We start from the raw sequence: 575,610 nt of genomic DNA on the forward strand, positions 1-575,610 counted from the left end.
AGACTTCCCTCATGCTTGTACCCCAAGTGCCCCCACGGACCTGAGCCGTCCAACCATCCCGAGCACAATCCCATTTGCCCTTGTGCCAGCCTCCATCTCCGCTCCCAGTTTTCTCCCTTTCCCAGGTTTGTGGTCCCCCAACCTAGCACCCCACCCACATCAAGTAGGGGGTGTGGCCTCCAAAGAAGTGGACATGGCCTCTTTTCCCCTTTCCTAACATTCTGGACCCACATCTTCATTTCCATCACCTAATTCTGTGAATATCCTGGCCATCTCAAACACATTAGCCCAATAGTCCAGTAGGTATTACAATTGTATCATAATACTGGCATCACAAGAAGCTCTAAAATCCAACATAAAAGAACACATCCTCCAGAGCTTTACTAGAGACCTCACATAAGCCACTAAGGAGCACCTGAGAGGAAGGTAAAACTCTATAAGGGGGAACGGTGACCACCATGACCACCATTGATTGAGTTCATCCAGAATCCTTTCTCTCAACAAGAAGGGAGTACTGATAGTGAACTGGAAGGTTCCACCACCGTACTACTACAAAAACATGAAGAAATAGTGAAAATCCCCACCACAAGGAGAAGGTGATGAAAAGGGTCCAGATGCCTCAACAAGCATTACCAATAAATACTATCTCTCCAATAAAGAATTCAGAGATGAAATGTTGAAGATGTTCAATGAACTCAAAGAATGTTTCAACAGACATCCAGTAAATTAAAGGAGGACATGAAAGAAGAAATGGCATGGAGAGACGAGAAAATACAGGAGGAAGTGAGAGCAGAAATAAAAAAGCTACAAAAAGAAGTGTCACAAATAAAGAATTCTGTAGATGAAATTAAAAACTCAGTGGGTGCCCTCAATAGTAGAATAGCTACAGCCGAAGACCGAATCAGTGAGCATGAAGATGACTGCTGGAAGGTTACAGGCAACAAGAAGCAGTGGGAAAAGAACTCAAAATAGCTCTTAAGCAAATAAGAGACCTAGGGGATGATTTCAAGAGGAAACAATACTAGAATCACCGAAGTACCAGAAGGACAGGGAGACAACCCCAGTGAAAAAGCCACAGTTAAAAATATCATTGCTGAAAAGTTCCCAGAACTGGAGAATGAAGGCATCCAGATCCAAGGAGCCCGAAGAGTGCCAGCTAAAGGAGACCTTAGCAAAAAGACTCCAAGACATAGTCAGAATGGTGAATGACACCAAGAGAGACACAATACTGCAAGCAGCAAGATCAAAGAAGGAAATCATATACAAAGGAACACTCCTTAGATTCACAGCAGATTTATCAAAGGAAACCTTCCAAGCCCAAAGACAATGGTGGGATATAGTGAAAAAAATCCATGAAATGAATGCCTCACCAAGAATACTTTATCCGGCTAAACTCTCACTCAAACTCGAAGGAAAGATACACTAATGGATAAACAACAGCTCAGGAACTTCATAGACTCAAAACCAAACTTAAAAGAAGGACTAAAGGGGCTACTGTAAGACAAGGAAAAACCCTACAAGCACAACAAACCCTACAGAAAGATGGCACAAAACCCCATGATAATAATCTCTCTCAATGTCAATGGTCTAAATTAACCAATTAAGAGGCACGGAGTGGCAAAATAGATTCAGAAACTAAACCCAACATTCTGCCGCCTACAAGAAACACATCTGAACAATCAAAACAAACACATACTCAAAGTCAAAGGATGGAAAACAATCCTGCAAGCAAACAACTCCCTCAAAAAGGCCAGGGTGTCCATACTAGTATCCGACTACATAGATTTCAGGTTGAAAAAGATTAGAAGGGCAGCAAGGGCCATTTTTAACTAACACTGGCTTTGAAGGAAGAGATAGAAGAGAGAGGGCTAATAGATCTATACACGGCTCTGCATCCCAAAAAGAAAGAATACACATTTTTTTCCCAGTGCACACAGAACATTTTCCAAAATACACCACATACTGGGTCAAAAAACATACCTCAATAGAATCAGGAGGACTGAAATTGTATCAACTATCTTTTCAGACCACAATGCCCTGAAGATAGAAGTTAATCATGCTCAGATACGGAGAACCAAATTAAACACCTGGAAATTAAACAACTCAATGTTGAGCAACAAGTGAGTCAGGAAGGAAATCAAGGAAGAAATCAAAAGATACCTGGAAACAAATGAGAATGAAGACACGAGTTACCAGAACCTATGGGACACAGCTAAAGCCGTGTTAAGGGGAAAATTTATAACTCTGAAAGCATTCCTTAGGAAGGAATGCTTACATAGATAACTTAACTTCACAGCTCAAGGTCTTAGAAAAGGACCAAGAAAACAAGCTAAAACTAGGCAGAAGGAAAGAAATAACAAAACTTAGAGCAGAAATTAAAGACATGGAAACCCAAAAAACAATCTGAAAGATCAATGAAACCAAGAGCTTGTTCTTTGATAAAATAAACAAGATTGAAAATCCACTAGCAAGGCTCACAAAGAGAGAGAGAGAAAGACAGAAAACCCTAATAAAATGAATCAAAAACAAAAGTGGGAGGGAATCACAAAAGAAACCAAAGAAATTAAAAAGATCATCAGAGACTACTTTGAAAGTCTGTATGTCACAAAATAAGAGAACCAAGAAGAAATGGATAAATTCCTGGATTCCTATAACCTCCCAAAGTTGAACCAAGAAGATCTGGAATACCTGAATAGACCTATTAATATCAAAGAAATTGAAATTTTATTTTATTTTTTATTTTTTTAATTTTAATTTTTTATTGAGTCACCATGTGGAAAGTTACAAAGTTTTCAGGTTTAAATCTCAGTTATACAATGCTCGAATACCCATCCCTTCACCAGTGCACATATTCCACCACCAAGAGTCCCAGTATAGCTCCACTCCACACCCCCACACCCCTAACCCCCCCACACCCCTAGCCCCCCCACACCCCTAGCCCCCCCACCCTTAGCCCCCCCGCCTGTGTAACTAAAGAAATTGAAATTTTAATCAAAAGTCTTCCAAAAAACAAGAGCCCAGGTCCAGATAGATTCAATAGAGAATTCTTCCAAACATTTAAGGAGGACCTATTGCCAGTTCTTCTCAAGCTTTTCCAGGAAATTGAAAAAACATAAACTCTCCCAAACAGTTTCTATGAGGCACATATCTTCCTAATACCAAAAGCAAACAAAGACACCACAAAAAAAGAAAACTACAGGCCGATATCCCTGATGAACATGGATGAAAAGATTCTCAACAAAGTATTAGCGAATAGAATCCAACAACTCATCAAAAAGATCATACACCACAACCAAGTGGGATTCATCCTGGGGATGCAACAATGGTTTAACATTCAAAAATCAATCAACATAATCCATCATATCAACAAAAGAAAAGATAAAAACCATATAATCATATCAATAGATGCAGAGAAAGCTTTTGACAAGACCCAGCACTTGTTTATGATGAAAACTCTCGCCAAAATGGGTATAGAAGAAACTTTCTTCAATATAGTCGAATCCATCTACCATAAGTGTATGGCAAGTATCATCCTCAATGGGGAAAAACAAAGAGCCTTCCCTCTAAGATCAGGGACGAGACAAGGATGCCCACTCTCACCACTTCTGTTCAATATAGTACTGGAAGTACTTGCAATAGTGGTTAACCAAGAAAAAGATATTAAGTGCATTTAGTAGGAAAGGAATAAATCAAGCTCTCACTATTTGCAGATGATCACTGTCACTGTATCACTATCATCTCGTTGTTTATCGATTTGGTCAAGTGGGCACCAGTAATGTCTCCATTCGTCCCTGTGGTATGCTAATGTAGCCTGATGGTGTATTGGGGGCTCTTTCAGTGTCAGGGAATGAGGACCATCATTGTTACTGTTTTTGGCATGTTGAGTATGCTACAGGTAGCTTGCCAGTCTCTGCCAACAAGACTCTGTAATAATTAGGGAAATAAAAATCAAAACAACAATGAGCTATCATCTTACACCACAAAGACTGGGACACATGCAAAAGAATAAGAAAAAACAGTGTTGGCATGGATGTGGGTAGAAAGGGACTCTCCTTCATTGTTGGTGGGAATGCTGACTGGTTTAGCCTTTTTTTGAAAAATTATGGACATTCCTCAAAAAATTAGCAATTGAGCTTCCCTATGATCCAGCATTACCACTTCTGGGAATATACCCTGGAGATCAAAAAACACACAACAGAAACACCAACTGCACTCAAATCTATGTTCATTGCAGCACTATTCGCAAGAGCCAGAAACTGGAAACAACCTGAGTGCCCAAAATAGACATATGGATAAAGAAAGTATGGTACACTGCTGGGAATATATCCCAGAGAGGCAAAAAAGTACAATCGAAACAACATCTGCACATGTATGTTCATCGCAGCACTGTTTACAATAGCCAGAATCTGGAAAAAACCCGAATGCCCCAGAACGGATGACTGGTTGAGGAAACTTTGGTACATCTATACAATGGAATACTATGCAGCTGTTAGAAAAAAGGAGGTCAAGAATTTTGTAGTCAAGTGGATGGGCATGAAAAGTTTCATGCTGAGTGAAATGAGTCAGAAAGAGAGAGACAGACATAGAAAGATTGCACTCATCTATGGTATATAGAATAACAGAGTGGGAGACTAACACCCAAGAACTGTAGAAATAAGTACCAGGAGGTTGACTCCATGGCTTCGAGGCTGGCCTCACGTTCCGGGGAAAGGGCAACTCAGAGAAGCGATCACCAACTACATTGTAGTCGAAGGCCATGTGGGGAAAGGGAGTTGCGGGCTGAATGAGGGCTAGAGACTGAGCACAGCGGCCACTCAACACCTTTATTGCAAACCACAACAGCTAATTAGAGAGAGAAAACAGAAGGGAATGCCTTGCCACAGTGGCAGGGTGGGGTGGGGGGAGATGGGATTGGGGAGGGTGGGAGGGACACTGGGTTTACGGGTGGTGGAGAATGGGCACTGGTGAAGGGATGGGTTCCCAAACTTTGTATGAGGGAAGTATAAGCACAAAAGTGTATAAATCTGTAACTGTACCCTCACGGTGATTCTCTAATTAAAAATAAATAAATTAAAAAAAAAATAAAAAAAAGAAAGTATGGTACATCTATGCAATGGAAAATTGCACAGCTGTTAGGGAAAATTAGCTTATTGAATTTGCCTATAAATGAATAGACCTAGAGAATATCATACTGAGGGAAATGAGTCAGAAGGAGAAGGAGAGGTATAGAGTGACTGCATTCATTTGTGGGATTTAAAGGAAAAAATATAGTATCAGACTAGTATGCAAGGCCATGGAAAACCAGCCAGAAGGATTGGTCAATGGTTGATCAGTGGTGTGGGAGATGGGGGTTACATAAGATAGAGGAGGGTCCATTATGACAATATTAGTTGGAAATGATAGCTTTGGACAAGAAATGAGTGTTGAAAGTAGGTAAAGGGATATACATGATAACCTTTCAGCATCTGTATTGCAAACATAATGCCTAAAATGAGAGAGAGAGAGAAAGAGAGAGAGAGAGAGAGAAAAGAAAAAGGGAGAAGAGCGGTGCCTGCCACAGAGCAGGCTGGGGTGAGGTGGCTTGAAAGGAAGGGAAGGAAAATGGGGACACTGGTGCTGGGAAATTCACAGATGATATGATACTATATTTAGAGAACCCTAAAACCTTTACCAAGAAACTCCTAGAAACAATAGGCTTTTATAGTAAAGTTGCAGGCTATAAAATCAATACCCAAAAGTCCATGGTTTTCCTATCCGCAAATAATGAGACAGAAGAAAGTGACATGAAAAAAGCATTCCCCTTCACAATTATGCCTCAGAAAATCAAGTACCTCTGAATCAGCTTAACTATAAAGGTTAAGGACCCGTACAAAGAAAACTACAAAATGCTACTTCAAGAAATAAAAGAAGACACAAGGAAATGGAAAGATATTCTCTGCTCATGGATTGGGAGAAATAACATCATCAAAATGGCAATACTCCCCAAAGCATTGTACAAATTCAATGCGATTTTTATAAGGATGCCCATGATATTCTTCAAAGAAATGGAGCAAACACTCCTGAAATGCATATGGAACAATAAGCCCCCACAAATAGCTAAAGCAATTCTTGGAAAAAGAAGATGGGATGCATCACCCTCCCCAACCTCAAACTCTGCTACAAAGTCGTAATAATTAAAACAGCATGGTACTGGAACAAAGGCAGAACCGCAGACCAATGGAACAGGGTTGAATATTCTGACACACACCTCAAATATATGATCATCCAGTCTTTGATAAGGGAGCAAGAAATGTGAAGTGGGGCAAGGAAAGTCTCTTTAACAAATTGTGCTGGCAAAACTGGACAGCTACATGAAAAAAATGAGCTCAGATCTCTACCTAACACCAAGAACAACAGTCAGGTCAAAATGGATTAAAAACCTCAACATCAGACCAGAATCCATCAGGTACACTGAAGACAAGGTTGGCAAAATCCTTCACGACATCAAAGCTAAAGGTATTTTTAAAGGCAACATACCACTAACCAAGCAAGCAGAAACAGAGATAAACAAATGGCACTACCTTAAACTGAGAAGCTTCTGCACCTCAAAAGATACAGTGACCAGAATACAAAGACAGTCTACCAAATGGGAAAGGATATTTACCCAATACCCATCTGATAAGGGGTTGATATCAAGAATTTACAAGGCACTGGTTGAACTCCACAAAAAGAAAACATCCAACCCCATCAGAAAATGGGGCGATGAAATGAACAGAAACTTTTTCAAAGAAGAAATCTGAATGACTAAAAGGCACAAGAGAAAATGCTCTATATCACTAATCATCAGGGAGATGCAGATTAAAACAACAATGAGATATCATCTCACACCAGAGCCTGGTCCACATCCAAAAGAACAAAAGCAACTTGCGTTGGTGCGGATGTAGGGAGAAAGGGACTCTCCATCACTGCTGGTGGTAATGCCGAGTGGTTCAGCCCTTTTGGAAAACAGTATGACCGCTCCTTAAAAAATTAGAAACTGAACTCACATTTGATCCAGCAATACCACTTCTAGGAATATATCCCAGAGAGGCAAAAAATATATAATAGAAATGACATCTGCACTTATATGTTCATTGCAGCACTGTTTACAATAGCCAGGATGTGGAAAAAAACTTGAGTGCCCGAGAACAGATGACTGGTTAAAGAAACTTTGGTACATATATATAATGGAATACTATGCAGCTGTTAGAAAAGATGAAGTCATGGAATTTGCATATAGGTGGAGCAACATAGAAAGTATCATGTTAAATGAAATGAGTCAGAAAGAGAGGCATATACATAGAAAGAATTGGGTTTTGTTGGGGCCAGAGAGATAATACAATATTCAGCCAACCCAGATTTATCCTGGTACCCCATTTGGTTCCATGAGGCCCTCTAGGAGTGATCACTGAGCACAGAAGCAGGAGTTAGTCCTAAGCACCATTTGGTGTGGCCCAAAAACCAAACAAAAAAACATGGACTTGGCAATTACTAAACTATATCAATTTAGTAGTATGAATTTTGGTTTCATGTGAGACAATATTTCCTCCACAATTTACAACTATCAGTCTGAAAATTTACTAAGGATATAAGAGAGTACAGCAAGAGGGGTTCAAGAGTAGCAAAAGATAAGATCTGATTTAATTGGTCAGTTAATATCTGTGTTGTTGTTCTTTGTGTTTGGTGAATGCCTGTTCCAGGGTAATTCTTTCTTGGCATATTTTCATACTTCCTTGAAGATTTGTTTATCAAAAACTGCTAGAGTTGGAGCCAGAGTGATATAGCACAGTGGGTAGTTTAGGATCCTTGCCCCACTCATGGCCGACCTCAGAATCTATCTCAGAACCCCATATGGTTCCCTGAGCACTGCAGGAGTGATCCCTGAGCTCAGAGCTAGAAGTAAGCCCTGAGCATAACCGGGCGTGTCTCCCAAGCCCTCTTCCCCTAAAATACCTGGAGTTCTTTCTTCTAGTCAATTGCTTTTAATTATCCCCCTCCGTTTTTGCAACTTATAGTACATCTCATTCTATTTGTCCTGACCATCTGTCTTTTGGTGTGCATACTCTTGTTAGAAATGCCTCTAAGTATGGGGCTGGAGCGATAGCACAGTAGGTAGGGCATTTGCCATGCATGCGGCAGACCCAGGTTCGATTCCCAGCATCCCATATGGTCCCCGAGCACCACCAGGAGTAATTCCTGAGTGCAGAGCCAGGAGTAACCCCTGTGCATCGCCGGGTGTGACCCAAAAAGCAAAATAAAATAAAATAAAAATTTGAAAGAAATACCTCTAAGCATGATTCTCAAAAGGCCCTCTCCCTGTTTGCACACAAGCTCCTGTAAAAACTTATACCCTGCTGTCACTGAAAACAGACTTTGTTTCCAGTTCAGCTTCCTCTTAGTTTTGCCACCAGACAGGCTGCTTTAGCCACAACCATTTACTTGTAGTCACTTTATATGGTCTAAATCCTGGTTTCTTTGTCCTCTCATATTTCAGAATAAATATCAAATTCTACTGGTCTTCTCAAAGTCCTCATAGATTATCTAAACAAACTATCCCTTGATTACCCTTCATCCTCAATAATTTATATTCTTAACCTGGTTTCTAGATTCCTTTACTGCAAGTATCTGTCTTTGAAATATGGTCATTTCCTCCACCAGTAGTATTTTGTTCCTACTTTAACATGCTGTTACACCAGAAAATATCTACTTACCCTATAGTGTAATTAGTAAAATGTGTTCTGGGAGCACATAAGAGAAGCTCTTGACCAAGACTTGGGATTTCAGAAAAGACTTTTGGAGGAAGCCATGTTTAAAATGAGACTTGTGGGATGAGTAATAGTTATACAAAACTATTGGAAAAACACACTTAGGAAGGCGCAGTAGCAAAACAGGATGTATTCAAGGAACTTTAAAAAAGTCCAGCATAATTTTATCGCAGTGCAAGGAAGAAATCAGTAAAGATGTGACTAGAGAAAGAATAAGACCAGCAAAATCAGTAGGAATTGAATCAGTAAGTCCTTGTCCATCAAAATTTAAAAATTGTAGCTATTTCTAAGAGCTATGGAGAGTAGTTAAAAATTTTTTCTCTGGGAAAATTTTTTCTTTGAACATTCTGGTTTGTAATTTAGATTATACTTTGGCTACAGTGTAGAGAGACGGGCACCTGCAAGACAATATGGACAGTTAGTCTGCAGACTGAGACCAATTTACTTGATCTTCACCATACATAAGTTGAAAAGAACCATGCAGTGTCAGAAGCTTGGGAGAGAAGTGACAATCCCACAGTTATTTAGGCAATGGAATGCAATGGCTCTGGAGAATGAGGAAGAGAAAAGATTTAGAGTTTATATGCAGATTTCTGACTTCTACTGCTGAGTGGTGCCACTCACATAAATGAGAAACCTTTGAAGAAGAGCAGGTGAGTGAGCTTTCTACCATACTGTAAGTTCACCTGCGATGCTTTCCATGAAATCCTGTTTTCTGTATTGGTTCTTACTTGACTTTCAAGTCTTTATGAGGATGATATCTCCTCCTGGCCTTTCCCAAATGACTAGAGTTTTAAAATATCCCTTTTTCTCTTTTCTCTCAATCACCATTATCTTACCACTTTCCTTATTATTATATTTGTGTCTTCCCAGTAGATTATAAGAGATTCCCACATGGATAGGGAATCTCTATTATTCATTATTGCATTATCATCACCTAGTAAATGGCACAGTACTTCACACATAGTAAGCATTTAATCAATCTTTTTGTCTAAAGTGGAGCCTTCTGAGTCCTAGCAGCAATTTAGATGAAAAATATGCGTAATATGGTTATGAGTAAATAAATATTATAAATAATGTGTGGCATCATCAATACTACCAACATCATGTAAACAAAACTGTCAGCATTTGAGAAATTGAAAAGTAAAAAGCTAAAAATGAAAGATATCATCATCTTTGTTCAAAATAACATGTATTAAACACATACTTGAACATCAGGTATTTTTCCTATGAATTTTATGTTCTGGGGCCAGAGCATAGTACAGCAGGTAAAGCACTTGCTTTCCTTGCATGTGGCCAACCCAGGTTTAATCCCCAGCATCCCACATGGTCCCCTGAGCACTGCCAAGAATAATTCATTAGGGGATAGCCAGGCATAACTCCTGAACATTGCCAGATATGGTCCAAAACTTTCAAAAAACCTACCTAAACCAAATTTTATGTTCTTTTGTTATTCAAAGCCCTCTCATAACTGTCCTAATGCAAAATAGAGGATAAAAATAAGTGATAGCTTATCATGAATCTGCCCATGCTTTATTACAAAGAAAGAGCTTTAGAAATCTAAAGGCATAGTGGAGCATTGTGTGAATGAAACTCAATCATGGATAACTTTGCAGTTTTGCATAGAGAGAAAAAGAAGAAAGAAAGAAAGAAAGAAAGAAAGAAAGAAAGAAAGAAAGAAAGAAAGAAAGAAAGAAAGAAAGAAAGAAAGAAAGAAAGAAAGAAAGAAAGAAAGAAAGAAAGAAAGAAAGGAAGGAGGGAGGGAGGGAGGGAGGGAGGGAGGGAGGAGGGAGGGAGGGAGGAAGGAAGGAAGGAAGGAAGGAAGGAAGGAAGGAAGGAAAGAAGGAAGGGAGAAAGAGAAAGAAAGAAAGAAGAAGAAAGAAAGAAAGAAAGAAAGAAAGAAAGAAAGAAAGAAAGAAAGAAAGAAAGAAAGAAAGAAAGGAAATCTAAAATGAATCTTTAAAATAAATATTGAGTAAATATAGATTTTATGATATTTATTGTATAGTTAGTCTTTTCCTATGTTTATTTGAACAATAAAGGAGCCATATTTACCTTATGGATTGTTTTTATTTCAATATGGGTTAAAATATATTAAATCTTTAGATGAATTACATTATCTTTAGATTTTTATCTAATCCATTTTTAATCTCTAGCTTTATTTAGTTAGACTCATTTAGAAATACCACTAATCTTTAGATCAGTCATGGTCCTAGACATAAGAATTAATACTGTATTAATGAAATCTTCCCTGTAGTCAAAACAGTTAGAAAAGTTTAGATAATGAGGACCCAGAGAGATAGCACAGTGGGTGTAGCACTTGCTTTGCATGTGATCTCTTGGACTTGACTCCCAGCATGTTACGGTCTCCAATCCATGCCAAGAGTGATCCCTAAGCACAAAGACAGAAGTAAGCCCTGAGTACTGCCAGAAAAAAAAACAGGAAGAAAGAAAGGAGGGAAGGAAGGAAGGTGGGCGTGGGGAAGGAAGGGGGGGAAGGGAGGAAGGAAGGAAGGAAGGAAGGAAGGAAGGAAGGAAGGAAGGAAGGAAGGAAGGAAGGAAGGAAGGAAGGAAGGAAGGAAGGAAGGAAGGAAGGAAGGAAGGAAGGAAGGGAGGGAGGGAGGGAGGAAGGGAGGGAGGGAGGGAGGAAGCAGAAGGGTGGAAAGGAGAGAGAGACAGAAATGTTTAGAAAAAGCAGTTTGAGGAGTGGGAAGAATTATGAAGCAATGAAGGAACAACAGAGTAGGGTTGCTTCAGAGTCCTATAACAGAGTGACTGCAGGGTTGCACAACTGCTGTCCTTAGGGATACAACAATCTGTCTCTGTACTAAGGTGTTGACAGTGATTAGACCTTGAAAAAGAAGTTAGTGAATCAGTATGCCCAGCTTCATCAAGTAGAGGTATTCTAATAAAAATTTTCTATTATGATTGGTTATCACTTGTAATATGTGGGTAGAGTAAATGGTAGAGTTAATGCCTTGTCTGGGAAATTAATTCATTTTTTTGATAGTTCATGTATAAAAAAGAAAATGACAGAAAAATGTGAGACCACTATTAGTAATGGGATTAAAAATTTAGTTGTATCAGTATGTCTAAACTTAACTTTTTTTTTTTTTGCAGGGAGGTGGAGGGAGTTGTCACACCTGGTGATGCTCAGGGCTTACTTTTGGCTCTGTGCTCAGGGTTCAATTATGGCAAGACTTAGGGAACCATACAAAGTGCCAGGGATCAAACCTGGGTCAGCTGTGTGCAAGGCAATCACCCTACTTTCTGAACTATCACTCTGATTCTGCAAAACTTAACTCTTAAAATTTTTTCTCATTATAATTTAATTATCTTACTAAATTATAATAGTGTTAAAATGTAATGCTAATATATAAACTTCACTACCCACACCACTACACCAAAAGTGTCCACAAACCGACAACACTGTCTTTTTGTCACTTCTAGCCTTTTTTATTTTCCCCACATTCTTCTGGCCTCTGTTTGGTAATTGGCTTTGTATTCCAATGTCAAAGACCAAACTTAACTTTTAAATTATTATTAGCATAGCAGAAAGACAGCTATGTAACCTTATTTTATTTTTGACATTTACATTTGACATTTACTATTTCTATCCACAATTGTAATGGAAATTTTATGACTCATCTCTTCAAGTATTCATAAGAATATGCACATATTCCTTAATATTTGCAAAGAAAAATTAAAATATCTAAGAGCCTTGTACTGAATTATACCAACCATTGTTGAGTCGTGGGAACTCACTGATAAAAGCCACTGACTGTCTGAAAGAGCAAATATCTATTGTTGGAATTTTATGTCCATCATAGGTACATGCCTGGTGCTGATGTTGTAGACTTGCTATGAGATAGGTGGACAATCTGGGTGATCTTTAGGTTGTTTTCAATCCTGATATATAAATTAGAAATCTTTTTAAAAACTGGGTTTCATTGAAGTCACATTGTATTACAATATTATGTAAGTTTCCTGTGTGCCGCATTAAAAAATCAGCATCTGTACAAGATTCATTAATTTTATCACTAAAGTACAGTGCTGTTCTTTTCCATTCAATAGGCTCCTTTTCTTTTTCCTTTTGGGTCACACCCAGCGATGCTCAGGGGTTACTCCTGGCTCTGCAATCAGGAATTACTCCTGGAGGTGCCTGAGGGAGTATATGGGGTGCCAGGGATCAAACCCAGGTCGGCCACATGCAAGGCAAATGCCTACCCAATAGCATTGCTCCGACCCTCAATAGGCTCCTTTTGCCCAATTAACCTACCATCTTTCTTCTGTCCCATACAGATAACTTAAAATTAGTCAACTTATTTGACCCTTACAGATATCATAAGCTGTGGTTTGTATAATGTCTTGAAATGAAAACTATTCCATATTTTTGTCATACTGCTTGCTCCAGAGAGCACTCTTTCATAAAGACAGTGCTCTATGTTAGTGTTATCCAATACAGTCGCTACAGTCGCATGTGGAGTCAGGGAGCACTTGAAATATGATAAGTACAAGACACTGGGACTATTAATAAATCTGAGGTGTTCACTTTTCTTTATTTCTGATGTATATTTGCACATTAATACACTTATTTTAAAGAACTACTTTACTGAAATTGAGGTTCAGTACAGATGAAGCCCAAATGAAGACATAATCCATAGATAAATCCAGCATGCATGAAAAGTAACATAAGAATTGGAATAATGACGTCTCCCTGTGAAGTAAAGAACTATGGAGAAAATTCAGTTGAACTCTGAACCCAGAGCCTGCCTAGCACTCTGCTTGCTTGGCACAGGGAACCTGTCCACAAATATTATACAGGTTTTTTTGAATTCCTTGACTGTCTTAATTCAAAATCAAAACACTTACTTCACCCAGTACCATAGACTTTTAAAGATAGTACCAGTTTCTTATTTCATTCTCTCTGTGCCACAAGTCCAAGAATAATAAAAGTTCAAGAACTTCATGAACCAGCTCAGCACATGAACTCCAAGATTAGTCAACAGCTTAAATAAACAAGGCTGGCCAGCTGGTCCCTGCTTTAGTTCACCACAGTCTGGGGCATGGACAAAGATATTTAGGAAAGGACTTGCAACTGCTTCTCTCCTCATCACCCAACTCCTCTGCCAAACACATATGTTTTATTTTAAGGCATTTGGCTGATTATAAATGAGTTGGTAGCTGGTCCCAAGGACCCCTCTAGTCACCTCACAATGGTGTTCAGGAAGTCTCTATTTTGGAGCTGAGTACAGCCAATCAAGCAAGCCCCAACCCAGGGATGCAGCTGGTCTTCCTCCTCCCCTGTGCCAGAGACCTGAGGCTACAGGTTACTTAACTACTGCTGCCTGGGCTCTCTCACTTTTAGCTATTTAATGAGGGGTAGGGGATGACGGGGAGGTGCACAGTAGTTTAAACAAACACAATGAGGACACATTATAATTAATGGGCTCCACCACACAGCCCAGCTGCCCTGCTTCATGGTTTCAGACTGTTTTGGATTCACCATAGGACATTGCTTTTTCTGTAATGGCTCAGTTCAGGAGAAGCAAGTCCCACCTGGACTGGAACTGATTAGAACACTTGTTCTGTCCTGCTGAAAGAGTGAAGTTTTTTTGTTGGGGGCCACATCATGAGGTTCTCAGGGCTTACTTCTGGCTCAGTACTCAAGGATCACTCCTTAAGATGCTCAGGAGACCATGCTGGGATCCCAGGATCGACTCCTGTTCAGTGGGGTGTAAGACAAGCACTGTACACTCTTAGAGTGAAGTTTGTTTGTTTATGTCACATCTGACAATGCTCAGAGGTTACTCCTGGCTCTGCACTCAGGAATTAGTTCTATAAGTGCTTGGGGGAGCATATGGGATACCCGAGATCAAACCTGAGTCAGGCACATGCAAGACAAACGCCTTACTTGCTGTACCATTGCTTCAGCCCAATAAGAGTAAGATTTCACATGCAATGTTTCCTGTGTAAAGTGTTGAGGACATGAAACTATAGGTATTAAATACGGGGGAACACCCCTATGTCTACTTATCATGACTATAAATAAATGAACTTCATTATAGGTTGAATTGCATACCCCCTAAAGTTAATATCTTAAACTTCTTCAGAATGTGACTATGTTTCGAGATAGGGTCTTTGTAAAGGTAAATTAGTTTAAAACAGTGTCATCTGGCTTGTCCTAATCTGATCTCATAGGGTCCTTAAAAGAAGATAACAATTAAACATTATACATAGGCACATACAAAGGGAATATTCTGTAGAGATTTGGAAAGAAAACCACAATCTACAAACCAAAGAAATAGATCCTTCTGTCATGATCTAGTTTCCCCCGAAATAATCAACCCTGTAGACAATTTGACCTTAAACTTCTATGTTATAGACCTGTGAGAAAAGAAATTTCTGATGTTTCAGTCACCTATTCTAGAATACTTTGTTATAAGCACTTTACCAATTGGCTTCCTCCATTCCCTCTCCATAGGATCACAAACTTCTTAGTATAGATGTGACCCCTTTGCCTGGTACTTGCTTTTACTTTCTTGAACACAGAGCCAGCAGAAATAGCAGTTCGCCCCACTATTCAGGTTGGTCTTATCTTTCCTCCCTTGGACATCTTTATCCAAAATGTACCAAATGAGTGGCCAAAATAAATTTATTTCTCTTTCCTCTTACTCCTTCCCCCCCATTATCCAGAATAAGAGCCCTTAGAGACTGAGGAAACATCTCCAAGCTCCTGCTGAAGAATCCAAGAAAATCCAAGAAAAATTTGAATGGTTCCCAAAGCCCAGGCCAGCTCTTGTAAAATTGACCTTAGAAAAACCCAGGTGCCACAAAAAAAGCAACTTGACCAGATGCTTCTGCTTCAAGTAGTATTTTGTCAGGAATCATGTGAACAACATATCTATTCCACAAAGTACTTCTTCATATACTCCCCTTCAATATAATGATGGTATTGTCTCTAATTTTGCCCAGCAAGTATAAGACCTTCATTGTATTGATCATTACAAGTACATATTACTGCTCATATTCAACATCGAATATGACCATGTCATTTACATCACTCTATTAGAGACATATCATATTCTGAGAACCTTAAAGGATTCTAAGAATTCTTCTATGCTTTTCTGCTGTCCATCTTAATCCAACCCAAACCCAAAAAGAGTCAAACTTCAGAGATTAAAATTAGAAGTGTGTAAGGTAAAAATAACTCCATATAGACTGTTTCCCACTATTTTATCTGTCTGTCATAGAATAACTGAATACAAAACTCTACACCATGGATAGGGAGCCTTAGGAAGAGACCAACTCAAGCTGCAGGATTTCACCATCTGTAGCTGAGCTTACATTAGAGAGGACTTGAACAGAAAAACTCTCGTTGAAGAATAGAAAACCTATTTAAGAGAATGGGTCCTTGGGACATGTTTTCAAGTCCCCTCACTGCTGAACTACTGTAGCACTGTCGTTGCACTGTCATCCTGTTGTTCATTGATTTGCTCAAGCGGGCACCAGTAATGTCTCCATTGTGAGACTTGTTTTTGGCTTACCAAATATGCCATGGGTAGCTTGCCAGGCTGTGCGGTGCAGGCAGGATACTCTCAGTAGCTTACTGGGCTCTCCGAGAGGGACAGAGAAATCGAAGCCAGGTCGGCCACATGCAAGGCAGATGCCCAACCCGCCTTGCTATCTCTCCAGTCTCCACTGCTGAAGCACTTTCCAGAAAACATATGACCAAGTAAAAAGCTATGACCATGAAAAAAAGTTTTTGATTTAGGCACCATGATTTATAATACTATTATTAATAGTGTTTTGGGCATGCAGTGTTCCAACTTTAAATTCACCACCAGTGTCAATTAGTATCACTCCACCAATATCCCAAGGATCCCTCCACTCCCATGCCAAGTCTTCAGAAAATTCAGTTTTTAATTGTGGTTGGGTCACATGCCTACAGAATTATTTACTTTTATGGTGTTGATGTACAGTTACCTCACCTCTATACCATCAAAGTGTCTAAGACCCTTGAACAATGTCTTTGTGTTACTGCTAGTCTGTCACACCATTCCCTCAACCACATCCCCATTACTTGGCATTCTCAGTTCTATATCCCAGGGTCTGCCATTATCTGGTACCTTTCATTCCTGGGTCTTCTTATTCTGTATAAGTTGTAGGGCTTGGCCCTTTTCTTTGCTGTAGCATTCAATCGTGGTCCTTGCTCTGTTTCCATAACATTACAGATGTTTATAACACAAGTAGTATTTAGCAGCCCACATTTCCCACCCTTCAGATTCACTGAATCTTTGGGAATAAAAGTGGTAACCCTTTCCAAAAAAATTCAGGGATGATACTAGACATACATTTTACATGAACAACTTTTATCATGTATTTAAAACCATTTGCTATCATTAAATTCTTACTTCTAGTTTACAGAACCTTCACAAATTATAATTCTAATAAGTTTTATAGCATTTATATTTTATTTGATATATGTTCCTATTTTTAAAAGTACATATAGAAAAATACTGATTAGTAATAACTTATTATGTATAAAATCATTTTGTATAGGAGTATCTACATATATATGACTTATATTATTAAGACCATATGAACAATTTTGTCTTACCTGTTTTTACTTGGCATTGAGTATTCTTCTCATCAGTAGATAATCCTTGTAAATATCACCCTTATAAGTAAGGATTTAAGATTATATTTAGTAAGCTCTTTATTTTAAGTTACAAAGCACGGGTACATCATAGTACTAATACAAAATCTAAATTACTGACATTCCTAGGAATGGAGTCAAAGATCAGAAGAAATAGAATTCCTGAGATGGGAAATGTATCAAATATATCACTTTTTTAACTTATAATTTAGTGCTTTATTTTTTAGGGACAGAAAATATCCATGCTATTGAAACAGTTCCAAGTGCCCTACCTTTCCACATTAATAGCTATACCCCATAATTTAGTAGCCATTGCCCAAAACTGGACACGGAAATTCTTCCAATTTATGCCTTCATATGTATTAGTAGAGTGAATTTTGCAGAGTATGGATATTTCACTGATTTCCACATTGTATCAGTTAAGGTGTATTCTTAAAATAATTATGATATGAAGAGGTTAGATTATTAAGGACCTTCATTTATATCTTAGGCTATAATGTACACTCTTAGACTCAGATTGTTTTCAATGAGCATAACTTTTCATAGCTCTAAAACATGCTATTTAACTTCCCTCTGACCAGATACAGAAATGTAGTTTTCTTAAGAGTAGCTCATACCAAAGGAATGATAAGATTCTAGACTCTCTGGGCTTCCTACTCTATCTTGGATAGAGACACATGCGTAGTACAAGACTCTGTAAAATGAGAGAAGAGCTTGGTGTTCATTCTCTCTGGAAATCCCTCATAACCTTCACAGCTACACTCAGGTCTTCTTTCTTCAGACCTTGGAATTTTACTTCCAAGTGACAAAAAAGCAAAACAAACGTAATGGCAATACTGACTCAAGAATTTTTGACCCAGACAAAAACACTATAATAATTATGCACAATTGTACACATGAAGACTAAGTATCTGAAATCCAAACCACAGCCATTGACATGCATTTATGTGTATTGTTAGATATTTATTATTCAACAAAGATGCATTCGGAGTCTGTATGTATCAGGCACTGTGGTAGATGATGGATGGGCTTATGATGGCAAAACAGCATAGACACAGCCTCCACCCACGTGGAACTTAGTTTATGCGGGTGAGTTGAGTATGTGTAAGCAGTACCATGATGAAGTCAGAGGGGGGAAGCCTTGCTGCCAAGCCGGGGAAGCCTGTGGACTACACAACGCAACCTGACCTTTCTCTTCCAGCCCAACCAACCCCATTCCCAAACTCATCCAGGAACTCAGAAGTCTGCGAGTTTATCTTAGTCTGATAGATTTTATATGCTACTGAGGATTTGCAAAGAAGTAAGTCTCTGAATGACATTGAGAAGACAAGTCTGGAAAGGAAGCAGACCCTCCCCGATTCCTCTCAGCTTCTGTATTCAGTACATCCCTAAAGATAGATGGTCAATGTGAAAATGCATTGCCACCCTGGCTGGATTTCCTATGCAAATCTAGTTCCTCACTGTGTGTCTAGGGCAGGTTTTATTCGCAGAGCAACTGACCAATTCCGGCGCTCTGGTGAGAGCCCAGACCTTCATGAACCCTGGGCTGTCCCGGGCATGCTTGCTCTGAATACCCTTCCATCCAGGGGTGTTTTTTGCCTCTTTTTCGGCCTGCCTTTTTGTCTTTTCTTCAGATCTTTAGCAATTCAACAATAAACACTAGAAACCTAACTCCACTCAAAACATTCACAAACACTCTGCAACCAAGCTTAATGGCATCGAAGAGAAGGAAGTGGGGCTGGGGGAAACAGGGTGTTGGTGGGTGTTCCCAGTTCCTATGGTCACAGTCGTAGCCACAGCCTTAAAACACATGGTATCGAGTTCTCAGCTAGTCCCCTCGGCGGGAAAAGCTGGGAGTTTCTGACCTCCTTTGGGGTTAAGGCTGCTGGTCTGAGTCTGTGCGTAAGCGAGTGGTCACAGTCCTTAATTGCAAAGGGGAAGTGGTCAGAAAACACACTCTGTCCTGGCGAGATTGATAACTTGTAAGATATCTTGGAAGAATGCCAGGAAATAACAATGAGGGTGTATGAGAAATTAAATACATATATACATCGCTTCCATGTTCGCTTGTAATTTTCAACATTTTCCGAAAAGACAAAATAGCAGAGGGGAAGGAGAGTTTGAGATGAATATATAAGAGAAGCCAATAATATTCTCTGCCGTCTTCTTTCTTGGGTGAAAGGAGCACTTTGCTAAACAGCAGTATCACTCCACCCCCGTGCCAAGGTCAATGTATTTTCTATGGATTGATGAGCATGATTTATGGTAATACTTCCTTAAAACAGTTTTTTTTTTTGGTCACACCTAGAGATGCACAGGGGTTACTCCTGGCTCTGCACTCAGGAATTACTCCTGGCGGTGCTCAGGGGACCATATGGGATGCTGGGAATCGAACCTGGGTCGGCCCGCTGTGCTATTGTTCCAGCCCCAGTAATACTTCTTTAAAACAGTTCTGACCCCCATTTAAAGACAATAGTTTCAAGGTCTAAAAATGTGTCACATGCAAGGTCCCTAGACCCAGTGAGGAGTAACAGCCAGAATCTGTACCCAACATCTGTTGCATGCAGATTCCAGCTGTGATTTACAGGTGAATAATTGCCATTTAGAAGTAGCCTTATTCAAAATGATCTCATTCCATGGAAAAGGGACTTAGGTTTTAGATCATGTAACATATGGCCATCATGAATCTTTGATTTTTTTTAAGGAGTTGGGAGTCACCTGGTGATATCCAAAGACTACACTCTATTTGGTAATTAGAGACTACTAATATTGCTCAGGCAGAGGGTATGGCATGGTGTGCAGGGGATAGAACCCAAGCCTCTCCTAATAAAAATATGATTTTTAAAGATCTATATCTCCCCAGAACAGGAGTGGTTTTAAATTAGATAACCACTCTTAGGGACACCGAGAAGTAAGGAAACATTTATTTCTTTTAAGTTAACTTTTCTAGGGCTGTAGTGATAGCACAGCGGGTAGGGCATTTTGCCTTGCACAGGGCCGACCCGGGTTCGATTCCTCCATCCCTCTCGGAGAGCCTGGCAAGCTATCAAGAGTATCCCGCCCACAAGGCAGAGCCTGGCAAGCTACCCGTGTAGTATTTGATATGTCAAAAACAGTAACAACAAGTCTCACAGTGGAGACATTACTGGTGCCCACTCAAGCAAATAGATGAACAATGGGACGACAGTGCTACAGTGCTAACTTTTCTTGCAATGCTGGGGGTTGAACTCAGGGTCTTATACACACACAGGCAAGGAAAGTGCTCTACCACAGAGCTATAGCCGTAGCACAGAAATAGATTTCTCTTGCTCTTAAGAAAGCAATAAAGAGAAACGAAATACTCTTTGATCATATGCAGCTTCCAATTTGACACTGAACATTATTTCTCTCCGGGGGCACTGTGAAATCTGGGCTGTCATTTTGCTGCCTGACCTAAGGTGAAAGAATTGCTGCAGGACTATTATCTGCTATAACATCAACTCCTGGGGTCCAAAGTAGTTAAGTTTAGAAGCAGAACCTTATAAATTGGTAGATAATGAAATTGAGACCTCAGATCACACTTGGTAATCACAGATCTTCCAAGAACAACATAAAAGACTAGTTTCTCTACTACTCATATAAGAATATGCTTCTGATGGCTTTATATATAATGAAATCCAAAGACCAGGTTCCTGGTATTTGTGTTTTGTTCTTAAGAGTGATAAATTTCCCAAATTATAAGTAGGATTAAGCCCATCCTTATGGTTCTTTTTTAAACTTGATCACCTCTTTAAAGATCCTTTCTTCCAATAATGTTCCAGTCTGAGCTGCTAGAAGTTGGACTTCTGTATGTGAATTTGGGCATGAGGGAAACAACTCAATACCAACACTCCATTTTCTTATTTTGTGGTATGTCACAAGTAATATTACCTACCCATTAGATAATTGTAAAAAATAATGGCAGGGCAGGAGAGATCGCAAAAGGGCTAAAGCATTTGCTCTGCACATGGCCAACCCTGGTTCAATCCTGGACACCACATATGATCTACTGAACAACACCAGGAGTGCTCTTGAGCACAGAGTTAAGAGTAAGCCCTGTGAAAAGTTGGATGTGGTCTAAAAATTAACAGGGATGATGAGAGAGATAGCAAGAGAGCTTGTGGCTTAAGCATATGAATAACTTTTGAATAATACCTGAGGCCTCAGCCAAAAATAGCTAGCGTTGTATGAATTAGCAAAGAGATCAAGAATGTTCTTTCTCTGCCCCCTATCCTGGTGGCTTACACCTTGGTCCCAAAGGAATCCTGGAATGATTGATCTGTAAACAAACCATTCAAAAATTCTATATAATTCATTATTAAATAGTCACAGTGACTCTTAAGTCACTTTTATAGTTTTAAACATAGATGTTCTTGACTGAGCAAAGTCGTCTATGATAACATTTTTTTTAAAAAAAAAAGGAAGTAGGCAATTCTCTTCTATTTTTCTCCCAAAGACTGTAAACATCACTGCACTTTTAAGTGTAGACTGACAGTCGTCTGATTGATGAGCTTGTACAACCAAGGTCAATTGGAATGGCACCATTCTGGCCAGGCCCACACTGACTTAGCATCCCTCCTGCAGGATGGCAGAACCAAAACAGCCCTGGGAAACAGACAGTCTTCAGCTGCCAGTGCCGAGTCAGCAGCAAGTGTACAAGGATGGTTATTTGTGGGAGGCACGAAAAAGGGGCTGTTATTTTAAAAGAAATTCTCATAGAAAGAATGTTGGATTTAAATAAATAAATGGTCTCACGGAAGCCGAAGCAACTGAAAGTCAAATGCTGAGCATTCGACTGCCTGCCTACTCTTCATGAAAGCAGCAGCCACAGTCCTGGGCTTTCAGTTCTTTCAGGATTTACATGATAATCACTGAAGTAAAATAGAATGCTTCTAAAATAATACTTCATATATTCAACAAGGCCTACTTTGTAATCATTTAAATATAGCTTGGATTGGGGTCTGTGCATCACTATCTCTAATGATCGGTAAGATCTGTATTAGATATTGATTTCTTTCTCACATTTTAATATTTCTAATGATATTTATCTTTAAATTGATGTGATAAGATTATTTCATAAATTGGAAGGCAGCATTTTTCTTCTTTCTTGGTACTACAAAAATACTACTGTGACCATGGATAAATAGTGACAGGCATTTAAAAAATATGATAGTGATTGCAACCTCATTTGAATTCCCTTTCAAGGTAGAAACATGACTTGCTTCATTATCCTTACAGTCGTCTCTATTATTCTTTCCAGACTTGTATTATGTATAAGTTAAACACCCTCATGATGCAAATCTTCAAAAACTTGACAGATTAGTCATCTACAATAGCATACTGCAAATTAACAGTGAGTTGATTCCATAGTAGTGAAGCAAATACAGGTATGAAACTGTACTCTCCAACATATACAGTACTGAAAATTAAAGGTGAATCAATACAATTTTAAATTAAAAGTGTGGTAACCTTATAAAATTAGGCAGATTAAAAGACAAAATTTTAGAAGAACCAGGAAATGGTTACATGTGAGTTGTGTGAACATGAATTTGTATCTTTACAGTCATGACATAGCATGGGAATTAAAATGAAGCAATAGAGTCAGAAAGTGCCAGTACAAACAGCCTGAGCAATATAAAGAGCTATTGAGGCTAGAGACCAGCCCTTGCCTTGGTAGTGTGCAGACATCATCTCCAGCTACTGTGCTTCAGCTCCACAAAGAGGATCATGCATTTTCAGTTCTTTACATCCTGAAGAGCTAAGTAAGCGCTTAATCAGTGCTTAATAAACTTCTCATTTCTTAAGAAAAACTTTCAAAATAATTTCTATCATTATATCAAAAATAGAAGAAAAGAAGCGTGAAAGAACGAGAAGGAAAGAAGTTATTTTTATCCTCAAGTCCTTGGAAAATTCTTTCAGAGGATCTCAGGCCTCCAGTACCAAAAAGATCAAAAGAAAATTTCTAAGTTGTTCATGCAAATTAATAATTTATCATTTCTGTAAGAGGAACTGCTTTCTTTAAGCAAATGTCTCTTGAATCCTTTCAAATCTGTTTACTAAAGTTACTCCATGTTACAGTACACTAAGCAAAAATGTTTTTGAAATGCCATTTTCTCCCTAAGAGCATTGTCTAACAATGTTGTACAGATATAAATCTCAAGATTAAGACAGAAACAAATATATTTTAAGCAGATAAAAATTGAGTAGATTCACTATATGACCCCAGGGAAACCATCCTTTGTGTTCCTTCTACGTGAAAAAAAAATAACAATCACAGAAGGCATCTTAAAGATAACTTAGTAAAGACAATGTGATAGATGAAATATTTTTTAGTAAAATGATGTCAGTTCATTCCCTGAGATGTTTTATTATTCTTCACAATATCTTCTTCCAATTTGTCAGCTACATAGAAGAGTTCCCACCCATGCCTATTATATTACATGCTACATACACAAATTAAAAGAAATTACTGAGAGCATTACATGCCAGGCACTCAAAGTAGCTGTGGATATTAATGCTAAAGCAACCAGATAGTCTCTACAATTATGGAGCTTAAGTAAGGCAGAGTCCCAATATCCTATCTAGTCTCATGCAAATATTTAATAAGCATTTCTCTTTGTAAAGCAAACAAAAAATATGGTCTTGGGTGCTTACAATAGAAATCCAAGTTAATCAGAATTTCCTACGGTGAAGAACATGTCTCCCATCTCCACCTGGTTCTTAAATTTCTCCGTGTTGTGATACCCTCATGGGTATGAAAGTGCCTTATAACCTATGGGAATTTGTAGCCATTTATATTGCTACACCTGCATTTTGATTATGAGCTCAGCTCTGTCTCATCAAAACTGCTAGAGTTCATGACTTTGTTACTTTAGCAGAGGGCACTTTGTGAAGTTTTCATCTAGAAATAAATTTCAATGGTCTAAATGAACTCAGATGGAAGAGAGGGGAAATGGAAGCAAAAGTCTAAGGTGGAATTGTATGGAGGAAATAGATTTAAGTTAAACATAAGGTGTGAAGTCTTGAATCAGCAGCAATTGAGGGATACACAGTTTTACTGATAGATTTTCATCCTATAAATTCCATAGAATGCCTTGAGAAGTGTGATTTGTGTTGAGGAAAAAGTACTAGGATAAGATTCTGTTATTTTATAGGTTATTACAGGCTTTGGGTAGAAGTACAAACCAGAAATAGCAGAGCCAGACAAATTCACAACCCATCAGCAACACCGCTACCAATCACACTCATTAGTTTCACTTTCTTTTGCCCACTTCAAGAAGGGATACTAGAATTTGTTCAAAAAATCAAGTAATAAATTAGATTTTCTTTTTTGCCCATTGTATGATTCTTTTGCCATTCATTATGCAGGTATAATGAGCAGCAATATGGCGGGATGTGATTTGAAACCTCAAAATCCCTTTGAAGAATAAACACTGCAATGGCTGAGGTTTTTGCTCACCTTGAAGGGGATACCCAAGGATGATATTGGTTGGTATCTTTTCAACTACTTGATATTCCATCAAAAGGTTTCCTAGCTCACAGAGACCTCAGGAGGATTAAAAGCATATTGCTTCAAATCAGTGCTTCAGAGTACAGCATTGATTTTTGAAGAATAGAAGGAGACCAAGTGACCGGTTAGTACAGGAGGTACAGTAGCTGCCCACATCAGAGAATACCATACCTTAAATTAAGTATTGGATGGACAGGAGAAGATAAATTTTTGTGAATGAGAGAGAGGGGGTGGGGATGTATGCTGGTTCAGCTGGAGAGATCAATCTGGTATGGTCTCAACACAGGAGAAATGTTACTTTCCAGGGGGAAATGGAAGCATTTTGGATTGTCACAGTTGAAATTCTGGTGATATAGGCAGAGAGTGCTATGTTCAAAACAAACCCAAGACAATGGATTATCAAAACCAAAAAAATCAATAACTCAAGGTTTAGAGACCCTAGTCTATATCTACCTGCTGCTTACCAGCACCAGTGAAGGTAAATAAACATTCTCCCATCTCCCCTGATGTGTGAGTCATGAAATGGATGTTATCCACAGAAAAACAGCAAAAAGCACCATTCAGTGATCACTCAGCATTGATTGAACTACAGATTCTAGCAACAGAAGTCCCTTGTAACCCATGGCAGTATTCTGAATTAGGCTCATATCTTCCTGACTCCATGTCTCAAAGTGTATAGTGTATGAGAGCTGGGAAGTTTTGTTTTGTCCTCTGCTTTCATATACTTGTCTAGTCCAGCATGTGGGGGTTTTTTTGGTTTTGGTTGCTTGTTGTTGTCATAGATAGCAGTTAATGGGAAGATATCTTTAGGTTATGAGAAAGGACATGTGACATGTTCAGGTAGGGGGAAAACTTGAATTGGTAATTTTCTCAAGGTAACTCTTACCTCTGGACTCAAAATGACTCTGACTGATGCTCCAGGGACCAATCTGGGTATTGAACCAGGGTGGGTTGCATACAAGGCAAACACTCTGCCCAGTATTTAATCTCTCCAGCCCTTCTCTCATATTATTTCTGTCACTGTCACTGTCACTGTCATCCCATTGCTCATCGATTCGCTCGAGCAGGCACCAGTAGCAACTCCATTGTGAGACTTGGTGTTACTGTTTTTGGCATATTGACTATGCCACAGGTAGCTTGTCAGGCTCGGCCACATGGGTGAGATACTCTCAGTAGCTTGCCAGGCTCTCTGAGAGGGATGGAGGAATCGAACACAGGTCGGCCGTGTGCAAGGCAAATGCCCTACCCACTGTGCTATCACTCCAGCCATATTATTTCTAGTAAAATTATTCATCTTTGTTTGCTAACTCCGTAGAACATGGTAATAACTTAAAATAACCTTTGAATTCAGGTGACCAGATCCCATATACCTACACCTTTTGCTCCTTCTTCAGTGAATACTCATCTTAGTCTGAGTGACTTAGTCTGGTGACTCCCATAAAAATTAACTTTCAACCAACTCTGAAAATGGCTTGGTAAATCTTCTCCCCAAAGGTAAGTCATTATCCTAAAGAGAAACTTAATATTTCCATTATTCATCTATTGTAGTTCTTTTCCTCTTTCTCATAAAGAGGATTGACAGTCTCACCTCCTTTTTTTGAAGCTCCATCTTGCAGTTTATGCCTATAATCTCAAAAGCAGATCAAAAATTGGAGAAGAGAGTGGGCAAACACACAAGAATAAATGAAACTAAGTGGTTGTCAAACCACCACCAATAAAAGAGAAATATGGTAACTAGGATCTGTTGGTGAATACAAATTTCCTACTTTTTCATGTAGGAAAACACCATCTCCATAATAATAGTTCACATCGTGGAAACCAAAGCCCCTTGGTATTTTATCATATCCCAGCTGGAATTCATTTCTTTCCTAAAGCCCATCTTGCTCCCTCCATTATCATTGTCCTACCATTTCTGAAAGGATGTGAAATTGCCTTTGTAAGAACAATGATGACTCTCGAGGATTTATTGATGACAGTGTTCCACATGAAAAGCTGAAAAATAAAAAGACTTTGGTTTTGGATGGATTGATTTTTCTACTCTACTGTAATGGGTAAAAGATTGGCTTTTCTCCAGGAAGTTTCAGAAGAACATTTGATTTTGTTTCCTTTCAGAATAATAAGAAAACAATGATTCATGTTTACCTTGCTGATATGATGATTATGATGAATAGGGGAATTACATGTATATTCTACTTTCACAGCAGATGCACAGAGCAATAGAAAAGCTGTTTTTATTTATAGATGATATCCAAAACATTAACCTAAACTAAAAGAAATGTGTGTGGTATGCACTAAGAGCTAACGTCATTTTCTACTTGTTCCATGAACTGCTTCAGGGGAGGGGCTGTACTCACCTATAACCCTTCTCACAAGTAGGGGGCTACTGGTGTGAACTGGTTTTCAAGTCATTAGAAAGTGCTTCTCTACATTTCCTGGCTCTCTGATGGCACATGCCCATGACTGAAAGTTCCAAATGTGAATGGGGAAGCACACCATTGTCCTTGATACTAATGTTACAGTTCTTGGACTTCGCAAAAACATAATCAATATATGTATGTATACACAGCACCTTGTCAGTAGGTGCAGTGAATCTAAGAAATGCATTATAGTTATAAAATTATGTGAATATAATAAAGCATAATTACACAAACCTAAATTGTAAATCCAACAATACACAAGCCAAGGAGGCATATAGCCCCATAGGGACCAGTCATATATGCATTCCAAGTTGACCAAAACTTTCAGTGATGCATTCATAAACATATAGACAGATTTCTTTTAAGGGATTGGCACACATAACTGTGGTGGCTGGCAAATGTAAAATTTGCAAGACAGACTAGAAATTCTGGCAGAAATCAACATTTCACTCTGGAGTCCAAGGACAATTTGGAGGCAAAATTCTTTTCTCCATGGGAAAAGCTCATTTACTTTTGTTTCTTAAGGCTTTTGTCTTATCAGACAAGGCCCACCCACATGACTGAAAAATAATCTACTTTACCTGAAGCTTACAAATTTAAATGTTTAAACAACTACATAAAATTTACCTCCACCTCCACAGAAACATCTAGTGTTTGATGAAAGAAGTGGACATCATATCCTAGCCAAATTAACACAGAAGATTAAGTATTATAAACACTTTGTCTTGAAAAAATACATTTTTATTTTCAGGATCCTGATGGGTCAGTAATTGGGAAAGGCTAGTTTTGAAAGGGCACAAAAAGTTAAAAAAATAGTCGAACAACAATTTCTGACAACAGGAAATGTAATTCAAACATTGCAATAAGAAATTCAAGACCAGGAAGTATAGTGAGTGCTGGGAAATGAACTGTAGGAGAGGGAAAGACAGACCCTGAATAAGAGGTTTCCCCAAAACGAGGCAGATGGACAATATGCACTTAATATAAGACATAAGCCTAGATCCCTAAATTCATCTATAGAGGCTCTTGGACCACTATTGAACTAGTAGTTTATTGAAATTTATTCTCTAATTAGGTTTCATAGAAAAAGTTTTATTGATTGGCAATTATCATGTGGCCAACACTGTTCTAATTTCTGTACACAATTATCACTTCTTCCTGATAGTGAGTTAAAAGTGGTTTTACTATTATTACAAATAAGAAAACATAGAAACACTTGTCCTGAGCCACATATGTAGAAATGTACAGAGACGGAATTTGAATCTGTGCCATATGCCTTTATCACTTATACTTCTGAACTCTTTTCTACTTTTTCTAAAACTGCTGTTGAGGATATATTCCAGTAAATTGTTCAGTGTTCCTTGTTTCAGGACATATACATATACAATGTGTTCCTTTTAGTACCAGGAAAAAGATTGTATCTCCCAAGGAATTGGTTTACTTAGATGTATTAGATAATAAAGCCCATTTGGTTTCCACCTTCTGCATTATGTACAATTTTCTATTTTGATTTCAGTAGCCTCAGTTAATGAAAGCATATTTTAAAAATTACCCCAAATACTATTTGAAATGAAAGATATAAGACTTTTGAAACATGCCAAGAAGCATTAAAGGAACTTCTTTAAAACACATGACAAATGTTTCAGCATTTTTCATTTAGTACGGCATTCACTTATGGGATTTATGGTAGAACCCTGATAGATTAAGAAAGGTCTGTTTATGGAGCCAAAATGATAGTGCATATGGCTGACTTAGTTCGATCTCAGGTATCTCATATATTCCTGAACCCATCAGGAGTGCAGGAGTGATCACTGAGTACAAAGCCAGGAATAAGCTGAGTACATTTAGGTGTGGCCCCCCCTAAAATAAAAGAGAAAGAAAGAAAGAGAGAAAGAAAGAAAGAGAGAAAGAAAGAAAGAGAGAAAGAGAGAAAGAGAGAAAGAGAGAAAGAAAGAAAGAAAGAAAGAAAGAAAGAAAGAAAGAAAGAAAGAAAGAAAGAAAGAAAGAAAGAAAGAAAGAAAGAAAGGAAGGAAGGAAGGAAGGAAGGAAGGAAGGAAGGAAGGAAGGAAGGAAGGAAGGAAGGAAGGAAGGAAGGAAGGAAGGAAGGAAGGAAGGAAGGAAGGAAGGAAGGAAGGAAGGAAGGAAGGAAGGAAGGAAGGAAGAAGGAAGGAAGGAAGGAAGGAAGGAAGGAAGGAAGGAAGGAAGGAAGGAAGGAAGGAAGGAAGGAAGGAAGGAAGGAAGGAAGATGAAAAAAGAGGAGGTAGGGAGGGGGAAGGAAGGAAGGAAAAGAATGTAGGTCATATACATACTCTTAGCTTGATAAGAGATTTGGTATTTGTCCAATAATTAATAAGCATTTCATTTTTGTTGAATGTTCTAAGTATATTCAGGTAATTTTTTACCTTTATACAGATTTTATTATGATCTTTTACTTTTTAATGCATGTAATTTGTCAATACCGATAATATAATACTTTCTAACATAAAGCAAATATTCCCTTTTAAAGATAAAACACACTTTTATTTCTTTATAGGCCTATTTTTAAAATTTATTTATTTTTTAATTAGTGAGTCACAGTGAGGGTACAGTTACAGATTCACACATTTTCGTGCTTCTTTTTCCCTCATGCAATGTTAAAGAGCCCATCCCTCCACCAGTGTCCATTCTCCACCACCCATGAACCCAGTATCCCCCCCACCCCCCAGTCCCATCCCTCCACCCCACCCCGCCTCTGTAGCGGGGCATTCCAATTTGATATCTATTTTTCCTTTTGGGTGTTGTGGTTCCAAATAAGGGTATTGAGTGGTCATCCTGTTCAGTCTCTAGTCTACTTTCAGCACGCATCTCCCTTCCCGCGCAGGATCTCCAATCACATATTACTTGGTGTTCCCCTCTCTATCTGGGATGACTTTCCAACAGAGTGTGAGGCCAGTTTCCAAGCTATGGAGCCAACCTCCTGGTATTATATTCTACTATTCTTGGGTATTAGTTTCCTACTCTGTTGTTCTATATTCCACAGATGAGTGCAATCTTTCTATGTCTGTCCCTCTCTTTCTGGCTCATTTCACTTAGCATGATACTTTCCATGTTGATCCACTTATATGCAAAGTTCATGACTTCATCCTTTCTAACTGCTGCATAGTATTCCATTGTATAGATGTACCAAAGTTTCTTTAACTAGTCATCTGTTCTTGGGCACTTGGGTTTTTTCCAGATTCTGGCTATTGTAAACAGTGCTGCGATGAACATAAAAGTGCAGATGTCATTTCGACTATACTTTTTTGTTTCTCCAGGATATAGGATATATTCCCAGAAGCGGTATTGCTGGATCAAATTAAAGCTCAATTTCTAATTTTTTGAGAAGCGTCCATATTGTTTTCCAAAAGGGCTGAACTAGTCGGCATTCCCACCAGCAGTGTAGAAGGGTCCCCTTCTCTCCACATCCTCTCCAACAGCGGTTGCTTTTGTTCTTTTGGATGTGTGCCATTCTCTGTGGTGTGAGGTGGTATCTCATGGTTGTTTTGATTTGCATCTCTCTGATGATTAGTGATGCAGAGCATTTTTTCATATGCCTTTTGGCCATTCGTATCTCTTCCTTGGAAAAGTTTCTGTTCATTTCTTCGGCCCATTTTCTGATGTGGTTGGATGTTTTCTTCTTGTAGAGTTCAACCAGTGTTTTATATACCCTTGATATCAACCCTTTATTGGATGGGTATTGGGTGAATATCCTTTCCCATTCTGTAGATGCCTTTGAATTCTGGTCATTGTGTCTTTTGCTGTGCAGAAGCTTTCAGCTTAATATAGTCCCATTTGTTTATCTCTGTTTCTACTTGATTGCTTAGTTCCGTGTCATCTTTGAAGATACCTTTAGCTTCAATATCGTGAGGGGTTTTGCCGACCTTGTCTTTGAGGTACCTTATGGATTGTGGTCTGATGTTGAGGTCTTTAATCCATTTTGATCTGATTTTTGTGCATGGTGTCAGGTCAAAGTCTAAGTCCATTCTTTTGCATGTGGTTGTCCAGTTATGCCAGCACCATTTGTTGAAGAGACTTTCCTTGCTCCACTTCACATTTCTTGCCCCCTTATCAAAGATTAGATGATCATACATTTGGGGTTGTGTGTAGGGATATTCCGCTCTGTTCCATTGGTCTGCGGCTCTGCCTTTGTTCCAGTACCATGCTGTTTTAATTGTTACCGCTTTGTAGTAAAGTTTAAGGTTGGGGAGGGTGATGCCTCCCATCATCTTTTTCCCAAGAATTGTTTTAGCTATCCGTGGGAGTTTATTGTTCCATATGAATTTCAGGATTGCTTGATCCATTTCTTTGAAGAATGTCATGGGTATTGTTATAGGGATTGCATTAAATCTGTATAATGCTTTGGGGAGTATTGCCATTTTGACAATGTTGATTCTCCCTATCCATGAGCAGGGGATATATATACATTAATATTTTCTTTTAAAATTCTTTAAATTCTACTTTTCACTCTTAATAAATTATGCATTTGTTATTTATCTGTCTCAAGTAGATTTTAAGCTATATCAGCATAGAAATGTTCATCTTATTAATTTTTAATTGATATACTTGTAAAAAGTATAGCTTTAAAAGTTTCTGTCAACTTCTCAGTGGTTAAAAATTTTGTGGAATTTAAGTTTAGTTTTATTCACCTACTTGTATATGTGCATTCATTTATTTCATATTTTTAAGAAGTTCTACTATAGTGAAATTATAATACAACTTTCAAAATGACAGGAGTGCCAGAGGCTCAAATAAACACCAAGATTTCAAAATCTCACAGTCCAAGATTAAGTGGATGCAGATAGGTATAATCCATTTGAGGTTTTTGGCTTTGGAAGCTGCATCGTATTCTTAGCAGAAGTTAATTTCAACCTATCTAGAATCACAAGCACAAATAGAGAGAAACAGATCTTTTCATGCTGAATGAGAAAAGAGCAAAAGTCATAAGTCAAGCTCCCAGATAATCAAGGCTGACTTAGAATCAAACCTTAATTTGTCACATTTGTTGCTGGTTCTTAGTCAAACTTTATCCTGCCTCACTCTCTTGTTTTTTCTTGAGTCTTCCATAGCTTCAGTGACCCTGTCTGTAGTTTTGGTCTGTTTAGCCTCTTCCCATCTCAATTCTACTGAAACCTCACTGAAACTATGCTAAGTCAAGCTGAGGTCAACCCACTGGTTAAAGTCTTAGTTTCAGCTCTCCTGATCTAGTGATATTGTAAGAATCCAGTTTGTCAAACTTAATTACAAATCTTCTGTGTGCTACCTAAATAGATAGCTGACTTTGGATAAATAAAGAACTTCTTTAGGGATATATCCAGAAACAAAGAAAACCAAGTAGTGATAGTTATAAAGAAATATAATTCTTTTTAACAAGACTTCATCCCAGCAGTAGTAGGCCTATAGACTTTTGGACTTTCAAGGAATTTTAGAGGATATCCTTGCCTGTCATTGAAGAGAATAGGTGTGTTCACATATAATCAGTACTCGCTGCAAAGAAGGAAATGAATTCATACTGACTTAAATAAAAAATATCTACTTTTTAATATGTGGAAATCGAGGTGCTCAGATGAGGTTCTGAAGAATGTCTAACTCTAAGCTCTGCTTTCATCTTTGGTGTAATGTTTCTTAACACATACTGACACAGGAGGAAACGAATACAACAATCAGCCTCGAGATCCACACCGTATGATCTTAGCACTTCTGAAAAAAAAATAAAAAAGGCTTCATCTTTATCCTGCCAGCTCCAGCATAAGAATCAAAGGTTTCACTGACCAAGTCTGGGTCACATGTTTGTAAGTTAACCCATTGCCATGATCAAGAACAAGAAATACTGTGATTGGCCTCATCTAGAACATTTTAACATAAGCAAGAGCATGGTGCTCCAAAACCAGATGGTCTGACTCAAATCTCACTTCTTTTATGTTATATGCTCTGTAAATCACTTTCTTTACACATATAAAGGAGGTAACTGTTTAACCTGATATGAGTATTGCAAAAATCTAGAATTAATAATGTAAAATAGTTAGAACAAATCTGGTACATAAGATACTCCAATAATGAGATCCTTTCATCATTATGTTTCCACTGCTTATGATGATGAGAAGGAACACTTCTCTGAGTGTTCTCTAAGTGTTTCTGAGAGGTAAGGAACTGTTATTTCCCTTCAAAACGGGTTGTATTACATAAGGTGGATAAAAACATGTTCATAAAGCAAAAGCAAGATAACAGCAAATGTTTGCATAGCATATGCATAAAAAATGCTATTCACAGGTGAGATATGTGTGTGTGTTTGTTGGGGGGAAACTCTATGGGAAGAAGTCTTGGGAAAAATCTTCTTTGCAATTATTCTTTCCAGATTAATCCTCCTATGTAATCCCTTATCTCATCTAAGAAAGAGATGGGGGCAGTGCTAGTTTCTTGTGCTGGGAAACTAGTTTTGCTCTAGAAGGTTCTTTCTTTTCCTGTGTTCAATTCCAGTGTTACTACTTGGAGGACATGATAGGTTGTCACCTATCATGTGATATTAAAATCAATATCTGGGGATAAAGCTGAGTCTTTAGAATGATGGGCTGACTTATGCAAGAAAAGTTCAATGATTTCAGAAGCAGTTTTGGCTTGTGTGTAACAAGGACACTTTCATTCCTCTTTAGAATTCAAAACCTTACTCTAAAATTTTTACTAAGTTGGGGCTGGAGTAGGTAGGGCGTTTGCCTTGCACGCAGCCGACCCAGTTTTGATTCCCAGAATCCCATATGGTCCCCTGAGCACTGCCAGGGGTAATTCCTGAGTGCAGAGCCAGGAGTGACCCCTGAACATCACTAGGTGTGACCCAAAAAGCAAAAAAAATAAATAAATAAAAATAAATAAAATTTTTACTAAGTTAATGCTGTGTACCCAGAACACATCTGGGGCCTAGAGATGATGGAGATTAACTGAAGGGTAACAACAATTAAGAATGGTGATGATAGTCAAGGCCAGAGACATAGTAAGAGAAAAGAAAAGTTGGAATCTAATTTTTAAAGCAAAAGGGATATCCTTTTGGAATTATTTCCTATATTTATTTTCTAAAAGTAGAGTCCCATATTAGACCATAAATCCAGAGAAATAATATATTCTCAGACTTGCCTGAGGTGAGGTTTGAATGGCTGTATGTTTTTCTTGGTTTATTTGCATGAGAGAAAAAAAGAATAGAAAAAGGCTTACCAAGCACAGCTGTAATGTTTTGGTTTCAACAGGCTATTAAAATTATTTCTCAGCTCAAAAGGTAGATTTTAATTTTATATGTGCATATCTTACATAAAAAGTAGCCCCATAATTTTCTTCTAAATTTAAATTGTGAAGAATTTCAGTCTTCCATTTAGTCAGTCATCCAAATACATCCTTATAAACATTAGAAAAGGAGAAAGAAATTATAGAAGATTTTTACTCATTCAAAAAAAATTGTTGAATTTATTGCAAAGACATGATTCTTTAGACTGTCTGCAATAAAGCAAGCTTGCAAATAACCATTTTCCCAATGTTTTTTTTACTTGTTTATATTCCTCATTCAGTAAATGATTTAAATCATTTTCCACTTCCTCATTTACACTCATTTATTCTATGCTCTGAATGAGAAAGTTGGTTGCTACAGGATGTAATAAAACATCTTAATCAGCCGATAAAATAGTAAAATTAAACACTGTTGAATGAGACACCATACTTGGAAAGGATTGGCATGCCCTGTCACTTATCCAAACTGGGGGGCAATGAGAGTCCCTTGGAGTGAAGAAGTGGTCATGCAGGAGGAAGTGAAAACTGATGTTTCATTTGAAGATGCGCTTACTGATAGTTTGCTTGCCAAGCACAGAACATTGGCTAGAATACAAACCCAGTTGCAACATAGAACATTTAAAGGAAATTTAAAAGTGGAACAAATTTCCCTTTATTGTAATAATAATAATAATAATTTATAGAACAATGGTATTGTGAAGAATCATTTGAGAAATAGATTCTTGATTGATTTTAATTTTGATTGCCTTATTTTTAATTTGGGTATTAAAATAACTCACCACATCCTGTCAAGTTTCATAGACACAGGAAAAGTTGTATGCCATTCTAATGATATTCAGATGCTCTGACCAAATGAAGGAAGTCATAGACATTACAGGAAAAAAGACCTTTGCCTAACTGGATTCTTGGACTGAAATCAAGATCATTCCCTTTTGACTATATGAATTGACCAGGAAAAAAAAAAAAGGACAGGCCATGTAGTCTAAGCAAAGCATTAGCTACAAATTTTGATGGGTTTATTTGATGTCCAAATACCTGCTAAGTTTGATCTTTTATTTTTGTGTGTGTGGAGGGAATAGCTCAGGGCTTATTCCTGACTCTGTATTCAGGTATCACTTCTGATTGTGCTTGGAGGACTAGACGTGGTTTTGGGGATTGAACTCAGAAATGTACAAGGCAAGCACCTTTACCCACTGCACTTTCTGGCCTCTAAGGTATATATTTAAAGATTTAATTGATAATCTTGTATTAGAGATGAATAAAATTGTGCTTTAGGGGGCTTTTCAAGGTATTGCTGGCAATAATAGATTTTACATGTGACTACATTGCTAATAAACTGTAGTTTGACCTAGTTTAATGGGTTTTATTCATTCTCAATTATAAAAAGAAAAACCATTTTAATTCTATTTATAATAATTTCTCAAGTTAATATATTGTTTTCCCTCCAGAAAACATGGTGTAAGAAGTGCAATTATTTTGGTGGAAATGGAAGTGGATGAGTTCACTTCAGAGCTGTGAGAACTATACTGTTATTAACCAGCTATCTACCAATACTTTATGGGTTTTTTTTGTTTTTGCTTTTTGGGTGACACCCGGCAATGTACAGGGGTTACTCCTGGCTCTACACTCAGGAATCACCCCTGGCGGTGCTCAGGGGACCATCTGGGATGCTGGGAATCAAACTCAGGTCGGCCACGTGCAAGGCAAATGCCCTACCTGCTGTGCTATTGCTCCAGCCCCACTTTATGGTTTTTTTTTATGCGATGTTCAAAAATTTCTTGACCTTAGGCCACTGGAGGTTAATATGGTAAATGTAAAGGATCTAATAATTCTTGCCATATAATAGTAATTTCTGATAAATGTTGTTTCTCTTCCCAGTCATTTTTTTAAGTCCAAGAAGCCTAATACTCATAAGTTAGATATATTTAGATGGTTTTATTACAAATGCACATCTGGTCCCAAGTGGCAGGCTGTCTTCCAAGTTCAGAGGGAAGCCTTCGTTAACACATTCGATCTTTTTTAAAAATTTTATTGTTAGTGAATCACCGTGAGGTACAGTTACAGACTTACAAACTTTCATTCTTGCATTCCAGTCATACAATGATTGAGTACCCATCTCTCCACCAGTGCCCATTCTTCACCACCAATGATCCCAGTATCCCTCCCATCAACCCATCCCATCCCCCCAACCCGCCTCTGTGGTATGGCATTCCCTTTTGTTCTCTGTCTCCTTTGGGGTGTTGTGGTTTGCAATAGATGTATTGAGTGGCTATCCTGTTCGGTCTATATTCTATTTTTGGCACATATCTCCCATCCCATGGTAAGAAGATGCTCAATCTTCTTACCATTACTATTTTCTATGTCCCACAAGCACATTCTATGTACCTATTGCCTAAGGGTAATACACGTAGGTATCTAGAACCAGCACTCAGAAGACCAACTAGTTGAGAAGAAAATGGGGAAAGTAAACCAACAACTGCACCTCTGTTCACATTTTATTGTGAATTAAACTTGTACAACTTGTTTGGTAAGGAGAATATAAATTTTCTTTTAACAGTGGAAGGAAAATTAATTTCAAGAATGCTTTCAGCTTTGTCTACACCTACCAGAAGTGTTAGCCTAGTAGTATAGCTCCAGATGAAAGAAGAAATTCTTTCCTTTTTAGCAGTATGAAATCTATTCATGTCTATAATTTATGACTAACAATTATGTCTATAGTTTGATTGACTTTAATTCATCATAAATAAAGATGGGGGAACAAATTGAGTATCTTCTGTGGGTAAGGGTTAATTCTAAAAGAAGATAAAGACTAAATTAATACCTCTAGAGTCTTAAGGAAGCTTTGAATCTAGCTAAGCATTGTAGGTAGTGCAAATACTTATATAAAGAAAGAAATTAACAGTCTGAGCTATTCAGGATTTATTTCACCTATTTTATATAGTGGTTCCCCAGAACTGAAAGTTTTAAGTGCATTAAATTATGAGATTTCCAAGTTTAGCCTCTCAAAGTTGGAAGAGATGCAAAATAATTCTTGCTCAAATAAAATGTTCTCCTTACGATTTGAAATGATAGAAAAATTGAAAAAATGAGTTAAAGTTTTGCAATAAGGGAAAAAGTAGTTGATCAAGTATCTTTGGAAAACAGTTGTTTTGACTGGCTACTGCAAGGTTAAATTTTAGTATGTTGGGGGAAAGAAACTATCATCCACTATTGATGGGAATGTCTCTGGTTCAGCCTCTGTGAAAAACACTATGGAGACTTCTCAAAAACTTAGGAATTGAGTTTTCATATGAGTCAGTGATCCAACTCTTTGGCATTTATCCCAAAAGTCCAAACACAGTATTTCAAAAATATATTTGCACTTGTATATTCATTACAGAGCTATTCACAATATTCAAGATCTGGAACCTACCCAGGTGGCCAAGAACAGATAAGCTGTTAAATAAATTGTTGTATAGACACAAAAAATATTCAGCTAGAAGAAAAATTAAATGTTGCAGTTTGTTACTGCATGAACAAACTACTGTGCAGGGTGAAGTCAGTCAGAGAGAACAAATCCAGAATGATTTCTCTTTTATGAGGGTGAGGGAATGAGAGAGTGCTTGGGAAGAGTAACATGGCTTGTGAATGTGGCACCAGAACACTACCTGAAATACTACTGTTTAAAGTGCTATTTATATCATTGTGCCTAGATTAAAAAACTAAAAAGAAAAGAAAGACTTCGCACACAAACATCATAATTAATTTGTTCCTAACCGTAATATGAGTTCACAATTATGAATAGTTTGTATGCATAGTAGGATTGCATTATTTATTTGCACCAACAATTATGGATATGCATACTAGGACTGCAGTAAATGAATGTATTATATAACACAACTCTAGAAAAATATTACTATCGGCAACTCAATAGTCTTTAAACCATCTATATCAATAACTTAAAATTTAATGTGTATAGAATAACATTCACTTACAAGATTAATATGCAATAATATTAGAAAAATTTCCTCTTGAGAAATGTAGTTTGATAAAAATTTAATTTGAATAATGAATTCATCCCTTAAGCACATTTTTTCATGACCAAGAAGAGCTACTACAAACTTTATTTGAAAGGTGTACATTTCTTGGTCTGTTTCAGAAAGATCAATATTGTTGACATTGGGATAAATGAACTGTGGAGGAACTCACAGTAGTGTCCAACGTGAAGATGGAAGAACTGTGTCTGAGAAGAAGTTCTTCAGCATCCATAGCCTCAATGGGAGACAGAGGACTAGATGGTAAGCACAACTGGCAGTGTGGGAGGCCAGAGTGGAGTGGAGCGAACAGAGCTGTTAAACCCTAGGTCCATTCCTGTGGAAAGGGCCTTCAGGGCTTGGTTCTTGATCTTCATGAAGATTTGGCAACATTTCTTGTGATGTGATGAGTCTTTCTGCTTCCTCTAAGGACACAATCATATTTTGTATCTCCTCTGTCTCCTCTTGTTCTGAGCATTGGGTGCACTGGATTCTCAGTTCTTGTGTCAGGGAAGATAATTTCATCCTCAGCATCATATTGGCCCTCTTTACAACTCTAAGTGTGTCCATAAGACCGGCCATCTCCAAAGACTCTTGCTCTATCCTGGACCTTTCTAAATTTGATTCAACACCTAAATATTCCTCTACAGTAGCTCTAAGCTTGTTAATGAGTTGGCATCTCTCCTTAATCTCTGTGAGCAGATGTTTTGAGAACTTCTTTTCATGTCTCACATAAAGCCAGTTTCTAAAAAATAGCTTAAGTCTTAATAGAAATACAAAGCCCACGGACAAGATGACAAGTGGGCATACCACTATCTCCCACTGGAGACGGTGGGAAGTGAGTTGTGGAATCGAGTCATTCATTGAGCAGCAGTTCCACCACTACCTTGCCCAGGTTCTCAAGGACTAGCCCTAAATAAAGTCCTTCATAGGATCAGCTCCCTGTTCCCAGCTCACACCTCACTGATCTACCTCAAGACTCTATCTGGTAACCATAGACCAACAAGCCACAAGAGTAACAGGGGAATTTATTAACATTCTAGAACCTAGAACTTTAAACACATCAACATTACCTAAAAACTAGTCAGCAACTGATAACCTAAACTGCTCAATGGCATGGTCAGTGGAAGTTGAGGGGGCTGAGGGGGTTGGATATTTGAAAAAAATATATACACTCATCTTCAAAAATAAGAAAACAGGTAATAAGAACTCAGCTTATCACAGTTTGGCAAAAAAGGTTTAAGAAAGAAAAGGGAGGTTAGAATGAACACTGTGGCACTGGATTGGAGTCAAAGAAGTCATTAAGAACTGGTCTTTAAAATGCAGATAGACACTAAAATAAATTCATATACAAATGTGCATACATAGGAGTTAGCATCCTTACATTTATTTCTAATTTTGTTTGCTATAGGAGCTTATAATCAGTGACACTCAATAGTTGTGAGCACTTCCTGGAGAAATGATTGAGTTGAGTAAAAAAATGCAATAAGCGAGCTTTAAGGAAAAGGAAAAATTATGAAGCACAGAATATGGGTACCAAAGCTTTTTCAAAAGAGTTCCCATCATCTACTCTCTAATGATTTGAGCAACAAAATGAATAATGGCATTGGATCACAATCTAAATGATAAAATAAACATTTTGCATCCATACTTACAAATTACTGAATTAGTATAAAGGGCGAAGAGGAGGCAACACTTAATTTACAGAATAACTATGAACAAAAATAAAAGGAATAATAGAGATAGAAAGGCCCCATAACAACACCCCAAGTAGAAATCACTGCAGATGAGACTCATCATTGAATGATAAAATATTCATCATTGGTGAGTGTTCAAAGAGAAATAGAATGATGCTTCACAATGGAAGAACCTACAGCAAAGTAACCAAAGGTTATACCACCAGTAGTGACAGATTACCATCTATGCGTCTGACTTGGTGCCCTGAAAAAAGTACATCTCTGTGGTTTTGTTCTCTGCCATGTGTAGCTTCAATCTATTCAAATCACAAGAAAGCACCAAACAAATAGACATGGAGGCATGCTAATAGGTCATAAAATACCAGAAAAGTCTATGAAACTGTGACAGAATGAAGGATATTATGGAGACATGGCAACTCAATGTGAGATGTGATCCTAGAAAACAAAAACTACTTTGGTGGAAAATTGGCAAAATCTGAATAAAAGTTATAGTTTTGTTGACAAATGTACCTGTAAATGCCTTAATACTGATTATCTTGCTACTATGATTTGTAATTCTGATATTATTTTCAAAGTTAATAAAGTATATCTTCTCTTTAACTCTTCTGTAAGGCTAAATTTATCTTAAAAAGCTTAAAAACAAAATATTGTTTTGTGTCTTTCTACGAATGGATTTGGGATTCTTTGGTGATTGTATCAGTTTCTTATAGCTCCTGTAACAAATTTCCAGAAACTTAGTGGCTGGATTAATCATTGTAACTATATCACTATATCACTGTCATCCCATTGTTCATCTATTTGCTCTAGCAGGAGCCATTAATGTCTCCATTCATCTTAGCCCCGAGATTTTAGCAGCCTCTCTTTACTCATCCTTCCCAATGGTGCCGCATTGGAGGCTCTTTCAGGGTCAGGGGAATGAGATGCATCATTGTACTGTTTGTTTTCTAGTTCTTGGATCTTGGCAGTTGATGGGACTATACGACACTGGGGACAGTTTGTGGGTGTGACTGTCTAGCTACTGGAATAAGGGGGATTTGGGTGGAGGCGACCCAGTTCCGATCCGAGCAGGCTTGGAGATCTCAGCCCCGGGTCCCGCACACCTTGGTTCTTCTGCTGGTTCCTTCATGCGTGAGGCTCGTCCAAACATGTGGAGAGGGGCCTTGAGCATGACTGTGGCTGGGTTCACCGATGCCTGGCTGTCTTCACTGAGGCTCCTTGGAGGGGGGCCAGTTGAGTTTCCCTCCCTGTCCCGAGCTGAGCCGAGGCAGCCGAAGACCTCCAGAACCCAGCCACAGCCATGCTCAAGGCCCCTCTCCACATGCTTGGATGAGCCTCACGCATGAAGGAACCAACAGAGAAACCCAGATGTGCAGGACCCGGGAATGAGATCTCCAAGTCAGCTCAGCTTGGGACTGAGCCTCCTCCACCCAGATTCCCCTTTTTCCAGTAGCTAGGCAGTCACACCCACAAACTGCTCCCAGAGCTGTGTAATCCCATCAACGGCCAAGATCCAGAGACTATAAAACAAAACTTCCCAAAGAGAGCGATGTAGTCTCCTGTCTCCATGCCTGACTGCCTTCACTGGGGCCCCTCGGAGGGGCATGGGTTGAGTTTTCCTCCCCACCCCAAGTAAAGCCCCGGCTGGATAAACAGTATAAATATATTTCTAATATTACAGTGTTTTTTCTTTCCTATTTTTACCTTTTCGGTGTTTTTTTTTTTCTTTTCCACACCTAGCCATGCTCAGGACTTGCTCCTGGTTCTGTTATCAGAGATCACTCCCATTGGTGCTTGGTGGACCATTATGTGGTACCAGGATCAAAGCTGGATTGGCAGCAGTCAAGGCAGGTACCTCACCCACTGTACTACCCCTCAAGTCCATACCTATGGTTCTGCAGATAAGACCCCAACAAGTCTTACTGGACTATCAAAGGTATCAACAGGGCTGCACTGCCATAGAGGCAGACTGCAGGGGCAAGCAGGAGGAAACTGGGGACATTGGTGACAGAAATTGTGCTCCAATGAAGAGATAGGTGTCAGAGCATTGTATAATTGTATGACTGAAATTCAATCATGAACAACTTTGTAAATGTATATCTCCTGTTGATCCAATTATAAAAAAGAAAAGTGAATTTTCTAGGATGCATGGGAAAAAAAAAACAAAAAGTCCACCTTGACTTAATCACCTCTCTAAAGTTTCTGTTGTTATGTAACTCAAAGTACTCTCAGAACAAGGAGTTGAGACATTTCTTCTATCTTTTTTTAATTTTTTAAAAATTTAATTACACAGTTACGAAGTTGTTCATGATTGGGCTTCAATGTTCCAATACCTGTCCCTTCACCCGTGTGCATTTCCCATCACTAATGTCCTCAGTTTCCACTCCTCTATGGCAAGCAAGTCTCTCTCTCTCTTCCTCTCTCTCTCTCTCTCTCACATTGAGATATTTCTAAGGATCATTTTCTACCTACCAGAGTCTTTTCAAGGGAAAAGAAGGTTTACTCTCTTCATGTAGCACCAGGGAAGCCCCAAGAAGGAGATGAAACAAATCTGCTTTACTTACTCTATGAAACCTATCCAAGAATCCTTCATAGTCTTGGCACAAAGAAAGTTCTTAAATAGTTATTGACTGCTGATTTGTACCAAGAGTGAAATTACCACACACAACCACAAGCCCTCAAATCAACATCTGCCTTCTCATAGCTAATCTTTATCCAAGTGGTGTTTCCATTTCCACTATGAGAATTCTGCCTTTGACAGAGATATATACCTCCAGGCCCCCTCCACTTTTTGTGCTGGGTTAGATTTGAGTGTCCAGAAATTACCATTCCTCCTCAATTTTATGCCTCATCTGCTCCTGTGACGTGAACTATTTCAGGCATGGTGAGTAGGCATTTAATGAAGAGTTGCTGAAATGAATGCTTAACTGATACTTGTTTTTGCTTTTCATGCACTGAATCTGTCTATCATTCTTCTGCTTTAGCCTATTAAAAAATGGGAACCCACTCGACCTACTTCTGAAAGACGAAAGTAAAAAAGGAGTGGGAAGTGTTTTTCCCCCATAATTTGGTGTGGCAGAGCAGATAATGTTTTTATTATAGCTTTTGATGCAAACAGAAAGAATCAGTTTGAAAATACAAATTTCATGGATTATTTACATTTTAATCTTAGCACTTTGAGGAACTTTATATCATGCCAGTAAGCGCCAACTATTCTCAGGTATGGGTGTGGATAAATGTATATCTAATTTATAGGCCTGCGTTTGCTCTGCAGCTAATTTTAGATCTATTTACTAAAACACCTGAGCATTTTCATCACCCATTACCATCACCTGAGGAAATTTTTAAAACATTGATTCATCATTGGGAGGAAGTTTTAGAAACATGGATATATGTGTTTTGCCTTTAAAGTTAATTAGATATTCTGACAGGTACCCTGGCATCAGTGTATTTAAACTCCCCAAGTGATTACAATATGAATCTAGGAAGCAGAACCAGTATTTAAGAAAATAAAGTGTATTTCTTAATAGTAAAGTTCAAATTTTGCCTTTAAGAGTGCGGGGTAGCCAAACCACATTGACATAAGTCTCCATTTCTTTCTGCAAATGGCACCTATATTTTAATAAGACAATTTCTATTGCAATCAAACAATAGCATGGTCCTTTTCATTCTGTGTCCAAATTTTTCATTTTAGAAGGGTCACTCCTCTCAGTTGTTGTTCCTGCCCTCACCCTGCATCACTCTCTTTGATGTGTCACTGAACCAGAACTAATATTTATGTAATGCACATTCTGTGCTCCAAAGTCACTTTCATGCTTGCATCCCCATTTGTCACTTTCTTGACTCTACTGCTCTCAGCCTTCTGTCATACATTCTCATTCTTTTCAATGCTTCACTCTTTCCAAAAACAACAAAAACAACTGAATAGGAAAGGAATCCAAATGACATACTGTGGCAACCATTAAAACATACCCCAAGATGTCATTGACTCATGGCCCTAGGTCCTGTGCTTGGAAATCTGCTATAGCCTTACCACCAAGTCATCCTATTTTTGGCAGCTCCCAGACAATAGGTAAGCATGTCTGTCCTGTCTGGACCAGGAAGCTTTGAGCTCCTTCGACTGATGACTTTGGCCAAGCTCTCCTCATTGGACTTGCCAGACTTAGCTAGAACTGTTCTTCAGACTGAGAGTTTTCACCGCCATCATTTATTCTTTCTCTCTCCCTCCTAAAGCCATACCCCCGTCAGCCAATAATGGCTTTATCTGAGACCCTCCTAGCTTGTTCTCCATTTCCTTTGCCAGGCATCTTCCCACATTCACATAAATTTCTTGCACATCTAATTCCATCTTGGCACCTTCTTCGTAAAGGACCCAACTAACATATATGTAGCAGAGGAGAAAACAGAATAAATGAATTTTATCCTAAAAATAAAAAAGACTATTCCTAACTCACTTCTTTAATAATCGCAGGTTTGTATATATACAAGCTTATCTATTCAATTTTAAAAATCAGAAATGCAACAGAAGATATGCAATGAATATAAAAATTGCACAATTAGAGAGAAAAGTGAAGTGCTTATAATGCCTGCTATTATACCCAATCACAGTGGTTTTCCAACCTGTTAGCATATAAAGAATCATCAAACCTATATTAATTATATATACATGTATAGAAAGAGTTTAGTTTAGTTCTACTATACAGTATGGTATAAGAGCCCAGCTCTATACATATGCATAGAGAAATAGGTCACACTTTACAGTACCTACAATATGTTGATTACCCAGATGTTCAGGAGAAATGTGGTTAATCATCATTCTGAGGGAAGAGAAAAATTCTTCAGTAGATCTTTATAAGGGAAATGCTGTATGACATCATCAACCACATCCTTAACAACATTCCTACAGTAAACACACAAAAAATAAGTGTTATAGAATTCTTCCTATGAATTCCCTCTATGTTGCCAGGTTCTTTCCATGTGCTACCACTTAGTGCAAGCAGGTTCTGCTCAAATACAATTTGGAGTGGAATTTTCCCCTTTGGTTAGTGCATCTTTTCCACAAGAAGGTCTCATGCTGTGCCCTGGGATGAAGTTCTATGGTTAGACTTCAGGGACATCAGAAAAATACATCTTTTTAATATATTTTCTACATTGGTGTTCCACATGAATTTGAGTTTGACCGGAAGATTCTGCTATACTATTAGCAAGTGTTTGAAAATCAGTCTGCAATATACAGCAAAAGTAATCATTATTCAACTATTCTAAGGTAATACCAGTTGAACCAGCACAAAATCTTGGCCTTAGCATGCAATAGTACTGAATATTATTATGAGAGTAATAATTACAATCATTACTGATAATAATTATGCATATCAATAAAAAATCACTTCATATCTTGATGTTATCCAAATAGACAGTGCACATTGGCTAGCAATGGTAGCCAATATTGAGGTAACCCTCTCTACCTAACTCCAAGCCAAAGAAACAATTTCCTCCAACAAGACCAGAAATGTTAATGCTTTTCATATTTAAATGGACAGAGTCCCCATCTCACAATTAATTCTTTTTATTTCCTCTTAGGAAGATTTATAAACTAGTACTTGGGCAAGAATGTGGATGAGTGGTAGAGCATTTGCTTATATATGTGAGAGGCAGATGTTCAATTTATAGTAATGCATGGTCCACCAAGCACCAAACTGGAAGTATCTCCCACCAACTGCTGGGTGTGCCCCCCAAATAAAAAACAAACTAAAATTTTTACTATGAGGAACTGAATTTGTGGAAGTCCAGTTTTCTTTGGAACTTGATACTAAATTCTATCAGAAAGGTCAGCCCATTGTGATTCTCACTTCTATATTTTACTCTGGACCTCCTCTCTATCCTCCTCTCTCTTCATAAAGCAGACTCCTCATGAGCTTTCCAGAGATCAGAATGCACCTGCAAAAATAGTACAGGTGTCTGATACATGCCGATGCTGCATACTGAATAGATTTCTCCCTCCTTCTTGAGCATTCTCTCCAGTCTCCTTGCCACCAACCTACAATGTCATAGTTTAAGATACTTAATAACTAAGTTATCCCCAGCTGTTTTGATTTACTACCCTCCTTGCTCATTGAGCTGTCATTCACTGCAACTCCAGTGAAATTGATTACTGATGAAAAAAATTAATACACAATTTATATTATTTATATAGCATTTATATTATTAATGTAGTTTCTAACATTACAGCTTAATATACAGTTCTATTACCTAAAAATTAATGGATGTTTCAAGCACATTGCTTTTAGCTGATGATAGAATGTACATGGTGTTAGCATATAAATGACTCTAGAAGTGACTTTGAATAACTTAAAGTTGAATTGAAAATCAAAGAAATAAACTGCGATGGTTGAATATAATTTATAGTTAGTTTTTATAATGCTCCAAATAAGTAAACAACACAGTCCAAAGAGTTAGAGTTCAAGTATGTCCAAAACAGAACAAAAAATAATAATTATATCTATCAGTTTGAATTTTTGTAATGTTCCTCAACTTCTTGACTTTAGCTTAATGAACTACACAAAAAACAAGTAAAGAAAAGCTTTATTTTTTCAGAAATATGATTTATCATTTACATGAATATTAATATCCTCTATCCTCATTTTGTTTTCACGAACAAACTACTATTCTTCACAGATAGTACCTGAAGGAAAGGTCGTTGCTTTTCTACTCACCAGGAAAAAGAGAGAGCTCTAAAACTGGCAGGATTTCATGGGCAAGACAACTTGCCATCATTACCCTTGTACCCTACCAACTTATCAACCTCTAAATTTCACTAAAGTGTAGGCATAACAAATCTGTCAGATTTATCTGGAGCAAAGATGGAAAGATGGTGATGGTGCAGAGACTTTTCTTTTAAGGTAGGAAATGTAAGAAAAATAAAATCAGCAAGTAGAGTAAAGGTAGGGAATGGCTAGAATTTCAATACTCTATGTAGGTTAGGATTTAACATTTTATCAACACCACTACAGTATTGGTTTTAGCTATATGTGCCCTATTCATAAAATTGATTACAGTAAAACTTGAGAATTTTACTGTAGAATATGAATAGAATTTTACTGTAGAATATAGAATATGAATAGGTCAAAGGAATTATCAATCTGCCCTAAGACTGAGGATTTTTGGTTGGTTGGTTGGTTGGTTGGTTGGTTGGTTGGTTGGTTGGTTGGTTGGTTTGGGTGGCTGGGTGGAGGGAAGGATGTCATATTTTTCAATTCCTTTCCATTCCAACTCTCCCCCTTGCTATGATTCTAGGTCCCTAAGCTACTGTTGTAGCCTCGCCACATCAGGGTGGCTTGAAAACAAGGTTTTCTCTATGGAGTTTGGTCAAGGCTTAGGGTAGGTTTACAAAGTACCCAAAATGCAATATGCTTCATTACTTCTAATTTAAAGGCTGTTTAATATAATAGGAGAGTCATCACATGGGTGAAATTTAGTATTTACAAGTTTAAACAACCTAATTAGCCTGTAGGATAGCATTGGGTTTGTCCTTTCAGCCTTTAGTTTACCTTAAAGCAATGTCCTTTCTGTATGGACACAGGAAGACAGTTAATATTATTATTTGTAACTTGGGAGTTGATTGACTCCAATAATATTTACTCCTGGGCATTTGCTTTCTCAACTCATTTGCCCTTAGTTCCTAGTACCCCAAAAGCAGGGTCCTGACGGGGGACGGAATGGACCCACGGCAAGCTGTGAACTACCCTGGCATCAAAATGGGGCAGACCAAAGAGCCACAGTACTGAACTATAAGTTGAGAGCATGGTCTTAGACAAATGCTGTCATGATCCAAAAGTAACGATGAGACCAGGACCCTGCTGGGGTTAGGAAGACTGACCTGACCTGAGGATTGTGGTCTAGAAAATATAGTGAGATGTCTTCAGAAAGAACCAAACTTTAAGTTTGATATATCTCTTACTGTGCTCATACAGAATGACATTGCTAGAAATATTTGAAGTAGATCTACTACAACTATTTAAGTGGATTTCTAGCTGAGGAAGGAAGAAAGGGGCACACCCTGACACACCCTTGTTTGGAACCCACCCTTGAGCGGATCTCCTAGTAATCTAATGTAATCTTTTTAGATGAGATTTTTTTGTTAATCTCCTGGAGGAGTGGTCTTACCCCTCTTTGTTGATTTGTTAATGTCAACCCACCTTTGTGTCACCACCCTATGTGATTACTATATAAACTAAGACTGTGGGGGAAGAGAAGGAAGGAGACAGCAGAGACAGAAGAAGAAGCAGCAGGACACAGACAGAGGCACCAGGACACAGACAGAAGAAGACACAGCAAGGAGAAGACACAGAAGTGAAGAGAGAAGACACGGAAGCAAAGGAGAAGACACAAAAGCAGAGACAGAGAGAGGTCAGAAGAGAGGTCAATAGATTGTGACCAGAGATATCTGAGCAAAAACACCTCATCTGAAAAGGTGAGACTACAGAGACAGAAATAGAGAGACAGACAGAAAAGAGCACAGTGGCACACACAGAAGCAGAGCAAAAGGAGGAGCCATCCCTATTGAGTCCATACACTGAGGCTCGAGAGCACTCAACGTGAGCAGGGTGGGGGGCAGAGAGAAAGAGTGAGAGAGAGAGAGCACCGCCCTGGAGAGCCCACAAAAACAGAACAAGAACACAACACACACATCATCACCCTCCCACACGTGTGCACCTTTTTTATTTTTTACATTAGCCCATATACCTAAAGAATTGGTTAAGCTATTCATGGTTAGGTCAGTTCTTTTGGGCCAACATCTTCCTGCTGTAAGCAAGAGAAATGAAGTTCAGTTTTGCCAAACTCTTCACTTCTCTTCAAAACTTCAAAACTTTAATAAAGGTTGGTTCTAGGGCACTTTTTCCCCATCTTTAATGAAAGATGAGGCCAGGAAGTTTAAAACTAAGGGCGCCTATTGTGTGGGTTAAAAGGAAATGAACGTGATGCCAGACTATGGGAAAAGTCTCAGGAAATCAGCTCTGGAAATTGTCCTACTCCCTTCTTTGCCTAGGGGCAAAAAATAAGTGAAGCAAGGAAGAAGGTTTTATCAAGTTGGACTGCACTTCATTATTCATAATATATGAATTCTCCCACTTTCCAAATTAACCTCACCCCATGCTTTTCAGATGAGGTGTTTTTGCTTGGACATCTCTGGTCATAATCTATTGGCAACTGTATGAAGGTGAAGAGCGGGAGATTCTGTTGATAATGCTTTTGAGCTGAGATGCGGTGTTCTTAAATTCACTGCACCTTTTCTACTATATATCTGCATATACCTGTGTGACCAATGGCATTTAAAAAAAGAATCTTTTCACAATCGCTAAAGCATTTTTGTTAGCTTATAATTTCTTTTAAGTACCACAGAAAATGTACCTTGAGGAAACATTCAAAAAGGTGCGTGGAAATTTATTGGCAAGGAGGTTTTTCATTGCATTACTTTTTGGTCCCCAAACTGTAATCTCCCTAAATACGTAAAGTAGCATTTAGAAAAAATAATTATGCTGTGTAGTCATTGGATACCATTTAAGTTTGTAGGACAGTGATTAAATTTTATTATGAAGAAAAAGGGAGGTTATAAACTACATGCACATTATGATTCCATTTGTTTTAAGTATTTATTCATTAATTTAGTTGCCAAAAAGGGAGACAATATTCCAAAAGGTTTTTAAAATGTGATATAATTTCTGTGCTTTTTTATCTTCCAAATATTTTTTCCATGCATTAAAAAATTTGTTCAGTCACTGAGGATTATGTGTAGAAATAGGGGAAGTGATTACTATTACCAGTTTAAACAACCCACCCACTCCAATACCTTGAGAACTATTTATGTTGTTTATGGTTAAGTCAGTTCTTATGGGTCAGGGTCTTCCTGCTATAAGTAAAAGAAATGAAGGATCTCTGTTTCTCTGAAGTTAGTAAACTACCCAACTTCCTTGTCTTTTTTTTATTTTATTGAATCACTGTGAGATATTTACAAGCTTTCATGTTGGGTTACAATCTCACAATGATCAAACACCCATCCCTCCACCAGTGCATATTCCCCACTATCAATATCCCCAGTATACCCCCCCTTTCCCACCCTCCCCTTGCCTCTATGGCAGACATTATTCCCCATACTCTCTCTCTACTTTGGGGCATTCTGGCTTGCAACACAGACACTGAGAGGTCATCATGTTTGGTCTGTTATTTACTTTTGGCATGTATCTCCCATCCCGACTGATTCCTCCAGCCATCATTTTCTTAGTGATCCCTTCTCTATTCCATCTGCCTTCTCCCCTCTGCTCATGAAGCAGACTTCCAGCTATGGGCCAATCCCCCTGGCCCTTTTGTCTACTGTCCTTGGCTGTCAACCTCATGTGATGTTATTTTATACTCCACAAATGAACCAGTGCTGGTGTGGATGTGGGGAGAAAGGGATGCTCTTTCATTGTTGGTGGGAATGCTGACTGCTCCAGCCTTTCTGGAAAACAATATGGACAGTCCTTCAGAAACTAGAAACTGAGCTTCCATATGACCCCACAATACCATGTCCTTTAAGCTATTAAGCTCATCATACATCTCTGGTTGGGGGACAATTTTTCCCTTTCAAAGCATTTCTTGTCAATCTTCTTCCTGTGCCAAGCGGAGAAACCATAAACACAGTCGTCTGCTTGCATCTATTTGTTCTCTCCATGTATTTACAATCCACCTCTGAGGTTCACTTTAAGGGAAAGGGCAGCATTATTCAACCACCACCACCAAAAAGGAGCACAGACTAATATGCTCCAGATGAGAGACCTCTACTCTAGACATGAGGTGGTCAGAAAAGGAACTCAAACTAATATATTCCAGATGACGGACCTCTACTCTAAACAGGAGATGGCCAGGGCGCTAAAGAGCACCTAGTTCTACTCCAAAATTGCACACCTCGTTTTTTATTTGCCTTAAGGGATCCAAGGCATAATTGAATGAGAAGATTGCATAGAAGCCCGTATATGGTCATGAATCCTCCTCTCCCGGCTGTGCTCCTTCCCATGTAGTTAGCCACTAAGTTAGTGTTCAGAAATGGAATTTTAATGCATGTATATATTTTCATCCTCATCCACAAGCTTTCATTGAATACCTTCTCTGCACCTGGCAAAGTTGTAGGTATAAATAATTGACTGTGATTTTCTTGATTTGAGAAATTAGAAAAAAGTTACATAATAACTAGGATGTCTGCATTTACTGTAGGTGCAAGAAGATATACAGACTTCCTGCTTTTTATTTTAAGCCACACTGTGCTACAAACAGCCAGAGTAATCTTAATCATTTCTATTATATTAAAACTAAAATGAAAATATGTAAACTTTGGGGAACCAGAAGAACCATGGCTAGGTACATGTGTAGTGTGTACCTGAGACAGTTAAAGTTTCAGCACCACATGTCCGCAAAGCATTGCCTCAAACCTTGTCCTCCCTGCCCAAGGAGTAGTAAGTATGGCCTTGGTATTCCAGGCACTGCAATATTCACATACTTTGGCCCTTACATTGAATTCATCACCTGATTAGCTGATAATCATTGGTGGGATCCCTGGGTCTACTGAACACTGCTTGGGAGGCTAAAAGACCTAAACATAATGAAAGCTTTTACTTTTATTGTTCCCAAATTTTACTACATATTAAAAGAGTGGGGTTTACCATAGAGGCAGGGGTAAGGCTAGAAACGGAGGGGGGTTTACCGGAGACATTGATGGTGGAAAATGTGTACTGGTGGAGGGATGGGTGTTCGATCATTGTATGACAGAAACTCAAACATGAAAGCTTTACAATTGTATCTCACGGTGGTTCAGTAAAAAGAATAAAATAATAAAAGAAAACAAATAAATAAATATGTGGGGCTAAAAAAAGTAATTATTTAGAAATATAAATTAGTTACCCTTTTCCAGAAAGATAATAAGTTTAATGGTATTTTTTTCACTAGCTTCTAACTCTAGGGAGCATAAGATTGATCACTTCCCCCAACACATTTTATGTAGTAATTTTTTATACAAGTGGAAAACTTAATGCTAACAGAAACAAACTTGACCATACTTTTAAAATTATGGGATAATTTCTAATTCTGTGGACATTCACTCCCTTGCCATCAACTTCAACATAGGAAACTATGAGAAATATAACCACTGGTAAAATTAAACCTGCAATTATAGCACCAGATCCTAGGGTATGTTGATTTTTCTCCATTTTGTAACATGTACATAGATACATAAAACTTTCTCATTGGCTTCTCACATGTTGACCTTGTAAAATCAGAATTTGTCATATAATGGCTCTTTTAATAAATTTCAGATTGTTTTACCCTGTCTGTACCTTTCTTGTTTTGTTGTTGCTGTGGTTTGGATGTTGCACTCTTGATTGTGGTGCCCACACACACTTGGTCACAGTGTGGGTGTTAGTGATTCCAGGAGCTATGGAGCATAAGAACATTGTGATCACACGTGGCAATGTGGAGCTTCACAGGAGATCAAACCTTCGGTCTCACGCCTACAAAGCAGGTATTACCACTGGGATATAGTACTGGGCCACTAAGAGAGTTTTGATCCTGCTATTTTGTTTATTTATGCTGATAATTGATTTAAAAAAGTATCATCTAATGTGGTGGTGAAAACATGCTCAATGGATTAGTACAACTTAGTATAAAGAGCTCTTATTTTAAAAAGGAGATTATTTGGGGGCCAGAAAGATAGTATGACGAGTACAGTGCTTGTCATGCTTGTGACTGACCAGGGTTTGATTCCCGGCATCCCAAATGGTCCCCCGAGTGCACCAGGAGTAATTCCTGAGTCTAGAGTCAGGAGTAACCCTGAGAACTGCTGGCTGTGCACCAAAACAAAAATTTAATTTAAAAAAATTTTTAAAGGGAATTATTTAAAAAAAAAATAACAGAAACAAACATGAAGCAAACCTGTGTTTTATTTTCAATTTATTCACAATTTGGAGCGTTCTCCATACTTTCTATGAATTTGCATCACAATCACTGTCACTGTCATCCCATTGTTCATCGATTTGCTCTAGCGGGCACAGTAACGTCTCTCAATGTGAGACTTATTGTTACTGTTTTTGGCATATCCAATACACCATTGGTAGCTTGCCAGGTTCTACCGTGAGGGCGAGATACTCTCGGTAGCTTTCCAAGCTCTCCGAGAGGGGCGGAGGAATAGAACAGGGGTGGGCTGCATGAAAGGCGAATGCCTCACCGCTGTGCTATTGCTCCAGCCCCTGCATCACAATATTTTCTAATATATACTATCAATCTCCATAACTTTTTCTAGGTAATCTTTATGTCTCTCGTTTACTACTCTGAGTGCTTCTAAACTCTTGAAGCAGCTTTGAGATTTTCTTCATAGGTTAAAGTCTCACCTTTAATCAGAATTATCCTATCAGAATTAACAGTATTTGCATAACTTCACTTTGATCTTTTTCTTTTTAACTAGCTACAGAAAATTTCATCTAGATCTCCCAATCTGTTACATATCTTTGCAGATCAGTACTGTCAATTTTAAATAATTCTTTCAGTAGGCAGGCTAATTCAAATGGCACAAATGGGATCAGAAAGTTATTACAAGATGTCAGCCAAGTGCCTTGCACACAACCAGACCTGGTCTGAATCCTAGCACTGGGTATTGTCCCCCAAGAATGATAGTGCTCTGTGCTATTATTTGTGAGCACAGAGTCAAAAATAGCTCTTGAGCAACCACTGGGTATGGCCCCCAAACCAGAAAAAAAATTTAAAACATTATTTACTTTATTGTCAGGAAAACAAAAGAAGGCTTGAGGTACTTGTTTTACATGCAGCTAACCCTGTTTCTATTTCTGACGCCATTTGTGATCCTCCAAACACCGCCAGGACTGACTCCTGAGCACAGATTGTAAAGTAAACTCTGAGCATTACTAGTGTGGCCCAAACACCAAACCAAAACAAAACACACACCAACCAAAAAATTAGACTACTGCATAGCTGATATGATATATCCAACCACCTGCTTCCCCATATTGGAAATGTAGAGAAGGGTAATCAATGTAATAATAAATATTAAGCACTTTACACTTTTCATGTAGTGTCTGGATTTATTTTAAATCAAGATAAACTTATTGCCTTCATTCTAGAGGCTGGATGTCTGAAGTAATGTCAGCACAGTTGGTTCCTTTTTTAAAAAAATTATTTTAAATTATAGTTGAGGTAACATTATTACAACAGTGTTAAATTTAATGGTGTTTTTTTGTTTTTGTTTTGGGGATCCAATGATGCTCAGGGATTACTCCTGGCTCTGCACACAAGAATTACTACTGGCAGTGCTCAGGGAACCATACGAGAGACCAGGTACCAAACCCAGGTGAGACACATGCAAAATAAATGCCCTACCTGCTGTAATATGGCTTTAGCCCCATAATGGTTCTGATAAACCAAGTTACTTCAGCTTCACTACCACCAGAGTGCCCAGACTCTGTCTTTATGTCACCTCTAGTCCACCTCTTTTTCCTTACTCCCTTACCTCCACCAGTACTTGGTAATCTAAGTTTTACAAATTGTGTTTGTTCTCATTCATCAGTGACTATGCCTGTCTTTTTTCTCTGTATACCACGATGAGCACTGTTTGAGTTCCTCCTTTGGAGCAACTCCTGAGCCACCTGGACTGAGTAACCTGTGAGAATGCTCCAGAGCACTTAGAGGCAACAGCTTCATATACTAAGTCTAGAAAATGGCAAAGGACTGAAGCAAGAGGATCTAATGTTTCCTGGAGAACAGTATAGATTAATAATAGATTAATCAGTCACCATTGTCCGGACTTGGGGATGCAGGACCTAGCAGGTGCAAATTAAAAAAAATTATTTTTAATTTTAAAAATAAAATTAAAATTATATTTTAATATAATTCCTCTTGTATACTTAGTATACAAGAGGAATTATATTAAAATAGTGCCTAGAGCAAAAAAGTACAATCGAAACAACATCTGCACATTTATGTTCATCGCAGCACTGTTTACAATAGCCAGAATCTGGAAAAAACCCGAATGCCCCAAAACGGATGACTGGTTGAGGAAACTTTGGTACATCTATACAATGGAATACTATGCAGCTGTTAGAAAAAAGGAAGTCAAGGATTTTGTAGTTAAGTGGATGGGCATGAAAAGTTTCATGCTGAGTGAAATGAGTCAGAAAGAGAGAGACAGACATAGAAAGACTGCACTCATCTATGGTATATAGAATATCAGAGTGGGAGACTAATACCCAAGAACTGTAGAAATAAGTACCAGGAGGTTGACCCCATGGCTTCGCGGCTGGCCTCACGTTCCGGGGAAAGGGCAACTCAGAGAAGCGATCACCAACTACATTGTAGTTGAAGGCCATGTGGGGGAAGGGAGTTGTGGGCTGAATGAGGGCTAGAGACTGAGCACAGCGGCCACTCAACACCTTTATTGCAAACCACAAGAGCTAATTAGAGAGAGAGAACAGAAGGGAATGCCCTGCCACAGTGGCAGGGTGGGGTGGGGGGGAGATGGGATTGGGGAGGGTGGGAGGGACGCCGGGTTTACGGGTGGTGGAGAATGGGCACTGGTGAAGGGATGGGTTCCCGAACTTTGTATGAGGGAAGTATAAGCACAAAAGTGTATAAATCTGTAACTGTACCCTCACGGTGATTCTCTAATTAAAAATAAATAAATTATAAAAAAAATAAATAAATAAAATAGTGCCTAGAAACTACCCATCTTGGCACACAGTTCTTGGCACACAGTACCAATTAATAAAGTTGACAATACTGACGTTAGTAGTGGTAATCTGATGGTAAAAATGGCAGTGGAGAGGGTTGTACTGATAATGATAATAGTAACGATGATGGGGTGGTGGTGGTGGTGGTATTTGTGGTAATAGAGGCAGTAGGTAGGTGAAGTCGTGGAAGGTAGTGGAGCCGGCAATGCTAACAGCGGCGAGGGAGGTGGTGAGAATGGTGGTGGAGGTGGTAGTGATGACCATGTCTATGATGAGGGGCAGTTTTTTTTTTAATTACTACCTGATTTTTTCATACATATTAGACATCTCTCTGAATTTTTTTTTTTTTTGCTTTTTTGGGTCACACCCGGCAATGCACAGGGGTCATTCCTGGCTCATGCACTCAGGAATTACCCCTGGCGGTGCTCAGGGGACCATATGGGATGCTGGGGATCGAGCCCGGGTCGGCCGCATGCAAGGCAAATGCCCTACCCTCTGTGCTATCACTCCAGCCCCTCTCTCTGAATTTTTGTTGTCAGTCTTAAACTATAAGCTCCATGGTGATTGACTCTAACTTCCGTTAACCCTCAGTAAAACTAATAGAGATTTATTCTTTTTTTTTTTTTTTGCAGATTCCAGCTCACTGTTTAGGAAGGTCACATATTCAAAATGCATTTCCTTACAGGCAGGCAGGAAAAGGGAAAAAGGAGGAGAACTAGAAATCTACATTATAGATACTTAACTAAGAATTCTGTCACTTCTAATTTCTTAGTTCAGTATTCTTATTAATTGACCTTTACAAATGGAAGAATCATCTACTGTGTTCATTATTGCAGAGGTGATTGGTTTCTCCAGAGAAAAATCCAATGAGAGTAATTAGATGAAAGAGATGTTTACCTAGTATTAGTACAAGTTTCTCAGTAATAGTAGATCAAAGAAAACTGTTTTTCTCAGAGTAAAAAGTATTTCTTCCAAGCCATTTTCCTTTCTTAATGATGCTAGTTCTTGGCAGCATGAGCTTTCCAGTAGACTTGCAGATATTATGGAAATAATAGTGTATATAATTTCCTTATTCACCTTCACATTTACCAGCCATCTCAAATAAGTAAACATTTATCTTAAATACTTCTGAAATGCTATGGTAAAATGCGTGGTAAAATATAATTTGCATGGGGGATTAAACCTTTATCTATGGCATTTACCTCTTTCTGCAGCTGCTATACATATAACAAAGTTCAAAGGATGGGAAAATTCAGAATTTATAAACATTGAATTCCCACACTTAAAATATTTCCATAAAAGTCAAATGAAAGCATATAGAAAGTTATGGTTTCTCACCCTTGTTTTCTTTTAAACATATTGACTATCTTCTTCTTCTTTTTTTTTTTTTTTTGCTTTTTGGGTCACACCTGGCAATGCACAGGGGTTACTCCTGACTCTGCACTCAGGAACCACTCCTGGCGGTACTCAGGGGACCATATGGGATGCTGGGAATTGAACCCGGGTTGGCCGCGTGCAAGGCAAACGCCCTACCTGCTGTGCTATAGCTCCAGCCCCAGATTGACTATATTCTATTAGGTTTTACATGTTTTTTTTATTTGATATTTGTGTCCAGTAGTTTGTTATCTGAAAGAGGAGAATATGGGAACAGCAGTCATGAGTTAAAGAAAATGTAATACTCCTACACTTGTATGGGAAAAAAATTGATTCTTTAAAGCACAGAGTTTAGAGATGCACTCATCCACCTGAATGCATCCTGAAGTTATTCATCTGTATGCATAGGTAAATTTCTTCTCATGGGAAACAGAAACAACTGCTTTCTTTAGCTTGTCCATGGTGTCCGTAGTCACAGAAAAAACTATTATACTACACTGTAATTTAGCAGTGCTTCCTTTGCTATTCTTTCACAGCAAACTTCTGAACACCTAGAAAGATCCTTTAGAAGGTCAGAATCCCTGTTGTTTATATGTTAAATATTGATATAGTAATGTAAGTAGAAAATAATTTGGAAACTAACCACGATAATAGCACTGTAGCACTGTAGTCCCATGCTCGAGCAGGCACCAGTAATGTCTCCATTGTGAGACTTGTTACTGTCATTGGCATATCAAGTATGCCATGGGTAGCTTGCCAGGCTCTGCCGTGCGGGCAGGATACTCTCGGTAGCTTGCTGGGCTCTCCGAGAGGAATGGAGGAATTGAACCTGGGTTGGCCGAGTGCAAGGCCAACACCCTACCCTTTGTGCTATCATTCCAGTCAATAGCCATTATAATAAAGTAGTTATTTGTTCAATAGACAAATAGGTATAAATGACTGTACATTTTTTCAGTTGCTATTTTTTTAATGTCAAAATGTGCCTAAATAAGTAGATTATTATGTAATATCCTTCTGACAAAATTCTCTTCAGTTGGCATACAGGACAGGAATTTGAGTGATGTAGAAAAATCACCACATATGCTGATACAATCTTTTTTTGTTAGTGTCATGGTCTGTGAATGTTTGGAATCATAGTCTCTTTTCCCGCACTTGGTCCTTCTATGCCTTGCTCATTTTTTTCCACATAATTCTCATCATTTAATGTCTATAATTTTAAATTTTCTTCAAGGCGGGATAATATAGATCAATAACTGAGTTGCTGTTCATGTATAACCAGTAACCTATACTGGAAAACTAAACTAACCAAGATACACAACAAAATTAAATTTTTGGAGGCAGGGCTGGTGTTGTTTGTTATATGAATTGGCACTATTTACTCACCTATATGAATACAATGAATTATCTTCATCTTCTTCTCAACAAAAGTAAAATATTTCACCAGACTTAAATGAATTACTTGTTCTGTGGTTTTGAGAAGTCTTTTGAGACATATCATAATTATATGCATATATATATAACAATCACGATAGCCCATTAAACACCGATTTCTCGGGCGGGCCCAGTAACATCTCATTTTATCCTTTCCCTGAGATCTTAGAAGTCCATCTGGACTTGGCCCTCCCAATGATGTTGCACTGGGGGCTCTTCAGGGTCACGGGAGGGAATGAGATCCAGCTTGTTACTGGATTTTGCATATAAATACACCATGGGAAGCTTGCAAGGCTGTCCCATGTGGGCAGGAAACTCTCAGAAGACTGCCAGTTTCTCCCAGAGGGAGAAATAGGCTAAAGATACCTTCTGAGAGCTTGCTTTTAAGTCTCTCTCTGGATGTTGGCCGTTGATGGGATTACACACATCTGGGTTCCTCTGCCGGTACCTTCATACATGAGGCCTGTCCGAATGAGGCTGTTAAGAGAAACTAGTATTGTAAAAGGGATCTTGGGGGAACATTGCCTATAAAAATCATAAAATCATACTTTGCGTTCATATTATATGTGTATTTCCTCTCCGAGAGAGAGAAGATAAAGCTTTCTTTAGATGTACAATGTAGATCATAACCTCCAAATTTTGCTAAAAATTTACAGGATAAGAGTTTCCCAGAACCTTATTTTTTTTCCCCAGAAGTCTCTAAGTTGCTCTGCATCTCTAAAGCCCTGATTTATAACATAAGGGGGTAAATAAACCCTTGGGGTACTGGAAAAGCTTTATCCTTAGTGTCAAATTGAAGTCACTTAAATGACAGCCTTCTTCTTCTATTTTCTTTTACTTTTTTAAAATATATTTTTAATGAGTCACCATGAGATACAGTTACAGACTTATATATTTTTGTGATTATGTTTCATTCATACAATGATCATTTATAATCATTCTCCTTTTCCACCACCAATGTTCCCAGTATCCCTCCTGCCACCCCATCCCCTGCACCCCCTCCTTGGGTATTACTCTCCCATTATGTTACTTTATATTCCACAAATGAGTGCAGTCATTCTATGTCTGTTCTTCTCTTACGCATTTCACTTAGCATGATACTCTCCATGTCCATCCACTTATATATAAATTTCATGATTTTATCTTTTCTAACAGCTGCATGGTATTCCATTCTGTAGATTATCAAAGTTTCTTTAACCAGTCATCTGTTCTAGGGCATTCAGGTTTTTTTTCCAGGTTCTGGTTATTGTAAATCGTGCTGCAATAAGCATACAAGTGCAGATGTTGTTTATACTGTATTTTTTTTTTGCCTCTCCAGGTTATATTCCCAAAAGCAGTATTGCTGAGTTAAGTAAGATCTCAATTTCTAGTCTTTTGAGAAAGTTACATATTGTTTTCCAAAAAGACTGAACCAGTCGGCATTCCCACCAGCAGTGGGAGAGCAGTGAAGGAGAGTCCCCTTCTCCCCATATCCATGTCAAAACCTGTTGCTTTTGTTCTTTTGGATGTGTGCCAGTTTTTGTAGTGTGAGATGATATCTCATTGTTGTTTTGATCTGCATCTCTCTGAAGATTAGTGAAGATCATTTTTTCATGTGCCTTTTGGCCATTTGTATTTCTTTTTTGAGAAAGTTTCTGTTTATTTCATTGCCCCATTTCCTGATGGGATTGGATGTTTTCTTCTTGTAGACTTCAACCAGTGCCTTGTATATCCTTAATTTTAACCCCTATCAGAAGGGTATTGGGTAAATATCCTTTCCCATTCTGTAGACTGTCTTTGTATTCTTGTCACTGTTTCTTTTGAAGTGCAGGAGCTTCTTAATTTAAGATCGTCCATTTGTTTATCTGTTTCCACTTGCTTGGTCAGTGACATTTCGTCTTTGAAGATACCTTTAGCTTTCATGTCATGAAGGGTTTTGCCGACCTTTTCTTCAATGTAGCTTATTGATTCTGGTCTGATGTTGAGATCGTTAATCTATTTTGGTCTGACTTTTGTGCATAGTATTAGGTAGAGGTCTGAGACCATTTTTTGCATGTAGCTGTCCAGTTTTGCAAGCATCATTTGTTAAAGAGGCTTTCCTTGTTCCACTTCACATTTCTTGCTCCATTATCAAAGATTATATGCTCATATATTTGTGGGTGTGTGTAAGGATATTCAACCCAATTCCATGGTCTGCAGATCTGTCTTTGTTCCAATACCATGCTGTTTTAATTATTACTGCTTTATAGTACAGTTTGAGGTTGGAGAAAGTGATGCCTCCCATGTTTTTTTCCTCAAGAATTGCTTTACCTCTTCGTAGGAGTTTATTTTTCCAGATGAATTTCAGGAATGTTTGATCAATTTCTTTGAATAATGTCATGGGTACCCTTATAGGAATCACATTGAATCTGTATAATGCATTGGGGAGTATTGTCATTTTTACAGTGTTATTTCTCCTGATCCATGAGCAGGAGGTGTGTTTACATTTCTTTGTGTCCTCTTCTATTTCTTCTCTCTCTCTTTTTTTTTTGCTTTTTTGGGTCACATCTGGCAGTGCACAGGAGTTATTCTTTGCTCTGAACTCAGGAATTACTCCTGGCAGTGCTCAGGGTACCATATGATATGCTGGGAATCAAACCCAGGTCAATCACATGCAAGGCAAATGCCCTACCCGCTGTGCTATTGCTCCAGCTCCCTCTTTTATTTCTTGAAGTAGCATTTTGTAGTTTTCTTTGTACAGGTCCTTTACCTAGTTAGTTAAGCTGATTCCGAGGTACTTGATTTTCTGAGGCATGCTTGTGAACGGGATTGCTTTCTTCATATCAATTTCTTGTCTCTCATTATTTGCATATAGGAAAGCCATGAACTTTTGAGTATTGATTTTATAGCCTGCAACTTTACTATACAAGTATATTCTTTCTAGGAGCTTCTTGGTAGAGGCTTTAGGGTTCTCTAAATATAGTATCATGTCATCTGCAAATAGTGAGAGCTTGATTTCTTCCTTTTCTATCTGGATGCCCTTAATATCTTTTTCTTGCCTAACTGCTATGGAAGTAGCTCCATTACTATATTGAATAGAAGTGGTGAGAGTGGGCATCCTTAGTCTTGTCCCTGATCTTAGAGGTGAAGCTTTTAGTTTTTCCCAATTGGGTATAATGCTTGCTGTGTGCTTGTGGTAAATGACTTTGACTATATTGAAGAAAGTTCTTTCAATTTCCATTTTGGTGAGAGTTTTCATCATAAATGGGTGCTAGATCCTGTTAAATGCTTTTTCTGCATCTATTGATAGAATCATTTGGTTTTTATCTTTTCTTCTATTTATTTGATGGATTATGTTGATTGACTTGCAAATGTTAAACCATCCTTGCATCCCTGGAATGAATCCCACTTGGTCATGGCATATGATCTTTTTGATGAATTGTTGGATTCTATTTGCTAATATTTTGTTGAGGATCTTGCATCTGTGTTAATCATGGATCTGGCCTATGATTTTCTTTTATTGTGATTTCTGTTTGCTTTTCCTGTTAGGGCGATATGTGCCTCATAGAAACAGTTTAGGAGTGTTTCTGTTTCTTCAGTTTCCTATAAAAGCTTGAAAAAGAACTGGCAATAAGGCCCTCTTTAAATGTTTGGAAGAATTCATCTGGATGTGGGCTTTACTTTTGGGGAAGACTTTTGATTACTGTTTCAATTTCCTTGGTAGTAATAGATCTATTTGGGTTATTCCAAACCTTGGTTCAGTCTTGGGAGGTTATAGGAATCCAGGGAATTTATTCATTTCTTCTAGGTTCTGTTGTTTTGTGACAAACAGACTTTCAAAGTAGTCTCTGATGATCTTTTAAATTTCTTTGGTTTCTGTTGTGATGTCCCCCTTTCCATTTCTTTTTTAAAAATTTTTTGGGGGGGTCACATCCAGCAATACTCAGGGGTTACTCCTGGCTCTGCACTCAAGAATTACTCTGGGCTGTGTCCAGGGGACCATATGGGGTGCCAGGGATTGAACTCGGGTTGGTCTCATGCAAAGCAAACACCCTACCCACTATACTATTGCTCCACCCCACCCTTTCCATTTCTGATTTTGTTTATTAGGGTTCTCCCACTCTCTTTCTTCGTGAGTCTTGCTAGTGGTTTATCAATCTTGTTTATTTTCTCAATGAACCAGCTCTTGGTTTCATTGATCTTTCAGATTGTTTTTTGAGTTTCCATGTCATTAATTTCTACTCTAAGTTTTATGATTTCTTACCTCCTGCCTGGTTTGGGCTCCTTTTGTTGGTCCTTTTATAAGATTTTGAGCTGCGTAGTCAAGTTATTTATGTGGGCCCTTTCTTCTTTCCTGAGAAATGCTTGCAGAGCTATAAAATTTCCCCTTAACACTGTTTTAGCTGTGTCCCACAAGTTCTGGTAGCTCTTGTCTTCATTCTCATTTGTTTCCAGGTATATTTTGATTTCTTCCTTGATTTCCTCCCTGACCTACTCACTGTTCAACATCGAGTTGTTTAATTTCCAGGTGTTTGATTTGATTCTCTATGTCTGTGTATGATTAACTTCTATCTTCAGTGCATCATGGTCTGAAAAGATAGTTAATACAATTTCTGCCTTCCTGATTCTATTGAGATATGTTTTGTGGCCCAGCACATGGTCTATCTTGGAAAATGTTCATTTCATTGAGTATTTTCACCATATCCCACAATTGTCTTCAGGCTCGGGCAGTTTCCTCTGATGAGTCTGATGTAAATCTAAGGGGTGCTCCTTTGTGTGTGATCTCCTTCTTTGACCTTGCTGCTTGTAGTATTGTGCCTCTATCCGTGGTATATGTCATTCTGATTATGATATGTCTTGGAGTATTTTTATTATGATGATGATGTGTCTTGGAGTCTTTATTATTCAGACCATACACCTGAAACTCTTTTAGCTGGTACTCTTCGGGCTCTTTGGATCTGGATACCTGCATTCTCCAGCTCTGGGCACTTCTCAGCAATGATATCTTTAATTGTTGCTACTTAGTTGGGGTTGCCTCCCTGACCTTCTGGTACTCCAATGATTCTTATGTTGTTCATCCTGAGTTCATCCCCTAGGTCTCGATTCACCCAAGAGCTATTTTGAGGTCTTCTCCCATTGTTTGTTGTTCCCACTATGCTTTCTGCAGCTCATGTTCAAGCTCACTGATTCTGTCTTTGGCTGTTGTCATTCTACTGTTGAGGGCACCCGCTGAATTTTTTTTATTCCATCTACCAAATCCTTTATTAGTGGCACTTCTGTTTGTAGTTTTCTTATTTCTGCTCTCATTTTTTTTCTGTATTTTATTGGCTGTCCATTCCACTGTTTCTTTCATGTCCTCCTTTAATTTACTGGATGACTGTTCCACCATTTCTTTGAGTTTATTGAACATCACCAACATTTCATCTCTGAATTCTTTTTTGGAGAGACTCTACTTTGGAGAAACTGTGGGTATTCCCTGTTGAGGTTTCTGGGCTCCTCATCTACTCCTTGTGGTGGGATTTGAGCTGTTTCCTCATGTTGCTGTGGTAGTATGGAATTTTGGATCCCCCAGTTCACTATGGGTGTCCCCCTCTTGCTGTGAGAAAGGATTCTGGATGAACTCAGTCAATGGTGGTCACCCTTTTTTTCCCTGGAAAAGTTAATCATCAAATACTAACTTCCTCTTTGGTGCTCCTCTGTGACTTATGTGAGGGCTCTAGTGCAGCTTCAGAGAATGTATTATTTTATATTAGGCTTGTTCAGTTTCTTGTGTTCACTGTTATTTTGGTGAGATTGAAATATGCTAGTGGACTATCAGTATAATAGTCTGGGATAGCCAAACCTTCCTCCTCAAGATTAGGTAATGGAGATTCAGATGTGAGTCCAAAGTGCAGGGAAGGGAGAAAATAACTGCAGCTGCCCCAGAGGCCACGCCCCCACCCCAACCGGCACCGCTGTACCTGTGGGGGAGTTGGCTGGTGGTGTCAGTGCCTGAGCAGGATTCAAGTCCCACTTCTGATGCAGTCCTAGAACTTGCCAGGACTCCCCTCTGGACCGGGTGCTTGGGGGCACCTTGTTCCTCTTGAACTCACTCCCTAACCTGCTTAATAAACCCACAGTTCAGATTAACTACCAGCCCTAAATTCTTTGCAGTTTTCCAACCTCCCCTCTCCCATTTTTTCTACCCTTCACAAGGCCTATGTTGATAAGTAGGTCACCTTCCCCTTTCCCCCAATGCACAGAATAGCAAATTGAAAGTCACAGACCTTAAGTGACTTGCTCAAGTAGCTTGCTAGCCGAAAAATCTGTGTGCCTCCAACTCCTAGGTCAGCGTTTGTTCTGCTGCAGCATGGTTTGTGCTGCTGTCCCAGTTTCTATTATATGCAAGACTTTAGAGTCTTATGGGGCTACAAAGACATTTAAAATCTAAACGCATTTTTTTTCTCCTAAAAAAGTAGGAAAAGCTAATTTTTTTGTCCCCTCAATCCAAATTTGCACATATCCCTAAAACATGCTATGTCTTTTCTTGGCAGTAGATTGAATCAAATTATTTAAAGGGAGACAGGGTTCTTGCCAGACAACAAAGAAAGTAGCCAGTGTTTATCATGCTGCCACAAGACTTCAGAAAGATCATAAAAACAAACAATCATATTTGCAAACATAATTTCCTTGAATAATAAGAACCACAAACTTGTTTATAGGAAAAATTATCTTCCTTCCATAAGCATACATTACTCAAATATTTTGGTAAATATATTTATTGGCTAAGATTGGTGTTAGGAAGAGTCATCAGTTCTTTTTATTAACTTTTTATTTCTCCAAGTATCCACACTATTTTCAACATAAGTGTGTAACATATACCCAAGGTGAGTAAGAGACACCTCTATGGTCCTTGGCTTTGAATTTGGATACAATGACCTGCTATTGCCAATAGGATATGGACAAACTCATACTGTGTCCATTATGAGATGCATGACCATACACCTGAAATTCAGTCACTCCACTTCTGAGTAACGTTCAGGCTTGTAAGTACAAAATTTTTATTAATTACATCAATAGGATGAAGAAATCATTATCAGCTCAGTTCCCCTAACTGTTTCCTCTTTTTTTCAGATGGTAGAATTTCACTTCCCTGACCTCCAAAAGTTAGATATGTAATTTACAAAAGTGATGAATGTCATTTCCAAGCAAAGACTTGAAAATCTAGTTTAAACATCAGTATATTGTTCTCTTTTCATGACTTAGCATAGACTCACATGGCAAAACAGAACCTGAGTCTGAAAATAAATGCAACAAGGAAAATCTCCTACCATTCCACATTAAACATTTATCCTGGTACCAAAAAACTAAGGCTGGCTGGCTTGAGCGATAGCACAGTGGGTAGGGCGTTTGCCTTTCTTGTGGCCAACCCAGGTTTGATTCCTCTGCCCCTCTCTAGAGAGCCCAGCAAGCTACAAAAAAAGAGTATCTTGCCTGCACAGCCGAGCCTGGCAAGCTACCCATGGCGTATTCAATATGTCAAAAACAGTAACAGTAAGTCTCATAATGGTGCCCGCTCAAGAAAATCAATGAGCAACGGGATGACAGTGACAGTGACAGTGACAAAAAAACTGTAGTGGCATTCAGGCACTAAAAATTCTTGAGTAGTTTATTATTGCAGTATAACTTTACCTATTCTGACTGAAACAGATATTTCTTCCAGAAATTTTTGCAAAATTTTACTTTTGTTTCTATATCAGAAGTGATTTATCTTTATATGTCTTAGTGATAACACTTTCTTAACTTCCTAAAACCTGAACACTTTATGTTTTTCTAGATCATCTGATTATGTATTCTACCCTCAATAGCATAAGGAACACTATTTCTTTCTAGACCTATACCAAAATCAAGACACTAGGGATAGACCACGCTAGGCAAATGAAATAAGGGGGTAAACTGTGGATAGAAAATATACAAACAATAATAAAATCAACTTAAAATCATGATGTTTTTAATCATTACCATGTGACTGCAACACGAGACAATTTATCTGTTCATTATACAATAAACTAAAGAACCTAACTAATAATAGGTATCCAAACCGCTGGGACCACAATTCATGAACTCATTTTTCTCAGACCTCCAGTGTGCAGGACATGGCGCAATGCATTGCAGATAAATTAGTGAACATTACGGACACAGGCGCTGCCCTCACTGAGTTTGCATTTGAGGTGCAAGGAGAAGAATCCAGTGAGAGTGCCCCATTGTTACCAACATGATCTCTCTTTCTTGAGAGGGTGACATTTAAGTTAAACCTGAGTGATAAGGAGGAGACAGCATTCTAAGGCAAGTAAGTGAATATCCATGAAAAGTCTTAGAATAGCAAGTCTACTGTGCATTGTAGATTAAGTCTTGCAAATCAAGTGGCAGTGTAAAGAGATAAGATGACAGAGAGGTAAGGAGTGGCCACTATGCTGGATCTTGCAGGCTATGGTAAAGAGTCTGAATCTAATTGTGATTGCGAAGTGATATCTTTAAACAAGAACTGCGACATGATTTTAGGAAGATAACTTCATTGATTTCTAAGTGGAGTACAGAGAGGCAAGAACAGGAGCAGGAAATCAATTAGGGTGGCTGATGTGTTGATCCAAATAAAAAATGCTTATGCTTTGGATAAAAGTCTTAATATCAAATATAACCCAAAAAAGTTCAAATTCAAGAACTTTGAACAGTTAAAAGAGTAAAACTTATTATCAAATTGATTTTCAGCTGTAAATAAAAGTGAGGGTACATAGAAGACTACTGGTTAAAATTCTGGATTAAACAAGTGAGAAACTGTAAGTTAGAATGTTTTTCTTGCTTTTAGAAATTTTTTTCATAGCTTTTATGCTACAAGAATGAAAAGCAAAATTAATTTCCAATCACCAACCTATTCCTACACTAGCAATAAAAGTTACTAACAAACCACATTGAAAGAAATAATTTTTTTCAGTTAAATAGCATTATCATTATTCAGGCTAGCAGACCAATCATCTGGGAATTATCATTCCAGAACATCCAGGACTTAACTCAGACAAGCCACTAGATTTTCCCATAGTGATCTCATGATTCTATTTCCGTGTATAAATTGGGGTCTGATTGTCAGTGCCCAGAGGCTGAGGTCTAGTTTCCCACTGGGCCCTACAGGGTACCATGCTGTACACAGATCTCTCTATGCGCTGATAAAAAAGCTCACATGGCTGAGCCTTGGGTCAGAGGATTGTGTAATGCAGTCCATAATGGCAGTGGATGTAAGATTAGAAACCAGAAAATATATGTCAGTGTGGTCTGACCCCTTTTTGGGTGCACATCAAAACTCCATTCACTTTCCAGAAAGTAGTGGTACAAACCGTTGTTCCTGTTTCTAAGCTCTCCAGGACAGTTCTTCTAGGACACAGTTCTCTCTTGTACTAAAAATAATTTTTCCAAGTAAACAACACAAAATACCTCTCTTTAAAGACATTCTGTGGCTCTAACAGCCTTCTCAGAACATTTTATGGTTGCACAGAAAGAAGCACATTACACAGAGGCTTATTCGTAGAGCTACAAAGAAAGAAGTTGAGGACTATAGGGGTCTGGGCTCACCTAGGAGGCAGAATTAAAAAGGGGCGCTCCTCCAAAGCAACGAAGATTTCAAGACAAATCGACTTTTGCCTATCACTTACTTATGAGAACTCTCATGTCTGGTACTATGTAACGATTTGAAGCTTTGAAATTGTTCTTCTCATGCCATCAGCCGACAATCTACACTTAGACAAATTGCACTGTCAATTTTCTTTTTTTTTTTTTTGCATGATTCAAGCACTGTCCTGGAAATGAATTGTGATAGGATTATAAACTGATTGCTTTGATTTTGGTCTACTTCCCCTGAGTGTGTTCAAGGAAGATACTGTATTTCTGCTACTAATTCTAATTCTAATGCAGGATGTCTCTGGTCAACTCACTATAGTAGAATAATGGAAAAAATTTCATATTGCAGTATCACACCAATTCAGTGAAAGATAAACGTATAAGATAATAACCATGTAATTATATGTTGCCACATGTGAACATATCACTTCATACATATCACCTACATATCACAGATCATTTACTAACAATCAATCTAATACTTTAGTTGAAGGCCTGGGCTCTGTAGATACACTGCCCAGTGTTAAGTGTTCCTTCTCTCCTTAACTATTTATATGAAACCTTGACAAGTCTATTATATGGAATTCAACACAGACTATTGCTTAGGGTTGCTAAAATTACTGAAAGAAGAAATTCACATATATAATAGAACAGTACGTGGTAAATAATAGTTACTATACCAACGTATTATTATGGCTAAACTGTATACTCTTTGCCTGGATCCATGCTTAGAGGCTGTTGCTTTCATGATTTTGCATATCATCAGAAATCATCTTAAAAGAGTATACGCAAAACTAGCATTCATGAAAGTTTTACTGTATACCATATAATTATACAGATAGTAGGTAGTTAATCTCTAGGTTCAAATTACTTCTTCCATGTAAAAATAATGGGCTATAGCCCATGACCAAATAGGGAGAAAGGTACTATAATCCAGGTACTTAGCAATAATCTCATCTTCCATTAAAACTTAACTCTATAACTGTGTGACCTTGAGCCAGTTCCTTTTCCACCCTGAGCCTTGACTTTTCATCTGTCAGACAACACCTAATGTTTAATTTTCATAGCATATGTGTGGATCTTGTGAGTATGTATATATATTTATATATACATATATATGATTTTCTCATTTCTTAAGAGTAATTTGGAGTGTAATTTCTTTAAAGTTATTTTGCTAATATAATTAATTACTCATTAGTTATTACTTTCTAAGTAACTATTAGCTTTCTTTGAAAGAACATAATTTCTTTAGAATTTAAATAAGGGTTATTATCACTCTTCCCTGAAGAAAACATAACATTTTAAACCATAGCATGCAGAGTGGGGGAAATTATTCAAGGAAATTATTCAAAGGGCTAGAAGAGTGCTAATCCCCCAATAAGCATGTACTATCTATATTTAGCTTTAACTCACTATTCAGTCTGACATACTTGACAAATTTTCTTTAATTCTCTGTTTTAATAAGGGCAAAACCCAGAAGTACTAGACTAGGGATCACATCAGTACAGGAAGTAGTTGATACTACATGGACATTGGAGGCTAAGTAGCAAAAGTCACAAGAATCTAGTAGTGGCCCTGGACAAGAACAGTCAAATTTTTTCTTGAATGCTTCCTCTAGTCTGCTTTTTCCTTTGTTGGTTTATTCCTCCAAAAACCTTGTTTGGCAGCATGGTACTGGAACAAAGGCAGAACGGCAGACCAATGGAACAGGATTGAATACTCTGACACACATTCCCAAATGTATGATCATCTAATCTTTGATAAGGGAACAAGAAATGTGAAGTGAAGCTAGGAAAGCATGTTTAATAAATTATGTGTAGGGAGCCAGAGCACATGGAGCAAAGATGGCGCCGACATCCGGCTGCCCTAGGTGATAAACGACCTCCAGAGCGCGGGCCCCGGCATCGCCCCACATGGGGTGATTGGAGGACAGCCAACTGGTGAGCAACACGTCAGAAGTGAGGGGTCTTCTCTATAAAAAGGATATCGCTCTGAGGGTCGGGGCCTTCCTCCCCCCACTGGTGTACTTGTGGAGATCTCCAATAAACTTGCTGCAGAAGGACCCTCAACCGGTGTCATCTCTCTTTGCTGGCGAAGGGAAACTGCGACAACGCGATTTACAATTGTGCTGGCAAAACTGGACAGCTACATGCAAAAAAAATGGGCTTAGACCTCCACCTATTACCATGTACAAAAGTAAGATCAAAATGGATTAAAGACCTCAACATCAGACCAGAATCCCTAAGGTACATTGAAGAAAAGGTTGGCAAAACCCTCCACAACATTGAAGCCAACGGTATCTTCAAAGCTGACATGCCACTGGCCAAGCAATTGAAAACAGAGATAAATAAATGGGACTATCTCAAACTAAGAAGTTTCTGCACCTCAAAAGAAACAGTGACCAAAATACAAAGACAATCTACAGAATGGGAAAGTATATTTACGCAGTACCCATCTGATAAAGGGTTGATATGAAGGATATACAATGCACTGGTTGAACTCCATAAGAAAAAAAAACGCCAACCCGATCAAAAAATGGGGTGATGAAATGAACAGAAACTTTCCCAAAGAAGAAATCCAAATGGCTGAGAGGCACATGAGAAAATGTTCAACATCTCTAATCATCAGGGAGATGCAGATCAAAACAACAGTGAGATATCATCTCACACCACAGAGACTGGCCCACATCCCAAAAAACAAAAGCAACCGGTGTTGGCGTGGATGTGGGGAGAAAGAGACTCTCCTTAATTGCTGGTGGGAATGCCGACTGGTCCAGCCCTTTTGGAAAACAATATGGATGATTCTCAAAAAATTAGAAATTGAGCTTCCATTTGACCCAGCAATACCACTCCTGGGAATATATTCCGGAGAGGCAAAAGGTATAGTAGAAATGACATCTGCATTTCTATGTTCATTGCAGCACTGTTTACAATAGCTGCAATCTGGAAAAAATCAGAGTGCCCCAAAACAGATGACTAGTTAAAGAAACTCTGGTACATCTACACGATGGAATGCTATGTAGCTGTCAGAAAATATGAAGTCATGAAATTTGCATATAAGTGGATCAACATGGAAAGTAACATGCTGAGTGAAATGAGTCAGAAAGAAAGAGACAGACATAGAAAGATCGCACTCATATGTGGAATATAAAGTAGCTGAGAGGTACAAGCTTGCAATGATGCAATTTCTGGCAGATATTTCTCTGGACTCAGTTACTAAAATACAGAAACCCAAAACCATGTGGCCGCACTAGTGGCCTCATATCTCTTCATTCTCAGCAATGGAAAACAAATTATCAAATGCTTCCTTTTCAGCAGGTCCGACTTTAGGGGGGAGAAACTCCAAATTATAATAGTGAGTTTTTTGTTGAAATATTGAATGTAATCAAAGTAAAGTGAAAGCAAAGCAAAATTTATCAGTTACACAGGTGGGGTGTGGGGCTGAGGAGGTGGGGGGGAGGGGGGAGATATACTGTGATTCTTGATGGTGGAATATGTGCACTGGTGAAGGGATGGGTGTTCAAGCATTGTATGACTGAGACTTAAACCTGAAAGCTTTGTAACTTTCCACATGGAGATTCAATAAAAGAATAAATTAATTAAAAAAAAACCCTTGTTTTGGGGCTGGAGCAAAAGTACAGGAAGCAGGACATTCACCTTTTACTCAGCCAACTTGGTTTGATTCACATCTTGCAGAAAGACATCTCATGGAGAAACCCCTGAGCACTGCTATGCATATCTCCATAACAATAAACAGCAACAAAAGCTAAAACTTCCACGTGCAAGTGCTCATGGTTCCCCAGAGCACTTCCAGAAATGCTCCCTAAGAAATAACTCTCTGGACACCTCTGGATGTGGCCTCAAAGAGAAAACACAAGACAAAAACGTAATGTTGGAATAATCGATTGTGATTTTTAAAAATTGAACTCAAGGGATAGGAGTGATAGAATGGTGAGTAGAGCATTTGCCTTGCGCGTGGCTGATCCAGGTTTGATACCTGGCATCCCATATGGTCCCCCAAGCACTGCCAGAAGAAATTCCTCAGAGCAGAATTGGGAATTACTCCTGAGCATTGCCAGATGTGACCCAAATCACTGTATCTCATCGACTTGCTCCAGCAGGCACCAGTAACGTCTCCACTGTGAGATTTGTTGTTACTGTTTTTGGCATATCCTATGGAATAGCCAGGGAAGCTTGACAGGCTCTGCCATGTTGGCGGGATACTCTTGGTAGCTTGCTGTGCTCTCCGAGAGAAGCAGAGAAATTGAACCTGGATGGGCCACGTGCAAGGCAAATGCCCAACCCACTGTGCTATGGCTCCAGCCCAGTGTGAAGACTACAAAATTAAAAATTCAACTAAATGCTGAGCGCTTGTTTGTTCTGTTTTCTGAAAAAAGGCAGCATACACGTAAAATAGGATTATACGCTTTAATATGATTGACATGGAGAGTGAGGAAGACAAGAGAGAAACTCAGCTCTGCTCTGGGCATAACCGGACGCTTCTTTTCCCAAAGTACTTGAGTTTTCCTGATCACATTTCATCAGAATCTGTCAGGAAACCAAACTATGTGTGATCCCGGAAACACACCATGTGCAGGACTGAAAGAGCATCCCGGGCAGTGGATGATCAGGACGAGGAGAAGCACCTGGGCCCGCGCAGGTCTCGGGTGGCTGATCCACAGGGAGCGTGTGGCGCTCTCGCCTGGCCGCTCCGGGTGGGAGCATGTTGAGCGAGGGCTGGTCCGGGGCTTACCATCTGTAAAAACACGTTTACCGTGGGAAAACGGAAATGCTGGCTGGGCCTGAAGCTGCTCATTTAGACGCCCAGCTTATTGGCCTAGGTGAGGACCACTTTGAGGACGGGCGTGAAGGCGGAGGTCTCGCTGAAGTTGCTGGTGCTGACGATGTGCGTGTGGATGCTCAGGCCCTCCGGGCAGTTGCGTGTCTGGATGTTCTGGGCGATGCTGCGTAAACCGTTGATGATTGTGGGTGACAGTGTCTATTCAGCAAAAAAAGAAGGAAAAAAAGATCAAATTGCAAGAAGTTGATTAAAGACGGCAAAGACAGTTAAGCAATTTTTGCAATGCAGGAATGCAAAAGGAAGAAACCTCTCAACTAGCGAAAGGGAAGCTATTTGTAAACCTACCTTAGTCACGTGGAATTTGTGATTTGGGATGATGTGTGACGCTCAGGTATGGTTTCTATGATGACTCTGGGTTTGAAGAAAGCAATGTAGATTATATTTCCATTGGGTTAGTTTTATCATGTTTGGATTATGTCTCTGGATGGACCCAAGGAAACCTCATGTTCAAGGAAGCCCTCTGAATAAGGCTGCTGGGGCAGTATCCTGCTTAACAGAGATAAAGACACTTTCTTTTTCATTTGTCATTTGAGAGCAAACAAAATTATTAGTTCCTAAATGCATATTAATGTGGATTATATTAGATACATAAAGTCGACAAAAGCCTTTTCTCCTGAACTCATTCCATCCATTTTTTTCTTTAGATAATGTGTTTTCTGAACTGACCTCATTTGCTGTATTATTTTCTTTAAAAAATAATTTTTCATTAATGTTACCTCATCATTTTTATTCTCTATAAATTTATTTGTTTCCCAGTTGACTTGACTTTACCATTGAGAGTTGATCCCATCTTGTTAGTGAAATGTACCCACCAGGCTGGCTCACCTGCATAGCCAGAGTCTAAAGACACCTCATCCAGGAGAGGCCTCATAATGGGAATGACTAAAACTTACTTGTTCTCACAAACATTCAGGGAATTTTTCTGTAAATTGAGATACTATTTTCCCTGGTGATAAATTATGCAAATACATTCATATAAACTCTTATATTTCTTCTCCTCTGCATCTAATAGTTGTTACAGAGATGCTCTGACAGTCATTTTGTTTGACTGAATATTCTAAGTCCCCTCCAACACAGAGGGCAGGTTTTAAGCTCGCAAAAGGACAGCCATCCAGAAGACCCATAAAGCACTGAGTACACATTTGCTAAAGGCATATCTGTCTTTAGTCTATCTAACAACGCTCGGTTCCAAAGAGGACAGTAAAGCTGAGTACCAGAAGTTTCCTTCAAGACTGAAAAATCACTCACCTCTCAGAGACCTAAATGTTGCTGTAGAAAAATATATCACCAAAATACCACTTAGGAGGTTACTTTATATGAGAAGTATGCATACTTGGTGGTGTTCAGGTGCTGTTTTCCCATTCTGTGCTTGGGGGGTCACTCCTAGCAATGTTAGGAGTACCATGTGACACTGGGCATTGAAACCAGACCTCCCTCATGCAAATCATATGCTCAGCCCTTGAACTTTCTCCTACCCTTAGGAGGTTTCTCTAAGCTTGTACTAGACATAGAGGATTAATTGCTTCTGCAGGATTTCTGAGGTTCCTGAACTTTTTAATTCCTATATGGTCCTTCCTAAAGAAGTAGGAAAAGATAAATAAATCTCAAAATAGATCAACAAGCTGCAGAGATGTCTCCAGACCCTGTACAAGCTGAGCTTCATCCTGGGCACATAAGAGAGGGACAGGTGAGCCCACCACCTGCCCAAACAGAGCCCCAGCAGCTGAAAACCTCCAGAACCCAATCACCGCCATGCTTACAGCCAGTCTCCACAGTCTCGGGGCGAGCTTCATCCAAGAATGAATCTGTTGAAAAATTCAGGTATGTGGGTTTTGTGATGAAAATCTCCAGGCTTTCACAAAGTTGAAGATGGGCAACATTCCCCCATTCCAATGTTCTTCTGGGATCCTGGCAGTCTGCCCATAAGCTGCCTCTGGTGCCATATAAGCTCATTAACCGACCATGATCCAGAGACTCACAAAGAAATCTTGAAAGAGGTCAACAAGCTGCAGAGATGCTTCCAGACCCCAAAGTCGCCTTTCAGTAAAAAATTTTACTCCAGTTGAATCACTCCATTCAAAATTTTGGAATTCTCATACTCTACACCACTGATATACCCGGAGTAGCAAACCACATTATATGGGATATAAAGTAGAAGGCAATCAATCTCAATTAAGAAAATATTAACACACGCAAGGCTTAACCTATAACAACATGTTACCAATCTCTTATACAAGACCTTAATTGCTCCAGGATGAGAACAATCTTCATCCACATTCTTTTAAGAACATATTGCTTGATCATTTTTAGCTAATTATTCATAAAAAACAATACAAAATGAATGATTTAGGGCCTGCTATTGGGGCAGGTTTGAGTGGTGGTTGGCGAAATTGGAAATAATGGTAGTGGGAAAATGTAATGGTGGTGGGATTGATGTTCGAATATTGAATGTAATAAATCATCAGGAACACTTTATAAAAATAAAATAAAATTACAAAAAGAAAACAGGAAGATAAGAAATGTTTTCTTGTGTTACCAGAGAGTAACAATTCAGTTTCTTAGAAAGTTAAATTTATGGATACTGTTGAATTGAAACTACTGACTTGAAATAGTGTTGCTATATACCAATTTCTTAGACAAAAAAATTCATTAAAATATGAGTCAATTTAGACTTTTTGTTCTTAAAAGAGGAATTGTTTCCCAAATAGTCCCACTTTCGAATGTCCTTCAATAAATTTTTAGTCAAATTTATGTTTTTTATTTTAATTTTACTTAATTTTATTTAATTTTAATTTTATTTTAATCAGTTATGTTTCAACTCCTGAAATGACCCATGTGTCATTTCACACAAATGTTACCTGAAGAATATGAAATTTATGCGGCCTTTTCACCACTTTCTTTTTTGAGTTCACAAGCTAAATGTATTTGCTCATAGTTGATGAATGTAACATGAATACATACTTGTAAGTTTGCCTCATAGTCAACCCCACCCTAGGTGGTTTTGTCTATATTGTAAACCCAAAACACCATATTATAATTTAACAGCATTAAACTTTCCAAAATTGCATTTGCTATTCTTCCTTAATGTACAGTGTTAAATGATGACTTCCTAAAAAAAAATTAAAATGTCAGATTTGGTTGGCCTGTGCCAGACAAATTATATATTCTATATTTTTATCTTATTATTGTTTTCATTCAGTCTCTACCTCCTGCAACACATTCAAGCTAAACTGTTTGTTTAGTACATTCTCCTGTTACTCATGAAAGAATCAGAGGCTCTAGTGATTATCTTGCGGAGGCTCACTCAGTGCTTTTGGAAACAGGCCACAGATGAAGTAACAATTACCACACTGACAAAAAAAAAAAAAGAAAAGCTAAACCAGAAATATAGTATTATGACAAGAGATCACATCTTGATTTGAAAAAGCAGAGGTCAGATTCTAGCTTCTTTTACTTTATATACACATATTCATTTCCCTGAACCCATTATTACCAATAAATCTTCATCCAAGAAAGGTTTTCTAAATTTTTCCCTAAGGATCTTGAGGAATGACTGAGTAGAGCTGACAATACATGAGAAAACTTACTTAAAAATTAAATATTAACAGTTTGCTTCTCAAGGGAATATGTGAAGTCTAGATATGTTATAGAATTTTTTCACAGCATAACATTCTCCAATGTTTAACACAATTAAATAAACGTATTAGTATTCTTTTTTTTCCTTCTTGGGTCACACCTGGCAATGCATAGGGGTTACTCCTGGCTCTGCACTCAGGAATTACTCCTGGCGGCGCTCAGGGGACCATATGGGATGCTGGGAATCGAACCCAGGTCAGCTGCATGCAAGGCAAACCCGCTACCCGCTGTGCTATCACTCCAGCCCCACATATTAGTATTCTTGACAAAACACTCTTGATGAGTTTTTAGTGTAACTGAAAAATGAATAGCAATCCAAATGTCCAACACCAGGGAACTAATTGGATTAAACATAATATACACATATCATTGCTATATGCAACCATCTAAATAATGGTGTAAAAGTTACTTGTTAACATGAAAAAATATTCATTTACTTTATACTGAAGAAAATATATAAAATGGTGATTAGTAAAACATGTATAAGAGAAATAACATTGTTTACAATGTATGACATTGCATAGTATAAAACATAAAACATTACATTTTATTAAGAATGAAATATATATACATATTTATATAACTTTTTTGTTGGTTTGGGGTTGACATCCAAAATTCCTTGAGTTGTTTCTTGTTTAGTGCTTGGGGGTTGCTCCCAATGGTGTTCCGGGGATGATGTGGTGCTGGAGATTGAACCTGAAGCTCCCACATGCAAATCATGTTTTCCAGATCTTGAGTCATCTCTCCAGTCCCTGTACAATAACTCTTTAAGAATGTTTTCCTTGGCCAGAAATACGGCAGAGGGGTTAAAGTGCATGCCTTGCATATGGCCCACCCTGATTCCATATCTGGTACCACATGGTCCTTCCGACATCAGCAAGTGCAATATTAGAGGTCCCAGAATACCACAGGGATAACCTCGGGAATTACTAGCATCACAAGATCCAATTAGCATTGCATCATTTGGCCCTTACATTGAGCCACCAGCTATGGGGGGAACTCCAGTCTCTTGAGCACAGCTTTGCATCTCTGCCCAAGGTGCTAATCCTAATCACAGAACACATTATGCCTTCTGATTAAACATCCTCTTGATAGTTAACTTCATAGTTTTTATCATAATTGTAAATATTAATTGAATTATTGTTTCAGAGTTCTCTTTCCACCCTACAGGGAAGAGAGATTTTCATCTTACACACGGCTCTATTTAATTGCACCTATTTTGTGGGGTTCAGTCACAGTCACAGTCACAGTCATCCCGCTGCTCATCGATTTGCTAGAGTGGCCAACAGTAAAATCTCCATTGTGAGACTTATTTTTTTTGGCATATCGAATACGCCACGGGTAGCTTGCCAGGCTCTGCTGTGTGGGCGCAATACTCTCGGTAGCTTGCTGGGCTCTCTGAGAGGGGTGGAGGAATCAAACACGGGTCGGCTAGATGCAAGGTGAAAGCCCTACCACTATGCTATCGCTCCAGCCCATTTTGTGGTGTTAACTATTCAAAATCTATTTTTCAATGAGGCAATAAATTAATGATTTATATATGCTATAAAGTGGCAGAAAATATACTTATTAAAGTGTGAATGAGTTTTCTATAGGTAGTGGCTTTAAAGTGGTTTAAGTGATTTAAACTTTTTTTGTCTAATTTTTAAAATAATGTGATATATTTGGGATAAAAATGACTTAATAGTTTGTTTAACTGGAAATTGTTTTAGTCAACTTTTTCTATTGCAATGCTATAATCAACCTCAAGCTCTCGAAGTTGTATAGCCAGTCATCACTTCCTTCCTACGATCTGTGGACTGTCATAGACACTCAGTCCCTGACTGCAGGTCAAAACCAGTTCTGCTCCACTGGGCTCCTTCAGGAAACCCAACTGAGGAACATGCTCTTCTCATGAAAGGAATCTGAAGCACAGGAGAGTCTTGCAGAAACATGCAATACCTTGCCAAACCTCTGCTCAGGGTTAATAGTTGTCTTATTACTCAGGGACACCTTCTGTTGGCCATGACATGCCACATGACTAAGACGATGGAGAAAGTGTATTATTCTACAGAGAAGGCAAAGGTCTGGATACAATAATTAGACCTGCCACCATACCTAAATCAGTTATTTACTGCTTTCTAATAAAGTTAGTTCCACACTAACTTGTTTAAGTATGAAAGTCAAAATCAGAAACTCACACAAGCTCTAAAAATGAAGGCTAAATTGCAGAAACAAAATACTTTCAAAACACACACACCAGCAGAGTAATCAGAAGAGCCATAAAATGGAAAGTTAACAATACTGCAAAGAAAAAATAGGTTGAAGAACAGCATCCATTGTTGTATGTGGTAGATTATAGCAATGGTAAATGAAATGATTTACACTAGAATCAAGATATACTTCAATCTCTGTAAATAGGAAAATCTTATCAGAAGGGTTTTGTCACCTAGAGATCACAAGCAATGTTTAAGACTCTTTGGTTGTTGTAGCCTGGATCGGCATGGAGAAAGCTGTTACTGACAACTGGTAGGCAGTTGCTACAGAGCATTCTGTGAGAACCCAAGTATATACTATAGCATAGAATTAACCAGATAAAATATTAATATTAGCATTGACATCCCCTTTTGTAAAATACAACCTTGGTCAATATCCTCCAGTATTTGCTTTGAATTTAGCCATATAATTGACTTTAGTGAAAAGATATTACCAACTACGACTAAAGGAGAAGTAAAAAAGTATAAACTCACTAGAACTTGGACTTCTTGCTGTATTTGGAGTCCCTGTTGCCATGTGAAAAAACCTTTGCTTCCTGCTTAAATGTTGGAGACTCTGGAACAGTTGGTCCCATTTCCACTGGCAAATGCCACTCCTATGAACAAGACCATGTATGAATAGTATTTCTCAACCATTTTCTGCCTATAGATACTTCTAACCTTATTTCCTTCTTGTAATCACTTCAACCCCCAACACTACTTGTATCCTACTGGTTGGCCCATTGAGTATCATGACTTGGCTCTCATTTATATGATTTTTCCCCCATGGCCTCCCTGGAATACCCTATGGGCCCAGCCCCCCATTTAGAAACACTGATATAGAGTAAATTGTTTCCTTCAGCAGTTTCCCAACTACTGCAGTCACATATGTAAATCCAGGGAAGAATAGTTAAAGGGCTTTTGGTTGCTCATAGTTCAAATCAAAGTATCACGACCTAATAAATTCTGCTTCAAGATACCATGCTTAGGGGAAATTTATTCTTAAGGAAACATACATTGAATTTGTCAGGAGGTAAGATGCTATTATGCTTAGATGTGATCATAGCTAAAATGCATAGCTATAATGCAAAGACTCCACAAACACTTGTTTCAACAAGAAGTTTTCATATAGATGTCCAGGACTACTCAGAATGTTTTCAATCTCTGATTTCAAGGTGGCTCTTCAGGCTCCTGGAAACACATCAACATCCAAGCTTACAGCAAAGAAGAAACTAATGGAAATTTACACTTAGTCCTTTTCTGTCTAGATTCCACATACCATTTCTGCTCACATCCCATTGCCACAACTAGCTTCAGAGGTGGCTAAAACATATCAACTTTAGCTGGAACAAAATAATTTGTGCCCAAGAGTCTAGTAAAGTAAAATTTAAAAAAGAATGGATACTGGAAAAGCTGATCCCATAGTTATTTGAAATAAAATTGTCAACTCTGTTATATCCCTTAATCAGAGGCAGTAATTAGTTGGTAGCCAAAAAAGTCTAGAAAACAGCCTGAAGCTCCATCTCACTGCCTGATGATTCTTTCCTCGTACACTTCACTTCTGACCCTGTTTCAACCCTCAGTGGCGGGGGGGAGTGGAGGTGGAACAGTATATGAGATGTGTAGAACACCTCCAGGAGTAATCCTTGAGCACAGAGTCAGTGTAATCCCTGAGTGCTGCCAGGTCCTCCAAATACCAAGCTCCCCCAAAATCACTTGGTCTTGGAAACATAGCAAACTTATTTTTAAAAACAGGTGGACCATCCAAGTAGTGCTTGGATATTGCTCTTCATGGTGCTTGGGGAGCAATGCAGTGCTGAGGATTGAACCTAGGCACCTGCATGCAAAGCATACATCCAATCAACTGACCTCCCTCTCCAGCCCCTTTAACACAATTTTTATCGTGGGAGGAAGTTTGATTTCTATTAGAATAGAAAGCAAACACAAGTTTTCATAATGCAAATTTTTCTGAAATCAAAATACTTTCCCAGGACACACTCGCAATACATGAAAGATAATATCAGTGCCACCCAGACCTTTGAAATGCTTCTACATCCATTTCCATGTTTATGCATTCCCTCTTGTTTAAATATCCATCTTACCATTTTTGCTCATATTAAATTTGCATGTGCCTGAATACCAGACAGTAAGACTTTAGAGACCTTGAAAAGGTTTAACTTTAACAGAGTACCATGTTCAGCATATAATAAAAGTAGACAAAGTATACAAATTAAAGTACATCAAGGGGGAAATAAATGACATATAAATCTAGGAACATGCATATCCTTTCATAAAAGAAATAAAATTAAAACTTCACTAAACTACCAATTTTCATTTAGAGAATTCCATATCTACTCACTCTTGGGAGAACAGATTCACTCTTATACAGTTAGTGGGAGTGAAATTATTTTACTGGTGGGATGAAAAACTTTGCACAGCACAAATTTTTTTAATTATTTATAAACTTTGACTTAAATTTCATAAAGCTTTTGATTCTATTTTAGAAATTTATCCAACAAAAATACTTCTACACAAAAATTGCTGCATGTTTTCTTTCCTGAAACATTACTTGCCAGTGGGAAAAAAGAAAACAACCCAACCATCCATTCACCTGGGATTCATTAAATGTAGTACATCTACACAGAAGGATATTACATATGCATAATTAAAAATTGTTTTCAATACTTCTTGTGTTAGTGAAGCAAGTTATAAGAGCTAGAGAGATAGCACACGGGTCGAGGCATTTATTTGTCTTACATGTAGTTGTCCCTGGTTCAAGCAGCACCAGGAGAGATCCTGAAGCAAAGAACTAAGAGTAAATCTTGAGCAATGCCAGGTGTGTCCCCACCTCACTGCCTCCCCCAAAAAAATTTAAAAAGAAAGCAAGTTATAGAAATATGAAATTTGCTTTCATATTAAATAATATTAAAGAAATATTACCCTTCTATTTCTTTAAAGAAGGGAATGTTTGCAAACAACATAGAAACCCTCAGAAGAATAAAGAAGAACTAACTCCTGTGACTACCTTTTTGATGACATGGAAACTAAGTAGATTCAAGACAGAGTGTAGGGAAAATTTTCAAATAAATGTCCATCTACACTTCTTCGACATTTGAACCAGGTGAAATTATCTTCTCTTCAAAGAAAACTAAATAGGATTGATTGGTTGGTTTTAATAAAAATATAGCAGAACAATACCTCTTTTGTTGGAGACTTCATATTTATGAGGGTTTTCTTTCTTCTAATCACTGTATCATATGAAGACCTTAGTAAAATGATTTATTTTTCAGATGTATTTTTTACATCAAATCTTTTCTTGTACTTAGTTAATTTCCCATTCATATATAAATCTATTAAAGCACTGTAGCACTGTCGTTCCATTGTTCATCGATTTGCTCCAGCAGGCACCAGCAACGTCTCCAATTGTGAGACTTGTTACTGTTTTTGGCAAATTCTTAAAAATTTAATAAAGTATGATAATGGATAAATTAATAGTTTACTAACTTAGAAACCATTTGTGTGCCTTATAATTTTAAACAAATTCTAAAATTGAACTTAATAAAATTAGACAATAAAGTCCAGAAATATATGAATTTTTCTGTTTTGAACAATTATTCAGTAATCACTGCAGTATTAAATTAAATGCAGGACCCAAAGCTTAATGCTATTTGTGATGTAAGGGTGAATCATACGTACATATATATGACTTATATGTCTACATGTGTATGCAAATATATAATATATGTAATACAAATATATTACAGCACATAATTGTACACTTTGTTATGTTAAATACAATTATAATACTAAACACAATGTTTAATTATATATTATTTATATGGCAAACCATTTTCAGTAAAATCTCCAGTTTTCTTTTTGTTGTTTTTCTCGCAGGGAGAGCACCCAAGAATGCTCATGGATCCAAGAGTATCACTGTATCACTATCATCCTGTTGTTCGTCAATTTACTCGAGCGGACACCAGTAACGTCTCTATTCCTTCTAGCCCTGAGATTTTAGCAGTCTCTCCTTACTCATCTTTCCCAACAATTGGAGGCTCTTTCAGGGTCAGGGGAATGAGACCTATCGTTACTGTTTTTGCATATAAAATATGCCATGGGTAGCTTGCCAGGCTCTGCCCATGCTGGCAGGATACTCTCAGTAGCTTGCCGGGCTCTCCAAGACATATATGTGTGTGTGTGTGTGTATATATATATATATACACATATATATAGTATACATATATACATATATATTGTACTTTCTATGATTTGTTGCCTACTGTCTGAACTCCATCAAATATGGTGTGGTAATTATGGAAAATGGGTAGGAAGTGCTTATAATGTGTTGTGTGGCTGCAAAGCAGTCAAGCTGTCCGGAAAGTGGCCTGGAGCGTGGCAGTGGTTGCATAGTGGAGATCGGCTGCCAGGGCTGTGTCCCTTGGGATGGGGAGGGTTCTCACCCGGCCCCTTCTGGGGTGCCCTGAGTGAAAACAGACTGGCACGGAGTTCAAGAGTACTCTTAAATTATTCTGTGGCAAGGAATTATTCCTGACAGTGCTGAGGGTATTAAACATGGTGCCAGGGATCAAATCCAGGTTGATTATGCAAGATAAGAGCCTTACCCATTATACTATCTCTCTGGTCCTAATAAGTGTTTTAAAGAGCATTATGTTCATTGCAGGAAAGTTTTCAAAATTAAATATTCAAATTACTAATAAGAAAATCAATGTTATAATCAAAGACACCAATAGTCAATGAGCAAGATTTTCATAGTATACTATGAGCACTTTTTTTCTTCACTAAACATATTTTCCCATTTACTCTGTTTTAGTTTTTTTCAGACCACACCCAGCGGTGCTAGGACTTACTCCTGTCTCTGCACTTAGGGCTCACTCACTCCTGTCTGGACTTGACTGACCATATATGGTGGCATGATTGAACATCAGTTGACCTCATGGAAGGCAAGCACCCTACCCACTACAGCTCTAATACCTCTTCCTTCTTTCTTGGGACCTTCAGCAACTCAGGTTGAGGTCCACAATTAGTAGGTCAGTCTAGAAAGTGAAAAGAGGCTGGACATGGGTCTGGAACATGTAGGATAGTGATACACATGTACCTCGTGGGAGGCACCTTCCCTCCTCTGCCTAGTCAACACATTTTGCTTTGTTTTATTTTTCTTTTTGGGTCACACCCGGCACTGAACAGGGGTTACTCCTGGCTCTGCACTCAGGAATTACTCCTGGCAGTGCTCGGGGGACCACATGGGATGCTGGAAATCGAACCCGGGTCGGCCTTGTGCAAGGCAAACGCCCTACCCACTGTGCTATCACTCCAGCCCCATAGTCAACACATTTTGGGATGCCTTTCACTCAAGTATCCCCTTTCATTTTTCAGGTCTCAATTTAAACCACACAGAGAAGTAAACATAAACATATAAGAAGTAAGCATTCAATGTACTTTTTAAAAACATAGTTTAGGTAGTTACAGTAGTGTTAAAGCTTATGGTATTGACATACAAAATTACTACAGTCTCCACCAATGAAATTCCCAGGACCCTCCACCACTGTCCCTGCATCTCTTGTAGTCTGGTCTTCTTCTCCCCACCTTTACCCTACCCCTACTGTTCAGTCGTTGGCTGTGCATTCCAGTGCCAAGGGTTTGCTGTTGTTTAGTATGTATTATTTAAATCAAAATGGTAAAGTCTCTCTGGAGAGAGATTACGGAGAATGTTCTTTTTAACACTGATTGTTTTCTAAATCTGCAACAATAAGTCCCTTTCTCTTGTCTTTGATGTAATGTTATGGTTGATGGTCTTAACAAGTATGGAATGAGCCAACATGGATATAATGACTCATGGTAGATGGATTTGGTGCTCCTTGCACTCCTCCAGGAGCAATGCCTCCCTGATTTCAGATGCCCTTTCATTGACCTATAATTTCCCAAAACTCATCCCAACACACATCTTTTGTTCAGAATGCATTGTCCCTGCTCTTGCTCCAAGGCTCATCATTGTGTAACACAACAGCAGCTCAACTTTCAAGACCATGCTTAAAACACCTTCTCTAGATAAAACTTGACCTTTATATGAACTAACTTTCTTTATTCTCTGTATTCCAAAAGGTCTTTACTCCTGTGTCTTCAAGGGCACTCAGGCCTTAACAGAACAATGATGCTGCAAAATGGAACTGGATCTCTGCTAGAGTGAAACTTAGTTTCCTTCCCCATTGCACCTCAGAGTCCAGAAAAAATGCCCAGAAGAAAAATACTCAATTGATGTTTATTGATTATATCACATACCTGTTATGCAGATAAGGCAATCAAGACTGCAGACCTGGTAACTCATATTTCTTTTTTAATTAAAAAATGCTTCCATGTAAATTAAATCTGTCAAAATCAGAATAAGAAATGATTGAAAACATATAAAAGACTCGTTTCATAATTGGTGAGCTGGGACCTGCAGCCAGGCTTTCAAACTATAAGCTCAGTACTTTTCCACTGTGCCAATTTCTGGCAAAAGTGGGTTCTATGTAATCTGTGTTGACAGACAGAGGTTTATTTCTTATTTATTGTTTAGGTAATTCAATCATAACGGTTAGCCAGAATATACTCAAACCAGCATGTTTTCCCACTAATATTTTGCTTAAGACAGACATAAAACATGTGACTTCTATCCAACAAACCCCTGTAGTCACCACAATTACACAAGGCGAAAAATGCAATGTGCAATAAAATGCTAAAAAACACATCACACAGATAGAGAACTTGCAGTTCCATAAAGAAGGGAGATGCTTAAGGGAGTTTGTCTCCCTGACAGCTTTCGGAGGAAGCACACCAGGGCATTTACGGGATGGCCACTTGGGTCCCAAAATGCAGCCTCCAAAATGACTTGGCAGTACTCCCTGGGGTTGTACTCATTCCTGGTGGCACAAGGCAGGGTGCCAGGTATCACCCTCTGTGTGCAAGAAAACAGGGCAAGGTGCCCAAGGGTTAGAGACGAAAACATCTGTCGGAGTCACAGAGTTGTTGGTTGCCTGAGTTCACCCACAGAGAGTACCGGGAGCTGAATGCCAGGACATTTCCAGGATATGTTCTGCCCCTGTAAAAGACACTTTAAGCCCAGAACCCAGGCCCAAAGGTCAGCCAACATGGAAAGAAACGCCAAGCATCCTCCCGGCCCTGGCCCACTGAGAGCAGGACTAAACAGTAGAATCCATGCCCATCCTGACTCAGGCTAAAGTGCTAACTCCAGGTTTGAGTCATTTCCAAATGCCATCAGGCAACTGGTAGAAAGCAAAGTCCGTCATAATTTTTTTTTAGCCTTTTCAAGATCCAAGTAATAGTTTGATTTCCCCCCCTAAAAAATATTGTTTCTGATAGCAGGATTTCCTGGGATTTTCTTTTTCTTCTTTTGTTTTTATGTACTTCAAAGTTTTTAGAAACACAAGAAACATTGATGTTCCTCTCCAGGTCCACAGAGCAGCCTGGAATTTTCTGCAAAGATCACTACTCTTGTATATGACAGTCATAGTGATATGCAGGTGTTGGGCCAAGGGAATCAGTTTCTTGACTGGAAGGAACATAAGATCAGACTCACGATTGGGCTGGAGCCAATGCACAGCAGGTAGGGCATTTGCCTTGCACGCGGCTGACCCAGGTTCGAATCCCAGCATTCCATATAGTCCCCCGAGCACCGCCAGGGATAATTCCTGGATGCAGAGCCAGGAGTAACCCTGTGCATTTCTAGGTGTGACCCAAAAAACAAAAACAAAAACAAAAAAAGAGATCAGACTCACGAACCTCTTTAATGAGCCACTCAAAGGCATTTGCAATCATTTTGCTATTCAATGCAGTCTTTTTTCTTTATATCAAAATTCATGAAGCTCATGCCCAGATTTTGATCTGTAGAAAACAATGTGACAATTTTGAGTGTAAAATAAATGGAACCAGTTTATTTTCAAAAATATCATCGTTACCACTCTGGAGAGACAGTACAGCGGTTGAGGTGCTTGCCTTGCACCAGTAAGATCCCCAGCACTATATATGGTTCCCTGAGCACCATCCAGAGTGATCCCTGAGCACAAAACCAGGAATAAACCCTGGACATTGTTAAGTATGGTTGAAAAATAAATACAAAATAAATAACCTATTTGCTAATCAAGCAATGGATAAATACATACTGGGTTTTCCTAAATGGTTTACTTCACATAAATAAATCTAAATTCATTCTTTGTTTAATCAAATTACTAATACACTCATAATATTTGGGGAATTGTCTTAGTCTGTTTGGACTGCTACAACAGAATCCCACAAGCTGGGTGGTTTATAAACCACAGAAATGCATTTCTCACAGTTCTGGAGGCTGGGAAGTTAAGGCACTGGCAAATTCATTGTTTGGTGAGAACCCACTTCCTGATTTATAAATCGCCATCTTCTGGTTGAGTGTCTATGCTTGTGTTTTCACATAGAAGAAGGAGGGGGAAATAGGGCTTTTTAAAGGGCGCTAATGCCATCATGAGGGCTCCATCCTCATGGTCTAAATATCTCCCAAATACCATGTTGGCAAGCAGTGGATGTTGGTAAGGGTTTAAACATAAGGTTTTGAGGGCCCATAAACAACTAATCCATAGCACTATAAAAGGCACTAGCACTATATCACTGAATAAAAATCAAATAAGAACCTTAGAAAACTTAAGAGTTTGGTGGTGGATTCTACATCCATCAAAAGCTTACACTTCTGGTTTTTTGCTTGCTTGTTTGTTTTTTTTTAAAATAAAACTCTATTTTATTCATTTTATTTAAAGCCCTATAGTTTACAATACTGTTAATGACAGGACTTTATGCATACACTGCCCCCAAACCACAGCCACCAGTTGAGTGCCCACTTTCTTCCACCAATGCCCCAAGGACCCTTCCTATCAGCTCCCCAACCCAAGCAAGCCCAGATCTGTAGATCAATTCTGCGCTCCTGTTGCCTTTGGTCACCTGTTTCTCCCTAATCTCTGTGCTTTATATCCCACATATAAGGTCTTTAAATGTGAGAAAGGTTTAGAAACTCCAGTAAAATGTAGAGTGCATGGGTCCTCCATGACCAGGACCTAAAACTGATCAGGAACCAAACTCACTTTAGATAGAGAAGTCAGTTAAAACACTAAATAGCTCACAGCTTTAGCTGTTTTAATTTTTTTTCACAGTTCAGAAGAGATTTTATTGAAAAGGCTAGAAAGAAGGGACAAGTGACACGAAGGCTCCCATAGATTGAGGCCACCTGGGCAGTATTCCCTGTTTTATTTTTTAATCATTCACTTTAAGTCAGACTATAACTTCTTGAACATTGATAGTGTTAGCCAACACAATGCAATAATAGGGTTTTATTTGTTGGCTAATTAAAAATTGTAAAACCCCTCTAAAGGAAGAATATCCTATGCAAATACCACCCCTGACATAAGAAGCCAGATATGGACCTGACGCAAGTGGTAGCTTGTGAAGTTGGTGACTGCAAATGCAGCCCTAGAACTACACTGTGTAACTGTGATGGAAACCTGGGAGGGGATTTAACCTGATTGATGTAACTTTTACCCCAATTGTTCCCCAACTCAGAATTCCCTCTGTGACCAATTTTGTCACTCAGCAAATCATTTTTCCTTCTCCCTTAATCTTCATAATTCTCAACCTTTACTTTTACAAGGCACTTGGCTACAGGATTCTCAAAATTATATCTAAAATGGTGAAAGTGTTATAAAAGCATACCTTTTGTCTACACAAGTATTCCAACCAATTGTGCTGTGTTTCACAGTGAGCTAGTTGTTAGGTTAAGAAAACATATAGGCTAAATGTACAGTGACATCAGCTTTCTTCCCTGACGCCAACTGGGTGTTTGATGTGGTGATATTCTGAAGCCATTTGATGCCAGTTTCAGCTGCATGATTCACATTGCTAACCTTTAGAAATGCTGAACATAAGTGAGTGATCCTAAATTTCATCCATGTGTACAAGAAACACTATTTGTAAATAATTTCTTCCTTGTGTATTATTTTGACTTGAAAGAAAAGTCACTCAGCAAATTCAGCCATGAGTTCAATAGGGAATAAAGTCCCTGGTCACAACTTGCAAGTGATTTTAGCTTATCTCTTCTGCCTCTAATGAACAATAGTCAGCACTTATTGGAAAGGGCCATCATTTTCACAAACCTCTTTAAGTGACTGAGAAGCAAATAGATTCAAAGTTTGTTGGATCAAGCCCCTTCCTACTACTACTTCATCACTAAGTAGGAAGAAATCTTTAGTATCCATGGCTTAACACTTTAATTCTTATGTACTGTTTCATGATGAAACTATAGAAAACACTTGAAATTAAAGATCTGTACCATCCTGAAATCAGTTTTGGTTCACATCCTGTGATGCTCAGGAGTTACTCCTGGTTCTGCACTCAGGAATTACTCCTGGTATTGCTTAGGGACTATATGGAATGCCAGGGCTAGAACACGGGTCAGCTGCATGCAAGGCTAATGCCTTATCCACTGTACTATATCTCCTGTCCCTCATTTGTTGTTCTTTCAGAATGAAATATAAGGAACGCTACTAATATTTCAATGCCAATTAGAATTTCAGAACCTGTTGTTCTGAAAAGTCACCAGAGAGAACACTTATTTTGAAAATTATCCTCTGATATAGATTCACTAAGGAAAAAGAATTTTAATATTTAGAAATTTGACTTCAGTACAATATAATAAATCAGTGGACAAACACTGTACACTTGCAAGGGTTTTCAAAGGGTCATTTCAATAGAAATGGTGGTGAAATTCAAGATATCTTAATAAGGATGTAACAGTACAACACAAAGTCACAGCCATCAATCAACAAATTGAAGGATGAGAAGAAAGATTGAACCAGGTGTGGCATAGTGGGTGAAGGGTTATAGAGACCAGTGACATTGGTGTGCAACTATTTTATGCATCAATATCCTAACACCATTGTAACCCTATTATCTAAACCAAAATAAAATAATTAATAAATTACTTTAATCCCCCAAACAGATTTTATAATATTATTTCTGAGGGTCATCTATGGCTTAAATTTTTATTAACATTTCTCATCATAATTACAGAACAAGCAGTGATAATTTGCCCTTTATACTATTATTGAATTTTACAAATGCTGTTTGTAAACAATAATAGATTTGTAAAGCTGTTCTTATAAAAAGTCTTATACTTGATTGCTTTTCACTTTTAAGATATAAATTCACATGTTATATAACTGCTAATTTTAAGTAAATAGTGAATTTCAGATGTTTTCACAGAAGCATATACAGAGAGTCACCACCTATTTTTGATTTTTGTTAATACCAGCCATTATGTTGAGAGACACCAGGTGTTTCAACCTCACACCAGCTCCCTTTATATATTACTGTGCCATGGTATAGTATCACACTATTGTTACTCTTTCCTCTCAAATGATAGAATTGAGTCAGACATTTTAATAAGCTCTTGACCATCCAACCACACACCTGGATTGAGACAGTTTTAAATGGCTGAGAGATGTCCAAACATTCAAATCCTATCGTGTCTAACATCGTGATAACACTTTAATCATCCTCAGAGTTCCTCCAGTACAAAGAATGCCATATAACACTTTACTTTGTTTCATATTGGCCCAGATAGTGGGTTGTGATAGAAAAGAAGCCTATGGCTCATTTGACAAATGACACTTTTAGACTGAGAAAGTGAAGTTGATGGTGTTGCCATGGCAACTGACCAGGAGAATTTCCTGATAGTTAAGAAACTGCTCGGGCGAGAAAAACAGATCCCTACTGGTTAGCAGGTTTGCTTCAAATAAAGTAATGTTTTTTAACAAAATCACCAATTGTAGCCACATCCTAATCAAAGGACTATTTTCAATGTATTCTGTAAATTAGTGCATTCTGAATGTGATAACATCACCTAGAAAATAAAATGCATAGGTACATAAAATTCAGTTACCACTCTAGTGTAACTCAAATTGTAACACTATTTTTGCTTTTTGGTTGATAAATAAGATAGAAGACCCATAAGATAAATTAAATATCACTGAGAAGTAGAGAAAGGATGTTGAAATCATCACTTGGGTCAAAAGGAAGTTAATTTATTTCAGGGAATAAGATGTGAGATAAATGTTTTCTAATAGCGGGAACAAAAATACAACATGAACTGCCTTAAGCCAAACAGAGACTTTACTGTTTTATGTAACTGGATAGTCTAAGAGATAATCTGGCTCATCAGGAATCCGGATGTTGATGCATTATCCTCAGGAATACGTTTCATCACTTTCCAGGTCTTCGATTCTTTGTGTTGGTTCTCTTTACAGACAGAGTGTTTCTCTGTAAAGTACTAAGAATTACAGACTTAACAGCCATAATAAAGACACAATTCATCTTTCCTAAGTGCTCCTGTAAAATCTCAGAAAAATCTCCAATTGCCTTACTTACAATCACATGACTACACCACATACACCAATCACTGTGGGAGGGAAGAGAGCTGTCTGACCTGGAGGCTGTCAGACATTTCTGGAACTGGGGACAGGAATGGGGTGGTGGGGGTGGGGGCAAGGATGATTGGGCTGTTTTATCTCAAGAAAGAAGAAACCAATTTTTGAAAACAAATAAATTCCAGTATCAGAAGTATTCTGAGACACTAATTTAGTTCATTACAGATTTTATTCCCTTGAGAAGTCACAAGTTACACATCTCTAATGAGTCTTTGTAAGTGGGTCTTAGGGTAGAATAATCACTGCAGAAAGTGATACAAAAATGGAGGAAATTGTCTCTCTTCTATTATCTCAAACATATTCACCAGATTCCTGGAATTCCATTACTAAAGTTTAATTCCTTTGGGTCTTAAAACGATTTAGAATTTTAGGAGTTCTCTCTGAACATGCAAGTGCTCTAATGAAAAAGATGTATCTTAAAACATTGCCCTTAGTCTGAACCTCTGAAATAGTCTGACAGGGGAAGGGGGGCTGGAAGAGTAGAAAAGAGAGGCTGAAACATGCTGACCAAAAATTTCACCAATTGGGGTCAAAGGATAGTACAGCGGGTAGGGTGTTTGTCTCGTACGTGGCTGACCCAAATTCAGTATGGTCCCCTGAGCATTGCCAACAGTAATTTCTTAGTACAGAGTCAGGAGTAAGTAACCCCTGAGCATCGCTGGGTGTGACTCAAAAATCTGAAAAAAAAATAGAAAAAGAAAAAGAAACAAAAATTGCACCAATTACAAATTCACCTCATGCTGACTTGGGCAACTCAGCTTAAACCTGATGGCTAGTAATGAGCAATACCTAAACTAATGTTTTTATTATATCAAGTTTTATTATTTACTTGCTTAATATAGCATTATAGTTGCTATCATGAAAAAGTAATGCATGTTTCACTGTATCACTGTCATACCATTATTCATTGCTTTACTCGAGCAGCGGGCACTAGTAACATCTCCATTCATCCCAGCCCTGAGATTTTTAGCAGCCTTTTACTCTTCTTTCCCAACAATTGGAGGCTCTTTCAGGGTCAGGGGATTGAGACCTGTTATTGTTACTGTTTTTGGCATATCGAATATGGCATGGAGAGCTTGCCAGGCTCTGCAGTGCGGGCATGATTCTCTCGGTAGCTTGCCGGGCTCCCTGAAATATATATATATTTATATATAATATATAAATATATATATTTATATATAATATATATATTTCCCTCTATTATTTTGTGTAAAATGGGTAGAAAGTATCTTATGATGTGTCCAGGCCGTTCGGTCCAGGAATATGTTTACTCATGCGTGAGGCTTGGCCCGAGCGTGTGGAAAGTGGCCTGGATCATGGCAGCGGTTGGGTAGTGAGGTCTGCTGCCAGGGCTGGGTCCCTTGGGGCATGGAGGGCTTTCACCTTCCCCCCTCTGGGGTACCCCAAGAGGAAACAGCCTCTGGTGTGGAGTCTGGTGGCACAGGATTATGGGAGCCTCAATTTATACTCCCTTCCAGGAGAAGCAGCCATGAGTTCTGTAAATGCATGTCTATTTCAATAAATTTGAAGGATACTTTTTAAATTTTATTTATTTGGGGGGCTTGGGGGTCATATTCAGCAGCGCTCAGGTGCTACCTCTAGCACATTGTTTGGGATAGCTTGGAGCTGCAGTACCAGGAATTGGACCCAGACTTTCCATGTGGGAAGGACCCTAGTCCTTTGAGCCACTTCCCCATACTCTCTATTTTAATTTTTATTGCTAATATATTGGTGGCTTAAAATTTTTAACTTATTCTTTTGAAATCAGAAAGCTAGTAAAGGAGTTAAGGTGCTTGTTTTGCAACATGTGCTGGTTCACGCTCAATTCCTGGCACTGCACGGTCCTCTGAGCTCTTCTAGGAGTGAAGCCCCCAGCCTAGACCCAAGAGTAACCCTTGAGCACTGACAGGTATGGCTCAATACACTCATTCCCCCAACCAAAAAAATCAATTAACCTTACCACCAAAGTAGCCATGCTAAAATATCAATATCTATACTTATAAATGTTTATCTATGCATACATTTTCTTTGGTTAAAAAAGGTATCTGGAGGTTGCAATTTATGCTTCAAAAGTTATAAATGTTGTCAATGTGAAGAAATGTTTTTCTATACTCATATATTTTCAGTGACTTAATATGCATAAGCCTGAATTTATTTAACCAATGGCAAACAGACATTTAGTTGTTTCCCATTTTACATTATTAATTAGAATTCTGTTTAACTTTTGATTACCTTTTGCAGTTGTTCTACAACTAAAGTCGCATCACACATAGTGTTTTATATAATGCAGGTCTTGTGTATAATGAAAAATTCTCTTCAAGTCAATGATTATGGTCTAAAACATTGGGATAAAAGCTGAGCCTTCTCAACATTAATAGCCAACAATATTCCAAGATATTTTTAGCTGGAACTTGTTAAAACCATGAATGAACAACATAATAACATATTTAATGACGTAGAGTTAATTATCTGATGAATTCAAGTAGCAATTTTACATAAACATCCGAAATTCATTTAATATTAATTCATTTAATATTCATTTCATCTGAACAGTAGAAATTCCTTTTTTTGTTTGTTTTTGTTTTTGTTTTTGCTTTTTGGGTCACACCTGGCAATGCACAAGGGTTACTCCTGGCTCTGCACTCGGGAGTCACCCCCTGGTAGTGCTCAGGGAACCATATGGGATGCTGGGAATCGAACCCGGGTCGGCCGCGTGCAAGGCAAATGCCCTACTCACTGTGCTATTGCTCCAGCCCAATAGTAGAAATTCCTTAATAGTGGAAGGTGACCAAGACTGACCAACTCTGTCCTGCTCGGGTTCTTTGATGACATATTTTAGAGTCATTGACTGGATATTGACCTGACCTTCATCTGGGCCTGTAGACCATATTAGATGAATTTACCTACAATTTTAAAAACAATTTCCTAGCCTTTCTGTTACTATAAGGTTGATTTCTTAAAGTACAAAATTTTTATTTCCTTGGCCTAACTACATTTATTTTTATTTTTTTACTTCCTTGGTTCTAACCACACTGTTTCCTTGGTTCTACCCACATCTGTTTTTATTTGCTGTTTTACACATTACAGTTATATAATGAGATAAACTATATAGAACACCTAGCATGGCACACAGCAATTACTCCATAAGCATTATTGTCCTTTTATTTCTAACATGGTGTAAGCATAGGTCTCCTGCAAATCTGCAGAGTGACTGCTCTAAACTGTCTCATTATGGTAGAACAAAGCTTCCCCTACTTCAAGCAGGAAAGGATCGATTCCTGTTCTGTAAAGTCTCTAAAATATTTTCAACTTCTCTATAGTTTAGGTGTCAGCTACTCTACATGTATTTTTCATGCATCACAATACCTTCCAAGAAGCTGTAATTATAGTTTAAAAAGCAACCTTTTGCTGCCTCTGTTAGTTCCCTTCTGTGTAACATTCATCATAATGATATGCATGTGGTATCTGCACATTAGAACAGCAAACTGAATTTCAGACCCACAGACATACAAGAAATCTATATGCCTATTACACGAGTCATAATCCAGCTGAGCCTTCATTATCCCATTCATGACCTGAGTATTGCAAATTATTTGCAATATCCTTATTTACACAGCAACTTTGAAAATATTGAGATAACAGTAATTAAGCTCTGGTGAATCAAATGTCTCCAGAAAGAAATGCTATAATAATGTGGAACTAACTCATTAACATAGCTTTGGTTTTGCTACTGCACTATTTAGACACCACAGTGTAAATACAAAAAGGGCTCTGTTTCATAACTTTCTATTCCCCAAGACTTCTGTTTCTTAGAAAAAATCATTTATATTTTCTCCCCTTATATACTGGCCATTAGCCTATCTGCAGACATCCTAGTTCTCTATTCATTTGGAAGTTACTGTTTAAGTCAAAGCAGTCTTGCAGTATTTCTAAAATTACTTGAGATAAGCAACTCCCTGGGCTACTAGCCCTTATGAGGCAACAAGCCCTGTGAGAAGCACCACTGTAGCACTGTTGTCCTGTTGTTCATCGATTTGCTCAAGCGGGTACTAGTAACGTCTCCATTGTGAGACTTATTGTTACTGTTTTTGGCATGTCAAATGAGCCACAGGTAGCTTGCCAGGCTCTGCTGTGCGGGCGGGATACTCTCGGTACCTTGCCGGGCTCTCTGAGAGGGGCGGAGGAATCAAACCCGGGTCTGCCACGAGCAAGGCAAACGCCCTACCCACTGTGCTATCGCTCCAGTCCAGTTTCTGGACTAGAAACAAAATCAGGGATTGAGGTGGGGAGGAGGGTGTTAATGCTAGGTAAAAAGGGGAAATAACTGGGAGGTATTCTACTTCCTTCTGTCTTACTGATAGGGCCTGAGAAGAAAGAAAGGAAATTAATATTGATTAAAATTCAGCTATGAATTTCTAGCACTGGACCAGTCACAGTGCTAGAAACTTCTTATGCACCATCTCGGTGCTCATAGGAAAAGCTACCATTTGTCAAGTATCTGCTTTGTGCTGGGACTTGCACTAAGATATCTAATTCTTTTGAATCTTCCTAATAATCCTACAAATAAATAACACTATCTCCCATTTGCCAGTTTAGAAACCTTTACTAGACAGTCAATTTACCCAGTGGCTCATAATTCATCAGTCAATGATGGAGCAGAAATTCAACTTTGCCCTAACTCTAGAACCAGCACTTTAACACAGTCCCATTTTTCAGATGAACAGAAAGAGTCAGAGTAGTCTACTCTATGTCTCCAATTCAGGTAGTAATGAGCCAACTTCTCAAACCTGCCTTTGCTCCTGCACCTACCTGCTGAAACTTAAAAGAAAATAAACATGTTCTCCATTTTAAACCTGTTTAAAAATATCATTGCCCCTATAATCAGCTCAAGATTTTGCTGTTCTCCTGTATGAACTAGAATTAGTCCTGCAGTTCTTTGTCTGATCAATGCTCATGTGTGAAATAAAAGAGAGGATAACCCAATGAGGATAAGTCTAAGATAAATAGATGGAAATAGGCACAGACCACAAATGACTAGTTCTCAACATGAAAACTGGCTTTGATGCCTGGTCTTAATCTCTGAATAATAGAATGATGATCTCCAAATGTCCTTCTCTCAATTTCATTATTACCGTAATTCACTATAGAGTGGAAAGACTTGGTTGTCAAAGGAAGGCTCCAAATATATTTACTTGCTACAGGCAATTGCTCAAATTGCTCATTTGGACAATGGAAGGACAAATAGAATGGAAGTAGAAATGAGGATAGAGAAAATGTTGAAATGAAGTGAGAGATATTAATACATAGTCTGGAGAAAGATACTGGTTTATAGGAGAGAGGGAGGCAGACAACTGAGGGAAGAATGAAAGTTGAGAGGGGATTGGAGCACAAAACACAAAGACATGAGCCCTCTAAAGCAGGATAACAATGTCAGAAAGGGTTTCCCTTTTCTCTTTTTTAAAAAATGGTGTTTTCATGAAGTTTTTCACAGTAATGTATTACATTCAATATTTCAGCATCAATCCTACTACCATTACACCTTCCTACTGCTATTATTTTGAATTTTCCCAACCAAGCCTGCCCTAAAGGCAAATGCTAAATAATTTATTTTGTATTGCTTGTTATGAATATTTTGATCAAGATCAGTTGCCTTCTACCTTACACCCCAGCAAGTGTGGTGTGCTACTTTTAGTATATCAGTGGCATAAAGTATGAGATGTTGCTCTAGAAATTCTAAACTTTTAATTAGGGTCCTAGAGCTGAAATTTAATTTTTAACTGGATGTTGATTTTTCTGTCCAGTGGCATCTCTGCAGGGTGTTGCTCTCTTCCAAAATTTATTTGTGAGTCTCTGGATCATGGCCATTAATGCACTTATATGGTGCCCAGAAGCAGTTTGTAGACATGACTGCCAGGGAACCAGAATCACAGGGAGATGGAAGGAGGAGGACCATTCCTGACACCACCTCCCTGCCCCCATGCAAGCCTGGAGATTTCAGTCACAAGTCCCACATACCTGGGTTTTTCAGCAGACTCATTCTCATGAGTGAGGAGCTCAGAACGAGCCTGTGAAGGTCAGCTGTGAGCGTGGTAGCGATTGGGTTCTGGAGGTTTACAGCTGCTGGGGTTCTTTTGGGGCAGGCAGTGGGACACACCTGCTCCCCCCAGGCTCCCCAATGAAGTCAGCCTGGCATGTGGTGAGGGGACATCCCTGCAGCATGTCACTTTCTTCCGAGATTTATTTGTGAGTCTTTTAAGGATTTCCCCTTTCTCTAGATCCCTCCCTGGACTCTTGCTGGGTTTTGGTGTACCCCTGATAGCTGCTAAGTAGACTGGATCTGCATTCCCACTGGCACTGATTTGGGTATCTCCTTTCCCAGACAGCCCCCCCTCCCCACACACACATTACCACCAGTACTGTAATGCAACTGAGAGACCCTAGAGGCTGGCACACCCTCAACAAAGTCAAACAGACTTTATGGGAATTCAATAAAGAATGTTTGAAACAAAGTGCAATGATGGAGAACGAGTAGACTAATTTGGAAGACCAGTAAAGTTAGTTTCAATCTCAGCTCTGACATGGAAAATTTATCCTAAATTTATCCTAAAATTTATACTAAAGCTTTTCCTAATACCAACATAAACATATTGTAACTCTTCAGAACACTCATACTATGCACGAGGTTAACTCACAGTACCTTGTATAAGGTCTTTTTTTTTTCCAGTGGGGAAAGGTTGCCTCGCAAAGCAGGGAGTCAGAAGCCTGACAGTGTAGATCACTGATGTCTTGTACTTGGACCGAGAAAGCTTAGTTCTTGTGTTACACCCAGCACCCGATCTAGCCGGGTACGTCAGGGAAGTGGCACCTCTTTGCACCCTATTTCTCAAGTCCCACTGGGCCTTTTCATGTAAGAAGGTATAAATTGTATCTCAGTCATAGAGTATTTGCATTACACACTTGAACTGGAAAAAAGGAGGGACAGGATAAATTCTATCACCATCCGTTTAAATTATGTGTGATTACTAAACTCCTTAACCTCATTACATAGGTTCTGGATGGAAACTATGATTCTCTTTAATATTCATATCAACTTGTCAAAAAAATTCGGTTGTCATATCCAGTGCTCAGGAATTACTCCTGGAGGGCTTTAGGGGACCATATACAATGCCAGGATTAGAACCCAGGTTGATTGCATGCAAGGCTGACTCCCTACTAGCCAAACTATCAAAATTGTCAAATTAGTTTTTCCTTCGACTTTTTTTGGGGGTCACACCCAGTGATGCACAGGGATTCTTCTTGGCTTTGCACTCAGGAATTTCTCCTGATGGTGCTCTGGGGTAATATGGGATGCTGGGAATCTTTAACATCTTCACTATACCACATCTTCAAATTTTAACTCTGATTTGATGAAACATCAAAAATTCATTTATCACAAATTCTGGTAGAAAAATTAATAGCTTTTTAGCTTAAAAAGAGTAGAAATAAAGGTGTGGCAGGGAAAGGGAAAGAAAGGTAGAGGAAGAAAGATAGCAAAGTGCCCTTAGTTTCTGACTTCTTGGTATAACTCAAACTGATGAAGTATTTGTTTTGTTCAGAAAGTTCCAAGAAGGCATTTCTTAAAAAAAATTAACCAAAGTGGCAGCAATTTAGAATAAGAACCTTCTTTGAGGGCAGCAATATGGCAATGTTTATTTGGATCTAAATATCCTTTTATATTTTTATGAAAGGGGATAAAGGAAATGGTTCAGTGGGGTTGAGCATGTACCCGGCAGTTTGATCCCTAGTACCATACAGTTCATACAGTTCCCTGAGCACAATGGGGATGGTCCTAGTGGCCCCCAGAGCATCACTAGGCCCTAATTCCACACAACTGGGTGGAGTATTGCTTAAAGTCCCCTCTAAGACCCCAGCCCCAGCACTGTTTAGGTATGGTCCCTATAAAATAAAGGGGGATGCAGTCACACTTAGTAAACCTCAGGACATAGGACTAAGGGACTAGTATGATTGTCTAACACTGCCACCCCTTGACTATCCCTCTCTTGTGGTCTTCTGGGGTTGCGAATCATCTGAATGCATCGTGCTGTACCTCTGTATCTATACACATCCCTGGAGGTAAAAGTGACCAGGTCATATTTACCCTTATAGGTTTTTCATAATATACCCTGAGAAAAAGCACAAATACCTGAATGAAAAAGAGTTAAGAGAAGCAGAGTTTCACATTATCATGTATGATAACTGGCTTCATGGCTCCTCTCTGAACCTTCGTTTTCTCACCTATTCATTTCTGAAACATCAAGATCAAGTTTAGAAACATTCTGTGGTTCCTGTCTCTTTCCTGGGAAAAGCAACATGACTCCTACATCCTACAGACACAGAAGTTTATTAATCAGAAGTAATAGGCTGGAGATTAAAGGTTTGTCATCTGCACTGACTGGGCTCCCCCAGGGTTCTGAGAGAGGGTGGAACATTCATGTGGGTTAGTTGCAGGTGACTTAGGTAAAGTGGAATGAAGTGAAGTTGCAGAGTTTTACTTTTTGTTTTTTTATAAAATTGTTCACAATAATTTATTACATTCAATATTCCAACACCAATCCCACCTCCATTATATCTACCCACCACCATTATTTTGAATTTTCCCACCAGCACCCAAGCCTGCCCCAAAGGCAGATCCTACATAATTTATTTTGTATGGCTTATTATGAATAATCTGCTAAAAATGATCCCAAAAAGTTTCCTTAGAGGAAAGTGTGTGAAGATTATTGTATCTCACCCTGGAGATATTAAGTTTTGTGTACGATATCACAAACATGTTGTTATAGATTGAGTCTTATGAGCTAATATTTTTTTATTTAGTTCAGTTGCCTTCTAATTTACATCTCATCAAATGTGGTGTGCTACTCCTGGTTCATCAGTGGCTTTGAGAATGAGATGTCACGTGGCTGTGTGCTCCAGGAATTCTAAAATTTTTACTAAGCAATAAAGCTGGAGTTACATTTTTAACTGGATGGTGACTTTGGGGTCTGGAGGCATCTCTGTAACTTTTAACTCTCTTCCAAGATTTATCTATGAATCTCTGGGTCATGGCCTTTAATGAGCTTATATGGCACCAGAAGCAGTTCATGGCCATGACTTCCAGGCTCCCGGAAGAACAGGGAAGTGGGGGAAGGTTACCCATTCCTAACTCCTTGAGAGTCTGGAGATTTCAGCCAAAAATTCTGCATACCTGGGGTTTTCTGCATATTCATTCTCATGCATGAGGCTCCTCTCGAGCAGGTGGAGATTGGCCATGAGCATGGCAGTGATTGGGTTCTGGAGGCTTTCAGCTGCTAGGGCTCTGTTTGGACAATAGTGGGTGTACCCACCCCGCTCTTGAGCACCCTGGATGAGACTCAGCCTAGCACAGGATCCAGAGGCATTTCTGCAGGGAGGTAGCAGTTTTGAGGGAAGGTCTAGTTCTTTCCTTTAAACCTTTCTTGGTCAACTAGAAGAGACTTGGGACTGATAAGTCTACTGTGAGCACCTGCACAGTCCAGACCTTGCATCTCATCAGCTCCACGTGGCAGTCAGTTGACAATTAGTACCTGAAATCCACATGATCTTCGATGGGGACCGGTGTGGGAGGGGGGATGGGCAAGAGGCAGGGGGGTGGGGATTGACTAACCCCTGCCATTCGATTTCTTGGGTTGCCATGGAACTTATGCTGGAGCAAGGAATCTCTGTTTCCAAGAAAAGTCCAGCCTCTGCCCACTCTATCATCTACCTCTGCAGAAAAAAGATCTCAGGGAGTGGAAGGTAAAGTAAGATTAGTTGATTTGGGAAATATGAGGAGAGAGAAGAGAGTTTTGCACTTAAGAGAGAACACAATCCTCTCCAGCGTGGAAAGAATCATATATCACCCCAAGGAGAACTGCAGGCAAATCACCTAGATGTAGAATGTGTGCCAGAAAGTAAAAGGAATAGAATACATGTTCCCAGCAGAGATGTACATGACCTCCCAGAATGGGAAAGGGTGTGCCTACGTCCCTTTACTAACTGTAACATTAGTTTTTTATATAGTTTTCCCAAACTGCCCACCAAAGTCTGTCACTAGGGGACTACTGTCAAGGAGTGAGAGTTTGGAACTGTTGATAGCTTTCTTTGATAGTCTTAGCATGGCTTTTATTCCTACAGAAGCCTCTCCTCCCACAGGGTCCAAAGGATGTTCTGAACTCAGCATCTCACAGGTTTTCTAGGTCCCTCTGAGGGAACCTTCATGCCTCTGTGCTGTTTGGGGTTCAGATGTTATCTTTCCTAATCCACATTAACCAAGCCCCCAGTCCCTACCTGCAATAGATTATGCATTAGGCTAATTTCCATAAAAATTGCTAGAGCAGGCCCTTATGCTCCTCTTATTACCTTTGAAAGGGCTCTCTCCACATTAGTTATGCTTTAAGTCTGATTTCAGCTCCAGAATAACACATTAATAAAATTCAGAGTTCAGGGCTGAACATAAAGTGGAAGGGTTAAAGCACTTTCTTTGCACTTATGCATGTGGTCAACCCTGACATTTCATATGGTCCCTGACCTCCATAAGGAGTGATTCCTGAGCACAGAACCAGGAATAAGCCATGAATATCAAATGTTTAAAATAACCCAAAAATTAGAGTTCATGGAAAATAGACAAAATCATCAAGGAATCAAACAAAGAAAGTCCAGAAGTTTATTTTTAAAATTGCCTCTTTAAACTCCTTCAACTTTTATCCCCTCACCCTCACCCCCACTTATTATACTTTTGTAAGAGCAAGTGACACTCTGAGAGTACAATGGCTATACCAGGTTTACAGTAGGAAACCAAATCCTCGGATGCACAGTCTCCACCTGACAGCCGGGACTACCAAAACACAGGCCATCTGCTTCACTAACAAGAGCTCATGAACCACACGGAAACTCTGCAAGAACAGGATACAGCCCAAATCTCTAGAAGGGCCCATTTTTGCATGCACCTCGGAGTTTTCTCCTTTATTTAAATAGAGAAGCTGGTGGCTGTTTTTCAGCTCAGCCGAGACTATTTTTATTCTCAATTACAGTGACCAAAATAGCAACAACTGCTCTGGGAATAGAGAAGGGGCTAGAATTTATTGAATTGACATTCAAGACAGAGTCAGCCTTCATAAAAATTAGGTGCATGCGTGTTTGTGTGTGTGTGTGTGTGTGTGTATTAAAGCATCCTCCAAGAGGCTTTAGACTCCCTACAACTCACCTTCACATATGACAGCTTCACACTCAGGCCTCTGACCTGCCTACAAAGTGCAAGTGCAACCTGTCATCTCAAGTCTCTGAGAGTTTGCAACAGAGTGCCTGACTGTGGTCAGGGACCACACACTCAGGCTGCACCACATCTGTTTCCTGGCTCTCCTCCTCATGGAAAGCAGTAAGCCCTGAGGCACGCCATCCAGCAGGATCCCGGCACCACTAGGCTATGGGGGCGACAGAAGTATCCTTGGGGGGTAAACTACACACAAATGTATTTATTCAACTTGTTGGGAATATGAACAACTCAGTGATATTTCACAAGCCACTTGTGCAATGGTCGGACAACTTCCCGAAACTTCTACTGCTGGTGGTGCGGGCAGGAGAGATCTATCAAGGAAAGTTTCTAAACCAACAGCAATTGTCCAAGTATTAACCTCTACATTCCTTTGTCCTTGCAAATGGTCTCAACCCACCATTTGGTTCCCTAGCAGGTCTTTGGGATCCTTACTTGGAGTCACATTCATTCTGGAGATATTGTCAAACATATTTAGCACTTATTAAAAAAAAACAGATGTTTTAACAATACTGTGTTTTTCTCTGGGGGAGAAAAGATGAAGAGGAAATGGTTTCTACCCTCCTTAGTCTCAGTGGCAGTCGTGGTGATGCAAACGAGGGCAAAGAATGTGTGATGTGAAGTGCTGTGGTGAGCAGGGAGGTTGGCTGGTGAGATGCCTGCACCTAAATCTGGGTCTGTCAGGAGTTGCTGAGATGTTTCTTACTAGAACCCTGACCCAGATTTGAGCACCAGAGCTCTACAGTGACTCAAGAATTTAGTTGAAAGAAAATGTTCTACTGTTTTCAAAAACTACATTGATACCTGGTTTTCTAGTGCTGTCATAATAATTCACCACAGATCTAGTAGCTTGAAAGTGACTTATTTTCACAGTTCAGCAAAGCAGACATCCACCAGGCTACCCCATGGCTCTGCTTAAGGTCTCATGGGGAAATCAGGGTGCCAGCTGACCTGCACTCATTTCGGGACCTTTAGTGGGGAATCTGCTTACAGCTTCCTGCAGGCTGTTGGCATTACAGGAAATTTATGTCCTTGAGCCAGTAATGGTAGGCTGACTCCTCGCACTTTGAATATCTCTGTCGTCCCCACTGTTTTCAAGGGTTCTTGTGATTATAATGGGTTCACCTGGGTCACTGTCACTGTCACTGTCATCCTGTTGGGTAATCCAGGATAAATTTACTTTAAAAGTTAGTTTACTAAAATTTAATTACAATGCATAGCATCTCTTATCTCATAATAATGTAGCCATGGCAGTGATCATGAGGGCCTAAAATTCTGCCTACCTCAGCCCACCCTGTGGTCCCCAGAACTCATATCATCTTACAAGCATAATACATTAACCCCATCCCAAGGTCACAGAATTTTGCCCAACTATTGTAGCACCAAAATTTGATGATATCCGAATCACCTATATATCATCAGTCCAAAGGTTAAACCTATATATCATCAGTCCAAAGGTTATAACCCTCCTCACCTCACTCATCTGAATGAGGTGCAGGTGACTGAGGTTCAATTCACATACCATCAAGTAAATTCTTGGTTCATAATTCTTTATCTGTGAACCCCTGAAATGAAAAAAACTATTTATCTTCTCCCAACATCCAAAGATAAAACAGACATGGGAAATAAGGCATATATATTCCCATTCGAAAAAAATGAAAAGAGGTTAGAGGTACACAGCAAGTTTTAAAATACAGCCAAACCCACTTAAGCTTCAACATCTGGAAATAATTGTCTATGGCACTGCTTTTGCCTTCTGAGTCATCAGGTAAATTAAAATAGCACCAATAGCATTCAAGGCACTGCAACTTGGACTTCATAAATGGTGTCTCATTTAACTATCCTACTACCCTGTGAATTAACTACATTAATATTAATTAAGTTGCCAGGTGAAGTCTCTGAGACAGAATGAGTACAGGTCAAATTGTGGACAGTGGAAGATCTGAACTCAAATCCAACAGTCTGGCTTCAGAGCCATTGTACTATACTCCACTATCTTTCAAACTTAGTAAAAATTTAACCCACAAAATTCTGCTCAAATATAAAGGCGTTTGAAAATTATTACAGATTTTCTCCAATTATATAATGCTATTTCCTCTAAGACAGCTATACATATATTTCGACATTAGGGTACCACACCCATAGCTGAAGTACAAGGAAGTAAGAAAACACTTGGCATCTCCATAGTGATCTTATTAGCACTTATTAAAAAAGAGAATCATAAGATATCTCAAATCTTGGACTACATTTATAGAAAACTCTTCTCTAAAAGCAACATATCACATAAATAATTTATTTATTCATTTTAATAATGTAGGAGTACTGCTATTTGTTCAGCCATTGATTAAGCTGATAGCATTGGGCATGAACTCCACATTACTTATTTTTTACTTGTATCACCATGAGATAGAGTTACAAAGCTTTCATGTTTTAGATTCAGCCATACAATAATGGAACACCCATCCCTCCACCAGTGCACATCTTCAACCACCCACATCCCAGTCCTCACCCTGCTGATATGGCAGACAATTTCCCCAATACTCTCTCTCTAATTTGGGGCATTATGTTTTGCTCGAAATTTCCCACCACCATTCAAGCCTACCTGCCAGGGGCAGATGCTAGATAAGTTATTTTCCATTGCTCATTTTGAATATCATGATAGCTCTCATGGCTGCAATTATAAATGTAAATTTCTAGATTGTAAGTGGTTGAGTTCCCGAGACATCTCTGTATGGCACTAATCCATTTTGGGATTAGTTGGGAGTCTCTGGGCCAGGGCTGTTGGTGTGCTAAAACGGCACCCGTAGGTAAATTGTGGGGACCCAGGGAGGGGCAGCCTGGTCCTCTGCCACCATGCAGCCTGGAGATTCAGTCCTGGAACCCGAATATGGGTGGGGATGGGGCTTGCTTGTGGAAGCTCTTGGTCACTGGGATTCCACCTGGAGTAGGTGGGAAGACTGCACCTGCTCCATCCGGGGTGCACCAGTGAAATTGGCTCTGTATGGGACCCGGAGAGATCTCCGGCGCTCTGGTGTCTTCTTGGACTCACTGTTGTGTCTCTGGGCCAGGGCTGCTCGTGCGCTAAGACGGCACCTGAAAGCAAATTGTGGGCATGACAGCCAGTCTGCTGGGTAGGCGGGGATCTAGGGAGGGACAACCTGGGTCCTCTGCCACCGTGTGACCTGGAGATTTAGGCCTGGAACCCGCATACCTGGGCCTTGCTTGTGGAAGCTCTTGGTCACTGGAATTCCAACTGAAATAGGTGGGGAGACTGCACCTGCTCCATCTAGGGTGCCCCGGTGAAGTTGGCCCAGTATGGGGCCCAGAGAGATCTCCAACACTGCATATCACATAAATTTAGACTTACACTTCAAAACAATCTGTTCTTTCTATTTAAGAAAACAAAATCAAGGATCAGAGAGATCAAGCAGGGGTTAAGGCACTTGCCTTACATGTGCAGAAGTCCTATTTTATCCCTAGTACCACATACGGTCCCTGAGCACTGTCATGAGTGACCCATGAGCACTGGGCGAGGAGTGAGCCCTAAGTACCACTGGGTGTGACCAGAAAACCAGAAAAGGAAAATGAAATAAAAGAAAATTATCTAACTATTTCAAGTAAGTAACTTATTTAAAATAGGAAAATACAAAAAAATTGATTCAAAATAATAAATTTCCATTGCAACATTGCTCAGAAGATACAAAAACAACCCACTGTTTATCAACAGATGACTGGATAAAAATGTGTAGATATGTAATGAAATTCTACTGTTACAAGAAAAAATAGTAAGATCTTTCTTTTTTCACATATAATGGACGTTATTGGGATTATACCAAGTGACAAATCAAAAGTCAAAAGACAAACACTATACAGATATATGATTTCACTCATATGTGTGTTATAAAGAAAAAAGATCAATAAATGAAACAAAAACAAACTGCTAGATACAAAGAACAGATTGGAGGTTATCAGAAGGGAAAGGGCTTAAGTGAGAAAGGGAGGTCAAGTAGATCACTTGTTTGGTGATAATAGGAACTAGAATTTTGGTGGTGATAATGCTGCAAAATATACAAATGTTGAATCATAGCACTGCATACATAAACACAATGTTATAAATGAATGCTACATCAATAATTTTGTTTAAATTATGGCTCTTTGTGTATATGAAGATAAATATTTTTACATACCCTTTATTCTTTGCCCTTGACGAAAGTATATACATGTTTAAAATTCTTCAGAGAGAAGTGGAGTCATTCTGTGGTTAGAAGTGGGGACCAAGAGATTAGTCTATTTGGGTCTGAATATTGCTTATTTCATTTCTTAGAACTCTTATGCTGGACTCTGCACTCAGGGATCATTCCTGGCAGTGCTCAGGGAAGCACATGGGGTGCCAGAGATTGAACCTCAGTCAACCATGTACAAGGGGAGCAGTTTAACCACTGTACTATCTCTTTGGTCCCCTCTTTAGAACTCTTCACTCCTGATTTACTTGCTTAACTTTTCTGAAACTAATTTATAAAACAGGACAAAGTACCTATCAAATTATGATAACCAAATGCATAAAAATTCATATGCTTCGCTGGACAAGATCTGAGGGTTAAAGATAAAGGATATTCTTGACAACCTTTCAGTATCAGTATTGCAAGCCACAATGCCCAAAAGGAGAGAGAGAGAGAAAGAGAGAGAGAGAGAGAGAGAGAGAGAGAGAGAGAGAGAGAGAGAGAGAAGAAAAGTGCCTGCCATAGAATAGAGGCAGACAGGGAGTCAAGGGGTGGGGGCTGACGGGAGGGAACCTGGGGAAACTGGTGCTGGGAAATGTACACTGGTGGAGGGATGGGTGTTGGAACACTGTAAGACTGAAACCCAATCATGAACAGCTTTGTAAGGGTCTATTTTACAGAGATTCAATAAAAAAAGTTTTTTGAAAAATTTATGTTCTGGGGATCCAGTTAGAGTCCCAGTAGATCTTAATTATCATCATTTTCATTTTTAAATTATTTTCTTCGTGTTTATTTTGCACTAATGTACATGCAATTGTATATTTTATATGGCTCAAATAAGTCGTCTTTTTATTTTTTTTTGTTTAAAATAGGTATGGTTGAGACATTTTAATTATAAAAATATTTTCTAGGGCCAGAGTGATAGCTCAATGGTCTGGAGATCATTCTTTGTATGCAGAAGGCCTGATTTTCTTTTAATTTAATTAAATTAATTAATTTATTATTTTTAATGAATCACTGTCAGGTACAGTTACAGACTTAGAAACTTTTGTGCTTACATTTCAGTCATACAATAATCCAGTACCCATCCCTCCACCAGTGCCCATTTGCCACCACCAATGTTCCCAGTATTCCTCCACCCTCCACCCCCCTTCCTCTGTGGTAGGCACATTCCCTTTCACTCTCTCTCTGCCTTTGGGTTGTGGTTTGTAAGACAGGTATTAAGTGGCCATCATGTTCGGTCTATAGTCTACCTTCAGCACACATTTCCCATCCCGAGTAGGCCCTCCGAGCATCCTTTACTTGGTGCTATCTTCTCTATCTTAGCTGCCTTTTCCCCCAGCATGTGAGACTGCAGAAAGCCTGATTTGATCTCTGACACTGAATGCTTCCTCAAGCACTGCTAGGGGCAACCCTGAGCCCTGAGCCAGGCATAGACCATGAGCACCATAGGTGATATATATATATACATATATATATATATATATATATATATATCTGAGAGCCCAGTGAGCTACCAAGAATATACAGCCCACATGGGCAGAGCCTGGCAAGCTACCCATGGTGCATTCGATATTCGAAAAACAGTAAAATGATAGGTCTCATTCCCCTGACCCTGAAAGAGCCACCAATCATTGGGAAAGACAACTAAGGTGAGACTTCTAAAATCTCAGGTCTGGGAGGAATAGAGACATTACTGGTGCCTCTTGAGTAAATCGATGAACAACAGGATGACAGTGATACAGTGACAGTGAAAATTACTATAAGATGCAGCAATCCCATTTGTGGGTAAATACTCAAAATAATCTAAAAACGATAGCTGCACACATACTTTCATATCAGCATAATTTCTAATATTGAATATGTGGAAGTAACACAATTGCCATCAATAGGTAACTGAAAAAATACATATGATGAAATATCATTTACCCAAGAAAAAGCATGGAATTCTGTCACAAATGACAAATTAGATAAACCTGAGGATACATGTATAAAATAATACAATTACATAAAAAACAAATGCTATGTGATTTCACTTATTCAAGTTACCTATTACAGTAGTCAAATTTGTCGGAAAGAAGATAGAATGAAAGTTACAAAGGGGTAGGGGAAAAGAGAGAAAAGAAGTATTGTTTAATGGGTAGAGCATTTCTGTTTTGTAATAGGATATGTGAAAGTTCTGGAGACTATCTTAACAACAATGTGTATATACTTAATGCTTAAGTACACTTATAGTCTGTGCACTTAAAGTGATTAAGAGGGTAAAGCTTGTGTTATGTGTTTTTTTACCAAATACACATAAAAATATATTGATTATAAAATACCAAGAATTAATCCTATATAAAATATAGACTTTAGATAATGATATTTAATGTATGATCAACAACCAAAATGTTTCAGTTATAGTGAATATTAATGTTAATATAATTATATTTAATATAATATTAACAGATGGAGGTGATCAGAGGTAGCAGTGAATATATATGAACTCTTTGTACTTATTATTTTTTCCTATGCAACTAAAATTGCTCTAAAAATATGAGCTTTTTTTTACAATCTGAATTCTCGGCTATGTAAGTAATGTAAGCAAACAAATGATGACTTTAGAAAAATTTCGCTTACTGTGTCACACATCAGGATGTCAGTGGATGGCCTCAAAAGCATCATACGTATGTTGTAAAACAAACTATAATCTATGGTTAATTCATGCCCTTTGGAAGTCAGTCCATAAAATAAGAATCATTCCTTGTTTCTTCATCTGCATTTAAAACCACTAAGGCCAATTTGACTATTATATGATTTTATGAGGCTATGAGTATCAGCATGATTTTTATTGAGTTACAAGTTGTAAAATAAATTACTTAACTTGGGATTTATTTGTGATTCATAGTTAAATAAGTCTTCCCAGATTTACCATTTAAAAACAAAAAAATGACCATTTTTATAAATTACCACTCAGCTCTTCCTTGAATTTTCATTTAAAATACTTAAAACAAGGGCCAGAGAGATAATACAAGGGTTATTTACAGCAGCATCAAAAAGAATAAATATAAAAAATTATTAATAGTTGCTGAAAATCTGTATATTTAAAAATTCATAGGATTGCTTTAAAAAATCAAAGAATACACAGAGAATACATGTTTTAAAATATCAATAGTTTTTATTCATATCATGGTATACTTTTTACTTCTTCAAAATGTTTATATGTCCAGTAATACATAATCTGTACACTAGAATTCATAAACTCATAAAGATCTTCTGTATTTTTAGCAATAATATTTGGAATCTCTTATATATTAATTTGTACTTTAAATAGAATTTTTAATAATGCTCCTAGATTTATTATAAATGCTCTCAAACACATTAGTTATGGGGTTGAAAAGGTAGTACAGCGGGTAAGGCGCTTGACTTGCACACAGCTGACTAGGTTTGATCCCAGCATCTCTTATGGTCCCCTTTGAACTGCCAGGAGTAATTCTTGCAGTTTAGAGTAACCCCTGAACATCGCCAGGTGTGACCCAAAAATAAAAAACAGAAAAAAAACAATATTAATGAAAAATATTTCTAAAATCTCAGGGCTTGGGCGAATGGAGATGTTACTGAGACCGCTCGAGAAATTTGACGATCAACGGGATAATGATGATGATGATGATGATAAATTAAAAATATAAAAATATACACAAAATATATATTTTAAAATATTTCCCCCCAGAATTGACAGTTGCCAATATTTTTCCACATTTGCATTACCCAGCATGGCAAATACCAGAGACTTTGTATCTATTTACAGATATCTATTTTCTAACAGCTTTGGAGGCTAGAAGTCCAGGATTAGGTGTGTACATTAGGAGTCCAGATTCTGGTCATCATGCTCTTCTAACTTTCTACACTGCCTTTATATGAGGGCATATGATAGCAGGTAGGGGAGAGAAGAGAAAGGGGGAGAGAGAAGAGCGAGAAATATTCTTTTTATGATACCTCAATTCTATTGGATTAGGAGCTCACCCTTCTGGTGACCTGATTTAATTCTTTTTCAAAATATGTCTTGATTCTTTTTTAAAAATATCATATATCAATGCCTAATTTAATTTTATTAACTTAAATCCTAAATTCTCTACTTCCAAAATGATCGTATATGAAGGGCTTCAACATATGAATTGAAGTGGGTGAGGACATAACTTAGTCTACAATAATTTCTATCCCCAGAAAATTTCAAGTTTCGTTGCTCTCAGTCTACCGGTACCTATAGCCCCACTATCATTAACAATCACTATTGTTATTTCTGTTTTATTTTTATATTACCCTCCATTTCCCTTTCCTTTGTTTTTGTTCTGGTGAACAACATGACACTATTGTTGCCTTGTCTGGTGCTTGCTGAGGGTTTGCACACCTGGTTGCAGTGTGCCAGAAGTGGCACTAGTTGTGATGTCAGGGATTGCAGTGGCTGTGCAGGTAGTCATACTTGTCGATGTGGGAGTGCCAGAAGATGGAATTGGCAGCTCATTCATGTAAGACAGGCATTCTACCACTGAGTCACATCCCTCAGGTCTTTATTTCTGTTTGAAATGAAATAATAGCCCTTTTGTGTCTTTCTTGTTTTACTCAGTATGACAGTTACAGATTCGTTCATGTTTTAGCATGTTCAGTAATTAGTCCCTTTCAGCTGTTGGTTTGCATTCTAAATTTCCCGTAATTTGCTTAGCCACTATAATTGTTATGGGATACTTGGATACTTTCAAGTTTGGCTTGTTTTAGGTAAAGAATGAAATATTCTTATAAAAAGACTTTGGAGAATACATATTCATTTCTCATGTGCTAGTATTGAGAGATTATAGACAAGCCCATGCTTAATCTTATTAAAACGTTAATAAGAAAGTTTCACATTTAAAAAATCAGTTCTATTCTTTTATTTTTCTGCAGTAATACATAATAATTAGAGCTCTATATCTGTGTTTAACTTTGGTGTTATCAGTCTTTCTTAATTATAACTATCCTACTTAAAGTGGTATTTCTTTGCAATTGTAGTTCTCTAATGTTTAATAATGTTGGACAATTTTATGTGGCCTTGTTGATATTTAATAATGCACTTATGTAGAATTTTTAATAATTATTTAGTCATGAATTCTTTATTTGTTCGATGTGTAATTCCTTTGTTGGATAGTCATACTGAAAATATTTTCTTCTAACCTGTTACTGATTTGCTTTTTTATAGATACTTTACTGAGGAGATATTAAATTTTTTGCCTCTTCATTGATGTATATGTGACACATAATAAATTGCATATATTTAAAGGGTAATGTACCCTTTAAATATATGCAATTTATATAGATGTACACTATTGAGACTCTTATGTAATAGACTTTTTAAATTAGAGGGTGAATTCTTTTTTATTTTAATTACATTTTTATTGTATCACAGTGATACACAGTTACAAAGTTGTTCATGTCTCCACACGCTCCTCACCCATGAGTGAATCCACAGAAAACCCAGGTATGTGGGACTTTGTGGCTGAAAACTCTGGGTTCAATGGAACTGGGAATGGGGATCCTCTGCCCATAACCCCCTGCTTCTGATGACCCAGCAGTCATGCCCATAAGCCACCTCTGGCTAGCACTAGACAATCTCTTAGCCAGCACCAGATAATCTCATCATCGACCACCATTCAGAGTCGAGTGTTCTCTGCTGGAAGCATAACATGACACTCGCCACATTCATGCTGCCGAACCCTGCGTCAGGCTGTTTCACCCCTCCCCATTGCAAGGGACCCAGCCCCAGCAGCCAAAAACCTCCAGAACTCAACCACCGCCTTATTCACGGCTGCTCTCCACATGCTCAAGTGAAGCTTCACCCATGATTAACCTATTTCTGAACTACATGTGGAGAATCCCTGCAACAACTCATACCTTACACCGCCCATACTCCAAGAGTACCACACCACATTTGATGGGGTTTAAAGTATCACTGTCATCCTGTTGCTCATCAATTTGCTTGAGCGGGCACCAGCAACATCTCCATTGTGAGACTTGTTCTTACTTTTTTTGGCATATTGAACACGCGACGGGTAGCTTGCCAGGCTCTACCGTGCAGGCGAGATACTCTTGGTAGCTTGCTGGGCTCTCTGAGAGGGGTGGAGGAATCGAACCTGGGTCGGCCATGTGCAAGGCAAACACCATACCTGAAATGGAGACGTTACTGGTGCCCACTCAAGCAAATCGATGAACAATGGGGTTTAAAGTAAGGGGGAAATTTTTTTTACAGATACACACACACACATATATATAAATAAGCACACATTGTTCAACCTTTAACAACATGGTTAGTGATATATCTATATCTATATATATATATAGATATTTATAAGCACACATTGCTCAACTTTTAACATGTTAGTGATCTCTTATATAAGGGCTTAGTGGTTCCTGGGTGAAATACAACAATCTTCACACTCTTTCCTCTAAGAAAATTTTTTGTAGCATTTTCAGCAGTTTTTCATAACAAACAATGCAAAATAACTTATTTCAGTTTTGCTTTGGGGCAGGGATTGGGGTTCAGAATAGAAACATCCTAGATATGGTGATGGGAAGGTGTAATGGTGGTGGGATTGGTATTTGAATATTAAATGTGATCAAATATTGTGAACTACTTTACAAAATAAAAAGGGAAAATGTTGTTCATGATTGGGTTTCAGTCATATAATGTTCAAAAACCTATCCCTTCACCAGTGCACATTTCCCACCACCAGTGGTCCCACCCACCACACCTCCTGCTGCCTCTATGGTAGACACGTTTCCTCTTCTTCAAGAAGGTAAATTCTTAATTAATTTTTTTGGTTGTTTCTAGGCCATACCCAACAGTGGACAGGGCTTACTCTGGGCTTTTTGTTCAGGGATCACTTTTGGCAGGGCTTCAGGAATCATATGGGGTTCCAGATATCAAACCTGTATCTATCACGCATGGCAAGTGCCTTAGACTCTGTACTAGGTCTCCAGCCCTATAATTAACATTTAATCAATGCTTATTTAAGATAATAAACACCACCAAGTCTCCTTGTGTCCATTACAACCCATTCCGCTCTCCAGTTCTCTTCCTCAAACAACCCTAATCTGTTTCCCACTAATATAGATTAGTGTATTCTCTAGAATTTTCTATGAAGTGGAACCTTACATCATGTATATGTTGTAAGGCTTCTTTTTTGTATGGCTTCTTTCACTCACCAAAATAATTCTGAGATCTGTTCTTAGTGTTTCACGGGTTCATTCATTATTGTCTTCTATAGTTCTGTTGTATGGATGCGCCACAATTTATTTATTCATTTGCTTATTGATGAATATAAGTGTTGCTTTCAGTTTCAGAAAATATTACAGAAAGATTCTATAAGATTTAATATACAAATCTCAGAAATGATATATGTTTCATTTCACTTGAATAAATACCTAGAAGAAAAAATATGAGTTTATATGATATATATTTATGTAACTAAAGAAATTTTTAAGGAAAGTAGTTGTGCTGTATTATGGTACAGAATATTGTTGGAGATATGATCCCTCTGAAGGCTATAGGAAATAATGCTTCCTTGCCTCTCACTAACAGCTCACAGTTGTTAGAAACCTTTGGTATTTCTTGACTTGCACTAACTGTATCACTTCAATCTCTGCCTCTATCTACACACAAACATGTCAGTGTTTTCTCAGTATCTCTGTATTAAAGCTCCCTCCCTTTCCTCATACACAGGCATCAATCATTGGATTAAAGCCCATTCTGATCCAATGTCACCTAATATTAACTTAAATATTATCTGCAAAAACCCTAGTCTCAAAAATAAAATCATAGCTAGCAGGATCTATAACTTAGTCCTTGTTGTGCTTTGTTTTGTGTTTTAATGGAGGATATTTGTGAGCAACATCCAGTGCTGCACAATCAAAATTTAAGTTTCATTTAAAATTGTGGAAAGGAATCTAGTGAAAAGAATTACAGCACATGGAGCAAGTAGGTGATATCTGAAGGAGGAGTTGTGGAGGGCTCATCCATCCCCATAGCCCCTAAATTCTGTATTCTGAGTCCTGTTTAGAGATATTCGGGATGGATGTGACAGTGAGCATTAGCAAGCATGCAGGGTCTGTTTCCAGGTGGTGGTAAAGATATATGGAGCCTCAAGACAGAACACTGTTATTTGTAAAAGAAAATAAGCCAACAAAATCAGTGAATGTAGTAGAGAATTGACAGCCAAATGCCATAGAGGTATGAACTTGAAGTGTAAATGTGGCATGGGGGCATAGGGGTGAGTTTCCTATGGATTTCCCCTTCACTTTTGAAAACCTGATGACTCAGGTACTACTGCAAAGGAAAAGGCCTCTGCAAAGTAAACTTGAAAAGGGATTCTGAAGTTCTAGTCCCATAAAGAGGTCAGGAGGGTGGGGGGAGAAGCAGGAAGGAATGTAAATGAAAATAACTGTTGCTTTGTGGATGTTTCATAAGCATAAAGGGGATTTCCATAGAAAATCCACATGGGTCCTAAGGCAAGTGATGAACATTCAGTTAATGCTTCCATCATGCTTTTTTCAATAATACTCTGTTTCAGAGAAATCTATCCAAAGTGATCCCCTTTTCATTATAATTTCCTCATAATAGAATGACAAGCATCAAGACAGGGAGGGAGGGAGACATACTAGGAGCTTTAACATACAGAAAATATTGATCATCCAGTAAACTTAAGCTTTTGCATAAATAAGAGCTAGAACATTTGCATAAAAATTTACTAATTAGGGAAATTTCTAGGCTTGGTGCTTTTCCTCCATTAAATATGATTTGCACAATGAGCAAGGTACTACTGATGTCATCCCAAATACAGGAAACTAAAACTTAGAAGAGTTCAGCATCTTACTCCATACGATATAGCAATAAAAGCCAAAAATAGAATTTGAACCTAGGTCAGCTTGCCTCCAAACTCAGTTCACAACCAAGAACTGTCCACATGATTCTGAAGCTCGTGAGACACATAAAATCATTCTTAACCTGATGTTAGCTCCATTTTGAGGAAAGAAGTGTGGAGAAACCTTAGGCAGTTGAGAGTTGAGAGGAGGTTATTTATTTTCTGCCTCAAGAATAATCCTCCTCTCATTCTTAATTCAGAAAATAACCTCTTTGTCCTTTCTCTTAGCAGCGCAAGGAGTTGCCAAGGAAAACTGGACTCATTATGTTGATCAAACCCCTACTGCCTTACAACTTAAGAATATGGTTAGCAATGAGATATTTCATAATGACTTTATCTAAGAAGTCACTTCCTATTATTGGGCCCTTTGAAAAAAAAGACACATGTGCAGAAGAAATGTTCCTTAAAGTAAGGCTCTGATAAAAAGACGGCAAGTAGTGGGCTCCTACAAAACTAGTCTCAACAATTTGTCTATTGCCATGGACTCCAAAATATTTTGGAATGATACCTATACATGCTTAATAGATTTCACTGAAGCTTAAATTAAACTTACAGGACAATTCCAGATCAAATCTACTTTGACAAAACAAGTCAGGTCTTTTTGATACTGATGCAGGTTGCTGGGAGTCAATGGAAAACGTGAAGGACAACCACACCTGAGGTTGCTTTGCTCCTCTAAAGATGGGTGCGTATCAGGAGTCTGCTTTCCTTGCTTTTTTGATATTCACTTGCCAAGGGACAAGTGAGTATTCTGTTATTTTTCTTTGTCTTTCTCTATTTTTTTCAAAACAGGTCACTGTCACTGTCATTGTCATCCCGTTGTTCATCAATTTGCTTGAGCGGGCACCAGTAACATCTCCATTGTGAGACTTGTTGTTACTGTTTTTGGCATATCAAATATGCCACAGAATGGGACCGGAGCAATAGCACAGCGGGTAGGGAGTTTGCCTTGCATGTGGTCGACCCAGGTTCAATCCCCGGCATCCCATATGGTTCCCCAAGCACCGCCAAGAGTAATTCCTGAGTGCAGAGCCAGGACTAACCACTGAGCATCGCTGGGTGTGACCAAAAAAGCAAAAACAAAAAAAAAAACTGGGTAGCTTACCAGGCTCTGCACTGCGGACGAGATACTCTCAGTAGCTTGCCAAGCTCTCCGAGATGGGTGGAGGAATCGAACCCGGGTCCTCCGTTTGCAAGGCAAATGCCCTACCCACTGTGCTATCACTCCAGCCCAAGAAAGAAAGAAAGAAAGAAAGAAAGAAAGAAAGAAAGAAAGAAAGAAAGAAAGAAAGAAAGAAAGAAAGAAAGAAAGAAAGAAAGAAAGAAAGAAAGAAAGAAAGAAAGAAAGAAAGAAAGAAAGAAAGAAAGAAAGAAAGAAAGAAAGAAAGAAAGAAAGAAAGAAGGGAAAGAAAGAAGGGAAGGAAGGAAGGAAGGAAGGAAGGAAGGAAGGAAGGAAGGAAGGAAGGAAGGAAGGAAGGAAGGAAGGAAGGAAGGAAGGAAGGAAGGAAGGAAGGAAGGAAGGAAAGAACTATGACATTGTAGCTATGTGCATGTACCTTCCTATATGTTTTACAAAATTGCACTTATATTTCTTAAGGATTTAGACCATTGTCATTGAGAGAGATTATTATTATGGAATTTTGCGCCATCTTTCTGTAAGGGTTTGCTGTGCTTGTAGGGGTTTTTCTTGGCTTGCAATAGCTCCTTTAGTCCTTCATTTAGGTTTGGTTTTGCATCTATGAAGTCCCTGAGCTGCTGTTTATCCACAAAATAGTGTATCATTCCTTTGAATTTGAATGAGAGTTTAGCCAGATAAAGTATTCTTGGTGAAGCATTCATTTCATTGAGTTTTTTCACTATATCCCACCACTGCCTTCGGGCTTGGAGGGTTTCCTCTGATAGGTCTGCTGTGAAAATAAGGGGTGCTCCTTTGTATGTGATTTCCTTCTTTGACCTTGCTGCTTGCAGTATTTCTTAAGGAACACAATCCTCTGAACTGCCATTAAAAACATCTCTACTCCTGGGCCTTTTGTAGGTAGTCATTGTTGTTGCAGTGTCTGGGGCTTGCATATTGATGTAATGTGCCAGAGTCACACACTTCATTGCAGTATGGTGGGGTCATCCTGGTTTTGGCTGTAGAGACATTACTTGCAGTGCCCAGGATCACACTTGAAGATATGGTGGCAATGCTTGGGTTGGAAATTGCTACCTTGGAATGTAAGGCTGACACTCTGTCTCTAAGTCACAGCCCTGACACATTCAAATTTCTTACTTTTGCAATGTGATGCAATATACAGATGCATGCATGCATTTTCTATTGAGGCTATCTCATAATACCACAAATTTAGTGACTTTAAAACCCCAAATTTATTATTTTTACAGTTCTGGAGTTCATAAATCCAAAAATGGATAGCCATAACTGCAATCCTTCCAGGCGCTCAGAAAAATATCTGTTCCCTTGCCTCTTCTAGTTCCCACAGGCTACCTGCATTCCTTGGTTCTGGTCCCTTGGCAACTTACCTTCACCCTTCTGTCTCTCTCATCAGGATTCTTACGATTACATCGTCCTCTTTGGAGAAGTGCCATTATTCATTATTCAAAACTCCATTCTGTTGAGTGTTTTTTTCCTTCAATTTTCATTCAGATGCCATAATTTACAATTTCATTGATAATATAATTTTAGGCAAACAATGGTTGAAACTAGAGTTTCCCCTCCACCTTGCTCCCCATCCCCTGAGCAAACTTGGGGAAGTTTGTTAGCCCATGCTCAGACTCTGTTGCCACTGGCCATATTTTGTTTCTTTATAATCCACATATAAGAGAGATCATTCTGTATTTGTCCCTCTTCCTCTAACTGACTTCACTTATCAGAATTTCCTCTCATTCCTTTCACACAGCAACAGATTGTATGGTTGTACCTGCTCTTATAGATGAGTAATATTCCATTCATGTATGTATGTATATATATAAATATATGTAGTGTATACGCAACATATACAACATTCCATTGAGTACATAGCACAGTTTCTTTATCCATTCAACTGTTCTTGGGCACACTTGTATTGTTTCTGAATTTTGTCTAATGTGAATAGTGTTCCTGTGAACATAAGACTACATTACTTTTATTTGTTTATTTGGGGGCTACATTCATCAGTGCTCAGGGTTTGCTCCTGGCTCTGCTCTCAGGAATCACACCTGGTGGGCTCGGGGAACCATATGAGGTGCTAGGGATTGAATCCAGGTCAGCCATATGTAAGGCAAGTGCCCTGCCCACTGAACTATTGCTCCAGCAATATTTTCTGTAGCAAATCTTAATTTTGTGAGATGTCTCCATATGGTTTTTCATAGAGGTTGAACTAGTTAACATTCCACCAACAGTGTGTGAGGGTTCCACTTGCCCCCACATCCACACCATTTGCTGTGAAACCCTGGTCTTAAATAATTCCTGATCTTCTAGTGTTCCCAGCAAGAGCCTTGGACATTGTGGAACATATAAGTCATACCCTGTACTCTATCTGATGTCTTGATATATAAAGTTTATAAACTGATAAAAGCATTCTATCTATTAAATATTTAAACCTAGGGGTAATAAATGGGACAAACTCTGATGACTTAAATAGTTCAAGAAATTAACAACAGCCTTGACAAAATGCAGTCTAAATTATATTAGATGTCCAACTTATATCCAATGTCTAAGGGCCCTTGTCTAGAAAAATCATCATATATCAAAAACCATAATCCAGTTTTTCTGCCTCACAGCACACCTGAAAATCACCTTACTTTGTTCCCACTTCCCAAATCTTATACCTTCTATTATTTATGATCCTGAACTATAAATATGTAGAAACAGGGAAGACTTTGTTAGTGTTGTACAATTTAAATTGTATTTTAGTATAGTATATATTTGCAATATCTTAGAAATATTTTTAAATTATCATAATAATGGCTCCACTAACTTAAAATAAATTCTGAATTTCGTGTAGGGACAATTGCCAAATTGATAATGTAGAAATCTGGAAAACCCCATGAAACTGTGACCTGTCTGTCCCAAAAGAATATCTTTGTAATTACTGGAAGCATAGATTTCAGCTGTTTTAGAAGTTTATCTTAACAGATAAACATCCTGAAATTTACCTCTTTGAAAAACTATAAGTAAGCAAAATATTTTCTGCTAAAGAATTTGTTCATCAGACTTAATCTTAAAAGTCAAATAGTTTCCGAGATCTCAGGGAATGGGTAAAGGGGAGGAAAGTTCACAGAATCATGAAGCCCTCATCATGATCAGGAGAACAAAATTCCAGACATAATAGAAAAGGTAGACATGAGAGTCCTCAGGAAAGAACCTGGAATGGCATTTAAGAACTTTGCATTTAATGCCAAAGGTCCAGGCTTCTTCAAGTGCAATCCTTGGACCAACAACACCAAGATTGGTGTGGATGTTGGTGTGGAGAGGGGCCAAAAACACTAAGACTCCTAGTAGCATATGAGAAATGCAAATTCTCCAGTCCAGGCCTTGATCTGCTGAATCGAATTGCAATGATGATAATAGGGATCAATGTTTATTTTCTTTATTTTGCAGACAATTTGGGGTCACATTCAGCTGTTTGGGCAGACTTACTCCTGGTTCTGTGCTCAGGAATCACTTCTGGCAGTGCTCAAGGGACCACATGCAGTACAGGGGCTCAAACCTAAGTCCTCTGCATATAGGACAAGTGTCTTGCTTCTGGGCTCTCTCTCTGACTGACCCAAGGGCTTTATGTTCGAACAGTGTTTCAGTAACTCTGATACAACCTAAGGTTTGAGAACCAGTGTCATAAGGGTTGTTTCTGAATACTGGAAAGATCTGGTCTGGAAAACAGACCAGACAAGAAGAAACTGGATGCAGAGAATCCCAAAAAGAGTGTACTCTATGTTTATTATAGCATTACTAACAATTAGCTAATTACTAACAATTAGCTAAGTACTAACAAGTAGCTAATAATTTAAAACTACCTATGTATGAATGAACAGTCTGAGACTCTTCATGTTCCTGGAGCGAGCAGATACCACTGGGCACACTAGCATGCAACAGGGACCAATGGAGACGTTCCTGGACCCACTCGAGCAAATCGAAGATCAACGGGATGACAAGTGATATAAATGAATATATATAATATACATATATTATATATATACATACCTCTCGGAGAGCCCGAGAGTATGCTACTGAGCATGCTACCGAGAGTATCCCGCCCATATGGGCAGAGCCTGGCAAGCTACCTGTGGCATATTCGATATGCCAAAAACAGTAACAATAACAGGTCTCATTCCCCAGGCCCTGAAAATGCCTCCAATTGTTGGGAAAGATGAGTAAGGAGAAGTTGCTAAAATCTCAGGGCTTGGAGGAATAGAGACATTACTGGTGCCTGCTCGAGTCAATTGACGAACAATGGGATGACAGTGATACAGTGATACCTATGAATACCTATTGGTATATAGACACACATTCTGTAATACGATTTAGCTATGGTTTGGAAAATGTTTAAAATGTGGGGTATGTTTTCCCCTTAAATCAGATGAAATCCCAAAGAGAGATAAGGCAGGACTCAAGGATGACCGACAGGAATAATGGGAAAGAGGAAGGTTGAGACTAAGAGTACTGCATAATTTGTTCTAAAGGTTCCACGTAGGTGCTGGAGAGATAATACAGAGCAGGCAGGATGCTTTCTTTTTTAAAAAAAAATAAAAATTTTATTTTATTAAATCACCATGTGGAAGATTACAATGCTTTCAGGCTTAGGTCTCAGTTATACAATGCTGAAACAACCATCCCTTCACCAGCACCCATATACCACCACCAAAAAGAAAAACAAACCACACAGTCACCTCCCATCCCGCCCCCCCACTCCCCGCCTTGTAACTGATAAGTTTCATTTTACTTTCTGTTTACTTTGGTTAAATTCAATATTTCAACACAAACCTCACTATTGTTGTTAGGAGTACCCCACTAGATTCAGACCTACTATGAAGACAAATGAGGTCGCTCGGCCGCTAGTGCAGCCGAGCAGTTTTGAATTTCCATACTTTAACAACTAAGTCCAGGGAGATTTCTTCCAGATATTGGATCATTGCAGGCTTGAAAATCCAATCTGTGGTCGTCATAATATGGCAGACACCGCGCCCTTCATCCCCGGAGAGAAAGAGGCGAGAGAGAGAAATACCTTTCCCCTCTGGGCGGGCACGGGGCCGAGGCTTAGTTCTCAGGCTGGAGACATTCTGCGAGGAGTTGCCCATGCCGAAAGAGGTTTTACTGGGTCTGGATTCACACTCATGCAGCTGCGGAGAGGCCGCACATGCGTGCGGCCCCCGGGATCACATCTCGGCGGTGAGGATGCTTTCTTTGTACACACCAACCTGATTCCCAGCATCACATACGGTTCCCTGAGCCCTGTGAAGAGTGGTTCTTTGAGTACAGAACCAGGAGTAAGTCCTGAGCACTGTCAGATATGACCCCAAAACCAAATGTTAATAATAATGATAATAATAATACTAATAAATTTGAAAGTTAAAGACTCTGTAGAGATGAGCAAAGTAGATTACTCCAAATTTTTTGAATGAATAGGTGCCATGCCCTTAACCGAGAGCATAAACCTTATGAGCGTGAATGTTTAAAGCAGAAGGGGGAAAGTACACAATAGTAAAACAAGTTGAGTTTCAGATTTTTTTCAGTTTGCTGTCCCTAAAAGACATTCAGGTAGAGATTGGCCAGGATATTTAAGTTACCATAAATACTCAATATCTGAAGATAATGCAGGGGCTGTGGGTAAAGATAATTTTTAATCAAGAGCATTTAAATGGTAAGTAGAATAAGTAGAGATGACAAGGAGCATTCAGAGAGGGAAAAAAACTGTTTGATGCTTTTGCACCTTGTGAGCTCTTCAGAAACAAAATCTATCTTGTTTGTAGTCTAATTCCTAAAGGTAATGCTTAGCCCAGTATGTGTTGAACTAACATGGAAATGATTACCTCAAAGAAAAAAAAAGTGGACATTTAAAGCATGTAATAGTCAATAATAGTAATGGAGTAGTTGGCAAATAGTATTAGGTGTTTTAGAGAATTACAAGATTTAGCACATTTAGTTTATTTTAACTTAACCATCACCTTTCATTTTATGAGAGAGGAGTGAAAGAACAACCCAGACCAGGAAGTGGCTGAGGTTGAAAGAGAGAGACAGGTCTTTCGGCCTCTGGTCTCTTGCCCTGGAATAGTTTCTTACACATTGAGTTTTTCCTCTCTGATAAGGACCATAGCCATTGCTGATAAACCTCTGTATCCACGGATAGCCTGCCACTGAGCAAATTCATTCAAACAGCCATGTCACTCCACTAAGAAACAGAGAACTTTAGAGAACAGTGCAAGGGGTCTGGTGTCAGACAGGACTGCCAAGAAGCCACACATAAAAGACAGGATTTCAATGACTTAAATCTCTAGGTCACAGCTTCAGCCAGAAGTTTCACTATCTAGGTAGATACAACAAAACAGAAAGAACCACTGCAAGCAGAAGGGAAAAAAATAGAGCAAGCTGTTCTGCTATGATCTGGGGCCATTAAACAGAAGTTGAACAAAGATTTCTGATTTTGTAAATAAAAGACCAGATTCCATTCATGGAAATTCACATCAATGAATAAATTTTGAATTCAGTGAGGTTAGAGCAAAGACGGCGATCTTATTCCCTTTGATGAAAATTAAATTGTTTTGCTCCTTCCTGCACCCAGAGAAAATGTGTGATTTATTCAGAGTTGCATTGCTCTAAACATCAGAGTACTCAAGAATTACCTGGGAAGGTCCCTACTTCAGAGATTCTGGAATAGAATGAGTGGGCTCAACCTTTAAACTCAAAAGTTCTCTGGAAATTTATTCTAAGAGAATAATTGATGATAGCATTTCCCACATTTCAAAGCTCAAAGTCTTCTAAGATCAGACAACACGATTCATTCTTTTTGTAGTGATCGTTACAGATCAGGCATGAGGCATGCATGGTTACAAGCCCTATGGCTTCCATGGTTTCATCAAGAGACATGACAGCAGCACAGAGATTTCCAGAAGCCTCCTTCTGACAGAGATGACTAATGGGGCTTTCCTACTAACATCCTAGCCAAGGTGGCAGAAATCTTCATTTCAGATCACAGCCCTAATAGGGCAGTTCCTCCTGGCACATTATCCTGTCAGGTTACCTGCCTTCCTTTTACAGCATACATGCCACCCACCTATTGTTACCTTTCTCTCCAAAGTCATGGGCACAGATATACTTATCTTATCTATATCTCTGAGATGACTCCTTCATGACAAATGTTGACCTTCCGGTAAATGGTAAACTAGCAAGAAGGCATTCTTTCTTTCATTATACATGACAATTTTCACCCACCTTTATTACTATGACTAAGAGGAAAAAGGAAAAAAAGTAGATAAGATCTAGCTAGAACAATAATCAAAGAGGCTCCAAGTAGGTGTACAGGAAAATGCAAATTCATGCAGATATTACTGAAATTTATCAGACATTTTTTATAGAATGAAGAAATTGACTGATGTGTAATTTATTCATTGATGGTCAGACTCTACCCAGTCACAGCTTGTGAAAACATGTTGAGCTAAGAAATAAAGAATTTATTCAAAATACAATCTCATGAAGATAGAAAAGGTATTAAAGTAGAGATAAAGACCAGAGAAATAGTAAATAGGTTAAGGCAATTGTCTGGCACACCATTAACCCTTATGTAATCCCTGGCATAATATATGGTCCCCCAGGCACAACCAGTAGTGATTCTTGAGCACAGAGCCATAAGTAAGCCCTGAGCACTGCTGGGTGTGGCCCAAAAGGGGAGAAATTCCAATAACTCATATTACCATTTACATGGACTGCAGCGATAGCACAGCCGGTAGGGTGTTTGCCTTGCATGCGTCCGACCCAGGTTCGATTCCTTCACCCCTCTCGGAGAGACAGGCAAGCTACCGAGAGTAACCCCCCTGCATGGCAGAGCCTGACAAGCTACCTGTGGCATATTCGATATGCCAAACACAGTAACAACAAGTCTCACAATGGAGACGTGACTGATGCCCACTCAAGCAAATCGATGAACAATGGGATGACAGTGCTACAGTGCTACCATTCACATAACATCAGTTCATTAATAATTGCTATTTTGTTTCAGCTTATGAAGAAATAAACCAACAACCATAATTAAAAAGTAGGTACAGGGACTTCATCATTAACAAAGGGATCTTAAGAAAATCATAAAATCTTTCTAGGCTTCTTTTTAGCTGTGAATAAAATTAGGAAATTGATATACAGATTTCTAAGACCTGTTTCATCTTTGAAGTTCTGTGTCTATAATAAGGCATCCTCTGCTGATGCATATAATGAAGACATTCAAGGTATGCCTTAGAATATTAAAATAATGTTTCAACAAAGACAGGAATGCATTGTAATACTATGTAGGTTTAAACTGTACCATTAAATATAAACAGTAAGTATATTATATTAAGTTCACCACTGAAAGTTTACTTCAATTATTCAAAATACAATTGACTCTTTTGCTCAATTTCTTTCTCTTATTCTCCCTTTACTTCTGATAAGCACTCACTGGTTTTCTAATCTAAAAGTTTCCTTTTTGTTTTATTTCATTTATCTCTGCTTGGTTTCTCTCTATACCACATCTGACTTAAATGCTATGGCATTTCTCTTTGTGTGACAAAGCATGATACCCTTTGGGTGCACCCATGTCATGGTATATAGAATCTTATCTTGTTTTTAATAGCTGAGTGGTATACCAGTGAGTAAGTATGCCTTGTTAATGTTCTGTCAATAAGTACGTAGGTTATTTTCAATTACTGGCTCAACAATACAATTTTTAGTTGATACTTTCCAAAAAAAATTTCTAGCATGGGACTGAAGCAATAGCACAGCGGGTAGGGTGTTTGTCTTGCATGCAGCTGACTCGGGTTCGATTCCCAGCATCCTATATGGTCCCCAAGCACTGCCAGGAGTAATTCCTGAATGCATGATCCAGGAGTAACCCCTGTGCATTGCCGGGTGTGACCCCCCCAAAAAATGTCTAGGGTCAATATAGAAAGTATTGAATTAACACAGTCGCAATTTTTTAAAGAAATAAGCAAGAAAAAATATTTTTCAGTATGTGCTTATATACCTTGAGAATTATAAAGACAAGAAATTATAGTAATAATGTAATAACATATCCCTACATTACTTCACAAACGTTACTTCTTTTCTGTCCGACAAGAAAGTCTATTCTGACTCTAGTATAATCATAAGCTGTTCAATAAGAAATCAACATTGGTATAAACACAAGAAGCTACAAATTTCATTCACCCAGTTATTTCTCTTCTCTTGAAATATAATCAGTTTGGGAATTCCAAGTGGCATTTATTCAGACTGCAATTGCATAGACAACTGCTCGATTTTTTTGCATCTAATTCAGACTTGGATTCTTGAGTGGTGGCATGTCAGTGCATCAGATATGAGCACATTTGACTTTAACCTACATAATTGTATATAATCAAAGTTTTTCCTAGCGAAATACTATTTCTTGAACTATCATTTGGCCTTGGAAGAAATTAAGTCGGATCTGAAGTTGCACAATAATCCACAGTTCCAGAGAAGATATTGCAGGGCCTGAAGCAGCATGTAATACGGTGAGTCTTTTTTTTTCTTTTTTTTCTTTTTGGGTCACACCTGGTGGTGCACAGGGGTTACTCCTGGCTCTCTGCTCAGGAATAGTGAGTCTTTTTACTGAAGGGGCTCCCTAACCCCACTAAGGTTCTCACAATGAATGAATGATTGTGGTCAATCAAATATAAAGCAGTCATTCTTTTATCTATAATACATACCTTTACAATAAGTAGCAATAATTTCAGACATAATTTAACACTAAAAATTTTTCCATGTTTAGTTTTTCTGAGTTTTGTTTTATTTTCTTTTGATTGATTGTAAGACCACACCTGGTGTGCTCAAAGGTTACTTCTTCCTCTTTACTCAGCGATCACTCCTAGCAGTGCTCAGGGGGTCATCAGCTAGGGCTGGCTGCATGCAAGGCAAATAACTAAATCCCTGTGCTATTTCTACAACCCCAGTTTTGTTTTTTATCACTGTATTTTGTGTGTATCACTGTATTTTAAAAGTGTCAGCAGTGGTTATTCTAAAGGTCCTAAGAAACCCAAAGATAGGAAAAATAGAAGAGTAGAAAGTAAAGAAGGGAGAAGAACAGGCAGGACAGGACAGAGGAAGCAATAAAAGTCTCTATGGTTCATCAGAAAGAAACTTTGAAGTTTTCTGGCGTACAAAGAGTCTGGGAAATTTCAGAGGATGATCTATGTAACCATATTAAATTCTTCTTGAAGAATACAGAAAGGGCTGTGGGAAGGAATTGGATGATCAAGGTTGAGATAGAGTAGGAAGAGGGGAATAAAACAGCTATGGTGACAAACCCATTCATCCAAGGGAAAATGGTCAGGCAGACTATGAGATGCAGGGGAGCTTTAGTATATCATTACCAGGTTATTCCAGTTGAAACACTCGTTAATATCAAGTTTCTGGCTTCTTTTCTCAAAGGTCTGGTAATCTGTGTTGTCAACAAGCATCCTCAGGAGGATGGTTGGGAGGTTTGTGAAGTCCTGTTCATAGAAAAGTCACACACTGAATGCAGGCTAGGAGGTCCAACTTGGGACCTTATCTGTTCTCTGAGCTAAATGAAGTTGGGAAGCTACTAGATTTTCTAAGCTTTGGTTTTCTAAATCAACTATCAAAATAAATCCTCCAAGTTCACTTTTCAGATTAGGAACCCAAGTCATGGAACAATTAAATACTTTTCCCAAAGTCATAGCTGTTTGTAAGTACAGAGTTGGTATCAAACCAGAATCCACCTCGCTCAGATGCCATCTTCTGAGCTCTACTGATGTCCTGCATCTCCTCCACAGGAGCACTCTACTGAGGGAGGCAGAGGCGAATCTTGCTAAGCCAAGACATTAATCTTAATTCTTATTCCCATCATATGATGACTTGATGTTCTTTTATATGAGTTGCTTTATAAACTAACAAAGTTCACTCAAATTAATTTTTGAATCAAGATTTTCTTCCCCATGATTAATAATTTATAGAAATCAAGTCAAGATTCCACCTGGGAGGTGGTTCAAGCACATTAATATTTCAACAGACTTCACAGCTAATAACAACATCACAAGTGGTAGGGATGAATATTAAATAAGATTGTGATTCAATAATGTATTAAATGTTTTCCCGATACTCATGGTTTATATCAAAGGTCTAGACTTGGATATAAACTTATAAAATTCATCATTGTGAGATCATCTTCCCCAAGTGGGATCAATTCTGCTATATTTTACATGGGTTTATAGTCTGTGCTGTATGTTCCTTGCCTGGAAATTTGTATTATCTTTGAATTTAGGTCATACACACATACTAATTCATGTCTGGATAGTGCAGTATATATCAAATCACTTGCTGTTATGAAAGAGAATATTTATTTTCCAAGCATAGGTAAAATAATTGTTTCATTTGTAATTATGCTCTGTACTCCAGGTGGAAAGGAAGATACATCCTTAAAGATAAGTCATGACAACCAGAAATCAGTCCTGAATTTTCTGTTTAAAAATTACATAAAATGGCCAGAGCAATAGTACACTGGGTAGGCCATTTGCCTTGCAGGCAGCTAACTGGAATTCAATCCCTAGCATCCCATATGATCCCCCAAGCACCACCAGGACTAATTTCTCTGCACAGATTCAGGAGTAATCCCTGAGCATCTCCAGATGTGGCCCCAAAACAAAAACAAAAACAAAATTTAAGTACATAGATAGGTGTCGTACAAGACAGTCTATCAGGCCATTTTTTAAAGTGTTAGACAAAATTATTAGAATAAACAACTATAGAAAGAAGATAACATCCAAATTTTCTGGGCAAAAAAATAGAAATTTAAGTAATGCAAATTGGGGATGAGCACAGATGTTGAAGCTTCTGAGTTGCCACCAAGATGAGAATAGTTTCAGAGTGAAATTAGCAGGAAGGGTTGGGACATGTGCAGTAACATTTAAAGAGCCTTTGCCTTAATGAAGGGCTAAAACCCTAAAACTAAATAGTATTCCTTTCTTAACAAGGTATTTGCTTATAGAAAGTTAGAAATTACTCTAAACTTTGTCTTTTCTTTGATATTTCTTAGAGGATCTGTCTCTATGTGTCCTAAATTGTCACTGATTGCTGCAGGGTCAGTGACACGATCCAAAAGGAGCCAATTCAATGGCTGCATTGAGCCAAATTGATTTTCTTTCTAACTTTAGGACTGAGAAGCATGGAGAAGATGATTTTCAGTAAAGGGTTCAGTGATAAATTCCAGTGGATAAATGACTAGAGGTGAGGGCATACTAGGCAAAATCTATCGAGGAAAGGTTTAGATTGACGGGTTCTTGGGAGTCAAATTGGAGAAAGTAGAAATAGAGTCAAGTAGAAGGGGTATAAAACAGGTAGCCTATTATTCTGGTTTCAGAATTTCCAGGTTTGCTTCAGCGACCTGTCTATACATTTTTCCTTGTCCTTTCGTTTATTGAGGTGGACCATTATGTTCTTACCTTACTCTTTTTCCACCTGAGCTTGTCATGATATTTTATATTCCTTGTCAACAAAGGACTTTGAATAAATATAAATAAATTCAACAGAACATGGCACTCAAACGAACCTTACATTTGGCACCAAAACCAATGTAACCTCTAATCTCAACACAGCTCATAAGTATTATCTGGTCATATTGAATCAATCTTTTCATTCTTCTCCCACTGGCACATACTCTGCCCTTTGAGCGTTTATGTTATTTCTCTTGAAATATTTCAGAGAAACTACCTTGTTAAGGAATTCTGAGCTGTGAGTTTTCTGTCATAAATTTTCTGTTAGTTGATAATCTGGCAGTGATAAGCAGAATATAAATTTAGACATGTGTTTAAACTAGATTGCCTTTAACTTCTTATACTTTAGATTAGAGGATTACCCTGGCTTCTTTGATTTGATTTTAAAATGCCAAAATCTGTTACATTTTCTTCTATTTTCTTGCCCTCATCAGAATGTGCTTTTATTTGCCAATATCCCTCTTAAAGGATAATCCTCAGACCTGAACAAATGTGACCAGGTCAATGCAAAATGCCCTGGGAGGGATACCTATTTAATCTACTTTTTGCTAGTATATTATGCAGCCTGAATGGACTTCCTCACACTAAAACTATGCTTCACCACTCAATCAAATTTATCATCACCTCAACTCCTCAAAATAGTAGAAACATAGGTTTTGATAAGAGGTCATGTGTGCAATGGGTGACCAGCTTGGAGAGACAGTAGTAGACTAAGGAAGACCAGTCAATAGATGCAAAGGGAGATGAGAAATTTCAAAGGCAAATTCCAGTTTTGCAATTTGGCCTCTGGTTGGCTCTGGGAAATCAGGACCACGGAGATAGTTGATCCAAAATTCCTAGAATAAAGTTTGTATCTGCCTTCAGCATGAATTATACCAAGAAATATTCTCCACATTCTTCCATTTTAATTCCTAAAGGTTTCTTTCTTCTCATTTTTAAACACAATAGATAAATGTTCTACTGTGGAAACATTTAATGGTTAAAAATACAGAATCAGAGAAAAGTATCCCAGATTATAGGATAGGTGGAATGATTGATGGATGATTCCTTCTAGTCAGCTGTGGACAGCTTCACTGCCAAGCAATGACAGATACAGTGTAGTGCCCACCAATATCCCTGAACACATACAAGATTTACTCCAACATCTTATTCATACTTTATCTTTGAGAATTAGGGCAGAGTAGGAGCTTTTTTCAGAATCAGAAATTCAGAAATTTAACACAATTTCTGTGTTAAATTCAACACTATTACAAAGAAATTTTCTTGAAAATATTCTCAACAATTCTATAGGGATTTCTTCTTCAACTTCACCTCAGTTCTCTTTGTGTCCTGCATGCATATAAGGAAAAAATCTTATATATGTATTCAAAATATTCCAAAGATTGCAAAAACTCATATTGTTTCATTTGTTCAAAGGTACTCTGTACCTAAGGTTTTCCATCCAGGAACTCACAATATCTTGTGACCCTAACTACAGAAAACTATACTGAATTGATCAACACAATACTTTGTCATTGAATTGTAAAAGCAAATCAGACTGGAGGAATTTTAAGAGGAGAGTGATAAGAGTTGACCAACTACATCCTCCTGAAAACCAGGGAATCTGAGCTCAACACAGAAACCGGGTCATAATAATAAGGAGGCTGTCAGCTATTACTCTCACTGCCAGCCTGGAAGGTTGCATGAACGATGTTCATTACAAATCTAAAAGAATTATGTCCTGCGAATTCCTGGCAATTCAATGACACCATGCAAATTTTCTGCGGAGTTGACTTCTCGGCTTCAGGATCACGCACATGCGACTTTGGGCTTTTAACACGAAGGAAACATTGTTGGGAAAAAATCCTGGGGACCAACCACTGGAAAGTGCACTCAATAGCACTTTGGTTGAGATAATTGCTGCGTTTTTTTTTTTTAAATTGCAGGCTTTAGAGGTGACCACAAGCAAAATTTGTGACAGACAGTTGATACTGAGAAACTGCCCTGTAGGGGTGAAATGTTTTGTGCCCTGCCCCCCCACACACACCCTTGAAGGCTGATTTATTGACTAACAAAGGAAAATTATCTAAAACCACAGGAGTATGTTAGCTAAAACTTCTCTTCTGTAGGCATCAAGATCTACTGTTACAACATGTGGATTCCTATCCCGGAAAGTCTTTGGCCAATGCATCACAGCACAGCAGTCCAGATATGCAGCTGTTACAGTATTGTGCTGAGAGTTGCAAGTTTGCAACAGGATCCCTCTCCCACCCTAGGCTTAAGGAACTTCACACCTGGCTTAGTTTCTGCAGAGCTGTCTCCCTAGCCTCTGTGCTAGATATTCTCCTTTGTCCTTTCTCATCATGATTAGCTCAGTCTGGAAGAAGCTTGTGGCATGACAATTCAAAGGACTCGTGTCTTTTTTCCATCAAATGGAAAAATCACAAGCCTGGGAAAATGAGAGAAGGCAATTTCGAGGCACCCTGCCTGCCCCTGACCACCAGGATCCTGTGATTCCAGTTAACATAATGAGTATATGATCACAAGAACTAAACAGAGCTCAGACAGAGGGAGAGACTTGAATGTCACATCTGCGACCTTAGCTGGTGCCAAGGTTCCAGGCCAGCTGCTGGAAAACTGCCAGAATGAAGATTGCCCCATCATTCCCTGTAGAAATCTCCAACAGGTTCTAGGACCCTGTAAACTGACTTTCTAAACAGACTTTCCTCCCAGAACAAGGAAGCATCTCTGCATTTTGACACTTTTTGTTATTCCACTTCTCATTATAAAATATAGCAAGGTAGAAAAAGTATTAGACTGAAAATCAGACTGGCTTTGGATCTCTCATTCCCTGGTTTGTGATAACTCAGGGAAGCACCATATGGCTTAGCTATAGCAACTAAAAGAATTATAATAATATCTACTTTCTAAAGACCTTGAGAAGATTCAATAAAAGTGTAGGTGAAAGTGCCTCTACCTCTCCCACATTTTTCCTAAAGGAGAGTTAATGAATGCTTAAGGTAGATTAACAAAACTATTGGAAAGCATTTCTGAGGTTCTGATTGTAAGGTATACACCATGATTAATAGGGATGGGAGGGGGAAACGTGCAATGCCCTTTTCCCATCAAGAGAAATTATACTCTTGTTGAGATGATATAACATAGGCCCAGATAAATTAAAGAGCAGTAAGCAAGCATCTAGAATGGAAGTACACAAAAATTTCAGAGAAGGAGAAATGAAGGCAAGTAAAGGAGTTGAAATTGAGGGGATTAGAATTTGAAAATCTGTTGAAGTGAGAAGACATCACAAATGGAAAAGGATGTTCAAGAAAACATTAGTCTCTACATTTACATAATAAAAGCTGGTCTTCTAAGATTGAATTTCCTGTGAATAACTATTAAAACTATTTCATAACCATTAAAACCCAAGATTAAACACAGTGCATAAAGAAAGAAGAATATCTACTTGCTGACTCCTCCATGAGTCTTCAATCACTGTCACTGTCACTGTCATCCTGTTGCTCATCAATTTGCCCAAACAGGCACCAGTAACGATTGTGAGACTGGTTGGTACTGTTTTTGGCAAATTGAATATGCCACAGGTAGCTTGCCAGGCTCTGTTTTGGGGGTGAGATACCCTTGGTAGCTTGCCGGGCTCTTCGAGAGGGGCACAGGAATCAAACCCTGGTCATCTGCATGCAAGGCAAATAAATGCACTACCCGCTGTGCTATAGCTCCAGCCATACTGGAGAAGATTATATTAATCTGCAGCTTCAAAATCCCTGAAAGAGCAGAAAGCAAGAGAAAGACAAGAGACGGAAGCATGCAAAAAGTCAGCCATCTGTGTCTGTTGCTTTAGTTTTCCCTTCGAATATGTAATTAAGATCCTAAGCACTGAGCTAGTGATTTGGAGAGAAGATGGTCCAGGTTAAACAAATAACCCACCTAGGAGGAAGTTCACCTCAGACAGTAGAATGTATGTGCATATGCATTTTCTCTTAAAAGATATTTGTGTTTGTCAACTGAAAAGATATTTCCTCAAAACATTTCAATATGGTTGGAAATACCAAATTCACAATTCTTCTTTAGTAGCGTCTAAAGTGCCAACCACCTCACCTCTAGAATAAAACACAAGACCGTATTATTTTCATTTTGTATGAAACATTTAAAGTTCAGGGCTGGAAAATTGTGTGTGGGCTGCTGCCTGATAGTGCAGCCAGTTATTATGTAGTGACTCACGATAAATTTCCAGAGCTACCACACCTTAAAGTTAAACTCACTCAAGCCAGACAGTAAGCTATTAACGGAGATATTTTTGTAACCATAATTTCTAGTCTTTTCACTAATTTTTTTTAAACCGGCAGTATGGCCAGTTTTATAAAAGTCATAGAGCTCCCTTGTCTGGCACCAGGGACTTTTGGAATATTTGTCCTTTCAAAAACAATACAAAATAAAAACATGCCCTTGGGGTATTTTAAGGAATTTTTCAGCTGACCAACTTGGTCAACCAGAATAATCCTGGAGCACTGGCTCTGTCATGTCAGCCAGCCCCTGTTCCTCACCACGAGGAAGATCAGCACAGGACTCCTGTGGTTGTGGTCAAGTCTGCCCCAGGTACCCAAGAGGAAGAGACTTTACAACAAGGCCAAGCAGGAGATGGTACCACAGGGAAAAAGACAGTGACAGGATGCGAGAGCACCAAGAGAGCTACAGTGCTCAGAAGGTGCTGCCGGGCTTTTTGTCTGATAGAAAAAGAGTCAGTAAAAATGCAGGTACCTTGGGGCCGGAGCGATAGCACAGCGGGTAGGGCATTTGCCTTGCACATGGCCGACCTGGGTTCGACTCCCGGCATCCCATATGGTCCCCCAAGCACTGCCAGGAGTAATTCCTGAGTGCAAAGCCAGGAGTAACTCCTGAGCATCTCTGGGTGTGACCCAAAAAGCAAAAAAAAAAAAATGCATATACCTCAACTAAAGGTACACATACACAAACACACCCACAAACACACCCACAAACACACACACAAACACACCCGCCCCTCTGCCTCCCCCCACACACACACATATACACACTCCACATGAAGTTGCATCTGCTTATGGCCAGAACCCAGAGCGGAATGCCAACTCCGTTGCTTGTCCACATAGATTACAAAGACCTCTGAAGAGTTTCATGACAGAAGCCCAATCTCAAGGGCTCCTTTGAACCACAGAATCGCCTGCATTTTCTTCACCTTTGTTTATTTCTTTTCCTGATTTATCATCATGTCAGGGATGATGGAGAGAAACCATGGGCTACTTTGGTGTGTCTTCTGTGTTTCTGAGTTACAAGTTTCACAGCTGCTTTCCCACTCTTCAAACGTATTCGAGGCCATAGAAATCACATAAAACAATGTGCTCATTGTCTATTATTTTTCCATTTCAGACACCATCACAAAGATCTCCTATGTGTCACAAAACTCTTTCCTAGAAGAGAATCTCCCACTCTTTTTAATACATTAAATCAGTGGAGTGAGTGATTGGCTTTGGACTTCCCCAAACTCTCCCCCATTGGAGCGCTGGGCCAGAGGCATGGAGGAGGGACCTTGCCTTGTAGACACTAGGCAAGGCAAGAGCCAAGGCTTCCTGCCCACAGTCGGCCAGAGGAACCGCACAGGGCAGGGCCGAGGCTGGAAACAGGAGACAGGGGGAGGACACTGACGCACCGCAGACAGATCTTGGAGTTTTTTCTTGGTTAGGAATATAAATTATGCACACACCTCAGTCACCAGCCCTCGAAAGGGGGAGTTTGATGGGCATATTTAAAGGGCACAAAGGAGCGAGCAAGGTGAGGGCAGAAGTCACGTCAGTCCCCACAGGGCATGGAGGCGGCAGGCAGCATGTGGGTGCTAAGTGAGGGAGGCTCGGTTGAGGTTTGTGGGTTCAAGGTCAGAAACGGTTGGTGGGATGGAATCTCTGCCATCCGGAGATACACGAAAGGCTCAAGACTCCCAGAGAAAAGGTATCCAGACCCGTTCCCACATTCTCTACGGGCACTTTCTGGTTAAAGTGTCAGTCGTGGCTGGGAGTGGTCAACATGGCAAGACCTCTGTGTGGGTAGGAAATCCCACATTTGGCCAGTGGAGTTGAAGCGTTTTGTATGTTGTATATGCCAGTCCCCTCGCTCTGCTTCTCTACCTGGGTCAGGATCTTAGGGCTGGGCACTCCCTGGACGCCCAGCATCCACTGCTTTCCTTACAACACCACGGATGCACCTTTGGCTAGGAGACAGACTTCATCTTTCATCCTCCTCCAAAGCCCTTCCCCTCCTATCCCAGCCTCCTGACTTACATGCTTTGCCCCTTAATGACTCAGTTCTCATCCATATGAAGGTCTCAGAGTCTCTGTGTAACGTGATACACAGAAGGAAAGAAGGAGATTCTAGTGATGAATCAGTCCTCCTCCTCCTCCTCCTCCTCACCCTCCTTCTCCTCCTCCTCACATCTGCTTTGCCTTATACACACACAAAAGTGTCTCCTCCCTGGCCATTTCTTCCACCCTGCACCACCTCACTACAGATGCATGGCTTGAGTCAGAAATGTCATAACCTTTGGCAGGAGGTAGGAAGCTTAGAGGGTCCCTGCCCTCTTTTTCTTCTCTAAACTCACCTGTTCTGCAGAGACTCCTAGCTACATAGACTACATTCACTATGTAATTTATCTATGAAACATTTCCCCTTACTATTTGTAAAATACTATGCCCACTAGCACTTTCTAGCTGAAGTTTGTTCTTTACCCCCCCTAAGCAAGAAGGAAGTATGTTCTAATGAATGGACTTTCTTAAAAGTTGAGAGACCAGTGTCCTGACTTAAATAGCCTGACGAAATCACCTTTATTCTCTGAGTAAGTTGGTATTTCAGCACTCTGGTGAATAAACAGAAAGGAACTCAGGTGTCTAGAGAGGAGCATCCTTGGTCGTTGGCACTCCCTGCAGTAGCAAATTATATGCAAATCATACTTTAGTTCCCAGACAGCTCCTAAAACAAACAGTAGCCTTACTTCACCCAACTTTAGGATCCTATATCTGCTTGCTCCTTTACCTAGTTTTGACAATTTGGTTCCTGCAGTATTAGGTGATCTGAAAAAGTCACACCTGAGATACCCCAAAAGTCAGCATTTGTCTGAAAGGCTTGAGGTATACAGCTGCTGTAGGTATGCCTATGAGCCATCATAAGTCACTTTATTATGGGACAGTTAGATTGCAGTTCTCTAGGGTCTTGGAGAGTTGGAGCTGTACATAGAGTTCACGATCAGAAATTTGATAAGCAACATAACCCTCCCAGCTCCTATGCATAGGGATTAAAATAGTCTCAATCTCAAGTGTTGGGAATCCAACAAAAAAATAGTACTATGAAAGAAGTTCATAGGTTTCATAGCAAAAACTCTGTCTATCAGGTCTCAAACAGAGTCATCAAAGCTATTCTCAAAAAGTATAGCAGGTAGGGCACTTGCCTTGCACACAGCTGACCCAGATTTGATCCCTGGCATACATACGATCCCTTAGCCCTGACAGAGCCAAGAGTAAGCCCTGAGCACCACTGGGTGTGGCCCCCAAACAACAACAACACTTTTTTTAATTTTAAAAAGCTAGTAGCATTGTTGAGAATATGGGGGGTGGGGGGAAAGAGGGCATCTGTGCACTGCTGATGGGACAAAAAGTGATACAGACAGTATGGAAGATGTTTTGGAAATTCCTCAAAAAATAACTAGAAATACCACTTGATCCAGTAATCCATCTTTTAAGAATATATCTTAAGGAAATAAAATCAGTACCTCTAAGAGATACCTGCACTCCCATATTCACTGAAGCATTATTCACAATAACCAAGCTATGAGAAGAAGCAAAGGACTCACTAATGGATAAAGGCACTCTGATGTACATGCACGCATGCACACACAACTGAATATAATCCAGTCTGAAATAAGAACATTCCTTTTAGTTAACAGATGTTGCTATATTTATCATGATCATTATTTTATAATATATGAAAATTCTGAATCCTTATGTTATATATCTGAATTTAATATAGTGTTAAATATTTATGTTTTCAATAAAAAATATTTTAAAGGGGAACCTTCCATTTATGACAACATGGAATGGTCTGTATAATATTATGCTATATCAATTACCTCTGACGTAGAAAGAAAAGTACTTAATTATCTTACTTCTGAAGGGAATCTTTATAAAATTAGTTAGAATTGTAGAAAAAGGAATAGAATAGTGGCTACCAGTGATGGGGAACTTGGGAAGATGAGCATTTTGGTCAAGGTTTACCAAGCTGCAATTATGTTGGATAATTATACATGGGAATCTAGCATACATCATGATAACAGTAGTGAAAAACACTACATTTAATTCCCAAATTTAAGAAAATAGATTTCAGGTTCGTTTGAACACACACATAAAAGTACCTATGTGAGGAGAAAGACGTGCTAATTTGCTTGGCTATAGTAACCAGATCACTATACTACCAAATAATAATGCTGTACTCATTAAATGCTTATAATTATTACTACAACTAAATTAAAACATACATTTCAAAATGCCTTCAGGGCTGCCTCTGTCTCCACCTGGTGGACAGGTGCTTTCCCAAATAGTTGGAAGACAATTGTCAGCTCAAGCTCAATGGAGTCAAAGGACTTTCCGAGAGTGCTAGCAGGAGTGTTCTAGGAGGACTCTGCTTGGGTCATGTGCCCATTCCTACACCACCCCTAGGTCATGTGGCCTCCTCTGTGGCAGGGTGGACCTGGATCTGATTTGTGGAATATGTTCTACACAAGACAGAGTATTCCATTACTAGAAGGATGGACATGGATGCTGTACAAGCAAACATAAACAATGTCTCTCAAATCCCCCTGAGCCAGGAGAAGTGAGAAATGCAGAAATTCATTGCAAACTTGGATAGTTATACTTGCAAGGCTCAGTTCTTAATGAAAGTCAAAGAAAGAACTGATGCCACTTGCTATAAAGAGTACAATACCATGCGCTCTGTTTTTTTCTGTAGCTGGATAAGGTTCCTCCAACATTGTGAAGTTAAATACAAATAGCTATGGACTTTGCTGCAATCATCAAAATATTTCAATGACTCATGAGATAAATAAGAAAAATACACAGAAGAGTCAAAGTTACACTGAAGTTAGATTGTAATCACACCCTTGAGTTCTAAAAACCCACTGACAAAGTTTCCTGCTGAGAACACATTACGGACTTATTTTTCTCCACCGAGGGTATTTGATTAGCCCAAAGCAGATTATCTTCTCTGTGGATTATCTGGGATAAGCTTTTCTCACAGGTTGGTATCCCATTAGCAATCAGCGCAGTTTCCCCTCTCTACCACAGAGCTGGCAGGTTGAAGATAAACACTGAACACTGGCCCAATAACTCAAATTCCATTATACAGAATTATTTGATAAGGCACAAATCAACTTAAAGGACATCCCTCTTTCACAAAACACTGACGCTGAAGGCTTTTAAGTAACAGACGATGCTTTCCTACACAAGAGGGTCAGTATTGCCCCAAGTAGTAGGGACACTAATACCATGATAATTGGCCAGAGAGTTTTGAGAGAGACTTTAGAGTTGGAGATGAAGGGCCTCAGGTGCCCAGTGAAGCATGTAAAGCCCAATTGAATGCAAGAACTTTCATTGACTTTATGATAAGAGTTTTGCATCCTCAACTCTCTACATCTGGTATAGGCCCAATTCAAAGTGATGCTACGCAACAAGCATAGGGGGGCAATAATAAATTGGGAAGAGTCGCCTCTATACAAGATAACATTGTGAGCTCATGTCCGGATTTTTTCAACCTTATCCAAAAAGCAAAACAATAATGTGTAAACTATTTTTTATTCAAGTTTGAAATAAAATCACACCGAGAGATCAAATAAATACTTTCATGGGAGAGAAACACACAGTACGCAACAGGATCAAAGTTGAAGTCATGAGCCTGAGGTGGGGAGATGTACAGTGGTCAAGTGAGTTTAAGTCCTTGCACCAAACAGTCCCACCCAAACAGCACTAAGTATAACCCTGGCAGCCTCTGATCACTGTGGGGGTCTCCAGCAGCATGGGGCCTGAGTCCCTTTCATTCTCAGACTCTAACGATGAACCAACCAGCTGGTTCCCTAAGGATCACTAGAGTGGTCTCTGGGTCCCATGATCACTGCTTGAAAATAACTTTCAAATCCACCCCTCGCCCACAAATGTTATGAGCTTCTTGTCAAAATGACAGAGATGACAAACGTTTAATTCCTCTGGGTTAAAAATAAAAAGAAAAAATTTTCAGGAGTATCACAGAACCTACACAAGTATCATCACCCAAATCCCTGGGTGGTGCTGATGGAAGGGGGGAAAAAAGATGCTGGTAAAATATGTATGCAAGATATAAACGCATGGATGACCTACAAAAATGTAATGCATGGTTTCCAGGGCAATGGAGAAGAGGGGAGCTGGGGATAGATAAACAAACAAATAAATAAATGAATATAGCAATCATAGCAAGAAATAGAAATATGAGAATAATCACAACAAATATTAATATATTAAAAATGTATTTTAAAATAATCTATTAGGCTGGGGGCTGAAGAAATAGTTCAGAGGGTAGGACATTTGCCTTGCATGCAGCAGACCCAGCACACTATATGGGGTTCTTCAAGCCCCACCAGGAATGGTCCCTGAGCACAGTTTACCAGTAGTAAACCCTGAGCACTGCCCGGTGTGGCCCAGAAAGAAAAACTCCAAAGAACAACAACAACAAAAAAAAAACCACAATAGCAGCAACCTAAACCAAAGAAATAATCTATTAGATTTATTTTAAGCTCGTGTGTATAGAAAAATCTTCTTTCTTAGAGAGAGACAGACATAGAAAGATTGCACTCATCTATGGTATTTAGAATAACAGAGTGGGAGACTAACACCCAAGAACTGTAGAAATAAGTACCAGGAGGTTGACTCCATGGCTTCGAGGCTGCCCTCACGTTCCGGGGAAAGGTCAACACAGAGAATCGATCACCAACTACATTGTAGTCGAAGGCCATGTGGGGGAAGGGAGTTGCGGGCTGAATGAGGGCTAGAGACTGAGCACAGCGGCCACTCAACACCTTTATTGCAAACCACAACAGCTAATTAGAGAGAGAAAACAGAAGGGAATGCCTTGCCACAGTGGCAGGGTGGGGTGGGGGGGAGATGGGATTGGGGAGGGTGGGAGGGACACTGGGTTTACAGGTGGTGGAGAATGGGCACTGGTGAAGGGAGGGGTTCCCAAACTTTGTATGAGGGAAGTATAAGCACAAAAGTGTATAAATCTGTAACTGTACCCTCACGGTGATTCTCTAATTAAAAATAAATAAAAAAAAAAATCAAAAAAAAAAAAAAAAAAAAAAAAAGAAAAATCTTCTTTCTTTCTTCCTTCCTTCCTCTTTCTTTCTTTTTTCTTTTTTTCTCTTTCTCTCTTTCATTCTTTCTTTCTCTCTCTTTTTCTTTCTCTCTTTTTTCTCTTTCTCTCTTTTTCTCTTTCTCTCTCTCTCTTTCTCTTTCTTTCTTTCTTTTTTTCTTTCTTTCTTTCTTTCTTTCTTTCTTTCTTTCTTTCTTTCTTTCTTTCTTTCTTTCTTTCTTTCTTTCTTTCTTTCTTTCTTCCTTTCTTGCATTCTGCTTTTTTGTTTTGGGGCCACATCCAGCAGTACTCAGAATTTATGGCTGACCCTGTGCTCAGGATCACTCCTGGCAGGCTCGGGAACCCTATGAGGTACCAGGGATTGAACCTGGGTCCGCAGCATGTAAGGCAGACACCCTACCCACTATTTTATCTCTCTAGCACTGAATATGTTCTTTCTTGGGAAAAAAATAGAGAAAACAATGTCAGGGAATGAGGTAAAGAGATATCTAATCCAGGAAATAGAGGATGAAGCCACTCCTAAGGCAGCCCTGGGATGAGACCAGAAAGAGGAGGGGCTGCAAGGACAGAAGGAGAACTCATCAGCATGCTAGCTGAATTGGAGCAGCTGGTTTAAAACAACCTGTTGAGAAAGAACAACGGAGTTTTATGCTGGGCACTATGTAACATTAGCGATGATAGCTAAGAGCACCAAGACTGATTGAATTGCCTCAAAGGATGAGAGAATAAGCAGTCAATCTTTGGCAACACAGACAAAGACAAAAGGACCAAACAAAACATTCCAAGCTAGTAATTAATTGTGTCACATAGTAATGTGAGTGTGTTGAGGTGGGGAGGGGAATGTAGGGATTCAGGGAAAGACTCTGGCTAGGGTTGGTCACCAACTTCAGAAGCGCACAATGCAAAAATAAGTTGAATTTAAGGAACTTGAGATTTGCTGTATTAATCTAAACTTTGATGATTGTATTTTCAGATTGAGTACACACAATAAATTCTGATGGTCTTCCCATAGAGTTGCACAGGTGACCTGGGTGTTGATAAAAACGGTTCAACTCCCATTATAAAATGTCACTTTCCAATAGCTGAAGTTTTCCATGACTTCTCTTGAGGCATTTTCATAATTCAGGAGTTTTTCAATATCCATCTTTGATCAACCTCAAAGCAGCTGGCTTATAGAACAGACATTAAAGTTCTCTACACTGCCTTTTATCCGGGATTTTATTGCTTTTTCTTTTTCCAAGAAAAAGAGTCTTCTTTAATTCTGGAAGGTGGATGGTACTAGTGATATACAAGTTTCTATATTCTGCATGGTCATTATTTACAAAGCAACTTTTATGTCCTGGGAACTGACATATGGGCTCTAACTTATTTAATTTACTTCTTACAAGTTTTTGGTGGAGGTAGGCATGGTCATTTCATTTTTCAAAAGAAATTTCCTAATTAATGTTTATCATTTTCATCCTTCAAATTCAAAGAAGTTCTACTGTAGAAATGTTGGACGTAAATCATATCTTGTTGGCCCAATACCACAAATCAAATATTGGAATCATGAATAATCTTTCAAACATTTGAGTAGATTATGGTGTATGAAACTATTCAAGAAAATAATCTCAGAAAGGGAAGTAACTTTATCCTACCCAGACTATTATAATTTCATAAACCCCTGTCTATGCTTAAACATCAAGCATTCATTTCTCACAATGTTAGGGGCTAAAAACTCAAGATTAGGTGCCAGCATGGTGAGTTTCTACTGAGAGCTGTTCATGGCTGTACTCCTTCTTACTGTTTATTTCTATGACCAAGAGAATGCAATGTTTACTCACATGACCAAGACGAATGCTTCATTCCTTCATTGGAGCTACTTGGTGGTTCCACTCTCATGATTTCATCTAAATTCAATTGCCTCTCCCAAATCCATACTTCTCAATACTATCACACTGTGAATCGGGGTCTCAACAAATGAATTTTGGAAGAACAGAAATACTCAGTCCATCTTAGTAATAAAAGAGGAAGAGGAAGAGGAAGAGGGGAAGACAGGGAAAGAAAGCACTCAGAGAGAGTGGGAGAATACAGATTTCCCTGCATTAGGGACTTGGACTTGCAACACACAACCACCACAAGAAATCCTCCTCAGGATCCAAACTGCCTCCCTGCCAGGAAGAGCAGACAGCTCAGACCTGGCTTCAATCAAGAGCCCCTCCTGCAAACCCTGACTTGGTCTTGCATTGGTCATGAAATGTTGGGTTTTTCAAAACCCAGAAGGCAAGTTGCCTGGCACTGTGCACTTAAGCTGCAATCTCTGTATTTTTTGGAAGCAATGCATGTAAGTTTTTATTTTGTTTGGGGTCCACACCCAGCAGTGCTCAGGGGTTACTACTGGCTCTGCATTTAGGAATAACTACTGACCAAGCTCAGGGCACCATATGAAATACCAGGGATTGAACCCATGTTGATGGCGTGCAAGGCAAGCACCCACCCCACTGTGCTATCACCCTGGTACCTGGAAGTACCAGGAAGTGAGAATGAAGGTGATTAAAGAGATGTTTATATTCCATTCAAGTCCATCTGTGAAGAAAAAAGGCCAATCCCGGAATGTCCTTTTCCAAAGAACAAACTGAGGCAAAGAAGCCCATTGATCATGTATTCTCCCTTTGTACCCAAATACGTTCATTTTTAAGGAGACTTTCAGGTTATATAGACTTATCTCCCTCCTCTCCCCACCTTGAAGTTTACTGACACAGACTTTGAGGACAAGGCCTTCAGGGCATCTCAGCATGCTCCATCCCTACCCTCTTATCAATACTATGAATATTCTTCATTCATTGCCTGGACTCAGGGCAAAATTCATTTTCAGTCTTGTCATTTATGGTTTTCTTAACTTTGTGATTAAGTTATCATCAATACCATTTAAATATTCTTTATTGTCTATTTTACTTTTATGGATTTGAGAAAAAGCCATTTTCATACTGGCCACTTATGGTTTGCCTAACTTTGTGATTAAGCCAGAAAACTTCTGTTTGAGACAGGATCTAATTTAAGGCTTCCAGATCCAACCATGTATTTCCACTTGTCTGTGGTCCCAAATGATTTCAGTATTTCTACTTGTCTTAGACCATCTCCAAATCAGCAGTGTGACCTCCAGCTGCCCCACTTAGCAACAGTACAAGAAAAGATGGTAAAGACCTTTTCTAGTTAGGATCATGATTTATGAAACCACTTCCTCTCTTTATTCTTCTTGATCCATTAACAACTCTCCCTCTTTCTCTTCTCTCTCTCTCACACACACACACATTTGCTCGTTCTCATGTTGTCCTCTGTCACTCTCTCACTCTCTCTTTCTGGATTTGGGTATCCATAGAACCAGATATAAATAGCAATCTAACACTTTCTAACTGTAAAACATTGGAAAGTTGCTATAAAATCCTGAGACTCTATTCCATTTGGAATAGAATAGAATCCCCCAAATTTCATAATGGAGGAAAGATTATCTCTCCTTCTGAAGCTCTGTGAAGGTTAAATTAGCTACCTGCAAAGTGCTTAGAAAGGTTCACAGTCTCCATGAGATTACAACAGATTCATCCTCCCCCACTTCATATTTGTTTCACTATTGCAGACTCCTAAATATTGGTCTTGCCTGAGTTGCTTCAGCATTTATCCTCCTGCTCAAGTCTCTCTACCCTACACCTCCCTCCTAGACATCACTAGGGGCCAGAAAACAAGTAAAAACCTGAACCTCTTGGAGAAATGATTCGTAAAGAAATGGTTTCACCTCTAGGTCTCCAATTTCATGTCTGTTAAAGAGATACTGAATGAGTAAATGATAAAGCAAGGTTCCCTATTCCAGCTTTCTAAATATGAGAAGTGATTTCCCCACCTCTGTCCCAGACCTACCTCTGCCCCTGGCTCCCCCAAGTCCTTTTCCACCTAAGTCTGTCTCTTGGTTCACATAACCTTGCACAGGTGTGGCCTCAGAATGCCAAGTAACTTGAACACTTCTGGTAAAGATTGGTTTTTGAGAACATTTCTTAAGAAATTTAGTTTATCTTAATAAGCAGCATAAAACATCCATAAAAAGATTGAGGTGTTTCCTCCCCTCATTAAACTGAGCTACATGTGTTAATAAATCATTTCCATGACAGAGTAGCTTTATACAGCCATTCTGGAAAGCAATTTAGCACTACTTAAGCAAATTGACGATTAGTTACACTCTACTATCCAGCAATTCCAGTGCAAGGACAAGGGTCTAAAGAGAAGATGTATGAGAGCGCTCACCACTCACTGTGGCAGAGATTTGGAGGTAGTCTCTGTGCCCACTAACTGTGAAAGCAGAGAGATAAAAGGTGACACACACCCTGCAATGCTTACTCATTAAGCAAAAGCCAAGAACTGTATCACATCACCACACAAACCAAGCTTAAAAACTGTATTGCTTTTCTGAAAAAAGGAATAAACAGAATGCAACACTTACTCCAATATTCTTCACATAAAAAATGTTACGGGCAGGAAGATAAGGGGTCCTAGTAAAGTATGTTGGAAGGACAATGTCTAATCCAGTCCTAAGGCATGGAGAACCTTTCTCGGGAGCCCAGAAAACCATTGAGATGCAGAACTTCAAGACTCGTACAAGAAGGGCCCGGAGAGGAGAGATGTCTGGACCTCCTGGGTGGTGTGGCTCCACCACTGAAACAAAGGTCATGCAAAGAATATCAAAAGAAGATCATCAACAGCTTTATGAGTATGTGTGTGTGTGCGTGCGTGTGTGTGTGTGTGCGTGTGTGTGTGTGTGTGTGTGTGTGTTGTGGAGGGGGGTTATTGTAGTTTGGGAAAACTGTATATAAATTAAACTGGCAGAGGAATAAGTACACACACACACACACACACACACACTGCCTGCATCTTCCCTCTTGAGATGTGTCATATCTTAATACCCATTTCCCCGTTCTAAGGAAATTGTCTGCACATCTGTGTTGAGAAGGTGTACTGGCTCTATTCTGGCGAAGCCTATGGTTTCTCTTGAACACATATCTAAATATACCTCTCTCTTTCTCTCCCTTTATTTCCCCAATAAATGTGCTTTACTTCACTGTTCATCTCCTGAAATTCTTTGTTATGAGAAAAAGGCGGTGGCCTGGAAAGCCTGGGTAAGATTTAGGACTGACTTTCCTTTTCTACACAGAGCAATTCTTCGCTCCAGCCTGAGCCCATGGCTCCCCAGGAGATGAGGTGACAAGAATCATCTACCACACTGTCACAATAAGTGGACTCCAGGCGCAGCTTGATGGGACTGGTGGGACCTGAGTGTCCATGCAGGGCTCATGGCAAACTCTCCTCAGTCCTAAATTTCACAGGCATTTCCCAGGGATGGAGTGGAGCGGTAAATTTCCTTTCTGAGTGTACTATCTCTTTCTTCCCCACTCCACATAAACCACCCAGGGAATCCTACATCTCCACTGATCAAGTTTCAAGACTAGCTCTGCCACATTCACATTAACTCATTGCTTTTTCAAATTAATTGGTGAAAAGAAAGAATTAAGCATAAACACTTATTTTCACTCTCCTCTAAGAATTATATCATGGGTAAGCAAATATTTCAAGGTATTTTTTTTAATAGAAGTATCCCGGCTAACAAAGTCCTAGAGTTAGAACACCAACCCTTGTTAACAACTTAACTGTAGCAGGTAAATTCCGAGGCCAACAATTATCCCTGGTATTCACACCCTCTGCCTTTAATTATGGGTGGGATCTGTGACTTGCTTCTAACTACTGAGTACCAATAAAGGTGATGAAATACCCCTTCTATAGGTTTATAATGTAGTCTTGTAGTTTCCATCTTGCCATCATATTATACCAAAAGTCTCCTTTGTTGGCTTTGATGAAGTAAACTATTATATGGAGAAGCTGTGTGGAGAAGCTCAGGTGGCGAGATACAAGGGTGAACTTAGTTGCCTGCCCACAGTAAGGTAAGCCCAAAGGCAGAAACTTCCCCATTCAAGTCTCACATGATGACCAATATTGGAGGACACAATTTCTATAGACATTTGAGAGACCCTGATAGTGAGGCCATGACTAATTAGTGCATGGATTTCTAACCCAAGACACTGAAGTACGCATATATCTATTCATAAGAGATTGCATTCAGTAAACTCATAAGTTGAAAACAATGTGCTAAATGCATTTAATGTACCAAAACAGTGTAACGTATTGTAGCCATCCTAAAGGAGTTCAGAATGTTTGCATTTTCTTATAGTTGAGCAAAATCATCTAATACAGATACTATTTTATAATAAAATATTGACTATCTCACATAATTTGTTGCATAATGTACTGAAAAATTAAAAAAACACACTAGTGAATTTTAAGGAACAAATAATTTGAATTCTTCAACAAGTAAACTTTAAAGTGAACATAAAATCAGACTTAGTGGGAAATATGTTGATTTGAAGTCAAATAGAGGAGCAGAAGTGGTAGTATAATACAATGGGTTGGGCAACTGCCTTGCACACAGCTGACCTTGGTTCAACCCCTGACATGCTTTATGGTCTTCTCAGCAATGTCAGGAGTAATTCCTGAATGCAGAGACAGGTGTAGCCACTAAGAATTTCTGAGTGTGGCGCCCAAACAAATAAACAAAAACAACAAATAGTAATGAGGATAATAACAGTACCTCATACCATCTCATAGGTTTTTGTTTTGTTTGGAGCCATACCAAGTCATGACCAGGACTTACTCTTGCTCAAGGATCACTTCTGGTGGTACCAGAGATTTGAACCAGGGATTGTGGGATGTAAGGCAAGCACTTTAACCCCTGGAGTATATTTCAGGACCCTACTTCATAGGGTTGTTAGAAGATTAAATGGCACCTGGGTGAAATACTTAGAACAGAGCTTGATACAGTAAGCAGTGGATGCAACTTAAGGTTTTGTTATTGTCATTTTGTCATTTTCCTCTCCAGGCACATATTGCCAGAAGGAACCTCATCCAAAGGAAGCATCCTAACAAGGTATGTGAATCTGCATTTCCTTGAGGATCCAAGACTATCAAGTGGGATCTGAAATTTATAAACTCCATTGCCCTTCTCTTCTCCAAGCCCCCTGTCCTCCAGACTCTGCTCCCAGTCACTTGTGAAGTTTTCCCAAACAGCCTCCCTCACTGTGCACGTCCTCTCCAAATGCTCACTGTATTTTGGAAAGCGACCCTCTATGGCTCATGCATCTACATCTGTAGACGTCTCCCTCAACCTACTTTTCTCTGAAAGACTTAGAGATGCTCGCACTGAAGACACCTGTGTCCTTGCCTTCTCACAAACCAGGTCACTCTGTGATGGCTCAATTTTTCTCTCTAAATCCCCAAAACCACCACCACCACCACCACCACCGCCACCACCACCACTGCACACCGTTCTCTAAATGTACTCCAATAAAGAATGACTTCTAGCAACAAAGTATAGTCGAAACGACATCTGCACTTATATGTTCATCGCAGCACTGTTTACAATAGCCAGAATCTGGAAAAAACCCGAATGCCCTAGAACGGATGACTGGTTGAGGACACTTTGGTACATCTATACAATGGAATACTATGCAGCTGTTAGAAAAAAGGAAATCATGAATTTTGCATATAAGTGGATCGGCATGGAAAGTTTCATGCTGAGTGAAATGAGTCAGAAAGAGAGAGACAGACATAGAAAGATTGCACTCATCTGTGCTATAAAGAATAACAGAGTGGGAGACTAACACCCAAGAATTGTAGAAATAAATACCAGGAGGTTGACTCCATGGTTTGGAGGCTGGCCTCACATTCTGAAGAAAGGGCAACTCAGAGAAGGGATCACCAACTATAATGTAGTCGAAGGCCATGCGGGGGAAGGGTGTTGTGGGCTGAATGAGAGCTAGAGACTGAGCACAGTGGCCACTCAACACCTTTATTGCAAACCACAACAGCTAATTAGAGAGAGAGAACAGAGGGGAATGCCCTGCCACAGTGGCAGGGTGGGGTGTTGGGGGGGGAGATGGGATTGGGGAGGGTGGGAGGGATGCTGGGTTTACTGGTGGTGGAGAATGGGCACTGGTGAAGGGATGGGTTCCCGACTTTGTATGAGGGAAGCATGAGCACAAAAGTGTATAAATCTGTAACTGTACCCTCACGGTGATTCACTAATTAAAAATAAATAAATTTTAAAAAATAAAAAAATAAAGAAAAAAGAATGACCTCTATTTATTTATTCCAAAAATATTTACCAAAAATCAACCATGTGCCAGAATGGAAGACATAGCAGTTAGCAAGAAAGATATAGCCCTTGGTCTCACATTGCCAGAAGTCTGTCCTTTGCACAACTTCATACTATTCCCCCTTTTTATACTACTCTGCCCTTCCTCTCCATTGTGCTCCTCAGCCACACAAATTTCTATTGGTCTACTAAGATCCAGCTCACAATCTTATTTTGCTTTCTACATCTCCCAATTCCCTGTTAATCCTGATTTTCAAAATACTAGCAACCAGTTTTGTAGCCGTATTATGACTACCTGAAAACTACAGTCTATCATAAGTCAAGGCTGAATTTCTGCCTTATCACAGTCCTATTTAGGGTTAGTCACCAAGTCCATGGGGCTTCTCAGCCTCTTGGCCATGCAAGTATTAAATTACTACCTTATATCTCTTCCTGAGAGGGGTCACCTGCCTTTAATCTCCTACTACCTTCACTACACTGACACTAACACAGAGACACTCCCACTGGGGTGTGAGCTTCTGAAAAGTAAGAATCTTTTCTTTGTTTATCCAGCACACAGCATCACCCAAGTACATAACAGGAGCTCAATAAATCTATATTGAATGGATGAGCCTGAGGAGGAAGTAATCTGGCCTTCATCCCAGAAAGATTTCCTAAAATAGCATCCCTATTCAGATCAACACTCTTTCCTGCTTTGAGATTTGAAAAAATGTTTAATGTATATTAGGCCTGTTTTCCTTAGTTTTAGTTAGCATTACAATGTTATTCTTGCCTTTTGGCCGTGCTGTGGATCGAGCATGATGGAAGAACCCAAAAGCATGCCCTTGGACTCCAAGCAGCCCACTGAACTAATTCCGGCACGGGATCGGAGACCCCACGGCGGGCTGCGAGAGTGGAAACCGGGAATTCCCCAATTCTTTTAACCTCTCTCTCTCAATCCCTTCCTCCCGAGCACAGCGCAGGGTCCACGGCTTTCCGAGTGCAAAATAGAGACGCCGAGCCTCTCTCTAGGTTTCTCCATCTTATGAGCACCATAAAAGGGTAAAAGTTTGTAGTGATGTTATTTCTGGTTATACCTTCCCTGGACTTTATACAGAAACCCAAAACCGCGCGGCTGCCACGGCCACGCGACCTAATGTCATCTTAGTATCAGCAATATGTAATGGTTCCTTCTTAATGGGTCGGACTTTTGTGGGAGATCCTAACAAGAATAGTACGTCTTTTGCTGAAATATTGAAGGCAATCAAAGTGGTAGCCATCTCTCTAGACTGAACTAAGCTATATCCCCATGCCGGCTGAGAAGAAATATCCTTTTTTCTCGGGAAGAAGCGTGGCGTGGTGTCAAATATAGTGTGATGTCCATTAAGCAAACAGACCTGGTGGCGTGGGAATGGGATATAAGGGGAAAAATTATGTACATGGAACAGTGGGACGCTGGTGGAATCTCGAGCCGGAGCCGATACCAGCGCAAGACCTTTGGTTCCAGAAACTGCTTGCAGACACTACTAGACTATCAACTAAGCCAGAGCCCCACGCCAGCTGATGACGGGAAATAACCATCCTCTTCGTTTTTTTTCCCTTTGTCAGACAGCGTGGCAATTACTAAACAGGCGTGAACTCGGTGGCACGGGGCAAGGGGGAGAACGAAAAGTTATGTAACAAACAGTAGGACTTAATATCTCTATATTCTTAGCAATGGAGAACTATCAAATGCTTCCTTGGCAATAGGACTGTCTTTTTCTTTTTGGGGGGAAACCCCAGCAACGGTAGTGAGTTGTGTGTTGAAACATGGAATGTAATCGAGATAAAGCGTAAATGAAGTGAAACTTATCACGTACAAGCGTGGGGACTGGGGAGGTGGGAGGGGGCGGCAGATATACTGGGGGGGGGTTGGTGATAGAAGATGGGCACTGGTGAAGGGAAGGGTGTTTGAATATTGTATAACTGACATAATCCTGAGAACTATGTAACCCTCTACTTGGTGATTCAATAAAAAAATTTAAAATAAAATAAAATGTTATTCTTTATATAACAGCCTTTATATAACAATTTGAAATGCCTCCTATGCCCCTTCATATGTATATGTTTATATAGATATATAGACATCTCTGTTTATCAAACTCTAACATGAGTGCTATTGCAGGCTGAAATGTTCCCTCCAAACTCATATGTTAAGTTCCTAACCTCCATTAGTTCATAATTTGATTGCATCTTAAGATAGTCTTAAAAGAGGTCAGTATATGAAAATGAAGTCATTGGGTAGGTGCTAACATAACAAGACTTTTGCTTTTATAAAAAGAATAGATAAATAGATAGAAATATGGATGTTTATAGGTATTTGAACACACGGAAACAAAAGGAAACGAGGCCTTTGCAAACCAAAGAGAGAGGTCTCAGAAAATATCAATGCTTTGACACCTTGATCTAGGAGTTTTAGCCTCCAGAAATATGCATAGGTAACTGTTTTTTTTAAACCAGTCTGTGTTAGTATGTTATAGCATCCCATAATATAAGTATCTGTCTCCTTTGCAAGTGAGCTATTGCTATAATAAATAACACAACTTCTCATTGTATTTATACTATTTCCAAGTAAATTGAAAACTTCTTGAAACTAGTATATATGACTTTTATTTTTTTATGAGTGTCCTCATAAAATATAGCACCATTTATATACATAATAGATGCTCAGTAAAAATTTAGAACCCATCTCTGAAACTGCAAAATATATAAGACTTATTTGTCTTCATCTGTTCCAAGGCTTTTCAATCTCAGCACTATTGAGATTTGGAGTGGGATCATTCATTGCTGTGGAGGGCTGTCTTATGTATTCGAGGTCATTTAGCTCACCCTTAGACTTTATCCATCAGAAGCCAGTGCTTCCCCCATGTTGTGACAACCGAAAATGTCTCCAGACATCACCAAGCATGCCAGGAATTCCAATAACTCCTGATTGAGAATTACTGATCTATTGTGAAGCTTGTCTTTTTTTCTCTTGTATTTTTTTGAGTCATATGCAAACCTAGGAATTTCTTAGAAAAGTGTGCTACTAGACCCCAAAGTAGTAAGAAATGGGCTAAATTTACTGGAGGAAGAGGGATAGGCATCTGTGTGCCTCATAATATGGTCTGATCTATTTGGTCAAACGCATCTTCTTGTAGGAAGAACAGTCTTTAGAATGGGAGAGGACCAAAGAAGAAGCTAAAAATGTCAAAGTGATTTCTGCTGAGTCAGAATCTCAGGCCTCTATTCCCAAGATTTCACTTCCTGGTCACTGGTCACTGCAAGGATCAACACAGACAAGGAGTTATTTCCATCTCCAGTAGGATCGACTATTTTAAATGAATTTGCGGTTCCAGGCCATTTCTTAGTGGACAAATCCCCACATCACAAAAACCACCGGGGAAATGGCCAGTAATTAGTATGCCCGTTAACGACCTTAGGCAAAAGGCAGAGACTAGAAGGGCTGGCGCCCCAGAGCTGTGGTCTCCCCCTTGAAGCTGGCCTGCATGCTGAGGCTGAGACTGGCTGGGAAGGACCAGACAGCCGTGGCCTCTTCCTTCCTAAATCACATCCTTCTTGAAGAACCGTCTCATGGTCTCGGGATCACCCTCTGCACTTGTCAAGCAGAGAAAAAGACTCGAGAGTGTAAAGGTAAAATTATGGCAGGAAAGGTCATGAGATCAGCCTTATTTAGACTGAATCTAAAAAATATGGCGGGGCTAAAACTGTAATCCAATATATGAAGAAATTTGAATCACCCCTGGGCTGATTAAGCTCCTCTTGTCAAAGTCATTTTTTAAAATCTTTCTGTGAGGATTGTGGATGGTATTTAAGACACTGGTGACTTAGAACATGGAAAACCCTCCAATGCCACCACTAGAATTCCCAGCAGTGCTGTGGTGTGAATCACTAAAACATGAGAGCCTGTCAAGTTACCTAGAAAAGAGCTGGGGACATAGAACTCTCCAAACCTCTCTAAAAACACTTTTTTGATGCAAATCCCAGTAGCAGCTATAGCAGTATTTGAAGGTTTTCACTTTCTGGTTGATCCACTGTGCTATTTACCCTGAAGAGGCAGCAAGAGACAAAAGCATATCCTCATTTGAACTTAAAAGGCAAGTATGTGTTGGATTCTTCCCGTGGCCTGTCACACCTCGTCCCTCAATCTTCGACATCCCTCTCATTTGACTAAAGGGAACCCACATATCTGGAAAGTGAGTGAATATCCAAGGGCCACAGAGTTAATATGTCTAAGGGAGTTTCCCAAGGACCCCCACAGCACCCCTATTTCCTTTCAGCTAAGCAGCATGAGGCACCCATTGCTCCCTATGGGATCAGCTCTAGGACTTGATTAGTGCAACTGACTGCAGAACTTTAGAGATGAGAATGTTAGCTACCAACAGCCCTCGTGCTCCATACAACCTCCCCTAGTCAGGCATCTGCTCTGTTACTTTCTATACCGTCCTTCATGGCAAAAATCATTTTTCCCATATAGATATTTCTTCTTTTCCTCATCTAGAGATCTCCAAAATGACCACTTTCCCAAGCTTGCAATAGCTTTACTGCTTCTATGCTAAGTTATCCCAGCTATCATATGGTCATTTTCATTTCACTTGAAATGAGGTGAAATAAATGAGAATCAAGACAGGTGCATAGGACACAAGGTGAGCTACAAGTGCCTAGAATGTGACGTTGCTAGTTTTTCATGTTTCCCAACAACCCAAATCAATGAAAAGCATGACATTTTCTGTCAAACACAAAAGACAAAATTAAACAAGAATAATTTTAAGAGAAAAGACTAGAGACCATTGGCACCTAGCATCTTTGTTATTTTTCTTTAGAGGCATTCAAAATTGACTTTGAGCCAGGCACTTACAAACTTAAAAAGTCTGTGGATCAAGAATCTTTTTAGTCCAAAGCAATGCTGTGATGCTTACCAAGTGTTTATAGCTCCAAATAATCTGACAAGAAAACTATCCTGTGCTGGTTTTTGAATCCTATTTTCATATGCTACAGGCTATGACTGAATTGATCTTAATTTTCCATGACAATTTTGAAAATGCAAGAAGGATGAAGTTCAAGTAGAATGTCAATATTGCTTGAGGTAGTCATTCCCTTTGATGAAAGCATGACTAATTATTGGCAGAGAAAACTTCTGATTAAGAGAAGGAAAATAAAAGATGCAATCAGTGTGTTAATGAAGAGAATTTTATGGTATGCCTACAAAACAAATACATAATGGTACAAATTCTAAATTATCAAAACAGCAGTTGATAAGTGTCTTAACTGTTTTGAAAATGTCAACATCTAAGAGCAGAAACTGCTGCAATTGTTCAAATGATGTTTTGGACTGAGTGGAAGACTTAGCAGAACTAGACACCCAAATTAGCTCTTACTGATTTATTTTCTGATCATTCTATTTGCCATTTCTTAAAGTTTTGTTGGAATAAGCAACATAAAATAAATTTGTTATGTGCCTAATGGGGTAAATTGGGATTAGGAGGGAAACTGGGTATATTGTCGAAGTGGTGGTGTTGGGTCACTCTGGTGGTGTTGGAACACTAAATGCTTGAAATAAGTGTATAATGAACCACTTATCTTTACTTATGATATTGTAAATCATGGTGTTTTTAATAAAAATTAATTTAAAAAATAAAGAAGTTGATACACTTCTGGACTCAATAATGATGAAAATGGTGACAATAAGAGTATCTACATTAATAACAACTATTATTTATTTAGCCTCTATGTTCACTCTGCTAATTACTATTTAAACATTTATTATAATTTTTACAATAGATTTGTAAAGTAAGTTTAATTGACATTATTTTCGTTTTAACTTGAAGAATACTTGACTAGATTCATCCAGAGGATATTATATATACCTCATATATAAATACATATATATGAAGATATATCTATTATTTCCTTTGTGAAGCTGGATCCAAATCTGTGGCATCTTTGCAAGAGTCATACAACAAAACCTCTGTTAACACAACCAGAAAGCTGACTTGCCACAAACCACATGCTTCAATTTGCTATATTCTGTCACTCAAGAGCCTTAGCAATGTAGGTTCTGAGTCTTCTAACAATTCTAGGATCTAGCAGTGATTTCGATTCTGAAATAAATCTCAGCCAGAAAGCACTTAAATTTTTCTGCAATGTACATGTGGCCAAGCTATGAGTGTAGAAATTCTGGGATAGAATTTCTAACTCTCAACAACTGTGCTTTAATCAAAATCTCCCACAAGTTTTCAAGGCAGAAAATATTATGGTGATCAGAATGATATGCTCTACATCCTCAGATACCTGAATTTAAAAAACATTCTATTTTTATACACACACAATGGCATACTGTATTCATACAAAGACACATACACAATATCTTCTCTATCCAATCATCCTTCATTAGACACGTGGCTTATTTCCTTATCTTCATTTATTGAAAATTGTGTTTCAGTGAACAATGGTATACATACGATTTTTTCAAGTTAGTGCTTTTCTATTCATTAGCATTACTTAGTAATGTAATCTCTTAGTAATGTAATGTACTATGTGAAAATAGTACATCTATTTTTCACACCTTGAAGATACTTTGAAAATCACATGTTTACTTTCCTTAGGGTGATAGCACAGCTGGTAGGGCGTTTGCCTGGCACGCAGCCGACTCATGTTCAATTCCTACATCCCTATTGGAGAGCCTGGCAAGCTACCCATGGCATATTCGATATGCCAAAAACAGTAACAAGTCTCACAATGGAGACGTCACTGGTGCCTGCTCAAGCAAATCGATGAGCAACAAGACGACAGTAATACAGTGACACAGTGATATTTCTGTGACTCTTATGTAAATAATAGCATTTCTACTTTTTTTCCTTTTGTGTTTCTGGATTCATATTTGTTTTCTATCTCCGCCATTCATGCCTTTCGTCTCAGCTACATTCTTCTAGGTGCACATTTTTTGTCCGTTTCTGTCAGTTTTGACTTTTTTTGTCTGTCAATTTCAACTATTTACTTTCCTTGCATACTTGCTTTCTATCAGACCTAGTTATTGAACCAAGAGCCTCACAAATGCAGAGCAAGTACTCCGCCATTGAGCTCCATGCCCAGCCCCATTTTTTATCTATTTCTCCATCTGATAATCTAATAAAAATGTACTATCAGTACATTTCATGGTACTGAGAGTCCCTGCATCCCTCTAGATGTATTTAATCCTGTATGCTCTGTCAGTGACAGTCAGGATGTTTAATGCCATCTGACTTGATGTCTCAAAGGAAGTTATTATGAAGATGACTAAGAGCTCCTTTACTCTGGGATATTAGGTTCTTTTTTGGGGAGTGAGTTTTAAGTCAAAACTAAACTTAATTGCTGTGGATGTTTTTAGGCGAGAAGTGAATGGAGAGAAGAAAGGAGAGAGGCAAATCCCAAGGGAAAAGTTCCATATGCCATGAAAGCTTTATTGGTTACTGCCTTACTAGCTGATAATTTTCTTGTAAAGTATTAAGAATGCACAAAGTATATTACTTTGGAAGGAATCAAGTGATTTATCTGATCTACTTCTTTAACTCCTTAGTCCACCAGGACTTTGGCATTGGCCTGTGATCACCCCAAAACACTAATACTGGACACAGTAGTATGTATTACTTCCTAACATGGTGCTATAGTCCTAGTCTAGTGTGCAGTGTTCATATAACAAATGACCACACATTTCATTGCTTAAAATGACAAATATTCTTTCTCGTGGAGCTGGAGGTCAGAATTGAAAAGTCAGTTTCACTGACTAAAGTCAAGTGGGGCAGAATTGGGTCCTTTCTGAAAGTGACAGGAGAGAACACCTTTCTTTGCCTTCTTCACTTCTGGGGAATACTTACATTTCTTAGTTTGTGATCCCTTCCTCTAACTTCAAAGCATATCATTCTAATAGTCACACCTGTTGTAACATCACAGTTGTTATCATGAATCTCTGTTGTGATTATGGCAGTCTCCAGATTACCCAGGACACCTCTTCCTCTCAGGTTCCTTAATGCATCATTTCTTCAAAATACAGCCCCTTGTAATCTCATCAATGGCGAATATCCAGAGATTATAAAACCAAGCTCCCGGAAGACATCTTATAGCCTAGCTCTTTTTCCCTCTTGGAGAACCTGGCAAGCTACCGAGAGTTCCTGCCCACATGGGAGAGCCTCACAAACTCCCCTTGGAGTATTCATATGCCAAACCCAGTAACAATGATGGGTCTCATTCCCCTGACCCTGAAATTGCCTCCAATGAAGCACCTTTGGGAAGGACAAGGCTTCTAAAATCTCAGGGGTAGGATGAATGGAGACATTACTGAGACCTCTCGAGAAAAGCGATGATCAATGGGATGATGATGATGATGATGATGATGATGATGATGATGATGATGATGATGGTGACAGCCCCTTTATCAAGTAAAAGTAACATTCACAGATTCCAGGATTAAGACGTGGGCACATCTGAGCCATTTCAAAATTATTATTTCAAGATCCATTATTCTACCTATCACAACTTCTCAGACTCATGTAGGCTGAGAAGCTTTAGATTACACAGATACTTCTGAAACATCTACAATAAACATTATTATGCTCAGAGCAAAAAGGGATACTAGGAAGCACAGTCTATAAATATAGATGAGAGTGTCCCTTTTCCTTGTAAAGAAGTGCCTACTACAGATGTTGTATACAGAAGATAGAGCAAGATTGGCATGATGTGCACTGTATATAAAATAAGCTAGCGTCAAGGTACAGAACTGTCATATTTCAACTCTGTCCTATTGGCATAGCTGTATCAGAAGGGCCTGTAGATTCTGAAATATCAGTACACTTCTCTGGATATAACATAGGTCAGGGCTATGTTCTTTTTATACTATCAGTCTATTTTCCTGGTCAGGTTCTATGTTAGACACTGTCACTGTCCCTGTCATCTCGTTGCTCATCGATTTGCTGGAGCGGGCACCAGTAACGTCTCTATCGTGAGACTTGTTGTTACTGTTTGTGGCATATTGAATACACCACGGGAAGCTTGCCAGGCTCTGCTGTGGTGGTGGGATACTCTTGGTAGCTTGCCGGGCTCTCCGAGAGGGATGGAGGAACTGAACCCGGGTTGGCCGCGTGCAAAGCAAATGCCCTACAGCTGTGGAATTCAATGCTGGGGGAGGGCGTGATATTAAACACATATAGAGCCTAACTCTTATTCTTTTATTTTTTCTGGTTTTGGTTTTGATACCAGTGTGTGCAGGTGGTGGGAGTTTCCTGATCTGGTGTTTTCGATGGCTTCCTGCGGTTCGGGAACAAGCCTGAGCTTCCGAATGTTAAGCAAGCAGTCCAGCCCTCGAGCCCAGGTTCTACTCTTGTTCTTAATGAGAATTTCACTGGATCAAAGAGATAGTACAACGGTAAAGAATTTGCCTTGCATCCTGATAATGCTGGTTTGACTCCCTAGCATCTCAAGTGGTTCCTCTAAGTACCACCAGAGGTCATTGCAGAGAGTCAAGAAGAGTACCTGAGCACTGCTTACTGTGGCCTCAACCCCCACAAAACCCTGGGAAAAAAGTAAGAGTCCCTCGAGTGGGGGGACAAACCACAGGAGATGGTGGGAAATAGCATGGTAAGCTAGAAAGCTAGATGAGAGTGCTCACCAAAGACTGACCACCAGCCCCAATGCCAGTGCAAACTCACTGTTTCCTAAGTGACAAAGAGATAGGGAAACACAGCTGAGAACCACAAAAGCACAGAGCTGAGGGAAGCCCCACACAGTCCTAAAATGGCAAATAGCAAAGCACCCTGAGCATTTTAGTGCCTTTCTTTTCCTTCATGCTCTAAGGAGGAGACCAGTATCAGTGGTCTGTGCCTCCCAGTCCCCTCCAGCCTCTCTTTCCCCCTCCTCTTTTCTTTTCCATTTTTCTAGCAAAGTAATGAGGCTGGGACACTATAGGTTTTATCAGTACCTTCTTCTCACCACGCCTTCCACTCAAACCCTTGCATTAGAGCAAACTCAGTGCCAAGATATGGGCGAGCGAGAAAGAGAAAAATCAATTGCATTGATGTCACCAGTCATCAAAGGGCCTCATTTTATCTCAGGAAGTATTTTCTCTCACTTTCTTGAGCACCTGCTTTCAAAAGGCTTCAAAGCCTCACACATACCATCACACACTTGAGTGGAGACAGGGCTCAGCTGTCTGCCTTCCCAATTGAGGAGGAAGTACCCCAGCCTTCCTTTGCAGTTCTTTCAGGGAACTCCGGAGTACTCCAGCCCATAAACCCCCTGACTCATACCACCAGATGCTGATGGATGCGAGAGGATGAGAGCTACAGCTCTGCTGTTGCAAGTCATGGTCTGAACATCATTAAGACTTCTCCAGGCTGATGCTGGCCGAGGTCTATTTTTGCACCCCACCCTCCTGTCACTGGAAGGGAAAGAACACTGAAAAAAAGCATTCCCTCCATTCAACTTCCTCCCTGGTATTTATTTCCACAGTGTCACCAAAGAGCACACATGATAATTACCAGAGCCTGGAAAATGAAAAGTGCTAGTGTAAAAGACAGATTGGACCAGATACCTCTGAGCCCATTCAGAGCAGGCATCCTGCAAAAACCACTGCTCCAGGAAATCCACAAAGACCCAACAGACGTCATCGTTCCTTTCTGGCTAATAGTGACTCCTTCACTGAATGGACGTGAACACCACCCAACTCCTGGTGCTCACTCTCTCCTTGGGAGGACCCTAGGAGTCTGACTGTAAGGAGCGACTTAGAGATTGTTTAGTGACTGCGTGGAAGGGGACCACATATCTAGTGGACCCCTGCCTGACCTGAGAGACAGTGTTCTCTGAGGGGGCTTGCTGATGTCCTGGTCTGTGCCTGCATTGGCTCCCTGCATTGACCCCCAGGAGTCCGAGATCTGCTGGATTGCCACAAACAGTACAGTCAGGTCAGGAGGTGACAGCGTGGTGGCGCTGAGTCAAGCCCAATTCAGAAGCACAACTACAAGGAAGGGGACCTTGGCAGAGCTCCCACTGTAGACTGGTGGCTGGCATTCACAAAACCACCATTGCCAAGTTGTTATGGTCATTTTAGTCACAATTTCTGTGGTTTGTCTGAACGGGTGCTATTTTCTCCAAGAGTAACTCAGAATGCACTGCCATGTTTCCACTGTAGATGGGAGATGAACTTCTTTTGAAATATATTTTGAAAACTATAAGAGAATAGATTAGTTGACTTTCAGTCACTGGGATTACAATGTATTAGCAAAGGGGAAAATGGGGTAAACCCTAACCTGTGCCCTCTGAGGTAGGAAATTACTCTTAATTTCCTTAATCTCTTGACTTTCTAATATACTTTAACACAAAGGTGAAAGTTAATAATTGCTTCTACTCATTCAAATATATATATATATTGCTTTTTGGATCACACCTGGAGATGCACAGGGGTTACTCCTGGCTCTGCACTCAGGAATTACCCCTGGCGGTGCTCAGGGGACCATATGTGATGCTGGGATTCAAACCCGGGTTGGCCGAGTGCAAGGCAAACGCCCTACCTGCTGTGCTATTGCTCCAGCCCTCAAAAATATTTTTGAGCTCTTATAAGTCAGGCATTGTTTTAGATACTGAAGATACAATAGGGAACAAGACAAATGCAAACTTCTCATCTTGCAGGCCTTGAATTTTAACACTTTCAAGTTGTCACCAAGACAAAGTCAAAGGAACCACAGAACCTGTGTCTTCTTTAGGATCACAACTCTCCCAAGAAAATGGGGTGAGGGAGAGGGCATAGAGTAGGATGGGTGGATAGCCAGGAGGCAATTGATTATTGGAGCATAAATTTATTGTAGCCACTCACAAGATTGTTGTAAAATAGACTATAGACTATTGTTTTTATTGTCTAATCTTTAAAGAATCTGAATAATTTCTTTCTCTATATACAGGGCAAATATAATTTTGTACATATTCTTTACAAAATTATATGAATAATAACTTTACTAATTGTACGTATAAAATGCAATTTATGGAGGGAAAGAGCAATAAATAAAAAATACTTTGGAAAAAAGAGAAACTTAGTTTTTCACGTTGTTGTTTCCTCTAAGGAAATATTATTGTTTCCTCCAGTTGGGTCCCAGAACTTTGCAAACTGCCTTCAGAATACCAACTCTTTTTCCCAGTCTCTCAGCTTTGCCTTCCTCCCTGCTGGCTTCATATTTGGCAAGCTCATGCCACACGGTGGTAGGACTTTCTGGTCATTAATTGTTGGGACCTCAAGAATGAAACTGACCTTGGAAATACCATGAACTCCTCATTCAGGTGAGATTTCTCTGTCCCTCTCCCACACAACTCAGCTCTGCCCTCTGCTTCTCTCTAAAGGTCAGTCTTATTCTTCCTGCAGGCAATTCGTTTTCCCAAAAGAAAGAGCACCAGGTCACAGATAGTTCCAGTCTTTATAATCCCAACTCAGTAACTCTCTGGCAAGAGAAAACTTGCCATCCACATGTTCATAAGGGATCTCTCGAGATTGTCTTACTCAGAAGTTAAACAATCACACTACAACTTTAGTATATGACGTTGCTCAGGTCTGGGTCATAAATATATACCTGTGACTGGGGTCGAGGAATAGTAACTGCAGTTTGTAGTCTGATCAAATTCAATAGTACTCCTCTTACCCATCCCCAGTAGATTTGCATTGATTTTATTCTTTAAAAAAAAAACCCGAATCTCTCACAGTCCCATCTAAGTTATAGGACCAAATTATAACTTAAAAGTTTAGCCATCTGCATCTGTGGCTATCATATTGATTAGCAGCCATCTGCACCTGTGACCAGATACTGGATGGCATAACTGGATGCCTAACAGGGTCTTTTTTCTATCATTTTAGGGATGCTCAAAATATTTGCTGAGCTGCTTGCTTCCACAATCCAAAACTGTTTCAGGACGAACCTCACCAAGATATAACTGGTGAAAATTTGGGTGTGGGGGTTTTGTGAGTGAAATCTCCAGGCTCTTTTGGAGTTGGGATGGGCTAACTCTCCCCACTTTCCAATATTCTTGGAAGAACTGGCAGTCACCTCCATGAACCAACTCCAGCACCACCCTGTAAGCTCTATTACCAGTCTTGCTTCAGATACCCATTAAATAAATCTTAAGAAATCCAAAGCCACTGTTAATCTCTGACCTGTGTAAGGCTGAACAGACTGGGATATATTGAAGGAGGGGCAGGTCAGCCTGCTGCCTGCCCAAGCAGAGCCCCTGGCAGCCACCTGCTTCCACAATCCAAAATCACCAGCAAACCCTCAGCCTGACTCCACCATCTCAGGACAGACCTCAATGAGACATAATCTGCTGAAAATTCTGGTATAGGGGTTTTGTGACTGAAATCTCCAGGCTTTCCCAGGGTCAGGATGGGCTGTCCCACCTACCTCCCTGTACTTCTGGAAGCCTCAACAGAAACTTCCACACCCCAAAGCTGTCACCCAGTTAAAAAGCTACTCCAGCCTTACTGTCCCGATAAAAATACAGAATGCCCTGAACAAAGATGATGACCTCTTATTACCTGTATTGCAAACCATAATACACAAAAGAAAAAGGAGAGAGAGACCAAGAAGGAAAGTGCCTCCCAAAGAGGGAGGCTGGGGTTGGGGTGTTGGAGTGTTGGGGGATGATGGGAGGGAAACAGGGGACATTGGTGGTAGTAAAAGTACACTGGTGGAGGGATAGGTGCTGGATCATTGTATGACTGAAACCCAATTATGAACAGCTTTGTGATGACCTAACTCACGGATATTCAATTAAAAAACTTTTTAAATAGTAATGAGTTCATGCCCACTTCAATCAGCTTCATCAATGGTTGAATAAATAACAGTACTCCTACATTTAAAAAAATATTTGCTGAAACAAGAAGGTACTGTATTAATTAACTATTGCTACTCTAACAAATTAATCTGAACTAAAATTACAGAAACATTACCTCTTAGTTCTGGAGACTTGCAGTCCCAATAGGTTAAACCAGACAGAAGAGCTCTCAGGAGATAAAAGTAGAATCTGTCCCTTTACCCTTTCCAACTTCTGCAGGGTAAGTGTGACATGAATTGAACCAAGGCCTCACACATGCAAGATAAGTGTTTTCCTGCTAAGCCACTTCTCTGATCCCTGCATTTTCCAGGTTCTCATGCTGCATTCCTTGTCTATGTCACCTTTCTTCAAAGGCAGACCACAGCATCTTCAAATCTGTTTTCAGCATCAAGTATCTTCTGTGTCAAATCTCCCTTTGATTTCACTTAGAATTCCTTTAAATAATTCAGGAAAATCTCCCTGATTTCAGGTTCTCTAACCACACTGGCTGTGTAATCACTACAACACAGCTCTCTCTTATCGCCTGCGCCTGGTGGTCTCAAGACACTACCCCACCCGGGATGGCTGAAACCATGACGGACGAAGGAGGAAATGAGGACCAAGCTGGTTGGTGATCAGTTGCCATTTATTCCATTCTCCCCATGCACCTGCTCCAATCTCAGTAAGCTCTCATTTCTAGTCTCACACTGCCCTCATTCTCATCTCCTCCTGTCCCCCATACTAGTCTCTCCGTGCTCTATCTCGCAGCCTCGTCTCTCTCAACACTCTCCCCAACTCCCTGCATTGAGGATAGCCACCACAACTATCCAGTAGCAAGATCAACCTATGAAAGCCCTTCTTCCACTCAAGGGCAAAATACCATTTAGGGGTGTTTCTCCTCTCCTTAGTCCAATAACTCAATTAACAACTTAGTTATCATCTTAATTCTACTTCTTAATATTAGTTATTTTGTATGGACACAGTAAGAGATACATTAAGCTTGTAGGGTGGCTCTCCTAGGGACATCTCACTATAGATCTCAGACTACAGTGCTCAGGCCAGATTAATCTTTCCTAACCCTAGCAAGGTTATCCAGCTGCTACTTTTTGGATTATGACAGAATTTGTCCATGACCATGCTCTTAACTTATAGTTAAGCATTATGGCACTTTGGCCTGGCCCATTTCCATGCCAGGGTAGCTCACAGCTTGCCCTGAGTCCATCCAGGCTCTTGTTGAGACCTTGCTTTTGGGGTGCTAGGAAGTAAGGGCAACTGAGGTTTAAGTCGAGAGAAGAGATGCCCAGGAGTGAATATCATTCGGAGTCAATTAACTCTCAAGTTACAAAAGCATAGCACTACCTGTCTTCCTGTGTCTATACAAAAAGGACATTGCCCTGAATTAACTATGGAAAGGATTTAAGGAGAAGAGAAAAGCAATATTCACAAGTTAACAGAGTCTGATTAGGAGATAAAGGTGATTGACCGGTTGGGGAAGCAGAGCACAAAGAAAGGGGTTACAAGTAAACACAGATGAATGGGAGCACTGTGATGGGAGTAATCCAACCAACCTAAGCTCCCTGTGGTAAGGCTGAAAGGACAAACCAATGTTATCCACATCTCCACCTTTTCTTTTATAAAAACACAAAACCCCTGATACCATAGAAAGTAACACCCAAGTCTCAGACATTTGAACCTGGCTTTCTTTGGGTACTATTATTCAGCCTACCACAGAAGACGACAAAAACTCTAAGTAGGGACCTAGAGTTGCAAGGCCAGTGAAACAGAAGTGGAGAGATAAGGGAAGGATGGACGAGAGGAGGTCAGAAAGTAGGCAGAAGTCAGACCATCAGATCCTGTGCCATGAGAAAGGTTAGGGTTATTTTCTTACAAGTTACACCAAAACCTTTTAGGGGTGAGGAAGGGAAGTGAATTTGTATCATTCCAAAGATTACTTGTCTGTGATATGTGTAAGGGACTGTGAGAGTGGGCCAAAGAGGAAGCAGTAAACCAAATTAGGGTACTAATGTTTTGCCTCATGGGAGGTGGTGAGACTTATATCACGGCAGGCAGAGGAGCAAAGAGAAGCAGCTGAAAACTAATAAGTGAAAAAAGTAATAGAAATTGGTAATGAGCTGCATCTGGAAGAGTAGGGAAGCGGGCAGGCCAAAGAGGACTTCTGGGCTTCCAGCTTACATAAATGCTAGTATCTAAAAAGAAAAAAAAAATGGAAGGAAACCAGCAGAGTATTTCAAGAAGGCAGACAGCAAGTATTTAGTGTTGGACCTAAATCTGTGGTACCCTGGAGATGTGTAACAGGCACACTGGCCTGGAGCTGAGATGGGAATCTAGAAATCATCAGCGTAGAAGTAGCCACTGGAGCCCCTGTTTTGTGATGCTTGGCAAGATGGAATGAAAAGAGAAGAGGGCCTAGGGCCAAACCTTAAGAAATACTTAATGGCTGGGTAGAAAAGGGAGGAGGGGTGGAAACTAAATAAAACTGAGCAAGAACCCAGGGATGCAGTTCTGTGTTGGGACACCCACCTTGCCTGCTTGGAGCCACAGGTTGATTTCCATTACTCCACTCACATTTGCGTTCAGTCCCCAATGCCACAGCAAAAGTGACATCTAGCACCAGAGCCCATTCTGTGGGCACTGCAATTAATTATGTGAGCACCACAACTGAGTAAGTGACCCCAGATATCTCAACAAGTATGAAACCCAACACTGCAACAGCCATAAAAATTAATAAATGAATAAACAACAAAACAATAAAATAACTGACTAATTTTTTTAAATCTGAAAGGAAAGGGCTGGAGAGATAATAGAGCAGGTAAGGTGCTTGTCTTGCACTTAACCAACCAGGATTGGATCTCCTATGGCCCTTCAGAGCACCTCCAGGAGTGATCTCTGTGCAGACTCAGGAATCAGCCTTGAACATTTGTAGGTATGGCCCAAATACCCCCAAAAACAGATGGAAAGAAAGAAAAATAAAAGGAGTTGCCATGAAGAGCATAAGGCTGCAAAACCAAAGGAAGGGTGCATTTTAAAAAGGAGGTGATCAATGGGATCAAGAGATAGTGAGAGAGTAAATTAACTGAGTTCTACAAACTACACAATGGAATGTGACTAGTTTTTGCTATGTGAATGTGCTACAAATGAATGCAGAGGTACTCAGCGGTCCTGGGCCACTCCCAACAATGATTAAGATCAGGACTAAATTCAAATATGCTCACCATGTCCTCTACCACTTGAACTATGCCCTTTGTCCCCAAAACTCTATTTTTACAACCTTCTCATTACCCACAATAACATACATGCACACAGCATCTTGCACACAATGTGGTTACTAAATACTAATGTATCAATTTAACAAAATGCACTGAATAGTAAGAAGTAGTGTTTTGTGGTAGAAAGAGAAGGAGCTTAGACTCCCAGACCACACACATTAGAACAAGTCATGTCCAAATTATGAATTCTTCACCAGTAAAAAGAAGATAGTAATGATGGGCTTGGCTTACTCTCAAGAACTGGTGACTGTTAATATTAATAGTTCCTTATTCTCCAAAGTGTTTTGCTTATCTTACTTGATCCTTATCTTATTTGATCCTTAAAACAACCCGGTAATTTATTAACTACAAGCATCCAAGGGCCCCCAGCCAGTCTGTTGTCAAAGCAGGGTTTCTAAACTTCCAAATCTTTGATAAGGAAAGGAGACTCAGGAACAAAGAAATTTGTTGCCTTTTGCTCCTACTAATGAGTGGTTATTCTTATTTACCTGGGTGACAGATTCTAAGACTGAAGCCGGAGGTACACAGATGAAAGACAAGATTTTAGCCTTTCAGTGTTTCAGTGTTCACGTTGTCATAGAGGAGAAGGGTTTAATAACACATGATGAATTATCCAATGAGGTGATTGAGGTGATTTCAAGGGTAAAGCGCTGTGGGAAGCAGTGGAAAGAATAGAGAGCTTTGGAACATGGTGGTGGGAAAAGAAAGCTCGAAAGTTTCCATGAGAATAAAGTTTAAATATACACCACTAAGTAAATGATGGTTGGAAGGCTTGCTCGGGATGGTAGCTGCATGCTGAAAGTAGACTATGGACCAAACATGATGGCCACTTAGTAACCTGTATTGCAAACCATAACACCGAGAAGGAGAGAGAGAGTAAGAGGGAATGTGCCTGCCACAGAGGTGGCTGGGAGGGGTAGGGGGAAAAGGTGGGGGTTGCAGGAGGGATTGGTGGTGGAGAATGGCACGGTGGAGGGATGGGTACTCGAACATTGTGTGACCGAAATATAATCATGCAAGTTTGTAAGTCTGTAACTCTATCTCACAGTGACTCATTACAAAAATTGTTTTAAGTTTAAATGTACACCTGTGGGCCAGAGAGGTAGTACAGGAGGTAAAACACTTGCCTTGCATGTGACAGGCAGGATCCAGGACTCCACATATGGTTTCTTGAGTCAGAGGTCATTTCTGTGCCTAGAAATACCCTGTAAGCACCACTGGGGATAGTGAAAAAAAAAAGAAAATCGTGGGGGCTGGAGTGATAGCACAGCGGGTAGGGCGTTTGCCTTACACTCAGCCAACCCGGATTCAATTCCCAGCATCCCATATGGTCCCCTGAGCACCACCAGGGGTAATTCCTGAGTGCAGAGTCAGGAGTAACCCCTGTGCATCATCGGGTGTGACCCAAAAAGTAAAAAAAAAAAATCTCTACTTAAGCTATGCTATCCTGTCTTCCTTTTCTGAAAATTAGAATCAAAGAAATTCAAAAACAGAAAAGATTGTTCAAATGATCCACCCTTAGTAACACATTTAGAGACCAAAGAGGATAAGCAGCTTGTAAAGAACATGAGCTAATGCACTACAGGGGCTGGAGAGATAGTACCATGGGTAGGGCACTTGCCTTGCATGCAAACAACCCACGTTTGGTCCCTGGCATTCCTTGTGGTTTCCCAATTCCTAAGCACAGAGCCAAGAGCTAACCCTGAGCACCACCAGGTGGCCCAAAGGAGTCCTTACATCCAGCCCAAATACCTAGAAGCTTGCTTTTCTATAGGTGAGGGAGGAGTCATTTAGCACTGAGGACTTACTGGGTGTTTCAATGAGCTAGCGTGATAGCTCAGATGAAACATCGTGTGAATAGGACCTTCATAGCCTTGACACAGGAAAGAGGCCCAGGGTCGAGGGTGCTGCTGAGCCTTCCTCGGAAGGCAGTAAATATAGAATAACATCACATGAGACTGACACCCAAGGACAATAGATACAAGGGCCAGGAGGATTGCCCCATAGCTGGAAGCCTGCTTCATGAGCAGAGGGCAGAAGACAGATAGAATAGAGAAGGGATTACTAAGAAAATGATGGCTGGAGGAATCAGTCGGGATGGGAGATGCGTGCCGAAAATAGATAATGGACCAAACATGATGGCCTCTCAATGTCTGTGTTGCAAGCTATAATGCCCAAAAGTAGAGAGAGAGTATGGGGAATATTGTCTGCCATGGAGGCAGGAGGAGGGTGGGAAAGGGGGAGTATACCAGTAAGATTGGTGGTGGGGAATGTGCACTGGTAGAGGGATGGGTGTTTGATCATTGTGAGATTGTAACCCAAACATGAAAGCTTGCAACTATCTCACAGTGATTCAATACAATTTTTTAAAAATAATAATAAATAAATAAATCATATATCTGGGAGACATAAATGATGACTTATTTTCTTTTTTTTTTTGATGACTTATTTTCTTGAGCAGATTTTATGTATGATTCTCACTCTGCGTTGATCTCAGTAGGAATCACTGAGTCAAAATCTCCACATTAAAAAGAGATTGAGGTTGGGTCTTCAAGCCCACGTTCTCGCTTGAACACATACTTATTTGCTCGTGTCTATGTTTCTTTGCTTGTCTATTTCCACTCTGGAAAACCCTGTGTTCTCTCTTAAACACATACTTCTCCCTATCTTTTCCCTCACATCCTTTTTAATAAGTTTCAATAAAAACAATTTTGCTTCATCCAAAAAAATTAAGGAAAAAAAATAAATGTAAAGAAATAGAATTTCAAGTCTTAAAATTTCAAGAATATTCAGCACAATCTATATACAAAATGGGTATTCAAATATTGTCAACAACCCAAACCCATTTAAAGAATGACAGAGGAAGTTTGGAGGAGAGGGGGAATCGGTCTCAAAAAATAAAAAATAAAAATAAATCATTCTAAGGAGACTAACAAATTGTTAACTAAAAAGATTAGAGAAGCAACATCAAATACCACACACTATTTGTTTGTGAATAGACAGACACCTGTGATAAAACTTGACAATACTCTTACAGCTTGTTTCCAGAAATTTAAGCATAAGTCATTTGCTTTACTGTCTGTAAACTACGTTCTTACTTTCTGTTAGCCCCTTTCTGAACTGCAAATTCCAAGTGGAAATCAAATGAATTAATTTGGAAAGTCCCTTGAATTTTTGGAAAGGAATTAGATCTGTGGGTCATTTTACAGAGTCTTCCCGTGGTCACTATCAATATTTTATAGTGACACTTTCTTAAACAACTTGAACAAGGAGGGAATAGTATAATCAAATAGAGTTAACTGAGGAATAAGCAAACATACTGCCTGATGATAGCATCTTTTAAAAGTAATAATTACTTTAAGAAGACTAAATACAGTAGAGCCACATTTATCCTACATTGTTGAGCAATGACACTGTCCATACAAGAGTATTTCCCAGATTGGCAGCTAATATCCCCTTTAAATTACAGCACTTGTAAAATTATCTTGATGAAGATTATTTTAAGATGGACTATACACTCCTTTGATAACTTATCAGAGCCCATCTATTATAGTTTTACTAAGCTAATATTTCAGTGAGACAAGCTTCCCAGATATTAATATTTATTATTATAGCAGAAGTATAAGTTTCCCACAGGGATTGACTGGAATTTCTAGAGTTTCTACTATAGCCCAACTTCATGGTTTCTTATTTTTGAGTCCCTCCTCATTGATTTTTCTTTCTATAATCTGTTGCCTACCTTTAGCACTATTTCACATTTTAATGCTTAGTTGAATAAGCATGCCTTATTGAACTAAGCACTATTATTACCCTGTTTTCAATTATAAGATAAAAGCATCATGCTATAAAACTTTTGAGATATGGAAAAATTTTAATTAATTGAAAATGTCGAAATATCGACCTATTTATGCACATATATCCCATGTCCTTTTAAAATTTATTTTGTTTTGTTTTGGGTCCACACCCAGTGGGGCTCAGGACTTACTCCTGGTTGTGCACTCAGGGATCATTCCTGGCAGGCCCAGGGGACTCTGGGGTGCCAGGGCTAGAACCTGGGTCAGTTAGATGCAAGGCAAGCACCCTACCCACTGTACTATCACTCTGGCCCCAGCGCTTTAAAAATATTTTGAGGTATTGTGCTCTATAATATTGTTAATGAGAGTTACATGCATGCATTGTTCTAACCCCACATCCACCACTAGAGTACTCCTTTCTCCTTACCATTGTCCCAAGGACCCTCCCTCCTATCCCTCTCCACACTTTTTAAAAACAGATGCAGAAATAACAATTAAAATTGTGTATTCTCTCTGTGATTAATATACTGTAGCACTGTAGCATTGTCATCCCGTTGTTCATCGATTTGTTCGAGCGGGCACCAGTAACATCTCCATTGTGAGACTTGTTACTGTTTTTAGCATATCGAGTACGCTGCCAGGGTCTCCAGGAGGGACAGAGGAATTGAATCTGGCTGGGCTGTGTGCAAGACAAGCGCTCTACCTGCTGTGCTATTGCTCCAGTCTTGTGATTAACATCACTGTATCACTGTATCACAGTCATCCTGTTGCACATTGATTTGCTCGAGCAGGCACCAGTAACATCTCCATTGTGAGACCTGTTGTTACTGTGTTTGGCATATCGAATACGCCACAGGTAGCTTGCCAGGCTCTCTGGGAGGGACAGAGGAATCAAATCAGGCTCAGCTTTGTGCAAGGCAGGCGCTCTACCCACTGTGCTATTGCTCCAGTCCTGTGATTAACAGAACCAAAAAAACTCCAAAGTAATAATATTCTTCCAGGTGATTTTCTCCACTAAAAAAAAAAAATCCTTCTTATAACTCACATGTGCATAATCACTATGAAGCAGAATGCAACTCCTCACCTCACGTCTCCCAAAAGTAAATCCACTTCACAAATATTGAATGAAAACATAGGATGTAGTGAATGTTTTATGAAAAGATGGAGAATATATCACTTTAGCATTTATAACTTGATAATGCACATCAAAAGGAAAATGTACAGTGATCACAGAATATAGAACATAGAAACAGAGACTTGAAGCAATACTAATAACTCCTTTATAAGACATATAAAAATCTATTTTTTAATTTAATGGAATTACACAGGCTCATATTTTATATATGGAATAATTTATAAGACAGGTTATAATGTAAAAATGTCAGCTGCCAGGACTGGTGAGAAAGTAGAGCCGGTAAGGCCTTGTATGTGTCAAACTCAGGTTCAATCCCTAGCACTATATATGATCTTTCAAGTACCAACATAGTGATTTCTGAGTGCAAAGCCAGGAATAAACACTGAGTACAGCTAGGTGTGGTTCCAAAACAGATAGGTAGATAGATAGATAGATAGATAGATAGATAGATAGATAGATAGGTGATAGATAAATAGATGGATGGATAGATAGATAGATAGATAGATAGGTGATAGATAGATAGATGGATGGATAGATAGATAGATAGACAGACAGATAGATAGATTATGGATAGATATACATACATACATATACATACATATATGATGCCAAACTATACATATATATTGACAAAGCTGTGTATATGTATATGTGCAGAATGACATACACACATGAAGCATACACATAGTATATTCTAGGAAGTCAACCTGATTTTGGATGCCCAAGAACCCAAACAATGACTGTCTAGGTCTGGTGGAGGGGGAGGCCTTGGGACACAGAGAGTGGGATCATCATCTTCTGTTCCCTGCTTTGAAACTAACAGAGGGTAATGGCTGTAGTTGTTGCTTCACTCAGTATATGTATTACTCTCTCGGTTCTTTCAACATCAATATGAATAATTCATTTAGTGTTTTAAAGCTCAATAACAATTACAAATAGGTATTGTTTTTTTTCCTGAGCCAGGCAATAAAAGTTCATACATACATAATTTCATTTAATCCTCACAATAATCCTGAGAGTAGAAACTATTCTTATCACCACTTTGTAGATAAAGAAACTAAGAAACAAGGGAGTTAAGTAATGTTTCCCATATTATGTCTCTGGGAAGCAAAAGAGCTGAGATTTAAACCCACACATTGGCCCCCAGGCCCACACTAAAACAAAAAGCCATAAGACTACAAGCACACAACAAAAACAAAGAACCAAAAGTAATTTATAAAGTCAAAAAAGACTTTAGCAAATAAAATCAATTACTTATTATAGTCCGCATGGCAGAGCCTGGCAAGCTACCCGTGGCATATTTGATATGCCAGAAACAGTAACAAGTCTCCTAATGGAGACGTTACTGGTGCCCGCTAGAGCAAATCGATGAACAACGGGATGATAGTGCTACAGTGCTACTTATTTTCTCAAGTGAAGGTCCAAGGATACTGATACATGCTTTTCTTGTGTCAAAACTGAAAGGGACAGTAGAGAATTATGCTGAGTATGTTTTATATACATAGAAAGTTCTTTTTGAACAAAAGCAACCACTGTTGGAGAGGATGTGGGGAGAAAGGGACCCTTCTACACTGCTGGTGGGAATGCCGACTGGTTCAGCCCTTTTGGAAAACAATATGGACATTCTCAAAAAATGAGAAATTGAGCTCCCATTTGACCCAGCAATACCACTGCTGGGAATATATCCCAGAGAAGCAAAAAAAGTATAGTCGAAATGACATCTGCACTTATATGTTCATCGCAGCACTGTTTACAATAACCAGAATCTGGAAAAAACCCGAATGCCTTAGAACAGATGACTGGTTGAAAAAACTTTGGTACATCTATACAATGGAATACTATGCAGCTGTTAGAAAAAATGAGGTCATGAACTTTGCATACAAGTGGATCAGCATGGAGAGTATCATGCTAAGTGAAATGAGTCAGAAAGAGAGAGACAGACATAGAAAGATTGCACTCTTTTGTGGAATATAAAATAACAGAGTAGGAGACTAACACCCAAGAATAGTAGAAATAAGTACCAGGAGGTTGACTCCATGGGTTGGAAGCTGGCCTCACATTCTGGGGAGAAGGCAACTCAGATACAGAAGGGAACACCAAGTAAAATGTGGTTCGAAGCCATGCGGGAGAAGGGTGATGCGTGCTGAATGTAGACTAGAGACTGAACACAATGGCCACTCAACATCTTTATTGAAAACCACAACACCTGATTAGAGAGAGAGAACAAAAGGGAATACCTTGCCACAGTGACAGGGTGGAGTTGGGGGGAGATGGGACTGAGGAGGGTTGGAGGGATGCTGGGTTTATTTGTGGGGGAGAATGGGCACTGGTGAAGGGATGGGTTCTCGAACTTTGTATGAGGGAAACATGAGCACAAAAATATATAAATCTATAACTGTAAAAAAAAAGAAAGTTCTTTTTGTGTTAGAATTAGAAAAAAACATTTCTCTGTTATGTAAGTCCCCAGCCACTTCCCCAGTTTAATGCCCCAGTCTAATGCCCCTTCTCAATATTTTTTCTCGCACCATGCCCCAAGTGCCACCCTAGTTGCACAAGGAGTCACACACACGAGCATAATGGATCCCCTGCTATGTTCTTCAATGTCCAAACCACTCTTTCCTCTGTATATTTCTGCACATCCCCTCAATCATGCTAGAATGACACTAACCACAAGAAGACTCCTGAACATCTATGTCAAACTTCACTTCTCCCTCATCTGGAGCACCCTTAACATGTCCATTCCATAGAATGGCAAGTGCAAATCAACAATGCACAGGAAATGTGGATTATGAGACTGTCTGTCCACCAGCTACCTCTTCCCTGCAACATGGGTCTCCCGAGAGCAAGAGCAATACCTTCCCATTATTTGCACCATTACCCTCAATTGTCTGGAACAATATTTGAACATGTAGCCAATAAAGGTTTGTAAGGATTGGAATACAGGGAGGGGATGTGAGTCACCAAGAAAACCTGGGGCAGATGGACACATGGAAAGCCCGAGCACTTCCCAAGGAGCTCTGGAATATCCCATCAATGCTATGCTCCCTGGTGGAAGATGGGACACTCACATGAGAAGCAAGCACTGGCTGCCATAGGAAGTATGTTGTGAATGAGAGATGATGAGAACATGTTTCCTGTTTCAGTGGGACATAGACATTGCTGGCTCTAAAAGTAGGTAATCCTAGGACTCTTCAATACTATTAGAGGATTGTTACTGGCCTTTGTTGAGCTTCTGTTCACTCATGTTCTACCAATCCTGCCCTGGTGTGTGTGCTGTGCCAGCTTAGGGTGGCACAATCTTGACATTATACCTTATATATACATTTCTTGTGCATTGTTGATTTGTGCTTGCCATTGTATAGAAATGACATGTTAAGGAAGCTCCAGAAGAGGGCGAGGTGAAGTTTGACATAGATGTTCAGGAGTCTTATATATAAGCTTGGATTTAGCAAGAGGATTTGTTGGTTTGATTTTTATTTCATGGATCTCGGCTCGGAAGACACTGAACATCTGGAATTAGAGGAGTGGTCCATGCCTCACTAAGAAGAGACACTCTCCATTCTGCAAGGCAGACAGAACCCCGAAGGAGAGAGGTCACAAAAAATGCAGATGAAAGGCACACACAAAAAAGGGGGATTTCTGTGAGCTTGTGTGAGATCAGCTGGTTCTTCTCCAAAAAAAACTTTCTTTAGAGGCGCCCCCCAAGAAGTCTCTGTAACAGTCTCTCTGGGCATGCTTTTTTTTTTTTTTTGCTTTTTGGGTCACACCCAGCGATGCTCAGGGGTCACTCCTGGCTCTGCACTCAGGAATTACCCCTGGCTGTGCTCAGGGGACCATATGAGATGCTGGGAATCGAACCCAGGTTGGTCGCATGCAAGGCAAATGCCCTGCCCACTGTGCTATCACTCCAGCCCCTCTCTCTGGGCATGCTTGATGGGCCATGGGAGGAGGAGATAGTTATGGCAGTGAACGGCGATGTTCCTAAACTTTAGCAACCATTCCAGAGTATGCAGTACAACAATGCTTACAAAGCCAGGCTTTCCATAATACAAAAACTGCCTTTATATTTAGGCAGTCGTCCAGCTGCTCTCTGACAGTCCGAGAATCAGAAATGGGTGAGGGGTGAACATGAGATCCCAGTGCAACCTCCTGGAGCAAGGGGATGAAGGAGGTGACTCCAAGGTCAGTGTCGGGAGGGCTGGAAGCCAGAGGAGGCGCCTTGGGGAAGAGACAGGAAAGTACCTCCTCAGTGGGGGACAGGCCTGGGGAGGAACAGGCAGGGCAAAGCCCAGAGTGTCTGGGGCCAGGACAGAGGCCCAGAAGCAGCAGGTAAGGAGCTCCATCCTAGGCAGGACTCTGTGTCCCAGTCTTAGATACAAGATCATAACTCAGTTTCCTGTTTCATTCAAGTCCACAGAGATCCAATGAGATCTTCCTTCCTAGCTGTGCTGCCGCCCTGTCAGTGCCAGTCCTCGGGTTCTTCTGCGCCTTGCTTTGTTTAGCTCCCAGTCACATGATCAAGGTTCCCTTAAGGTGCTGTAAGGGGTTCTGAAGAAGGAGACAATACCTTCAGCATCCTTTTTCTCACGTCAAATTTGGGGGGAGTGGGGGGGGTAAAGGAATCTGCTTTTACTACTTCTCTTTGGTCCCCAGAGATATACAGTGGTTGGAGTGCAAGGCTAACATCACCCAATCTGGCTTTGATTCCCAACACCTCATGAGCATTGTCAGGTGTATCCCTGGAGGCCCCCTGGAGCTTTAGCCCAGGTAACTCCCTGTATGCAGGGCCCAAGTACAGTATCACATCCTCAGGTACTTGCATTGAACCATTGGCTAGGTTAGCTGAGAATTATTGAAAAGGACTATAGGTCTCTGAGCAGCACTTGGGAGAAAACCTGTCCCCAGTCTGCCAAATACTACTTCACTGTACAAAAGATGTACATCAGCACCTGTCTTGGCTAATTGAGAGACATTCCAAAGTCTCTTTTTATTAAAAAGAAAAAGGAGAGGAGCAAATATGGGTCAATAGGTGCTGATTCCTTTGTTCCCTGCAGCCCTAAGAAAAGCAGGCCCAATCCAAGTAGTGAGGGGTCCTCTGTGCTCTTTCCCTGAGAACTGTTTAGCACAGGCTGAGTTTCTGTTAACCATGTCATTCCTGCCTCAAGTTCAATGTCAGTGTTGTCTTAGGGTTCGTGGGTGACTTGGTGTTATTTGGTAGTTTATTGTGGGGAGTTGGCAAATTTTTCCATGTGAGAACTTTTCAGAATTTTTCCATGTAAGTGAATGGTATTTGCTTGTTGCTTTCATAGCATTTGGGATCACGAAAGGTTTCACAAGAATGTTTGACTTTCAGATAGCAGGGGGCTCTGTAGTCATTCCTATCTCAAAAGTTGTGAAAACTGAGTGAGATAGATGGATTTTCAGTAGCCAGATAGCATTCCCTCCCAAAAAAAGTCACTTTACTGTTCCTGTAGCATTACTTTTATCATTACCATTTCAGCTGTTGAGTGGAACCCAAAGGAATTTTCCCACTGGTGTAGACAAAAATGACCCCACAAATAGTTGGCATTGCTGCCCCAGAGGTATTTTGGGTGGACAGCATACTCTTGCATTTGAGTTTTCTGACGTGGCTCTTTTTCTTCTTTTCTTCAGGAGTGAAATGACAAATTTATCCCAGGTGGCAGCAAGAAAATTAAAAGTACAGCCCATCTGTGCTCCAGCCCAAAGTGGGAGAAGAGAGAGTAATCTTGTTCCAAATGGATATCTGCTATAAATGTAAGCCCAGCAACAGATGGGAAGAAGCCTTGCGAAACTAAACACAACAACCCCCACTCCCCCCCAAAAAAGTCATCAATAGGAGCTAAAGCACTAAAAAACACAAGTGCTCCCAGCACACTAGGGACTGTGCCAAGAATCCTACCTGGAAGACAGCTGCTGCTGACAATGCTGCTTGCCAGGGGAGAGACCCGGAGGAAGTGCTCATATGTTCTCTGTGGAAAGGAGGTAAACTGTGTGAGCTGTGGGAATGGAGGATGAGGACAGGAAAATGGGATGGGTAAATTAGAACAAAACATCAAAATGGATAAAAGGAGAGTATACATGATAATAAATTATAGGTGGTTTCTGGCCATGAGACTAAAAATTTCAGCAGTTTAATCCAACCCCATCAGAAAATGGGGCATGAAATGAATGGAAACTTTCTCAAAGAAGAAATACGAATGTCTAAAAGGCACATGAGAAAATGCTGTACATCACTAATCATCAGGGAGAGGCAGATCAAAACAACAATGAGATATCATCTCACACCACAGAGACTGGCCCATATCCAAAAGAACAAAAGCTACTGATGCTGGAGTGGATATGGGGAGAAAGGGACTCTCCTTCACTGCTGGTGGGAATGCTGACTGGTTCAGCCCTTTTGGAAAACAGTATGGACGCTTCTCAAAAAATTAGAAATTGAGCTCCCATTTGGCCCAGAAATACCACTGCTGGGAATATACCCCGGAGATGCAAAAATGTATAATAGAAATGACATCTGCACTCATATGTTCATTGGAGCACTGTTTACAACAGCCAGAATCTGGAAAAAAACCCGAGTGCTCAAGAATAGATGACTGGCTAAAGAAATGTGGTATATCTACAAAATGGAATACTATGCAGCTGTTAGAAAACATGAAGTCATGAAACTTGCGTATAAGTGGATTAACATGAACAGTACCATGTTGAGTGAGATGAGTCAGAAAAAGAGGGACAGACATAGGAAGACTGTACTCATTTGTGGAACATAAAGTAACAAAATGGGAGACTAATACCCAAGGATAGTAGAAATAAGGACCAGAGGGATTGCTCCATGGCTTGGAAGCCAGCCTCACATGCTGGGGAAAAAGGCAGCTCAGATAGAGAAGGGACCACCAAGGATGCTTGAAGAACCCGCCCAGGATGGGAGATGCGTGCCGAAAGTAGACTATAGACCGATCATGATGACCACTTAATAACCACCTTGTATTGCAGACCACAACACAAAAAGAGAGAGAGAGTAAAAGGGAATCTGCCTGCCACAGATGCTGGGGGGAGGGGTAGCCAGGAGATGGGAGGGATGGTGGAAGGGATACTGGGAACATTAGTGGTGGAGAATGGGCACTGGTGGAGGGATGAGTTTTCGATCATTGTATGACTGAAATGTAAGCACGAGAGTTTCTAAGTCTGTAACTGTATCTCACAATGATTCATTAAAAAATAAAAAATTTAAAAATAAGTAAGTTTAAAAAATAAAAAAAAATTAAAGGCAGATTTTTTAAAAAAATTAGCAGTTTAAAATGACAATATATGTAGTTTGTTGTGTTATCACTAACCAGAAGCATTACCTAAAGCATGCTACAAAGGTAAGCAGATGTTATCATGGTTTGGTGTGGTATGGTTGTACTTTCATCAACAACATAGAAAGTTCAGCCTAAATCTAAAATGAGAGGAGGGATGGAGAAATAGTACAGTGGATAGGGTGCTTGTCCTTGCACATGACTGACTCTTGCACACAACTGACTCCAGTTCAATTCCTGGCACCCCATATGGTCCCCCAAGCTCCACTAGGCATGATCTCTGAGCAGAGAGCCAGGAATAACCCCTTGGCATAGCCAGGTGTGGGCCTAAACCAAAATAAACCACCACCAACAACAACAAAAACAAATCTGAAATGAGTGCTAGGTGCACCTCTACTGATTTGAGATGGAAAGAGGGCTTTTGGGGGCAGGGTACACAACAAACTCAACAATGCTCAAGGGTCCATGCAGGGCTAGATAATGAAACCAAGTCTCCTGTATGCAAAGCATGCGCTCTGGCCATGCATCTGGATTTAATGTGCTGACCCAGCACGCATATTCTGCAGCAAGAGACTCTCAGTTTAATCCAAGTCTCAAGGGAAGATGGCAGTTATTAAGGGAGATGGAAGATACACTTGCCCAGTGACTCATACAGATAAACTCACTACCTTAAGTGTGCACAGACTCTCTTCCTTCCAGAGTCTCACCCCACAGCCCTTTGTCATCGTTGTTGTCTGCATGTCTTTTCGAACCAGAAAGATCTACGGAAGCAGTGACTGGGCAGGAGATCTTCTTGGGTGCTCACTGGGTTCACCCCAAGCAGCAGCTGTCCTTAGCTGGCTGTGTGTCTGTGGGGAAAGCTTCCTGGATAATTCTCTTCAGATAAATCCTAATCTCTGGGTAGATTTGAGTGACTGCCTCTCTATACATGAACTGCTTGGAGGTATTTTTGGAAGAAACAGATTTTTAAAAACATAGCATTTCTTCTCTGAGGCTATGTGTTGGTTTTTTACTACTTGACAAACATCTACCCAAAATCAGCCTATTTGGAGATTTCTTGTTTTGATAGTTGAACATAAAAAACCTTGAATTATAAAATGTGTTGGGGTCTTTTTAAAATGAGCATTCCTGGGGGACATAAAGATAATACACTTGCCTTATACATGGTTGATCTGGGTTCAATTCCCCAGCACCCCGGTCTCCCAGTACCACCAGGAGTGACTCCTGAACACAGAGCCAGAAGAAAGCCCTGAATATAGTTGGGTGTAGCCTAAAAGTTCTTAAAATTAATTGATTAATTCAACTTAATGAGAATTCATGGGACATTTTATGGTGATAATCACAAAAATGTACCCCCTCCCTCCTACAAAAGAACGCTTTCCTCATCTTCGAGGAGATGCACTTAACTCCCCTTCTTAAGTGTGGATTCCCCACAATGAGCTCTTTCCAAAGAGCACAGGGTGAAGAGGTGGGGTGAAGAATGACTTCACGGTGGAGAAAGCTCTAACCATCTTGTCAGGTGATGGAGTCTAACACCAACAATAGCAATGGTTAGACAATATATCCCTAGCATGTGTAACAAGAGCGCACTTTACCTCTGAGAATGATTTTTTAAAAAGCCTTAACCCAGATCTAACTAAGATAAAAGGATCCCACCAATCCCAATGGAGAGAGATTCTACAAAATACTTTCTAGAAGCCATCATGAGTCATCAAAAATAAGAGGTCTAAGAAACTCACATCTCTAAGGTGACAAAAAGGTCATGAGATTTTACTGTTATGTGTTGCTTTTCTTTGTCATAGAGAAGAAACATCTTGTGGCTAAGGGCTGACTTAGGTATCAATGGATCAATATTGGCTCCTCAGCTCTAAGAAATGTACTAAATGACTCTACAATACGAGGGGAGGGGCTGGAGCAATAGCACAGCGGGTAGGGTGTTTGCCTTGCAAGCGGCCGACCCAGGTTCGATTCCCAGCATCCCATATGGTCCACTGAGCACCGCCAGGAGTAATCCTGTGTGAGAGCCAGGAGTATCCCCTGTGCATCGCCGGGTGTGACTCAAAAAACAAACAAAAAAAATTTTTTTTAAAAAAGAGGGGAACTAGGGTTGGCATAAAGAGGGACTTGTACTGTCTGTGTAATTTTTCTGTCAATCTAAAACTTATTCTGAGATAATTTAAAGGAATTTGGATTCCTGGGTGCCCCACCCCCAGAAGCTCCAATTCTGCAGGTGTGTGAGACTCACCAACTGCCTGCAGAACATGCTGACCAATACATTTCCCTTTGCAGGCGTCAACACAGTCTTCTCACCTGCATTTATTTGTTGGAGTAGAAAAACAAATGGTAAGCAGAAAGTTTTTCTCTGTGTGTGCTTGAGAGCCAGCAGCTCCAAAGATAGAAATGATGGCCTCAATCTGCCAGACCCCTGAGGAGCATGCCCCGTGTGGGGCCACTCGAGAAATGTCCTCATGTTATTTCATGGCCATTTGCCACAGACCACATTTCTTCAGGTGCAAGCCCTAAATCCAATCACATTCAAAAGATAAACTTCCAACAGTGACGATGATAATGGGACCATCCTGTCACTTCTTCAAGCTAGCTAGGTAAACAAAATAAAGGGGGAATCAAAGACATTGCTGCCAGCAGCTATTGAACAGAACAGAACATGACCTGGACAAAAGACAGGAAGGGAAACACGGAAGAGAAGCCCCGCTTGCAGCTTCAAAGCTCTAAGCAATTGTATTAAGTTGTCTGTGGTCTAAGGGTATTCTCCAAAACTCAACAAGAGTGACTCTATACTTGGTTACTGTTTAGAATGACAACATAATTTTAGAGACTGACTGATCTTCAAGTTTAAAAAGGGGTTTTGAGACATTAAAATAATTTAATTGGGGCTGGAGAGATAGCACTGCGGGTAGGGCGTTTGCCTTGCACGCGGCCAACCCGGGTTCAAATCCCAGCATCTCATATGGTCCCCTGAGCACGGCCAGGGGTAATTCCTGAGTGCAGAGCCAGGAGTAACCCCTGTGCATCGCCAGGTGTGACCCAAAAAGCAAAATAATAATAATAATAATAATAATTTAATTGAAGCGCTGGGGGTTGGAGCGATAGTACAGCAAGTAAGGTGTTTGCCTTTCATGCGACCATCGGAGGTTCAATCCCTGGTCTCCCATGTGGTTCCCCAAGCACTGCCAGGAGTGATCCCTGAGCACAGGTCCAGGTGGAAGCCCTGAGCACCACCAGGTGTGCTCCCCCAAACAACAACAATAACAATAAATGATAATTTAGGACTGGAGCGATAGCACAGCAGATAGGGCATTTGCCTTGCACGCGGCTGACCCAGGTTCAATTCCTCAGTCCCTCTCGGAGAGCCCGGCAAGCTACCAAGAGTATCCTACCTGCATGGCAGAGCCTGACAAGCTACCCGTGGCATATTCGATATGCCAAAAACAGTAACAAGAAGACTCACAATGGAGATGTTACTGGTGCCTGCTCGAGCAAATCAATGAACAATGGGACGACAGTGCTACAGTGTTACAGTTGATAGAAATAAAGCCTGTAACATAATTTTTTTAAATGATAATTTAGTTCAAACACATAAGACTGTTAGAAATCTTACCCATCCTACTCGAACAGGTTGCTATAGATTATTATGGAACGGTTGGGTTTTCTTTCTATTATTTTCTCAGTAGGTAGGTAACACTTTAATTTCTTTAATATAGCCTGCTTTTTGTGGCGCATATTATTCATTTTCTGTGAATCTGATTTTTTCTAGCAACAGGATGGCTGATTGGCAGGTGATGGAGGCTAGCACCAGCAACAGTGATGGCTAGAGAATATACCCCTGGCACGTATACCCCCAGCCCCTATTCATGTCATTTGTCTTAACTAAGTGACTTTCTTGACGCATCAAGAAAAATGTAACATGCGTGTGTGTGTGTGTGTGTGTGTTTAACCAACCCAGTCTTACAGTCTGCTGTAGACAGCATTATGAGCAGGGGCTACGAATATGAACACATGCTGTCTTCAATTACCAGGCCATCAGCACTTTCTCCCTGGTCTCCCCTACCCTACCCCAGCACGGGGCTCAGACTAATGAGCTCAGCCTGTGTACTAGGCAACAGTCTCCACTGACAACATTTCTATGACTAATTTGCTTTCTTGCTCTTGAGAATACATTATCACGCTCTGTTTTTAACTCGAGTGCAATGAATTCTGATTCTCACCAATACCGAGGAGGACTGTAACATCTGACAGGCTAGGAGTCTTTCAGCAAGCCCATGAGTAGGTTTGTTTTTGGAAAATAGCCTAGAGTTAGAGAATTTTGGTCTGAAGTAAAGAACCATGGAAAAAAAATTCATTGAAGAAATTTAGCTCCAATCCACGTTGCCAACCTCAAATGATTAGTTTCCATATAGAAAACAAAAATAAAGACAAGGACAAGATAAAGTTTATTCCCCAGACTGCTCGACTACATGAATCACCCCAACCAAGTAACCAGGATATTTCCGTCCACAATACCTCAAAGCAGACTCAAATGGCATTGAAATCAATTGTATTTCTCCATTTTTAATGGCACAAAGTTCATCTGAGTTAAGCAAATGACATCATAAAGGGGAAAAAATCAGCAATGCTTAGCTGCATGTAACCATGGTGGACACATTCAAATACAATATTTTGGATCTGTAATAGCTATTGAACCACAGAAGATTCCGCAAATGTCAGAGTCACAGATGTAATGAAGCAACCAACTGATCCAAATTACAATTCCTGTGAAAGTGTAATTTGCTCTGAAGGAAAATTATTCATAGTGTTTTGTTTAAAAAATATTTCTAATTAAAGTCACTAATTAATCTTCACCATGCTCAGCACTGATAAATATAAACTCTTGCCCCCTCATGCAGGCAAGATGAAGGGAAGCTAAACCATTCATGAAGCACTTCAAAAGAGAACTAACCTTTGAAATGAAAAGTTTGTCTCAGCCCAAGTTGTTTTTCTCTGCAATACTTGAAACAGAAACTCTACAAAATAGGCCATACAGAAATCACTACATTTCTGTTTGGTATCCGGACTCAAGCATATAAGGCTGCCTTTTGTTTTTTTTCTTTTTTTGACCTCTTTCCTTCCTGCAAATGCTTAAAACCTATTCGTCCAACAGGGGTAATGTAGGGCCATAAGTCCTAAAAGAGGAAAGAGTCAGTTGTTGCATCCTGTTTTCTGTTAGATCACAGTTTCTAAGTTCTTCAGGACAACTGAAGTCAGAACTATCATCTCATAATACGTTGACCTCTCCTAGAGTCAACAATACCAAATGCATGCTCTGCAAACAAACCCCAAGCCTGTGCCAACAGCTATAAAGATAGCACTGCACTGTAGCACTGTTGTCCCATTGTTCATCGATTTGCTCGAGCGGGCACCAGTAATGTCTCCATTGTGAGACTTGTTGTTACTGTTTTTGGCATACTGAATGCGCCACAGGTAGCTTGCCAGGCTCTGCTGTGCGGGTGGGATACTCTCGGTAGCTTGCCAGACTCTCCAAGAGGGACAGAGGAACTGAACCTGGGTCGACCACATGCAAGGTAAATGCCCTACCCTCTGTACTATCGCTCCAGTCCAGCTATAAAGATAGAGCATCTTATCTCATGATCCGGTACAAGAAGATATTTTTTAAAAAACAATCTAGCCTTCCCTCTTAGAAACCTATCCCTGAATGTTCTCATCACAGATCACCTTTGCAGAGAAGGGTCTGCCATTGAAATTTTCTTCTTGCATCCTTCAATGCTGAGCACTAGAAATATGTCACCCACCCTAAAAAATACCAAACCATGCATGTAGTTTAATTTTCTGATAAGCCACACTTTTAAAGGAATTTTTGAAGTTCAAGAAATTTTAATATATTTTACTTAAACCAATGTATGCCCAAATAGTGTTATTTCAACATGCCATCAATATAAATTAATAACAATATTTTAATTAAATATTATAAATAATATTTTTATTAAATCTTATATTTTACCCAGCCACGTTCATGCTCATGCCACTCTCCACATGTTCGGACAAGCCTCAAGCATGGGGAAGCCAGCAGAGGAACCCAGGTGTGCAGGACCCGGGGCCGAGATCCCCAAGGCTGCTCGGCCTCTTCCACCCAGATCCCCCATTTTCCAGTAGCTAGGTAGTCACACCCAGAGACTGCCCCCGGCGCTGTGTAATCCCATCAACAGCTAAAATCCAGAGACTATAAAATCAAGCTCCCAGAAGTGCACGGCAGCCATGCAGTCCAGCAACATCTAATAGCCTAGTTCTCCCTCTTAGAGAACATGACAAGCTACTGAGAGTCTATTGTCCACTTTAGAGAGCCTGGCAAGCTCCTGTGGTGTATTCATATCCAAAATACAATAACAGATATATACATACCTCTCAGGGATGTATATATCTGTATGTATATAACAGATATATACATAACTCTTGGCAAGCTACCAAGAGTATCTTGCCTGCATGGCAGAGCCTGGCAAGCTACCAGGCATATTCGATATGCCAAAAACAGTAACAACAGGTCTCATTTCCCTGACCCTGTAAGAGCCTTCAATCATTGGGAAAGACAAGAAGAGGCTGCTAAAATCTCAGGGCTGAGTGTGATAGAGATGTTACTGGTGCCTGCTTGAGTAAACCGACTAACAACAGGATGACAGTGATACAGTGATACAGTGATATTTTACAAAAGCTTTTATGAAATTTCCTTATGTCTAAGTATTTTCTATCTGTAGAATAGCCCTCTATATGGACAAACCAACTTTCAAATGTTCAGCATTAAATGTGACTTGTAGCTTTCATATTGGACACCACAGTTCTAACTGCTGACTTGGACTCTCGGTTTCACTCTGAAAGTTCAAAACATTTGTTTAAAGATGTAGGTCATGTGCTTACTTCTCTTGACTGCTGTAACAAGCTAGGCAGACTTGGTGGGTTAACAGCACACATTTTATCTACCACTTCTATAGGTCAGCGATCTAGATGCATCTCCCTGAGTAAAAATCAAAGTGTCATCAAGGCTGTCTTCCCTCTAGAGACTCTAGAGGAAAACCCACTATTCTATCCTCTGCAGCATCTAGGTGCTGCCTTCTCTCAACACCTCTCACCATCTTCAAAGTCAGCAATACTACTTTCTAACTCTTCTTCTCTAATTGATCTTCCTATTACTATATATAGAAAAAGTTCTCCCCATTGAATGAGCATAATTTGAGCTCACCTGGAAAATCCAAACTAGTCTTTCATCTCAAGCTACATCTACCCAAGCTCTTGAGCATGCAAGGATCCTAACTTATTTGGGGTTCCATTATTCTGCCTACCACAGATATCCTATGGAACTTTTCCCATGATAAAGAGAGGACATGGGGCTGGAGTGAGTACAGCAGGTAGGGAGCTTGCCTTGCACGCAGCCGGTCCAGGTTCAATCCCCAGCATCCCTTTTGCTTCCCCTCCTCCACCCTGCCAGGAGTGATCCCTGAGCACAGAGCCAAGAGCCCCCGATGTGGCTGAGCAATAGAACATAGTCTTTGCATGTATGAAGTCCTGGGTTTGACGCCCAGCAGGGTAGAAAATATATAAAATTGGGGATTTGGAGAATCCATTCATTTATATCAGAAAGGAATTGCCTTTACCTTCTCATGCTCATTTAGAAGGAGCAGAGATTCCCTTCTGTGGATCAGAATGACAGAGTCACATTCATGAAGTTCTTCTTATGCTTCCAGGATAGATTCCTCACCCTGACCTACTTCCAAGTGCCCTGGTAGTTCATTCACTGTATCACTGTATCACTGTATCACCGTCATCCCATTGTTCATCGATTTACTCGAGCGGGCACCAGTAACGTCTCTATCACACTCAGCCCTGAGATTTCTCTTCTTACTCGTCTTTCCCAATGATTGGAGGCTCTTACAGGGTCAGGGGAATGAGACCTATTGTTACTGTTTTTGGCATATTGAATATGCCACAAGTAGCTTGCCAGGCTCTGCCACGCAGGCAGGATACTCTCAGTAGCTTGCCAGGCTCTCCGAGAGGTGTATATTACATATATATATGTATATATGTATATATATATCTGTTACTGTATTTGAGGTATGAATACACCACGGGAGCTTGCCAGACTCTCCCAAGAGGGCAATAGACTCTTGGTAGCTTGTCAAGTTCTCTAATAAGGAGAACGAGGCTATTAGATGTCTCGAGGCCACATTGCAGTCATGCGCTTCCAGGAGCTTGGTTTTACAGTCTCTGGATGTTGGCCCTTGGTGGGATTACATGGCGCGGGGTGTGAATGCTGCGCTACTGGAAAAATGGGGGATCTGGGTGGAAGAGGCCCAGTCCTGATCAGAGCAGCCTTGGAGATCTTGGCCCCAGGTTCTGCACACCTGGGTTCCTCTGCTCCCCCATGAGGCTCATCCAAACATGTGAGAGTGGCCCTGAGCATGGCTATGGCTGGGTTCCAGAGGTCCTCAAATGATAATTTATATAAAAAAAAAACTTTAAAGCTTTTTAAGTACAAGATGTATACAAAATCTATAAAACAATTACAATCACATGGAAAGAGGAAGCCTTGGCATAAGGGCATTATTATTTTTTCAAAGCTAAAGGTTTTTAAAATTTTTTTTTAGTTGTTATTTTACTTTTAAACAAGCTTGTCCTGTTGAAAGCCCCATATAAGCATGCTATCTTTCTCAAATTATTGTCATTAATTTTGAAAGTGGGGAAACTAGGTTTATTAGGGGCTGGCTGAGGGATGTAGGTGTAGAGGCGACACACGGGAATGGCTGAAAGTGCAGTGGCTTAATCTCATGAGAAAAGCTGTGGACAACAATCTACTGCCTGCTTACGTGAGCAGTGTGCTACTGTCCCAGGGTCCTGGAACTGGTTGGTCCAGGTGGTCTCTAGGACAGGTTCTATGACAAACAGCTCTGATCATGACCATGGCATGACAAAGAACTCTGCCCTGATATTGATAAGAAAACCTGGGCAGAAGAGACTGAAGAATGGAAAAATGATCTAGATGCTGACCCAGGTTGTTAATAAGAGCAGCAGCAAGAGATCCTAAAATCAAACCAGTTTAGAAGCCGGTGAAAGAAGCAAGAGGGTCCCACAGAAAACAGAAATGTGCAAGCAGTGAGGCTAGAGGTACCCAAGGAGGCGTTTTTTTTTTTTTTCTTTTCAAAGCTGGGTCGGCCATGAGCCATAGGCTGTGCTGCTGTACCACCTTGAGGTGCAAAGGAATACTGCAGCTTCAAGAGAGCAGAATGGATCACTTCCTTCCTGGACTGGGGTCCCAGCGCAGGTCTCACCGTCATCAAATGCTACAGAGTCTGTGTGGGTCGTGAGCATTGTGCTGGAGGCAATGAGTGGACAAGCTGCAGGAGGATCTGCCCCAAGACAGTGCATCCCAGTGGCGGAAGCTGACTCTACAGCTCTCTGAGCAGTGCAGCCTGGTTGGGGGGTCCTGGCTACTGCTGTCAGGGGCAAGCTGCGAGAATGATCGCCCTTGCCTACTTCAGGTCAGGCACTTCCACCTTCATGCTGACCCAAGGCAGCTTCCAAGGAGAGCAGCATGTCCCAACTCTTGACAGACCCACAGCGGCTCCATGGCAGCTTTGTTCTTCCATGTCCCTTGGCCAAATGGCATCTTTCTGCCAAAGGCTCTGGTGTCAAATCTCCTCCCTCCTCTTTCAGTTCTTCCTTTGACCTCTGCCTCCAATCCAGTCCCTTTTCTAAGCTGTTGCTTCTGGGGCACACATGAAGAACTGAATGGATAACAGCACAGAATTTAAATAATCATAAGCTTTCAGGACCCCATAAATAGAACTGGCATCTTTTCTGGCCCCACCTCCATAGGTCCTAATTAATTCACTATCCTGAATTTCATATTACTACACTTTTATAGTCACAGCTATAAGGGAACGAGTGTATCTATACATATGATAGCATAATATTGTCATTTGTCACTTGTCACTTGTCATCACAGATCTTTGATTTGCTCAAGCGGGCGTCAGTAACATCTCCATTTGTTCCTGTCACATGCTAGCCCAATGGCATCTGCTCGTTCCAGAAACAAAGAGCCTCAAACCATTTGTTCAGGGTTTTGACGAAGAAGTCTGAATATTAAGACTTAGAAGCATAATATTAAGGTGCCTATTTTGCACTTCATCTAAATGGGCCCATTTTGTGTGTGTGGTCTGATATTTTTTTGCTGTTATAAGGTAGTGAGTGCACACTTGTTGATGCAGGTAGTCTTTTCACCGTTCTATGAATCTTCCAGCTGGAGCGATAGAACAGCAGTTAGGGCAGGTGTTCACCTTGCACACGGCCGACCCAGGTTCGATTCCTCCGCCCCTCTCAGAGAGCCCGACAAGCTACCCAGAGTATCTCACCCGCACGGCTGAGCCTAGCAAGCTACCCCTGGCGTATTCAATATGCCAAAAACAGTAACAACAAGTCTCACAATGGAGATGTTACTAGTGCCCGCTCGAGCAAATCAATGAGCAATGGGATGACAGTGATACAGTGATATCGTGATTCTTTGTCTATCATTGCTACATACTGTACATAATTCCTATTGAATACAGCTATCCTTACTTTTCACAAGTTCATGTTATGGCACTTTTTGTTGTTCTGGGGCTATGGGAACCACAGTCAGCAGTGGTCCCAGGGCCCATCCTGGCTAGTCCCGGCTCTGTGCCTAGGAGTGATGCCTGGCAGTGCTCAGGGACCGCATGTCGTCCTGAGGAATTGAACTGAGGAACTGAACATGCAAAGCAAGCAGCTTCCCTCCCCTTTCACCTTGCTTTTAAAACAGACCTAAATTGGTTTCTGTACTCACCACTTAAAAGAATTCCCAAGAGGCTTTCCACTTTGAGTGACAAAAAGTGAAAAGCAAATCCCACTTTTCACATCTGCTCTGCAGAACAGGCTTCAAGCACCCCAAGTAGCCAGAGTGCCACCACCAACCTCCTCCAGAACTTCTTTCTACCAGCTATTTATGACAGCACCCTTACTTTAATGTCAGCGTTTCTCTAGGACTTATGTGTCACTTAGTATGAAATAATAGGTTATTTGGGGGGGGATCTAGGAACACAAAAAGGTTTCCATATAAGTGAATGGCAGTTACCTCTTTGCTTTACCATTTTGACTAATGAAAGGTTTCGTCTGGAAGCTCTACTTTTGATAGCCTGGGAACTTGTGTAACAAGATTTCCCCCCCTACAGTTTAAATCTAATAGTAAAATTATCGCTATAGGGCACAGACAAATCCAATTTAATTGGGCAATAATAATCTCCCAAAGTGACTGTACTAATTTTGGAGATCATATTACCCTAGAAATAGACACTGATACTCTTGTATAAAGATTTTATTAGGAAGGGCCTTGGCAACAACTGCGAGGTTGATAAAGGAAGCAGAATTTGTTTACCTTTAGACTCTCCAATTTTTTTTTCTTTTTCAGAAGCTGGGGAGCACACCCAGTGGTGCTCAGGGCTTACTTCTGGCTCAACACTCAGGAATTACTCCTGGCTGTGCTTAGGAGACCATATGGGATGCTGGGGATCGGGCCCAGGTCGGCTATGTGCAAGTCAAGTCCTTTATCTGATGCTCTATCATTCTGGCCCACCAATTTTTTTCCCTTACTGAAGATAAACACACCACATGCACACACAAACACACACACAAACACACACATATATATACACATATAATGTGTATTTTCTTTCCAGAAAATGCAGTAGGGTATTACTTTTTAAAACCCAATGCATTTTACAATTTTATTTTATAAAATTAATAATTATGAATGGTTCATTACTTCTGGAAATGTCCTAATGATTATCTTTTCAAATGTTAATTTTGTTTTTTTTTTTTTTAATTTTTTATTGTGGAAAGTTACAAAGTTACAAAGTTTTCAGGTTTAAATCTCAGTTATACAATGCTCGAATACCCATCCCTTCACCAGTGCTCATATTCCACCACCAAGAATCCCAGTATAGCTCCACCCCGCCCCCTCACACCCCAAACACCCCCACGCCCCTAGCCCCCCCACCCTAAGCCCCCCCCCGCCTGTGTAACTAATAAATTTCACTTTACTTTCACTTTGATTGCATACAATATTTCAACAAAACTCACTATTATTGTTTGGAGAGTCTCTCCCCTAAAGTCAGACCTGCTGAAAAGGAAGCATTAGGTAATTTGTTTTCCATTGCTGAGGATGAAGAAGTGTGAGGTCGAGTGACCACACTTAGCGGCCTCTCAGTTTTGGGTTTCTGTAATTTAGTATTTTAGTAACTAAGTCCAGAGAGATATCTGCCAGAAGTTGCATCGTTGCCAACTTGTACTTCTCAGTTACATTATATTCCACATATGAGTGCAATCTTTCTATGTCTGTCTCTTTCTTTCTGACTCATTTCACTCAACATGATACTTTCCATGTTGATCCACTTGTATGCAAATTTCATGACTTCATGTTTCCTGACAGCTACATAGTATTCCATTGTGTAAATATACCAGAGTTTCTTTAGCCAATCATCTGTTTTCGGGCACTCTGGTTTTTTCCATATTGTGGCTATTGTGAACAGAGCGGCAATGAACATGGAAATGCAGATGTCATCTCTACTATACCTTTTTGCCTCTCCGGGATATATTCCCAGGAGTGGTATTGCTGGGTCAAATGGGAGCTCAATTTCTAACTTTTTGAGAATCGTCCATATTGTTTTCCAAAAGGGCTGAACCAGTCGGCATTCCCACCAGCAGTGAAGGAGAGTCCCTTTCTCCCCACATCCACGCCAACACCGGTTGCTTTTGTTTTTGGGGATGTGGGCCAGTCTCTGTGGTGTGAGATGATATCTCATTGTTGTTTTGATCTGCATTTCCCTGATGATTAGTGATGTTGAACATTTTCTCATGTGCCTCTTAGCCATTCGGATTTCTTCTTTGGAAAAGTTTCTGTTCATTTCATCAGCCCATTTTTTGATCGGGTTGGCAGTTTTCTTCTTGTGGAGTTCAACCAGTGCATTGTATATCCTTGTTATCAACCCTTTATCGGATGGGTACTGCATAAATATCCTTTCCCATTCTGTAGACTGTCTTTGTATTTTGGTCACTGTTTCTTTTGAGTTGCAGAAGCTCCTTAGTTTGAGATAGTCCCATTTATTTATCTTTGTTTTCACTAGCTTAGCCAGTGGCGTGTCAGCTTTGAAGATACCTTTGGCTTCAATGTCGTGGAGGGTTTTGCCGACCTTATCTTCAATGTACCTTAGGGATTCTGGTCTGATGTTGAGGTCTTTAATCCAGTTTGATCTGATTTTTGTACATGGTGATAGATGGAGGTCTAAGCCCATTTTTTTGCATGTAGCCGTCCAGTTTTGCCAGCACAATTTGTTAAACATGCTTTCCTTGCTCCACTTCACATTTCTTGCTCCCTTATCAAAGATTAGATGATCATATATTTGGGGGTGTATGTCAGAGTATTCAACCCTGTTCCATTGGTCTGCCGCTCTGCCTTTGTTCCAGTACCATGCTGTTTTAATGACTACCGCTTTGTAGTAGAGTTGGAAGTTGGGGAGGTTGATTCCTCCCATTTTCTTTTTCCCAAGGATTGCTTTAGCTATTCGTGGGGGCTTATTGTTCCATATGAATTTCAGGAGCGCTTGCTCCATTTCTTTGAAGAATGTCAAGGGTATCCCTATAGGGATCGCATTGAATTTGTACAATGCTTTGGGGAGAATTGCCATTTTGACAATATTAATTCTTCCAATCCATGAGCAGGGGATGTCTTTCCATTTCCTCGTGTCCTCTTTTATTTCCTGAATGTTAATTTTGCCTTCCACCTCTTCCTCTTCTTTTATTACATGTTAGTTCTCCTTTCTTTCACTGTCAACTGATATTTCTCTCATAAATCCTACCTGAATTTCTACAGTGTGTTCTGGACAACTTTTTCCCATTTTACTAATTTTTTCCTCAGCTATGCCTAATAACTTACTCTGTCATTAATCTGTTTTTTCATTCCAATTATAGTTTTCATTTTAAGAATTTATAGTTTTCTAAAATATTTTATTCTCTGCGCATACTTTTATATTTATTGATATTATTTTTTAGAACCCACAAGTCATTATTTTAAAATGTACCACTTAAGAGTATTTTTCGGGAGTGGTATATTCTGAGTTGCACAATATTCCTTCTACCTACTTTTCTTCATTACATCATTATATCATCCCCCTAAAAAAAAAACAAGCACAAACTAAGTACTCCCTACCATTAAGACTCACTTTCCATTTCCCATTTTTCCCAATTCCTTGCCACTGCTAACCTGACATGATGAACTTGACTTTTGTCATATGTATTATAAATGGAATAATTTGTGACCCTTTTTTCCCCACCTTCTTCCACTTAGCATGTTTCCCTGCTCACCCACATTACATCATATGTAACTACTTTATTCCCTAAATATGCAAAACACTATTCCATTGCATGATCAAATCACATTTTGTTCATCAGTTGACTGGCATTTGGGTTGTTTCCACTTTAGCGTTACTATGAATAATGTGACAAACATATGCATACAAACTATGTGTTTTACTTTTGAGGTGCTGTTTTCAAAGTGGCTTTATCATTTAAAATTCCCAACAGCAACATTTGAAGGTTCCAGTTTACTCACATCCTTGTCAGCCTTGTGATTATCCATATTATAGTCATCCTAGTGGATTTAGAGGGTCTCTGCTATAACTGATCTTTCACTTAAAATTATCTCCCATTGCTACTTTATTTTCTGCATCTGATTATATAAAACATAGGGCATTTTTGAGCTGGTTTCCACTCTGCCATATTTCTGGTTTCTGCACTAAGTTTTATAGTTTTAAAATCTAAGCTTCTCAATTTTCTTCAAGCTTTCTTTTTGAAAATAATTGAAATTTAAGGTGAAGGTGAAGTCTTCTAGATTTGTTTGACCCTGACAGTACTGACATTAAAAAAAGTGTATTTAGGGCATTTGGAGAGACATAAATTGGAACAAAAGGAATGCAGTTTAATTTTCCATGATGAACATATGATAAAATGCTGGTTTTTTTATTTAAAAAAAAAAAGACAGAACCATATAGTATAGGGATATTACAGCTTGCATGTATCTGATCCTGTTTTATCTCAGCACCACATATGGATGGTTTCCCCGCCCGCGCCCCCCCCACACACACACTGTAATCCCCAAGCTCTGAGCACCATGCAGGTGTGGCCCCAAAACAAAGCATAAGGAAAAACAGAAAAATGTTCACTAAATCCTCAACATGAGACTTTTTAAAACCACCCAGCTGGTTTAGATTGAATTCACATGAGTGCTTATCAAGTCTCAGAAGATTTTTCTTACTTGCATTCCTATCACTGTATCACTGTCATCCCGTTGATCATCAATTTGCTCGAGCGGGCCCAGTAATGTCTCCATTCATCCTACCCCTGAGATTTTAGCAGCCTCTCTTTACTCGTCCTTCCCAATGGTGCTGCATTTGAGGCTCTTCAGGGTCAGGGGAATGAGACCCATCATTGCTACTGTATTTGGCGTATGAATACACCACAGGGAGCTTGCCAGGCTCTCCCCTGTGCGGGCAGTAAACTCTTGTAGCTTGCCAGGTTCTCCAAGAGGGAGAACTACTATCAGATGTCTATAGCGTATAGCTGTCATATGCTACACGTTATGCTTCCGGGAGCTTGGTTTTATAGTCTCTGGATGTTGGCTATTGATGGGATTATTAATGTATTCACATCATTTTTGAAAAAATGATTCTAATATTGGTTTACAACAATCAGGTAAAATCCCTGCCCCCTCTTGATTAAATGCCATAGTTTTAAACAGAAAAGTTTTTCCCTTCCCCATTATGGGAGCATTTTTTCCTCCTTTCAACTTCACTTACATGTTGTACATTGTGTGCATTTGATCTCTTGACCAGATCCAAACGCTCATTATGAGGGTTAAGTTTGTGAGGCCACTTGGCTCAGTCACACTGATATTGGGATAGTGGGTCAAGTATGTCTAAATATTGCTGTTAAATTTTTTTTTCATATTAGACTGTAGATTTTGAATAAATCAGATTACCTGATATAATATGGCTGGGCCTCACTTAACAGGTTGAAAGCGCTATAGAAAAGAGTCTGAGGTCTCTCCAATCCATTAGAAAGACTTCTAGGGCTGCAGTGATAGCACAGTGGGTAGGGTGTTTGCCTTGCACGTGGCCAACCCAGGTTCGATTTCCAGCATCACATGTGGTCCTCCAAGCACAACCAGGAGTAATTCCTGAGTGCATGAGCCAGGAGTAACCCCTGTGTATTGCTGGGTGTGATGTTAAAAAAAAAAAGATTTCTAGAAAAATGCCTTCAAATTCAGGTTCCACCATAAGCTTTTCTTTGGTTCTCTGCCTGCCACCTGGTCCTATAGATTTTTCGTTTAGACTTGCCAGTCAATTATGAGGCAATTCCTTAAAACAAACATCCCATCTCTTCTCAATGTATTCTTATGGGCTCAGCAAATGCCTCTTCCAAAGTTAAAGTTGGCTTTAGTGCTTACTTACAGCTCTATCTTTAGACTTCAGGTCTAGCTAAATCTTGACTTCATTTTTTTCTTTAACCCAGAATGTTTGTTTTGAATGATTGGCCATCTGCTATACTAGGGGAAAAAAAAGAAAAAACCCTGAAATTTGTAAGAAGTCAATTTATGGTTTTCATTTAATTTGCCATATAAACTATTTAATCCTGAAAAGTTGTTCATCTTGTAGACACTCATCTAATTTTACTGAGCCATTTTCCTTTTCGCTAGACTCAGAATACCCTATCGAGTAACTAATTACAGTAAAAATAATAGCTTCAAAAATCACTTAAGACCAAGATTGATGGTGGCTGAATATTGCTGATGCTAATTTACACTACACCACATTATTTTACTGAACATCTTTTAAACATTTCACTTTATCCATTGCCCTGGAGAGATATTTTTTGACTGACACCTGTCACCTATCCATAAATCCCTCACCCTTCTCCTTCTTGGAAAGGGAAGTCAGCTTAAAGAGGTAATAAAGACAACCAAGAGTTGCTCAAAGATGGTCAACCTTAGTGACTAGAACAGTGCATGGTAGCATACTTGCTGGGGGACAGATTTATTGGGGTAAAATGAGCTTTAATTCTAATCTAATGGATTAGAAATACAAAAGGACAAAGAGAAAGACAAAATGGAGTTTGTACCTAGGAGAGATTGTTACTTCCATAACTCTTCATTCTCACTGTGTTCTGAGGGACTTTCCATTGGAGTTGCCTCTATCAGCTTTGACAGGCTGATTGCAAATAGAGAGAAAAATCAAATAGTTAATCTGAGATAATAGTGCTTTTGCCTGGTTCCTGGAAGCCAACCAGAAATTTTAACTTATTCTCCTTTTCAGAAAACCTACTTAAAATACAGTGGAAAGACTTTCAGCTGCACCACATTTAGCTCACAGCAAAAGGAGGCAAGCCAAAAGTGAATCTATCAATTAGACCAGGAGCTCTGGCCAAGGTTTTTCTAGTCAAATGGCAAGTTTCACTAAGCCCATCGTAAATGTGGCATTTTATGTAAATATTTTTGACTGGTATTTTAAAACAGAAATAACAGCTATATAAAAGGTATGAATGTTCAGGGTGTGAGGAAACATGAAGCAAACATTAACATGCAAATAGCTGTTGTCTTTTTATAGGTCATAGTCACCTTTTGATGTTTAAGTGTTTAAAGATGATGACAGTATAGGATAATAAGCAGAAGTTGGGACTCTGGAGGTCTGAAGAGCCCCCAGCATTACCACTAGACCCATTGGGTAAGAAACAAATCTCTCGGCATTTGAGTTTCTCACATGAATAGGAAGAGGACTAACAAGGTTGATGGCTAACTTCAGTGGTATGAAATTCCTGATAGTAAACAGAAATTACTATATGAATATCCATCTTTCATTTTCTACATTATTTTTAATATTCCTTTAGAATTATTTCTTTATAGTAAAATTACTCTATTCTTCAGTAGTTTCTCAGCACTGTTAAGTGAAAACATTTTGTCTAATAGAAATTACCTTAATTTGGGGCTGGAGCAATAGCACAGCGGGTAGGGCATTTGCCTTGCACGCGCCTGACCCGGGTTCTATTCCCAGCATCCCATATAGGTCCTCTAAGCACCACCAGGAGTGATTCCTGAGTACAGAGCCAGGAGTAACCTCTGAGCATCGCTGGGCTGGGTAACCCCACACCCCCCCAAAAAAAGAAATTACCTTTTCTTCACTCCTGAAAAAGTGTAACATATGGAATTCTAGATCCAGTACTTTGTACCAGAAAATAAAACTACTCTATTATCATTGGTTTTTTGTCATAATTGTTAAATGGAATTGTTGTCCACACAACTGTGGTTTTGCAGCATCTCTCTCCTTGATCAGTTTCAAGTGTATGTGCATGTGCACATATGCACACATGTGCACATGCACACACACATGTATATATGAACATATACATAACACTACTATTAATGTAATCGTCTTTCAAGTTATGGTACAGAATATTGTTGGTGCCACATTATGGGTATTACTCTGCCCTAGAATACTAACCTGCCTTTTATAGTAACTATATCCTGTTTTTCATTTTCGAAATAACAGCCAACTACAGTCATGTCTGAGCTTTGAAGCATCCTATACAGCATAAAACTATGCAGCAGAAAATAGTAACCATGGCAGTTAACAGTTCAAAAATGGGATGGGAAGGAACTTGTCACTGTACATTCTTACACTTTTGGGAACAGAACCCTTTCCAAAGATAAATAATAACCACAGATTTTCTTTTAAAGGAAAGCCAATGGAAAAATCCCCCCAAAAAGTTTAAGCCTATATATGAGAAAAATAGCTATTGACAACTATCAATCTTTGTTAATAAAATGCCTAATTTTAAAATTGTGATATTTACACAGAAAAATATAAGTCACTTATACAAATATTCAATCTTTGAAATTGTGGTTTAGTAAAGATTCAAAACAAGTACAGTTGATCATATTAATGAGAATCCAAATATTGAACAAACACAAAAAGTTTCTTTTTCTTTTTTTATTATTGTTACTTTATTCAACTACAAGGAAAGAGCAGGATTAACAAACATTCCGCAATCCCAGATCGGTTCTTCTTACACCCAGGGGAAGTGATCAATTTAAACAGGCGGACACGCAGGTTCCCGGTGACCTCCCACCCAGTCCATGTCTCCAGGGCCTGCCACCACTTCAGCTCTCCCTCTCCCTCTCCCGGCTTCCAATGCTCGTCTCTGTGGAGCCAGTGGGGGACCTACCCCGCCACGTCCAGGCCACGTGTCAAGGGCCAGCAACCCAGGAGCCTTCTGCTGCCTTGGTGACAGGCAGCACCATGAAACCATGTCAGAGAAGGTTCCAGCAGGCACAGCTCTGGACTCGGCTCACAAAGGCAGAAGCACCTTTTCTCCTTTTGAGCTTTCTCTAAGGGTTCGTGGATGCTCTGCTCCGTCACTTATGCCTTTGAACCTGAATTATTCCATTATATTCTGGATTGCTGCCACTACCTTAATTCATTCTTGGATGACCCAATCATAGCTCCAGTACATCCCCCCGATCGGAATTTAAACTGATCACAACAGAAACTGAGTAGGTGCCCCTCTCAGGTTATAACGGCCAGGAGGAAAGGGAAGCCGCCCTGAACCACCGTCTGAGAGCTCAGGTCGCGCCTGTGAACGGGGAATGGGGGAGAGACGGGGACATGCGGCCTGTGCGGGGCCTCTGGTGCTGCTCCGGGCACCTCGCTGAGCCCTACTTCCCGGCCAGCTGCTCATAGTTTGGGCACGTAGTCGTCCCACTTGGCCTGGTAACAGGTGCAGGCCACTGGGGTGCCCAACTCGTACTTCTTGTGGAAAGCCGCCACCTTGAACTGGCCCCGGTGTCCCCGGACCGGTTGCTGAGGACGGGTTCATCACACTTGAGCGGCCCATCCTGCTTGTACACCAGCCAGACGTAGCGGAAAAAGTTTCACACTTCTTGGCACGTTCTAGGAATGTCCATATACTTAGTGATGACTGCTGTATCCAAATGTGAAGTTGAAAAAAAAAAAAGACCTCTCCACCCCATCCCACTGGGGCAGGACCCCTGCATTCACTGGTCTTTTATGGAACTCAGGTAAAATGAGGTAGGGGAACACAGCCTGGCAGTTAGATGGCCCAGATGAGAGCAAACAGCTCCTTTAAGATCAGGGTCCACTCTGTTGCAAACCAAAATACCCAAAAGGAGAGCAAGAACAAAAGGGAATGCCCTGCCACAGAGGTGGGGTGGGGTGGGGGGGGGATTGGGTGGGAGGGTGCGAGGGATACTGGGAACACTGGTGGAGGGGACTGGGCACTGGTGGAGGGATATAACCAAAATGCAAACATGAAAGTTCATAAGTTTGTAACTGTAACTCATGGTGATTCACTAATAATAATAATAATAATAATAATAAAAGATCAGGGTCCACATATGAGGAAGAGACTGCCAGAGAGCTGAGCACTTTTAGTAGTATCTTTACCATCTCCAGTTTTATTTGACTATATTATTCTCCCTTTCTTCAGTTCTTCCACCAGAGAATCAATTTTCTCCATCAAAATTGATTTGGTCCTCATCACCTTTCTTTAAGTGTCTGGAAACTGGCTCTACTTAATGACCCTCGTCTGGTATTCTCTAAGGCTGTCTTGATCCCGGGCATACACCTTTATCGATGAGTTGGCAGTTTTCCTCAGTCAGTGCAACCAGTGTTTTTGCAACCTGCTTTTTCATGTCTTACATAAAGCTGATTGCAAATTGAAGTAACAGACCACCAATAAGCTAAGGACAGGACACACCACTCACGCCAGATGCTGTGAAAAGTGTATTGAGGATTCAGATCACTAGGAGCAACTCAACCAGCTGTCCAGAGCCATAAGACACAGAGGAAGGCAACCTAGTCCACATTTACTGCATGCTGGTATATGATGGATCCTCCAGCCACAACAAACCCCAAGGAGCACCCCAACAGTTTGCCTGGAATTTAACCAGTAATTAGCATCCTGGGTCAGTTACATAACTGTGGCAGGAAGAAATCTGCACATAAAATGTGACTCTAAAAATAATTATGGTCATTTTTCTTCCTTATCTGAAATATAAAATTTAGTGACTGTTTCAATGTTAGTATAACTTGACTGATCTTTAACATTTCTAGCCCAACAGGGTAGTCAAAAACTAATCATGTTAGAATATATCTACTAATGGAAGCTATTTCTCTGCAACAACTGAAGTCCATGATATTATATATGATTACATATGTATTATATATATCTTCATTACATATATTTTCATTTCTATTATAACCCTCAGCTTGGCAGTGGCTAATCATGAAAACTACATCCTTTTGTTTTATGGGATACACCAGAAGTGCTTGGAGGCTCCTCTTGGATTGTTTCATATGGTGCTTTGGGGGCCATGGGAATTAAACTTGGGTTGGCCACATATCTTACTGTACACTTTGATTTCTATCTTGTGCCAAGTAATGCTTTGGAGACTCCAATTTTCATGTGACTCAGTTCATACGCATCCTTTAGGGTTGAATACTTTGTCCTTGTTAAAACTTTATCATGGGCTGCTCGGCTGGGGCTGTCCCACACCTGAGGCAGGAAAGATGGTGGCCGAGAAGACAAAAAAGTCGCGGGAGTCCATCAACTCCCGACCCCAGCTGGTGATGAAGAGCGGCAAGTACGTGCTGGGCTACAAGCAGACACTCAAGATGATCCGCCAGGCCAAGTCCAAGCTGGTCATCCTGGGCAACAACTGCCCGGCGCTCAGGAAATCTGCAATCGAGTACTATGCCATGTTGGCCAAGACCGGGGACCATCACCACAGCGGCAATAACATTGAGTTAGGCACAGCCTGTGGGAAATATTACAGAGTGTGCACACTGGCCATCATCGATCCAGGCAATTCTGATAGCATCAGAAGCAAGCCAGAACAGACTGGTGAAAAGTAAATCGTGCAAAAGTTTTCTGTAATAAAATTAGTTATTTTAAAAACTAAAACAAAAAAAAAACCTTTATCACAAAAATATATTCCTCTTTTCTTAATAATGAACACTTGGGCTAGTTCAAGTGGAGTATTACGAATGTTGGATTTACTCACATGCCTTTTGAAAATGATTTTTTAAAAATATTCTACATGTAACTTAAAATATCAAGTGGTTATGTGGGGAAGGAAGTTGGATAAAGTACTGGAACATCTGGAAATCGTCAAGCAGGTAAGATACTGAAGAATAAGAATCAGTAAGTCAAAATCTATCCAAGAACTCCAAGAGGTAAATCCATCATTCAACACTTTTTTGTGTAAAGAACACTTGCCAAGTCTAAAAGAATAAAACTGCAATAATAGTACTTCAGCACTTTCATAGGCTTGAAAAGCCAACAACACTTCTCTGTCTACCCTTGCCAGCAAAGGGATCAGCATAAATGATTCCTCTCTTTCTGCTGACACCCCAAAGGGCTACATGCTTCTATACAGTTCTTGGCTGGACCTCAAGTACAAGGTTTCTGTCATTCAGAAAACCTAAGGCATGAATTCAAGAAATTCCAGATGGGGGGGCAGGAGCAGGAACAGCAGGTAGGGCGCTTGCCTTGCATATGGCTAACCCGGGTTCAATCCCTGCATCCTATATGGTCCTCCAAGCACTGCAACGAGTGATTCCTGAGTGGAGAACCAGGAGTTAGCCCTGAGCTTTGGTGGGTGTGCCACCCTCCTCCCAAAAAAGAAATACCAGATGGGATAGCTCAAAGGGATAGAATATATTCATGAGACTGAGTCTGTCCCTGGTACTACCCACTCCTCCCTCACCCAGCATGATTGGAGGTGCCTAGCACCCCTGACAAGCAGCACTACACCAGCAGGCCCAGCACCAAATGAACCATCAGGCCTCGGGGTTTTATCACTGCAAGTGGCCCAAGTGTACCCTGTGTGCAGCTTAACAAAATGTGTGCAACGTATGCATATTTTGCATGTGGAAGGTCTGGGTTTGATCACTCAAACCACATGTTCTTCTGAGACCCTAAGCACCATGAGTATATATCCACCCACCCATTAAAAAGTTAAACTTGAGACTACTTGTGCTTCCAGTACCTGTTAACAGATAATACACAGAGGAAATACTATCACCTTAATCTTTGCTCAAAAACATCAGATAGGCTGCAAGTGTCAGAGCTGTGATTTTAAAGCAAGTCCCATCCCCACCACACCTCCCCCGACCCCGGTTTGTTTGAGGCAACAGGGGTTTATATCACTGTATGTTTTAGGATTGCTTTTTTACCTCTTCAACCTCTTCACAACACAACCAATACCTTTTCACCACAGTGAAAGGTGTGCTCCATCGAGACTGGAACAAGTTTCTTAACAAGTTCATCCTTATGGCAACTATCATAATAACTGTACTTTGCACTAAAACCCAACATGGATTAGATAAACCACCTTTTAAGTCACTTATAGCAGCACTCAGAGGTTGCTATCTAAATTGTTAGAATTTGGTGCCCAATTAAAAATATTCCTAATTTTGGGGCTGGAGCAACAGTATTAGCAAGTACAGTGTTCACCTTGCATGCAGCTGACTCAGGTTCAATTCCTGGCACCCCATATGGTCTCCTGTGATGCCACGAGTGATCCTTGATCCCAAAGCCAGGAGAAAGCACTGGGCATTCCTGGGTGTGGCCCCCAAGCAAACAAAAAAATTCCTAACTCCTTGTGTTCTCTAAAATAATTAAAAAACAAAACACAACACTGAGAACCTCTGATGTGTCATCTATTTTAACAGTTGCACATAAATGCATTTGTTTAGTTCAGTTCAGTGTAGTTAAAGGATTTTAGAATGAAAACCAAGGCCAGGCATCTCTTAAGTTTATTGGAGAATTCTTAGTTGGGAGAGGAAGATTACAGACTTGAAGAACTGAAAAAAAGATAAAAGAGCAACTAACCGCAAATTATTACAAAAGTAAATTCTGAAATGCTTATTTTGAGTCACTTGCTAAAACAAAATTTTAATGCAAAGATTTTATTAAATGAACATATTAAATTAGTGAGGAGAAAAAAATAGTTATACAAGATCTTAATGTAATAATTCAGTACAGTCAAATCAACAGAATTATTCAAAGCTGCTTTTGCTATGTACTGATCTATTAAACAAGAATGTGGAATTACTTTTAACACTGCACAAGTAACCAAAGGTAGCAAACCCAGCAATATTAAAACCAGATATTAAATAGTATTCAAACATTACAACAAAAACAAAACAATGAACTTCTAAAACTACAACTCTACCCATGTAAAAGGAATGTACATAGATGGTACAAAAAATAAATAAATAAAGTGACCAGAGTTACACCCACTGTATCTGCATCTTCGAACTGGAATACAGTGAGTGAGTAAATAGATCTGTGCAAGGTCTTTGACTGAAAATGAGGGGGAAAATTCATCGCTCTAGAGTTCAATCTTTAATTCCCAGGGAAGCTCTAATCCACTTGTGTTGGTCACAGGTGGGCAGAGTTTTAAACGGAAAGTGTTTTCCCTTCACTTTGAGCATGGGTGAATTCATTTTTAAAAATTCTGTGTAAGGTTTACTTTGAAAAACATAAAATTAAAAATAGCATACCCATGAGAAAGTGGGTAATATTGGCTATGCAAGAATAATGTTAGCTAGTTAATTAACTAAGCAGTCATTTGAGGCTGGACTCTAGAGAAGAGTCAAAGTTAAACTTGGCATTTGGAGAATGTGCCCTGATGTCAAAGGCACACGGGTCCGTTATCGTTCACCTTATTTGTGGTGCACATGAAAAGTCATTAAATTCTCCTCTCAGCAACAAAAAGCAACATAAAGTCTCAGGCAAAATAAAAGTATTATAGATTGAACTAACCATATTAAATATTTAAAAGGGTAAGTGGCATACAGATATTTTCACATATATTCACAGAGTGAATACTCTCAAAGGCTTTATTACTCCATTTAATTGTATTAAACCATGTAATAGACATTTTCTTTTGTAACATATATATGGATATACATGTGTATATATATGAGTCATTCTTTTACAAATGAAGAAACTAGTGTTAAAAATCAACATCATAAAGCCTAAAATATAAAATGTTACTTAAATTTGACTTGGGACAAGTATGAAAGAATTACCACATTTTTGGGGGGCTGGAGAGATAGTACAGCGGCTAGGGTGCTTGCCTTGCATGCGGCTTACCGAGGTTAAATCTCAGGTATCCCATGTGGTTCCCTGAGCACAGCCAGGGGGGATTCCTGAACACAGAGACAGGAGTAACCCCTGAGCATTGCTGGGTATAGCTCAAAAAGAAACAAAAAAATACTGCTTTTCAGCCTCAAATAATGTTCAAGACAGCCCTCCTGGCACCCCATACCACAGGAGACCTTGTGCACTCGCCATTCATAGATCATTTGATGGTTCCAAAACTGATGAAATTCAGCTTAATAGCAACACGTGTTGAACAGCTCCCAGGAGGACATCCTTAATATGCAACACGTGTTGAACAGCTCCCAAGGTGTATGATGGCAATATGACAGTATTAGCAATATGTCAAAAAGTTTTGTAATAAAACAAGACAGTGAGGATTGTCCTTAACAGCTGAAGACTGAGCAACCAAGCAGGTCTTGAACATCTTTGGAAAATTACAAAGTGCCTTTAAATTAAGTAGATTTTAAACTATACTTGATTAGATGATACTGTTCAAAAAGCAAAACATTTATTTCTCTATATAAAGAAACTTAACTCAAGCTCCTTTTCATATCTGCCAATATCTATTATTCTTCTCTATGCCCCTGTACTGAACTGATACAAGTGTTGAGTTCCACACTGATTTTTACTATGCATGCTAATACCTAATGACTTATCTGTCACTAAGTAGTGGCTAAATAAGGGAACTCAAAGCCCAGCACAGCTCCAGAAAAAATGCAAAGGAAACAAAAGATAATGAGCACAGCTCAAAATGATTATTACTATAAGAGAAATAAAGAGAAACATTGTCAAGCACAGAAAGTTTTACAAAAGTAAATTGTCACTTGAGTTTAAAAGAAATTCAGAACTTGGTTTTGCTGTTAATCAAACCCATACGTACATCCAAATTGTTAAATACAACTTGATGGTTATATACTTTAAAATATTTAATCTAAACTTAATCATCAGTTGACCCACATTATAATTAACAATCTAGGCCTAACATTAAAAAACCCACTCCAGTGCTGCTACAACTCAAATTCTAAAAGGTGAAAGAAACAATTCTGATTATCTATTTCCTACTTTCAAAATAGCTCAAAAAAACTCTAGGTAAATTTATTTCAAGACTCACTCTATTTCTTTATCTTAAAATTGAAGGAAAAAAACTGCTTAAAATGTCTGCTCAAAATAGTCATGTTTTCCTTAAAAAGCAAATGTGACTATTTTGTTATAAAATACCTTTCTTTATAATAATAATCGGTTAAAATGAATGTAAGTGCTATTATTCCTTGAGTCTGGGTGGGTGCTATGACTTCCAACATTTTGTAGAGCTCTTAGAACCGTCAGTATGCATGGAAAGAGACAATGTAATGGAGTAAAACCAAAGGTATCCATAAATTCATTAATTCTAGATTAAAAAAAATCTCATGGAAGAATGAAAAAAAATCCACATATATACCCTCACATCCAAAACCAAGACATAGTCTCAGTTTCTTATTCAAATTAATTTGGAATTTCTAAAGACAAAAACAGAGCCCAGAGAAATCATTGTCAGAAGACTTTACAAAATAGAGAAAAATATTGTGCATGAATGTGTGAGTGTGGGGGGTAGGGGAAAATTCCCATTTTTTTGTAAAAAAGTTTGTCCTTGGCTAAAGCAGAATTGTTTTCCAAAAATATCCAACAATGAAAATTGCTACTGGGCTCCTCTAAGTGCATTTATATTTGATACTAATTTAATTTTAACATGTTCTGTGCCCTTATTTCCATTTATAGACTAAATTGTGAGACCCAAAAAAAAAAGTCAAAAAGAAAAAAATGCTTACTGCAGAATCTTTATAGACATTTTATTTTAAAGCACCTTTTAATGTTAACAGTGAATGGCTAACAAAAAGGGGAAGGGAGGGCACAAACTATCAGTAAGGTTAATAAGGTTAATGAACTTCATCTCACACACACGCCCACATGCACACACACGCATGCACACACAAATTTTCTTGCCAGAGTGACTGGCAACATTGGCAAATAATGTCATTTGATGAAAGGATGAAGAACCTAACATTTATAGTAGTTATAGAAACCCATAACCCTGTTTCTAAGGTTGGGAGAGTCAATGAAAAAGGACCTTTAAAACCAAGACCAAAAATATCTGTAGGAAAAATTAAAGTAGCCTCTAAACTATTTTTGGAATCCGAGTATTTATTAATAGAACACCATTTGTTTGCAAAGGAGCAAAATTATAACTCTTTGTCCCTGGAACCTATCCTCAGCCATCTTGGTGCAGGTTCTAGCAGCACTATTAAGATGCAAAAAAGAATGCCATCAACATCCCTGAAAACTTCATGGTTAAACCTTCCTTCAAATACATGTTCTTAGGGTCTCAAGGTACTATACATATGTATAGAAGAATAAACGAAGACAATATTTTGACAAAGATTACAAAAGTATGAACTATATACACCATGGTGACACAATGTGCTTAAAAAGCTGTATTTACTTTCCTTCCACTTTGCTTTAAAAATTACTACTCAATGCTCAAAGCTTTCCCTATGTACCTTTGTTTCTTCCTCTCACAAAACAAATCATAAGATACACTGGGTTTGGGAATTCTATGCATTTTCCAAGAGCCAATCAAACAGTGACTTGCATTTCTCCTCACTGGAAATCTTTTCCATTACTTCATAGTATTTCAGCACAGCTTGGAGAAGGTCTCCCACTTTCCAGCCTTTCATTTGCAATTGCTTCGAAAGCTAGTAAGAAAGACAGGTCAAATATTAACCAAGAATAATTTTATAACAAAGTTTGTTTTCATTTTATATGTAACAACCAAAAAAAAAATCACAAAGTAATTGAGCATCCTGTTGTATGAAATTAAATATTGTTTCCCAGTTTCTTCACCCCTAAGTGATCACTGTTGTATACAAATTTAATATCCTTCTTCCTGCCCTTTATGAACATATCTCTTCCACAGATTGATACTTCAAAATTGCTGGAGAAACAACTACAGAAATTTGCCCAATACACAGTTGAATAAAAGTACAGAGGCTAAAATTTCAACAGGAAATTTGTAAATTAACTAAATACAACTACCATAATTAGAAGCATAAGATAATAAAGTGATTGTCAAGTTTAATAAAACTATGCAGTACTTCATTTCACAACATATGGTATAGCATGGATACAAACTCTTTCAACAGAAATACAGCTTTTGATATATTAAGAAATGCAAATTATGAAAGAAAATTTTAAAAGCACCCCCAAATTAAATATAGGTTAATTAAATTCCATAGTCCTTAATCAGAACATATCATCACTCATTATTTTCCTATTAAGTTTGCAAAATCTACTTTAACATTTTGTGATATAATCACAATAAAAACTTTAAAATTCACATTCCATATACAAATTACCCATTTAATGCATACCTGTCAATGGACTTGCATTGAACTGAATGCAACCATGACCATAATCAATACTAGAACATCCCTATCAAAGTAAAATCTACCCATTAATACTCACTCCTAATTTTACCCCAATCCCCTCAATTCTCGTCAGTCATAAATCTACTTTCGGTCTCCATAAATTTGTCAATTTTATCCATTTCATACAAATGTAACCATAAAATACATGGTCTTTTTAGGTCAACCTCTCTCACAAACATGTATTACTTCTATACCATGATTTCTATTTCATTCCTCTTACTGAAAATTATCCAATTGCACCACATTTTGTTCATTGATCAACTGACAGAAATTCGGGACGTTTTCACTTTTAGTACTTCATGCATAATGTTGCCACAGACATAGATGCTTTCCTCTCTCTTGGGAATATACATAGGAGTGGAAGGTATGCAGTAATACTGTTTGGCTTTTTGAAGAACTGTTATAATATTTTCCAAGATTATGGAGGGACTGGGGGAAGAGGAAGTATACTAATGTCTCAAATGCCATTATGCTAAACTCTAGCTAAGGCCTCCATTAGCCCTAAATTTATCCAAGATTAAATGGCTTAAGAATTTGTGTCTTCTCAGGACTATCAGGGTCTGAGCTCAATCCACAGCGCCACTAGCCCCGCTAAATACAGCAGGGCTAATACGCTGGGCCCAAGCAGCAATGCACTGATGCACTTAACTACCTGCCAGTGGTCAGGCACTGCCAGGAGCCCCCCACCCCCACCCCCAGGCCCATGAGCACTGTTTAGAAGGTCCCCCAAACTCTCCATGAAAATGAAAATAAACATAACTCTGGGTGCCCCTGAACAGCTCTACACTTTTCTGTTCATGAGTTTCCTTTTGACAATTCATTTCTGGAATATTTTTTTCCTGTCTTATTTTCACCTACCCACAAAAGGAAATTAAAATTTCAAAAAATACAAAAGGTCTACGTAAAAACAAACATTTTTATGTAATGTCTTTTTCCCACTACATCAACCAACAGTATCTTCATAAATTCTTAACTAAGAATCAAGAGTAACTGAAGATTTAAGTTTTGTTGCCCTTGATCAACTGACACAGTTCTCCACTGAACTACTTCATAACCTGTAATAAGACAAAGTTACGCTGGGGAAAATTTTAGAAAAAGACCAGAAACAAAACTCTTTTTTTGTTTGTGTGGTAGTAGGGTACTGGGGTGGGGAGGGGGAGTTTTGGGATCACACCTCTGTATGCAAGGGGTTATTCCTAGCTCTGTGCTCAGGGGATCATATATGGTGCTGGGAATCAAACCAAAATTGGTCTCACTTCAAAACAAGTACCTTACTTCCTGTAATATTTCTCTGGACCTTCGAAATAGAAAATTTTAACAGGATAAATTTTCAATAAAAGTAATCAATACTGCATCAAATCTAAGTGTTTTAAGAAACCTATCACTGTTTCTTATTAGATGTCTGAACTTTGACTTTTTTTTTAATTGTGCTAGCTTTTCATTATAAAACTTGAGTAACAGAGAGACATACTAATTACTAGTACAATTATCAATTAAATTCAAAGAAAAATCATCATCCTTTTATATAAATACATTAAATTTTTACTAAATGTTTACTAAAGGTGCCTAACTCTGGGAAGTCAGTATGTGCCAGGCACTGACTATACATTTTTTTACAGTATTGTGTGTAGTCTTAATAAGCCGCTGTACATTCTATACTCATTCCCACAGTGCAGATAAGGGCACTGAAACTACAGGCTTGTCCAAGGTCACAATGCTAGTGAGTGGTACAGTTCTCCAACACAGTGATTAACCTCCTTGCAAAGAACATCTGACACTCAGCTGTTAACAGACATCTTATTAGGTCACTCATATACTACAGAACATCTACCAGCAAGTGTATTCTCACAACTATCCCATAAGACAGGTACTTACTAGTATAAATTCCTTCTTTGCAGAGTCGTGAAAATAAAGTTCTGAAACCTCGGCCTCAGAGGCAATAAGCCACTGAAGGATGATTCTTAGCTGGGGATCTACGGTGCATGGCTCCATGTCAATATTTGTAATAAGCAAAGTCTTTCCAACTTGCTCCAGACCTAATATTCAAATTTAAAGAACATGAAGTGAAACTCATTATTTCAACTCAGTAATTCTAGCTTTCAAAATTTTCTAAGTATTTTCCATTTCTTAAGATTCCAATAAATGCCTGAAAAAAAATATTTTTCTTTACTATAAGACAAGATCAACTAAGACATATTTCTGAAGGGGAAAAATAATGCTGAGACATAATAGTAACTTTGATCATCTAAGAATACAAATTAAAGAAACATTATTTTGAAGTACTAAAATGCTATGCTTTGTGCCAAAATATGATACATAGATAAAAGAGAAAATATAACTACAAAGCTAAGATTACAATCAAAATATAAATGAAACAAATATAATCCTCAAATAAATACAGTGAACTTTGAAAAAAACTTAACTTAAACTTAATACTTGGAAAAAAAGTATTAAGCAAACTCTTGAAACAGTAGGTTACATATTGCTCTAAGCTCTTTATACACATATTGCAAAGTCCTTAATTCCCCCAACCACTGTATGATGTGAAAAAAAAATTACTATCTCCATTTTTAAGAATGCAGGATATAGATGAGTCTGGCAGAGATTTAAAGCCTCGAAGCTGCAATAGAGAAGCCAGAATATAAACAAAGGCCATTTTCTCAATCACTTCATTCTTTATGAAATGTCACATGTAATCACTGACACTCCAAAAACCAGGCTGGGGAATTTTATGCTACAGTCTAAGGTAAATAAGATGCTGCACTCAATTTTTTTTCTTTTTAAAGAACATTATGTTTTAGGTGCTAGAGTACAGCAGGTAGTGCACTAGCCTTGCACACGGTCAACTTAGGTTCCATCCCTGGCACCTCATAAGGTCCCCTGAGCCTACCAGGAATGATCCCTGAGCACAAAGCCAGGAGTAACCCCTGAGCACACCAGGTGTGGCTTAAAACAAAACATAACAAAAAGAACATTATGTTTTAACACAAAGTCGTATGAATCCTTGAAGTGATCTGTGCATCAATGCTGTGTTGTTAGCTCACCTGCTTAATGATGGCCGAGCAACAGGGCTGCTGACAGAAGGTCCCTCCCACACACAAGAAGTGAGCAGTGGGGTCTGTGGCAGACCTTCCCCATCTCTAAGTTGGAGAAATTAGCTGCTGGATGACCCTGATTCTTGTTTACAGTTTACAAGGTTTCTAGACCACTACTCTTTGTGGAGCTGCCTAATTTATTTAAAAAACTGGTCTACATGTTCCCTTAAAAAATACTTTGTCTTTTCTTTCCTTTGCCCCTCCCTAAAAGACTGCACTATGGTACCTAAAGGTGCATTATGGTACCAGTAAGGTCTCAGGTCCATTTTATTGATCCTGTAGCAGTCAGAGGGATGCTAAGTCACCACAGGCTTGTACAACTGGTGCTCTCAGTGCTCAGTTCAGGGCTTCTGGGAGCTTGCTCTGAGAGGGCTCTTCTAGACGAAATTACCTTTTGAACTCAACAAAAATAAGGTAAATAGCAGCTAGTCTGTCCACAGCTATAAAGACACTTGCCCAAAGTTTATGTAACAACTTACTCTAGAAGTTCAGTGATGAAGATTATCTACTAAACAGAGCATTGGGACTAAAAATTAAGTAATCTGACATCTGAGGTCTTTGGCTTGAAAATTGGTACAACTTCTCTAAAGTACAATTGGTGATAAACTTGATAGGAAACAGTGGTACAAAAGCACACTGCAACAGAATGCTTTTGAAATTTTTTGTTTGCCCACTGTTAAAGAATAGATAACAAAATTACTATTTCAAAAAAATAAATTTCAGGGGCTGAAATGATACAATGGGGAGGGCATCTGCCTTGCACATGGCCAACACAGGTTCGATCCTTGGCTCAGCACCCCATATGGTTCCCCGAGCACTGCCAGGAGTAATTCCTGAGTGCAAAGTCAGGAGTAACTCCCGAGAATGGCAGTGTGTGACCCCCCCCAAAAAATTCAAACACCATGAACTTTTTTATATTCCATTCTATTAAAAGCAATATTGATCTTTTAGATAATTAACAAACTTAATACTTTTTGGAAAATATTGACAATATGTAATACTGACATTGAACACTAATTCTTGAAAATTCTTAAAGTTATTTGTAGAGAAACAAACTCACATGCCATAATTACAAATTATCTTATGAGTAAGAATTTTATATTTGAAAAGATAATATAGACTATGAAATATGGAACAGCTGAATAATTCCTTTATGGAAGCTCAATGTTTATAATCAAACAATACAAACTATTCAACAAACAAAATGACCCTGGAGAAATTAATTCCAGAACACTCTGACTTGCAATGTAAACATAGAAATAATAATTTGCAATAACCTAGCATCTAATGAAAATGAAAAAGCAGAAACACTTTAAAAAATAGTCAGTTACCTTCTTCATCATCCTCATCCTCTTCGTCATCTGGCTCGTCACTTTCAAACAAAATGGCACAAAAGCAGTTAAAAAATAGCATTAGTTAATAACAGTAATAAAACAGATCAAAATAACAGTATGAAATTCTGAAAATGTGGCACAGAATAAATGTTACAATATGACAAATGACATTTTAAAAGGGGAGAAATGACAATAAAAAAAGGAAGCTTTGCTTCTCACACCATTTCATGTTAAAATCTGAATTGTAAATAATTCCCAGTATAGTTACCAATACCAACAAGCTCTATCCAACCATAATATATTTAGTGTTCCAGGTAATCTCAAAATAAAATTTAAAATGATTCAAAGCCAAATATTCAATTAATTTAGTTTTGAAAAAAAAAGCATTTGGATATCATAGAATGCCACAATTATGTTATTTATATATTTTAAAACACAGTAAAAACTTTTTCCTATAATTTTCTGACATATGAAAAATAAAACTATATACAGAAAAAAAAAGCAAAAATATATATGTATATAAAACCAGAAATCCTGTAGGAAGCAAGCTCTTTTTAATGAAATAGTAATTGGTAGAATGAACAACAGCAAGCAGAGCAACACATGCATAAAGTAACATATCTTGCATCTAGGTGTCAGTCTGAGCATGATTGTTTTTATTAGACATAAACTGATCAAGCAGAATTATGTCAAATTACAAGAGAGAAGCAGGTTGATACGTATTGGTGCTGTAATCCACATTCTTTAAAGAATATGATATCATGCATTAGTGGTGAGAGACTCATCAAGTGTTTAAAGTTCTGGACTGGACCAACCTGTCTGATGTTGGAAAGGATAAATTGTCCTCACACAAATCTCCTTCTAAACCAAGACTGCTCCAGCTACTGCTGTTACCATTACTGCCAGAGGAAGAAAAGAACAGAGCTGAACTAGAAAACGAATAGTAATGAAGACCTTGGTTTCCTTGGAATGGCTTCTGTCAGTAACGCAGGGGGCATTTCTGAAATTACTGTTCATACAGAAAAAATATTGACCACAGTAGGCGAGAGAAACCATTCCTGCTATTCAGGCAGGTACCTGACAGCTTCAGAGTGGGTGTGGGGACTTTGGTTTGTGTCTTTAATTGTCCTCAACCGATCATAAAAATTATTCCGAATATTTATACTTATTTTAGAGATAAGGGACAGCAGAAGAATGCATGAAATAAGAAGTCTCACAATTAAGTTAATGTCTCTGACAAATCTTGAAAAATAATGTGCATAAAGCCAGCATTCTTCAGTTTGGATAAAGTTTAAAAAGAAAAAGCCCAGGTTAACATCCGCTCGTGTCATTGGAGGTACGACGATGGGCTTTCAAGAGAAATGGGGGAATAGGGTGGAAGGCAGCAAAATACAAGTTAAACAGACCTTTTCTAACAATCTGGGTAAGAGACATTTTCTGACTTTAAAATATTGTTATTATGTGGATTATCTTCATTTCATATGCTATGTTCAATTTAGTAGGAGACAAATGACAGTCATTTTCTTCAGAGTACAATAGCCTAGGCTTATTCAAGTATTACCCTATGATCTGGTCAGCCATACCATACAGATATATTACAGGAATCAAAAGAAGAAAGCAACAATATTCTAGAACTGCAGCAAAGCAATAAAAAAAAAGCAACTACATTCAGAAACAAACTATATACAATTGCTGAGACTACCACCTACACATGCAGTTTTTTTAAAAATCTAGTCATTAATTAGTAAGCACATTAGTTTGCAGTATAAGCAGGTATATTTTCCAATATTAGACTAGGAATTATAAAAATTACTGTTCATACAAAAAATTGTTGATTCTAAAATGAGTTAACATAAGATTGTTTCATATGTGTCAGTAAATGCTGATCAGGCTATATAAAGTTTTAAATAATTTTCTAAGCATCTGTAGTTTCTATAATCAGGTTTACTCTAACAATATTTCCCTACACAGACTCCTATATAATGAGAAAAACCTATTAGTCTTCTCAACATATCTTTTAAAAAAAAGTGATCAGAAACTGCTGAAACTACACAGCATTTTATTCATGTAATTTGTTGCCAAAACCAAAGAGAAAACCATTGCAATATACAATAGACAGATGCAATGAGTCAAAGAGAAAGAGAAAATTAAATGTTCCTGACTTCCTGCATTTATATGTATTAGACAAGGATTATGTAAACTAAGGAATGAACTACAAAATTAAAATTCTTACCCATATCCTAGAAATTATAAAATGAAAAGAAACCACAAGTGAGAAATATAGAGACTACAGGGCTTGAGAGCTCTGTCAAGAGGCTGGCACAAGTGTCCCGCATGCAGGAAGCCGGGACTCCGGACCTCCCAACCCAGGAGCCCTCAGCACCACCTGAACAGAGTCTGGAAATCCCCCTGAACATAGCTGGATGCGGCCCGTAAAACAAAGAAATAGAAAGACTCAAAATCCAGGCTTTCTCCATTTAACCTTATTTTCCCTGCCTTTAATTCCCCCCAAATGTATCGGATTTGAAGTCAGCTTTATGTGAAATCCTACTTCTAAGGTGACCATACAATTTTCTCATCTGACCAGGAAAGCATGGAATATGCAAAAGTTATTATTAACAACTACACCAGAAAAGAAGTATGTCAAGACCACCCTGGGCCACAGAGAGGTATGAGCATCCCAGAACTTAATTTCTTCACTTAATAGTCATCATGTTTCATTCTTGAACACTTCTTAACCTAACATTGTTTTCATTTCAGTTTTGCTAATATTTTAAAAAATATTTCATTTGTATTCTTTAAAATTATATAGTTAGATGTTTATATTATGTTCTTTGTCGAGGATAAATATACTTCAACAGAGTAGTAAGTTAAGAACCATAATTCTTGGATTGGAGCAATAGTACAGTGCGTCGGGCATTTGCCTTACACACAGCCGACCTGAGTTCAATTCCCAGCTTCCCATATGGTCCCCAAAGCACTGCCAGGAGTAATTCCTCAGTGCAGAGCCAGGAGTTATCCCTGAGCATCACTGAGTATGACCCAAAGAGAGAGAAAAAAAAAGAGAGAACCATAATTTTCGTTGTGGCTTTCAATCATATGAAGACTACTATTAATTCTGACATCTCATAAAAATTATTTTAAATATTTTACAAGGTCAATCCTATCTTTTGTCTTATCTACTATAAAACTTACAGGAACTTCAAAACCTGCCTGAAATAGTTAATGCATAGAGATTACTTTCCTTACTTATCAAATAACACTTGTTGAAATTTAAAATCAGTTTCATTTTGTTAACCTTTGCCCTCTATTAAATTCCTACGTAGAGAAGCTGGAGCGATAGCACAGCAGGTAGGGTATTTGCCTTGCACATGGCTGACCCGAGTTTGATTCCCAGCATCCCATATGGTCCCCTGAGCACTGCCAGGAGTAATTCTGAGTGCAGAGCCAGGAGTAACCCCTGTACATTGCCGGGTGTGACCCCCCAAAAAAAGCAAAAAAAAAAAAATCAAATCCTACTTAGAGTGCAAATGCAACACCCAAATGATAGATCCTTTCCTCTGAACCATCAGCACTAGAAAACAGTGAACTCCTACAGCAGATGTCTTTACCAGACAAAAGGATGTCAAACCATGCTTATAAAACCTGGCTAAACCACCTGTCATCATCTGATGCGCTTACATACATCGTATGACATGCTGTGAGCCCCTCCGAGGCCAAGAATAAATCTTAGTCTCTGTGAGGTGGAATCCTGGAAATTCTCTACTGAATTAGCACCACTAGCCTTGAATAAATAAGCTCCATAATTTTTTCTCTGTCCCTGAATTGTAATTTCACACTGCTACATTACTTCTTACTAAGGCTGTGGTCAATTAAATCCACAATATTTTTCTGACAAAACACTATCCAGCCAGGTTTTCCCCATTCTGAATTCTAACACTAACTTTTCTGAAGCAAAATGTATTTGCCCATGCTAAACATAAAGGTTACTGTCTCAGCCTGAGTCACCTTTGAACCTTGCCTAGACTTCACCTGTGTAGTGAGGTGTCGGTAAGAGATTTAGACATAGTAGACATACAAAATGTGCAGAACCTCACAACCATTCTTATTTCAGTCTCTAACCACTGAAGCACTACCTCAGATTGTCACTTGCTCTGGATCTTATATAACACTCAGTCTGACTTTTTGAGGGCCATGATGATGTCAAGCTTTTACATTCCAGGAGCTTCATGTGTCGAGCCCTCAAACCAGAATCAGGAAAATGCAAAATCCACCCTGTCCCAATTCTTCTAAGTCATGACATCCTTTCCAACACTGCCTGCACTTCCTTACAGGCCCACTGCTTCAGATAGTTGCAGGTTTTGTTTATAGTTTGCAAAATTTATAGTTGCTTCCTAAAGGGCTGAGATAGGATGAGGTTTACTACACCAAAGCAGCAGCACTCAGGTACAACAGGAGTCCTTTCTAGGAAGAATATGATCCCCGTCTACTTCCCACCTTGTAATCACACCTTGCTCCCCACCTCGTAATCACACCTTGCTCCGTCTCAACTTGTTCTCCCCTGCATATGTCTGCCGTCACTGTTGTTGTTAGGGCAGTGTGAGGGATGAAACCCAGGGCCTTACATGTGCAAGGCAAGTGCTCTTCCACTGAGTACATCCCCAGCCCATTTTGTGTTTATTCAAAGGCCACTAACCACACTAACATCCCATAAATATACCATATTCGCTCTCCTTTACAATCTTTAAGCTTTTTTTTTTTTTATTCAGCCTGGTATTTTTGATCCTAACCCTTTAATTACAAAAGTTGTTTTCACAACTGGCATTTTAAATATTAAAAATGGGACCAGAGAGATAGTAGAAGGATTATGAGGCACTTGCCTTGCTCGGGGAAAATCCTGGCACTAAACATCAGTCCTGAGTAGCACAGGAGTGACCTCTGAGCACAGAGCCAGGAGTAAACCCTGAGCATTGCTGGGGGTGATCCAAAAACAAAATAAGTTAATATAAAAAATATGCCTTTGTAGGAGCTGGAGCGGTAGCACAGCAGGTAGGGCGTTTGCCTTGCATGCAGCTGACCCGGGTTCGATTCCCAGCATCCCATACAGTCCCCTGAGCACCGGCAGCAGTAAATTCCTGAGTGCAAAGCCAGGAGTTACCCCGGTGCATTGCTGGGTGTGATCCAAAAAGAAAAAAAACTGCCTTTGTAAAAAAATTTAAAACAAAACAAAATCAGAGATTATCTGTTTTTCTGTTTTGAGTCTATCACAATTAAGGAATATCCTATATCATTAATAAAGTCCTAAACAGGACAGAGCTTGAAGTAGCCTCTCTCATCCACTTTAATCAAATTAGATGGCATTCTGTATAAATCTGTCCAACTAGCTACTAACTTCTATTCTCCCATTTTAAACCAGGATTTACTAAGCATTAATGTTAACCCTCACTAAAATCCTGGATGCCTGTGTTTCTCAAAATCGAGAGAAATATTCAAATGTGAATGTTCTATAATAGATAAAACTATGGAAATGCTATATTATGATTTGAAACATTACCCCAATCTCTTGCAACCAGTATGAAAGAATAACTCTTGGGGATCCAGGTTTTAAGAAATATTGGTGGTTTAGTTGAATGTTTCTCAACCAGGGGCCATACGGCCCCCTTCTACCCGCAGGATATTTCAAGAGGTCGAGAGCAGAATATCACTTTAGTGGAAGGACATGGTCTCAGTTGAGGGAGCCAAGTGCGGGGGGGGGGGGGGGGGAACAGGGTGAACAAAGAAGGTAAAAAGTGAGAAGGGAGCCACGATCAGAGGAAAGCTGAGAAACACTAGTCTAGACAGCATTTAAAGAAACTAACAACATATTTCATTAAGATATTAACACATATCTTAATTAAGAATTAAGATATTAACATATTTCATTAAGATATTAATCAATGTGCTAATTAATATTAACATATTAATATTAAGATATTATCTTCCCCAGTTCAATCTTAATGCGATTGAACTGGGGAAGAGCCACTTTCCTTTCCTTATGTTTCCTCATCTGTGCCTGCTATGGGCTTCTCATCACCCCCGGTGCTAAGTCAATTCCAAGTGCTCTGTTCAACTGAACCTCACAGTGTCCTTCCAAATACACCTGGTGCTGAAAGTATGCATGCTCCAAGCCCTGTTATCTCTTTAGACAAACCTACAGCTGGCATTTATTGTTTCCAACTATCATTTAATGTGAAAGATTTTATGGCATTTTATCGGTTAGTTAGGAATGCCAACACAAAGAGTTAGGAACATAAAGTGGTTGGAGAGAGAGGACAGGGTAAGGTGCTTACTTGCCCTATATACGGCCATTTTCTATTCCTGGCACCAGATGTCCCCCCAAGCACCAACCAGCAGTATACCTTGAGCACAGAGCTGGAAGTAGACCACAAGCAATGCCAGGTGTAACCCCCCACTCAGAAGACTGTATTGTTAATTAATAAAATGTTTCAGAGACACTTACCATGAACAAGTAAGTACCTTCTGTTGCACAAAACACTATTGTCATATTGAGTTTATATATATCTTCAGACATTCAAGTATAAATGTTCCAGACCATTTGTTTTGGACAAAAAAGAGGAATCCTTCTCCCTAAAAGAATACTTTAACTAATATTAAGAAAATTAGAACTATTTTAATGTCTTTTACAGAGTGCTATCTTTTTCTCTATTCTCTGAAGAAAAAGTACTCTTGATAGTGAGAAAAAAATTAGTTTTTCTAAAAAATTCATGAGAAATCTAGGAAATCTAAAGCGTATAAAATAACACATATGCAGTATTTTTCAAATCAACTTTGGCAAAACATTAGAAATTTAGCTTATCTAATCACTGTACATACTAAAACACATTTTAAATAATAAAATACACTTTGAGAATAATAGATTTTCAAATTCAGGGTTTAAATAATAATACACAATACACAAAAAGTACACTTCTGATGCCTGAGTACACACTGTACGACCACATGCCGAATGTCAGTTACCTTTCACTTAGATGATGGAAACTGCTGCTCTCATCCTGGGGTTCATCTTCAAAACTTAAGTTGGACCAGCTACCAGTGCTGTCCTCACCAATACTGACGTTCATCTGCTGGCTACCAAAAGACTCGGTTGGGTGAATGTCTTCTATTTCTTTTGGACTAAAAAACAAGGAGGGAGCAAATCCACTTCAATCTAAAAATATCAAATTCTGAGTTATGACTATCAAAGAATAAAGATGATAAAAAGAGTAGGACCAATTCAATTTACTAATCCCTTCTCAGACTGGAGCGGCAGCACAGCGGGTAGGGCATTTGCCTTGCAAGCAGCTGACCCAGGTTCGATTCCTCCGTCCCTCTCGAAGAGCCTGGCAAGCTACCGAGACTATCCCACCCGCATGGCGGAGCCTGGCAAGCTACCCGTGGCGTATTCAATATGCCAAAAACAGTAACAAGTCTCACAATGGAGACGTTACTGGTGCCCGCTCGAGCACATCGATGAACAATGGGATGAGAGTGCTACAGTGCTACAATCCTTTGTAATAGAGACTATACAGGAAAGCATATTAACTTGAAAGCTAAGTGAGGTACCCACTAACACCCCAAATTAATTTTGTTGATCTGTTATGAATCTATCCCAGCATTTACCATAATACCTGCATTTCAATTAAAGCAATTCATGTTTTCAATGGGAACCACTGTGAAGAATTTCAAATTCATAAGTTTACTATCTGTTTTGTAAGTCAGCATTTTTATTTATACTTAAAAAAACCCTCCTTGTGGATTTAGGAAGACCAATAAAAAAAAAGAATTATAATAAAGAGTCAATCAAGCAATATTTTTAGCAGTGTTTTATGTCTAGGAGTAGATGAAAACTGGAAGAATAATACCTTATGTGAGGAAGTGAAAAATCTATGTGCACATAATTGTTTCAGGCAGGACAGGATAGCAAGAAAATCTTATATTTATTCTCAACATTTTATGATTTATTTATTCTCAAAAATGAAATCCTGGGGCTGGAGCAATAGCACAGTGGGTAGGGCATTTGTCTCGAACACAGCCAAACCAGGATCGATTCCCAGCATCCTATGTCCCCTGAGCACGGCCAGGGGTAATTCCTGAGTGCAGAGCCAGGAGTAACCCCTGTGCATCACCAGGTGTGACCCAAAAAGCACACACACACACAAAAAAACCCTTAGATTTCACACCAGAAAAAATATTTTACCATATCAAATGCTTTGGTTTCCATACATTATAGATTAATTTCAGTATGTTTTGGAAATTTAGACAAAATCACTTTTTAAGAATGATATCTTCTCCCCTGCACTAACACAGCATGATATGTAGCTTTAGAACATAAATGACAGATGTAATACATTTTGCAAATATTTTATCTATAAAGTATAATTATTTGGATATATATTATATATATGGGCTGGAGCGATAGCACAGCAGGTAGGGCATTTGCACTGCACGTGGCTAACCTGGGTTCAGTTCTTCCACCCCTCTCACAGAGCCCAGCAAGCTACCAAGAATATCTGCCCTCATGGCAGAGCCTGGCAAGCTACCCACGGTGTATTTGATATGCCAAAACAGTAACAAGTCTCACAATGGAGATGTTACTGGTGCTCGTTCAAGCAAACCGATGAGCAATGGGATGACAGTGATTAGGTGACACAGTGATCTTGAGAATGGATCATATAACCTGTCCTTTCATTCAACACAGAGCCATTATTTTTATTCCATCTTCGTAAGAAAACCAACTCATTTTTCAATGACTTTAACTGCCCCCCTACATGTTATTCTCAAGGGAAAAGTTGCATTTTTTTTTTTTTAATTTTAGGTCACACTCGGCAGTGCTCAAGACTTAATCCTGGCTCCGCATTCAGAGATCATTCCTAGCAGGGCTTGGGGAATCATATGGGATGCCAGGGGATTAACCCCAGGTTAATGGTTGCTAAGGCAAGTTACCCTACACACTGTACTATTGCTCCAGCCCACCAAATGATAATTTTTAAACAAGACTTGAGATCAAACCTCTCTTAAAAATTCAAGTGCTAATACTATATACCACCTGTCCCACTCCTACTGTTCTCCCTGGCGCACTCCTGTTCAGCAACGGGAACTCTGCCCGCATCCCACTCCCCCGGCGCCTCGCCCCTGGGTCCCCTGACTCATTCTCCTCACTGGTGGCTCTAAGCCAAACGTCCTGCTACCTCTCGAAACTGCAACCATCCCCAATTGCCACTTATCACCGCCATTCTTCTCTAACTCCCTTTCTCTAGGTTTCCCGTGAAGTGTGACAGGTTATGCTGTTTTCTATGTCTAATTATTTAATTCCGCTCTAACATAAACTGGGAGAATACATATAATCTTTGCCCCAAAATAAAAGTTTTGTCTTACTTCCATATTCCCAGTGCCCTTCTCTTTAGGGCTTTTAATGTACAAGAACCAGAACTAAATCAGGCATTCTAAAAAAAGGTTCACCATATTTCTGTACCAAATACAGCTTACTTGTTTCACTTTTGAACCTGTTATGCACTACAATCTAACATAGTTTGGGGGCTGAAATGACCACTAGGTGGGGTGCGTGGGACAGCTGTTAATGACTGCTTCATTATTTTGGCTGACAATGTACTTTAGGACTCCTTCAAAAATGCAATTATCATGAAATTCTTTAACACTCATGTGCCATCCCTCTGCACTTACAACTCTGTGAAATATTTGCAATTACTTTTATGATTCCAACATTTAAAAGGGAACATAAGTAAATAATCCAAGTAATACCCTTAAAAATAACCAGTTTAGGGCCAGGGAAACTGATCAAAGGGTTGGGGCACTTGTTTTGCATTCTGGAGCCCTGGGTTCAATCCCCGGTACCACATGGTATCCTGGCCACTAAGAAAAGAGACTGCCCTCCATGAGCTGAGCCAGGAATAACTGGTGAGCCTGAACTCCAATCCCTGTCCCAATCAATTGAAATGAATCCCTGCTAAAGTTTAAAAGACAATTCAATTTTAAGTTTAGAAAGAAAGGGCAGAACAATACACTGTCAACTCTCAACAGTCAGCACTTGCAGAATTCTAGCACAATTACAAAGGAAAAAGAAAAGTAATTAAAAAAAAGTAACATCATACAAACTCGGATTAAAAGTGGGAATTAGGACTAGAAAGACAGCATAGTGGGATAGTAGGATCCTTGTCTTAAAAGCAGCCGACCAGGGTTTGAACCCCAGCTCCATATATGGTCCCATGGGCACTGCCAGGAGTGACCCTGGCAGTGGTGTACCCCGACATCTAAAAAGAAAACCAAACCAAAAAACCCACACAGTTGATATGAGATACCATAGGCTTACAGGAAGAATTCCAGTGTACTATCTTCTTCCCAGTTCAAGAAGGAAAAGTAAAATTACTGAGGTTATCTATAGTAAAGGCACTTGTGAGGCCATGTGAAGAGTGTCTCAGAGCCTCTATAGGATTACTGAGAATGTGTTGTCTTTTCAATACAAGATTGGGATTGGGGGGATGAGTAAATTTAGCCTGATTTACTGAGTCACTTCTGTGGAGAGAGTTGCATCCAGTGTAGAAAGGCCTACCTTATTACCAGTATTCAGTTATATATTAGCCACTTATTGTATGTTCAGCCTCATGTAAGAAAAATGTAGGGCTAGGAAATTATTTGCAATTTTTTCCCCCTGTAAATGCCAAAGTAAACATTTAGGTACTGCTGACCATGAAGTCTGTCAAAACTACCCAAATCTACTACCTCAAAAAAGACAATATGTAAGTGAGTAAGCTGAGCTTTGTTTCTATACAATTTTACTTACAAAACTGAACTTCTAATCTTATAAAATTTTTATGTGTCATAAAACGATATTCTATTCTTTTTGGTTATTGTTTTTTTTTTGAACCACATCCGGTTGTACTTAGGACTTACTCCTGGCTCTGTGCCCAGAGATCACTCCAGGCTACATTCTGGAGACTATATTATGACGACAGGGGCAGGCTGCATTCAAGGCTAGTAGCTTAACCCCTGTTCTATGTCAAATTCCTCTTCTGATTTGTCAGCCACTTAAAAATATATGAAAACATTCTTAGCTCACAGACCAGGCAGATATGCAGTGGGTCGGATAGGCCTGTAATCTGCTCCAGGAAAAAGGAAGCCGCCTGATTATAGCAGAGGCCTCTCCTTGTTCACCAGACAGACTATCTCTTAAGAAGATGCTATAAAGACTCACGGGTCAGGCCAAATTGTACTTCTCTATTTTAACATTCTCAAGAGGCTGGCCCCTGTCATGGTTTTGACAAAAACCACTAGAAAGCCTGAGGTATTATGTGACTCAAGTCAAAGTCATTTCTCTGTCCAGTGGAACTAACAAATATAAAGAAACAAAACAAATTGGTCCTGATATTTTCCCCAAAGGCAAAAAAAAAAAAGGGGGGGGGGAATTGAAAATTTTTAACTAAGGCATGAGCATCACAGTATATAAGAAGGAGCTATTAAAGAACAAACACAGCACCAGGATAATCAGGAAGAACTGTCCCCCTCATAGGGTGAAGTGAGAGCAGCAATAGAGATATTCAGAGAATTTTTGCTTTCTCCTCCAAAGCAATTTTCTTAGATGCTGCTCTCAATCAAAAAACAAGTCTATAGACAGAAAATCACTGCAGAAAATTTTAACAGTAAAGGGGCCAGAGAGAGAGTACAACAGGCAGGGACTTGCCTTGTATAAGCTGTCCTGGGTTCAATCCCTAGCACTCCATATGTCTTCCCACACACAAGCAGGAGTGATTCCTGAGTGCAGAACCAGGAGGAAGCCCTGAGCACCACTGTGTGTGGCCCCAAAAACAAAATATAAAAACAAATAAATAGCAGAGGAGTAAATGAACATGTTAATACTATTTGCTGCATGAGATCTTCCAGCTGTGTCTTCAATTCAACTTACCTACTTTCATGCTTTATGAACTTGGGCAAGTTCATTTCCCTAAGCCTCATCTTCCAGTTCAGTAAGTGATTAATTCCCTCCCTGAAAGGACTGTGGTGGGATAATCAAACAATTTATATGAAAGCAATATGTATGATACCAAACCAGAAACAAAGGGAAAAGGGAAAATTCTTTTTGCTAACTTAGGGTTAAAAACTACAGTATCTTTCAAACAGGACCTAAGACATGTATGAATGTATGATCAAGCTTAACTCTTGAGAAATTTTATTGTAAGCCTCAAAAGAAATCTGACACTTACCTGCTAAAATGTCCGTGACTTGTCATCGCTGACGTCATTATTTCCGTGCTTAGGCTTTCGGCAAAGCTGATGCCATCCTGTCCAATTCCACTATCAGCTGCCAGACTGGTACTGCTCAGCTCTCTCTCTGCTTTTTCAATCGCTTCAGCAACTATCTTCTCAGCGAGCACTACCTTCTTATCAAGATCAACATGAATTTGAGGGACATCAAGATGAAAAATTCTAGATTTCTGAAAGAAGTTGCTGTGTCTTGGATTATTAATTGACTTACAACCAGCAAATGCATCTTGTCTGAAAAGGAGCTGAGATGAGTTTCCAGTGCAATCATGCAGTTCTTTCCGGTCACAGTGCCTGCAACTGTGACTTAGAAGAGGTGACAACTTTTCTGCATAAGTGATCCTCTCTGCCATTTTTGCCTTCTTAGACCTATGAAACACTGTGGGTCTTAAACTCAGCTCTAAGGTGTCATCAACTACTTTCTGAGCATACTTTTCTATTGCATGGACAATGTTCTTCCCATGATTATAGCCATTTAAGCTGCCTGTACTTTGGTAAAATCTCTGAGTATCTGAGGACGGCTGGGGACGCTGGGAAAATTCTGACTCAGTGTAAGACTCAGTATCTTCATCACACCCAGCTTTTTCATAAAGGCAAGAATCGGTTAAGGATTTGGGCAAGCCAGCTACAGTAGTTGTCAGCTCTTTTTTAACATCTTTTGTTATGTTGTGAGCAAGAGAACTGGAAAAACTGTACAGCTCCGAGTGCTCATTTCTACGTATATCCTGAGTCCATTCACAAGTCTGAAGTTTATGAAAGCAGCCTCCATTTCTTTTACTTTGTCTTTTTTTAGCTACTTCCTGATGGCATTCTTTATCATTGCTGGCTTTCACCTGTGAGCTCTGCACAGGCAACATGTCTGAATCGCTCTTCCTTTTGGTTGTCTTAGCTGCTTCTTGCAATCCCGATTTAACAGATCGATAAGCAAGTCTATTGGCATACTGATCCATTATTAACTCACTATTACCACCTTCCTGTTTGAGTATTTGGATAATGTGACCTGCGTACTCATCGGTTACACTTTCACAGCTGGGATACTTATAGGTCAGTCCTAACATGCAAGAACTTGGTGGAAGAGAAAGAAAAAATGGATCCATTTCCCTTGAAGGTGCTACAGACTCAATATCTAGCTTCTCTGACCGATGATCCCTGTCACTGTCACTGTAACAGCTGTTCTTTGGCCTGGAAAGAGTGCAACTTCTCACTTTTGCTATTTTCTCTACCTCTGTAATGACTTCTGCTGCTATATCACCTGCAAAATTGTGCACTGTTTGTAAATTTTCATCAGAGTGATTTAAAAAAGCAGGAGATATACCTCTTTGATTTTGTACATTTAAGCAGGGGCTTCTACCCTTTGTCTCTTGAGTTATTTTATGATCTAAATGGGAAGCAGCCACTTCAGTCGCAAAAGAAATGATGTTGGTGGCCAGTGCTTCTGCAAACTGTACGTTCTCCCCTGAGCAGTCTGGCTTCGTATCCCCTTCCGGCCGCTCTTCTCCTTCACTACTTTCAACTTCCTCTGAAAGAGATCGCATGAGTTTCAACATGAACTCCTCTTTTTCAATAGCATGCTGTTCATTTTCAGACAAACTACCAACAGATGAGTTGTGAGGAGTAGACGGTGGTGTAGCGGGAGCAAATTCGTTAGCCAATTCCCCCTTAAGCTTTTTGGTTAACTTCTTGATATCCCATTCAGAACTAGCCTGGGATGGTACTAGAGGAGTAGATGGTGGAGTATCCGGGATTACATTTCCATCTCTGACCTTCTGTTTATCTTCTACCTGCAAACCATCTACACATGTAAGCACTGTGGATGAGAAAGTATGTGAATGGGGGAAAGAGCTTTCCTGCCCCAAACACAAGGACTCGAGTGCTGTGCTGTTCAAACTATGCTTTCTCACTGATCTGTCCTTAGCAAGTTCCTTCAAATCAAGATTCTGATTTGCCATCGTTGGACAAAGTGGCAGTGTCTCTGAAGAAAATTCATGAGCCACAGAGCCTTTACATTCCGGGACACAATCCTTTTCTACTGAAAGTGATGAGGGAGTTAAATGATCTTGACCATCTGGACATTTAGGGAACTTTTCCAAGGTCAATTGTGACTCTTCTCCAGGAACAGATAAGTCTTCCTTGTGTATCAAATTTTTATCTAGATTTAGAACTACTGATTTACTTGTATCCATGGAATGTCTAATAATAGATTCAGATAATCTATCAGCAAACATGTCCTCATTGCTAGCATCACTCCACTGCTGGTCTGCTTGATCAGAGTAAAAAGGAGAGGTGCTTCCATTCACTATTTTAGTTAAACAATCCATGTGCTCATCAACTGGCTTTGTAACTTTAGATGATGTCACTGATTCTAAAGATTCATTTAGTACTGTATGCACCACTGCTGCAGAAAAGTTGCCAATAATCACAGGATCACTAGTTAATTTTGAGTTTTTCATTGCAGTATCATCATTTCTTGTTATAAAATCATCTGGATTACTCTGTTCTGAAGGTAAACAAATATTTCTCAAACAAGCTACTTCTTCTTTGCTTTTCGTTGTAGCATGTGCTTGCTGAGAATCATCATTTGAATTACTGTCATCAGAAAAGAGAGCAGACCCTACCTGACATACATCAGATGAAATATGGTATGGAAGAAGGGTACTTCCTGCCAAGGGCACTGGTACAGAAGTAGCAATTCCGGAAGTACAAAACAAGGCTTGCTGAACTGTGTACTCTTTTTTATAGTCCTGCACTGGTTTTATCAATGTAACTGTTGGACCACTAGAAGTGGAGGGAAATGAGGTGGTCTGTGTCACTGGCATGTTTTCTGCACTCACACAGTTTATGTTATTTGTAGAAACACTAACAGCTGCCTTCGGTGTGAAGGCCACATCAATTTGTGACAGCTCAATAAATGCTTCCTGTATTACAGATTCTGACAAATCTTTTGCATATGACTTCACAACTTTGTCCTCATAGTCAAATGAGCAACACTGTGGAGATGCAGGGGTTGGAGGGTATGAAAACTGGCACACTTCCATGATGCCTTCAAATACAAGCTCTTCAGCAAGATCTGCGGCAAACCTTGCAACTGTATTGGTAAATATCTGCTTCTTAACATACTGTAAATCTTGTAAAGCATTTGATAAAGCCTCACTCACCAAAAAATTAGCCAGACCACTAATGGCATGCTCTCTCAGTGAAAATGCACGTTGCCTTTTCAGTTCATTAAATGCCATCTGAAAAACAGAGGATGTCAATTTGATGGCTAAGTGGCACAACGCATTGGTACATGAAGAGACTCCTTTCTGTAAGTCTTTGAAAGCGCTACCAATACTTTTTTCCACAAGATCTGCTGCAAATTTCTGTATACTATCTTTAATCATTAAAGGTTTATTTTTAGATTTACTTTTTGAATCAAGGCTTCCACACGTAAGAGCTAGAGGCTTTTCTTCCTTCTCAATATTTTCAGTGTCTGGTATTACATTTGTAGATGGACTATGAAGAACTGAATCCAGTACTTCACATGAAAGGATATCTGCATAATCTTCATACATACAATGAACAGTGTCGAAATTTTCATGAATATCATCTCCACCAGTTTCTATTTGGCAAAAACACCCAGGAGGGCAGCCTCCCAGAGGACTAAAAGCTGAGGATCGAATAGGGCTAAACAAGCCACTGTCTTCCCCTGAGGCCTTCACTGGGCGAGGTGAATCTGGAGCATCACACAGGCTACTATAAGGGGACTCTGGCTTACGAGGAGTTGGCTTTTTAACATTAGCTGGGAGAACCGGACGATCGAACTTGAATTTCTGAGGATTCATAGTAGTGGTTACAGAACAGGATTTTTCATGTTTGTTTCCCTTCTTGTGTGATGGCTTCCCCGTGTCTGGCTCTTTTGGACACGGACAAGCAGTCTCTGAAGTTTGCTCAAGTTCATCAAACTGGTCAAAACTATCAAAAAATTCACTGACCTCTGAGTCTGAATCTTCTATGTCATCTTTCATCACAGGAATTTTAGGGAGATCAAGTTTGGCTTTTAAACTTTTTTGATATCCCTCTTCATCCAAGAAAATGATAGGACTTGGACTTGAACATTCCGATTCAGATGAATAGGCGGGAGAAGAAGAAAACAATGTTTTCTGGGCGTCACCATCTTTACCCAAAGCTGCTGTGGATGACCTATAAAAACTCCTCTGGATCCAAGGCTCAGACACTGATGTTGTGACGGAAGCTTTCACTGAAGTCAGTTCTTTATGTCCCAGAGTACTCGTTAGGGACACTGAGGCTTTGGGAGATGACTTCTGCTGCCCATATCTATCCAGAATCTTCACATCCTGGGTTTCTACATGGTGACCAGAAATTGTCTGTGAAGCAGCATCACACTGGCTCCTTGCTGCAGCAATGTTTATTCCTACAGATGAACAAAATGGTTCAATTATTTTTGAAGGGCATTTTTTAAAGAAATTATTTAAATTAGGGCCAGGAAGGAATGTGGCTTGATGGTAGAAAGAATGCATTCATGCATGAGGCCCTGTTCAATCACCAGCAACACAAACAAATTAATTTAAATGAACAGGAAAAGTTAACCCTGCAAACACCTATTGCATAGGATCTCTCTGAACTATATAAGAGATTCATCCCCAGTTACACTGGAGAACATGTGTACCTTTTTACTGAAACAGTTTTATTTTACCCCTATCTGAGAATGATACATAGGATGCTTGAATATGCTTTTGTGTATGTCTGAAACACTAATATGGTGAGACTGTCAGCTGTGCTAAATTCGAACCTACGTATGTTCCAGACACTTAAGATAATGAGAAAAACAGTAATAGTAAGAGTATAATAACATTATACTAACTATATAAGAACAGTAAAGGGCCCTGGTACCCCATATAACCCCCGAGCCTGCCAGGAAGCCAGGAGCACTGCCAGGTGTGGCCCCCCCAAACCAAAACAATTACAACAATATTAGTAACAATAAAAAATTGGACCAAATTTCCAAAGAAAACTCAACCAAACAAATCTGTCTAGAACTCTAAAAACTGAATTTCAAATTTAATTTGCTATTTCAAGAAAAGTTTTGTAAAAAGACTAACCCTCATTATATGGTTTTGAAGTTTCCTCTTCTTCTAATTGTTCAAAAGCAGTAACAAAGTCATCCTCAATGGAAGACACAGACTGGTTGGTATCATCATCATCTTCATTAGTGGTCTCAAGTTGGCGTTTCTGATGCAAGTATGAGTCTAGTGTGTACCTTATACCAGTAGCATATTTACTTAGAAGACTAAAGATGAAATCAATTCTGAGTCTTGGCAACGTAGGTGACACTCTCATGACACAAAGCATTCCAGAATGGTTACTCTTGGGAAAGTAAAAAGATGATAAATACAAGTTTAGTTTCAAAACTACATTATACATCAACGCATTCTGGAAAGAAAAACCTGGACAATAGAAAAGTCTCAGGAAAAAGGAAAATCAGAGAATGCACGTATCCTCAAAGACGTTTTGATTTTATTTAGTTTTGATTATACTTAGTTTTCCTTATTCTTTTTCTAGAACATTTCTCACTTCCCAATCTCTTTATTTCCTGATCTATTTCATATCCAGGTATTCAATTTCCACCTACTCGATCCCCTCAAATGTCACTGAACTTCAGTCTGTTACCGTGGCAATTATGTGTTCCTGCATAACTGTGCAGCCGTGTGGCTTTCCTTATTTAATCAGTCATCTAGCTTCCCAATACTTTTCACTGCTTGAGGCCAGGCACTGGGTTCTACTCTATTTCTATATCCTATTTTCCCAGAACTTCCAACATGATAACCCTTTGTCTTCTAGTCACAAAGAAAATTCTGATCCCTTCTCTTAACATCAATTCTCCTAGTATAATTTACAATGTTTACAGCTTTAAGAATACTGGGGTGATATTGAAGCTAATCATGAATCTAACCCCAGTTCAGTCCCCAGCACTATCTGGTCCCTCCCACCTCCTCCAGGCATCACTGTGTGTAGACAGAGAGGCTCCAAGGACACTCCCAAGATGTGGCACTACAGGGTGCAAGCAGCATCATGTCCTTGGACCCTAACTAAACCATTATTAGCCAGATTGACTGAATACCACCTGGCAAAGTCCCCAGGCTCAATACATAATACTTGGGAGACCACTCACAAAAATAAACAAATAAATAAAAACAAAACAAGCTGCCAAGTTTTTCATGAATATCTCCAAAAATATATATACTGACAAAGGACCTAATATTCAAAAGCTAGAAACTAAATATAATAGAAAATCACTTCTTACTCTTGTAAATCAGAGTAAATTTAAAGAATACAACAAGAAAATGAAGCAAGCAGTTCTCCTTTACTCTTACACAGCATTTCTATGTTTTGAGGGTGGTTATAATAGAAAAGATTCCTATAACTAACACAAAGGAAGTTCAAGAAACACAGAAATAAAATTTTTCAAGGGAAATGAATGTGTATTTGCAAACATTTACTTCACATGGTAAAAAAATCTGACTTAAAGCTATTATCAAATTGTTCCGTTCTCCATTGATTTTAGAGCTTTCATGAGTTAGATTTCTTATGACTCATTCATGGTATAGAACTATCATACAAGCATAAACATGTACATACGTGGTAGATGGAGAGATATACATATACAAAATACAGAGCCAACAATACGCAAGCATGAGACCTAAGCTGCATTAACCAAAGTTGAAAATCTGCCAGTCACTGAGCCTGATTGGGGGTGGAAGTAACTGGTGGAGGAAAGTCAACACTGGCAGTGGAATTGGTGTTGGAACATTGTACTCCTAAAACACAACTATGAAGAACTATTAAATCATTATGTAAATCTCAGTGCCTTAATACTTAATTTAAAAAAAAATTTTAAAGGAACATTATCTGAACATTTAATTGTCTAATACTCTTGATCAAATGTCATTGTAAAATTTGCCCCCAAACATTCATTAGGTAGAATGCATAAAATTAAGGGCTAGAATGATGGTACAGTGGGTACGACATTTGCCTTGCACATGGCCAACCTGGGTTCGATCCCCAGCATCCCACATGGTCTTCAAGCCCGCCAGGAGTAATTTCTAGGGGAAGACCCACAAGTAACTCCTGAGCTTACTGCCAGATTTGGAACCAAAACAAAACAAAACACAATAATACATAAAAAATAATACATAATATTTACCCGGTTTAGAGGGCCACTGTTCATATCTGATGATTTATTTATATCCTTCATACAGATAATTTCATTTTCATTTAGGCTGCAGAAGTGCAGTGAATTCAGAAGAGCTGGAAGTTCTAAAGAAACAGCAGCCAAATCCTAAGTTAAAACAATAACACAATTAAGAATACCATAGAGGGGACGGAGTGATAGCACAGTGGGTAGGGTGTGTGTCTTGCACGCGGCCGACTCGGGTTTGATTCCCAGCATCCCATATGGGCCCCTGAACACTGCCAAGAGTAATTCCTGAGTGCAGAACCAGGAATAACCCCTGTGCATCGCCAGGTGTGACCCAAAAAGAAAAAAAAAAATACCATAGAAGTTTAAGGTTCCTATATATGATGTGGGTCTACCCTAAAAAACCTAAAACTGGTTAAACAAGCTGGTTAACAGGAATTAACACACACAGGTTATCATCCACAAATTTTTTAACTCAAAAATAAAAGTACTTTTTAAATATTTCAGTACTTGCTCTGTTTTTTTTTAAACAGATTAATATCAAACTATGAAAATTATTTTAAGATGTGAACAATTAGGCATTTAAAACTTCTAATTGCAAATATCAGCCTGCAGTGTTCAGGTCTAATATGAAACTTTTCATGCAGGCTTCGTAGGTACAGAGCAGAATTTTTTCAAAGCTGAGGATGTATACTTGCTGACCCCTTCTAAACACATTTATGCCAATAACTTAAAGGGAAAGTAGAGTTTGAGATAAATACTTGGAAACACTTTTCTCAGTTTTAAAAGTATACATACTCTGAGGAAAATGCTCTTTCTGGTGCCTTCTGGCTAAACTACTTACTTTAAGCAAGGGCCCAATGAATACACAGAGCACAGCTTTCATTTTAATAGGCATTATTCATAAAGAACTGAAGAGTGTTATTTCTTCCCTCTGAGAAGACACCTGACTAACACAGAAAGAAACATGGCTTTTTTCCACTTAGAAGCAGAACAAGTTGGCTGACCACACACTTGAACTATTCCGTTAGTGACTGTGAAGCTTTTCTTTGTCAATCTTAATCTTTTTTATCAGTCCCTCTGTTATATCTGCCTAGATCAAACAGGCTCAAATTTTCATATTGGCTAACTGTTGCTTTATATAGATTTTACCTTTAAATTAACTCTATCTTGTTCTAAAAATAATAATCTGTTGAATAAATCAGATAAACAAAACTATCAAAATTTTAAAAAGCAGTCTTAGCTTCTACATTATGCACTGAATGGAAAAACAGTCTGCCTGTGATGGTAACCACCTCTGATAAATGACTTTTGTGGTCATCTAACTTCAAACTGCTTTCTGTAACAACACTCAAGTGAAAATGCTAAAGTGAAACTATTCAAGGCACAATGAAGAACTGCTTTCAAGTGTCATCTTTTAACTTTATAGAGAAGTGACACCAGATGAGCTCAGTTAAAATTTTGGTCTCACGAGATCATGTTTTTCATGTATAAATTTAAAAATTTCATAATATAAATTTTTAGTTCTTTCCAGTTCAACAAATCAATCTTACCTGAATGTGAGCAGCATCTGTCTCTTCATTAAAACCTAAAAATGTAACCTGAATGAAAAAGGAATAAAGCTCCATTAATTTGATTTGTCAACATGTTTCTTCAATATTGTTGACAGAGCTGACAATGAAAAATAAAATTATGTAACACCTTGAAATACTATTCTGACAGGTTGATTTTTTCAGATGATCACCAGCATTTTTCAACAGATTTAGCTCCACATTAGAGTTCTTCAGCCCCCCTAATCTTTTTCTCTTGCAAGCTCAATCAATTGTACTCTCAACGCATATCTCATATATATAAAACCACTCCTTCCAATGTCCCAATCACCCCTTCTCATATGCACATACAAAAATCCTCTCATACCTCATTCCAGTAATATTTCACTCCCCCTCCAAAAATTTCCATTTTTTCCATCTTTTCAAATCTTTCCATCTTTCCATTTTTAGCAAAATCTAAAGTGAGGGCCCCCAAGTTTTGAGATAGCTGATGCCTTCGGGTGTAGGGTATGTCTGGGATGTTTGTGACTATGGGCTTCATAGCACGGCCTAGCAGAGATCCTTAACATGGATCTCCAATATTGGAACATTCATATCCCTAGATATAAATGAATTTCAGTATATAAGTTCCAAATGAATGTCTTCAGCAAGGCCTTCCCTGGCAGTCTCAACTCCTCATTAATTCTCTGTGGTGCCATCACTTCCTTCTTTCATTGCCCTTATGTAGAGATTATTTTGCAGAAGTTCATATAATTAAATTTTCAAAGAATAACCAATGGTGTTAAAACTCATCACACTCCTTATGTAAGAGAAGTTACAGAAAAACAGTATGGTGTATGCACATGATTTTAAAAATCAAAAGTGTGAAAATAATACTGAGTAAAAACTAAACCAATCTACAACTTTGGATGATGGCATTGTAAGTGATATTATTTTTCCTCCCCTTTTCCTGTAATTCACAGGATTAATAATAGTTCTCTTTGTAATGCTGTCAATGATTATTTTTCTACAAGGTCTATAACATAAAAATAAGACTTTTTATAATTTATTATATCACACACAATCACAATATCCCATTAATCACCGATTTCTCGAGCGGGCTCAGTAACACCTCATTTCGTTCTTTCCCTGAGATCTTAGAAGTCTATTTCGACTTGGCCCTCCTAATGATGTTGCACTGGAGGCTCTTCAGGGTCAGGGGAATGAGATCCAGCTTGTTACTGGATTTTGCATATGAATACACCATGGGGAGCTTGCAAGGCTGTCCCATGGGGGCAGGAAACTCTCAGAAGATTGCCAGTTTCTCCAGAGGGAGAAGTAGGCTAAAGATATTATTTTAATTTATAATAAAATTATTGTAATTTTTATAATACAAATTTTATCATTCATCTCTTTTACATCACAGGAAAAAATTTCCACTTGAAGATAGTCTAAACAATTAACTCAGTAGTAGGACAAAAAAAAGTATAAAATACATAAATGATAGTACTGTGAATAATCAACTCTTAATAATGAAGGAAAACAGAGTGATAGTACAGTGAAAAGGATGTTTGCCTTGCACGCGGTTGACCTGGGTTCGATCCCCGGCATTCCATACAGTCCCCCCAAGCACCATCAGGAGTGATTCCTGAATGTACAGCCAGGCGTAACCTCGGAACATCATTGGGTATGGCCCAAAAAGAAGAAAAAAATTAAGGAAAACAGCACAGGTAAAACATAAGCATAGCAACAATCAATATAATCCTAATGATTTGGAATCTTAAATTCCCCAGGATCTGTCTTTTTGTTGTTGCTGTTGTTAGTTTGTTTTGGGGCCACACTCGACAGTGCTCAGGCCTTACTCCTGACTTTGTGCTCAGGGATCATTTCTGGTGGGCTTGGGGGACCATAAGTGGTGCAAGGGATCAGAGTCAGCCACATGCAAGGCAAGCTCTACTTGCTATACTATGGCTCCAGCCTTTTCCTTCTGATATGGTTATTACAGCACTAATCCCTAGGTGCGTATGTAAGCTATTAATCACCAGGAGTCTGTCCCCTCATTGAGTAAACTCAAAGCAAGGCAACCCTTTGTTCACCGATACAAGGGTTTTGGGTTTTTTGGTGAAGCAAAATAGTTTTCACTGAAACAAAATTGAGAGATATGTCAAAGGAAAGAGAGGGAGGGAGAGAGGAAAGAGGAGAGGGATAGGGAGAGGGGAGGGATAAGGAAAGAGAGGGGGAGGGGGAGGGGAGAAAGAGAGAGAGAGTAAATACAGGCTTGAAAAAGCAAGCATACCATTACAAGATTGAAGAACCCTGAGTTATGGAATGCAAATGAGAATGCTTGAGACATCATAAGCTCTCAATAACAGAGACAAATTTCCTTCCTTTCCTTAAAAAATACTTGTGATACGTATAGTCTAAAGAGAGAGAAATTCCTTCTATTCTTTCACATTTCCTTTAACTGATACTTGAAAGAAAACAAGCTGACATGAGATTTTGAAGATGCCAGCAGTTTTATATTTTCCCTTGAGCAAAGAAAGCTTCCCCACAGAATGTGGGCTCAGAAAAGCACTACTAAGTAAGAAACTGGAGAAATATGGGCTGGAAAACTGAGTGCAGGGCAAAGGAGACTAGCTATACTTGGAAACATCTGAGATCAGGAGTATCTTAGTTTTGCTGAAAATGCAAAAAGGAGTAACAAAGAAGAAACCTGAGTAACAGAAATTGAGTTGACTATAGGAAAGAGGACCAAATCTCAAAATACTACAGGCCCAAAAGGTATGCTCATGCTATGGCACTATCTCAAATGCAGTCTTTTAAGAAAAATGAAGGAAAAGTCTCTCCTAAAATAATAGTGATTAAAAATAATAATTAGAGCTCTCATTTCAAACAAAAATATTAATGTGGTATCAATTTTAAGTTTCAACAACTAATACTTTCTCATATTTCATACACAAAAGTGTTAATGGACTGCAGTTTTATTGTAGAAAAAAGGCTCTACGGCTTCCTTATAGAATAAATTCAAACAAAGATTGGAAACACTGACAGAGGGAAAAAATAAACAAGTGAGGAGGGAAACCATCATTAACAGTATTATGAATATGAGAACCAATACAAAAATGTTTTAAAAAGTAACGGCTGTGGGCTCACTTACATGTCATTATAATACACTAATACAATGATGTGGAGCCATAGCACAGCAGGTAGGGCGTTTGCCTTGCACGCGGCCAACTCGGATTCGATTCCTCCATCCCTCTCAGAGAGCCCGGAAAGCTACCGAGAGTATCCCGCCCGCACAAGCAGAACCTGGCAAGGTACCTGTGGCGTATTCGACATTCCAAAAACAGTAACAAGTCTCACAATGGAGACACTACTGGTGCCCGCTCGAGCAAATCGATGAAAAATGGGAAGACAGTGCTACAATGATGTCAACTGGTATTTAAAATAAGTATTTCCTATACATATATTAAGATGCAAAAATCTGAACAATTTTATTTATTTTTAGTTTTGAGCCACACCCAGAAAAGTGGGTGTAAGAAAAGTAAGGGAAGATAACTGAAAGAGCTCAAAGAGCTGGAGCACATGTTTGGCATGCACTAGACTCAAGTTTGGTTTCATGGACCTCACAGCCTCCTCTCTCCACTGAGTATGGCTCTGGCTTCCCTCCACCAATGCACTGACAGGACAGCACCACTATAGCCCTGAGCAGGAGCACTAAGCAGTTGGGTCCCCAGAGCCAAACAATCTTCAGGAGTGGCCAGTGGGGCTCTGGCACTGCTTCAAAAACAAGGAAACACTTTGGTTCAGCAGGAAAGGGCTTAGGTAGGAACAAACCAAACCTCAGATAACTTGGCATGCTCATCCTGCTTTAAACAGTCCTCTGTTGATATGCTGCACAGTTCCTTCTCACTCTGTAGTAATGATTTCACAGACTGAAATACATCTTCACTGAAGCTCTGAAAGTTAAAAAAAAAAAATTAATGTTATTCTAAGACAAGGTAAAAGATGCTATAAATATTCTAGATTTATTTTTATTTATTGAATTTTGGGGGCTTGGTTTTGAGGACACACACAGGAGTACTCAGGCTTACTCCTGGCTCTGCACTTGTGGATCACATGTGGTGCTGGAGATCAAACCCAGGTCGACCATGTGTGCAAGGAGTATTGCTATTTACCCACTGGACTGTTGCGCTGGCCCTGGCTTTCTTTAAAGAATAACTAATTACTATTCATTGTGCATCTTTAGATATATGCGCAGCTCTATTCCGCTGAGAAGAAGAAAGAAGGAACAGCTAGAGTTTTACGATGCTTGGGACATATACACCAGAGTCCAGGCATTCAACTTCCAGGAGAACACAAGACCCTCAGGTTCACTTATTTTCAGCTTACACTAAAATCCAACAGATGGTATTACTCGTGCCCAAGTCATCTGCAAAGCAGAATGAACAATTCATATTAGGAGTAAGATGATGCAGAAGCTACAGTTAGGCAGGCTAGCAACTGTGATCAGTGATTAATCCTATAACAAAGTGAGGACATAAACCGAATTAAGTCTTCACAGCTAACTCCTAGGTTATATGAAATGTAAATAAGAAAATAAATAGCTCCAAAACAATCAGACATAAGAAACAGTCCAGAATGTGGAATACTAAGCAGAAACAAGAAACGGCCTATTGCACATTGCCTCAGAGGCATGGGGGATGGTGGGTGGGAGGGTACTTTCCATGTGTTCACTTAAAAAAAAGGTAGATTTCTAGGGGCTGCATGAATAACTTTTGTTTTTCTTTTCAAAAAAGGGTTGGATCCTAGCTCAAACTCTGGCCTTGTCTATTCAAGAAGTCAGTCATGAATTTAAGAAAAAAATAAAGGAATGAGAGACTCTTTTCTTTTAGTATGAAAGAAATATAAACTAGTCATAGCCATGACTAATAAGCTGGGCTGAACCTTAAATGGAGATGGGGCATGAGGGTTATGAAAGACACTGCAGTGGTAAAAAATAAAATCTTGATATGGCTGAGTATGAGAAAGAAGGGAATGACATTAATAGGTAATAATAGTAGATAGAATAGTAATAATAATAATAGATGTGTTAATAATGAATTAATAATAATAGATGGGATAGGGGGCTCTTTCTTTCTTGCATATTACTCTATGATTTATTTACAATGAGGAGAAATTAACAATGAATAGAACAATTCCAGAAGTTGAAAAGGTAATACTACTGTATACTGAATACATGGTCTTTTATTTTTCTTCCAATTTACTTTAATATATAAAGATGGATGAAAAGTCAGTTTTAGAACCTAAAAATATTTACTTATTAAAGCTATATTAATATTCTCAAACTACACAAAAAATGAGACCAACATGTGCATTTACGGAATTGCTTATCAGTCATGCCGGATGCTCATTCATTTGTGAGGACACAGAACAGTCCTTGCTGAGATTCACACATTCATCTATTTGTCTACACGGTCAACCCTTCACTTCCCAATGGTTTCCTTTTACTAGGAATGCACCTTTCCAATTATGTGTCTTTTTTTTTTTTTATGTAGGAGTATTGCTATTTATTCAGCCGTTGTTAAGCTGATTGAAGTGGACATGAATTCCCCATTACTTTTAAAAAAAAAAAATTTTAATTGAATATCCATGAGATAGACCATTACAAAGCTGTTCATAACTGGGATTCAGTCTACAATGATCCCAGCACCCATCCCTCCACCAGTGTACATTTCCCACCACCAATGTCCCGTGTTTCCCTCCCACCATCCCCCAACACCTTACCCCCCACCCCCAGCCTACCTTGTTTGCTTCTTAGAGCAGACATTTACCTTCCTCATCCACCAGCCATTGGAGGAAGACTAGGACAATGTAGATGATTGATTTACCTGAGTATTTATTCAGGTGAAATCAGATAAAATCTTGTCTATAATGTGTTGAACTGTATGGTAATAGTATGCAATTTCAGTTGTGGCCCATTTCCACAGACTCAAGAATATACTGGTAAATTCAAATTAAACACAATTTTGATGTTGTGCTTGAAGAAAATGGATCATTAGCTCATTATTATATTTTACTTTCCTTTTCCAAGTTTGGAGACATCTGTACCTTAGATTTGTGACAGCTGACAGTAGTTCTGTACATTTCCTAGCTTTCTGAAAAAAGGAGCAACTATATGAAAATGTAGGCCTGCCTACAAGCTCATGAGAAAACCAACAAACAGAATTTGGAAAAGAGCCAGAAGATAAGAGTTATAAAAATGATCAAATTAAAGTCAAAGGGCACTTTTTAACATTTAAGCACAGGTCTACAGCAGTATCACATGGGCGCCGAACAGATAGCACAGGGGGTGCTCGCAGTGGACTCAAGTTGTATCCATGCCAACAGGAGCACCCCCGAGCACAAAGCCAGGATTACCCAAAAATAAAAATAACCTCACCAGGAGTGCACCCCTCCAAAAATAAATAAATAAATGTCATACAACACAGAAGAGGAAGCTAAGAAAAGGTTTAACAAAGACAGCTAACCTTCTTGCAGTCCTATTCTCTCCTACTTCTGTTACGTCATGACCACGGTTTAAGACAAAAGTGTCATTGACAGTATCACGGGAAAAGGAAAATGAGGGGTTTTCTTTCCTAAGATTACAAAGAAGAGTAACAGTGGGTAAGACGCTTCTGTGAATGTGGCTGACCTGGTTCAATCTCCAGGATCCCCTACCCCCACCCAACTCCACCCCAGCACTGCCACAATAGTAATTCCCAGTGCAGAGCCAGGAATAACCTCTGAGTATTGCCGTGTATGGCCCCCAAACAAAAACAAATACAAGGAAGAATCAGGAATGATACTGACTTTCCCCACTATTACATATCCCAAATCTAGGACCTGGCTATAATCAATGCTCAAATATGCATTTACCAAATGAGGTAATATTTTGAAGTAACTAACAATTTTAAAAAGAAAAAAAAAAGGAAACTATCAGCTGAGAAGAAATGGGGAGGCATCGCGATAAATAGGAAAAAAGGCTCATTACCTACATTATTTCATATAACTTATTTTTATTTGTGCCAATTTTTATGGTTTTTCAATGTCAATCCCAATGGGATTTATTTGAAAACACAAAAACTCCAAAGTTGCTTAACTTCAAAAAGAAAAATCATTATTTTTATTATAATAAGTCAAAAAAGGGACCTGCTATAATGAATAAACTTACTTTTCTGACAGATGCCCTGATCTTCATACGTCTGTTTCTGAAGGCCTGGAAAGATGCCATAACTAGACTGCTGTTGTATATGTAACCAAAGAAAAGTTAATCCATGAAACACCTTTAAAAAAGAAAAATAATATTAATTTATTGATTCAAGTATTTTATTCCCAAGTAATCTCTTTATTGTCCATAATTTTTAAAATAAACATTTGGTGCCATAAATGTTTCTTAGCAACCCCAAATAAAGATTTTAAAAGTATGTGAATACTGGCACTTTCATGAGGTATAAAATTATTACAAAAGTCTTAATTTTATATTGAAAAGTAGTTTACTTTTACTTATCCCACATCCCTTTCTAATACAAATAAACTATTTGAAAGTGTCAAGAAACATTTGGAAAAGCTCTTATAATATAAAGTAAAGGGCTGGAGAGATAAGCCAGAAGCAAAGGCACATGACTTGCAAACAGCCAACCTAGATTCAATCCCTGACACCAAAAACACAAAGTAAAAAAATAGGGGCTTGAGCAATAGTACAGCAGGTAAGGTCTTTGCACACGGCCAATCCAGGCTTAATCCCCACCCAGTATCCCATATGGTCCCCTGAGCACCGCCAGGAATAATTCCTGAGTGCAGAGCCAGAAGTAACCCCTGTGCATCACTCGGTGTGACCCAAAAAGCAAATAAACAAAAACAAAAAAGTTGTAAAAAAAAAACAGAAAAGAGAGTATGTTGTATAAAAAGAATCCAAGTTTCTTTTTTCCCAAAAGTCCATTGAGGGAACAGTGACTGTTACAAATATTATTTCCTGCGCAGAAGAATCTGATAATGTAAAAAATGAACATGTAATATATACATACATATGTCTCAATGATACAGATCAGATGAACGAATTCCTTATATGGACAGCTTAACGACATACCAAAAGTTCAAAATTACATCCAAATTAAAAAATTAATCATTTAATTTGTATTTAAAGCACTCACACATTCTTATCTTGGGAGAAGTGCTAATGAACTGCCTTAAAGTTTTAGCAATGTTTCAATAAAGTAACTCGAGCTGGAATCAACTTGAGTATTATCTAATAAATATGATCACTTGATCCCGATAACTTGCCCATTCACTCTAAATCTATTTGCAGCAAATGCTGTGGATACAGGGATTCAGGGCCTGTCAAAGGAAATGTTTCATTATAGACAAAGAGTAGAAAATGAGTGCTAAATAACTAAAAAATCCGAGTCAGTACAGATTTAAGAAATGGTCAATTAGTTTCAAACTGGCCTTAGCAGAAAATACTTAGTTGAAGCTTTAAAAATATTTGACTGATATAAATGCATCCTATTAGACTGACACACAAAACCAAACGGTACTCATCAGAACTGGGGGAAAAAAAAAACACCTGAATTCCGGTGTTTTAATCTTATACTCTTTTACTATAGAGATAAAACTGGAGTGTGTGTTGCATACACACACGCATACACACCAATATGCTTTAGAGATTTCCAGAATTCTAATTTTTTGACAAAGAGCTAAATATAATTTTCTTTCTGAAGGAAGGTTAAATTCAGGACTAAGGTGTCTCCTTAATAATAAAACTTGAGGGGCTGGAGCGATAGCACAGAGGGTAAGGCATTTGCCTTGCACGCGGCTGACCCGGGTTCGATTCCCAGCATCCCATATGGTCCCCTGAGCACTACCAGGAGTAGTTCCTGAGTCTAGAGCCAGGAGTAACCCCTGTGCGTCGCCGGATGTGACCCAAAAAGCAAAAAAATAATAATAAAATAAAATAATAAAACTTGACCAATGACTGTAATTGAACTAGGACTGGAAGACAGGTAAGGTTGTTCCCAAGAGTTTAAGATTAAAAGAGTACTGCAGGACTCAGAATGTCCCAATCTCAAAAGAAAAATACTCTATAGGAGGGCCTCTGGAAACTCTGAAACATAGGTAAGAGCTGGAGAGATAGCTCAAAAGGGTAAATGACATGCCTTACATGTGTGAGGTCCTGAGTTCGATCCCTGGCACTTCACGACTTCCTTCCAGTGCTTTTGGGTATAGCCCTGGTGGCACCCCAAGCATTGCCAAGGTGACCCTGGTGATGCCAATACCACCAGTCCCTACAGGCACTGTATCACCTTCATGGCCTGTGTGCCAATACACAGAATAGTGTATTGGCAGAAGTGGCTCTCATGCCCCAAAACAGTTCTGGTGAACCCCTTCCAGCAAACGTAAATAAATAAGGGGCCAAAAAACCCCTATGGAGTCACTGTCACTGTCACCCCGTTACTTATCGATTTGCTCGAGCAAGCATCAGTAATGTCTCCATTTTGAGACTTGTTACTGTTTTTGGCATATCAAATACACCACGGGAAAAATTATCAAAAGGACCGGACTTCTTAAAAAAAGGTGTAAGTATAAACTTTCTTTTTTTTAGGCACTGTGATTTACAATTTGACAATGCAGGGTTTCATGCAAAAGAAAAACAAATTCCTACATCACACATTTCACCAGTGTTAGTTTCTCTTCACCATGTCCCAGTGTCATCCCCCCTCCTCCCCAGGCCCCCGAAGGTCATATGTTTTTTTTAATAATAAAGACCAATTCTCAATTTCTGTTGTCTTTGAGTTTTTGTTGTTTCTTGACTATGTTACTTTACATAGCACATATGAAGGAGATCATTAAGTATAAAGATTTATTTATAAGCTTAAAATAAGAAATCATCCTTTCATTTCTCCCAGGCTTGTTCTCTTTTTTTCCCCACAGTTCTTTTTGATCGCCAGAAACCCTCAAAGGCAAATCACATTGCCTCTAAATTCACATAAAATGTATACGACATTGAGATCCATATGGTTCCTGCAAAGGTTCCCGAAAAACAAAACTCTCAACTCTGCTCCTGAGTAAAGCAGCAGCAACTTTCCGGAGAGCAATTTGATGATGCATGTCAATAGCACGAAAATATTCCTACCCTATGACACAGCAATTCTACTTCTGGGAATTCAACAAAGGAAATGAATGATCCGGTAGCCTCTAGGGTTCTTTCTAACCAGACTGTTTTTAATGCAATGAATAGTCTGCTGAAAAAGTTAATCCTTAGGCAATACTCCAATTTTACAATGAGAAAGACTGACGCAAAGGGAGTTAAGCGTGGCCTACAAGGTAAACAGTAAGTTGTGATTCAAATTAAAAATCTCAGACTTCAGGTCCCAGGCTCTGAACAACTCCTTAGAACAGGATAAAAGTTTGGAAAGCAGTTAATCACACTTTATGACTGAGAGTTCTAAATACGCAGCATTCCAGATGCCAGAAACAGGTTGGCCAAGAGCAACCTGGAACGTGCCCATACACAATGATGGGGGCAGACATTAGAAACAATGGAAAGACAAAAACACAGAAAGCAAAGCAGTTTTTACTTCTTCTGGCTGCTAACCTTCCTTCAAAGGCCGGAAAAAGAGATGGGAATCGGAAAGTACCTCCAAGATGTTGACTATAGTCAATAAGAGCAAAGATTAAATAGCAATTCACAGGAGGCCCCAGTGGGAAAGAAACTGACCAACTACCTGGATGAACTCTTCAATCAAAGTTTTAAAGTCATATCCCTTAGGCAGAAGAAATACTTGTAAGGAAACTGCAGGGGGAAGCTGGGCAATGCCTAGAATTTGACATCTCTCACTTCTCCAATTCACTTTACCTGCAATACTTCTGAATGGCACACTTAGAATAATCTCATGCAAAGCTATAAGAGCAAAAAGAATGTAAGAATGTAAGATTTAGAAACTATCTTTTAAAAATACACTAAAGAGGGGCTGGAGCGATAGCACAGCGGGTAGGGTGTTTGCCTTGCACACAGCCGACCCAGGTTGATTCCCAGCATCCCATATGGTACCCTGAGCAAGCACTGCCAGGGGTAATTCCTGAGTGCATGAGCCACGAGTGACCCCTGTGCATCGCTGGGTGTGACCCAAAAAGAAAAAAAAAACACTCAAGAAAGAGGAAACATTATCATACGACCAAAAACTAGTTATTTATCTATTTTCAGAGTATGTCAACAAGAAACTACATGTAAGTCTACATTTATACCTCACTTTCACAGAAAAAAAAGCACATTATGCAGTATCACTATCACTTTATGATTAAGGAAGTACAGATGGACAAGGCAAATAACTGATAAGTGAGCATGCTTCTAGAGCTGAATAATGAAAGAGAATACAAAAACAATGTCATTAGGAAATAAAATCCTCTTAAAGGTAAGGGGAAAAGCAGAATAAACCATGCAAATAGCACTGAAACACAAAGGAACACAAAGGAAGCTCTAAGAACCTAATACACAAAAAGGACAGTAAAGGAACTGAAGAAACAGAGAACAGAGATATGAAACATTCTGACCAATTATACCTATCCTTTGGTCCTGCAATTTTCACTTCTTAAAATTTATCTGATATATGTATTTGCACAAAATAAAATCATATGCATAGAATATTCACTAAAACCAGTGTCACTGTCACTGTCATCTCGATGCTCATCAATTTGCTCAAGCGGGCACCAGTAACGTCTCCATTGTGAGATTTGTTGTTACTGTTTTTGGCATATCAAATATGCCATGGGTAGCTTGCCAGGCTCTGCCGTGCGGGTGGAATACTCTCGGTAGCTTGCTGGGCTCTCCAAGAGGGGCAGAGGAATCAAACCCGGTTCAGTCGAGTGCAAGGCAAATGCCCTACCCGCTGTGCTATCGATCCAGACCTCACTAAAGCCAAAAGAGATAAAAACTGAAATAATCTAAAAGTTCACCAACTCAAATAAATGATATGGTATGATTATTAGGCAGCTGCTGGAAAGAGATTAATACATAATGATTGTGTGGCCACAAAAACATTCAGGGTAAATAAACAAGTTAAAGAACAGCATGCTCCCTTATTGGCTATTTTAAAATACCACCATATACACAGCAACACATTATAAACAAAACTTTCATTACATACACATCTGACACAGTTGTCATTTGTACATATCCTCCAAGAATTCCCTCAAATCTACCCTTCATCTCCAAAGCAGAATTGCTAAATCCTTATGGATCAGTTTAAGGACCTCCTTCCTTAAAGAAGGCATGGCCATCTCCTACCCCTTTCTGTCCAAATAGGAGTCACCTCCTTTTACTCCCAATGACGTTTGTCTTTTATTCCTGTTTTTTGGTTTTGGTTTTTGAGCCACACCTAGTGATGCTGATCAGAGCTTACTCCTGACTCTGCGCTCAGGGATCGCCCCTGGTGGACTCAGGGGGCAATATGGGTGCCAGGGATTGAATGCAGTCAGTCACAAGCAGGGTAAAAGCACTACCCTCAGTACTATCACTTTGCCCCGTGTCTTTTATTCCTTTGGTGCTACTGTTAACATGCTTCACTCATGCCCTGATTTTCTTGAGGACAAAAGTGTATTATTGTTTTTGTTTTAAAACTGTATGCACTCAAACATCTGCTAAATTAAAAAAATAAATAGTAAGGGGCTGGATTGTATTTGGCCAGCCTGGATTCCACCCCAGATGGTCTCTGGAGCCGCAGCCGCACAGGGAGTGATCCCTGAGCACAGAGGCACAGAGCCAGGAGTAAGTCCTGAGCACAGCCAGTATGACTCAAAAAACCAAAACAATAAACAAGCAAAGAAAAACAAAAATGAAAAGTAATTTTATTAAGAACAAATATACCTTTAAATGTTTAAATGGAGACATCTAGGTTTCATATTTGTAAAAAATACAACTGAAAATTTCCAGTAATTTATAATTTTGTTATACTTGGAAGCGTATGTATTAAAAAATACTCCAAATATGTTTTATGCAAATTTCATACGGCCAAGTATTTCATATTATGTTGAATACAACACGAGGACAAATGACAGCCAGAGGACAAATAGTGAAACAATGGTCTTCAAACATACAACACAAAACTTAACTTGGGCCTGTGATCCCCTAATGCTTAGTATAAGCTATGACACCCATACCTTTTTTAAAATGTGTGTAATTTCTTTATGACTATCAGTGTTTTTATTTGTATTCCTATTTTATACACCTGTATCCTGGGGATGCATAAAAATTTCTTGGATGAAAGGGGATGCAGATCTTGGGTAGAAAACATCTCAGCCCTGCTGTAAAGAAAGGAAATACTGGCTGCCAGCTACTTCCAAGTTACAACACAGGGACAGGAAAGCCGTTTGGCAGTCTCACCTAGTGGCAGAGATGGAGATCAGACTTTGGGAAGGACAGTGTGGTTAGAGTTTGCAGCACAATACTGGAAACAGAGCAAAGAAAGAGAGCTCTAGAGATCTGCAGGTGGGTATTCCCCTATGCTCCTTAACTTAATCGTGCCAAGTAACTGAGGTTGGGGGAAATAACAAAGAGTGGTAGGTCAAACAATATACATGGCTATTCAAGGCTTGGAACAGTTTGCACTCCCACCAACCAGAACAGGAAAATCTTGTAATGTTCAGACAGCGATAGATTCTTCAGGCAGAAATTTTTCCATCTGAGAAACTAAGTCATTTCTATACTAAATGGACTAAACTATACTATACTAAACCTCTATACTGAAATGGACTCACCTTGGCAAAACTTAGAGGTAAGTCTAACAGTTCAACAAAATTCCAAAAGACCTAAACGTGTATCCCTACTTAATCCAATTCCTGTATCTCAAGAAAAATAAAAATTGAACAAGCAAAAACATAAAATCCAGCGGCTGCGGGGCTGGAGCGATAGCACAGCAGGTAGGGCGTTTGCCTCGCACAGGGCTGACCCGGGTTGGATTCCCAGTATCCCATATGGTCCTCTGAGCACTGCCAGGAGTAATTCCTGAGTGCAAAGCCAGGAGTAACCCCTGTGCATTGCCAGGTGTGGCCCCCACTTCCCCCCCCAAAAAAAAATTCCAGTGGCTGGCACACATAACAAAAAAAAGATCAGGTATGCAATGGAGAAAATATGACCTATACAAAAGGGGAGGGAGATTACTAAGTGCAGAGCTAGAAATGGCAAAGGTGATAAATGTTTAGATGGCAGCTATGCTTCATACACTCAAGGAAATAAAAGCATGATCATGAAAATTAGAGAAATGTAAGATAGTAAGCAAGCCAAACAGCACTTCTGGAGATGAAAATAAAATATATTCAAAAAAAGAAACAGGGGCCGGAGCGATAGCACAGTGGGTAGGGCGTTTGCCTTGCACGCGGCCGACCAGGGTTCAATCCCCGGCATCCCATATGGTCCCCCAAGCACGGCCAGGAGTGATTTCTGAGTGCAGAGCCAGGAGTAACCCCTGAGCATTTTTTGGGTGTGACCCCCCCCAAAAAAAAAAGAAACAATGCTGAATGCAATTAAAAGCAGATGAGACACTACAAAATAAAAATTCAGAGATCTTGAAAACGGGCAGTAGTACAACTAGGCAGAAAAAAGCACAGAGAAGAAACTTAAGCTGTAAAAAAAAAAAAAAAAAAAAACCCACCCCAAACCAGCATCAGTAACTGAACAGAAAAGATGAATTAAAGTCTCCCACATTATTGGCATTTTGATTCAGTTAAGTCCTTGTTGCAGGAGCTGTTGCATGTACCATCAGATAGTTTAGCAGCACCCTTTGCCTCTACCAATTAAATGCCAGTAACACCCAACTCTCTGTGAGAGCAAAAACGTAAAAAAAAAATCTTTTATTAAAAAAAAAAAAAAAAACTTGGGGTAGGTGTGGTTTGAAAACTAACACCCAGCTCAGATACCCACAGTGCAAAGTTGCTGCTTTCACTTACAGAACTACATTCTGAGGCCATGTTATATTCTTCCTTGCATTCTCAAATTTATCCTTAACTGCTTACCCATAGTCTTTATTTAATGAAACAAGTGTAAAGTAAGACTTCACCGGGGACAGAAATTTCAGAGGGGTATTTGGTGGGAAAAGAAATAGCTTCAAAAAAAAAAAAAGTTAAGGGGGCTGGAGAGACAGGCAGCAGGTAGGGCATTTGCCTTGCAAGTGGCCAACCGGGGCTCCACCCCCATCATCTCACATGCACCCCCAAGCTGGAATGATTCCTGAGTTCAGAGCCAAGAGTAACCCTTGAGCATTGCAAGGTGCAGCCCTAAACCTGATAACTTATACCTAACCCAGGATTATTTGATTTGCTATCAATGTGCTCTCGAACAAAAAATGTTAGCAGTCTTCTACTGCATTCCAGAATGGACTCAACCTGCTGATGCAAATCCAACACTAGTAACTGACATTTAAAATAGTAATAATAAAGTACAAAGTACGGGATATAACAGCTACTGATTCCAGAAATCTCTGTATACCAACAATATAAAGCACTTAAAAAAAAAACCAGAAAACTCTTAAGGTGTGATTTTTATGTCAATATATGCCTGGAAGTCTGTTATTGAAGTCTGTTACAATCCCCACCTACAAAATTATTTTTAACAGAAAATGTTCACAATTTTAACCCAGAAGCACATTACTCTTCATCAATGACATCTGTGAGTCCATAATTTTCTGAGCATGGTGCTGAAAAGGCATTTCAGCAGCTCTTGAAAAGAGAACTGAGGCTCAACCCTATGCTGTCAGTAGCAGGGATGTGTGAATGGATCTGATCAGCAGATGGCCCAGAGCTAGGCAAACTCATCCCATAGCTTTTGCAGAGTCTACTATCTGACAGTACATAGGGGGGGGGGGGGAAGACTGAAAAATAATTTTAAGGCTCTAAGTGTGGGGACCTGAAGGGTGGAGTTTTGCCCATCAAGAGTGGCCAAAAGTCAGTTTTATGTGAATATAATACCCAGCTGGAGCCACAAACATACACACTAGTTGTGGTGTTCAAAGCTATCACCTCCAAAGAACCTGAAAGCTGACCTGGAAAGACTGAAGAACCAAGACAGACTCAGAAATCAAAGGTTCCCAAACTTATTTCTGCACCCCCACTGCAAAAAACAAACAAAAAAGCTCAGTGCCCATCTCCCTGGAAATCCACCTTTTCCTAAGTAAAAAACAGAATGACACCCCCACCCCCACCCCTCCAATGGCACTGAGACTTCTACTGCCCTCCTGGATGGGTAAAATGCTTCCCCACAGGGGGAGGAGGTTATCACTCATTCTGGAAAACATTGATAAGGAGGTTAGCCAGGATAAAAGGTTCCCAGGCAGGTAAACAACAACCCCCAAATAAAGGGCAGTCTGAAAAGCTGTGCAGTAGGAGAGTCAGAAGAATTTAGCATCATGAAATCAAGAAATCATCTTTCATATGGAGTACCCAGCACTAGTCTTCTAAATTCCTGAGGACATAAATGATACGTTTAGTTAATCTCTTTCCTGCCCTTATCACAGCATATACTCAGCAATAATGACACATCCTGACAAGGTGCCAGACAGGCACTGTTTAATTGCTGTTAAACGAAACTCGTAACAGAAAATACTGCTATTATACCCATTTTTGCATACAAGGAAACTAAAGCACAAAACATTTTCAGAATTTGCCCTTATAAACTCATGAGTATCTGCCCTGAAAGGAACGCACTGCTCAGAGCAAGTTTAATGTGGTGCTAAGGGAAAAACTCAAACTGCAGAATTTAGTACACCACAGTTACCCCTTATTTCCTTCCTGTGCTCAGCCCTTAGAGAAAACCTGAAGCTCAGTCAAAGAAACTATAAGCTGTGAGCACATCTAAGAGTCCGCCTTATCCAACTTCTCCATTTCTACATCCCTTTCCTCACCCTCAGATAACTGGACTAGAACGAGACAAGTGATCAGTAATTTGTTGAGAACCCGACTGCAAAATGAAAGTGAGTCTGGTGCTGAGACCATAGAAAAGGAAGGCTTTATACAAACTGAAGTTTTGAGGAAGCAAAATTCAAGGCTTTTAAAGAAAACCAACCTGTATGATGTGAATGGACATAAAAATACAAAGTAGCAAAGCACCAAGTAGCAGAAACACAAGAATGTGAGTTCCCAGAGAAAACTAGAAGAGTAACTGTAACTGCCGGACCATTTTCTGGTTCCCAAGACTCAGAAGTGGAATTCATACAAGCAGCTTCAGCTAGCCTTCCAACTACACAATAAATGTCTTTTTTCAGTAAATTAATTGAAGTGGGTTTTTGTTCCTGGCAGACAAATATTCCTTAAGGCATTAAAAGAGGTCAAAGAAAAAGTACTCAGCAAGCAGCTATTTGGTGTTTCATTTCTTTCAGTAAAGTTTTTCAATTATATTCTGACCCCAAACCCAAACTCTACATTATACCTTATTTTACTCAAGGAACAAACCGCATTTCTTTTCTGGGCAATTACACCATTTATCTTACTCTTTTCTTAAGATTCATCAAAAAATATTAACTTTTCTCTTTTTCTTTGCCAGGCCCTAGTCAATACATGTTTGTTTCTTTGTTTTGGAGCCATATTCTGCAATGTTTCAGAGCACTCCTGGCCCTGCACTCAGGAATTACTCCTGGTGGTGCATGGGGACGATAAGGGATGCCAGGGATTGAAACACTGAGCAGGCCGAATACAAGGCAAGGGCCCTATCAGCTGTACTATTTCTCCATACCCATAATCGACACATCTCAAATGTCCTCATAGGCAAAATAAAAGGCATCTGCAATTGTTCAGCCTGTTTTTAAACCAATAAAGTATTTTTCATTACCAGTTTATAGATATTAATCTCAAGCTAAAAGATCTCCTGACATCTCCCTACACCTTGTTTTAAGTAGTTGATTGTATTACTAAAATGCAGGTCACTAACAGAAAAAAATAACAAATTAAGCAGAGTTAATAACCCTACCCAAAATGTATTAGATTACTTTCCAAAAGCAAGACAAAATGACAAATATCCACTACAATCCTAAAAGTTTAACACCCTTGCCAATGATGAAAACCAACAAAAATTTCTATTTTTCAATCCCCCAAAATTAATTTGGCAAGATGGAACGGGGCAGAACTACTCTAGATTAATGCCTTTTGCCCTTTACCAAAAGAGATACTTCTTAAGTTTTCACATTGTGTTCAAGTATGGGCAGAATCGTCCTGCCTGTTTATAATTGGAAACTTCTCTTTAAAGGGCCTTCAATGTATCATCTGACGTGGGTTGATTTCCTTTGACACACAATGAACTTAGATGCTTAATGTGTGAAGGAATACTTTATCCTTGAAGTTCAGAAGCCAGATCACTAGCTCACTTTGGTTCAGGGTTTCTGGCATCTTCCATATCCTCAACAATACTTAGGAGTGCATATAATGCTAGGTGCTTGACAACAGTGCAGCTCATGGAACATCCAAGTCAATAGTTACCAGTGCAGCTTTGGAACCCATTTCTTATCTGGCTCACTGACAGTTCTTTCACTACTTATCAATTGCTGTTATTTACATTTACAGTGAAACTAATTTATCAGTCTTCGGGTTAGTTCTGCCAGGAGGAATATGAAAATATGAATGTGGGTTCTACCTGAAAAATCTGTTTTAAAAATCCATCAAATTGCACTATTTTAACTGACACTAACCATGCTAGGAACTGTCATTTACTGTCATTTACTCTAAAATCATAAACAAGACACTAAACCCATCTTTGTATCAGTATCTTGTCTTTTCTATGTTCAGATATCTAAATCATCAGGCAATACGAAGAACCCTAGTGAGGTGCAAACAACTAATGAAAACTTACATATTATGCAAGTGACTAATTACAAATCCGAAACGAGAACCACAATTTTTAACACTGGTTTGCAACACGGCCCTTAGATACGTATCTTAGCAGTAGAAGAAGGAAAGCAGAAAAAAACAGGACTGCCACCAATAGCTGCACTGTGGAGGTTTCGAGTCTACCTTTGAGCCAGCCTCTCTTTTAACATTCTTGGCCACAGTAAGGTGCTCCATTTGAAACACTGGATGGTCAGCATTTCAGTCATTAAAATCCGCGGAGGGTTTGACAGCCAATCCAAGAGGATACTAAAGGTCTTGCGTTTCAGTCACAAGATTTGCACTGCGCCTGGAGTCCAGGGTTCAGTGGTTCTGACAGTTAAGGATGCTATTCGGGGCCCAAGTGCAACATCCGCCTCCTGCTTAGGCTCCAGCCACCGAAAACTGCACCCACACCAACACCACACACCTAGGGGACCGCCCTGAAGACGCTGGGACTGGAAACCCAGCATGTCATCGCTGGGCTGCAGCTCCACCGCCACACTGGGACGCCAGGAAAACAGCTGGAGCCCGGGACCTCCTTTCCCAGGTCCTAGATACCCTGGCCTTCCTCTCTCGGCCCCGCTCCTCCCACCGCCCAGCCGACAGATAAGCTCTGGGGCGATCCCCCGCCCAAGTCCGAGCGGGGACTGCAGGAAGGGGAAGGGGCTGGAGCGCCGGGGCCGACCTACTCCATCCATCCCGTCCCGTCCCCCCACATCCCGCCGCCGCCTCCATCAACGCTCCGCTAACGCCGAGCACCGAGTCGCACCCGGCTCACCTAGGGGCCGCAAGCTCCGCAGCTCTCGGGCATGTCAGCAGCCCGCAACGACCAGTCGCGCGAGCCGCCGAGCAGCCGGGCGCCCCCTCCCGCACCAGCCCCCAGCCCTCCCCCCTCCCAGCCCGCGGCCCGCCCCCTCCCTGCCCACCCCCGGCTTCCGCCGCCGCAGCTCCAGCCTGCAGCACCACCTAGTTCCCCCCCACGCCTCCCACTCACTCTCGCGAGATGAGGGCTTCTCGCGAGAACTCCGTGACGAAGCCCGCGCGAAAGCCGGTGGGCTAGAGGTTTGGGGGCGGGAGGGAGGGGAGTTAAAAAGAAAAAAGGGGGGGGAAACAGAAGGAACAGGAAAAACCTTCCCACGTGCTCCGGGGTCGCGAGCGGAGCGGCGGCGGGCATCACGTGACGTGGAGACGGTCTCCTCATTGGCCAGCGTCGGCGGAGCCGTGGGAGCTTTAAACTGCTGCTGACCTACGAACCCGCGGCGGACGTCTTGCGCGCTTCCTGGCCCGTTGCCTTGGAAACCGTTTAACCCTTTCCTCGGGCCAAAAAAAAAAAAAATACCTGCGCTTGGGTGTCGCTGGGCCGTTTTGGGGTTTCAAGAGCCGGGCTTCTTTTCTTCGACCTCCGTGGCTTTCCCGCTTCCGATCAGAAGAACGTTGGGTTTTCTTTTTCTTTTTTCTTTTTTACCCCCGACAGCCTAGCCTGACTTTCTCATCCCCCCACCTCCCCTCCCGCGGGCCCTTGACGAAAGCAGCAGCCCCACCGGGTCTGACGGCCCCAGCCGGCCCACCGGTTCGCGGGTGGTGGCTCCGCCCCGTCAGGAGCATCCCCGGGGAGCGCCACTCACGGCGCGCCCGGCCCGCGCGTCCTCACCCCTGCCTCAGCGCTGCGCCCCGGGGGGCCTCCGGGCCCTAGTGCTCACCCGACGTCTCTCTCGGGAAGGAGAAGCCTCGACGACGACCGCGCCGGGCCGCCCCGCCCCGCCGCCGCTTGCCGCTTTGCAAATCCGGACTGGGAACGGCCGCTCGGAGACGCGTGTCCTCGAGGACAGCTATTTCAAGAGTGCAAGCACGTGACGCGAGAAAGGCGTTTCTAGGTGTTCGCACCTGATGAGTTTGGGGCGGCGAGAGGGTCTTTAAAAAAACAGCCAAAACAACAGCAGCAGCAACAACAACAACAACAAAACGGGCCCTTCAGTAATGTGCATTTCTTTCATCCAACCAATTTTCTTTGAGCTCCTACACTGATGAATCCTGTCTCTGGACTATCAGGAGGGCAGTGATAGGACAACTCTAGGGTCTTAGGGAGCTTGTACTTGGGGAGTAGGGGTCGGAGAAAAGGTGTCGCTGGGTGTTAAGTACGTGCAGACACAGGACGTGTAGCACTGTCCTCCCGATGTTCATCGATTTGCTCGAGGGGGCACCAGTAACGTGAGACTTGTTAGTGTTTTTTTGAATGCCCCACGGGTAGTTTGCCAGGCTCTGCCGTGGGGGCGGGACACGTGGGGGCGGGACACTGGGTAGCTTGCCGGGCTCTCCGAGAGGAACGGAGGAATCGAACCCAGGTCTGCTGCGTGGAAGGCAACCGCCCTACCCGCTGTGCTATCGCTCTAGTCCATACAGGACATGAAGTGAGGATAATTGCTTCTTCTTCGGGTGGCTACTGGGGGAAGGCGGACACTTACACCCCCTTTTGCCCAACAGTCATGCCATGGAGCGAAGGCCTGTCCAGGCAACGGGCAGGGCTGATTCAGAGGTTCTAAGTGGGATTTGAGAGGGCAGCAGAGTTAAGGAGTGTAGGGGAAGGAAGCGAACATTGCCCGTTGGAAACCGAGACAGTAACTGTTTCAAGTGCAGCAGACTGTGGATCTTTTTACTGGTGACCAATTCAAGGTCCCATGTGGCCCGCGACTCTTGGCTCCCTCCTTCAGGGAAGGAACAAGGCAGTAAAACTAACCCACTCGCCCAGCTGCTATGCTTGAATCGCCTTTTAACAGACGGAGGTGGGAAGGAAAATGAAATTAATTTTTATAAAAGCCAATAGAGCCAGAAGCACCTGCCAAATGAAGGTACACAATGGAGGGGAGATACCTATGATTTACTTTTATTTATTTATTTTTAAACTACCCTACAAACAATAGCCAATGATCTTGATACTCCTCTTTCAAAATCTGTTGGGTCGAAACCTTGGAGCTGTGTGTCTGTTTTATTTCTTTTATATTGCCGTAGTTATTGCTTTTTAGTTACAATAAGAAATATGTAGGAGGGTTTTGTTATGGCTGTTACTGGGAAAAACACATGCCACGGAAAAAAAGTTGTTTACAATAAAAAGTGTCGTCGTAAGAAAAGAAGAAATATAAAGTGCTGTTGGGTGCAGATACTTATTCTTAAAGTAAAAGTTGTGGAAAGATCAGGGTTAAGGGCTGGAAAATGAAGAGGATCTTTTCACGGAAAACAAATCAGAAAATTTGAGTTACAGCTAGAAGACTTTTGATTAACAGGCGATACAACCAAATCTAGGTACTTATCACCTTAAGGCTCAGCTTCTTCATACATAAAACAAAGCAATTTGACTACGTACAAAGTGGTTATGCCTAAACCATACCTGGGTATACATATAGCAGTGAACTTGAAGCTGGAATGAGAAAGGGGGCAAATTTTTGTTAAAACCCAACAAATTTGGCACAGGTCAAATGAAATTGGACACACACTCGGAGCTAAGAAGAACCAATGACAATAATACAAATACCAAGAAACCTCCCTAAGAAATCTTGGCATTCCCAGAATAAAAACAGAAGCATTGCCACCTACTCAATTTCAAATTCTCATGCTCCTTTGCTCTGTAGCTATTTTGAATCTACATAGTGTTAAATAATGAGTCACATGTTCCTAATGAAATTTTTAAGAAATAGACCTTTAAAGGTCTATGGCACTAAGACCCTTCTTGTAAATGTTGAAAGATTTGAGTAGTGCGTTGGAGTGCCATTTGCAGTCCTCAGTGATGAACTGAACAGCTGCTTGGTACGGCTAATTTTGAGGAACGGGCTCAAATCCACCACTATAGAATCATAAATTCTTTACCCAAACAAGTGGTCCTTGCTGGTTACATTACATTGAGTTCTTTATAGAACTGAGGATTGAGATCTATTTCTACAAATAGTCCTAGTTCATGGCTTCTTTGAAATTATTTTCATTTTAATACCTTTTAAAATTAACCCAGTGTTCACCCATTTAAAGCATATAATGCCATGGGTGTTTTTTAAATACCATAACCATAATATAATTTTAAAACAATTTTATTTGCCCCAACAGAAAGCCCAATTTATTAGCAGTTAATTCTCTCTCTCACATCCTGTCCCAAGAGTTCCAATCTACTTTATGCTTTCACAAATTTGATTGTTCTGGTCATTTAATATAAAGGGAATTATGTAATATGCAGTTTTTTGTATCTTCATTTAGCTTAGTGTTTTCAAGGGTCACCTGTATTGTAGTCCATATCAGTATTTCCTTTATTTTACTGACAATTACTGATTCCAGCAGAGTTTACTTATTAATAGGTATCTGTATTGTTTCCACTTTATGACCATTATGAGTAATGATTTGACTTTGTGTACAAGTTTTGTTATATAAGTAGATGTTGTTTACTTTTTAATTTTTTTTAACAACTTACTGTTTCTCTAAAGTTTGCTTTTCCTAGCCCCGTTACTTTGTTCCTAGCTGTATTTTTGCCTGCCTTTGAAGTATGTGAACTTCATCCCCGAAGATTGGCTTTTTCACTATGACAGTTCATAGATAACCATTTCACCTGCTGAAGAGCCTTCTGTGGCTTGGTAAGGAGTAACCCACAATCTAATTTTTTCTCTGCTGTGATATCATTTTCATACATTCCTGTCAGTTCCTCAAAATGAAGCCTTTTTGCCTCAGAGAACTTCACTCTGTTCATTCAATATGGAATGTTTTTTTTTCTGCCCAATCCCCTTAAGTCTTTGCTTGTCCTTGACATTCCTTTCTACTCCCGTTTCCTCAAGAACTCTTATTCTAACTCTCCAGACTACATAACTCTACTTCTTTTTCCTAAAGCATACATCAACTCAAAATGTTTACTTCCACTAGACTGCACATAGTAGGTGCTTGATAACTTTTAAAAGGAGGGTGGAAAAAGGGGAAGGAAAGGAAGGGAGGAGGGAAGGAAAGGGAAAGGAAGGAAAGGAAAAAGGAAGGAATGGGAAGAGGAAGAGAAATTGAATACTTATTCTTGCTTCTCCTTTTTTCCTTTACTGGAAAAATATCTACTAATGTTATTAGTCCTGGGCTGGAGCATAATGCACTGGGTAGGGCGTTCGCTGGATTCAATTCCTCTGCCCCTCTCTGAGAGCCTGGCAAGCTACCGAGAGTACCCCGCCCGCAAGGCAGAGCCTGGCACTCTCCCCGTGGTATATTTGATATGCCAAAAACAGTAACAACAAGTCTCACAATGCAGATGTTACTGGTGCCCTCTCGAGCAAATCAATGAGTAATGGGATGACAGTGACAGTGACAGTTATTAGTATATGTTGTGATAAGAGGAATTAATGGAAGAGTTCATGCTCATTGTGGACTAAGTGTCCCCTGTTTAGGCCTCCCATAGAAGAGTGCTATAGAGAGAAGACCAGTGGTATACTAAGGAAGTGAGGCAGCAGTGTGACAGTTCAGAAAACACAAACTGTATCCAAGTCTTACCTAAACCTCACAGGTCCCCAAGGCACATTTAGTGGACTAATTTCTACCAATCCTGTTGATGGTATCACCACCAATGTAGTTTTTGCTATATGATGAAGCTATTACTTTAATTGTATTAATTTCATCTGTCTAATGAAGCCAAGATACACGGGCTATCTGCACATGGAAAAATTATAAGCCAACAAGGTTGAATTATTTGTTCTAGATTACCCCTGGCACTAAATGTCATTGTTTAGACTAAAACTAACTAGCTCCATCTGATTCTGAGGTTCAGTGATACTAAGCTTACTAACAAAATTTGTCTCTCATCTTAATCCTCCAAATGACCTTTTGACTACAAAGACAGGCATCATCTTTCCCCAGGAGCTTTGGAGCTTTGCACTAACAACCTCAGAGAGCCAGAACAGATTCCATGTCGCTTCCTGTTTGAAAACTTGAGTCTCCCTTTGGCCCACTTACTGAACTCCTATTTTCTGCCTGAATGATGGCCCCAACTGGCAGTTAACTTGTAAAAGAGAAATGTCAACTCCTTTTCCACAGTGCTGTTTTTGTATTTTTTAATTACAAATTTATACATATTTGTTATTCCAAACATTGTAAAATACTAGAAAAGATAATGGAGCAGACTTCCTTTCTTGGTGTTTACTACATATATATGTATATATGTGTATATAAATTTAATAATACCCCAATTAAAAACATTATGAAAGAGACAAGTTAAGGAAATTAATTTTTCATCAGTCATTTAAACATGTAAAAGTGCTTTTATGAACTTAAGGAACTAAGTACCTCACTCATGACTTTATTTTAAAAGCATGTAACAGCACATCTGTTATATAGTTTATAACTTAAGCTCTCACCTACTTCTTTTCTATTGAGTCTCATGAAAGACAGGAACACATTTTAAACATTCTTATGATATCTAGTAATAATTTATAGTAGGTTCTCATTAAATTTCCAATCCTAAAATCTTGACTCTGCTTAGTAATAGTGTATACAATAATTCAGATATGTCCCTTCATAGACCTCAAACTAGCAAAATTGTTTTATGTATATATAATATTTAAATATAATTATTTGTCTGAGTTCAAGAAAACAGCCAAATTCACTGACTTAATTTCCAATACAGAAAATAGACATACCATTAAAAAAAAAATATTAGCACATAATTATCTAAACTTAAAAACCTTCCAACTATAATTACTGTAAGAGAATAATATTTTAAATGTATTATTGCCCTGCTGAATATAAATAAGTTAAATATAATACAGAAACAGAGTTGCATAAATATATATATTAGACTTTACTAATTCAAAGAAACAAACCTTTCTGCTTCCTTAACTTAGTAAGATAATTTTTAAATGTTTTAGTATTGTAAGCATAAAAATACTTTATAAAAATAAAATTTATGGGAGCACGTGTTGTCCCCCATACTAGGCACCTGGTGCTTCTCTTAGCAGGTCTCACATGCACCCAAATTGCCTATTGTTGGGGGAGCTGAAAGAAAAGTGCAAGCCTTTAAGCAAGTCAGAGATTAGCACTCTTACTAGCAGACCTCCAATAAACAGACGGGAACCTAAGGCAAGAGGTTGGAAGATGAACCCACTTAAAAAAGTTCTTTACCGAAGGGGACTTCCTTTTATCCCCTGTGGCCATTGTATCAGCTTATGTAATGTTGTATGAAGAGGCATATGTGATGTGTAAGACCTGAGAAAATAGAAGAAGAAAGAAGCTCAAACTACACGGATACTCTGTGTATAACATCACAGAAAACAAGAGGATACAAGACACCCCACCCAGCTATGCTGAAATCCTTGTCTGTAGAGACAGCATTACCTGTAACCTGGCTACACTTTCTACATGGGTAATATATGCACCAATTTCGTAAACAGGTACTGTTCCTGACTCTTTGCTCAAAAGTGACTCCTTACAGTGCTCAAGGGTTCATATTGCAGTGCTGAGAATCTAACTTGGATTGGAAGAAGCAACCACATGCAAGGCATGGATCTCTGGAGTTTGCACTCCAATATCTCCAAACTTGAAAGCATGAGAAAACGGTGGTGAGAAAAATGCTGAGTGAAGAAGTCTTGGAAAGACTTGGCCCAGCAGAAATTCCAATGTACAAATGTGAAATGCCTGATGCTGCCCAACCTAAAGCTGACTGAAGAAGCCAGGAAAAGACCCTACCAAGCAAATACTGTATTCTGCAAAAGTGAAGAGAACTGGGAAAGGCCTACAGCAGGAAAGCAGCACTTCTCACCCACGTGGCCTGAGAACAAGAAAAAACAGAAGAAAAAAACTGAGTCTCTGGACTAAAGGCCTAGAGGCAGGCCTTGGAGCCTCAGCAAGAGACCAGCCTGGACTTTGAGCGATAAAACCAGTGAGATGCCAGCATGGACCAAGGATTCCATATAATAGAATCAGAGGACCCAGCCTGAGATCTGAACACAGCCCTTTGTGGGATCCAAAACTACTTTTTTATTCTTTTTTACTTTTTTGGTTACACTCAGTGATGCTCAGGGGTTACTCCTGGCTGTGCACTTAGGAATTACTCCTGGCGGTGCTGGAGGCACCGTATGGGATGCCAGTGATTTGAACCCAGGTTGGCCACATGCAAGGCAAAGAAACGCCCTTCCCACTATGCTATTGCTCCAGTCCCCCAAACTACTCTCTTAAAGCTATTAAATAAATAGAACAAGTCATTCCAGAGCCTATCATTCCTTATTGCTTGACCACTCTGTTCTTCAAATGGAACATTAATTTAATGTGCAGATATGAGCATTCTGATTCATTAGTTAACAGATGAAATTCAACAGAAACAGCCTCATGTGATTCGATCTTTAAACGTAGGTAATACTCATGAATACATCTCATGAATACTGCATTCCTGCTTCTGCCTCAGGAAGCAAACGTTGTGATAAAAATCTAAGTGAAAGGAGCAAAAGTGTTAAGATACTTTGAAAGTTTCCTAGGCTTTAGTAAGTAGTAAATTCCTGATCTTTTGGGAATTTAAGTCATTAAACTGTGCTAACTATACATAAAGATCCAATACTCTTTTGGTCCCTATTTCTTTTGAATTCCCTGAGATCATCTTGGAAGAAATAATGGAGCAGATTACCTTTCTTGGTGAAAATTTTTCTTGATTTGCTCCCTTTCCCCACAGTGGAGCACAGGTGAAACAGCTATTCTGACTGAAAACTAAGACTCCTCATAGGCAATACTGAAAAACTCCAAAGTAGCCCACCTTCTCTGGTTTGACAGTTTATTGGCCCAAATCACTTCAGGATTAAATTAGCACAATATCTTTCCTAAATAATGTTACCAAAATATAGCAAATGTAAGGTTGGGTTGTATAAATGCTTAAATCATACTCAGAGCAAAAGAGGTGATACTTGCTGCTTTAAACTCAAGCTAGTCAGTCCATAACTACATTAATTGAGAGAGGTGAGTGGGAGAAAAGGGGACTAGAGAATGTATTGTGTAAAATTAAAACTTGGTATTTTTTCTCTTTCTTTTAAAAATTAGAACAAAATCATAACTTCCTACCTATTTGTGTTTGTGTATAGTATAGGTGAGAAATTCGTGCTCAAAGATTACTCCTGGCTCTGTACTCAAGAGTGACCCCTGGTGGTGCTCAGATCACAGGCCAGGCCGGGATAGAAAAGGGATCAGTCACATTAAGTAAGGCAAGCCCCCTACCCTCTAAACTATCTTTCAGGTCTCAGTTAATATTTCACTTGGAAAAGAGAACTCATATGAATATAATAAACTATGTAGAAATAATATTAGGCTTAAATGCTTTCAGGAGGACGGAAGTAGATCTGAATTCAAATATAAAGGAAAAAATAATTAGAACTGTGTTAAAAATGGAATGGGCTATCATAAAAAACTGGATGTTTAATTTCTTGATGCCTAGGTGATTTATGTTCTAGATACCTTCTAAAATCCCCAAATGGCAAGGTCTTTATCTCTTACTTTGTCATATTTAGCTCATATGTAGAAATTGATTTTAAAAATTCTCTTTAAAGTGTGCCCGTATCCCACATTTGATGATACAGTACAGGTTGCTATCCTTATCAGTTACTGTAATTAGATTCTTATAAAGATCTTGTTATCTTGAAACATCAACACTGGCAGAATATAAAGTCTGGAACAAAATTCTCATTGAGCTTCTTTTTTAGTTTAATAGCCGGTGATTTTGACTCTCTTTTCCAGCTATTCGAAAATTGCTGAACTCCTAATGAAAATCATGTGTTCAGTAAAACCAAGTCAGATAAACTGCCACACTAAGTTTTGGGTACAGACTGAGGAAACGACATTCTTCTGTGCAAGAAAAGTCAGTATTTTCCAAGGTGCTACTTGTGCTTTCCTGTAAGATGCTGTGTCCTTCAAATCAGTACTAGTCTGCAATTTTTTATGACTAAAAATGTACTATGGGCTGGAGCGACAGCACATCGGGTAGGGCGTTTGCCTTGCACGCGGCCGACCCAGGTTCAAATCCAAGCATCCCATATGGCCCCCTGAGCACCGCCAGGGGTGATTCCTGAGTGCATGCGCCAGGAGTGACCCCTGTGCATTGCTGGGTGTGACCCAAAAAAAAGCAAAAATAAATATAAAAATAAAAATGTACTATGAACATGTTTTGTTCACTTAATTTTTATGTAATTTTAAGAATTCTCAAAATCCTCAACTGGAGTCAGCCAGATGATACATTGTTGTTTTCAACAATCTGAATCACTGCCTCTATACTTTTTGACATAATTTTCCATCCTCTGAATCTTCCTGTATTAGAACCTCTTATCCCTCATCCCAGACTGGCAATTATATAGGAAGACTGCGCAAATGCTCTGCTGGCTCTCCTTACACCTGCACAGTCATGGAACACTGCCTTCTGTCACTGTGTTTACATTGGCCACTAAGATTTGACTTTTCTTGACTCATGACTTCTGATAACAGCAGATGAAAAAGCAAAAGGAATAGGATGATATACTAGACAAATGCACGATCAGACACCTGCTGGGAAAAGCCTGAGGCTTTACTGTCAAGTGTTCAGCTGCCCTTTGGCCACCGTCAATTTCCTCACTAAGCTCTCTTGTCTTTCATAATACTAGTATCATGGCTGTAGCTCAAGTATCTCAATCCCCCGTATGCCAGGAACCACAAGGAAATTCATACTGGGCATCTTTTTATGGGCATCAACAAGATTGCTCAAGTCTGAAGCATCCTAGTTATTATTTTCAGGTTGATTTTACATCCTGTTGTTGTCTGGTCACGGCAAAGCCTGGCAAGCTCCCTGTGGTGTATTAGATATGCCAAAAACAGTAACAACAAGTCTCACAATGCAGACGTTACTGGTGCCTGCTCGAGCAAATTGATGAGCAGTGGGAGGACAGTGCTACAGTGCTACAGATGTTGTCTGATACAATCATCTACAATTCTGGTTTTTGCCTATTGTTAATACAACTTCTATTTCTCAAATATTAGTTTTGAAAAAAAGTATGATAGCATCTTTATTTACCCGACCTTAGACTGAACCTCTTCTTTACCTGTCAGGTCACAAGGCCTTATTCAGGGATACCACCCTCAGACTCCAGCAGGATGAAAACAATATACCAACTTACAAAGCTCGATCTTCAGGGCTAATCTCTATGATTCAGATAGCTAAATGATCATTTCTCAATGTCATCAACCAAATGTGCACCGAACTTTATTTTCTAATTAAAAATCTTTTTGTCAACATTGGTACATACAAAACATGTTGAGGACAACTGACAGACTCTCAGACAGTGGCTTTCATCTAATATATCATCAGTGGTAGCAGGGATGTCACTGGTCTCAGTAACACCTTGGTAACTTGTCTTCCTGTCAAATTTCACAAAACTTCCTGGTGCTCTTCTGATCTTCTCACATATGGCCATCATATTGGTACCTTCCAAATCCACTCCGAAATGTTTTCTATTTGGGCAGCTCTTGGATTTATCTGTCTGTCCTCCATCTTGCAAATTCACTTCCTTTTTGTCACATGAATGAAGAATAAATAGGGCTATGTGGTTGTCATGCCAGTTTCTTGCATCCAACTTGGGGTGGGGACAGAATTTCAGTGGTTCAATAAATGGAATACAAGTAGAAGATCCATGCTGAGGGCTTTGGAAGCCATCTATTTGCCAATTGCAGTCCTTGCTACTACCTCTTCAGAGATGATGCAGAGACACATTAAGCTGGGATTTTTAGCGGTCAGGAAGATTGCTCAGGGGCAGGAGTGCATGCCTTCCATGTGAAATGAGCTGAGTTAGACACCCAGCACCAAGTTTAATCCCTGTCATTGGATGGTCACCAACCAGTGGGTGTGGGGTGCCCACCACCCAATACAAGTACCACTGGGCACATCAGCACCAATCACAGGGTCCTAGTGTTGTCCCATGGAGTCCCAGGTTGGCTGAGTATCATCAGGAGTGATCCTGGAGCCACTCCTAAGCATAAACTGGGAGCCCCATTACCATCCCCACCCCCCACACACACACACAAAAGAAGAGCTGGGATTTCTACTGCCATCAATTATTCAGAAAACTCTTTAGTCCACTTTACGTCAACGATATCACCTTCCAACCACAATTTGACTCTATTAGTTCCTGTATAAAATTAGAAACTTTCATAGGATAAATTTTCTTTTGATTCTATTTTGCTACTGCTTTTATTCTTATTTTTTTCTTGCTTCTATAAAAATCATTTGATAGTTGTGACTTGAAAGTAGACAGAGATGGTATCTGATTTTTCCAAGGGTCTTATCACAGAATTGGACACTAGGCATCCATTGGGCAGCAAAAACACCTCCACCCACTTCTTATCTGAACTGCCTTGGGAAATGTTTGCTTGAGAGCTAGCCTGAGAAATGAAAACAAAACAAGCAGCGGAGATCTGGATCAGTAGCCGTGAAGCTAATGAACTTCAGGGTGGGAGGGGTCCAGTTACTAAGGAGTTAAATCAGACGAGTTTTAGTCTTGAAAGGCCAATAAACAGAGGGTCGTAGAGAATCCAATCTAGTCTGGAACCAGAGAGATTCTCAATAAGCAGAAGAGCTAAGCTGTTCAAATATCATCTCTAAGAGAGAGGGTTATATTTCCAAGAAGTACCACTTCATCTCTAGGTCTGAGGAGTGATGGAAGGTAAAGAAAGACAGCTGTGTCCTAATAAATAGGCTTCTATTTTGAGAGCCTGGATTTCAAGAGTATTTAATTTGGCCAGACTGAACAGGTTAGGAAGGAAGTCAGCAAGCTTAGCAAGTGTTGAGAGCTGTTAATTTTCATCAGCTTTAGTCGGGGCTATCTATTACACCCATCCACCAGATTGGGAGAGGTTTTAGGCAGCAGAGCTGGTAGAAATCCAGTATGGAGCTCCGAGTTCCATATCCCAAAGATAGTTAATGAATGCAGCAGGTGTCAAAGGATCCAACACTAAGTATGAGAGGTGATCCACACAGCAGACAAAATATAACAGCAGGAAGCCAAGGTTCAGAAGCTACTCAGAAATCCAGACTGACAGCTGGCAGGCACTGGGAAAATAAATCAACAAAGGAAAAAGGTTTCTGTCCACAGAGATGTGATAGATGTGTGATGGATGGGGGAGAGGGACAAGCCAAAGATAGGGAAATTTCTTAATCTCAATCAACACCTCCATTTCCAAAGACCTTGTACTCAGTGAAGAGCAGAATTAAGAATCAAGTAGTTAGAATTACAAAGCTGAGTTTTACTATATTTGTGAGATACGATTATAGTTAAAGGTAGAATTTGATTGTTTTTAGAACATACCTGACAATGCTTGGGGGCTACTCTCAACTTGGGAGTTGCTCCCAGCAGTACTCAAGGGACCAGGCATGGCTGGGAGATTGAGCCTGGGCTTTCCACAAGCATAGGGTTGAGGACAGAAGCTATCGCTATTACAAAAGAATGTTTCGTGTACCCTAAAGATATTTTGTGTACATGCCTGGCGGTGCTCCAGGCTTACTGCTGAATCTGAGTTAAGGGATCAATCTTGGCAGGTTCGTGGACGATATGGGCTGCTGGGGATCGAACCTAGGTCAGCAGCATGCAAAGTAATCACTCTACCAGCTGTACTATCATTCCAGTCCCAAGAAGTTTTAAAATATGACAACTCCTAGGGCCTACTTCAGGGTTGTTCTTCAAGATAGACACAGAAAGTGGGGGCTAGGCAGTTTAAAATTATTACGTATTTAAAATATACAATAAGGGGCTGGAGTGATAGCACAGTGGGTAGGGTGTTTGCCTTGCATGCGGCCGACCCGGGTTCGAATCCCAGCATCCCATATGATCCCCTGAGCACCGCCAGGGGTGATTCCTGAGTGAAGAGCCAGGAGTAACCCCTGTGCATCGCCGGGTGTGACCCCCCCAAAAAACAAAAAAAAATAAAAAATAAATAAATAAATAAAATATACAATAAACTGAGCACTAGGCAAGACAGTCAAAACAGTAGAGCATATGTCTTTGCATGCATGAGAACCTGAGTTAAGAGTTCCAGCACCATAAAGTTCTGCATGTACCACTGGGTATAGCCATGGTGGCTCTAATCATTGCTGGTGTGAGCCTCGTGGTTACCAAGCACCACTAGGCCCAAACAGCACCATATGGCCATGCAGGAGCCCCAGACTGTCAGAACAACAATTTCTGAGACTGCACCTAATAAAAAATATAGATACACTCATAATCTAAGTCAATACAATACAGTTGATCAGGGAATAGCTCAAGCTTCACTTTCACTATCCATTTCTTCATTAGCTCCAAATGAAACTACTGCTGAGATTGATGCATATCATTGCTACAAAGTTTTTATGTTAATTTAGCTTGTGTACACATTAACAGTATGCACCATTATTTGTTTTAAAATTTTTCCTTAATAGTATCATGTGGATATACATATTTGCAAACTGTTTATTTTTATTCAATACTTAAAAAGCCATGTTGATTTAATTTGTTCAATTATATTGATTGGACTACTAGTAAATATATATTTAATTGAGATATTATAATATACTTCTATATCCATATACCTTGTGTCTACATAATTAGCATTGGGGTATATCACACACCACATATATCTTTAACTTATTAGATAGTAACAAGTAGATCTCTAAGTGATTATCAGTCTATTTAAAATTCTTACCTGTGGTGTGTATGAATTCCCATTTCCTTTCATATTTGTCAAAACTGTTGTAACAGTTTTGCCACTCCAAGGGATCAACAATGGCATCACACTATGTATTTCTCTGACTATAGTACTATTCCACATTTTACATGTTCATTGACCATTTTGAAGTCATTTTATGGAAACTGTTTATTTACTCAACTTGTTCATCTTTCTAATTGGTTGATTTTTAAATCTGACTTGCACTAATTTATCAGATGGCAAAGAAATAAATAAAAATAAGCTTAAAATCACTAGTTGAATGAAACACAAAGCAAAACCACAGTGAAATAACCCGATATACTATAACATTTATTAGAACTGCCCTAAAAGTGGAAAATACTAATTCTGACAAGAATAGGAGAAAAACAGATACTTACACATCTGTGGTGATAATGAAAATGACACAATCTCCTTCTGTAAAGAATTTAGTATTTTCTTATAAGGTTAAATATGTATTGAACATAAGACCCCAAAATCCTATGGTGTTTTACCTGAGAGGAAAATACATGTGTATGCAAAATTCAACACACTTTTTAAAAAAGAAGTATCATATTCATAAGCATTTTGACATGGAAACATCCCAACTGGCAATTCAATAAACAAATTGATATAGTCATTTAGTGGAATACTAGTGAGCAAAAAAAATTACATAAATGAGGAATTACAAAGATGATCTCATTTTTAAAAAAATTCTAGGTGAGGGGCTGGAGAAATAGCACAGTGAGTAGGGCTTCTGCCTTGCATGCGGCCGACCCCAGTTCAATTCCCAGCATCCCATATGGTCCCCTGAGCACCACTAGGAGTAATTCCTAACTGCAGATCCAGGAATAAACCCTGTGCATTGCCGGGTGTGACCAAAAAAAAAAAAATTCTAGGTGAAAGAAGTCAGATTTAAAAGACCCTACATACATATGAATCTATTTGAATGACATTCCCAAGGAAACTGGAACTTAGTTACAATAATAGTGTTAAAGTTTATTATGTTGATGTAACAAGTTACTGTATTCCACGACTACCAAAAGGCCCATGACCCCCACCACTGTCTGTATTTCAACAGTGGTCCAATTTTCATTCCTCCTCCCACTTCCTCCAATACTTCATGATTGATAGTAATGTTTTGGTGTGCACAGTTACCATACTTACAACCATCATCTTGGGTGTTTCCAACGTACAGCATATGTGGCTACATACATTTTTGTGACAGTCTGGAAGACAGTTGTGCCCATCATTCATGGTGGCCTCTGGCTGCTCTAACATGACTGGCAGAGATAAGTAGTATTGCGGGCCACATGCATCCCCAAATTCAGATTTATTACCTAGCTCTTTCTCTTTATTTTTTTTCTGCAAACATTTATTAATATTTTCTCTATGGAAATGTCTTCAATTATTCTTGCTATTTTTTATTACCCATCACTCAATACATTTGATACAAAATTCTTAATTACAAAATTCTTCTTAATGGAGCCCTCAATTTAAAGTTGTCATCATATAAAATATTGTTCCCTTAACTCCTAAAGTTCTAACTGGATGAATTCATTCCCATCTCTTTATTTTTTTTTTCTTTACTGGTTTTTATTATCTAGCTCTTTAGAGAAAATATTTGCTGATTCTTTCATTATCAAATCTCATCAATTTCATATGCTGCAATTAGTAATTTGAAACACAATAGAGGATTAATATTTGTTAACATTTAAATTTGTGTTTTATACATAGATACATATATTGGCTGAAATGTAATTTTTATCGTGGGAAGTGATAAATGCTTCACAAAAGTTAAATGTGATTTAAAATCCCTTCTTATTGATAGCCTTTCTCTCTGTATGTGAATCTACAATCACCTAAAAATAAAAATTTAATTAAAAAATTATTTTCCACCACAAAGAACAGAGACTTCCCACATCCTGCAAATGCATTAATTTTTATTTGAGAACAATCTCAAGGCAGTGCCCCTTTGGGAAAGGCATCTCTCGTCATCATATACAGTGAGATCACCCGTTAATCCCAGCAAAATACAAAAATACACGCATCAGTGACTTCCGTACAATAAATACATAATCATGCATCCCACAATAAAAGGCACAAAAAACTGGTCACTTAGTAGTCATAAAAATTACTAGCTACATTAACAAAGCCACCCGAATTATCTGTATAAGGAGCTGTAACAATATATTCCAAAGGTGAAAACACATAAAACATCTTTAAAATAGTATGCAATAAATATCTCAATTGTTATATATATATTTAAAAATTATGCTATTGTAAACAGCATGTAAACAAACAAAACTCACGTTTTCTTAACATTATTAAAAGTAATTAGAGCCAAAGTTATAACCTCTGCTCTGTCAGGTATATTTCACTGGCAAGTGTGCTAAGCAGTTAAAAAGTTTCACTCTTTTCTGCAGCAAACAGAGCCCACTGTGTAATAAATAGACAGACATGATCTGCATCTTCAGAAACAAGTACGAGTTTCAAAAAAGACGACCAAAATGTAGTAAATTCATCTTTTCAATGTAGGGGACAAAAGGAATACACTGTTGTTTTTAATGTGATAATAAACGGGAGGCCAATAATTGCTTATTATTTTTATTGAAAGGTAAAGTGTGCTAAAGGTAAGGGACTGAGTTAGGGTTTCTGAGCTTCCTTCTCTTACAATGTGAACAAAATAATTAAATTCTGTCAAATTAAGAATTCCTTTCTTCTACAGAACAGAAAAAGTTGATATTTTATACTAATGGGAAACAGTAAATTCAAAATAAGTTTATTAAAGTGTAAATATACACAAGGAAAATTTCTGTCCATACCTAGTAACAATAAAGGCAGTCTTTTTCTTCTCATAATGGAACCCTATTGCCTATTCATAAATATTCAGAGAAATAGATTATTTTATAATTCAAATACTTGTTTCTTCTTAAAGCAGTGCATTATAGGACTCAAATACTACGGGTATATTTCTATAAATGCTTTAAGTAAGTATGCAACCTGCTGACTCTTATTACTCCCTAATATCCACTTAAAATAATTGAGGCGGACACATTAACCCATAGCTTCAGATGGAGCCTTTAAAGTTCACATACCAGAAAGCACTGGTTTATAAGTTTTCCCCTTCTACTATGTATTTCTCATATATTTGGGTGTGTGAATCTTCAGTAGGGATAGATACTTTCCTGTAATGGACTTTTGTAACAGTCTCTTGCATCACACATTAGCACCTACGATTGTGGAAACAGGAGTTCTACAGGACTGATCAAAGGTCAATCTTAACAAATGGTCAAAAATTATTGGTAGCTGATCTGAAAATACAAAAACCATGCACATAAAATTTATTTCTTTATGACAGAATTTTTTTTTGAGTGGAAGGAGCAACTACTCGAAAATAACCTAAGAAAAACTTGGTTTAAAAGAGGTTACTTCCCAAATTCCTAAACAGACTGTAGAAAAATAGGTAAGAATCTTGAACTCTACCATACATGAGTTAGGTCTTACTTTATTTGAATCCCCAAAATCTGATAGATTATCAAGTAGAAAGCAGGTAGAAAAATGTTTATTTGAAGAGAACATTTAACTAAATTACATATATCTGGACTATTGTTTAGAAATTAATAACTTTAAAAAGTTTTGAGGGTAACACTTATCATGATCTGGAGATATGGTAGGAAGATTTTATAGAATTAGAAGAGAAAAATAGACCCTTAAATCACACTTTTTAGTCATTATGCTTTATAACGGTGATACATAATTGTAGCAAACAACCATTCTTCCATTGTGTCATAAAAAGTGAAATAATCACTATAAGTGACTTGAAGTGAGGTCACTGTGGGAAGCAAATTCTAAGAAAAATTGTCCCTGTAACTGTATTAAGTCATTCTAGAATCATTACTCAGATCAATCATCACTGAAACCAAATTCTGTCATAAAGACTAATGAAAATGGCATGCTGTTGAGTTAATATTGTTTTTTTGGTTTGGGGTTCAAATCTGGAAGTGCTCTGGGCTAACTCCTGGCTCTGTGCTCAGGGATAATTCCTGGAGGTGCTTGGGGGACCATATGCAGTGCTGGGCATCAAACTAGAGTTAGCTGCTTGGAAAACAAGCACTTTACCCACAGTACTATCTCTCCAGCCTCTTCAGCATTTTTCTAATGTGGTATATAAATTCTTACAATTAAAATATTTTTAGAAAGGGAGATGCAATAGGAGCTCATTACCATATTATACTGCAATAAATACTAGATGTAACAATGGATCAGAGGGATTATATACTGAGTGAATTCAAATATTGGTTTCAAAAGAAAGTCAATCTTCATATATATAACTAATTCTTTGCTATGTTATTTTAGCTATGTTTTAGCTCTTCTCATATCTCTGTTAGAGTAATAATGGAGATAGTTGCTAGCTTCTTTAGAGGAAATTTTTAAGGTACTTGCATAAGAGGAATGAGGAAGTACCATTCCACAGGCAAAGAATGTAGTCAGCCATCCATGCTGGGAATCAAATGTAAGGAAACCATTCTGAACTTACCTAGTACAGTGACTAAGTGGGCTCAAAGGGTAAGTAAGGAAGTTCTATATTCTGTTTTATTAGCCATTGGAAAAAAAAAACAGTTTCCTTTTTAGGGGAGTTAACCTAAGAATCCTTCAAGACACAACTTAATTGTGATTTAAATATTTATTTACCATTCACTGATATAAATGTTTGAGATGAGTATAAAATTTAATCTTAGTTTTTGAAAACTTTAGAAATGAACTTTTAGCATATCCTGAAATGGGTAATGTGAGCCTGTAGTACACAAATGAAAAACTATGTTTACCATAAGCTATCTGGTATCCATAAGTACTAATGTACTTCACTCTCCTTTTAAAACTGAACATTGAGGGATATTACTTTTGACTTCTAATTCATCCTACAGTCTGGGAAGTCTTTTTAAATCAATAGTGATAAATGAAAATAGGAAACAAACAGTAAATTTAAGTATGATCCTTACTCACAGAGACCCTTTTGTAAAAAATGTTACCTATATCCACAATACTGTGTGCCTGCTCTTACTGGGGTAGCCAAGCACCAAGTCACAAAGATGCTAGGACAAATGCAGTGAAGCCAGAGCACAAGTTAGTTATGAGAGCCAGTAGGCTCTAACCTGGGTCCCATACACCAAATCTCAGAATTCAGCTATGTGTATTGTATATTTTAATAATTTGTTTTAAGTGGAAATCAATCATTGCTAACACATTATAAGACTCAGTAAATTCAGGAATATTTCTGTCCTGATCCACAGTTATCAGGGTCTTTCAATGAAAACTGGCTAATTCCAGGGATCAGTTCTCTGTGGAATTAATTGCAGAGAAAGCAAACATTTTCCTCATATAGTAAACACAAATGATTAGGTCACCCAAGTTATTTGCTTAGTTTAATTTCAAAAATGTGATAGTTTCCTAAATTAACTGCTATGTTCATGGGGCACAGATAAAGTGTCAAACTTCATCAGGGAAATACTTTTGCTCTTATGGCTTATGGCTACGCACATATATCACTTATATTTTGAGTTTCTACTCCATAAGGTAAGAGAGATCTATGCTCAAACTATTTGCTTCCAAATTATTTCCCAAATTATCAACTCAGGATACTTTATTCATGTTTTTAATATGTTATTTTCCTATTAATAACTCCTCATGCAAAAGTAAAATGAGTGTCTTTAAAATTACAATAAGTTATTTTAATGTAATTTCCTACTATAGTCCTTAATAGTGCACTATCTACTGCTTACAATGTAAATAAAACAATTTAATGTAGGGCTTGTCAGAGTGATTTCTTTGGCATACCTTATAAAGGATTCACCTTAAATACTTTTTTTCCTTCCTTAAAAACATGATTTGTTTGTTTGTTTTGACAGTGCATTTAAAATTTCCAGCTTTCCACACACTAAATAGGAAATATTGTTTTAAAAACAATGAAAATCCAAACCTCAAGATCCTATTGACTCAATTGACAGAAGCAATAAAAAGCAAGTCATTACCCATAAAATTTCTATTTGTAAAGTAACCCCGCGTCAAAGGCAAGCAAACATGTTAAGATTATACTCCCTAGAGCCAAGATCCAGCTGCTAGAGGTATGTGATATTTGGCGGGGAGGGGGGGGCTGGTGATGAGGGGGATTAGAAATTCTTCATGTTCCTCTGAAATTCACGTTACCAATATAATTATCACAGACCAGTTTTACAAGAATTGAAACTTTACCAGAGAAGGTGTTCTGACTTAAAAGTGAAATAGATAATGGAAAACTTCAGCACAATTAGTTCATATTGGTGATTTCCTTGTAGCTTTATATTCTCCCCCCACCCCCATAGTTAAACACCCGTATTAATCCACCCCCATTTTAAAAAACAAGTTCTTTTTTCTGTTATCTATGGTGGTAAAGAATATGAATCTTTTTTGACCAGGAAAAAGTTGGGATCTGTTTGACAGAAATGAGTACTTCAAGTATGTAAGTAACAGTTAACAGAGTTATTACACCCTAAGCAACAGCAGTAACAAATAAAAGGGCTAGAATATGCATTATCCATACATATTAAATTTTACAACATAATAAATAAGTGCACTGATTTATACAACGTGGGAAACCTTCTACTGGTGATTCTGAGTAATACTGATGATCACTAGCTCTGCTTTTATCAGCAAAGCCTCAGAGACTCAAAGGCAAAATTCTTGTCCCCAAAACCACAAAATATACAAATATGGTCTGTTACTAAATATTTTGTCTGCCAAAAGTTCCTGCAAATTCAAATACATCTTGGCAGCTTGAATAGCCAGCACAATAACTAAGTTGGTATAAAAAGATAAGAAAAATTTAATATGAAAATTAATAAACCCAGTAAAAGGTGAAACCTGTTGTATAAATAGACATTTTAACATAAAAGGGAGACTTTTAAGCTCACTGAAGAGAAAGAAAAAATTCAATACAACTTATTTGAAGTTAAAAATAATTACCATATTTCCCAGCTCTACATAAATATATATTACTCCAATTTATTAGTCATTTTCAATATACAACATATAACTCACAAAATTGGGAATGTTACAATACCCAAACCTTTCACAGCACTAATTATCAGTTGCCAGAACTGTAAGAAATCTTCAGCTACATATTAGCTTAATACTTAGAATTTAGCAATAGATAAGGTTAAGCTGTGGTAAACAGTGCAATAAAATGGTAGACCAAAAAATATATCCTTTTTTCTTCTTTAGCTTACATATCTAACTGCATTATCTTACTTCAATGCCATTATCAACTGTAGTATGAATCTTTTACTCTAGTACATTTAAAAATAACTCTAAATTCTTTACATTTGGTTAATCTGCTCTTGGAATGCAGTTTCTATGAAATACCCAGAATGTAAATTCCTATACAATGAATAATTTATAGCTAAACTAAACTATTTTATGTGGAGGTTTTTTTTTTTTTTTACCATTTTTAAGTTGGCGCTTGGTTTCTATTTTTCCAACTAAAACTTGGAAGTACATTAAAAGTAAGAGATGATATTAATATATGTAAAGAGAATAGTTACATCAAAGTCATCTGTTCACCTACATTAGTTATATGTGGCTTATCTTACACATTGTTACTGAATTTAATAGTCTCAGTTATCCATTCCTTTTGCTGAAAATAAAAGTATACAAATAGGTACAGTCCAGCTGTCTTTTATCTCTCTGGTGTCTGAAATGATAAGCCTTATTATTTTTCTTTCTGCTAGCAGAAATGTTTCTAGAAGAAATGTTTCTTGAAAAAAACTAGTAAGAGAAAACAATAATATAGATAAAACTAACTAATGCTTTGCACATTACAAAAACCAATAATCATCGCCCTTTAAAGAATTTGGTCATTTCTCTAAAAAGGCATCCTATTGCAAAGGCCTCATGTGACCCATTTGACATGAGTTACTATGCAAAAGTCGCTACAGAGATGCCCTAAAAGAGACAAAGTCCTAGGCCCTTGGCATGGGACAGTGAGAGAGAAGAGGGAGAAGTATGCAGGCTGGCACGGTGGGCACTCTCTCACCCATGGAGGCTATTCCACTGTCCAACAGTTTCTCTCCTCACTCTGCTTTTGTGCTGATTTAAAGGTCGGTGTTATGAATCTGCCATGTGTGTTATTCAACTGTAAGCTTAACTGTTTTACTCAAATTGCTTTTGAAAAAAAATGTAGGTTGAGTTCATTTTGAGGAGAGGTATAGGACAGATACTAGATGCTGAGGTTGAGAGATACAATGTTTTTATAGCTTTCTGAAAAGCAGTGTCTTAAAAGAATTAACATCTATATATGTGAAGTCTGCTATCCTGTCATCCAGTTGGAGATAATCATTTAGCTCAGTGGTGTCACATCAAAGTTTCTGCTAAAATTCTCCTGTTATGTCTACATTAATATTTCCATTCTCATACCTTTGCTAAATTAGCTCCTATGAGCACCAAGGTTGTGCATTCTTTATCTATTAAAATAACCTCAAGGTAGCAATGGTTTGGTAAATTATACATTCTTCACTGTTAAGTGAAGAATACTGGATAAGTTGTTATGGGGAAATATTATAGGATAAAATAATTTATACTTTGGAGAGCAGGCACTATTTTAAGTAACTACTATCCGAAAAAAGATAAATTAGCATGTTAAAAACATCTAGGTTGAGCAAACATGCATCCTTTAAGAGCTTTAATTACATTCACTTCACCTGTAATCATTTTGCTGCCTTTTAAAAATTGCTTAATGATTCATTTAATATATGTGTGCTGCTATAAATCTTCAAGCATGAACTATGTCAACAGGATAATCTATTGGTAAGAGAATGTGAAAATGTACAAGCTGCTGGATACTGACCCAATCTTTATTAATCTTGGTACATATTCTTCTGAAATGTTCCCTGTGACTTAAGTTGTGAACAAATGAGAACGTCATATGGAAGCAAATTAAGCAAACTAAGATTGTTAAGTGACCTAGATGACAGGTGAAAGGCTAGTGAGAGGCCAGTTGTGTTGGTTCCCACATCTTCTTCATTCATTCCCCTTCACTATCAAAATAAAGCCACTAGAAAGGTGGGGAGCAGCTCGAACCAGATGAGGAAATTGAGAAAAAACACAGTTGAAGTAATGAATGAGTTTCAGGTGATATTGGGAGCAGCTGGTAAATGGATCCGAAACAGTGGGTTAAGGAGTGAACTCTTCTAATCCTCTTAAGACCCCTAATTAAAATTTATTAGGAGGAATTAAAATTTATCTGGTCAACCAATCAAGTGGTGTATCTACTAAAAGGAGGATTTTGATTCAGTTGTATTGGAGTAGACACAAGATTCTGCATTTCTATAAGCTTGAAGGCAATATGGTTGTTGCTGGCTTAAGGACCGCACTTGGGGTAGTAAAGACCTAAAGCAGAGCTCACCAGGACTTCTGCAATGACTGACTTTTGTAACGTTTGTACCATCTATTTGATTATCGATCATCTCAAATGTGCCAGAACAGTTGAGAAATGAATTTCCTAATTGCATGAAGTTTGATACACGTGATGATGACAGTACCAGACAGCACAGATGTACTCAGTCATGGACATCTCTTCTCAATCTGAGCAGATATATCATTATTCCCTAAGGGTGTCATCTATCCATTCCTATAGATGAGCAAGTAGCCTACTATAAGATACAAACTGTGAAATTAGTTTCTTTAAATTGTTCATTTCCTTTCACCAACCATGGGCAGATGAATTTTAAAAGCCAAGCCCAGAGGTTCACAACAAGTGATCTGAATTTAGATCACATCCCTGCCATGCCCTTTAAAACTGCTAAGTCCTTGGTCATGACAGGAACCAAGCAAGCACTGCCATCTGATCATGATTCCAAGACTCAAACAAATGCCTTCCTGGTCAAAAATAAATAAGTAAACTGTTCTCGTCCTAACACTCGACAGCCTACCGTGAATGTGTAAGGTGGGGAGAAATGAAAGGAGTCATTTTGCAAGACAACTGACAGGGAAATGGGAGCACTTGTGGCAATGTGACTCTAAGGAACCACCAGTGAACAGCATACACAGGGCAATGGAGACAGGAGGAGGAAAGGAAGTCCGAAAGCAAGGTGGAAAGGCAACCAAAGGAAAATGGAAACTCTCAAGTGTTACTTAGGCTTGACCCTTCCTTTCTCCTTGAAAAATCAACTCCTTCTCAGAAAACAGTTTGATGGGAAGTAGAGACTGGCTTGGACTCCCCTCTTCTGCTCTCAAATTCCCCACATGGGAAGACTTTAGTTGGAGAGGGAAGGTAACAGGGACCTGCGGGGCACTGGGGGCAGGATGAGCTGCTCAGCACCACTCAGGTGGAGTAGGTCTCACAGGTCACACCTGCATTCCCCAGAGCTGTGAACAGATTCTATAGAGAAGCTTTTTCATGCTTTTTCCCCTCCCTGGCTTTTTTGGTCACACCCGGCAAAGCTCAGGAGTCACTCTTGGCTCTGCATTCAGGAATCATTCCTGGCAGTGCTCAGGGGACCATATGGGATGCCTGGGACAGAACCCAGGTCGGCCACATGCAGGGCAAATGCCCTACTATTGCTCCAGTCCCTTTCATACTGTCTTGCAAATTGCCATGCTGACAGGGATCTAAGGAGTTTGTTGAGGGCAGCTGGCCAAGAGGTTATGACTGAAGTTACTTGGGTCCTACACATCTTCAAGAATGCCGCCAACTAATAAAAAATCAAAATAGTCATTTAAAAAAATTTTCTTCATCCCATGTGCAAATTCTACCTAAAAATCTCATTCACTTTTCAGATGCTGCCTAAGAGGGTAGTAATAAATACCCTATAAAAACTTCAATTGTTTATGCCTTTCTGAAAAATTCTGAGCATGGAATGGCTTAAGCATCCTTTGTCTAGACAAATGGCATTTTGGGAGAGTGAAAAAACAGAATTATTTTTTTATAAAACCGTTCTACAGTTCCTCACCCCAAATACCCCATCTTTCCTTTTTCTGAGAGAGCTAGACAGGGGCCTGGCAGAAAATTGAGAATACAGTGCCTCCTATTTTGATTTTGCAGAAAATCAGGAAACAGAAGGTTACCAAAGAGATAGGAAAAAACCTCAGATTTCACAGCTGCAGATAATACGTTTAAAATTATTAACTGAATAGATATTTTACACTTTTAGGATACTTGATATAATTTCTTTTGGGAAAATTTGCATTTATTCACAACTTAAGACAGACCTGGCCAGGATCAGTTCACTTATTGTTTGGGTTTTTTGTTTGTTTGTTTTTGGTTTTTGGGTCATATCCAGCAATGCTCAGGGTTACTCCTGGCTTTGCACTTAGGAATTACTCCTGGAGGTGCTCAGGGACCATATGGGATGCCAGGGATTGAATCCCAGGTCAGCTGCATGGAAGGCAGATGCCCTCCCCATTGTACTATTGCTCCAATCCCAGGTTCACTTATTTTTAAGATACCTACGGCTTGTTATTTTTTTTACTTCTAGTCAAATTTTCAAGTGAAGTGATAAGAATAAAGTATGAAATATTAAAACTTTTCGGATTACTTGCTGACAACAGTTCATTTTAAAAGTTCTTCCATTAATGTTTTTCAATACACCTTAAATAATTGTCTAGAAAATACAGATGAGAAATATCTCAAGTATATGTATGTAAGTGTAATTATACATACAAATGTCTATGTGTATATACACGTATGTGTACATAAGTATATGGGTGTATATGTATTCTATTGAGCTAAATAAACCTAGATGACTACTTTATAAAAATTGTCACCACTGGGTCAATACCCTGCTTACTTCTCTAATAGAGAACATTTAAAAACGTTATAGTTAAGTTTTTGGTATATAATATCTTAAAAGAGCTTAATGTTTAAGGACATTTTTGGCTACTTTTTGACATGTATACCTTTGGCTTTCAAAGATTTGACCACTGTGATGTTGATTCTTAATGAGTCACACTGAAATTATTAGTGGTTTAGGAAAAGGAAAATAATATCTATTTAATAGGATAAAGAATTAAATAAGATAATACTATAAGGCCCTTAAGAAATAAAGTTGGTTTTTTTTTTTGAAAGTTCCTGTTAGGGCTCAACTGGAGTGAGCCCTAATTGGGGTGAATCTGGGTGATTAGTCAGTATACAAATTGTAGTTGAGACTTCAAGGAAAATTCCTATATGTAAACAGTCTACTAAATTATAAATGCTAAATAGGAATTCAATAATTACTACACTGAGAATAGACATTAGAACAAAATGTCAGACTTCTGGAGAACTGGAAAAGATTCGTTAGACAACAGAGTATGCAATTTTATGAGAATATCCAATAATTTTCTTAATGTTCATACCTACTATTTATGATAGGTTGAAATAAAACAGAATTGCATTTGATGTAGATCATTTTTGATTATGGCACAGACACACATTCACAGATTCTTAGATACAGAATATCCAATATTCTACATCAAAGAACAGAAAAGTGCCTTTAGTCAACAAAAAGGTACTCAGGTAATAATAAATTAAATTCCATTAAAATTGACATTAAAACTGTTACAATAGTAGATTTGACATGCAGGAGAAAGACAATTCAGGCAAGAACATCGTGCATTAAGATTTGCATTCATTCATTTGAGGGGCATTTAACCAGTATTTGAGAAATATTAACCATATTTGGTCATTGAGCAGTAGGAATCTGAAGAGATACCCATCTAACAAAACACAACTTCTATTTTAGTCTTGTAGCCAGTAATTTTAAGGAAGAAGCAAATGTCTTCAACAATGAAGCATAAGAAATTTTAGTCACACATTGTTTTATGCTTGCACAGTAAGAACATTCCACTTGTCCAGGTTTGAGGAACATAAATATTTTGCATTTCTATTTTTCAGATGGGGTAATTGTCACAGATTCCTCCTACCATTTTAATAATGTATATCAGGTTTTCACAACAAGAAAAAATAGCTTTGTGGAATGTAATTTTTGGCACAAAACTGTTTTCCTAATAGCTCAAATAAAAAATTTACCCACAGCAAAACATCAAGCCATAGAGGTGCGTTAAGTGGTGCTTACAGATCTAGGCAGAATCCTACAAGAATACTCATTGCTTCCAAGAACTTTGGATTAAGGAGCAATTTCTTCTCTTCCAAGGAATAGCACCAATGTGGTTACACCTCGGACTGGGGAGTACTTCTTCCAAGCTCTTTAATTCCCTGGAGAATTCGCTTCATATGACCGACTTTCGGTATCCCCAGATCCTTAAAGAGAAAAAAAAAAGAAAAGGGAAGGAAATAATAGAACAGGAAAGGAAAAAAAAAAAAACAGGAGAGATACAATTTTATTGATAAAACAGGATTAAATATTAAAACTTCAAGTACTACAATCAGCACTCAGTACACTTATTTTCATTTATATTTAATGATTCATAAAGCAAAAGCTAAAAAATAGTGTGTAAAATGACCTCTCTGAAAAATTGCCATACGGTTAAAAGGAAAAAATCACATTGTATACAAACTGTTAACTGTAATATTTCATAAGCTGTATAGAATAGCAGTTCTTCAAGAGTCAAAAGATATTGTAGTTTCTTCTTTTCTTTCTCTGTTTGTAAGGAAAGTCTTTTGGAGATCACTGAGAAAAATGACACATGGGCATTCACAGCTATAAAGCAACTCTACATTTCCTTGCTAAAACTCAAGAATGAGGTAAGTATACAGGAACTAAATTTGAAAAGTAAACACACTTGCAGATTTTGATTTGAGTAGAATACTTAAATATCCTTTATACCTTGTAATGTATATGTGCAAAAAGTTACTTTGACTTTGATATCTGCAGGTTGTTGTTTTCCTCAAAAGATTTTTTGCTCCATTCCCTCAATACTTTTATATTTCAAATAACTGTATTCTTATGAAAACCCCAAAATTCAGCATTTAACTCTCAGAAATTAATGGTGACTGCAGTAAGGCAGAATAGAGCTGGCACTTAACAAATGCAAATATTTATTGCAGTCTGACTGAACTCCACCCAGGATAGCCATACTAGTCACTATCTGAAAAACTAAATGGCAAAGCAGCCATATTGTATATAATAAACACAATCAGTTTGCTTATATGTGAATCAGATCATGTTTTATTTTCATACAACCAAGGCTGAAATATTTGAAAATTTGTAAAAAGAGTTTTTTAAAACCTAGAAAACAGGATTACAAAGTACCAAAGAATTGTAATTCTAAATATTCGTTCTATTTTGTAAACTAGGAATATCAATTACTATTTTAAATTTTCCCTTCTTTCTCTGTTTCACACAGCCCCTCACCCTCTCACGGATACTTGATGAGTTCCTTAAATTCTACAATAGCAATGCTGCTGCTGATTTTGAATTCTTATGAAAAATACTCTTCCTATATGCTGTACCCTTTTTAATTTTGAGATTATTTTTTACAATATTTACTGATTTTTGAAATATTTCCTCATGTAGCAGTGTCATACAAGACCAGAATATCTATAATCAGTCCTAAGATGACCTTATCCAAGTGTTCGCTAAAACAGAAAACCTAAAACAAGCCAAATCCAACAGGAAGATCACCAGGGTCTGCTATCTCAATTTAGAATGTCAAGTTACAGCTGCATCTAGCTGGATGGATATTTGAGTATTTAAATATTTTTGGTATTTTGTAATAACATACTCTTTGATACCTTTAACATTACATACTCTTCTAGGTCATAGGACACAAGAATCAAAACAATTTTGTGGAGAGGTGAGTCTGTTTACTCAGAACTTCTACTCTAGTATAATGAGATATATGCTTCTCATACCGTTATAGTATCTGAACTATATTTTCTTTAGTTTGAGTTCAATATTTGGACATCTTCAAGGAGTTAGTCTGTGATAAATGGCATGACATTCATCATATATTTCTTAATTTTTAGCGCAGCGTGTAGGGTGTTCGCCTTGCACATGGCTGACCTGGGTTCGATTTCTCCACCCCTCTCGGAGAGTCCGGCAAGCTATCGAAAGTATCTCGCCCCCACAGCAGAGCCTGGCAAGCTACCCGAGGTGTATTCAATATGCCAAAAACAGTAACAACAAGTCTCACAATGGAGACGTTACTGGTGCCTGATTGAGCAAATCGATGAGCAATGGGATGACAGTGACAGTGACTTTTTATCTTGGGTTTTACTATTGTCTATTTTCGTGATGAATCAGACCTAGTTTTGCAGAAGCATACTTTGGAGTTTAGTTATTCTTCTAACCTTCCAAATAGGAAACAAAACAAAAACACAACAACCAAACACACAACTACTGTCTTTATTATTTTCTTACGTTTTTCTCGCTCTGTCTTCCAGATGGGAGAATCAATTGGTTTACTTGTCTACCAAAGCAGGTTAAAACAGGTTACCATTCCCACATTCTGACTATCACACAGTTATCTTGCTCTTTGGGTGGTAAACAAGTAACTCTAGAGCCAAGATCTGAACAGAATTTAGTCAAGGTGACTGGTAGGAAGAGATGCACATCCTAAGAGTAAACACCTCTAAGGTTTTATTCCAGTAGAAATAGAAGCCAGTGTTAGTTTTTAAGCAGTACAGTGAGTCACCCATTGTAAACTATCCTTGTTGCAATGTGGATTATGCGTTGTAGAGAACTGTGAAAGAACCAGTAGAAGGCTACTGACCTTGCAGTGATTAGTGGTGACAGTGTCATGGAGAGGATTATAGGAAGGAGATAAAGCAAAATGGATGGACATCAGCACCATCTGACATAGTGAGGGACTTAATGATTAGGGTGTGAAAGAATAGGGGAGTGGAAGGTATTAAGCATGACCGTGGGTTTTCCTGGCTTGAACACCTGTAAGGAGAGGGGTGATCTTTGCAGAAAGAGGTGCAGAATACAAGTGGGTGAGAAACTGAAAAATTAGTTTTGGACATGTTACCATTGATAAACCTTGGCAACAACCAAGTATCGAGTACAGTTGGTGATATAATCCTATAGTGGACAAATGAGATCAGAGCTGAAGATGTAAACTTGTGAATGGGACTGGCCTACCTGTAAACAGTGTTGGGAATGGATAACTTATGTAGGGAGCAGGTACATATTTCTATTAGTGACCTGATTCTGCTCCTTCTGGAGCCACAACCAAGAAACAGACAAGCTCGCTCTCTAGTTCCACAGGTTTGTTCTTTACAAGACTCTTTTTGTATATTTATGTCCCTTTCTCATTCCCCCACACCCTGTTTTAGAGTCAAGAGTTTAAAAGGTCTATGTCAATACAAATGTCTAAAAGAAATCTTTAAAGAAGAAAATGTCATTTGTATTAATTTTTTTCTTTTTGGGTCACACCCGGCAATGCACAGGGGTGACTCCTGGCTCATGCACTTAAGAATTACTCCTGACGGTGCTCAGGGGACCATATGGGATGCTGCGAATCGAACCTGGTTGGCCACATGTAAGGCAAATGCCCAACCCGCTGTGCTATCGCTCCAGCCCCAAATATATTTTTTAAGTTAGAAGTTCCACGAAAATCTAAATAGAAAACTGACTCGAAAAATTTTACCTACCTTCATTTTGCCTCTTACTCCCTTTATCCCTCTGTTTTATGTGTTTGGAGGCCTCACACATAAAAGGCATATGTTCTACTCTGAGTCAAAATCTAATCTCAGCCAGGTCTTAGAGATCTATGTTTCAGCACATGTATGCACTTTGTTTTTTCATTCTGCAAATATTTCCTTCACTCAGTGTGTGTGTGTGTGTGTGTGCGCGTGTGTGTGTGCGTGTGTGTGCTCGCTCATGTCAAGTTTGAATCCAACCTTTACTATATGAACTCTAACACTTAATATCTGGCTATTACCTAGATTTAGGATTCTGAACTAAGATTTTAGTTACTCAATAGATTAAGCTATTATTGTGGCAAAAAGTGTCTGGTTCTAAAAGGATATCTAGTTTTTGATGTGATAAAATCATCTGACACTGCTTAATAAAGATATAAGAACAATGCCAACCCAGGTTCACACCCCAGTACTATATATGGTCCCTCGAGCCTTATCAGGAATGATCCCTGAGAGCAGATACAGAAGTAAGCCCTGAACACTTCCATGTGTGACCCTAAAAGAAAACAGAACACACACACACACACACACACCCCAAAAAAGGCCAAAGAGATAATACAGTGCACAGGTTGCTTGCCTTGCACACAACAACCCAGGTTTAATCCCTAGCACCCCATATATCCCTTCAAACCCTGCCAGGAATAAGCCCTGAGCACCACCAAGTGTGGTCCAAAACCCAAAAAATAAGACAAAACAAAAGATCTATATTATGTGCTAACCAGTATCTTTTCAAAACACTCTGCAAATAAATTTGTTTTTTTCCCTTTTAATGTAGGAGTACTGCTATTTATCCAGCCATTGATTAATGCAAATAAATTTATAGATAAAAATCACAAAAGCTTATGAACAGGGCTGGAGTGATAATAGCAAATAGGCACTTGCCTTGCACACAGGCAACTGGGGTTCAATTCCTGACACCAATGTGGCCCCCTGAGCTACCCCAGAAATGATCCTTAGCCCAGAGTCAGGAGTAAGGCATGAGCACTACAGGGTGTGGTTCCCCTGCCAGAAAAACAGAAAAATCTCATGAATATAGAATTATATGTCTACTTTTATTTACCTATATTTACAAAGGGGCTGGAGTGATAGCACAGTGGGTAGGGCGCTTGCCTTGCACGCGACCAACTAGGGTTCGATTCCTCCGTCCCTCTCAGAGAGCCCAGCAAGCTACCCAAGCTACCGAGAGCATCCCGCCTGCATGGCAGAGCCTGGCAAGCTACCCATGGCATATTCAATATGCCAAAAACAGTAACAACAAGTCTTACAATGGTGACGTTACTAGTGCCCGCTTGAGCAAATCAATGAACAATGGGACAACAGTACTATATTTATAAATAAATGTTTCTAAGTATTTTAGAACATAGTCCACAAGAAAGGAATTACCTCAACAAATACTGAAGACTTTGTTATTTGCATATTATTTAATATTAGAATCTTTTTTTTGGTCCACATCTAGTAGTGCTCAGACCTTACTCCTGTCTCTGTACTCAGGGATTGCTCCTGGTGATGCTTGGATGTCTATATGTGGTGCCAGGAACTAAACCCAACTTGGCTGTGTGCAAAGCAAGTGCCCTATCTACTGTATTATCTCTCTGGCCCTCCAATATCAGAATTTTATGATTACAGCACATATCAAGAAAATGTAACTAGATCTCTTCCTAACACTGGGACACTGGGACAGAAAAGGGTACACTGGTCATTCCTATGTTGAGTAACCACTCTATAAATGGAATTGCTGCAGTTAATGAATTAATTATTCTTTTCCTTTATAAATGACCAAGTCTCTAAGCTGCATTGAAGCAAATCCAAGGTGTTATTTACACTCCATTACTAAAGAAAAGAGATTTCTTTTCAAGAATAATATGATCTGAATAATAGGACCTGATCAGGACATTTAAATTTATTAGTCTATTATGTGGACAAAGAAAGATCAATTTATAAATGCAACAGATTGGCAGGACTCTAAATAGCCACTGCCTAAGTTTCTCATCTACTTCCAAGTATTAGAAGAGCTTTGTTATTGGTATTTAAATTAGTTTTTAGTGGTTAACCTTAGATTAGATTTTTTTAGTCATTTTCAGAAACAATTAACACCTTTCATGCTGATCCAATACAAAGGGCTGATGGGAACATGATCCATTTGGAAATATATTAGCACAGGAACAGCCATACCAATGAAAGCAGAGAGAAAATGACAAAATCCATGCTGAGGCATAAGCTCTAACAGTCATAGAGTGATCTGAAAGGAAAATATTGCTAATGTTTCTTGATTAAAAAGCATTTAAGAAACTCAGACAACAGGTAATGCATATGAGATGACTGCATGGTTGCATAACATAAGCCAAGCCATAAGCACACAAAAAGGAGACACTTAGCAGAAAGGATTCCGTTTAGCAAGGAAAAATTCAAGAGCAGAGGAGTTGCAACAAAAAGAAATACCTTAAGGTCTCGCCTTTCCAGATGCAAAAGTTCAGCCCCTCTGATGTCATGACGGATGAAGATTTCTTTGTACTCTCCCAAATTGAGCAGATCCAGCCAAGCAGCAACTTCCTCTGTGCCCCATTTCTGAACTACCAAAGTTAAGAGCAAAACCCCCTTAATTTCTACATGCTCAATGCAGTACAAAGCAAAGGTTGGCCAAAAAAGATGCAAAACAGAGTATAGCAGCAGCAGAGCTAGCAAAAGGAAAAGGCAAAGGCGCTTCAACTGAATTACAGTTTCCTTTTTCCATGCAGGTTACTGACTACTGTTCAACACAAGGGTTTGATTATACAAGACATTTATTGCTGTAACCTGTGCCTTTAGATTTAGTTTCGTTTCTTCCTTGAAACTACCAACTCACACAGTATGTATAAAACAAGTATTTCTTATGATCAGGATCAATGATGCAAGGTCTAATTAAGTACAGATTATTTTCTTAAGGCCATGCATAAAGTTTACTAAGAAATAAGCTACACATGCGAATTTAAATTCTGACGAGGGCTACTCAATTTGACACAAACTTTTTTGCTTAAGGTCACTTTTTTGATACTAAAAGTGTTACCATTACTAATTGTACTAGTCCTGATAGAGTAGCAAGCATGCTCTTAAATAAATTTAATGTCTACCAACATTGCTTTCTAAGTTTAGCTGGATTTTTACTTTTCCATAAGTATTGTCATTGTCATACATTTTATTTAATATTTAGTAGGTTATAAAAGTTTGTTATTTGTCATATTTTATTTTTAAATGGCCTTTAGTAGCTGCTTGATTGTTATCATAAGGTTATATATCACCTTTAAGGATGAAATAGCTTACTTAGAATTATAAGATGATTAGGTTATTAAAAAAGGCACCTGCTATCAAAGACATATAACTTGAAGATGCTTTAGCACTGGAACAACACAAAATTTATCATTAGGGGAAGATGGAAAGGGAACTAGGAAGAGAACACTGAAGAAAGGGTTTATTTTTTGCCCAAGAATGCAAGTGTCACAGTACACTGTCATTATTGAGAGGTTGAAAAGATAAAGCAAGTCCTACAAATAGAGAAAAAGAATGTGAACTTTAAGTGGAAAATATATTTAGCAAAGTAAAGGAGTAAATACAAATTTCTCCGGTTTATTTCAACACAATTATCTAGATTTTGTACTCTAGGAGGAAAAACAAGTTACATGCTGATGCCTTGAGTTGCTGTTGAGTAATATAAAGGATTACATAAACAAATGCATGCACATCCACCAATACAATAGAAATAAATCAGCAATAACTTTGTTTTATCACCTTATTCTCCCAGGTTTTTCTTTCTTGGTAACAAGGGTGGCAGGGGCTTGGGGCAATACCCATCACTGCTCAGGGGTGCTTATGGAATGTGGACTATCTGAAATGCTGGGGGTCAAACTGGGGTCAGTCACGTGCAAGGCAAATGCCTTAACCCTTTCCTATCTCTCCAGCCCTCTTTCTGAACTTCTTAACAAAAGATAACTGTGGATATTTAGAAATATTTTAGGTATAATGATTCTTAGTTATCTTTGATGTAATTATTTTTAAATTATAGTAAAATAGATCAGAATGTGCCCCTTTAATGATTCTACAGTTTGTAATTCAGTGACATCTAGTACATTCCAAACGTTTTCAGTGATTACTGTTCTTTAATTTCAGAGTATTTCATCATCTCATGTTATCATTTGAGTGAGTATTTCTTCTAAAATGTTACACTCTCTAGTGGGGCAGAGCAGATATTACAGCAGGTAAGGTGCTTGCCTTGCACTCATCAGACCCGGATTCAATCCCTGGTATCCTATACAGTCCCCTGAGCACAGCCAGGAGTGATCCTTAAGCTCGGAGCCAGGAGTAAACCCTGAGCACACTCAGGTGTGTCCCCCAAACAAACAAACAAATAAAACCCTCCCTTCCAATGTGGACCACATACCAGGCTGTGAACTGGTCTTCTGCTTCTGAACCTTTTCCTTTTTAAATTTTGGCACAATGCGGAATACAGTGCTCCTGTTGTTTCTCTTGCTGCAATCCATAGGAGGCTCCTGTTCAAGTTGAGCAAGACAATAATTCTTAAAGAATATTGAAATAAAAAAGCGACTCTTCTCTGATATTAGAGATAACACAGGAGTTAACCCTGAGCTTTACCAAAATTACTGAGTGGTGATAGTGCCTTCAAAATATGTCCACAATACTCAAAATGTACCCATTCTGATTAAATTATCTTTGTTCACATAAAAACGGCCTTTTCTTTCTTATTCAACAGCAATAGTACAGTAGGTAAGGCATTTGCCATGAATGTAGCCAATCTGAGATTGATCCCTGGCACCACATATGGTCCCTCAAGCACCCCTAGGAATTATTCCTGAGTGCAGACCAGGAGTAAGTCCTGGCTTACAGCTGGGTGTTCCTCCCTCAGCTCCCCCAAAAGAACAATACATCTGAGAGAGTACTTAGAAGTTAATTTGCCCTGGACAGTTCTCTTTCAAAAGAAGACTTCAAATTTTATAAAGGATCACAAAATCTATATTCAGCAAGAAACAGGATGAACTTTACATACCTCATCTTCATTTGGGTGTAAGATATAATAAAGCCAGGGGATCTCTGTTAATTTCCGTAACTCCACTTCCACAGAATGTAAGGCATTGGATACCCGCTCTTCGTGGGGAGATTCCAAATGCTATTTACCGGAGATTCAACAACCCAAACAAAGTGAAACTCAGTAACCAACTTCAAGTTAGAAGAAATACACTTAACAGTGAATATCATCATTACCTATTAGGCTAGGTTGATATTTTTAGTAGACAGTATTACAGAAAACAAATTCTTTTACATGGAGCTCAAACTTATAAAATCTAGATAGATTTAGCCTTACTTCCCAAAGATAATATACATAGCTGATAAGCCTTTAACAACTGCATAGAAAAAAATATTGCTTCTGTTTTTTATTCTGCTTTTATTCTGTTTCTGTTTTTTAGACCCTCCTCTCCCTCTTAGCCTTCATTCCTTTTTATCCATTATCTATCCACCTACCCATTTTGTATACTTGGAACAGTGAGTGAATTATACAGTATTCTTCTTATCTGTGGCAAAATCCTTCTGATATGTACAGTCTACTCTGAGCAAATTACAATGCTTTACAATTGGTAAAAAAAAATATATCTCTAATAAGAACTGCCTAGCAAAAAATCATCTCTTGGAGAAATATTTTTTAATTAAAAATTTTTTATTCAGCCAGGAAAAATAGGTGCCAGTAGGACTGATCCACGGTTGGAAGCTTACCACAAGTTTGTGGGGGACAAGAGACAGTTAGGATAGAGAAAGGACAGTGTGAAAATAATAGTTAAAAATGATCACTCTGGACAAGAACTGAATGTTGAAAGTAGGTAAGGGGACATCCATGATAACTTGTATTGCAAACCACAATGCCCAAAAAGGAGAGAGAGAGAAGAAAAGTGTCTGCCATAGAGACAGGTGGACAGGGGATGGCAAGAGGAAAATTGGGGACATTGGTGTTGGGAAACGTACACCGGTGAAAGAGGAATTTCTTTTTTCATTTTTAATTTTTTTAATTGAATCATTGCGAGATAGAGCATTACAAAGTCGTTCATTATTGCATTTCAGTCATACAATGTTCCAACACCCGTTCCTCCACCAGTATCATTTCCCAGCACCAGTGTCCTGTTTTTCCCTATTTCCTTCCTACCTCTTCGAGCCACCCCCGTCCTAAGCCTGCCTCTATGGCAGGCACCTCGAAGAGGAATTTCAACCACAGCCACTGACTGGTGAGCTAAGCTATATGAGACACCTCCTGTGTCTCATATGCAAACATCTGAAATACATCTATAAAAGCAACAGCCATATAACATTTATGAATATGCCTATAAAACTTATCAAGGAGTAACACTGGCTCTCTGGACTCTTGATAAGGCTTTAGAAGAATAATAAAAGTATTCTGATAAATAACATAACTACCAGGAATAACCAAAAAAAATCCCCACTTGTTTCATCGATAGAAGCGCCGGGTAGTGCCGGATACAGAGTTTGTACTATCACTTTTACCTAGGTGCAATTTTTTTTGAACAAAAGAAAAAACCAAAGTTAAAAACAAAGTTTTAAGAACATTATCCGTCAAGGAGAAATAAAGAATGTAAAACAAAACAAAACAAAACAAAAAACCCAACAGTGCATTGGGCCCTTCTAGACAGTTCCAACAGCACTTGTGACTGAAGAAGCCACAATTGAACACTAGGTGGCAATAAGGTCCAATGTGCCAGAACGGTTAATGAAAGAGCAGCTAAGGCATATCGAGCAGGACTCAGGCTTGTAGCACTGATGCTGGAGTACTGTGTATGGAGTACTGCGGCCATATTCTGACCTGGTCTAACTGTGATTGCCAATGCCACTCTGAGTTCATCCAGGATACTGTTATCAAAATTTTTGTTCACCAAACACTCATTCCAGAGAGCCTCCTCTTTCATGTAGATCTGGAGAGCGGTAGCAATCATATTTTCAAATGTTAATTCGGGGAACAAAACCTACAGTTTCCTCTATTTTTCTGCAACGAGTTGGTGAATGAGTATCTGGGGAGCATCTATGATGCCATAAGCTCAAGTCTCTCAAAGGGGAGAGTACTACATAAAACCTATGAGGGGAGCAAGCAGGAGGGGAAACTTGAGTTCTTCTGTGAACCTGATTCAAAATTCAAGGGTTAGCTGTATATTCTCCTGAAGGCAAAAATAAGCAAAAAAGAAAAAGATGTTCTCCCGACCTCAGTGTTTAGAGAGGAGAAGGACAGAGAAGAAAAGAAATCAATGTGGGGAAGAAGAGAACAAGAACTAATAGATGAACAGGCATCAGGGCTTTGTATCAGGGATATGAGTGAGGTGTACTGCCATCTATCCAAAACACAGACTCAACAACATTGAAAACATGAGACTTAAGATGCAACCACTGAAACTTCATAATGTGCCTATTAAGGTGACAGGTGGTGGGGGGGGAACAGGGGTACAGAAGGAATACAAAAATACTAGTGGAGGGAAGTTGACACCGGTGGTGAGATTGGTGTTGAAACAAAACATACTTAAAAGTCAATTATCAATAAGTTTGTAAATCATAGTACTTTAATAAAAACATTAAAAATTGAAAAAAAAATACCACCCAACCCTCCCCTAAAAAACTCTCAAGTTTTGGGGATGGAGATTAACAGGCTGCTTTGGCAGTGGGTTCTGATGAGTATGTTATCACTAATGGAGGTAAGCAAATCCCAACAGTCACGTCATCACTCTTGGTCTATCAATCATTTCTTTCCCTTACCAAAGGAACCCTGCCAACTAGTAAGGACTCCGTTTCATTGTAGAGTGCTTTCACATTGATTGCTATTTCGGTGGCAGTGTCTCTCGTAAGACTCTAGAAAGAAAGAACATCAAAGACAAGTAGTTCTGTATTTAGTTGACTCAGTCATGGAAGTCAATGAAATACAAATCCATAGAATTCAAAATACATTTTATTCTCAATTTAAATTCACAACACAGATAATCCTTTTAAAAGTGACCCAAACATTATTTCAACTGCTAAATTTCATATTCATACTGTTAGCTGATGATGCTCCCAAGTTCTTACAGAACTGAAAGAATGCACTGACTACAGTGACCACACTCAAAACACATTTCCTCCAACAAAGATGTTTATGTTGCCAACAATGTACATATTCCCATAAAGCACTGAGTCAGAGAAAACTATTTCTAAAAAAGCACTTCTAATAATAATTTTTACCCAGTGACTTTCATTTACTGTTCAACCAGATTGCTTTATAGAGTTTAATCCAGAAGAGTAGCACTTATTGGTGTGTTAATTTAGGTAATTTCAATCAAAAAATTGAAAGAATAAGTAAAAGAATGTCATGAGCTTTCTCTAAACATATTCCTTGTAATTCATTTCAAAGTATTTATATTCTATCCATTCTACTATTAACATCAATGTTAACTGTTTTTGCAGAATTAATCTGAGGATAATTTTAGTGCACAACTTCAAAAGTGAGTGAGCATTTCTAACACAATGCATGATACGGAAGTCTGTCAAATATTTGGGAGTAGGAAGAAGGTTGAAAGGAGGAATCAAGAGGAAGGATAGGGCTGAAGAGACAATGCAGAGCTTGAGGCACTTGCCTTGCCTGAGGGCAACTCTGCTTTGATCTCTGGCACCATATACGGTCCCCTGCACTCTGCCAGGAAAGATACCTGAGCACTGTCAAGTGCAGTGCAAACCTTTCCCCTGCCCAAGCAAAGAGGAAGGCCAGTAGTTGAAAGCACAAGGGATAAAAGAAAAAGGCAAAGTGCCTAGTAATTAAAAGACAAATACCCCAAAGTGAAGAAAATGTAAGAGTAAGAATAGAAAACAAACAGCTGAAAGAGGAAAACAAATTTGACATAAGCTTCTGGAAGAGAATAATTACAAATGATATATTTTATAAATGGGAATGTCATGTTCTCAATATCAAAATATAAATATAACACCAACATAAAATCTGTGGAATGAGAATTTACCATGAGCTCCTCACCTCTGGGAACCGGGGATTGGCTTTATTTAGTGCGTGGGAACATGCATTCACCGCATGGGCCAATTCTTGTTCCAAAAGACAGTGAATTGTAGCTGCGTCACAAATTCTGGAAGCAAAAAAAAAAAAAAAAAAAAAAAGTAAGAACAAATTTTTCTCAACATTGCCGATTTACTGAAGTGTAGAAGTGGTAGAATAAAACCAATGTGAGGCTGAGAGAGAGCCTCACATGCGCCATGACAGGCTGCACTTCAGCAAAACAAGCCATAGGACTAAGCTTCTTCACCCTCGGCCCCTCCTCCCAACCACACACTCCCAGGAATTCTCTGAGACTGTCCGTGGCCAACGTTGGAAATCCCCTAGACACCTCTAGCCAGTCCTACCATAAGTAGGATATCTCTGGGCACAGCAGGTGGGCATGACCAGTTAGTTCACAGACTTGTGACTGCTTCATCGCAATTCTTGGGAAAACTGTCATGAGACTTGGACCCTAGCTCGAGCTAGCAATAAAGAGTGCCTTGCATTTGCAACCTCGAGTCTGGTCTGGTCAACGTGCGAGTGAAACTCCCATCCCAGGACATAACACCAGGAATAAAAAAAAAGTCATCAAGGGAAATTTCATTTTGGGGCCATACCTGGTAATGCCGGGAGGTTACTTCTGGCTCTACACTCAGCAATCACTTTTTTTTTCAATTTTTAAAAAAATTTATTGAACCACCGTGAGATAGTTACAAGCTTTCATGTTTGGGTTACAATTACACAATCATCAAACACCCATCCCTCCACCACTGCACATTCCCCACCACCAATATCCCCGGTATACACCCCCTTTCCCACCCTCCCCCTGCTTCCATGACAGACAATATTCCCCATACTCTCTACTTTGGGGCATTATGACTTGCAACACAGACACTGAGAGGTCATCATGTTTGGTCCGTTATCTACTTTTGGCACACATCTTCCATCCCGACTAATTCCTCCAGCCATCATTTTCTTAGTGATCCCTTCTCTATTCCATCTGCATTCTTCCCTCTGTTCATGAAGCAGGCTTCCAGCTATGGGGCAATCCTCCTGGCCCTTGTATCTACTGTCCATGGGTGTCAGATTCATGGGACTACATTAAACTAAGAAGCTTCTGCACCTCAAAAGAAACAGTGACCAAAATACAAAAGGAGCCCACAGAATGGGAAAGAATATTTACCCAGTACCCATCTGATAAGGGATTAATACCCAGAATAAACCACACTAGTAGAATTGTACAAGAAAAAACCTCCAATCCCATCAAAAAATAAGGAGAAGAAATGAACAGAAGTTTCCTCAAAAAAGAAATACAAAATGCCAAAAGGCACATGAAAAAAATGCTCCACATCGCTAGTCATCAGGGAGATGCAAATCAAAACAACAATGAGATAAAATCTCACACCACAGAGACTGGCACACATTCAAAAGAACAAAAGCAACCAGTGCTGGCATGGATGTGGGGAAAAAGGGACCCTCTTTCACTGTTGGTGGGAATGCCGACTGGTCCAGCCTTTCTGGAAAACAATATGGACAGTCCTTCAAAAACTAGAAATTGAACTTCCATATGACTCCGCAATACCACTTCTGGGAATATATCCCGAGGATGCAAAAAAGCATAGTAGAAATGACATCTGTACCTATATGTTCATTGCAGCACTGTTCACAATAGCCAAAATCTGGAAACAACCCAAGTGCCCTGGAACAGATGACTGGTTAAAGAAACTTTGGTAGACCTACACAATGGAATACCATGCAGCTGTTAGGAGAGATGAAGTCATGAAATTTGCTTATAAATGGACAGATATTGAGAGTATCATGAGCTAAGTGAAATGAGTCAGAAAGAGAGGGACAGACATAGAGGGACTGCACTCACTAGTGCAGTATAGAATAGCAATCATTTTTGTTGGTGTTGAGGCGACCATATACCATGCTGGGAATTGAATCCACATTGGCCACGTGCAAGGCAAAAATTCTATCCACTGTACTATCACTCTGCCCCAAGACAGAAATTATTTTTAAATCTTGTTATGATGGGTACAGAGGAGACTTACAAAATCCAAACCTTCCTACCACAAAGAACAGTGAAATAAGAATTTTTGTTAAGGAGCTGCAGTGATAGCATAGCGGACAGGGTTCTTGCCTTACATGCAGCCAACCTGGGTTCGATTCCCAACACCCCATATGGTCCCCTGAGCACTGCCAGGAGTAATTCCTAAGTGCAAAGACAGGAATAATACCTGTGCATCACCGGGTGTGACCCAAAAAGCCAAAAAAAAATTTTTTTTGTTTTAAAGTTGAATTGAGAGAGATAAATATATTGAAGTGCTATTTTGTTAAGTAGCACTTCATTTTACAGAGTCCCTATTTTTTGTTCACTAAACTTTTGCCATGAACAAAACTTAAAAATTAGGGAAAAAACACCACGACATTTATCCTTTGTATCCTGCATGCTTTCTAAACAATATCTAATTTTAACTATTATTCATAATCTCAAAATGTACTGAGAACTAATTTCCTCCAGTTTCTAGGTGAAAACAATGAAAACTCAGAGGTTTCGTTTTTATACAAATCTAGCAAGTGATAGAATGAACCAGGACTGGAATATATGCTATCAATTACAACAGCTGCTGTGTCACAATCCTCTAGCATCTAAATCTTCAAGAACAATCCTAGAAAGAGAAAATCCTAGAGAGAGTGCATCAGAGCCAGATGGGGGAAAATTTCTATTGAAGCTACAAAAATTATGTAAGGTTGCAAATGAGCAAGAGGGTAAGAGTAGGGCTGGGGGCATAGCTCAAAGTATTAGAGCACATGTTTAACATGTGAGACTCTGAGTTCAATCTCTCTCCCCACATGATCTCATAGTGCTGCCAGATGCAGCCTGGGTGACTATGAGCCACACAAACCTGCAGTGTTGACAGTAGCCTTTGGGGCAGAGAGGAGGGGGGTGGTGTTTTTGTTTGTTTTTTAAAGACATTTTTTGTTGTTTTTATTTTTTGCTTCTGATGATACTCAATTTGGACAGAACAGAACAAGTGTTAGAGCTGGATCAAAAGTAAAAGAAAGATTTCAATTGTTAAGGATTCTGACTGATGTTCCAGGCACTAAGGAACTTGGAATTGTCACCTAAACACTCATTCCAATCAGCCTGAGAAGGAATGGGTTATTTATCAGGAAAAAAAAAAAGATGGGTAAATTTGAATAATTTTCAGGTAAGTGGGATGAAGTCAATCAACTTCAGAACAATATTTCTAGCTACCTATGAAATCTCCCCTTGATATTTCCACAGTAGTTAAATTTCCAATAGTTAAAATTCTTTCAGTCTAGTAAAGGACCCATCAGTTTCCCTCTCTTAAAATCTGCTCTCCCTCCTGAACCCGAGGTTCCATTCAGACATCACCAGAAGCTGAAGGTCACCCTGTCTTCATCCCGACCTTCCAGTTTTAGACTCTAACCTACCTCTCTTAAATCTCTTGCCTCTTTTTCATTTCTATTGCTTTCATCCATCGCTCTCTATCATAACTATTTTGAGGATGTTCACCCTGTTCCAGTTCTGGAGACAATTTGCCACTTTAACACTCAAAATTTGTTTTTAAATTCGTCTCCTTCTGCCAACTAAAATAGATCTGTATGGTCCTGTAATATGTGACATGTTTGTTGGTAACAGATTTTTTTCATCCACCCACCTCCCAAACTCCCTGGGAGAGCAAGGTTAAAGCTTATATTTCCTTGTCTAGTCTATAAATAATAATTATGAGGTGACACCTGAATGTAAGTTCACATACAACTGTCTCTAAACTTGGGAAATGAACAGTTATAGAAGGTACCATATGACAGAGACAGAGTAAGATAGGAAAGTTTTCCATTGTGCTTTCAGGAAGTTCCAAACTGGTTCTGAAGAGAACACAGGAGTGTGTGTGTGTGTGTGTGTGTGTGTGTGTGTGTGTGTGTAACTGGCTCTGAAGAGAACACAGGTGTGTGTGGGGGTGGGGGTGTGTGTGTATATGTGTAACTGGTTCTGAACACAGGTGTGTGTCTATGTAACTGGTTCTGAAGAGAACACAGGGGTGTGTTTGTGTGTGTGTGCGTGTGCGCGTGTGCGTGTGCGTGTATGTGTTTTGATGAAGAACAACAGTTTTAAAGCATAAATGAAGGAACAAATGGGTAACAAGTAAAGGCAACTCTTCAGATGCCCAAAACAAAGAAAACTATATACTATAGCCGAAAAAAAGAAATAATTCAAATTAGCCAAGACCCAAGTTCACATAGTTAAAAGGCAGCAAAGCACAGTACCTGGTAATGAGTTCCTCTGCAGCCTGGGAACACAGCTGCATCTGTGACACCTCTTCCGTTGCCAAGTCAACAGCATGCTGGATATATAAATGTGTTCGAAGGACTGGTTTACCAGAATCACACTTCTGTTTATCTTCCCAAGATTTTAGAGTGCTTTCAAAAGCCTATTTATATAAGGATTGCAATGATTATTGGTTTAGAGTGCAGAGGCTCAAATAAAAGCATATTTAATTACACTATCGCCTCCGAAGCTACTAGAGCTTTTTTCCTAATCCAGCACTTTGTTATATAAATACAGAAGCATATTTTAAAATTTTCCAGTTGATTGAAACATATAAAAGTAATGAAAGGCTGGAGAAATAGCTCAGTAGGCTGGAGTGTATACTTTACAGGCAGAAGACCTGGGTTTGATTTCTGGCAACACCAAACCCCCAAGCATAGACAAGAGTGACCCCCAGCAGTAAGCCAGCTAGGAGAAGCCCCGCAGCATCATGAGTGTGGCCCCAAATAAAAAGCAACAAAATATCACTTATTAAACGGATGTATAATTAACAAAAGTCAATTCCCATCTTTGCATGCACAATAGATAACATAGATTCTTAGTACTCTAATTTGTTATGGTTGTGACACTAATTGAAATGGAAATTCTAGAAAAAAAGAAAACTATGGAGATAGCAAAAAGACCAATACCTGTCAGGGACTGGACTGAGAGAGGGAGTGAATGATGGACAGAGAGAATACAAAGAATTTTTAGGCACCAAAACTACTCTGGATGACACTGAATTGGTGGGTACGAGTGCACACACTTGTTAAATTCAAAAATATATGACATGAAGAATACTGTTAATTAAGGAATTTTTAAAAATATTAATGCATCCATTTTAGTTCACAAACTTAGTAAATGTGCCACACTTAATTTCTACAAAACATTAAAAAATAAAGGAACTTAAGTGTTTGTTTGGGAAGTTAGAATGTATGTGGAAATAGAGTTCTCCACATTTTCCTCTTCCTTGTTTCTGCAATGTTAGAAAAAAATCAAGTTTTAAAATAAAAAGAAAACCCAAATAAATATTTGTTCATATTTAAAACCACAATCATTTGAAAACTAGAGCAATAGTACAAGAGGTAAGCATTTGCCTTGCATGTAGCTGACCTGGGTTCGATCCCTGGCATCACATATGGTCGCTGAAGTACCAGGAGTAATCCCTGAACACAGAGCCAGGAATAATCCCAAACCCACTGGGTGTGGCCCCAAAATCAAAATCGAAATAAAAAACAGAATCATTTCAACATCAGATCTGAAGAGACAAATGAAGTACCTCTCCTTGATTTCTCTGTCGATAAAAATTTAAGATATTTGTATAGGCTTGATAGAAATCTCGAGTAATGTTTTGTTACATACCCTGTCCCTTGTTAGCATCTGAGCTCTGTTTTTATGTACAATTTTGATGATTCCTGGAGGTTGAACCCATGCTTCACCATCCACCTGCACGGGGACTCCCTCATCACCAAATATAGTGATTTTTACTGTTCGGCACTGAAAGAGAACAAGTTCTTTTAGAGTACAGATCATTGTGGGAAACTAACACTAACTGCATTCAAGCTGACTTCTCTTTAGGTTTTCTCTATGGAATGGAATGCCATGCCTTCTACTTAGGAGTAGACAGAGTAACACAATGACACAGAAAGGAAATATTTTGAGATTAATATAGAATATAAAAATAATTTGGAATAGCTTCACTCTTTCCCTTTATTTTAAGTAGTGAAGACAGGTTTTGTAGAGAAACAAACCTGGGCTATTCGATGATGCTGCAGCTTAATGACCCTTGAAACTGCCATTTGTACGCTATCAAACACTGCAACGACTTCTAGAATCTTGTCATCAAATGATGGTGCAGCAAATATCTGAAAGAAAAATGACATTATACTTCCATTGCTAAAGCTAAGATTTAAGGGAAGCAGTTCATCGAGCAATGCAAACTGAAGAGTAAATATCTTTTGGACACAGAAAATAGTAAGAAAGTAAAGGATGGTAATAATAATCCAAGAACAAAAAAAATAACTGAATATAGCTCAAAACAAACACAATGAAAATTTTAAGACCTATATAGGCAAAAGGCCTATTCAATTTCACACACACACAAAGGTAAAAAAATTAATCCACACAAATAAAATACTCATGGACCCTCATAAAGCATTCACTGGATCAAACGCATTCCATTCTTTCTAGTAACTCACGGTACTACAAAATATTTTTAAAAACTGTTCATTGGGGCCGGAGTGATAGCACAGCAGGCTGGGTGTTTGCCTTGCACACGACCAACCCAGGTTCAATCCCCAGCATTCCATATGGTTCCCTGAGCACTGCCAGTAGTAATTCCTGAGTGCAAAGCCAAGAGGAACCCCTGAGCATCGCCACGTGTGACCCAAGAAGCAAAAAAAAAAAAAAAAAAACACAACAAATGTTCATATATAACTTGGGTGTCTTGATAAAATGGCACTCATAACATTAGGAAACCTATAAAACCCAAACAGCGATATAGATTTTATGTAATGAACATGAAGAAAGCAGAGACAGCAACAATGCCTGCACACAGGAGGCCTGAGTTTGATACCTGGGACCATATGACCTCCTGAGCACAGTGCTGGGAGTAGCCCCTGAGCACCAACACTTATGGCCCCCAAAATTAAAAAAAAATTAATTATGAAGCTAATAATGAGGAAAACTGTGATCCAGTTCATTTTGTGTGTGTGTGTGTGTGTGTGTGTGTGTGTGTGAGGGTTGGAGCAGTATCACTCTACAATGCTCAGGGGGTTTCTCATAGTTGCATGCTCAGATGCTGCTTCTACTAGTGCTTGAAGAACCATGCAGTGCCAGGTATTAGACATGGGCCTCCTGTGTGGAAAGCATGTGCTCAGACTGTTGAGCTATCTTTTAGGCTCTCACCTCAGACATTCTAGGGAAATCTCAAGGTGTTAAAAACCAAGAGAATAATGTGTTTTATATATATATATATATACATATATATATATATGTATGTATATTTAATTACTATCATTACAGTTTGTGTAACACAGTCATAATAGTACAATAGTGTTAATATTTACATTTTGATGTACAAAGTTACTGCATGCCACCATCATCGAAGTGCCCATGACACGCCACCAATGTCCCTCTGTCACCTCTGGCCCACCGCTTCATTGCCCCCTCTACTTTCCTACTCCTTGGCAGGAGATGTAAATGTTGTAATCTAAGTAAATCTAAATTTTATAATCCAAAATTTTAGTTACCTGCATTTGTAATCAAGAGCTGATCACTCCCATCCAATACACTCCACTATCTTGTTTTGTCTCTCTATATACCACAGATGAGTGATATATCTGGTATGTCTTCCATCTGATTTATTTCACTTAATGTGATATCCTCCATCTGATTTATTTCGCTTAATGTGATACCCTTCAATTCTAAGCACATTGCTGTCAACTGCAGGATTTCATCTCTTCTTACAGGTGCATTGTATTCCATTACGTTTGTGAGTGTGTGTGTAAGTGTATGTATATATACACATACACATTATATTATACATGTAAGATATATATCAAATTCTTTATCCATGTAACTGGACATTTATGTTATTTCCATATATACTGATGATTATATTTAGCACAAGTGTGCCTATATCTTTTCAAATTAATATTTTTGTGGTTCCAGGGACAGAAACCAAGAAGTGGGATGACTGGATCATATGAAGCTCTATTACTCTCCAGAGAAATCTCCATACTGTTTTTCAAAGAGACTAAACCATATGACATTCCTATGACAGTGATGAGGTCCCTTTTGTACTACAGTCCTCCTGTTTGTGTCTAGTTTCAGATATATGTCATTCTCAGTCGTGTGAGATTATATCAGGTATTTTGATTTGCATTTCCCTGAAAATAAGTGATGATGAACACTTTCCAAATGCCTGCTTCCCACTGGCCATCAGGAAAGTGTTTGTTCATCTCTACTCCTTATTTTTTATGGGGTTATTGATTTTTTTCTGCTAATGAGTTTTGTGAATGCTTTGTATCTTGGATATTAGCCCTATATCTGATATAAGGAATGCACATGTTTCACTCATTCAGTAGTTTGTCTTTTTATTTTAGCTCAAATTTCTTATGCCAGTAAAAACTTTTGAATTGATATAGACCTATTTGTTCATTGTTGGTTTTGTTATTTTTGTCAATGGAGTCAAATCAGTATATCCTGCAGAGTTTGGCCTATGTTTTCTCAAAATGTTTTATAGGTTCTGGTCTACTCTTGAGGTCTTTAATCCACTCTGAGTTCACTTTTGTATATGGTGTGAGATACAGATTCAGTCTTATTTTTTTGGCATTGACTGTCCTATTTTACTAACATCATCTACTTACAATGCTTTCCCACTTCATGCACTCAGCTCATTTGTCATATATTAACTTTCTGTATATCTGAGGGTTTTCTAAGGGCTCTCAGGTCTATTCCATTGGTCTGACAGTCTATCTATATTTCACTATCACACGGTTTTTCTTACTATAGCTTTACAGTACATTTTAAAATCAGGCAATTCAGTACACCCCATCACCTTTTTTCTCAGAAAAGCTTTCCAAAGTTCTCTACATTTTTTCATATCAAAATAATATTATTTCTGGGGCAAGGTGCTGCCAGCAGGTCAATTTATACTTGTGGGGTAAATGCATCAGCAGCCTGATGGTGCCTTCAGGCTTCTAGATACCCCAAAACTTCCGATGTGACTTTGGCTGAACCCCAATGACTTGGGACCAAATTTCCTGAGAAATTAAACAGCCAAAAGTTAGGTATGTGGGAGTCACGCCCACAAACCACCTCTGGCTCACTATACAAGCTCATTTTTTGGCCTTGTTTAAGAAACTCATAAGTAAATGTCGAAAAAGATCAAAAGCAACAGTTAATCTCAGACTGGGCAAGGCTGAGCAGACCAGAGTAAATCGCAGCGAGTCAGCCTGGTGCCTGCCCAACCAGAGCCCCGGGCAGCCGCTTGCTCCCACAATCCAAAATTGCCACCATGCCCCTGAATAAACTCCGTTGTCTCTAGACAGACCTCACCAAGATATTAACTTGTTGAAAATTTGGATATGTGGGTTTTGTGACTGAAATCTCCAGCCTTTCTTGGAGTCTGGATGGGCTACCTCCCCCCACTTCCCTACACACCTGGAAGCACTAGCAGTCACCCCCATGTACCCATGCCAGCACCACCATGTAAGGTCCACTATTGGCCTTGCTTCAGAGCCCCACAAATAAATCTCGAATGAGATCAAAAGCCACAGTTAATCTCGGACCAGAGCAAGGCTGAGCAGATGACAGCTGGAGGGGGTGGGTCAGCCTGGTGCCCACCTAAATAGAGCCCTCCCCCAGTCACTTGCTTCCACAACAGAAAATCGCTGCCATGCCCCTGGCCTGACTCCACCATCTCAGGATGAACCTTGCTGAGTATAATCTGCTGGAAATTTGGGTATGCAAGGTTTTTTTTTTTTGCTTTTTTATTGGGGAGGGGGTCACACATGGCATTGAACAGGGATTATTCCTGGCTCATGAACTCAGGAATTATTCCTGGCAGTACTCAGGGGACCATATGGGATGCTGGAAATAGAACCCAGAGTGGCCATGTGCAAGACAAATGCCCTCCTTGCTGTGCTATCGCTCCAGCCCTGATATGCAAGTTTCGTGACTGAAATCTCCAGGCTTTCTCAGGGTCGGAATAGGCTACCTCCCTGAACTTTCTGAAGCCTAGGCAGTCATTTCTACACCCCAAAGCTGCCATCCAGTTAAAAAGCTACTCCAGCCTTACCATCCGGATAAAAATGCCCTGAACAAACACAGTGACCTCTTAATGCCTATATTGCAAACCATAGCACTGTAGCACTGTTGTCTAATTGTTCATTGATTCACTCGAGTGGGCACCAGTAACATATCCATAGTGAGACTTGCTGTTACTGTTTTTGGCATATCGAATACACCATGAATAGCTTGCCAGGCTCTGCCGTGCAGGTGGGATACTCTCAGTAGCTTTCCAGGCTCTCCGAGAGGGACGGACGAATTCAACCCAGGTCGGCCACATGCAAGGCAAATGTCCTACCAGCTGTGCTATTGCTCCTGTCTATTGCAAACCATAATACACAAAAATGGTGGGAGGCTAGCGTTGGGGTTGTGGGGTGTTGGGAGATGGTGGGAGAGAAATGGAGGACACTGGTGGTGGGAAACATACACTGGTGGAGGGATGGGTGTTGGATCATTGTATGACTGAAACCCAGTCATGAGAAGCTTTGTAACTGGTCTACTTCATCGGTATTTAATAAGAACATTTTTTAAAATGATATAATTTCATATAATTTTAGTATAGTTTTTTCAAAATTCTTGAGAAATAGAACTGAAACTATATAATTCTTTTGGCAGGGTGGTGATTTTTATAATGCTAATTCTGCCAAGCCATAATCATGAAATATCTATTTCCTGGTATCCTCTTCTGTGTCTCTTGGTAGTTACTTAGTTTTCAATACACAAGTCTTTCATCTCTTTTGTTATATTGATTATTATGTATTTGATGTTTTGGGACATTATCTTAAATAGATTTAAAAAATTTCGCTCCTTTGCCACTTAAAAATAGAAATAAAACTTATTTTTGAAAATTAATTTTGTAACCTGCGACTTTCATGCGTTTTTTTATTGTTTCTAACAGTTTTCTAGTAGAGTTATTAGGGTCTTTTATGTATATTATCAAATTATCTGCAAATTGTGATAGTTTAACTTCTTTTCCAATTTGGATCCCTTTTATTTCTTCTTCCTGCCTAATTCCTGTGGTTAGGACTTCTAAGACTATATTAAACAACAATGGCAAAAATACACATCTTTAAAAAAACGAACATATCTGCCTTGAGCCTGACCTCACTGGAACTATTCAGGGTTTTGCTGTTGATTACAGTATTGGCTGTGGTTTGTTATAAATAGCTAAACTCCCAAAGTGCGTTCCTTCTATCCCTGTTCTATTGAGATGTTTTTTCATCATGAATGGATGTTGAATCTGATCAAAAGCTTTCTTTGCATCTATTGACATGGACGCATGATCTTTAAAAAAATCATTCCTTTCCTTATATTATTTCCATAACATAAAAATATGGTATATTTCACTGATTGCTTTGCATATGTTGTACCAAACTTGCATCACCCAACTGAATGAATAAATGAATGAATGAATGAATGAATAGAACGGATCCCAACTGATCATGGTATATGATCCTTTTAAAATGTGGGTTTGATCCAAAAGATTTTGATCAGGATATCCACATCAATGCTCATCAGTGATACCACTATGCAAGTTTCCTTTGTAGTAATATATCTGCCTGCTTTTGCTATTAGGATAATTTCAGCTACTTGGATACGATTAGGAAGAACACCCATCATCTGACATTTCTGAAGCGCTTCATGACCATAAGGATTAAGTTTGAAGATTTGGAAAAATTCATTAGTGAACACATTTGGACCAGGGCTTTTTCTCTTGCAAAGACTTTAAATTACTATTTTATTTTCCTTACTCATGATTGATCTATTTGGGTTTTGCACATCCTCCTGATTAGGTCTTTGGAGGTTGTATGATTCTGAGGATGCATCCATTTCTGGGGCCAAATAAACAGTACAGCAGGGAAGATATTTGCCTTGCATGCAGCTGACCCAGGTTCCATTCCCAGTACCCCATATGGTCTCCTGAAGTGACCAGAAGTGATCCTTGAAGGTAGAGCTAGTAGTAAGTCCTGAGCATCACCAGATGCAACCCACAAACAAACAAAATTTCTGGATGTTCCAGTTTAGTGGCATAGAGTCTTTCGAAGAAAGCTTTATGATCTTTTGTATTCCTGAGGTGTCTGTTGTAATTTCTCTCCTTTAATCTCAGATCCCAGGTTGTGTTTTTTTCTCCTAAACTGGCTTGCTAACCAAAAATTTTCCTGTCTTAATTCTTAGAACCTGCAAACTTGCTCCCTCACATGACAAAAAGAAACCCTGGCAGATATTATTACGTTAAGAGCCTTGATATGGGAAGATTACCCTGGATGCTATGGATGGTCCCATGGTAAACATAAATGCTTTAAATGGAAGAGGTAGGCAAAGGCCAGACCAGAGTGCCACAGAATGTAAACTCAATCCCTGTCGTATGTGAAGATGGGCAGTCTCTAGAAGATGGAAAGAACAAAGTAATACTTACATCATCCTCTTTAGTTCCACCCCAAAAGTTAGTGCCTCCAGCATAGCTAGGGATGTTCAAAACTGCTATTCCTTGTAGACTGGGAAGAGGTATATACTGACCATCACACTGAAAGGTAAAAAACTTAGAGGTTAGATGGAACAAAGTAACAAACTTAAAAAAAAAAAGACAAAGATAAGGGAGGAAAATGATAGCAAATGATCTCCTGCAAATATAATCCCATAAATTACGTTGATAGTATTTAAGTTGTTCTAAAAACTTATGTGTCAATAACTATAGTTATTTGGTATTTGCTGATATCTCCCCCAAAAAAGTTTTACCTCTTCTTTCCTTCCACAGTAAGCAGTACTTTTCCAGTCTTTTTTAGGTCACTTATATATTGTCATTTGCATTTTGGTCATTTCTGTATTTATTCTAAGGATCCTTTTGAAAGCAATCTCTGTAGAGGAGAATTCTGTGTATCCCAGCCACCTCATCTAGCACCTCCCACAACTCCTGGCACTTTGTGGCTGCTCTGTTACTAATGACGACTGCCTGAGCTTAAGAAACCAAATTTTTCAAGAGACAAAGGCAAAGCCAAGAAACAAATATGTATGGCTGGAAGCATCTTTACACTCTTTGCCATCTAATTAATGACACAAGCAAAAATTAAATTGCAACTTCAACAGGAAGAAATAGGTATGGCTAGTGAAGTAATTATATAATACACATTAATGAATTTTTATTGAATAGAAGACTTAAGCCTTATTTTTAAGAGAACTGAGAGCTTATAGATATTATATTTAAAATGCTGCTATATCTTCATGAAATAATTAAACAATTACAAAATTTGCATTAAAATATACAACTGACATCATCTTCTAGTCTTTTCTTTGTTTTCGAGGCCTCCTAAACAATGCACAGGGGCCCCAGTGCCTCTCCTGGCAATACCCAAATGGGCCAGAGATTCAGTGTAGGGACCTGAGGATGTGGTACTCTGTAGGTCCTGCAGTGCCAGGCATTCCCCAGGCCACGAAGGTGTTGCTCGAGGGCCTCCAGAGCTACACCCAGAGATGCTCCTGGGACTATGTGGTGCCAGACTGAACCAGCTGAGTCGCTGGCGAAGCATAGGCCTTAACCCAGAACTATCTCTCTTCTCCTATCTTTCAAGCAAACAAGAATTCAGTTTGAATCATTTTTCAACTATTTTACATAACAGAATACTTAATATTTGTTTTATCTTTAACAGTATACATATTTTTAAACAATTTATCTCCACTCTTTTTTGCTGGAAGACACATTCACAGGAACACCATGTTCCAGCACCTGGTACCATTCCTGACAGTAGAAAGCAGTGCCACTGACACAGGAATCAATAGCGAGACTTTAGTATGAGAAGAATGTTTTCTGAACTCAATGAATTGATGATGTATCTGTGAATGCTTTGAAAAAGTTACTTAAATCATATGATGGGCTTAAAGGATACAAAAGAAATACAATTCCTTTAAATGTGCAATTCCTTTAAATGTACAAGTACTTTTGGCAATTTAGAGCTGTCCTAAAGATGTGAGAAATGGACATACTTCATTTGTAAATATAGCACAGAAAATCATGACCATTTTCAGAGGCCCCTTATACATCATTATTTTTAGCATATGCATATTATAAGCAAACACCTAAGGTTACTTTCTTAATAGAGAGGTTAAAATTCATGTCATAGAAACACTGGTGGTGAGATTGGTGTTGGAATACTGTGTGTCTGAAACAACTCTACTATGAAGAACTTTGTAAGTCATGGTGTCTTAAGAAAACTGAAAGAAAATAAAAGTTATTGAGGGCTAGAGAGATGGTACAGCAGGTAAGGCACTTGCCTTAAAGTAAATATGTGGACTAAGATAGTACATCAAGTAGGGCATTTGCCTTGCAAGCGGCTTAGCTGGGTTTGATCCCTGGCACCCAGAAGCTCTCCCCAAGCCCACCAGGAGTGATCTCTGAGCACAGAGCCAGGAGTAAGCCCTGAGCACAGACAGGTGTGACCCCAAACCCCGAAATAAATGAATAAATATTGTGAATTGGACAATTATTTTTTGTGCATTCATTGTATAGATAGAAATTATCATTTAGAAATTTCCTTCACATATATTAGTACATAATGGGCTCAAAAAATAATATGATTATTTCATTAAAAAATAGAATAGTTTATGTAATACCTGTAAACCAGGTCTATTATGAACCAAAAAGGCATTCTTCCCAGGAAAAGAGTTTGAAATTATAATGAAAATTCCAATCACAAATTTAAGGTGTTTCTAAACTATTTAAATTTGATGTCATAATATTACATATTTCTCATATTCCCATGATTGTCAACAGGATTATAAATCTCACTGACTAGTTCTGAAACTTGGGTGTATATCACATTCACAGCTGATTAACTTCAGAAACTGTGTTTGTGTTGTGTTTCATTATACTTTAATTTCTTGTGCATGAAAGAAGTATGCCATCCTCTTTGCAAAATTTTTCTCTGAGGACCAGAGAGAGAGAATACAGGGGTCAAGGTGCATGCCATGCAAGATCTCAACTCCAGTTAGATTTCCAGCACTAAGTAGTCCAATGCATCTCTCGATGCGGCCCTGGAAACTCCCAACTACTGCTATGGTGATCATGGTGATCCCGAACAACAGGGTCTTAAACATCCTTGGGTCCGCACATTCAGCCATGGTGAACTGAATGTAGATTGCCAGGAAGGGTCTCAGGGTCTCCTAAGCACTGTTTGGAAGGGACATCCCCCTCAAAATAGATTTTGTTTTGCACAAATGCAAAGTCAAGACATGAATTCAGATTGTTCTTCCCTGCCACAATAAAATAGGGAAAGGAAAAGTCATTCTGAGCAAAAGAGATAGGTATTTTTCCCCCATCATTTTTTATTGAGGAACCATAGTGTACAACAAACAGTACTATTATTACTGCTTTATGCTTGCTTCTCCTACACCAAGCCCACCACCAGTATCAAAACTCCTCCAACTTTCCACAAGGTCTCTCCCCCTGCCTCTAGCATCCTTGTTTCACAGTTCTTTGTTTCTTTATACTCAGTATATTACGGGGCTTCTGGTATTTGTCTTTATCTTTCTAACTTGCTTGACTTCAGAATCATGTTTGTTTTTTTTAAGTTTTAAAATTTTATTGAATCATCATGAGATCATGTTTGGGTTACAATCTCACAATGATCAAACACCCATCCCTCCACCAGTGCACATTCCCCACCACCAATATCCCGGGTATACACCCCCCTCCCCACCCTCCCCCTGCCTCCATGGCAGACAATATTCCCCATACTCTCTCTCTACTTTTGGGCATTATAGCTTGCAACACAGACACTGAGAGGTCATCATGTTTGGCCCATTATCTACTTTTGGCATGCATCTCCCATCCCAACTGGTTCCTCCAGCCATCATTTTCTTAGTGATCCCTTCTCTATTCCATCTGCCTTCTCCCCTCCACTCATGAAGCAGTCTTCCCGCTATGGGGCAATCCCTCTGGCCCTTGTATCTACCGTCCTTGGGTGTCAGCCTCATGTGTCAGCATCATGTTGAGGTAGGTTTTCTCCAAGGTCTAGCACTTGTGAAAGTCTAGGGACATCTAAGAAGAAGATGCCACAGTGTGGCTTCTATAAAAATTAATTTTTAAGAAATGGCGCTTCCTTACACCTTACAAGTAGCAGATATTTACTTGTTTATTTTTAATTATGAGGGTAAGGCCTTCCTTGCAGATGGCTGGCCCTGTTTAAATCTAGGTTCCATTCCTGGTGCCACATATGGACTACGAAGGACCACCAGGAGTGATCTTTGAGAACAGAACCAGGAGTAATCCCTGAAGACTGCAGGGTGTGGCCCAAAACAAAAAGATAAAGAAACATTTTTAGATGTACAAATTTATAAATAAGCCTATCAATATAAGCAATAAGTCCTGGACTAAAGGGAAAATAATAAAATGTACAAAAATGAGCAGATTTTTTTTTTAGAGGCATGTCCTTAACCATTTTTCTTGATGGGGACTAACTTTTTCAAAATATCTTTTTGCTTTACTAACTTGTGCTTATAAAAAGAAGGGACAAAAATACATTGAAATCAAATGATTGTAAATAACAAATTTTATTTTTAGGAATTTTTCAAGCTTTAGGCATGGTAAAATTTGGAAACTTTGATGATAAAATCTGATACAATCCTGTCCTATAAATGTGGACAACAAAGGAATGAATGAAAAAAAAAACCAACCTTTTCACTGGGTACCATAAGCTACAGAAATGTTTCTCAACTGGGGGCCATGTGATGCCCCTCTGGGAAACCAGGTTATTTCAAAAGGGTCAAAGATACACATCTTATAAATGGGGGCTAGGACAGTAGACTAGAAGTCCCACAGAAAGGAAATAATGTGACAAGAAGGCCACACTTAAGAAAAAAAAAGAAAGAAACAATGATCCAAATTAGTATGACAATTTCAAGAACCAATACTACTGACTATTATAACATATCCAGTGTCTATGACTCCCTTAGTATAAAGCTGATAGCCATTCTTGATTTCCCTCCTTCAGTATTATCAAGTGGAACTGAGACAAAGTCATTTAACAAATGAAATGATTTTTCTGGGCTAAAGAAAGAGAGTACAGTTGGTTAGGTACTTGCCTTGCACATGGTCAGCCTTGGTCTGGTCCCCAACACCCTACACGGTCCCCTGAGCATCAGCAGCAGCATAAAACCAAGAGTAAGCCCTGAGTATAGAGCCAGGAGTAAGCCCTGAGCACAGCCAGGTGTGGCCCCCAAACAAAAACAAAGCAACAAAAAGTACAAATAAAATGATTTTTTAAAGTAACTTCAATGCCTTTATATCAAGGCTTACCTCAAGCTGAACCCTCTGTTCTAAGTTCTTGTATGATCTCTGTAATAACTCCCGGGTTCCCAAGACTCCATACCACATCAAATTTTTAGTTCGGCTCCTGAAAATCAAGGTTGGCAAGCAATTTAAGAATGCTAGCACTCTTTTTTAAAGACAGTATAAGCAAAATAGACAAGTAAATTAAAGCGAAGTCACCTTCACATAATAAGACTTTTACTATGACCAAAATTACCTGCATTTTTCAGGGTGCTCCTCTCTCTTATTATTAAATTCTAATGAAATTTTTGCATCTAATCCAATCCCAAAGTAATTGTTCATGACACATTTTTCTGAATAGCCATCTCTATGACAATAAGGAAAAGTTCATAAGTCAAAGCAATAATTACAACTTACACACAAAATAGCAATTAAAGCACTTAAGCTTCTATTCCTGATAGAATAGAGTCAATCTTGGCAGGAATTATTTCTGACATAATTCATATGACATGTGTGCCACCTAAGGACTGTAATGTTTGGTACAGGTGATATAGAGATGGTGGCAATGCAATGTGGACCCAGAGTCACAGTATGCTCCCCTCCCCACCAATTCTAACAAAATATTAGTTCTCTTGTCACCTATATAAGCCCCTCACTACAGAGACAAAAGGGGGAACTTGCAGTACAAAGAAGTTAAAAAATACAGAACCATCACTTGGACTGGCATAAGAGGAATGAGACTTAACAAAAGCCAAAATAAACATGCAATATAAAGAAGTACACAGTGAACAGCCAAAAATATTGTAGGTGCTTTTAAGATGTCTTTAAAGACTGTTATATGCAAAAGGAGGCAGGTTGGGATTGGGAGGGAAACTGGGAATATTGGAGGAGGGAAGGTCACACTGGTGGTGCTGGAACACTGAATGCTTGAAACAACTGTATAGTGAACAACATTGTAAATCACAGTGTTTCGAATTAAAATCATTAAAAAAAAAACGAACTCCTTTAAAGAGCCTTTGCAGTGTTCAGGGGCTACTCCTGGCTCTGTGCTCAGGTGACCTCTGGCAGTGCTCAGGGGACCATATGTGATGCCAGGAATTCAAACCAGGGCTGTGGCCATGGCAGCCGCATGCAAGGCAAGTGCTTTACCTCTTGCACTGTCTCTCTGGCTCTCCTTTAAAGAATCTTAAAAGGAATAGATCAATATGGACCCAAAACTACCTAAAATAAGTGATCCCAGAGGTAGATGTATAAAGATGACAAAATTGGAAAAACAAAAAAATGTAACTTTTTGGAAAAGTATAAATATGGATATAGAGCCAACTATCTTCAGGGAAAAGTAAGACACAGGACTGGTATCAGAGTTTCAGAGCCAAAGAAAATGTGTACCTCAAGAATACTGTATTTCAAATGGGCCCATGAACCCAGCAGCTTCAATGTTTAACTGATCTGACTGTTCTCTTTTAATTGGAAAACTATCTTTTATTGCAATACACTTAAAACAGAAATAAGAAAAGTCAACAGAAGATATCTGCAAAAGCATTTTCTTACATTGAATCTGGATCTGGGTCAATAAAGGGTGTTGCACCAAAGGGATCAATATTTGCTAGTAACATTTTGTTGATAATAGAACTCCCGGCAATTGAGGCAGCTAGTCCTGCTCGTAAACCTGACCAGAAAAAAAAATACACAGGATCACATGTTAAGAAAAAAACAGGAAGCACGAGTGTTTTGTCTTCAGGAGGCCTAATCTCAAACATTTTACTCCCAAAGTGCTTGCTCTTCTCATTTAGTCGCAATCAAGAACTGTGAACTGGTAGATTCAAAGGTTTTTGATACTTCTTTGATTCCACATAGTATCATAAAACATGAAGCACATGAGCAAGTACTAAGGAGAGGAAGGTTTCTCATTTACCATCTCAATGATTCTATAGCTAGCTAATAAGTTATCATTTCCTATATTAAATTAAGTATTAAGACTATGAGGAACTTGGGGCTGGAGAGATTGTATACTCAAAGCATAGATAATAATACTAAATAAAATTAACAGCTATAATCAGGTAAGAAAAGTCATTGGTATCAAGAATAGAAAGTTATTAAAAATGGAGTTGACGCATTTTAGAAGAACACAGCATTGAATACTAACAATGAGCATTTATCTTACTCTAAATATGCAAAATTTCCAATTTGCTTTAACACCCATTGCACTGTTTACAGTATTAAGATAATGAATTTGGGGAGCGTGTGCTGGGAATTAAACCTAGGTCTTCAATGTTTATGCTCTACCACCATATCTCTGGTCTCTCAAAGCAAACAAATGTATATCTATCCAACCCAATATTAAGACTATTGCCTTAGAAGCCGAAGACAAAATAATAGGAAACTAAGAAAACAAATAAAGTGGAAAGAACAATTAAAAAAAAATTTTAAATAGTGGGAAAATCCTTTCTTATTATTTTGCTCAAAAACATATTTTTATTTATTCCTTTTGCAATTGAAGTTTTTCTGATTATCCTATAAGATGAATTTCTGCAATTAAACTTCACAGATTTAAACAAGCTGTGCTGTACTCTGTTATTCTAATTTCTCTTAAGTAAAATAATCTCATGTAGGTCAAATGTTCTAACCCTGAGCAATACTTCCAGACCTAAAACAACTACTCTGGTGAGAGGAAGGAATCATTTGGAGAAAGGCAGAACCCTGTTCCAGCTGCCCCACATTTTCCGAAATGTTGGAAGGTTAGCATTAGTTAGCATTAGTTAGCAGCCCAGAAAGATCATCCTAAGGCTCCAGAATGGAATAAATACATTATCTCTAGACAGAAGAATCTTTCCCGAACCACGCACGCTCTGGATTTATCTTTTCTATTTCAATATTTTTTGGAGATACAATTCATAAACCACAAAATTCATCATTATAAGAATTTTCTAACTCAAGGCTGGAGCAATAATGTAGTGGGTAGGGTGTTTGCCTTGCATGTGGCCAACCTGGGTTCAACCTCTGGTATCTCATATGATCCCCCTAGCCTTCCAGGAGTGACTCCTGAGCACAGAGCCTGAGCACCGCCAGATGTGGCCCCGAAATGAAGTTTCTTACTCAGTTGTTTGTAATATGTACAGAAAGCTGTGATATGATCACTACCATCTAATTCTAGGAGTTTTTTAAATTAGCTCCCCAAGGAAATGCTATTCCTATTAAAAGATGCTTTTAACCCTCTCATCTCTAGACCTCAAAAGCCATCAAATTACTTTCTGTCCCTATGGATTTTACTACTGAGGATGGTTCATATAAATGGCTTCATAAAACATGTTTTTGTGTTGTGCTTCTTTCGATGGCATAATGTTCTTAATGAAAATCATGTTAGAATTTATCTGTGCTTCATTTCTTTTAATGTCTAAATAATAGGCCATTTTAAAGATACATGATATTTTCTTTCTCCACTCATCAACTGGTAGATATCTGTTCTGTTTCCATTTGGGGACTGACTGTTATAAATAATATTTCTAGAAAATTTGCATATAATATTTTGTGTAAAGCTGTATTTTCAGTTGTCAAAGGTAATATGCCTAATAGTGTTAATATCTAACATTAAAATTCTTATTTATTTGTTGGGTTTCTTTTTATTTTTTTGGCTTTTTGGGTCACACCCAGCGATGCTCAGGGGTTACTCCTGGTTTTGCACTCAGGAATTACTCCTGGCAGTGCTCGGGGGACCATATGGGATGCCGGGGATCGAACCCGGGTCGGCCGCGTGCAAGGCAAACACCCTACCCGCTGTGCTATCACTCCGGCCCTCATTTTTTAATAACTGCAAGATTTTTCAAAATGACTGTACTATTTTACACTTCTACCAGCAATGTAAAAGTGTTCTAGTTTTTCAATTACTTTTCAATATTTGTTATTACCTGTGTTATTTGGTGAGAGCCATCCTAATCAGGTAAAATGGTATCTCATGATAATTTTGATTTATATTTCTCTGATGATAAATAATAGCAAGAAACTTCATGACAGTATTAGTCATTTGTGTACTCATATCTTTTGCTTAATTTAAAATTAGAATATTTGTCTTTTTATTGTTGAATTTTAAAAGTTCTTTATGTATTTTGAATACTAGTCATTTACCAGATAAATTTTTTGCAAATATTTTTTCCCTTCCCATGTATTGTCACTTTACATTCTTGATGGTGTGCTTTGAATCACAATACTTTTTTAATTCTGATAAAAACCTATTTACCCTTTTTTGTTATTGCTGCAGTCCTTATGCTTATGGTTTCATATATAAGAAACTACTATCTAATCCAGGTTATAATTTTCGCCTATACTTTTACAGTTTCATAGTTTTACTGTTAACATATAAGTTTCTTATCCATGATGAACTAATTTTAATATATACATGAAGCAAGAGTTCCAACTAACTATTTGCATGTCAATTAAGCAACACATATTTGAATAAATATTCTTTACCCACTGAATGAATGTGTTAACACAGCTGGTGAAAATCAATTGACCATATTTATAGGAGTAATTTCTGGATTCTAATTCTAGCCTATCTATCTATAGGTTCAGTCTTAGTATCATGCAATCCTGAATTGTGCAGATTTGTTTTACATTTTTGTGTGAGGAAGAACATGTCTTCAACTCTGATTTCTGTCATATTTTTTCTGTTCTATTTAAAAAATTTTTTTTATTATTCTAGATCCTTTGAGAGGGCTGGAGCGATAGCACAGTAGGTAAGGTGTTTGCCTTGAGGTTCGATTCCTCCGTCCCTCTCGGAGATCCCGGCAAGCTACTGAGAGTATCTTGCCCTCATGGCAGAGCCTGGCAAGCTCCCCATGCAGTAATGACAAGTCTCACAATGGAGATATTAGTGGTGCCTGCTCGAGCAAATCAATGAGCACTGGGATCACAGTGACAGTGACAGCGACAAATCTTTTGAAAATCCTTTTGAATTTAAAATCAACTTTTCAATTTCTGCATAAAAAGTCAATGCCATTTTGACAAGGATTTATTAGAATCTGCAAGAGAATTTGAGAAGAGTGGCCATCTTAATAGCACTGTCTTCCAACCCACAAATAAAGATGTCTTTCTATTTAATTAGGTCTTCAATTTCTTTCTTTTTCTTTTTTAATGGTGTGTTTGGTCATACCTGATGGTGCCCAGAGTTTACTCCTGGCTTTATGTTCAGGGATGGGTCTTCAGTTTCTTTCAGCAATGTTTTGTAGTTTCAGTTTTTAAATCTTTCATCTTATTGGTTAAACTTTTCCCCTGTTTTGTTATCATTTATGTTACTATAAATTAAATATTCTTAGTTTAATGTTCAGGTTGTTACTAGGTTATAGAAAACAATTTTTTTTGTATATGTCTTTTATCCTATACGTTGTTGTTCTCATTTACTATTTTGAATTGTAGGTGTGTATATTCCTTAACATTTTTATATACAATTGCATTTATGAAGGTAAGTATTTTTACTTTCTCCTTTCCAATTTAAAGGCATTTAATTCTTTATACTTTTCCCAATTGCCTAAGCTATATTCTCCAATACAATGTTAAATAAGAAATGTGCAGAGTTGACACCCCTTAGAGAACTTTCAGTTTCCATCATAAGATATGGTACTAATTATTAAGGTTTTTGTTTTTGTTTTTTGGGTCACATCCCACAATGCACAGGGGTTACTCCTGGCTCTGAACTCAGGAATTCCTCCTGGCAGTGCTCAGGGAACCACATGGGATGCTGGGAATCAAATCTGGGTCCACCACATGCAAGAAAAATGCCTTACCTGCTGTGCTATCACTCCAGCCCCAGTTATTAAGGTTTTTAAAGATGTATTTTTACCAAGTTGATGTTCCTTTCTATTCCAAATTTATTGAGTGGTTTTACTACCAGAGAAAACATTATTATTTTATATAATTTTTTGTGAGTCCACTTAATGATTGCTTAGTTTTCATCTACCAATCCACTAATATGATTTATATTATATTGATTTTTATATGTTAAATCAAGCATGCATTTACACTCACTGAACACCGAGTGTAATTCTTTTTTATGCTATTGTTTTATCCTTTCATTTTGTTTTGGATTTCTGTGCTGAATTCATAAAGGAAATACTGGTTTGCAGTTTCCTTGTGATGTTTTTGTATTATTACACCGAGTAATACTTGTTTCAATAAATGAGTTGGAAACCTTTCCTTCCTCTTTAAGTTTTTTGGAAGAGTTTGTGTATAAAGAAATGGTGTCAATTTTTTTTTTTTTTTTTTTTGCTTTTTGGGTCACACCCAGCTGTGCACAGGGGTTACTCCTGGCTCTGCACTCAGGAATCAACCCTGGCAGTGTTCAGGAGACTATATGGGATGCTGGGAATCAAACCCGGGTCAGCCGCATGCAAGGCAAATGCCCTACCCACTGTGCTATTGCTCCAGTCCCATGGCGTCAATTATTTTTTAAATATCTGGTACAACTCTTCAGTGAAGCTCTTTGGAAACGGCTTTTTTGGGTGGTTTTATGAAGGACCGGGGCCCCCAAGCAGTACTTAGAGGTCTGAAGGTCCCTTCTAGCAGTTCTTGGCCAAGAAGGCTGGAGGTTCAATGCAAGGACCCTAGGATATTGTGCTGCTCAGATCCTGAGGAGGCAGGGAGTCCTTGGACCCTCTGGGAGGTGCTCAGGGCCTTTCAGGGCCATGCCTGGCAGTGCTTGGGGGTCTCCAGGGCTGCACTCAGCAATACTCAGGGGACCATGTTGTACCGGGGATCATATGCCTTAATCCATGTACTATGCCTCTGGTCCCAGAACGTTTTTTGATTAGTAATTTACTTAGTTTTATATAGGCTTTGCTGAAATTTTTCTTCTTTGAAACAAAAATATTTTTTCTTCATTAATTTAAAATATTGGTAATTTGTATGTTTCTAGCAGATTATCCATTTCATTTGGATTATAAAATCTCATGGCATACATTCTGGTATTACAGTTTTCCCTTACAACCCTTTCTATTTTTATATAGTTCATACCATTGGAACATAACAATCTGGTTCTCTTTTATTTCTGACTTCAGCAGTTGCATACACTCTTGTTTTCCTTAGTTATTCTAGCTGAAAGTTTCTCTATATTGCTAAACTGTTCGCAGGGCAAACTTTGGTTTCATTGATTTTCTATACTGCTTTCTATATTTCATTTATTTCCAATCTTTCATTTACTTCTATCTTTATTACATCCTTCCTACTCCATGTTTTGGATTTAATTTGCTTTACTTTTTGTAATTTATTAAGATGGGGAGTTATGTTTTTGAGACATCTATCTTGTTATTTTTTGGCACACTATCATGACTATTTCAAAACTAGCAAACAATACTGTAGAAACACTGACATGAAATTTCTAAAATGCTGATCTCAAATTTAGCTGGCAAAGATCATGCTTAGCTACAAGCATGAATTTAGTCTTTCATGTAGAAACTAGACACTAAACTGTAAAAACCAAACCAAAAAATCAATAGGTCCTTACTGTCTGAAAATAGTGTTAAATAGAAAAAAATATAAAAATGCAAAGATCGTTAATTAAAAAATTAAGCTCCACAAGAGTAACTCCCCTTCAAAAGGAGACTTCTACTTTTTAAGGTAGAAGTATTTATAGCTAAAATGTTGGGTGCCAAGCCAAAAGTGCTCAGGGCTTCCTCCTGGTTCTAGTTCTACACAGGTTTCTCTCGTAATATTCAGGGGAACATATGTGTACTGGATTAAATGCAGGTTGATTATAAGCATGGAGTTACTATCTATCAGAGGTATCAAAGTTTTGAGGGTTTTTTATTATTACTATTTTTTTTGGTTCTTGAGTCACACCAGGCTGTGCTCAGAGACTCCTGACAATGCTTGGGAGGATCATATGCACCATGGATCAAACCCAGCTTAGTCCAAAGCAAGCCAACCACATCATCTCCTATACTATCTCTCTGGCCCTTACAGCTGTAACTGTTACTTAAGCACTCTTCCAACACTTTGGTATGTTGCTTTCACCAAAGTCTTTTTATATTTTTATTGTGACTTTTTTCATCGGCTCTTTTTTCCCACATACTAGTGAATTTTCCAAATTTCTTTCTGTTACTAACTTTACTTAACCGTGGTCAGAGAACATACTCTGAATGATGATGTCAGCCCTCTTAAATTTACTGAGAACTGTTTTATAGAGTATTAAGTTATCCATCACAGAGAAAAGTTCCATACACAATTCAGAGTATGTATTCTGCTGGTTGCAGGAATATTCTACAGACATCACAGTTCTTCTTGTTTTTTTTAAAGTCATCATTTTACTGTTAATCTGCATAGCTGTTCCACACACCATTTAAAAATGGAATACTAAAAAATAAAAATAAAAAGCAAATACTAAAATCTCCAACTATTGTTATTGAATTATGGTATATTTTCAAAAATAACGTGTGGGGCCAGAGGGAGGTTTTTACAGGATATAAATTAGATTCTCATCTACTGTGAACTAAATCTAGACTTTCACTAAGACATTAATTAGCTGGTGCTTACAAAGATCCCTGAGACAACAATACATTCCTCCCTCCCCTGCACCCCAAAACGTTTGGTTTTCACTCTTTCTAACCTAGCCTAAAATAAATTCATTTCACTGGGGCTGGAAAATATGCCTCAGATGTTTCAAAATAAACAATATGATCAGTATGAAAACACCAGAAACTTCTAGTTTAAACCTAAACTTAAAGCTTTGTGGATACTTCAGTTAGCAGAATCGGACCAGAGATACCTTGGATATGTGATAAATGCCAAGTTGGGCTACACTGTAGAACCATGCAGTCAAAATTTCTCAGGAATGTATGCTTTCTCAGGAAAGCATTTTAATACTTTCAAACAATTCTTACATTTACATAAATTTAAGATTCTGGATTCTGGTTGATAAGAGTATCATGTATATTCCCGTAATGGAAAATTTACATTCCTATAGTTCATGAAATGAACACATACATATTTATACAGAAATGCTTAAATATATGACAGTGTTTCCGACTCTGTACTACCTGGGCAGATTATTCTGGTATTAAGTACAGGGAGGTTTTCTTTGCCAGCTGCCACAACTGGACCAGGGCTCGAGTCAGTTTGGGCACGACTGGTCCTGCCATCTGGAGACCGAGGTGCAGTTTTAACTGTTGACAGAAAGTCCATATTTTTTAAAAGTTCACGGAAAACCTATAAACATAAGCAAGCCTCTATACATCCAAGCCTTAAAATCAATTACTGGAACTAAAATTATTATATTGTGCTTGTGATTTAACTATCCTGCTTTTACAAAGCTACTTTCTGAGAGATATCTGCAACAGGTCCCAATCTTGATCTCTCACCTCAAATAAAGGTCAACAAGAAACAGATACATACTATAATTAAGGGTCAGTGATACTCTGAATATGAATGTGACTAGCCCATATTTCAGGATAAAATTCATTTTAAAGACTTGTGATTTTTCAAACTAAAGTGTCATACTCCCAATGCAACCATGTTGGTTTATGACAATAAATGCAATTCCTAGAGTTAACATGTGCAATACAACTTAGTATTATCTTCTATAATTGAAAATAAAAATACTTTCCAAATAAAACCAGTATCATTTTTCTGCAATCCTCAATTATTCATTCAAAGGTGATTTCTATCATACTCTTTTGTTTCATTTTTGGGTGCAGTGCTCAGGACTTACTTCCAGCCCAATGCTCAGGGATAACTCCTGGTGGTGCTCAAGGGACCATATGTGGCAATGGGGATTGAACCCAGGTGGTCACATGCAAGGCAAGTGCTCTGCCCAATGTGCTATCTCTCTAGCCCCTCTATCATACTCTTATCATACTTAATATTTCTAACAAACTTATTCCAACATAGAACTACTCTCAAAGTAAACAAAAAAATATTTAAATTCTATTTAAAAAAGTGGGACATTTAATAGAAAGAAAATATCATTAATTGAGGAGCTATTGGCAGATGTTTTAAAAATAGTAGTCCTTGGGCCTATCTTTCTAGATAGTACAGTAGATAAGGTGCTTGCCTTGATGGGGCTGATCTGGGTTTGGTTCCTGATACCTCACTGGTCCTCTGAGTCCCTCGAGGAGTGAACCATAAGCACAGAACCAGGAGTGAGCTTTAAGACTGCTGTATGTGCCCCACCACCACCCCCCAAAAAGCAAGATAAAATTTTTAAGTAGTCCTCAAACTCAATTTATAAAATATTCGAAAATACAAGTATATTTACTCCCATTAAAACTAATTACAAAATAATTTCATAAAAAAAATTTTTTTTGCTTTTGGGCCACACCCAGTGACCATGCTAAAGGGTTACTCCTGCCTCTGCACTCAGTAATCACTTGTGGCAGTGCTTGGGGTACCATATGGGATGCCAGGGATCTAACCCAGGTCGACCATGTGCAAGGCAAATGTCCTATCCGCTGTACTACCTCTCCGGCCCCTTTATCAATCTTACATTCTCCTTCCTTTGTTCAAAAACAGTCCAAATGCATTAAAGAAAAGTAGCAGTGCAGTCACACTTTTTTTTGAGAAATGGAAGACCTACAAATATTTTTGTCTAAAAACAACTTTTTGATGTTCACCTTTTGATTAAAAAAAAAACAACAGCATACATCTTCACAGCTAAGACTGTTGTTCCATTGCAGGGAACTAAATTATCTATTCTTGACTCTTCTAAGTATAACATTTCATTGAACCTAATAACGTGCTGCATGTTGCACAACCCAGGCATAATTATCTCATGAACTAATGATCATACAGTCAGTGTGCTTTAAAATGATAATTATCAAATACTGCAACACTTCTATTATTTATGATCTTTCACTAAATTGGATTACTATCCAAAAATTAAATGAAATTCTGTACCATTAAAAATCTGTATGATCTATATTATTTTAATATCAATTGTATAGCACAACACCTGGACTTCTCAGTTGTTTTTGCAGACAACAATGGATGTCTCAAGTTTAAGAGAACATACAGAGTTAGGTGAGATGTTAGCTTGTTGGGAAACCATTTACAATATGTGCTTAAAAACCAACTGTTCAAAAAGAGTTATTATCTTAGCAAGAGTTATCATGTGACAAGCTGTGTAAGAATGCCACAGCTAATCCAGCTTGGATCAACATTTGGACAGAGAAGAACATGCAAGTCTTGCTTATAAAATTCCCGATGAAATAAAATTAAGATAGCTGGGAAGACAGTAGAGTGGGTAAGGCACTTATCTAGTACATAGCTGAGCCCTGTTCAATCTTTGTGCCACATATGGTCCCCTAAGTACCATCGGCTTTTATCTTGAAAATTATTTTTTCTTATACAATGTGAAGTATTAGGTGTATAAATTCATTCCTAGCACAAATGAAAAGGTAGAGAAATTCTTTAAGAACTTTACATATAAACTTCTTGGCAAAAATTATTTCGGTAAAGAAATGGCTGAAGCCCTATGTCTTTAAAGCTTTGATTCAACATAAGAATTACCAGTCATCTGAGATGGTCAATTTCATTCACGGGTCTGTAGAATCATTTAAATGTCAAATTTTAAGCACAATGGGGCTTTCAGCTGTCATATTATTCTCAAAAGACTCTGTGGACTAATAAAATATTTCTATTCTATATCAAAAAATATTAAGGTTTTAAATCTTGTTTTGTATCATAATCCCTAGTTTACTGTTGTAATCTCTATTACATAAGAGGGTAATAAGAGTTCTAACAATAATCTAAATAGTGCTACCTTTTTACTTTAGTATCTTACAAGACTCAGAAAAGCTTGTTAAAAAATACAACCAATTTAGGGGCCAGAGCAATAGTACAGGGGGAAGGGCACTTGTCTTGCATGTGGCTGAACTAGGTTGGATCCCTAGCACCCGATATAGTTCCCTCAGCACTGTCAGAAGTAATTCCTAAGTGCAGAGCCAGGAGTAAGCTCTGAGTACTACCAGGTATGGCCTAAACCCCACCTCCTCTACCAGCGAAAAACAAAACAGAACAAAAAAGAACCAGAGAGATAGTACAGCACAGCCTTTCAAAGCAACTGATAAGTGTTCAATCCCTAGTATCCCATTTGGTCCCTGGTGCCTGCCAGGAGTGATCCTTGAGTGCACCTGAGTGCAGAGCCAGGAGTTACCCCTGAGCACAGCCTGGTTTGGGGCCCTCTCAAAACAAAATCAAAAGTTGCATATCAAAAAACTAAATAAAATAAAAAGTGAAATCAATTTATTTCAAACTAATACACTTTTTCAAAACTTCAAAGCAAAATCACACTTTCTTTCCCTCCCCCAATTTTTTTCCTTAAATTTTCTTACCAGCTAATGCTTCTTTTGCATCATCATCTTTAGAGTCGTCCTTAGATTCATCTGTTTCTGCACTATCATATTCAAATGATGAAATAACTGGTTCACTGGTGTGGACTGTCTGGTCATCTACCACTTTTATAAAAAAATTTATAACAAATGTTATTGGACAAGTAAAAATAAAACACATAACTTTTTTTCTGTTTTGTTTGCTTTTTGGGTCAAACTCGGCGATGCTCAGGGGTTACTCCTGGCTCTGCACTCAGGAATTCCTCCTGGCAGTGCTCGGGGGACCATATGGAATACTGGGAATAGAACCTGGGTCAGCCTCGTGCAAGGCAAATGCCCTACCCACTGTGCTATCGCTCCAGCCCTAACATTTTAACATATGCTTAATTGAGGAAAATTAAAAAGAAACCGAGAAAGTTTCATGCTCACAAATGAACAGTAATGATCAATAAAAATGGAGGTAAGTTTTGCAAGTCTAAAGATTACAATCCTAAATAAACCAAGGATGTGGCCCAGCAGTAAAACAAATTCCTCAAATGTGTAAAGCCCCAGGTGCAATCCCCAATACAGCCAAAATCTCTAAATGAAATTGTCAAAAGTATACTGTCTTTTAAAAATAAGCGCATGTAAGAACTTTAAAGAATATAAGTCTAATTAAGGGTTACAATCTGCAAAGGGGTTTTGAATATTATATAAAGAATTATCCTTTAGTGTACTATCAAAAATCTGAGAATAGAATTTTCACATTGTGGTAATATAAAAATTGAAATACAATTAGAATTGCTATAAATTTCTGATGTTGAAGGCTTGGACTATAACGAGCAGTGCTATTGATTATAGCAGTGTGATAGCCAGCTGGCTCTGCATGCACAAAGAAATGAGCTCCAAGAATGCTCAGAGGACCATCTGTAATGCCAGGGATTTGAACATGGATTGACTTTATGCAACGCAAGGAACTTACCTCCTGTACCATCTCTCTGGGCCCCTGTTATAAACCCTCAGAAGAGAAATGGAAACATTTAGGAACTACACATTAAATGGGAATGCATGAGAACGCAAGGTATCAGAGGTGGAGATACCCAGGATAGCCCTGATCCTGGGCTGGAGCGACAGCGCAGCAGGTAGGGCGTTTGCCTTGCTTGTGGCTGACCCAGGTTCAATTCCTCCATCCCCTCTCGGAGAGCCCAGCAAGCTACTGAGAGTATCCCGCCCGCACAGCAATGCCTGGCAAGCTACCCATGGCATATTCAATATGCCAGAGACAGTAACAACAAGTCTTACAATGAAGATGTTACTGGTGCGCACTTGAGCAAATGGATGAACAATGGGAAGACAGTGCTACATACAGTGTTACAGCCCTGATCCTAGATTACAGAAATGAGAAGGATAGGGAAAGAAAGAAACCAAGGAGAAATTAAGATGAGATGGATGGGAGACCAACAGAGGTAGGGGTCAGGGACCTTGGGCACATCAGTGGTACAGAAATATATAATATGGATATATCTAAGCTACAGAGCCAGTAATATTCTAAGCATGAGATTCAAACTACAGCAAACAAACTTAAAAATGTGTCTGTCAAGGGGGCAGACTGGGAGTGGGAAGGAACCTGGGGACCTTGGTGGAGGTAAGTGGATACTGGTGATGGCACTCATTTTTTTAATACTGTGTGCCTGAACTATGAATAATTTTGTAAATCATAGTGCCTTAATGTTTTGAAACATTAATGCAAAAAAGTTAAAAATAATTGATAAGGAGTTTCCACTATAATTCACGAGTTGTTACAGTTTCAGTTTCTTCTTGGTTTTTGTTTTGTTTGGAACACTAGGTATGTTCCAAACAAAATGCTCAGGGGTTATTCCTGGCTCTACACTTAAGAATCACTCCTGAGGGTACTGGAGGGACCAAATGGGATGCAGGGGAGCAGCGATGTGAAATGCAAGTACCCTACCTACTGCCCTATCTTTCCAGCCTCAGATTGATTTCAAGATATTTTGTTTGTATTTTATGTCTCACCCAGCAATGCTCAAGGGTTATTCCTGGCTCTGTACACAGAAATTACTCCTAGCGGTGCTCAGGGGAACCATACGAGATGCCCGGGATCAAACCCGGACTGGCTGTGCACAAGGCAAATGCCCTCCCTGCTGTACTATCATCACTCCAGCCCCAATTGTGTTTCAGAATTTCAAAGTGATTGGAGGATGGCTCAGGGAGCATGAGGTGTGCACGAGTTGCATGTGCAAAGTTCTGTCCCCAGCACTGCATGGTCCCCAAGTACCTCCAGGTCTGAGCAGCAGTTCTTCACTGCTGGTGCATCACTGGGTTCTAGAGTTGACAAGTCCAGCCCAGTTGGACAAAAGTCCCAGGAGAAAAGGGCAAGGGGGGGAAAGGAGCAGAGGAGGAAGGGAAGAAGAGTTTTAAAATATTGAAATTAAGCAACACCACTTAAAATTTCAGAAATACTATTTTAAACTAATTTTCAACTTTAGCTCAACATTTCTAATGTGCTTTCTTTCTGAGATTTAGTATTGCATCACTACTATGGTGGTCCAGAAGACCAGAGTAGGTCAAGAACGAGTACTGGTTAGGACTGAGTCCTAAAACGAGGTAAAGTTATACGCATGGTGTCCTTTCAGTAATAATATTGCAAACCACAGTTTCTAAAATGAAAATGAGAGAGAGGGAGAGAGAAAGAGGAAGAGAGAGAAAGACAGAGAAACGGGGAGAGAGAGGAGGGAGAGAGCGGGAAAGAGGGGGAGAGAGAGAGAGAGAGAGAGAGAAGTATCTGCCACAGTCAGGCTGGGAGGAGGATGGCGTGTGGAAGGGAAAGTGAGGACACTGGGACACTGGAGGTGGAAAATGCTCACTGGTGAAAGAACAGGTATTGGAACATTATATGAACACAGGTCAATCATGAACAACTTTGTAGCTGTGTATCTCAAGATGACTCAATTAAATTAGAAAAATAAAATTAAATTAAAAAAAAACAATAGTCAATAGGGCATAGCGCACATACTGCTAAATGACTTTATCGTCTATTTTGTCTTCAAAACATTTCACACGTGTCCAGTCTGACCAATAGGACTGTCTCATATTAACACTGCTAACTTCTTCAAAAGCTAATCGTGCTGATGTGTACCTTTTCCGACTTCTTCAATGACTTGCCTCACTGCTTTCTTTAAACTGTTCGCGCGCAGCATTATTTCCTTTGGTTTGGCCAGTTTCTGGGAAGAGGGTTTTGCAGCATCATCTACGAGCTGTTCCTTGCTTTCACACAAGGAATCTTCGCTTGAAGATTCCACTGGCTCTTCTTCTACGATGACAGTGTTGGTGCCAGGAACTGGGGCAGCCTGGAGATCTGCGTGTAAAGACTGGAGCAGTTGTTCAAGCTTCTCATTTAGGATGGAACACTAAGAAAACAAAAATGCAGTGATGAATCTCCATTTAGCGGAGGTAATAATTTATTAAGTTTTTATCTCCAAATAAATGAATATACGGTATTCTTTCCGAGTGTCCCCTGAACATTTTTTTTTCAGGGAGTGGGGAAAGGTGATGGTTTACTCCTGGCAGTACTCAGAACTTACTCCTGGCTCTGCGCTCAGGGATCATGTCTGGTGGAGATCAAGGGACCATAAGGGGTGGTTGGAAATGAACCTGGGTCAGCTGCAAGCAAAGTAAGCACTCTAACCCTGGTACTGTCTCTCCAGCCCTACACTGAACATTCTGAAGTATAGAAAATATGTTGGGATTCAATAAATATGTGAAGATTGAACACATCAAGTTATTTTTTCTAGTCACAATAATATGAGACTAGAACATCAGAAAGAAAATGGAACAAACCCTAAAATAGGCAGAAACCAAACAACATGCTTCTGAAAAATCTTTGTGTCAATAAAAAAATTCAAGAGGGAAAAAATTATCTGGCAAACAATAGAAAACAAGAGATGAACTATCAGAATCCATAGGATGCAACAAAAGCAATATAGAGAGGGAAGTTCACCGCAATATAGGCCAACATCGATAAAGAAAAAATATCAAATAAACAATCTTCCCTTATACCTGGGACACAAGAAAAGGTGTGTGTGGGGGAAGAACTGAAACTCAGTAGGAGAAACATAATAAAAATAAGAGTAGAAACAAATTAAACAGATCCAAAAGATATAAAGATCAATGAAACTAAAATCTGGTATTCTGAAAGGATCAATAAAATTGACATCACTGTACTAGACTTACCAAGAAAAAAGGAGGGAAAAACCAAGTTAGAAAACAAATTAAAGAGACAAACTTACAACTGCTAATGCATAAATACGAAAGATAATGTGACTACCCAAACATCTATATGCAGACAAACTAGAAAAAAAATGAACAAATTTTCAGAATGACACAACCTGCCAAGATTAAATACAACCCTCTAAGACTAAAACAGAAAGTCAGCTTGAACAGATGCATCACAAGTACAGAAATGGAAACAGCAATCAAAAGTCTCTCTGAGAACAAAATCCGAGGATGAGGAGACTTCATTAGTAAATTCTATAAACTTTTGAAGAAGAACTAATATAGATCCTGCTCAAGATCTTTCAGAATATAAATAAAAGAGGGGCAATTCCAAATAGTCTCTGAAAACAGCATCATGTTGACCCTCCCACACCGAAAAAGAATGGCATATACAAAAATATTAAATCAGTATCCTGATGAACACAGATGCAGACTTCCTGCCAAAAATAAAGATTTTTTTACTTCAAATTTTATTTCAAATCAAGTTCAAAATTCTACCAAAGAATTTATTGATCGTGACCAAGTAAGATTCATCCCAAGACTGGAAAAAAAGGCATAACATATACAAATCAATTTAGCATACCACATGAACAAAGGAAAAGATGATGCAAAAAGAAACATAATCATAATCATACCAATAAATGCTGAAAGAAGCATTTGGGAAGGGTCAACAAAATTAACTTAAGATAAAAACACTCCATATGTTGGGAACAGAATAAACATACTTCATAAGGTCAATGGTAGAAAATATTAAAGCTTTTCCCTAAAAACTTGGGAGTGAGACCCAGATTCAAAAGCATCTTCACCACTACTTTCAACATTAATTTTGGAAGTGCTGTTGAGTAGAGCAATTAGATGTACATGCGCTCTCTCTCTCTCTCTCTCTCTCTCTCTCTCTCTCTCTTCCCCCCCGTCTCTCTGTCTCTGTCTCTCTCTGTTTCCCTCCCTCCCTCCCCCACCTCTCTTTGTGTGTCTCCCTCCCTCCCTTCCCTCCTCCCTCTCTCACTCTTCCCCCACCTATCTCTTTCTGTCTCCCTTCCTTCTCTCTCCCTCCCCCCACCTCTCTGTCTCTGTCTCTGTCTCTCTCATAAAAAGAATCCAGGGGACTCAGTGTGGGCAGCACTGGCCTTGCTCCAGGCACCGATGTGGTGGATCGGTGGCCGCTCTACAGGCTCTGAACACTTGGCCAATGGGGTCATAAAATTTCTCCCAGAATGAATGCAAATATCTCTCAAAAAAGAGCTCCTCTAAGCAAAACCAACCTGGCGCAAACCACACGGATGCCAGCCCAGAGTGGGACTGGTGATGACAGTGGCAGTGTGGCCACTGGCCCCAAACTGACCACTACGATGAGGCTGCTGACGCAGCAGACTTTTGTGAATGAATAGAGCTTAGTACAGGTCACTCGCAGAGTTGAGGGGGAGTCCTGAGTTCCCACCATGGGAGGTCAGCTCAGGTGACCTCGGTGACTCGGGCAGGTCCAGTGCCTGTTGGCAGGGTGCCCTGACCACCACTGTCCTGGACTGGTGGTGACAGCCCGCCCAGAGCACCCAAGCTGCATACAGTAGCCACCCAGACCCTCGCCCTGGCCCCAGCTTGGTCACTGCTGCCCATTGCCACTGGAGCCTGGGGGCGCACAGCACCACCAGCGGGTCAACCTGGACCTGTGGGGCGAGATTGCCAGCGGCCTGACACTGTCCTCTAGCCTCCTGATGCCCCAAAGTTGCCGCTGTGCCTCTGAGGTCCCTTGAGACCAAGTTTTCCAAGAAATTAAACAGCCAGAATTTAGGTACGCAGGAGCCGTGCCCACAAACTGCCTCTGGCTCTGCCACACAAAGCTCATTTATCAGCCTTGCTCCAGGGACTCAGAAATAAATCTCAATAAAGATTTAAAAAAACACGCAGTAAATCTCAGACCCATACATGGCTGAATAATCTGAGGTATATTCCGGAGTAGGGTGGGTTAGCCCAGTGCCCGCCCACACACAGCCCCCAAAGCCACTTGCTCCCACAATCCAAAATTGCTGCCATGCCTGGATTTTGTCCTGAGACAGACCTCACCAAGAAATCAACCCGCTGAAAATTCGGGTATGCAGGTTTTGTGACTGAAATCTCTAGGCTTCTAGGAGTTGGGATGGGCTACCTCCCTGTACTTCCGGAAACCTCCACAGTCACATCCGCACCCCAAAACTGCCACCCAGTTACAAAGGCTACTCCAGCTGTACCTTCCCCATTAAAATAGTAAACTCCCTGAAAATACACGATGACCACTTAGTACTTGGATATCTCTCTGGACTTAGTTACTAAAATACTAAATTACAGAAACCCAAAACTGAGAGGCTAAGTGTGGTCACTCGACCTCATACCTCTTCATCCTCAGCAATGGAAAACAAATTATCTAATGCTTCCTTTTCAGCAGGTCTGACTTTAGGGGAGAGACTCCAAACAATAATAGTGAGTTTTGTTGAAATATTGTATGCAATCAAAGTGAAAGTAAAGTGAAATTTATTAGTTACATAGGCGGGGGGGGGGCTAAGGGTGGGGGGGCTAGGGGCGTGGGGGGGGTTAGGGGTGTGGGGGGGCGGGGTGGAGCTATACTGGGATTCTTGGTGGTGGAATATGAGCACTGGTGAAGGGATGGGTATTCGAGCATTGTATAACTGAGATTTAAACCTGAAAACTTTGTAACTTTCCACATGGTGACTCAATAAAAAATTAAAAAAAAAAAAAGGACAGAGAGAGGCAAAGAAGGAAAGTGATGGGGGCAGGGATTAGGAGAGGGAAAGTGGGGATGCTGGTGGTCGGAAATGCACACTGATGGGGGAATGGGTGTTAGAACACTGTATGGATAAAACCCAACCACGGACAGCTTTGTAATATCGCTATCTCACAGTGATTCAATAAAAAATAAACATAAAAATCAAATTGGAAAAGAAGTGAAACTATTCCTATTTGTGGGTGATAATATTAATGGAAAACCCCTGAAAACTCCACACCAAAAAAATCCTAGAGGGGCTGGAGTGATAACACAGCAGGTAGGGCATTTGCCTTGCACGAGGCTGACCCTGGTTCAATTCCTAGCACCCCATATGGTCCCCTGAGCACCGCCAGCAGTAATTCCTGACTACAGAGCCAGGAGTAACCCCTGTGCATAGCCAGGTGTGACCCAAAAAGCAAAAAAAAAAAAAATCCTAGAAAAAATCAATGGGTTTATTAAAGTGACAGGATATGAAATTAGCACAAATAACTCTGCTGTCTTTATAGACAAATAATGAATTGGAAGAAAGTTTCTTTTAAAAAATATGTTTGAAAAATAATTTTATTTACAGTTGTATCAAAAAAAGATGAAATAACCTGGAATTAAATTTAAGAAAGGATGCAAGTGCTGCCACTAGCACAGCAGAGAAGGCCCTGGTGTTCTGGCACTGCTAAGCCCTGGCAGCACTGTACCATCAGGTCCTGGCACTGAGAAGATTGGTCAAGAGTAGCCACTGGACTCCGGAGCACTGTTGGGAGACCTCCATCTCAGAATGTATTAATGCAACTGTTCAAGGAAACAGAACAGATTTAAAAAAAAAAAAGTTGTTAAACTACCAAAGACTAAACTAGGAAAAACTCTTCTGGAAATAAGAAAAGAAAAATGGAGTAACTGCACTCCCTGACTTTAAATTATATTACAAAGCAACAGGAGTTTAAATAGTTTGGAATCAGAAGAAAAAGGACAAATCATGGACAAATCATGTGGATTTTAATCCACATGTATAGAGACACCTAATCTCTAATAAAAGAGACAAATGCATATATGGGAAAAAGTCAGTTTCTTCAATAGATGTTAGGAAAATTGAACTTCCACATGCAAAAGAGAAAGAAAGAAAGAAAGAAAGAAAGAAAGAAAGAAAGAAAGAAAGAAAGAAAGAAAGAAAGAAAGAAAGAAAGAAAGAAGAGAGAGAGAGAGAGAGAGAGAGAGAAGGAAGGAAGGAAGGAAGGAAGGAAGGAAGGAAGGAAGGAAGGAAGGAAGGAAGGAAGGAAGGAAGGAAGGAAGGAAGGAAGGGAGGGAGGGAGGGAGGGAGGGAGGGAGGGAGGGAGGGAGGGAGGGAGGAAGGAGGAAGGAACTTGATCACTAACACCATTCTTAAAAGTTATCTCATAATGAATTAAAGACTGAGACATTAGGGTGAAAACCACAAAAACATAGGTAAAACTATAGGTAATATACTCCAGGGCCTCATCATCAAAAATGTATTTGGAAACTCAATTCAAATGGATGTGAAAGCAAAGGTAGGAGTTAAATAGAATTACATCAAATTTAAAAGCTTAGCAAAAGAAATTTCAAGAATCAAAAATCAATTTAGCAATTGAGAGAAAAATCTTTACACCAGACATCTGAAAGGGGGTTAATAGTCAAAATAAAGAGCTCAGACAAGCCAACAATTAAAAGAAGAAAAAAAAACAAGCAACCCACTCACAAAATAGACAAAAATCTCAAATAGTTCTCCCAATAAGACACACAGATGGTTCACAGATACATGGGAAAAATGCTCAATATACTGAGTTTGTAAAGGAAATGCAAAGCAAACTACTGTGAGATATCACCTCACACAACTGAGAATGGACTGTAGTCAAGAAATGGACAGTATTCAACAATGATGATGTTGATGAGGGTATGGAAAAAAGAAAACTCTAGTACACTATTGGCTCTGCAGCATGGAGATTCCTTTCAATTTTTTTTAAAGAAATTTCTTATGATCCAGCATTACCACAGGTAGGTTTTTATCCAAGTGTTATGAAAACCAAGCTTTTATCAGCTTTTATCCAACTGATATGAAAACCAGCTCAACAGGATAGCTTCATCCCTCTCTTCACTGCAGCATTATTCACAATTGTGAAACAATGGAAATAACTAAAATGTCCATCCAGAGATAACTGCACAAAGAATACGCTATATATACCCAGTGGAGCACTACTCTGGCCTTTCAAAGACAAAATGGTGCTCTTTGGGGGAAAAGTGGATCAAAGTTGAAATAATTATGGTAAGCAAAGTAATAACTAAGAATGATCAGGTTATTTCACCAATAATAAAGTATGAATTACTAGCACACCCAAACTGATAAAAAGCAAAACTTATGGTAGTTACCAGAGGGAAAGGGTGGGAGGAAAGGTCAGAGAGATCTTTTTCTGATGGATGTCATTGGAACTTTGATGGTAGATGCCGTGAGAATTGCACACATAGAGAGGCATAAAGCCAAATCCTTGAAATTCCATAATAATGTAAACTAATGATAAGTCAATAATAAAATATATAGATATGGCAAAATAAATGTAAATTGCCTATATCTTATTCACCGTGAGCTGGCTATTAATTATAAATTATGCCTCTGAAATATAATAGAGTGAAAATTTTGCAATTTAAATGGTATGTTATTTTCATGTAAATGTATTGATTTATACTTCCAGAATCATTCCAGCCTCATTTTATGAGTAAAAGTCCTTATAATCTTTGTCAACCTATTTTCTTCTCAAGAGAAAATATCTGTATGTCACAAAAATTTATACATTATACAAAATATGCTACATATAACACAAAATGCTGTACAACCTTTGAAAATTTTGATTATTTATTTATTTTTTGGTCTGGGGCTCCATCTGGCAGTGCTCAGGACTTACTCCTGGCTCTGTGATCGAAATCACTCCTGCTGGTGCTCGGGGACCACAGGTTGTGCTGGGGTCTGAAGCCAAGGCTGCTGTCTGCAAGACAAGTGCCTAACTTGCTGTATTCTCTCTCCAGCTCCACATAAAATTCTTTAAAAATAAACAATTAGCTTATGATACTCTTCTGAGCACCATAAACTCAGGATGAAGCTACTGCCTTGCTTTGTAAAGCAGAGCTTTGGTTTACAAGGCACGAACAGTGCCCAGAGGACTATTCACTCGGGCTGAAAATAGACTACAGACTGAACATGACAGCCACTTAATACCTCTACTGCAAACCACAACACCCAAAAGGAGACAGAGAGCAAAAGGGAATGCCCTGCCACAGAGGCAGGGTAGAGTGGGGGGAGGACGGGATGGAGGTGGTGGGAGGGACGCTGGGACAATTGGTGGTGGAAAATGGGCACAGGTGGAGGGACGGACACTCGACCATTGCATGACTGAAATGCAAGCATGAAAGTTTTTTAAGTCTGTAACTGCACCTCACGGTGATTCACTAATAAAAACTTTTTTGAAAAAAAAGTAAATTAAAAAAAAAGCAAAACGCACTAGGGTGAAGAAGAAAAGGACAGAGGCAGAAAGAAAAACAGGCACCAAATTTTCCTAAATGACTGGGGCTACGGAACCATTAAAACTGGAGTTGCTGTTCCAACTGCCTAATCAGCCTTTGATCTACACACAATTTCCAGTCATTTCTCCCTCCACGTATCTGTCTTTGATGACATGCCAAGACAAAGCTACAGCAGAAACAGTTACAAGAAAATAGTATAAGCTAGAGAGACTTTCTATTTTTTGCAGCTCTCCCCAAAATAGAAAAACAATAGAAAGAGGCTAAAAACACACAGGTTCCTTTGGTTTTTCCTTCCTTTCATTCAACCTTGCAGATAGCAGGGTTCAGGGGGTAGGGGGGTGGGGAAGGTGGGGGGGGAGGTGATTTCCCTTTGCAGATTCCAGAGTTCTAGCCAAGCCTTTTGTACAAATGTCCTGCCACGAGCATATGAAGGCAAAGACAGAAGCTTCTAAGATCCTGTTAACTGTTATTTTAGAAAGTTCGTGAAGGGAAAAAGTGTTTAAATGAAAAAGGCAAGGAAAGAAAGAGAAACCTGACTGGGGACAAGGGTCCTAGTTGAGTTCATCCTTCTAGTCAACCCAACCATGAAGGCCAGAAGGGAATGAAACCCTGAGGTGTGCCTAGAAATGGAAAGCAGCTTCTCTGCCATGGTCCCAAGACATGAACTGCCCTTCTCCAATAGGTCAGTCCACAAACAAAGGGATCTGAGTTACAAAGATCATTTCATGACTGTCTTTTAGGATAATGCAGTCTTCCTACTATATTATAGAAATGAAGGACAACTACATGATTAAAACATTAAGCTATATTATGTGTTTTATATATATGTATGTTAACCACATTAAATGATAACTGTAAAGTAATTTTTTGAATCCTCATACCACACCTGATTCAAAAGCAATTTTTCATCTATGATCACACCACCATTAACGTGCCCAATGTCATCAAAAGGAATCTTCCCTTTGATTGAAGATGTGTTGGCAGAAAAACCATTACTTAATTCGCAAAATACAGCTCAGTCTTATATTGGTCAGTGGGGGATTAAAAACCAAAATTTGATGCCCCAGACCTATCCCTCTTACTTTACTGGCCACGGCTTCTGCGACAACAGCGTTTTCCAATGTTTTCTCATGTGACTTCTCTACTTTGGCCACGAAGTCCTTTACGGTGTCACACAGAATCCTTTGAAGAAGAAAATTGTGCAATTCAGTAAACTTAATTGATTTGCATTAATTTATAAATATGTTTTAAAATAAGCACAATTATGGGGCCAGAGAGATAGTACAGCTGATAGGGTGCTGGCCTTGCATGAGGCAGACCCAGGTTCGACCCCCGGCATCCCTACAGTCCCCTGAGCACTGCCAGGAGTAATTCCTCAGTGCCGAGCCAGGAGTAATCTCTGAACATCACAGTGTGGCCCAAAAACCAAAAAGAAAAAGCACAATTACCAAGCTGTCATAATACCAGGATCACTTACATCTTTTTTTTTTTTTTTTTTTTTTTTTTGCTTTTTGGGTCACACCTGGCGATGCACAGGGGTTACTCCTGGTTCTACATTCAAGAATTACTCCTGGCAGTGCTCAGGGGACCATATGGGATGCTGGGATTCAAACCCAGGTTGGCCGCGTGCAAGGCAAACGCCCTACCCGCTGGGCTATCGCTCCAGCCCCAGGATCACTTACATCTAAATCTATGTCTCTACCTGCTGTGTAACTTAGATTCAAGTCCTAATACATTCAAGACACGCCAAGTGATCCATGTGCACATGAAGAAGCTTGCTCTATGTCAGTGCCTCCAACTTCTCACCTGCAGACCTTCACTTAGCCTGCATCAGATCTCGCAACTGAGGTTGGGGTGGGGGAAGATACCAGTGGCTGTCAACCATTCTAAGCTGTGGATCCATGGCTGAAGAATACTACTCTATATAATTCAAATAAAATTGACTTTAAAGCGAAGACACACATTTCTTTTTTTTCTTTATTTTTTACTAGTTAAAAAATAATTTATTGAATCATTGTGAATGCAAAGTTATAAAATCATTATAACTAAGTTTCAGGGGTACAATGTTGGAGTATCCATCCCTTCACCAGTGCCCACTTCCCTAGATCAATATTCACAGTTTCCCCACCGCCCCCAGCCTGCCTGAAGGGGACTTTATTTTCCTTTATTGCATTTAGATAGTTCGGTTCACAATACTGTTACTGACAGGGCATTATGCATAGCATATCATTTTATCTCCTTTTAGGATCTAGTCCTTGTCCAGAATGAGCACTTCCTTCAATCATTGTTGTACTGGTCCTTGACCTTACTCCTGTATCCCTGCAATGTCAACTTCCTACTATGGACCCATTTTCCTGCCCTTCATTTCTATTATCGTTGAGTATTCATTACTCCTCTACTTTCTTTATATCCTGCAAATGAGTGAAGTCATTCTGTGTCTGTCCCTCTCCCTTTGACTCATGTCACTCCGCAAGACACTCTTCAGATCCATCTATATAATAGCAAATTTTATAACTTCATCTTTTTGATGTGTGCAAGTCTCTGGGGCATGAGAGGACGAAAGACACACATTTCTTGAATTGTATCTTTAGAAGGATTTGTGTAGCTGCCATTGGAAAAACAAATTGCCATCACCTGCACCTCATCTATGTTCGCAACAACAGACCCTGAAAGGACCAATTCGTCATGTGTGCTGTCCCTACAGTATACCCGATAGAGTCAGTCATCATGCTACTGTTCGCCACCTGCATACGCTTACCCTGCTCATAGAGAAAAGAAGTGTTATATTATGCTCTGAACCATCCAGTGACGTGAACAGGATTGTTCCTTGTAAATGCATCGTTTGTTTTTCTTAAGATCCCCAATGCAGTGAGACATGAGACTAATTTAATTTAGGCTTTCTTGGTGTTCACAATATATGGCTCTTAGAGGATGAGGAAGAAAGAAAAAAATCTGAAACTAAAAAAGCAAACTGTTTTTTAAAAAATCTTTGGGGCTGTTGAATGATTATAAACAATGGGCAAGGGCAGGGGGGTGATCGGCAGTGAAGGGCAAGTGCCTTGCAAACAGAGGGACCAAGTTTGAGACCTGACATTGATCAGAGGCTTCCAAGCCCAGCAATACTGGTGAGGGTGAGCACTGAAGTCGAACCCTGTGGTTCCAGCTGCTGGAACGGTCACTGAGCACGCCCTCCCCGCCAAAACAACCTCAAAACAATAACCCATAGCAAGACTGTTGTAGCAAGGCAGAGAGTGATCAAAATACAGAATCTGCTTATTCCAAAAGAATAATGCTCAGTCTTAAGTACTGATATTGACTGAGGAATTTGGGGAAAAAGAACCAGGTTCCAGCAGCTAGTTATTTTCTATTACATTCACAATTTCATTTATTATGTGAGGGACATAACAGTAAAATTTCCAGATAGCTAAGTATTATGAAATCAAGTCCTTCAACCGATCCAGGATACAAGACACAACACACATGCACTCCCCAGCACACAGTCACAAATATGCACATACATACATGTACCTCTCCAATCTTCATATTTATCATCTAAAACAGTAAGTTACTGGGGCCAAAACGATAGTACAGTGGGTAGGATGATTGCTTTGCACATGATCAACCCGGGTTTGATCCCTAGCACTCCACAGGTCCCCAAGAACTGCCGGGATTAATTCCTGAATATAGAACCAGGAGTATGGGACTGGCACGATAGTACTGTGGGTAGGGCGTTTGCCTTGCACGCGGCCATCCTGGGTCCAATTCCCAGCATCCCATATGTTCCCCCGAGCACCACCAGGAGTAATTCCTGAGTGCAGAGCCAGAAGTAACCGCTGTGCATTGCTGGGTGTGACCCAAAAAAAGAAAAAGAAAAAAAAAAAAAGAACCAGGAGTATAAGCGCTGAGCACTGCTGGGTGTGCCCCCCTCCCCCGATAACAGAAATTCTTTTTTTGTTTTTGGGTCACCCAGTGATGCTCAGGGATTATTCCTGGCTCTGCACTCAGGAATTAACCCTGGCAGTGCTCGGGGGACACCGGGGATAGAAACCAGGTCAGCCACATGCAAGGTAGACCCCCACCCGCTGTACTATCACTCTGGTCCCCAAAATACCAGAAATTTTTTGCTTCTAATAATATTTTTTTTTGCTTTTCACATTGTAATCATTTCTAGATTTCACCTGGAAAAGGTGCTCTTTCTTTTTTTTTTTTCTTTCTGGGTCACACCCGGCGATGCACAGGGGTTACTCCTGGCTCTGCACTCAGGAATTACCCCTGGCGGTGCTCAGGGGACCATATGGGATGCTGGGAATCGAACCCGGGTCAGCCGCGTGCAAGGCAAACGCCCTACCCACTGTGCTATCGCTCCAGGCCCGAAAAGGTACTCTTTCTTAACCTTCAAGTATTTTTAGGTAGTTTTTCTTTCTTTCCTTAAACTGAAATCACATTGGTTTATAAAAATCATGTAGGTTTCAAAGGTACAGCCCAATAAATCAGCATTTATATATACTATACCATGTTCATGACCAGATGTCTTGGTCATTGGCTTTATCTATTTACACAGAAAATCCAGATTAGGAATACAGTCATGCTTCACATGAAGTTTTGTCCTTGTTCATGTAATATTTTACTATTTTAATGGCTTTCTTAAAATGTCAGAAATTTCTCCTCACTTATTGAGAATTTCTTTAATACATCTGACTTCTAGGGGAGATACTGACAGTCCTTCCTCTTTATATAAGCATAAAATAGAGGGTGTCTTGCCATTAAAAATCTTTAAAAAACATTAGGAAAGGCCACACCCAAGATATCCCAGCCTCAGTGCTCAAGGGTCACTCCTGGTGGTATTTAGGTCATATGTAGTATCAGGTATCAAACAGGTTCCCCTTGTATTCAAAGCATGAACTCAATCCATTTGAAAATAAATTATTAAATCATTAAAAAAATCTTCTTTAATTTTCATTTGAATTTGTAGACCCGCATACGTCACCCGTTTCCATAGCTACTTCTGCTGCTGTATTGCTGACTCCTGGGGAAGCCAGCATGCTGTTCATCCATGTGAGAATGAGAGGGGAGGTAGCAGAGGTACCAGTCCTCAGGTGTGCCATGTTGCTGAGGCAAAAGGAGGCTGATGGATAATACAGCTTAAGAGAGGACTGCCACATGCAATGTGCAAAGCATTTGTAAAGTTCCATATATTCCAGAAGATATAGGATATTTACATTCTTGGAAGGATGAATTAGCTTTTTAATTACCTTCCAAATTGAAGATAGTTTTAAAAATAGAAATAAATAGACATTTAAATGTAGCATGTGTTCAGAGTCACAGCAACTGACAACTTGGAAATTGGAGACAAACCATTTTAAAATGTATTTAGTACAGTACGTGGAAGACAAGGCTCCAACAGAATGTTTCCTACTTTAATAAAGGTTTCCAGGAAACATGCAAAAATAAAGTAACTGAAGATGGAGCAAGGATTTTCCCCCATAATGCTAAAAGTAATTCAAAGTCCTAATTACATGCTACTATAATTAGTGTCAACATAATCTTGTTATGATATTTGCAGCATTTTGTTTAATTTTGTTCTTGTCCTTTGAAGCTGAATACTCAGTGGACTGTATGCATCAAATATTCAGGTGAAGCTAACAAATTTAACATGGTTGATGATTTTCCTTCAAGAACCTAAAAAATACATTTTTCATTTGTTCTAAGAAATTCCAACTAGACAATAAAGGGGATTTCTAAGGATCAATGTATAATCTATAAAATCCCCTACCTATCTATGAGTTTATTCATTGAGGGCGATTCACCTAAATTATCACTAAAGTTAGAAACCACATCTAAAATCTGGAGTCAGACAGAACACCTAGAGAGAGAACACCCAGGGCACTTGCCTCACACATGGCTAACCCAGGCTCAGTCCTTGGCACCATTTATGTTCCCCTCCCCACTGCTCTGCCAAGAGGGATTCCTAAGCACAGAACTAGGAGTAAGCCCTTAGCAACACTGGGTATGGTCCAAAACTAAAACTTTAATTAATTAAACTGATTAATTCTTGGGTTTTATAACAATGGTCCAATCTTACTGATCTTTCCTACCAACGACCCATTTTTCTGGTGTTTTGTCTACAGAAAAATTGCGTTTATAAATAATACTGGTTTTCATTTCTATTGATAAATGACATATAAATTTGTTAACCAGTACTACTTTCAGTTCTCAGAAGACAACTCATGTTAGCACAGCAAATATTCAAAACCCCAAAGTCAGAGAAATGTTGACATTACTCAGTTAACCTATGTTAACTGCATTAGTTAACTTGTTTATAATCCTTTCAGCACTTCAAAATGTTCAAAAAAATTAAGGTAACTGGGAATTACTATTTTATGAAGCAAATATAAATATGAACAAAAGGGTTAAAATATTCTGCCTTAGTATCATGCCATTTAATAAGTAAATGGCATTGACAAAAGGAATTATTTTATAGGTCGAAGTTACATGGATGTGTATGAGACTGTGCATGTGTGTCTACTACCTAATCACCAAGTTGTAACCGTAAAAAGCTGGTATTTTATTGTGCATTTTTTATGACTTAATAGTACACTTTAAGCACAGAGAACTAGTACCAATTTTAAAGAGACAGATCATTCAAATTTAATATGTGTACCATCTTAAGATTTTTATTTGAACCATGTGAATTTTTTTTAAATAACACCATAATAATTGGCAGAGGTGGAATATAGATTGAGTAATAAAGATGTTGAAACACTGGTATTAGTATGCTTCTAACAAAATATACACACAGAAAGCAGAGTGTAATTGCTCAGGTTTGCTTAGAGATCCTGTAATTTTTTTTAATGCAATAGAGTAAGCTGGTGAGAGAATACAGGGGTTAAGACGCTTGCCTTGTATGCAGTCAACCCCAAGTGGACACCCAGCACCACATTTGGCTCCCCAGGCCCCACCAAAAGTGATCCAGATCACACAGTCAGAAGTAAGTTCTGAGTGCCACAGCTGTAAGACACCCACACTAAACCAAAACAAACAAATAAAAAGAGAAAAAAAGAAAATAAGCAGCAAATGATGAAATGCTGACAAATAGACTGAAGATGGTTGGTTATCAGGTCACTCCTGGCAGAATGTGGGGGGACAATACATGGCACCAGAGATTGAACTAGGGTTGTTTGCATGCCAAGCAAGTCCCTTAAACCCAATCCTATCTCCCTGACCCCATAATAGTTATACATATATTTGTTGCTGTTGTTACTATTGTTGGTAGTGGTGGTGGTTTGGGGGTCCACGTCCGGTGTTACTTAGGATTCACTCTTCGAAGGACTCGGGGGACCATATGGGGAGCCACAGATCAAACCCAGGACAGTAGCTTGCTAGGCAAGCACCCAACCCACTGTACTATCTCTCCAGGCCTTGCCCATAATAGTTATATTACTCTGTAAGCTAGACTCCTAAATAACTAATCTGTTTATCTGTTGGAATTTTCATATAGCTGAGTTTTAGGCATATAATACTTCAACAGCAGTCCCACCGTCACTGTAAACTTCTCTCCACCAGTGTTCCCAGATTCCCTCCCCAGCCAAACCCCCAACCCCCATCCCCACTTGTCAACTTGACAGGCACATTACAAAGTTCCAGTGGCTGCAGCCTAGAGCTCATGGTTTCAGTTTTGTTGAGTCAGTGTTTTGGGTATATGGCTGTACCACTCATCCATAACACTGGTATAACTTAAGCCCTGATTACTGTTCATCAGTAGTTGAAATTTTCAGTTAGTCTCACCCTTCTTTCTCTAGTCGACTTGCCAGTTCTCCTGACTTCATATAAAATAGATGCTTCAAAACTCAACTCTAAGTTCCAGTTAGACACCATCCGTGATAGTAAGGTCAAGTAATTTTGGCTCCATCTGAGGACTGTACTAAAATCTGATTAACTCTGAATTACAGTAAATTATAAAAATTAAGCATGCTGAGAAATGGTATTTTAAAAAATCATCATTATTTCCCTTTTTCCTGATATAAACAATTCCTAAACAATATTGAAAATAATTATAACCAAATGTCTTCTAAACTGTAATCATAAATACTTCACTAAATTAAAACTTTTATTAAACTCCCTTACTGTACCTTTTTAACAAAAATATTTCAAGTGAATCATCAAAAATATATTCTCTTAATAATATATTCCTCTTCAAATAAGTTGCTATAGTGAATTTTAGAAAAACTCAAATTTCGTATGTCAAATTTTATAAGCCACTTCATAAACTTTTTAAAAATCACAATGAAACCCATACACAGTAAGAAACAGGTTTCCTTTGAATATCACCATAGAACTATTAGAACTATTTCATGATTTCAACTCCATAACTCACTTGGCTGATGATAAGACCACTGCATGTTCATCAGAATTGATGATTTTCGTAAGATGAGCTGCAACAGAGTCTTCATAAATCGTTGTCTGAAACAAAAGAGCAAACCTGAACTTACGATACTTACTATCACTGACATTTCAACAATTCAGCTACCACAGCTTCAAAAAGGATCATATATGTGAAATAAGATAAAGGTTGTAATGCAGTATATTAAAAAGTCATATACATAACAGATTAATAGTCAATTAAACTATTTTAGTTCCTGATGAAAATACTTTTGTTTCACCTGCATACATTTTAAAATTAAAAATAGATTATAGAATCATTAAAATAAATATAAAATTGGTATATTCTTTAAAATTAAAAACAGATTATAAAATTCACTCACTATTTTTTAAAATGTCACAATAGTTGAATATATAAAGAACTCCTAAACATCAGTATAAAGAAAACCATATGACCTAATAAAAATTTTTAAAAGACTAGAAATTTTAAAAGAAATATGTACAAAAGGTACATAAACAGATCAGGTAAATACCCAGCAAAGTTAGCAATTGACACACCTCTCAGCTACCCTAGGATAGTTCCAGTGAAATAAAAACAAGTGGAAAATGCTAAGTCTTATAATGTCCCAAGGTGTGGGGCAACAGGACTCACCAACACTGATCTGCTCGTCAAAAAAAAAAGTACAAACACTCTAGAAAATGAATGGGCAGTACTTACTGAAAGTGAAACCACAAATAATACCACAGGATAACCATCAATTCAACATTTTTTAATATTTCTTTGATAATATATATTTTTAATTTTATTTTTATAATGTTCACAATAATTACATTCAATATTCCAACACCAATCCCACCATCATTACACCTTCTCATGACCATTATTTCGAATTTTCCCATCACCACCCAAGTCTGCTCCAAACGCAGATCTTGTTTTGTTTTGTTTTTTTGTTTGTTTTTTCCTTTTTGGGTCAAACCCAGTGATGCACAGGGGTTACTCCTGGCTCTACGCTCAGGAATTACTCCTGGTGGTGCTCAGGGGACCATATGGGATGCTGGGAATCGAACCCGGGTAGGCCATGTGCAAGGCAAACATCCTACCCTCTGTGCTATTGCTCCAGCCCCATCCAAAGGCAGATCTTGAATAACTTATTTTGCATTGCTATCAACAATTCAACTGTGACATATATATCAAACAAAGTGCATATGGGCATTCACAAAAGGGCTAGGATATTCCCAGTGACATATGCTCAGCAGGAGACTGGAGGATTAACTGCAGAGCCTTAGTGCAAGAGACTGCTACAGAGTAATGGGAATGCACGGCTTACAACTATGTCACTGTCTAGACAAATCTCAGAAATAGGTGGAGTGAGAAACTTAAAAACAAAAAGGGGTGATTTTACTGTATAAAGCATAAAAAGAGGTATCATTTATCTAAGCTGTTAAAAAATCAGAAGGGTCATGAGAGTGGTTGTAGGGGTGGCAGATGGGGAGGACAATGAATGACAGAAATCTTGAGGGAGGCGCCCGGGATGCTGATAATGCTGCCTTGTGATCTGATTTCATGCATATGCTCATGCTGATGAGGCATTGCCTACTGAGTGTTTCTGAAAGTTATACTTTGCTGTATGTACGTCATAAGATTTCCTAAAATGTTGACTGTACTAGCACAGCGGGTAGGTGTTTGCCTTGCACGCGGCCAACATGGGTTCGATTCCTTCATCCCTCTCGGAGAACCCGGCAAGCTACTGAGAGTATCCCACCTACACAGCAGAGCCTGGCAAGCTCCCCATGGCGTATTCAATATGCCAAAAACAGTAACAAGAAGTCTCACAATGGAGACGTTATTGGTGCCTGCTTGAGCAAATCAATGAACGATGGGACGACAGTGCTACATGGTCATACACATAAATATTTCCTAGCAATGAAACTGCTGAGCCCTACACACCCCTTCTATTTGACTCAAAAATTAACCTTCTTTCAAAAGAACCCCACTTCTTGATCATGTAAAGTGTACAAAATCTTAAATAACATCATATTAGGCATCTTTCACCAAATATTATCTTCAAATACATTTATAGGTCATATAGGTCATGAGTACCCATTACTGGACCAGGGAGCTGGCACAAAGGGCTGGAGCACATGCTTTGCACGCAGCCTGAGTTCAAACCCTGGTACTGCATGATCCACCAAGTACCACCAGGAGCAACCCCAAGCACTGAGTGGGTAGCAGGCCCTGAGCACAACTATGCAATGCGCCCCCCACCCCTCCACACACAAAAAAAACCTCCATTATTAACTATTTGCTCTGTTCAAGGTAGTCTGCTACACTCTTCTGCCTGATTCAGAGATCCTGTCTTTGCTTTCAGCAATTGGCACCATTCACTAAGACTTAAATGACATTTCATAGTCTTCCCCCTCCTAATAAAGTCTTAGTGGCAAGCATCTTTCCAAAAGGATTTTACCTAATTTGCCATTGTACAATATACTTTCTTAATTTTACTTTCTTAAATTTCTTTCTGACTTCACAGGTAGGTCACAGTTCCCCGCCACTCCCCACAAAAGCATGAAACTGATTTATGCCGTACCCCTGCTTGACATGTCTGAGTGAATCCCTCCTACATCAGATAGCACTAAAACTCTTCAGGTGACAAAATAGTCCTTCCACAACTCCCAAGGTTCTCCAGGATCTGAGCTCTCCTTGTCCATAATGGTTATAATTCTACAGTCCCTTGGTCAAACTCTTTTGAAGCCACAAAATGGCTAATTTCTATTTCTCTCCTGCGCTATTAAGAAAAAACAAAACAGTTTAGGTGGAAGACACTCAGTCTAAGATCCCTCTCTGCAACCTGTAATTACCTTTAACACTGTTGATCACTCCTTGTCTAACCTTCCACAACCCCACCAGAGATTTTCAAACTTTCTCGGTTACAGCATCCTTAATCGCTTAATTATTTTGGCATCATTCCTAAAATACATACCTTACAGTCGTTAAATCCAAACCATTTCACAAGTATTTAGGTCCTAACAACTTAATAACCCTTTGAAAAAAATAACATATGAATTAAAAATAAAACCACTACCTTGCTTCTTTCTTAAGTAACTGGTTGCGTGCCCAAGGGCACTGCGTAACATCTCACACCTTGATATCAGATCCAAGAGTAATACCCTCATTTCTATTCCACTGACCTCAGTGTGCTGTTTGCTTTTAATCACAGCAACCTCTGCAAATCCATCTTCACAGAGATATTATATCATCAAAAGGAATACAGTATAACCTAATGATCAAATTGTGAACAGCCTCAAGCTAGTCGTTTGTGCAGTGCCCAAAGGATGGTAAGAATTATATTTCCTTTGAAACTTAAAAATATCTCCTGGTAGCCTTCTGAGCAGCAGCCTGTGATGCCCCGAGGTTCCCTGGCACACAGCCTGAGAATCATTCTTCAAAGCTGATCGAAACAAGGGGTAATTTTAACTTCCAACCCCAGGTACTGGTAGGAACTGACTGTGAAAGGATAAAGTCACTTTTGGCTGGCATATGATTCTCAAGAAGTTAGAAAGCAGAATTAAAGGGGAATAAGTTTTTTATTATTATTATGGAAGAATAAACTTTAAAATAAATGAAGAAGAATGAGTTTGCTTCGGAGATTTCAAGTCATTCACTAATGTGGTTTCAGAAAGTTGTCCATCACCTTGACTACCTCAGTATTGATAAGTATCTGTTGACTGGCGTCTGATACAGAAGATTCTCAGAGTAGATCTCCTCCCTCTGAATGGCAACCAATCCAACTGGAAATCAGTAGATATCCGGCTAGAGAGCTCTGATGCCAAGATTCTCAGGGTTTGAAAGAATGTGGTTTTTCAGATTAATAAAATCTCTTATTACCTATCCATTTTGTGCCAATCACGACAGATGCCTGGCAACAATGTAATGGTGAGTGAATGATACATGTTACATGATCTTTAAACACTGATAATGGAAGGCAAAATTCCCATTATGAAACACAGTTCTAGGACTTAGGGATAAGGGGCAATGGCTGAACAGTGATCCTAAGCTGAGATCTGAGTTGGGAAGAAGTCTGATGCCATGGAGATTGTTACTTGTTTGAAAAAGTTTAAAAGACAGGAGAACATAATGGCATGGAAATTTTTTCCATGAAATGTAAACAAAAAATGTTTTATAATGAATATTAAATAATAGAATCATTGCTGCTAAAGGAAATAAGGGCATCACAACTTTTACAACGTTTATAAATTACAATTGTAAACTTAAATATTTAATAATGGCCATCGCAAATTAATAAAATTGTCACAACTTCTTAAGCTCTAAAATTTACAATGCTGGCAAAATGTTAGTAAGTTATTAAGACAGCTAGAAACTGTACAACATTTGCCTCAATAATAAAATATAGCCTATAAAAGGAAAAACTGAGAGAACATAGTAATTTCACAATTATGTATAAAGGAATTAAAAAAAATATTCAATTTGAGGCGAAAGGGGGCCCATACATGACGATGCTCAAGGCTTAATCCTGGCTCTGCACTCAGAAATTATTCCTGGTGGTGTTCAGGAGGCCATATGCGATGCCAAAGATCTAACTGGATCCATTACATGCAAGGAAAGTGCCCTACTCTGTATTTTCTCTCCAGTACCTCAAAATGAACACACACACACATACATTTGGGTCACCCACCACCTAGCAATGTTCTCCGGGATTATTCCAGCTTTGCACTCAGAAATTATTCCAGCAGGTGCTCAGGGAGCCATACAAATTTCCAGGAATTGCAACTGGGTCACCACATGCAATGCAAGCGTCCTACCCACTGTACTATTGCTCTGGCCCTCAAAGTAAATATTTACTTAAAGAACCAGTTGAAAAATTATCTTAGTTTGGTTTTTTGTTTGTTTGTTTTCTTTTTGGGTCACACCTGGCAATGCTCAGTGGTTAGTCCTGGCTCTGCACTCAGGAATTACTCCTGGCGGTGCTCAGAGGACCATATGGGATGTTGGGATTTGAACCCGGGTTGGCTGCATGCAAGGCAAATGCCCTACCCGCTGTGCTATCGCTCCAGCCCCAGTTTTACTACTTTTTTTTAAACTTAGTTTTACTGTAGTCTTTAAGGCAAAACTATATAACACAGTAACTCATAAGAAAAGCTAAATACTACGTTAGTCTCTAATCTTAAGTTATCCCTTTTATATAAAACATTTTAATTAAAAACAAAAACTGGAGGTTTGCTCAAAAAAAAAGGTGAGCAATGCTCCAGAAAAAAAGTTTGCCTCATCATTACAGTTGAACTTCATGCTTAAGTGATTCTGCCTGTACTTTAATAAAAATATTCTTTATATACTGAGACACAAGTATCTATAAAGTAGATATAGCAAAAAAAAAAGTTGCCTCTTTGCCTTTTTTGGAAAAAAAACAGCATTTACAAAAATCACTGTCATTGTCATTCCGTTGCTCATTGATTTGCTTGAGCGAAACCAGTAATGTCTCCATTGTGAGACTTGTTACTGTTTTTGACAAATCGAATAGACCACGGATAGCTTGCCAAGCTTTGCTGTGCGGGCGGGATACTTTTGGTAGCTTGCTGGGCTCTCTGAGAGGGATGGAGGAATCAAACCCTACCCGCTGACAATAAACAAAAATGCAAAAGTATTTTGTAGGCACAGTGACATTAGAGGCCGTCTGCCAGGCTGGCAAGGCACAGACAGGGGACAGGAGGGGCCACACTGCTCTCACCGACATCCCGCAGGTGCTGATAGGTCTCCAGCATCAAGACCCTGTAGAGCTTCTGCTTAGAGGCGTCTAGTCATATCCACTCCTCTAGGGTGAAGCTCACGTCCATGTTGGGGAAGGTCACCGTGTTCCGAGCCGGCACACACAGGGTGCACGGGAGTCAGGGTATGTCCCCACCCTGTTCCCTGGGCTGTGAGGACAGGACCCCAGGTCCCTAGAGGGGCTCAGGGTCTGTCCCCTCAGGAGTAACCTGCCTCCATGTGCACTCCTGGCTGACAAGTCCCACTATCTCTCTAAGAGAGCTTCATCTACTAAAATATGAGGATGCTCTACTGGAAGGTTCCTGAAGGTGGCAGTCTTGCTCCTGACCCCAGGGAATTCCAGTCACTGCTCCTATGAGCACTGCAGAGTAAAAACGGAGCACAGAACCAGTGGGACCCAAAGGAGTGACCCTGTTTTCAGCCCCAAACATTAAACATACACCCCCTGCACCCCACAGCCCATGTTCTAGGGAGAAGGGGACACTCAATGTCCAGCCATCAACTGAAAGCTGTGCATGTACGTATGTGCCTGTAGACTCTGAGCATGGTTCAAACATCTCTCAAAGCAGGCAAAAGTGTCTTGAGCCCAACAACTCTCTCGGCCCCAGAGATCCTTTGGTCCAGCTCCCTGAATCCGCCACATGCCCAGAACTGCAAACAGAGCAGCAAGTGAATGTGGGACTGTGGGACAGAGCAGGCAAGGCTCTCTAGGGAAGGACAAAATAGGGGAAATGCATGTCCTGGAACCCAAGCCACTGTAGCTGCCAGAAGGCAAATGGGGCCAGCACACCTCAGGGGGCCCATGATGTAGGTCAGATGGGAATCCAGAGAACAGAGTCAAGAGGAAGCCCTGAGCACCTCCCCTGTGGCACAAAAATAAATACAAAAAGAAACAAAGAGGCAGGATTGTGCAAAAGGACAGTGGGTTGGGGACAGAAGGCAGGGCTGGTGATGCCCGCCATCCCATAGGGTCCCCTAAGCACTGCCAGGTGCTATGGCAGAGTGCAGTCAAGAGGATAATCCCAAGAACAATGGTGTGTGGCTCCCAAAACAAAACAAATTACCTAGATGCCAGCCTTCGACCCCCATCACCCCAAATAGTCCCTGAGGCCTGTCGGGAGTATCCTTGAGCACTGAGGTATGAGTACTCTATGAGCAGAGTGTCAGCCAAAAACCAAATACATCAAAACTGACACAAATGTGGCCTCAAACAGCAGAGAGCCTGGCGCTCCGACCAGAAGGCACATCGCAGGATCCTTCCTGAAACAGCTCAGAGACATTTGGCCCAGGAAGCCTCCTGTCACTGCCTTGCCTCATCTTGTCACTCTCCTCCTACATTTACAAAAATAGTGTTTATAAAGATTGTGTCTTCTCATTTGTGGAATATAAAGTAACAGAATGGGAGACTAACACCCAAGAAGAGTAGAGATAAGTACCAAGAGGAGTACTCCACTGACCTCACAGGCTAGGTGAAGAAGCAGCTCTGATAGAGAAGGGATCACCAAGCAAAGGGTGCTAGGAGGGCCCACTAGGGATGGGAGATACAGGCTGAAAATAGACTATAGACTGAACATGATGCCTACTTAATACCTCTGTAGCAAACCACAACACCCAAAAAGAGAGAGCGAGCAAATGGGAATGCCCTGCCACAGAGGCAGAGTGGGGTGACGGGGACAAAGTGGGGGTGGTGGGAGGGATGCTGGGACCATTGGTGGTGGAAAATGGGCACTGGTGGAGGGATGGGCACTCGATCTTTGTATGAATGAAACGTAAGCATGAAAACCTGTAAGTTTCCCAGCACCACACATGAGACAAAACTTTGTCTCGCGGTGATTCACTAATAAAATAAAAAAAGGCAATAATAATAATAATAATAAACTGTATATCTTATATATCATTATATAATAAAATACATTCAGATTAAAAGTGAACTAGAGAAATTAAAAATAAGTAAATAAAAAATAAAAAGATTGTGTCCTCGGAAAACAAGTATTAAGTCTATAGCACTGTAGCACTGTCATCCCGTTGTTCATCGATTTGCTCGAGCGGGCACCAGTAAGGTCTCCATTGTGAGACTTGTTGTTACTATTTTTGGTATATCGAATATGCCATGGGGGAGCTTGCCAGGCTCTGCCGCGAGGGCAGGATATTCTCCATAGCTTGCTGGGCTCTCTGAGAGAAATGGAGGGATGGAACCTAGGTCAGCCACGTGCAAGGCAAACGCCCTATCCACTGTGCTATCGCTCCAGCCCATAAAGTCTATAGTTGAAGAAAATAATGTTATAAATAAAAGCATAGCTGGAAATATGGTAAAAAAAATATTCACCTTCGATACTGACTGTCCTTGGTGACAGAGTTATAATTTTTTCTTTTTTGGTATTTTGTGGTTCCAATTTTTAAGTAGTTTCTATTACTTTTATGCCTGAACAGTCATTTAAAACACAACCAGCAACTTTAAAGATCACGCCATGTTTCTATTTCTATAGTTACCATTCCTTCCCTTATTTCTGACAAGATCATGATTCTCTTAATGACAAAACAAAGATTTCAACTGTAAAATAAACAGATGAATTTTCCTAGAGGGGAAACTAAGCTATCATAGATCAAATGCTCTTAATGAGTCAAAGAATAATCCTTTGAAAACTATGTTCTGTTTTAAATCTCCGCTGCTTTGAGGTTTAATCACAGTGCTGGATCTTTAAAGATGTCTAAAATCTGCAGTTATTAACGGGCTGGGGCAGGGGTGGAATAAAGTGAGCTGTCTTTCCTCTTTGTTTGATCTTGATCAACAGTCTTGACTTGGAGACCTGCTCTGCTCTCCACTCAGCAGAACAGACCAACAGTAAAGGAGAAATAATTTAATATTCAGGCCCGTGTACTGGTGTATTTGGAGACCATTTAAGGGCGCCAGGGCAAACAGGTGCTTGCAACCCAAACTGAAGAGGAACAGAAGCTAAGAGGAAACTTATCATTTGTTCCTTTGTGGAGCTCTGTTGGTAAGCGGGAACAGGTAGGTGGAATGTTCAGCGGTACAAGATGGAAAACTTGTATGCCTGATCCTATACATACAGTAGTTATCTCATTTAATCCTTATAACCTGCTAGGCTCACTTCAGGCCCACAAATGTTACTGATAAAGCAGAGTTCACCCTCCAGTGTGGGTGATTACGGAAGGACTCCAGCCCTAGAAATAAAGATTATTGGGGTTGGAGAGTCAGTACAAGGGTTAATGTGCTGACCCTGCATGTGGCCAACCCCAGTTTCCCAGCACCACATATATCCACTGAGAAGTATGAAGGGTGACCTTGCACACAGCAACAGGAGTTGTCCCTGGAAAACCACTGCACTGGAGCACTGTTGTAGCACTGTCATCCCATTGTTCATCGATTTGCTTGAGCAGGCACCAGTAATGTCTCCATTGTGAGACTTCTTGCTACTGTTTTCGGCATATTGAATACGCCATGGGTAGCTTGCCAGGCTCTGCTGTGCAGGCCGGATACTCTCAGTAGCTTGCCGGGCTCTCCGAGAGGGATGGAGGAATCAAACCTGGGTTGGCTGTGTGCAAGGCAAATGCCTTACCCGCTGTGCTTTGGTTGCACTCCAGGAAAACCATTAATGGGGAAAAACCACTAGGGGCCCCAAATTCCCCAGCTCCCAAACAACAAACAAACAAAAGGATTCTTTCCTTTGGAGATTAGAACTTACAGAACTAAGACCATATCCAAAGTAATGAGTAAAACTAAATAAACATGCTATCATATTTTATAAATAAACTTTTCCATGTTTTCAATCTACTCACCCCTAAAATGAAATGATCATAGGTAAAGAGTTAAAGTCTTACGTAAAATTCTTCAGATGCTTCTGGAGGATCTGGAAGTAGAGAAGACTTTGGTGGTAATTTGAGTTCATAGGTCATTATACTCCACCTGAAGAGAGACAGAAAATCTTTGTTCTCACCTCATATTTATCAGATACGCACGTGAATTCATGAACTATGGCTTACTGTGTCTACAATAACCAGAACATGGGGAAAGAGATGAAATTTTGGTCATCTCAAAAAATACTGAGTTCCTAATATATGATTTTTACCCCTTACCGTTTCTCTTATTAGTGACTTTCAAACTTTTTTATACCATGGCTGACCATAAGAAATGAAAACATATGAACAATTCCTTCCCTTCTATACTAGGTGCAATGCATTTTGACTTTTTTGTTTCGTTTTGTTTTATGCTTTTGATTTGAGGACTACAATTGGCGGTGCTCAGGGCTTACTCCTGACTATTTACTCAGGGCCATTTCTGTGTTCACAGGTGCTGAGGATTATATTTGGGTCAGCTGCATGCAAGGCAAGCATCCTACCCACTGTATTATCTAACGGCCCAGGTATTCTGACTTTTATATTCTTTTCTGTTCTACTTTAAAACAATGTTCACTGTGTTTATGACTAGAATTAATGTTATTAATGTCATAACCAGAATTTTAAAACATTGTCCTATGTTAATCATATGCCACCTATGAAATTCCAATCATTTCCCAGGTAAAATTCAGATCACACATATGCAAAATGTAAATCAGGTAGATATCCCTTCTGAAACTAGGAAAGCATAAATTGAGAAAAAAACTAAAAACTACTTCATCAAAGTAAGTTTACTTCAACTTACTGTTAATATTCATTTCATAACAAACAATGAACCATTTGCTTGAGGTTAAAAAATAGTTATCAATTCCAGATAAACCCGGACTTTTATCTAAAATAATGATTGTAAAATCTGGAAAGATATTTAAGTGAGAATATTGTTGTTGTCAATAACAGGATATGAAATGAAGATTTTAAAAAATACAAAGCTTGGTGCATAGATACAGTACAGAGTTTAAGACACTTGACTTGTATGTGGTCAATGCTGGGTTGAATTCTCGGCATTTACGGCTCCCTGAGCACAATCAGGTGCAGCCCCCAAACAAAAACAAAAACACAAAACATACTAGAAGCAGTGCATTAAAGCATGAGTTTTAAGAAAAATGAATCAAAGTGGAAGCCAGAACTTCAAGAAAAAAATTCCGAAGTAAACATCAAAATTAAAACAAGTCTAAAGTAGCAGACCAATTGTCGTTGCATAAAAATCCCAATGCCAGATAAATCTAGTGTTTTGTTCTAACAGATTAAGGCACATGCCTGGCATGTGACAACTCTAGTTTGATGCCAGCACCACATATTCCCTTGAGTCTCACCAGGCGTAGCCATGGAGGTCCCTGAGCAATGCCTGGGTGTTCCAGGTGACATGTGACAATGATACAAGGCAAGTCTCCTAAGCCTTTTTGTTCTGCATACTTTTTAGGTCACACCAGGCAGAGCTCAGGGATTACTTGGGATGGTGCTCAGGGGAGCATGTGAGGCCAGGGATGGAACCTGGACCTCCTGCACGCAAAGCATGCTCTCAGTCCATTTTGTTATCTCTGCAGCCCCAGTCTTAGTCCTTAACCTGTATGATAGAGATGATACTATTAGTTATCTAATTGTGGAGTGACGCTAAGTGAGATGATACTTTATCTAGTAAAGGAAGTAAAAGTGCCAGGCAGACAAAAAATAAATGTCATTTTTATCCCCCACTGTTTCAATAAGTCCCAATTTTCTTTTCTTTTTTGGGGGTCACACCCGACGATGCTCAGAGGTTACTCCTGGCTCTGCACTCTGGAATTACTCCTGGTGGTGCTCGGGGGACCATATGGGATGCCAGGGATCGAACCCAGGTCAGCTTCGTGCAAGACAAATGCCCTACCCACTGTACTATCACTCTGGCTCCAAGTCCCAATTTTCTTGTTTGTAAAATAGCCAAAATATTTTTCTTAGGCATTTCACAGTACTGATTTGAGGATAAAATATATCTATATCTACACATATATATGTGTGTGTATATATATATGTTACTGTTCTTTACAGACAGTAATCTTAATGAATAAAGGAAATACCAGAGAGATAGTACAATGGATAGGGCACTTGTCTTGCATGTTGAGTGACCCGGTTTGGTCTCTGGCATCCCACATGGTCCCCCGAGTACTTTCAGCTCTAATTCCTAAGTACAGAGCCAGAAGTAAGCCCTGAGCATCAGTGAGTATCATTCCCTCACCTCCCCCAACCCCAAAATGAAAAAAAAGAACAGCAATAAAGCATTCCCATTTTTCTAAAAATTGTCCTGTTTTAAATTCCCCTTGGTTTCTTGCCTCTCTTGTGTGTTTTGTAGGTCTGATCAAGGAATTTCACCATGGTGGAACTGTTTCACTACTAACCACCTGGAGAAGTTAAATTTTTCTAACATACAAGGGAAAAGCACACACCCAGACCAGAGGAAATGCCTAGCAGCATTTCCTAGGAGAGACAAAAATGTTATCTAAATTTAAAACAAAAAGCCATTTTGGGTAAGCACAGAACTAGGCCGGTGTCTCCGAAATCACTGGCTGGCTCTTATAAAGACAGGAGATTAAATGCATTTTATGTACCCAAATTACTGAGGGTATCCTTCCCATCAATATTTTTGGAGAACTAGAAAAACGCTCTACAGTCCAGCTCTTTATAAGATATTCTGTCAGCAAAAGAATCAATCATTGCATTATTTTATGACAGGCAAGGTTACAATTAATTAGGTTATAGCTCATCTTAGAGTAATTACATTTCAGATGGGTGGCTCCCTGATGAGATTTTCTTATTTTCGGGAAGAGTTCCACAGATGGCTAATTCTATCAAAGTTGTTTTGATTCATGCTAGCTTAAATTAATAATGTTATTCTGACATTTCTACTGAGGGAGGAGGGATTGTTTCTGTTTAAGTCCTATTGTTCCCTATCCTCCAGTTCTAAACACCTCTTCTGTGATACTCAGGTACACTGTGACTTATTAATAAAGGGTGTGGTACTGAGAGAAGTCTGTTAAGGATACCGTTAACACAGTTTTAGAGTCTTCATATAAAGCTATCTGCCAAGTACTCGCTCTCCCTGAAAAACGTTTATCATTTTTGGTATTTCTTCTTTATTGGCTAACTTATTTGGTTTTTGTTTATGTTTGGGGGGCACAACGGCTGGCTGTCAGGCTTACCTCTTTATCAAGGCCCCAGCTCAGGGTTACTCCTAGCCATGCTTGGGGAAATATGTGGTGCTGGGGACTGAAGCACGGCTGTCCATGTGCAAGACAAGTACCTTGCTCAATTGATTCTTTCCCTTCTTTCTTTTTTATTTTCTTAGTGAAGCAAGATAGCTTTTCGTGAATGAAACAGACATAGAAACAGAAGGAAAGGAGTATGTGTTCGGTGTTGAAGATAGAGCACGAGGTTGAAAGAGCTAGCAAGCAAAAAGACCTACAAAGATACTTGTTCAAGGGAGAAGACAGGTTTGAAGAGCAAGCCTTTTCTTAATACGTATAATACGTATAATACGTATAAAGAGGATATAGTCTAACAAGGCTGAAGTTTCAAGGTCTTCGATTTTTAACGAAACCACAAAATGACAGGGGCATCAAACCTCATGTACTCATGAAAAGTACCTTCTACAAAGTTTAACTCTTGAAGCTTTCTGACTTCAACAGCTATTAATAGGAACTAGTACCAACACAGTCACCTACTGTTAAAGAAAGGATTCATAAATGTTCTCAGGGAGTTTTTATAATTCATTGATTCATTCAAAAACATTTTGATTGTTGATTCCTGAAGTTTCCATTCAAGATTGGGGCTGGGGTGGAGGAGGAGCAGCAGACAAGTAGAGGAAGTCTAGGGTCTAATGATCTTACAGTCAGCAAAATTTAAATAATCCCAAATTTACTCAGCATGCCATTTTCTAAGAAGTTTTTGAAGACAATTTCCTTTTACCTGTCCAACATTTTGGTACTAGCTCGTTCCAGCTTCTCTAATATCTGCGGAAGTTGAGTGTCATCATCGTGTGACCCACCCCAGCCAAGAACACGTGCAAGGTCATTTCCTGTGCCCAAAGGCAATACGCCCACCTGACACTGAAAGAGATCACAACAGGCGAGAGGGAAAATAGAAATTATTGTAGTTCAGTACTTCTCTGTTCATCAAGCCAGAATCTTCACTCATCTTAACTAGCAATGTATGAAATGAGCACTCACCTGTTTATTCAAATTGAGCTTATCAATTTCTGACAAAACCCATCCTACGCTTCCATCTCCTCCGCAAACGAGAATCCGGAAGTTGTCAAACTTCTGGAATAATCTTAAACTGCAAGTAAGAAGCATTTTACTTTAGTATAAATGAATCAAAATCACTTTTCCTCCATGCTCTGTGATTCTGAATGTTTTAGTATCTAGGTTCAAATTAAATGCAAGAACGCTCAGTTACGTATTAGTTGTATTATAAAAATCCATTTGAATCCAACTTTTAACTCAAGAAAATGTCTTAAGCATCAGATATAAAGGGATTTACTACAAGTAGAAATGGAGATAAAATTTGGAAAAAGGGCAGAGTGAGATATAAGGAGGGGAAAAGCAGAACCCAGGAAAGAGAATAAAAGGTGATAGGAAACGACAAAGCAGTGATTTGTCTCTTTCTATTCCAAGGAAGCATTATTTCCCTGTGAAAGTTCATGATAAACCAGGACTGGGGTACAGTGCTAATGCTTGTACCACTGAGTGGGTGGTAGCCAGTTCCTAAAGAGATCCACCAAACTTTGACGGCACATCCTAATAGCTTTTTCTCTCTCTTCTATTCACTAATCAATCCCTTTATATTTCTATCATCCTTCACCTCAACTTCTAGAATGGACCCTGCAATGCCCCGAAGTTTGGAAAAATGTAAACAATTTGTAAGCAGACAATCTCAAAACGTTTACCATGGGTAGCTCCTTTGACTCTGCTTAGACGACGCAGGGAGAATAATGAGCATCAAGAACAGAATACTGGAGGCTATGAAGTAGAATTCTAAAACAGAAGTGAAATAAGGAAGACAACGCTAAACAGCAATGGAAGAAACACGGTTAGAAATTCCTAGGAGTGAAATAGTGGAAAGGAAGGAATGAACAGGTGATAAGGAAGGAGTTGGGTACAAATGAAAAAGATTAACACCCATGTGGCCCGAAGCCGGTGAAGCCTAAGCAAGAAAAAGACAATGAAAACACAAAGAAGACCCAGAAGGGACAAGACAGGCTGAGAAAACAAAAGACTACAGGGAAAAGTAGACTTATAAAAACACAAAGGCCTTTTCTGGGACTGGTATTCTGTGTTCATGCTCACAGTGACAGTAGAACCTTCAAGAAAGGCTGGGTTGGCAGAAGTAAATCCCACGGAGCTGAAAGGATCAGAGTATCACCTCTTTAAAAAAAAAAAAAAACCCTACACGAATAGTAAATATGGATGAAAGTGCCTCGAGGCCTAACTAACCCCTTTAGTCAAAATACCATCCGATTAATCCTTCTCCAGACTTTATATCTTCCACAAAGTGGAGAAAGATATATTCCACAAAGTTAAAACAACTCACGTAATTATTTGTCTCTATTTATGTGAACTGAGACTGAGACCCGTAAGAAAGTGAACTTGAGTCCAGCGATAGTACTTGTGCTTTGTTTAAAATAACCGATTACCCGATTTTACGTAAATCATTACTATCTTTCAGGCAAGACATTTTCTAAAGTTATTTTGTGCTTCTGTATCACTTTGAACTTTCTTAGAACTAAGCATGCTTGCAAGTATTGTTTGGGTATGTGATATATTCATGAACCTATTTCTGAATAAATCTGGTGCCTTTGAGCATGTAAGGCAGTGACACAAATACCAAAAAGGCCATGTGTTAAAATTTATAACTAGAAACTTAAAAAAGGGTGCGGTGGAAGATTAGCGATTTTTCTAGATGAATGTATTATTTTCATGAACGGAAAAAACAGTTATTTTCATGCTCAGACCTACATATTAAAACAAGACTAATCAATAATTAATTACCCTAAGTGAGGACCTCCATTCATTAAATCAAACACCTGAGCCGGATTGAGTAACTGCTTAAATCGCCGAAGAAACTTGACTCCCTGATTGTCGCCACTCTTGGAATTGACAAAAACCAGCAGAGGACTAACACAGAATGAAAATGTTGCTCTACAGAAACCTGTAAAGAAACACAGGATAAGATCAATACAAACTGTTTCCTCTCAAACTATTAACAAAAACTTGGAGGAAAAAAAATCAATAAATTCATAAAAACAACCTGGTTTATTATTTTAAGAATAAGCTTAACCCCCCCATGGAACTGTTTATTATTTACATTAAAGGAGTATAAAATTTATCTCTATAAACATGTTCTATAATGAAAATTCATACCAAAGACAGTAAAAGTATTCATTATTTGAGGTACAGAAGAACCACAGACAATAAGCTCTCATTTATTAAGGAATATTTATTTGTATTTAGTATTGAAAATACCTGAAGAGGCTCAAGAAAGTATCTCCAAATTTACAAGAAACCTTAATATTGCAGGGCTGGAGGGGAAAACAGTAATATCACAGTTTTAAAAAAGTAAAAACTACTCCTGGGGCTGGACAGAGCGGACAGCTAGTAGGGTGCTAGCCCTGTACATGGCTGACCTGGGTTCCAACTCCAACACCACAGAGAGTTCCCTGAGTCCTGCCAGGAGTGACCCCAGTGGACAGAGCCAGGAGTAAGCTCTGAGCACCTACAGGTACACCACCCCCCCAAAAAGAAAACAAAATCACTCCTTATGAAGTCCATGTCCTTCTATCTATAATATCATTGCAATTTATCTAAAACGCTTGAAAAGCATGATGTACTTTATCATGGCTAAATTTACTTTATCACTAAACCTATGAATAATAGTTATATTAATGAGCCATTTGTATTATGGTTTTCAGAAACACAAGTTATTAGTGTTCTATCCCAAAGGAAATGCTGTAAACAGATGTAAACTAAAATGAAATTGTTAGATTCTGGGAAAAGTGAAAAAATCCATAGAAATATAAATTCGTGAGGAAAAAATAAACCATAGAATAAAGTCGAATAAGAACTCTGGAGTAGTGCCTGAGGACTGCTGGGTGTGGCATAATCACAGACTCTTCTCAAATCATTAATCTGTACTGACTTCTTTTATTTTACTTAGGAGGGGATTGGTTCACACCTGACAGTGCTCAGGGCTTACTCCTGGTTGTGCTCAGGCACCACCTCTGGTAGTCTTTGAGGTTAAATATATGGCGCCAGGGATTCAAAATGGGGTTAGACACCTGGAAGCACTTACCTCCTGTTCTACCTCTCCAGCCCTCCCTCCATTTTTTAATCTTATTTTTAATCTTATTTTATTTACTGAAATATAAAATCTAAAAAGTCTTACACATAGTGAATTCCCTTTATGTTGTTAATAATTAGGTTAAACTTTAACATGAAAATGTTCTTCTCAAAACATTCATCAATTTACATAAAGTGACATAAAAACTGAGCAGAAAATTTAATTATAGCTCTAATTATTATAAGAAAATAGGACTATATGTCAATATTAAATATGCCAGAAATCTACATACTTACACTACTGCTACATACCATCAGAATCAGTGCTGTTTAGGGCAATTGGAGGTATAATAGACACTTTACATTGGCCAAGTGGACATACAGGGTGATATAAGTCTTTGCAGGCAGTGTGTACCTAAAAAAATGCAAACAAGACTTCAAGAACTGTAAAAATAAATCAACAGTGTGTTGCAACACAAATTACATCTAAGAAAATAATCACTGAAGATCAACTGCATCACAAGATGTCTAGGAATTTACAAATGACAATATTTATGCTTCTAAGAAATGGGATAATCATTGTAACATTAGGTATTTGATTTGGCCTGTGCAGCCTATTTTATGATTTTCTCAAGCAAATAGTATTGAGTCACTAATCACCTAGTGAAGGCAAAAAAAGAGGAGGTGAAAAGAAAGAAATGCAAAAAAAAAGGGGGGGGGAGCTAGAGTGATAGCAGAGCGATAGGGCATTTGCCTTGCAAACAGCCGACCCGGGTTCAATTCCTAGCATCCTATATGGTCCCCTGAGCACTGCCAGGAGTTAATTCCTGATTGTATGAGACAGGAGTAAGCCCTGTGCATTGCTGGGTGTGACAAAAAAAGCCAAAAAAAGAAAAAAAAAGAAAAGAAAGAAATGCAAAGAAAGAATGAAAAGAAAGAGGCCGGAGCACCATACAATGGATAGGGTATTTGCCTTGCACACGGCCAACCTGAGTTCAATCCCTGGCATCCCATATGGTCTCCCAAGCACTGTCAGGAATAATTCCTGAATGCAGAGAAAGGAGTAATGCCTGGGCATTGCCAGATGTGGCTCAAAACATGAGAGAAAGAAAGAAAGAAAGAAAGAAAGAAAGAAAGAAAGAAAGAAAGAAAGAAAGAAAGAAAGAAAGAAAGAAAGAAAGAAAGAAAGAAAGAAAGAAAGAAAGAAAGAGAGAGAGAAAGAGAAGGGGAAAAGGATGAAGGAGAGAGAAAAGAAAAAGGGACAATGAACTGGTACAGGTTAATACTATTGTCTTAGAAATAAAGTGATGGCACTAATCCTAGAAATTCTTATAGAATTTGATGAAAATAAAATATGTAATGTGTCTGCTCCTTCTACAGCGATACTCAGACTTTCTACTGATACCATTTTCAGAACATTTTCATTTTATCATGGTCACAGGACATATACAGATGATTTTCATGTAATTATTTTCATGAGCACATGTGAATTGCTTTTATTCTATTGTGGGTGAGGAGTGGGATGATTTGGGACATACCCAACGGTGCTCAGGTCCTACTCCTGGCCATGTGCTCAGGGACCATTTCTGGCAGGACTTGGAGGACAAAAGACATTTAATAGTGATTTTTGTTCTACTGATGAACTAATTTTGGACAATTTCCCAGTAGGATTTATAATAAATATTTCTAATATATAAATATTTATATATTTATATTAATATATAATATATAAATATTTATAATATATTATAATATTTATAATAAATATTTATAAACCCAAGAGGTTTTAGAATAATAATCATGCGCGGATAGTTTTAAAGGGATTTTTAAAAAATATGGGAATCAAGACCAAACAGAAGAAATATGTAAAAGACTATTAAATTTTTTAAAAAGCAAAAGATAAAATTGTACCCTCATTATTTTTGCAAAAATGTAAAGAACTATGTCCAGAGATGAGATGATAGCTGAAAAAATTAGATGTTGACTCACTGGGTTGTGAAACTAGGGTTTAAATTGGTTTTAACTTGATGACTATGTTCAGACACCTGATATTCTGCTTTTAGAATCTCATTTTCAAAGCAAAGTAATATGAAGCAAAAAGATGATAGTGTAAAGGTAGCATAAGACAAAGATGGAACAAAGGTCAAGGAGATACAGAAATAGTGTGTCTCCTTCATCCATGGTGAGGTAGGATGAACAACAGGATGACAGTGACAGTGACAGTGACACGCTATTGATTACATTAAATGGGTATGAGAAATAAAATGACTAATAGAAGAGGTATCTGATAGGTAGCCCACACAAAAGGACAGAACAAAGTTTGATTGGGGGAATAAAGAAAAAAAAAGATAAAAGATTATTTAGAAGACCTGAAAAATGCTGAGATCTCCCTTTCTCTGCGGTCTATGGCTTCATCTCATTGACATGAAACCAGCACACCATGTATCACTTCCATTTGCTGATCAACACCATATTTATTCAAAGCAATTCCTCCTCTGTGTTTGGGGAGCTGATGGGAGTGTGGCAGAGAGGGCTGGTGTGGCTCACTTCCAAGAGTCAAAAGCAAAACCAAATAAATCCACCTGACTGGAGGCTTTCAGTGTCAGGTCCAGAGATGCTCAGGGCCACTCTCACAGCTGGAGCCTCCTGGCACCTTTCACTCCGTGCTCTGCGCGCCTGAACCCCACTGCTAGGTGCCCGCGCTGACCGCCCTCCTGCAGATCAGCACTCAGCCCATTCCCGGCTCTACGCAGAGCAGGGCACACATCTCACTGCTTCCTTGAACATGCAAGGATGGTTTAAAATATTTATAGTATACACACTTCTATCATTTCAACTGTATTAGTGCAAGGTTGGCTGGACTCAGAGTAGGACTGCCTGTCAGAGAAAACACACAGGGTTGTAAAAACTATATTCTACATTTCTGCATGTCAGCCATAACCAAGTGGCAAGCCAGAGAAGAGGCTTTCTGGATTTCAGGGAGCAACAGGAAGAAGGCAGACCTGAACAAAGTCAACACTAACTTTGAATAAAGCCTAATGAACAGCAATAGAACTCTGGATGAGGTCCTTACTCAAAGGAAACATAAACCAAAAATATTATCATCAGGTAATTGCCAAAAATGACCACTTTGGACAAAGATGTATGGTGATGTATGATAGACTTGTTATGCTATTAGTTTCTTTTTCTTCCTTCTCTTATCTTTTTTTTTTTCTTGGTATGTGTGTGTGCCTCTAAATTACACAAAGAAGAAGTTATGAAAGGAAGATCACATAACCCCCTGATACAGAACCAAGCACACTACTGTTGCACCACAAGTCATCGATGGTTGGAGGGATCGCTCAGAATAGGAGATGTGTGCTGAAAGTAGACTAAGGACCAAATGTAATGGCCTCTCAGTACTTGTATTGCAAACCCGAATGTCCCAAAGCAAAGAGAGAGTAAAAAAGTAGGGTGAGGTGGGGTGGGGTGGGAGTGGTGGAAGGGATACTGGGGACATTGGTGGTGGAAAAAGTGCACTGGTGGAGGGGTGGGTGTTCAATCATTGTATGGCTGAAACTCAATCATGAAAGCTTTGTAAGTGTATCTCACGATGATTCAATTAAAAAAAAAAAAGGAAGATCATCGAAAAGGAAATGACTGCGGCGAGGTACTTACCATCGTTTTACACCAAAGGCATTTCCAGTCTTGCAGACGGAGAACACTGCCGCAGGTTTTGTCGCAGACGGCACATTTGGCACTGACAGGCAGGTTGCCCTCCAGCCACTGGTGAGGCATGGCGACCTGTCCACGGCGAGAAGGGCAGTGAGGTTAGAGAAGGGGAGGACAGCAGGCTTATCATGGGGAGACACACCTTCCTCTAACTCTACACACTCAGGACCACGCGGCTGTCTGGGCCCCCTTTAATTCACCACACTCATGGGCACTGGTTCTTTTTTACTATTCTTAAAGAACTGAGACTTATGGAATAACTAGTCATTGAGTTTTAGACATATAATATTTCGACACCAATCCCACCACCAGTCTCCGCTTCCCTCCACCAGTGTTCCCATATTCCCTGCCCACCCCAATCCCCACCCCAATTTGACAGGCATATCACAAAATTGCAGCGGCTGTCGCTTAGATCTCATGTTTTCAGTTTTGTTAAGTCTGTGTTTTAGGCACATGGCTGTACTTCACGCTCATATCACGGTGTCACTGAAGCTCAAGGGCACTGGTTCAGTACTGAGCTCTGAGCTAACAAGACAGGAGTCCAGCTGGAGAGCAAGGCTTGGCAAAGGGTTATAAAAAAAAAAGCAGTCACTAAGTGTTCTGTCACTAAGAATGAAGAAAGGGTCTTGAAGGTAGAGGGGTCACTGTAGAAAGAAAACCCCAAGTGCTGAGTGAGCATCTGGGTAAAGTGCTAAGCCATATCAAGTCCTCAGTTGAATCAAAAGGATCCCACCACCAGCCCGGAACCAGGACCACTCCAAAACCCCAGACATCGCATTTCCCTCAAAATTGATGAGCTAAAGAAAGTGATGAAGGATTACATTAGGGGGAGAGCCTTCACAATGAACTGAAATTTTCCGTAGAATTCTCATCATGAACACTGTCATTGTTTTTCCACAGGAGCAGAAAATAAAAGAGAAGAGATATTGGGGCAATATAGCCACAGAACAGCACATACCCCATCCTCGTCCTCTATGATGTCCTTCCCCACGGAGGCCAGAGTTGTCCATTTGCAGTTGTTTGTTGCCCGTACTGCACACCTTTTGTGAGCCTTGAATTTACACACTACCAAAAAAAAATAAATAAATAAAGTCATCATTCTAAATGAAAAAAAAAATACCCAATGATTAAAGGAAAGCAAAGAATGAACTTTCAAAGGGAAGGGGGTGAGAACAAAATACTCTTTTAAAAATGCTAAATTACTTTCCAACCACAGTAATGTAACTCTAAAAGCATATCTGACCATGTATTCAGGGGGCACGTTGTTATAAATGGTTACTTATAGAGATTCCACTTACTTATGAAAGAAAAACAGCAAGTAACAGAAAGGCAATAAACACAAAAAAATTGGTCTTTAGGAGAAAAAAGAAATACACACAACAGAACAAAAACAAAATTCAGTAATACAGAGGGGCTAGTAACATCCTATGCTTAATAAATCTACAATCAATTAATTGTTTCCCTTCTGAAAATACTATAGGCTGTAATATTCTGATATTCGTGTTTTTCTTTTTTTTTTTTTGGCTTTTTGGGTCACACTGGCGATGCACAGGGGTCACTCCTGGCTCTGCATTCAGGAATTACCCCTGGCCGTGCTCAGGGGACCATATGGGATGCTGGGATTTGAACCCAGGTTGGCCGCGTGCGAGGCAAATGCCCTACCCGCTGTGCTATCTCTCCAGCCCCCGTGTTTTTCTATATGTAAGAACATAATGAAGAGATTAGAAAAGAACACTAAGAAAAAGACGCAGAGGAGTTTTAAAGTTTAAGTGTGTTAAGAAAATATACAGGCATCATAGGGAATAGGTAGATGAGCATTCAAAGATGACAGTGTCTTATGAAATTTATGTTAAGGTAAGTTCATAAGAAAGGAGGAGAGAGAAATGAAGTGATGGTCTCATTCCACGTTACCAATTCTCTCCTGCCATATTCATAAGGAACAGGAAGAACCACCCAGAAAAGCAAAAGCAAAAAGAAGAAATAATCTCAGAATATTTGAAAAAAATGAACCCTTGCTTACCAAAATCAGAACCTGACTCTGGCTAAACATGTCTATCCTTCTTAAAATCATCTAAGATAGTGGATTTCAAATTTATATAGTGTCTGACTTTTGAGACCATTTTACTAGCAACACAGTAAGATAACTGTTTACTAAATTCTTAATATTAGGTGGTTCAGTTTCACATGATTCCAATTTCTACAGTAGTCCATGAGCAAATTTTGAAACACAGGTTACACACATTTCTCTTTAAACTGCCTTTATTTGATTGAACCTGGAAACAAAAAGATCAGGTCAAATAATTGAGGTCTTCAGACAAATGAAAAGTGTTCTGAATTGCTTCAAGTATCACTAACTGTCAACAATATATAAGTAACCACTTAACCAAGCTGGATTTTCCTTGAAAAATATTAGTTTATAAACATTGGAAATGTTTCATTTTTCTGCTCTTTGGTGCACATGGAAAAATTCTTTCCGAGAAATGGTACCAATTTTGTTTTAAAATGACTGAGTCAAACAAGGACTTCATATAGGAAAACAGTAGCTTTCCATTTAATTCTGTTGGTTGTAAACCAAAAAAAGCACTAAAGGGTCAGAGCGAGCAACAGTACAGTAGATGAGGCATTTGCCTTGCAAGCAGCTGGCACAGGATTGATCCCCAGCGCCACATATGGTCCCCCGAGCACTATCAGGAGTGATCCATGAGCGTAAAGCCAGGAGTAAGCTGTAAGCACCAGAAGGAAGGAAGAAGAGAGGGAAGGAAAGAAAAAAGTAAGGAAGAATTTTAGGAAGTAAGAGTTAAAGGAAAAGGGGAAAAGTAAGGAAAAAGGTTTAACATATCCTTCTCCTTCTAGCCCCCAATACATGGGCTGAAGCAATAGCACAGCAGGTAGGATATTTGCCTTGCACGCAGCCGACCCGGGTTTGATTCCTTCGTCTCCCTCGGAGAGCCTGGCAAGCTACCCGGGGCATATTCGATATGCCAAAAACAGTAACAACAAGTCTCACACTAGAGACGTTACTGGTGCCCGCTCAAGTAAATCAATGAACAATGGGACGACAGTGCTACATTGCTACATGAGACTTTAAAACAGAGCGGCAATAGCTGGGAAGAAATTCAGAGAATTCAGAAATTCAAAGCAAGTGCTAGACCCATTTTTGAGACCTGGCACCACACATCCCCGGAAGTCCCCAGTCTGGCAGCCCTAGTGGTCTCTAGCCATGAAGGACCCTTGGACCTCGCATCCTCAGCCCTTGCATTGTCCCTAGTCGGCTAAGGATCACCTAGAGTGGCCTTTTAGCGCCTGTGCACTGCTTGAGAGGATCTTGTCACCCCCCAAATCACTTGAGGTTGGTTAGTATCTCCAGGTCTTTCCATCTGTTTCTCAAAAGCATTGTCACACTTTTAGTCTAGACTACGATCCCTGCCTACCTTGAAAGTTCAACGAAATGGTTGAAAGTAAGTTTACTGCTTTCTAAAAGGCCACAAAGGAAAAAAAAGAGACCAATAGGGTAAAATTTCAAGGGTTTTAAAAAATGTATTAAATACCCACAGGCTCATCAACAATAAAAATCGTAGTTTTGTAATAATAAAGAGCTTCTCGCACTGAACTTTGGGAATGCAAAGTTACTTAATATAGCATAAAATGATAATAATAAAACAAGTCATACTATAATTATGATCATTTAGGTATGAAAATTATTAATCAGCACCAAGGTTTTTAGTTGACAAATTTCTCCAAATAAGTTTTTCCGAGATAAGCATTTTATGTGTGAAGTCATTATTTTAAAACTACAGAACTTCAATTAGTTGCAAAGATTTTGTGAACACTGTTCCCAGCTAGGAACTCTGGGGAGAACTCGGCGAGGGGGTGTGATCCAGCTCCTGCCCTACAGACATTCAGGCAGCCATGCCTACAACCCAAAGCCGCAGCTATTTCTCCAGTCAGATTCAATCACCTCAGGACTAACCTAATCCGCTGAACATTTTAGGTACACAAGATTTGGGGGCTGCAAACTCCAGGGATTCTTGGAATTGGGATGGGAAAACCTCCCCCCGACAATCCCCTACTTCAGGAGGGCCTGGTAACCACACCCAGGTAAAATCTGCCCAGTTAAATATTCTGGATTTCTGGGAGCATACAGCCACATTTGCAGTCACATGACATCTGCAAATTCTACAATCCTGACAGCCATCCCAGTAGCAGCATACCAGACTGGATTGGATGCAACATAGAAACCCCACACAACAGTGGCCACTCAACACCTTTATTGCAAACCACAACAGCTAATTAGAGAGAGAGAACAGAAGGGAATGCCCTGCCACAGTGGCAGGGCGGGGTGGGGGGAGATGGGATCGGGGAGGGTGGGAGGGATGCTGGGTTTACTGGTGGTGGAGAATGGGCACTGGTGAAGGGATGGGTTCCCGAACTTTGTATGAGGGAAGCATAAGCACAAAAGTGTATAAATCTGTAAATGTGCCCTCACGGTGATTCACTAATTAAAAATAAATAAATTAAAAAAAATAGAAACCCCACACAATCTCAACCAACAAAAACATTAACACAGAAGGCTTCTGCTGCAACAACAGCTTAGTAAACCCTCAGACAAGGACTTAATGTTCCCATGGTGATATGCAGCAGTTTTCACAATTTTTCTTCTACGGAAATATTTCTTGATCATTCCAATAGTCAGTGGTAACAAGCAATATAAAATAAATTATTGTGGGCCTGCTATGGGAGCAGGCATGAGGGGTGATTGGGAAAATGGAGACGGTGGAGGGTGGTGGTGGGGTTGGAATATTAAATGTCTGTAACAAATCATCATGAACAACTTTGTAAACCACGATGTTCAAACACGTAGGGAAGAAAAAAAGATCTTTTAAACAAAAACATGGAACTTAAAAAATATATTAACATGTAAGAAAAATTTTTTCAAATTGCAATTATCATTATCATACCTATCTTTATGATGTATTTAATAGAAATTAATATAAAAATTACTAAGTGCCCATGTTGACATATTGTAGATGCTGTTTTTTTCTAAATCACCATGTGGAAATTTAAATTTCTGCTTAAGTTAAAAGAGTAAAAATGATGCTCCGAAATTATCATTAACATTCAAATTGATTAAGGATCACTTATTAAAATATTAGAAAATTCTATTTTAAAGTAAGTTATTTCATATATATACAAGGCTTGAAAAATGAGTATACTTATTATCCAACACAGACCTAGAATATAAATCATTAATACAGCCCTTTATTGCTCTGAAAATCAAGGGTCAGACAAGTAAGTTAATTTAGAGATAACTCACATAACAGAAATTGATTTCATTTGCTGAACCAATTTTCTGTATTTGCACCTATGGTGCAACTTTATAAGTCCCTGGTATCCTATTTATCAAGCAAGCAATTTATTCAGATTTTATGAGGGGCTCTAAAATTTAAGCATAACTGAATACAATAAAAATATCCTAAATAATTACATAAAATAAAAAGGCAAAGGTTTTTAGATAGTCATAAAAACCCTTGTGGTTTTGAAAGCATTCTGCTACAGTTCTAAAAATATTAGTGTGTACAATGCTGCCAATCTAGACGTTTTATCAGCATTGAAAATAAATGCTAACATGTATTCCCCTACAAATTTAGGGACTGGAGAGACAGCACAGCAAGTAGAGCACTTGTCTTGCATGCAGCCAATCTGGGTTCTATTCTCGGCACCCCATATGGCCCCCCAGCCTTCTGGAGTAATCCCTGAACACAGAGCCTGGAATAAGCTCTATGCATCATCAAGTGTGGTCACAAAATAAAACAAAACAAATTTAATTTAAAAATACAATTGTTGTAGAACTGTAGAAATAAGTACCAGGAGGTTGACTCCATGGCTTCGAGGCTGGCCTCACGTTCCGGGGAAAGGTCAACTCAGAGAAGCGATCACCAACTACATTGCAGTCGAAGGCCATGTGGGGGAAGGGAGTTGCGGGCTGAATGAGGGCTAGAGACTGAGCACAGCGGCCACTCAACACCTTTGTTGCAAACCACAACAGCTAATTAGAGAGAGAAAGCAGAAGGGAATGCCTTGCCACAGTGGCAGGGTGGGGTGGGGGGGAGATGGGATTGGGGAGGGTGGGAGGGACACTGGGTTTACGGGTGGTGGAGAATGGGCACTGGTGAAGGGATGGGTTCCCAAACTTTGTATGAGGGAAGTGTGAGCACAGAAGTGTATAAATCTGTAACTGTACCCTCACGGTGATTCTCTAATTAAAAATAAATAAATTATAAAAAAAAAAAATACAATTGTTGAGACTTTTTTTTCAAATTCAGAAAGAATTATGAACAGAAGAGCATAATACATTTATTTAAAGACTTAAAATTTAGTCTCACTACCTACTGTAATTTTCATTTTTCTTTCAAAATGTTCAGAAAATATTCCTTCATTCCACTCAATTCCTAAGCAACTAAATATATTTACTAATAATGTGTGTCAAGGGGCTGGAGTGATAGCACAGCGGGTAGGGCGTTTGCCTTGCACGTGGCCGACCCGGGTTCAAATCCCAGCATCCCATATGGTCCCCTGAGCACCGCCAGGGATAATTCCTGAGTGCAGAGCCAGGAGTGACCCCTATGCATCGCCGGGTGTGACCCAAAAAGCAAAAAAAAAAATTAATAATGTGTGTCAAATCATAAGTGAAGTAGATATAACTCTTTAAGCATCTCTGAGATTAGATACTAGAAGGCAAGAGTTAAAAGATCTTCCAAATAACACAGTATAATATTATATCTGGGCTGGAGCGACAGCACAGTGGGTAGGGTGTTCGCCTTGCAGGAAGCCGACCCAAGTTCCATTTCTCTGTCCCTCTTGGAGAGCCTGACAAGCTACAAAGAGTATCTCGCCTGCAGGGCAGAGCCTGGCAAGCTACCCATGGCATATTCTATATGCCAAAAACTGTAATGACAAGTCTCACAATGGAGACGTCACTGGTGCCCACTCGAGCAAATCAATGAACAACGGGATGACAGTGATACAGTGATACACTGAATATTCTATCTGGAAGGAGTTGCTATTACCTGCAGGGCTCCTTTTAGATTACTAAAGTTATAGAGGACCATTATTAGATCTCTGTTGTTATTTTTTTTAACAAAAAAAGAGTTTTAATTCTTCTCTAAATTTTTATTTCCAAAAATTTTAACACATCAGGTCACTCAAAGACCTGAAATTATTACATGACAAATTTCCTGACAAGCACATTTTTAAAAATTTATAAGTTTTAACTAGAAAAGGAAGTTTATTGTGTATTGTCTCAGTTTTCTATAGTCATAACTATAAAGTTGTTCCTATTTCACAGATGAGGAAACAAAATTCTGTATGAGTTAAACTACTTTATGTGCTCTCTCATTTTCTCTTTCTCTGTTCTCACCAGAATATTTTTAATTTATTTTGAACATTTATTTAAAAAAATTGTTTTTAATTTTCTTGTATTTTCATATGTGATTTCTTTTTTATTTTTTTATTAAAGAACTGTGATTTACAACGTTATTGGTAGTTGCATTTTAGGCATATAATATTTCAAGACCAATCCCATCACTAGTGTCAACTTCCCTTCCCACCCCAGATCCCACCCCATCCCCACCTGTCAACTTGACAGGCACATTATAAAGTTTCAGTGGCTGCTGCTTAAATTTCATGTTTTCAGTGTATGTGTCTGTGTTTTGGATATATGGCTATATCACTCACCCATATCTTATGTATAACTGTAGCCCTGATGCCTATTCACCCATTGCTTCCCTTTCTCTTTTTTCCTTCTTGATTTCTTTCCCTCTCTGTCCATCTCCTCTCTAAACACTTGGGTCAAGGGTGATCTCAGCCTCACCCTTTTACTATATTTCCTCATCCAGTATTCCATATACCAGTATGGTCACAGTTTCTAATGGGAGAAATGGAATAAATGGGCAGCTCTTTTCTTAATACAATCTTAGTAAAGAGCTGAAATAAGAACACGCCTGATTTTATCTTTTTTTGTTTGTTTGTTTTTGGGGACACCTGGCAATGGTCAGAGGTTACTCCTGGCTCTTCGCTCAGGAATTACTCCTGGCAGTATTCAGGCAACCATATGGGATACCAGGGATCGAACCCAGGTCAGTTGCATGCAGGGCAGGCACCCAACCCACTGTACTATTGCTCTGGCCCTGATTTTATCATTTTAAATGAATTAAAACTGTACAAGTTATAGCCAAAATAAAATTTTGTTTAAAAAAACTACTGTTAGCATATTATCACTGTAGTATGCATCTATATAATCATTAGGTAAGAAATTATTTCAATCTAGGAAGTTATCAATTTCCTGGGTAATATTATTTTCCTTAAGTAGCCACTGATTTTGAATTAAAAAAAAATTGAGACCTGAGAAATAGTATAACAGACTAAGGCACTTGTTGCCTTGCAGGTGGCCAACTGGGTTCAATCTCTGGCACTGTGTATGATCTCCTGAGCGCTGCTAGGAGCTATCCCTGAGCACAGCCATGGTCCAAAGCCCCCTCCTTGCTGGAAACAAAAACCATCAAGGGACCAGAATGTGATTCCCATGGTAAGGCACAAACCTTGCATGGGGTGGGTCCCTGAGTGTCAGGTCCTGCAGGGCGTGCTCCCCAATCCTTAACAATGCTGGGTAGGGCCAGATGGCCCCTGAGCTTTACCAGGAATGACTCCAACATGGCCACGACAAAACCCCACTGATTCTAACATCAGCATTTGTATTTTCAGTGGCTGTCTTTTCAGGGAAAAAATTAAAAGCCCTTAAGAAAATTCAAAAGATCTTATTCATTTAAATTAAATATCAATAAAGAGAAGAGAAAATGATTAAAATAATATAAGCGACCAATGGAAATTCTGCTCAAGTGTATTATACTGTCCTGTCAGAAAATTTTGTTCTCCGAAATCAGTCAGAAGCATACAAAGAAACGACAATGGTATTTAAAGACATTCAAAAAGATTTTTTTTTAAACTGAGAGTTGCCAGTTCGTTCCAGCATAAAATGTCCCGTAGGGATTTATACTTCCATTCAAATGACTTCCTTTTTTTTTCTTTACCTGAGCAAATGCATTTCCCAAGTTACTGCTATGTGTTCAGAGCGCCACCTGAAGCTACCGTGAAACTTAAACACTAAACTCCCTCTGTAACTCCCCAGTCCAGCTTCTGCCTGTGGGAAATATTCTCCTAGGACGAGCTTCCCTGACCCCACCAGGGTGCTGAGGAGAGAGTGCTTATGTAGGATCAGTGTGAAGGGAGCACAGCGGGGCAGCGACAGTACCTTCACAGGACAGCCCGTGGGACGTGACTCCAGAAAGACTCTCTCGGCACACGTTACAGAAAGTGGGCCGGGCATGTGAGCAGGCGTACCAGTTATGCATCCCTGAGAAATGTTCCACGTTAAACTGGGCTACCTGGGAATGAGACATTAGTACAGCGTTGACAAATGAGAACAATTTTTGTAACAATTTTTAGGACTGAAACACTTAAAAAAAAAATCAGTATCAGGTTTAAAGAACCTGAATAACTCTACATGTACTTTATAGAGCATGAAAACAGCTTTAACTCTTCCAGATAATGCTTATTCTCTAAGAACACATGAGACGGAAGAGATGCTACTTTACCTCGTAAGGTTCTCTGGTCTGGACAGATTTCAGTGAGCTGATCCAATCTTCCATCTCCTTTCTGTTCTCAGCACACAGCATTAGTCTTCTAAATGGAGTGATTATCTGAAAGGGATAATTCAATCTAGTGATTGCTAATAACCAACAAGAGAGCTTACTGCAAAGCTTAACATCTTTAAAAAGCTAATTCCATTTCTAATTTCTGAGTCTTTGTTTTCTTGATGAGAAAAAGTAAGAGTCCCTGAAATAAAAACGAGTTTTGTTTTGAAATATAAATGAGTATGGTAAAATTACTAGAAAAAAATCAGGGAAACTTTTCTTGTTTATGACCTTAGCACTACTTTTCAGGCTTTTTTTTAGCCTTTTGCAAAGGCTAAAATAGATATTTATTCCATCGAATATATCATAAACACCAACTTAGAATAACTTCAACATAATTCATAGTTAGCTTTGATTTAACATATCACATTCAACATGGGAAAATATTTTAACGGAGAATCAAATGAACACTATATCAAGTGACTTTATATTAGGTTTATAGTGGTATCAGGAAGATTCTGTTATTAAATAACACTGAGTTTGTATATAATTTCCACCTCAATTTTAATATGATTTATGTGAAGGATGATTATTTTTAGCATTGTGTAGAATTCCATCATACTACTGTTTAATTAAGAGCAAGGAAGAAAATTGGCATGAAAGCCCTTTCATTGATCTTAAAGGAAAAATATAAGCCGTGGGGTTTTGTCTTTTTTATCTGTCACTTAAGAAGACAATTTTATTACATTAGGATAGTTAAAGCAAGTGAAATGAAGTATTCAAACTGTTGTAACACCAAAAGGACTTCAAAGTGAGATTTTGAAAGACTTAAGAGAAACCCCTACTTATGTATGAATACAATGTTCTGCTTGTCATCTTGATGCATCTAAATCCTAACATTTATTATTAAAAAAAAACGAGTACCATTTACTTATTTGGGGAATGAGAGCAGATGCTACATTTCTATCGATAAGTTGTTTCCAAACAAACATTATTTATAGAGCAAGTTCTGTCAAATTTAAATCTATCTAATCAAGTAGCAATATACATATGACATGATAGAAATGTCCCAAGTCATAAAAACAAGCACTTAGCATCTTTTTTCCAAGCAGCTTTTCCAGAAAGCAGCAAACTAGCAAGCTTCTATCACTACTGTTCATCTCAGAAAATAACTTCATTATTCAAAGCTATGGAGAGCAACCCAGCTTAGCTACTCACCTGTCACTGCACCATCCTCTGTTTTTCATTTGTATAGGCTACACGATCCTTCCTTCAACCAAGAGGTCTTTACTACATTTAGCACACACTCGCCCTAAATACAGCTGCCACCGAGAATCACATGGGAGAAAAGCACCAACCACTCAGCTTTGGGTATTTTTTAATTGCATACGAAATTAAACTGAATCTTATTCCCATTTTCTTCTGTTTTTCCACCAAGCTCTATGGAGCAAGCTTATTAGCAGCTGGTCACTTTTCTTCCTGAATAAATAGTTAATGCAAAGAGCAGTGCCTCCCTCACTACTTAGGAGCCAAATGGATGCTTTATTGCTTTAAAATGTTTTTCTAGGACAGCTCATCAAATGCAGCAAAGAGGTCCCATTAAATCATAATAGGAAGCTGGCTCAACAAATGGCACAACTCTGCAGAAATCTCCAACTTTCACTCTACTGCCTGAATAAGTCTATTTATCTGAAAAAAATGCTTCCTCTACCATTTCTATTGTTTACTTGTATAGTTATTAGCTATACTATATGATGCAACTATAGGGGTTCCCTTCATTATGATTTTATGGTGAAGCAATGTTATTCAAATAAATAAATGACGCTTACTATTTTACTCTTCGATTTTTGCTGTTGAATTCTAAATAAAACAGATGTCTGGCAGTTTTCTCTACTTGTGGTGACTTTATACTTTTAAAAAGCCATTCACAATTCAATAAAAGGAGGAAACAGGATAGAAGAGCTTCTAATGCTATTTTTTCCTTTTTTTGAAAGCACAAAAAATGCCTCAATTTTAAGGTATTTAAGCAATATAACAACACGTGTACCTCATAAGGAACACATTTTCAGTGTTCTTTGTAACAAAAATTTGTTTTAAAAGAACAGTAAGATCAGAGCACACTAAAAATAAAAATTAAATTTTAAAAGATAAAAATAAATTATGAATAGCTTTTGATTGCAGGTCTTCTGATGAATAAATCTGGCTATAAAGTTAGATTATAGAAAAATGGAATAAAAAATAGTCCATAAATCAGATTCTGCAATGATACCTGTTTTGTGGTTGCAAAATTAGGAATGCATCAGCAAATAACCCAGAGTTGGCAGGGTCTTCCCAAAGACAAGGTTGGTGATCCACCAAGCCTGTCCTATCTCTTTCCCAGATCGGGTGATCCCTCATAAGCCATCAGTGCTCTGAGTTCCCTCCCTTACAGACTACAATTATTCCTCAACCCATGGATTTTGGAAAGGATCTGTCTGTTCCAGCTATTAACGGACCAGATCTGGTTTTACTCTCACTCAAGCCGAAGCACTTCCAATAATTTTTTTACCTAAATATTTATTTAAGAAAATAATTAGGGAGCAACAAATTGTAAAAATTACTTGAGTTGTATTCTGCAAATATGCTGACTCAGCATTTGTGACTTAACAAGTGGGTGCATAGAGGAGTGAGGAGGTGACTCCTTCCCTGAGAAGACCATCTGAGTCTTTTGGGGACCAACTCTGGAAGCTTCTGAAACTAAGGGGCTTTCTGTCTTTGCTGAAGGACCTGCAGCTTACCTTTCTTAAAGGATTCCCCAGCTCCTGTCCTTATATCAACCCCTGTCTCCTGCCACTACCACAACATTTACAATTTTTTTAACCACAACTTATCTCGCTTGCTTCAATAATTTTTGAAAACTATAAGCACCATTGCCAACAAAGATCCTAGGACATATCTGTCTATCTATTCAGAACAGCATTTCTGGGTATATGCTATAAACCCACTTGGGTTTTGCCTTAATAATCTAAAAGAGATAAGGAAGTAAAACAACATTCCCTTGTTTGAGAAAATTTCATGTAAGTTGGGACATAAAGGTTCTCCTAACTCAATCAGTCTCCCAAATATTATCTTAAATAATACACACAACTCTCTATTAAGAGAACTATTGCTTGACTTTGGCTGGTGTTCTGTAAGGATTAATTTATCCTGTTATTCTATGTATAAAAAGAGTTAAAATTTTTCTCTATCTGGTAAAGTATGCCAATATATAAAACAGAGGATAATCTATAATTCCACAGAAACTATACAACTTAATAATAGAGTAATATTATAGTAAAGCCTTTAAATACATAAATATGCACAAGAAAAAAATTGCAATGATCATTTTCACAAAGGGGTTACAGATCATTTTAATTGTACTTTTTTTTTTGCTTTTTGGGTCACACCTGGCAATGCACAGGGGTTATTCCTGGCTCTGCACTCAGAAACTACTCCTGGCGGTGCTCAGGGGACCATATGGGATGCTGGGAATCAAACCTGGGTTGGCCGAGTGCAAGGCAAATGCCCTACCTGCTGTGCTATCGCTCCAGCCCCTTAATTGTACTTTTGAGGTACAATTTTTTTTAAATAAAGTACTTATATTTTATAAGGTTAATGTGTAGGGCTTCCAGATAGGAAAGAAAGAATTCAAGCTCTATTTATGGATGGCATGATATTATACTTAGAAAATCCTAAAATCTCCACAAAAAAAGATCCTAGAGACAATAGACTTGTATACTAAAGTGGTATGCTACAAAATTAATATGCAGAAGTCCATAGCTATCCAATATGCAAATAGTGAAACAGAAGAGAGAGATATTTTTTTTTAATTTATTATTTTTAATTAGAGAATCACCGTGAGGGTACAGTTACAGATTTATACACTTTTGTGCTTATACTTCCCTCATACAAAGTTCGGGAACCCATCCCTTCACCAGTGCCCATTCTCCACCACCCGTAAACCCGGCGTCCCTCCCACCCTCCCCAATCCCATCTCCCCCCCACCCCACCCTGAGAGAGATATTTTTTAAAAAATATCCCAATCTGAATTGTGCCTCAGAAAATTTAGCTTGGAATCAGCATAAGAGGTGAAAGACCTATACCTAGAAAACTACAAAACTCTGCTTCAAGAAATAAGAGTGCCTGAAGACAAATGACTGGTTAAAAAAACTCTGGTACACCTACATAATGGAATACTATGCAGCTATTAGAAAAGATGAAGTCATGACTTTTGCATATAAGTGGATCAACATGGAAAGTATCATGCTAAGTGAAATGAGTCAGAAAGAGAGGGACAGACATAGAAAGACTGCACTCATTTGTGGGATATAAAGTAACAGAAAGGGAGACTAACACCCAAGAATAGTAGAGATAAGCAACAGGAAAATTGTTCCACGGCTTGGAAGCCGACCTCACACGCTGGGGGAAAAGGCAGTTCAGATACATAAGGTACCATCAAGTAAAGGGTGCTTGGAGGGCCTGCTTGGGATGGGAGATGCATTCTGAAAATAGACTATAGACCGAACACAATACCTCTATTGCCACTCAATATTTCGAACCACAACACCCAAAATGAGAGAGAGAGAGAGAGAGAAAGCAAAAGGGTATACCCTGCCACAGAGGTGGGGCGGGGGGGGGGGAACGAGGTGGGGGTGGTGGGAGGGATACTGGGATCACCGGTGGTAGAGAATGGGCACTGGTGGAGGGATGGGTACTGAGCATTGTATGACTGAAACATAAGCACGAAAGTTTGAAAGTCTATAATTGTACCCCTCGTGCTTCCCTAATAAAAAAATTTTAAGATTAAAATGTCCCCACATCCAGACCCATAAATGCTGATGAGCTCAGAATACATGAGGGTGGGATCCAGTCACTGCTGTTTTATTTTGTTTCTAATTCCCGAGGATTCCAAACTGCAGTCAAATTTGAAAGCTGGTATTTTGAAGATATTTTATCATTACTCATGACATGGTTAGATTTTTGAAAATGAGACATTCTGCAGTGAAGTGAATTACAGGGAAGTCCTAACCTGCAACCCCCTGACATAACCGCAGAGTGATTCAGCATCTAAACTCTGGAGTCACACTGACCTAGATCAAATATCCAGACAGCATCTTTTCTTGCTTGTGTGTCCCTGAACACACACATTTCCAGGGCTCTCCCTGAGTCTGTCTCCCAGCTGCTGAGAAGGGCAGGGAGGAAGCTTACAGCTCTGCAGCGTGGTGTGGGTTAAGGAGACAGTGTGTGGGAGCGAACACACTGTTGTGTACACAGATGCAGATGTAGGAGGCTGCACACTAAACCCCACATAATGTTGTCAACAACTGCTACTTCAATTTACTTTAAAAAACATTCATCAGTGTCCGTTCAAAGCCCATTTTGTAAAATGTCAGCATCACCATTCTTAGTGCTTACAGAAATTATGTATACACTTGGATTTCCTCTGTAACATACATTTGTGTGTAACATGCAAATGTGTGTGTGTCATGTAAGTGTGATCCACAGACAAAAGCAACATGAAATTAAATCCAAATTGGAGGCACTTGGTCAAGGACAAAGGAAAAGCACTATGGACCGACTTCTTAGAAAACATCAACAATTAAGGGGAAAAAAGCACTCCTCTAACTGCACTGAATCTAAACTTATGCAAGACAGCAAGTAAGATGGGAAAAGGCTTCTTACCAAAATCCAGAGCACCAGAGTCCCTGTCCAGTGCTGAAGGAGTTCCACATGCCAGTTTCACACCTCAACTAGTCAAGGGTCATCACTTCTAGGGTCATTCACTTCAATCCAGAATGAAGATTCACTGTATGTAGCCTTTCCAGGAATTTTTAATGCCTAAACTCCTTTTTTACTAGGAAATTCCTCTTTTCTCTTGTGGAAGGTGGAGGTGGGGGCCACATGCAGCAGTTCTCAGACCTTTTCCTGACTGCCTTGGGGCTCAGGAACCATATGTGTGCCAGGAATCAAATCCAGGTCATCTGCATGAAGGAAAGCGCCTTACCCACTATACTATCATCCCAGCCCCAGGACATTCTTAATTCTTATCTGAGGTTTTCTATAATGAATTGATCACATTTGCCTTATTGTGGTACTTGCTCTCTTTTTGGTGATTAATCCTGAACTGCCCCAGTTGAAATAAAAATTCGTATGCATAAGGGATCTTCTTGGGGAGCAAAACAAACAGAAAGCTGAGTAGTGCTACCACAACTTTGTGTTATCAAAACTTATTAGAATTTAAGGGATAAATCTGACTTTTGGCAGGACTGAATCAGATATAATTAGGTCTTTTAGGTTTGCTGTATCTGAACTTGCCAGCTGCTCAGACTTAACTCCACCTCCCCCATCTTTCCTCAAAAAATCTCTACTTAACTCTTTAACAATGTATGCTTCTTTTCTTCCCCATTCTTTTATAGAATAAAATCATTCACCTTGACAACTCAAATGTGTTCAAACTGCAGTCCAGTCATGCATCTTAAGTGACTTTTTAAAGAGCAGAGATGCTTTCTCCCATGTTTCAAAGATTAAAGTACCACTGCACCTAACTCAGGCCAAGAATGTTTACAAGATATATCCAACCACACACCAAAACAGACTCTGGAATTAAAATCTTGTCTTGAGGTAAGTGTGGATAATTCTCAATGTGATCTTAAGTTTTGCAAAACTACAAAGGTGATTCTTATGCATGTTTATCAGTTTATCAGCCCCAAAGTGTAGTGGCAGCCTATAATTTACAGTCCTCAATCGTGGCAGGGTTATAGATGATGTGAAGAAAGGTTCAAAGTGTATGGCTCACTATGGTTTGTTTTAGCAAACCCCTGCACCCAAATTTCTATTGTCTTTGCCTGCTCCTAATAGTATTCCTTTTGTGGGATAAAGTGGACACAGTCTCCGTCGACAGTATCTTACATGATGTAACACGTCTCACAAAATGATGCTCTCTCGTGCCACTCCAAATAGAAATCTGTAAAGCCATCAAGTTGAGTCCTTCCTTCCTTCCTTCCTTCCTTCCTTCCTTCCTTCCTTCCTTCCTTCCTTCCTTCCTTCCTTCCTTCCTTCCTTCCTTCCTTCCTTCCTTCCCTCCCTCCCTCCCTCCCTCCCTCCATTTCTTGTTTTGGGTCCGTCCACACCTGGTGGTGCTCAGGACTTACTCCTGGCTCTGTGCTCACAGATCACTTCTGACAAGTTTCCTACCTGCTGTACTATTGGTCTGGCCCTAAAAATCCCTGATTTAGACATTTTGCTTTAATCAAGTTGCTTCAACTTATTATTTTTCAGCTGGCCACTTCACACACTTCTCTCACTAGTGGTCCCTCCAGGCATTTGTTTCTGAATCCAACACACTTCCCATTTCACTATCCTACTGCCTCCAGTGCCACCTATTTTCTGAGATGACAACTACTGACCAAGAAAGCAGTTTTTCTCAGGTGTTAACAGAGAATACAGGTTTAATGTGTATGTTCCCCTACAGGGACTCGTATTTTAAAAGAAGACTGAGAAGTTGAGATGTTGCAATGATCATTATTTCTCTAACGATCACCAAAGGAAAATACCACATTTTAATTAAACAGTGCCACCTGAGTTAATAATATTTTATTTTAGGATAGACCTTGTCATACTGTTGCAGTAACACCGACACTCGTTATAGAGCTGTAAACACTCCAGCGCTTGCAGTAAGTGCTCATTCAGAGAGTTAAACAGCCCCATGAAATCCCTGGAACACAAACATGCTAATACCTAAAACGATGCAATATAGCTTTGTTCCAATATGCAATGAGCTCCAAGCAGCTGGCCTGTGTGGCCACTGACTCCATATGAATGAACAGTGCTCTTGAGTCCAACATAGCAGCCACTGCCAACGCCTGCAGAGCACCGAAGCTGTGCACCATTGCTATCCCAGCCCCAGCCTCGGTTAGTCACAACCTTGGTTGTCACCTCCAGTATGCTAAGGTAAGAGCATTAGCCGCCTGACATGCCCTTGAGCTTACTGACACCCCCAAATTGGCACTATGTCTCTGGCCAGACTATAAACTCGGGAACAAGTTTCATGAGAAATTAAACTGTCCAAATTTAGGTCTGTGGGAGCCATGTCCACCAACACCCTTGGGCTTCACCATGCAAACTCATTTACCAGCCCTGCTCCAGAGACTCATAAATAAATCTCAAAAGAGAGAGATCAAGAGCTGCAGAAAATCTTTTCGACCCACGCATGGCTGAATCATCCAGGGCATCCTCAAAGTGGGCGCGGGTCAGCCCAAATGGGGACAGGCTCCAATGTCTCAGGAGGGACCTCACCAAGAAATTAACCTGTTGAAAATTCAGATACTATTCAGGATTTGTGACTGAAGTCTCTAGGCTTTCTTGGAATCAAGATGGGCTACCTCCTTCCACTTCCCTGTAGTCCCAGGAGTCCTGGCAGTAGTCACGTCCACACACCAAAGCTGCCACACAGGTAAAAATCTACTACAGTTGTACCTTCCTGATATCTCAAATGCTACAACATCGATAAACCAGTCGCAGCAGTCCAAATAGGAGAAGGCAACCAATCCTGATTAACAAAATATAAATACAGAAGATTTAACCTGTAACAACATCTTAGAAATCTCTTATACTGTCTTATACATGGAGATTTACTGTCTCCATGATAAAATACAAGAATCCATTGGTTCTCTGTTGGAAGCTTGCCTCAAGTGCTAGGGGAGAAGGCAGTGAGGAGAGAGAAGGGACCAGTAGGATAATGATAGGTAAAAGTGATCACTCTGGATAAGATCTGTGCACTGAAAGTAGGTTAAGAAACAAACACAAAGACTTCTCAGAATGTGTATTGCAAACCATATTGCTCAAAAGGGGAGAGAGAAAGAGAGAGAGAAAGAGAGAGAGAGCAGAAAAGTGTGGTGTGCCATAGAGGCAGGCTGCTGGGGATGGGAGGGATGTTGGGGGGTGGCAGGAGAAAACTGGGGGCATTGGTGGTGGTAAATATAAAACTGGTTGAGACATGAATGTTGAAACATTGTATGACTAAAACACTATTATGAACAGCTTTGTAATGGTGTATCTCATGGCGATTCAATGAATTAAAAATAAATTTTTTTAAAAGGAGTATAAACACACAGGTAAGAAGTTCATTATTAACCCACTGCTAAAATTTATAAAGAAATTCTGTTATTGTGGGCAGTGTGCAAGTAATCTGAAATCCTAATCATGGCATGTGGGATTTGTACTCATCTTCCTTTTGCCTTTTCAAGGATGATCTAAAAACATTCATAGCTATTTGTTTAGAAAACATGTTTAGACTTCTATACAGGACACATTATTTACATCCTCCATTGACAAATCAACAAAGAAATCAGAAAGTCACTTCATTATTCTGATTTTTATTATTAATCTTGGGGGGCATTACTGTAATGTCATATCCAGCACCCTCATAGGGCCTCTGAATAAATGAAGACACAACAAAGGGTTATTGATCCACTGCCACTTATTTTTCTATCTAGGGAGAAATTACATATCATCTGAATCTTATATTTATTTTAAAAATCCTGCTCAAATCAAATAGCCACCTATACATAAATAATTTAGAGTTCTGTAGCATATATAGGAAACAGTATTAATTTATGAATGTACCAAAATGTGACTACTCAAAAATTTTAGTGGAAAATTTTTTGTATACATAGCATAATTAGACAGCAATCAATTATAGAAAGAGAAAAATAATCTCAGGATTATAAAAGCAGAATATCCTTGCCGATAGCAGTCTTTCTGTATAAAGAGATACTACAAATGACGACAAAAAGACAGCATCTCACTGATTCTCCAATTATATTGGTAAACTAAGTATGAAGTTAATTTTGTTATAACAACTGGAGGAAATAACCAAATACGAAAGATAAACTTGTACACAATCGGCAAATATCCCTCGTGAGTTATCAGCAACACAACACCACTATTATTGCAGGCTAATGAAAGTTATTCTTTTTTATTGTTTGCAGCTTCTGCACACATACATACATACATACATACATACATACATATATACATACATACATACCCACGCTGTATTTGAGAAGCACTACCAAGAGGCAGAGCTAAAATGTATCAAATCATATTTTAGGGATGCGTGCAAAATGAGGGCTTCAAATACAATGATTTACTTTAAGATATTTCAAGATAAAATAAGAAAATATAGATAAAGCAAATCTGGCAACATCTAAATTATAGGAGGAGCTGAGAGTTCATCGGGATTACACTGAATTTTTGTTATCTTAATTATATATACATATAAATGTAAATCTTATATAGAAATACATAATGTAATTGTTATACATAGCATATATAATGTAATTTTATATATAAATAATATAATTGTTCACAATGATAAAAATGTGCCCAAGCACTGGGTAATACCCAACAAAGCTCTCTAAGGAACTAAGAATAAAAGAAACATGGGTGTGCTAAGACTCCTTTTATGCAGAGGCTTTATTCAACCATTGGCCTTGAACTTAGTTTGCAGACAATATCCATCAGGACCCAAAGATCTCTAACCTACCTCTTTTCCCCAAATCTAAAACCATTATACAGTAATGTTTGCTCTGAAACGTCAACAGAAGCTAATGAAGAAATGCTTCTGACCACTGATTGAGATGGGGTGGGACAGGCCAGTATTCTTCAACCTTCTTACATCTGTGGACGACACCTGTCCTGTATACTGGTAAATGGGCTGGTGGTATACCCAAAGTGGGAGACCATGAGTTTTCAATCTCTCTCCAGGCACCTGTTACATGGACCAGTCGTTGAAGACTGCTTGTACAGACTTAGCTGATGAAGGGTCAGCTAACCTTAATCCCCTAACTCTCGAGTCTCAATAACCTCTTACAGTGAGTTCAGGAGGTTACAAAAACCTACTTAAAAAAAATTTAGACCACTTCCAGTAGAGCTGGATGTGCGGGGGGCATTCCATGCCAAGGATGGAATTGGTGGCCTCAAACATAGGAGGCATGTGCTCCACCGCTTAAGTCACATCCATGCCACAAAACCTATTTGTTTCCTTCTAGAAGAAAAAACATTTAGAGCAGTTTTACTGATCTAACAAGTTCTTAATACTCTGATGTTCGTGTATCTATGAAACCAAAATCATAAACAATCTATTGAACACATCCATCACCCACAGCTTCTTCAGAACATTTTGGTTTCCTTCTCTCCAATGGCCTGCTCTGCTTTCCGGTCACCAGACGAGTTTGACTTTCTGAAGCAAAACCCACTTCATGACTAAGAAAGCACAACTTCCTAATAAGGTAAATTAAGTATCTCAGTGGTCACGTCTCTGTGCCTTGCCTGCAGAGGGGGTCTGAATTCGATGTGTAGCATTGTGTGGTACCCTGTGCCTTACCAGCTGTGGCTCCGATTGGTTCCCAGCACTGCCAGGCTCAAGCAACTCTGCACCACTAAGGCCTGAGCATTGAAGTGACCAGTCAAGTTGGTCATTTTGACAGCAGCAACCCTAAGATTGAGCTTACCATGGTGAAGGGATGGGGAGAACAGTGAGTTGAGAGACAGTAGACACTGGAGGAGAGTATGGTGTTGGAATGTCGTGTGCATGACACTCTATCAATAGCATTATGGTAAATCACTGTGCTTAAAATTATTTTTTTTCTACCTGCACAGGTGGGGAAGAAAAGTAATAATTAAATTTCCTAGTATGTACAAGTCTCTGCAAATCAAGTACCCTTAGGGAATAAAATATCAAAATATCAGTAAGATATATACTCATATATAGCATTGTATTTAAAGTATCTATAATTGTAGATTGCAACTGAGGATGGCTTAGGTCAATAATAATCATAACAGAGATCACAATTTCAGAAATTATTTGTGCACACTGTCACATACATTTCGACTATAAATCATTAGTGAGTATTAGTCAATGGACACAATAAACGTTTTACCATTTATTTAATATGTTGAGACTGTACCAGAGATGAGAATGCATTAGTCTTCCTCCCTTGGTACAAGCTCTTCTGATTCAAAACCATAAAACGCTTTGTACAAGACATGTATATAATGGAAAATTTTAGAATAAAACAAATTATTTTGCTTGCATTGGTCACCACAAAACTAAAACATTTCTAAATCCTAAATTTTTCCATTATACCATAATTATATTTAAGGAATATATGAATATTCTGGAAGCTTTAGAGACCCACACAAGTGATATTAAAAGCACTTAAGTCATTTCATTTGCAAAGCATCTCAACTGATTGCTAGCCTCTCAAGTAATCATACTATCATTACAAATTCACAATGTCCAAAACTAGAGGCTTCTTTTCATTACTCACCCCCCAAAGAAAAACCTCTTATTCTCATTTTCTACTCTTAAAACCATCATTAATATGTCCACCCATCACCGACTCAATTAACTCTGCGTTCATTTCCTTCTTCCCTTCCCCCAGTCTCCAGTACATCCGTGAGCTCTCTATTCACCCATTCCTTCCCTGCCATTGCACATGTCCTGATAATGCACCATTATTCTTATTTTCTTGGATGCTGTGACAGGGTCTAAGTTGGTTTTCCTACTGAAAACAACCCACCACCCATAGAATACATCCGAGAGGAAGCATCCAGAAAAGGCTTCCATGTGGCACTACCTTTCTGAAAAATGAGTTGAGAGACACACTAAAGAATCTCAGAACCCAGCAGCTCACTGCAGAGATGCCTCTGATCCTGAACCAAGCCAATTTCACCAGGTGCCTCAGAGGGAAGGAGACGTCGTCCCTCCACCTGCCCCCTAAGAATCCTGGCAGCCATCAACTTCCAGAACCCAATGAAAAGTCCAAGTATGTGGGATCAGTGACTGCAAACTCCAGGCCTCGAGGGATAGGGAATGAACCGGTCCTTCTCCCCTCCCGATCCCTACAGGACCCTGGGTGTATGCCCAAGAACTGCCTCTGGCTCCTATTTAAGCACCTTAACAGCCATGATGCAGCGAGACACAAAAGAATCTCGAAACCGAGCAGCTTGCTGCAGAGATTTCTCCAGACCTTATCTAAAATTTTAGAATCCTAGGAGCACAGTTGAACAACATCTCATACTATTCATAATAAGCAATACAAAATAAGTTATCTAGCATCCGCCTGTTTGGCAGATTTGAGTGGTGGCGGGAAAATTCAAAATAATGGTGGTACTAAGGAGTAATGGTGGTGGAACTGGTGTCAAAATACTGAATGGAATCCATTATTGTGAACAACTCTATGAAAATAAGATTAGAAAAAAAATAGTAGCAAGCACTTGTTGATAATGACCTAAATTCAAATATATTCAGAATAAAAACGACGTTTTCCTCTCAAGTGTGTACTCAGCTACTGAGTTCCCTTCTTTTTTATGGGGGGTGGGGAGGTTGGGGTAGGGAGGGGGAGGGAACACACTTGGTGTTGCGCAGAGATCATTCCTAGCTCTGTGCTCAGGAATTATTCCTGGCAGTGCTGGGGATCGAACTCAGGTTGGCAGGGTACAAGGCAAGTGCTCTATCCATGTACTACCTCTCGAACCCCTCAAGTTCCCTTCCTGAAGGCAAATAAATATGCCTTCCTGAAGGCAAATAAATATTTACTAGTCTGTGTCTCTCACCAGAGACAGTCACTGAATATGAAACAAGTATGTTTTGTTTTAAAATCCATGCATGCTTGTACACAGACACAAAGATACACACTTTACACAGTGTCTCCCATCTGGATCTTCCCACTGAATAAATTTTGGAGCTCAATGTATGCTGTTTATAAATGCACATCCAGAAAGTCGATTCACTCTATTGCTTAGTTTACACAGCATTCCACACACACATACACACAATTCCTGAATCCTTACAAAGGTCTCTCCCAGAAAGGTTTAGCTGCTGTCTTGACAGCTTATCTCATTCTGTGAGCTGTAAGGTTTTAAAAATGGGCAGATCTAATAATATGGTTGTGCAACTCAATGCTGAAAGATAGAACTGAAGGAATTCTAAAAAGGAAAATGGTCAATATTTGTACAGAAAATAAACCTTAGGAGTCACTCAATAAAGTCACTCAGCCTATTAGTCTTGCAAAGATCAGATACATAGGACTTACAGAGGGACAGACAACACACAGAATACCCACTCTTTCGACATAAAATATTAGCAGCAGGTTTGTGTGAGTTCTGGTTCCTACCTTAGTAGCTGTCCCACTGTCTGATATTCATTCTAAACAACATTGCAATAGATTATTGCAAAGAGTTAGTGAAGTGTAGAAAAGCACCTCATTTGCAGAATCAAGACATCGTACTCATCAATGCAGACAGACCCTGTCTCTGGGCCATGCCTAGTATCTGAATCATGGAAATTATCACTTGCTTTCAGACCTAATTCAGTTCTGATGTCAAAGGGTCTGGTTACCATGTAGCCACATCTTTTCTAGTATGTCAGCTCTTTTTTGAAAAGTTTTGCTACTACTTTGCTTTTCTCCAATATTTAAAGACCTACTTCTGTGTCCAGTTACACACTGGGGGGGTGGGGAGGCATTTGATCAGAAATTACTGGAAGTATCCTGAGACAAATGTCAAGTCCTTTATAAATCTTGGCCAGTTAACATAATATGAATGTCAGGGCTGTCTAAAAGCCTTCACAAATGCTGTCTCTAAATCAAGTATCACTCTGTAACAACCAACAAAAGTGAAAACATAAGAAAACTTAGAATATCAACCTCACTTACCTACCTGTGGTCAATAGGAAGATTTGCTCCTGACTCTGGCTATCTGTTGTGGAACAGAATACAATTTGGCCTCCGTTAAGCAAAGACCTGACTTTACCTCCATGCACTGAGTTCTGGTCATGGCCAAGTTTAAACTGGATCCCAAGACCCCAGAAATAATTTAAGACAGAAATTACTAAACTGAAAGTCTTTCTTTGATTACTTTGTCTTAAATTAAATTCTTGTTTGAGACAAGCCACAATGCAGAAGACAACCAAAATTGCTCTCTTCCATTTAAGATAATTAGCATTGGCTGGGGAAATGGCTCTGTAGGAGAACTCTTGCCTTGCCTGTGTGAGGGAAGCCTTGGGTTCAACCACTGGCACTGAAAAACATGCACACACACACACACACACACACACACACACACACACACCCCAACAACACCACCACCAACAATAACAACAAAAAATAATTAACCTAGTAACTATCATGAGGGTTGACTTTGTATGATAAATGCAAACACTGTGATCAGGTACACTGTTTTGCATATAGTTTCTTCTCTTTTGTAAGGTGATGAAGATTTACAAAGAATATCCAGATCGAAATAAGTCCTATTACTTAAATTGGTACTTATTGTTACCACACTCAGAATAACAGAGGTCTAAAAATATTAAGTTCTACCATTCTCATAAAAGCAACAGGCTTTCAATTATGTGACTCATTAGCTACATAAGTTTATGAAATTCTGACCCTTGACTCTCTATTGAAGAGAAAGAACTTACTAGACTTACTAGAATACGGAATATATATTCATGGACTTACTAGAATACGGAATATATATATTCATGGACTTTAGTACTAGAATACGGAATATATAAAATTGAAAACAGCTGCTCATTACTTGCTATTTTGAGCTATCAGACAGAACAAAGGGTTTTCAGAAACAAATTACTGATTTTTTTCTCATCTACACTATAACACCTTACAATCTAAAAATCTTACAGCTTTCCCCAACACTATTTTTAATTATTTTTAATATTCAGAGAAAATCTAAAATTTATATTTTACAAAACAAGTAGAAGCTATCAGTGAAGCCAGAATCTGATTATTATCACAATTGCTCATTTTTAGAGCATTTCATACAGAATACAATGTGTGATTCGAGACTTGTCACTAAAACCAGGTGTGACAGGCAAGAGACCGATTAGTGTGCACTTAACAGATCTGTCAGGTTGAGTGAAGTCTCTAGGCAGGCCTGCAGAGCTCAGAGGGGACAGGACTGCAAACATTCTGAGAGTTTCCGAAATGAGTAGGACTCTCTACTATTCCCACTTTCAAAACAGAGCCTGAAAGATTCTGTCAGAATTCCTTAGAGATCTAGGACATCAAAGTTCATGGCAAACAGGTCCCACTGCCAGTGAGGACAAAAGCTAGAAGACCCAAAACTCTTTCAGGTTTCTGCTGCTTTTGTCAGATGAGCAGAGAATACTGACCGCACTGACTGACACCCACAAATACATGGTGTTGTTGATGCTGTTTTTAATCACTGCCAGTTGTTCCCTTCCGTACATTAAGCCCCTTTTCCAGGAGGTACTTCAGTGAGATGGGATACCATTTTTGTAGCACATAGGCTTCATTCTGTTGCACAAACAGGTATCGGACATCAAACTAAATGACTACGGTACCAAAGAGAGATTTCAATAAGGCGTTCGGCTATGGAAAAGCCATAATGAAGCACATCGTCGCCCTCCTTCCACTAGGGCTATGGGGGAGACAGGCAAAGCCTAAGAAATCTTTCCATGGCAGTCTGCAAAACTGGAAGCTTCGGTATAACTGGGCAAGACTGGGGCTACTGGTTCAACTACCAAGGCATCCTTGCTTTCCTGCAGACACTATCAGGGAAGAAGATGGAATCTGGAAATTTAATCCACTTAACTGCAGCTGCTGTCTCTGGGAACACTGTGACAGTAACAACATCAGTCAGCTCAGGACCATGTATTTGAAGCTGAGACAAGACCTAGTCTTAATGTAGAGCAAAATACACATTTGTAACTAACTGGGCTGGAGCGATAGCGCAGCAGGTAGGGCGTTCACTTTGCATGTGGTCGATTCCTCTGCCCCTCTGAGAGCCCAGCAAGCTACCGAGACTATCCCGCCTGCACAGCAGAGCCTGGCAAGCTACCAGTGGCATATTCTATATGCCAAAAACTGTAACAACAAGTCTCACAAGGGAGATGTTACTGGTGCCCACTCGAGAAAATCGATGAACAACGGTACAACAGTGCTATCGTGCTATATATTCAGACATTAGTAAGTTGTGTCACACATATAGCAAGCTCTCAGTAAAAACGTGCAGAGTAAATGAATATCTAAGGGAAATTCTGGACTGGGAGCCAGCTTCATTGCAACAGCCCAGGGGAACAGCAGCAGAACGGAGAGCAGAAGACGGCAGGTTATGCATGAGAAGCACCATATTCTATCTTCAGCAAGACCAAGCCAGGCTAGAGTGAAAGTGGAAATACTGAACACAGGACTGTGCCTGAAGTCCTCAGGTTCAATTCTTTTAAATGGTGAGCCTTCTCTCCCAGCCTCTAGTGTATACCATACCACGACCAATCCTCTGAGAAACAACCTATGTGCTAGTATTCCCATAGTATGACTATGAGTCGAGCTCGGATTCCCAGAGCTACAGAGTTGCCAGAATACTCAGGGATATGCTCACTGGTTCTTGGTTTTATTTACTTCAGAAAGTCCCCTGGAAAAAGTTGCTGGGAAGCTACTAGTGGAAGCGGAGATAAAAGCACAGCTCTTCTCTTCCTATCTTACACCTTCCCCAAAGATTTTTAAATGCTTAGCTATGAAAAGACTAATCATTTCTTATCCCCTAGAACTTTAGTCTGAGGAAGCTCCTAATAGCTTTGAGGTGTATTTCTGAGAAACATTTTGCCAAGTGAATGAATGAATTTCTGAGAAATACCTCGCAAAGCTATTATGAGCTTTTAGAAAATATGCTACATCACCACATGAAAGATAAGTATACCCACAGAAACAGTCGTATTTCAGTGCTAAAAGTCTGATGCCTGTAACAGAAAAGGGATTAGGCATCCAAACTTATAAATGATCACTCTTTAGAGCTTAAAGCTACCTAAATTGTATGCAAGATTTTTTTGTTGGTTTGGTTGGGTTTTGGGGTCAAACATGGCAATGCTCAGGGCTTACTCCCTCCTCTGCACTCAGGGATCACTGCTGGTGGTGCTCAGGGGATCATATGAGATGTTGGGGACAGAACCCGGGTTGGCCACATGCAAGGCAGGCGCCCTTCCCACTATACTATTGCTCCAGTCCAATGTGTCTTTTTTCAAAAGCCAAAACAATTTCTTATATTAATGTGGTATCATTTATATAATTTAACACAGGTATTTTAGAAACTTGAGCTTTGCTGCTATTAGGCATCTAACAATTATGTGGAGGCTGAAAATAATGTTTTTACGACAGTATGAACAACAATCAATGAAGATACAAATATGACCTTAGAATAGTTGAACAAGGGAACTGGGAACTTGTATTCTCTAATATAAAATTTGCAATGACATTCTTCCCAAAGAAAAATCTGAGTTCACAAAAATTCTTCAATATGCCCTCCAACAGGGCACATTCTTTAATTCAGCAACAAATATTTATTGCCTTTCCCACATCTACAGGCCACTGCATTAGCCTTGTGGTGAAGAAAAAAATATCTTGGTGCCTACAAAGAAATTTCAGTCCCCACATCTCCCTCACTTCATCCCATACATACCCCATGCAAATATCTCGCCAATGACACTCCTAAAGAATAGCCACTTTGCTCTGTAGAATAATAACCAGGTGTCAAGCACGTAAGAGAGCCCAGAAATCTCTAACACTACACATCCTCTTGGTTATCCTAAGTAAACTCCAAGAACTGAGGAGCCCAAATTCTATACTTCAATGTGCATAGTGATTAGTCAGTGAACCTTTCGAAGTTCATTTCAGCACTCTGCACCGTGTCTGCTCTGACAATGCTCTGCATGAAGGTCCCTTTCAGCTCACCTGGAGAGTGATCTGGACTCTGGGGAGAACCGTAACCCCAGAAAGGCCTATTATATCACATGGCTTGGGGTTAAAGGTCCCCTTTCAGAATGAAATGGTACCTCGGTGAAGTTAAATCTTTACCCAGACCCCAAATCTTTCTCTCGCACAGAGCAGTAATATCAAATTTGCTGCCTCTTCAACATAATTCTGCAGTAATTAAAAAGTACTACAAAGACATGTCACATTTCCTCAATTTCTTTTTGGCATTTTGGGTCATATACCTGGCAATGCTCAGGGGTGACTCTGCACTCAGGAATTACTCCTGGCAGTTCTTGGGGGCCCATATGGTATTCCTGGGATCGAACCCGGGTCGGCCACGAGCAAGGCAAACACCCTACTCACTGTACTATCACTCCAGCTCCAATTTCCCCAAATTTTTTTTTAATTTATTTATTTTTAATTAGAGAATCACCGTGAGGGTACAGTTACAGATTTATACACTTTTGTGCTTATACTTCCCTCATACAAAGTTTGGGAACCCATCCCTTCACCAGTGCCCATTCTCCACCACCCGTAAACCCAGTGTCCCTCCCACCCTCCCCAATCCCATCTCCCCCCCACCCCACCCTGCCACTGTGGCAAGGCATTCCCTTCTGTTTTCTCTCTCTAATTAGCTGTTGTGGTTTGCAATAAAGGTGTTGAGTGGCCACTGTGCTCAGTCTCTAGCCCTCATTCAGCCCGCAACTCCCTTCCCCCACATGGCCTTCGACTACAATGTAGTTGGTGATCGCTTCTCTGAGTTGACCTTTCCCCGGAACGTGAGGCCAGCCTCGAAGCCATGGAGTCAACCTCCTGGTACTTATTTCTACAGTTCTTGGGTGTTAGTCTCCCACTCTGTTATTCTATATACCATAGATGAGTGCAATCTTTCTATGTCTGTCTCTCTCTTTCTGACTCATTTCACTCAGCATGAAACTTTTCATGCCCATCCACTTGACTACAAAATTCTTGACCTCCTTTTTTCTAACAGCTGCATAGTATTCCATTGTATAGATGTACCAAAGTTTCCTCAACCAGTCATCCGTTCTGGGGCATTCGGGTTTTTTCCAGATTCTGGCTATTGTAAACAGTGCTGCGATGAACATACATGTGCCGATGTTGTTTCGATTGTACTTTTTTGCCTCTCTGGGATATATTCCCAGCAGTGGTATTGCTGGGTCAAATGGGAATTCAATATCTAATTTTTTGAGAGTCGTCCAAATTGTTTTCCAGAAGGGCTGAACCAGTCGGCATTCCCACCAGCAGTGAAGAAGGGTCCCTTTCTCCCCACATCCTCTCCAACAGCGGTTGCTTTTGTTCTTTTGGATGTGTGCTAGTCTCTGTGGTGTGAGGTGGTATCTCATGGTTGTTTTGATCTGCATCTCTCTGATGATTAGTGATGCAGAGCACTTTTTCATGTGCCTTTTGGCCATTCGTATTTCTTCCTTGGTAAAGTTTCTGTTCATTTCTTCGCCCCATTTTTTTGATGCAATTTCCCCAAATTTTTAACGAAATAAAAGTCACCTTTAATGTTCAGATAATCCAATGACTCCTCAAACCATTTTTTAAAAAATATTGACTACCTATCTTCCTCTGTAGTTAATATTTCTGTTTAGAATATAGTGCCTCGCCTATGCTCATTATTATTAACAATATCCAGGGCCTGGAAACAACCCCAATGCCCACAAACAAGATAAAGAGATAAAGAAGTTGTGTGATAAATACCAAATATACCAACAAACTATTACTCGGCTGTGAGAAAAGATAAAATCTTGCCCTTTGTTATAACTCTGATGGATCTAGAGAGTGGTGTGCTAAGTGAAATCAAGACACAACAAGAAGGACAAATACAAAATAAATTCATTTGTATGTGGTATATAAAGAAACAAAGGGAATGGACAGTCTCCAGTGAAAACAAATTCTTGGACTCTGACAACAGTTTGTTGTCAGGGGCTGGGAAGCGGCAGATATAGGACAGACTAGAAGTGGTCAAGGGACAGTGGAGGAGGCTCTGGGAACTTCAGTGGTGGGTTAGTAAGAGAGCCCAGAAATCTTTAATACTACACGTCCTCTTGGTTATCCTAAGTAAACTCTAAGAACTGAAGAGCCCAAATTCAACAACAAATGCAAAAATATAAACATTATTATAAAAACCACATTACCTTAATAATATTTCAATGTTATTGTGCCTGAAATTCAATACTCTGGATTTGTATCATGACAAAAAGTATAAGACAGAATTCAAAGGAGAAAAATAGGCAAATTATTGAGTACTCAAATATTCTAGAATTCATAAGTCTCTCTTCCTGATCCCTTAGACCACTGACTATGGCTAAATCTAGATATTGTTCTCTAACTTCTTAAAAGAGAAAAGGCTATAAGCACAGAAATTAAGAACATTACTAAACTTGAATTCCAATCTCAAAGACACCTTTTACTACTTTATTATCTTCTGTTCAATTTCAATTCTCATTCTTCAAAGAAGCCACTGCAGATCCTTTTATTTTTTTTAATTTAATTTTATTTGCTTTTTGGGTCACACCCAGCGATGCCCAGAGGTTACTCCTGGCTCTGTACTCAGAAATTACTCCTGGCAGTGCTGGAGACACAATACAGGATGCTGGGAATTGAACCCAGGTCAGCCGCATGCAAGACAAACGCCCTACCCACTGTGCTATTGCTCCAGCCCCTGCAGATCCTTTTAAACCTTAATTCATAACAAATAATTCTTGCTTCAACTTTATTTTAAAATAGTACTTTTGGGGCTGGAGCAATAGCACAGCGGGTAGGGTGTTCGCCTTGCACACAGTTAACCCAGGTTCAATTCTCAGGATCCCATATGGTCCCCTGAGCACTGCCAGGGGTGATTTCTGAGTGCAGAGCTAGGAGTAACCCCTGTGCATCACCAGATGTGACCCAAAAAGCAAAATATAAAAATAAAATAAAAAATAAATGAATAAAAAAATAATACTTTTGGCTTTTAAATATATGAACTTCCTGCCCACACCTACTTTCAGAGATTTTCTGTCTCCAATTCTGTTTCCTCTTTGCCTGGGCTCTAGTTCTCTCCCCTCAGTTTACTCCACTATCTCACTCCCCCAATTACTCCCTCTCTTCCAAAGCTTCAACTTTTGATTATAACAATTCTTTCCTCTCTTCATACAAATACATTCAAAATCCTCTTTTAAGGCAAAAGAACAGTAATGAAACTAAAACTCTCTTCCATAACATTATTCTATTTCAACCTGTTCTTCTTTTTTACAGCCAAACTTTTAGAAGAAGTATCCTCCCTTTGTCTTTTCACTTTAAATTCACTGCACAGCCTAACACATGCCATCTATGCTCCAACTCCTCCATCGAAACTATTCACATTCGGCAGATGCAACCAAATGAACAAGCTCCCAAGTTCAACCACCACTTTTCTTCTCTGATTTCACAGCTCTACAGCATTTGACCCTTAACAGCTTCCATTCTGAAACTCTCCCGCTGGACTTCATAACATCGTTATCTCCCTATGCTCCTTCTACACTTCAGAATGTTCTCTCTCAGATTTCACTGGGCAAACCTTAGATTTAAACATTTTCCAAGAATTCTATTCTTGGCTTTCCAATTCTCAAGGTAAACATGAATTATCCCACATAGCCCATAAACCAGAGGATGAAATCAAAACTGCTTCTTTTCCTCCCCTCCTTCTCAATGCTGACATCTCTATCAAGGAACTGCTCTGCGTCTGTCTTCCCTGTACTGGTGCACTACGGAACAGACATACAATACTGTCAGCAGTTGTGGCTGCCTAGAACAGGGACTTGAAGTGTGGCTAATATCAGGAATTAAGAATAACTCCTTTAAGGTATACTGTGATTCTTGGTGGTGGAATATGTGCACTGGTGAAGGGATGGGTGTTCGAGCATTGTATAACTGAGACTTAAACCTGAAAGCTTTGTAACTTTCCACATGGTGATTCAATAAAAGAATAAATTAAAAAAAAAAGAATAACTCCTTTAGTAACAACACAGTAGTAACAATGCATTTCAGAGATACTAAGGAATATATAGCTATGAAAAGAAAAAACTCCAGAGAACTTCAATAAACTGAACATTTTGAGGCACATGACATTAGATGCCCACCTACATACATTATATACATATATACATATAAGTAAAATACATGTGTATTTATATATATGTATATATTCATTTAGAAGTCTCTTGTGCTTTGCACAGATGCCAGGCACATACTGAGTACTCATATTTTTGAACAAAAGTCGAGGAATGAGAAATGAGATAAACATCAAAGAACTGATAGAATGACAAAATCTATAGATGACACAGGAATCATTCAAGCTTTTCATGTTCCCCTGGAACATGAAAAGCACAGAAACAGAAATGCTACATTGAGGGAGTGTAGGATAACATTGATTTGTCTTTTCTGCTTTGCCACAGGAAGCTTAGGTTTATTTGGGTTACTCGCATCACAGTGCTCCTATTCCTCTGTGTTTATTTGTGACTTCTTTCTTTGTGCTCTGTTAGCTTGTAAATATTGTTTTTCTCTTCTCCTTAAGTCCTCTGCACAGTTAATTCAGAGCAATGACCTTTTTGTATAGACACAAGAAGACAGTTAATGCTATACTTTTGTAACATGAGAGTTAATTGACTCCAAATGATATTTTCCTTCTGGGCATCTGTTCCCTCGACTTAACTCTCAGTTGCCCTAACTTCCTAGTACCCCTCCCAAAGCAGGATCCCTACGAGGGACTGGATGAACTCAGGGCAAGCGGTGAGCTATGTGCTACCCTGGCATCGAGATAGGCCTGGCCAAAGTGCCATAATGCTTAACTATAAGTTTAGAGCTTCATCATGGACAAATTCTGTCATGATCCAAAAAGTATTAACTAGATTCAGACCCTCCCTGCTAGGATTAGGAATGATTAATCCGACCTGAGCACTGCAGTGTGAGTCTGTTGAGGCAAGATGCTCCCAGGAGAGCTGCCCTACAAGCCTCAATATACCTCTTACTGTGTCCATACAAAAATAACTAATATCAACAAGTAGAATTAAGATGTTAATTAAGATGTTAGTTAAGTTATTGGGCTGAGGGATGGAGAAAAACACCTTATGTGGTATTTTGCACTTGAGCAAAGGAAGGGCTTTCTTATGCTGAGTTTGCTGCTCGACTGGGCATAGCCTCTACCCCCAGTGCTGGGGATGGAGAGACTAGAGAGTTGGAGCTGTTGGGAGACAGAGCAGGGAGCAAGATGGAGCGTGGAGAGATGAGCGGGAGAGACGGGAGGAGACGGGAATGAGGGGCAGTGTGAGGCTAGAATGGGAGCCTCAGAGAGACTGGAACTGGCCCTTGGGGAGAATGGAATAAACGGCAAGTGACCAACCAACCGGCTTGGCCCTCGTTTCCTCTTCCATCTGCCCCATGGCACGGGCCGCCCCGGCTGGGTGAGTGGCCCAACCACCATGCAACCCAGGCAGCGAGGGGGAGAGCCATCGGGCCTCCCCTGGCCACCCGGAGATTATACAGGGGAGTCTATGAAGACAAATAATGAGTAATACTTGAATTCTTAGGCACAATTTTTAAAACTGTAAGATGAAGTTAGAGCTGCATGAGACCTTTAAAGCATGTGTGGCTGAAAAAGAATTCACTGGAAGAGAGGACATGTTCAAGTAAGTAACAAATAAAATTGCTGAAGTAAGAAGATGACAGCTTGAACTATAACTAGAGTAGAAGTACAAAAAGAAAAGCACTACTCTTCAGGCTGAAGGTAAAACAAACTTTCTGACTATTCATGAACAGAATTAAAGAATGATATTAAAGAGAAAAAACTGAACAACAAAACTTAAAGGCCTGGGAAAAATATATCTGTCACTGTCACTGTCACTGTCATCCTGTTCATCGATTTGCTTGAGTGCCACCAATAACGTCTCCATTGTGAGACTTGTTACTGTTTTTGGCATATCGAATATGCCACGAGGAGCTTGCCAGGCTCTGCCCTGCGGGCGAGATACTCTCAGTAGCTTGCTGGGCTATCCGAGAGGGGCGGAGGAATCGAACCCGGATGGGTCGTGTGCAAGGCAAATGCCCTATCCGCTGTGCTGTCATTCTCGCCCGGGAAAATAAAATATATAATTTAAAAAATACATTTAATAGTCATTCATTGACCCAATCAATCATAAATGGTACTTCATATCAGCCCATACAATATAGGTACAAGGTTTATTGTGTTGATAGTAATTTCAACCTATGCGAGCTGACCAAAACTAGCTGGCAAGTGAAAATGGAATTCTATGCATGAACAAGAAAGGTCATGATCTGGTGTAGAAGTGATGACAGCACAGTGGGTAGGGTGTTTGCCTTGCATGTGGCCAACCCAGGTTAGATCCCCAGCATCCCATATGGTCCCCCGAGCACAGCCAGGAGTAATTCCTGAGTGCAGAGTCAGGCATAACCCCTAAGCATTGCTGGGTGTGACCCCCCTCCAAAAAAAAAAAAGAAAAAGAAAGAATGAAAAGAAAAAGAAAGGTCGTTGTGCAAGTTTGAGTAGGGAGGGAGCAGAATAGAACCATACCGTGAAGCTGTTGTTGGCATTTTTTGTGCTTGCTTCAGCTACGCTGGCATCTGAGAGGTCGACTTCATCAAATATCAGAGACTGTAATGAAAAAGGATACAAATACATGAAATGAAAACAAAATTCAAAGCTCTTCAATAATTTTCATACCATCTAGTCAGGAGATGAACCTATGTTAAGAATTAGAGAAGGGATATAAAGAAAACTTGAAGTCAATGATATGATACTTTTGAGTAAAATCATAAAGTATAGGAGACTAACATAGAAATCCCAAAGTGACACAGTTCAATGCCAAATGTTATTCCCTCTCCTCTCTCTGTCTCTCTGTCTTTGTCTCTGTCTCTCTCTGTCTCTGTCTCTCTCTCTCCCTCTCTCTCTCCCCCTCCCTCTCTTTCCCATCTCCTTCCCTCCTTGTCTCTACCTCTCCCTCCCTCCTTGTCTCTACCTCTCCCTCCCTCCTTGTCTCTACCTCTCCCTCCCTCCCTCCCTCTCTCTCCCTCTCTCTTCCTCTCCATCCCTCCCTTTGTTTTTGACCACACCTGCATACTTGTGCTTGGGAATCATTCCCAACTCTGTGCTCAGGGATCACTCTTGGCAGTTCTCAGAGGACCACATGCGGTGCCAAGGATCAAACCAGTGTCCGGTGAATATAAGGCAAGAGCCTTACCCCCTGTACTATCTCTCTAGTCACTCTTTTATACTTTTAGAAGTGGTCTCAAAAAAAAAACTCAATGGTTAAAAACCATAAAAATAACAACTTAAAAATGTACAAGATGAGATTACAAACTTCTGGTAAATACATTCTGCCCACTTTTAGTGAGCTGCTCATTGCTCGCACATTTACAGTTCTTGCAGGTGTAACAATGCACTTATAACTGCTGGCAAGGGGCCCATAGGATCTCCAGGGGATTATGCAAGTCTGCCAAGATCCGCCAATCTGCCTATGAGACTTGTTTCTTAACTAGAAAGAATCGATACTCTAGCACAGGAGATTAAAATAGTCTTAATTAGTTTTAATGTAAGACCTGACAAGTGGAAAGGAAATCATGAAATACTATGAGGGTCACAGGTAATTTCTCCAACAAGGGCCAATTCTTTTTCTTGTGAGTGATGGAATAAAGATGATTTGAAAGAAAAACTTTTTAAACAAAGACTTTTGTCAAACAGAGATTGAGGGCATGTCATTCTAGAGATGGGAAGCATGGGGGCAAGGCAGAAGGTTATCAAGCAATCAATCTGCTCGGAGATAAATTTGCAAAGTCAGGATGGAGCCAGATCAGGGCCAGCCTAGAACATAATGACTTGTGAAATAAGATTACATTATTTGGTTTTTACTTCTACAGCTGCACAGACTAAAAATTAAGCTTATTTATTCTTTACTTCTTGGTATGTGACCCTACTGATTATATTAGGACCATACATTTTCAAATAAGTAAACCGTCAATTATTTCACTGGCACAGTAGCAAGAATCTTAATGTTTGTTTTGGGAAACAAAAACAAAAACAGAATACCAGTTCTGTGTGTTTTGTTTTTTTGGGGGGTGGGGGAGGAAACTTCACAAAGTATGCTCAGTGGGCGAAGAGGCCATTCCTGGTAAATCTCAACAAATCTGGCTCAAGGATCTCAAGAAGGCAATGTTCCTCGGCCCTGGGGTATCAGGGAAGTCCAGGGTGAGTCCAGCAGTACTTAAGGGCCTACAGAGTGACTTTTGCATTGTTCGTTTGGGTTTGGGGGGGCCACACCTGCTCGTGCTCAGGGTTTAACCCTGGCTTTGTGCTCATGGACCACTCCTGCTAGTGCTTGGGGACTATACAGAATGCCAGGGATCAATCCCTGGTTGACTGTGAACCCAGTCAACTGTGTGAAAGGCCAGCATTCTGCCTGCTGTCTATCTCTCCAGCTCCAAATACTAGTTTCAAACAGAACCTCCTCACTACAAATTTTTTTTCTGCCAAAATGATACACAATTCATTTCCTAGTCAACTGTTACATATGTTACTTCAAGTCTTGGTTATTTTAAGCTTCTTCTCAACAATTCATGTTGTCAATAGGCATTCTACCAGAATATGCTAGAACTTTGTTATACCAAAGAACACAGATGAACCCAGAGCATGAAGTCTTACCAGTTCCCTCTCTTAAGGCCAGACTTAATAGGGGCTAAGTAGCAACAAAGAAAGTAAATCCCAAATTTTGAGGGGTTTTTTTTCTATCTTATATGGTTATGCTTAATGTTCCATTCTAAATGGAAGGAAAGAGGTTGGAAATTTTCACTGGAAATTTTCCCTTAAGACTGTCCTGAAGGAATATTCCATGAAATGGGCTCAAATGAACTTCCTTTGGGATCTGGTCCAAGAAGGATCCCATTTATACTGAATGCACATAGACCAAGTAATGTAACAGTGAGCTTCAAGATAAAGTCCATCCACAACCTCATATTTGCAGCTAAGTGTCTCCTGAATTACCTTTGAGTCCTTTGCATAATAAAGCGTTCGGCCTCGAAGTTTGAAGTAGCGCTTTTTCCATCTTTGGAAAGAACTGGTTTGCTTCAAGAGCTGTCCCTCTTTAATGCTGGTCTGGGAAGAAGCAGAAGCATAACAACAGAATTATCATGAAATTCAAAAACCAAATACAACTCAGAATTAATGACACATTAGCATTTTTAGTATCTTCCCCAATTCTTGCAAGTTACTGAAAATTACTTCTTTGCACTGCTCAGCGGGTGGAGCACATGAATATGTAAAGCATCAAAGGACAGAAGTGAGGGTAAGAGAAACAGTAGAGGGGCAAAGCACTTGCTTTGCACACAACTGATCCCAGTTAGAACCCTGGAATCACATATGGTCCTCCCAGCACTGCCAGGAATGATTCCTGGTTCAGAGCCTGGAGGGAGCAAGCCCTGAGCATCACCGGGTGTGGTCAAAACAAAACAAAATGAGAAACAGAGGGGGATAGGATGTGGTTCCCTATCTTCAAAGCAGTCACAGATAATAAGGAAGGAGGAGAAATACAGACTAGTATTTACAAGGGGATGTGTACAGTGGCTTGTATATAGTAGGTATTTGATAAATAGACTATAATGATTAAGAAAAGCAAAGGCTTTGGAGTCAAAAAGCTTGTGCTAGATTTCTGGTGCTGTCACATAAATAGCTGGGTATTAGGCAAGTTAATAAGCTTCCTCAAGCCTTTATTTTTCTCAACATAATAGTGATCAAAACAGGATATACCTTATAGGATTATTTGAGAAATCTAAAACATATAAAGAAAATACATGGCCCAGTTAATGCTCATTAAATGTTACTTAAAATTAGTTATGGCTTACTGTAACAGACACATATCTGAGAACTTAAAAAAAAAAAAGGAAAAAAATTCTACATGGTATTTGCATCTACTCTGCCCATTGTGGGTCTTGCAGGAATTAATCAGTATGACAAGAGATGCAAGAAAGGCATCTTAAGTGTGAGAAAAACTAAAAATGATGTAAGCATGCTATAAGTGGTAGTGGTGGAGAGCAGCTAGGATAGAGAAGGGACCCTAGGACAAAGATAAACGGAAGTGATCACTCTGGACAAAAACCGAGTGTTGAAAGTAGATAAAGGGACAACAATGATAACCTTTCAGTACCTGTATTGCAAAACATAATGCCCAGAAGGAAAGAGAGAGGAGAGAGAGAGAGAGAGAGAGAGAGAGAGAGAGAGAGAGAGAGAGTGCACCTATCAAAGAGACAGGCTGGGGTGGGGTGGAGTGATCAGGAGGGAAACTGGGACATTAGTAGTGGGAAATGTACCCTGGTGAAGGGATGGAGGATGGAACACTGTATGGGCAAAAATCATAAACAACTCTGTAATTATGTATCTCACGGTGATTCAATAAATTTTTTTTAAATTTTAAATAAGATTGCTATCTTCAACAGATGAGTCACCATATCTTGTAGATAGTGTTATAACTTTTTACTCAATTTTAAGCCAATTTATACGTTGAAATATCAAATAAACATAACTTAATAAACTAAATGTAAAAATGTTCAAAACAGCATAAAAATGTGGGTAATCTTCAAAATTCAAAAAGCTTTTGGTTACATATTCAGGGTCTGGGTTGCAGGAGAAGCAGGCAATCTACTACTAGGCCCTGTGCTAAGTGCCTCATGGACACAAGTGCATTTCAAGGTCACCAACAAAATTCAAGCTCCCTGTATCTCCCACACATGGTGCCCTCTACCCACAATGACATGTTACTTTTAAGTGTACTTGCTTGTTTATCCCTTAGATCTAGTCTGTCTACTCTCTTTAAAAAAAAACAAAACAAACTTTTTTTGCTTTTTTGGGTCACACCTGGCGATGCACAGGGGTCACTCCTGGCTCTGCACTCAGGAATTACCCCTGGCAGTGCTCAGGGGACCATATGAGATGCTGGGACTCGAACCTGGGTTGACCGAGTGCAAGGCAAATGCCCTACCTGTTGGTGCTATTGCTTCAGTCCCTGTCTACTCTCTTTTACTGGATGCTTTCGCCTCCTTCAAGTCTCTTGCCTTCTCACGGAGACTCCTCTCAATGGCCCCCTCCTGAATTCTGCAAGGTGCTCTCCATGGCTATCACCCATCAAGACCTTATTCGCCACCTTCATCACAAAATGCTTTCTATATTCTAACATTTTGTATAACTTATTTGGGCTGAAGCAATAGCACAAGGTGTAAGGTAAGGTGTTTGCCTAGCATGTAGCCGACCCAGGTTCGATTACTCCGTCCCTCTCGGCGGAGAGCGTGGCAAACAACCTAGAGTATCTCGCCTGCAGGGCAGAGCGTGGCAAGCTATCCATGGCATATTCGATACGTCAAAAACAGTAACAACAAGTCTCACAATGGAGACATCGTTACTGGTGCCCGCTCGAGCAAATCAATGAGCAACGGGATGACAGTGATACAGTAATATAGAGATTTGTTCTGTGTATTGTTCCATTCCAAATAGAATGCAAAATTCCTTAGGGTGATTATGCTGAATAAAATAACACAGGAAGTGAAAAACAATTATCATATAGTTTCACTGATATGTGGAATATGAATTACTAAAATAAAGGAACCGGCTAGAAAAAACAAAAGCAACTCAGAAACTCAGTGAAAACTATGACAGTTACCAAAGGAACAGGTGGGGCATGGTGGTGAAAAGAATTAGCTGATAGGTCTCTTGGGGGCAGAGGGATGGCACTAGAGCCTTGGTGGTAGGATGGTGACACTTGCAAATGGATAGGTATGAAGCTAACCCCCTGAGATTCTATAAACATTGTAAAACAATAGTAAGTCAGTGAAAGAACAAATTTAAGAATATAAAATTTCCTTATAGAAGTGGTTCATTATACTAGAAGCATTCAATTAAATGTTTCATTTTATTTTTAAACATTTTCTGAGGTTCTGTGCTTTACAATATTGTTATTAATGGTTTCCCATGCACATGACTCCAACACCAGACCCATCACCTGAGTATCCACCTCCCTCCCCCAAGAATACCAGTGTAGCTCAATGGAAAGAACAACAACAACAAAAAAACTTTTATAGGACACTTGTGACTATGCTATGGGATATGAGACACAGGATTTATTCAAATAGATGTCCACTGGGATGGAGACGAGAATGGACCACACCGATACTGAATTCATCGGAGAATTATGCTGTAGTGAGCTTTCAAGACAAAAACAGCTCCAAGAACAAAACTGGTAGTCTACCCACTGGACTGCACTCATGGAACTCTCAGAATATTATTTGTAAAATATGATAATGAGATCTACCTGAACGAACAGCAGCTGTTGAGAAAAATCTTATCTTTCCCCCCTGCAAATAGGGGCCACACCCAGTATCAGGGGCTATGTTCTGTTCGGGAGCCATTGAGTGCCAGGACTCAGAGCCTCAATCAAGCTAGGCATGTGTGCTTTCGCTTAAGCTCTCTTCTACTTTCTTTGTCTGTTTGACTCCCTGGTTTGTTTTCAACTTTTACTGTTGTAAAATATGAAGACAACCTCATTGCCTCCATATTGATGTTAAAAGTCATATTGAAGTTTGTTTTCCATTTTCAATGAGATTTTTTTTTCTCTCTATAATCTGCTCTTAGACTCTCCATGAGGAATTGGTGCGAGATCTTTCAAGTGAATGCCAACAAATGGCTGTTGGAACTTTAGTGTTAAAGAGCCCATTTGGCAATCAGACAGGGAGGAGTCAAGCTGGGGCTCTGTCACACACTAACAACATGAACTGGGCAAGGTTTTTGAGTTTTGTCAGACTCGCGTTTCTTCTCGGAATATATGCGAATAAAAATACCAGTTTCCCAACTTTGTGGCATCTAATTAGATTCTAAGATTAATGTCTGAAGAGCACTTAGCACACTGTCTGGGTTACAGTTAGTATTCAATAAATGGCAGAAAGCAACATTATGAGCATTATTATGGAATCATGATGCTATTAAGTTCAGAAGTTCTCGGGGAAAGTGTGTATTGGCCACTGTGAGGGCAAACACCAGGCGAAGTAGGAGAGTGTCAAGAGAATAAGTGCAAAAAGCTAGCAGGAGAGTGAGAATGGAGAGAAAGGTGATAAAGAAAGTGGAGAAGCCATTAAGAGGGGGGTGACGTAAGTCCAAGGGATAGTGAGAGGGAAAGGGTTCTCTTAACAGTATCACCAAGATGGGCAAGAGACATGAAACTGAGATATTCTTGCACAGGCATACCTATTATACCTGATGATGGCTAGTCAAGGCAAGAGAGAGAAGAGAACTAAGGAGAAGCATCAGAGTCTGACATGGGAAACTAGATACACAAAGCCAGAAGGAGGGTCTAAAGAGCTAGTCCAGTGGGTAGGGCATCTGCCTTGTCTGCAGCTGATCTAGTTCAATCCCTAGATCCGCATATGGTCCCCACGCCTCAACTAGGACTGATCCCTGAGCCCAGAGCCAAGAGTAAACACTGAGCTGAGCACTACTGGTCCAGCCCACCCTCCTCTGCAGTACCACCTCCAAGTAAAAGGAGTGTTAATTAAGATGGGTACTGAGCAGCCCTGATGCAGCCGGACTGACTATCCCATAGGTCAGACAGTTTGTGATTTAAAAACATAAACGTAAGAGATCAAAACACCAAGAAGAAATCATTTGGAAACTCTGAGCCAATGCCGCTGACTCAGTTGCCCAAATACTCCAGGGAGAAGAGACCACTCCCACCTTTGTACCTCCAAGGCGCCCTTCTCCATCCATCCAGATGCCAGCCCTGAGACTCAGAATGACATGAGTTCACAAGTCCATGGTCCCACCCAGCTGTGACCTTCAGTCCTTTGCCTTTGAAGAATGTGCTAAATAACACACTGGAGGACACAACTCGGCTCTCCACAGACAATGAGCAGAAATTATAGCTCAAAGTGCAAAATTAGGGCTAGACAGATAGGACAGCAGGTAAGGGGCTTGTCTTGCCTATACCTAACCTGGGCTCGAGCCCTGGCATCCCAGACAGGTCCTCTGAACATTGCCAGGAGTGATTCTTAGTGCAGAATCAGGAACAATCTCTGAGCATCAGCAGGCATGGCCCAAAAGCAAGCAAAAAGGAAAGTGCAGACAAAATGATGCCTAAATTGGGATTTTAGAAACAAGAAAGAGACAAGAAAATAAAAGTAAGAGATAGAAAGGACTGAACGGCTCTCAGCATTCAGCAGGTCTCAAGCTGCAGCACTCAGGGTCGAAGATGGAGCTCAGGGAGCTGACTGTAATCAGACTGCAGGTGTTGTCTGTGGGTGACCTGGGTACAACGCCGGACAGGGAGGGACTCCGTATCACTAAGCCATCAGGATCCCCCGAGTGACACTGGGTATTGTCCAAAACACACACACACACACACACACACACACACACACACACACACACACACTCGAAACACCCAGCAGAATCTAGGCAAAGAAGTGTATGTGCCCCTAGGTTTACTCCATGAGAGAGGGGCAGGAGAGAGAGGCAGAAGAACAGATAAATATCTGACTTCTGGTTGTAATATTGTTATTAGTTTAAAGAATTTACTAGTATAATATAGAATTTGCTAGTATTCTCCAAGAAAAGTGCTATATGTTCTTTAAGTGTGAATAAGCATGAACTACTCTCTTCAAATAAAAAGATACGTAAGCTATGGTCCTTTAAACATTTATAATTTTTTTTTCCTTTATAACCAGCCACAGCCATGCTCAAGGCCCCTCCCCACAAGCTCGGAAAAGCCTCACGCATGAAAGAAACAGCAGAGGAATCCAGGTGTGCTGGGGCTGAGACCTCCAAGCCTGCTCGGATCAGGACTGGACCTCCTCAACCCAGATCCCCCTTTCTTCCAGTAGCTTGGCAGTCACACCCACAAACTTCCCCTGGAGCCATATAATCCCATCAACGGTCAAGATCCAGAGACTATAAAACAAAGCTCCCGGGAGCACTCAGCTGCATTCACAGCCGCGCAACCTCTTATTGTCTAGTTCTCCCTCTCAGAGAACCTGGCAAGGTACCGAGAGTATCCTGCCTACACAGCAGAGCCTGGAAAGCCCCCTGTGGATTATTCAATATGCCAAAAACAGTAACAATGATGGGTCTCATTCCCCTGACCCTGAAAGAGCCTCCAATGTGGCACTGTTGGGAAGGACAAGTAAAGAAATCTAAAATCTCAGGACTAGGACGAATGGAGATGTTACTGGCACCCATGCAAGCAAATCGATGAACAACAGGATGACAGTGATATAGTGAACCTGCAATTAATTTTAAATTCTTTTTTTCGGGGGATGGGGGACTACACCCTAAACAAAAGGGTATCAATCAGGCTTGAGTATCACTCCTGGCTCCACACTCAGGAATTGTTCCTGGCAGTGCTCAGGGGACTATATAGAATGCTAGGGACTGAACCTGGGTCAGCTGTGTGCAAGGCAAGTGCCCTACCTGCTGTACTACCTCTCCCCTCAAACAGAAGACTATAGAATCCAGTATTCCCAGGTGTCTCCCATCCAAGTACTAACCAGGCCCGACCCTGCTTAGCTTCTGAGATCAGATGAGATCAGGTACGTTCAGGGTGGTATACTAATGTTAAATTCTTTTTTTTTTTTTTTGCTTTTTGGTTGGGTCACACCTGGTGAGGCACAGGGGTTACTCCTGGCTTTGCACTCAGGAATTACTCCTGGCAGTGCTCAGGGGACCATATGGGATGCTGGGAATCGAACCCAGGTCGGCCACGTGCAAGGCAAATGCCCTACCCACTGTGCTATTGCTCCAGCCCCTAATGTTAAATTCTTAAAGAAAAACATACTGAAGCTAGTTTACTTTTCTTTAAGAAAGATGATTTAAAAATTTAGGAAGAAGCAATTATTCACATGAAAGTAAATTCTCAAAATAAACTTGTTTATATAAAGCTACAAAATACTTCTTATAACAGAAGAAGTAAAACAAAAAAGATTTACAATAGCTCTAGAAAATATCAATCACAAAATCAAAGTGTGGCTCAGAGAAAAATGAATGTGTTTCAAATAACTTCAAAATAATGACTATAAATAATGACTATAAAATGAATAAAAAATTATTTTTTTAAATAATTATATTTGTTATCCTGAATAGTGATGTTCAATTAGAACAAACTGAGGTTACTGGTTGGTTGGTCACTGTCACTGTCATCCCGTTGCTCATCGATTTGTTTGAGCGGAACCAGTAATGTCTCTTATTGTGAGACTTATTGTTACTGTTTTTGGCATATCCAACACGCCACGGGTAGCTTGCCAGGATCTGCCATGTGGGCATGATATTCTCGGTAGCTTGCCAGGCTCTCCGAGAGGGGCGGAGGAATCGAACATGGGTCGGCCACGTGAATGGCGAACACCCTACCGCTGTGCTATCACTCCAGCCCGAGGTTACTAACAGATATAGAAATAATTATAAGACGGCTATAAGTAAGCATGTTAGAATTAAGTATTAATTTTATTTTGTATACAATTTCTATAAGGAATAAACTTTCTACTTCTACTTTCTACTTCCCAAAATAATAGGGTTAGACACTGGTAGACATTAACAAGAAGAAACCATCCAATCCCATCAAAAAGTAGGGAGAAGAGATGAATAAAAACTTCCTCAAATAAATACGAATGGTCAAAAGGCATATGAAAAGATGCTCTGCACCACTACTTTTCAGGCAAATGCAAATCAAAACAACAATGAGATATCACCACACACCACAGAAACTGGCACTTATCAAAAAGAGCAACCAGTATTGGCGTGGATAAAACGTGTGTGTGGGGGGGGAATCCTCATTCACTGTAGGTGAGAATATCAACTGGTCCAGCCTTTTTGAAAAACAATATAGATATTCCTAAAAAAAAAAACTAGGAAAGGCAATATATATGCATATATATAACAACTATACATCATGACTGCCATAAAAAAAAATCTAGTTTCCATTCCATTTCCATCCTCCAGCATACAACTGATCCTTTTCACCCAATTTATTCACACACCTTCCTCTGTTTTCTCAGTTCTCCTTACATCTGAGTTTATTTCCACTGGTCTTGTTTCTCATTTTTATCCTCCACATATAAAAAAAAAAAATCACATGGTATTTGTCTTTCTTCTTTTGACTTATTTCCCTTAGCAAAATACCCTCTCCATCCATTCATGTTGTCACAGATGGCAACGTAGTATCATTTTTTATGACTGAGTGGAATTCTACTGTAGTGAGATAGGTATGTGGTGATGCATAACCACATCACCTTCTGTACATACCTAGTGATGGATACTTAGGTTGCCTCCTTACCTTGGCTATTGAAAGTAATACTGCAGTTGGGGCCGGAGCGATAGCACAGCGGGTAGGGCGTTTGCCTTGCACTCGGCCGACCCGGGTTCGATCCCTGGCATCCCATATGGTCCCTCAAGCACTGCCAGGAGTAATTCCTGAGTGCAAAGCCAGGAGTAACCCCTGAGCATCGCTGGGTGTGACCCAAAAAGCAAAAAAAATAAAAAGAAATAAAAAGAAAGTAATACTGCAGTGAACCCAAAAGTGCATACATCTCAAGTTAGTGTCAGTGTATGTTCTGGGTCTCCATCCTGTTTTGCGTGATGCCTGTGCCAATTTACACTTCCACTGAGAGCATATGCCGTTTCCCTTTTATTAAATCCTTGCCAACACCTACTGCTCTTGTTGAAAAAGTCATTTTAGGGGCTGGAGAGATGGTACAGTGGGAAAGGCCTTGCACATGCCTAATTCAGGTTCAAATCCTGCATCCCATATGGTCCCCCACGCCCCATCAAGAGTAATTTCCGAGTGCAGAGCCAGGAATTCCCACTGAGCATTACCAGGTGCAACTGTCCCAAAAAAAGGAAAGAAAAGAAAAAATCATTTTAATAAAGTAAGCTTTAAAATTCGAAATGCCTACTTAGCTGATGTTCAGAGACTTTTTAAAATTGAAGTAATGTCTACAACACTGCATAAATTTCAGGTGTACATCTGAATGCTTTTTTTCTCCAGTATCAGAGCTGTGGAAGTTTATTAGATGGAATATTACCTTAATGTCCTAAAAAGACTGCAACTTTGCAAAAAAGCATTCAATGAGCTTTTTGAAAATCAAAAAGCCAGAGCTGATTCTCTGATAAACGCATGTTTCATATATTGACCTTTTTGGCTATCAAATGGGAGTAGTAAAAAGCTTGATACCAGGAAATTGAAATGTCAGTGATGACTCATGTCTTTTACATATGCCTTCAAACATTCCAGAAGAAGCCTCTCCTAGTCTTGTCCTAGCACAACCCCTTTGATTCGCTTCTGAAGGGAGCAGGTGAATTGCTATGGACTGAATAAACATTTGTGTCCACCAACAGGGCATCTGAAATTTATATGCTGGACCCTGATCTCCAATATAGTGTAACTAATAAGGTGGGGCCTTGGCCGGGATGTTAGGTAAGGAGGGTAAAGCCCATATGAATGGGACTCACACCAGAATAAGAGAGTCCCCAGAGTGTGCAGTCACACCTTCTGCCATGTGAGGACCCTGACACGTGGGCCTGTCTACAAACCAGGAAGCCTGCCCTCAGCACACGAGAAACCTGCCAGAGCCCTGCTCTTGCACTTCCAGTCTCCAGAACTGTGAAAAACAACTGTTTGCTGGGGCTGGAGCGCTAGATGGGGTATGGTGCTGGCCTTGCACGTGGCTAGCAACCCCTCTTGGATCCCCAGCATCACATGTTGCCCACTCCTTCTCTGCCCAGTACTGCCAGGATGGAATCCTGAACACAGAGGCAGGAGAAGCCCTGAGTACAGCCAGGCAGGGCCCAAAAGTGAAAAAGAGATAAATACATTAAATTAGAATAAAACAAACACTTGCCGTTGAAGCCGCACAGTCTATGGTACTTTTGTTACAGCCCTGACTTAAGATGTGGTTTAAGGGTTTTTTCCACTGTATTTGGTATGGAATCATTTCTTTCCTATTTCTTAACTACCATCTACTTTGTCCTCCCAAAATATGTCTAGTTTTCTTTGACATGCATATTTTCTTTTCCATTATATCATGCAAGCATCAGAAAAAAAACTACACCTGCCTATTGGGACAGAACCTTAACCCCAGGAGTCTATTTAGCTTACTTTAATGGGAAGCTCCTGTAGATTTTAATACTTAACTTTGAGTAGGAGATAATAACTCTATAATATTGTTGTATTGTGATATATGAGGTAATGGATGTAAAATACTAAATAATTATTTTTAAATGTGATAAATCAGCACGTGATCATCAATAATGTGAATTCCCCAGCATAAGCACTATTTCTATTTTTTTTTTAAAGTTTCATCTCTTCAATCCACTCCTTCCCATCTCTCCTTCCAATATCTCTGAAGGAAACAATCCTTCCAATGTCATCTAACTGCCTTGAGTCCAAGGGTGCCCAAGAACTCAAATGTTCCCCACACTAGTAATTTCATCCACTACTAGTCCATTTCCACTGGGGGAGCAGGGTGAAATTGACTCGACTAAACTCTGTCTTAATAGGTTCCAGTTCAGTGTGGGTGACAGTTTCCTCTGACCCAAGTTAAGATTTTAGGCTGTTAACTGGACAGACAGACTTCCTTTCCATGAAAGATTCACCTTCAACTAGTTAATCTTCAGGATTCCTCCTAAATTCATCTAACGGTAGATCAGTGCCTCTAATTCCCAAACACTCCATGCTTCTCTGTAGTCAAGATTTTTCACAAACTCTTCCTTCTACTCATCACATTGTGCTTTGCCACTTCTTGTAGCCTCCCCCACTCTATCCCATCATTCTCAAAACCCGGGGTCACCAGCACTCTACAAAGAGCCACAACACTAGTTCATCCAGAGCCTGCCCCACTAATCATGTGGCAGGGGAATATTTCTATTTTATGACTCATATTTAGATGGTTAGCTTTCCAACAAAAACATGTCCTATTTTCCACTCCATATGTATGTGTGCATGTATTCCTGTGGCTAAGAAAACAATTAGTATACTTGTTCATTGACTGTTAATATGTTATTAACATTCTTATCAGAGCAAAAATACTTTAAAGTAAAAAGAAAATTAAAGCACTTTTCCTCTGATAAGAATTTTTAAAATTCAATGGAAAAATATATTTCACAGTTCCTCACCCCCCTGTAAAGTGACCTACTGGAAGAAAGTAAAAAGGATTTAATTCAGCTATTTTAGCTCATTTTTCATTGACCTATACAATTGATATCATTCAGTCTACCATTTATTCTTGTCGCATTTTTTGAGCATTTGAAATTTTTGGTATAAGAATTTTCCTAAAACACATTTCTTGAGGGATACTGCACCACTGAGCTCAAAATTTCCTTTTCTCCATGTGTAGAGCCCCCTTCCACCGACCCCCACCTACTGACTCTACTCCAGAAAGCAGGGTGGCAGGGGGATACAAAATATGGGTTTACTCACTCAAAGTCTTCCTTTCTTCCTCTTGAAAAATCAGTTGCCTAAGAGAAAATGACTACACTCACAAGGTTTCATTTGCAGCTGAAGACTAAGCAATGGGAGCGCTGGCCTCTGCTGGACTCCTGTGTGTGCTGGGAAGTGGGGCAAGGCAGAGCAGCCCTCGCCGCACATCCTGTCCCTTGCCCTGTCCCAGCAAATACGATGCCCAGAGCCCACGAGGATGCCTGCACTGTCAGAAGGAAACGCAGAGAAGCTCCACTCTGAACAATGCGGGGAGACAGAAGATAAAGGAACAAGAGAGAAGGTGATCCAGCTGGGTTTTTTATTGAATCACTGTGAGATAGACCCTTACAAAGCTGTTCATGAGTAGGTCTGTCATACTGTGTTCCAGCCCCCAACCCTCCACCACTGTATACTTCCCGGCACTACCAATGTCCCCAGTTTCCCTTCCATAATCATCCCCATACCTACTCCCAACCTGTCTCTATGGCATGTAACATTCTCTCTCTCTCTCTCTCTCTCTCTCTCTCTCTCTCTCTCTCTTCCACTCCTCCTTCCCTCCTTCCCCTTTCTCCTTTTGGGCATTATGGTTTGCAATACAGATACTGAGAAGCCATCATGTTTGGTCCTTGATCTACTTTCAGCACACATCTCCCATCCCAAGGATCCCTCCAATCATCATTGACTTAGTGATCCCTTCTCTATCCAAGCTGCCTTCTCCTCAGCTTATGAGGCAGGCTTCCAACCATCTTCCTGGCCCTTGTGTCTACTGTCCTTGAGTGTTAGTCATATATTACGTTATTTTATATTCCACAAATGAGTGCAGTCATTCTATGTCTGACTCATTTCACTTAGCATGATACTCTCCATTACAAGCAAATTTCAGGACTTATCTTTCCTAACAGCTGCATAGTATTCCACTGTATAGATGTATCATAGTTTCATCAACCTGTTATCTGTTATCAGGCACTCGGGTTGTTTCCAGGTTCTGGCTATTGTGAACAATGCTGCAATGAACATACAGGTGCCAGCATGATACTCTCTATAGTACATTCATTTATAGGCAAATTTCATGACTTCATTTTTCCTAACAGTCATGTAGTATTTCATTGTATAGATGTACCATAGTTTCTTTATTCATTTGTCTGTTCTCGAGCACTCAGGTTGTTTCCAGATTCTGGCTATTGTGAATAGTGCAGCAATGAACATAAAAGTGCAGATACTGTTTCTGCTGAGTGTTTTTTGGCCTCTGGGGTATATTCCCAGAAGTGGTATTGTTGGGTCAAATGGATCACAGCTTTTAAGAACAGAAAGAGGTGGAGCCTGAAAGATAGTACAAGAGATAGTACAAAGAGAAAAGCACTTGTGTTGATCAAGATCAACCCATGTTTTATCTCTGTCACTGTACCTGGTCCCCTTGAGGAGTGGTCCCTAAGTAAGTTTTCAGCACCTCCAGGTATGGCCCTAAACCCAACATAACAGAACAAAGATGGGGGCTAGGGAGACAGTTCAGGAGAGAGGGTGCATACAACAAGCACTGGTTCTATCCCCAACAACAACCTGGTCCCTAGAGCATCACCAAGTATAGCCTGGAAGGGCCGGAGCATAGCTAGGTACGACCCTGGAGGCCCTCGGGAATCTCCAGGGCAGCTCAGTGGTCCCTGTCACTGCAGGCCTGAGCATCACTGCCATCTCAGGCCCTTGCACTGAGCCACCACACCTGGCTGGTTGAGATTAGCCAGGAACGACCCCTGATCCCCCTGAGCACTGGTTGGAAGCCCCACCTTCTCAAGATTATTTTGTTGTTGTCTGAGTGGTTTTTGTTCGATTAACCAGAGTAATCTGAGGCCATCATACCGGGCACTCTGAACAGGCAATCCAGAACCTAATGGGCTCATGTCAGTTGCCTGGCACTGCTCAGCCCAACTACAGCACCACAACGCACACTTTAGAACCATTGGGGCAAGATGACTGAGTGCATTTCAACAAAACCCTGGCATTTAATAGTTTACAAGTCTGTGAAATCTTTTTTTAAAAAATCCCAGAATAGGGGCTGGAGCGATAGCACAGCAGGTAGGGTGTTTGCCTTGCACGCGGCCAACCCCGGTTCGATTCCCAGCATCCCATATGGTCCCCTGAGCACTACCAGGAGTGATTCCTGAGTGCAGAGCCAGGAGTAACCCCTGTGCATCACTAGGTGTGACCCCCCAAAAAAATCCCAGAATATGTACAAACACTATTGTTTGGTTTTTTAAAATTTTATCAGAGTTATCTAACATCTAAAACACATACAAAATAAACCTAATTCTCACTCTCTCTTCTTCTCATTCTCTTTCTCTCTCTTTTCACCCCCACCCCATTTTCTCTCTGAAATACATATGTGAGAAAAAAATGCCATCCATCCTATACTGACAGCATATTTCTCTACTTTTCCGCATCCAGTGGCTGTTAAGCCAAGAGAGGCATCTAACTCAAAAGCGGGTCTATGATTCAGCAGTTTCTCCTCTGCAGTCTTCGATCCAGGGATGGAAAAAGACTCCCTGGACCTCTTTCCTGTCCAAAAGAATAAAGTTTCACTTGGACTCTAAAAAATGTATAGTAGAAATGATATCTGCATTTGTATGTTCATTGCAGCACTGTTTACAATAGCCAAAATCTGGGAAAAAAAAAAAAAACGGAGTGCCTGAGAACAGATGACTGGTTAAAGAAACTTTGGCACATCGACAAAATGGAATACTATGCAACTGTTAGAAAAGGTAAAGTCATGAAATTTGCATATAAGTGGATCTACATGGAAAGTATCATGTTGAGTGAAATGAGTCAGAAAGAAAGAGACAGACATAGAAAGATCGCTCTCATCTGTGGAATATAAAGTAACAGGATGGGAGACTAATACCCAAAAGTAATAGAGATAAGAACCAGGAGGTCTGCTCCACAGCTTGGAAACTGGCCTCACATGCTGGAGGAAAAGGCAGCTGAGATAGAGAAGGGAACACCCAATAGAGGATGTTGGAAAGACCCATTCGGGTTGAAAGATGCGAAATGAAAGTGGACTGTAGACCGAACATGAAGGCCCCTCAATACCTCTACTGCAAACGACAAGACCCAAAAGGAGAGAGAACAAAAGAGAATGCCCTGACGCAGAGGCAGGGTGGGGTGGTGGGGAATGGGGTGGGAGTGGTGGGAGGGATACTGGGAACACTGGTGGAAGAGAATGGGCACTGGTGGAGGCATGGGTAAACGATTACTATATGTCTGAAATGCAAACACGAATGTTCATAAGTTTGTAACCGTACATCACAGTGATTCACTAATAAATTTTTTTAAAAAAAATTCCACTTGTCCTCTAGGGTAGTGATAAGGTCTGTCCCTCAAGAAATTGCGAGACCACAGGACTGGAGAGAAAGACCTCAACTGCTGAGCACAAGTGTAGGAGGCCCAGGTTCAACCCCCAAAAGAGCAGGGCCCCGAGCACAGAGATCCTGAGCTCTGCGGAGTGTGGCCAGGAAACAAAACAAAATCCAATCCAAGGGATTGAAAGACCACACACACACACACACACACACACACACACACACACACACACACACACACACGAGAAAGTTCTGGATACCCTGTGCCTAGTGAAGTGGCCCGAAACCTCTGAAAAACCTCATTCCAAAGAGCCTCTGTACCATGCGTGAGAAACCACAGGTGCCAATGTTGGGGACATTTCTACCTAATTATACACCAATGCACGCTGAAGCAAAATAAATATTGATTATTCAACATCTTCTACTTACCCTCTTGACCAGTACACCATCTAGTGATTACTGAAGTACTTAATTTCCTATCTTGACTTGTCATATTTTTTGAGAAAAGCTACAAATGTATGTTGGGTGACTTTTTGCTACTTCCTAAAATCACTCTCCACTGTCAACATACACTTCATTTGAGAAGTGTCTAAATTTATTCTTCCAATCAATATTAAATAAATTTAAAATACACTATTTCATATAAAAATAATAAAACGTATATGCTGTTGGCGTGTCAGATGCTTTTTTTTTTTTTTTTTCATAAAATACAATGAATATCACCAGTCTTGCCACAGGGTGGCAGTGCTGCTACAGTTTATGCCATAGTTTCTTCCATAGTTTTCTTTCATAGATGGGACCATAAAGGGGTCATTTGTGCGAGTTGGACAGAGGCTTGCCTGGAGTCCTGAGTGCCAGAGTCACACTGTGGTAAAAGGAGGGAGCATCTATTCTTGTTGATCGGAACTGATATCTTTCTTATCAAAATATCTCTTGTCGCGTCCAAGAATAATCCCTTTGCCCAGAGCCAACATTTTGATGCAACCACTTTCCCATAGGGCCACAAAGACACAACTCTTTTGATACAAGAGCCTTTGGGTGTGGCTCAAAATAAACCACAAGACACCCATTTTTTTTAGAAATACAGGAAACAATCTCATGGCATGCCTGGGGCTCCCCGATGCCCTGCCGTACCCACAGGGTTGCCAGACCTAGACTCAAGTTTCTTGCTGAGGCTGGAGTTGAGGATCAATGGTCAAGTCAAAGACGGAATGGGAGAGAGAGGGGAAATCAGGATAGCCAACTAATCATATATGACCCGGAGCCATACATTTACCGTGTAGACTACAGACAAAAAGATAAGTAGATACACAGATGCGTACATATTATATTTAACTCATAAGCTCTAATGATGGTTAGAGAGACAGTACAGGTGGTTAGGAGCTTGTCTTCCACATGTCTGACCCGGGTTCAATCCTAGGCACTGCATATAGTATACACACACACACACACACACACACACACACACACACACAAACACAACACCAGGAGCAATTCCTGACCCCAGAGCCAAGAGTAACCTCTAAGCACAGCTGGCTGGGTGTGGCACCAAAACTGAAACAAAAAAAAATTATCGAGGTAGAGATAGATCAGAGATAAGCTGCACACATTTCTAGGTACTGAGATAATACAGTCAAACAACAACAGAAAAATAACCCAGGCTCTCTACCCGGGTCACGGAGGAAGACTCCCTTGTCTGGATCCATCCACCCTCTGAGATCTTCAATACCTCACTCTATCCCCTGCCAGAGAAAGATACCTCCGCTCCCCATCATGCTACGTCCTTTGTCTTGTTTCCCTCCTAGCTCTGCAGTGCAATAATCTCTAAGGAGCACAGAAGTGCAGAGGGTAAGGCCTGGGCACAAGTCACAGCTATTAAAGACCTCAGGCACATTGCTTAAACTTTCTCTGTTGAGTTTTCTCTCCCTCAAAGTGTGGATAATAACGATGATAACTAATCAGGAGGGTGTAGGGAGGACGACATGAGTCAGTGCATGCCAGGTATTTACAACAGTTCCTGACATGCAGTGCTCAGCAGATTATTTGTTGTTCTTGGGTTATCCTAATTCATGTCCTTTAATAGGCAGAATAGACAGCCGACTTCCCAATGGCTTCATTGCCACGCCTCTAGTGCCTAGTCCCAAGACCTCAGTGGTACATTAAATGTTTCCTGAGCAAAATGAAATATTCATTCTGTCTACCATATCTAACTGTCTGCTCTCCACCCATTTATTCCCATTGATCTTAAAAATTAAGGCCAAATAGTACAGGGGGTAAGGCACTCGTCATGCACTTGCCTGGCCCTGGTTTATTCCTTGGTACTACACATGGTCCTCCAAGTCCCGCCAGAAATGGTCCTGAGCACAGGGCCAGGAGTAAGACCTGAGCACCACTGGGTATGTCCCAAATCATTCCACTCCTCCCCCAAAATAGAATAAATGCAATTCACACCTCTGAATAGCATCCAGGTTACAATCTATGCTTCCTCCATTACTAAGAAACCTGGGAGTTAGCAAAAGATTAAAATATTCTTGCACCATTTGCCTTTTCTTCAGCCTTACTTCACAGCTTTTGCTCCCTCTTCAAGAAAAGAGCCCCCTGACTTCTTCCAGTGAATCTCTCGGGTGAACTCAGCACATCACAGCCCCAGTACTGTTCTCTAATACACGCACAATTCCTAACACAGATATCTGCATCCATTCCCCATTTTTCACAACTTTCTTGCTATCTCCAGCACACAGGCTGTTCACCATCTGATATTAAACAAGTACATTTTGTTTTGTACATAATACATTAATACAATTTTTTAAGTGACCTGGTTCAGGAAGCTTAGCTTCTAATTCTGAAACTTTCAGTGAATTCAACCCTGCATACAAGTCACTTACCCTACATGGAATTCGAAGGGAACTCGGCACCTTCCCACGGCAGATCTGCTTCTCTTCCTGTGACCCATCTGCGGTGGCAGCAGTGTCTTCCTGAGCACACAGTCCCCAAACTCCCCAACCAGGCTTTTCTTTTCATTTTTTTTAAATTCTCTCCCTTGCCCCTGAATTCTTTCATCCGCCATGAAAAAATGTTTCTGAGATATGCTCTCCCTCTGTGCTCCAGCTGCCAGTGCCTTGATTCGAGAAACTTTGCTATTGTTCACTAGACATGAGTGATCACAGCGTGGAGCACGGAAAGAGGTTCTGCCGCTGGTTCTGAGAGCTGGATCCGCTCGTCTGATGACCACCAGCACCCTTCCTGCTCTTGGAACCACCAGCAACCATCCTTCTTCTGAAAGGGACTGAAGCCCTCTTTGTTTGCTTGGCCCAAGTGGGAAGAACAACCCTAGACTCCTAATCACCAGCCACAAATAATGTGGAGGCAAGTCAGAACACTCAGACAAGTCCTCACTGAATACTGGCAACCACGAAAGAGACGGAATACAGAAAGGACCATCCTAGACAACCTGGACGAAATACTTCTCATCACCTGAGCCTGAGAGGGACCCCCAGGACCCTTCTGTCTTGGCTGCTCAATAGACGCAAACCAGATGTTGCCCAGATGTCACCTTTCACACGTGCATAGAAGACACCACACTCAAGTTCTCCTAACCCCACAAACTTGAAAGGCTGACCTAGGGTCTGTCCTCACAGCTCTTATTCCTGGAGGATGGAAGCATGCCCCAAATGAACACCATACTCCAACAAAGTTCCCTATAGTTCACAAATGAATACTTATGGGCAGATCAATGAAAAACACATACTCTGCCTTGGACCCTCCCCCTAAGGAATTCTCCCGCTGCCTTCCCTCCACAATTATTTCTGAAGAGTAAAGCATTCATCCTGTCATTGTCTATTCAAAGACTTTTGGTAGTTGTTCAGAGACCATGGAATAAAGCAAAATTTCTACACTTTGGGGCCTTGACTGCTTCCGCTTCCCACCCCACGGCCCCCCCCCAAAACTTCTGCTCCTGGAAGACCGTGCTAACTGCCACTGGCCAAAATCTTGTCACTTGTCATCCCATTGATCTTCAATTTGCCTGAGCGGGGCCAGTAATGTCTCCATTCGTCCCTGTCGCATGCTAGTGTAGCCCAATAATACCTGCTCTCTCCAGGAACAGCAAGAGCCTCAAACTGTTCATTCAGGGTTTTGACGAAGAAGTCCGACACGCCATTTCATCGGTAAAGATGCGTACAGCACCCAGTCCAGACAAGGTCAGACATGAACACCTGAAGAATCTGCTGCCAGTACTCGTCAACACACTGGCTCGGCTCTTCACACGCTACCTGTCTGTATGCAAGGTTCCTTCCCAGTGGAAAAACAGCAGGACCCTTCTGCTGTACAAGAAGGGAGACATCCACGACATCAGCAACTATCACCCAGTTCCAAAAAGGATTCAGCACGATCGACCATATCCATACAGTAATCAAGCTCATCGAAGTTTTGCAAGAGTTCAAGATGCCGCTCTGTCTAACTGGCCAAAATAACACCCAATATAGGACTCCTAGTTTGAGGTCTTCACGACGGTGTCTTTCCACAGATCTGAAAAGTTCTTCTCCAGAACTTTCCCCATCATTGACTCACCATTACACACTGAACATAAACAAACTCCTTTCCAACTTCGTCACCCAAGTCCATCTCACCCACTGTAATGTCAGATGCTCAGTCCTCACAGAGCCCTATTTCTAAAAGTAATAGATTGGCAGAGGAGAGCAAAGTGCTTACCTTATGCTTATTATAAAGAGCACATCCTCATTTTTAACACAGTGGCTCATGAATTCTGGGGCATGTGGGGGAGTTACAGGGTAAAAAGTAAATAAATCCTAGAACAGACCAAACTACTCACTCCGTCTTTAGAAGACTGTTTGATGCCATCTCTGTAGCTAACCTCCACCCCACAAAGTCATTCTAGGAGCCAAATTACATTCTTTCTTCTTTAGCCCATACAAACACTAATTCAACTGAGAAAAGCTGCATTGAAAAGAGTTGTTTGTGCTATTGCCAAAGGATGGGATGGCCCTGCCCTCTCTAACTCGCATATCCTTGTATCTTGGATGCCTATGTCAGCTCCTACCAGGTCTGTAATATTTTTATTGTACGGGATTCTGTGTGGGCACTCATCTGCTGAGGGTACAAAGAATCTGGAAGACTCAGTGCTTGGTGTACTTTTCTCTTGGTTGTTGACACAAAGAAGGACGACTTCAAATTCCTTATGGGCAGATGTCAAAAATAAGGTTAATGATTCATACTTGAACTACACTTTGTTTTTCCCAGGCATTCATTCATTTAACACCTATCTGCTGAATGTCTTCCACAGGTGAAGAAACTATTCTAAGGACCCAAGACAAAGCAGTAGACAAAACCTGTGAAAAACAGGTACCTTCATGGAGCAAATAATATACTGACAACCTAACAGGAATCTAGAAAGGATTTCTAACAGTACTGAATTTCATTTTAATAGTCCTATGTATAAAAGCTCTGTATGCTCAGCTTGTATCATTTAAGCTTTAACAAGGTCTTTATGGTATAACAAAAATATTAACAGGAAAAGAAAATGTGTAATAATAAATATCAACGTTTGGGACAATATTCAATGACTAATTTAAGAACTGTTTTCTTTCTGGAAAGTAAGTGGCCACCTCAGCTTAATGAAGTAACCAAACATGCTTTAAGAACAAAGCTTATTGTTCCCTTCTAGGAATATTTCTATTGTTTCCTTTTATAAAACATATATGCTTAAGCTATAGACAATGTGTTTAAAACATTGCATACATATGTACACACAACCATATAAATTATTTTAGAAGGTCAAGATTATGTGTAATTTTTTTTTTTTGCTTTTTAGGTCACACCCGGCAATCCTCAGGGGTTACCCCTGGCTCTGCACTCAGGAATTACCCCTGGCAGTGCTCAGGGGACCATATGGAATGCTGGGAATTGAACCCGGGTCGGCCGCGTGCAAGGCAAACACCCTACCAGCCATGCTATGGCTCCAGCCCCTATGTGTACTTTTTGTTAAAAAAAAAAAAAAGCATTATTGAAATTGTTTTTTATTAAACTGCTTTACTTCTAACATTGGCTTTTTTTATAGTGGAAGAATGGCAAGCAAATGCATAACTGTTCTGAATCCTAACTACTGGCCATAGGTATCCCATAGAACCTTATGCACTAGACAAACAGTCTTCAGGTAGAAAGATCCAAGCAGAGACGAGAAGATCTATGCAGAGTGAGACAAACTGCCAGGGACCCATTGTACTTCCTTCTTCCCTGGTTTAACTATTCGATCTTCCAGTTATGTCACTTCCTGGCCTTCCTGAATTTGGAGGTTGCTTTGTTATGACATTCCAGCAACTTTAATATTCAAGCACAGAGCGTCACCTCACCAGCCTCTGAACACTTAGTGCCTGGCTTTGCACGAAGGAGTTACTCCAGGTAGTGCTGACCACATGCGATGCCAGGGATGGAACCTGGGCTGGGCATGTGCCATCTCAAACACCCGACCTGCTGCACGATTGCTCTGGCCCAGTCATGTGCTTTGGAAATGCTGACTCTATCCCTGGTTCCAGTAAGTACCCATGAGTGAGTCTGATAAATCGTTTTGAGAATTCCTTTCCCCGTGTAGCTCAGAGGTGGGGTGGGAGCTACCTCTGGTCCCTGAGTGTGTGTAGAGGGCTCCGAGGGGCTAAGCCTGGCCTGTCAGGAGCCAAGGCTATTTCTGCCTGCCATCTGGATGAACACCTGGGACAGATTTCCACACTCTATAAAGGACACAGCTGCAACAGAGTAGGCAAGTGCCTCCTGAGGACCCAGCCTGCCCTCCTCGAGTCTACTTTGTCTCAGGGATTTTGTCACCTGCAGCTAACAGCATCCTAACTGAGAAAACATAACAGGAGTTCCCAATAGAATGGACATAATAAACAGACCCATCCTAGAAACAAAATAGAAATAATACCTTCATATAACCATCTAACTGTGAATTGGTATACTGGCATAACCCGATGAGTATTAAATAACGTAACCAGGGCAAACAGAAAATTCAACTATGTCTTTAAAAAAAAAAAATCTTCATTTACTTTACTGTTGCTTCCAGAGAGCCCACAAAACAATTAGACTTAAAATTACTCAAACTATAAACTCCAACAATCTCCTCCTCCAAGCTTACAGAGAAGCAAAAAATCTCATTTGCCCGATTCCTTTCATGACTATTGTTTTTCTTCAACCGAGCATATTACAGCATATTACCCTTTTACTATTTTTCTTTTTAATTCTCAATACAATATGATCTCTTTCAGGCCTTTCTAAACATGCTTTGCTAACATCAAACTCCAAATTCCTATAAACGCTGCCTCCAGTAAATAAGCCTCTTGAATGTGGGCAGCTATCCATCCCAGCATTATTCATTTCTGCTCATGGATGAAATCTGTTCCATAACTCTTCCTGTCATTTATAAAAATATAAAGTCCTCAGTCACAAAAGTCCCTCGTCACAAAAACAATTACATTTGAGCAAGTAAATGCCCAGCTCCCATTCTGAAATTTATCCCGATTTCTCGCCCACCTCGCCCGAATTCCCCAGCCAAGAGGCTGTTCCAGGCAACGCAGGCTCTGTGCCCTGCGTCCTTCCTTCCTTTGCTGTTTAAATGTTGCTTCTCATTTGTTCCTTACAGACTTTCCTTTTGAAGCTCCCCCTCTTTGGGGGTCAAGCAAAGACTTTCATCCAGATGATGGCTTAGTATGCTCAGGTCTTTGCATCTCCTGGACACCCCTGAAAAGTTCCTGGGAGAGGTCCCACTATAAAAGACCCCCCAGGCCGGCTCCCACAGCCATGTTCAGAGTGAGAGCACAGTTGGCCCCAGGGCAGCTGCCCCCATCTATCTATGCTGTAGCTAGCTGGAAGCCTAGCACTTGACCTCCAGACTCCTCTAGTCCGGATTCAATGTCTTCACTGCCCCTGGGGTGCCCGGATTACCAAGCAGCTTTGTTCCGCTTCTCTCACTCAGCTCAAGGTGAGATGGAAGCACCCCACACCCCCTGTCCTCCAGTCACTCCCTCCGCCCCCAGCCTTTCTTCCATCCCGCCCACACCTTTAAGCGTCAAACGTTGGCAAAGAGACACAAAATATGTGGTAGCATTGCCACCTCCTGTTTGGTCTGCACCCTTAGGGGGCCTTGGCTGAAAATGAAACACAGCAGAGAAGTCATGCCAATATCCTGTACCACTCACTGGTCCCCAGTATCCAGTAACCTTCGCACTCTTTCAGTCAGGACACATTTAGTCATTCTCCCTCTTGCTGCTTTCAAAACTCCAGAGAGCCAACTATCCAAATTCTCTGCTCAGACTTCACCTTACATTTCTCATGGCCTGCAAATAAATTTCTCCTCCAGAAATATCTGAAACAGAACTCTCAAGTTACCTGTGACCTTTCATCTTGTATTCATTTTAATCATTTTTCTTTTCTCTCTTTCGAGAATAAAAAGAGGCTTTCTTGGCAAGAAGATAACTTATAAGAAGCCTGTTTGGTTCCTGGGACCAACCTTTTAGGTCAGTGCTATCCAACAAAATTTCCAACGATGATGAAAATGTTTTACATTTGCGCAATCCAGCAGAGAGCTCGGTAGCTTCCAGATGGCTACTTGACATATACTAACTACCAAGACCTGAAAAATGGAACGTTGAACTGCATTTCATTTTACTTTGTTTATAATCTAAACGGGTTGGAGCAATAGCACAGGAGGTAGGGTGTTTGCCTTGCACACAGCCGACTCAGGACCGATTCCTCCGCCCATCTCGGAGAGCCTGGCAAGCCACTGAGAATATCCCACCCACAAGGCAGAGCCTGGCAAGCTACTCGTGTTGTATTCGATATGCCAAAACCAGTAACAACAAGTCTCACAATGGAGACGGTACTGGTGCCCACTCGAGAAAATCAATGAACAACGAGACGACAGTGCTAACAGTGCTATAATCTTAAACAGCCACACATGACTAGTGGCTGCTATATGTACAACACAGCTCTCAACCAGTCATTCTTGAGTTTGGGTCCAGGGATGTCATTCAGTGGGAGGAGTGTGGATTTTTCAGGTATATGGCCCTGGGTTTGATCTTCTGGCAACTATCAAAGAAGTCAAAGAGTTGTTCCCATTCTCAATCTACCTTCATGCCACAGCATTTGCTACCGAACACTGGGTGGGTAAGTTAGAAATGGGTCATCAAGACTGCTTCTTGTGAGGGGGAAATAAAATCATGCCAGTAAGAAATTTTAATTTAAATCACAAAATATACTTGCAGATGAAAACTTAGTTTAGGTCACACAGCATTTTGTGTGAGTTATAAGTAATACGTAGGTTTCAGTCCCTCCACAATAGGTTTGAGTTGAAGCATCTAATTAAATCTTGATGTTTTAAGGAATTTGCCCTGGTGGTGCTAAAGAAGAAAGACTAGAAGGAAAAAGGAGATGCTGAAGTCTAATATTACAATCCTCAAGAATAGGCAAGGAGAGATCAGACATAGTCCAGCAGGTAAGGCTCTTGGCCCTGCACACAGCTGACCTGGGTTGGAGTCCTGGCAACACGTATGTTCACCCAAGCACCACAAGGAATGACTGCAGTGCCTGGAGTAACCCCTAAGCATCACCGAGTATGGCCCCCCCCCCCAAAAAAAAGAAGAGGAAGAGGATGAGGAAGAGGAGGAGGAAGGAAAGCAGGGGAGGAGAAGGAGGAGGAGGAGGAGGAAGAGGAGAAGGAGGAGGAGGAGGAGGAGGAGGAGGAGGAGGAGGAGGAGGAGGAGGAGGAGGAGGCAGCGGCAAGGAGCCAGAGAGATGGATGGATATACAGCAAATAAGGCACTTTCCTTGCACACAGCTGACTTGAATTCGATCCCTGGGACCCAATACGATTCCCCAAGTCTGTCAGGATGACCCCTGAGTATACAGCCAGACGTAGGCCCTGAGCACAGCCAGCTGTGTCACAAAAACCAAAACCAAAAGAAAAAAATTATAAAGCAAACTAAATTCAACAAACTGGTATTCAAGTAATTTTAGCTACAGAATCTCAGTATATAAATTATGTAAGTTGACTATCATATTGAAGTAAATTGATCTGTATGATTAAGGAGGCAAAATTTATATATCATGAAGTTAATTAAAACAAAACAAAATGGTCTGGAAATCCGGCTCTTTTCTTCTGAACATGAGCTACTGTGGTGCCTGAGTTAATGCTTTGGTAGTATCTAATGCATAAAATTTCATACATAATGTATTTGCTTGCCCTGCTGTTTCTCATTACTGTTTCTGAAACACTTTAAAACATAACAAAAAAAAAAATTTGAAACAAATGCTATTAGCCCCAGAGCGGCTCGGCAGCCACAGGGTTCTGTGGAATACAGCGTGGAAATCGTTCTGCCACAAGGATAGAGACCAGGAGGCCCCATCTCCATCAGCCTGTTTTATTCCTTTCCATCACACGTACCACCTCCCAATATTCTACACACTCTACTTATTTCTGTGTTTAGGGAGTCTTGATGTATGATTTTTGTATGCTTTCCTCACCACCGTATCCAACTGCCAAACAACTATCAGACACAGAGCTGATGCTCAACTTACAGTTGCTGAATGAACAGATAAAATACCTTTGAGCCTTCATCTCTGCTTTCAGTGCCCTTTCACCAGCAGAAAAGCGGCCTCAGCACCACCTCATCTTCTACTTCAGCACACTAACCTCTCTCCAAGGGTCTCAGCTCTTTCACACCAACTCTGCCAAAGACGGAGCTCAGGGTGCAGGCGCAGGTATGGCCCATGGCCTTCCCCCCCAAATAAAGGCCCCTGTGCCCCTGTTCCAAAGACTCATAAAATAAATCTCAAAAGAGATCAACTAGTCACAACAACTTCTCAGATACCCAGACCCAGCTGAGACTTCTGGGGCAATCTCAGAAAAGGGGCAGGTCAAGTTCCCACCCTACAAGAGTCCCAGCAACCCCAGTAGAAGCTGCCACCTTGCCTCTGCGACTGCCCAGTGAAATACTCTCGATTTTCTGGAGGGACATCTCCAAACTCTACAATACTAACATCCCAGTAGGACCACACCAGATTGGATGAAATGTAACATAGAAGCCAACCAATCTCGACTGTCATCCCCATTGCTCATCGATTTGTTCGAGCGGCCACCAGTAAAGTCTCTCATTGAGAGACTTATTGTTACTGTCTTTGGCATATCCAATACGCCACAGATAGCTTGCCAGGCTCTGCCGTGCGGGCTCTCGGTAGCTTGCCGGACTCTCTGAGAGGGGCGGAGGAATCAAACACGGGTCGCCCGTGTGCAAGGCAAACACCCTACCACTGTGCTATCGCTCCTCAATCTCAACTAGCACAAACATTAACACAAAAGGTTTAACTTGCAACAACAGCTTAGGAAATCATCAGACAAGGACTTAATGTCATTTCTTTTACAGAAATATTCGTCGTGATTTTTTTTTTCTATTTGGGTCACAGCCGGCGATGCACAAGGGTTACTCCTGGCTCTGCACTCAGGAATTAGCCCTGGCAGTGCTCAGGGGACCATATGGGATGCTAGGAATTGAACCCGGGTCAGCTGCAAGCAAGGCAAATGCCCTACCCGCTGTGCTATCACTCCAGTCCACTCCAAAGGTATCCAACTATTCTAGGTTTATCTTTTGAAAACTCTAAACAGATATACAGCTCGTCTTTGTGTCAATCCATTAACCTTTTTAAAATTTGTAATTGTAATACTGTGATTTACCAAATGGTTCATAATACAGTTGTTTCAGGCATTAGACATGTAGTGCTAACACACAATACAAAATAACGTATTGGGGCCCTGCTATGGGGTGTTTGAGAAAATGGAGACTATGGTGGATAGAAGGTGACAGTGGTGGTAGGATTGGTGTTGGAATAATGAATGCATGTAACAAATCATCATGAACAACTTTTGTAAAGTTGGCCTTTTTGAAGATACCTGCATGATATCCATGCAAAACATTTAACAATTATGCCCCCCAAAACATTCAGCTTGGCACACAGTATATGAAAAACTAGCTTAAAAATCTACTATGATGGGAAATATTTCATTAAAAAATTATCTTTGGGCCGGAGAGATGGTACATTGGCTAGGGTATTTGCCTTGCATATGGCCAACCCAGGTTTGGATCCTCAGCATCCCATAGGGTCCCCCGAGCACCATTAGGAGTGATTCCCAACTGCAGAGCCAGGAGTAACCCAGGATTGCCGGGTGTGGCCCAAAAACTGAGGTGGGGGGACTTATCTTCTTCCTGTTCTTGCTAGTTCTGAATATTAGATTTTCACCCTTATGGAGTCAAAGGTAAATAGGTAATTGACTTCAAGTAGAAAAGTAAGAGACAGCAATCATATAAAGTTGAAGAAATTGAAGTGGACGTGGGAATCGGGAGAGAACAAAAAGAGGCTTAGGAATTCTAAGATAGATTTTCCACCATTTTCTCAACATGGAGTCAGATTGGAGGTTAACTCTAGAGAAGGCCACACATAGGACATATGGAAATATAGATATATGGGAAGCGTTTGCCTTGCATGCACTCAACCCAGGTTCCATACTGCAGATTTGGTGCCTTCAGCACAGAACCAGGTGGGAGCCCTGAGCACAGCCGGTGTGGCTCAAAAACCCAAAACCCAGAAAATAACTTGTTATAGCTTAAAAGTACTGGGTAACTACACAGCAAAGCATAATTATTCATAAAATTTTTAAAATTAAAATTCTGTAACAAAGAATATAACAAATTACACAGTTTCTCAATAAAAATACACTTGCAAATATCTCTCCAAATTGAGGTTGGCATTTGGTTAAATTAACAACAATTGGAAAAGTGGCTAGGGTCACATCCAGCAGCACTCAGGGGACTACTCCTCGTTCTGTATTTGTCCTACCTGGGTAGGCCACATGCAAGGTATACAGGGCCATAAGATGTACCCCGGTGCTATCTCTCTGGCCCAAACATAAGATTCTTCATGGTAAGCATGAAACTCAATCATGAATAACTTTGTAAACTTATGGTGCCTTAAAAATAAAGGAGTTTTGGAGTAATGTTCTTAACCAAGAATAAAAACAAATACAGCACCTGCCAAGCCAGAGACATGTTGGGCTATAACTTTAAATTGCATTAATTATGACAATGTTAAGCTGACGGTGCTCCCTAGGTAACAAATCAAATGCTGGTTTATAAACATGAGGCAGATATAAATATTAACATACGCATATTCTCATATTAATGCAGAGACATAATGCAACTTAAATTCATTTTAAGAAAAAGAGAAAGCAGTGTTAGGTTTTCTCCACAGGTGAGAGAATACTGACAAAAACTGGAGGGAATGAAAAAAAAGTCTCATCATCAAGCTCTAATCATTTAGACTTCAAAGCGACTAAAAATCCAGCCCACATGTATTAAATACTAAAAGAAATCAACTATTTTTTTTTAAGAAAATGCTCTATCAATGCTTGAGAGCACTATAGCAGGAGTTTCCAGTTAAACAGGAAAACCTATGACACAGGTTAAGTGTTTCAGGAGTGAGCACTTGTTGTTTCATGCCCCCTTTTGTCCTTCAATCATCTCTGGGTTCCCAGATCTTCTCTCTTGCCTCACTTGACCTAGCTTTCTATTTCAAAGGCATTTCTAGGTTTGGAAGCAGATGACACACTCACAACCCATATCCATTCTGCTTCTGGTACCTTTCTAAAGGCAGAATTATAACCTAAAAGGAAGAAAAGGGATGGCAACTTTGATACAAACACACACACACACACACACGCACACTCATGCACACATGTCTTCTGATATACAAATATAGGAATCTGCCTATATGCATGTCTTTCTGATGCTGTGTGAAACAACATATGGCCTTTGCATAAAAATTAATTCTAAATCTCTCCGCAGATATTTGTGTACAAAGTTTAGCTTCCTTTTAAAATTTGTAAATGATGCACAGTTGTAATTTGTCTCTTAAATCTAATATTAATTTGTTACACAAATTTAGGCCTATGGGAAATAGGAAGAAAAACATAAACTTTTCAAGAAGCACAAAGCATTACAATGTACTATTACAACCAACTTCTGTGAACTTTGTGATACTTTTTTAAGATCCATATTGAATTCTATTTTCACTCTACCAAATTTATGATTGGAAAATTATATGTATATGGTTTTGTTTTAGGGGCATACTAGCTGTGCTCAGGGATCACTCCTGACAGTGCTCAATCCCTCCCACCCATGGTAACACAGCCCCAAGGTCTGCTAGAGATTGAAGTGTGGTGCTAGAGATTGAACCCAAGTCAACCACATGCAAGGCGAGTGTTTAACCACTGTACTATTTCTTCAGATTCTGGAAAATTTTATATTTAAAAATGAATGCAGTGCTAAAACTTTTGGGGCATGGTTTGCTTTTGTTATTGAAGCACATGACTTACAATACTGTTAATAATAGTTTCGTGCATAAAATATTCCAACACCACAAGAATTGCATAAAATCAAAAAGTACAACAAAAGCTCATTAATTATTACTGAACATGTTAAACAAACATCTTTAAGCCTTTTGTATGTTTGTCTATAGGTACAAAAACTTTATTAAAATTCAACATAGGCTCAATAAATTTACTCCAAAGGTAGCACTGTAGCACCGTTTTCCCGCTGTTCATCGATTTGTTCGAGCAAGCACCAGTAACATCTCCATTATGAGACTTGTTGTTACTGTTCTTGGCATATCGAATACACCATGGGCAGCTTGCCAGGCTCTGCCATGTGGGGGGGATACTCTCGGTAGCTTGCCACGGGCTCTCCGAGAGGGGTGGAGGAATCAACCCGGACCTGCTGCATGCAAGGCAAAAGCCCTACCCGCTGTGCTATCACTCCAGTCCACTTCAAAGGTATCCAACTATTTTAGGTCTATCTTTTGAGAACTCTAAACAGACATACAGCTTGTCTTTGTGTCAATCTATTAACCTTTTTAAAATTTGTTTCTGTAACACCGTGATTTACCAAATGATTCATAATACAGCTGTTTCAGGCATTAAAAGGTCCAACACCAATCCCATCACCAGTGTGCCCCTCCCTCGAACAAGTCTCCAGTTTCCCACCCACCCTCCCAGCCTGCACCTTTGCAGGCACAAATAAATTTACTTCATACTATTTTTCACAACACAAAGGCAAATGGAATTCTCAAAACCTTGATCAGTAAGAGTCAAATGTAATAATCATTTTATCTCACAATGATGTCACTAAAGCCATACTGTGCTCTTTGATGCTAATTGAGCCTTTCTGTGTTATTTGGGCTCACTGAGTTGGTGGTCTTCCATGCAACTTTGCCTTCGGACTTGCTGTGATCCTACTGACAATATTAAGATTTCTTATTGACGTGTCCTATCTTGCTGTCCAGGAGGTATAGATCTGTGACAATTTGGTGACTTGGCAGTGCGATAAAGTTCAGTTGTGGAGCTAGACCATTTCTATGTTGGAGGGTGTCGGATATAGCTGCAGACTGCTGGGCTTTCCAGAGAAATGAGAATCTGCCCATCCTCACTCTGAGAAGGCCCCAGAGTTTTCAGCTTGGATCAGACTGCTTGAGAAGAGTCAGCGGTACCGTGCTCTTTTGGAGATATGACGTGGGACACACTTCCAAAAGAAGAGATGTGCCAGCAAGATGGTGGGTATGGGGTTAATCTGTCAATCATCTTCTTCTTCTTCTAAGAGTAGTGGTCTAGTTAATTAATTTATTTAGTTTGGCTGTTTGGGTCACACCCGACGATGCTCAGGGGTTATTCTTAGTTCTGCACTCAGGAATTACTCCTGGTGATGCTCAAGGGACCATATGGGATGCCGGGAATCGAACCTGGGTTGGCCGCAGGCAAAGCAAATGCCCTACCTTCTGTACTATCACTTCAGCCCCCAATCTGTCAATCTTTTAACTGAATAAATAATAAACTATGGGAGATAAATACCTGGCCATACCTTAGCATTTAGAATATCCCGGTCAGAGCCAGTTTCCAAAAGTTTATCTATGGCACTAACATTTCCTGCTGCAACTTCCCAATGAAGTAGTGTGTTCTGTTGTATTTTATGAATGAGAGATGAATTAAACTTTAGAAGAAATCCCAGCTGATTCTGATCCCAGTTCCTTGTGAGCCGATAACATGAGAGGTATCTGTCCATTTAAATCTGTCATCTCTGTACTCTGCCCTTTTGAGATGAGACAGGCTATAATGGGCATGGATTGAAAAAATACTGCCAGGTGGGAGCTACTGAATCCCTATCCATCAATGAGTGTGGGATCTGCACCATACTGTAGTAATAATGTGACCATAGGTAAATGTCTGACAGCTCAGTGAAGAGACGTAGAATTTAAATCTCCACCTAACTGACCGACCACAGCATCTTTGAAATATGTAACTTACAAGATCCAGCCTGTTGTTAACAGCAACCCAATGAAGAAGCAATACATTCTCCTGTCCAGTTGCCTGACATCATACCAACTCTTCAACCTCATTCAAAAATGCCATATTGAGTAGCTTTTACAATGTCGCAGTTGCTAGAGTCCCCTGTAAGAGGAACAGCTTCTCTCTTTTTGGCAAGTTCTTTGTTTTCACATGCACAGGCCCCAAGCTGACCAAATTTTGGAAGGAGGAGACCATGGCTGTGATTCCTGCTCTGCGAGCCCAGCCCAGCCCATCAGCTCCCTAGTGACGACAGCCACAACAACTCAGGAGAGTGGAGGCCACCGCTTGCTAGCCAGCTTCCAGCCTCCAAACGTTGTGAATTGTAAAATATGCATACTACAAAACTTGCCAACTTGGACATTTTTCAGTCTTCAGGAGTGCAACCAATCCCAGACTGCTTCATCTTGCAAGAACTAAAACCCTTTTATCCAATAACCAAATGGGTTATTTAACCCATTCTGTACACCCTCCAGTCCCCTGGAAATCACTATTCTGCTTTCTGTGTCTATGATTTTAACTGTACCAGGTGGCTCACAGTCTTTTAATGACGGTTTGTTTTACTGACATAGGATGATGTCCTCAAGGTATTATACTTGCTGTAGTATGTGTCAGACTTTCATGCCTTACTAACAGAATGCAGAACCTCCTGTCCTCGAGCCAGGCAGTCTTCACTGGGGCCCCTCAGAGGGGGGCGAGTTGAGTTTCCCTTCATGCCCCAAGCAGAGCCCCAGCAGCTGAAAACCTCCGGAACCCAGCCACAGCCATGCTCAAGGCCACTCTCCACACACTCGGACGAGCCTCATGCATGAAAGAACCAACAGAGGAACCCAGGTATGCAGGACCTGTGGCTGAGATCTCCAAGACTGCTCAGATCAGAACTGGGCCTCTGCCACCTAGGTCCCCCATTTTCAAGTAGCTTGGCAGCCACACCTACAAACTGCCCCTAGCGCCATGTAATCTCATCAATGGCCAAGATCCAGAAACTATAAAACAACGCTTCCAGAAGAGAGTGACGCAGAATCTAGCACAGCAGAGCCTGGCAAGCTGCCCGTGGTGTATTCAATATGCCAAAAACAGTAACAATAATGGGCCTCATTCCCCTGACCCTGAACACAACAGGGACTAATGAGACATTACTGGCACCCATTCGAGCAAATCAATGAGCAACGGAACGACAGTGATACAGTGATACTAATAGAGCATGAGAACTGGCCTTCAGTAGGAAGTTTGCCATCGGGGGTGGGGGAGGGGAGTGGTAAAGGGACAGGGCAGGGACAGTAACACTTTAACAACGGTGGAAGGGAGTGGTCATTCTAGAGCAGGACAGAGCGCTGAAAGGAGGCATACTGATACGCATGATACACTATCAGGAACAGTATTGTAAACCAAAGCCCTTAAAGGAAAAATAAGAAGGGAAAAGTGCTTGCCATAGAGGTAGGCTGGCCGGTGGGAGGGAAATGAAGATGGGGGGGAGGGGAGGTAGACAATGGCGAAGGGATGGGTGTTGGAACACTGTACACCTGAAATGGAATCAAGAATAATTTTGTGATTTTGTAATTCATGATGATTTCAATAAATGTTTTAAAATCCTGCCTTCCACTGCTGAATAATATTGCACTTTTTATACATATGTGTATATGAGTATACACACATATATCATACTTTGCTTAGTCACTCATCTGTTAGTTGAGTTGTACATTTTATGGCTACTATGAATAGCTCTGTTATAGTCTCTTGGTTTGATTCATGATTAATACCTTTAAACACACCCTTATGTGGTTGGCAGTACAGGGTTTTTCTTTCCAGGTAACATTCGTATACATTACTATGTTTTAGGATCACAATTTCACATGACTTTAATTGTTAGCAGACCACAGCTACCAAAGTACCAATATTCCTCCAGCAGTTTACTGGGCCCCCTTTTCCATTCCTCAATCCTTACCACGCATGGAAACATAGCTCTGAGGTCTGAGTCCACGGATTTGTCTCAAATGGTTTGGCCGGGCAAGTTCTCTCCTTTACTTCTCTCTACTCCACATTTGACTGAGATTATCCAATTTAAGTCTTTATGTTTCTGCAAATTTACGACCCCTTCCAGTATCATCCTTGTGGTAGCAAAACCAAGGTTTCACATTTCCTTATGGTAGTGTAGAATTCACTTGTGTGCACTCTACATTTTCATTCTTCACTCATTTGTCACGGGACACTTGGCTTGTTTCCAGACTTTGGCTACTGTAAATAGCTCTGCAAGTAACACAGGTGTGTACTTATTTTTTTCTAATTAGTTATTATGTGTTTTATGTTGAGTTATATTCCTTCTGTCCAAATTTTCTTAAGAATTCTTATCATAAAAGGATTTTGACTCTAGTCAACAGCTTTTCCTGCATCTACTGATATGATCGCTGTTTTTCATTTTTTCCTTTAGTGGACAGGTGGTGCATGACATTAATTGATCCTCATGTCAAATCAGCCTTTTATCCCTGGAATGAATCCCATTCCAACCTGATGTATGATCTTTTTAATCAATCATTCAAATTGGAGGGGGGGGCACTAGGATTTTGTTGAGGATCTCTACATCTATGTCCATCAGGGATAGTGATCTATGTGTTTGATTTCCCTGTTTACTTTTAGTACCAAGGTAATGCTGGTCTCATAAACTTATTCATTTAGGGGGGCTGGAGCAATAGCACAGCGGGTAGGGCATTTGCCTTGCACACAGCGGACCTGAAATTCAATTCCCAGCATCCCATATGGTCCCCTAAGCACCGCCAGGGGTAATTCCTGAGTGCAGAACCAGGAGTAACCCTTGTGCATCACTGGGTGTGACCCAAAAAAGAAAAAAAAAGTATTATTCAATTAGGTGACAATTTGAGAATAGGTAATATGTTATCTTTAAGGTTAGATGCGCTGACTCTAAAACCAGTGTCCAGGTCACAAGACACTGGTCTTTTTGAAAGACTTTTAATTACTCTTTTAATCTGCTTGCTTGTAATTGGGTTTTTCAAATTTTCTATTTTGTCCCAATTCAGTCTTGAAAGGTTGCAAAATTTTAGCCATTTGCTCGTTTCTTGTAGGTTCTCCAGCTTAGCGCTCTGAAATTGTCCACATACTTTCTATGGTACCTGTTGTCATTTCTCCTCCCTTTAATTCTGCTAACATTTGTTTCTTTGTTTGTTTGTGGGCCACACTGGCAGTGTTCAGTGCTTACCCCTGACTCTGCTTTCAGAGATCACTCTGAGTGAGGATCGGGGGATCCTGTGGCGTGCCGAGGATTGAACCCAAGTCAGCCAGGTACAAGACAAGCATCTACTTGCTGTACTATCACTACACTCCTGATCCTATTATTTAGTTTCCTCTCTTTTTTTTAGTAAATATAACAAAATATCTGACAATATTTTTTTTCTTTTAAAGAAGTAACACTTGATTTTATTGGTCTTTCAAACTGTCTGAATTCTATTCAATTTGGTTTTTTATTTTTATTGGGGGGGGGCACACCCAGCATTGCTCACTGCATGCAGGAATTATTCCTGGTTGGCTCAGAATGCCAGAGATCAGACCCAGATCTGCTGCATATGAGAGAAATTTCCTACCCACTGTACTACTGCTCCAGCCCATTTTCATTTATTTCTGTTCAAATTTTTATTTCCTTCATTCTGATGACCTTAGGTTCCATGTGTTTTATTCTAGTTCCTAACAGTTTAAGGTAAAAATGTTTACTCAGATCTTGTTTGTTTCCTGACATAAGCCCATATGAATTTTTCCTCTTACTGCTTTTTTGTTAGAGAGGGAGGTACAGTGAGGGTTGGGGGGAGGGGGCAGTGGGGATGGTAGTGGGAGGTAAACAATGTTTCCCAAGCAATGTTCATGGATCCAGAGGGAAATCCCAGAGTATACTCCCTATAAAATATATAATCTGCAAATATTTTCTCATTCCATAGATTTCTTTTTCTATTGATTTTTTGTCTTAAATGCAGGAAAGAAGCTTTTTTTTTAAATATGATCTAGTTTTAACTATTTTCACTTTTGTTACTATTGTTTGTGGTGTCACAGCCAGCCAACTAACTGATTATTGTCAAGTCTAAAGTAGTTCAAGCTTTTACATGTAGGTTTTCATTCATTTTAGTGTACATATATATATAATTTTTACATAAATTATGGGCTGGAGCGATAACACAGTGGTTGGGCATTCGCCTTTCACGCAGCCGACCCGTGTTCGATTCCTCCGCCCCTCTCAGAGAGCCAGGCAAGCTACCCATGTGTATGAATACGCCAAAAACAGTAACAATAAGTCTCTCAATGAGAGATGTTACTGGTGCCCGCTCGAACAAATCAATGAGCAATGGGGTGACAGTGACAGTGACATAAGTTACATATGTATACACAGAGAGAGAGAAGAGAAACAACATGCAAGATAAGTATATAACCTCAGGCTTATGCACAAGGAGATCCATTTTTCCCATTAACATTTGTTGTAAATGTACTTTCTTCATTGAATGTTGCTAGCCTAGTTGAAATAATTTCACCAAACATGCAAGGAGGGTACGAGTAACATTTTTCAAACTACTTTATTCACACACATTTTACAAGCATGAAATATGTCATAACTTACAAAAAGCTATCATCCCAATGTTCCATATGTTCCATAAGTCTACTGTTGGTCAGTATCCTCCAGCTATTATTAGCTATTAATCCAACAAACTAATAATTTTATTGCTTCATGATGTTATTTATATTAACGTAACACAAATTTTTATTTTGTATGCTTTGCTGAGTCTCCAATTCATAAAATGGAGCCTGGAGGATAGCACCGGGGTGAGGAAAGCTTGCCTTGCATGTGGTGGACCTTCGTCAGATGCCCCGCACCAAGTATGGCCCCCTGAGTACTGCCAAGAGTGATCACTGAGCACAAAGCCAGGAGTAATCCCTTAGAACAGCTGTGTAGGCCCAAATCTACCCTACTCCCAAGTTCATAAAATGGGTCAGTAAAGCAAAATGCATTAATGCTTGATGCTTAAAAGTAAGGTTAAAAATAGCAACAAAGTACTGTGAGCAAAAGTAAACAGTAAACAGAAATTCAGGGCAAATACATAATATGTATTAATGGGATTAAAGGATATTTTATACTAATGAAGTCTAAGAATTATAACTTTTTTACTGGGCTCATAAAACAGGATTAATTTGACCACTAACATCTGTTTTTCCAAATTTGCTAAAATTCTCCATTATGCTCAGCAGCTAAAACGTTCTCGGCACTATGCCAGAACACTGCCAACCAAAATTATGATAAGTATATTTCAGGAAACAGAAAGCTTATGAGTTTAAGCTACCAGACTGGGAAACAAATCTTATCCTCAGCTACACCTCAACAGCACACACAAGATACTATTAATTGTAAAATTGTATTCTAAGACTACATTGTTTAGATTAAATATAACCAAGAAGTTATTGTCATATTTGTTCGGAATGAAAAGAATATAGGCACAGCTCCATCTTGTTAATGCTTAAATATATCAACACATAAATTTTAGGTAACTACTTCTCATTATGTTTATATAAAGTTAATCTTAGTATCAATTCCTTTAAATACTGAAACTCTTTGAGACAAATGCGGCTATTGTGAATAACTTCCTGAAAAGAATCCTGGTAGTCTTAAATATTTACACCTAAACTAAAAACATACAAGCACTCTTATATACAACACTGAATAGCAGATGGGATCATTTCCTACCATGTAATAGCAAAAAAAAAAAAGAAAAAGAACAGATTGTACTATTTCTGTTTGGACAGTAATTAAGATGAACAGCAAAGAACTTCTATGAGATACCTATGAATAAACAATTCAAACTTTTTTCTCTGAAATCACTTTATGGTGCAAACATTTATAAACATATAAAGCACTCGTGTGTGTAAATATCTATGGTGTCCTTTACATTAAATATTTAACATACTTACATAAATATGGGTGACTAAGACATCTATTACTAAGTAAATATTGTGACTCAAAGCTGGGTACTAGGTTCTAGTGGGGCTTCAACAAGAACCTGCTCTTATAGAGCATCTTTTCTGTGGCTACAGCTTCACCCCAAATTCTGTAGCCATTCCTCCAGCGTTCCCTGAATTCTTAAATCAATCCACATTATTTTTCATTTTGTATAGTTTTCGAGAAAAATACACTGGGTGTCTTGAGTATTTGTAGTCTCTCTCTTTCCCCCCCTTGTTTCTTGTTTTTCTTTTTTTCATTTTTTTCTTTTGGTGTTTGCACTTTAGAATTAATTTAGCTTTCTTTTATTATTATTATTATTATTGTTGTTGTTATTATTATTATTATTATTGAATCACCGTGAGATAGTTACAAAAATTTCATGTTTGAGTTTCAGTCATACAATGATCGAACACCCAGCCCTCCACCAGTACACATTCTCCACCACCAATGTCCCCAGTATATCCACCTCCTTTCCAACCTTCCCCCTGCTTCTATGACAGACAACTTCTCCCAGACTCTCTCTCTACTACTTTTGGGCATTATGGTTTGCAATACAGATACTGAGAAGCTATCACATTTGGTCCTTTATCTACTTTCAGCACATATCTGTTTCTTGTTTTCCTTTGAGGCTTTTATGGTCATCTGTCTTCGCTCAGGTGCCTCAAAAACTCAGCTCCAGGAAGCAAGAGGACAGGAAAAAGGTGGGATGGGAGCAGCAAAGCACAGAAGATGAGTTCGCAGACCGGTCTCAGGTTCCCAACCAGCACCTGCTCAGGAAAGCATGAACAATCCAGGGATCCCAGGTCATGGAGCTGGAGAGATTGACCCCATTCCTGCCCAGTAGGCTCCACAGTCAACCAACAGGTCCCTCTTGCCACAGTCCCTAAAGAGTGCCCCTTGGTGGGCGAGCTTCGGCAGCACCAAATGAAGCATTCAGAGTGCATCTGGAACTCCCTGCATTTGGAGTGTGAAATAACCCGATGATGCATTTCTATAACACTCTGAGGCCTTTAACTTTTCTGCATTTGAGTTTTGAAGCTGAATAAAACAGAGGGTGATATATCATGACTTTCTAAATGAAATAAAGGGTTTCATTTCCCCACCTATGTCATTTCACTGTGCCCTTCCAACTCTCTGCCCATTTAAGTTCTAAGTCCCATGAAGCAAATCCTTTTTTTTTTTGGTGGGAACTGGGGGAGTTGCCTTAGCCATTTTAAATGCTGACAACTGGCAGTACAATGCCATTTTTATTTTTATTTATTTAGTTATGGATTTTTGGATCACACTGGGCCATGTTCAGCGTTATTCCTAGCTCTGCACTCAGAAATAACTCTAGGCGCTGCTCAGGAGACCATTTAGGATGCCGGGGATTGAGTCTTTATTGACTGTGTGCAAGGCAAATGCCCAACCCCCTGTACTATCACTCCAGCCCCACAACGCCATTTTTAAACACCCTTTTTTAAACTTTTTTTTTTCCAGTTCCCACAAGGGACAGGAAAGATAGTACAAGAGTTAAGGCACTTGCCTTGCATGTAGCTGACCTAGTCCCTGAACAAAAAAACAGGAGTAGTCCTCAAGAACCCCGAGTATGGCGCAAAAACTGAATTAAAGTTCCCATGATGCTAACAGCTACTGGGGTTTTAACATGGTCAGAGCTCAGAAGCATAACATATTGTCATATATGCTACTAGTATGTCTTAAGTTAAAGCGGAGATTCAGAGACATTTTTCTTAGAGGAAAAATCAGAAGGGTCATGGCAGTCTGAACCTCTAGCACAAATCATACAAGCTATTACAACTCAGAGATCTAGAACTCACTACTCATTTTCACTCAGTTCGCTTCGAAAGACTTTCACCAAGTCCTGGGCTGGGCCCCAAGATACTAAGAACAAGCAAAGTTGCAGACTCTCCTGAATTAACCAGTATGAACTGAGAGGGCAATTTATTCCCAGAGCAAGGGCAGGAAACTTCTCAGTAAGAACTCAACAAGGAGTGCCCTTGCCTGAAAACAGCAAACCTAGAGCATTCTAGAACCAAATCAAAAAATGATGCTTCGAAAAATACCAGGGTGATGCCTTGAAACAAGCCAGCATTTTTCACACACACTAATTCGACTGCAGGATAATCAGCGAGATCCAGCGATGCGCAGCATCAAATAAAAGCACCGCCATCCACTAAAGCGTCTATAAAATCAAGCCACTGATTCAGAAACTTGTCAGCCCTGAAAAAAATAACAATAACCTGCGATAATAAAATGGGGATGGCTGGCTGAACCTAATTTGAGATAAGGCAGACAACATGAGAAAAAATAAGGACTATGAAAATCTTATGCACAGTGAGGAAGTCATTAAAGATATAAAAGGGAAGACTAGAAAAATATTGGGGGAAAGTAGCTTCACTGTGTGCTTTTATTGCTACTAATAAAAAGTTAGGCTCTCCTCTCCTCTATTAATGCCACAGTTCTGATTCCCCGTTCAGCGGGGCTGAGTAAGGCAAGCACTGTACTGTGCAGACGCTGAGCAAGGTCATAAAAGCTCTATTCAGCAAGGCCCCGCCTAAGGGAATGCAAATTTCATAACTTCATGAATTAGAAGACAACAGCCAGCGTGGGGGAGAAAAAAAAAACAGAAGTACCTAGAAAGTGGTCACTCACAAAGGGGATCAGAGACGTAAACGCATGTTGAAGATAATGAACTCAAGGTCTCTCCATGTCTGTGATGTGAACAAAACTTTCAGCTGGGCTGAACTCCCAGGCGCTGGTGTGAAATCAGTTTCCGATATGACTAGATTAGTCTGTAAATATACAGATACTGATGTAAAGGTGGATGTTGCCCCTGCTCCAGGGACACTGAGGCAGCAGTGAGTACGCTGATTAATCAGATCTTGGTTTCTAATGACTATTTTCCATTTGAAGAACTACAGTTCCTTGTGGGAAAGTTTATCAAGTAGGGAAAGAAAAGGAACTGGGAAAAATGAATCTGGGATACCTTACCATGTCAGGAAGTAATATGAGTGTTTAAGATATGACGGCCCCTTTGGTGGTGGGGCACAGGAAGATTCTACATCAATAACATAAACATTAACACTATTGTTACCAAACTAAAATTAAAAATGTTAATAGTGGGTGGTTGGGGAAATTGGAGACAATTGTGATGGGAAGGTGACAATGGTGGTGGGATGGTGTTGGGAAATTGAATGCCTACTCCTACTCATCATGAACAAATTTGCAAGCCACAGTGTTTATACAGAATGTGTGTGCATGCGGGGGAGAGGATTTACATAAGTAAGCCTTACCTATTTTGTGTAAACTCCAATATATTAGCAAACAATCTCTTTAAAAGTTTTATTAATGACAGACAGCATAATTATTATCATAATGAGATCCAAAAATAAAATAAAATCTAAAACTTAGATTCCAGAGTTGAAAACTTATTTATATAAATGAAAAGTATTTTATTATGTTGTATTAAAGCACAAGCAAAGTGTTTGTTTCCTTGTTTCAAGCAAAGAACAAGCATTTTCTTGTTTATAAAGGTTAAAATCATATAGCAATCACAAATTAGCTCATCATCATCATCATCATCCCGTTGCTCAGCAATTTGCTTGAGTGGGCACCAGTAACATCTCCATTTGTCCTAGCCCTGAGATTTTAGCAGCCTCTCTTTACTCATCCTTCCCAACGGTGCCGCATTGGAGGCTCTTTCAGGGTCAGGGGAATGAGACCCATCATTGTTACTGGAGTTGGCATATGAATACACCACAGGGAGTTTGCCAGGCTCTCCCATGTGGGCAGGAAACTCTCAGTAGCTTGCCAGGTTCTCCAAGAGCAAGAACTAGGCTATAAGATGTCGTGCTTCTGGGAGCCTGGTTTATAGTCTCTGGAGACTACGAGCCAAGCTCCAGAGACTATTAGTAAACATAGTATACATATATAAAAACACAGATAAGTGGAAGAGTCTTGTGCTCTACTTACTAAGCTAACCAGGGCAGGGCGATATATAGACAAAATGAAAACAAAAAAAAATACTTAGAGGGCAATTCTACTATTTGAAATGCTTCATGAAATATATTTGCTCTTATCAATACATAAGAGGACCACTGGGGAAAATCAGCTCTTACTGATTTATTCTCTGATTATTCTATTTGCCATTTCTTAAAGTGTTGTTGAAACAAGAAGTAGAAAGGAAATTTGCTATGTGCTGGAGGGGGCAGGTTGGGATTGGGAGGGAAAATAGGGGCGTTGGTGGAGGGAAGGCCACACTAGTGGCGTTGGAACATTAAATGCCTGAACAACTGTATAATGAACGACTTTGTAAATCTCAATGTTTTTAATAAAAATAAATTTTAATGTTATAAGTAAGTTAAAAAAAAAAAAGCACCCAACACGGTAGAAAACAGAAAATAATCTTCGAGGGTTCCTATCTGGTGATTTAAGACAATTTATCTGTCCAAATAAATGAAGCAGTAATGGTTTCCTAAGTCCATATGAATAAACACAAAACACAAAGACCTTTTTTTTTTTTAGAGCAGGTAGGGTGTTTGCCTTGCACATGGCCGACCCGGGTTCGATTCCCAGCATCCCATATGGTTCCCTGAGCACCGCAAGGGTAATTCTTGAGTGCAGAGCCAGGAGTGACCTCTGTGCATCGCTGGGTGACACAAAAAGCAAAAAACAAAAGAAAAAAGATATGTAGCCTCAGAATCTAAAACTCTTAGAGGGAGATACTGAAAAGATGAATTGACACAGAAGAGGCAAGAAATCATTCCCTTTTTATTCCATCAAACAAAATTACCAAAGGATTTTACCTCATCTTTCTATTTGTGGGCTGATGATGGAAGTTACAAAATAGTAACAAATTAAAACTAAAGATTACTAATTAAGCTAAAGAAACTATGGGGAGGAAACTTGAAAGTTGCCTATTCCAGCTTTCCATACCAGTAGACAAACCTCTGGTTCAACAAGTGTTTCTCCTAAAGGGATATACATGATCAACCTTTCAGTACCTGTATTGCAAACCATAATGCCCAAAGGGAGGGAGGGAGAAAGAGGGAGAGAGAGAGAGAGAGAGAGAGAGAGAGAGAGAGAGAGAGAGAGAGAGAGAGGTGTCTGCTATAGAGGCAGGTGGGGGGTGGCAGGAAGGAAACTGGGGGCACTAGTATTGGTGGTGGGAAATGTACACTGTTGAAGGGGATGGGTGATGAAACACTGGATGACTGAAACCCAATCATGAACAATTTTGTAACTGTGTATCTCACAGTCGTTCAATAAAAAAATTCAAAACAAAATAAAAATTCAAAACAAAAAACAAGTGCTCTATCTGCATGGCAGGAACCTCAGCAATTGCAAAGAAAGAGAATAAATCTGAACAGAAAAGTTAAATTCCTTCTCTAATTCTTATACATTTGGGGTGAGAAACATCACAATCATGTGGAATGCAGCATGGCAACAAGATTAAGAAAAAGGACAAGTTATTGTTGCAAAAAAAAATCTAAATTATGAAACCTTTAACTTTTCTATTTGGTTATCCAAAATAATTAAAATATTGAAATCATTTAACTGCAAAAACAAAGAAAGGATTATTCAGGTGGTGAGAGAGAAAAAACAATCCTGGGAAAATCGGCCCATTCTTATATTATTCCCACCATAAAAAAAAAAGAAGACAACAGAACAAAATTCAGTGGGAGGGAAACTAGACTTTTAGCAGTGGGCATGTATTATATTCTTGTCTAGGTGTGAAGTATACATCACACTCACAGAGTGTGACTTACGTAGTACTGCTAACTAATGCTAGCTCAATTTTAAAAATCAGAGGGAAGGCCAACAGGCCTCAAGAATATCATATTCTGACAAATTACTCATGAATAAAAACAATAAACATTTTTAAACCTAAAAGAACACAAAGAAAAATACCCATGAGCCATTTTTTGAAAGTACTTGAGTATCAGTCAGCTGTGGTTGTGGCAGAATTGCTTCCAGTAACAGTAGAGCCTCTTCCCCACCTCCTCTCCCACCCTCTCCCTTTTCCTATTCTCATCTCTCCACTCCCTCTCTTCCCTTCTTCTCCTCATCTCTGGCCTTCCTTTCTTTTCTCTTCCCTCCCCTCTCTTTGCTCCCCTCCCCTGCCTTCTCCTCTTTGCTCACCTCACCAATTCCAGTAGAGGGAGGGCCCCTAACTTTTACTTCTCCACTCTCAGGGATGGCTTAAGAACTAATTCCTGAACTAAATCCCTTTCTGCTTAACCTAGGCTGCTTTGTTTCCCACACTGAAGCCTCAGAAAGTTACCTTCCTGCATGTGTCATCATTCTTAACAATTGCATTTACATTTAACATTCTTAACAACTGCACAGTTACATTTCCAAAACAATAACTGAGTCGAGCTCAAACAAGTAAGAAAGAAGAATAGAAGGAATCATGACATGATAGTAATACTGTTTCATTCAGAATGGCCGGACCAGCGAAGGCTATTACATTCTTTTTACTTTTTCTATCTCTTGATCCAAAAGTATTTCTCTTTTAAAAGAAATAGATTCTTCTAGCTTTAGAGCAGAGAGGATTAGAGGGAAGTGAGGCTGATATCAGGAAAACCACTCTGACTGCTGATGCAATAATCCCAAACTGCTCTTCTAGCCCACATTTCAGTTGGATATTTTTATCCTAATTCCATTTGGTTGAAATAGAAGTAGATAACATTTAAATCAGAATGGTCAGCAGGCCCTTTTATTTCCTTTAGCAGACCAGCAGATGAGTGCCTTGAACCAGAAGTCAAATTAGTCTAAGATGTTTCTAAATAGACTGACCTCACATTTCCACTAAACATAAAAGTTCAAGGTCAGAGACAGCAAAAGTTTGCCATTTTGTTTCAGTTGCAAATGAATAATTTTCATAAATGTGTCTATATTATTTGTTTCATAAACATGCAATATGTTTTTATTATTCTAATTTTTTCAATAAGTGACTCTTCTTTTTTAGTATCACAACACTAAGCCAAGTGTCAGCTTTAATATTCAATAATAAAGTTCCATATATGCTTTCTTTTCAAGACACTGAAGAAAGACTTTCTCTAGTGATGTATTTCTATTCTAAAGCTCACAACATCATCCTGTTAATTATTAATAAAATAACGATCTAAACCATATCAAAAATAAGACTTACTTCTTAAGAGTTACAGTCACAGTATGGACACAATAATGAACTGTCTCCTATGCACTAGCCAGTTTCTCAAGGGCTAGATTACAGAATTTATTAAATAATCAAAAGAAGATTACAAATATAAGTAACTTAAAAGGACAAAGCATCCTAATTCTATTTGGTTGAGATAGACATAGGCAACATTTAAATCTGAACTGTCGGCTGGCTCTTCTGTTTTCATTAGCAGAACAATACAGAATGGTTTGAACCAGAAGTCAAACTAGTCTAAGATGTTTCTATAAGAAAAAAGTCTGAACTGAACTGCCAAAGTTGAATGAATAAATATATGGAGAAAGAAAATCTGCTGCATAAATCTATACTCTATAAAAGTTAATGAGGAGAAATCCTTTACAGACCTGTGTTTTAACAGGATCAAGATCTCAGATACAAACTACCAAATAAAGAAACACACAGTGGGCCAGAGAGGTAGTACAGGGGTGAAGGAACTCGCCCTGCATGCCACCAACCCTAGTTTAATCCCTGATATCCCATGCTCCCTCAATACTCAGACTGATCCCTGGGCACAGAGCCAGGAGTAAGCCCTGAGCACAGCTGGGCATGGCTCAAAAACAAAAGAAGTAATATATATACATACTCAACATTTTAAAACACAGCATTCTAATAACCTACAATCTAGCTCTCAATGCTACAGAAACTGAGGCTCTATAAAATTATTTTAATAAGCTGGCCAGAACTCCTTCTCTTGAACTATAGTAACACCTCAATAACACCTTTTTTGGTTTGGTTTTGGTTTTGGTTTTGAGGCCACACCTGGAAGTGCTCGACGCAGTGCGGGGGATCAAACCTGGGTCAGATGCATACAAGTAAGTATGCGCTATACTCTATTTCTGGTCCATTTGCACTTTTTAAAACCAATATTATAAAACTCTATGTTCTTGGGAATGAGCTATAATTATTTATGATAAAAATCAAATTCTCAACGTTATCTGTTGAAATGACACAGTCACACAAAATAGACGCGAAGTTAAAACAGAGCCAACTACAGAGTAAACATACCTAATTTAAACATGAAGAGCAGCTATACTTCTTGAAGACATGAATGCTCTCTTACAAAAACATGTTACTGCTATCAGTACTGTGCCTTTCCCCTTCCAGCTTAACGCTTAAGATTGATTTGCTTTTCCTTCAGTTAGTTTTTTGTCCCAAAGGCAAAAACTAGGGCAGAAAGCTTCCACAATAAGATTTTAAGAAGCAAAGGAAAGAAATTACTGTATGTACAGATTAAACATCCAATTATAGCACATTGTAAATCCTTTTTGATAGAGAAGTTGACTCAGTCCATTATGGTTGGTCCAAGAACACAGGCCGGGAGGTTACTAAGGATGCAACACAGAATAAGGCCTTGTGTGCAGCCAAGCACTTTGATCCTGAGTACCACACGGTTTCCCTGAGCATCAGCAGGTATAGCCCATAAGGCACCATAATACCACTGGGGGTGAAACAAGTAATCCCTAGCACCCCAGAGCCAAAGCAGCATCTCATCCTTGGGTCTTCACAATGACCCACTAGCCAGTTGGCCAAGAATCACCAAGCCTCCAACTACCACCACCTTCACCAAGAACACCTACCGTCGACTGGGAATATAGGTTTCAGTACGTGAATTTCACTTTGCAGACAACTCTTTTTCTCTTTTTGTTTGCTTGTTTGTTTTATTTGAGGGTCACACCTGGTGATACTCAAGGGTTATGCATCCAGGAATTACTCCTGGCGGTTAATGGGGTACCAATAAGGGATGCCAGGGATCAAACCCTGGTTGACCACATGGAAGGCAAGTGTCCTACCCTCTGTATTATCTCCAGCCCGTTTTTAATTTTCCATTTTGGTCTCCTGCACAGTGCCTGGGGACCACTCTGAGTGATAGTCTGCAGGTTGTGCCAGCTAATGGTTCAGTGTCGGGGCCCTGCAATGCTATGCTGCTTGGCCCTGAGAGATCGGGGGCCACTAGGACAGCCCTTAGATTCTAGGAGGACCATGTGTAGCTGAGAACAAAACTCAGAGCCTTATGCATGCCAGGCATGTGCTCTGATCCTCTGAGCTATCTCCCTGACCCTTTCTAAGGTTATAACTTAGCTAATTCATTGGCAGTTCATCAGACTACACCTGAAACCTACAATATTAATGAACAGTGGCAACAGAGTGAGCACAGCATGAGGAAATTTGTTAATTAAAAGTACAGTGGCGGAGTCAATGGCTAGCTCAATGGCACTTGCTTTGCAAGGAGACGCGGACTGGATCCCTGGCACTATATGGTCCCCTGAGCACCAACCAGGAGAGACGCCTTAGCACTGCCAGGAGTAGAAGAGTAAATCCTGATTACTGCCAGATGTGGTCTTTTAAGAAAAAAAAAAAGTAAGTAATGATACATGTGGAGAGGGGCCAGAGGGGTGTATACCAGGTCAGGCATTTGCCTTGTATGCGCCTGACCTCAGTTCCATCCCCTGCACCACAAATAGTCCCCCCAATCATGCCAGAAGTGATCCCTGAACAGAGAGCTAGGAGTAAACCCTGAGTACCTCTAAGTTTGGCCGCAAAACCAAAAAAAGAAAAAGAAAAAAAATACCATATTTCATTGGAGGGTTAAGAAGATGGCTTCTGGGAGTAACCCCTAAGCGCTGCCAAGTGTGCCCCCCCAAAAAAAAACCCAAAAAAAATGGTATCTCAGGGAATTGGAGCACATGCTTTTCTTGTGGGTGGCCTGGATATAATCCCTCCCTGGCATCACATGCGTCGCTGAGCGGTGCCAAGAGTAAACCCTAAGCACTGTGCCAGGAATTAGCCCCTAAACATTGCCAGGTGTGGCCCCAATAAAACAATAAAAAAGAAAAAGAAATATACAAATATAAAACTAAGCAGTGAATAAGAACTACTGAACAAAATAGGAAGAAATCTTGATGAGCTCTTAGAAATATGTGGAAATAGATAGCTACTATGAAACGCAACCTGACAATTAATACCCTCTTTTTACCTCCTGTTTTTCTTTTGACAGGACAACTAGGCAGAAAATCAACAAATGCAGGCTTGAAAAAAACAACACTATTAGCAAATTTTACCTCATAGGATTTATAGAACACTCAACCCCAAAACAGAAAGCATGTCCAGAAAATATAAAGAAATTTGAAATTGCAGCAGCATAAAAATAAGATCAATTTCAAACCTGAATCTCTAAAGCACACTGAGGAAAATATAGAATGATCCAAGACTTGGACCTGAAGTGAAGGACTAAGGTCTTGAAGGATTGAAGGAGTCTTCACTGACATGATGCTATTGGCAAAACATCAAAACTAAACAAATGGAACTATGTTAAACTTAAAAATTTTTGTATACTGAAAGAAAAATAGGCAAAAACTAAACAACAGTTGAGTGGGAGAAAATACTTGTACTCAACACATAAGACAACGAGTTGATATCCAGGATCTATAAAGTACTCACAAAGATCCTAAAACAAAACAAAACAAAAAATCTAAAAGCCCCATCAAAGGAGAGGAAATGAACAGACGCTTCTCTGAGGAGGACAAACAGATGACACACAGGCACAAGGAAAAATGCTCATCATCGCTTATTATTAGGGAAATCCAAATCAAGATGACAATGAGATAACCATCTTACACCAATGAGAATGGCACATATCAAAAACACTGGGAACAATCTCTGTTGGTGGGGATGTGGTGAAAAAGAGACCCTTACCCACTGCTGATGGGAAAGTTGTATGGTCTGACCCCTAACGGAAAACAGTATGGAGGGTACACAGTAAACTCAGAACAAAATTCCCATGTGACCCAACAGTTTCACTTTTCAGTGTTTATCCCCAGGACAGAAAAACATTCATTCAAAAGAATATATGCACACCATTATTCACTGCAGAACTCAGTACAAGAGCTAAGATTTGCAATCAACCTAGACGCCCAACAACAGATAAGCGGATCATGAAGATGTAGTAGATATACACAGTGGAATAATACACAGCAGTATGGAATAACAGACTCTTCCTGTAATTCATGGTAACATGGCTGGAACTGGAAGACATTAAATGAAATAAACCAGAAGGAAAAGGATAAACGTAGGATACTATCACATCATATGTGATAGTTGGAGTAAGTGGAGGAGTGAATGCAATGTTTTAAAGGGGGGGGACCTGATCAACTCTCGCCCCAAGGTACAGGGAGGAGATGGAAATAAAGAGTGGAGGGGAGTGGAGGGGAAGAGACAGATGAAAAGCAACAGGGGCCAGGGCAGGGGAGTTAAGCACAAAGGTGTTTTTAAGGGATGATGGCGCCAAATATCCAGACCACCACAAAGGCAAAAAAAACTCTGAAATCAAAAGAATCAAACTTTAACAACAAAGCTTAGAAAGGTGTCTGTCTAGATGGCAGGTGGGGATGGTGGGGGGTGGGGACGGGAGTGGGGGGAGGTATGGGAGGGAACCTGGGAACACTGGTAGAGAGGAGTTGACAGTAGCGGTGGGACTAGTGCTGCAATATGGTATGTCTAAACTATCTATGAATAACTTTGTAAATCACACTGCCTTGGGGCTGGAGCAATAGTACAGCGGGTAGGGCATTTGCCTTGCACGGGGCCGACCTGGGTTCGATTCCCAGCATCCCATATGGTCCATCGAGCACCACCAGGAGTAATTCCTGAGTGCATGAGCCAGGAGTAACCCCTGTGCATCACCGGGTGTAACCCAAAAAGCAAATAAAAAAGCACTGCTTTAATTTAAAAAAAAGTTTTAAAAATATTATCTATCTTCAAAGATGACACGGAACTAAGCAATCTAGTAAAAACAGAGATCAACAAATGGGACTACATTAAACTAAAAAGCTTCTGCACCGCAAAAGATACAGTGACCAGAATACAAAGACTATCTACAGAATGGGAAAGGATATTTACACAATACCCATCAGATAAGGGGTTGATATCAAGGGTATATAAAGCACTGGTTGAACTCTACAAGAAGAAAACATCCAACCCCATCAAAAAATGGGGCGAAGAAATGAACAGAAACTTTACCAAGGAAGAGATACGAATGGCCAAAAGGCACATGAAAAAGTGCTCTACATCACTAGTCGTCAGAGAGATGCAGATCAAAACAACCATGAGATACCACCTCACACCACAGAGACTAGCACACATCCAAAAGAACAAAAGCAACCGCTGTTGGAGAGGATGTGGGGAGAAAGGGACCCTTCTACACTGCTGGTGGGAATGCCGGCTAGTTCAGCCCTTTTGGAAAACAGTATGGACGATTCTCAAAAAACTAGAGGTTGAGCTCCCATTTGACCCAGCAATACCACTGCTGGGAATATATCCCAGAAAAGCCAAAAAGTATAGTCGAAGTGACATATGCACGTATATGTTCACCGCAGCACTGTTTACAATAGCCAGAATCTGGAAAAAACCCGAGTGCCCTAGAACAGATGACTGGTTGAAGAAACTCTGGTACATCTATACAATGGAATACTATGCAGCTGTTAGAAAAAATGAGGTCATGACGTTTGCATATAAGTGGATCAACATGGAAAGTATCATGCTAAGTGAAATGAGTCAGAAAGAGAGAGACAGACATAGAAAGATTGCACTCATCTGTGGAATATAGAATAATAGACTATAAGACTAACGCCCAAGAATAGTAGAAATAAGTACCAGGAGAATGTTTCCATGGCTTGGAGGCTGGTCTCTCATTCTGGGTAACTCAGGGAAGGGACCACCAAGTAAAATGTGGTTGGAGGTCATGTGGGGGAAGGGTGAGGCGGGTGGAATACAGACTAGAGACTGAACACAATGGCCACTCAACACCTCTATTGCAAACCACAACACCTAATCAGAGAGAGAAAACAAAAGGGAATTCCCTGCCATAGTGGCAGGGTGGGGTGGAGGGAGACGGGTCTCGGGAGGGGGGGAGGGATGTTGGGTTTACGGGTGGTGGAGAATGGGCACTGGTGAAGGGATGGGTTATTGAACTTTGTATGGGGGAAGCATGAGCACAAAAATGTATGGATCTGTAACTGTACCCTCACGATGACTCTCTAATTAAAAATAAACTAATAAAAATAAATAAATAAATAAATAAATAAATATTATCTATCAAATAGAAAAACCAGCAAAACACTTGCAAAGACCTTCCAGTGAAGAAGATATGCTTACTTTTACCAAATAAGCACATAAAAACATATTCAACTCCATAACTCCGTCAGTCATTAGGGAAAAGAAAATTTAAATCATAGTGATATACCACTTCACAACTACTAGAAATGCTGACAGCACCAAGCATAGTTGAGGCTCTACACTAGAACACACTTTCCTAGTAGGAATACAGAATTTGATAAACAAGCTTGAAGGAAAATTCTGTTAATTAAAAAGTTTGACTTACATATGATCTGAACAATTCCACCTTTAAGGATATCCCAAAGAAATATAAAAACATTTTCACAAAGACATGTATTTGAATATTCACAGAAGCATTGTTCATAATAGCCAACAAAGTGAAATATCTATATAATGGTATTTAAGGGAGGGATAACATGCAATGGAGTTCTTTAAAAAAAATAATAAATAGGAGTCCAAAGATATAGCTCAGCGGTAAGCCCTGCCTTTAGTGTGACATGTGAGGCCCTAGATTCGATCTCCAGCACCATAATGAACTGAATGCTTGCAAGCTCCCCATGGAGTATTTGATGTGCCAAATACAGTAACAACAACAGGTCTCATTCCCCTAACCCCGAAAAGAGCCTCCAATCGTTGGGAAAAATGAGTAAGGTAAGGCTGCTAGTATCTCAGGGTTGAGACGAATGGAGATGTTACTGGCACCCGCTCGAGTAAATGAGCAACGGGATGACAGTGATACAGTGACAGTGATCCCTTTAAAAAATTGTGCTAATAATAAGTTTAGTGATGGTGGGTTGAGTGCCTGCAGATCAGGGATAGGTAAAGTGTATATGACGGCATGGCGTGAGCACTGAAATGCAGCAGCAATCAAGCTGCCCCAGACTCCTTTGGACTTTGGGAGCTGGTCCTGCTCCCTGAATTTCGGGGGGGGGGGGCTGTGGTTCTCAAGCTGGGGAGCAGATAAGTCTTCATGGGAACTCTCCACCTGAGTTTAAGTTCTTTCTTTTTTGCCTCAGCATTTCTAGAGAAAGCACATAATGAAGCCAAATTGTTTTATTGAGGAGAGTGTCCGCTCTAAGTAGTACGTGGGCTTCTACCAACGAATAAAGGAAAGAAGAGAGTTGCACAGTAGAAAACATACAATCTAATGATGCTATTCCGACAGGTCTGACTGTTGGGGGGAAACTCCAAATAATGATAGTGAGTTGTCTGTCGAAAATTGAATGTAATCAAAGTAAGAAGAGAGTAAAGTGAAAATCATCTGCCACACAGGCAGGGGTGGGGGGGTGTGCTGGGGTTCTTGGTGGTGGAACATGTGCACTGGTGAAGGGATGGGTGTTTGATCATTGTATGACTGAGACTTAATCCTGAAAGCCCTGTAACTGTTCTCATGGTGACTCAGCTAAAAATAAATAAATAAATAAATAAATAAATAAAATAAAAAAGAAGAGAGTTGCAAAAGGAGGGCCAGGGAGATGGCTCAAAGGATGAGAGCATGGCCTGCAATGACCAGAGTTCAATGCCTGATACCACACAACCATATTAGCAGCCAGGCTGCCTGGCGGCCCCAACACCTCTGAGAAGCCCCCATGAAGCCAAAAGAAGCCCTCCCCACTGAGTAAAGAAAATCCATCCCTTAAAAGAATAGTACAGGCCACGCTGGAATGAAGTTCTGTGCAATAAAAAGATGAGAAACTGCATCCCCTATGCCAGGATGCAAGTCAGTCCCGATAGGAGGGTCCTTTCAGTCTTTGGGCCAAAGAACTGAAGTGTTCTCTCTCTGGCATAGCAATCTGTTACACAGATGGAACAAAATGAATGAGCCTTTCTACTAGTCAAGTTTCATTGTTAACAATTTATTTTAAGGTAGTATCTTGAAGGCTAGATTTCACATAATTTTTGTGAAATCATAGGCTAAATTTTAAGACGTTTATTTATGAAAACTATTCTCATAATATTTACAAAACACCATCTGCAATTTCCAGGGGGAAAAAAGGTTGCAAGAGGATTGTATTCAACAATCAAAATAAAAACCGGATTCACATTCAAAGTGAGCACCTATTGAAAGGAAAACTGCGTGAGATTTAAAGCTCATTATATTATACATTATTTAAAATGGTCCAGGAGATTTAAAAATAAAAAATAAGAAGGTTCAATAAGGCACAGAGAAAGCAAGAATGGAAATAGCTAATGCAGTGGAACAGAAATGACAATAAGTTTGTACAATGCACACAACAATCCCATAATAGGAAAGAGTAGGAGGACCTCCTGAAAACAGGTAGCAGCAACCACACAAACCTGCAACACATTCATCCTTGCAAGAAAGAGCATAAGAGCATCCCCACCATCATCCCCTAAGTTTCAATCTAAGGCTCCCGAAACCCATAGCCACCGATAAATAAACTGAAGTCATCTCTAGGTAAACAATACCAGAGTTGGGTTGAAGAAATAGTACAGGGATTACGGTGCTTGGCTTGCACGTGGATGGCCCAGGTTGGATCCCTGCAAAGCACCATCAGGAGTGATCCCTGCACACAGAGCCAGGAGTAAGTCTTGAGGTTTGGTCCCAAACCCAATAACAACAATAGCACCAAAGTCATCTCTGAAGGAATCAGAAGTATTAGATCAAGCTGACAAATCTGCTCAGAGCTGAATTTCAAAGGAGCTCTGAAAGATTAGTGAATTAAGGGAAAAGGATGACAGTACTTGGTTCAAGATTAACAATGGTGCAGAATAATGAGAGTGGAAATCATGCCAAGTACTTATTGCACTTTCACGCTTCGGTCTCTTATTCTGCTGTCCTTGCTCCCAAGAGACAGTATTTTAAGGATCAAGTAAATATTTTAGTTATAAAGTTCTTTCACTTCAGAATGGAAGAAATGATGCAGGAACAAAACAGTCACAAATCTGCCAACTTGGAAATTATTATTCTAAATGCATTGCCAAATTGGCAATACTATTATACTTTTGACTACCACTAATAAGTAGTGTACCGTGAATTTAACAAATGGTAGAAATATAATCTAAGGCAGGAAAAACTACAAAACAGACAAAAGCAAGTGCAGTTCACTTCTATGTATCTCATTTAATCCTTACAACCCAACAGGGAGAGTCTAATTTTCTCAGGTAAACACAGGTAAACACATACATGTGAAGCAAGTGTTCTAATACTAAACTACAATTCCAACCCTCATTTTCTCCATTTCAAAATTGAAAAACTGAAGCTTGAAAATGTTAACAAACTCTCCCACTATTTTATGTTAGCATAAGAGCAGAAGGACCTCTGGGCCTTAAATACTCAAACAATATTTGTTACTGTCACTTGCCCCTATCATACTCTGCATGCAACAAAGTACCCAGTTACTAATTATTTCAAAAGCAGTATATACTTGTAAAAATTCAATTTCATTTTTTTAATGTTCTGCTACACATACACTAATTAGAAGTGAATTTCAAGGCTTTATTCAATATTTGTTAACCAAATGTGACTATAAATAGTCACATATGTTAAAATGTAACATATGTAATTCCAGGACATGAATAGGACCTATGTTGAAGACTCCTGTTAAGTGAATAGGTGGATACTGGGCCTGGATGGATACTCTCTTTTCAACATCTGCCTTAGAGGAGCAATAAAGATACATTATAGCCCATAAGCCATTTTCTCCTTCCATATATGGGTTGTTTTCATGTGTCATCCTCATAGTTCTTTAATAAGGCAATGGTAAATATAAAGTGCACAAGGATTTCCTTTGCTTAATTAAATCAAAGAAGAGAGATGAAATCTCATTTTTGAAAAATAAGATTTCATGAGTCAGAAAAAGAGAGACAGACATAGAAAGATTGCACTCATTTGTGAAATATAAAGTAACAGAATGGGAGACTACATCCAAGAATAGTAGAAATAAATACCAAGAGGAGTACTCCACAGCTTGGATGCTGACCTCACACGCTAGGTGAAGAAGCAGCTCTGATAGAGAAGGGATCACCAAGCAAAGGGTGCTAGGCGGGCCCCCTAGGGATGGGAGATACGGGCTGAAAATAGAATACAGACCGAACAAGATGCCTACTTAATACCTCTGTAGCAAACCACAACACCCAAAAATAGAGATCAAGCAAATGGGAATGCCCTGCCACAGAGGCAGGGTGGGGTGAAGGGGACAGGGTGGGGTGGTGGGAGGGATGCTGGGACCATTGGTGGTGGAAAATGGGCACTGGTGGAGGGATGGGCACTCAATCATTGTATGACTGAAACGTAAGCATGAAAACCCGTAAGTCTGTAACTTTGTCTCACGGTGATTCACTAATAAAATAAAATTAAATTAGAAAAAAATTTCATCTCATTTTTTTAGAGATAGACCTGAGTTTTTATCATCCTCAGATTAGCTATTTTGATCAAGATTACATAAAATTTAAGAGTAATGGGCTTCCAGAATGGCAAGAATCATTTTCTAAATAACTCATATGCTTAAGTTATTGTAAACACATAAAGATAACCTAGTAGGATTATCTATGTCCAAAACACAAAAACGCAAATAATAGTCCTTCAACTATTATGAAGTTCTCTACATGTCTTAAAATTGAGTGACTACAATGAAAGAAAAACGTAATTTAGAAAACATATCAGAATAAAAGTATAGAAAGGTCTTCATAAAAATTTCTAATTACTCATTCTTATTGTAGACAAGACTAAAGCAATAGCACAGCGGGTAGGGCGTTTGCCTTGCATGAGGCCAACCCAGGTTCAATTCCTCTGTCCTTCTGGGAGAGCCCGGCAAGCTAACAAGAGTATCCCGCCCACATGACAGAGCCTGGCAAGCTACCTGTGGCATACTCGATATGCCAAAAACAGTAACAACAAGTCTCACGATGGAGACGTTACTGGTGCCCGCTCAAGCAAATCGATGAACAACGGGACGACAGTGCTACAGTGCTATTGTAGACAGTCTTAACAGAGACACTATTGTCATTTCTAAGAGAACCCTTAAAAGCACTTTCATAATTCACTGGGCAATGAACATAGTTTTAAGGAGTGGGTGATAGTGTACTGAGATTGTGTAGTTCCATCTTGCTAGAATTTCATTCTCCCCTGCTTAATTCCCATTACTCATCCTTCAATACTGTTCAATATGCCCTTCTTTGGCAACTTCCATTTCTGTCCAAGAGCACTCACTAGGTCTGTCTGTTCCCTCATGCAATCAATGCAGAAAATATCTGTGTGTGTGGCTGTCTCCCTGTACACAGAGGGACTGGGTCCTGTGTGCCCAGCACAGAATAAACCTTCAGTGAGTGGCAGAGAAGGAAAGTATTACCATACTGAACATTCTGCTACAAAATATAGAGTTCCGATCAGATCAGACATAGTCTAAAACTGGTTACTCTTAACACACACACTGTCAAAGAGAAGGATAAGCATTACCACAACTGCTAAAATTGATTTTAAAAAAGAATTTCTGGAAACAAGATTAATTCCCTTCTTTATTCAAGGAACACCTTTAAGGCAACTGTCATGTCATCAACAGGTGCCTGGGTACTAAATTGCACAAAACAATGCAGCCAAATACCCTTTCCTGTGTAAATACTCCTATAGAGTGTTTTAGTGATGGGAGATGAATAAGAGAGAAACCAACATTGTATCATTTAAGTACAGCAGGTCATCAGTGATAACAGGGACAAGTAAAAACGGAAAGGAAGTTGGACCATAAAAGGCTGGGGGCAAGGAGTTGCAATTTTGCGTAAAGATTGCCAGAGAAGGTGACTCAAAGGGGACGGAAGGAATCCGTTGAAGATACTTGGGGTGGGGGCGGGGTGGGCCGCCACACCCGACTGTACTCAGGAACCACGCCTGATGGGGCCCAGGAACCATGTGTGTGGGGCCAAGAACCAAAGCCAGGTTGGCCCCGTGCAAGCCAAGTGCTTTAATCTCTGAACTATCTCTCCAATCCACTAAAAATACTTTTTTAAAAAAATCATTGGTTTGAAACATGATGTTTTGTGAGATGCTGAAGATAAACAATTCTCCAATAGAGAGGGCTCAGTTCAGGCTTTCATAATGAGATTTCACAACCAAGTAAATTTAGAAACCCATTTAGAACAGAACTAAGGGTCTACCATTGTCTGACAACAATGGGCAAACAGTTCTGTGTTACTTTACAAAGTAAACACTTTTTTTTTAACTGTCACAGAGAAAAGTTTGTTTTTAGATACTGATATTATTTTAAAGATCAAACTGGCCAAGGCACACTATTTATATTCCTTTAGTATTAATCTAACAGACCATTTAAAAACCAGTTATGTTCCAGCCACTGTCCTAGATACTCCTACCATCTCACTTAAATCCTCACCACAGCTTGATGAGAGACTAACATAATTATCTCAGTTTTATAGATGAGATTGGTTTTAAACAAATTAATTTTTCAAAAGTCACTTAAGTAAGCAAAACAACTTGGGTGTAACATCAGGTTTGTTTCCAAAAACAAATTGTGCACTTTTACCACAATGATGTATGGCCTCAAACATATGCGCAACTTTGTTCTCTAGCAGCTCAATATACCCGTTAACTGTTAGCATGAACTTAATATGGAAAGAAGCATCACAAAAGAAGTTTTTCTTGTAACTCACCTTTAAGCAATATGAATTCACAGAAGCAAAATATATCCCCTGTTTTCAAAAGCTACTGGGGTAACTATTGCATAATTCCAGTAAGGAGTGATTCCCAGAAGGGTCATTATAATACAGAAAAGGAAACACAATATAACTGATAAAAACAAAAGTAAACCACATCTTTCGGTCTCTAAGAATGTCTTGAGTCCCGGAGTTATTCCTTTGAACTTAGACCAACACAGAAGTGAGAAACGTATTATTGATTGCTAGGTCAACTGTAGCAATAATTAATAATTAAACCCAAGCAAAAAGCAATGTAAAGTGCTGGTGTTAGCACCATGAAATCTATCAATTCAAGCTTCTGTCACCTTTCTGGGATAGGAGTCACTTTTCAATGACATGAATAGATGTCCAAGGGTGTATGGTATAGAGAAAAACCTGTCATCTTAATTAAAATGAGCAACTCTGTTTCTGTTTTCAAAATTCTTTTTGGAGGCAGTATTTGGAAGATTGAAACCGACTAGCATCTTCGATTCTAACAGGACATGTTTCTGGTACTCTTCTGATTTGAAAGATTCTGAAGTGATGTTTCAACTCAAATACTGGCTCGGAGTTCATGAATAATAATAAAAAAAAAACTTAAACGTGTCTGATCAGTTATTTTTTTTCTTTTGAAGAACAAAAATAAGGAACTTGATAGAACTGAAATATTTTTGAACTGTTTTATAGGAGATAGGGAAATTTTTTTAACTGTTTTATAGAAGATGGGGACACCTCACCTTGTGCAAGGGGTCATCAGGGTGCCAACAGTGCCAGGGGCAGAGTGAGGACCCCAGTGCCAGGAATAGAACTCAGGATTTAGCATATGATAGGGACTTGAGTCATATTCCTGGCCCCAGAATGAACATTTTTAAATGCTTTTTTCTAAAATTACTTCCGAAACTGAATATTATAAAACATTTCATTTCCCTTGAAAAACACAGAAATTAATTGTTTTTCTTTAAAATAGTTTAATAGAAGCCAGAGAAGTAGTAGTAGGGTGAAACACTTGCCTTAAACACCACCAACCCTGGTTTGACACCCCCCTCCACTACCACGTGGTCCCGGAGTACCACTGGGAGTGACCCTCAAGCACAGAGCCAGGAGTAGGCTCCAACCACTTCCAAGCTTGGTCCCAAAACAAAAATGAAAAGAAAGCTACTACATGCATTTACTTGTATCTATTTGAGTATTTTATGATTTATTATAAAGTTATCTTTAACTAGGTATTAGGTAGGAACTAAGGGCTAGATTTTATCTGTTTTTAATTTGTTTTAGTAAATGACAAGCAAATTGTCTCTAGAATTACTTACTAATCCATTTTTTCACCATTGATGTGAAGCAATATCTTTAAGGTAATATTTATTCTTGTATATTCATCTATTGTATATATGTGATATTTCTGAACCTTTCATTTTGATTCATTTACATTTCAGATTATTGCCTTATCAGGATCACAGGAATTTTTGTGCCTTTGTACTATTTCATTATCTCTAATTGGTTAAAGCACTCTTTATTATTCTTCCTTATACATAACTAGATATATTATTTACTATTTTAATGATTAACCCAAATCCCAACTGCATAGATATTTGCAATTGTGTAGCATTTTCAGAAAAACGAGTGAAATTTATAACAGGCCTGCAAATTCTTTTTGAGCATCAGCAAACATTTATAGCTTCATTTTCTTGACATTTTTGTTATCTTATTTTTCACTGACAGAAAATGTTGTAATATTATTGCTTGAGTTTACAGTGGGTCACTTTCTACAAAGCTTCCTTTTAATTCTGGTAAAGCCTATGTGACACAAAAGTTATCGTCCTAACACTAAAATGTACAGTTAATGTACATTAAGTGGCATCAATTTCTGCTGTACCACTATCACCAACAGCCATCCACAGACCTCTGTTCATCTTGTCAAACTGAACTCCTCATTTCCCACCCGTCCACCCACTGCATGCACCCACTCCACTGTACATTATATACTATAAATCTAACTACTCTACCATACTTACATAAATAGAATCACTCAGCATTCATTCTTTTGTAACTGGAATATTTCACTTAGCATAATGTTCTCAACAGTCATCTATGTTATAGCACATGCCACAATTTCTTTCCTTCTTAGAGCTGAATAATATCCCATTACAGGTTTATGGGCTGGAGCAATAGCACAGCGGGTAGGGCATTTGCCTTGCATGTGGCCGACCCGGGTTCAATTCCTTCATTCCTCTTGGAGAGCCCGAGAGTATCCCACCTGCCAAGCTGCCCGTGGTGTATTCAATATGCCAAAAACAGTAGCAGCAAGTCTCACAATGGAGATGTTACTGGTGCCCACTTGAGCAAATCGGCGTACTACAGGACTACAGGACTATACCACATTCTACGTATCCACTCGTGTCAACAGGAGCCTGAGTTTCTTTCCTTTTGGTACTCTTATGAGTATTGTTTCTAGGAGCACATACATAAAACTGCTTTATAATTTAAATTACCGATGGTTAATTAAAATCTATACCAGGCTCCTTGGGCTTTTTCAACCAGTAAGTACAGAGGGGATCATAATGAGGACAATAATACAGACGATGGGGCCAGAGCAATAGGACAGTGGGTAGGATGTTTGCCTTGTACGCAGTCAAGCCGGGCTCAATCCCCGGAATCCCATATGGTCCCCTGAATACCGCCAGAAGTAATTCCTGAGTGCAGAGCCAGGAGTGAGCCCTCAGCATCGCCAGGTGTGAATGAACCAAAATGCAAAAAAATAGTAAGTTGTAATTTTTTTAAAAATGCAGACCTAACTATTTCTGCTCATGGAAGACCCCAATTCTCCTCATCCTTCATCCAAACATTGCCCACAGAAAGTTTCTCCGATGCTCACAGTTCACCTTGACAAGAATGCCAAATACACAGAACTTCCCCCTGATCATTGCACCTTCTCAGTTACACCCACAGACACTATGGCCTTTAAGATAACATGTGAAAATTTTCCATGTTCCTCCATTATCTCCAGTCTCCTATTCCCTAACAGAAAAAGAAGGCGCTGATCTAACAAGTGAAAGTGTCTCTTTAAGAGGAGGAGAAAGAGTCTGACTCCTCCGAGGTAATGATTTGAAACTGTTGTGACATGTATGATGATAAGGTAGCAGTGTTACCAGAGGAAAGTTGAATCGCCTTCAACATTCTTCCCTTCTTACCGTGGAAACTTAAGTAGAGATACATATGATAAAATCTCTGTTATTTCTCAACCTACAAATGTTTACAATCAAACCACTCTGATTTCTTCCCCGCCAAAGGCAGAATTAGCCTAAGAATGTTTTCACTATGACCAAAGATTTCACTAAAAAGTCATTCACTTGCACAATTCTAAGTATCCGCTTTTAAAAACTGCCTTTTATCTCAAGATTCCTGAATCTGTAACAATTACTACCATTTACTGTTTGCCAAGCATTGAGTGAAAGACTTTAACTCTTTACTGCTCACGAGAGCGTCACTAGACCTGACACGTGAGGAAAATAAAGCTTAGAGTTTCTATAGCATAACCAGTAAGAACTAAACTGGAACTCATAAGCTACTAATTCATGTGAGGGTCTCACTTTTGATTTTTAAATAGTCTGATCCAGATTATGTTTAGTTCTGTGAGGAACTGCTTTTTTCATTGCTCATATTTGAAGTATAACACTCTATAATTTACTGATGGAGGCAGCCCAGGTATAGATCCATGACCTAGAGATCTCCCAGGAAACTCTATTATTAATGTATCTGAGAAATATATTTTCAGTTAGTGAACTCTAGGTTCTTCCAGTCATCTCTTCTTTTTTTTTTCCCAATATAAATGATGGAAGCTTAATTCTTTGAAATGCACTTTCTTTTCCACTGTAACTGCTTAATCCCATGGTTGTATTCCAGACGTCTCTCCATCCTTCACTCTTCACCCACACACATTCCAGCCCCTCTCCTCTGAGTCCACTCTATCCTTTGCAGCCAACTCAATCTGTCTCCTCTTGCTTTGCTTGACAAACCACAAATCTGGTTTAGCCCTGCTTCCCACTTAACTCTGTGTCTACAGCCACGCAACTGAATATGGTCCCAAAACCTAGGTTTACTTTGCTTGCCTTAAATTCAAGATCTCTCGTGCCCTAAAGTCATACATGTCTCTGTCCCTGAACATCCTACAGGATCACTGAAGTATCTCATACCTTTTCCTCTCCACTCAGACCTCCCACCATCTTCGTTCTTTTCTCAATGCCTACCTGACAATTAGTTTATTCCACACTTAAGAAAAAGACCTGAAGTAACCAGAAAGGAACTTCCAAAAAGTTTCCTCCTGCATCTACCATATGCTACAGATAAACCACAATGTTCCCAGTAAAATCAGGCCTCATGAGATCCCAGCCTGCCTTGCAGGCTGTCACTTATTGCAGAATGCCACCTCAGCACTGGAGAGACAATGCAGGGGCTGCAGCAAAGGCTACTGGGCATAGCCCTGGAGGCCCCCAAGCAACACTAGGGGTGACCCAGGTAATCCCCAGCACTAACTGCATCTCCAGCTCCTCTCATTGAGCCACAGGACGAAAATGCCCATGAGGAACCTCTGGACTCCTGAATACCAAACAAATAAATAAAAAGAATATTGTCCAGTCATTTTCCTCTTTTCTGTTGTCATCAAATTTTTTCTCGATTGATTCTCCTCAAATGAAAAGCATATCCTCTTTCTCAGAAAACGAGCCTTCAAATTTTTTTTTTAAGATCCCTCCCTTAGCCCTTGGGTCTCTCTTCAGTTACTGCTTTATTTCTCACCAATCTTCTAGAGGTTGGTTTTCAGAAACAGATTTGATTTCTCAGAGTCAACGTGCAATGGAATAGCAATGTAGTCTTCCAATATCACCCTACTATCTAGTTGCTGTGAAGTGCTAAGCATAAGCCAGTCACTGTGCTAAACGTATCTGCTATCTGACCCATCACAGCAACCGACCTGCTGCCCCCTGACCTTTCTTCACTAATCTCTCTTTCCTGCTATATGCCTTTCAATCTCAGGGCCTTTGCATCCGCTGTTCCCTCTGCTGGATTTTCTCTAACTCCATATCTCCTCACCACTCTCTTGCTTGGGGGGGGGGCAGGAAATTCATATACAATGTGATATCATACCAGCTACCCCCAGACCTTTGCTGGGATCCATGAGACCAACACAATTTCTCTAGAAGTCCTAAAATTTATACATCTTTTCAACAGTCTACACTGCACCTATAAATCACTGCCAATATATTTTAAGTTGGTTGTAGAAGCTATGTGATAGATAGGAAGCTGACGGTCAGAATTATCCATTAGGCTTGAACACACACATAAAAATAGAATCTACAGTGCTCTAAAAGCATCTTAGCTAACTCCAGTAAATGCAATTTGCACTACATGCCATTTCTTCAACCTTCAAGATTATTTTGGATTTTAGGCCAGGATTTCGCTGCTGTTAACTGACTTAAATTCCCTACAGAACAGCTCTCACCAAGCTACAATTTGGATTCTGGCCAGCCCTTACAAAGCAGACATTGTAAGGACTCCTCTCCGACTTGTGTTATCATGCAGATGAGAAGCATCTATTTCATCTCTCAGACACCCTCACATGGCAGTCCAGCAAGACACATTACTTTGGGACCTGGAAGAACTTTTATTTACCACTAAAAAATGTTGAGAACTCTTTTACCACTGACGGTAAGATTTTGAAAATCTTGGTGCTTTCACTGACAGGAAAACTGGGTCCAAACTGAGAAACCATCTTCGGGGCAGAGAGAAAGAACAACAGGTAAAGCACTTGCCTTACATGCAGCCCAATTTGATTCAATCCCCAACATCCTATATGTTCCCTGAGCCTGCCAGAAGTGATCCCTGAATGCAGAACCAGGAGTAAGCCCTGAGCACAAGCCAGCTGTGGCCCCAAAACAAGAAAACAAATCAAAAAAATTATAACTTATCTTTTTTAAAATGCAATTTTTAACATGCTATTGAAATATTTAATATCTAAGTGCAATTTTTATTTTATTTTATTATTTTTTTTTTTGCTTTTTGGGTCACACCTGGCAATGCACAGGGGTTACTCCTGGCTCTGCACTCAGGAATTACTCCTGGCGGTGCTCAGGGGACCATATGGGATGCTGGGATTTGAACCCGGGTCGGCCGCGTGCAAGGCAAACGCCCTACCCGCTGTGCTATCTCTCCAGCCCCCAGTGCAATTTTTAACATGCTATTGAAATATTTAATATCTAAGTGCAATTTTTAACATGCTATTGAAATATTTCCTTTTTCCTCTTCACATTTTTTAATGAATCACCATGAGATAAACAGTTAAAAAGTTGTTCATAATTGGGTTTCATCATACATACATTTTATAAAACTATAACCCATTTTTAGTCGTACAGAATTATCTTTCTCTATGAACTACATATCATTTTAGTCACAAAGTCTTCTTCTGTTTTCCCTTAGCCTGATATGATTTCCCTCAGCAGCCTGCATTAAATACAAACCACCTCCTATGTTTTTTGAGTGGAAAGAGTAGAAAGAGTACATGAAAGTAATCAGGCTAAGATAAAGGTGAAAAGTGCATTCTAGGTAGAAGAGTCTCTGTAAATAACATGTGCAAACATCTGGAGGTATGAAAGTACCTGTCTTGGCGAACAAGGAAGAATTTAACATGAGGATGACAGGAAGAGAAAACACAACACATATAACAAGATGCAGACAGCCTAGGGGCTCTGCCCGCAGATATCTGTGTGCTTCAGGTCACTTCGAACCCTGATTTCTCAAACACGACCTCAAAGGCAGTGCTTCCTGTCCAATTCAACCAGACCCTTTCCACACAGGCACCTACACAGATCCACTCCCCTGTACTCTCCCTTCATTACTCCATTTATCTTCCTTCATTATGCTCATGAACCTGATAATTTCTCAGTTTTATACTAGATAATTTTTCTATTCATTCAACCAGTATGAAATGAGTACGTAGGTGTTGGGATGATAACTAACATAAAATTGTAAATACATGCTATGGTCGACAGCTGGGATGGAATAACATAAAAAGTCCTGCTTACCAGAGCTTAAACTCCACTGAGGGAGAAGTTAGTGGCCATATAAACTAACAGTACCTGTTCAGTTTGAGAATGTGAAGCTGAGATGGCTATGTCATCCACTGTTGTTATCTAACAGACAAAGGAAATACAGGTTCAGATCTCAAGAGGCAGGACAGACTAAAAAAGACTAGAATAGTGGCATTAGAAGCCTAATAAAACTGATCATGTAAATGAAAGAAGAGACAAAAATAGGAAAAGGAAGATTCCAAGGAAACAAAAACAGCTGTAGCAAAAGGAATCAGGGATAGAAACTGAGAGGCAGTTAAGAAGCAATCATGAAATTAGAAGAAAATGAAACCTTGAAAGCAAAAGGAAAAGATGTGAATGGGGAAATGCCCAACAATGTCAAAATTAGCAAAAATGCAATTGAGTGAAAACTAAAAAGAGGACTGTGGGTTTTTGTAATTAGATCATTAATGATCCTGCAAGAGAAATTTTCATGATGGGCTAGGACAAAAGTCAGATCGTTCAGACTGAAGAATTGAGAAAAAGGAGGCAGGAAAGATCTAGAAAAGGTCATTTTAAGAGAAAATAGCCTTGGTGATGGAAGCACCTAAAAGTTGGCCTGGAAGATTATTTTCACTAGTATCTCCAAGTGGTCATTCATTCTTAATGAAGTATTTTTATAAGGCACCAGTATGTTTCTTTAAAAACAAGATGAGCATTAATTAAAATCTAATAGAATAATTAGATCTTAACTGCACAACTGGCACCATTGTATATGTATTTGTAATATAGAACCCTTAAAAAATAAATTATAATATTAGAATAAATTAAAATATTTATAATATGGAGACCTTGCCAATAAACACAATTGGCAAGGGTTCCACATTACTGGAGATCAGCTGGGGATTCACTCTCCTTTCAGCAGATTTACACAAAGCTGTCAGATGAGGAAAGAGACAACACAGGAAGTCCCACAAAATGGTTCTAGAGACCAAGTGACAAATATCCCCACCCATATTGCCCCGGTCTAAAGTCACTGGGAGAGCCCACCTACCTCCAAAGGAGAAATGAAGTCTGCCTTGGGCCAAGAAGAACAAGAGAAAAACAGATTATCATGGGCAAAGGGCACTCTGCCACATAAAGTACCAGGTCTAAGATCATCTAACAGCGCAGAGAAGAATCAAGTAACTAACCCAACAATATTCAGTAGTCTCCAAGGAACCTTACTGTTTTACGTTACCTCTCATTTCATTGTATTGAGCCCACCCCTCATTTTCTCATTTCCCCAACTAACACAGTGGATAATTTATGCAGCAAGGGTTCCATAGTACTGAAGAGCTATATATATTGCAACAAGTGAAATGTGTGCACAAGGGAAGCAGGTAGAATGTTAAAAATAAGGAAGAGTATCATAACTTTGGTGCTTTAGAGCTGAGATTGTAGCTGATGGTTATTGCATTCTATAATATGGATGGGCCCCAAAGGGTTCTTATATCTGTCATATGCCTCCCAGAAGATTAAAAGCACTGATGTGTTAAGGGGAATTGTGAGTCTGAAGATAAAAGATAAATGAAAAATGTATTTCACTCTGGCATCACCAAACACCTCCTTATTGCAGACTGTCACTTGGTCTTTGCAGGCCCTGTTTCTTCTGCCTAGAATTATTTTCTCTCAGAGGTCATCAAGATCATTACTCAGATACTACTATCTCAAGAAAATCCTTCTACCCATCCCTATTTTTTCTATAGCACTTCCCAAAGTCTGAAATACCATATACGCATTGTATGTATTTACTCACGAAATAATAAACATAAAATGCATAGTACAATTTTTTTCTTGCATTAAAGTGGGAGTTCCACAGAACAGCATTATTTGTCTACTTCCTTTATGCTCTATGTCTTGCACATACAACGTTTGGAGCCCCATAAGCATCTCTTTGAATGGCTGAATTGAGTGTCAGCAAAGGAGTAAAAAATAGTAGGCATCACAAGTAGACAAATATCAGGTACCGAAAGCATTCTACTTCTGAGGTTGGATTCTAGTGCTGGAAGTCATCATCAGAGGAACATTCTCTGAGAATTAGAATTTAACATAACTCTATAGTACTATAAGAATATGAGCAAGCATTCCAAATCAAACCAGTATGCCTACTCAAGTATAATACACAACTGCATGTTTTCCTACTTAATAAAATGGTCAGATGGGGAAAACTGGGCCCCCAAAGCTGTCATTTTCATTCCTTAACTAGTTCGGTATAACTTACCAATGTGAGTTTCTTTGATTTCTCTTTCTTACCTACTTGCTGTGACAAGTACTTCCAATACTAAATATTTCAGTGCAGTGGTAATTGTGAACAACCTTGTCTTTTGCCTGACCTCAGAGGAAAAGTTTTTCATTTTTCCCCTTTACAGATGATGTGGGCTGTAGGTTAATTTCCTTTTGCTGGGGACACACCCCACAGTGCTCAATGCTTATTCCTGGCCCTGTGCTCAGGGATCACACCTGTTGGGGTTCAAGGGACTGTAGTGATGACAGGGATCTATTTGAAGAAAAAGTTATTTAAAGTTTGAACCTATTTTCCCTTGGACATCTATCTGAAGATGCTTTCAAAGTGATTTTTATTAATACAAACTAAAAGACCTAGCAATGTCAGCTGAGGGTCAGAGAGATCATTCAACATACATTAAGCATGTGCAAGGCCCAGAGTTCAACCCCCCAGTACCACATGCCTCCTCACTAACATTGCCAGATATGGCCCCTATAATCAGTAAAAGTCAGTTGAACTGAGAGAAAGGGGTAGAGAAGTGAAGAGACCACCTGCACACATCAGCTCATACACAGAGATGTAAAGTTTAAAAATCCAGAAACTTTTTTATGCAACAACTCAAAAAACTCATTTTCAACCCACCAACTGTATTCCCCGGAGCCAAGAACAACAAGACAGTAGTAACAAGCCCTGCTTCTGAGGTCTGGCCCTGACATTTACTCAGTTGATACTCACTCTCATTTCTTCAATACATATGTTTTTATACAGCTTAAATGCGTGCAAGGATATAAAACTACTATGCCAACAATAAACTACTAGGCAGAAAGGTATTTTTAAATTTTTTATGTTAATCCAGAGGACATACATAAAAGAACTGTTACTCTAAATTACATTCAGATTCAAAAAGTCCTGGGACTCAAATGGCACAGTGAGCTCAGAGAATAGCTCCACACATGATTAATCAAATTTTCTAGGTATGAAACCAGAATCTTCTAGATATCTTCAGAACAAAAAGCCTGGGGTGTTATTATTAGAACTGTTGTCAGTAATAATTTTTTACCATTTCAGCCACTTAACCAAGTAAAACATATGTGTCACAAGTAACTACATACAACCCACCTACCAAAAGATCCTCAATACCCCACTAAACCAAACAAATTTGCCAAGGGGAAATGTAATACTAACATGTTATGGTCTTTTTCAAAGGTCTATTCTTAGACATAAAACAAACTCTCTTTAATTAAAACCTTTGCTTATAAACACATTTCCTGAGTAAGTAAAGCCTAACAAATCCAATATGAGTGAAACACTGTACCTCGGGAAGCAGAATGAAGCCCCAAATCATTTCCAATGGTAGTTTCACATAACCTTTCACCACTTGCCCCACAATGGCAAACGCACAACCTTAAACTAAGTAAAAGCCTTCTAAATTTAGATATGCTCCAATAATGCACCTTAAGTTATATGTAAGCTTCAGTAAATTATTTATCAAGCCTCTTATCTTTAATAATGAGATATCATGTTTTACTCATAGTCAGAATGGAAAGAAAGCTGTTATACCATATATTATTGTACCAAAACTCAGAGTTTCCAGTCTATATTTAGTTCATATGAAAATGGAAGCAAAGACGCAAACCAAGCTAAAAATACAACATTCTACAAAAAAAAAAGAGAGAGAGAGAAAGAGAGAGAGAGAGAGAGAGAGAGAGAGAGAGAGATTTTTAAATGGATTAAAATCTGGCTTTATTTGGTCCATTAAATGTTGGGAACAGTTAGCAGCACCTTAACTTTGCTAGAATCGAGTTCAGCAAAGTACTACCCATATGTCAGATCCATAGGCTACAAAAAACTCAAAAAAATTTTTATGTGCTTAATAATTTTTTAAGAATATTTCTGAATACATAAAAATTATTTGAGGGGGGCTGGAGCGGTAGTACAGTGGGTAGGGCATTTAACTTGCATGCAGCCAACCCAGGTTTGATTCCCAGCATCCCATATGGTCCCCCGAGCAGCACCAGGAATAATTTCTGAATGCAGAGCCAGGAGCATCCCCTGTGCATCGCTGGGTATGACCCAAAAAGAAAAAAAAATTATTTGAAATTAAAGTTTCAATGTCCTTAAATAAAGGTTTATTAGAACACAGTCACACTTACTCATTTAAATATTGTCTTCCAATAGAGTCGAGTAATTCTGACAGACTTTATGGTTCTGAACACTTAAAATATTCACTAATCAGTCTTTATGAAAACAGTCAATTGCTGTACTAAATGAACAATATTATTCTTGACTGTTCTTATTAGTATTATTCAAGAGATCGTCCTGCTTACCACCTATCATGATATAAAACATTTTTTAAAAGATGTAAAATATTCCACTTGCTTCTCATATGTAGTTTCTGGACAATAAACCTATTGACATTACTTATTCTCATCTCTTAACATCTTCTGGCATATTTTTTGCTTACCATCTATTTGGATCATCACACAATCCAATGTTCCTACCCAGAATTGTGGCTAAAAGTTTTAAATATTTTCTGGGCTGGAAAGGTAGTACAATAGGTAGGGTATTAGCCTTGCATGCAGTTGTCCCAGTCCCCCAAGCAACGACAGGAGTAATTTTTAAGTGCAAACCCAGAAGTTATCCCATCACCAGGTGTGGATCAAAAAGAAAAAAAAAGTTTAAAATATGTTCTATTCTATTCACTGCTGTATTTTGAATTCTGTGTGAGCCATCATAACCCAATAATTGACTGCCAACTACCAATTTAAAAAGGTTTCTTCTCTACTTACCTAAAGAATATGGTGAAAGATAATCTTTTAATTATCTTAAAACATACTGCATATACTGCATATTACGGATGGAAAAAACCATTAATCAATATTTCAACATGTTTCTTTACCAATAATGTAAAAGTGATTGCTCATATGTTCTTCACGTTAAACTACAGTTACTAACAAAAGAATGTGATTATTATTATTTTGGGGAGCCAGGCTGAGTGGTTTTCAGGGACTACTTCTAGCTCAGTAGTGGGGACTCACTCCTGGTGGCTAGGGGGACCTTGTGGCTCCTTGGATCAAATCTGGTCTCCATCCTGCAGAGCACGCACTCGCCCAGTTAAGCCACCTCTCAAGCCCTAGTTTAACACTTCTTTTAAATTCAAGTGTAATATCACAAGGCTCAAAATCCTTTCCAGTATTTAGACACGCTTCACCTTAACGTAGATTCATTCATGACCAATCCAAGTTAACCATAAAAAGACATAACTATCAACCACATGAGCACATGCTTATCCTAATTAATAGAGATTTCTGACATACAAAGCTTCAAGACCTTGGCCGAGATGAGTCACTGCCAGAAAAAGTCACTGAGATGGTTTCCATTTGCTTATCCTGCCTGCTTCACATCCACTGAATAACCGCAGTCTATAAGCCCAGATGAGGCTCTTCCAACCAGTCTGGCAAAATGAGACTGTGATTCGTTGACCAACCAAAAGCAAACAAAATCTCCCTCACATTCAGGTTCAAAACAAAACTGGTCTGAGTTTATATTAGTATTGTTAAACAATGTCTCCTATTCAGGGATACCTGTGAATTCTCTCTAAGAGTAAATCAGATTATAACTCAACCACTTTGAGACACCAATAGAATTTAGAACTAATAGCGAGGATAGATAGAAAGGAAAAGAAACAGCCAGTTACAAGACCTTCCAGCTTTCCCACGTTGGTACTATTTCCCCTCCTGTAAACAAGTGCCCCTGCCCTTCGGAAAACTAGAGTTCACAAAATACCTCGCAGCTGAGTTAGCTATCTGAACTCCCACATAGCTCATACAAAGAACAAAAAACAGGTGTGTAAAAGAGAAATCGAGCAACAGTAAGGATAAAGTGAGTATAGCAAAGATAAATATCCAGGAAAAAAAAATTTTTAAAAAAATAGGGAAACAAGAAGATAATATGGGGCTCTGTGAGGAAGTACTAAAATTAAATGTGCACATTAAAAAGCACTAATTTTTAAAGCTTGCCAGTCTCCATTGAGATGGCCGCAGGGGGCTGCTAACCCCCCAGGCAGTGCTCAAAAACCCTTCCTGGCAATTTTTGACCAAACACACTGGACTGTTCAATGCTCAGACCCGAGGCTGTGATGCTGCTCAGGACCTGGGGCTTTAGGGGTCACCAGAATCACCCGGGTAGTGGTTGGACAGGCTAGTTTTTTTTAAAAAAATCTCTATCTACTGCAAAAAAAAATTTATATTTATGGTATTGTTCAAAAATAATCCATATTTTTCTTCCACAGTTAAGTAAATGGCAATCAACCATGTTAAGCTGAACCATAGGAAATTTCCCATATTCAACCATTTTCTCCCAACTTTACGAGGTATAATTAACAAAGCTGTATGTGCTTGAAGTATGATGATCTGACAGACGATGAACACTGAAATGATAACCACAGTTAAGTTCATTAACCTGTATATTACTTCAAGTAACAATTTTTTTGTGGTTACGTAGTGAGAAAGATAGCACAGAGCACAACGGGTAGGGCGTTTGCCTTGCAAGTGGCCAACCGGGTTCGATTCCTCCGTCCCTCTCAGAGAGCCGGGCAAGCTACCAAGAGTATCTTGCCCACATGGCAGAGCCTGGCAAGCTACTCTGGTCGCATTCGATATGCCAAAAATAGTAACAACAAGTCTCACAATGGAGATGTTATTGGTGCCCGCTCGAGCAAATTGATGAACAAAGGGATGGCAGTGATATAGTGATGTAATGAGACATGGAGATGTGTGTGTGTGTGTGTGTGTGTGTGTGTGTGTGTATCTTCATTTACTTGTGTCTAGCTATTTTTTTAGCACATAGGGACTTTCCAAACACATCAAGAAAATAATGACAGGTTGTGAGATGACAACTCTTAGCCTGGGTTGAGCGGGAGATGACTGACCCTGGATCCCCGCCCCTCAGAGCGCCCTCTCATGCTCTCATTTACTACTGCAGGCACTGCTTCACTTTTCAAGGAGAGTCTGGGAACACTTCAAATGCCAGAGCTAACAGTTACTCACTAAGTTAAATTATTTAAAACATTACCCAGTTCTTACAGCAAAGAATACTTTAAATACAGTAACTATTTAAGTTAGTGAACTGTACTATCTCAGTACCCAAGTGGATATCAAACAACTCTAGGACCCTATGAATCTTAAAGAAAACTATCAGAACAACTGCATTTCAATGATGATGTCTCGATACCTACAAAGCAATATCAGTGAGTACATCATACAGTCATTCTTTTAAAATCATGTTTAAAGAGAGTAAGACATTTGCCTTGCATGCGGCTGACCCAGGTTCAATCCCTGGCATACCATATGTCCCTTGAGCACTGCCAGGAATGATTCCTGAGTATAGAGCCAGGAGTAACCCCTGAGCACCACCGGGTGTGGCTCAAAAACAGAAAAAAAATTTTTTCAAATCCCATGTTTGACCTCTAAGTGCAACTCAGCGTGACATAAGCGTCTATCTATACAAGCAAAAAGAGTTATAAAGACAGAGCACCTCTATGTGCACCTATGTATATATATAAATATAACTGCATATATTACACACACCATTCCAGACTGCTTGATGATGCTATTAGCCTCTCACGTGTCAGCCTCTCACAGCTAGTGGACCCTTGGTGTATGTGCAAGATGTATAATCAAGTATCACTGCTGTCTCAAAAACATTAGGCCTGAAGGCTGGTCACTCACCTATAGCAGGCTCTCCCATCTTACACCCCTCTGTAGGACATAAAGAGACAGGAATAAGACATCCCAGGGCCTTGCATACAGTCAACCCTAGTTCCATCCTCGGCACCAGAGGGTCCCCCCAAGAATGAGGAGGTGCAGCCATGGCGGCTCCCAAGCAATGACAGGCCACCCAGGAACACACTCTCGGGTCCACAAATGAACTGCTGGCCAGGTGGGATGAGAATCGCCCAGCAATAATCTTTTTCTAAAGACTTCCCTTTACTGCTACCTGAATCATAATTAAGGACTGTAGACCTTAAATTTAACAGTTATCATTCTAAGCAACCCTCCACTGTCCTCATTTTCTTTCCTGAGAATCAGGATGTGATAAAAAACTTAAATGATTAAAACATGTAGCCTATCTGAACAGTCTGGATTGGGGTGGGGGGAGGAAAGTAGGAACAGACAGGAAGACTGAGAGTCCCTGGTCTCAGCAGTCTTAGGCTCTGATGTCTAGGGCTGATACGTGGAAGAGTTGATAAACATATACATTTTCAGGGGTTGATATAGCATGCAGAATTTTTGTTTTGTTTTGGGGCCACACTCAGTCAAGCTGAGGTTACTCCTGGCTTTGTGCTCGGAGATCATTCCTGGCAGGGCTTGGGGGACCATATGTGGTGCTGGGGATAAGTCTGGATTGATGCATGCAAGGCAAACGCCCTATCCATTGTACTACTGTCCAAGCCCTAAAGAGCAGAATTTCTAAAATTCAGCATAACTATGGAAACTTAAGGAAAAATTCACTTACTGATCACTTATCTCTACTTTAGCAAAATGTACAAAATATTTTTTATGAAAAAGTCAATTTTATTGAAAAATCAACAATAACTCTGCTTTCTAAATTTATGACAACTCTTTTTCTTAATAAACTTTTGGTCTCAATAAATTCTTGTTTTACCCCAAACCATAGAGTATCAAATTTTAAGGAACACAGTCAGTCTGTGCTATTAGTGCAAGTTCAATTAAACCTAAAATTTTTTGCAATATTTCCATCAAGCCTAGCAAGGTACCTGTGGCCTATTCGATATGCCAAAAACAGTAAAAACAAGTTGCACAATGGAGACGTTACTGGTGCCCACTCGAGCCAATCGATGAACAATGATGCGACATTGCTACAGTGCTATTTCCATCAAATTTCTTGTTTGACTACCAATTCAAATAAGAGCCACATCTAAATTTAATTTCAAACAGTACCAATTTACTGGTTAATCCTGATATGCATGGTATAGTATAGCAGGTTCATTTGCCTTGAACATACTCAACTTAGGTTTGATCCCCCAGGACCCCAGGTGGTCCCCTGAGCATAGCCAGAAGTGCAGAAGTGTTCCCTGAATGCAGCGCCAGGAATAAGACCTGAACACCACCTGGAATGGCCCCCAAAACACTATCACTGTCACTGTCATCCCATTGCTCATCAATTGTTCAAGTGGGCAGCAGTAACGTCTCCATTGTGAGACTTGTTACTGTTTTTGGCATATCAAATACGCCATGGGTAGCTTGCCGCTCAGGAGAGATGCTATTGGTAGCTTGCCGGGCTCTTCGAGAGAGGCAGAGGAATCAAACCTCGGTCAGCCAGCATGCAAGGCAAACACCCTACCTGATGTGCTATCTTTCTAGCACCCCCCAAAAACAAAACTATATATATATATGTACACATGTATATGTATATTCTCCAAGTGTGCATGGGATTTAAACCATTAAGAAATGCATCTGAACATGATTAACAGAATGTTATTACCTTTAAGAACATGAATATTTGAAATGTTAAAAGGACTGCTAGGGAAGTCCCTGTCTTGATTAGCCTTTATCTTATAAAACTACACCACAAATCTCATGAAATTCAAAAATGCCACTGTTTAAAAGGAGTTAGTTGCATGATACGAGCTAAAAGAAAAAGCAGACAAAAAAAAAACAAAGAAACCCTCACATTTTTTCCAAGTGCATCCTGTTAACAGCTGAATGTGTGCCTGCACATAATTCAGAGAATGAGAGAATGAGACAGGCAAATACAAACAATGAAACAGAAAATAGACACACAATGAAAAGTTCTATTTTCACTTAGGAATCCACTGGCTCAGAAAGCAAATTTTCAGAAAAAGAAATACATAATGAATAAACTTGGGCAAATTTAGTTTTAAATATAGTACACAAAACCAGCGATTTAACTGGTTCCCTTCTCAAATTCCTCCTTGAGGTCCCCCAGTGATAACAGACTCCATGATGATGACCTTTAAAGTAAGATGAAAATTAGCATAAACAAACTTTACACATATTTACTTTGTATATGCTCAGAGCTATGTATAGGCTATATATGCTCAGAGTCAAATTATCTCTCAAGTTTAGCTTTCAGAGGTCAACTGTTCCAAAAGCAGCTCAGTAAATTAATCTCCTTGCATCACAATGATGTTTCTTTTGCATTATTAAAAAAAATAGAGGGGTGTGCAGTTAAAAATCTGACTCTACATTTAGCAGAACCCCAAGATGATAAATGCTAGCCTGCTGTTTGTACCATGCAGGGCGCGGTTATCCGAGAGCATCGTCACCGGCCTGTCCTGGGGCTTCTACCGTCCAAGGGACAGCAGGAGGAAAGTGTCACATCCCCACTACATCACTAACCCCAATATGAGAGGGCCAGGAGAGGGGCAGGATGCAGCCGGCGGAGAGGGAAGGAATACTGATAGGGCTCCCACAGTCTGGACCCTCAGCTCTCAGCTCCCCTGTGCAACCTACACGCTCTATCCAATCAGAGCACGCCAGAGAGGACCAAAAACCAAAATAATCCTTCTAAGTTCCCCGAGTGGGAACTCCCAGTCGCGCTGTATGCGTTTTTCCCACGCTCCCTTAAAGTCACAGGTTCCCGGCTTCTCCAGCCCTGCCCGCAGGATTGGCTCCAGCCTGGACCCTCGCCTTCGGCTCCGCTCGGACCCACCAGAATCCCTCCCAGGCCCACCGCGCGGTCCGACTCCCGCAGGCCCCGCCCACACGCCGAGGCCCCGCCCCCCGCGCGGCTCCCGGCGTTCCCGGGGATTGCCCCCAGACCGCCGATCTCTTCGGCCCCGGCCGCCCGCTCCCTTTCCACGTTCCTCTCGCGCTGCCTCACCTTGGTCCGGAGCTGCCCCGAAGTGGACACTTTGCGGATCAGTTTCTGGGGGCCTCCCTCTTGCTCCGCTTCGCTGTCGGATGAATCCTCTCCAGGCCCCGCCGAGGCGGCGGCAGGAGTGACCGCGGCGCTGGTCCCCGCGGCTGCTCCAGGAGGGAGGTGCTGACCGCCGGCCCCGGCCATCCTCTCGGACTCCTGCAGGGATACAGCACACCCAGTTGCCGCCACCATCTTCCAGTCCCAACTCTCCCGCCCCCCCCCCCCGGGTGTCCCGCGGGTTAAGGGGGCGGCAGAGCACCAGACCTTTCGGGAGGGGGCCCGCCACCATCTCCGCACCGGAGGGACAGAGCCGCCGCCGCCGCCGCGGTTGGGGGGCCCGACGTGCACCTAGAGCCCCGAGCACTCAGCCTCGGGATTTGGGGAGGCTCCTGACCCAGCATAAGACCAGGGCTAGGGGAGAGAATGAGGTGACACGGTGATGGGGACAGACTCCCACTTGTGCTAGGGTCTGGGGGAATCCGCGATGGACCGGGGGCGGGGGTTGGGGGTGGGGGGCGTAAAGGCAAGATCTCCGCAAACCTGGTAGGGGCAATGCTTCCTACCGGGGCAGCGGCTGCAAGAACCAGCTCCTTGGAGTCCAAATGGAACCCAGGGCTTCCTGCTCACACTCGAGTGCACCCCGTCATCTCCTGGACCCCGAACCTCTCCCGAGAAACGTGGGTGGGCCTCTCCGCACGGTCCCAGCGGAATAAGAAGTCCCCTCTGTGCCCCCGCGTGGCCGAGCGCTGCCTCGGGACTGCTGCAAGGCACCCCCACCCCACCCCACCCCCGGCCCTTCTCCAGCGAACTCTACCTCCTCTCCGCCGCGGGGCGGTGGGTTCTCGGACCGCTCCGGGCCGCGGGGGGTTAGTTTCTGGCCCACCCCCAGCTCCTTCCGGCGCACACGGAAGAGAAGAGCATTTTTCCGGGAGGTTCCACTCGGCGCCGAGAACTTTTCGTTCAGAAAAGAGCGATGCCTTGACTAACAGGAAACTGGGAAGGGCGTGGAGAGCGCGCAGAAACAAGAGTGTACACGCAGCCCGAGACGACAGAAAGCAAAAAAAAAAAAAAAAGAAGTGTCCGAGCCGAAACGCTCACCCTGGCTGCTAGGAAGAAAAACAATGCACCGGAGCCCTGTGAACACCCGTGCCCGAGCAGGAAAACGGTGGAAGTCCCGGGACAGCCACTCCCTACCCAGGACTAAAGCCGGAGGAAATGGAATCAACAGGCTGCGGCCAGCGCTCCTCCCGGACAAGCGGGTTAAAGCGGACACTTGGCAACGGCAGCCTCGCGGCGGGGTGTGCTACCTCGGCATCCCAGACCTCTGGGCAGGTGTGGGTGAGCTTGGGGGAGAAGATGAAATGCCAGATCCCTCTTGTCAATCAAAGAGAACCTCGCGCCGGGGTGAACTGTATTTTCAAGTGGCACAAAAAGTGCCTGCTAAATTGTGGAATAGCCGCTTCACACTCCAGTAAAGCACTCAGGTCTCATCAGCGCGTTCCTGCCCTTCAGAACCCACTGGTGTTTTTTTTTTTTCAGTTGACATGACCTTCCTATTTTATTTTCAGTCGACGTGACCTTTAAGGGGCCTCCAAAATAAGACAGAGTCTGTCAGCTGCAGTCTTAACTCTCCAACAATAATCTCATGGCTGTTTTACAGTTAACAGCTCTCAGAGTTTAAGAAACAGTAGTTCCAATACTGGCTATCAACACTGTAGATTACATTCATCAAAGTGTAAACTGCGGGCTGAAAGGCAACTTTTCCAACTCCAGTTACTTTTCTCAGGGTGGGAGTAGGGCAAAGTAAACTTAAAGAGCCTTATGGCCATGTAAATATGCAATTGGCTGACCTACAAAAAAAATGCCCTGCTTTAAAGGGGATTACTTAAGAGGAAAAGAAAGTGATCAAAATAATACCCTTTATGACAATCTGTTTGGTGACTGATAGCGGTTTGACAATGCGGACATGAACACCTAGTATAGGAACTCTTGAATAAGCTTGCTTAGACCTCTTTCCATTGTAGAGACTGAGGCCCCAAATCACAAACTGAGACCCAAGTCAAAATTATGTGATGACTATCCTAATCCTTTATTCGCTTTGCCACAGTATGTAACAGGTCAGCTTGTCCCATATCATATATTTCTATCCACACTTCATTTTCTTTTCAGAATCCAGGCAGAATGTGATTAAACTAAGAAGCATTGTTTAATGCTTATTTCAGGCTCTTAAGAAAACTAAACATTTCTCTGATTCAAACACTGCTTAGAGACAATGCAAAATAGTTTCACATGCAAGGGCTGGGCAATTAATGCCTCAAAGTAAAGGTATTCATTAATCCATAAAAAATTAATCTCACAGACATCCCCACTCTTCAAAGAGTGCTGTAACAAGCACAGCATTTGGTTTTGACTTTGAAAGTATAGCTAGTCTAAGCCTACTCATGCTAAATACGTGATCTCTACAATTTCCCTAGCACATAGACAGCTCCAAGTGAAAACACTGTGTAGGCAAATGCCACTTCATTTCTTACAAAGGTAGCTCATGAAAAATCTTTTTTCTTCAATAATCTCTTTGTGAGACTTTTAAGAAATCCCTCATTTAAAGGTACCAAACCTCTTCAGTCTTATCTGTAAGCTGTTTCCAGAATGAACATTCAGTCTTGATGTCGTGTACCTCCAATGCACCTTACTTTCCTTAAAAATATAATAGCAATATTAAAAGTGTGATATTTTCAACCATTTTAATGTAGCTCAAAATGGCAACTGAAAACCAACTTCAAATATGTGGCAAATTACATAATTTATTTGATTTACAAAATTCCATGACTTTTTCCCTTGGTATTTTAGATTTTCAAATAATTTCTTGGATGTCTTACATATTTCTTTTATTATTGCTACATTGAATTTTTTGTTTGGAACATATCATAAACACATTATTAAAAACTTGGACATAAGCCATGTAGACACTGCATTCAGAATGAAATGGAAGTAGGTGAAGCTACTACTAAATTAGATTTCTACTTAATTCCTGCCCCATTTTTCAGTCTATTATATGAAAGATGTTTAAGCCAAAGGCAATTCTTATTCTGATAACAAAGGTATACACATTACTATATAATTATATACAGACAATTTTAATTATATTCTTATTGTTACTACTCAATACTCAGTTTAATACTTACTTGCAACTTTTAAATCTCATATGTGGTATGGTTTTACATTAAATATTACATGTATTTAAACATATGTAATTTATATATTTTAAACATGTAAAACATGCAAGCATGTAAAATTTCTACATTTATATTCTGAAGACCCCAAAAAGGTCTTTAAATAGAGTCATATTCTAGGACACAGGTCCCTAATTAATAGGAAACATGCAAAAAATGCTTCAGATTAAAAAAGTACAGGCAGGCCTGCTTTCATTCAAACTTTAGAACTACTTCCATCTTATACTATTCAGAACTTAGCATTAGGAAGTATTGAAATCGCCTTTGTTGTCACCTGAATGAAAGATTTTGAGATTAGTGGTTAATACCTACTGAACATATATCATCACCACACCTCAGGAAAATCATTATTTCATATGATGCACAACTATAAATATCACATTTATTTTTACCTTTTTAAACTTTGAAACGCTTCTTTTCCAAATTTTCTATTAGTTCTGATTAGTGTCATCAGAACCTGCACTGCACTGTCACTGTCATCCCATTGCTCATCGATTTGCTCAAACGGGCACCAGTAACATCTCCATTGTGAGACTTGTCGTTACTGTTTTTGGCATATCGAATACACCATGGGTAGCTTGCCATCAGAAACACATAGACAAAAATATCTGGAATCAAAAATTTGGATAATTAAAATGTACTCAGTCTAATGTTCCTCCTAAGAAGTATTTGTAAATATGCCCACAGTTTTCAAATTTTAGACAGGATTTTAACTCTACCCAGTGGCTAAGGATATTATCAAAGAGAGTGGCATGATCAAATTTTTTCCCACTGATCTAGTCCCACCACCCAAATATTTTTAATTGATTGGAAATATATGTGATGTCTATTTCCACTGAGTTGATTACATTTCAAAACAGGCATTAAAGCATGCTGAATGTGAAAATCTATCTTCTTGAGATCCATGTCTTAGCCAGAATAATGACAAGGCTGTTTATATAAATGCCCTCACTTAACCAAGTAACTTTATTTTATCACCAAATACAAAGAAGGTCACAGAATGCAGCAACTGTCTCTTAGCTCCAGACACAGGTGAATTTCAAGTAAGAACTGTCTCTTTACTATTACCCAGCATCAATTCCCAAAAAGATGAACAATTACTCTCTGGACAGCTATATGCAGCATAACATCATGTTTTAGAATCCATTAAAAAAATAAAAAGTGTATTATTTTATGTGTACATTATATATAAGGGATAATGCAACAGGTCTCTATAACCTAAACACCTTCTGCTTAATACTGAATATTCCTTTTTTGTAAATGTAGATGAATATAAGTTTACAGCACAGTATTAAATGAGCCTGTAGTCCCATTCAAAAAGCAGGTTTAGGGTTTGGAGTGATAGGACAGCGGGTAGGGTGCTTGCCTTGTACTCAAGGGTACAATCCCTAGGTTCAATCTCAGGCACCTCATATGATCCCACCAAGAGTGATCTTGGAGCTCAGACTAGGAGTAAACCCTGAACACCGCCAGACTCGGCCAAAAAACAATAAAGCACATTTAAAGAAACTGCAGAATGGAGTCCACATCAGAACAGATTCTTATTAACCTGAGACCTTTGAAGGTTCACAGATTGGGACTTAGGAAATCTGCCATTACCTTGAAATTAGTAAAAATTTTGTGTGTATATTGCATAGATGTTTTGAGGGAGTTCATAGCTTTGCATTTTTTTTCTTTTGTGACCTCCTAGGTGTGCTAAGGGCTACTCCTAGTCTAGATGTTGCTCAAGGGACCATCAGGGACCAAAGCAGGGTCCACATGCTAAGCAGGTGCCTTGGTCTCTGTACAATATCTCTGGACCCTAATCATATTCTTAAGAAGACCCAAGAGGGGGCTGGAGTGATAGCACAGCGGGTAGGGCATTTGCCTTGCACGCCACAGACCCAGGTTCGAATCCCAGCATCCCATATGGTCTCCTGAGCACCGCCACGGGTAATTCCTGAGCACAGAGCCAGGAGTGACTTTTGTGCATTGCCAGGTGTGACCCATAAAGCAAAAAAAGAAAAAAAAAAAGACCCAAGAAAAATTTAAGAAACCCTTTGTGTAAACTGTGTCCCTTCAAAATATATTTAGATTAAGCTACTTCCTCCATTCATTTCCAATGCCTGAAACTAATGTGAAATATTTTCAGCATCATCCCCGAGACTTAACGTTTTCCTCCTTGTACATGGCTCTTTTTAGCAAGTTGGCTATCTTGACTCTTAATAACTTAAATGAGAAGTTCCTTTATTCTTCAACTGTGTGATCACACATGTATGGCCACAAGGCCTGGATTAAATCATGTTGTCGAAAGAATCTTCTTATGCTACAAACCTGAGATCACTAAAGATGTGTTTCTGGATTACCTAGACATAAACATTAACTTTTATAAAGCAAGATATTCTGTTTACTGAAGAATTTGCTCTTGGTGAAGATATAAGGACTTGTGTCTTTATCGACTGTTAAAAACAATCCTGGACATAGTAGATGCAAGATGAAACAGCTGCCTCGTAAACAAAAACTTCAGGTTTGAAAGAAACCCACTTTCTCTAAGAGAGTTCTGCATTCTGGATAGTGTGCCACATATAATTTACTCACACACTTTTGTTTAAAAATCTAATAAACTCGTACTTTATTGTCACATAACGCCAAAGAATAATGCTCTGCCCTTCTCTATTCTCTTAGGCACAAGATAGGTCTGGCATTTGGCCGTTGCATAAAATTTAGAAAACAGGGTACTTTTCATTGTGATTGATGCTGGATTAAAATATCCAGGCTCAAAAAGAGACTTCATATCCTGAAGTGTCACCAATCAAGTAACTAGCAACAACAACAAAAAGACCAAAGAAATTAGTTCTCAATGATCTTTAACTTCAGAACTGAAATATACTTTTTTTTTAATTTCAGGAATAATCTGATCGCCGGTGATAACCCACGATAACAGAAATATGAGCAGATGGGCAACCTAACAACATGTTCAAATTTACAAAAGCAAAGACAGCTGCATATACAGATGGATCAGAGGCGAAGGACACTTCTGAAAGGTCGGGAAACAGGAGGCAGAAGAGCAGCATACTTTGGGCAAAGGAGCTAGGAGTGTACATGTTAGAGAAGGAAAGAACGAAAGAGCGGGAGAAGGCGGGGTGTAAGGGAGAGAGGAAGAGAGAGAGACAGAGAGACAGAGACCCAAGCCTGGCACCTGACCTAGAAGCTCTCAGATAGGGACCAGCCTAAACAGACAAGCGAAGTCCCTGGGCAAAAAAAAAGCATCCGACCATGTTGAATACATCACGAGAGGCCAGAAATCTCGGGAGGCGGCTTTTTTTTTTTTTTTTTCAGAAAGGTTCAAGAATTTTAAAACCGAGACGATGTGGCAAACATCGAGGCAGGACGTGGAGAGGCAAAAATCCGATGCCTGGGCAAAGGGAGCCCACCCAAGGATTCTAGAGCTGGGAGCAGGGGAAATTCCGGAGGCAGCATCCCGGGAGGGATGTGAGGCGGCTCTGACTCCTCGGGTGGAAAACCCTAAGGAAGTTGAAGGAGTTTGAGGGATCGCGGGAACAGATCCAAAGCTCTCCCCACCCACCCCCGCCCCGTCTCCTCCTCCGGATCCTCAAAACCTCAAAACGCACCAGACAGGCACACGTTACAGTCGGTCCCTAAAATTCCCTCGCCGTGGCTGCTGCAGCGCAATCCCGGAGCAGAGCTCAGGTCGCCTCCCGTTCCTTTCCCGACCCAAAGCCCCGACTCCCCCACCCCCACCCCCCAGCCCCAAGAGCCCGGGGCTGCAGCCGCGAGTGGGTCGGAGGCGTGGTCCTCGCCGCCAGCCGCGGTCCCGGGGAACCTGTGCTCCAGGTGACTGCCGGGACGCGGCGGGCGGGAGCCCACGCCGAGCGCTCCGCACTGACCCCGCAGCCTGGCTCGGTCCCTGGCCGCCCCGCGCTCTCCCTAAATGGGAGGGAAAAGTTGCAAAGTCTACGACGCGAGGAAACGGACCCTGCGGGGACCAGCACCCAGCGGGCCCCCTCTGGGAAGAGCCCGGGGCCGGCCGGACAAAGGCGCTCCGGGAGGCGCGCGGGGAGACGCCGGGCAGCGGAGGAAGCGCGGCCCCGGCTGGGAAGCAGCTGGGAAGCTCATCCCGGGCCATTTCCTGAACGGAACCGGACCCCGGGCGCCGGCGGGGGAGCGGGGGGTGGGGGGAGAGAAGGAGGAGGGGGGTGGGCGCGGGCGCGGTACCCACCGGTTCCTCCCAGGCCGGGCTGGGGGCGCCGGGCGCGGGGCGCACGTGCTGCGGGTCCATCGCGCCGGCCCGCGCCCGCCCGGCCGCGCCGACAGCCGGGCCCCCGCCGCGACCGCTGGATGCGCTGCCCTCGCCGCCGCGCTCCTCTCGGCCGCCGCCGCCGCCGCTGTCCCGGCTCGCGCCCCGGGGCCGGCCACCGGCCCTCCCGCGGTCTCGGGCTTCCGCCGCGCGGCGCTCTCCCGCCCCCGCGCCGGTCCCAGCCTCCGCCTCCTCCTCCTCCACCTCCTCCTCCTCCTCCTCCTCCGCCTCCCAGGTCCAGCTCCGAGCAGTCCGCTCCCCGCCGCGGCCGCCGCCTCCCACGGCCGCCGAATCCGCCCCTAGCTCCTACCTCCGCCCTCGGCTCCCTCCCCTTTTCCTCCCCGCTTCCCGCCCCTCCCCACTCCGCGCCCGCCGCCCCCCGCTCCCCGCTCCCCGCGGGCGGCCCGGGACGCACGTGACCCCCCCGGCAGGCCTTATAAGGCGCGGAACCGAAAGCGAGCGCAGGGTGGTCACGGGCACCGGGTGCCCTGCAGCGGCCTCCACCCACTCTAGCCTCCCCCCCGGGGACCGGGACCCGGCGAGCTGCCCCCGGGAAGCGGGCGGCGGCGGCGGTGGCCTCGAGTCCCCGGAGACGCTCCCCAAGCGCCCCGCGCTCCCCGCTGGCGCCCCCGGAGCCCGCCGCCCGCCGCCGCCTCCCTCCGCGCCGCGGTCTGCGCGACAGGCGCCTCCCCTCCGCTGAGGCGTGAACGAAATCACCCCCGGACAGTCACCGACTGGCATCGGGCGGGCGGAGGAGATCTCGGGCCCCCGCAGCCCTCGTGCGCCCCGAGCGGGGCTGGGGACGCTTTTCTCCTTTGGGATGTTCGAGCAGATAGAACGGCGGGGGGCGGGATGGGAGGGGCGAGGGGGATGGGGGCGCGAAGTAGGCATGCGGCGGGGTCTCATCAGCACCAAGGGTTAAGCTTCAGGGAGGGCTTCTTCACTTAATCTTCACGCTTAGCGGTTTCGTGGAAAGAAAAACCAGCGAAGGAGTGCATCTGCCTTCCTTTCGGAGCACATTCGGAGAAGGGGCTGGCTGGCTGACTCCCAGGGAGTGCTCAGCAAAAGGCAAGTCACCTTCTACTGCCCTTTGCAATCAGGGGATACATATCGCGTCTCCAATTTTTGTCCTATATCCAGTTCCCATCGAATAAGGCTTTCACTGGTTATTCCTTCTTCTGGACTTTCAGGGCCTTTCTATCCACAGCCTTCCGTGGCCTTTAATCATGTCAAGCATATTCACACATTTTTAAAAACTGAAAAATTAGACTTACTTGATGCAATCTGCCCCCAGTCAGAGCAAAACTCTTTGGCTTGTTCTCATTATTCTCGCATCCATTTCTCAATCCACACTCGTTCTTCGCTGCCAGCTGACTTCTGTGTCCACTGACCCTGGGGAAGGTAACCTGTGACTTTGAAAATTCCCTAAATCATATCCCGCCCCCCCCCAATCTCTTATCAAGCTGTCTACAGCCTTTGTCTTAGTAAACCAGACTTTTTCCCTTGAAACCGTCCCTTCCATTGGTCCCTGTGACTATTGAGTCTCCAGGTTCTCAAACCATGTTTCTCATCACTTCACCACCATTTACACACCTGAGTGCTGGTCTGCCCGTGGAATCTGCCTGGGTCCTTCTAGACACCAATGACCAACCATGACAACTGACAGCTTATAAATTCCCATGCCTATCCCAGATCTCCAGTTCTGTAAAAACCAGAATTTGTTACCAGAAATTTCTACCCGGATATCCCCTAGGGCCCTAAAGTCAACTTAAGTAAGATAGAGAGTTCACTTTCTTGCCAACTGGCTTTTTTCTTTGGTCTTATTCCTTATAAAATGTCTCCGCGATCCAGCTGGTCACCCAAAGGAGAAACCTGAGCCTTGTTCCAGGCTTCACTTTCTCTATCTCACTGCACCTACATGCACCAAATGTTCCTGTCACTTTCCTTATATTGCACAGCTATGGCCTGATTTCAAGTGTTCACTCCATCCCAGCCTGCCCCCCACACCCCCAAATAAGCCTGGAAAATACCACTGAGAGTTTGTTTTACAGGTGATAGGATTATTTGAAGGCCTTATCCAGGAAGTCACTTGGCCCTAAAACATTGCATTACTTTGATTGTTGGTCTCACTGTCTCTAAACTAGTCACCATCATAGCTGTATCCCTGCCCTCTCCCTTTGCAGCCCAGCTCAAGAAAGTCTTCTCCCCTCTGCCAAAAAGCCCAGGTCCTCGCCTATGCCAGATAAGCACTCTGCCTTATTGAACAAGTTAGATAAACCTTTAAAATAGACCCCCAGTACCTATTTTAAAAACAAGTTCTTCATATACTAGACACTGTTCCTCCAGACTCATCAATTTGAGCCCCTCACTATGCTGTTCCATATCAGGCCACTCTTTTTATGCTGAATCTTCTTACAAACACCTGCTCATCTTTCAAGATGCAACCTGAGAGTTACTTAAGAAGGCTTTTTTTTTAAATTCTGCTGCAAGTTAGAACTGAACACGCTCTCTAAATGCTTCCCACCCCATCATAATACTTTTAAAGACTCTAGTAAACATTCTACACACAATCCTTCTGATGCTAAGTACTGTGATTATCTTTCTAGTTCTGAGTGTAGTTTCACACACATGGTAGGTGCTCAGTAAATGTTGAATAAATTTGTGATATAATTTCAGTTTTAATCTTGCATAGCTACAGAAAAACCATTTCCTATGCATTACCTCATTCTCACAATTCTGAACAAAAAGATATCAATCTCTCATATGAAACCATACTAGTAGGAAGACAGTGGAATGACATATTCAAGATGTTGCAGGGGGAAAAATGATGTTACAGGAGAAAACATAGGGTCTTCTACCCTCCAGGCTTTCATTCAGATTTGAGGGAATGATTAAAAACATTTTTTGCAGATAAACAAGAGCTCAAGACATTTGCTACAAGTAGTCCATCCCCCCAATACTAAAAGGTATACCACCAGAAAAAAACTTCATCATCATCATCCTGTTGATCATCAGTTTTCTGGAGCGATCTCAGTAACGTCTCCATTTGTCCTAGCCCTGAGATTTTAGCAGCCTCTCTTTACTCGTTCTTCCCAACGGTGCCCCATTGGAGGCTCTTTCAGGATCAGGGGAATGAGACCCATCATTGTTACTGGTTTGAGCATATGAATATGCCACGGGGAGCTTGCCAGGCTCTTCTATGCAGGCAGGAAACTCTCAGTAGCTTGCCAAGTTTGCAGAGAGAACTAGGCTATAAGATGTCGCTCCTGTTAGCTTAGTTTTATAGTCTCTGGATGTTGGCTATTGATGGGATTACACAGAGCCAGGGCAGTTTCTGGGTGTAACCGCCTAGCTACTGGAAAATGGGGGATCTGGGCGGAAGAGGCCCAGTTCCAATCCGAGCAGGCTCAGAGATCTCAGCTCCGGGTCCCACACACCTGGGTTCCTCTGCTGGTTCCTTCATATGTTGAGGCTCGTCCAAGCATGTGGAGAGGGGCCTTGAGCATAGCTGTGGCTGGGTTCCGGAGGTCTTCAGCTGCCGGGGCTCTGCTCGGGGCGGGAACGGAAACTCAACCCACTCCTCCGAGGGACTCCGGTGAAGACAGCCAGGTGCGGGGGCAAGAGACTCTGCCATCAGAAAAAAACTTACGCAAAAATAACCCTAGAAGCATGATGATAAACTTACGTGTATACTAATTTTCCTAAATCTCAATGGACTAAACTTTTCCATCAAAACACATTCAATAGCTGGATGGATCAGGAAATAAACACACTTAAATTCACAGAATCTATCAAACCTTCAAAGATGACCTTTATACTCCTTAATCTCTTCCAAAATATTGAAACAGGAATCCTTTCTAACAGCTACAATGAAATCAACATTACACTAAAACCCAAAGCAAATAGAGACACTACTGAAAATGAAAATGTCATAGTAGTTTCCCTGGTTGACATCTACACAGATATTATCAAGATAGGGGCCAAAGAGATAGTACAGTAGGACGGACACTTGCCTTATATGCAGTCAACCTGAGTTGGATCAACCAGGTGTTTCTTTTAGCTCCACTGGGTATGATTCCACAAGTACAGAGCCAAGAGTAAGCCCTGAGTACTGCCAGATGTGGCTCAAATACAACAATAAATCCTCATAGTAGTGAACTGAATCTACAAACATATAAAAAATATCATACCCCACAATCAAATAGGATTAAAACTCTAGATGAAAGAATGGTTCAACGCACACAAATCAACTAATATAATACACTGCATCAATAAAAAAGAGAAAATTCATGATCATGATAATCAATGTAGAGAAAACTTTCAACAAGATCCAACATCCAGTCATGAAATAAAACCCTCAATAAAAATAAGGTGTGAAGAAAAATTCCTCAGATAGTAATGGCCAACTATAATAAGCCCATAGACAATATCATTTTCAGTGGTGAAAAACTGAAAATATTTCTTCCGGGATCAGACAAAAGGCAAAGATGCTCACTGTCTCTGCTTTAATTCAATATAGTATTAGAAGTCCTAACAACAGCAGTCAGGAAAGAGAAAAAAATAAATGAGATCCAAATTGAAAAAGAAGTCAAATTATCACTATTTCTAAATGATATGGCAATACATATAGAATACCATGAAGAGTAAACTAAAAAGGCTTATAGAAATAATAAACTACTGCAGCAAAGTAGCCAGCTACAAAGGCAATGCAAAACATTCTCTCACTCCTATATGCTAATAAAGAACTAGAAGAGAAAGAGATCAAAGAGACTATTGCATTGAAAATAGTGTTCAGAAACGCCAAGTACCTAGGAATCAACAAAAGATGTGAGAGAGATTTAGCCTATAAAAACTAAAGTCATGTATGGAAGAAGTAGAAGAAGACTTCAGAAAATAGAAAAATCTTCCATGTGAATGAACTGAAAGAATACTGCCAAAATAATCATTCTATCTAAACTACTATGTAGGTTCAGTGAAATCCCTATCCAAATTCCAATGACATTCTTCAAGGATTTAGAACAATCAATAATTAATTTTATATGGAATGATAAAATGCCACAAATACCCAAAGTCATACTGAGAAATAATAAATCAGGAAGAACCTCATTACTGAACTTGAAACATAAAGATACAGTAATCAAAATAGTACTATATATGATTCCATTGGCAAAGGCAACAGAAACAGAAATAAACAAATAGGTAACATCCTGCTTTTTAAGTTGGGCAAGAAGGCAGCTGGGATAGAGAAGGGATCACTAAGTCAATGCTGGTTGGAGGGATGGCTCAGGATGGGAGATGTGTGCTGAAAATAGATAAAGGACCAAATATGATGGCTTCTCACTATTTGTATTGTAAACCATAACACCTACAAGAAGAGAGAGAGTAAGAGGAAAACTGTCTACCATAGAGGGAGGGGGAGGGGTGGGATGGGGAGCTGGGATATTGGGGACATTGGTTGTGGAAAATGTATACTGGTGGAGGGACAGGTGTTTGTTCATTGTATGACTGAAACTCAAACATGAAAGTTTTGTAACTGTAGCTCACGGTGATTCAATTTAAAAATCACTGTATCACTGTCATTCCATTGATCAATGATTTGCTCAAGCAGGCCCAGTTAACATCTCCATTCATCCTAGCCCTGAGATTGTAGCAGCCTCTCTTTACTCATCCTTCCCAACAGTGCTGCATTAGAGGCTCTTCAGGGTCAGGGAATGAGACCCATCATTGTTACTGTATTTGGCATATGAATACGCCACAGGGAGCTTGCCAGGCTCTCCCAGGCAGGCAGGAAACTCTCAGTAGCTTGCCAGGTTCTCCAAGAGGAAGAACTAGGCTAATTTTCTGGTAAGGAGTGTAAATTATATTTTCTGTTTCTTGTCTTCAATCAGGTGACCAGGACAGCTGGGGGTTACCAGGTTCAAGATAAATGGAGAGTGAGGGACTGAACAGATGGCATATGCAGCAGAAATCTTTATGTTTTCATACAAAGAACAAAATTCACAAAGATGCCATGCAAACAACCTCCAGAACCATGCCTCAGCATCATTTTATCTCAGCTGTTAATCCCAAGGATCAGCATTAGACTCCAAATAAAGACATGGAGGAGCTGTGAGCAGAGAGAGGACAAACCTCCAGCCCTGACCTGGGAAGTCCCTGCCTTGGACCCGGAAATGTCCTGATGGCAGGCACCTTCCCATATTAGTAGTTTAAATTCAGTTAGAACCGGAGAGATAATACAGGCATCTGGGCCATGCACGTGGCTGACGCCAGTTTGATTCCTTCTTTCTTATGGTCCCCTAAAGAGTTTCTTTATTCTCCCATGACAAAAGAAACATGGACTAAAACTAAAAGACCCAACTGGATGAAAGAAAGTATACCCACTTGACATATCAAATAAAGGATGAATATCCAAGATATGTAAATCACTAAAGATCAACAGCAAAATTCAAAAACCCTACCAAAAATGGGGAGAGGAAATGAACATACACTTATTTAAAGAAGACAAATGAATGGCCAAAAGGCACATGAAAACGTTCTTATCATCACACATGAGTTAAATCCAGATCAAGACAACAGTGATATATCATCTTGCACCAGTGAGGATGGTACATATAAAAAAACTGGGAACAATATGTTTTAGTAGGGATGTTGTGAAAAAAAATTCCCATCCACTGCTAGTGGGAATGTTGTTTAGATCCTATGGGAAACAGTAGAGCATTTTCAGAAAAGAACAAAGCTGTCATAGCACTACACTGTAGCACTGTCATGCCGTTGCTCATTGATTTGCTCAAGTGTGCACCATTAATGTCACCATTGTGCGCCTTGTTGTTACTGTTTTTGGCATATTGAATATGCCACTGGTAGCTTGCAAGGCTCTGCCATTCGAGTGGGATACTCTCAGTAGCTTGCTGGGCTCTCAGAGAGGCATGGAAGAATCGAACCTGGGTTGGCTACATGCAAGGCAAACGCCCTACCCATTGTGCTATCGCTCCAGTCCAAAGCTGACATATGACTGAGCAATTCCACTTCTTGGTATCTACCCCAAAGACACAAAAACTTTTCATTCAAAAGGTCATATGCACACCATTATTCATTGTACACTAGTACAAGACCTAAGATAGGAAATAAACCCCTGTGTCCAACAACAGATAGCCAATAATGAAGCTGTGGCATATCCATAATAGAATACCAGGCAGCTGCAAGGAATGATGAAATTATGCAATTTGCTGCAACTTGGATAGAACCGGAGGATATCATGTTAAGTGAAATAAAGCCAGAAAAGGGGAAGATATTGGATGATCTTCGTAGGCTGTGGTATATAGATTAACAGGAGCGGGAAATTCAGGCTATTAAATGAGGAATACCTAGATTATCCTGGACTTTAGATGACAGAAATGAAATGGATAGGCAAGGAAAGCATCAAGAGGGAAGAGTAAGAAGAGGCGGGCAGGAGGTAACAGAGGCAGGGGCAAGAGCCTCAAGTATATTGGTGTTGTACAGCTGTGGTATATCTAAATATTTAAATCAAAGCACCAACAGCAATGGAAGCATGCAATCCAAAGTACAACAACTAAACTTAAAAATATGCCTGTCAAGGAGGCAGGCTGGGGGTAGGAGGGAACGAACCTAGTGACATTGGTGAAGGAAAGGTCACCTGGTAGTGGTCAGGAATCACTCCTGGTGGTGCTCAGGGATTATATGCATTGCCAGGAATCAAACCTTGGTCAACCACGTGCAAGGTGAGTGTGCTATCTCTGGACAATTTATTTTTCTTTACAACTTTAAAGAAAATCTGTGCTCCTTTTGTTTCTTTTCTTGCTTTTTAGTTTAGCAATGCAATTTTCTTGGGTTTTTTATTTCCCTTTTTCTGAATACTGTTCTGGACTTGCAATTTACATGTCCTAATTCAGTTCTTAGTAGTTACTCTTAAAATAGTAACATTTATACTCAATAGATATGATTAGTCAAGTCTTCATCCCCTTCTTTTAAAAATAACTTTAAACAACAATCAAACCAAAAAAAACATTAATTCAAGAATAACTCAGAAGTCTCAGAGTTTGCCTTCCGCACATGAGGTGCTGAGTTGGATCCCTGGTCCTGGTCACGTTCTGCGTCCCCACATCTGCTGCCTGTGACCACCTCCACTGCAGCACTGCATGATCTCCAGCAAACAGCCAGGTGCAAGCAGACAACTAAAGATACGTAAGCCCTAAAGTAAGGAACTCAGCTTTTGAGGATGCATGTGGGCACCAGAGCGATCCCCAGGCTTTCCTGGAAGCAGAATGTTATAGGAGCACCACGGTCACGTGAGTGTAAACCCCCCCCCCCCAGGCGCATCATGACCAAGGGCTCCAGCACTGCAACCGGGCATTCTCCTCATAGTAAGCCCTTCAACCAAGGGGGTGTTGAACCAGACATGGTAACAAGAAAGGGAAGCAAGGGAGGATGAACAAAATTAATCGCTTTAACAGCGAGTTCCTCTCCTATAAACAATTATATTGCTATTTTGTATGTTTTCAGATTCTCTCTTATTTTTTAATTCGCTACGAAACCATTGCCCTTCCTACCTTTAAATTGGTTCAACTGACTTACCAGCATATTTTATCAATGTATTTCCTTAATATCTCCTTTTTTTGAATCTTATTCTCTCCTTCTGGGCTCAAATTCTGTCATGGTAAAGGATATTCTTCGGGGGTTTTTGTAGGGGCACATTCAAAAGTGCTGGAGGCAGAGACTAAACAGTGCCAGGGATCAACCCCAGAACTTCCAAATACAAAGCAGCATCTCCAGCCCTTTGAGCCATTTCCTGACCCTCATTAGCATTTTATTTCATCATGTTGTGTATCTGAGTCTTTATCACTATCATTCTGTTTTCTCTCATATTGCTGAATTTCGATATGCCAAAAACAGTAACAATGATGGGTTTCATTCCCCTGACCCTGAAGGAGCCTCCAATGCGGCACCGTTGGGAAAGATGAGTAAAGAGAGGCTGCTAAAATCTCAGGGCTAGGACGAATGAAGACGTTACTGGTGCCTACTCTAGCAAATCGATGAACAAGTGGATGATAGTGATACAGTGATTGAATTATAAACTGACAATTAATGGCTCTGATACCTTAGAACTGCCCTTAGAACTACCTTCTGGCATCTTTTTCTGATGATAAGAAGTCTGCAGATAGTCCCACTTGTTGTTCCTTTGTATATTCCTTTATGTATAACTTAATATTTTCTGTTTCCAGTTAGTGTTTGCATATTTGGTTTGTGTCTAGACGAATTTGACTCTAGTTATCTTGTTCAGGATTTAGAGTACATTTTCAGTCTGAGAATTCATATCCTTCAATTCTAGAAAAGGTTTAACTTTTATTTCTTTTGGTTTAACTCAAATATCATCTCTCTGTCACACCCAGTGAATTTTTCTCTGTTTTATCTTTCTGAAATTCCTATAATTCTTTGTTTTTGTTTTTAACTATTTTTTAAAATTGAGATTCTGTGATTTACAATACCATTAATGATGTTTCCCCGTGTGTGTGTAATTCCAACACCACACCCATCACCAGTGTGCTCACCTTCCTCCCCCACAGACCTCAATTTGCTCCCTTTCAACTCCCATCAAACTCAGTTCCATGGACCAGTTCTCCCCTTGTGTTGCTTTTGGTCTTGTGTTGCTACCTTGCTGTGTATCTTTAAGCTCCATGTTACTCATTCTTACTTTGGTCTTGGAATTGATTCTTTTCTTCATCTCTTTGAATATCTGAAATAAATTTATTTAAAAGACTCTTTTGAATGACTCTATTATATCTCTAATTGATCGAGTGTAAGTTTTCCCTGTTATGTCCTTGCTGAGTCACATTTGCAGTGGCTTGTTTCCTTGCATGCTTTATGATGTTTCCCTGTGTGTTTATTTTCAATGGGGCTTGCTTTTCATGGGAAGAATGCCCTTCAGGGTATGGCTTAGTAACTCTGCCAGGAATATCCAGGGTTTCCTAGTACACAGCAAGTCTAGAAGTTGATATGGGAAGTCTCCAATAGATAAGGACTGTCGGACCTGGGGTCTCTTGGGCCTGTGTGAGGCCTTTCCATTACTTTTCCCAGCATGTAACTTTCATGTACCTGGATTGGCTTTTCGTAACTGATATCAGATTTCCCAAACTGAAGGGCAAGAAAGAACTGGCCTGGTCACTGCTGGATATCATTTTGAATTGACCTCAGAAGTCATATCCTTCCTTCCAACAAATGAATAGACTGGATTTATCAGGAACTCTGCGCACATTCAAATTTAGAGAGTAAGGAACATATATCACACTGTCAGTGGAAGGTATGTCAGATACATTGTAAGATAACATGTGGAATGATAAATGTGTATGTGTGTGTGTACTAGTGTGGCTATTTTTGGAAAAATGCAGCCTACTGTAATAATGTACACTAGTAAGTTTAGTATTCTTGTTTTAAGCAACCAGAGTAAAATTCTTAGCCTAGGTTATAAGGATAAAATAATATTTTTTCCTTCTAATACAGCAGCTGGAGAACAGGAATTATCATGTAGTCAACTGAATTACAGGTGGAGAGTCTTCACATTGAAGGTAGCAGCACGCCGTTACCCTTGCCAAATCTTTTATGGAGCATAGTGGTGCAGAGCTTTCCATAAAATTACCTAATAATGATGCCCTCCTTATGAATTGCACTTGAAGCAAATGGATATGCAGATTACATCTTGCTAATAGTGTGCCTGAGGCAAGAATCAAGTTTCCAGCACTCCTATCATTTTCTAGTACTAACATGGAACACACTAAAAGGAGATCCACAGCAACTGCAACTCTCCTGAAGTCACACAGGCAGTGATCCCTGCTGTCCTTGTGAAATGTTCTTCGTGGTTCTCTGTGTGGCAGGGTGATGGTATTGCTCCCTATTTATATCACACTTAAGTATTTGTTCAAGTGTGCAAATTCTGAAAATGATCTTATCTTGCTCTCTGCCTTCATTCTCACTCTCCTGACAAACTATAAAGAAAAACAAAACTGAAAATCACAAAATGAAAAAAACGTATTGGATATGAGCATTTACCTGTAAAAAGGCTCAAAGTATAATAAGGAAAAGGCAGGGTTTAGAATACAATGTGTAAAGCTATGCATATATTATATAAATAGGAAGGCATTTAAGGCTATACCCCAAAGTGGTTTGTAATTGTGGGTGGGAATTTGCAGTCCATAAACTCAGGTATTTATCTAATTGGGTGCTGAATGTTGTTTTATTTTCCTATTTTCAACAATAAGTATGTATTACTTTGAGAAAGTAATAATGTGTTATAATTAAAATAAAATATAAAACTCAATTATGGAAATCTAAAAAAATATCTAGATGAAGAAAAGATAAAGGTCAGGAGAGAGACAGAAGAAAAGGGACTTGGGGGGCAGGGTGAGGTGCTGGCCTCTAGGTCTGATGAGAGGAAAGAATAGTTCAGATTCGGAGCTGGAGCCATACACAGCAGGTAGGGCATTTGCCTTGCACGCGGCCGACCCAGGTTAGATTCCCAGCATCCCATTCCCCCAAGCACTGCCAGGAGTAATTCCTGAGTGTAGAGCCAGGAGTAACCCCTGTGCATCGCCGGGTGTGACCCAAAAAGGAAAAAAAAAATAGTCCAGATTTAAAATTAAAATGGGACAAGTTTAGCTGTGATTCAAGCCATGACGAAATTTGATTTTGCACCCAGTAAGCAGAGTCAAACATCGAGCTCTGATAGGAACCCAGCTTTGTGATCACTGAGAATACTCCTCCGACTCTGCAGAACAGTGTCAGGAAACCAGTCTCATTAGATTCAGGGTCAGAGTCTTAGCTCCCAGGATGGGGGAAGGTCAAGTGGACAGCAGATAAGGAGATGAATGCTCAGGGTTAACATTTTTCCTGTGGTCTCAAGACTTGTAAGAGAGAGAGAGCCAGTATGTGGTGGGACAATAATCAGGAAATAGAAGCTAAAAGACAGAGCAGGAAGAATTAAGGACACACATCACTGTATCACTGTCATCCCGTTGCTCATCGATTTGCTCAAGCGGGCACCAGTAACGTCTCTCATTGAGAGACTTATTGTTACTGTTTTTGGCATATCCAATACGCCATGGGTAGCTGGCCAGGCTCTGCCATGTGGGTTCCATACTCTTGGTAGCTTGCCGGGCTCTCTGAGAGGGGTGGAGGAATTGAATACAGGTCAGCCACATGAAAGGCGAACGCCCAACCGCTGTGCTATCGCTCCAGCCACATACTTTAAGAATATTGCCAGGAGAAGTTCCTGTGGTTTTGGTTCCTTTGGAAAGCAAATGTAGTTTTTTGTCTTGTTTTGGTTTGGTTTTGGTTCTTTTGGGGGAAGGGGTCACACCCAGCGATGCACAAGGGTTACTCCTGGCTCATGCACTCAAGAATTACTCCTGGCGGTGCTCGGGGGACTATATGGGATTCTGGGAATCGAACCCGGGTCAACTGCGTACAAGGCAAATGCCCTACCTGCTGTGCTATCGCTCCAGCCCCAGCAAATGTGTTTTCAGTCCTCCTCCTCAAAGGAGCAGAAGCTGCTGAAGGGAAATAAAGGACTGAACAGCCCAAGCGAGTGTCTAAATTCATGCAAAAGAGTCCAATGTACTGCATGAAGAAAAAAATTCTAGAACTCTATTCCTTCCAAACAGTAGTCGTGGAAGGGAAATGCTCCTCTGTATCTGCTGTTGTTATGAGCTGGATTGGAATCTAGGCCTAAAGTGTGTTTTCTTTGCCGTTGCCCCAGGCTACACCTGCTGCCCTCAGTACAAAGGTCTTGTGAGCTGGGTGCTTGTCAGTCCCTCCCTTTTTCGAGCCTCTTGCACACTAGGTCCCCTTACTCAGACACTTCCCTTCCTTCTTATACCAGCACCTTACAACCCCCACATGTGGGGGCCCGGTCTGACTTCTTTAGATGCCTCTTGCTCTTCTTCACCTTTCCTACTCTAGCTTCTCTCATCTGGATAGGACCCTGGAAGTATACAGAGCTGGTGACAAAGGACCTGAGGAGCTTTGGCCCAGGGGCTTTGCTGATGCCTGACAGTCGGTTCCAGCTCTTCCAGGACAGAGTGACTGTCTATTGTCTGCCCACTCCTGCCTCTCCCGCTTACTTGGGCCAGCTCTAGTGAACACTCACACAAGCATGCCCTCAGTCTGGGCGTCACAGAGGGATATCTGAGGGGTGGGGGCCGAGGGGAAGTGGAGAGTTGGAAGGACGGACGGACGGAGCCACCATAATCTCCATGGAGGGGGTTGCTGTGCAGCAAGTCAGAGCATGTCAAAGAACCACTCATTTTGGACCCCCAAACTATATAATGATAACTCTGCTTCTTGTGTCATCAAAAAAACAAAAAAAAGTCTTTTGAAACCTTACATTTTAATTAATTAGTTTATTTTGGGGCTGGAGCGATAGCACAGCATGTCGGGCATTTGTCCTGCACGTGGCCAACCTGGGTTCGATTCTTCCGTCCCTCTCAGAGAGCCAAGCAAGCTACCAAAAGTATCCTTCCCACACAGAAGAGCCTGGAAATCTCCCCATGGCATATTCAATATGCCAAAAACAGTAACAAGTCTCACAATGGAGACGTTACTAGTGCCTGCACAAGCAAATCGATGAGCAATGGGATGACAGTGTTACAGTGAATTTATTTTTGGATGTCAGTATTGGAAGTCAAGACCTCATATACACTAAGCATGTGCCCAACCACTGATTAACTTATGTCATGCCCTGAAACTTACTTTAATGTCATTCATAATAAGAATCTTACTAATGAGGACTGAAAAGATAGCATAGTAGGTAGAGCGCTTACTTTACATGTGGCTGACCTGAGTTCTTCTCCTGGCACTGCCTATGGTCCCTTATGCACCACCAGGAGTTATTCCTAAACTCAGAGCAAGGAGTAAGCTCTGAGCACAGCTGGATATGGCACAAAACAAAAAGAACAAAAATAATTTTTTAACAATAAAATAATTGATTGAATGCCTATGTTGTACAAATCATTAACCTTGGCTTGGAGATCATGTTAAATCATTCTCCTTAGTAATGTCTGTGATTGTGGAACTTTTAGAAAGTTGCAAACTATTCACAAAGTTAGAGATCTGTTTAATGTTTTATTTATCATCACAATTTTTGAATACATTAAAGGAAAACATTGAAATTCATATTACTTTCACTGTAACACTGTCATCCTGTTGCTCATAGATTTGCTCGGACAGGCACCAGTAGCATCTCCATTGTGAGACTTGTTACTGTTTTTGGCATATCGAATACGCCATGGGTAGTTTGCCAGGCTCTGCCGTGCAGGCAAGACACTATTGGTAGCTTGCCGGGCTCTCCGAGAGGGATGAAGGAATCAAACCCGGGTTGGCCACGTGCAAGGCAAATGCCCTACCCACTGTGCTTTGTATTAGTTTCTGCTGTGGATGGGTTTGGGACCTCGAAGATATCAACACTTTATAATAGGGTCTCCTAGAGACCATGATTCAGGAAGTATCAGAGCACATAGAAGGAATGCCTGGCCTAATCTTGGATCATTTAGAAGGTTTCCGGGAGAAAGTGACATCTAAAGTGATACCTTACTGTCATTTAGTAACTAGAACAAATTTGGTCAGATAGGGAGAGAAAGGGAGGTAAATGGCACTTATTTTTTTTTAGGGGTAAAAATGCTAATTCTTATGAAGTCTAAATGGTAAAGGAGAGTTCCATTATTTCTTTCAAATTCTGAAAAGCATTGTGATGTGGCTGCTAATTTCTGTATAAGGTGGTGAATTAAACTCGAGATGGAAGAAATGAACAGATTGTGAAGAGCTTAGCACAACTTCGAAGACTTTCTGTGTTCTCATCTTTAACATCATGATAATAGCATGTAGTCAACACATCATATGATTAATCCTTATAACTCTGAGAAGGCAAGTGAGGTTCGATTATAACAATTTACTACTTTACATATTTAATACCCTGATATTATGCTTTCAGAACCAAAGAACACAGATACCATTTTAAAACAGTTACTTCTTTGTAATGTTTTTACAGGAGGCTGAAGGAGAGGGGAATCGCAAAAGTATGATGGAGGGGGAAGGGAGGCATTTTGAGCAGGCCTAGAAGACCTTTGACTAACCAGTCTGGCATCTTGAAAGATTTATAAATTAACAGTTTCCTTCAGGGTGTAGTGAAGAATACAAGCTGGAGCAGGCTTTTGCCTTTGGGGAGGTGGTGGGGGGGCGGGGCAGGAGTTGTGGGGGATGATATAGGAATGATACAGGAAACCTGTTTCAAACACAATGTTCTTACAATTTTGTTCTTAAAGGATTGCTTTGAATAAAGAAATCAAAGTGAATAAACAATTGCAGGTTCAACGGGTCTATTATTAGTTTATAATATTTTTGCCTCACTGTCTAAAAACCACCCATATCTATGACTAGACATCAGGTGAATATACCTTCAGATGCACTTTTCTAAAGAGAAATTTCCTGCTGGAATCAGTCAGTGACTAGGCCGCAGAATTAGTCATCTTGTTTAGTTTGTTTAAACATATCATTAACAAGATTAAAAGCTTTCCAAAAGGTGGGATTGAAGGTAAAGCGTCATTAGCATGGAACACCTATGCTCTCTAAAAATTAAGCGGTGACTTAGGAACTTAATGTTCTAATCTGCTTATCAGCCTTAAAGATAACTGTAAGGTCAATTTCTCAGTGAATTAGCAGAATTAACAAAAAACTAAGATCCTGCCTCATCAAGATCAGTCCTCCCCAAAGATCTTTTAAGAAAACAGAAATGCAGGAAAGGACGCTGTGTCTAATTTACTATGCGACTGTCTCAAACCTGACTGAACCGAAATAGGCTAGGCCAGGCAGGCTTGGATCTGGAGCCCAATAAAGCCGTTTTCTTTCCCTTTATTCTTGAAAAAGTTCTGGCCTTTTCTTTTCCTCTTCCCTCACATTTTTTCATGATAAGAAAAGAACAGTCAAGAAAATGGTTCTTAACTCCATTTTCCAATATCTCCTTACCTCGTTATAATTCAGCTCTGTCTTCTGCCCCGGCTTTAATCACGGAGCAGGTGTCTTCCATTTTCCGTATTTCATTTTCCACCAAGAGCAACAGACTCTATCCTATCTTAGCCTTCCAGTAATACTTGGTCTTTCAACATTGTCAACTACCTTTTATTTTTCAGTGCTACTTCCTTATTTATAAATAACTGTGATGTTATACCATTTAGTTTTCTTCTTTCCTCACTTGACACTCTTTCTCAGTCTTCTTTGCTGGATCTCCTCCTCTGTTCATCCTCTGAATTGGATATGCCTCCAGAATTTGGGTTCTGGGTTCATTCCATCATCTCAAATACCTTCTTCCATGGCATTCCTATACCTCAATATTACCCTGGACCCTTCTTGGATCCAAGATTAGCTCTAAGATGTTGACAAAGTTTGAAAAACAGTAAGATGAATTTAAAACAGCAGCATGACCTGGGATAACAAACAGGTGGCATATGAAATCAAAGTGAAGATTCTCATACACCAAAACTCTCCTTATATGAGGATGATCTACAGTGACCACGTAAGATTTCACCCCAATGACAGATGATAAGTAGTAGGTAGTGCTAAGCCATGAGACACAAAACTAAATAGGAAAAGAAAAAAAAAACCTTACAGGTGACACAGAATTTTCATTTTGTGTAAATACATAGTGAGTTTCCCAGCTCATTGAATGGGGAGTCTAGAGATAAATATAAAGCCTTGGCCAAAGATATGCTCAGTGATAGAGTACACAGTTATAAATAACTGTGATGTTATACCATTTAGTTTTCTTCTTCCCTCACTAGACACTCCTTATATGTGAGGCTCTGGGTTTGACCCTGGCACCACCAACAAAAGCATCCTTTTTTAAAAAAATGCTCAGTGAAGTTCGCTGCTTCACCCATAACCTGCTATTGCCTACCTCTCAGGTTCAATTAATTTTTTTGTTCTTTATTTATTTTTTCATTTAGTTTCTGTCCATACCCAGCTGGACTTTCTTTCTCAAGGGTCATTCCTGGAGATGGTCAGTGGACCAGATGGGATGACAGGGATCAAACCTGGATTGATTGCAAGCAAGGCAGAGCCTTTCCACTGAGCTGTCTCTATGGCTTCCAGATTATCTTTTTTTTTCTTTTTGGGTCACATCCAACAATGTACAGGGGTTACTCCTGGCTCTACACTCAGGAATTACTCCTGGCGGTGCTCAGGGGGCCATATGGGATGCTGGGAATCGAACCCAGATCGGCCACGTGCAAGGCAAATGCCCTACCCGATGTGCTATCACTCCAGCCCCCAGATTCTCTTTTTAATGATTATTTGTTCATTACAGTTTCAGGACTTTGAAATTTCACAAGCCAGAGAAAGTAATTTTTAATCGTGAGATCAATACAAGGATGACAGAGAGGAGAGTTGTCAATCACATCAGGTCAAAATCCTTTGAAAATTCTTGTATACTACACAGTGTGATCATCCTCCATATTGTTTACTCTTCTTCTCTAATTAGAGGAAACAGAACACTCATCTCTTGGCTCACACATCTGACTGAGATACTGTCAATTAGAAAAACCCCTACCCCTGACCCTCCCTAGGTCCCACTCCAAACTTTGATCTAGTTTCTTCTACAGAAGGTTTCCAGAAGCATATTTAGCAGGGTTTGTTAAAAGCTTCATGCATGAAGGTACTGGCAGAGGAATCCAGGTGTATGGGACCCGGGGCTGAGACCTCCAAGCCTGCTTGGATCGGGACTGGGCCTCGTCTGCCCAGATTTCCCATTTTCCAGTAGCTAGGCGGTCACACCCAGGGACTGCCCCCAGCACCGTGTAATCCCACCAATGACCAACATCCAGAGACTATAAAGCCAAGCTCCTGGAAGCGGCCATGCAACATCTTATAGTCTAGTTCTCCATCTGGGAGAACCTGGCAAGCTACTGAGAGTTTCCTGCCCATATGGAAGAGCCTCACAAACTCCCCATGGTGTATTCATATGCCAAAACCAGTAACAATGCTGGGTCTCATTCCCCTGGCCCTGAAAGAGCCTCCAATGCAGCATTGTTGGGAAGGACAAGTAAAGAGAGGCTTCTAAAATCTCAGGGCTAGGACAAATGTAGATGTTACTAAGACCACTCGAGAAATTCGATGATCAACAGGATGATGATGATGATGATGATTATGATGATGATGATGATGTTAAAAGTTGTAGTAGTGGCTTTTGCTTGGATAAGTTCCTCTATCTTGAGAACAGCAGCTCACTTGGGAGGTAAATTCTACAGCAGGGATCTGAGTATTTTACCTAGAGTTCCTGAAAATTATTCTTCAGAACAGTGTTTTCCGGTTTGGTTGCAGTAAGAAGGCCTATACAAAAGAGTTCCCTATTATTTTAGCTTGAAAAAAGAATGTATTTTAAAAGAACAAATTTCCTTTCCAGTTAGCATCAGAATCAAGTTTGCTCATGACTTTTGAACTCAGGAGAGGGGTTGGGGATGGGGGTGGAGGGATAGTTATTTTTATTTAGAAATATAGAGATAGTAAGATGCAAAGAAGTGAAATGTTACCTAACATAAACCTGGGTGTTTCTCCCTTATCCGGAGAGAACTCCATGCTATCCTGAACAGCAATGAGGCTAACTTCTGTAGTTGAATTCCCGAAGGGAAGCTCTCCATAATAATGAGAGTCGGCATTACCAAGTATCTACATAATCTGTTCAATCGCCACATCAATTTATTGTCCCAGGAGTTTAAATTTAAATAGTTAAATTATTAGCTGTGACAGCTGAAACTTACTGTCCAGGGGGGCAGTGAGAAATTTTGTGCCTTACATGCCCAGTCCTGTCCTCAGCACCATAAGGTCCCTCCATAAATATTTTTGGACGTGGCTCTGTGGGCCCCCAAAGGTGTCCGGTGTGGCCCAAGCAGCACTGCTTCCTCGGGCACTTACATTGAATCACCCGCTCTGTTGACTGAGAATCTCTGGAAGGGGCAGCCAGGACCACTCTGAGTACAACCAGGGAGGTCCTTTCCCCTCCCAAAATAGTGTGTTCTCCATGAATGTCTCTTTCTCTAACATCATTGTCTTAAGTAAAACAAGAGAAGAAGAAAGGCTGAGAGATCATAAAACAAGATTAAGGAAGTGAGGAGGAAAAAAAGGCGAAGATTATATTCCTAGGAACATGCCAGACTCAATTCTCTTTGTACTTTCCATAGCTCTCTTGGACTTTAATATTAACCTCCTGCTTTTACATGAAGGAAGTTTTCTGAGAAGGAAATTAGTGTAAGGAATGCTGATCACAGGGTATTGTGTTAAAAGGAGTTCCCTGTAGCCATTCCTCTTAGTTTGAGTAACTATCATTCAAGCTATTAAACAATTTATTTTGCCAGAAAGAGACAATGACTGTTCCAATTCCTTGAGAACATGTTACCTGTCCCCGGTTCATAATAAAACATCTTTGCAAGTCACCTGGTGTTTGATATGTCTTGATTTCAGCACTGATCATACTGTAAATGAAGTCGATGGGCCAAAGAGAGGCAGAGGAGAGATGGCCACTTTCTCCTGATCCACCTCTGCCTCCCCAGGACCAGCGGAGAGGCTAGAACTGATAAAGTCTGTGATGAGCCCCTACCTGGAATAAGCCAGAATCCTGACAGCCCCACGAAGTGGCTTTCAAGTCACACCTGACACCCACTTGACCTTCTTAGTATGGGAGTTAATCTCCACCACCAGATTTCTGAGGAAGTCATGGACTCAGGCTGGAGCAAAGAATTGTTCTTTGCAGGAAAAGAAAGCCAGTCCTAGATGGGCTTACAGATCCTTGTCTTTCTCACAGAAAAGAATTTCAAGAGGAGAGGAGCAGTGAAGTAAAACCAAATTTTTTTTTTTTTGGAGGCTTTGAGGAAGGGGAAGAGGGAGAGAACAGGGGCTTCTCCAAAGACTAAGAGAACTGTAGTACACATCTCAAGAGGGGAGATGTGGGTGACACATGTGCTCGGGCACCACATGTGTTTGGCGACATGGACACAGCAGCGAATGGGCTCAGGCAGCATATGTGTACACTTCTTTTGTCCAAGTTGACTTTTATAGGTTATTTTCCTAAGCCGCCTCACATGGGGCTTTCTAGTATTGTAAGAATCCATTGCTTGAGTGGTTGTCAAGGATGTAGAGCTGGAATTGGTTGATGGTCATCTCTGAAATACTTTCCCTTGGTCTTTGTTCCTGCTGGAGGTTCTCTTGTATGTGTGTGTGTGTGTGTGTGTGTGTGTGTGTGTGTGTGTGTGTGTGTGTGTGTTGGGGGGGGGATCTCAGCTTCTCTGGGTCTGCTGCACCAGGTAAAGTTTTATCAGGCCTTTGTTCCTGTGTCTGCAAGGTGGGTTTTTTGCAGTCTTGGGCTTTCGATTTTATTACTTCCTAAGGAATTCCGTTGCAGTGGGGGCCCTTCTCTATCTATCTGCCTACCTCATAAGAATAAAATGGGTAGAATGAAACTCATTCGTCATTATGCTATAAGAGTTTTTTTTAATATAAAAATATTTTGGAAGAGACAACTTTATTTTAAGAGGACAGAAGAGATTTTCAGGTGTAGGAAAGCATCATTTAAATATATATTTTCTATACTTTTTTTCAGATACAGGTTCATTGACTTTGATTGTTATTGGACTCTGTCATATGGAAGAATAGTTCAAATGTCAATTTGTTCTTGTATGTGATTTTATTTATTTATTTATTTTGCTTTTTGGGTCACACCTGGTGATGCACAGGGGTCACTCCTGGCTCTGCACTCAGGAATTACTCCTGGCGGTGCTCAGGGGACCATATGGGATGCTGGGAATCGAAGCCAGGTCGGCCTCATGCAAGGCAAATGCCCTACCCACTGTGCTATCAGTCCAGCTCCTTGTAGGTGATTTTTAACAGGCTCACTTAAAGATTTCAGTCAAATAAAGACCATATTTTCACATGATCCAGAAATGTTCTGGGTGAACTGGGAATAAAGACCATATTTTCACATGCTCTAGAAATGTTCTGGGTGAACTGGGAAAGACTTAGGAATGACAGAAACCATAGCTGCGGCCATCTTGATGCCACAATCCACAGAGAAGCGGCAGGCATTCTGGTGAGCAACGCGGCCCGGACAATGCTCCAGACCCGAATCGGGGCCAGCAACACCGGGGGGCCAGAGGGAGGAGGTGCCGCCTGCACACCTTCTCCGAATGGAACCCCGGCGACACTGAGCAGCAACTAACACGGCTCCAGGATTCGGGACAGGGACAGATCCGAGCCGCGCGGCCGCACTAGCGACCTTTTCTCTCAGAGAGCCAGCCCTGTGTAATCTCAGAGATCCAGCACCTGAGTAACCTCAGAGAGCCAGCACCTGTGCAACCTCCGAGAGCCAGCACCAGAGTAACCTCAGAGAGCCAGCACCTGTGCAACCTCCGAGAGCCAGCCCTGTGTAACCTCAGAGAGCCAGCCCTGTGTAACCTCAGAGAGCAAGCACCTGTGTAACCTCATAGAGCCAGCACCTGTGTAACCTCAGAGAGCCAGCACCTGAGTAACCTCAGAGAGCCAGCACCTGAGTAACCTCAGAGAGCCAGCACCAGAGTAACCTCAGAGAGCCAGCACCTGTGCAACCTCCGAGAGCCAGCCCTGTGTAACCTCAGAGAGCCAGCCCTGTGTAACCTCAGAGAGCAAGCACCTGTGTAACCTCAGAGAGCCAGCACCTGTGTAACCTCAGAGAGCCAGCACCTGAGTAACCTCAGAGAGCCAGCACCTGAATAACCTCAGAGAGCCAGCCCTGCGCAACCTCAGAGAGCCAGCCCTGTGTAACCTCCGAGAGCCAGCACCTGAGTAACCTCCGAGAGCCAGCAGCTGTGCAACCTCCGAGAGCCAGCCCTGTGTAACCTCCGAGAGCCAGCACCTGAGTAACCTCCGAGAGCCAGCCCTGTGTAACCTCAGAGAGCCAGCACCTGAGTAACCTCAGAGAGCCAGCCCTGTGTAACCTCAGAGAGCCAGCACCTGAGTAACCTCAGAGAGCCAGCACCTGAGTAACCTCAGAGAGCCAGCACTGTGTAACCTCAGAGAGCCAACCCTGTGTAACCTCCGAGAGCCAGCACCTGTGTAACCTCAGAGAGCCAACCCTGTGCAACCTCAGAGAGCCAGCCCTGTGTAACCTCAGAGAGCCAGCACCGGCACAACCTTAAAAAGTTATTTTGATGTGGTTGGAGGTCATGTGGGGGAAGGGTGATGCAGGCCGAATACAGACTAGAGACTGAACACAATGGCCACTCAACACCTTTATTGCAAGCCACAACACCTAATCAGAGAGAGAGAACAAAGGGGAATTCCCTGCCATAGTGGCAGGGTGGGGTGGGGGGAGACGGGACTGGGGAGGGGGGGAGGGATGTTGGGTTTACTGGTGGTGGAGAATGGGCACTGGTGAAGGGATGGGTTATCGAACTTTGTATGGGGGAAACATGAGCACAAAGATGTATGGATCAGTAACTGTACCCTCACGATGACTCTCTAATTAAAAATAAACTAATAAAAAAAATTAAAAAAAAAAGAAACCATAGCTGCTATGCCCATCTTGTTCTCTGAGAATCAAGTCAGGTGTCAGCGGTCCAGAGTGTGGTGACACTACAGAAGTCTCTGCCTGGGGCTATCCAGCTCAGGTCCCTAATGGGCATGAGCAAGAGGAATGTGGTGGGCCCAAAGACCCTGGGAATGAGCTGGTTTTACCTTAGAGAAGTATTCAGAGATCTCTATGTTTAGCGCTATTAACTACTGTCTACACATGCTCCTTTTGCTCTATTCTCCCTAGGTGCTAGTTTTAGGAGATTATACTTTATCCAAATTTGTTTGTTTGTTTGTTTGTTTGGGGGCCATACCTACCAGTGCTCAGAATTTATTCCTGGCTCTGTGCTCAAGGATTATTCCTGATGGTATTCAAGGGACCATTTGTGATGCCGGGGGGTCTAAATGGGCTTAACTGCATGCAAAGCAAGCACCTTAAATCCTGCACTGTCTTTTCTATTCATATCTATTTTAGATATCTTTAAACTTTTTAATGATTTTTTTCACCTTTGTCAACTATAGTGGAGAACTTATGTTTTCCAATACATATTCAAATTTAAGTGAGGTATTTATAATTTACTTTCACAGATGCTCTGTAAAGATCATAAAGCTGTTCTTAGTTTGCACATGAGTTTATAAGTGGCTTTACCATTTGTTGAAGAAATATAAAAACAATCTGTCTTAATTCCATATTTCTATTTTCTATGCTTACTTTGATTCTGTCTCAATTGACTTCTATATGTCAGCTCAATAAAAATAGTTCAATGAGTAGGCATAGTATACCCGTCAGGTATTATTAACAGATAATTAAATGTCATACTGAAATTTTAAAAATATGTTAGAGGTCTTCTTCAGTAAATAAGGCTTATTTTCAGTTTTCTGTTTATTTATTTTTACTAAAACTTCTTTTTTCTTATAAAAAAGAAGTGATTGCTTCCATAACTTAAAGATCTAAAGCTAATGATTTAATCTGACATTGGATTTTCACTACAAATTTCTTGAGAGGAATATTTTAAAAGTGCTTGAAAAATCATCTCAAGATGGATCTCCTTAAAAGCCACTTGATAAAATTAAGTACTAAACAAACACTGTATAAGTTAGGAAAAGAGGTAAGCTTCTTCTGCCAATGAAAGTGTAATACCAAAAAACAATAGCAAACATCACATTAAAAAATATATTAAAAACCCAACAGAGTAAGAAAAGTATGCCCTCTACTACTAAAACAGATTAATTTTAAAAATCAACATTAATAATCAGTGAATTTAAAACAGTTTTGCTATAAAAGTAACAAAAGATATCAAATATCTGAGTAGTAAAAGATTTATATGAAAAAAAATGACAAAGCTTTTTTAAAGGGAATTTAAGAAGATACAAATATATCTTAATCTTCTACAGAAATACTTAATTATTTTATACATATGATACATAGATTTAAAGTTATTAATATTTATGTTTTGAAACATTGTATTTTGAAATATTATGTTATTGACATTAAAATGTTCTTTTTCCCAAATTAATCTACAAAAGCACTGGATTTTTTTTTTTTTCTGGATCACACCCGACAATGCACAGGGGTTACTCCTGGCTCTACACTCAGGAATTACTCCTGGCGGTTCTCAGGGGACCATATGGGATGCTGGGAATCGAACCCACGTCAGGTCAGCTGCGTGCAAGGCAAATACCCTACCCACTGTGCTATGGCTCCAGCCCCAACACTGGATTTTTAATAGTTACATCTATCCATAGATATAACATGCAGTAATGTTCCTAATACATTTAAAACCAACTTACTGAGACAATAAATGTAGTCAGATGCCATATTTAAAATACATATATATGTGTATATGTATTCAAAATTTGCACAGTGAGCTATTAGCAGGACTTGTCAATGAAAGTGCACTAACATATGTCTCAGAGACCTAGGCCCTACGAAAACAGGATGAGAACGCTATTCAGGTATTCCAAAGAGGAATCTAAAGTGCTATGCTTGGAATATTACATCTCACTCAAGTGAGAGAAGGAATCCGGAGTTCCAGCCTCCATTGATGGTCAAGTAATCAGGGACGCTGTCTCATTTGCCAAGGCATCGAAAATCAGATGGGCCAGACAGGTAATTCGATTCAGAGATAACCGCTGGACTAGAGCTGTTACCGACTGGATTCCACAGGATGTCAAAAGACTGAGTGGCTGCCCACCTATAAGATGGTCAGACTTCTTCGTCAAAACCCTGAATGAACATTTTGAGGCTCTTTGTGTTCCTGGAGCGAGCAGATACCATTGGGGTACACTACCACGAGACGGGGACGAATGGAGACATTACAGGCGCCTGCTCGAGCAAATCGAAGACCAATGGAATGGGATGACAAGTGACAAGTGACATCATTGAAAGAAAAAGATTGTTATATATGCATCAATACAATTAATTAATACAATTAATTAATATAACTGACTATAGAGCTATGTATAATCTATGCAATCATATACAATATGTCACATATCTGCATAGCCAAATACTGATTTACTCAGTAGTTCATACATGAAAATTTATACTTACCAAATATTCATTTTACAATATGTAGAAAAGTTGAAGCTCCTCTTAGAAATTTTCTGTTTGAAAATATTTTTGTTTTTCAAACAATTATTGTTGTGAGGTTACTATGTCAACATCAGAGGCACTAACAATCTAATAAGAATTATTCTCTTTTAACTAAAACTTTTATAGGTAAAATACATTTATACATAAACCCCTAGTGTATAGTGTCAATTAATTTTTATAAAGTAGAAATGTTCAGTACCCACTTATATACATAGAACATTATTAATGTATATTTTATGTTTAAGTATTTCTGCTTTTGAATATTTTAGTGTAACTTGGAAAATTTATTTCATATATTTTAGGCAAGCAAAGAGATTTTAGGATGATAATATAATCAAAGTATTTCCCATTTCTTTACCATATACTTAGCTTTTTTTCTTTTTTAATTCTAGGACAAAGAAAGAGACCTTGGATGAGCAAGGTCTTTTTTCTTGCTAAACTGTGAGCATTTCGAATCACAATTATTGCCATAAACCAAAATGAATCTTGATAGATTAGGGAGTAGAATGAAAAAGATCATTTTGGTAATTTGGGCATTGCTTCAGATCATGGAATTAAATTCATAGCCAAAGAAGTGACACAGTGAATGCTAGGGAATAGCATGGTGACTTAAAGCACCTGTTTGATTACATGTTCAAATCTCTCAGGTGCCATATGCTCTGTGTGACCCTGACATCTTTGCTATTTGGGCCTCCAACCTGCAATTTCCACAATACAGCACAGTTATATGTGTGCAAGCACCACAACCAGCGAAGTGGGACCCCGACAAGTATGTGTGCAAACACCACAATCAAAGAATAGCACACCTTCATAAGTTTGAGCTTGTGAGTATCCCGACCTGATATGTAAACCCTCACAATCACAATCAAATTTTCCAGCACCACACCTAGGCATGTGTGTGATGCCCAGTCATCCCAGGAACATCAACAACAGCAAAGGAAAGAAGCGGGAGGGAGTTTTGAACAAGGAAGTGGTGCAATGAGCTGAAAATGCTAATGGAATTCACTGATCTCACCAAATCCCTGTCATTGAGAGGTCCCTCAGAAAAAACTGAGATGTTACAATGTTAGAGTGTTGTCCTATTGGGTGAAGCACATGCTTTGAGTCAGAGGTCAAAGTAATCAATATTTGGTGAAGTTTTGCCAAGCTCAGAATATTAGATGTAAGAATCAAAGGGTGGGGTTGGGAATTAGTCTTTTTATGACATATCCTTTTATGACAAATAGGAACCCACTTGCAAAAATTTGCTTCCAATCCCTGGACCATTAGGCCCTGCCGCTTGGAGGTCATAGTTCTTAAGAAGCAGTGTTTCCTTCATAGCCTACAGCAAGGATGCCATTGTGCTGGAAGATCAGACTGTCTTTCAGTCATACGGAATTCCACCGTGTTAATGAAGAAATGAGCACACTGGTTTTTCTTACTCTAACCCCAGTAAGAAAGCAACAGGAATCTTTAAAAGTTGCACAGTCATAGAAAATCAAATCCGAGGAGAGATTTTTTTTTTTTTGTAATGCATTATGTCAAATTTTGTTCACTTATTATTGGTTTTTTGGAGTACAATTCATCACCTCTCTTTGTGTCTCAGGCTTGACGGACTCTCCACTAAGGTTCTAATACCATCACTCTAACCAAGTGTCTCCTACTCATTCCTCTCAGCATCCTTCTCCTATTCCTCTAGTCACTGTCACTGTCACTGTCATCCTGTTGCTCATCGATTTGTTCAAGCGGGCACCAGTAATGTCTCTCATTGTGAGATTTATTGTTACTGTTTTTGACATATCCAATATGCCACAGGTAGCTTGCCAGGCTCTGCCGTGTGGGTGCAATACTCTTGGTAGCTTGTCGGGCTCTCCGAGAGGGGCGGAGGAATCGAACACGGGTCCGCCACGTGAAAGGCAACCGCTCTACCGCTGTGCTATCGCTCCAGCCCATCCCTCTAGTAACCGTCATATATTTTAGAAGAGTCTAATGATTTTGCCAATTTATTTGCTTTGATGATATATAGTACAGAGACTAAAACCAGTTCGTGAGAGCCTTTCATTCCCTGAGTTATTTCATTTAGTATAAACTTAAGTTTCATCTGTGTTTTCACAAGTCATGATTTCATCTTTTGCCATTCAGTATACGTGGACTTTTCTCCAATCACCTGCCAATGGCAATCTGGGCTGATTCTATATTGCCTATTTTGAATAATGCTACTGTGAACAGAGAGGCACATGTCCCTTTTTCCCATCTCCCCTTCATTTGATTTACTTTTTTTGGTTTGTTTCTAGAGTTGCTTTTCTTTCTTTCCTTCTTCCCTGCCTTCCTCCTTTCCTTCCTCCCTCCCTTCCCTCCCTTCCCTCCCCCTCCCTTCCTCCTTCCCTCCTCCTTCCCTCCCCCCTCCCTCCCTCCCTCCCTCCCTCCCTCCCTCCCTTCCTCCTTTCTTTCTTTCTTTCTTTCTTTCTTTCTTTCTTTCTTTCTTTCTTTCTTTCTTTCTTTCTTTCTTTCTTTCTTTCTTTCTTTCTTTCTTTCTTTCTTTCTTTCTTTCTTTCTTTCTTTCTTTCTTTCTTTCTTTCTTTCTCCCTTATTTTTTGGGAAGTGGGGGATTATGAAGCTGGGGGTTGAACCCAGGGCCTTACACATGCAAAGAGAGTGCCCTACCACTGAGTTACATTCCCAATCCCCTTTCTTCACTATTTACGACCATGAGCTTCACACATTTGGTTACAAGGTTCATACATCTGGCACTGTGCTCAGGGGTCACACCTTTCGGTGCTTAGAGCTGCGTATGTGGTGTGGGGTTTTCAACCATTGTCACAGCTGCAGCTGCATGCAAGACAGGTGCCTTAACCTCTGTACTGCCTCTCCATCCTTATACTTGTTTTCACTGCTCACTGAGGTAGCAAATTTTAGTACACATTTGATTTTCAGGGGTCACACTCCTGGAGGAAGGGCCTGCATACCTCTAGTTACTCTATATCCTGGGGATCAAGTACTTTGATTGGAGTGCTCACACACACCTTGGACACACCTTGGTATGCACTGGAATCCAGACTGTTTTGGCATGACGGGGGGGCGGGGGTGAGGGGGGAAGGCAGTCCTTCCATAGCAGAGCTGCCAGGACTAACTTTGTATATGTGGGCTGCACCATTGGCTGAACTGGGGCCTCACACTGGGAAGGCAGGTGCTTTTAGACACAGCCAAATCCCACCTGAGGCCTTGCAAATACTTTAAAATGGGTGTTCTCATGTTTTTAATTTAAATGCTTCAGTATTGGTATTGCTGCATCACTGTCACTGTCACTGTCATCCCGTTGCTCATCAATTTGCTTGAGCAGACACCAGTAATGTCTCTCATTGAGAGACTTATTGTTACTGATTTTGGCATATCCAATACGCATGGGTAGCTTGCCAGGCTCTGCCGTGTGGGCTCCTTACTCTCAATAGCTTGCCGGGCTCTCTGAGAGGGGTGGAGGAATCGAACACGGGTTGGCCACGTGAAAGGCGAAAGCCCAACCGCTGTGCTATCGCTCCAGCCATTGCTGTATCATATGATATTTTCATTTTCTGTTTCTAAAGAAATCTCCATGGCATTTTTCACTGAGACATACTTGCAATTTATATTTCCACCAAAAGTGTACATGGACTCTTCCTTGACAAACTTGCTAATATTTATTATTTCCAGTATTTTTTGCTGTTGGTTTTTTTTGTTTCTGTTTTGGGGCACCAACGAGCAGTTCTTAGGGGCTACTCCTGGTGTGATGCTTAGGGTTGTTTGCTTAGGGTGATGCCAGAGCTCAAGCCTGGGCCTCCCTCATGCAAAGCATGCACTCAATCTATTGGGTTATCTTTCTGCCCTGTTTCCAGTCTTTTTCATATATATGTGTATATATATGTATATATATATATGCATGCCATTATCACAGGTGTGAGGTGATATCTCATTAGAGGTTTGATTTGCATTTCTCTAATATTAAGAGAAGATGGGCATTTCCTCAAATGTCTGTGGGCCATCTGGATGTCATCTTTGGAGAGGTTTCTACTCTTGTCCTTTGACTACATTGTAAATTAGTCTCTGCTTTTTTGTTACTGGGTAGTGTGAATACTTTATGTTTTGGGTATCAACCATTAGTCCAACATATGATATGCAAATACCAAGAGAGATGTTTTGAATTTTAGAGCAATTGGAAAGAAACCTTTAGTCCTACAAAAACATCTTTTCAGCTAAAACTGTGCATAGCATTGCCAGAGAGAAGAAAATTATTGTAAATAGTATATTAAAAGAAATATTTCAAAATAACTTGTCCTCAGTTAGGAAAGAATAAGAAATCTCTCTTGAGTAGCTGCAGGATTGTTCCTGCATATCTACCTGTCAAAATTTTGAACTTTGAAGATATTTGATGTATAATAAAAAACAGATTAAAAAAAGAGAGAATTACCACTTGAAAAATTCAATGTGTAAAACTTTTTTAATGTGAACAATACAAAGAACATAAACAAGTCTAAGAATAAAATTGGGGAGCCAGAGAAATAGTAAGCCACATAAGGTGCTTGCCTTGCATGTTACTGATCTTGGTTTGATCCCTGACATCCCATTACTCCAGGAGTAGTTGCTGAGTGCAGAGCTAGGAGTAACTCCTGAGCATTGCCAGTTGTGCACCCCCCAATCAATAAAATTATCTTACATCTCTTAAAAATACTTAATTCTTACTGCCAATCTCTCATCATGCTTAAAGCTACTGGTTTGGGATTTGGAGTCTGAATGGGGGCAATGGTTGTTTTAACTTGTCTTCAGGTGCATGCAACTGTTTTGCAGGCAGTGAAATACTTTAACACAATATGCATCTTCAAAGTAAACTATAGAAGTTAGGAGGTAAAGAAGTTTGGAGGGAGATAATGAATTGAAGTGGTTTGAAGGACTGTCACAGCATTAAGTATTATTGTTATAAAATCTAAGACACAAAAAGAACATTGTGAGCATTGTTTCTGAACCAAATCTAAAGTTTAAAAATGGTACTAAAAGATAAGCATAATCTTAATATATACTAAAACTTGGTACTTAGTAGAGAACTCAGTAAATGTTCATTTCTTTCCTTTCCTATGCCAAAAGAAGTTAGAAAAACTCATAGAACTAAAAGCATGGTGCAATAAAATAATTTTAAAAGTGAAAAAATCATACTGGAAAATTAGAAAACAATTTTATTGGTAAACTACAGCAAATATTGACGTTTTGTGTGTCAGCAATATTATTCAACTACGAGACTGTGGCTAAATTTTAAATTATAAAATAGCCATAATAACTAATATGCATATTATTAAAGGCCATCTATTATATTCAATTTAAGTGGTACTTTAAACATGGATGAAAATTCCAGATATAAAATTGACATGACATAGACATTTGGAAATTTGGAAATTTATGGAAATTCATAAAACAGAAAACAAAAACTGGAAATTCTTTTATTGCTCCAAATATCAGAAACTCTTCATCCCTAAAATATTGAGATATAATCAGTTACATTCTCTTCCCTTTGTGACCTGAATTACATTAATTAATTACTCCAATTATGTTGACCTGAAACAATATGAGTATGAACTGCATTGATCCACTTATAGGCATATTTTTTATAAATAGATGATGAAAACTAACGGTATCAATAAATACATTATATCATTTAAAATGTGTTTTATCTTCCTTATCCTTTTCTTACATATTTCTAAATTTTTCTTTTCTTTAATATACTTCACTGTAAAAATATAATAAATTATATATATCAATGTATCACCGTCATCCCATTGTTCATCGATTTGCTCAAGCTGGCACCAATAACATCTCCATTGTGAGACTTGTTATTGTTTTTGGCATATCAAATATGCCACGGGTAGCTTGCCAGGCTCTGCCATGCAGGCGAGATACTCTCGGTAGCTTGCTGAGCTTTCTGAGAGGGACGGAGGAATTGAAACTGGGTTGGCCTCATGCAAGGCAAACACCCTACCCACTATGCTATCTCTCCAGCCTGAATAATATATATAACATAAAAATTACATGTTAGTAAAGTGTTATATTACTGATAAGATTTCTAATGAATATGAGGCTATTGGGAGTAGAATTTTGAGGAGGTCAAAGTTACATGTATTTTCAGCTGTGGGAGGGTGTGTGGGTAGGGAGGTATTTGTATGTACCCTTAACCCTCACATAGTTCAAGGGTCAACTACACAGAAAAACTTCAACCTCTTACAAAGGATAATTTGGCTCTTTCCAATAATGGGGCTGGTGGGTTTTAAACCCTCAAAGAAAGTCCTTTCTGGAATGTCTTAAATAGTTCAGTTGTTCTGTCTTAGCCAGTTGTCAGGCTTCACTGATGACATTGCTCTTGCCATCATGATATGACTCTTTTCAGAGCTCATGGTGTTTTTATGTTTGTTTGTTTTTTTTTTTAGCTCATTGGTGTGACAAATTGGCACCCTTACTGAATGACAGCTCCCCTCCACCCCGTGATGGTCTGTTAAAGGATCTCTAAGGTTATGGGATGCAAGCATGAGCCAGATTTATTAAGTAGGTAGGAGAAGTGGGTCCATGAAAGAGTTAGATGTCCTGAGTCGCTGATAAAACGTTGCAGGTCACCTGACTCCTGTGTGTCTTGCCTAATGTTGCCATGACTTCAGTGAAGTGAAGACCAAAGGGTACAGAATCATTTAGAGAGGGAGTGAGTGCTACTACTTTCCTTGAGGAAATGCCTTGTATCACTTGTGTCACTTGTCATCCTGTTGATCTTCGATTTGCTCGAGAGGGCACCAGTAACGTCTCCGTTTGTCCCTGTTGCGTGCTAGTGTAGCCCAATATCTGCTCGCTCCAGGAACAGGAAGAACCTCAAACCGTTCATTCAGGGTTTTGACAAAGAAGTCTGACCATCTCGTTGGTGGGTGGCCACACAGTCTTTTGACGTCCTGTGGAATCCAGTCGGTAACAGCTCTAGGGTCATCTCTGAATTGCATTACATGTCCGGCCCACCTGAATTTGATGTCTTGGCAAACGAGACAGCGTCTCTGATTCTTGACCATCAACAGAGGTCGGAACTCTGGATTCCTTCTCTCACCTGAGACGTGACACTCCTAGCATAGCTCTTTCAATTCTTCTTTGAGATACCTGGGGAGGGCTAAGACTGGTTAAGTCAGTTAGGAACACTGGCAAAGTCATCCCACTAGCACCTCTAGGCAGTGGCAAGCTGCATGCACCTGAGGTCCACATGCTCTGACAGTGTGGGAACTTGTCCCCACCTCCTGACTTCTTGCAGAGCTGTGACCTCCGGCTGGAACAGGTAATTGCTGTTTGTAGGAAAAGGAAGTACTTATTTTCACCTATGATCCCAGACTGCCAGATGCTCAGTTTTCCAAGTTTATCAGCAGAAAAGAATTTTGAGAAGGAGACAAACTGTGAAGCAAGATATCTTTATGCAGAAGTATGAGGAAAGAAAAAGAGGGTTTCAAGGAAGAGCATGGGCTTCTCCATAAGGGAGGGAAGCAAGAGTACGCATTCCATGAAGAGAAGTTGGCATCCAAGGAACCCCCACCTCCACCCCAAGAAGGTCAAAAGGAGGAGGACACCATTTGCCTCTGAAAATTAGTTTTGTTGTTTTTTTCCCAGGCAGCTCCCACTTGGTGTACTTGATGTAGTTAAGGATCAGTTGCTAGGGAGTTACCAAGGGGAAGAGCTGGGAACTTTGAAGAGCTTTTTATTTTTTTTTTCTCAGGGCCTTTCATTTCTGACTCCACTCAAAGCCTCCAGGTTCTAATGCAGTGGACTTCTCAAGGAGATCTCTGCCTCTCAAAGACCCACATGCCTTTGCACTGGGATGGAGTAACACTGCCAAGGCCCCACCCCTTGGCCTACCAGCCTGTCGGCAACAAGTTCCTTCTTTTGGTTTACACACAGCTTTCCTCCTGAGTGCACAAACTCTCAGAGTTGGTTATGATTCCTGTATAGTGGGGTGAGCACTTTTAATTCAGACTCTCTCTCTCTCTTCCTCATTGTTCCTGATTCCTTTTATGATGGACTGTCTGCTCAGGGTCACTGTTCTAGTAATCTATGACCTTTCGTCTGAAAAAAAATCCATCTAATTCACTCTTGTTCTCTGTATGTTTACACACACATATACACACAAAGAGACACATGTATGTGCATATACAATGCATGTAGAAATACACTCATTTTATTCTAGGATTTTCCTGACTTCTACACAAATCTGTCACTGTCACTGTCATCCTGTTGCTCATCAATTTGCTCGAGTGGGCACCAGTAACATCTCCATTGTGAGACTTGTTGTTATGGTTTTTGGCATATCGAGTACGCCATTGGGTAATTTGCCATGCTCTGCCATATGGGTGAGATACTCTCAGTAGCTTGCTGGGCTCTCCGAGGGGGGTGAAGGAATCAAACCCTGGTCGGCTGCATGCAAGGCAAATGCCCTACCTGCTGTGCTATCGCTCCAGCCCCTACATAAATCATGGATGCAAATGGGGGAGGGGAGGAATGTGGGTGCACAATGTGTTCATTGGCTAAGAGCTGCCTCCCCAAGCTTGTTCAGCAGAAGGACAAAGAGACAGGGACCATAGATAGATGGTATAAATGGCCCGTTTAATACAGAGCTGTTGGCATACTTATAGAACATCTGAAGGAGCTCAAGGTATAGGACTGCACATAGGTGTGATTAATCATTTACAGAGGTAAAACATTTTGGTGGAGGCAATTGTCTTGGGGGAATTAACTCAAGGAGACACTGTCTATATTGCTTTTCTATATTGCTTTTCTCTTTCCCTTTAGTTATACATATTAAACAATTAAGTTTACTTCTCATTAATACTTGCAGTTATTTGGATAAACAAATAACTATATCTTTTACTAAAGATATAGATTCCAAAACTTAGTTCTCTGGGCTCTGAGGGCAAGCAAGGCTTTTACCAAAATCCCAGACTAAGTCCTCAGACCAGTTTCGATTTTCCTTCCCCATGGGAGTCCTGTCTCTTAAGTCAGCTTGCATCAAGACCATGCATTTGTGCTTTCTAGACTGTTCCATTTTGATGCTGGGGTAGCTTCACCACTCGCCCTGGGTCCACCCCAGTCCCATGGCAGGACCTCCCTTTGCAGGGTGTTAGGAATGACAGCAACCAAAGTCTGAGTCAAGTCATTATGATAAATGCCCAGGAGTAGATATATTTCAGAGTTGATCAACTCCCAAATATTAGGAGCACAGCATTAATGGTCTTTCTGTGTTTAAGCAAAGATCATTGCTCTATAGAAAAACATGAAAAGACTATAGGGAAATAGAAAAGCAAGTAATTCATTTCAAACGCAAAGTCCAGAATCACCGGAAGTTTTGGCTTATAAGTAACCAAGATTGACTTGGGGAATATAACAATGAGAGGTAAAGCACAAAGGAAAGATTAAAAATAAACTCAGGGGATTAGGGGTGCTCGCAAGAGCACTGTAAGCTTCTCTGAGGAGAGAAAAAGGGTCAATTCACTGATGAAGCCTAAAACACTCAGGGTCATAGAATTTTTCCTGACTTTTACGCAAATCACTGATGCAGATTGTGGGAGATGGGGGGTATATAAGCTTTCTATCCCCATGGTCCCAGGGACCTAACGCTTGAGCAATGACCTAACTCATATGCCTTGTGTTTGAGGAGAAACCTATAGAAACATTGAAACCACTCAAGGCATTCCAATAGGAGTTAGTACAATGACAAAATATATGTGAGTGCTTTATAAACACCACACACAAGGGAAATCATTTTTAACACAATAGCCAAGAACTCTTACATGCCCAATCCATCAGACAATTTATGTCATCAACAGACTTGATTTTTTCACAATATTTAAAACTGTCAGACATTTGCTTTCTCCTTGGTTAGCTTCTCTGGATACCTCTTTGCTTCCCAAGCTGTCTAAGCATTCTCTCAGTCTCTTTGTAAATTGTACTGTTCCTCTGTACCTTTTCAATTGATAAATATTTACAGAATAAAATTAGCATTGCTAATTAGAAAGATTTATAGTTTGACACAAGCAGCTTTCATTTCTTTTTCACAGATTTCCTCAAACCATTTCAGACTCTGTCAGCACATAAGCATTTGCCTCAAAGGGTTAATTCACATTTTTTTTTTAAAAAAAATTGTTGTTTTAATTTTACAGTGAAGAGGAAACCCAGGCCTGGAAGTGAAGTCATGCACTTAAATCTATCAAAGTTAGTTAAAATCAAAGACCAGTGGCATTTATACAGCCTGACTCCTGGATCTGAACTCTGGTGAGAGACAATAGGCTCTCTTCAACTAAAACACAAAAATTCCTGAGGAAGTGACAAAATGCCAGCAAGCATTGTTTCTTGTGATTTCCTGGTTTCTGTTTTAATTTACTTATTTGTTTGTTTGCTCTGTGGAAAGAAGTTTTTTAAAAAAAAAAGTTACATATGAAGAGGTAGTAAAAAAAGAACTTTTCTTTCACTGCTGGTGGGAATATTGTCTGGTTTAGTTCCTGTGGAAAACAATATAGACATCCCATGTGATTCAGCAATTTTGTTCCTTGGCACCTTCTGCCAAAACACAAATATATTAATTTTAAAAGATATATGCATACAGGGGCTGGAGTGATAGCACAGCGGGGAGGGTGTTTGCCTTGCATGCAGCCAACCCGGGTTCAATTTCCAGCATCCCATTTGGTCCCCCAAGCACCACCGGGTTAATTCCTGAGTCCATGAGCCAGGAGTAACCCCTGAGCATATTCGGGTGTGACCCAAAAAAGAAAAAAAAAAAACAAGAAATGGTTTAAAAGATATATGCATGCATATGTTGACTGCAGTGCTTAGTATACACAGTAACAAAGATATGGAAAAATTTCAAAAGTCCAATGACAGATGAGTGGACAAAGAAGATATTGTAATATATACACAATGGAGTACTATGCAGTTGCTATAAAATGAAATAATGCCCTTTGCTGCAACTTGAATGAAACAGTAGGATGTCATATTAAGCAAAATAAGTCAGAAAGAAAAAGGACAAAAGCCAGATGTTCTGTTATCTGTGCTCTACAGAATAACAAGACAAAGGATTAGAAGCTTTTAAATGATGGCAAACCCTTGGCTCTGGGTTACAGAAAAGACAATACAGAGGCAAAGTAACAGTGAGTAGGGTGGTTGCGTTGCACTCGGCCAAACTGGGTTCAGTGTGGTCTTGACCAAAAGTGACCCCAGAGCGCAGAGTCAGGATTAAACCCTGAGCCTGCTGGGTGTGGCCCCCAAACAAACCACAGATAGATATCGAAATGAGAATGTCAAGGAATGGAGAGTGTGGACAAGTATGGGGACTAGTGATCATAGAAGGGGATTGTTCAAGAGTCTTGGGCACTTTGGTGGTGTAGAGATGCAATAGCTGTGTACATCAAAACTATGAGTTTACATTGTTATAAGCATATGGCCCAAACGATAATAATTTTGAAAATTTAAATGGATTTACTTATTTAAGGAGAAGGTAGGGGTAGGGTAGAAGGGAAGTTTGGAACATTGATCCTGAGGCTAGTGTTGGGTTTGGAGTTAGAACATTTAAGCCTGAATCTCTGTCATTAACAGCTTGTGAATCAGGATGCCTATGTGATTTTTTTTTAAAATAACTATTTGAAAACATAAAAAGAGAAAAAAAACCATACTTTCCATGTATGTGTTTATCTAGCCCAATTTCTTCTTGCAATTCATGCTACAAAGAATACCATAAGAAAATAAGAAAATCTCTAGTTTGAGGAATGCTTGGTGCTAGTGAATGTTGGAGGAAGGGGGGTGTTCCTAAGTACTTAAGTACTTTTTTGTTGGATTACACTTCTAAGCATTTTAAAAAGTAATATTGGTTTGTCTTTTCTCCCCACACCTCACCCCAAAGGGAGCTTAGGTTTATTGAGTTACACCCACCATAGTGTTCCTGAGACATACCCAATTCCTTCAGGCACTCCCAACCCCAATCTTTAACCTCTCCTTTGTGATTCTCTTTCCTCCTTATCTATTAAATACTTCACTATATCACTGTATCACTGTCATCCCGTTGTTCATTGTTGTTCATCGATTTACTCAAGCGGGCACAGTAAAGTTTCCATTCATCCCAGCCCTTGATTTTAGCAGCCTCTCCTTATTCATCTTTCCCAAGGATTGGAGGCTCTTTCAGGGTCAGGGGAATGAGACCTGTTATTGTTACAGTTTTTGGCATATCAAATACGCCACGGGAGCTTGCCAGGCTCTGCCGCCATTCGGGCGGGATACTCTCAGTAGCTTGCTGGGCTGTCCAAGATGTGTGTATATATATATATGTGTGTGTATATATATGTATATATATATATATATCCTTCTATGATTTTATGGAAAATGGATAGGGAGTGTCTTATGATATGTCATGGCCACGCGGGTCATGGCTTCATGGTCCAGAAATATGTTCACTCATGCATGAAGCTCGGTCTGAGCATGTGGAAAGCAGCCTGGAGCATGGTGTCAGTTGGGTAGTGGAGGTCGGGTGCCGGGACTGGGTCCCTTGGGGCGAAGAGGGCTCTCATCCACCTCCCTCTGGGGCGCTCCAAGTGGAAACAGCCTCTGGTGTGGAGTCTGGTGACATAGTTATGGGAGCCTCAATTTATGCTCCCTTCAGGGAGAAGCAGCCGTGAATTCTGGAAGGCGGCCATGAGGAGATTATCTGGTGCCGGCAGGAGGTGGCTTATGGGTGTGATCCCTGGGTGGCCGGAGTCTGGGGGAGGCAGGCAAAGGATCTCTGCTCTCAGGTCCTGTTGAGCCCACAGTCCAAGATCACAAAGTTCCACAGTACCTGGGTCCTGTGGAATTTGCTCATGCTTGAGGCTCTGCCCAAGCATGTGGAAAGCAGCCTGGAGCGTGGCGGTGGTTGGGTAGTGGAGGTCGGCTGCCAGGGCTGGGTCACTTGGAGTAGGGAGGGCTCTAGCCCACCTCCCTCTGGAGCGCCCCAAGTAGAAACAGCCTCTTGGTGCGGAGTCCGGTGGCATGGTTATGGGAGGCTCAATTTATGCTCCCTTATATCCCCAAATCAGACCCTGTAACCTGTAGGTCAAATCCTCTGAGGGCTCTGGATTTTGTATATGTAAGTGAACTATTGCTTTTCTCTTTCCTTTATGTTCTTTGCATAGTTTATTTTAGAGAAATGTCCTTTTTGTACAGACACAGGAAGACAGTTGATGCTATGCTTTGTAACATGGGAATTAATTGACTCCAAATAATATTTACTCCTAGGCATCCATCATATTTACTTGACTTAAGATTCAGTTGCTCTTCGTTCCCAACATTCCGAACAGGAAGGCTGGGAAGGGGTCAGTAAAGGACTTTGATAGACCCAGGGCAAACCGTAAACTACCCTGGCATCAAAAAGGGACAGGCTAAGTGCCATAAGAAGTATAATAAATTAAGAGCATGGTCATAGAACAAACACTGACATCACCCCAAAAGAAGTGACTGAATAAAGACCCTGGTAAGGTTAGGAAAGACAACCTGGCCTGAGGACTGTACTCTTGGATATTGAGTGGAATGTCCCCAGGAAGAGATACCCTTTAATCTTAATATATCTCTTACTGTGTCCATACAAAATAACTGTTGCACGGTCGTACTGTTGTCCCGTGTTCAACTATTTGCTCGAGCGGGCACCAGTAACATCTCCATTGTGAGACTTGTTATATTATTAAGAAGTATAGATTACCATCAAAGGAAAGGAAAAAGCAATATACCCTCAGATGGAATTCTGCCCTTGAGTGGACCGCCTAGTAGGGATCCAGAATGCTGGAGCCCCTAGATGAGATTATGTCCTTGGGTGGATCTCCTAGAAGAACTTTCCTGAAGGAAGGGCTTTACATTTATTAATTGTTTATGACAATGTTCAACTAAACTTGTGTGTAATTGCTACCTTCAACCTTTCATGATTTCTCTGTAACTATCTCAGTGAGACTTGAATAAACGGCCACTGATTACCAACCAGTCTGTGGCCTCCATTCCTTCATCTGTCACCCAGCTAGAGGGACAGTGATGGGCCTTGAAAGCACCTGGGGACCCCTGGATACGGGGGGACAGTGACCTCCAGAACAGCGACACTTTTGGTGAGAGTATACTTTGGTACACATTTTTAGAAAGAATGTGGCAATAAGAACCAGCATTTAAAATGGATAAACTCTGTGATATAGCAAATCTACTTCTAGCAAAGCATATATATACTGACAATGTCCTCCCAAACATCAAATAGATATTTCTGTAAAGATATTCATTGTTGCTTTGTTTGGAAAGTCATAAGGGGGAACTACTGAAATGTCCTCCAACGATAGGTTGAGTCCATAAACAATTAGTAGATATATTGCAACTATGAAAAGGTATGAGAGAAATGGGCATGCCATAATTTCGGAAAATATCCATGATACTGCACTGAATAAAGAAAAAGACAGCTTAAAACAGCAAAAGGTCTGAGCAGCAACTAACACGGCTCCCGGATGAGGGACTGGGACACATCCGAGCCGAGGGGGGGCACTGGAGTGGGGCGGCGCCAGCCCAGCCTCCAAGTGGTCCCGGCCGCCGGAAGTCATGCCCTCGACCCACCCTCGGTGCCATCTTGCCACATTTAACAGAGAAGCAGCCAGGCGTTCTGGTGAGCAACGCAGCCCGGACAATGCTCCGGACCCGAATCGGGGCCAGCAACAACAGGGATCCAGACGGAGGAGGTACAGCCAGCACACCTTCTACAGATGGAGCACCAGCGACACTGAGCAGCAACTAACACGGCTCCAGGATGCGGGACTGAGACACATCCGAACCGCGCGGCCGCATTAGCGGCCGCGCAACCTTTTCTAAAAACTGAAAACATACAATATTTTAATGGAAAACTAATTATCAAATGCTTCCTTAGTAGGGCTGTCTTTCTTGCGGGGAAACTCCAACAACAATAGTGAGTTTTGTGTTGAAATATGGAACATAATCAAGGTAAAGAGAAAATGACGTGAAATTCATCAGTTATACTGTTGGGGGTGGGGGGCGTGGGCGGGGGGTATACTGGGGATTTTGGTGGTGGAATATGGGCACTGGTGAAGGGATGGTGTTTGAATATTGTATAACTGAGACACAAACCTAAGAACTTTGTAATTTTCCACATGGGGATAAAATAAAAATATAAAAAAAAAAGAAAAAAAAACAGCAAAAAGGAAGAGCTTATGTTTGTAGGCGAAGGAGAGTATCTTTTCAGGCTGTGGGATAATCCTCCTAAGTGTCGCTAATGCGTCAGCGACCCCTCTGCCTCCCACCAACTCCAGGCTGCAGCTGGCCCCTGGGGAGCATCCTGGGGAGCCCGCAGGGCCAGCACAGCACAGGGAACAAAAGAATCCTAAGCCTTTTCATTTCAGAATAGATTTTTGAAACTCCCAGCAGAGACAATAGGTTAAACAATCCCTTTGAAAGAATGAACGCTGATATAAGAGACAGATATCCCACTTTAAACCCTCAGGAAAGAAGAAGCAGAGTGCAGGAGGGAGGCTGGTGGGAGCAAGGCAGTGATGAGGGGCAGTACTTTGTTCACTTTGGGCTGAGTCATACTTTGGAGGCTAGGGTATGGGGACAAGTGGCTTTGGGGACAAGGTCATGAGTCCAAATTTCCTGCTGAAGACCTCCAAGAAGTTTCTTTTGCTGTCAAAGCACAGAATAAAGGTATACTATGTGCCTGGCAGACAAACCAGGAGCAGCTTTCTAGGGAATGGCCTCCGGCGATTAGAAAGGGATTGCAAAGGGTTAGCAACTTCTGGGCCTCTACCTTAAGTCGCCAGACCTGTTTCAGATGCTAGTGCAGAGGGTAGAAGGGCAGCTGATGCCTGGAGTCCACTGTGACTGAGAGCTCTGTTGAGCCTATCGAAATGCACAGATCTGACCTGTGGTTGGTCTCCCTCTTCACAAGGCTCAGTGCAAAACTACTGAAATCTAGAGCAAGGGAGCTGAGAGAAAGTGCTTCATTTGGCTGAGAAAACCCCAAAATGCTTGCCTTTTTTTTTTGAATTGACAAACAAGGAGTTTTCTGCCACTTGACAGAACTAGTGCTCAAAATAGAGATTAAGATTTTTTTTTTTAAGTTCCATTTTTGCACTCCTGAATGTGGTGTCCTGAGAATAATCGTGCTTACTATGTATAGCTATACACTTGTTTATAAATAGTGAACTTCAGGGAAGTGTTTGGAAATGTAACAGGGGCATGTCTGGGGAGTAGGAAGAAAGGGTGGCGGTGCCATTAGGGACTTTCTATTTCTTCAGGGTTGGACTTTTCTTATTCTTAAAAGACACCGTCTTTCCAAATTCTGAAAGACAATATGCTTAAAGTGCTCAGAGCTTATGAATATGAAATCAAGCAGACAGACAAGGAAGTACTTGCCAGAGAGTGTGATCCATGTTCCATTTAGCTGTTCAAAGGAATCAACAGCAAGACAGGCCAAATATCTCCTCCAGGGGGTCAGTCAGGGGTTCTGGTGAACCCCAAAATATTTACAAAGTATAATGTCCACTGAGAGCAACCTCCATCAGAATTATTTCAATGTTCCCCCAAAATGTAAGCCAAGAATGAAACTTAATCTATATCCCAGGAGAAAAGAAATACACTTGGTTAATGCAGATCTATCAAATAACTCCTTAATACTAATTTTGAAAGCCTAAAATGTGACTTCTAAAAGAATACTATTTTAAAGAGCATTTTTAGGTCCAAAGCAAAATTAAGGATCAGTTAAGTGAGCTCCAACATACTCAACAATCCCCAAATACCCCTTTATCATAATTTTCCCCAGGAATGGTGCATGTGTTATAATGAATTAAGCTATATGGAGAGAGCCTAGTCACACAAGCATGATTTGTGGGACAAAATGTATGACAAAAAATGACATCAGTGGGACCAGAGCAATAGCACAGCTGGTAGGGCGTTTGTCTTGCACGGGGCTGACCAGGTTCAATCCTCGGTATCCCATATGGTCCCCCAAGCACTGCCAGGAGTAATTCCTGAGTGCAAAGCCAGGAGTAACCCCTGTGCATTGCTGGGTGTGGCTCAAAAAGAAAAATAAAAAAGAAGACTTCAGTATTCAGTCTTGGTATTGTGTATTCTATGTATTTATTAATCAATCCCATAAAATAACAACATCATTCACATACCATCAGAAGTTTTCACTAAATGTAACTTCATAAAAATCTGATTGAACCTAGCTTGCAATTGAGTGCTAATAAATGGATCCATATCCTTGAAATCTTTTTCATCTTGTAAGTTCTCCCAAGGCGATGTTTGTGAGAGAGTCGAGAACATCCTGCATTTAGCGATTGCACTTACTTGCAAAACTTTAAGTAATGCAGGAAAGACTATGGTTTGACTGTTATTGCTCTTGTTATCAACAACACTCTTCCGATTGGGGGAACTGGGGGAGGGAGGGTTGAGAGAGGAAAAGCGTCCTTTGAGTGAAGTTCAGAATGCTTGGGGAAATGACTTGCAAGTTGAGTGAGCAAGCACCCAAGTCTGCCTTGGAGAGCCTGGGGGATCTGAGGACACCAGGAGAACGCCAGCGGGTGGTGCTCACAGGGAGCAGGGTGCAGGGCTGCTAGGCCAGTAGGTCATAGCTTTGAATATGTGAGAGCACAGGGAAAGCAACACTGCAGTGCTACTGTGGGGGTGGGCTGGGGGTGGGAAGCAGTCAAAAACTTTGTCTTTCCCATCTGGTGCGCCTCAACTGCCCCCAGCTCTCTCATTTTCCACTTTAAAATGGCCTCATTGTTCATTATAATTTAATCTCACCAAATAAAAGACGTCGAGGAGGCGGTGAATGAATCATTATTCCACAGCATATTTTTCTTCTTTGATGTTCATAAAATAACCTCTTTGGGGTACCAACTCTTGGAAGCAGCAGGCACGAAGACCAGCAAGATGGTGGTCACTTACCTGTGGTCTATAGAGTAACCAAAGGAATGGAAAGTAATGGAAGGTATTGAATGATGGCAAACCCTTAACCCTGGATTATAGAATGTCAAAGAAGGAGGGGAGTGTGTGTGTGTGTGTGTGTGTGTGTGTGTGTGTGTGTGTGTGTGTTAGGTCAGGGAGCAGTGAGAAGAAAGACTAGTGGTAACATCAGAGCATCATTAGCCAATGAGTCTTGGGCATTTCAGTGGTGTAGAGGAGAGGATGTTGTGTACATCAAAACCACAAGAGTCAACACTATTGTAAACATGTGAAACAAACTAGTGCAAGTAAGTTAATTTTTTAAAAGAAAGAGTTTGCTAAAGTGATGGGGAGTGCATAAAGGTGGGGGGGATGGAAGACACCTGGAGTCATTGATAGAGGGATATAGATACTGGTATTGAGTTCGGAGTTGGATCATTAAATGCCCAAAATTCTGTTTATCAACAGCTTTGTAAATCACAGTGTCTAACCAAACAAGCAAAGAGATGGCAGTCAAAGCAGCAAGAACTTAGAGGCCCAGGTCGGGCATGGCTAAGGCCCAGTGTGGGGCAGGGGTGACTGAGGAGTCTGGCTTTAGCCTCTAAGTTTGTGTGGACGGTGAAATGAAGTTCAGAGTTTCTGCAGGAAAAGTCAAAGCACAAAGCCATGTTCAATCAACTTACTGCAATTTTATTTTAGAAGCATCTGGACTTCTTTGAAAATGAGTGCAGAAGGTGGGGGAAAGGGGGTGCTCTGTGTATGTTTTGGTGATATTTCAGGCAGAGAAACTCCTGCAGGAAATCAGTTACTCAAGGCAAAAGGAAATACTTTTCCTTTTTTTCCTAAAATTTTCCTAAAATGAGCAGGTAGTGCGGATGCCCCATTCAGTGATGCTGAAGAGCAGCAAGCCTCAGCTAGAAGGACCACTCCGAAGGATATAGCTGGGAGAATCTGTATCTTTGTATATGTGAGGGCAGCCATGATGACTGAGTTCCTCAAATGGATGATTTATTAATCTTTCTCACAGTTATGGAGTCTCAAAGTTCATGATCCAAGAATTGGCGGTTTGGTTTTCTCCCCTTGGCTTGTATATGGCCCCGTTTTATTGTGTCCTCACATGGTCTGTATGTGCACAGCCCTGCTGTCTTTCTATGTCTCAATTTCCTGTTCCTATAAGAACGCCAATTGGCTTGGATCAGGGCCTGTTCTACCAGCTTCATTTTCATTTCATCATCCCCTTAAGGCCTTATCTCTTCTGAGGTATGAGGGCTAGGATTTTGACATCTGAATTTGGAGTCACAATTTAGCCACAATAACACAATGATCCCAAAGGTTTTTAAGAACCACAGGCAGACAAAACCAGGAGCGGTTTTGTATCCCAAGGGATAAGTGTAGCAAAAAAATAGAGATGAAATCTAAATACACTAAAAGGCATTTTAAAGCAATATGTATGTCTAAGTATATACTGTTTTGCTTTTGTAGCAAGTCATAGAAAAAAAGGTTTCCCAAAAGAGTTAAATCACTGTCAAATCATTCCCAGCCAGTGGTAAGCTAGGTTAATTGTCAAAGACTTCAGCAACGTCTAGTGGGGGAGTTAACAGCAGTTATTATCTTAAAAAGAACACATTTCTTTGAAATGCTATTATGTTTTAGAAGCACATAAAAGGTTTCCAAGGAGAGTTCCTTTTGTGTAATGATGCAAATTGAACTGAGTGGTATGCATCATTTCTGGGGTGACATCTATGGGTAAAGTCAGAAAAATCCAAAGACTACACACTAGGTTAAGGTAAATTTTTTTGAACTGGAAGAACTGTGATCATGTCTGAAGATGGAACACGCAAAGCTTTGTAAAATAGAGATAATAAGAGGGGAAATAGCAGGTTTTAGAATCATTCAGGTTTCCTGCTGTTTATAGCTCACAGATCCAAATATAGCTGAATTTTGAGTTTTTAAGACATTCATTTTCTGTGAAAATCTTTTCCTATAAACTATCTTTGCTTTAGTGAGCCATGATAGGGAAAAAACATCACAGATCTTTGGAAAAGGAAATTATTTACTCCAAGAATTTCTGGTTATCTATATTTTCTGAATATAGACAAAAGAAATTCTGAGCAAAAAGCTGCAGAATTAAAAACATCAAAAATGGAAGAAAATAGGGGAAAAAAAGAAATAAATCAAAAGAGAGGTAGCATGTGCTATGACTAAGTCTAACTTCTCCTAAATTACTATTTTATTTCCCAGCACTAATCTCTTTTAGAGACCAAGAACTTCTAGCCCACTTATTTATGCTCTATTAAGAGTATTTCTCTGGAGATTGGTATTCGGGTAGTATGAAACAATTGAGCATTTGCAAGTGCTTTGGCAGTGGGGAATTGTTTTTAATGTGACTCCATTAGACATCTGCCTTTATTCCATTTGTAAAAGCACCCTGAGTCTAATAAAATCCTGGATGCATCTGGGCCATGCATCAAATATCTCTGGAGTGTTTAGGTGCCACTATGATGAGAACTTCATAAATAATTATGTGCTAGGTTATCACTTTATTCTCCAGTAAAGCTTCCTCTCGCTAAAGTTGTTTTGAAGAAATCATCTGTGAAATTCCAGTAAAAAGTTCATTGGGTTTTTTTTGTTTCAATTCCCCTGGCCCCATCTGCTTCAATTCCCCTCTCCCATGCTCAGTCTGGCTTACAACCATCTTAAGGAAGTAGGAAAATGTTCCACCACAGCACTCTGTGGATTCCATCTTTATTGCTGTCTCCCAAGTGCTTTGTCCACATACCATCCCCCAAAGAATCATTACTCTATTTTTGTTCCCAGCCAGTCTGAAGTAGTGCATCATGATTCCATTCCAGCAAGGGGCTTAGACTCACAGTCACCTGATCAGGGACCAAAAAATGAAACAAAACAAAGATATAAAATCAAAACTACACTCTGTGTCCAGGGCTCACTTTTCTAATATTTTTTTGGTCCAATCATAGCCCATATTTGAAATGTCTCATTCAAATCTTGAACCTTTGCAAAATGAAAAGTGCAACAAGAATAGTCAGCACTATACAAAGTGATAATGGCCCCACGTTCATCTCTGTCTTCCCTATTTCTCCCCTCTCTTTCTCTCCTTTCTGGTTCTTCCTGTTTTTACACATTGTACATAATGTCTATGCTATTTGGGGTGGGAGGGGTTTGCACCACATCTGGTGGTGCTCAGGGCTTATGCCAGACCCTGTGCTCAGGGATGTACTGTCCTCTGGTGGTACTCAGAGGACCATTTTCGCTCAGGGGATGGATTCTAGGTTGGTGTGCAAAGCAGGTGCCTTACCCCCTATACTATCTCCCTGGTCCTATTTATTTATTTTGTATCAGGGTCCACTCCCTGATGCTGATGGGCCCAAACTGCTTCCAACATGTTTCCCCCTGGCAGTACACGTCCGATAATATTTGGTGCACCAGTGGTTTCTGTGCCACCAGGGTTACCCTGGTGGTGATGGAGGTAGTTGTGTGTGGTGCTCAGAATGCAACACGGGACCTCACAGATGCTAGGCATGTGCTCTACCATGATTGCTATCTCCCTGGCACCCATAATGGCTATTTTAATCTAGACCCTGTGTCAGGCACTGATCCTGAGAAATACAGAGATGACTAAGGCAAGACAGCAAGCATAATTCAATACAGTCAATGCAGAAACAGCACAGAAGCAGAGAAGGGATAGAGTTAGAATTCATTTTTGTTTGGGCGCCTCCCCCTTCCCTAAATCAGAGTGTAAGAAAAATGTCTGAATACAGGTAGCTTATTATTTGTTTGTTTAAATTTTTTATTATAGTTTTGTCAATGTAGTTATAGTATTGATGTACAAAGTTACTGCACCCATCAAATAGGTATCTTACCTGGATGGCAATTTTAGAAAACAGAGGGGAGAAAATGTGGAAAATGAGCAACGGAAAGAGAAAGCTTGTAAGGGTCATCAATAAAGAAGAGGGAGAAAACACAAGTGGAGAGGAGCAAGCATTCCCGTTGGCTGGAATAATATGAGGACATGAGGGAAAGAAATACTTCCAAGAGAGATTTAGTATATAGACTGCTAAGCTTTATTCAAGAGGACAGTCTTCGTATAGCTCTAGAGGGGAGAAGTGAATTCTGGTTAGGGTAACAGAGTAGGTGTACACGGAGAAGTAGCAGAGAGCAATTTTGTGAGGGGAGGAATATGTTGAGTTCTGCTTTGCTCTTGAAATGTCTAAGGTGTCTGGAGTAGAGGCAGGTGAACATACTGTATAAATAGATGGGTGTTTAAAAATATACATTGGTGCTGGGAAGTTAGCTTAAATGGTAAAGCATATGCTTGGCATGTAGGAGGCCATAAGTTTGGTCCGCTGGCACTGTATAATCCCTCGGGCCATTGCCAGGGGTAGCAGCAGTCTGCCCTGTACCCAACACTGATGGAACTGGCTCCTGTAAAAATAAAAAGGGATGAATTATATACCTGTTTTATTAAATTTATAAAATCAGTTGATACTATTTTAGATTTGTTTAAGAATACTTAAGAATACATCTGGCTCTTCATTAAATATCTTTGAACATATATGGAAGTGGGTATTAGAACTAGAGATCTACAGAAACTCACCTTCAGGGGTCACCTAAGGATGTAGGTGTACTGAGATCAGAAATATAGACAAAGGAGAGACGAGGTCTAGAACAGAGTCTTAATTGCTTGAAGAAGCAGAAATAATGATGAGGTTTCTGTAGACTGACTGATTCCCCAAAAGAAGGAAGAACACAGTTGGACTATATATATTCCATTCTATTCCCCAAGCGCACAAATGAGTAAATCAGGGGCTGGAGCAATAGTATAGTGGGTAGGGTGTTTGTTTTGCACACAGCTGACCCAGGTTCGATTCCCAGCATCCCATACGGTCCCCTGAGCACCACCAGGAGATATTCCTGAGTGCAGAGCCAGAATTAACCCCAGGTGTGTCCCAAAAAGCAAAACAAAGCAAAAAATCGACAAATAAGTAAATCATCTCTTACCTGGAGAAACGCTGTAGAGTCAGACTGCAGAGATGACTGACTTAGTAGAAGTTGCTTAATAAATGTCTGCCCCTCAGAAGTAAGAGGATGATGTTGGGGGTCTCTCTTCAAAACTTTGGCACCTTCGTTCCAGGTAAACCAAAGTAGCAGATGAGACCATCTTTGTCGCCAGACAAATAGAGACAGAAGTAAATTTGACAAGAGATGGAGAGCCGTGTTGATAGCTTTGAGACTGGTTTCACCGTTCCTCCTGACTCAGTGGGAGTGGAAGGGTGGAGCGTTAGGTGAATTTAGTTGATCACTTCAAATCTCACCCAGGAAACAGAAACCAGTGAGAATAGATAACAGGATGGCTGGGGGTGGGATATGGCAGCAGAAGAAGGGAAGCCCCCAGCCAAACTTCTCTCTTCGCTCTCTCGGACTCTCTCTGACTCTCCTGGGACCTGCATTTCCCTCTCTCTGACTGCAGAATCAGGTTGGGCTGTGCAACCCGGTGAGATGGCCGAGACCCAGACCCAGACAGAGGCAGTATAGAGGCAGGGCTCGAACACTAGGAAAGCTCAGACTCAGACAGGCTCAGAGGCCCAGGGAGTGATAAGGTGCTGAACATGGAACCCTCACCCACGTGCATGTGAGCCGTGGCTGGAGACTAGGAAAGCTGGGACAGTAAGACAGGAAATGCTGGGCTACGGTTAGTAGACCCAGTTGTAGGTGCAGAATAAAGGGATCTCACCCATGTACCCATGGCCTGGCCAGAATCTAAGGAAAGTGCTCAGAGGATAGAGAGAGACACAGAGACAGGACCAAGAGATCATTCACGGGAGGCGAGTAGACTGCAATGGGACAAGACAGGGAGGTCATTCACAGGATGGGGTAATATCAGGGGCAGAATCTGGTGACATCGTTCGTGGCTAAAGGAGAGGCCTGGACATTTGGGGAGGGACTCAGGCCCATCTACTTTAACTGTACAACAAATTCTAACTTTTAATCTTCTAAGGTTTTAGTTTTCTTTTTGGGTCACACCCGGCGATGCTCAGGGGTTACTCCTGGTTCTGCACTCAGAAATTACCCCTGATGGTGCTCAGGAAACCATATGGGATGCTGGGAATCCAGCCCGGGTCGGCCGTGTGCAAGGCAAATGCCCTGCCTGCTGTGCTATTGCTCCAGCCCCAAATCTTCTAAGTTTTGTATGCAAATCTTTCATCCATTTTTTCAAGAACCCACCAGCTCAGGAAAATCCACTTTCGCACTAACTCTCTTACTGAAGATATTTCCATTTTGCTAGGTTCCATGCGTAACGAAGTCCTCGAGCTTGGGTCAAGGCCTTGTTTGTTCGGTGATCACATGTTCAGTTCATTTCCAGCAGCTGTCCTGAGTACACAGTATTTGTTAGAGGCTGTCTTAGCCTGGGTTCCTCCAGAAAGCAGAGCCTAAATCAAGAGCTTCAAGTTCAAGAGCTTCAAAAGTTCAAGAGCTTCACTGAGAAGCGGATTCAGAAGGCAAGTCATGAAGCAAAGAAGAGGAGCAAGTGAGTAAATATATACAAAGGTCAATTTCTGGATGCTTTCTTCCTTATGATGATATTCAGCGATGCCCAACTGGAGTGTGGGATGACCAGCAACCCATTTATACAGGCTCCAATGCATCAATTTGCCATTTATACAGTCTCCAATGCATCAATTTGCCCACACACCTAGGGCCCCAGCACAGAAAAATAAGAACACTTCTCCCTGCCCTTGCAAGCATGTATGTGTGACTTCCCATGATATCCCTGTGTACAGTTAAAGTTGATGGGCGTCAGTGTTAACATTAAAGCCTGACATTGGAAGTCAGAGACAGCTGTGTTCAAGGTGAGACAGTCTGGGCCAGAGTTCAGATATTACAGTAAGCTGGGCATTTGCCTTGCACATGGCCAACCTAGGATCAGTCTCTGACATCCCATATGGTTCCCTGAGCAAGACCAGGAATAATTCCTGAGGACAGTGCCAGGAGTAACCTCGGAGCGTTGCCAGATGTGGCCCCCCAAACTAAAATGAGTCAAGGTGAGACAGTCTGGTCGTATATGCAGAAGGATCCTGATCAGAACTGGTTGTCAGGAAAGGAGTGGGAATAAAAGTCAGGTGAGATGAGGAGTCTCCTTCCCCCATGTCTGACTGCCTTCACTGGTGACCCACAGAGGGGGGTGGCTTGAGTGTCCCTCCCCGCCCCTTGCAGAGCCCCGGCTGCCGAAGACCTCCAGAACCCAGCCACAGCCATGCTCAAGTCCACTCTCCACACACTTGGATGAGCCTCACACATGAAGGAACCAGCAAAGGAACCCAGGTGTGCAGGACCTGGGGCTCAGATCTCCAAGCCTGCTCAGATCGGGACTGGGCCTCCTCCACCCAGATCCCCCTTTTTCCAGTAGCTAGGCACTCACACCCACAAATTGCACTTGGCGCCATGTAATCCCATCAACAGCCAAGATCCAGAGACTGTAAGTCAAAGCTCCCAGAAGCACTTTTTGTCTAGTTCTTCCTCTCAGAGAACCTAGCAAGCTACCGAGAGTATCCTGCCCACATGGCAGAGCCTGGCAAGCTCCCCATGGAATATTCGATATGCCAAAAACAGTAACAGTGATGGGTCTCATTCCCCTGACCCTGAAAGAACCTCCAATGCAGCACTGCTGGGAAGGATGAGTAAAAAGAGAGGATGCTAAAATCTCAGGGCTAGGACAAATGGAGATGTTACTGGTGCCCACTTGAGCAAATTGATGAACAATGGGATGACAGTGAGATGGGAAGAATCTAAAGAGTTGCCCAAGGAGCCTCCTATACAATCTTCAAGATGAAACTGACTCAGTTGACTACAAAAGAAGTAATGTAGAAGCAAGATACTCCTCTTTTCAAAATATACCACACATCTCTATTGGGTAGTTAATCTTAAAAACCCAACTCATTCATCCAACAGTTTTAAATAGACTCCTCTTCTCAGAAAAACTATTTATACATTATTACTGTATATTATCTTGTCTTGGACAATATATCATACTCTCTCTTCACTGACCTAACTAGCTAAACTAAATTAGGTCTTTCTTGTCATGATTCTACATTTACCAAAGAGTGTATCTAAAAATAAACCTGACTCAAGCACTGGAGGTCAGATCTAGGATTGAGGTCAGATCCCACTTCTGAGGTAATTTACTTATTTCATAAAATTCATAAAAGTAACACTTTTGTGAATTTTACTAATAACTGACATTTTTAGACCAGCCCTCATCCTAATAAAAGCCTAAAAGAAAGCACATGCAGAGAATATCCTGGCAGGATTGTGAAGTCCTCAGGAATTATCCTCCATGCATCCTCCATCAGTCTTAAGCTCCCTGACAGTTTTGTACTTCTGGTTAAATAACATTTTCCACTGCCCGTTCGGTTGTCGGTGGTTTCCTGCAGGACTTTTTTTTTTCTGTTGAGTAAGCTTACCTTCCTCTTTTCACAGTGCAACAACTTGCTGTTATTGATGTTGTTTTGCTTTTGGGTTATACCCAAGCTGTGCTTGAGGTCTTCTGGCATAATGGTTGCAGAGTTATACCCAGAGGTGCTCAGGGGACCATGTGTGCAGGGGACTGAATCTGAGTGTGAAGCGCAAACTCATCTTTCCAATACAACTCTGCAACTAATTCAGCCAATTCCAGTATTAAATGCCTTCCTCTAATTCACCCTACCCTGAATGCTGACTGGTCCAGCCTTTCTGGAAAACAATATGGACAGTCCTTCAAAAACTAGAAATTGAGCTTCCATATGACCCCACAATACCACTTCTAGGAATATATTCCGAGGATGCAAAAATGCACAGTAGAAATTACATCTGTGCCTATATATTCATTGCAGCACTGTTCACAATAGCCAAAATATGGAAACAACCTGAGTGCCCTAAAACTGGTTAAAGAAACTTTGGTACATCTACACAATGGAATACTATGCAGCTGTTAGGAGAGATGAAGTCATGGAATTTGCTTATAAATGGATAGACATGGAAAGTACCATGCGAAGTGAAATGAGTCAGGAAGAGAGAGAAAGACATATAAGGACTGCACTCATTTGTGGAGTATAGAATAACATCACATGAGGCTGACACCCAAGGACAGTAGATACAAGGGCCAGGGGGATTGCCCCATCACTGGAAGATTGCTTCATGAGCAGAGGGGAGAAGGCAGATGGAAAAGAGAAGGGATCACTAAGAAAATGATGGCTGGAGGAACCAGTTGGGATGGGAGATGCATGCCGAAAGTAGATAATGGAACAAACATGATGACCTCTCAGTGTCTGTGTTGCAAGCCAAAATTGCCCCAAAGTAGAGAGAGTATGGGGAATATTGTCTGCCATTGAGGCACGGGGAGGGTGGGAAAGGGGGGATATACTCGGGATGTTGATGGTGGGGAATGTGCACTGGTGGAGGGATGGGTATTTGATCATTGTGATATTGTAACCCAAACATGAAAACTCGTAATTATTTCATGGTGATTCAATAAAATTTTAAAAAAATTTACCCCCCCAATGGACTTCGAGACAGATACATAGAGGTGTATGTGTGGTCTAGAAATTACATATTATATATGTGTGTGTGCACATCTGGTATCAAACTATTCATACTGTCTTTTATTTCAGTATTTTCTAATTAATTGTGTATTTTGGAAATTGTTTTACTTGTAAGACCTAGCTAGCTTCTTCATTGGCTGATTTATCCTTTTCATATAAGCCTCCCCAGGAGCCACTCCCAAAGATCTGGTGCTGATGGTGCCATGTTCTGGCCAGTGGTGCAGTGCTATATTGGCCCAGCGCTGCTGGGGTGCCCCAGGTGTACCATTCATGCAATGCTAGGGATTAATTTGAGACCTTGTGCATAAAAAACTTGCACTCCACTCCCCTGAGCTATCTTCCCAAACCCAACACTCCATTTTTTTTTTTTTTTATGATTTGGGTACTTTTTTTTTGAGCGATGCTGCATTTATCTAGTTTATTTTAAAGTTAAATTGACAAATACCAGAACCATTAAGTGTTGAGTTGTATCCATGAGGTGGTTCACACTTAGAATTTATTAACCTCAAAAGAAAGTTATACCAAAACATTAAAGATATGCCCAATACGGCTTGAAAACTATATCCTAAATTACATTCCTACGTTGTATTTTTTTAAATTTTATTTTATTGAATCACCATGTGGAAAATTACAATGCTTTCAGGCTTAAGTCTTAGTCATACAATGCTGAAACAACCATCCCTTCACCAGTGCCCATATCCCACCACCGAAAAAACACCACAGTACACCTCCCATCCCGCCCACGCCCGCACCCCCCCCACACTTGTAACTGATAAATTTCACTTTACTTTCTATTTACTTTGGTTACATTCAATATTTCAACACAATCCTCACCATTTTTTGTTAGGAGCACCCCACTAGAGTCAGACCTGTTGTGAAGGGAAATGAGGTTTTGGATTTCTGTACTTTAACAACTAAGTCCAGGGAGATTTCTTCCAGATATTGGATCATTGCAAGCTTGTAAACCCCATCTGTGGTCGTCATAATATGGCGGTCCCCACGCCCTTCATCCCCGGGAAGGGACAGGTGAGAGAGAGAAATACCTTTCCCCTCCTGGGCGGGCATGGGGTCTCGGCTTGGTTCTCAGGCTGGAGACATTCTGCAAGTAGCTGCCCATCCAACACTCCATTTTAAGAGCAGCAAAACATTCCCGTGATTGGCTATATCCTCATTTGTATAACAAGAATCCTACTGGTGAGCATTTTCATTGTTTCTTTGTTTCTTATTATTATCAGCAGTCCTATAATAATCCATTTAGCATATACATATATATATATATTTTTTCAAGTCAGGTTGCAGAGTGACGTGAAATTTCTGGCTTGCTCCAGTTCTTAAAACTGATTTATGAACCAACCCCTGCCTTGTGGCCTACTTCTGGGAACTGGGTCACAGAGTTTCTTTACCATGTGGGAGACTTGCCTTCCTTTTACCAATAAACCAATGCCTTAAGTCAGCTCTTAAGACCTACCAGAGTCTAGAATCTTGTGTCTCAAACTCTATTTAGGTATCCAGCTACCTAAATTACTACCTCCTAACAGATCCCTAATATCTACTTGCGTCTTTTTTCTTTCCTTTTTCTTAATTGAATCACTGTGAATAACAAAATTACAAAGTTATTCATGTTGGAGTTTCAGTCATACAATGTTTCAACACCAATCCCCTTCACCAATGCCCACTTCTTTCCACCAATGTTCCCAGTTTCCCTCACCACCACCCCTAGACTGCCTCTTTGACAAGCACTTTTTTATTTTTCTTTTTTCCCATCCCATCCCCTTAGAAAATATGGGTTTGAGATATTGTTGATAAAATTATCATGAATGTCACTTTACCTTCTTACAGCACCTAGTCATGGCATAGATGACCACTTCCCTCTAAAATTGTCACCATGATCCCTTGTCTGACCTCTTACATCTCACTTCACTTCCAGTGGCAAAGGCTTTTGCCACTTGCTCTCCTTAATGGTCTTTGCTCCTTTATTGAGGATTAACTGACTATATACCTGAATATCTGTCTCTGGATTTTTAATTCTATTCTATTGATCTGAGAGTCTGCCTTTATTCCAGTATCACACTCTTTTAATTAGTACAGCTTTGTAGTACAGTTTGAAGTTGGAGAAAGTGGTGCCTCCATTTTCTTTTTCACTTGGATTACTTTGACCATTTCTATCTTCTTGACCTCATAGAGGTATGTTCTGTGGCCCAGCATGTAGTCTATCAAGGAAATATCCTATGTGCCTTGGAGAAGAATGTGTATTTGTTTTGAAGATGGTGAAAAACTCCATATATGTATACATATATATACATATATATTATTCCTCTTCTATTTATTTCTTCAAAGCAGTATTTTATTGCTGAGTTTTGGTCTAGTTGATCTATTGGGAGTGGTGTTAAAGTTTCCAACTATTATTGTGTTGCTGTCAATGTTTTCCTTCATGTCTATTAGCAGTTGTTTTAAGTATTTTACTAGTCCCTCATTGGATGCACATATGTTTAGGAGTGTAAGTTCTTACTGATGTATGTATCATTAAGATCTCTGTCTCTTCGATAGCACAGCGGGTAGGGCGTTTGCCTTGCACGCGGCTGACCTGGGTTCAAATCCCAGCATCCCATATGGTCCCCTGAGCACCATCAGGAGTAATTCCTGAGTGCAGAACCAGGAGTAACCCCTGTGCATTGCTGGATGTGACCCAAAAAGCAAAAAAAAAAAAAAAAAAAAAAGATCTCTGTCTCTTATAACTTTTTTAAGCTGAGGTCTATGTCATCTGGTACAAGTATAGCCATTCTAGCCTTTTTGTGGGGGTTGTTTGCTTGAAATATTGTCTTCTGACCTTTGATTTTTGAGTCTTTGTTTGTTCTTACTGTTCAAATATGTTTCTAGTAGGAAAAAGAAGGTTGGATTTAATTTTCTAATCCATCCTGCCTCCAGCTCCTATTTTAAAGTTTCTACTTAGCAAAGGACAGTTATTTCACAAAGTAAACCACCAATTATTACTGCCAACATAATATGTAGAGTATCATAGTTACTATCTCTACATGGTAAATAACTTCCAATATCAGAGAGAACAGAAAACAACTACCATAACTCATTTTTCAATTTCATTCCTCGAAATCATACTTTTTCCATGAAATCTTAAAGTTATTAATGGCAAAGTCTCCTGCCAGTGAACTGTTTTAAGTCTTTCTTACAGTGAGAGACTCTATTACTAATATACCCAGTCAGTGTACCCGGTGCTTCCTGATGGTAGGAATGTTGGATACATCTCTTCTATCTCTTGAATGGGAAGTGTAGAGCTTTTCATCTGAACCAGATAGGAGAGGAAAGCATCATGGAAGGAAAGCACCAGGAAAAGAAACATCGTGGACAAAAGTATATAGTCCTATGAGCAAGCTGTGCTTGGGAACTCTAAAGAAACACATATCTTTGGAACTAAAATAAAAGGTGCAGTGTCTTCATTTTACTCTTGCATAATAAGAATGACCCCAGGGGCAAGAGAGAGTGAGAGCAAGCTCGAGTGAGCAAGAAAGAGAGAGACAGAGAGGGATAGAGAGAGAATGAGAGAGAGTGTGTCCAAGATTTAAGGTGCTTATCTTACATGTGGCTAACCCCTATTTGATCCCTAGTAAAGCATGTGGTTCCTTGAGCACCACCAGGAGTGATCCATCAATCTCCGAGACCAGAGCCAGGAATAAGCCCTGAGTACACCTAGGTGTGACAAAAACAAAAACAAAAACAAAACAGAAACTAAAACAAACAAAATAATCCTAAACTTACTGGCTTTGAACAGCACCCATTTATTAGCTTCTAGTTTCTTGTGTTCAGAAATCTGTGGCCTTTTACCTGGATACTATACTTAGGTCTTTTGAAACCTCAAGGTGTTGTCTGGGATACCTGGATGCTCAATTTTAGAAAATCGGTTACTAAGCTCCCTCAAGTTAATGGCAGTTGTAAAGCCTTCAGGGCCATGGATGGACGGCATTTCATACAGGATTTCTTACAGAGAACACTTTCCCCATCTAGGATCCGTGTCCAGGTCTTTGCTCTCTGGCCCCTTCCATTTCAGCAATGGAAACCTCCTTGGCAATGTGCCCCTCTTGCTTCTTACTTCTCTTTCACATGAGGAGGAAGAAATCTCTCTGCTTTTAATGGACTCATCGTAAGTTTAGGCTCACTTGGATCATCTTTCTTTCTTGTCAATGGATTAGTAACCTGATTTTTAGAATCCAGAATTTCTGTCACAGAGTGATCGCATGTTGGGAAAGAGTACAATTCTTTGAGGACACAATATATATTGGTAAACTTAAAATGTTCATTTTATTTACCCAGTGCAATTTATTAACCGACCACTTGTTTGTATTGTTCTATGGAAAGAAAATATAAACACCATGGCCTGTTCTCAGCAGGCAAGACTCCAGAGAGTGATAACAGGTTGTCTATAATCAGACTTCTTCTTCCTCTAAAACAAATGCTCAAATAAATAAATATCAGAGTGCCAAGATCCATGTACCTCCATATTCATGTCTGGATGCTGCATTTGCCTTGCTCTAAATATAGCTCCAGCCAGAGCTGAATGTCAGACACGATCAGGACCCAACTCAGAAACAAACGCTCTTGTATCTACGACACTGTTCTTTTCCACTTCCAGGAAAGCTCCTCTTCTATATTCCACTTCTAAAGATAGACTCATCCCTTTTTTCAAAATCTTCTTCAAGTTTTTAGTACTAGATGTTCACATTTCTACCCCTAAAGCCATTTTAAAGTTTGACACTAACACAGTGTCAAGGTGAAGCCATTAAATATGTAATCATATATACTGAACACCCCCACCCCACTTCCTACTCTCATTTTTATAACACCCAGAGTTGGTTTTCTTTAGGAAATAACCTCATCTCATTGGGTTACATGTTCACATTATAACCTCTCTTTTTATGGGGGGTTAAGCAACACTAACAAAACAGCACCATTATTTCATTGCTGAAATAATGAACAGCTCCGATAATGAGAATAAAATTAAGTTTTGCACTTTTCTCTGGGACATCTCAATAAAATTTTTGGTTAAAAGTCAATAGTTTACATAAAATAATATCTTTGATGCTTGCTTTGATTCTGAGACAGGAATTTAGAGCGATGTATTTTCTGAGCAATTATGTAGGTTTATGCAGAAGCTTCTTGCCCCAACCCTGAAGTCAGAGAAGATTCCTAGAAATAAATATGTTTGGTTTCACGAGTTCCCCCTATTCAGGAGCCTTACTTTCAGTGGTTATAGTTACTCTTTGTCAACCATAGTCTGAAAATACTACCTACAGTAAGATAATTTAAGAGTGAGAGAGAAAAAAGATCACATTCACTTACTTGTATTACAGTTTGTTATCACTGTCATTTCGTTTTAGGATGAGTTCTTGTTGTAATCTCTTCCTGGGACAAGTTTATGTATTAAACTTGATCACAGGCAGGTAGGTATAGATAAGCAAAAAATATGTATTAGGCTTGGTATCATTTCAGGTTTCAGGCATATACTGAGGATCTTAGAACACATAATCTGCAGATAAGGGATGGGTTACTGTAATTAGACAATGCCAACAGTATTTCCAAAAGGCACCCCTTCTTGTGCCTTCTCTGTTAGCACCCACTGGTTTGCAGTGTGGGTTTTGAGGTCACAGCCTTCCTGCTTCTCCAGCATCATGATGAGGCTAGTCAGACTCATTGCTATCTCTGCCAGCCGTGACTTTGCAAGTGAATGTGAGAGCTTGATAGAAAATTAGCCCAGGCTGGAGGCACTTCAGAATGTTCTGTTCAGTGACCACAAATTTTAGTGAAACAAATAATCTGTACTTCAATAATTTGACTCCTCAAAATTGTTTACCTTTGTGCAAAATTATCAGTAGCTACAATTTTAAAGTATTTTCCATCTCCTACTCCCCCACTTATAGATCTGAGCCATCCATTTCTTTATAGTTTGCATTGGTGGCCAGAATATCATAGTCTAGTCATTTCCTGCCTGGTTGTAGCATACTTGGGAAATTTCTTTCTTCTAAATATAGTACATATGCTACCCATTTTACTTTTTTGTTATGCAATTTTTTTCTTAAAAAGTGATTTTTCCTTTTCTGTTATTATTTTATTATTATTTTATTTTTTAAATTTTTATTAGTAAATCACTGTGGGGTACAGTTACAAACTTATGAACTTATATGTTTGTATTTGGTTTACATCCTTCCACCAGTGCCCATTCTCCTCCACCAATTTTCCCAGTATCCCTCCAACCACCACCACCCCAACCCCCACCACCAGCCTCTGTGGCAGGGCATTCCCTTTTGTTCTCTTTCCTGCTGGATGTTGTAGTTTGCAATAGAGGTATTGAGTGGCCATCACGTTCAGTCTATAGTCCACTTTTGGTACGTGGCTTTCAACCCGAGTGGGTCCTCCCAATATTCTCTACTAGGTGTTCCCTTCTCTGTCTCTGCTGCCTTTCCCCCAACATGTGAGGCCAGTTTCCAATCTGTGGGGCAGACCTCCTGGTTCTAATCTCTACTACTCTTGGGTGTTAGTGTCTCATTCTGCTACTTTATATTCCACATATGAGTGCAATCTTTCTATGTCTGTCTCTTTCTTTCTGACTCATTTCACTCAACATGACACTCTCCATGTTGGTCTACTTATAGGCAAATTTCATGACTTCATCTTTTCTAATAGCTGCATAGTATTCCATTGTGTAGATGTACCAAAGTTTCTTCAACCAGTCATCTGTTTTTGGGCACTCTGTTTTTTTCCAGATTTTGGCTATTGTAAATAGTGCTGCAATGAACGTAGAAATGTTATTTCTACTGTACCTTTTTGCCTCTCCGGGGTATATTCCCAGGAGAGTATTGCTGGGTCAAATGGGAGCTCAATTTCTAGTTTTGTGAGAATCGTCCATATTGTTTTCCAAAAGGGCTGAACCAGTCGGCATTCCCACCAGCAGTGAAGGAGAGTTCCTTTCTCCCCACATCCATGCCAACACCAGCTGTTTTTGGTTTTTTTTTGCATGTGGACCAGTCTCTGTGGTGTGAGATGATATCTCATTGTTGTTTTAATCTGCATCTCCCTGATGATTAGTGATGCTGAACATTTTCTCATGTGCCTCTCAGTCATTTGGATTTCTTCTTTGAGAAAGTTTCTGTTCATTTTATCACCCCATTTTTTGATCAGGTTGGCAGTTTTCTTCTTCTGGAGTTCAACCAGTGTCTTGTATATCCTTGATATCAACCCCTTATCAGATGGGTATTGGGTAAATATCCTTTCCCATTCTGTAGACTATCTTTGTACTTTGGTCACTATTTCTTTTGAGGTGCAGAAGCTTCTTAGTTTAAGACAGATAAATAAATTCCCATTTATTTATCTCTGTTTAAAAAAGTGATTTTCTGGGGGCTGGAGCAATAGCACAGTGGGTAGGGCATTTGCCTTGCATGCGGCCGACCCGGGTTTGATTCCCAGCATCCCATATGGTCCCCCGAGCACTGCCAGGAGTAACTCCTGAGAGCATGAGCCAGGAATAACTCCTGTGCATCGCTGGGTGTGACCCAAAAAGCAAAAAAAAAAAAAGTGATTTTCTTCTTTTAAAAAACAATTCTAACTTTTACTTATTTACAAAGCTGACTAAAACTAATATTTTTTTATTTTTAATTTTAAAAAAAAAATTTTTATTAATTCACCATGAGGTACAGTAACAAAAATTTCATGTTTGAACTTAAATCATACGGTGATCAAACACCCATCCCTTCACCAGTGCACATTTTCCACCACCAAAATCCCCCTAGTTTCTCCCCTTCCCTCCCATTCCACACCTCCCCATGCCTCTGTGGCAGACAATTTGCAAAATATTTTTTCTCTACTTTAGTTACCTTCAATATTTCAACACCAGTCCTACCACTCCTCATACCTGCCGAAAAGGCAACGCTAGACAATGTGTTTTGTGTTGCTTGTTATGGATATAATATAATGTCACTCAAGGAATTCCAAGATTTTAATAATTAGGGTCTGAAGAAATCACTGCAGCAAGTTGCTCGGGTCTGAGGTTCATTTGTGTGTCTCTGGATTATGGACGTGTGGGACCTTAAGTAGTCGGTGGGCAGATGTGGCATCATCTCAGCATCCCATGGGGCAGGAGCGGGGGAAGGAGGAGGGCCCACTCCTCCCCTGGGATTTGCTGTCACAGCTTCTTGTACCTGGAGTTTCTTGCTGGCTTCTAGAAAATGGCGCCCACTGGAGCTCTTAGAGGGCAGGTGGAGGGACAACATCTGCCCCCATCTGGAGCAGCCCAGCGGAGAGGGCCTATTGCAAAGTCCCGGGCCATCTCTGCTACAAGTTGCTCAGGTCCAAAGTTCGTTTGTGTGTCTCTAAAACTAAATTTTAAGAAGACTTTTTTTCAAGTATCAAATTGTTATTTATTATAAGGTAAGTTATGACTCATTCAGGGCTGGAGCAATAGCACAGCAGTTGGCCGTTCGCCTTTCACGCAGCCGACCCGAGTTCGATTCCTCCACCCTTCTCGGAGAGCCTGGCAAGCTACCAAGAGTATCCAGCCCGCGCGGCAGAGCCTGGCAAGCTACCCATGCGTATTGGATATGCCAAAAACAGTAACAATAAGTCTCTCAATGAGAGACGTTTCTGGTGCCCGTTCAAACAAATCGATGAGCAACGGGATGACAGTGACCATGACAGTGATGACTCATCCAGAAGTAAAATATTAAAAGTTAAAAAGAAAGAGAAGAGAATGCTGCAATAAACATAGAAATGCAAGTGTCTTTTCTCTTTGTATTTTTGGGTCCTTTGGGTATATTTATAGGAGTAGAATTGCTGGGTCATCTAGAAGTTTAATTCCTAGTTTTTTTAAAAATGTCCATATTGTTAGAAGAAATTACTTAATGGTCTTATTAAAGAGAAAGGGTTTTAATCAATACATATCAAAGTTAATTTTAGGTTAAGGTGCTAGTACAACATTATATTTATTATATTATTACATTCCGCAATTGAAAACTGATAAGCTTGATTGGATAACAAAACTAGCATTTAGCAGAAATAGAATAAATTGGTATTTTCCAAATTGTGTCTCTTTGAACTTTGGTTCCATAACATTTCATAGCCATTGTGTCTCCAAGAGTTCTCCTACCCAAAGCATTTTGAGTGTCATTTTGGGAAGTAGTAGATTAGACAAACTTAAACAAGCTTTGCTTTTTAAGCCATAAAAGTTCAACCATTCAATATAATTTTTGTTGTTTTTGTTTGTTTTGGGGCCATTTCCAGCTTTAGGGCTTTATTCCTAGTTCTGTGTTCAGAGATCACTTCTGAAAGTGCTCAGAGGACCAGGATGCCAGGTGTGATGCCAGGGCTTGAACTCAATTGACTACCTGCAAGACAAGCACCCTCTCCACTGTGCTGTCTCTCTAGCTTCATAATATACCCTTTTAATGTCAGTGTGATCTGTACAATTCTATGCATTGGAAATAAAAGACAGTATTTCAAGGATGGATGTGCACATATTTCTGAACAGTTATGAAATACATTTATAAAACACATGGAAAATACAGGGACTGTAGTTGATGTTTTAAACTAAAGAAGAGTATAGCAGGGCATACAGGGAGTTAAAGGAACACCATAACGTATTTTAATGGCCTTCTATAGAATACACCAAAAAAGTTGAAAAAAAGAAAAAACAACACGCAATACCAGGCAGCCACCAGAAATGATAAAAACATGCAGTTCACTGCAACTTTTATGAAATTGGAGGATCTCATGTTAAGTGAAGTAGAATTGAAGGACAAGAACAAATGCAGCATGTTATCAATAATTTGTGATAACTACAGAATAACATGTCAAAGGAATGAAAAGTATCAAAGGTGAGCAAAGGTGAGAAAGTATCAAGCTATTGGCCTTAGATTACAGAAATGAAAATACCAAGGAAGGTGATAAATGGAGCAAGAAAACAAGAGGAGTTAGTCTGAAAGTAACACAGGGATAAGGGTCAGGAGCCTTGGGCTCCTTTGTGGTATGGAGGTGAAGATCTAATTCACTAGATCGAACACTAGTAGAAATATGGGATCTAAACTAAAAAAACCTAAATTTAAAAATGTTTTTGTCAAGAAAATGGGGCTGGAGTGATAGCACAGTGGGTAGAGTGTTTGCCTTGCACACGGCCTACCCGGTTCGATTCCCAGCATCCCATACGGTCCCCTGAGCATTGCCAGGGGTAATTCCTCCTGAGTGCAGAGCTAGGAGTGACCCCTGTGCATCGCCGGGTGTGACCCAAAAAGAAAAAAAAAAAAGAGAAGAAAGGTTGGAGGTGGGAGGGAACATGGGGTCATCCATTGAGGGATGTGGTCACTGACCATGGGACTAGAATAGGAACATTGTATGCTTGAAACTCTATTATCAGCATCTTTGTAAATCATGGTGGCTAAATTTCCTTAAGTTAAAAATATAATTCATACACTAAAATAAACAACATGGGTCTTGAACTGTGCATTTCATTAGTTAGCTTCAGGCTCTAATTTATACAAACACAATTGGATGTGAAGGTGTGTGTGGCCCACTTTTGGGTAAGATACCATGTAAATAGACAACAGCCCACTTGTAGAAATAACTGCAAGATAGTGTTGAATGACTACAGACAGGGGATGTCACCATCATGTTAAATTAACAATCTGTTTGTTCGGACTCAAAGGAAGTTTTAAATATGCCTTACCCACCCACTTTACCACATGCAGGCAGGCAGGCAGGCAGGCAGGCACTCGCGCGCGCGCGCACACACACACACACACACACACACACACACACACACACACACCAGTAAATACAGGAAACTGTCTTGGAAGAGACATAGGAAGTCTTCAGAGAGACCTTATTTCCTCCTTCCTCTGCACACTATGTTAACTTGTGGCTAGGAGATGCAGCAGCCATATCAGGATCATGAGAAATATGAGGACATAAGGGAAGAGGCCAAGATTAGCAAAGTAAGAAGAGAGAAAGCTGGAAGCCCCCCATAGCCCTCTTGAGCTCCTGCAGTGGCCAGAACTGCTCTGTCTGAATGCTTTGTTCTGAAACACATAACTTTATTTGTTGAAGCCACCACCAAGTCAGGCTTCTAATTATCTGCATCTGATACATCTTCTTAAGGAAACCAAATCAATGTCTTGGCTAAAATAGGATCACTGAGTAAAGAATACCTCTGTACTGTAAGTAAACTGAAAATCAGATGTGCCTGAGCATACAGACAAAACAGGGGAAGAACCTTCCCGAAAGCTCAGTTTCCTGAACTCTGAAAAGCCTCTTGGGGGAAACATATCCTGAGGAAAGCAGATGCTTAACATTGAGTGCTTGACTCAGTAAGAAAACTTCAGTTTTGGGAGAAAATGTGAGTATCATGAAAATAGCACTTGTGTCCAAGTAACAAGCTCAGAGAGCAAAAACTCATTTATTCCTGTCCCCAGAACTCATCAGATTTCTATGGGACCGTTAGGAGGAGGAAGGGAGTTTATAACAGTCAAACTTCAGAGAAGCAGTTCAAATCCCTTGCCCCTGTAAGAAGGCGACACTTTTTCAGACTCTTAGGTGCTTTAGAATAGGACACGACCACACCTCCCAAACTTTGACACCCTGAAAGCTGTTGCATTTTGTCAACAGCTTTGGAAATTCCTCATGCCATGTACAAGAGAGTGAGAGTCCGTGGAGAGAAGAAATTTATTTTCAGGAACATGTAAGATATTGTTTGGGGACTCCCAGAAGTGTTGGAAGTGTCTTTGCAAGTAGACCGTGGGGTGAAAGTCCATTAGGCACATATACCCAGGGGCCAGGGAAGCTTCCAGAGGCTGTGGAAATGTCAGTACGCACCTGGCTTTATTCATTCCATTAAAAAAAAATCACTCAGTGTCCCTGGGGATTGTTCACTTTAAGTGAACAAATACAAAATGCCCCCCAGTAATGCCCAAGGCTATTACCTACCAGTCCTCCAATGTTCTGCGGAATGGGACTGGTATTGCTCCCCCTGGGAAATACTGAGCAATCTTGCAGAAGGCCTCTTCATTTCTCTCTGGTGCTTAGATGGAGTGGTGTTAGGATGACAAATGTCATCTTCCTCTCTCCTTTCTGCTGTTTCTTTTACAGACTAAGGCATGGACTGACTGTACCATCTTACTCAACATCCTCAAACTTGGAGTTTAAGAGGAACTTGTAAGGAATTTAGAAACTGACTCTGGGAATGGCCACGAGCTTTGGAAGACAAACCTCAATATTGAGGTGTCTGTGTTTTCCCTCTAGTCAACAGGCCGAGAAAGCAGACAAAATGAGAGAAGTGTGTATGTGTTCAAATAATTCCTAGTATATATTTTCCTACAAGTATAATGGAGGAATAGGGAATAAACAGGATTCATATTTGCCCAAACTAAGAAATTTTGAAAGTGTATTCTCAGAAACCAACATAGAAGTGCAAAATTGAAATTACTTAGTTTTGCTGACTTTCTCCCAAGTGACATGTTTGCTCATATGCGCGCGCGCACACACACACACACACACACTCATACATACTTGGGTCATCCTAGAATACTCTCGCCTACCCAGAGTTGGATCATTTGTTCTTTTTTCCTTTTGGCTTTGGGGCCTTATCTGGAGGTACTTTAGAGCTACTTTTGGCTCTGTGCTTAGGGGTCATTCTCTCTCTCTCTCTCTCTCTCTCTCTCTCTCTCTCTCTCTCTCTCTCTCTCTCTCTCTCTCTCTCTCTCCTGTCTCTCTTTCTCTCTCTCTTTCTCTCTCTCTTTTAGAATGGGAGGATGAACTTTAGGGCTTGGAGGCTACAAAGATATCCATAGAGAAGTTTACAAACTTGATTTCTGCTATTATATTTGCTAATGACTTAAATATAGATGAGTATGTCAGATTCTTCCATTTCAGTTTCAACATTTGTAAAACACAGACTTATCTCCATCATAGAGATATTTTGAGGCAAGTACTGCACATGTACACAATAATAAAGCATTCTGTAAACAACACAGTGCTCCAATTGTTCCTGATTTGCCTTGTGTGCAGAGGAGGCCAGAACTGGAGTGCTGCTGTGATTCTGGCTTACTTCCAGACCAAAAAGACTAAGACTGAGGTGGGGAAACGTGCAGGATTGGCGGGATTAGCTGGATATTGAGGCCAAACTGTAGGCCAGAGAGGTAAGTTTGAGGTGCTTACCTTGCCTTTTACTAAACATGGTTTGATCCCAGAGTGAGCCCTGAACACAGAGATTGAGAACTCTCAGGCATAACTAGATCCCTCTGCCCCCACTCCACCTTCCCTACTGCCCCCCACTCCAAAAAAGCTAAACATTGAGTATGGGACAATTGTGCTTGACATATTTCAAATGTAGGCTGAAATTGTTCATTTTTTCATTCTACAAAATGTTGTTCAAAATAAAGAAGAAATATTGTAATGATTCCACTTACATGGGGTACCTAGAATAAGAGAATTATATATTTTAAAAAAAGGTAAAATAGATATTTACAGAGATTAGGGGGTGAGGAGAGAATAGTATGTTATTATTTAATGGGTACAGATTTTATGTTTGTAAATATACTTAGAAAACTGAATTGTATATTTAACAACAGTCTAATGGTAAATTTTATGTGACTTTACAAAAAATATTGATCCATAACTTTAGATTTCAAAGAGAAAATCTTAAAAAAATATTTGCATGGAAAAGCAATAATATTCCTGGAGCTCATGCCATCTCATACTCTATACAAGAGCTTACTGTCTCCAGGGTAATACAACAATCTTCACACACTTTCCTGTAAGAAAACTTGTTTTGATCATCTTTAGTGGATTATTAATAACAAGCAATACAAAATAAATTATTATGTTCTGCTTTGGGGGCAGGCTCAAGGTATTAGGGTGGAATAATTTGAAATATGGTGATAGGAAGGGTAAAGGTGGTGGGATTTGTGTTGGAATATTGAATGTAATAAATTATTGCAAACAACTTTATAAAAATAAAATTTAGAAAAAGAACAAAACAAAAAAAGAAAAGCAATAATAGCATGGGAGCTACAAGCCAAAGTTGAGGAAATAGATTTGGAACAAAAACCAGGTTGTTTTTATTTTTTACTTATTAGCTATGCTAGAGGCCTTATCAAAGCAATGTTTTATTATACCTATAAAAGGGGGAGAGAAGAGCAGGCAACTCTCTCACAAAGTTGTTTCACAGTTACCTGAGATCGGGTAGACAACTTAGAAGTTCAAGGGCTTAGAACACAGTGGGCAGGTGCCAGTAGAAGTTACCGCAGAGCGACAGTGGGAGTGATCTAGAGGCCCTGCTTGACCTTGTATGCTGTGAGCTTGACCTTGTATGCTGTATGTATCCACAGGTCTGGACTGGTTCTGGATGAAGAAGTTGAAATATGTAAATTCATCCTTCAAACAGCAGGAGCTGAGGGGAGAAGACTTCTTCAGATGCCTTGTGAGAGCCTGGGAGATGTTCCAGAGGGCTGTGTAAAGGATTTGCATTCTAGAGTCCTGGGTTTGATCCTACATACCTACCACCTGGCCCCCTGAGCACAGCAGGACTGATCTCCATGCACAGAGATGGAGTAAGCCCCTAAGCACTACCAGGTGTGACCTCCACCCCCGCCCCCCAAAATCAAACCATGTCTTTGAGAAAGATGTGGAAAGAGAGGACTAGGACTAGAAATCAGAATAATAGAGATTTGTTCTCAAGTAGAGGGATTTCAGTTGTTGAAAGATGTGGTGGTTTCTTTCTTCCATTTCGTTTTGGGGATGTGGGGGACACACAGGCACACCCGGCGATGCTCAGGGCTTGCTTCTGGCTCTGCACTCAGGAATCTCTCCTGGCAGGCTCTGGACGATCATATAAGATGCTGGAGATCAAAGCTGGGTCAGTTGCATGCAAAGCAAGCACCCTGCCCACTGTACTATTGCTTTAGAAATTTTACCCATTTCTTTCAGTCCCATTCTTTGGGCAATGCTAAATAATTTATGGAAGGACAGAGGGAGTAAGGAGGAGGAAGAAAGGAAACTAAGAAATCCTAAGGGCTTCTGCCTTGGCTTCTGTTATTACTACACTTGCATTTAACAATTTCCCAACTCTACTAAGAGCTCCTGTTGGGATGATGGGTTCCTTGCCACTGGATTTCATAAAAATTGTTTTATGCAGAAGGAGGGAAATTGGAGTTGAAGATGATAGCCTAAGTTGAGAGACAAAAATAAATTTTGTTGATAGAGAATTTTAAAATTTTTCTTTCCAGAAATAAGATAAAATCTGAGCTTTTGGGTTCCTTCCAGCCTACTAAAAGATAGTAGTGTGATTTTCTTTGTTTCTATCTCTCAGGCTCACAAATGATGTTGTTTTGAAAGAATTGGCTTGACTTGCCAAATGGAAAGCACGAGAAGGCACTTTCCTGTACACTTTCCTTATTCATAGCTAGTAGGCCTTACTCAGTCCATGGGGATGGTCCTGTTTCACTTGAGGAATGGTCAAACATTTCAGTTTGCATTCTTACCAGTAAGAGTGCTCTAATTTCTCAACATCTTTGCCAAGACTTGCTATAGTTGTTGTTGTGGTGTTTGTTATAGCTACCCCAGTTGTATGAAGTGGGAACTCTTTGTAACTTTAGGTTAAAGTTTCCAAATAACAAATAATGTTGGGTATCTTTTCATGTGTTAATTGGCCTTATATATATATATATATATATATGTTGGACAAATATCTACTCAAATCTCTTAACTGGTTTTTAAATGGGTTTCTTGTTTAATTTTTATTATTAAATTTTCATGATTGATTATAAGTTTTAAGAGTCTAGATATGGTTCAAATTGGAAATAATTTGAACTGAAAATAGCTGTGTGTCCTTTGTGTTTTCTGAAAGATGTCCTTTGAAGCATGAATGAAGAACAGCTTTGCACATTACTTGCAGGAGTCTCATTTATGAAGCTGAGGAGATGGAGAAGAGTTGCAAACTATATACAGAATAGTTAAAGGAGGGATAAATATTTAACCTGAGAAGGAGGAAGGAAGCAAATGGTAGGCCTCCAGTTTTAATTATCTAAAGAATAGCATATATGGGCTGGAGCGATAGCACAGCGAGTAGGGCGTTTGCCATGCACGCAGCTGATTCAATTCCCAGCATCCCATATGGTCCCCTGAGCACCACCAGGAGTAATTTCTGAGTGCAGAGCCAGGAGTAATCCCTGTGCATTGCCAGGTGTGACCCAAAAAGCGAAAGAAAGAAAGAAAGAAAGAAAGAAAGAAAGAAAGAAAGAAAGAAAGAAAGAAAGAAAGAAAGAAAGAAAGAAAGAAAGAAAGAAAGAAAGAAAGAAAGAAAGAAAGAAAGAAAGAAAGAATAGCACATAGAGATGAGACATGGCATAAGTTACTCCAAAAAGGAAAACTGGTGGGGGAGATGGGACTGGAGAGGGTGGGAGGGATGCTGGGTTTACTGGTGGTGGAGAATGGGCACTGGTGAATGGATTGGTTCTAGAAATTTGTATGGGGGAAACATGAGCACAAAAATGTATAAATCTGTAACTGTATCCCCACGGTGATTCACTAATAAAAAAATTTTTTTAAAAAAGGAAAACTTGTACCAAAGATGAAAATATTGAATCTTAGAATTATTAAATTAAAATAAACTTTCATAGGAAACTTCTACAATGGAAGCACTCAAGCAAAAATGAGTGGTCACCGTCTCATAAATGTGGTTGCAAAGAATTCAGCTTTCAATGGGAAGTTAAACTAAATAAGCCTTTGTTTTTCTTCCTGCCTAAATTATATTATCCTATTAAACTAAACATGATGACATTTTTGAATATAACATTGATCAATGTAAAATTTTATTTTACTTATCAAATGGAGAATTTTGAACAATCATGTCACAGTTGTAATAAATTATAGTAATTCTCAACTAAGGAGTCATTTGATAAATAACACTCTAAGAAATATTTTTCTAAACTTAAAAAACTTTGAAGGTTTGTAAAAACAATGTTATATTATTAATAAGTAAACTTTGCATAGTAAGGTAGTTCCTATAATGTATTAATAAATACCAGACAAAAATAGGTGTTGGGACAGGGAGACAGCTCAGTGGTTGAGGTGTAGGCCTTGAACGCACTAGGACCCAGGTTTAATCCTGGCACCACATAGCTCCTCTGACAGCACCTAAAGAAGTAGCCCCCTTGGGGCTGGAGTGATAACACAGCAGGTAGGGTGTTTGCCTTGCATGCGGAAGACCTGCGTTCGATTCCCAGCATCCCATATGGTCCCTCTAGCACTGCCAGGAGTAATTCCTGAGTGCATGAGCCAGAAGTAACCCCTGTGCAATGCTGGGTGTGACCCAAAAAGAAAAAAAAATCCCTGGATTACCTTGAGCATTACTGAATTAGTCCTGGTGGTTCCCAGCACCTCTGGGCCTGAATAGCACTTCATCATTGTGCTCTAGCATTGAATTATCTCAGCTGATTGGCCAACTATGACCAGGAGTGGTTCCCAGGACCCTTGAGCAATGCTTGGGGAGTCTTCCATAATAGAGTCCAGGATATAGCTCCATTGGTAGAGTTTGACTTCCAGCACATCCTGTCCTAGTAAGCACTTCTGGGTGTAGTAATGGTGTTCCCAGCACCAATCGACCTGAGCATTTGAACTATCAGGTCCATACCACTAGACTGAACATTCCTGGGAGTGACTCCTGGCCAACCCCCAGCTCTGCTGGGGGTGACTCCTATTAAAAAGAAAAAAATCATTGTCCCTTTAACTGTATTTTTCCCTTTCAGCTATAGAAGTCAGGTCCAAATATCTTCATAGAGCAGTATTACTTCATTCTCTTGTGGTCATGACAGATAGAAGAAAATTGCTAAATTGTTCACAGAACATACTGGCCAGATAATAAAAGTTCTATAATACATTGCTTAAAAGATTTCCTGGCCCATGGTACATAGAATAGAAGAGCAAATTCCTGTATATACAAAGCTGAGTCTAAAGCGCTCGAGGCACAATAAAGATCAATAAAATCATTGTTCATTTTCTTTGGAAAAGAGACAAAGCAGAAAAATAAAGTCTGGGATAAAATAGGGCATGAAAAAGAAATACAGGGATAATTATTTTTACTGCAATAATGCAGCTTAGGAATAACCATTCAATCGCTTGCTCAGAGCAACTGAGAATTTGTACCAGATGAATGAATAATAAAAAATTCTGAATCTTTCACTGTTATGAGAGCGCTGACTGCTGGAAATAAAATCAGAAATTGCTAAATATTTTAAACATATTTTTATTTTTATATAATAAAGATATGGGGATAGGAAAAAGAAAAATTCCAGAAGCACTTTAGAAAACAAAGATGATGTTTTAAAAACAAAAATCAGAGTATGAGCTACTAGAATGTGCACAACTTCCATCTCCTTAAACAAAGGAAATCAATCACAAACTTTCAATGAAAAGAAAACAGAAACGGGGAGGGGGGCTAATAAAATTAAAAATTACCAAGAAATATTAGCAAAACATTGCAAAAGCAATTAAAAATAAGAGACAAATACAGCAGTAATCACAGCAAACTCACCAGAGAGGAAAGAGGATTCGTTAAATGGAAGAAAATAATTGTTGTAGGAAATATTAATTCTAAAGATAGATAGACTTTAGGAGTTGTTGCACAGAACAAAGAGGTGCACAATTGGATTCAGAAAGATTAGAATTTGGAAGTGTGCAGCAGGGGCAAGGTGGCCAAATGGAAAGACCTTTTGTTTATTTTATCACAAAATAATGGCAAAAAATTTTTTGGTAATAATTTATATGTAAGTCCATCTGAAAATGGGATAAGCAGACAAAGGGTTAGTACCCAGGGAGGAAGCAGTGTGCCTTTGTCTAGAAGAAAACCTGTTCTCAGGACAACAAGCAAAGATCCAAAAACTACTTTTTAAGGTGTAGGCGTTTACCTGAGGAGTGTGTGGGGGGGTGGGACGGGCAGGCACTTGGGAGTGTGTATTGAAATCCTACCATTCCAATCCTACAATCCTATGCTTCTAGCACTGGATCAGGAGGCAAGAAAATAATAATAAATCTTAAAGAAAAAAATATTAAATCTTAAAAAAAATATTAAATCTTGTCTTAGTTGCCTGCAGGCATTATTTTGGCCACGGCCATTCCCACCCTTGCTCATGGCCGCCACACTAAGGCCGCCATACTAGAACTCACACTCTTCCTCACACTCTGAGAATGAGTATTGGAAGAACTCCACCCACCACTAGCAAATAACTAAACGGGTTGGCAGTGCCGAGACAAGTAACTCATGGCCATTAAAGAGACCCTCCAAGAAGCACATATACATGTTCAAGGAGAGAAAAGCTTAGGAGGAAATATCAAAATACCTTAAAAAACAAATGTGAGAATAATAATGGAGACTCTTAGAACAAACTCAAGATTTACTTGCTTTGGGGCAGGAGAAAGAGTACAATGCGTAAGGCATTTGTCTGACCCAGCTCAATTGCTTGGGATCTCATATGATCCCCTGAGCACTCAGGAGTGATTCCTGAGTACAGCTGGGTATGACACAAAAACAAGCAAAAACAAAGTATTTACTTGCATTCAATTTAAAACTGGCTATAAACATAGCACCATAGATATATATACCTCATGGTAAGCTCAAAATAAAATTACTTAGGGCTAGAGAGAGAGTTCAACAGGCTAAATAAATGCTTTGTATGACAGAGGTCTGAGTTTAAATTCTGGCACTACATGGTATTCCAAGTATCACTAGCAATCCTCAGGCACAGAGCCAGGAATAGTCCCCTAAGTACCACCAGATGTGGCCCCAAACAACAAAGCAAAATATTTGGAAGAAACAAACAATAATATGTAAATATATCCTAATTATTACACAAAAGACAGATACTAAAGACTAATGGAAGAAAATAAGGGAAGTAAAAATTCTAAAGAGAAAAATGCTGATAGAAAAAAATTCTAAAGAAAAAAAGTAAATAAATTTACTTATGTATTTATTTTTATTAAATCACCGTGAGATAGAGCATCACAAAATTGTTCATGATTGCATTTCAGTCATACAATGTTCCAATACCCATCCCTTCACCAGTGCAATTTTTCCAGACTAGTGTCCCCAGTTTCCCTCCCACCCCTTCAAGCCATGCCCCCAAACCCAGACTGCCTCTATGGCAGGCACCTCTCTTTATCTCTCTTTCTCTTTCTCTCTCTCTCATTTTTAGCAATATGGTGTGCAATACAGAGGCTGAAAATTTATCATGTATATTCCTTTACCTGCTTTCGACACTCAGTTCTAGTCCAGAGGGATCATTTCCGACCAACATTGTCATCATGGATCCTTCTCTATCTTAACTACCCTCCATCTCTCACACCACTGACTAACCACTGACCAGTCCTCCTGGCCCCTTTTCCCTGGCATTAGATATTAGTGTCATACTGTTTTTTTTAATAAATTCTTTTATATCAATAATTTTGCTAACTATCCATGGTCTGAGATCATCAATAAAAAGATACAAAGCAGAGACCAGGGAGATAGTAAAGTGAGCAGAATGTTTGCTTTGCATGTGGCTAACCTAGGTTTGATCCCCAGCAAAATATATGGTGCCCCAAGCATTGTCAGGGGTGATCTCAGAGCACAGACCCAGGAGTATGCTCTGAGCACAGCCAGGTGTGGCCCAAAAACAAAACAAAAAAGGTACAAAATGGTGGGAAGACCCCAAGCATTGTCAGGGGTGATCTCAGAGCACAGACCCAGGAGTATGCTCTGAGCACAGCCAGGTGTGGCCCAAAAACAAAACAAAAAAGGTACCAAATGGTGGGAAGACTCTTAAGAACACTAACATCTTTCTTTCTACAAAAGACCCACTTGAACTTCAATAATAAACATAAGATTGAGGGGCCGGAGCGATAGCACAGCGGGTAGGGCGTTTGCCTTGCACATGGCCGACCTGGGTTCGATCCCCGGCATCCCATATGGTCCCCCAAGCACTGCCAGGAGTAGTTCCTGAGTGCAAAGCCAGGAGTAACCCCTGAGCATCGCTGGGTGTGACCCAAAAAGAAAAAAAAATAAATAAACATAAGATTGAAATAAAATATTAGAAAAAATTATAGCCTAAAGAACACAGGGATATCCATTCTTTTAGCAGACAAAATAGATTTCAAAATATAAAAAGCATTAAGAGACAGGGACAAACATGGTATAATATTTAAAAGATCAATCTATCAAGAGAAATTAAGACTCATTAATGTGCATGCACTAAATAATGCATCAAAATGCATAAAGCAACTATCATCAAACCTGAAGAGAGACATCTATAACAAGACAGAAATAAACACAAAAGAAAATCAACAAGGAAATAAGTCTTCAATGAGGATTTGGATCACTATGGCTGAAGAAAAATTTGCAGGGCTCTCCACTCCCCAATACAAAGAACACATATTTTTCTTAAGTACACTTGGAATACTATCTGGACAAATCATATGTTGTTGTCCAAAAAAGTCAATAAATTCATGAAGCACTGTAGTCTCCATTGTGAGACTTGTTGTTACTGTTTTTCGCATACTGAATACACCACAGGTAGCTTGCCAGGCTCTGCAGTGCGGGAGGGATACTCTAGGTATTTTGCTGGGCTCTCTGAGAGGGATGGAGGAATCGAACCCAGGTCTGCCACGTGCAAGCCAAATGCCCTACCTGCTGTTCTATAACTCCAATTAATTTATGAAGGCTAAAATACATTTATCAAGACTGATTTTCTGTATTTCTATATTTTTAGATCACAATACTATTAAGCTAGAAATCAACCATAAAAACTCCCCCAACATTCTCTGAATAATTTGGGGTCAGTGAGGAGATCAAGAAGGAAAGTAAAGTTTCCATGTGCAAGTAAGAATGAATAATGAACTAATAGAGCATATGGAACACACAAAAAAAGCTTTATGAAGAAGCTGTGTTATATAAACACGGTGGAATACAATCAGCTGCATGGAATAAGAATATCATGCAATACTCTTCAACGTATGAACTAGAGGAGATCATATTGAATTGAATAAGTCAGAAAAAGAAAGACAAACATTGGATAGATAATCTTACTTATCTGTAGCACTGTAGCATTGTCCAATTGTTCATCGATTTGCTTGAGTGGGCACCAGTAACGTCTCCATCGTGAGACTTGTTACTGTTCTTGGCATATCCAATCTGCCACGGGTAGCTTGCCAGGCTCTGCCGTGCAAGTAGGATGCTCTCGGTAGCTTGCCGGGCTCTCTGAGAGGACAGAATCAAACCTGGGTCTGCTGCGTGCAAAGCAAATGCCCTACCTGCTGTGCTATCACTCCAGTCGAATTAACAGGATGAGGGAAGTAAGTATATATCCATCAACTGATAGATATATAGACTAACCTTGACCCTAGAGTATAGGAAAATGGACAATGGGGAAGGAAAGAAATCTAGAGAGGCAGTAAGAAGAAGCAGATGAGAGAAAATAGGGGCAGGGGTCAAGGACCTTGGACACATCAGTGGTATAGAAGTGTCTATATATATATATAAAATATAAGTATATATACATACATATATATATGTACACACAAATATATATAGCACTGTAGCACTGTTGTCCCATTGTTCATCGATTTGCTCAAGCGAGCACCAGTAACATCTCCATCGTGAGACCTGTTGTTACTCTTTTTGGCATATTGAATATGCCACGGGCAGCTTGCCAGGCTCTGCTGTGCGGGCTAATTACTCTCAGTAGCTTGCCAGGCTCTCCAAGAGGATCAGAGGAATCAAGCCCAGGTTGGCTGCATGCAAGGCAAACGCCCTACCCGCTGTGCTATTGCTCCAGTTCAAATATATATAAATGTATATAAATATATACATATATGTATATATACATATCGGTGTGTATATATCTACTTATATATGTACATATATAAGCAACACTGAAAGCATGAGACCCAAACTACAGCAACCAAAACTTCTTATTGTCTCAGCAAGTAGCTAGGCTAGTGGGTGGGATGGAACCAGAGGACTCTGGTGGAGGGAAGTTGACACTAGTGATGTGATTAATGCTGGAACATTGTATCCCTGAAACTCAACTATTAATAACTTTATAAATCATGGTGGCTTAATTTAAAAAATTTAATAAAACAAAATTTTAAAAAAATGTCTACTGAATGGGTGACAATGTTTGTGCTCCATACATCTGACAAAATGCTAATATCCAAGATATATTTGGAACTCATGAAACTCAACACTAAGTAAACAATTCCATCAAAAAATGGGCAGAAAAATTGAACACATACATCACCAAAGAAACAAGACAGATGGTCAACAGGCACTTGGGGAAAATGTCTATTTTCTCTTTTAACCAGGAAAATGAAAATCAATGCTACAACAAGCTATCCTCTCACACCTGTTACAATAGCTTACCAAAAAATCAGAAAGACCAGAAGGAGCAAGTACTAGAGGTGTGAAGAAAGATGACCCTCCGATATGGTTGAAGGAGAATGCAAACTGGCTCAACTTCTCTGGAAAGTGGTATGAGTGTTTTTCATTAAAAATAGATCTATCATCTGATGTAGAGTTCTACTACTAGGTATTTATCCAAAGAACATAAAAACACTGATTCTAAAAGATACTTGCCCAGCCATGTTCATTGCAACAATATCACAAAGCCTCGATATGGAAACAAAGTATCCATCAACAGCTGAATGAATGAAGTAAATATTTACAGTGTAACAGCATGCAACTCAGATATAAGAAAAATGTAATCTGCCTTTTTGTAACCAAATAGAGCATGCTAATGTGGATGGATCCTACTAACTTAAATATGTCAGAAAGAGAAAGACAAATGCCCAGATTAATGTTTATTTAAAACTCCAGAACTGTCATTTGGAACAATTGTGTAAGTGCTCCTCTGGAAAACCATTTGGTGCTTGCCTTCAAGCACTCCCTTGACCATATGTTTCTCTTCTTTCCTTACTTGCTTCTCTTCTACTCTGTCGAGACTCATGTCCTCTCTTGAACACACTTTCCTCTTTTCTCTCTTCACATCTTCCTAAGCAAGTTTCATTCTATAGAAACTATCTTACTTCATTTAAAAAAGAGAGAGAAAGCTATAACCCAGATGATCTCATGTGTATGTGAGATTTGGAGAAGGCACGTAAAGAAATGACAAAAAAAAACAACAACAACAACAAAAAAAACTCTTAGACTCAGACCACAGGACTGAGGCTACCAGATCAGAAGAAGGGGTAAGCAATGGAGTCAGTGGACTGTGAAGGTATATTGGTCTTAGGTGGTGAGTGTAATATACCAATTTATACTTAGAACTGTAGCACTGTAGCACTGTCATCCCGTTGTTCATCGATTTGCTTGAGCGGGCACCAGTAACGTCTCCATTGTGAGACTTGTTTTTACTGTTTTTGCCATATCGAATACGCCACGGGTAGCTTGCCAGGCTCTGCCGTGTGGGCAAGATACTCTCGGTAGCTTGCCGGGCTCTCCAAGAGGGATGGAGGAATCGAATCCGGTTCGACCGCGTATAAGACAAATGCCCTACCCACCATGCTATCACTCCAGTCTATACTTAGAACATGAGTGAAATTTTATTTGTACAGTATACAGTCTTGGAAATCAACATTTCATTTATAGAGGGCTGAAGCCAAAGGATGAGGTCTGGTAGTAACAGAATTGAAAACAGGAAGAATTGGGTCCCTCTACAGTGTGAGGCAAAGTATCACTAACACAACTCACACATCTGTACAAACCACAAGCATGCGGCCCATACCATACAATTAAAAAAGGTGACTGCCAAGAAGCCAGGCTGGAAGGTTGGAGGGAATGCAGGGTCAGTGGGTAGGGATGGGATGTGGAACAAAAGGACTGGGGGTGGGAACCAGGTAGTGCAAGGCTTTTTGTTGGCTTTGTTTTCTTTGTTTGGGGACGCATTGGGAAATGCTCAGGGGTTACTCCTGACTCAGGAATTACCCCTGCAGGGCTCAGGAGACAATATGGGATGTCAGGGATTGAACCTGGGTCAACTGCAAGCAAGGCCCTGAAAACCAACTACCAACAACTATGTAAATCACGGTGCCTAAATAAAGAATTTTTTCAATGATAAAAAAATCTTGAAACCTTAGAGCTAGTAGGAGAAATTTTTTAAATCATGGCTTTCTTTCAAATAATTTATCACAGAAAATACCTGCCCATTCATATTTTTCAACACAATTCTGTCATAAAAAGGTGATAGAAATCAACACTGATGGGAAATGTGCTTTTGTTTTTTTATAAATGCAACCTCATATGTAAGGTCTCTTAAGAAGATGGCTATGATTCTTCTTTAAACAAAGGAGCTTTCTGGAACACTAAGGGTGAACAATACTGAAAGACTTCTCAGGTACCACTCTGACCTGCAGACTAACAGTGTCCACTATTTCAAGTCCCTACTATGCCCTTCTACATGGGCTGGAGTGATAGCACAGCGTGTAGGGCGTTTGCCTTGTGCGTGGCGGACCTGGGTTCGATTCCTCTGTTCCTCTCGGAGAACCTGGCAAGCTACCAAGAGTATCCCGCCAGCAGGGCAGAGCCTGGCAAGATACCCATGGCATATTCGATATGCCAGAAACCATAACAATGGAGATTTTACTGGTGCCCGCTCGAGCAAATCAATGAACAGTGGGACGACAGTGCTACGTTGCAGTGCTACATTACACTCAGTTTCTTCTGAGATGACAGCTAACCATTCTCTCGCCTATTCGATGAGACTTTGCTGAAGAGGCAACAGTGTAAAACACATTCTTGTGTCTGTCACACAGCTCAACATCCCTCCTTCTCTAACTCATCAGAAGTAACTCAATATCACTTTACTAATCCATTCTTACCCTAGGAAGGAGAAAGAGTTTGAGGCCTGAATCCGATAGCTGCAGGTCTGTTCCCAAGATAAATCTCTACCACATTGCACTAATGATGGGAATGTCCATTCCTGTCATCAGAAACCCTACCGTCACCCCTGAGACTGTGGCTGGCCTCTGACCTAATAAGACAGTTACCCAGAAGTTTAATAATAGTACATTTCTCAAACATGGATGATTTGACTTTGAAAATTACCACTTATGGAACATCAGAGTTCATTTCAATGACATGGTGCCAATTTCAATAAAGATCCAAATCAGTTCTTCTCTTCAAGGTTGCCAAAATCTTGGAATCCTGTTGTTGCCTCCAGGGGAACCTTATTAAAAGAACAATATATGTAAAAATTCTTAATGACTCAGTTTCTTTTTACATGCAAGAAAATATCTCAAGAGTGCCAAATATTTATGAATGTATGAAAACATTCTTCACTGAATTTCTCACTTTCCTTCTAAATATAACTCTTATGTACTTTCAAATAGTGAGTAATCAGCAGGAACAAGCCAAAGTTTAAGAAGAGAATATGTAAAACATTTTTTGAGTTTCCTCTTCTAGTATAAACTTAAGATGGTTAGTTCCTAGTTCAAATACAGACTTTTTTCAGAAGTTAACTGTAAGACATTTGCTTTAGACTCAAAACATATTTCCCACTGTAACAAAGTTATAGATGACATTTTCTTTCCTGGATAAAACCACAAGAGGCAAAGTGTTCGGAACTGTAAGAAGTTACTTTTCCTTCTTTTATAAAATATACTTAGAAATGTTATACACAGCTTCTTAAAGGGGCATTTTATACACTCCTTTACAACAGAAATTAACATGGCTACTTATAGTATTAAGAAAACTGAAAAAATGGGAACAAACTCATAAGAAACTCATGAGACAAGAGGTTTGTATGGTAAATAGGAGGAGAAAGACTGAACAGATTTTCCCCCTCCTGTTTTGCAATTTTAATTTATCCTGGATATCACCATGTCCTAATTTCCCCAGTTCTCAATTTCCTTGCAACCAACCCATACTGCTTTGAATGATGGAAGAGCAATGGAGTGAATTTCCTTCCGTTTCTCTTTTCCCCTTTCTCCACTCCCCCCAGCTCCATCTCTAATCTCCATTCTCCCCTCCATGATCAGATCATGTTCTATTTTCTCAACATCTCCTTCTCGTTTTCTCCTTTAGTTGTGTGTTCAGTTATTTTTCTTATATTAACTTATCTAACCCTTTATGTTTCTAGTTTGTTCTTCTTTTGGCATCCCCTGCCCAAGGTCTAGAGTAGGCTCTTGCTGGGCTGTCCCCTGCATGTATAGCTATCATAACTATCTCTTTCTATGTCTTCTCATCCATTCTCCCTCCTAGAAAGAAGATAAGCATTAGCACATTAAAGACTTCCTAACGTTAGAGAGTTTTATCTAAACTCCCTCTTTCTACATACCTCTTGAGCCTCATCTCCTTAGCTCCTTAATCCTTCCTTCATCCTCAGCTCCTACATCCGCATCATCTGACTGTTTGTTTCTTTTTTCTGAAAGCCCGGCCTATCTTGAGTGTAGCTCCAAAGTGCCCTTGAAATGTTAATCTCAAAAGGACTCCCACAGTGGTTTTCTTTTTTCTCTTATGAGCCTGTGAGCACCTGTGAGACTGAGACACTAATTCTTTTCTCCTATTGTGGTGTTGAAGATTAAAGTTCACTCCATTGCCAAGTTGGGGCACAATGACAAGGAGAGTGAGAGCTTGGAAGAAGACAAAAATTGTCCAGGTGCGATTGAAATAAGGAAGTGCTGTATGTGTCATTCTGAGTGGAAGAGGGTGTGCATTAGCAGGAAGGAAGCGATCCTAGTGAAGGAAGGAAATTCTCAGCAGCTGATGCACGAGAGGGTGAATTTTGCAGCCCTCTTCTAGAGTCCAGGCAATGAACTAGGGCTAAATTGGGCACAAGTGAGCCAGGAACTTCCTGTACTCTTGTTTTAATATATACATAAACAAAAGTAAATACTAAAAACCAGTATCACAGCTGGAATGCTTTACTCTTAAAAGCTTGTTGAAAATTAATCCTAAATATATATCTTCTTTAAAATGTCTTTGAAATGCAGTAAAGGTGAAAGACTGAAATTTTCTAAAATTATATATAACTATATATAATTATATATATATAGCACATTCTGAAACAAACTCATGTATAATAAGAATTATTAGTTTTCCCTTTTGTATTGGGAGGCCCTCCTTCAGTCTACACAACAATTTTTCTCCAGGGAAAATGGGATTCTTAAAAATAATACTTTATGGGTTGGAATGGAATAGGGTAATTATCTTGCAAGTGGTCAACCTGGGTTTGATCCCAGGAAGCCCACGTGGTCCCCTGAGTCATACGAGAAGTGATCCCTGAGCATGGAGCCAGAAGTAAGCCCAGAGCACTCTGGGTGTGGCCCTATAGCTATAAAAATAATACTATAGACAAGAGCAACAATGCTAGCCCCAGGTTTCTGGTAACACAATTATCTAAGCAATTTCTTCCTTCAGAGTTATGGATAGTTAGACATTAATTATGTCAGACCATAAGGGGAACACAAATTTAGTAATTCAGAGGTAGAGATTCTTTTTCTACTAAATCTGCTGACACAAAAATAATAGAAACAACAAAAATCAAAGTCAACATAAATATGTAATTCAATATAGATTTTAAAAAATGAAATAGAATGTATTCCATTTCATACCTTACAATAAATATTTAATACATACTGAAAATAAAAATTACTTTTGCTCTTCCCTTCGGTGTGAGGAAGGCAAAGGATAAAGAATAAATAGAAAAGGATTGCCCAGAGGCAGCTAATCACAGAAATCACAACATATAAATAGAAAAATAGGGTCAAACAAAAGTGGAGCCCAGAAGAGAAGGAGGATTAAGCACTGATAATTAATTAAATGTGACATGTGAGAATACAAAGAAACAATGTTCCACTGGCAGCAGAAAGTGGTGTCACTAATCTAAATGAAGGCCTCCAAGACAAAAAAGTAGTAGGGATGAGAGGGACACGAAGCTCAATTATGGACCTGTGGTGTTTGAAGGACCTGTAGACAAATCAGGACTCTAAGCAAGAGCTGGAAATACAGGAGTCAGAGTTAAAGATTTAATGTTGGAGTTCCTTCTCTGAGAGAAGGCAATGCCAGCTGGGACCTGAGAGGAAGGATGTGCTGGGAATGTGAAGAAAGAGGTCAAAAGTGAACATTAAAGAAAAGCTATTTTAAACTACTGTAATAATGTTTTGAAGTCATAGAAATATGACTGAAATGCTGCATTCATTATTAATATTTTCACTTTGAATTTTGTGATATGTTGATCTAAATGCCTGATTTTATTTGATTTATTGCTCTATGTTATTATAATGCTATTAGAATACTGGTAATTTGGTTATGTTTGCAGTGTGGTAACAAATATTTAGTGATGGTATATTCCAAGGAGTGGAGCAATAGCATGGCAGGTAGGGTGTTTGCCTTGCACGTGGCCGACCTGGGTTTGATTCTTCTGTTCCTCTCTGAGAGCCCGGCAGCTACCATGAGTATCCTGCCCGCATGGCAGAGCCTGGCAAACTACCTGTGGCGTATTCGATATGCCAGAAACAGTAAAAACAAGTCTCACAATGGAGATGTTACTGGTGCTCGCTCAAGCAAATCAATGAACAATGGGATGACAGTGCTACAGTGCTACAGTTATTATATAAAGTACCTTACAAAAATATACAGAATCAAGTAAAAGTGCATTATTGGCAACATTAAATATACTCATTTTTCAGTCTTATATATTTGCAGGTTTTTGTCACTAACAATCATTCAGTTTTTATTTTATTACATTTCATTATTATCCTTTAGGTCCACATTTACATTTAGGTCCAAGTGTCAATGTTTATGGTTCTAAAGTATACATTTTTCTAACCTCCTCATCACCAAAGGGTTCAAGACCATCCACTTGTGTTCTCACATTATTTCCAGTCTACCTCATCATTCCCCCCTATCCTATTACTTGGTAATCTCAATTTCATAATTCAGGGCCGAGGGTTTATGTTTATTCCCTTGTTTTGTTTCTTTCCCATAGATGAGTGAGATGATTTGGTATTTGTTTTCCTCCCTCAGACTTATTTCACTCGTAATACTCTCCAATTCCATCCCAGATGCAGTGACCTGCAAGATTTCCTCTTTTCTTATGACTGCCTAGTATTCCATTATGTCTTCGTATATATGTGTATATATATATATATATATATATATATATATATATATATTCTAAGACTTCTTTATCCATTGGTCTGTCACTAGACATTTGGGTTATTTCCATATCCTGATTATTGTACTAAACATTGCTATAAATGTAAGTGGGCACATGTCTTTTCAAAGTAATATATTTGTGCTTTAGGGGTATATGCCAAGAAGTGGAATTTCTGGGTCATATATAAGTTCTATTCTTACCTTTTAGAGAATTTCCCATACTATTCTCCATAGGGGCTAAACGGGATGACATTTGCTCATCGATTTGTTCGAGCGGGCACCATTAACGTCTCTCATTGAGAGACTTATTGTTACTGTTTTTGGCATATCCAATACGCACAGGTAGCTTGCCAGGCTCTGTCGCGCAGGTTTGATACTCTCGGTAGCTTGCCGGGCTCTTTGAGAGGGGTGGGGGAATCAAACTCCGGTTGGCCTCGTGAAAATCGAACGCCCAACCGCTGTGCTATCGCTCCACCTACAGTAAATAATGGTTCCTTTTTTTTTTTTTAAGCCACATCCTGGCCAATACTGGTTGCTTCCAGTCTTTTTGATAAAAGCCACTTTTATCAAAAGTGGCTTTTATCAAAAGAGTGAGGCAATAGCTCCCTTGATTTGCATTTCTCTGGTAATAAGTTATGATACAAACTTTCATGTATCTTGGAATCCTGAAGGTCAATTGCTATCTTCACCAATATCAGTTGATTATTCCTGAAAATAAGCTCTATGGCATTGTATTTAGGATACTTTGAACATATGTTGAAAGTCCACTGAAATTCTCTCACAAGTGATTTTTTTTTAATGTTATACATTACACTCTCAAGTTTTTTTGTTTTGTTTTGTTTTTTGCCTTTTGGGTCACACCTGGCGATTCACAGGGGTTTTTATTACATTTCATTCAGGAATTTTGCACTCAGGAATTACTCCTGGCGGTGCTCAGGGGACCATATGGGATGCTGGGAATCGAACCTGGGTTGGCCGCGTGCAAGGTAAATGCCCTACCCACTGTGCTATCACTCCAGCCCCCAATACTTTCAAGTTTTTTTAGTGTAGATATTAAATCTTAGAAGGGTTATGTTTACATTGATTAGAAAACAGAATCACTTAACTATGAAAACATTGCCAAACTTGCTTTTTAAATGCTGTTTCCTTTTGAAAGTTAATTAATTTTTACTCTTTAGTGGACTCCATTTCAGACCTGATTAGACCATTCTAACTTCCCCTCCCACTGTGGCTGATGGAAGCGTACTTTGAAAAAGGTCAGTTCTGCCATTTCATGCTCCCTTGGCTCACAGTATTAATGCCATCTTCAATTGGCAGCATCTTTACAGTGATACTTACAGTCATTTGTCCTCTTCTAAGGGCCAGTTTATTTAAAACTAGATATTATGATCCATAAATCCATGTAAATTGCAATCTATGACAGTATGCTGAAAACAAGTATATAAATGAGATTCCAAAGGTCATCTCATCATTTTACATTTCTTAGTCTTTCCCAGAGCAACCTGTATTCCCAATATGATGCAACTGGAATGGGGGCAACAGTATCATTCTTTTTGGGAGTGGGGTGTGGGTGGGGCCATTCCCGGAGGTACTCCGGGGCTACCCCTGACATTGCTCTGGGGGTGCTCCCAGTGGTTCTTGGAGGAGGATACGGTTCTGGGGATCAAACCCCATATTCCAGTATGGAAAGCTGTCCTACAGTCTTCTGAGCTCTACCTCCCATATGCCCCTCCCCGCCCATGATGTCTTCTTTATACACATTTTCATAAGACCTTTAGAGTGGACTTTAAAATGTTAGCAGAGCATACTTTCCAGCTCGCTATTAATTAAAAAATATAGAAATAGGTTACTATAACTTTCATCCTATATCCCAGTGTTCTGTCTTCTCAAACTGAGGAGAGGGCTAGAGAGATAGTACAGTGGGTAGGACACTTGTCTTGCATGTGGTGGTACTGGGTTCCCTGCCTACCCCCACCTCTTCCTGCACCACATATGGTCCCCAGACTTCGCCAGGTGTGTTCTCTGAACACAGAACTGGGAGTAAGCCCGGAGTTCAGCTTTGAGTGTAAGGCACCTGGGTGTGCTTTGCATTAAAGATGAAACCATTTAGGCCCCATTAATGCTTTAGATCAGAAGATTCTTTGTTGTAAACAGTTGTCTTGATCATTGTAGGATGCTAAGCAGCATTCCTGACCTTACCTGTTACCACTTTTTCTATAGTACCACTTTTTTCTCCAGTTCTGAAATCTCTAGACTTTAGGAACTGTTCCCTGGAGGAATACAGTTGTTCCCTGTGGAGAATCACTGATTTGGATGGAGATGGCTCCTGGGGTTCCCACTGCCATACATATGCTAATGTACTCATATTTGCATCTCAAACCTTACTTTGCCCTGAGCTCTAGTCTCTTAATAACAACTTCAGTATTTCTAGATTGGCTGGACTGGATGAAGACTCAATTCAGTTTAAGGTGATATTTACAGTTCATCTCCACAAATTCTTTTCAGAATCACTAAGGCTGTTAAAGACTTTAAAATGTCTAAGGAGGATAAATTGTTGTCAAATTTTAGATATAGAGAATTTCATCTTAAGTAAAAGAGGAAAACTGAAAGAAAGAAAGTATTTTAATTTTTTAGTGGGGACTCCCTTTTATCCTGGAAATAATGGATCCTTAGTGAAGTAGGTAGTTCTTTTGGGTCCCCAGGGAAATATAAGAATGTAGAAACAACTCCTCAATTGCCTTGGTCAGATAATAAGTTGTCCTGAATTCATGAATTTAAGTGTGTCAAGAATTCAATCTCTCAGGGGCCTAAGTGATACTACAGTTGGTAGGGTACCTGCCATCCATGTGGTTGACCCGGGTTTGATCCCCCGGCATCCCATATGGTCCCCCAAACACCTCCAGGAGTCATTCCTTAGTGCAGAGCCAGGAGTAACCCCTGAGCATCTCTGGGTGTGACCCAAAAAGAAAAAAAAATCATTCTCCCTGTGATGAAATAGAGCTGGAGTCCTTCCTCAACACCATTTTGTTATCTTCCTTATAATAAACAAGATATGCTTATATAGAAATGCATTAAAATATAAGAGATACAAATATTCATAATTATTCACAAACCTTTGCTAAAATTTAACCTGCATTTTATATCCTTATTATACATGACATGGCAGAATCTCTTGCCCCCCGAACCTGACTGTCTTCATGGGGGCCTCTAGGAAGAGGTGGGTTGAGTCTTCCTTCCCGCCCTGAGCAGAGCCCCGGCAGCCGAAGACCTCCAGAACCCAGCCAGAGCCATGCTCAAGACCACTCTCCACACGTTCAGATGATCCTCACGCATGAAGGAACCGGCAGAGGAAACCAGGTATGCGGGACCCGGGGCTGAGATCTCCAAGCCTGCTTGGATCAGGACTGGGCCTCTTCCACCCAGATCCCCCATTTTTCAAGAACTGCCCCAGTATCGTGTAATCTCATCAACGGCCAACATCCAGAAACTATAAAACCAATCTCCCAACATCTTATAGCCTAGTTCTCCCTCTCAGAGAAACTGGCAAGCTACCAAGAGTTTCCTGCCCACATGGGAGAGCCTGGCAAACTCCCCATGTCATATTCATATGCCAAAACCAGTAATAAAGATGGGTCTCATTCCCCTGACCCTGAAAGAACCTCCAATGTGGCACCATTGGGGAGGATGAGTAAAGAGAGGCTGCTAAAATTTCAGGACTAGGACGAATGGAGATGTTACTGAGATGATGATGATGATGATGATGATGATGATTACACATCACTAAAATTTGGAATGATGTTGAAGTATAGATATAATATATGTAACATTTTATATAACTATATATAATGTTATATAGTACATATATATATATAATTTTTTTTGGCTGGGAAGGGTTGGGTCATACGTGGAGTCGCACTCAGAGATTACTCCTAACTAACTCTGTTTTTAGGTATCACTCAAGGCTGGTGCTCAGATACCAGTGGTTGAACCAGGGTCTATCTACTGTGTTTAATCACTGTGCGACTAGGGAAGCCCTGCAGCACTCTCTTGCCACCTGCGTTCGGTGGTCTCGGGTCACTTCCCCACCCGGATGACCGATGCATTAGCAGATGAAGGAGGAAACGAAGGCCAAGCTGCTTGATGATCCATTGTTGTTTATTCCATTCTCCCCATGCGCCGGTTGTAGTCTCACTAAGTTCCCCATTCTAGTCTCACATAGTCCCTCATTCCTGTCTCCTGTCTCTCCCGCTCATCTCTCTGCACTCCCACTCATAGCCTGGTCTCTCTCTAGTCTCTCACCAACTCCCCCGAATTGGGGGTAGCAGAATCAACATATCAAAAGCCCTTCCTGATCACCCATCAGACTCAAGGGCTGAAATAGCACCTAGAGTGTTTCTCCTCTCCTTAGTCCAATCATTTAATTGACATCATAATTAACATTTTACTTCTACTTCTTAATATTTGTTATTTTGTATGGACACAGTAAGACATTAAACTTGTAGGGTCGCCTCCTGGGGACATCTCACTATAGATCTCAGACTACAGTGCTCAGGCCAGATTAATCTTTCCTCACTCTAGTTATTACTTTTTGGATCATGACAGAATTTGTCCATGACCATGCTCTTAATGTACAGTTAAGTATTATGGTGCTTTTGTCTGGCCCATTTCAATGCCAGGGTAGTTCACAGCTTGCCCCAGGTTTATCCAGTCCCATGACAGGACCCTGCTTTGGGGTGCCAGGAAGTAAGGGCAACTGAGGCTTAAGTCAAGAGAACAGATGCCCAGGAGTGAATATCATTTGGAGTCAATTAACTCCCAAGATGCAAAAGCATAGCATTACCTGTCTTCTTGTGTCTATACAAAAAGAACATTGCTCTGAATTGACTATGCAAAGGACTTAAGGAAAAGAGAAAAGCAATATTAACTTGAAAATATTAGACTCTGATTAGAAGATAAAGGTAATTGACCGGTTGGGGAAGCAGAGCACAAAAAAAAGTTTACAAATACACACAGAGGAATGGGAGCACTGTGATGGGAGTAACCCAGTAAACCTAAGCTCCCTATGGCAAGGTAGAAAGGACAAGTCAATGTTATCCTACACTACGGCATACAAGCAAGCACCTTAATCTCTATATAATCTCTCTGACACTATCTTTCAACTTTAAACACTAAATTGTCATCACAATATAGAGTGAAGTGTATACTATATGAGTATTTGTGAATGTACTTTAATTTGAGCTAGCTCTTTCTATCAAATAACTAGTCTTCAACATTTCAACATTGTAAGTAATGCTGTACTTTGGATGAAATCTTTCGTACAAATCTCTATACTTTTCTAAGCTAGTGGTGTGTAAAATTTTTCCAAGTCCCTAATACATGTTTGTCATGTTTCATTTAAGAACAACTGTTTCTCTTTACAGACTTACTGGGTATTAGCATAGTGAGTGGCTTCATTAGGGGCTAGAGAATAGCACAGCGGGTAAGGTGTTTGCCTTGCATGCAGCCTTCCAGAGTTCCATTCCCAGCATCCCATATGGTTCCTTGAGCACCTCCAGTGGGTAATTATTGAGTGCAGAGCCAGGAGTAAGCCCTGTGCATTGCCAGGTGTGACCCCAAAAAAAAAAAAAAATCTTTGCCTCTGAGATCTTCACAAAGATTAAGTTTGTCAATACAGTCTTGTGGCTTTTGTTGCATATTGTGTGTTCTTATTCTGTCTGTGGATCATTTCTTTTCTTTTCTTTTTTAAAAACATTTATTTTTTGCAGTCCAAGAGATCAAACCTATGACTTCCCATATGTCAGGTCGGCATTTTTCTAATGAGCCACATCTGTGTGTATGTGTGTGTGTTGTGTGTGTGTTGTTGTGGCCCTGGATTATGGTGCTGCTCCGATATAAACATATCAGAGGTCACCAGGGCTATATCTAGCACTGCATAGGAGTCATGTGGTACTAAGGATCAAACTTAGGGCCTCACACATGCACTTCAGTCCTTTGAGCTGCTTCTGAATTCTTTTTATTGCTTTTCCCCCATTGAGATAACACTGCTTTATAAGAGTCTCTAATGTTTTGGAATATACTCTCACTAAATATTTGTTACCACACTACAAACATAACCAAATTACCAGTATTCTTCCACCAAAGATCATTGAGCTCTTATCCTTTATTTGATTCTCCAGGCCTTCTCCCTGTCTGGTAAGCTTAGTACTGTCACCTGAACTAAAGATTTGCTTTCATTTGGTTTTATCTGTTCCCTTGCTCAACTTCTCTGTATACCATGTATACGTATATTTCACGCATGGGTGAAATCATTCCCTGTTTCCATCTAAGATGTTGCAAAAGGTAACACTTCATTTTTCTCATGTCTGTGTAGTATTTCGGGGTCCATAGAGATCAAATATTAGCCCATTTATTTGTCATTGGGTATCTGGGTTGTTTCTATAATGTGGCTACTATAAATAGCACTGCAATGAACATGGATGTGCCTATACCTTGGAGTAACCCATTCTGAAAGTCCATAGCAGTATGGAGAAAAGGAACCCTCATAAGCTGTTAGTGGTAAGTTAAACTGGTTCAGCCTGTATGGGAAGCAGCATGGAGATTTCTCAAAATATTAAAAATAAGCATCACTCCAGCAATTCTATACCTGAGTATCTAACTAAAGAATACAAAAACACCAATTTGAAAGGTTTTGTCATTGTCTAAGGAGTAAAATGTGCATTGATACAGTGGTAAAGGAAAGTACTCAGTCTGATCTGGTGCTTGGGGTAGACCAGGCTGGGTCATGGATTAGCTGTAAAGTGCGTTTGCACCCCCATACTCCTTTATGTTCAGTTGTCTCTATGACCTCCCCTGACTTAGTGGCACCCAGCATTATTGTTCTGAAACCCCACCAATTGTTGGATCCAATCATGGTTGGGTAAGACTAAATTTCTTTTTTGAAAATAGAAGTAGATTTGACACATAACTGAAGATTTATAGGATATAACGTGCTAATTTGATACATTTATATGTTATAGTATGATTGCCACTGAACTCATAATTAGCACCTTTACCATTTTACATAATTATCCTGTTATTTTAATAGTTGGAATCATTAGGTTTTAGTCTCTTGGTAAGTTTGATTACTATAACGCAACATAATTGTCAAAGCAAAATTTCTTATTTTTTCAAAATTTATTTTAAAATTTAATTTTAAATTATTTGGCCACATGAATGGTGCTCAGGGGTCATTCGTGTTTTGTTTGGTTTTCTTTTCGTTTTTTGGGTCACACCCAGCAATTCTCAGGATTATTCCTGGCTCTGCACTCAGGAATTACTCCTGGTAGTGCTTGGTGGACCATATGGGATGCAGGGGATTGAACCCCAGGTCGGCCACATGCAAGGCAAATGCCCTACCTGCTGTGCTATCACTCGACCCCAATAGGGGTCACTTATGGAGGTGCTAGAGAACTATATGTGGTTCTGGGCATCAAACCATAGTCACATGTAAGGCAATGCTTTACCCCTTGTACTATCTCTCTAGTCCAGGGTCAAATTTCTTTTTTTTTCTTAAAATTTCCTCTTTATTTAAACACCATGATTTACAAAACTATTCATAGTACACTTATTATGGGCATTCAATATTCAACACCAACCCCACCACATTGTATGACATTCCTTTCCACCATTGTCCCCATTTTCCCAACCCTTGCACCTCCCCCTCCAAAGCCTGTCCCTTTAACAGGCACAAAATAATTTATTTTCCATTGTTTGTGACAACTAAATGGAATTATCAAACATTTTTTCCATAAAAGAAAATCTGTGAAAATTGTTATATCAGACTTTGGAGTCAATAATTCCTTGTCTGAGGATTTTCTAAGCTGTTTGTTGCTAGTTGAGCCTTCTGTATTATTACTTATTGAGTGTAATTGGCTTCTGTGCTACTTGCTTATCTGATCCAGTGTACTGGGATGTCAGTATTGCCAAATTTGGAGGTGTTTCATGACTGCGAATGCAGCTGTGTGCTCGGGAAACTCCAGAATACTTCAACGGTCCTGAGTTTTCATGGCAATGTTTGTGGAATGACGGTATGGCTCCCGGGGCTTCCGGCAGTATACAGGGGTTGGGGAGGAGCTACCCATCCCCACTCTGAGAAGACCCCAGAGTTCTCAACCTAAAAACTGGTGTACCTGGAGTTTTTCGCAGTTTGGCATCTCTACAGAAATCAATTGTGAAGCAGTGGACTTGCCCTGTTGGCTTGGCGGCAGCTGTGGAGTGTGGGTGTGGCTTCCGGGGCTCCTGCATCACTGCCTCCCTCCAGAGGGAGGCCCGAAGTTTTCACCTGGGAGACTCGTCTACCGTGAATGTTTTATGCTTTAGCTTGAATCTCTCTTCTGAGATTTAATGGTGAGTCCGTAGAGCTGGGCTAATGGATGGGCTTACATGGCGGTGGTTGTGGGATGTGGGTGTGGCTGTCAGTGTATGATGAAACTGCCTGTCCCCACTCTGAGAAGACCCCAGAGTTCTCAGAGCCCTCAGCCAAGGCCAAACTTCTTTTTTTTTATTATTAATTTATTCTTTTATTGAATCACCATGTGGAAAGTTACAAAGCTTTCAGGTTTAAGTCTCAGTTATACAATGCTCGAACACCCATCCCTTCACCAGTGCACATATTCCACCACCAAGAATCACAGTATACCTCCCCCCAAGGGCAAACTTCTTAACCATGCAAGGCAATGTGTATTTAAATCTTGGTTTTGCTTCTTGGACTTACAGAATGGTATGCATTGTGATCCTGGCCATATGGGGTCCTATACGTCTTGGAGGGTTAAGAGGAGACCCCTGTCACGAAGTTTTAGGATCTCCTTCTTCTGGCCTATATTTGGCACACTCCCTCGTCTAGCAAGAGGCCGCAGCTCAGTACCCTGAGGACCAGGCCGATCTACCCTTCCTGTAAAGAGAGGGGTCCAGGAAAAGAGCATGTCCTATGCCGAGGCCTCCACAACCGAGAAATGAGCACACGAGCATGGCGGGGGTCCCGTGGAGCAGTTCCACTTTATTGAGCAAACAGCAAGTCCTTATAGAGGCAAATGGGGAAGACATGCAAAGGGTCACATAGTCACAGTGGTTAGAGCAGATAAAAAGGGGCTTTTCCCTAAACAGTGAAGGATTTCAGGAGTTTTTCCTGAGAGAGTGAACAAGGCATTGTGTTTTATGTTTCCCAAAACTGATGGACCAAATGTCACTTGAGTAAGGAGGGGAGTCGAAGTCAACCTTAAGGTGGCAGGCCCACCTGCAGGTGGCGGCTTTCATTGGTGATCTGTTGGCAGAATGATGAATTGTGTGAGTGTGGGTACAAAATTTTGTTTCTTGTCTTCCACCTTTTCTCTCTTCCCTAGTTTCAGATTGCAAAATTATCACACCCTTGGGCTAGAGAGATATGTGGCAGGTAAGACTCTTGCCTTGTACGTTCCTTAGCAGAATTGGATCCCTGGCACCCTATATGGTCCCCCCCAGACCACCAGGAGTGATCCCTGAGCATAGAATCAAAAGTAAGCTCTGAGCAGCACCAGGTGTGGTCCCAAAACAACAACAAAGTTGCACATTTGTTGGAACTTGCATGTTAACAACAAATGTGTTATTTTTTCATTTGAAACAGCACTGAAAGAGTTAGTTTTTGCTTTTTTTTTTTTACCCATTTTGGGTTACACCCAGCAGTGCTTAGGGGTTACTTCTGGCTCTGCACTGAGGGATGACTCCTGGCAGTGCTGAGGGACAATGTGAGATGCTGGGAATCGAAGCCGAGTTGGCTGTGTGCAAGGCAAACGCCCTACCCACTCTGCTATCGCTCCAGCCCCACCGAAGGAAATAGTAAGTTTTTTTCTTACCCCTTTCACTAATGAATCTGCTATTATTGTTGCTGTTATGCCCTTAACAATGTGATACATCATGTCATCACTTTGAGGCAATGTCCATAGTATAACTTAATCTTCTTTGCCTTTAAAAACATCTTTTGAATCAAATAATAGATGCACATGGTACAAAGTTCAAACAGCACAGAAATATACCATGGAATGTTCATCTGCCTTCCACCCCAGACTCTCTGGCTTCTATCCCACTACAACAACTGTATATAATAATAGGATTTAGAAAGGATTGTTTGTTTCTCCCTGTAATTGACAAGTAGGGCCTTGAACCAAGAAGAAAGAGGAAAAAGACTCATTCTAGTTCTTAAGGGTTCTGCCATCACTTAGGGGCAGGACAGTTTGTCCTGAATTTACTAGAGTGGATGGAAAGTGGTTTTCTCCCACTTTCTGCCCCATGTTACTCCCTAGAATGGAAGAAAAAGGCTGGGGAGGGAAGAGAGGGCACCCCCATTACTCAGGGCCTTATGGTGAGATAAAAGGCAGTTTTCTCATGCACACTACCTCTTCCCAAACCAAGTGAATAATGGAAGGGTTCTGGAAAGGTGAGTGAGCCAGCAACTCTTGCAACA

At 39.9% G+C, this 575,610-nt stretch overlaps 3 protein-coding genes and 1 pseudogene across 9 annotated transcripts; 1 reads left to right on the forward strand and 3 right to left on the reverse strand.

Moving 5' to 3' along the window:
- The first annotated feature begins 200,349 nt into the window (after positions 1 to 200,349).
- On the forward strand, positions 200,350 to 200,992 carry LOC101554018 (60S ribosomal protein L30-like). Its single transcript, XM_004604671.2, has one exon. The coding sequence runs from the start codon at positions 200,435 to 200,437 to the stop codon at positions 200,990 to 200,992; it is 558 nt and encodes a 185-aa protein (XP_004604728.2). The 5' UTR covers positions 200,350 to 200,434.
- A 1,887-nt stretch (positions 200,993 to 202,879) lies between these two features.
- On the reverse strand, positions 202,880 to 254,298 carry AKAP11 (A-kinase anchoring protein 11). Of its 3 annotated transcripts, none has more exons than XM_055124143.1 (12): positions 253,398 to 254,298; positions 240,390 to 240,501; positions 237,019 to 237,135; positions 233,201 to 233,248; positions 231,654 to 231,788; positions 229,552 to 229,816; positions 224,396 to 228,863; positions 219,159 to 219,314; positions 212,957 to 213,040; positions 212,139 to 212,179; positions 209,588 to 209,748; positions 202,880 to 206,980 (listed from the first exon to the last, which is right to left on the reverse strand). In XM_055124143.1, the coding sequence occupies exons 2-12, from the start codon at positions 240,447 to 240,449 to the stop codon at positions 206,840 to 206,842; spliced, it is 5,676 nt and encodes a 1,891-aa protein (XP_054980118.1). In that variant the 5' UTR covers positions 240,450 to 240,501; positions 253,398 to 254,298; the 3' UTR covers positions 202,880 to 206,839. The 3 variants fall into 3 exon arrangements, with proteins under 3 accessions (XP_054980118.1, XP_004604729.2, XP_054980119.1); XM_004604672.2 differs by lacking the exon at positions 253,398 to 254,298 and adding an exon at positions 252,837 to 253,007; XM_055124144.1 differs by lacking the exons at positions 212,957 to 213,040; positions 253,398 to 254,298 and adding an exon at positions 252,837 to 253,009.
- Positions 254,299 to 268,651: 14,353 nt separating this feature from the next.
- DGKH (diacylglycerol kinase eta) lies at positions 268,652 to 482,428 on the reverse strand. 5 transcript variants are annotated; one of them, XM_055133278.1, is made up of 31 exons: positions 482,153 to 482,428; positions 474,665 to 474,859; positions 399,275 to 399,385; positions 396,812 to 396,892; positions 371,390 to 371,494; positions 371,047 to 371,179; positions 362,698 to 362,804; positions 361,686 to 361,811; positions 358,341 to 358,443; positions 356,742 to 356,901; positions 354,921 to 355,029; positions 354,661 to 354,800; positions 350,650 to 350,734; positions 341,023 to 341,108; positions 333,731 to 333,830; positions 325,233 to 325,503; positions 322,100 to 322,222; positions 318,809 to 318,934; positions 311,337 to 311,454; positions 310,042 to 310,152; positions 309,813 to 309,909; positions 304,941 to 305,048; positions 298,483 to 298,596; positions 298,094 to 298,228; positions 296,692 to 296,855; positions 292,381 to 292,486; positions 291,138 to 291,230; positions 288,382 to 288,501; positions 287,758 to 287,866; positions 285,786 to 285,916; positions 268,652 to 280,001 (listed from the first exon to the last, which is right to left on the reverse strand). In XM_055133278.1, the coding sequence occupies exons 1-31, from the start codon at positions 482,210 to 482,212 to the stop codon at positions 279,912 to 279,914; spliced, it is 3,717 nt and encodes a 1,238-aa protein (XP_054989253.1). In that variant the 5' UTR covers positions 482,213 to 482,428; the 3' UTR covers positions 268,652 to 279,911. The 5 variants fall into 5 exon arrangements, with proteins under 5 accessions (XP_054989253.1, XP_054989306.1, XP_054989345.1 ...); XM_055133331.1 differs by lacking the exon at positions 482,153 to 482,428 and adding an exon at positions 475,518 to 476,250; XM_055133370.1 differs by lacking the exon at positions 482,153 to 482,428 and adding an exon at positions 475,244 to 475,456.
- Positions 405,764 to 405,878, reverse strand: LOC129401256 (5S ribosomal RNA; annotated as a pseudogene).
- Positions 482,429 to 575,610: the final 93,182 nt, after the last annotated feature.

This window comes from Sorex araneus, chromosome 1, assembly GCF_027595985.1.
Source record: "Sorex araneus isolate mSorAra2 chromosome 1, mSorAra2.pri, whole genome shotgun sequence".
Classification (NCBI taxonomy): domain Eukaryota; kingdom Metazoa; phylum Chordata; class Mammalia; order Eulipotyphla; family Soricidae; genus Sorex; species Sorex araneus.

Excerpts from the sequence above, each read along its gene's own strand:
- LOC101554018 (XM_004604671.2), top strand. The coding sequence starts at position 200,435 with ATGGTGCTTTGGGGGCCATGGGAATTAAACTTGGGTTGGCCACATATC.
- AKAP11 (XM_055124143.1), bottom strand. The coding sequence starts at position 240,449 with ATGGCATCTTTCCAGGCCTTCAGAAACAGACGTATGAAGATCAGGGCA. Across the intron at positions 229,817-231,653 it reads ACAGTGGCCCTCTAAACCGG|AGTAACCATTCTGGAATGCT; the intron begins GTAAATATTATG and ends TACTTTCCCAAG. Across the intron at positions 219,315-224,395 it reads AGTCACGGACATTTTAGCAG|TCCAAAAGAAATAGAAGACA; the intron begins GTAAGTGTCAGA and ends CTTGTTTTTTAG.
- DGKH (XM_055133278.1), bottom strand. The coding sequence starts at position 482,212 with ATGGACCCGCAGCACGTGCGCCCCGCGCCCGGCGCCCCCAGCCCGGCC. Across the intron at positions 356,902-358,340 it reads AAACAGCACTGATTCTGATG|GTTTCTGTAGAGCAACATTT; the intron begins GTATGTAGCAGT and ends GTTTCTTTACAG. Across the intron at positions 305,049-309,812 it reads AACAGAGGGTTCAGCTTGAG|TGTGATGGTCAGTATATACC; the intron begins GTAAGCCTTGAT and ends TTTACCTTTCAG.